General features: G+C 45.0%; 3 protein-coding genes across 4 annotated transcripts in view; 2 read left to right on the top strand and 1 right to left on the bottom strand.

Moving 5' to 3' along the window:
• C4PH1orf198 (chromosome 4p C1orf198 homolog) overlaps window positions 1-181,433 on the top strand; it is a 215,056-nt gene extending 33,623 nt beyond the window's left edge. Inside the window, exons 1-4 of one of the 2 annotated variants that reach the window (XM_069606889.1) lie at window positions 45,787-46,226; window positions 93,391-93,441; window positions 143,942-144,853; window positions 176,109-181,433. In XM_069606889.1, the coding sequence (XP_069462990.1) occupies window positions 45,912-46,226; window positions 93,391-93,441; window positions 143,942-144,853; window positions 176,109-176,165 (1,335 nt within the window). In that variant the 5' untranslated portion in view covers window positions 45,787-45,911 and the 3' untranslated portion in view covers window positions 176,166-181,433. Of the gene's footprint in view, window positions 1-45,786; window positions 46,227-93,390; window positions 93,442-143,941; window positions 144,854-176,108 lie in introns of those variants that run through there. The other variant, XM_069606890.1, reaches the window with a different exon arrangement.
• An 82,344-nt stretch (window positions 181,434-263,777) lies between these two features.
• On the bottom strand, window positions 263,778-531,033 carry CAPN9 (calpain 9). Its single transcript, XM_069606888.1, has 20 exons — window positions 530,561-531,033; window positions 471,374-471,443; window positions 460,026-460,144; window positions 455,538-455,671; window positions 445,402-445,570; window positions 414,411-414,494; window positions 386,573-386,658; window positions 385,599-385,676; window positions 380,303-380,463; window positions 370,790-370,947; window positions 364,150-364,358; window positions 338,703-338,739; window positions 338,406-338,486; window positions 328,436-328,493; window positions 325,044-325,108; window positions 312,186-312,254; window positions 291,944-292,022; window positions 277,664-277,780; window positions 265,454-265,512; window positions 263,778-264,293 (listed from the first exon to the last, which is right to left on the bottom strand). The coding sequence occupies exons 1-20, from the start codon at window positions 530,771-530,773 to the stop codon at window positions 264,267-264,269; spliced, it is 2,073 nt and encodes a 690-aa protein (XP_069462989.1). The 5' UTR covers window positions 530,774-531,033; the 3' UTR covers window positions 263,778-264,266.
• Window positions 531,034-557,884: 26,851 nt separating this feature from the next.
• LOC138452914 (ribonuclease H-like) lies at window positions 557,885-558,418 on the top strand. Its single transcript, XM_069605262.1, has one exon. The coding sequence runs from the start codon at window positions 557,885-557,887 to the stop codon at window positions 558,416-558,418; it is 534 nt and encodes a 177-aa protein (XP_069461363.1).
• The last annotated feature ends 18,298 nt before the right edge of the window (window positions 558,419-576,716 follow it).

Here is a 576,716-nt window from a genome sequence, read left to right as displayed (position 1 = left end):
CATGGAGCTCCAGTTGGGTGTCCCTAAAGACTAGACAAAACCTTCTAATGCCAAGCACTTACAGGGCATTTACCGGGCATCATGAAGCAGGAAACCCAATAGGGGGTCAGCCCTGCTTGGCATTTCTAACACAAACCAGCACTTGTAGTGACTTTAGGGCTTATTGTGGGCACGTCGCTAAACACCCAGCGATTCTCGTTCCAGTTTTGAGTCATTACGAGTCTGCTGGAGAAGCCCTGTGTATGGCATATAATGATACGGTCAGACCAAACCGGTGGCTCGGGGATGAAGGGAAAGTGCTAACTTTCCCCTTTTATTTTCATTTACATATTTAATCTGAACACCAAACATTTATGGTGATCTATCAGTCAGGAAAAATTGGTCAAGGCCAGTGACAAGTGCGTAAAGCTCGCCAAGGGGCTTCTAAGGTCTGTTATTGGAGCGTTGAAGGGGGTTCCATTCTGTCAGTGAGCCATATAAATTCCAGGTACACAAATATTTGCCTTTGCACGTTTTGGGGTCTTCTCATCTAAGAGGAGGGAGTCCCAGGAGTTTACGAATTTAAAACGTAGTCCCGGGAACCTTATAATGGAACCCCTTACCACAGCACTTGCTGCTTCAATTGTCACCTCAGCGCCTCACTTCCTTGATTGCCAAATAGTGCAGTAAGTAGCATTGCCCTTTGCTGGGAAAATTGCCACAACGGTCATCACAATGCCTCAATGAAAATTAATACAACGATCTGGTGACGAAAAAGATTGACCTAAATGTCAGTAGCTGCACCCGCAAAAGCAGACCAAAGAAAGCTGCTACCGGCCCCATTTTAGGCAGGGGGCTGGTATTGCATGAATGCTATGTGTTATTATAGGGTAGCGCATCCCCTACACCTTCCCTCCCCTGGTACTTCACCATTCTCCAGTAATGTAATGAAGTTCTGCCGACTGGTGTGGCTGCTTCTCAAGTAGGTCACGGAAAACTGTACAAAACATTTTGATCGCGCCCAGTTGGTTTATAGACAATGTTCTCCTGCTGCTTCTGCCTTCATGTATGTATTAGTGTGCAGTGTGGTTTTTTTTTACTTTTACATCGGTAAAAAATATATTGCATCACATTAAAAAATGTTGTTGAAGAAAACTGAGTAACTACACACTCTTTAACCTTCTGATTACTGAGAAAATACCCTCTGCCCCCCTCCCGCCCCCCCCCCCTCCTCGTGTTCTGGGTTCGCCATGCAGCAGGCGTCTAGGACTTCGCGGACTTGCTGGGAGCGTTCTTCCCCTTTCATTGTGCACACTACATTTGTTTCCAGTAACCAGCTTGCTTTGTATTTTCTTATGTATATTGCACACTTCATAAAAAAGGAAAATCAGGAAAAATAGACACTAGCTGAAAAGGGTATTTTTGTGCTCTCTGAAAAGTCAGCACGTCTGATTGGAGCTGCGATATTTGGTAGAAGGGACCTAATACCACTTGGTGTCACGCCTGTTGTGCTGTACGTTGTCTAACATAGAAGTTTGCTCTGATCCACTCCTTGCTTACTCAACTGCTTGACATTTTAATTAAGTTCGTACTGTTCACCGGTCCCTGTCTGGAACAGACTGCATTGTAGACGCCCAGAACGCAAGTGGTTTAGGGCATTCCGGACCTCCACCATAAAATGCAAAGATAATGGCGCATATGCGAGGTCCAGAGGGGCGTCTAGAGCAGTTGAAACAGTGAGGACCGTCTTCAAAACTCTGTGAAGCTGATCGTTTTGACGAATATTACCTGCCCAATGTTATTTAAAATAATCCTTTTCCCCCAGAATGCACGCTCATTTACTACTTATCCAGTTTGTAAAGTTTGCCATGAAAGTCGCAAATAGTCATTTGCGAATGTGGGGCCATTTTTAAGGAAAAAGTATTTTGTCATTTTTGTTCGTCCCAGCCAGAAGCCACTTAAGGCCACTTCTAGATAAATGGTGGGTTTTCGACTCATCGCTTGAACCTCGTATGTTTGGATATTTGAATATGTTTTGGAGAACTTGAATTTGCGTATAATCGGTTCCTGCAGCCACAGGCTATCCAGCAGGTTCTGGATGTTTCATTTCTCTGTGACTCATCTGTACAACTTTGGATCAGACATCCAGTCAGTCTGGCAGATGGCCATTGTGTGACTGCAGTAGTTGTGCTGAATCAAAAACTTGCATTCTGTGTGGGGTGCAGTCTCCAATCTCTTCTTAACGAAAGCTCTTCAGACAGACTGGCGGAATTAGAGGCGTGAAGAATCTAAGATTAGAAACTGTAATTGTAACCCACAAAACGAATTCCAGTAATTCATGTGGCTTGAACTCAAATTCATGCACAATGATCTATATTTTCTTCTTAATCTGACCTGCACGCAGCAACGCCATCTTGCATTTTCCTCTATACTCGCAAACCTACCCCCCTCTCTTTCAGATCTAGCACAGCCCCTGCAAACAGCAGTGGTGCGTAGTAAAAATCCTTGTAACCTAACCTATCATCACATCCTGGTTGCAGATTTAAATTAACTGGCTTATAGCTGGTCCTGTAAGATTTGCTCCAACTTGTACTTAAAATTAGCATCTGCTCTGTCGCCAGAACTCCCCTTTTGCCTCAGTTTCAGACGGATTTTGTGCCACCTTTGCAGAGACCTCAAATGTATGAGGCGTTCTCAAGGGGTTTAAGTTGTATGTTGCTCCGTGCCTGTGAGCAACCCCATGACACTCTGAAAGTTATTTATCCAAAATTCCCAGAGAGCCAAATGCAGCCACAGCGACAAGTAGCTGTTAAGAAATGGTGAGAAGACTGAGCAGTTATGGTTCTCAAGTGAAATTGCTTGGAGACCTGCTGATGCGTTAAAATGCAAAGCGGAGACGTTTCGGTAAGCACTCATTTATGATGAAGTTATCCAAATTACAAAATGTACACCCCAAAGTCTATGCTCTGGCAAAGTACTCTCTTTGTGTGTACATGTTTCGCTCTCAGTAGTGCTCGGAGCATAGCTACATTCAGGCAGTGTTGCAGCACCTGGTGCAAGTGATGCCGAAGCGCAGTGATCCATGAATCCTGCTCATCGGAAAGCAACTATGGTTAAGCTCACTTTTTGGGTGCGCAGTATCCAGAAAGAAGCGTAGCCATAGTCCCGTCTTGCTTGTTCAGCTGGTTGACATGCTCGAGTGTTGGAGGTGGACTAGGCTTTACGATCCACCGTCTTTATCTTAAACCCTTCAGAGTGTCATCAGTCCCTGTATCTTGGCAGGTAATGCAGGGCATTGCTGTCCAAAGTCTGCCATAAGGATTAAGGCTGCCATTGTACCACACATAGACCTGTCCTGATGTCACACATGCTTGGAGGGATGCTCCATGTTGTAGGTCCTGTCGCGTCAGCTATCATACTGGTGACACATTTGTCCATTTGTAAAAGAAATAGCATAATCTTAAGGGAATGCCGACGTTGGCCTGAAACAGGTCGTAATGTTCAAAGGCATTGTTTGGAACAGGTTTGATCATTACTATTACAGAACTAATCCTGTGACATTAAATGCAGCACGAGCTTTGAAAGCATTTTTTTAACATGGACTTTAATGCTGGCGAGGCCAGCATCAGGACCGTTTTTCTGAAGTAAGAGCTTAGTAAAATCATACAACTGAGACAGTTCAAGCCTCCACTCTTAATATAAGGCTGTACTACCTGAGTTTGTAGTAGCGTAGACGGAGCAGCCAGGCTTATAGTAGGAGGGAGGGTTGTAGGAAGGTACAAAGGACTTGTAGTATACCAAGGGTTCAACAGAACCACTGACAACCAGAATTATTATAAAAAAAATAAAGGTTTATTATAAATAATACAAGTTACACCAAGATCATTCTTGGGGGGGGGGAGGGTAGGGGGTAAGTACTTGGCCATAGTCAAACACCCATTATCAACATACAACAAAATGCTTGAAGGTACACAGACCAAAGCATAAACCATGTTCAGAAAACACAGTATTTATAAGCAAGTCAGACCTTATCAAACACATTTGGTATAGAACACACCTATTCATGGGGAGTAAAACCATATGCTACTTTCTGATTACTTTCAATAATACAAGGGCATTAGACCCTAGCAGTTGTGCAGTGACACTCGGTAAAGGAATCACTTAGTAAACTAACCTGCAAGTATACTTTTCTGAATAGTGGAACACTCATTCAAGGAAAGGCAGAAACCTATAACCACATTCAGGATAAGTTATACTAGGTGAGTAAGACCTTTTGATGTAATTTACAATTACAGTTGCTATTCAGGTCAGTGAATACACCTAAGACTGTTTTAGCATCTGCATAAAATGGACCAGGGAAAGCAAAACCCAATGTTACACTTATGAATGACTCAATGTAATTCTAGGTGGGTAAAACCAAAGGCAGACTTAGTTTAGACAGGCTATACAGCAGGTCCGGGGAAGCAAGACCCAGTAGGTGAATGTACGCACTAATATTCTGAAAGAAATAGTTAAGTGAAGCCAACGGCATTACTTTTTGGGAAGAGGTAAAACAATTTCACAGGTGACTAAAACAACCTTACATATATTTGTATTTATTGAATTTTATATAGCACTTTTAGTAAAAACGCTTTACATAGAACAAGTGATACATTACAAAGCAACCTATTAATGAGGCAGAGAACAATACAAAGAACAATTTAATATTAAGTAGTCTGTAAGGTAACTTTGCGCCAGATTTTACTGAAAGTAAACAATGTATTTCTGCAGGGTTTCACATTCCTGACTACGATAGCATTCAGAGTTCAAACTATGGCCTTGCACCGTGTGTGGGTCTGAAGCACAAAATATGTTTGCAAAGCATTACAGAAAAGAAAATGGCAGGCATTTACAAAATGGACTCCCAATGTTCACATTCAGGTTTCATAGTTTGCAATGCTAGTCACATGATGTGATTTGCTTCTGGCCAACATACTATTCATACTATTCGGGCTATGCGATTACATTTACAGTTTCACAGTTTGCAGAGGACTTTTTCAGAATTGGGATGATGGCATGCTTGAAGGTAGAGGGAAAGGTAGAGGTTGCAAGACAGATGTTGAAAAAGGAGGTGAGGTAAGGTACCAGAAGAGGACAGACTTTGGGGGTGAGAGAGGTGGGGAGGGGGTCAGAGGGAGAGGCGGTTGGGTGATTTTTGGACGGGAGAAGAGGAAACTTCAGAGACAGGAGTGAAGTTAGAAATGGTGGAGGAGGGGGTTGTGGGAGATGGAGAAGGCGGAGTGTAAGAGGGGGATTGGAGAATGACGTACAGTGTGTACTTTGGAGGAAAAGAAGTTAGCAAGATCATTGGTTTAGAGAAGAGAGGCAATAGAATGATCAGGGGTGGGGGAGAGAGCAGGCGAGTCAGGGTTTGGAAATTGTGGCGGGGGGGTGAGAAGATTGAGAGTGGAGGAGGTCTGAAAAATAAGTTTGGCAGATTTAATGCAGCTGTCGTACAGTGTGTGGTAGGAGGAGTAGGTAGCCTGGGTAGCTGGAGAGCAGTGTTTGTGCCAGAGTCTTTCAAGGCGGCGAAGGAGGCGGCGCATAGAGGAAAGATTTGGAGAGAGCCAGGGTTGGGCGGGTTTGCGGGAAGGGCGGAAGGAGGTGAGAGAGTAGTGTTGGTCAAGACTAGTGGTGAGGCAAGAGGATAGAGTGGATGAGGCTACGTTCGCAGAGAAAGGAAAAGTGAGAGGGGGAAGGGAGTTGGCACAGGTGTCATAGAAAAGATAGGGATTGGAGTTACGCAGGTCATGTCTGGAGGAGGTGGTGGAGGAAGAGGGAGAGGGAGGGTGAGGGAGACAGAGTAAAGAATGGTCGGATAGATAACTAGGGAGGTCAGAAACAGGAAGCTGTGACAGAAGAAACGAAGATTAGGTCAAGAGTGGAACCAGAGGAGTGAGTGAGTGGGTGGGGTAGGGAGAGGGGTGAGAAGGAAGGAGTCGACACTGAGAAGATTATGGATATCCACTCACCCGTTAGTGGCTTCGGAGTGCCAAGGCCGTGCGGCAGGTCCTCGCCCAGTGAGTGGGGGAACGGCACAGCTAGCTGAGGCAGTCAGTGAGATGGATCCGCAGTGTCCGCTGGTGGTTTCAGGATGGATCTGCTGCTCTGGGGGGTTTATGTCGGGCAGACCAATGCGCTAAAGTGGCCTGATGGTTCGCAGCGGGGCAAGTGTGCCGTGAGCCAAGGCAGACGATGGGATGGTTACGGTTCCCCGCAGAGTCCAGTGGTGGTTTCTGAATGAAACTGCTGTGAGGGAAGTTGTCGCCGGGCTGATCAATGCCTTAGTGTGGTCTGATGGTGTGTGGGAGGTGTAGCGGCTTCCTCCGCGAGTCACACTGGGCTCGCCATCTTGGCACGCAGGCGGCAGCGTCAGAATGAGCTCCGTGAGCTGCGTTCTTCGGGATCAGATCCGTGGTTTTTGAAGAGTGCGTCCAGGGATGCCCGGAATGTTCATGGGCAAAAGCGTGGGTACTTGGAGCAGGCTAATTGAGGTTTATATGGTTTTCTTGCCGTATGATTCAGCCTGAAGAGGGGAGACGCCGGGTCAGGCTACCGTTGGTTCTTTTTTTAAATTTTTTTTATACTTTTCAGAATCGCACAACACACAATCAAAGTCAGTAAGTACTTGTGTAACTGTTAACTCTGAGTTAGTTACCAACTAACTTCTTCACAAGTAAGTGCACTTTAAACCACTTGTTAGATTTTCAAGGCAGAGCTCTTTTCTTATCCAGCCCTTGCCTATTCTATTGTATCAGTTCTCTGAGGCAGACGAAAGACCCTAGTGGTCTAGGTGCCAGCTTTAGGCAGGGTGAGATAGGGTTCAGTTGCAGAAAAAGTCAGAGTTCCTGTGGAAGAATGTTCAAACAAGTAAGTAGTTCATTTTAGAGTTGGGCTCTAGGGTCTTCAAGGAAGACTCTAGAAGGATTCCAGCAGTGGGCCTGGGTGAACTGGATGAGAGGACTCCCAATCACAGAAAACACCCCAAAAGCTTTGCGGAAATCACATAGGCGTAAGTTAAGTAAATACCCCAGCCAACACAGTATCTCAGCACAGAAGAAGAGTTGCAGCAGGAAAACCTCAGGATCTGCAGCCAAAAACTGATCAATGGATTCCTTTGTCATGAACACGGAAGACATGACTTTCGATGGGATTTTGCAGCAAGGATCAACAGGGAAGGCTTCAGGCAAGAGTTTATCGGCTGGATGCGCTCTGTGGTTTTGGCGCCCTTTTCAGGAGCCAGAAGAAGACAGAATATTGCCCGATTGCATTCTCATCACTTGTAAGGTCCAGTACTCTGAGGGGACATTTTGGACTCGATTCACGTCTCTGGAGGACTTGCTGGATGGCAAAAGGTGGCAGCTCGATTTGGAAGACCATGCACTGCACAATGGCTCGAGGTCTCAGGGTATTGGGTTGTTGCAGCCCTGCAAGGTCGCAGCACAACGTGGGATGGCTCAAAATGCAGGTCTTCTTGATGGTCAGGGTTGTCGTTTCCGGAGTCCCCAGATTGCTTGGAAGGAAGGATAACCGGTTCCAGTTACACAACAGGCTCTCCAGTCGCTGGAAATTGTCTCAGATGCGTTTTCTTCATCTTCATTTTCAGATTCAGGTCCATTGGTCGACTACTTCAGCTTCCAGGATCAGATGTTTATGCCGGAACCAAGCAAATCAAACAGACTTCCAACATTCAAACTTGGAGAGAGTGGGGGGGCTTGGCAGTCCTTTTTAGGACAGCCAGCCTCCCAGTTTGAACTGGATTCTCACAGTCAGACTGAAGGACACAAGGCTGCAAGTTTTGGACTCCTTCCTCGCTTCCTGCCTTCAGACACGCTGGAGCCTGGGTGTGCTTGACCGAGGTCTCCCACCAAAGCTAAAAATCACACAAAGTAATTTCCCACCCTGCACGGCCGGGGAAAGACCAAGAAGGGACAAGAATCGCGACAAAAAGAAGACGGGCCTGTGAAAACAGCCTGCGGTTAAGGTGCATCGAATTTGTAAAAAGGTTCACTGCCATATTAGAGGGGTGCATATAGGGGAAACCCAACACAAGATAGCCCTATATGCAGACTATATTATGCTCTACATTGCAGATCCAAAGCACACATTACCCAGAATAATCAAGGAACTGCAGAAATTCGAGAAAACATCAGGGTTCACAATAAATTACACCAAATCCAAAGCATTGAATGTTACTGAGAGCAGAGAGAATATAACCTACCTAAAGGGACGCTACCCCCTGCAATGGGAAAAACAGTCCATAGAATACCTAGGAATCCAAATCACTAGATCCACCAAAAACCTGCTCAAAGCAAATATCACTCCTCTATGGAAACGCCTGCAAGGAGACTTGCAGAGATGGGACGTCCAGGAATTAGCATGGTTTGCTAGGATAGCTGCCATAAAAATGACCTCGTTACCCAAGACTTTTGTATGTGGTAAGTTCCACCCCGGTGATTATCCCCCCGACAATGATCCAGCAACTCCAAAAAGCAGTGTTTAAATTCATCTGGGGGAACAAGAAGCCGAGAATTCAGAAAAAGATTGATGAGCTTAACACTAATGGGAGGGTTAGGCGTGCCGGACATAGGGAGATACGTACTAGCAGCCCAATTGGCGTCAGCATTGAAATGGGCAGGGAGGGACCCCCTTCCAGGGTGGTGGAAAATAGAACAGTCTGCGACGGACACCCCACTATGTATGCTACCATTCCTCAAGCCAAAAGCACGAGAGAGAGGAGGGATCCTTTTGGAAGCCACAAAAACGACACTTCACACCTGGGACACTGCAATCCACAGCAGGGGGATCAAACTAGGCCTGGGTCCACTGTGTCCTATAGTACAAAATCCCGATTTTACGCCCGGGCTTCAACAAAAGTTCTGGGACGGTTGGCAGGGAGCAGATACACTATCCTTAAGTGACTTGTACCAGGATGATGCCCCACTCTCCTTTGAACTATGCAAACAAAGATTTGGCATCACCGAGCACCACAGATTTAAATATATACAAGTACGTCATTGGATCTCACACCCAGAGGTAAAACAGGCTGGACTACGTCCCCCAGTAGGTCTAGAACTCACGATTCGGGAGGGGACACAGGGAAAAGGGATCACTAGACTGTACAAGTTACTCGACAAATCACAAGCAGATGAAACCCTCCAATATATGAAAGACTGGGAGCGGGACATAGGGGAGGAAATCACACAGGAAGAATGGAATCAAATTTGGAGAAGGGCTCACAAACTTTCCAAATCCACAGAAATCAAAGAATCAGCATATAAAATATGCTACCGTTGGTATCTGCTACTAAGCAGAATACATAAAATGAACCCCACGTATCCCTCAGACTGTTGGCGCCAATGTGGAGGAAAAGGTGACCTATTCCATAAGTGGTGGTCATGCCCAAGGATAAAAGTGTATTGGAAAGAGATATTGAGTCTCATCAAAGACATAACGGGCACAGACCTACCACATTCCACCTAAGGTCATTTTACTGGGGGCAGTGTCAGAAGGAAGATACGCAGCTTCAGGGAACAGAGCGGCCCTCATCACCCACCTACTGCCTGCAGCAAGGATGACAGTGGCCCAACGATGGAAGACAGTGGAAGGTCCAACAGCCCCATGGCGGTGTATGAAAGTGTGGGAAGTTATGGAGATGGAGAACATCTGCGCCACAAAATCAGGGACCTACTTGAAATTCTTAGCTATATGGGAGCCACTTCAAGACTATGTGGGGGAAAGGGAGGCCCAATTCTATAAACCCAGGACTTTAAGGAACATTCATATCAGATAGAGACTGCAGTAGACGAAGGACCGATGAGCTCAGGAAACAACTTTGCTTTGGTCATAACTTTGACCTAGTTTGGTTCAGATAACTCTAAGGGTAAGGGGTGGGACGGGTAGGTGAGGGTGGGGATACTCAGGGGGGTGGGGGGGGTTGAAAGACAATAACAGTCTCGATGCCAAAGTTCAAGTAGGTTAAATACTTTGTTTTCATAGATGATAATGGTTGTAATACTGCTGTAACCAAAGGCTAACTGTTGCCTCCCGTTTAAAAGATGTACAAAATGAAAATAAAGTTGGTTAAAAAAAAAAAAGGTTCACTGCCGCCAGCCATTTAAGGTAAGCTTGTCCATGGAACAGAATTGTTAGTGCTAGTGAGAAAGGGGATACATTGTATCTCCCCAGCACTCCACATAAGGTTGGGGTGTACTGGTTTCACCTAACAAAACATGGAAGGGATAGAAATATCCTTTCTACCCTTGGGAACTGTAGTTCTCACAAGGTTAGCCAGAGAAAGTAAAAGGGGTGCCCAACGGGCAAGCCTGTAACAATAAAAATGTATATGCCAAAAGTAGTCGAAAAGAAAACAAATTTTAAGGACAAAATGACATCCATAATAGAGGGATCTGCGAGTGTGGAAAATAATTCCCCTCACTGAGGTATAGAGAAAAATTATTGCCAATCCAGCAAAAAGTTCTGTGCACAATGCTGCTTGGTGGAAACACACACACCAGTAAATGATTGTAGAGCAATTTACGATCACCACTAGCCATTGGTAAGTGATCATTGAGTCTAGGCAAGTAAGAAATTATGTGCATGGTGAGAAATGAAGGGGAAAGTGACTTTTTGTGTTTGGATAGTACCTTGCAACTTGAAATTAGTACCTTTTTTATAATGTGAGCATCCCCTCTGATCAGAATTTAAATAGTTGAGGAAAAGAAAACGTGAGGCATGGCCAAAGTTAACAATTTGAGCAATGGGCCACACGTTACACAAATCAGGTAGAACAATCACTGCTACAGAAAATTGACATTGTAATTATATCAGATCAAAATATTGACAAGGCCTTCAACATTATAGAACTATAAATATTAGTTAATATAGATGAGCAGAAGTTAGAGAATGGGCTCCATTCCCTCTGGAATTTCGATGAGTTCCCTTGGAAGATGGCAGCCAATCTCTCCATTCCCTACATGTTCCATAGTTTGGTCCACCATATCACTGTGAATGGACACTCTGGGCTAATGTGAGCCTATCCGCGTTTAACTTGTGTAAACAATTTGGTGGAGTGGGCCATTATTGTCTTGGCTTCAGCATTTCTTGTGCTTCCCAGAATTGGAATAAACCGATCTAGTGGTAATGTTGAACCAGTTATGTGTTTAATTTTAGCTATCATTTGTTTCTGAAAGAGCTGTGCCTGCCTTCGACCATGCCCACCACGTGTGGCCAAGACTGCTGGTCATACCACAAACCCTCAAAGTATAGTGTTGAAGTGCTAGGTATAAAACGCTGTGTAGTTGTTTAGGGTAATAGTATCACAGCACACAGTTTGAAGAAGATATTCCTTCGTGGTGGTGCATCTGGATGATTTTGCTGCCTTAGCCCATGTGGTCCTCAATGTTTCTACTGGAATTTGCAAGCCCAGATCATCTTCCCACTTTCTACTGTAGGTTGGTTTTCCTCTCTATTAACGTTCTCATGTAAACAGTACAGTTTTGATATTTTCCTCTTACGAATGTCATCACATATCGGCAACCCTAACTGGTTAGGTTGTCTGGTTCTTGCTGTTTCAATGAACTGGTGTTTGATCCAGTGGTGCAGTTGAATATATATATATATGTATGTCGCTCTGATTTGGGGAGGTCAAATTTACGTTCAGTTTCTACAAATGATAGTTGACCCAGATGGAAGCAGCACCTTAGATTCGTCAGATTTCCCCCATCTCCCAGCCCCTTCCACCCATTTTCGGGAGGCTCTTTGGTTGTATTCTGGTGGTTCTGGAATACCCACAACAGGGAGGGAAAAAGGGCCCAAACCTGGGTGTATTTGCCAGAGCTTTTGGGCTCTGTACCAATAGGAAAGCGAAGAGGGGGTCATCATTAACAAGTGGCCGGAATCCTTATGTGAGTCACTCCCTAAAGATAATAAGTCGGTCAGTGAGATTTTAGAGGGAGCTTGTTCAAGTTTCACCCAATTAGTTAGCTCATATTTTTGCTTGGATACATAATTCTATTATCTGGTCTGTAAGAAGATGTTGAGTAATATGAGGAACTCCAAGACCTCCAAAGGCCGTCTAATGTAGTAACGCTTCCCAAGAAATGCCAGGGGTCTAACTTTCTAAATAAAAATGCACAGACTCCTTTGTAATAGTATATGGAGATGCGTTGGGATTTTAATTGGGAGACTAGTACAGATAAAAAAGCAGCGTGGGGACTAAGTTCATTTTCAGGGCTTGAATTCTGCCCATCCAAGACATTTCTTGATTGACCCATCTATCTAAATCTGAGGTAAGGTTTTACAGAAGGCGGGCGGGGGGAGTATGTTTTTGTGGATACGCTTCTTCCCTTTTGGAATTTCGATCCCCATGTTATCTAAAGTACAAGTTTTCCACTTCAAGTCAAACTCTTTAAGGTTGTTATTACAGGATCTTTTTCAGGGATTTTCAGACCCTCTACTTTGAGTAGTTGATCGAGAAGCCTGCAGCCTTTTCAAAGGTGAAGAATTAATTCATTGCTAGTTGGTAGGAGGAGTCAGTTTGCGCCAGGTAAAGTAGGCTATCGACAGCATAAAGAGCCATTTTGTAGGGAATTCCCTGAATGTCATTAGATCTTGTGGGTGGTTCATTGCACAGGGGAAAAAGGAATGGGAATGCAGGACATTCACAGGCTCAAGTCTGTGTGGTCGAGGTCCTTTGAGCCATACCATATCATAGCTTGCGGTCCGACTAGGTCCGTTATTGGGACAGACCTAGTGTGTTACGAATTGAGTTTACGGAGAGCTGTCCTTGCTTGGCCGCCGATTACGTTCCCAGTCTGCATAGTACTGGCGGAAGAGCTGGCAGTAGTCTTAACGGTTGGCTACTTCCAGGCAATGTTCGTGCGAATTAGAGTTTCTCTTTGTTCAATCATATGCATGTATTCCACCCACCTAGAAAATACTGGGCTGTGCGTTTCCCCTATGTGGTCGCTATTATATGCCTAGCCGTCACTCATGCCATACCCAGTAGCTTCCTCTCTCCATGGGAGCCCCCCTCACTCAGCGCTATTAGCCATTCTGCTGGTGTATATTCCTGTTCTGTTACTAGCATCTCTGGCGTGGCCACCTCCACTCCCTCCCAAAAGGGATGCAGTTTCTAGCTTGCCCGTGCCACGTGGTGAAAGTCGGCAGGTTCTGCGTTGCATCTCCGCTGGCGGTCTATCCAGGTATTTTTTATGTAGCTTATCCAGGGAATAATAAATATGATGAAGGTATTCTTAACACTTCTCACAGGTCTTTCCCAGTTGGCCTTGAACTTCTGGTCAGGTGGCCTCTTACTCCTTGTCAGCTTGTATATAGTAGATGCGAATTTCTGAGACGACAATGGATTAATTGCATATTGTATCTTCGGTGCCCGGGGGAATTCAAGCCACCTGGCTCGGAGTTTCTCCTGTAATACATAAACAGCATCACTGCTGTCCAGTCCCTTCTTGAGCGGAGTGTCTCCCAGGATATAAAGTATCCATCTTATACCAAGTCTCCTATTGTGTGTACCCCCAGCTTTTGGAAGTGGACTCGAAACTATCTCCGGTGTGTGTGTTACGCCCTGTATATTGTACAGTTGGAGTTCCGGGGTGTAAGTTGACCCAGCCGTGGTCAGTTGTGCTATTTGTTCCCAGGCCTTGCAAGTCATCAATGTGGGCTGAATCTTCCTCCATGGAATCCGTGGTCGTGAAACCCATAGCTCCCCTAGTCCGTCGTCCGGGGACGCTACTTCCCTGACCAGGGTGTTGTGTGGAAGGTCCAGGGTGGAGGAGCCTCAACCCGTTACGTATTGCAACCGCGCTGTTAGATAATATAGGTATATATCCGTGTAATCTAGGCCTCCCTGTTCATTTGGCAATACCATTAGTGTTCTAGGATAACCTTGCATGTTTGTCTGCCCAAGCCAGCCTGATCATTAGGCCTTTTATACTTGACCAAATGTTTCGGGGCGGGGGGTTTACAGATGGGGACGTTATTGAATATATAAAGTAATTTAGGGTGAATGCCATTTTAGCAAATGAAATACGGGCTGCTTTGGACATGGGGAGTCGTATCCATGATTCCACCTTGTGTTCAAGTGCATCTATTGTTTTAGCATAGTTGCTGGAATAGAGACCCACCACGTCAGTAGTCGGCTGTACCCTCAAATATGGAATGCCCTGCAGGCACCAGTGGAATTCCCAGCCGACGTCAGCCTGAGCTACTGTTGGGGTCATTGGCAGTATTTCAGATTTACTCCAATTAATTCTGAGCCCCGAGAGGTCTCCAAATGTAACAATTTCCATCATCGGTGGAGAGAGATTCTGGTTCGGATGTTTCACATATAACAGGCTGTCACGTATATAGGGATATAATGTTAAGCTGTTTCTGTAAACCTATTCCTCGGTGGGCATGCTTTTCCCTGATGTGACATGCAAGCAGTTCCATTACCAAGGCAAATATTATTGGTGAGAAGGGACAGCACTGATGGGTCCCCCTCGAGGGGTAGATGTATTCAGACGCTATCCCATCCGTGTATACCACCGCCCTCAGGCCGTGTACAGTAGCCTAATCAATTGTATATACTTCAACCCGAGCACCACAGCACCTCGAAGAGTAATGGCCATACCACGGAGTCAAAAGCCTTTTCGACATCTAATCCTGCTATCGCTATGGGAATCCCTGGGTCTACGTTGTGCATGAGTTCGCAGGTTGTGTTGCGTAGACCTGTTAGGAATAAAGCCGGCCTGGTCTGGGGGAACCAGTGCTTTCATATGTGGGAGCAGTCTATTAGCTAATATTTTCGCAAGGATTTTATTATCAATGTTGATCAGTGACAACGGTAGGTAAGACGTTCACTTCTGGGGGTCTTTCTCAAGCTTAAGTAACACAGTGATCAGTGCTGTTCTTGTGGATTCTGGGAGGAGGCCGACGCGAAGTGCGTTTTCGTACACGTCTCTCAGGCTAGGGAGTATGATATCGACATATGCCTTGTAAAATTCGGCCATGAAGCCGTCATTACCAGGCGATTTGCCATTTGGGAGGGCCAGGATCACTTTCCTGATCTCCTCCTCAGTTATCGGTCTATTCAGTTCTCCCCCTAGTTCCGGTTCTAGTCATCCCAGTGTGACTTCATCTAGATATCTCACCAATTCATGTCCTGCGGTATTTTGGGAGGAGTACAGTTGTTCATAGGACGCTCTAAACACTGAGTTGATCCCTGCCAGATCGCGGACGAGTTGCCCTGCAGGATCTTCTACCGCCATAATGGGTGTAATTGTTTTTCTTTTTTTTTATAGCCCATACAAGTGTTCTACTCGAATTCCCCTCTTAACCCAAATGTGGCGATGGCATTGAAAGATTCGATGCATAATGTTGGTAAAGATCCTAAATGTTTGTATATCAGCCTAGTGACAGGATGGAGTGTGGGGGATGCAACAATGTTTTGTGATTTAACTCGCAGACAGCGAATTCATTCGTTTTTTTGCAAGAAATTACTTTGCTTTTGAGTGTCAAACCATTGTTTCTTAGGTATTGAAATACTGCCCCTGGTGACGTAGTTATATGTAGGATATCACTCAAATTGAGCACAGCTGGGAGCTCAACCTGCACGCTCCGGAGGGTGGGCTGAAACACCTTTGCAAAAGAGCAAATGCTGAAACTCATCACCTTTTGGTAGTGAAAGAGGCTGGTGTGAGAGGAAAAGGTTGTAATGCACTTTGACCTCTCATGCAGAGGGACCTGGTTATAGCTGGTGTTTACATCCACTTTGGAGAAGATTGTAGCTCCTTTCAAGTCTGCAACAATGTTGTAGATCGTGTGTGTTCCTTCTTTATTGCCTTGTATGGCAGGTGCATGTATATACATGTGCGCATCCTCAGTTTGCTTTGGCAGCCAGAATGATGGGGGACATCTAGGATGTAGGGCCCACTGACTCGTTCATCCCTTCTTGTTCCAACTTCAGTAGCTCCGCTTCCACCTTCTTCCGTAAGTGGCAAATGATCCTCCTATGGGGTAGTGCGACGGGTTGAATTGAAGGTCAATGTGAAGGCTCAGCTGGTAGCCTTGTAGACAACCGATGCACTTAAACCAGTCTTGAACCTCCGCCAGGGGATTTTTAATGTCTGAGACACTGTAGGCAAAATTAATTGGACCCAAGGATTCCGCTGTGTCACAACTAAGGAGAGTGTCCTTTGTTTCTTTCATCACACAGAATTTCGCTTTGGCTGATTCTTCATTGTGTTGGTTTCTCATGACAAAGATACCTTCAAGGAGCATTGGGCCAAGCACCATAGGTGTTCATTTTGGTGGCATTATCTTTGGACAAGTTTGAAGCACTGCAAATTGATTTTATTTTGCCATGACATTCACAAATGCACCTGTGTCAATGAGCAGACTATTGTATCATGACGTGGCATCTGGGTTATTCTTATTTGTCTGTGCATGCTGTAGAGTGTTGCTGAAAAAAATGTACTCCACATCTTCATCCCCGTTGAGTGGTAGATCTCACACTTGATGCTGTAGCCATCGCAGCAACCTTTAAAAGGAGTATTCTTGATAGTAATGGCTCGGATGAGTTTCTGGTCAGAAACTGCACCAGACACACTTTGACAAATTGATGCAGCTTTTGACATCGACCTCAGTTTTATCTTGCTGCCAAACATCCAGCCGTGTGTGGGTGCAGGCACCCAGAGTATTCAAGCACGTCACATTGTGCCCTTAATTGCTAGTGTGCCTTGGTGCCTTAATTCCCTCTTTCTCTGAGGCCCCCCTTTTCCTCTAGGATGTCCTGTGGAAGTGATAGTTCGTTGACGGCTTTGACAATTTCCATGTAGAGATTCAAGGGTGTCATCCATATGATCAACCTTTGGGTTGACTTATTCTTGCAACCTCTCAAATTCAAGGATTCATTTAGGTGATATTCCTAGTTCTCAGAGTACTTGACAAAGTATGCGAGCTGAGTACCAATTTTGGATTAATAAGGCTCTGATTTCACCCTTCTCGACCGGAATGTGCCCGTCGGGGCTAAGTGCCTAAGCCGGCTGTAGTAGACGTTTAGCGATTCCTGTGCCTTATGGTGCGGTCGCAGCTTAAAAAGCAGATGGTCCACGTTTGTGGGTTATGGGGTGAACCAGACAGAGGAGTCTGACTATTGTGAGACAGGTTCCAGGGTGTTTTTTTTAGATTATAAAAAAATGTCTATCTAGCCCTACCGCTAGGAGGGAATTTCCCTACCTACCAAACTAAAATTAATGGTGGCTATTAGAAAAGGAATAGTATTTAGGGTTTGGAATAAGGACGACCTGGCCCTACTACTTAAAAAAACGGAACCAAAATAATATGGACTGGAGCAATAGCCTCCATCCTTGGGTTTTGCTTGGTCCAGCTACTAGGATCTCTTTCCAAGGGGTTCTTCAATCTCTTCTAATGCGTTCTTCCAGCCTCTGTGTATGGTTTGAACAGCCAGTTCTCAAATCTTTATACAGTTCCACTGCCTTTCCTTTGTTTGCAGGAAAAAGAACAAATTTAATGCCACCGTTTCTGACTTGTGTTTAAAAGATTTTCCTTTCTTTGTTTGGGTAGGGGAATCTCATTGTCCTCTCTGTTTCCCATCTTGCTTTATATTCTTTACCTTTCCAGGACCTCCCAAAAGCCCTTTGGTTCTCAGGCAGGCCTGCTTTTTCAAGCCTTGGTTGGGCATTTAAGTATTGGCACAATAATGGACTGTTGGGAAAGATTTCTCTGAATACAATTTTACCTCCATATTATGGACCACCTCCCCCAAACTTTTTGCTTTTGTTTGGCTATCCTAACCTGACTTTTTCCAGTGGCGCACAGCCTTCAGCTGCACTCCCCTGGGATTTTTTGCTCATTTGTTATGGGAAAACGGACATGTCTTTCAAGCTGTCGGTACTGGGAAACTGTTTCCCCAAGTCTTTTAATATGTTGCCATTTTCTGATAACTTTATCAGTGCGCAAAATACATTAATATACCATGTACTGGGGTACTTTTTGTTTTATGGCACTAGACACCCTCTAAGGATTTTTTGGTGAATGTACAAGTGTTCCTAGGACGAACTGGTGGCAGCAGTGGACTGTAATGGTATTTTTACTACTTTTTGGCGAACCATACCCCATTTACCACTTCGACACATTTGAGTAGTACTCCCATAAGTGCATGATCAGAGAGCACTTTGGCTTTACATTCAGCTGTGACAAATTTACCCAGGGACTCTGTGCCTGTAAGCATGTGATCAATGCGTGTGTGCACGCTGTGTGGTCTGGCGTAATAAGAGTACCCTCCTGTCCCCATACAGCCACCTCCAAATGTCTGCTAACCCCCTTCAGCGAGTTGCCCAGTGTCTTTGCTGGGGGTGCCGACCTACCTGCTGTTCACTATACAACCTGTCCACCCTAGGTTCAGTGTACAATTGAAATCTTCCCCCATATCCAAAAGGCCCCCTGATATAGTGCCAATCTGGGGTTTAAGGACTTCAAAAAGGAGGTTGCATCATGATTTGGGGCATATGCATTAATTCTGCAGATCTGCTGTTCCGTAAACCCGTGCTTGATGGTCATCCTGCCTTCCTTAAAGGGTAGAGAAGGGGCCACCCGTATGAGTGCCACTAGTGTAGGCCGAGTTGGGAGATCCATATACATGCCCCCCCCCACTTCTTGAGCCCCCTGACGTTCCAGGAAACCATCCTAATGCCCCCACATCCCGGTACTGAAAACTCCACCCACCTTGGAGTCCTACTCGCCCCTCCTCAGACCCTCCTATTTTCCCCTGGTCTAATCACACCCAAACCGGCAACTGACATCCATCCAACTCGAGGGCCCTAAGCCCCCCACCATCCTGGGCTCCTTCCTTCTCCAACACACAATCCCTCTTGGGCATATGGTCGCAGTCTATCGGAGCCCTAGGCAGGGAAACTGAGCCTTGTACAATGCAGTGAAAACAAACCCCAAACGTAACCCAACCCACAAACTTTTCCAAAGATGGCCATCTCGTTCAGGCAGAGCCGCTTCTTGCACACATGCAGGTCCCTTCGACCTAGGTCACCAGTTGTGTGCGCAGAGGTTGAGTCCTAGAGAAGGAGAAAGGGTAGTGGTAGAGAGGTGCCCTGTGAACAGCTTAGCTGTTTACAGTGTAGTCACCAGGGTAGACCAGTCCTTTTACTGGTTTCCTTGTGTTGGGACCCTACTTCTCTCCCGCCATAATGAAACTCCATGACGCCTCCCGCTCGTCTGCCAATAGACCTCACCATCCGTCCTGCCAGCAATCAGTTCTCTGCATTTGGCCGTCCCGGAAGCTAGGCAATCCCCACTTTATCCATCCAAGCATACACCCAGTCTATGTTATTAAAGAAGTGAGAAGTTCATTGTGGATAGCCTTTAGTCTAGCTGGGTGAATTAGCATATATTTCAATCTAGCACGCTGGAGCCGTTCCTTCGTGGATCAGAATGCTGCTCTCTGCACCCTTAGCATGAAATCAGGGTACACTGCTATCTTTGCCGCACCCCTCTCAATGACACTCTGGAGAATGCAAGGATCATTTCCTATCTCTGTAGTTTAAAATCCTCGCAATCTGCGGTCTCTGGGCTGCTCCAGGCAGGGGACTCCTGGATAGGCACCGATGGGCTGCTCCAGCATAAAGCCCTGCGAAAAGGCGGCAGGTCCTACTTCCTGCAGTAGCAAGTTCTCCACGCATGCTATAGGGTCATTTCCCTCCACTCCTTCAGGCAGACCCAGTATGTTGTTACTTCGTGCCCTTCCCTCTGCGTCCTAGGCCCTGTTTCCAACATCGCCACTTTCTACGTTAATTCATGTTTATTTTTATTTTGAAAAAGGATGCAATGATTATCCCATGCAATTTTTGAGCATGCTGAATCTCATCACGCAATTTTAATACAAGATGGCAGACCCGGATGGTAGTCACTTTTTGTTGAATGATTTTATGTTCACATATTGCTTCATACGCCTTATACTCTCGCGCATTTAGGTTGTCATTTAAAGCATATATATATATATATATATATATATATATATATATATATATATATATAATTTTTTTTTTTATTTCAATTTTTAGTTTTTAAAGTAGAGGTTTCAACATTCAATTACAAACATTTCCCACAAAAGGTTGTATGAAGAGTATACAAAACATTGCTCATAACATTTGGTATCATTGCGAAGCATATAGTTTTCTCAATAACATTCTGTATAATTCAACTTCTTTCACATCAGGGGCAATATTAGAACCATAACATTGACCAGAGGCACATATTGATTTTGCAGACATTGTCAACTGTCTTATAGGATGTCTGACTTTTTGGCATGATGCGCACACATTCTTCTATGTAATATATTTGGCTCGAAATTCTGACCATTCATTTTCACTGGAGGTGCAGTCCCCGTGAAGGGCTGCGGTCAGGTTATCCATTCTATAAATATTTCGGGAGACACCTATCCATTCCGTTTTGGTAGGGATCGTAGCCCTCTTTCTCACCATAGTGAGACAAGCCTGTGCGGCCATCAGTAGGCTTTGTTTAATTTTGGGTACTTTAGTGGTTGTCTCCTCTGTTTCGATTAGACCAAATAAGATCAACAATGGCTGTTTCTCCCTTTCTTCATCGTCTAACTCTTTGATCCAACTAAGAACTTCTGACCAGTAAGTTTGGACCGTCCTGCATCCCACCACATATGCCAATAATCAGCCTTTCTCCCACAGCCCCTCCAACAGTATGGGCTCACTCCCCGATACATTTTGGCCAACCTAAGTGTGTCATACTGCCATCTGTATATCAGCTTAATGGCATGTAGTTTGTACTGGCAGGATATGGATGATTTCGCTCTTCTCCTACATATTTGTGACCATAGCTTTTGTGAAATCTGTCTACCCATGTCTGCTTCCCATTTACTCTTCAGCTTGAGGGATTGTGTGATACATACCTCAATAAGTGCTGAGTACATTGAGCTTATTAGGCCTTTTGAGCTTGTGCAGGTATCGAGGATTCTTTCGAACGGGGTGAGGTCCATTTGTAGTTGGCGCTTCCATATCACCCGTGTCATAACCCCCTTAAGTCTCAAGTATAGGAACACAGAGTGGGCCTATGCAGAGTGCTTCTTGAAGCTCTTGAATAGTAATAAAATTGTTGTTCCTCCACAGTTGTCCAGTTCTTTCTAGTCCCGCCTCATACAAGGCTTGAAAGCTCCCTGGATCCGGGATCGCGTATCGGATCCCTGGTAACCATAGATTTCCCAGGGGGGAGGACCAGGTCATAATTCCTTCCATTTCCTTGCCTGGTGTCCACACTACCCATATCGTTCCAATGATGGGGTGAGCTTTAATACTGTTCTGTAATTGGGGCCCTGGAACCCAGAGCCATTCTCCTACGGTGAATGGGCAGAGATGGTAGTTGTCTAGGGCTATCCATTGTGGGTCTGACTGCTGTCTGACGTGCGGGATCAGTACACGTAGTTGGGTCACTCTGTAATACATTTCTATATCCGGGAGGCCTACGCCTGCATTGTCTTTTTGTAGTTGGAGTAAGGATCTGGGGACTCTGGTCTGGGCTTTTGATTTTGCCATAGGAAAGCTAGTAAGGATTTACTGGTGGCAGTGAAGTATTCTTTGGGCATTCTAATGGGGAGCATTTGCAACAGAGAGTATTCTGGGCAGAATTACCATTTTTATAGCGTTTAGGTGGCCGATCCAGGAGATGGTAAGAAACATTAGTCTTCGAGCTAGACTTTCTACCCTTTATGAGCCTAGAACTAATAATGACAAGGTCCTTAACACCCGCTCTAGTTACAAAAAAGACTCCCTGCATCCTGAGCATACCTCCATACCAACGACACCAGGTGCTAAACTCATACAACACACTCTAGCCTCCATGGAACAACCTAACACAACTATATTATCTGGAGCGATGATTAATGCCAGATCTGTAGTGGCTCACGCCACAGAAATAGCAGATATCCTAACATCTGAGGACCTGGACCTCGTAGCTGTTACAGAAACCTGGCTCGATGAGGCAGCAGGCACAGCCCTTACACTAGCTATACCTGATGACTAGCAAATAGTCAAAATGGATAGACCTAATGCCAGAGGAGGTGGCTTAGCCATTATAGCCCAAGCTCACCTCGCCCTAAGACTTTCAACTCTACCCCCATTAAAATCATGTGAACTACTAACTTCCAAACTGCCCATATCCCAGTGCCGTACCTTAACCATTTACTTAATATACAGGCCACCAGGACCCATTGGCACCTTCGAAGAGGATTTATCCAGCCGCCTAGTAAATAAAACCAAAGACTCCTCTCAAATACTTATTCTGGGCGACTTTAACTTTGTATTTAATGATCCAGAGGACAAACAAGCTCATGCAATTGCAACTATGCTCGATGAACATGGCCTATCCCAAAAAGTCCTCTCTCCAACGCATATATAGATCCGAGGTACTACTGCCTTACATGCATCTCGTGTCCATCTGCCTACTTTATATTTGTAAGGCTTGCAGCCACATTCTGAAAGCCGAGGCTTTGCGCCTCTAGCAACGTGCATTTTGAAAAACGGGACATTATTTGGATATTGTTACAAAGCAAATAAATCTGGCTTTTACTATTGGTTGGGAAACTGCTAGTCAGTTGCATGGGTGTTATATGCTGAAAATGCTCTGCAAAACGCTTTAAAACATTTAGGAATCTTTTACCCTTTTTTACATTTATTGACACTTTTATGAGCACGGCAGTAATCACATCTGCTGAGCATTTTGCTCTGTGTCGAAATAATCTGAAAGATTTGGGAACACAATTCGATTACTATCAGGCCGACCATCTCAAAACAATTATGTTGTGTTATGATAACACCTTGCACTGGCGGCATATTGTTTATTTATTTATTTATTTATTTATTTATCTAGTTAGTTTTTGGTGTGCTCATTACGCCACGCCGAACACCATTCCATCCTGATAGGACAACTTTTTGCAGACGCCTTGATGTCATCTGTCGCCTGCAACACAATGTCAAGATTAATGTCTTTTTCGCCTTGTTTATCCTTATTCAGGTGAGCAGAATGTCTTTGCCCTGTGAATACATTGGGAAGGACTGCACCTCGGTGGTCTTTTTCTATTTTTCCGAGAGGTTTCTAATTTATCACTGCCTCTCTGTGATTATAACATGTTCCTATTTGTCGTTTTTTGTTTTCCGCAGTTCTACTTCATAGAGAACTGGTTTTGCTGGCCTACATTTATTTCTCAGGATTTACATTCGGGAAAAGGTGACCAGCATTCAAGGTTGAGATAATGGTAATTTAAGAATTAATTGCTATACCCATTTCTCCCGTTATCAAGTTTGGAGGATTTTTTGCCTTATCATTTTGGAGGGAGGCATTTTCCCGGTTCGTTATTCACAAGATCATTCCTACCAAAATCACATTTTTAGTTTATTATTTAAATATTTAAACTTTAGCGTAATATTTATTGCACTAATTATTTTTGAATTCGTGTGACTGATGTGTGTGTCTTTCTATTTTTGTTTTATGTTTTAGGCAAAATTATGGATTCAGCCTGCACAAATCTTTACAGTTGAACGCATTATCGCCTTACACATGCAGCTTTCCACATTATAAAATCCTGTGGCATACATCTGATGGGAGTGCACCGTCCTGAAGAAGATGGGCATCAATTGTGAATCAGCTTAGATGCCTTGTACCATCGAAACTACTGTTTATTTACATGTCGGACCCAGTGTATTCAATAGGTCATGACAGTATAGTAGTTGACGCACGGCACCCCTTCTTCTTTTTTCTGTTGGTCTTAACTTCAGAAGTAACCAACATTATTTTGTCTAGTAAGCTACGGCGGTTCTTATATTGTTAAATGTGGCCGTAGCCTCTGACCGCCAGCTGGATGATCCCCTTCAACCGACATGACGTTCAGACTGCTTGGCTACATCAAGTTAGCGTTGACTGAATTATCAGTCGTGTTTTTAGAAAAGTACTGTGTTTTTCAATTTTCTAATTAAATGGTATTATTCAGATAATGAGCTCGAAACATGATTCAATATGTATATTTTAAACATATAATGAAATACAAATAAAACATTTATGGTTTCTAAATTTCTTTGCTCTTGGTATGGTTTGATCTGTGGTTCTGAATTTGGGTGCCCCCCTCCTAGTTCCATAGACGGGTTCCTCCATAACTTGTTGTTTTTTTCCGCTGACACACTTTACGTTTATTATTGTTGTTACTTCCTCTTTGTCAGCGAAGTAGAGGTTCTCCCATCTCCTGTTTCACCTCTCTCCAACGCATGACAAAGGAAGTACCCTAGACTGGGCAGCCACCTTGAACTGTCCTACTGTCATTACTAAAATTACTCCCAAACTATGGTCTGAGCACTATTTTATCAACTTCTCCCTAACCCTAGACCAGTGGTATTCAAACTGTGGGTCGCGACCCCCTAGGGGTCCGCGGGTGCATCCCAGGGGGGCCCTGAGAGCTCAGCATGAAAAAAGATTTTTTTTTTTTTTTTTTTTTTTTTTTTAGATTGGAAGAAATGGGCAGGGGTGGCCCACATGGGCGGGCTGAAGCATGAAACTGTCTCAGGCAACAATGAAAAAGTGGCCCACAGTTGTAAATGGATATTCATTCCTTTAGTCACAGACTGGGCCTCATTACTACTATGGCGGACCAGTAACAACGGTGCTGGTAAGCTACCGGCACCGTTGCTACCGTTCCGCCATAGTAAGAGTTGTGCTCGTGGGTGCTTGACAGCCCCCGCCAGGTCTGACCTCAGCTCGTCGGATGCACCGGCACCGTTATTAACGGTGCCGGTGCATCCGAGCTCCCCCTTCCCATTTGAGCCATATGGGGCTCAAATGGGAATGGGGATCTACCGGCACCTTCGAAAGGGCAATTATCATGTCCGCCTAACTCGGCATGACCTAGTAATTGCCCATTCGCGGGTGCCAGACCCGGATGCAACTCCAGTGGCAGCCGTGCCGGTTTTACCGGCACAGCTACCGCCAGAGTAGTTATGAAGCCCACTGTTTCAATAGTACCCAAAGGGGTGCTTTGTGTTAAAATGTAAGTAAATTGTGATATATTCAGCAACAATGGTCAACATTACTAACTGCATAGTGGCCCCTCACCCATTATGGAGGAGCTAAGGAGCCAGCCCAGTGAAACAGTGAGCACTCCCTCAGCTGCTTTATCCAGCTAATGGAGTGCTCCTGGTCTGGCTGAACTGTCAAAGGGAAACGCTGTTTCCCTTTGACAGTTCAGTTTAGTTCCCCAGCCGCACATGCTCACTGAGCCATGCAAGTGCTGGGGCGTTTTGCTTCGCCAGCATTGCATAGCTCATTGGAAATGCTGGCTGGGGCACTGCATGGCTGTATGTCCGAGGGGGAGCTCCTGCGCCTCCTCGCACATACGGACAGAGCAGCTGGAGCAGCACCCACACACAGGCCAATGCAGAAGGTACGTTTATGTTCATTGTTTTTATTTAAACATGTGTATGGATGCGTTATGAGTGAGTGTATGGTGATGGATGCTCATGTGAATGATAGAGTGATTGCTGTATGAATGTGCAGCGCCTTGCATATACACATAATCATGTTCATTGTGTTAGGACCAGTGGGGCCCAGGGGACAGGGATGGTATCTTTTTACCGGACATCTATCATTCAAAACCCTCTGCCTTGTCCACAAGGCTTTCTGGAGCCTCGGTCCAAAATACCTTCAGCTATTCCTCCGCAAATACCTCCCCTCTCGAGCTCTTCACTCCTCTACCTCCAACTCCCTCAGGGTCAGTCGTTTATCAAAGAAACGAGCTGGGGGTAGATCTCCGTCTTCGGCTGGGGCCTCCCTCTGGAACAGCGCCCTGCCACTCTAAAACTTGAGGAGAACCATCTTTCTTCCTGCACTTATCAGACCTACCCTGTCTGCTGCCTTAAACGTAGCACTTGCAAATTGCTGGCTGCACTACCACTGTTTGTTGCCTTTATTATTTATTTATTGTTATTTATCTGTTTCTCCTCTGCTTCGCACTTTCCACTTCTCCCCCCTTCCATGCACTTTTCCCCTCACACTTGCGCGTTCTCAATGTCACTGGGCCTAGTAAGATCGCTGTTTTATTCTCCTCTGTTCCCCTCCCTTGCCTTGTCACGCTCTGAAACACTTGTGTACGAGCGCGATAGAAATAAAATATCAATGCCTGCCCCCTGGACTCCCAGCAACAATTGCAAACTGTTTGGCTATTTACCCATTTTTTGTTAAAAGTATGCTCTACAATGCAACATTTTAACCTATTATTTTAAAAAAAATTCACAGGGGGAAACCCCCCCGAACCTCCCCTTAATGCCCCTCCACTTAAAAAAGATTCACCAGCCGCCACTGGCCCTCAGACTGTGTTGGGAACGGGATGGGGGAACCGAGGGACTATGGTGGGAGCACAATGGGCGGGAACCATGGGATAGTGATGGGAGCAGAGTGGGGAGAGCCCTGGGTGCGTGATGGGGTGGGGAGAGACCAGCGACTGGGTAGGAGTGGGATGAGGGAGCCCAGCGACTTTGATGGGAGCAGGTGACGGCGCGCAATATATACTGTCCATTTGGCATTTCTGGGGGGTCCCGACCTGCCCAAATTTTGCTCAGGGGGGCCCTGGCCAAAAAAGTTTGAAGACCACTGCCCTAGACAAACAAATAGCCAAAGATAAAACTATGGTACCTCCTCTCCCTACTAGATCTAAGAAAAATATGACACCTGACAAACTTTTACCACTCCTCCTTCCTGCTATTAATGCTCTCTCAAGTAACTCAGATCCTGATTTACTTGTGGATCTATACAACGAGACCATGATCAAGGCCCTTGACACCACTGCGCCTCTTAAACTACGTAAGAGTAAACGGGCGCACCTCAAGTCTTGTTCCCCCCCCCCCACCTCAAAGAACTAAGAACGCAAAAAATAAAACTAGAAAAACTATGGTGACACTCTCCTACAGACGAAAACAAAATGCAACTAAAATGCATGGCTAAAAACTACAAAAAGGAAATAATACGCACAAAAAAAGATCTCTTCAACGAAAGAATCTCGAATGCCAGTTCCAATACTAAGGAACTGTTTGTAATCCTTCTGGAATTAGAATCACCCATTCCTCCACCTGACAATTTACCAAAAGACAAACAATGGTGCACAAGCATCAAGAACGCCTTAGCCAACAAAATAACAACTTTGCAAATAAAAATTGCCAAAAAAAAAGATTCTTTGCTCTCTACCGAGTCACCAACCTCCAGCCTCACGAATAACATGCCGGGTCCAACACCATTTAAATTTACAAAAGTATTTATTCAAGAAACTGAAAAAGTCATCGCATCCCTGAAACCCTCCAACTATAAAGGCGACAATTGCCCTGCCCAAATTAAGGATGCCGCTAGAGATTTAGCCCCCTTCATCTCCAAACTAATGAATGCCTCATTCTCAACCAACACTGTCCCAAGCAACTTAAGAGTCTTGGGTTTTACCTCATCTCAAGAAACAAACACTAGACCCTTATATCCCCACGAACTACAGGCCCATTACCACTGTCCCCTGCCTCCTCAAGATAATAGAGTAGCCTATCTCCAAATTCAGAACTATCTTGAGATTAACCAGCTTTTGGGCTCCCGCAAACCAGGATTCAGATCACAACATGGTATTGAGACAGCCTTAACTGACCTCAAGGCTCAAATAGATGAGCTCAATGACAAAGGAAACACTGCCATGCTACTCCTCCTTGACTTGTCAGCTGCCTTTGACTTGGTGGACCACACAGTCTTATGTAAACACCTGGCATCGGCCGCCCACTTCTCGAGCAAGGCCACAGCCTGGGTCCAGTCATTCCTTGACAACAGGACTATGCAAGTTTTCGCCGCATCGGCGGACCCAATCCAGACAACAGGTGGCGTGCCACGAGGCTCTTGTCTCTCCCACTATGTATAATATATTTACCAAGCCTCTATTCAACAAATTGAACAGACTGGGTGTCACCTACACTAACTATGCTGATAGTTATGATATGATACTATATGATGATACCCAGATCCTCATTCCCCTTTCGGGCAATTTCGTCTCTGATACGGCCTTGGTAAATGAAATATACATCCTCATTCAGGCATGGATGGCAACTCGCGGCCTCTGCCTGAATGACGATAAAACAGAGATCCTGATTCTTGGCTCCGCCCCAATCTAAAAAAACGTAACTACGCCGCCTTCAATATCGATGGCAATACAATCACAGTAGCCAAAGAAGTGAAAACACTTGGCTTCTATCTTGACTCTACCTTAACCTTGCGGAAACAGGTAAACGCTGTGGCTTCACCCAAAGCCTATACCTGTAAAGTTATAAGAGCATGCAGGCCATTCCTAACACAAGCTAGTTGCATTATACTAGCTAATGCTCTAATATTATCCAAACTTGACTATTGCAACGCCCTATGTCTGGGAGCCAATAAATACATCACCAATAAAATCCAGGCACTGCTAAACAATGCCCTCAGAACTGCCTTGAACCTACCAGTTAGAGAACATGTATCTAACACGAGAATAGATCATCACTGGCTTAAAATCAGTGATAGGATCCTCCTCAAAACAGTCTTACTTACGTTCAAATGTCTGAACAACGCAGCCCCTTCCTTTCTCATGGAAAGAATAGTCAGAAGAACATCAACACCTCCTTCCAGAGTGGCCAACGCCCACTGTCTGCAAATACCTAGATTTAGGTTAAAAAAAAAACAGGTGGTAACAGCTTCCCAGTTAAAGCTGCCCAGTACTGGAATGCACTACCTCTTAACCTTAGAATAGATCAGTCATACTACAGCTTCAGGCGTAACACTCTGAACTGGATATGATCCAACGATCTGTATGACTAACACCTTGGCACTATCCCAGGAACTTGCATCCGCTTGAACCTCTGTACTTCATTCCACACTATACCTCTCGCTGACTCTGTAACCCTGTTTTTATGAAACGTCACTGGACTACCTAATTACACAATGTATGTATTATACCGTACCTGTACTCCACTTTGTATCTAAGCTACAAGTATTACAATGCCACTGTAATTTGTATATAGGCTTTTGATTACCTGATGACAGAATATGTGCAATGTACCCTACCTTTACCTGTACTCAACCATGTAACTAGGCTATAATTATCCTTCATATTTTGTTGTGCCAAGTTACCTAAGGGTTCGGTGCCCCCTACAAATGAATAAACAAACATTGTATGCATGACGATATTGACTTTCACACAATAACTGCGCCACAGATATGTTAAGATTTATCTGATTAATTTAATCGTATCTTTCAACTCCGGTGGGAGAGCCCTTTTGGTAACACGTGTTTCTGGACAAATTTGGTTACAAAATCATGCATAGCATATATTTCTTGTTTTAGTTAGTCTTTAGTAGCAAGAAAAGTCTGGGGTTCAATCCCACCTCAAAAGTCTCTTATCACAACCGTCAGCTCTCCATCGGAGATGTGCCGAAACACGTGTTAGCAAAAGGGCTCTCCCACGGGAGTTGAAAGATATGATTAAATTAATCAGATAAATCCTTGAACATATCTTTGGAGCAGTTATTGTGTGAAAGTCAAGATCTTCATAACTAATGAACATATTCCACTGTATTACATTGCTCACCCTTCTTTATCCCTTCCTTTTGGAAGGGCTAAGACTTCCCACTTAGTGGTAGGGTAGCCCTATTAGTCCCATTTCTTGACCATGTCAAGATCCTAAGGGCAGCCTTGTCCCGGAGAATCCCCGACCATATCAATTTGTGCTTTAACATCTTCTTTTGCCCATGTTGTCAAGCTGAGTAAACTGATTTTGGGCCAATTAAGACCAGTTCACACCATCATTTTTACCAAGAGATTGCTTTAGTCCTTAATGCCAATAACATCGGGCAATTCCAAATTGGAAGCAAAAAAGGACCTCCTTTTTACTTTTTCTGACATTCCTTAGGAAAGGTGACCTCAATTGTATTCTCGATCCTCTGGGTGATACACGTTCGGCATTGTTTTTTATTTTCTTTAGCCCTAATTTGTGGGATATATTTACCCACTCAGCTGTACGCACTTCCATAACCAAGCTGCACTTCATCAGAAGCAGCAAAATGGCTGCGCTGGCTCCTGTGAGCGGCACTGCCTCACACCAAAACTGCGTTTTGCAGCAACGAAAAGATGGCTGCACCATCTTGCCAAGCACATATTGGGCAGGATGGAACAAGGGGGCACACTGAAAAAGCCTGCCAGTGTGTTATTACATGTATAAAAGAAGGGGAGTGAAAAGGCAGTGCTGCTTTTCTGCAAGCCCAAAGTTCCCATGGAAAAAGGAAAATATTTCAAATTAAAAAGAATGCTGCTCTGATGCTATTTTCATCTGTTTTTCACCAAACTACTTTTATTAATACGGCCTTGTCACGCCCATCCATATCTACATTGTGCTTTAGCAGAAGAGAGCATGACCCCTGAAAGACAGGCTCTGTCCAGCCAAACCTGGGACAATAAAAGAAACTTCATTTTCAGCAGCACGGGAAACGCTTTACTTTTTGAGTTACAAAGTGTCAAAGATCCATAATTCAAAGAAACTCCAGTTCTTTGGGCTATGTCAATTTCAGAGCATCTGTGTTCAAACAATTTTGCTGCCTGCAAGAAATAACTATGGCTGCAAAACAATATTAGGAAGTCAGATGGAAAAACCGAATTTGAAAGGAAAATGCCAGCTTTCACCACATGTGTAAAAATAGGCTTTTGCAAACCAAAGAAAAAGCATGCTTGTTTTAAAAGTACAATGTTGAATAAAAATGTATCCTTGCCTAGCAATGTGAAAGGGGGTTGTGCTGTGAAATATATGTATGGGAGGCTTTATTCAGCAGGCTTTCTTCTGATTCAGGACAAAAATAAATAAGATAAGGAATTATAAGGCAGTGGCTACATGGGGGAAAATCAGCCCAAGACAGGTTTCTGCTTGGAGGATGCTAGCAACAGAATGTCCCTCACAGTAGATCCTAGAACACAAGTGATAATTGCTTCCTTTACAGACTTTGGTCTGTGCTCCAGTCTCTTACAAAAGGATTTCTGGGACATGGATGTGCGAAGTGGATAAGGGGCAATAAAGCTGGGAAACCCTCATCCTCCCTCTGGGGGACATGACAGTTGGTGGTAGCTGAAGAGAAAATAATGGTCCAGTGAAGGACAAAGGCCAGCCCATTCGCTTCCAAAGACTGTTCTTATTAAAACTTTATATTTGCAATAGGACTTCGCAAAAATGTAAAAATTAAGTTTAAATGTGATTTTATGGGCTTTAATTTGAGACGTGGACTCCATTGCCATGTTGGGAACAGAAATGGCAAAGAAGTGGATATTCTGAGGAAAGTGTACAGGATGCCACTGTAAAATCTAATACTGATATGCCTAATAATTACACATGTGTAAAGTTATAGAATTTTAAGTAATATAAAAATCACTGAAAAGTGCAAAAAATTGTCAGGTCGAAACAAGGTCCTACAACCGTGAGGATTGGACTACTATGCTCTACATAAAATATATAATCTGCCCATGTGATTTGTTAAAGTGCCACAACTGTGCAAATTATGTTATGACATATTTTTGGGAAAAAGGACTGTGGGAAGGCTTGTCACCTCATAAAATGCAACCTCATAAACTGAGACTCCTCCTCGAGGAGGCAATTAATTTAGGCTAACCTATCCGAGTCTGAGAGGTAGGCCTAACTCAGATCTGCCCACCAATAATTCTGTTATGTCACCATGCTCTATATAAAGGGTGGTTGACAAAACTCTGGACACACACTTTCCTGCATTTCCTGTGCCTGCATTCCTGATCTTCCACATTCATCCTGCCAGATTCCAGATCCCACTGCAAAGCCAAAGCATAGCTGATTCCACTGCAAGGCCAAAGCATTGCTGATCCTATCCCCAGCAAGTCCTCAATCAAGAGAATCCCACTTAAAAGAATCCCATTAACCAAAGGGAAAAGCTGTGGTATTCTTTTGGGAAGATTCCTGAGACCAGTCTGGCTTTTTGCCCACTAACTGCATGCCCGCTGCAACCATGCCATCCAGCTGTCCTTGTTATCCGGGGACCAGACCTTTGCCCAGCTATCTTTTGCCAGGAGTGTCCTCTATCCGGTGACCAGAATCTTTTGTGACCAGAACCCTGACTGTTCCAAAATCCCAAAACTCAAGTGCGGACTGGGAGTATTTCCCCATCCCAGAGAAACACATAGTCTCCCCATCTTGACCCTTTTGTCTTAATTCCACTCTTTAAGCAATCCTACCCATACCCTAGTAAATTGTTAAAACTGTTAGAATTCTGTGCACCCTGTCCTTGACTTTCTAAGTGCTAGCACCATCTCTCTATTCTGTCTTGTGTAGAACATAAGCCCTTAGTCATACTTAGTCAAACTAATTTCCCCATAAGGTTGAGCGCTAGGGTGAGAAGGTTGAAATCACAAATCAACCTTGGATCTTACTGTATAGTCTTAATAATCTAGTTTAACTGAAACCTGTCCTGTTTTCTTAGCCGATTTTCTCTCTTCCGCGGCTTTATTTTACCAAAAGCGAACCTTCTATCTTGCAAATCTCATCCAGTTCTGTAGCTAGAGACCTCCTTTCACCTCTATATTGTCCCTGTGATATGCATCTGCCCCCAGCCCAAAAACCGCATTCCAATTCAATGTTTTTCACCCGTTTTTAGAAAAAGTGTTTGCATTTAAAACTGCAAACATGAAAAAATTCAACTTTTCCATGCGTGAATCCGGTTGCACTGGGTTTTCAATTTCAATCTGTTTTATAAACTGTATGCTTTCGTGATACCTTGCCTGATGGTTGATAGTGAGATAACATCCCTAATACTGTGATAAAACATATGTATATCATTATTTAACACACACATAATTATTTTACAAAATCTGAGTGTCATTTTTGCCTCTTATTTTGTGATTGTTTGCTGCCTCTTATTTCCGACTACCTGCTGCTTCTTTCTATCCACTCAAAATTCGATTATTTGTGGGTTGAGGGAAAATTGCAGGGGAAACCTTAACTTGGGTGCTATCTATCCTAATTCAAAAAATGCTCCTATTCCCTTGTGCTTTGGATATGTTGTACTAGAAGGTTAACCAAGTACATTGCTTCCATTTCCATTGTAATGATAACCCCATTGGTGATTGCTGCCCAATATTAAAATTTGTGTGATTTTCGTGAATTTTAAAATAAATATTGTATTTTCACCAACTGGCCTGGTTCATGATCCATTGTGACGTGGGGTATTTATAAAAGGGGGTGTGAGACGGGTCGGTTAGCGGCTCAATTTAAATTAATTGAAATTAAAGAAAAAGCATTCCTATTGAGCACCACATCCCAGGCTAAAACCAAGTGTCTTGGTCCAGTGTGTGACGCCCGATTGGAATCCTTAACAGTACACTTTCGGTCTTGCTGCAGTGGGGTCTCATCAAAGTTGACTTTTGCCACTGTCAGTTTTCAGGTCATTTGTACTTTGCCCCTGTGAAGTTTTCCCTGCACTTGAATTTTGATTCTGTGAGGTTTTGCCATGTTTTACTGCTGAAAAGAATTCACCATGTTTGTATTCTGTTACTGTGAGGTTTCACCACATTTGATTTTGCTACTATGGGCTGACTCAACATTTGACTCTTGCTTCTGTGAGGTCTTGCCACATTTTTATTTTGCTGCTGTCGGAGTCCACCACATTTGACTTTTGGTTCGGTGGGCTTCCAGGACATTTTCACTTTGCTACTATGAGGTTTCACCACATTTAAATCTGCCTACTGTGAGGTTTCACCACATTCGAATTGTGCTGCTGTGGAGCTCTTCTGCATTTGAATTCTGCTACTGTGAGGTTTCTTCACATTTGAATTTTGCTGCTGTGAGATTTTGCATCATTTTCAGTTCTGCTGTTTTTTAATCTTGTCCACTCTGAATCCTACCACAGTGGTGTCCCATCACAGTTGGATTTTGCTGCTGTGGGGTTTCCAGTGCACCTGGATTTTGCTGCTGTGGGGTTTCACCACATCTGAACTTTGCTACAGTCAGGCTTCACCAAATTTGGAATTGTAAAAAAGAAAGCAGTGCTCCAGATAATATTTGGAAATGGGAGTATTTTACTGCCTATTTTTTAAAGTTGGGAGTAAAATTCTTTTTTAAGGAGTACAAATGTACATCAACTTCCCAATGGGAGTATTTTACAAGTGAGTAAAAATGTTTTAACTGGAAAACGGAAATGTTAATTATTTCTTTGCACCTATGCACATTACAAAATACTTCTTTACTTCTTCGAATCATGCCGTAATAATGATGGTTTCTTCCTGTGGTCCACTATGTGCACTACTTGTCTAAACATATCCATGGAGCTGTTTAGAGAGAATGTAAGGGCACAAGGTTCTAGTGTGTCGGTTTCCTATTTTTTGTCGGGAGTATTTTTACTCCCCATTTTTATTTTTGGTGAGTTTTTGGCTATTATTAGGGATTAAAAGTGGCCGATGCACCCCATATCTGTAGGGCTGTCTGTAAGGTTTCACCACATTAGAATTTTGCTACTGTAAGGTTTCACTAAATTTGAGCCTTACTATTGTGCGGTTTCGCCACATTTGAGTTTTCCCACTCTGAGGTCTAACCACCAGGAATTTTGCAATCCTGAATTTCTCGTTAATTTTTGCCACTGTGAAGCATTACTACATTTGAACTTCACTGCCACGATGATTCACCACCTTAAACCTTTGCTACTGTAGGTTTCACCACTTGCATCTTTTGTTGCTGTTAGATTTTCACCACTCCTTGAACTTGACTACTGTGTGGTTTCCCATACCTTTGAAATGGTGATGCTGCAATGGTTCACCATTTTCACAATCTGTTCTGTATCTTGCCACTTAGAACTTTGCTACTGTGAAGTCTGCTACTGTGAAGTCTTCCAGGTTGGGAATGTTACTACTGGAGGTTTGCACAACCACCATTTGCTACTGTGAGGTTCCCACCACCTCCTTTTACTACCGTAAGACTTCACCTCTTGGAACTATTGAAACAATTTAACTCTACTTCTTGAATCTAGCAAAATTTTAATTACCCACTCACATACTTGTTTGGTTTGTACTGCTCCTGAAAATCAGTCCTCCTAATGGCACCGACTTGCGCCTGCAGCCCTAAAATGTGTGTTCCGAACTCCCCCATCATCCCCCTGCTGAGCCAATTTGAAAATTAAACTGATCTTGATTCTGTTGCTCCTAAACCTAACCACTTTAAAACTCCACCTACTTTATTCCTACTGCGCTTGAATCTCTTCATTCAAAACTCCTTACTACTGGATCCTAGCTACTTATGGGCGGTCTTGACTTAAGCTACTTTGAAATTAGCCGCTTCAAATTGTACTTATTGGTTCTGACTGCCACCCCGCCCCACCCACCTGGACATTTTTTCATTCAGAACCTTTACTACCTCGAATGCCTACAGTCTGAAAACCCGACTCTGCTTTGCTGCTCTGAATTTCAACGATCTGAACTCTATCGCTCTCTAACGTAACCATCTGGAATCTTCCAATCTAGTAGTTACCATTTCTTGAACGCTTAAACCTTCTACTCGTACCTTGAACCCAAGTCTTTGTGAATTCTAACTCACAGAATGTTTACCCCCTGGATCCCACTGCTTTGTGTACTCCAGCTCGAGACAATGCAAGCCACCACAAACCTATAACCACAGCGAGGCACCTGCCACTGTGTAAAGCCCCATATCGATCTATTCAGTCAACTATCGTCTAACACCACGGCTTACCTGCCGTGATCAAAACCAATCGGAACTATCAACAAGAGGGAGCCCCCCAACTAGGGAATCTACTACCAATACAGTTTAACACACAAGATGTGCAGTAGAATACCGACCCATGACAGTCACGGAACGCTGCAACCACAAACATGCCCTGATACAAGAAGGACAAGGAAACAAGAATGGAAAACGGAACTAATGAATCTTCACCCCCGTTGTACAAAAGGAGCTACCTATTGGAATGAACACCTCAAAATCGCCATCAACCGCCTCTAAACGAACTAAGGATACAAAGACATCTGTGGCAAAGTGCAAAACAGAAACGTACAACCTCTTAAAGGCGAAACGGACACGCTCTTTCTAACAGAAACATGGCTATCTGACAACTACAAGTAATCTCCCACGAAGCCATACCCTATAAATGCAAACTAATACACTCTAACACAGAGAACAGAAGAGGAGGAGGAATCGCCCCAGCGCACAAAAATCGCAACTGCTCAACAACTCTCCCTCAACTGCCATAGACTGTGAATCACTGCTAGTTGTGAGGCAGGCATGGTATCAAGAGATGACACCGACAACAAGAGTAACAGTTTGTTAAAACCTTTATTGAAAGATTGGGGTTGGTTTAATGCCTATCTTGCCCTACAACTAAAGTGGGGTTTTCCCTACTTAAATAAACTAAGGAAAGTCTGTGTCTGTTGGTTCAAACCGAAAAGCTGTCTGTCAAAACCTATGCTTGACCTCGCATCTAATAGTAAACACAGTTCTTAGTTAAATATAGTGTCCAAAAACAACTATGGAGCTACCTCTGGCTCCCTTCCCCAAGTTTGGGGTTTCAGCTAATTCACCTAGCCTTGGGATTCCCTTCCCCAAATCCAAAAACATTGTTATTCTGTTACACTTACCTGGTTCCCACAGAGGCGTCGATCGGACCCGGACAGCTGCGGTCTCCACCAACGTGATGCGTAGTGCCGAGATGACTGTCTGGACTGGCCTGCCTAATCTCGTCTGCTTGATCCGTAGAAGTATTCTCCTGCAAGTGGAGAATGGGATTTAGCCACCCGTGGACATGAGTGATAGCTCCCTCCCACTGTTCTCGTTCTCCCTTCTTGTCACCTCCGATATCCCCTTTTAGGAACCGCACCTTATGTATTTAAATGATGAGCTCTCCATCCGGCGTGGATTGCAGGGGCGCGTTGATGCCAGTTACTTCACTGGTTTGAAGGCGTGGGAGAGTTCCGGAGAGTATTGACTCTGAGGTTCCTGGCAAAGTTCGGTATGTATCAAGTTCATAGAGTTCAATCTGTCCGATGATTCACTCTTGTCCCCCCTTCCTTCCTTGTCTTGCAACTAAGATCGTGAGAAGATGCCCCTCGTGGCAGTTGGTGGCGCTCAGGTAAGAGTCTGTATTACCCGACGCTGTCCGGTAAATGTTGCCAGTGTTTAACGTGTTTTCTCTCCCTTTGCAGGTGCGGCACATGAAGATGTGGAGAGTTCTAGAATAATGCCTCCAGTGGTAATCGGGTAAGTCTATGATAAGTGTTTTATTTGTTGGTTTTCCTGGCTCACCTTGTTGTTTTCTTTTGTCCCTCTGGTGCCGGAGTTCAGCGAAGAAATGATGGAGGCAGCGCCGAATCGAAAGATGCTGCGAGGACTGGCGAGTATGGGGCGGCGCTGCAGCTGGAGATGCGACGGGTACAGAAATAATGTTCTTTCCAGGTCCGGAGGCGAGGTGGATCTGAAATCAGGTGAGGAATTCGAAATAGTTAGTTTTCTAACCTTGTCCTTTTCTTTCCTCTTGGTTTTAGTAGCTCCAGATTCGAGGCGGGTGTGGCAGAAGACCGGATGCAGACTGCAGGCACGGTGAGCGTTACGCTGCTGGATGCAGAATAACGCGAAGCGTGTGCTGCTGTTTGGGCGTGGTTTAAATAGCCTCCAAAGTAGTTCCAGGTAAGAAGTTCCCTAGAACCATGCCCGAGTAAAAAATAGTCCCTGTAGAAAAATAGTTCCATCCAGGCCTCACGTTGGCTTGGACTCACTAGCAGCATGGTCTGCATCAGGTAAGTAAAGTCTATGAGCTGGGCGCCAGGACTGATTTCCATGATGAGCCTGGCGCCTAAGGCGCCAGGACTGAACCCAAACAGCCCCCAGCCGGGGCTTTTGGGGTTTTAATAAGTATCTGGATGCCTTCTCCCAGAGCTGATGGGCTTGGTCCTGATGCCCGGGGGTGTAGGCATCATGACAATTGTACAATGTTCTGTTAATTTCCATGGGAGCTCAGGGTTCCCTTCCTCAAGCTTAATGCACTTGCTCACAATAGTCAATTGGTTCACAGTACTCAACAGGAGCTCTGGGTTCCCTTCCCCAAGCTCAAAAGCACTTATTTTTTAAAGTGCTACGTTCATGACTTCCTTTAACAATTCTTCCAGGTTGGTGGTCCCTGGTTTTGTAGCAGTTGACCGACCGGGCGGTGCACCCACTCCAGGTTGCGCAACCAGTTGCCCATGTTTCTTAATTGGTTCCTTAACTGGATTCTTACTTAGTTACTAATTTGGATTCTTCCTTGTCAAGCTTGTTGTCCAAATATTCAATGGTAGGTGACTTCCTTACTTTGTCACCCCTTTTCATATATTTGATTTTGTCAGCTTCCACTAGATAACTTTCTCCTTTTTAACTGGGTTTCCAGATCGAGCTTTATGCTCACGCCACTGCTCACCCCCCTTCTGTTATTTTCTAACAGCACATTCATTCGCTCGCGTATCGGGCTTCTTGCACTTACTTGAAATTCATTGGTCACGTTGCTGGATATCACAGTTTATCTGCTCCCACGGCTTCTTGCACCCGAGGTCAGGGTCTCACCACCTGCCCCTTTGACACTTCAGAGTCGGCTTCCATGCCCAGGAGAACAAGCACTCCTCTGCCACAATGAAGGGGCCGAGCTGCCACAAGGTTCCCTTCTTTCAACCTCGTAGGCTCCCTGGAGACATGGTTTCCTCGCCACACTTACAAAAATTGCTTTACTCTTCAACCGACCTTTTGGTAACTCGGCGCTCTGCTCCCCACATCACGGGCTGGCCTGGACTTCCTGATGCTCCTCTCTCCTGACAAACTTCCTTATGCTGTGTGCTCCATCTTTTAAACAACTGAACCCTGTCAAGGGGTTTCAGGTGTGAGTACTTGGCTTATTTAGCCTGGCCATAGTTAACACAATGAATGGGACAAGCTTGACCTTCATTTCTGTATTCCTCCAAATCCCTCTTCATTGTCCTACTACTAGAGTGGTGTTTTCTATGGCAAGTGTGCATTCCTCTTCGAGGCTTCTTCCTCTTCTCAGTACTTTGTGGGGACTCATGGGGTAGAATAGGACATGAAAGCTGAGGGAAGGGAGGGTACGTTGGTGTTAGGAAAGGGGGGGGGATACCGTGTCTTGCCGTCAGTCGCCCTTTCCCCAGTCCCCAAGGACCCTCCCCTCAGGTGATACCCCCTCTCTTGTCTGTCCTCGGAGTTGGGATCTAAAAGCGATAACCCGTCCCTGGCCACCTGAGCAGAAGATACCTGGTGAGTAGCTGTGAGAGGGCCTTTTGGTTTATCACATCGTCCATCTCAAGCTAATCAATCCAACCTACTCTTCCTTGACTGCCCACCTACAACCACAAATATGACTGACGCTACAGCCAACCTCTCTAGAAACCATGACAAGATAATTGTTCTGGGGGACTTCAACATTTGGTTCGAAATAGAAAATGAAACCCCTACAAACTCCCTCAGCGTCCTACTGGAAACCCTTCACTCCAAACATAGAGCGGCACACACTTTAGATGTGATCTTCTGCATAGATGGCCTCTCGACCGCCGACCCACTGGTACCAATCATATGGAGCGACCATCATATGATCCCGTTCACTGTCAAAATCTAGAGCTGCATGATGCCCACAAACTAACTCCAGGCAACAAACAAAAACTTGAAAAGACTACCTGGAAACACGAACAGATATATTGGAATCTGACAAACCCGGCATGTCCCAGCTAAATGGAATGATGCTGAATTCAATTGGAGAGAAGCTTTACACCTGGATCACAGATGCACTAGATCAGTTATCACCCCTAAAACTCTTCAAACCCACTCCAAAGAAAATCACAGCAAAATGGTTCACAGAAGAAGTGATGGAACTTTTAAATAAATTATGAAAAAATATATATATATTTTAAAACTTAAACTGAAAAAAGAGAATAAAACCAATTGGACAAAACCAACTACCAATGACAAATATGAATATACAAGTCGACAGTCCTGAAAGCCAAGAAAGCGTACTACATTGCAAGAATTTATCGGCAACAAACCACAAAAATAAATGTTCAAAATCAACAACGAAATACAAAAATAACTTATTGCAACAACTGCATCATCCCATCGCAATCCCTATGTGACAATATCATGACCCGCCTAAGAGCAAAAATAGAAGCAATACAAGGGACCATCGATGCAGACCGAAGTACCAGAGACACCCTCCCAGAAACTAGCACTCATCAACCACCACATCACTTGATCGATTTGAACCTTTAAGCAGAGAAAGTTTTGATAAACTAACACCAACACCGCTGGATCTCCCAGTAAATCCCCTAAAAGTTGAGACCGGGAAATGCAGAAGACCTCAATAACTAAAGAACTATATCAAATCCAACTCGCCCAGCAAGCCTAGAGAACCACGTCTCCAAAGAACTACTCAGTCATGTAGAGAAGCAACTGAATACTTGACTGATCCGAAGCGGGCTTCAGACCCATGTGGTAAGTCAGAAGAAGGACACTGACTTTGATTACACTTTTCATTGGTACGTTCAGTTAAGGAAAAGGAATAAAGCCTGTCTTCTTCTCCAAGGCATCTCTACCTAACTAAACTAGACAGTGCTCCAGATAAGATTGGAAGTGGGAGTATTTTACTCCCTATTTTTTAAATTTAGGAGTAAAATGATTTTTTATAGAGGAAAAATGTAAGTCCAATTCCCAATGAGAGTATTTTATAAGCGAGTAAAAATATGGTTTAAGTGAAAAGTTTTAATGTTTTTGTATTTATTTATTTGCACCTATTTATTCATGCACATTAAAAGATACATGTTTATTTTGTCCAATCAGGCAGTTAAAATAGTCGTTTCTTCAAGTGGTACTACGTACATTACTGGTCCAAACATATCCATGAAGCTGTGAGGGTACAAGCAGGAGCACAAGATCTTACATGTCTTTTTCCTGTTTTCTGTTGGGAGTATTTTTACTCTATTTTTATTTTTGGGGAGTATTTGCAATTTTTAGTGAGTAAAAGTGTCTGATGCACACCTTATCTGTACGGCTGAAACCAGCTATGGAGCTCGCCTGTGAATGTCTACAAATGAAACCACCCACTGTCTGACTAACCTATCTGACCCTACCACGATTTCGAACAACTCAGAATTAGGAGGACTTATCCTGAGGTGTATTGTCTTATCTTTTAGCTGCTTTTGAATGGATCATCTTTAGATAGTATGTTATTGTTTTGGACTGTTGAGTCTTTTCCTGCCTTCTTCTACAAAGGTTGTTCCTTTGGTCCCCCCCTCTGGTAAACTTGTCACAGAATTATTTTTCGCTTCTGAGCTATTTCCTATTTTCCTGAACAGTTCATAGTCTTTGATTTCCTTTTGCTCTTTATCTTGATATGGTTTTACCAATTCCAATGGGTTCTCAGGGTTCCTGCTTATACTCAGTTATTTTAATCCACTTGGGCCTTTTTGGTATGAACTATTACGAGCTGGGCCATTCCCATAACATTTCTCTTTCCGTTCTCTCTGTACTGACTATGCAACCAGTATGAGCATTCCAATAATGATTCTCATTCTCTCTCGTTATGTTTTCTCTCTCTTGACTGTGGGGAGTATGAATATTTCAATATTAGTGGTTTTCATCCACTCCGCCAGGTCTCCCTTTATCCTGATTACTTTAGGGCTAATGTCACTAGGATTTTTGTTTGATTTTGTTTCCCCTCCTAAACTGGCTTCTTGTGTCCTTTCGCCAGTCTGTCTTCCCTCTGTTAGTCTTGGATGGTGATTTTGGTATTTCTGTTGTCAGCTTCTCCCGAGCTGATCATATCGGAACTGTTTCAACATTTTAATTGGAACTCTGTTTTAAGAATCTGTGCTGTTCAGTAATGGCTGCTGTGCTGCTAAGGCATAGCTTTGACAACCCTTGTGGGTGTTAATATGGACGCTTGACAATGATCATCCCAACCCCACATGGGCTAAATGTTCTCCAAGTGTAACATGTTCACCCTTCCGCACAGCTAAGGTGAAAGTCGTTAGACCATAGGGCCAGGCTGTCTCTCCAGGAACTCTGGTTGTTGCCGCCCACTCCTGTTCATATCTTTCCTCATCAGGTTGGAGACAGTGTTGCGGAGGAGGCACCCCGCAGCCTAGAAAGCAGGTGCAGGTAACCTGGGGGACAAAATAGGACAAATGGGGAGAGGGGCATTTACCAGGTTGTCAGGTAGCAACATGTGGCCCAGGGGAAGTGCAACACCTCTCCCCATCCCTTCCCACAGAGACCCCGTGCTAGGGAGGATGTGAAAAACAAAGGGCATACATAACAAGAGAAGGTGACGAGCACCTAAGGCAGGAAACCCCCAGGTAGGAAATAAAGGAGCACACCAAGGTGCGAATTGCTGTCAGCGCGCCAGCTAGCCGGGAGCTGGTCAGAGCCCCCACACAAGCAGACATAGCCCAAGGCTAATAATCCACAGTATAAGGAGCTGTCCAGGCAGCAAAAAAGTACAATCCTGTTTGGGACTCTGCACGGAGCACCAAACAAGTAGTCTGCGTACGCTGAATACTTTTCTTTCCCAAGAACCCCCTCACCCACCACCCAAGAAAAAAGGGAAGGGAAGGGAAAGAAGAGAAAGAGATACAGGGCAACGAACGGGGCCCACGTCGTCATGGGAAGAGGAAGGCGGCATGGGCCTTTGGGTAACAACCCTGGACCCCATGCCCAAAAGTGTACATTATGTATTATGATTACGATTATAACTGTGTATTACGTAAGCTGCAATGAAAACCACAGCCTTTTATTACCAACACTTACAGTGTTGTTTGGTGATTTCTGAGGAAAGCACGGGAGAAGGTCACTAACCTTTTGGCTCCACAGGTTACAGCATTTACATATACATCCATTCTACCTGGTTGTCGGGTGGAACGGTTGTAGTGTTCCATACTCCTCTGGCTTGGTGGCAAGGGTCAGCTAGTGGGCCAGGGAAAATATACCTGGCTACACTGGGTGACATACCAACAGGGAAGAGTGAGGGGCTGTCCCACGCCCCTTCAAACGGCCCCAAATGAAGGGTACAAAGTGTAGGCCGCTCCACAGGCACAATTGCTGGACTGCAAATGCTTTTGTCATCAGTGTACCTCCAATGGGCATAAGTTTTACTTACGGTCGCAGCAGACACTAAGAATATCGTAGGAGCTGGGTTTTTTCTGAAAAGTGTCCTCTATTGAATCTGATAGTGCAAATGTGAAAATCATGCACTACAAGATGGCCGGTTGAATTGGGGGTTTGGGCGATGGGGGTCAAAAAGAGGGGTTGTAAAACCGGGATTGGGTGGGCCCACTCGTAAAGAGAGAAGTTGATACTGCATCATTTAGGTGCAGAGTGATTGTGCCGGTCAAACAGCCGACTGGTCGTGAGGGAACTTGCTTTCGAACGCTGGCATAAAATGCAGCCGGCATTGTCCAACTGGCTGATTTACATAGCTCTTTGTACAACCAGTATGCATATTTTGGAATTCTGTTAAAGCCAACTCTGCTAATAATCCTTATGCAGATCATAAAAATAGTATTGTTTTATTTTGGTATTAATAACATTTATTAGTTTGGGCTGTTAGGTGGTGCTTGCGCCACCATAGGTCGAAACTATTGCATTAGAGTACAGATGGGGATACATTGCATATGAGGGACACCATATGTGTAGGTGGCGTTTGCCCACCCATTGACTGCCCATGGCCATGCTAATCCATATGACCATTCTCACCTAGTTTCTGCCCCTCCCTGCCCAATACACCACCTCATGAGAACTCTTTGAGCTTGCTTTAATCAAGCCTTACCATGAAACTTTGCACTCAAAAGGCCTGCTGGTGTTTTTTCAAAGCATTCTTAGTGGGAGCAGTTAATGTGCTATTAGTGTAATAATAATATCTCAACTAGGTCTGCTTTATAAGCACTATGTGTGTCTTTTACTGAAGTCCTGTTAAAACCAGTATTGGCAAAGCCAACAGTTTTGGCTTGTGTGTCTGGATTGGGCATTTGTCTGGGACTGCATTAGATGCCCAGGTACTTGCACCATTTTGCACTTGCTACCATCAATGGCCAGTTAATACTACTACGGCAGTGCTTGGTAAATGCATTTGCCATATCTACACAAAAAACACCCCCAGCCCAATGTTTGATGTACATTCTCGATGGAGCGTGCTCAGAGATCCTGAGGATGTATTTTGGGGTGGGCAGTGGCAGGTTAGTGGGTGGGAATGGCCATAGGGGTTAGTGTGGCCATTACCGGTGAATGGGTGGGCAAATACCAAACATCCAGAAGCAGTGTGTCCCTCCTCAAGTGTCCTTTTCCTCTTGCCTGTACTCCAATGCAATAGTTTCAGCTTCTAGTGCCAGCCAATAGCCCAAACGAATGAAAAAGGGGGCACTGGCCCTAAACACACAAGGACTAGCGCACCCTTTCACCTCCACCAATATCCCCCTCTCCCCCGTCCTGCCAGCTGAATACACAGTACATTATTTCCATTTCCAACACTTCTTGGATATAAACTATGCGGCCATGGTGAGGACTGCATGTTAAAAATAAAGGCGCTGTTGCTCTGATATGTGTATTTCCCAGCCAGTCTGCGTGGCTGTGCACAGAAGGATGGCAGTGCACGCTCATCCGGGAATGGCAGGCAGCTTGTTTAAGTGATGGTCTAAAATTAGTAAAGTATTGGAACGATTTTATTTGTAAATGTTACCTTATGAAGATAATCTCTCTCCATAGTCGAAGTGGGAATGTGCCAATGGTCAAAATGTTAGGATGGGGCGGGGCGGGGGGGTTTATTATACAGAGGGACCAATTACTTAAGTCTGGACACCCTGTGCTGCCAGAGTCCGCCTGAGAGCCCAAGGAGATGGCTGGATAGGTTTAGCTCCTTTTTTGACCCTGCATCGGAGACCCATGTTCCCAAAAATAATAGGAACCCCACAATGAAGGATTGTAGCCTACATATGATTACTGTTCAGTTTGCCTCCAAATGGGGCTTAAAGCGTGCGTGGAGGGCTATTGAGTGGCGGGCGATGTCAGTGCAACGGCTCGATTGCAAAGATTGGTATTTGAAAAAAATAGTAGGATGTCCGCCAGCGCTTATATATTGTGAAGCAACAATCTTCACCTGGCGGCGGTAAGAACGGCGCATTCCCCACCAGTGCGCGCTCGTGTTTCCAAGGTATGGGGTTAGCATAGTAAACTTGTTGCGTTTGTTAGAGGTGTTGGTCTGTTAGATCGACTGTGACTAAAAACACATATTGACCGCGCGCACACTCTCGCAATGCATGGACTGGGGCCAGACCGCGAGGGTCCCAAATGTCTCATAGTGCTGTTTCCCAAAAACTAGCGATCAATAAAGGACGCCTTTTGGACGAAATGGTTGGCTCGTGGAGCTGGGCAAGTGTTTTACTTTGTAAGTTACTTTGCTTGGGCTGCTGTGGGCGTGTTTCTGTTGGAAAGGGGTGCTCTGTGTTGAGTTGTTAAACTACTTAAGGACAGTGTGTTGCATTTGCAGTGAGTGCTCTGCTTTCAGGTGGGAGGTAGCTTTGCTTAATGGAGGAGGAGGCGGCGGCGGCGGCACGCGATGCGTCTGAGGGGGCGTGGGCGCTCCCCGCTCTTCTCGGGACAGTGGAGAAGGGGAAGCGGGGGCTGGCAGCCTGCTTTGCTCGCAGCTGGCACGGTCCCCTCTCGCGGGGGAGGCAAGAGGCCGAGAAGGACCCCCGGGAGCCTTGGGGAGGGGGCTGGGCAGATGGCCTTTCTGGCGGCTGCTGTCTCGGCGGCCCGCACCGCCTCCATGTGTGGGAACCGGCCGCTGGATGAGCGGGAGCGGGGCCGCTATTACTTTTGTTCCCTGAAGCCCGCGGCCCGGCGGGTGAAGCTTGACAAGCAGCGGATCCTGGAAGAGTACGGCTACCCGTGGGAGCGGACACCGCGGAGGCAGAGCGAGCGCCCGGCCGAAGAACTGTGCGCTCATGGCGTGCGCACCACCACCACCCGACCCCCAGGGTACACCGACGGCCGGCGCCCCCTCAGCTCCCAGGAGGGGGCGCCTTGCGGGCAGCAGGTGAGGGGTTGGGGGGGGGGGGTGTAATGAGTGACAGCATGTGTATGGAGACTTACAAAGGACAGTCTGCCAAAGCGACAAATGGTATGTTCCGTAGCTGCACTGGGAGTCCTGCCCTGTGTCATTATGAATATATCCGCTGTACATTCACAACAGGCGCTGTGGTGAATGATATGCTAGTTGTTGGTGAGTGTTGAGCTTGTGGCCCCCCACGCCCCGGGCTTTTTGGAAGACTTGTTTTCCATATTGTACCACGGACGTCTGGTGATTTTTCGGACAATTATCCAGTGCTTTAAGTGAGGGTAGAAATTGAGGGGGCGGGGGGGCCTCATTTGGGAGCGTGGCTTGCCTGATGAGCGTGGCCATAAGAACATGTAAAAATGCACAGGGGTGGTCTGGCCTGCATAACTGAGTCCATAGCGCAATACAGTCTGCTTGATACAACCAAAGTATGAGATCCTGGGCCATTCTGATCCACTCTATAGATTGTTAATTTATAGTGCCATTATAAAAAAAATAATGACTATAAAGTTGCGCCCATTGTAATGGTAAAGGTTGGGAGAATCGGGGAGGAAATAATGGAAATCGACTGTTCCCGATCACCAGTACAACCAAAGTGGAGAAATACAAACCTTTTGGAGGCCTACACAGATAATTTGGATTGGCAGCGAGGAATGCCAAAGATTCCAGTCCTAAAGAGTAGCAAGAACACAGGGCTTGCTTGCAATACGATTCCTTGATCGCCAAGTGCCGTCGATTTCCTCCCCAAGGCCTTCGGGCAAGGAAGTTTCAGATGCATTGTGTGTGGGGCTCTAGGTAGCCATAAAAATAGAGTTCACAGTAACAACTGTTTGTGTGTTTCAGGCACCACATATGAAAATGTTGGTGGGGCTCAAAGCCCATGTGTCTGTAAGTGGTACTTGGGCGGGTGGCAGCAGGCAGCACATAGGCACACATCAATAGATATGCCCATGCACTGGTTGTCCTTGGGCCTTAATTCAATGTCACTGCATGGAGTGGTGGGGCCCATCTAGAAGAGCCAGTCGTTGCTCTGCTGTCAGTGCAACTTTTTTAAAACCTAAATGCTATAGTGTGGCCAAACGACCCAAGTCACTTGGACACCCGGTTTCCAATCCTAGAATTTCATCCAATAGGTAATGCATAATGGGAGTTGTAGCATTGGGGCATAGTGAAATCAAATTGGCTGCATATGACCAAATACAATGATGTTGGTGGGGTCAACGGCTCTCGCAAATGCGCTTCTTTGCTTATCCAAGCACCATGACACTGGCACGGTATTAATGTGCCGAGCAGACCCTCTAAACGATGGAGGTGCTTGCAGAGGAGTGCTGGTGAGCAGTTGGGTTGTATGCAGCAATGGCAAGCCATTGCTCCTTGTAATAGCAATTTCCTTGCTATCTGAATCACCCAATCCCTTTTCTCTATCTGCATTGCTTTCACCATCACTTGTTAAAAGGATCACGCACCTTAGAATATAATTTTTTGTTTCTGGTCATATGCTTTCCTCCTTCTGTTATTCTTTCCCCCGTACAAGATGCACATTCCACGGGGTGCATATAAACCAATAGTGCGTTAAGCAATACAATTGCCAGACTGCCTCTACATGTTACACAGTTTTTTATCTGTTGAGACTTACCTGGTTGTCGCGTAACTCGAAGCAGCGTGGGATCACTGCTTCTCCTCTCGTTAATTCCAGCCTGGAGTGTAGTGTTGAGACCTATTTCTAAAGGAGAAAGACCACCCTCCGTGGTATGGGCGATGCACAGGGTTTTGAAATTAACTCTTTTGATGGGTAGCCCGTGGAGAGTACATAATGCTGGCCTGATATGTTCAAATCGCTTCATTCTGAGAAGTAGTCTTGCAACTGCATTTTGGACTCTTGAAAGTTTCCTCAGTAAGTAATCTGGGAGTCTCAGAAAGAGGCTGTTTGTGTAGTCTAGTTTGGTTAGTATTCGAGAAATTATGGCCATGGTCTGTGGCTGAATGTTAAGTAAGGCAAGCTGTGGCGTAGCATGCGCAGCTGGAAGAAACCGATTCCAACTATGGTCTTGGCCTGTGGAACAAGTGAGGGCATTCTCCATTTTCGTTCCAAGATTTCTTACAATGGTTGGTGGATTTGGGCACAATCCCATCTCGTCAGGCCAAGGGGTTGTGGTGGAGTTAGAACCTATAGAATTACAGAGCATCAACTCTGTTTGGCTAGGGTTGAGTTGTAGTCTGTTTGCTGTCATCCATGTGTCAACTTGTGCTAGGCATATTTAATGTATGGATCACTTGCAGATGGGTGGTTGACAAATTTGTAGATTGTGTGTGTGATCCACATAGTTGTCCATCAATAACTTATGCATCCATGCTCTTTGGGACGCCTCCGTTCAGTAGCCAAGTGGAGTGGTAACGAGTGCGCTTGAAACCCTCCACGAGGCCTGGCTTTCCACGTCGGAACGCGAAATCCTGAGTTCTCAGATAAATTGTGATATCCTGGGCAGATCACTGGACCGTAGCATGCTTCGGTCCACCACCTGCCCCAGTTTGGAGCACTTAGAAATAGGCTGATACTTTCATTAAGGACAACATGCACAGTGCTATTAAAGTGCAGTTGCACACACAAGTATACAGCCTGGCCCCAGCACTGTACACACACTACTCCTAGCATTGTTAAAACTAGTTGAGCCCAGCACCACACTACTCACGGACATCAGCCCAGCACTGTATGCATGCACCACATACAACCATGTGGAGTCCCACCCCCCCACACCCCCCTCAATATAATTCCGTATACACTGCCATAAACTCTGTTCTACACACACAACTTTCTACCAGCACTAGATAAACACATTTAGTGCACATATACATGGTCATTAGCGCTGCTTATACACTGCCCGAGCACCACATTGGAATCTGGCCTTGAAGTGCTAACAAATCGTATTGTAAACTTGGAATACTGTGCTTTCCAGACATAACCAGTTTCACTGGGATAGCTGTAAATATTGAATGTGGGCTGTGGTAGGTCAAAATCAGGACTCCGACGACCAGACATTGCTTCAACATGTGTGTCAACCCCAAATAATCTTCCATTCCAAGCCCAATTGCACAAAAGTCGAAAGGGGGCTCGCTATGATGTCCGAAAGTAATAAAAGTACTTTTTGGACTCTTACTCTACCACTTTCCTTATCTTCCAATAGAAAATAAACAAAACAAAGACCATGTGGCACTGTTAGTCTGGAAGGCTGGCTTCTAACCCAACCTGTTTTTTTCTGTTTTAGTAAAGGCTTTTGCACATGGTGCAAGTTCAAGAAAAGGCCCTTCTTCGGGTGCTGGAAGGCTATCTAGGTGTTACAGCCCAGGTCTCTGTCTCTTCCTACTCTGGGATTCTTTGTCTTCCGTGCTCTTGCCCCCTCTCTCTCTCCTCGTGCTCTTGCCCCCTTGCTCTCTCCTCATGCTCTTGCCCCCTCGCTCTCTCCTCGTGCTCTTGCCCCCTCGCTCTCTCCTCGTGCTCTTGCCCCCTCGCTCTCTCCTCGTGCTCTTGCCCCCTCGCTCTCTCCTCGTGCTCTTGCCCCCTCGCTCTCTCCTCGTGCTCTTGCCCCCTCGCTCTCTCCTCGTGCTCTTGCCCCCTCGCTCTCTCCTCGTGCTCTTGCCCCCTCGCTCTCTCCTCGTGCGCTTGCACCCTCGCTCTCTCCTCGTGCTCTTGCCCCCTCGCTCTCTCCTCGTGCGCTTGCCCCCTCGCTCTCTCCTCGTGCGCTTGCCCCCTCGCTCTCTCCTCGTGCGCTTGCCCCCTCGCTCTCTCCTTGTGCGCTTGCCCCCTCGCTCTCTCCTCGTGTGCTTGCCCCCTCGCTCTCTCCTTGTGCGCTTGCCCCCTCGCTCTCTCCTCGTGCGCTTGCCCCCTCGCTCTCTCCTCGTGCGCTTGCCCCCTCGCTCTCTCCTCGTGCGCTTGCCCCCTCGCTCTCTCCTTGTGCGCTTGCCCCCTCGCTCTCTCCTTGTGCGCTTGCCCCCTCTCGCTCTCTCCTTGTGCGCTTGCCCCCTCTCGCTCTCTCCTTGTGCTCTTGCCCCCTCTCGCTCTCCTCGTGCTCTTGCCCCCTCTCGCTCTCCTCGTGCTCTTGCCCCCTCTCGCTCTCCTCGTGCTCTTGCCCCCTCTCGCTCTCCTCGTGCTCTTGCCCCCTCTCGCTCTCCTCGTGCTCTTGCCCCCTCTCGCTCTCCTCGTGCTCTTGCCCCCTCTCGCTCTCCTCGTGCTCTTGCCCCCCTCTCGCTCTCCTCGTGCTCTTGCCCCCCTCTCGCTCTCTGCTCGTGCTCTTGCCCCCCTCTCGCTCTCTGCTCGTGCTCTTGCCCCCCTCTCGCTCTCTGCTCGTGCTCTTGCCCCCCTCTCGCTCTCTGCTCGTGCTCTTGCCCCCCTCTCGCTCTCTGCTCGTGCTCTTGCCCCCCTCTCGCTCTCTGCTCGTGCTCTTGCCCCCCTCTCGCTCTCTGCTCGTGCTCTTGCCCCCCTCTCGCTCTCTGCTCGTGCTCTTGCCCCCCTCTCGCTCTCTGCTCGTGCTCTTGCCCCCCTCTCGCTCTCTGCTTCGTGCTCTTGCCCCCCTCTCGCCTCGTGCTTCGTGCTCTTGCCCCCCCCTCTCTCTCTCTCCTCGTGCTCTTGCCCCCCTTCTCTCTCTACACACACACCCACCCCCGGCCCTGCTATGCTAATCGGACATAACGAAACCTGGCACTGCTCTTAATACACATAAATGTCACCGTGGTTTCAGTACCTTTATAAGTGGATGGCAATGGTGAAAATACATCGTTTTGATAGCGGTATTTGGCAATTGTGAAATTTCTTGGGATTTTCTTAACTAAATCTAGAAATGTTTGGGATTCATGTGCCTTTGATGACTTCTGTCATTTCATACAGTACCTGACATATAAGAACATGTTCTGTCACTACCTCACAAATGATACTACCTGGGCATATGATGTAAATGGATGGGTAATGGTTTCTGCACCTGCAGGCACGATTCTAATGCATATATACCAGCCCAAACTACCTCATGTGTCAGTCTACTTTCGTCACATTGGCCATGCTTTAGTACCACCTGTGGGGTAAAACTATTGGCATAAGAGTTCTAGAAGAGAAGGGGGTGGTGAGTGAGGATGGACCGACAGCCTGCAGGCATTGTTTGACACTTTCCCCACTAAGAGCGTGCCCATATGTGCATGTCAAAACCAATGCTTTTTTTAGTTTGGGCTATTAGGTGGCGCTATAAGCCTAATCTCTTGCATTAGAGTACAGATAGGGAGAAATGGCACATGAGGAGGGACACAGACTGTATGTGTTTCATTATTTGCCTACTCGCCCACTGCACATGGCCATGCTAAACCCCATGGCCGTTCCCAGCCAGTTCCTGCCCCTCCCCGCCCAAAACGACTCCTCATGAGAACTCTTTGCTCTCCCTTTAATCAAGCCTTAGCATTAAACGTTGCACTTAAGTGCCTGCCACAGATTTTTCAAAGCAGTTTCTGAGAGTTAATTACTTGATTGGAGCTCTAAACGTTCTAGTTTATTAAACATTTCTTAACCTGGTCTGCTTTCAGCCACTCTTTTTATAAGCACTCTGCGTGTCCTGTTAAAACAAGCATTGACAAAGCCAAAAGATTTGGCTTGTGTACAAGCATTAGGCATTGGATCTTTCATAGATTCACATGCTTGAATATTCCCAGTCGTCAAACTGGAAATCCCAGCTACTTTAAATGTTGTATATGCAAAGCAATGTACATTGCGAACAGCCTGAAAGGATTTAACTTTTGTAGTCTGTCCACCTCATTTTGGTTCTTTTCTACACAGCCAATGAGGTGGTTGGGATTAAGCTCCACCCCAGGCAGGAATCTTCAGATCTTTCACTGCAGTCTAGCGACTAGGGAACCCTCTTCAGCTGTCTAAGCATTTTTTGAGTTAACTACGTCATTTTCAGTACTTTCTAAAGCTTTTTGTTCTACTTGAATATCTTCCCCTACTATATACACTGCTGTGTTTTTGTTACTGTGGAAACATAGCACCTGGCTCCTCCATGGCTGACTCGGGCAGAGAAGGATCTTGAAAAGGGAACACTTTCATTTTCAAGGGCTGCCTTAGGTGTGCAAAGAAAAATGTATTTCTTAGAGACCCCCCCACCAGGCGTGCATCTATTGTCTGAACCATCTTGATATACATGGATGTTAGACCTTCACTCGGAAGGCCCTACAGGACAGATACAGGAGGCTCCTTTTCTATTTAGAGAGTAAGTGACACTCCTTGGATGAGGACTCCATGAAAACAGCTCATGTGATCTCTTGCAGAACTCCTGAGAAGCATGCTCCCAAAAAGAGCGCTTCGTCAATGGAACGGGGGGACAGCAATACCGTCAAAAAAAAAGAAAAAGGGTAGAACTAGTACTACAACAAAGACAAAACACTCAGCGCCTACTGAGAAAACCTCATCCATGAGCTCATCGACTATAGGTAGGAAACACCACCTCGTCCACGACACCGGCCCAATGGATACGTGATCCACGACAGTTGACGGGCAAATCCTCATCTACAGGCAAAATCTCCAACAAAGGAGGCCTCGTCCACGAAGCACCCGACGAAAAAATATGAGCAGTCCCAGTCGACAGCATCATCCATGAAAGCTCACTTGTTGATGGGGAAAGTCCCTGTTGACTGAGAAAGTATCGACCAAGAGAGCTCTATCGTCAATGGTAAATTACTGTCTATGAGAAAAACTTCGTCCTTGAGCGGATGCTTGTCGACAAGCCTGTCCACGGAGAAGACTGTATTAATTCCACAATAGTCCTAGTCAACGGAGGATCATCAAACTGAGGAAAGGAACAAACAGGCACCCATAATACCACAGGTTTCAGGGCACAATACTTTAAATCTCTCTTTAATAAAGGAAATTACAGAATTGCCTGATGTAATTCTTCAGGACGATTTCTCAGATGTTGAGAAAGTCTCTGACAGACCGATGTCAGTGTCTAAAGAGGTCAGCCCTTTATGGCTAACTACTTCACAGGACACCACAGATCCTTTTCAACCGTCTCTTTTGCAGTCTCTGAAGAATATAATGGATGAATTCCAGAGAAGGCAGAAAGCTTGCATAGCTCAACCTTCCAGGATTCAAGCCGGTCAGGAATATCTCTGCATAAGCACCTATTGGGCGTAACCAGCCAGTACACCCAAGAGCCAGAGATTTCCCCTTCCAAGATATACCAGGGCGCCATCCCTAGGATCACTTCATGCAGAAGACTGTATCCATGGCAAGACCCAATGGAAAATGTCTATCGCGACTTCTCTGAACCAGAGACACAGGCCGAGGAGCCAAAGGAAGGAGAGATTCCTCAGGACTCCCCTCAAGAGGACACAGATGAATGGGAAGATTATACCATAGAAAAGCAGAAGTGAGACTCACCGTGGAGCTCGTCCCCACCTGACGATCTCGCATCATTCCATTTTATTATAGTTAAAGCCGCAAAGATGCTTGATTCCCCCAAGTTTCAACAGAAGAAGAGAAATCTGTGTTGTATGAACACAGAGATGAGAAGAACAACGACCATCTCTAAATCCATACGAGATACCATATGGAAGGCAGGAGAGCGATACCTTGCAAACCCACTTTCAACCCCAGTTACAACAGTTAGGGCTGAGAAAAAGTAAAAGGCAACAGAAGATCCACTGCTTTGCCTCTGGGGTTACCTGAACCCAGATTCCATTATAACAGTAGTGGCTAGGAAGAAGTTTATAAATCCCACTTCTCCACACACCCAACCCCCACACCCATCCAGTCAAGGAAGACTGGATACTGGTACCGGTGGTTAGGAAGGTCTCGGCTTCAGAGTCCAACACACACACGCCATGACAGCAATATACGAGCGAGAACTGTGGCACAAGATGAGCAAGTTCATGGGCCATGTCCCCGCAGAATTTCAAGAGGAGGCTTGGAAGATTAAGGGCGGAGAATTACATCTGAGCACATGATCGATTCTGCAGTTGATGCAGTGGAATCGGGATCTATCCAAATGGCACAGGGCAGTCCTCAGATGCCAAGCCTGAATGAAGGCTTCTAATTTCGCTCTGAAGTATAGGCTCAAATGTTGGACATGAAATTTGATGGCCAAGAATTGTGCGGTAATATCATTGATGATCACCTAAAAGGGTTCAAAACTGATGTGGACACGGGCAGGGCTATCCGTTCGCTGAAGGACTAGGATTGTAGACTTTTTTTTTTCTCGTAGGTTTGTTCTGTCTGGAGCAGCCTCATCGGGGAGGCGGGAGGTTGCTTGTGAACCTATGAAAGATGCCAATGCTGGATAAATATAGTTACAAATAACTAAGACTTGCCAGGCACTATTGGATGCCCAGGTACTCGCACCATTTTGCACCTGCTACAATCAACGGGCAGTTAATACTTCCATGGCAATGCCGGCAAGTGCTTGTCCCGTGCCTACACAAAATCCCAAACTGTTGGCATTGTCAATGCTTGATTTAAGTAGCCTTCGGAAAGGTACAGGCTTAATGGTAGCTGAAAATTAGCTCCTGGTGTAATACAAATAGGTTACCGAAGTGGGGCTTCCATCACTTGATCTATAAGCCATGTCTTACTACTAGTGTAAGCTTCAAAAACATCAACTGTTCGTTTTAGGATATGCACTGCTTGCTTAATGATGCAGTGCTGATCACTGATGGGGAAGCTGTAGAATCCTTGTAAATGCTCTTGATGGCCACAGTATAAATGCTTAGTAAAAGAACAATGGTACTTTCCTTAGGTCAGTACCATTTGTTCAGCTCATCTCACCTGCATGACTTTCCATTTCGCAATCCAAAGCAAAAGTTTAATGTGCCTCCTAGAATTTCTCCCCTTTCCGCTGAGACTAGTGTTTCGGGTTATAAAAAATATATCCAGAGTTCAGTCAAGGACAGAAGCAGAAACTTCAAAATATCAATGTTAATTCCTCTGAAATGTTTTACATTCCACCCTTTTTGTGCCTATAGCTCATGGCTACATTTGTGATTGCTGGGTGCATGTATGGCCTGTCTAAGGTCTACTGCTTAATTGAGCTGTTAGACACGCATAGATTTGACGGTTTCTTTTCCCCATTTTTACCGAGTTCAAAATGTATAGGTACGTTTTAATTGCTCCAAATAATCGATTGTTGGTTAAAGGAAATAATCGAGTGACAGAAATATGAAGTGGCCACCCTTGAGCCAATGCTGCCCTTTAAACTAACACCATTTTGCATTCTGGGACTTGTAGATTGGTTGGCTTTGTAAGTTTGCGCTCACTCTCAGCACGTAAAGCATTGTTGGCTAAAAGGCCAGGACTTCAAGGCGTCACATGACGTGGATCCACTTGCAAGCGATCCGAAATGTGAAAAGCTGCAGTTTTTGTTCGATAATGGTGCTTCTTGAGCTTTTTATCATACACATTCGGCCCTGTGACTGGTTTCATGAGGTTGTTCTGTTCATTCGCTGTTTAACGCAGCATAAACATTTCCTTTGTGCACTAGCCATGTTTGTATCCTTGTGACATAGCCTGTCTTTCTTACGGGTTGATCAAGCAAATCACTTTCCGAGACAAGTATGATATTGCCGCTATAGAACCCTCTACGTACTGTGAGTGTGCCCAGAGGTTTTTCAACGTGTAACATCTCCCGCATTCTTTTTTCCGTTGCATGAAAATTCTTACTCCCATCCCTGCCCCCTTTCCTTTCTCACCTCTTATCTCTGCCATGAGTCCCCTAACATCCCTCACCTCGACTTCCATCGCCTCCCTTAATGCCTTCACCTTCCACCCGTCCGTTTGTGTTTTTTACTCCGTGTTCTTACTGTCATGAACACATTTTCATGGTTGGCCATCCATCCATCCATCCATCCTTCCTTCCTTCCTGACCTTTTTAGTTCCTTCCTTCCTGACCTTTTTAGTTCCTTCCTTCCTGACCTTTTTAGTTCCTTCCTTCCTGACCTTTTTAGTTCCTTCCTTCCTGACCTTTTTAGTTCCTTCCTTCCTGACCTTTTTTAGTTCCTTCCGGTCCTTTTTAGTTCCTTCCGGACATTCCTTCCGGACCTTTTTAGTTCCTTCCTTCCAGACCTTTTTAGTTCCTTCCAGTTTGACCGTTAATGGTAGGCCGCTGCAAAACGTTGTTTGCCTTGTGTAACTACAGTAAGAGACTCTAGCATGTCAATCCCGCTTCATTTTTTGTTTCACAGATTGTTAGTTTGCACTTTTTCTTCACCTTATTTTGCCAGGCTGCTCCGCATGGAATGGGCAGATTATAGTTACAGCAGGCCGAAAATGAAACCGCCCGAATAGTGACCCGCACCCTAGGCCTGCAGTTTTAAAAGTCTGATGCTCTCCGACTGCGCTATCCGGACTTCATAAAAAGTTTCACCCAAGCGATCCCGGGCCTCTTTTCCCCAGGCGGGCCCGGGCCTCTTATTTCACCCTTTGGTGGCCCTGCTCTTTGATCAAGCAGGCACTGCATCTCCTTCTCACAGCGCGGTTGCCTTACCTGAAGCCGCGCCTTCTTCCAGCTGTGTCCTGCTCCTCGCTGCGTTGCCGTCTCCCCGGTGGTGCTCCGCTTCTTCTGGTTCCGCCTCGCGTCCCTCGAAGCCTCTCCCCGACACCGCGACTCCACTGCTCTCACGAGGGGGACTCCCGCGGTTGGTTGCTCCCAGCCCCTGTATTCCGGCTCCAGCAGCAACAACTGCTCTGTGACGGTCCTCTGCTTCTTGGCTGCTCCTCCTACCCGACGACTGCCCCAGGCACCTGTACTGCGGCCTCGTAGCTGTGTCCTCGTCCCGCCTTCTTGTTGTACCGCAACTCCTCGGAAGGTCCTAGAAGTTCCTCTCCTTGACCATCAGCACTCCACACGAAACAAAATCCTTCCAATGAACTCCTCCTTGTTCTCCTGGCGGGCGTCCTTCTGCAGGGGATGGATGCTTCCTGCAGCCAATCGCCCGCCCGTTGTAAAGGGGCATCCCCCGCCCCTTTTTTTTTGTTAACCCTTCCCGGGCTTTTCCTCGTTTTGCCACGCTTTGGCTGGCACCCTCCCCCTTATCCAGGGGCGGGGGGCAAAGGAGGACCCTGCACGAGTTACTGTGGCGCCTCCTCCATTACTTTGCTTTTTCCGTCGTCACCGACATTGTTAGTTTGCACTTTTTCTGTCCTGTAGAGGCTGCTGTTAGTGTTATCTGCCAATCACTGGCAGATTACTTTGTTCAACGGATTCATTGCAGTTTGCTATTTGCCTTTGGAATGTCTCTCTTCCTCCTCAGCTCAGGACGGTTTGTTTAGAACAAACATTTTACAAGAATTCAGTCAAGGATGAAAGTAGCAAATTGAGACCATCAGTGTGACCAGCTCTTGAAACGGTCATCTACGCGTCCTTACTCGTCCTCGAAGCACATGATCACATGTGTGTATTTGGTTTATGCTCATTGGCATCTTATGAGAGGTGTACTCCATAAATGAGATTGAAGCCCATATAGATTTACATGGTCTTCTCTCTGCACAGTTATAAATATGCAGGTCTCTTTAATTCGCCACAGTGCCAAACCACCACGTTGTGCTAAGGAAATATTTGGCTGGTCAGCCAACAGCTCTTGGCAGTTTTGTACTTGTAGTTAAGTGACGGTCTTGAGTAGTATGCACCTATTGGGGGTAGGAGGGAGAAATTATTACAGATATCTGTGCTTCCAATGGTTTGATTGCATCTTTTGCATGCAAGAAGTGGATGCAATAAATTTGATTGGATAGAGGAATAGCAACACACACACAATTTGGTGACACAGTCCCCTAACAAGTGGGGGAAGCAATGTGTGCTGGTTGCCTGATTTTGGGGCTTTTGGGGCTACTTTTCCGGTGCATTTAGTTTTTACTTTCCCCTTTTCCTTGCACTTAGTTCCTGTTAAATCAAGCAGTGACACAACTCTTGGCTAGGCATTAGCCAGATGCTACCATCACATGGCCAGGCACATGCACTATTTTCCAGCTGCTGCTGTTTTATAGCCACTTGGTACATTATGGCAATGCTTGGAAAAAGCCTATCCCATACCTAAACAAAAACCCAAACTGTTGGCTTTATCAATGCTTGTTTCATCTTCTTTCTGTGTTTCAAGGCTGTTCTGTTGCAGTGTAACTGTTTTGAAAGGAAAAAGTCCAAATTGACCAAGCTTAAAAGCCTGAATGTGTGATTTAGCCGAATTTCGGCCGTTCAAAATTTCTGTGCGGCCAAAAAGTTTTACCAAATCACGCATTCGATGCTGGGGGTTGAGGGAGTGTCCCGCGCACCCTTGCTCACTATACTGTGAGCGGGGGTGGCCCCCGCAGCCTTTCCAAAAAGCCACCCAAAAAATAAATAAAAGGAAAGGACGCTGCAGCGCCGATTCTCGAGCTCGGAAGTGAAAGAGAATAGGTGTTAAAGAGACAGTGCGATTTCGGCGGCCGCATGTTAAGTAGGGGTGTGGGACGGGGGCCAAGTCAGAAATGTTCAGGGGAGAAAAGACCAACGGCTTTCAACCCCGATCCGTACTTTGCAGGGCACAAGTACTAACAAAAAAAAAAGGGTACCTATCTAGCATATGGAACGTGAACACCACACTATACAGGAAGTGGCAGTCGGGACGTGAAGTCCCTGTAAGGCAATGCCAGCCCATTTTTAGTTTCGGCTCTTAGGGGTCGTTGTAAATGCTGCCTGTAAGCGGAAACTGTTGGCATGTGGAGTGAAGCTAAGCGAGAAATGGGATATGAGGGGGTTACAAACCCTGGGAGTTCATTTTGTTTTTTTATCCCCTAATTAACCAATGACAACCTCATAGCCATTCTAGCCCACGACTTGTCCCTCCACCAACATACCCCCCCTTACCTCCCCCGTTTGTTTGAATGAGCTCTGCTTTTAAAGGGATGCAATTGTTTTTTTGTAAGCGTGCTTCTGAAAGGTAATGCCTTGGCTATAAACCAGCTCTGTGTCATAAAAATCTCAAGTCTATCTCCAGCCAGTTGATTTATGAGCAGTATGTATGCACTTGCACTACATTCCTTGTCGAAAACCGGACTGGCAAAGCCAGCAATGTTGGCTCTTGTATATGCATTTTATCCGGTAGTCCCTGGAAAATGCCTAATTCATTGAAGTACTGAAGCCATTTGCCAGGTAGTACCGTTATAGCAGTGTCAGGAAAACGAACGCGTATCTACTGCTATACAAATTCTCAAAAATGTTGCTTTTGGCAATGCTCTTATTCCGTGTGGTACGTGGTCTATTGGGATGAATGCATTCAATTGGCAGCTGACTGTAAACCTTGTGATGTTAAGCTACGTCCACTTGAACCTTCATATTTGTAGTGTGGGCTACTAGGTGGTGCTTGTAAGAGGAAAGTATTGCATTAGAAAGAGGAATATGAGGAGGGGCACATAGCTTGTTGGTGGTGTTTGGTTATTTGCCCACCGATTGACTGCTCATAGCCATGCTAATCCCTATGGTCATTCCTGCTTCGTTACTGCTCCTCCCCACTCAAAACACCTCCTCATGGGAACTCTTTGAGGTTGCTTTAATTAAGCATACCTTCAAACTTTGCCCAATGTGCCTGCCAGTGTTTTTTCTAAGTATTCTTCTGATTGTTTTTTTTTAAAATATATTTTTATTTTATTTTTTAAGATCAAACAAACACACTACAACTGTTTCAAAACATAGAAAGCATCATATTCCAACACATTTTCAAACTCCCCAACTCCCCCCTCCCCCTTTAAACTAGAGCCGGTTCTCACATATTGTTTACAGGAACATCATTGGGTGGCACACTACCTAGACAGCCATCAATCGGGTCCTCTGTTACGTTGTCACCCTGGTGGGGGTTTGCTAACAAGGCCACCAATTGCCGCCAGGCCAGCAAGGGCCCTGCTTCTTCTTCGCCCCCCCTGGTGACCGCTTCAAACCAGACTACGGATTCAGCTTCCGCCCACCTCAAGAGGTCTGTCCACCATAACTCCACCCTGGGTCTGTGGGCCGCCTTCCAGCCCATGGCGATCCTACGTTTGGCCAAGACATAGGCCAGGTCCTTCATCTTGCTTATGTGTTTCAAATGCCGGGGTCTAGGGAAAAGTACAAGCATGCATGACCAGGCCGATTCCACATCCAGCACCACCCCCCGCCAGCCAGTCTCGTCTTGACCTCGTTCCAAAATCTATGCACCCCCGGGCAAGCCCAAAACATGTGTAGCAGTCCCGCGTTCACCTCCCCACACCTGGGGCATTGCTGCATAGCTGATCCTCCAAACTTTGCAATCTTCCCGGGGGTTAAATAAGCCCCGTGGGTAACATACAATTGAAGCTGTTGGAATCTCGCGTTACGGGACACCTTCTCTGGGCCCGTTCCCACTGCCCATCTGTCATGGGTCCTCCCACCTCCTCCTCCCAATCTTGTCTCAATTGGAGCAACTCCTTCCCTGCCCTTGCTCGCAGGAGCTCATATATCCTCGATATTTCGTGCCCGCCCTCCGACACATCATACATGGTTTCTAAGGAGGCATCTGGAAGTATTCTTCTGAGAGTTATCCAATTAATTGGAGCTGCAAATGCGCTACTAGCGTAATAAAAATCTTAACCAGGTCTGCCTTCATCCACTCGATTCATAAGCACTATGCGTGTCCTTCACTGAAGTTCTGTTAAAAACAAGCATTGGCATACCCAACAGTTTTGGCTTATATTTAAGTATTTCCTAGGCACTGCTGTTAAATGCCAGGTGCATCCCAATATTTTACACCTGCTACCATCGGTGGCTGGTTAATCCCACTAAGGCAGTGCCTTTCGCATGCCGATACAAAAGCCCACACTGTTGGCATTTCCAATGCTTGTTTTTGATTTACAGTAGACACTAGTGACGTACATCCTGGCTTTTAGCTCATGTCATTTTGAATTTCTGCTATGTACTTGTAAGCTGACATTTAGGAAGGAACATTAGCCAAACATGTACTATAATGTGAAGTGAGCTTGAAAGCCAAGACCATCTGAACAGCTTCCAACCGAGAAGAGCCAACGTAAGATCTGCTGCGTCTCCTCCTTTAAAGACTAAGAAGCCCTCCAAGGAGCTGTCTGATAGCATATGCTTTAAGACCTGCTTTGTCACAGGCATGTAACTTGTCCCTAAGCATGATGAGATTAAATCTGCAGTTCAACAGAATACCTTTTTTTTTTCTTCTAAATTTCAAACAAGCAACGCTCATAGAAATTGATAGATCGTTTTGAAATGGAGGTGCAGTATCAGCAGATGACAAACGTGGCTACAGAAAGCTGTACACTAGAAAATGTCAGCCCAGGATGCGACCCTCCTGAGGTGCCTGGTTCCTGATTCCTTCATCCCTCAGATGGACTAAAGCGGACGCAGTTCCCTCTCTAGAAATAGTAGGGGTGACTCTGTGCACGTGTGTGTACCCTAGAGACCTGTCCCCTTGTACTTCTCGAACACGCGGCTGTCCGACATTTATTTAGACTAAAGCAAGTTCTTGCAGTGACCTTAGAATGTACTTCATTTAAATGTATTAAACCTCTCAACCTTAAGAGATCTGTAATATTTGCCATGGCCTAGACGGGTTGGCGTGACGCACCGAGTTGCCATATTTTCCTAAATTTCATGCAGTTCACTTAAATCTCTTTAATAGACCTGCATACCTTCCTAGTTTTTCTAAAGCCGAATAACCAATCATTACCACCGTGGGTGTGAGGCGCTGCCAATCGGGCTACTCTGATGCAAACTGCATTCATCGGTACAGTGGTGTTACCCTGACCACGAAACAGTGCCCAAAATGGCTCCTGATCCTACTCAACAAACTACCTTTGCACCCGGGGTACCTAAATGCAGGTGTAAACTACTCCATTGCTCCTCGAAGCTCGGTACGTCCTTAATAAATGCCATAATCTATTTTTTTTTCTTCCAAGCTTTAGTTATAATTTGGTTAATCACATTTCAGAGCAAGCTTCTGGACTTCAATCAATGAACTACCAATTTCATGAAATAACAACAGTAATAAAAGTGCCACCAGTCCCAGTGTGAACAGCATACCTCAGTGCTACTAAAAGAGATAAAAATGCCAAAGAGCCTGCGGTTTGTGGGTACAATGTTCTTTGCAGTTATTTTCTCCAGTGCTACATGTGTCGGCACTCTGACCCACCAATGCGCTAACATCAGGCCTTCAGCTAACTTCCATGGCATAGCTAACATCAATCTGGCTGCCACCAGGACTTGGGTTATCACCCATGCTAGTTGACCATGTAGCGGGTACCCGGCATCCTCACCTGAGTCTCCCAAGATGATTACTCTCGGATCCAGCAGCAGGCTAATTCCCGTGAGGTCTCGAATGTGTGAGAGGATCTCCTTCCAGTACAGTTGGGAATGCGAGCAAGACCACCCAGTGTTCCTTTCGCCCCGCACCCTCCCCAGCATCTGTCCAAGAGCCACAAATTGATTTCATGCAGACGACTGGGAGACCTGTAACCCTTGCATAACATTTTGACCCACATTCTTCATCGCTGCATCGAGACACCTTGTGGGTTTGTTCCCAGATACGTGACTAAGATTCTAGATATCAATTCCCAATTCAGTCTGCTGCTTCAGCATATACGGTAGGATATCTGAATCTTCAGCCGAGTCAAGCGGCATATAAAACGTAGTTGTACGTTTTTCAACTCTTTGATAATGTCAGCTCAATACCTTTGGGCTCTCTTGTCCCCTTATCCTTAACAACTCTGTTTGTGATCCAATGGTGGATTTGACTATACCAGAATCTTTCTCCTTCATCAACAGCGAATCCAATAGGTTTTTTTTGTTTTAACCAAAAGAGAAACATATTTTCTTTGTAACTGCATTGCTGCTCTGCTCAAGTCCATTTTCTGGGCTAAAGACATCACCCTAATCAACACGTGAAACCGCTTTAAGAGGCGAGCAGCTAAACTGACACAAAGAAGGGACGTTTTCTTTCCTTAAATTTCTTTTTTTTTACGAACAAAGCTTGAGGACACTTGGCAGGTGCTGATGCCGCTAATACATGGGACAGTGGGATAAACCTGCCAGTAGCAGCAAGGCTGTCCATATAATGGCCCCTACTTTCCACAAACCAGGCTGTTAGCAGGATCAGCCCACCATTCCTGCATTATACCCTCATTAGCCCCTGCAAGGGGCCGCTTGCCATCAGGATGCTCAGAACTCAGGTTCTATTGTATGGTACAAGCATGCGTTCCAAGCAGCCTGAGTTCTGCTAGCCAGCACCCCCTTACCTTCTGCGCTCTCTCGTCCCCCTCCTCTTAGCACCTGTGTAGTTTCCTATGCGGGTTCTAAAAGTGTCTTTAAAAAAAAATACCTTTGCTGCGCCGGGCCGCGCAGTGCTGTCCGTCTTTTTTCAGTGTTGATTATTTCACAGCTGGCACTCAGTAGGGAACTACACGTGTGCTAATTGTGATCTGGCGATCGGCTGACCCTGCTGGTAAGCGCCCTCTGCCCAATTTAAGGGCCCGATCGAAAATAATGGCAGTGCCCGTTTGATTTTGCTCATCTACTTTGATATGCGTTTGCCATTTTATGGAAGCTTTTTTTCCTCGTGATTCTGTGCGTGAGCATGGTGGGGATTTTGCTGGTTCGTTGTTCTGAGGGAAATCCTTTTTCAATATGGCTGCGCCCATGATGAGCACATTCCTACCTGGCATTAAAGCAGTTCTGCAGATTCAAAGAGTTCGAGTGTTTGTTTTAAAAGCAAAGCTCTTTAAAACGCTGACTGCTGTGTTGTCCAGTTACATGTACCCATTTGGCTATTAATATTTGGAGGGATGCGCTTTTACATCGTGATTATATCCGATTCTCATCTCTAGGACATTGTGTACAAAAGCACAGCTGGCATTAATACCAAAGGCTGTGGATTATTTCACCTTGCTTGATTTCTAACAGCAAACCTTGCACAATTCTCCAAACAAATTCAAATACTCCAGAAGAGTTGACCCCCTGCTTATGTGGGGGGAGGATAACACCAGCTATTTCTACAATGATGTGAAGCATGCTGGATCAGTGTCACGGACGCAGTTCCCACTGGGCTGAATACTAACAATGAGCTATGTTTTTGTACAGGTGCGGAGTATAGACTTGGGACTCCAGGTACTGTCCATGCACCACCTTCTTTACTTAAAGCATAATCTTATTGTGTCAGCTACTATTCGTGGTGAATAAACAAATATAATGGCAACTCTGTCATTGAAAACTGCATTTTGTTCTTTATCACTCTGGGTACACAAAACTTTGCTATTTAAAAACTGAACCAGCTTGCATTTTTGAGCGCTGTCTCATAATGTTAGTTTGTGATTTAATCCGCACAGAGCGAATACACCTTGCAGCAATGCCTGCCACCAAACAGAAGAGGTGACTGGACGCTTCCTTTATCAGCAGCAGTACAAGGGACCTGTTGGGCGGAGGGGCGGGGTGATAGGTGTATTGGGGATCCCCTCCCCGTCCCATGAAAAGAGCAAAAACCACTCCAGCTCCCTCTTCCATCGTGTTTGCATGGTAAGGGATAAATCCAGTGATAAAGTAGTTAGAACTGCTCTATGGTTGTTTTTCTTATTAAGCCAGGTATTTTAAAGACCTGCAGACCGTCAGACATGCCCAATATGCGAACATCTTGCGTTATCTATTTAGAGGTACTTGCCGCTCATTTGCACTGTAGAATATTAGGAATTTTAAGAACAAATGGAAAAAGCAATTCTTTTAAACAGGGTTTGAGTATCCCTAAGAAATTTCTAAATGCAAAATAAAGTTCTACGGTGTATTAAGGAAACTTGCGTTTACAGAAGTGGGTTTGAATTGTTAATGGTGGTGCTCCACATTTGCAGTCTCTGCTTGCTCTTGGTCCCTTGTATTACCCAGCGTGTAGTGATTCAAACAACCCCTTCTGGTTGTTCTGTCTGGTAAGGAGTTGCCAGAATACAGCCTTTGGTCTCGTTTTTTTTCCCATCGTACTTTCACTACATCGGAATAATGTGTTGTCAAAGTTCTCTCATCGTCTCCATGTATTTCTGGGATAGGATACTCGCTCCGAATGTACCTTTACCCTTTCTCACTCTGAGCTTCTGGCTTGGCTCTCTCTCTGGCACTTTCCTGCCATGCCTCTGAGTTAGCCAGTGTTTTTTGATTTGTATTGGTCCTTCCTACTGTAGGCCAGCCTTTCCCCTGTGTTAGGAAAGATTTCCATTAATGTGTAATTTTCCCTCCAGTTGTGACCACCGTCCTACCTTTTGCTTTTGTCTGACCATTCTAGCCTGACTTTTTCCAGTGGAGCCCAGCCTTCTAATGTACTCCGCTGGGCTTTTGCTCATCTTGTTAAGGGGAAACTGACATGCCCTTCGGACTGTTGGTACTGGGAGACTTTGTTTCCCTCAGTCTTTAACTTTGTTGCCATTTCTTGGTAACTTTTTATCAGTGTACAGTGTACCTTCCGGTACAGTGCGCTGGGGTCTCTTTAATTTTTAAGGCCCTAGACACCCTCAAAGGATTTTTGGTGAATGTACAAGTGTGCCCAGGACGGAGCTAGTGGCAGCTGCTACTTTTAAAGCATTTTTGACTCCTTTTAATGGTCCAAACTGCGTTTACTGTGTTTGGCCCAGGACAGTGGCCGGTGCAGAAAAAGCCCCATGCCATTAAGTCCTTTGTTCTGTCCTTTTGTACCTTTGCCTTCCCCAGATCGAGCAGACCGTGGAACTTACTTATTTGGTCATGCATGCTCCTGCGCAACCCAAGGTTTTCGCCAGCTTCTGCATGCCTTGTGTGTGTGCGCCCAGGAATACGGCTGGAGCGGTCGAGTTCTGAATCACCTCCTGGGTGCCTGGATGTCTGGTGTGCAGAGTGGGACCACTGTGGTCCATGATTGGCCCACGTCTGGAATGGTTGAATGTGAGCAGATCTCCCATTGGATGCCCTTCGTTTTGGCGCCAAGCAAACATTGGATAAGAGAAGGCCCTCTACACTCTTTCCATTTCTCACCAAACTTAGTAAAAGAGCAAAGCATCCTGAAACGAAGGAACAGATCTGTGGAACCATTGGAGACTTCCTGGAAGGTTTGGCACCCTGAACCCGCTGTTGTCCCATCAGAGCCCCTGTTTCTCATTGATCATAGAAGGCCTTAAAGGGTGCTTCAACCTTTGGAGTAGTGGGACTAATTACTCTCTGCACCTCCTGCTTAACCTGCAAGCAAGCCTTTTTGGAAGTGTTACTGGACTGCCCAGTGAACTGACTTAACTTGAGACTTTTGGAACCGAAAGATCTTGATAGAAGGCACTCTCCCGCAGACTTTCATACACCTTGTATTCCTAGGTCTGGAATTGGGAGAGTCCGCCCGAATCCGAGCATACGTGGTACCAGTGTTGCCCGGCTGTGGTGACTAGCTTCCTGGGTGCCTTGCTGCTGTGCCCTAAGACGACATGCAGTGGAACTGGCCCAATCCCTTCCCCAGAAGTGGAGAAAAGGCCACTGTCCAGCCATGGACTGAGGTCCTTGAACACAGCCCCTGAAAGCCAGAGACGCACAACTGTGGGACTAGAACCTGCAAGCAAACTGGAATTGACTGGTGAAGTTTTGTCTGGGTCAGTGAGTACTTGCAACACATACCGGTGGCTCCTGGCGCATCCATAGACATTTACACATGAGTGTCCCCTGAGGGCCACTCACTTTTGTTAGAGTAGCCTTAGCTACCATCCTATTCCTGATTCCTTGAAATCGCTCTGCCTTCTTGTAGAGACCCTCCTTCGAGGAACTCTTTTCTTCATCGCCTAACCCCCTTCCTGAGAGCTACAGTCCCTTTAAAGACCTGTTTTGTACTTTACCGCATGACCGAGCGCTGCCGCGCTAAACTTAATTTTAAGAACAAGGCTTCACACTTAGTAGGGATTGGACTGCCTATTAGTTAGGGTTCGAGTTGCTGAAGATTTGCCTAAAGTATATTTGCACTGTCGGACACTCTTCTATTACAGGTTGCAGATACATACTTGCTTAAATATTGCTTTAGGACAACAGTTGCTGTATATATGTTCCCTAGTATAAGGTTGTTAGAATCGTTAATATTACTGTGGTTTTATCTTGTTTGACTTAAAAGGCCTTTTAATAAATGTATATGTATTGTTGATATACACACCTGACAGAGTAATTTGTGGTGTTGTATACAGTGTGTGCTCATTGTGGATTGTCGATCACCCTCACCCCTCCTGAGACCTAGTCTTGACCGCCGCCAATGCTGCCTTGATTGGTCTGGCTTGTCCAGAAGGTTACCCTGTTCCAGTAAACTAGGTTGGCCTTCTGAACCTCTGCCCACCAGGTCAGAGTTCAGAATTCATCTTAACACCCGGTGCCTCAGGGTCTGGTGTTTTCTGTTTCGCTCTATCGCCCCCTCCGCGTTTCAGTTCTGCGTTTTCCTGTTCCAACTTTGCTGCAGGGTAGCCTTGACTTAGCTTCGTCTCGGAGTCCTACGTATGAATTCACACTGGATTTGCAAGCTCCTTCCACAAGGCACGTCTTCTCTTGCTGACCTCGGGAATAAGTCTGTTTGCACTGGCCTGCATCCTTCGGACTGGCTCAGTCATTTATGGGACCGTGTATGGCACCTCTTACTTGCGGGTCTGCTCTAGCTGGCTGGTTCGTATGCAGGTCTCATCACCCCTAGTGTTCTAGCGTTGGATAGTGGTTTCTGTGCACCTCCCTTTCTTGGCGTTCTGGAAATCTGCTGCTGCAACTTGACACCTTGACCTCTTTCTTCATTGAGCAGCACATGGCTAACATTCCTCATGTCAGGAACACAGAGTTGACAACCCAAGAGTGTACATTTCTCAGCCATAGTAAATGAACAGATCAGTATTCTAATTGACTAGATCCGGGCACTGCAAAGCATCCCAAAATGGTTACAGCCAGCAACATGTAGTGTAAGGACTTGCTACACAGATGTGAGAACAAGGAGTAGTATAAACCAGACCTTCTGGTTCCAAAGTCTTTAATTTAGCAGTTGGGTTGTAACCTTCCAACCCGATTTACTGTTGATGTTATATTTAAACAATACATCCTTCGCCGGGCGGGCGATTGCAGACAGGGGCTCGAGTTGTGAGGGCCTTGTAATAGGCCTCGGTGCCATTACCTGGCTAGTAATGTTCGCCCACCACCCCGGTATGATTTCTGGGGTGCTAATAGCTGTTTTAACGGTTCCCTTAATTCATCTGAAACACGAGCATAACCAAACATTTGCAGAACATTATTTCCATGGGGAAAAAATAAAGTCTACCTCATACTTTCATTTTACAATTTTATAACAACCGTATAAATCTCGTTTGAATAATCAGCAAGAGTGCAAGTTCATAAAACGTAATTGTGCATGTTTGTTTAGATCTTCTGAGACGAAACTAACTTGCAGTACAAATACACAAGTGCAAAATTAGAATTGCATACGAATTGGAAAAAAAGCATGAAACTTACACAAATGCATCAGTGCAATTTCATACAGAAAATCTTAATGAGAAATGTATCCTCAATCTGAAATAAGCCTTCATTTTGAGGGTGATCTACTTAATGACACAATCTTTAGATCCATCATGTTTGTCCAGTCAGCCCTATAGAGAAGGTGTCTATGGGCTACTTTTACTCCCTACAAAATATGGGAAACACACATATGACCTTGTGCGGCTGCTTTCACTCACATAGCTCCATGGATATATTTGGACCAGCAGGGCACCTAGTAGCACAGGAGGAAACGGCTATTTTCACAGCGTGAGTGGAAGAACTAAATGTGTGTTTTTTAATCTGTATGCAGAACTACGTGCAAAGAATAATTATTGCAAAAACATTTCCGTTTCCCAGTTAAAACATATTTTAGTCGCTTATAAAATACTGCCATTGGGAATTGGACTTGCATGTGTACTCACTAAAAACTAATTTGACTCCCAACTTTAAAAAATAGGTAGTAAAATACTCCCCCTTCAAAATCTTACCTGTAGCACTGACCACAGGTCTACTCCTGTGATACTAGTCACCCCTATCAACGTCTTTATCACACTGCCATATTTAGAATCACTACATAATGCTCCTGTTTTCCAAACCTTTCAATGTTCAATATTTTGACCATATCCTCTTCCTACAGCACATCAACCGATTGCCTTGGTCTCGCTTGAATAACCCCATTTTTATTTCGATTTGTTTTTTTTTTTTTTTACAGCGTGAATCTAACTAGGGAGCAATCGAGTGCTGACCTATCATTAAGGGGTAACATACGGGGGGAGGAGCTCAGGGTTGCAGCGTATGGCATGAGATTTTCTTGCCACAGGGATGGCTTCAGATTTGAGAAAGCCAGGAGTATAGGAGGCACTGATCTATTGTCTGAAAAAGTAAGGTCTCGAGTTCCCAGGCCAGTTCCAAACATTGGTTAAGTCTTCAACCATGCATGCACCCTTCCACAATAATGCACATTTTTTTCAGTTTATTTTTTTAAGTTACCGTTGCAACTTAAAATGGCTGAGGCCAGTACCCACCACATCGACACCATCTTTTTTTAAATTTATTTTTTTAAGGTGGGATAGGAAACGTCGTCGTCCCCCTTCATGGTAGGAAATTCGCTTCTTGGTATCCAAGGCTTTGGCCAATCCTGGGAGCCACCATCCGGCTCTATTCGTCTCGCCCCACTCCCTGCCCAACTGGCAATGCCATTCAGAGATGTTGGCAGTTAATCACGTGCGTTGTCGAGGGAAGGATATTTTAGCAGTAAGAGCGGCTAGAGGTAGTTACAAAATACTGCTGGGGAAAAAATGGCGAAAGCATATCCCCAGCTTCTTTGGATACATCTATTAAGGAGAGCGTGCTCCCTTTTGGAGGCTGATCAGCAAAGGGCAGGTAGAGGCTACAGCCACAATACAAAGATAATACACTGGAAGCAGTCTGTAGAGCTATGTACAGAAACGTGCTCACCCTTTCAACCGGTGAGAGGTGGAGCAATGCCTGCAGACGCACCTCCTCCACACCAAGTCTTCACCATAAACGAGATTACAGTGGCTGTAAACACTAAAAAAAAAAAAGCGTCCAGGCCCAGATAAAATACCCACAGTCCTGTATAAGTCAGAACTCCTCATTTGGGCAGGTTATTTAACCAAGATGTTTAATGCTGTCTGTGCCTGTGGAGCGCGCCACAATCCTGGACAAAACTGGAAAATGTCCGGATTTATTAGAAGGGAGGAAGAGAGGACCCTTCTAACTGCCGCCCAGTGTCCTTGCTTGACGCGGGAGGGAACATTTTTCCAAGAGCAACGCTTGTCCATTTAGATGACTGGGCAAGTAAACCACCTGCAGGCAGGAATCCGTGCAGTGGATCCGTGCTTTCGACTCCAGCTGCTAGTGAATAAATACGTGCACTTGAGGAAAATGTACTTATTTCTTGTGTTTGTAGACTTGCAGGTGGCTTTCAAACCTATTCCTCAAGCCACTCTGTGGAATAATCCTATAGGGCTGGGAATACACCAAAACTATTGGCAGCACTTCCGTTATTATGCACCAACAATGAGTCGTCTGTACGATGGAACCTAATGGAGAGGTCTCAAGGCCTGGTAACATTTAAAAGTGTGTCCGCCAAGGCTGCGTCCTGGCCCCAAAACTGGTTTGCATATTTATTAACGGTGCAATAAACTAGATGAGGTCACTACCAACAGACGCCCCAAAGCTGGGGGAGTGATAAATACCCAATTATTTTATTCGCCAACGATACAGCACTAATTTCCCTGACACCCAACGGATTAAGTAAAACATTTTTTACTTTTTGATCAATTCTGTCGAGAAAATGGTTTAAAAATAAAAAGTGGCAAAAACAAAACAAGCCAACCGAACAAGTACAATTCTACGATTTCCTTGGAAGGAGATTGACTGGGAGGGGACTTGGCTAGCCAGAGATGGAAGGTGGTGGTTGTACTGTCAAGGTATAACGGCGCCATTGCCAACTTAACCAGGAGAAATGGAGGGGGCGCAGTGAGGGTTTCAACCGAGGCGTACATGCTCTTTTTGGGTCCGAATTATGCGGAAAGGCGAAAAAGCATATGACATTGCTGCCAATTGGAAAAAGATTTCTAAAAAACGGTCTTGAGGCATTTAGGAGTTTGGTGGAGTATGCAGCTGAAGAGGTAATGGTGTTGACTTGTCTGGTTAGAGTTAGTGAGGCGCCCACATAGACTCCAAGGGTTTTGACAGAAGGCTAGACTGGGATTGGGATGCCGTCGATGACGAAGATGGAGTATTCGGGGTTCTGTTTTAGTGCTGTTGTCTGACTGACTCAGATGTTGGCAACTGGCCTTTCGGAGTGGGAACAAGTAGATGAGCAGGCGGTATCCTACTTTATTATGTGCCCCACCAAGTCCTTTAGTTTGCTTAATCATGGGTGCAATTGTCCAGTTGCGAGCTACTAGCCTGGCTTAAGACACTTGCACCCCTGACCAAGCGATCAGATTCTTGCTTGCCAGAAGTCCCATTGCCCCCCTGTGACCCCGAGAGAGGCCACTGTAAAGTGTATGGAGGACAGTAGAAAATGATGCTCCAGAGACTGGGTTCAACTTGTGAAAACACTGTCCCAAGCTGTGCTCATTTCTGGGAGATATTTATTTAGGTGCACTGCACATTTCTAGTCTAGTTCTAGTTTCTAGTCGTGCAAGACTGCAAACCCATGCACCGCCCTAGGGCACAGGTGGGGGCCTTCATTTTGCTCATACACATACAGATGTCTAGGCTTGGTGCCTTAAAATGAGCGCACACGCAACTTGGAAGTCCCATGGGGGGGGGGGGCAGGAGGAGTCTGTTTTGGCACGGGTGGAACTGACCTTGTGTGCCAAATCCTATACTCCAGGGGAAAGCCAAGGCACTGAGTGGGGCAGCCTCCTCCTAGAGTGATTAGGAAGCTTTCAGTCTCAGTGCAGTCATTCGTGTTCAGGAATGTCTGATTGCGGGACCTCTGCATAACCCGCTGTCTGAATGGGAAGAACCAGCTGCTGAGGTTCGAGAGAACCTTAATCCAAAAGAACTTGTGTTTGCATCTAGAGACGGGAGGCTCTATCTGGTTTAAAGAACTTAAACCTTTAGCTCAATTTCCCATTTGCCAGCTCCTGAATCCTCGAGTGCCCGCTTTTTGAAGTTTTTCAAAGGTTTCTCCATCTCCCTTCTTATTTGCCTGCATGGCCTGTGGTGGCCTCTTCCTTCCCTGAAGAGACGGTGTAGGGACAAAGGAGTCCTGCAATAGGAGAGGAGTGAAAGGTAATGGAAGCAATGACGGAAATGAAACTGGTAGGAATTTGTGACATTTGGGAATGACTGCATTCGTTTGAATGGAGCAAGGAGATACGGTTGTCTCCCTCACAGCGCCAGGATCAGCGTTGTCCTGGCGCTGTGAGGGAGACAACCGTATCTCCTTGCCCCGAACAGGGAAAAAAAGCCTAAATAGGCTAATATTGCACAGAGGATCCATTGACGGGATCCTATGACTGAATTCTAAAGCAAGACAAAACATTTAAAACCAATTTTGACTAAACAACAAGGGGTGAACACCCTCACTAAAATATAAGCTTTTTCTCTCCTGATGAACCATAGCATAAACTATTGGGAAACGCGTGTCGAGAGAGGGATGTGTATATATATAATATATGAAATGAATACAGATTAATTTTGACTTTGGAAATACAACATACTGTATGATCTAAAATAACATCCAATTTGTATGAACAACCTTGATCTTTGGAATAACAGGATATTTATTGTATGACAAACAATACAATGAATCTGCACAACATGGGAATAAACCTAATTTAAACACCACAATCAAGTCTGAAAGTGCATTTTTTTCTCTTCTGAAGGACTGTGAGCGCACAGTTGGTACTAACCTGAAAATAAAAGTCAAGTCCAAGTATTGCTGCAGTCACAATATAAGTACCAACAGTGCTGATCATAGCAAGAACCCAAATGTCCAAAAAGGAATCACCCAAGGGAATTAAGCCAACAGTGACTGTAAATTCATTATAAAAAAAGCTGCCTCTAGGTATGGTTAGGTTGGTCTCCATACAGGAAGAGCACTAACATTCAACAAATCTGCACGCAACTTTCCAAAAACCTATAGATCCAAACTTGGGTTGGGTTGGAATTTTTGTGCAGTTTCATCATCGAGTGCACCGTTATAGGGTGGTGTCTCAACATTTTTGAAATCCCCATTGACGGGAATGGAAAAACATTTCATTGCATGTACAGCCCGCACCGCTGGATGGATTTTCACTAACCAGGTGCGCGGAGTGGCCTGGTTCTGAAAGCGTGCTTTTGCAAATTTGGTGTTAATCCATCTATTGGATTATTTGAAAAATTGCAAAAAACCAGGGGAAAAAGTGTTAGAACTTAGTCTGATCTGCTGCCTCACGTCATGATTCAATGTCCATCGACAATCCGTAAGGTGTATGATGTCCACGGATATCGCGTAAAGTTGCTGGATGTTAAAAATGTTGAAACGGATGCCATGATGGAGTCGCAAACTCTACCTGTTTGCGAACAGCATGGTAAGAAAATGTTACACATTGCATTTTTCTTCATATGAAAGCCCCTATGGTGAGGCTAAGGGTGGTGAGGATGGGGTGGAAGATCTGTCTAGGAAAGGGAAGGGAAAAGGGTGACCCTCCTCCCAAACCCCCATGTTCATGAACATGAGCTATTCAGGGACATTGCTGTGATGTACCCAAAGTAGTCTTTTGACATTAATGCATGTGTGTTAAATATATGTTTACGTTTTGGACTTCCCATTGTATAATATAAAACTTTCAAAAATCAATATAGACCCGATTCTGAATTGTTTGAGAAAATTGTATGCGGTTTTATCAAGAGACGGTAAAGTAAATAGTTACGGTGGACAGTCAGAGCCAATCAATTTAATAATTCAGATCACCGATTGTCCAATTCATGTTCTCAATAATGTGTGTGATCCCAGGAGGCTGAAACATTGTCTGTAGCAGCCAAAGCTACAGAAATAGTACTTTCCAAACTCCATTTTCTGCTCTTTGACCACCAGCCTTCCATCCAGAATTTCCAAAATTGCCTTTAGCCAAACCTTTTCACACAGACCCCCTTCTTTTATACCATTTCTCCTTCGATATGGAGCCACTTGGCTTTACCATATAGATAGAAAGGGAAATTGTTACCCTCCCAAAATGACAATACCTGAATATCTTCAATCCTCTGGTTCGTTCTACCTGTGCAGGCTCTTTTTGCAGCAGTGCAGCCTTTTTAGGTGTGTGTATGTATCTATTTATTTGGATTGTCTCCCTGTTTGATAGTTCCAGTTTTGTGGAGTAGACTGTGTGCAAAGCAGGTTCTGTCCATTATCACAAGACTAGCTTCCTGTGCTTTGGACGTTTTCTTTACTGCTGACTAAGGGCCTGAACACGATTTAGCCCTACCGCCGAACTCCTCGGCGGTAATGTAATTCCTCATTCCCCATTCCATTGGGCTCAATGGGGAAAATACACGCTCTTAACGCCGGCGGATTTCCCGCCAGCGGTAAAAGCGCGAATTTTCGGCGGATTTCCCCCCAGCCAAGAGCTGGGGCGAAATCCGCCGAAGTCCTGATTTGGTGGACCCTTAAATCCAGCAGTAATAGCGCGACCGCCGGATTTAAGGGTTACCGCTAAAGTCGTGATGAGGCCCTAAATCTGCTGAAGACTGTGGACTTTGAGGTTTTGAGTGGGGTGTGTTTTATTCCATACTTTTGGAATTTGGGTGCATAACGACTTTTCAAGGATCAAAAACAGACGTTCTCATTGCTGACGGCGGTGGGGGCTTGTAGGCAGTCGAAGACTTATTTTAATTTGTAAAAGTAGACATTTCTGTGGCAAAAGAATGTTTGATCCCAAGGGGCAGAGACCTGCTTAACTTCTTTTTTTTTTTTTTTTTTTTTTTTTTTGGTGCATTTTCGTAATTTTGGGGATATAAATGGCAAAGGTACGCCGCTTATCTGGATGGCTGGACTTTGCGCTCAAATGCATCCGGAAATGAGGTTTGTTCTTTCCACCATGCAGTGGAGAATGCCCTTAACCCACGTCAGAACGGTTTGTCCAAGGCCGAAACTGCCCGACTCGACCTGTTCTTTGAAGGGTTTTAATATGTTGTTGAAGCCTGGTGAGCAGAGGGTTGTATTGAGCTTTTTATCTGAGGCTAACATGCTAAAGAAGAAGAGCTTTCTGACCCACACACAGATTTATTTTGACCTGAGCATTACATGGGTTCCTAGGGGGCAGATGGTTCCCAATGACCCTAACAAATGAACCTAAACACCGGCAAATCCGGGGAAGCAGATACAAGGTTCTGCAGTGTCGATAAAGTGTGTTAAGTTATTTTGGTCTTTTACAGTGCACTGTCTCCTCCAAAGAGGTCGCCTGGCGAATTTGAGGAGGAGCAAAAGACCAGCCTAACAGGGTAAGTTACCATGAGCACACCCGTTCTGAAAGTTTGCCAGAAGTGTATTCTCACGCTCTGCTATGCACAAGGTGAACGATCCTCCTCCTAGTCTTGCCAGGCGTAACCTTGCAATTACCAGCTGATTGCGTTTCCAGAGGCACAGAGCGTGCTGTGGGGGATGAATATGGACTGTTGCAGAGGGCTTAAAGTTCAGCGCTGTCCTTTATTGGACGGCGTTACATGGCATCATTTTCTCAGCCTCAAGAGCATTTGGGCGGCTATAGTTGCAATCATCTGTAGTCTTTGCGTTCGAGTGCCCCAAGCACACTGTGTCAGCAAAGTCCACATGTGATGGTACTATTGAAATCCTTGCCTACAGCTTATTGGTAAAGGGGAAACACGTGCCCAAGTAGTGACATAGTTCTTCACTGTTGCTCCATTGGCCGCTGTTGCAAGCCCTGCATCAGTCACGGCACATAAGTCCTTTACCTTGGCGCGTGAGACCAGCTCTAACGACACTAGTGGGTATGAAAATCCTTAAGCCTGACATTTGAGAAGGATTTCGGTTTATGGGCAACATTGTAAGATCTAGTTTGATCATCTTAGCAAAATTGTCCAACAGGTTTCACATTTCGTTCTGCAGATAATGGGCAGATCCTGAAGAAGAAACATTGGCTGTGCTCTTTCTGCACTGGCACACAATGTCCCCAAGTAATATAGCGCTATCCTAGCGCTATCGAATGAATCTTGCAAGTTGCAACATTGCATACAACGCTGACACCGTCTTTAACTTCTATATCCTGCTGTTTTAGAAAGTCCTTTATTTGAACTTGGTGCAGGGGTTACATTTCCTAACCGTGACATTTAGTTTTGGCTACTAGATTATCGCCAGCGATGAGGCTAAACTACTGCATTGGAGTACAAATGGGAGGGTGGTGGTTTGAGGATGGACAAACTGCCTGCGTTTTTACTTTAAAGCATTTCTTTTTATCTCCGATTACCTGCCTTTGGCAGTTCCAAGGCACTGCTCCTCCCCGCCCCTTCTACCTGAAAGACCCCCTCCTGGAATCTCTGAGTTAGCTTTTCACCCAGTAACATCAAACGCTGTGCTGTATAAGGCCTGCCAGTGTTATTTCTAGCCAGTATTTTGAGTTAAACGCTTATTTACTGCTGTATATTAGGGCCTGGTGTAATAAAAATGTGTTAACCAACTATGCATTCAGCAACATGTTTTAGAAGTCATGCATGTTCTCACATCTGTTCCTTGCAATGAAATCCAGTTGAAAACGAGCAATGGCCAAGTAAACAGTTTTGGCTTGTGTTATAGGTGTTAGACGGGCATTTGCCAGCCACTGACTGCATATGCCCAGGTTCTCGCACCATGTTCCTGCTGTGGCTGTCTGATATCCAACTTGTACCATTAGGGCAGTGTCTACAAGTCCCTGTCCCAAGCCTACATAAAACCCATAGCTGTTGGCTTTGCCAATGTATTTATTTGTGTCCGGTAGGCGAACACCAAGTGTTGATCACATCGAACAGAACACACAAAGGGACTTGTGTGTGCCACCCTTGTGAATTGTTTTGAAGTCTTCAGATCCCTTTGACTCAGTAGACCTAGTGTTCTGTTGGTATCCAGCTGGCTCCTCTTGGCTCAGTTGTTAGTAGCGCAGAGTCAGGCGTTGCCAATGCACAAGACAACTTCTGTTTAAAGTTACAGTTTTACAAGACCGAACAAAGGCACTTGGCTCCGTGCTTCTAGGAAAATTCCTCACGTTATCACTAGTTTGAAACAAACCCTGGATTCAATGCAGTTATTTCAGAAAATTTAGCCAAACACATGTTTTCTGATTGCATTGAAATGTTCCTTTGAACTGGAAATAAACCAGTGTACGGGAAGAAAAGCCTTATTTGTAGGTCTCGCTAGAGCGAGCATTTGCATTTTCAGAGAAAGGCAATGAAGAGGTGGGCCCTGGAGACACAACGGACCTCATCAACCAGGAGCCAGGATACCTTTGTGCCCCCAGGTTAAGACATCTTCCAGTTCGAGGCTCGATTTTCGATGTGATTCCACCACACCCATGGCTTCACAAGCTCATGTTCTTCTCTTCCCGAACTAGGATACTTAAAATAACAAACCATAAGAATGTACTTACGGGTCTAAGTCCGTGATCTGCAACCCAAGATTCGAAACCCAGCAGTGTGTGTTCACCTTGATTTAGCATCCTGTAGACTATCAATTCGGGGCCCTGTCTCGCTCTGGCGGGGCGGACATTCGATGTTGAGCCACTTCAGCTAGAAGGCATGCCCATACTTGGGCCCAAAAGGTATTTGATGTGATCTATTCTTAACTTATTAGATGGAAGGTATTTGCACTTAAAACATGCCGGTTCCAATATGATTACTTTTATTGCAGTTAGTTTGTAAATGTGCTGTACATTTATTAAACCCCCCTTGATTTAAGAAGAAAGTTTATTTCGCATATGTTTTGCTTTTTTATCTCCATACAGAGGACTGCAAAACATTGGCCTTGAGCGTTTTTAAAAGAAAGTTGCCACTGACAGACATTTGATTTTTGCCTCAAAGCCCCCTTTGTTTTGCGTATGTTTGGCTCGGGTCTGTTTTGTTGTTCCACGGCGTGCTCTCTTCTCGCGGGTCATGACCCCTACAGTTGGCAGGGGGTGGGGCACGCCGAGGTAGATGACAACAGCTAACGGAAAGGCAGACAAGCCCCAGGATGAGCAAAGCAGAGAGTTCCAGCTCGACATTTTAAGGCTTGTCTGAGAGTTACACCTGTGGCTGCACTGCCGAAGGAGACTCGTGAGGGGCATGTTATCTATCCTCGGTCATTCTGATGTGCAATGCATTGTGTAATCTGCTAGGATAACACCTGCACCAAACCCCTGGGCTCGGGTCGAAGTGGGCAGGAAATAAAGGGTATGACATTGCTCTAATTATTGGGGTACTGTAAATCCCTCATAGTTTCCTTGATTCTCGTGATCCAGGACCCTGTTTTTGGACGGCAGGCAAGGCACTCTTTCACCGTTTACTGTGGATTCAAGCCCTGCCAGTAACTGTGTCGCATCTTGCTGAGTGTTGGGAAACGTTTTCTCTTTGCTGTTTACTCCCATAAACTTAAATGGGGCATCCTATATTTTTGCTATTGTCTGCTTCCTGGCCTGATTTTGGAGTGAAGTTAAGCCCCCAGCTTTACTTCCCATGCTTTTGCTCACTTTTTATGGGGGAGACTGATCAGACCCCAAGACAATCCATATTGGGAGTGTCGGTGTAATTCTTGTATTTTGAAAAAACATATTTTTTGAGATGATAAACATATTGCAAACATCAATATAGACTCGGTGAGATACATAATTACAATTCAAATGGTAGTTTTCCTGAAAGAGGGGAAATTTAGGCTAGTTTCATTCCTCCTTATGGAGCCCCCAAACATAATGTCACCATCTAAAACTAACCCAATGCAATGTTACTAAATAAAATGTAAAAAACATATACAGACGTATGTAGATAACGGGACACGATTCACACTCGGTTATCTCACACACACACACACATCCACCCAGATCCTTACAAATCTCACATTCTCCTCAACTATTTCAGTGGAAGACTAATCTCAACCATGCAAGTCAATAAATGGTTCCCACATCTCCAAATAATCACCCTCACGTTTCAGTTTTTGCATCATTGTTTCTCATAGCTGGAAAGTCTCTAAATCTGACAGCCAGCCCTCTACCTTTGGCTTATTCTTTGTTTTCCAAACTCTCAAGATTTGCTTAGCTGCCATCACCAGCGCTTTATCTATCCAGCTACCATAGCCTCGAGCCACATTACATCTCCCCGTATCTGAAAGCAGAACTACTGGATAAGGCGATCTAGGAAACACCACTACCAAAATTGTATCCAACCGGTGCAGAACCTCTCCCCAAAATCCAGACACTCATGAGCATTCCCATAGCTTATGTAACCGGGCACCTCCCCTTTGAACACATCCCCAGCAGGATTCCTCATTTGTCATACCTAACTCAAGCATCCGCGCAAAGGTCACATACAGGCGGCTCAGAATCCTCTGACGAATGAATCGCAGATTCAAATCCATCTTTGACTTCGTACCCACTCCTAATATACTATCCCATTTTATTAAGGATATGTCCCTACCCAGTTCTTTCATCCATGCTTGCCGCAATCTTTCCCAGGAGACAGCACAGGAGACATCCATAGGCATGATTTTTAGGATTGTTGATGCCATGCGAGGCGGCAAGTCAAACAAATTACAGGCCATAGCTTTATCCCTCCTTGGTCCATTAACATCCCTTGCCTCAGAAGAGACTCCAACTCTGTATACCTCCTTAATTCCCTCCTCCCTAAACCAAAATTGATTCTAAGTCAAAAGGAACCATCTGCCCATTATTCCAAACATCTCGCATTTTTAAAATTCCTTTCCACATCCGCCAGCACAGTCTCTTCTCAATTTGTAGCCCTGGGTTATATCGCAGAGACGCACCATGATGAATCCAAAAATTCTCGCCACAACCTACCATCCATGAAACAAGTGCACCTCTAGTTGCTTCAGTAGTGGGTAATTTCACAGCTACATTGGGCATTTTCTCCATGCAATATACATCTTCCAAGGAATATTGTGAAAATCTAGCCTTTTCTATGGGCATCCACAGTGGAATGCTATTATCTCTCTCAGCTAAATAAAGTGAAGACTTTTTCAATAGAAACCCCCTGTGATAGTGTTCTAGATTAGGGTACCCAAAACCCACCTCACACACTGGACACACTAAAATGTATCGCAGAATCCCAGGGCTCTCTCCCTCTCCCCATTAAAACATTTTAGAAAATGCTAGCAATATGCCTGAGCACCTTCTTTGGAAACCTCAGAGGGAGTGATTGAATAATGTAGAGAACCTTTGATAAAAGCACCATTTTACTTGCATTAATCTTTGCCCAAATATTAGGCGTCCATTGAAGCCATTTGTACATCCCGTTGTAGAACCCTCTATTAACTTCATTAAATTCAACTATCCACTTCAGATGCCTGACAAGGTGAACTCCCAAGTACTTTACACTCATATCTGCCCATTAACAATTTCACGCAGTCCAGTCTCCACGTGGGTGTGAGGCATCAAGTGGGAAGACCACTGATTTCTCCCAATTCATTGTGTGGCCTGGTAAGAGACTTACTTCCTCTAACCTGCTTCTTAATCTTCCCCCTCCTTCTTTTGGGTTAGCCATTGTTGCGGTCATATCATCCGCATAGCATAGCACAGCACATTGACTTCACCATCTCCCACCCTTCTGCCTCGAATACCCTGTTCCAGTTTGATAAAAACCACTAGAGGCTCCAATGCCAGGTTAGAAAGAAAGGGTGAAAGTGGATATCCCTGCCTCGTACCTCTTGACAAGGGGAAGGGGGCCGAAAGTTCCCCATTCACCCATACCATGGCACAAATTGATGAATGCAAAGTTCTAACTGCCTTCAAAAATGTATTTCCAAACCCCATATTGATTAATGTATAGTCTAAGTATTTCCAGTTAACACAATCGAATACTTTTTCTGCATCCATAAAAATCAATAGAATCGTTTTCACCTCTCCTTGGCAGTCCCAAGATGTCTATAATATTTAGAATGTGATCATAATCGTGTCCCTCCTGCATGAACCCAACCTGAGAATGATCAATCAAGCCACCAATATACTTATCTAGCCGATTAGCCAGGACCCTGGTAAAGATTTAACATCCACATTAAGCAACAAAATCGGCCTGTAGTTACAGGACTTAGTTTGATCTCTGCCTAGTTTTGGAATCACGGTAATAACTGCTTCCCTCATGGATGGGCACAACAAACCTTCTAGGAAAAAAGTTATATAGCCGACATAAAAATGGAGTCCTAAACCTCTATAATATTGAACTGGTAAACCATCCAGACCCAGAGATTTACCTGTATTAAGCTAGTCAATAAATAGCAAGTAGGATCTCTGCTTCACTAATCGGCTGATCAAGGGCTGCTGCATTCTCTGCAGTCAATTTTGGCATTTCAATTTTCCCAAAGAAATCCTCTAAATTTAGACCTTGGCGGAAATTGATTTTCAGTGTACAAAGACACATAAAAGTTCAGAAAGCTTTCACATATATCCTCCCTTTTTGCCACTATTTCACCATGCTCATTTACAATTCTTTAAAAGTATGACCTCTCCACCATGCCTTTTTAACTTGTTAGCTAAGAGTTGGCCGTCTTTATCCCCTTTCTCACAGTATTTCTGTTTCATATAAAACAATACTTTCTCTTGCTCTGTCCATCCTTGTCTTGTTCTTCATACTTTTTGATAGTTGATATTCCTTTTGTAACCCACCAGGTTCCTCCTCCAAACCCCTCAGCTGTCCTAATCCTGCCTTCCTGGCATGAGATGTCGGATTCATCAAATCCCAGCGAACAGTCGCTTTAAAACTGTCCGAAACCATTAATCTGTCTGAACCTCCATTCATATAAAAAAAGGAATAAACCTTAATAAATATTTCAATGTATCGCGATCATTCGGTATGAAAGATTGTAGGTGCCACCTAGGGAAGGCTGTCCGCACACAACCCAGATTCAACACCAGTTTAAGCATAAAATGATAAAAATTATCCGACAGTCCTTGTTCCAGCATTTCAACTCAGACGGTCTTCTCAATAAGTCTGAGGTGAAAAAAAAAAGTTGATTCTAGAATACGAATCATGGACCAGGGAGAAAAAGGAATATTCTCTCTCCGCAGAATGCAGAATTCTCCAACTGTCCACTAGATCAAATTTATGCAGGAACTTCCCAAATTCCCTACTTGCCCCTAATGCAGTGTAGTTGCACAGCGCTGAGCGATCTAATTTATCAAGAACAGAGTTCAAGTCACCATCCAATGTAATGGACTCTCCGCTCATATCACACAGAAAGGAAGATAACTCTGCATAAAAGTGCCCCCCGCTGCACATGGACCGTAAATGGATCCAATTGTTACTAGGCTTCCTTCATAACCTACATCAACAAGAATCATCCATGGCCACTCTCCACGCTCATGCCCATCCCCTTGCGGAACAAAATCCCCACCCCTCTACATTTAGAGACATTGCAATTTAACGTTGTCTAAGTGTATCTTGTGTTTGAAAAGATTCCTAGACCCCTACACCAGGCAAGTCTCTCGTAGAAGAACCAACATCTGCCCTTGCCCTCCATAATCGCAACATCTCCTTTCTCCTTTTTTGAGGGCAGTTCAGATCCTTAACATTCCATGTGCAGAACGAGAACTCTCTCATTGAGTAATACTAGCTCTCTGATAGTTTCCCCTCCCTTCCTCCCTCTATAATCTCCATTAATGGAACCAGTAACAATCATCCCATATGCTAACTTGGATTCAGTACTAACCAGTGCGTGTAAATTACAGATGTAAGTAAGGAGTCCTGCAGATAGTGCTGGTAAGTTTAAGTTTGTAATTGGGCACTCGTGAAGCTTTATGACGAGAACCATTTTAATACAATTAGCATTCACTGGTATACGAAGCATAGGCGTTAACCTACACACATACAATATACACATCACTGATAAGTCGCACATACTGCACAACAATAAAAGACAACACATTAACATCTTAAATGAAACAGTCAGCATCACAGCAGGATGATGGACTATACCAATATGTACAATGCAGCAAATGTTCTGAACCGTTCTCCCAGAATACTGCGCCCTATTCAATTATCATTATAAGCTATAATATAGAACCCCCGCCCCCACCTCCCTCCACAATAAAAAGCAAAATCAAGTTGTACATCGAAGCTCTGGACTAAACCAACAGAACTGAAAATCTCATTTTTCTTTTATTTCTTTTGGTTGAAAACCTCAAAATGTATATTACAGCCTTTAAAGCACTCCTCCCTATTTACCCTGGATGGAAATAAATAGAAAAAAATCATAATAATTATTTTATACCTACAGCTATTCATTCTCCTGAAAATAGTTTACAATCTAGAGCTGACATATAAATGGCAAATATGAATGCCAAGCGTGAGTAAGAAAACACTATTATTTAAACAGTTTAAACGGCATTGTGGAATAGTTCACTGTTAGCCCTTCAAACTGATGTCCCCTCAACAGGCTAACACCTCCCCATTCATTCAGTTTGTTTAGACAAATAATCCCCTGTCCCTTACAGTATCTTTCATTGGAGCAAGTATTGGGGGTTATTGTACGTTCAACACTCCGCTGCACTGTTCCATTCCTTGTTCCCTTCCTGCTTAACCAGCTGCATCTGGAGCTGCCATAATCCTTATACGAGTGTTCGAACGTCTAGGACTATGGTCCAATCCACGGAATGGCAATCAGGCTTGCCTTCCAGTCTCCACTCCCCCCCCCCCACAGATGCCTCTTCAGCAGACAACTTTAGGGCATATCGCAGGGAGATTCACGGACTAGTGTCTCGTACGCGGCTTCCAGAATTGCGATCACATGGCAATACTGCAGGGTCCTTTCCTCTGAATCTTGCCTTCATGCGCTCCGAACTACGGAGTGAAAATAAAGATCCAGCAACCGTATTAACGGTAACGCTTCAACTAAAACAACGCTTACCATATTTAAAAATAGAATTTAAGTCTTATTTGTGAAAAATAAATGAAAATAAAAGTATATAAATGAACTTGGAAAATTCTTGGGGTATATCCAGATGTTAATGTATTGCGGCCTTGGAAGTCTTATCTTTTCTTCTTGGCTTGTGTGGCACCAGGAGATTCCTCCATAGGCCCATGCTCCAAATCAGTTGAGAAAATACTGCACTTCTGTGATCTGTGAAAGAGTGCAACTGTCCATCCATAACAACACGATGTATGGCTGGGTATACCATTTAATATTTGAGCTTCTTACTCCTTGCTCTTTCCTTTGCCATATCAAATGCCTTCCTCTTCTCCAGCACATCTATGCTCAAAACCCCAAATATAATTTCATTTTATCATGAGCTTGTGACCCCCCCCCCCCCCCCCAGGAGAGATCACCAATTTCACATGCCTATTTAAAAAATAATCTCCTTGATGGGGAACCTCAGGAAATTTCACAACAAAGTGCCTAGGTCTCTGGTTATGTGTAGGTTTTGGCCCCAGACTTTTGTGCACTCTCTCCATCTCCAAGACTGTCTTTTTGTAGAGCTTGCGCAAAGAAATCCATTTTCTCCACGAAATCCATAGGTTTGCCCTTCTCCACATTTTCCAGAAAGCCAGCGATTCTAGGGTTTCTCCTGGAAAAATGTTCTTGCTCGGACAATTATTGTATTTTGAAAACTGCACTCATCATGTTACTGTAAAGTGCTGTTGGGACATTGTGTCCCAATAACTTTCTTTTGCAACTTTGCTGTTTTTTAACTTTTTACTTGTGCTCTTTTGTATTTTGCCACATAATGCCATTTAGAGTACCATATCATTTAAAATGCCCATGCCACGAGATTTTCACCTATCCTTTGGCCATTTTGGGCCTGGACCACCATCCTGCTCTCTGGTCTACAATCACCATATATGGAAAACACTTTTACGCACAATGTCTTTGTTTTCCCAGCCAAAGTGGCGGTCTGGGTCTGCCTGGAACGAGTCCACATCCATGCCAAAGTGTGACTGTTGCTGGGCAGATGTGTTGACCAGAGGCTACCCATGATTGGACAGTCCCGGTCAATTTGAATGGTGCAGATCTTCACCATTAGTAGGCTTGGGGGCAACTCCAGTCCAAATACTGGATTAAAGGTGGATTGGAGCCAAGACCCCTAAGAAGTGCAGCTAGCTGATGACCCAAGGATGACTGTTGAAGCTGACCAGCATTGCCTCCAACCAAGTCCTGGGGAAGCCCTGTTCCTCTCACCTGATCTCCAGAAAGCCCTTGTCACTGCTATGACTCCTGGGCTTATGGGAACAACCTGTCCTAACCCATGCTCTAGGATCTGAGCCTGCTGATCCTTCAGAAACATCCCTGGACCACCCTGTGGACTGACCAGCTCTTTCCTGGACTAACCCGCTGTACTGGTGACTGTTCAGAGTTCTGCCTTGGAATTCTGCAGATCTTGGACTTGTGGAACATGTAGCCTGTACCTGCAGGTGCAGCCTTCCTGATCCATCTCCCCACAAGGATTGCACATCGTCGACCTGAATGAGGTGTCTCCCCTAGAAACCCTTTTTCATGTCTTGAAGGTCTCTTGAGGTTGTCTGCACTGTGAAGATCTTCATCCCATCAAGCCAAGAGTGTACAGCTGTCCAGTCTCCAGAACCGACTCATCCTCAGAGTACAGAAGTGCTGACTAACCGGATCTAGTTGCGACAACGAAAGTTACCTCTGCAGCTGCTTTCCCTTGATCTCCCTCGACTGGCCAAAGCTTAAAAGTAGGATCACTGAAGATGGCTTGACGCAGAGGCTAAGGCCCCCTCAGATACTATTCAGTGCTACCATATATAAAACGTCCACAGGCCACCAACCTTATTTATCTGGCCTTAAGCAGCTCAACCCTGCCTTGATAAAGACCCTTGTGGGGTCGAAACACGTGTCTGCACCTCGAGCAATAATAAAGATCCAATGACGAAAATTAGAGCAAGAGTGCTCCTTATTTAGCATGACCTAGCATTCTCAAGTCTCCAAGACTACTCAGAAAATTGATTCACAGTGCCAATTTCACGAGACTCCCACAACTCTTTCTTGGGTAACTCAATTGGGGCTTTTGAGCACTGTCCCATGGGAATCTACAACTGGCAGCTCCACATATCCTCTCTAGTCGGGCCTGTTCAGTGCAGTTTACCTTTGTTCCTTGTACTCTGACCACTCCCTAGAAGTAAGTAGGCCCTGTGGATTCAGGAACCACTGAAGTGGTTGCTGAAGCGAGTAAGCAGGGGGGTGGGGCATGAGTTTACATACCTATTCTTACTCTTTCCATCCACCATAGGGGCGAATGGGCGGAAAGTCCTAGCCCTATTTCTCATTTTCCTAGGCTTCCCCTAGAGTGGTACGATTTGGTGAGAAACTTGTAGGAACTTCACTGACCTATTTATTTTACTTCTGGAACATTTACCTGCAACCCTTTCCTTTGGAAACTTTGTTCACTAAACCATCAAGTACCTGTTGCGGAACTAGTGACTTTTGAGCACTAGGCCCCACTTCCTAGCAGGATTGGATTTTTTAAGGACTAGGAAACTTAATGTAGGTTTTCTTGTAAGTGTTCCATTTTCTACCAGTTTACTTAACCTGTCTGCAACTGGTTCTAAATTAATTAAAGCAAGTGCGAAACATAGCAAATGGCAATCAGTTACTTGAAGTGTTGCTCCTATCATTGGTCAACTATTGCATAACCGCTTTACAGGTAAAGTGTTGGTGTGCTTTCAGCAGAACCCCTCACCACCCAATAGTGAATTTATGCAGGTGTATAGTAATAGTTTTGTGACAATACTTGCCCCTGGTTTCATTGCTTAGTGTATTCAAAGGTCTTATATTGTGTATTTGTGTACATCTTCTGTCTAACTTGAATTATTATTGTGCTCTGTGTCTTATCTGATCCTTTAGACCACTCTCACATCATCCTGAGATAGTGCACTGCACTATAGAGTTTGGCTAGACATCAGTGTCTTCCTGTTCACTATAAGAAGGTGGCCTCTCAGAATCCACCCCTGTGGGTTTATTCTGAAAATCAATCTTAACATGGAGCTATATCACAGGTGCTGGTTTGCTTTTATTTGGGACATAAGGTCCATTCCGCGCCTCAATATACCCCTGCTTAATTGCAGAAAGCAAACTCCAGATCTCTCCAGGTTTCCGTGGCCTTGCATAAAACGTCCATCCCTTCTTGTTTTTCCATTGAATTCTGGAAATTGTACTTTTCCTTAATTTCAAATGAGGAAATAACACACTACAAGTCCCAGAATTCTAAGATGAAAAAACGGGACTGGATGGCCTCTCGCACATTGGCCACAGGAAACCTCAGAGCTATGAAACCTAGTGATCAGCGTGTGTTTTCTGCTTCAGCATGATTAACTTGAAATTTCTGCTGGCAAAGCTGTGGGTGCATGTAATGGGCGAGGAAAGGGTGGTGCTATAATCCTGGGGAAGTCCCTTGAGAAGTGCAAGTGGTGAAGTGAATGGTGGGTGATTACAAAGGGGAAGGTGCATAATAGTGGGTCGGCGGGAAGCTGGAGGCAGAGGGTAGAGGCAGAGAGAAACATAGCTCATTACTTTTTTGGTACACTTGGATGACTTCCTAGGCTGGAACTTGGCAGAAAGGCCGACCGTACCGCATGTGAGAGCGGGCAACTCAACCAGACTCAAATGGTCAGCTGTTGACTGAGCGATGACAGTATGCTGCAAGCGCTGTATCTCGTTCTTGGAGGTTCCGGGTTCACAAAAGGGATGTGAAATATGAGCGTCTGGAACAGCTGAGTCTACGTCGTCCTACAATTCCATGGGTGTGGTAAGTGCAATGGGAGGTTACATCCGCAGGTGGTCCGGGAGACGCCATGTTGCATCGTACTCTAGATACGGCTAAAGTTGTGTGTGGCGACTGTGCTGCTAACATACAATTGATTGAAACTTGGTGTGCAGGATCAGGTTATGCTCATTGAGGCATACTCCCAAGCTGACGTGTCATCTTTGGCCATGCATACACTTGCAGTGCATGTCGGCGAGCAGCTAGCTATGCACGCTGGCCGGGGGATACCCCATTCCATTGGCAAGACATGGTGGATGGAAAGCAGTTAACGTCGGGGTCTTCACGTCTGCCCCCCAGCTGCTAGAGATGGTTGCTTCAAGCTATTGGGACCTGTGCTATGTAAATGTGTCAAGTAAAGCACGTTGCAAGTCGATCTACAGCAAGGATGCATACACAGCAATTTTCCAGGACACATGCCACTCAGAAAAATGTTGCAAATTCAGTGCACAATACTGCAGAGATGCTTCTTTTTTACGGATATCTATTAATTTGATGTTTTCTACCTTTTATACCATATTTCTAATGTTTTAAAATGATAGTTTATGTTGTTAATATGGATTTAAGTGTGATTATGTGCAAGGTTTGTTTCAAACCAAATGCAAAATACATTTTGAAAAATGCAGTGCAAGATACGGCAGGGATACTTTTTTTTTATGGATATTTATTATTTTAGGTTTACTTTGCTTGCCAATGATTCATGGATTCTAGTTTACATGTATGCTGTACAGTTTGCACCACTCGGACCTTCACATTTGGGGCAAAATATGCACTGTGCAAAAAGAGCTGTGCCTTCTGCAGAGGCTAATTGTGCTTTGCAGGTAAAGAGCAGTTAGACACTGGATGTTATTCATGTGTGGTGCAGTTGACCCAGTAGGGTATAATCAGCTGCCTGTGCTTGGCTACTCCTAGTGGAAACAACTTGATCGGATCACACTGGTTCGGCATCGATTGCAGAAGATTGGAGTGGAAGGGCCTCCTCGCAGAGGTCATCAATGAGCCTGTCTCTATAGAGTCTGTGCCCTTGGGCCTTTACGCATGCTTGTTGCATTTTGCCATGTATTGATTGATTTGTACGGTCGGTTGGGGGCCTTGAGTAGAACTACTTCGCCACCCCATCTACCACACAAGTCAGCATGCATTACCGCCAGCATCTGGTTTTCATGCTGGCGCTAATGCATTGGACTGGCTACATTTTACACCTGCTATAATCTAACTGCCATGTTTAAATGGCAGGCGGCATTTAGACAATTTGCAAGAAAAGGCAATAAGGGTGATTTTGGCTGCTTTTATGCCTAATTTTTGCACTTTGTAGTGCATTTGATAAATTGCACAGATACATTTTTGGCACTTAAGTGCAAACGAAATGTGACCCCGTCGTTTATTTTATGAGGTCCTGAAACATTACCGCCATTGGGTCAAAAGTGTTGCCCATTTAAAGGTAGTCTCTGGTCCCCAGAGTAAGGTGAAAACCAAACCTGAATGTAGCATACCTAAGCAAGTTAACAAACTAATTATGATTTGAGACCTCCCTTCAAACCTTGTTCTACACATTAATATATGTTAACTGAACACATTATGATAAATACTGAAAAACACCCACAAATGGTGAATGACAGGCTCCACACAATACAGACCTATTGCCAATATCTACACACTCAATGTAAGAGTGAGAGAGCCAGTGCGTGCATCTGGACACATTAGGTAGGGGAGGAAGGATAGCTCGGGGGCAATGTGTTTGTCTTGGAAGCAGTGCTGGCTAATGGTCCAGCTCTCGCCGGATCCAAGATCCGGCATCAGTTGTCTACCCGGATCTTGGGTTCTGGCTTGCCTCTGCCCCTAAACGCCTAGAAACGCTTGTGGATAGGCACGTTATAAATGCCATACCATATTTAAACCTCCGGGTTCTTGCGCTCTTCTCCGGGGAAGAGCATGGAGTCTCTGGGTTTTCCAGGAGTCTTCAAATGGCCCACTGTAAGGCACTTCTGCGCTGACGGAAAGGAAATCTGTGAGATATTGGGGGCCGCCTCTACAATATGTGCACAGGTAGGCAGACACAGAGGCTAGACGCAGGACCCAGGCTGCCATGGAGCCGGCCATGTGCTCACACAGCACCGTCTCCACTCACACGTTTCAAATTATCCAAGCATTTTAATAGGCGAGCGACTTGTGCTGCTTCCTCCAGCTCAAGACCGTTACATAGTGCTTCTGCGAAAATAAACTATAAACCGCTCGGGCTTCCTTCCACAGACTCAGACTAAGCAGCGTGTTCCACACTGTTGAGAAAACAGTTTCTTGCAGGCTACCTTTCAAGTAAACTCAATTGACTTGACAGACTTTACACAACATGATTGATACATGTTTAGATCCAGTTGCACTTTCACCGTGATTTGTAGGGCATGCTCAGCAATTCGTCTAACTATTATTTTGCAAACAGTTCTTAAAACCGAGTTAAGTTAAACGTAAAAGAAATTTGGACACAAGTTAATTAGGCAATTTCAGTGAACTCAATCGGTAGCAATTGGCGCATGTGTGGGCGGAGCTTTATGGTGATGTGGGCGGGGCTCAGGTGACGTAATTCTCTGGGTTTTTGTTTATCTAATATGGGCAGGTATGCACTGCCCCAGCCCGTCAAAGAACCATGCACAGTGCGCTCGCACAGAGCCCATTACATCACGGAGGCCCTGTGACATATCGCAAATCCCTCAAAACCACGCTCTTTACATAAACCTCTGCACACCAACTAGTTGCGATATACTTGCCATCTTCTTACAGGTATTATGTAATTGTACAACTATGTAACCTTAAGATTTTCTGTAAATGCAATTTTTATAATACCCTCTCTGTACTATGTAACATTAACATGAATCGTAAATGCAAATATCAATGAAACTACTTAACCTTCCTTATAACAAGACACGTATACTTGTAACAGCGCCACGATGCCCCTGGGATGCTGTGTGCTTTAAAAATCTGAATAAACATATCGAGCTGGTGTGGGTGCAGCTGCAGACATTAATCACCTCTCCCGTTTGGCCCCTCATTGAGGGTGACCTGTGGGAAAGGTGTCCTGCTGGCAGGACAATGCGTGCCGAAAAATTCCTGCTCAGCGCGCTCATTATCCTGGAAGCAGGATACTTTAACGTTTTTGAATGGGGAGGGTTCCCTCTGCCAGGACAATGCCCCAAGGAGCTGCAGGCAGCTGAGGGGCTCTCATGTTGCTCTGTGCAGACAGGGCATTCGCATGTGAGGCATTAGGCACTGATGAGGGGGGTCTATTGGCAGGGACTTTTGTCTCTGTAGAAATGTGAATGGGAGGGAGTGATAAGTGTGTACAATGTGGCATGCTGTATGAAATAATGACTATGGCTTTAAATCCCAGGGGGGGTTTGTTGGGCTCACTTTTAATGCAGAATGGGGGAACAAAACTAAAGCCATACTCCTATTGCTCAACTTATTTCTATGACAATGTATGTAGTGTATAATTAGTTTGCTATGTCAGGCTAGTTTATTATGTAATGTGGTTTGCTTCCAAGGCATTTCTATAAATAGTATTATTTAAGCACATGAAATGCAAAGCAAAACCTTAATAAATACGTATATCGGCAAAACCTGGAAAGATGTGCTCAGATGCTGAAATTGTCCACATTTCGGTTTCACCATTTAACCAAAGTGTGTGATCCTGGGCAAATCATTTAATCGCAGTCTTTTCTGCAGCTCTGTAAGTGATTCTGATTCACTTCATAGCATGATATATAAACAGAAGCTATTATTTAAAAAAAAACAGTGCTATAGAGTTGCTCCATATATAATAATAGTGCAGTTTACATATGTTGCACCACAAAGTTATTTGCCACTTTGTTTACTTATGGCAATTTATTAAATTAGGAGGTTTGCATGTATTTTGCCCCAGAGCGCCTGGACACAGAGCCCTCTATAGAGGATTTCCTGCATCTGTAATGATCATGCAGTTTTTTTTTTATGTATATGATTTAATTTGTGCAGTTTTGTCTGTAAATCTTGTTAATTCAAAACAGGCGTTTGCTCTAGTTGATATAACATGGCTTGCTGTACACTCATTTACACCCAGTCTCTGTGGCACAGTCAGTAAGTGTTGTGACTTGTACCTGAAAGGATGGGGGTTCGAGCCAATCCTCCAACTTCAAAATTCTGTGAGTGTTGTGAAAAAAAAGTACAATTTTAATTACCTTACCACCCAACCATGAAATCCCGGACGTCTGGTCACCCTAGGATACACCCCTGCAGAGGACAGTCACCAGGTTCGCCGAGGGTGAAAGACCCTGTGACAGAGCAGAAAGCACACTGTGCACACACAGCAGAATCCATTTGGAAAACACAATGATCGGAGCTCCCAGCTTCGCAGGCGCGGTAATGTAAACCGCACTGTGCACACACAGCATTACATTATCAAGCTCCCAAAGCTGGGGGCCCGGCGATCATTGTTTTTTCCAAATAGATTCTGGTAGTTGTAATCTTGAGAAGATGGCTTGAAAAGTACACAAATCATAGTAAGATATGTTTATATATTTGGGTGCGTATCTTATTATGGTTTGTGTTCTTTTCAAGCCATGAAAGAAATTGCTCCATTTTTAATTAAACTAATTCGAACATCCTTTGATCGAAGTTAAACTGCCAGCTCCCCCTCCGAATTCTGCCTCCTCGGAACTCCGCCCCGCCTCCAAACTCCGGCCCTTGTGTGAGCCCCCTTCACATATTTTTCCATTTCAACCACTGCTTGGAAGCAAGACAACGCAGCGCAACACAGGTTCGAATCCCGACCCTGCACTTGGAAACCACTCGCTGCTATTAAGTGCGTTATATATGAACAATACAATAAAACATCTTTGAGCCAAAAATCACAGCCAAATGCAACACTGGTTCGATCCCTGGGCCCGCGCTTAGAAAGTATTGAGCGCGTTATAAATACAATACATGTTGTCTTGTAATAGATGCAAAAGTTCCGAGCACAGACGTGCCTACGGGAAAAACCTCAGGAAAGCTGCTTCACCCTGTGTTTGTGTAAAATAAGAAAAATGCTTCCTTTCTCTGGGACCCGGTGGATGGCGGTAGAGGACGCTGCCGCCTTCACTGGAATGATGTGATTGTGTCTTGCATTGCTGGCTCTTTTAGACTGGATCTTTGTCATTTTAGTTGCACTTTTCTGACCTATTCTTTCATTTTCTTTAGGACATTACGTGGCAAGATGAACACTCTGCTCCTTTCTCTTGGGAAACCAGGGTAAGTTACATAACCCAGAATGTATGCACATACATATTGTTACCCTAGCTAATTGCTGTTGCTGTACAATTTGAAGAATGTTTTCTGCGTTTTTAGTCTTGAGTGGAGGTTCTACTAATCCCTCTGAATAAACTGCATAATGGCCAACCCTCCTCTTGTTCAGGAAGATCCCTGCTCAAGCATTTTTGGGTGCGAACGAGACCATATATAATTGTGCGGACTGTGTTTGGGGGGGGGGGTAACAGGACTTTTTCCATGGGCACCCCCCCCCACACACACACTTTTGCAATACTGGATACACCCCTGCAGAGGACAGTCCCCAAGTTCGCCGAGGGTCAAAGACCCTGTGACAGAGCAGAAAGCACACTGTGCACACAGAACAGAATCCATTTGGAGAACACAAGATCCCTGCTCAAGCATTGCTAAAGTGGTAGTTGCTTCAGCGTGTTTTATGCAGGCGTGTCTTTCACTGAGCCTCCTCGTACATTATCCAACCGCTATTCACAGAAGAGCCCGGCCAAGCTGTTGGGTGCATTATAAGCCCCGCATGCAGCATCGTAGTAGTAATTTAATTTTGTTAGGAGGACCCGGGATGAACATCTGAGTTTCGTGGACGGAGCACTCGATTCCATGACCACCTGAACATGGAGAATACAGTGAAGGAAGCTAAAGTACAACAACCACGTTCCCCCTGGAATGTTCTCACGCCTGGCATACAATGTTATTATAATTTCACCACACACCCAATGTGAGCAAAATGCTGTAAACCCCTCAACTAGTTTGTTTCAAGCATTGCATTCACACTGGAAAGAAAAGAGACCCCCATCTTGGCACAGGCAGTACCAGGAAGAGTCAGAGGAAGAAAACGATCTGCCAAGATGCAGAGTGGTCCCTTATTGGCTTGCTCCGGCCACCCAAACACAGAACCCCAGGCACACGTGTTGATGCTTTACTTGGCTTCGAGGCACCTTTACTATAAGGCATAAATCCGTTTTCAAAAATTGATTAGCAATTTATTTTATTAGCAAACTGACCCATTTGATTAGCAATTTTGGACTAATATTGTTAATGTCACCAGAAGTTATTTGTACTCAAGACATGAAATGAGCAACAATACAGCAGTTTTGGGTACCACTGAAATAAGACATTAGTTAGAGGAGTCAGGCCTTGCAAATTCTTTAAAATTCAGCTAGACCTGCAGGTCGGGTAACTTAGTTTCCCTATTCAACCCAGGAGAAATGCACTCGACCAATAGCAATGGACGACAACAATCTTTAAATGCGATTTGTGTACAATGGCGCATGTCACTACAAACCCACTTTGTTTGGCACACTGCAGCCACCTAGAGGCCAGCCATGCACCGTGAAACTTTTGTTTGACATTTACTGCAAAGTAAATGTTACATAAAAGTTTTAAACATCTCTTGCGACTATGCGAGTGGCTGAAAAGACTTTGCGAGCAACAGCTGAGTGTCTGTAAAATGTAAAAGGTTAGCTGCATGAATGGACACAAATAAATAGGTATCATTAAAAAAGGCTCTGAAAACAGTTTGGCCAGCTGTCTCCTTCAGGTGGTAATATATAATGCATCATAAAGCAAAGCGAGCTGTGGAGGCTAACTACAGTGTTTGCTATTTCAATAGATCTGTAGATGTTTGGAACTATTGATCACTACTTTGTGTAAGCGTCTAGTTCGCTTTGTGTATTCATTATGTAAGAGGAAAGAAAGAGTCTAAGCAGAGTGGATTGATTAGCAGGCAGAGAACTGAGCAAACTAGATCCAATATTGTATTGCATGGTCATCTCAATTTCAGGCTACCTGGTATAAAGCAACTGGGTTATTGTATAGAATGTCAAGGAGTATGGGCTCGCTCATGGGTTGAGCACCAGTTACAAGATGTATGCAACCTACATGTAACAGAACTAGGTTTGCCATCAAAAGCATTTGATCATGTGATGTACATTTTCAAAAGTGTTGACTCTTCAATATGATGCATCTTCCCTAACAAAATTAAATGTAGTTGACAATGAAACCTAGATACATTAACCTAAACTTTACTGTAAAGCATGGAGATGATACAGTATCAATACTCAAATTATGCATTATGTAACCACCTACATTATAGGAATGGAATTGGATGGCTGTCTTTTTAGAAAAAATACAAAGTTGACATATACTGGTGTTTGCCAGACAGCTCCCACACATGCCTTTAGCACTTAAGAGTGGAGAAGATGATTACTGCTGCACTTTCTCTCCATTAGGACTTGAAGTGAACAGAGAAAAGAGGGGGGAGAGAGCACAGAGGGCAAGAGTGGAATGAAGTTGAACTGTACTTTCATTGAAGTGGGCAACTTAAATAGCTATTTTTGCTATACAAGTGTCCATTTGATTAGCTAACTGACAGAAATAAACAGCAAATTGCTATGCGCCACTGCTTATTTTATGCCTTGTACTATAACTATCGTTGCACTCGCTCAAGATATGTAAGTGTGCATTAGCTGAAGAGTACTATTTTCTGTAATTAACATGCACTCCATTCTGATCAAGTCTTAATGAAAATAATGTAAAGGCCACAAACTGCTGTTGCTTTATTTTGTCTTTTTAAACCAATAATCAGTTCGAACTCTGTATGTGTATTGTCCTCCATCAGAGTATCACTGTTGCGATTAAATACAAATATACCATCAGTGGGAGGCCAGTGGGCTACTTATCTATTCAAAAGAATTTGTACAGACTGCGTTTTTGCAAGAAAATCTACATGACTTCAGAACAAGTTCTTCTTTATTGTCTTTTCCATCTGCTCCTGTTCTCTTTCCAAATGCAGATTTTAATGGATTCCTCCATCCCACAGATTGCTCATCTTCGAAATAACCTCCAGGTGTAGGCTGGCTTTGGACATTTTCCATCATCCTGATGTAGGGTCACTGCTTGCTTGAGGCAAGCTTAGCAGTAAACAGACAGAAAACATCAAAAACCCTTGGAGCAAGGATGTGAGTAAACCGGTCACAGGCGCGACTTCTATTCCAAAATTGGAAGGACCTTACCCGAACTCTAACGTAGTTGGGTATAGACTCAACAGGATGTCTGATATTTGAGACACACCAGAGGTTCATAACCAAGAATGTAAAATAGTTTTTTTTAATCTATAGCTGATGGTCTTTTGGGTGATTCTCGGGCCAATATCCCTGCTAATAATACAGCTTGTTATGAGCACATCTCAGTTATATGGGTTTGTAGCACGTTTGGGTTGACAACAGCTAGAAGCCGAGTCTAGTTCTAACCTAACTCCTACTGACTGAGGGTCACCCTAATGGTGATACAAGAAGTTAATGAGTCACAGAAATCCTTGAAGGCCTCCATCATCCCAGCATACTCTTCAAATTGGACTTAACTGTCTGGGCCGCAGTTCTCATAAAGGTACTCATTCCAGTAATTGAAGGCGGTGGACCCCAAGATCATTGAAATTAGTGAGACTGGTTTTGGTTTAGTGGAAGGAAGATAGAACGGCTATTGCTGGTCGGACTCCACAGATGCCACAGGTTGCAATTTTGAAAAACTAACGCTTTCGGAGACAAATACATGAGAGAGGGCTACTTTCAATGGCTCAGGCTGGCTTTAGAGGTGGTGAGGGGGCAGTAGATCGGTACCTGGGTTATTTACATGTATCTAGAACTAGATTAACATAAAAAAGATATTTGGTTCTTGCCTTTATTGATTTAAAAGCCCCCTTTTTAGATTCAATTAACAGCTAAAATGTGGACTTCCATGGTGCCTCTAAGTATGAAAGACTGATGAAAAAATAGATTGTCATTTGACGGAAGCGACCAGTATTTCCCGTTTGCCTTCGGTCTGGTACGGCTTGACGAGCACACACATTGTGTAGGTCCTTTCCTCAGAATGTTGAGCGCATATATTTTTTTCTCTTTTTAAATACAGCGTCACTCATGCCAAGCGCCACCCTCGGGGTGCAATCTTGATGTAAGCAGCTACACGTGTAGCGAAGTACACCAGAGTCTAATCTCCAGACATCGCTGCCACTCCGAGTGTGGGGTGTAACTATTGTTGGATCTGTTGGTGTGGAACTTTCCCCTCACACGGCCAGGATGGACGGAACGAATGGAGCCTTACTACTAACATGGGGGCTTGTCTTCTCCCTCTGCATTTGAGAAGAACTCTATCCGCAAGTTGAGTGTGTCCCCAGCATACTGTTGCCCTGAAAGACGCTGTTTGGGACAACAAGCAAGTTTAAAAATCAGACTTTTATTCAGCTTGCAGTTCCATAGGTCCATATGCAATTCCATTGAAGCTGTTGGAATCGCAGAGACTGCTGAGATTGTTGACATTGGTGCTGATATATACACAGACCTCACAAATAAGCTTATGGCTTCACTTCCCTGTTTAGGATCGAAGACCTTTGAAACTGTAGTAAGGTCTTTAATAACCCCTAGTACTGGCCAGGGCTTTAATACATCAGTGGTCATAGCCAGTTCTCCAGTACAAGGCACACCGCCACTTAGTATATTACTTAGCCGAGTCGCAAGTGTCTTCAATCTTATTGATGAGGATTTGCTGTTTGGTGTGGCATTAGTTATACCCACTAGAGCAACGGACAATGAGGGCGCGTTGCCTTCATTACGCGGTCGACAAGAAGCAATTAGATCTACGATTGATGTAGTGACAAAGGATGTGGCACAACTAACCACCTGAACTGATATCAACTTTAACACACTCCTACCAAAAGCTTGCAACATGTCCTAAGCGGCTGGGGTATCTCCGTAAGAGTCAAATATCATATAGGGGAGTGGCGCTAGCACCTCTTCAGCTGCCATGTTTAACATATTGGAAACGTTACTTGAACTAAATTGAAAATGTGACATAACAGCAAGACTAGAAAAGTTATGTTGTGAACGAACAACGAGCTCCATAAACAAGATGACAAATGCAATATGCGTCCTAGCTAAGACCCAGGATATAAAAATGTGAACATGACTGCGCTTGAGGACGTGTTATTCAAACAACCCAAGGAGCTTAATGCTACACAAAAATCGGCAACTAGCAGGGCTGATTTGAATTCTTTAGCATGGTACCAGCACCACTGGGCTGGTGGTGGCGTTGCCTTAGAGTGGATTGCCTCTTCCACCCTACCCACTCAGCTCTATTTGTCCTTTGAGAGCCTAGTATGCAAATTGGTCATCTTGCCCTCCTCCACCCTGACCATTTCTACCATTTACCGGCCTACAGGCGCTTCCTCGGTTTCTCTCTGAATGGACCGATTGCTATTCCTCCTTCATCTCTACCCCCTCCATCCTGCTACTCTCTGTGACTTCAACATCCATGTTGGACTCCCCATGTGCAGCGTCCACCCTCTTCATTCACCTCTGCACCTCCCTATCCCTCTCCATTCTTCCTTCTGGTCCAACCAACTCTCGTGGACACATGCTGGACGCAATCATCCATTCCGAACCCCCCGCTCTCTTCTCTGGTCACTCCTCTCTCATGGTCTGACCACTCTCTTCTCTCCTCCTACCTGGGTCCCAATGGCCCTGTGACAACTCCTCCAAAATCCCTGCCTACCTCGTTCACAAACATTCGTCCAATGAAACAAGTGTCAGCTCCTGCCTTCACCTTCATTCCCCCTTGCCCACCCAACTCAGACTCTCTCTGCTCTCAGCAACCTCTATCTATCCATTACCAACACCCTTGACATCCTTGCCCCAGTCATGAAAATCTGCCTGTAACCTGCCCCCAAGCGTAACACCTGGTACGACTGCGGACTTGCAGACCAAAAACGTAAGTGCAGGGCTGCAGAACGGAAGTGGCAAACTTCAGGTTCACCCTCTGACAAAGTGGCCTGCTGCCTGCTCCAAAGGCATTACAGAGACTCTCTCTGTGAAAAAAAAGGCCCACATTGAGGCACGAGTATCTGGCGCGTCCAACAACATGGCTGAACTCATCAAAATCTGCAGGGAACTTGCCAACCCGTCTGCAGTATCCTATGCCCCTACTCCTTCCCAGGCCCTTTGCAATGCACTCGCTAGTCACTTTACCTTCAAACCCAAGACATACTGAACAGCCTCGTCACCCCTGACCACTCTCCTCCTTCCTTCCTTCTTCTCCCCTGAGTCTCCGTAAGAAGTCACCATAGTTGTCAACTCCATGAAGGTCTCTTCCAAACAGGTTGCCCCTTGCTCATCCAGAACCATAAAGGACAACCTCTCCTCTCGTCCCTGCTCTCGCTGATCTTTGTAACAACTCCTTTGCTACTGATTCTTTTCCATCCTCCCTCAAGCATTCCCTTCTGTGCCCCTCCTTAAAAAAACATCAGCAGACCCTTACTGCCCAGCCAATTAAAGGCCCATCTCCATCACCCTTTTCCTGGAGAAACTGCTTGAGCAGTTTGCCCTCCCACACTGAACTTGTTGGCAGTCTTCACAACCATGAGTCTGGTTTCCGAGCAGCCAGTAGCACGGAAACTGCTCTTCTGAAAACCCGTGAAGAACTGCTTGCATCCCTTGATTCAACTCCCTGGCCATCCTCATCCTCCTTTATCCTTCTTTGCTTTTGACACAGTGAATCATTCCATCCTCATAAAAAGGCTCCATGACACCGTTGGTATCTCAGAGTGGGCACTAGACTGGCTTCCTTCCTTCCTAACTGACTGCTCTTCCAAAGACATACTGGGCACATTCTCCTCCCCTACTTCCTCCTCCTCCTGTGGCATCCGCCACCGCTGCTTTCTTTCGCCATGGCTCTTTAAAATCTACCTTATTCTCCTGGCACGTCTCATTTCCTCCTTCTCCCCCAACCTCCAGTGCTATGCTGACGGCACACAACTCTACTTCAAACTTCCTACAGACGCCCTTGCACCCTCCTTCATCCCTGACTACCTCTGAGCCACTCACAAGGCATAGGTTAGTCTTCCCCTCCCCATTGGTTCTTCTTCGTATTTAATTGTTTAACAGTCTGCTCCCTGTTGCCCTATGGGTGCTTTGAAACAGTATTTGCTTCCTGTAGAAGTGCCGAACAAGTGAACAATAAATAAATAAAAATAAAATATTCAAACAAGCAACAATGTAGGAGGACCTTTCCGCAAAGAAAAGCACAGCAACTAATGTGGATTTTAGACTACCAGGCCCTAGTAATCATTGCCCCTCCATACTCGGTAATCGTACATCTATCGAACTGTGCCTTATTTGCATAGACAGGAATTGAGGATCCTTGAGCCCACTATGGAAGGCAGCATCTGCTCATCCAAATATCGTCATGGCATCAAGCAAGATAGCCACTGTCAGTCCAAACAGCTACATGCTTGCATTTGGTTGGCTACCAAAAAGCAAAATAGCGCTACAATGGTCTTACAGAAGGACAAGGAACTAAGTAGAAATGCTATGGAAGTGTCAACCTAAGATGGGACGCATCATGGATAACGCCTCAGTGCAGACTGAGCTGAATAACAACATAACTCCTCAAGAATGGGCATAGGACATGGGCGGGGTACAGGGGGGACAAATCCCCCCCACAATTTTAAATGGGGGGATGTAATGTCCTTTATCCCTCCCAGAATATGTGTTTGGTGTGTCATGAAGGGATCTGTTTTTGAAGTGGGAGGAGGGGCTGCTTACTATGTAAGCTGCCCTCTCACCCCGGCCCCCAAAGCATGGGGGCAATACTCTGCGTGCAGATGGGTGATCTGCCCCCAGTGAAGGGGGGCAAACAAGAAATTATTTTTTTAAACGTAGTTTTGGGGTGGGTGCGGGTGGGACCCCTAGCCACCAGGGATTTTTGCAAGGGGGGTGGCCCTCTCCCCCCACCCTAAGTGGATGGGGGGCACCTTATGTTGCCCCCCTGGGGGCAGATTTCTACCCCTAGTAAGGGGTACATGATATGCCCTCCATCCATTTTGGGTGGGGGGAGAGGCCACTGCAAATAATGGCAGAGCCACCCCTCCCAAGCCTGGGGCAGTATGTTTTGACCCCCCCTGTGGGCAGATGACCACACACATGTGCCCATCTGCCCCTAGTGAAGGGCAAAACAAATATATATATATTATAACTTGTTTTGAGTGGGAGTGGGGGATACGGGGGGTCGACTAGACCACCAGGATTTTAGTGTTTGAAAGAAGGACAGCCCTCTCCCCCACCCTAAATGGATGAGGGGGCACCTTATGTGGCCCTCCCTGGTGGCAGATTTCTGCCCCTGGGAAGGGGTACATGAGATGCCCCCATCCATTTAGGGTGAGGGGAGAGGCCACTGAAAATATTGGCAGAGCCACCCCGCCCCCCAAGTCTGGGGCAGTACATCTTGCCACCCCCCTGATGGTAGATGGTCACACACATGTGCCATCTGCCCCCTAGGGAAGGGCAAAACAAAAATATATATTATAACTTGTTTTGGGTGAGGGTGGGGGGCCCACTAGAACCCCAGGATTTTTTGTGTTTGAAAGGGGGGTGGCCCTCTCCCCCCACCCTAAGTGGATGGGGGCACATTATGTAGCCTTCCCTGGGGGCAGATTTCTGCCCCTAGGAAGGGGTACATGAGATGCCCCCATCCATTTGGGGTGGGGGGGAGGCCACTGCAAATTTTGGCAGAGCCATCCTCCAAGCCTGGGGCAGTACGTTAGGCCCCCACCCTTGGGGGGCAGATGGCCACACACGTGCCCATCTGCCCCTAGGAAAGGGGCAAAACAAAAATAAAACAAATAACTTGTTTTGGGTGGGTGTGGGGGGCCATTGAACCACCATGGATGTTTTTAGTGGAAAGGGGGGTGGCCCTCCCCCACCCCAAATAGATGGGGGGGCATCTCATGTAGCCCTCCCTGGGGGCAGATTGCTAGCCCAATCTTCACCTGGAAAAGAGGCAAAACAAAAACAAACATTAAAAAATGATAACTTGTTTTGGGTGGGTGTTGGGGTCACTAAACCACCATGGATGTCTTTAGTGGAAAGGGGGGTGCCCATGTGTGTCTTCATTTCAGAAATGCATGGGGTTCTCTGTTTTCCTTGGTGGCTTCGACACCCTAGGCCAAAATCTGTAGGTTGTCCACATGAGGAAAATCTGCTTTGCCGAAAGGCTTGGGTTATCAGTGGGTTAGCCTTTTCCCTTTGCACCGAGGTAAGTGCATCCACACATCTGTTGTGTTTCCGAAACACGCTGCCAACACCACATGTCCTACCTCCCCAGGTTCCCACAGGTGTCCCGATGTAAACGGTACCTCACGTGTGGGTGCACCTACCTGGGCGCAAAGGGAAAAGGCTAAACCACTAGTAACCCCCAAAGGGTTTGGGGAGACAACTACAGATTTGGGCCTACGGTGTCGAAGCTACGAAGGAAAACAGGGTACCCCATGCATTTCCTCACCCATGAATGTATTACCCACAATCCTAGACAAAGTGAAAATTGTGTTTTTTCCACTAAATTTCAGACTTTGTCAGGGATTGTGGGTCATAAATTATGGAGTGATTGGCGCAAGTCAGACTTCTTCTTTTTGGAAATGCATGGGGTTCCCTGTTTTCCTTCATGGCTTAGACACCCTAGGCCCAAATCTGTAGGTTGTCCACATGAGCAAAATTCCTGAAAATCTGCTGTGCGAAAAGACTGGGTTACCAGTGTTTTAGGCTTTTCCCTTTGCACCCAGGTAGGTGCACCCACACATGTGAGGTACCGTTTCCATCGGGAAACCTGTGGGAAGGTAGGCCATGTGTTGTTGGCTGCATGTTTCGGTGGGTGACCAGAGTGAAATGTGCGGAAATTGTGTTTTTTTTTTTTTCTGTCATTTTCCCGATTTCCCCCCAAACTATGGAATCTTTCCCTACATAGTTGTTGCCTGACCTGTGTAAATCACCCCTTCCTAAACTTGGAATATTGTCTACTTTTCAGAAATGTATGCCTTTCTGGCTTCCCATTTAGCTTTCCTACCCTTTTTTTCCCATTCGGTCCACGCATGTACTATTGGACAAAAAATGCCAAAATCGCAAACCTCTCACAAAACGGCTTATTAGCATATCAAAATGTTATTTTGGTTTCCACTCAATCTGTTCTTGAAAGCCTGGAAAATGGCTAATCCAGCATAGCAAACCATTTGTTCTTAGCTTGTACAAGGAAAACACCACAGGCTTCTTTGTACAACATTTTATTGCCATTTTCTGAAAAAAAAAACAAATGTTCTCTTTTTTAGTTATTTTCTCTCACCCCTCCCTACAGCAAACTAGGATTCCTTGGTTGCATTACAACCTCCTACATGTGGGAAAAAAGGGGCAAATTTTGGCTGAGATGTCTCATGTAACAAAGAAGTTACAAGGGAGTGAATGGCGACATACCAAAAAACCCAAAAAAGGCCTTGGCACTGGGGGGAAATACCCATGGCAGTTAAGGGGTTATGACAGTGAAGCCCCAGAGGAGATATCATTTGTAAGGTAGCTCAGTTAGTTAATTCTCCAAATGCAGATTGTGCACAGGAATATTTAACACCTGTGTTCAGCACCTGGCTTAATCTTCTGGTGAGATAATGGGCAGAGTGAATGCAGGTCAATTGGTTCAGAAAAAGTGGTGGAAAATACTATTAGTGTCACTTTGTCTAATTGGCCAGATTTTCGTGCATTTTCTGGGTTGAGTTCGGGAGCCGAGTGGACACATCAGGACCCCCTGTATTTCCAGCTCCACCAGACAAATGCAGACTTACTGCCAGCATGGATTTTCATGCTGGAAATAAGGAAAGGGATTCCTATGGGATCTGCTTGGAAACGAAACCTGGTAAAAGCGGGTGGAGTCCAGAGGAAGCCATTGTCAATTCCGCCAGCAATCGCTAATTGCGTGAGTATTTACACTCTTCCAAAGGGGAAAAGCAACGTGATTTCACCTGCCTTTTACACTAAAATCTTCCATTTTGTGGCGGAAAAGTAAAAACGTGCGCCAATGGAAGTGGTCCACTCTATGCAGTTTACTTTGCGCCTTGATGCTTGGGGGTTTTGCGTGATGCTACACATGTAATAAATAAATACATTTAACATGACCCAGATAAATGCGAATTTGTGATCAGAATGAGTGAGCATGGCATGTCGCTGGTAAGAGGATGTCCTGTGCTTCTTGAGTGTTTTGGCAAATGCCCTTAATTGCCATTTCACGTTAAGCAGGTGCTGAAACCCATCAGTGTGGATTGCGCAATAATAAGTCGACAGGTATTTCAAATGGCCAATTTCGCTCTTTGGGTGACATTGTCAAAGTGGGAGAATGTTGCCCAGCATGTGCCACTTTCTCTGCGGAGTGAATTGTGCCCACCCCGAGGAAGAAGTGTGAAAAACCCACGAGGGCACTGTGCCCTGCTCTTTCTGTGTGTGTCTTCCCCACAGGGCGACAGATGCCGACTCAGACATGGGTAAGTCTCAGGTGACAAGCCTGTACCCTAGTTGATGTGGCAAAGGATTCCAGACTTCTGAGGCTGATAACGTTAGTAGCAATGAGTTACATGCCACCTGACAGGTATGTGTGATAAAGTTGCAAAGCAGAGCTGTTAGTGGGCTAAAGCAGGAGGCAATGTCTGCCCACCCTCAAAGGGTACGCACAACCAAAAGTAATAGGCCCCTCCCCCCATCATGGCTGTAGGGACCAGGCTCCAAAACAGGGCAAGAATGCCCTCCAATCATCCATGCCCACGAGTAGGGTACCCCTCATGCTCCAGGAACCCCGATGAGCAACCTCTGTGCTTTCCAGGTGATACTAACATTATTTAAAGCCAGAAGGCTAAAAGGTAATCGCTTAGTTGCAGCTGGAAATTAGCTCCTGGCGTGATCAAAATGTCTTAACCAAGTGTGACATCATCCCCTTCCTTTATAAGCAATATGTGTGCTCTCATGTTTCTTCAGCCACTGAATTACTGTTAGAAACAAAGACAAGAGTTGTGTCTCTTGTGTAGGCATTAGGAAGACAGTTGCCAGACTCTGGCATAATATGCCCATGTTCTTCCAATATTGGCTAGCTGTTGCCCTCTTATGGCCAGGTAGAACCATCATGGCAGTGACTGGCAAATGCCTTTCCCCTGCAGACAGAAAAGAGGAAATAAGAGGCCAATTCAAGACACGGAACAAATAGAAGTTAAGACAGACTGCAGCTGCCTTTGCTGTGTTAGGGAGAATATGTTGAGTGTTCAAGCAAGGAAGTATGTATTAAGCAGGCAGCGAGTCAAGGGAGAGGCAAAGAAAGGCCAGATGGGCTCTTTGAATAATGTAACAGGGCAGAGGACCCATGTTCTGCCGTCCTAGTAACATATGAGAGAATCAAATAGATCAGGCTTTGCAACAAATGTTAAATGAGAAAGGAACAGAGTCCAGCTCTGCATTCAGAATAACAAAGGCAAAGAAAGGCTAGGCTCTGAAGCCAGCATGAGATGGAATAAGAGGGACCAGACTCATCGTGAGAGGCTGGCTCGGCCCTCGCAGGGGTGCTAGAGGGGCAGCCCACATAGCGATCTGCCCTTCTGGACACCCCCCTGGGTCCACATTCACCCCACCTACTAGGCATCCCCCGGGTCCGACACATCCGGCCGCGGACCTGGGGAGTGCTTATAAGGGGGTGGGCTTATGATCGCTCATCCTCCTTGTTTGCTGAACACCCCCTAGGAAAGTCAGCAACATCACAGACCTGGTCCCTCTACTCCCATAACATTGCTTACTCAGGGGTACACACAAGATTTCCTCTTTCTTTGAAACCCCCATCTTACCATTCCAAGAGCACCAGACAAAAAAAGTAGCAACTTGCAGTTGGTAGAAAAGGCTTCAACTCCTTTATTTGGCAGAAGTCCACTTACAGGTGATCTGCCTCTTGATGAGCTGGTGTCCTAGCTGTGGCCCACTGGAAGTCATTATTTCCTCTCTCTTACCATGAGCTCATAGTCAGAAGAAAAATCCAGAAATGCAGCATACAAAGACCTGTTCTTTGCTGCTGCATCCTTTAATTTTCTTCTGTTTTCTTTCCTTCTTTTCTCTTGTTTTATACAGTGATATTTGTAATTTAATACGTACTGCTATTTTAATTCTAATTTTGTGAAAAGTCGAGTTCTTTGACTAAAACACAATAAATAAATAAAGCAAAGTCCACAAGATGTCCCATGTCCCCCCCCAGATTTTATGGGTCTCCTGCGCCCGTGCCTCAAGATGCGTCATTGGTCTTGATACACTGCTAAATCTAAGGCTCTACAAATTCAAAGCATTTTTTGTGACGCTAGAGCTTATAGATCAACCGATCTCGGCTATTGGAGCTATTTCATTCTGTAATCCAACTTTGCTTCGTCAATAGCAGTGACATACATATTTGCGAGAATGTTAATGCTAAATCGTCTTTTTTCATGTGGAAGCCAATCTTGAATATATTATGGACCATTGTACTACCTTACACAGATTGGGATATGAGTGTACAGCTGTTGAGGTGGATGTATCATTGGGGCATAAACATACTGGTATAGAGGGTGGGTTAAAGGGGATTAGCAGGCACCACTCTCCATTACCTGTCCCGCGACAAGGTGCTGCATCGATAAATCACTCTGCACTTCCTAAGATAAGTGACCAAATGCACTCTGGCGGTCGATCGGTGAGTCCTGGGGAGAAGGGAGGGGGGAGCTAAATGATCAGCATGGTTTGTTATGTACCTAGCCACGATTCCAATTGCCAATCGCTACTTTTAAATTGGAACACCCGTGGCCATTCTCATCTATTTGAACAGGATGGTCTGTTAGACCACATTGATAGAGTTAACATTATTGTGCTCCAGGAAACCTGGCGATTGATTGATGGAAATATTTTTCTTGTCCAACCATACAAGGACTTGGAGGCTGCCCTAAAGAGGGATTAGTATTGGGTGTGAAGGAACCTGTAGGCCTGGAGGCAGTCTTTTTTGAGTCTAAGGATGTTCTTGGTGGCAGAATTGTCTTCCCTCAAGCCACTGTACCTTTGTATAAAAAGATCTCATTATTGACATATATGATCCCCGCCATATGAAAGGAGACCTGCTTCAGTCATTAAAGCAGGCGAGGCAATAATCAATAAACTGGCAGATGTCTCCCCAGTTCTAACCTGTGGGGATTTCAATGTGGGAATCCTGAAAACAGAATCCCCTGAGATGTGTGGACTGGATTGCACCACTTGCACTGTGAATCTCGGTGGATTAGACATGTCTTGTAATAGTGGCTGTAGTTGGGCCAATCTGTTGCATTCAAGTAATTGCACTATGGTTAATAGCTCTTATCCTTCAGATTCTCCTCCAAAATACACCCGCATTGGGAACAAAACAGTAGCATTATTGATTACATTTTTGTAACCAATTCCTCCTCCATGATCACTTGTGTATGCCAAAGGCATCAAAGTGACCACTACCCTCTAGTTAAGGCTGAATATGGAAATGTAAACTGTCTACCCCAGGCAACTAAGTATTAATGCAGCATTAAGCCGGAACTCCTGGAATGATGGGAACTTAAAGAAGGCGTCTGATGTGGCCCTAGCAACACTTGTTACATATTCAAGGGCTAGTAGTTCTCGTGCAATTAAATCGGACGAAGCTGCTCTAACAGCAATAAGCCACTTTGAGCAGTGCATTGAGAGAATTAAGGGCTGCTCTGTAGTTGTCTAAAACGTACAACAGGGTCAGTATTGGCTTAAATCAGACACATCGGCACAGGTTTGATGAGGAAATCAAGGACAAAAAAAGTGCCTTACGTCGCGATGTGTGAGCCTTATAAAACAGACAGATCGCTCGATCTCAAAATCCCATTGAGGCAAAAGTTATTCAAAAAAGTCTATGCCAAGAGTCTCAAAACCATAAACTCCTCAAGGAATGGTCCAGTTGGCACCTTGTGGTTCATTCATCAAAAATTAACAATCCTATCTCGTTTTGGAAGATAGTTAATGGCAAAATAATAAAGATCAGAGACATCAATGACACCTCAGAAGAAGTCTGTGAAACGTACGTGTAGCAGCACTTTGGAGGGGGAGAGCCGAGCCATACTATAGATCTGGAAACCAATTCTACCTGGATTTATGCAACAAGCATATCCAACGTGCACCGTATTATTATGGCTAGTAAGTCCTCCAGGCCCGGATGGAATCTGCAGTTCATTAATCAAGATAGACCCAGTAGCCTGGGCAAATGCCTTCAATCGGCTTTTTCAATGGATTAGCGCGACACAAACCATCCCCTCCCCCCCATCTTGGAGGTATGGCATAATTGTCCCAGTACTAAAGTAAGGCAGCCATAATGATCCGCAAAATTGCCTCCTAGCGATGCTGGATGCCCCACCAAAGATTTCTGCTAGAGTGTTATTGACTGAGTTTGAAGACCGGGTTGAGGCACAAAACATCAGTTCACTAAACCAAATCGGGTTCTGTAAGGGTTCTAATACCACCATTAATATCCATACCCTGATCACCATTATCCAGCAGGCATGGACGATATGGAAAACGGTATATGCAGCCTTTGATTTTAGCGCTCCGTTTGATACTGTTGATACATATAGGCTCTGGAGCAAATTGCAAGCAGGGGGGATACCTGTTAAGACGGATTTCTGAACTCTGTCCTGGCGGCGCAGAAGTTCAGAAGGCCAACCTAATAACTTGGAACAGGGTAACCTCTGGACAAGCCAGACCAATCAGGGTAGCGATCGCGGCGGTCAAGACTAGGTCTCAAGAGGGGTGAGGGTGACTGAAAGCCCGCAATGAGCACACAAAGTAAGGACACTTACAAACTACTCCAAACAGGTGTTATATTAAAAATATATACACATTTATTCCAAGGCCTTTAAAACAATGACCGTAGCGAGAAATCACAATACAACTCTAGTAAACTAACACATACCATACCAATACAATATATATACAAATACACACAAGTCTCAAGCGTTAGATGCACGAAATATGTAGTCCACCTAAAAGGGAAGGAAAACAGGCAGTGCAAAATAATGCTTAGACCCAGTCCGCCTTCAGAGGCACCTAACTAAAAGGAAGTCCAAGCCCTACGAAGAGTGGAGCCTTGTGCTCAAAAGTACCTGCACACGCTGGTGCCAACAGGCAAAAAGGGGAGTCTCTTCGAGGGAATCGGGCAGTTCAGTTTAGTGCACAAATGAAGAAGAACAGAGTTCCGCGACTCAAGCGCAGCCTCCACTGTGGGCAGAAGCAGAGCGTGAGTACGGAAAGGCGTGCTGTTTTGACACAGCGGGGAAAAGCTATGGGCTCCTGTAGGAGGGTGACCAGTTCCTAGCTATGCTACTCACCGGTCCCCGATGCAAGCAGACCCAGGTTTCTCCGCGTCAGTTTCAGTCGCTGGCAGGTTCAGGGGAGCAGGGGACGTCTTGTCGTCGTGTAGTTTCTGCAGCAGCAGAGTCGAGTTAAAGATGTCCCAACCGAAGTGAACCCGCACAGTTTGTTACCACAGCAGGGCAACGGAGCGGCCGTGTGCATCTCAGTCAAATGTACACTACTCACTTCAGACCTGGGAACGCCAAGTGTACGAATCCTGTGAGAGTGACCAGGACTAGAAATACAACACAACCTGGCGGCGGTTACAGAGCAAGACTCCTGTGTAGGCTGGTCAGTCTGCTGGATGGCCCAGAGACGCTTCCAAAGGCTTACGAGGAGGAGATGGTGAAGATGCCGAGAATAGCTGTCCCCGCTATTCCAAGGGTCGAAGTACCAGTACAGGCCTTATGGTTCGATCAGAGGTAAAAAGGGTTTCACAAGGCGACAGCAGTGCAGAGGGAGCAGTCCTTCAGCGGGTCACCAGCGATTCCTCGGTTCAGCCTCGTGGTTGCAGGATACTTGGCTCCTGTATTCCTTTGTTCGTGAGAACTCAGGAGATTGACCTGGTAGTGGTGTTTCCAGCCCCCTCTTATCCACGGTTCCCTTCGCGCCAAAACGGAGGGGACCCAATGGGCGATCCGCTCATCAACACTCACACCATACGTGGACCTATCACAGACCACGGTGGTCCCAGGCATTCACACCACCCTAGACTCTCTGGCACCCAGGATGTGTATTGGGACCAGACATCCCAGCCCACATCCTGGAGGCACACACCAGGCCTGTAGAAGCCAGCGAAAGCATCCGTGTTTCGCGGGAAAGTACATGCCCAAATAAGGAAGGCCCCGGGTCGGCTCCACCTGGGGAAGGTGAAGGGAGCAAGACGGTCAGCGGACAGGACAAAGGAGCCTCGTGGTCTGGCCATTTTGGGAGCCAGGCCACCATTTTGGGCTAAGCGCGAGAAATGCGCTTAAAACGCCAAAAGGAGCTTAAAACACAAACGATCGCTGCCACCATTCCTGTCTGTGAATCACTTGCACCGATCAGTTACAATCCAAAAAGAGTATCTAGGGCCTGTAGAAGGCTAGAGACCCAAGAGAGCAGTAACTTAGCTTACAGTGCCCTCTTGTGTCATGTTGCACGAAAGCCGCAACATGATAAGAAACTACGGAAAACAGCGTTTCCCGGTACTGACTGTCTTAAGGGCATGTCAGTTTCCCCGTAAGAATGGAGCGAAAGCCCAGAGGAGTGCGGCAGAAGGCTGCACTTCTCTGGCAAAGTCGAGAACAAGGTGAAAAACAACAGCAAAAAGTTTAGGGGTTGCCACATGGAAGGAAAATTACCCACAATTACGAAATCTTTCCTAACAATACCTCCCAGCTTATTAAAAAAATAATTATTTGCACGATTGCAACAGGGTGAAGGTTTGACTGGATTCGTTTGGCAGGCCTACTGATTGGATAGCGACTTTGAAAGGGCTTAAACAAGGCTCTATATCAGCGCTAAGGTTGTTCCATTTTTATTCATCTTACCTGGAAGAGGCAATTGCCAACCAACTTTCGATTCCACCGAAATTGGGCGATAGATCATTGCAGTGGCTGGGTTACGCAGACGACTTTGTCCTCCTGGATGCTACTCCACGGGGCCTGCATGCGTCCTTGAATAAATTAGTAACCTATGCCAAAGTCAATGGTTGTGAATACTGATAAAATGAAAATGATGGTCTTTTGCCCAACGTCTGAAAAAGCAAAAACGGTCAGCTTGCTGATGGAGGGGGTGCCAGTTGAAGTAGTCTCAGCCTTTAAATGTCTTGGCATCCATTGGAACTCACAATTACAGGGATTACAACATTTGGAAAAGGTAAAAATAAAGGCTGCCACAATAGTCTGATCTATTGGCGCCTTTGAACATGAGAAAGGGGGCTATTTTCTGGACACACTTTTTCAGCTGTATGGGGCCAGGATCATATCTGCCACCTTATGCAGGGCGGAGATATGGGCTATATTCAACACCAAGGAGATTATTAAACTAGAGTTGACTTTCTTAAAGAGACTATTAAGGTCGCCTCCCCGTATGAGCATTGAAATGCTCTACCTTGAATTTAATGCGACACCTATCCATGTCAAAGGACATCTTCAATGCTTAACTTTGCTCTGGAAAGTATCTAATTCCCCAGCCAATTCTTTGCTGGAACTATTGATTTGCATGATGCGAACCAGAGCTAAATGTATGCCACTTAGCAACATAATGAAAATCTGGTCTATCGCGGCCAAATGGTTTGCGAGGACACCAGACCAGGCTTTGGGTTGGGCCTATGGGAAATATAAAAAGCAAATGGAGGACATTTTTGTGACGGAGTAAAAGGATTCTAATGGTCACCCTGGCCATGAAAAATCATGCAACAACCTTTATGGAATATATCTTGGATAGAGATAAACTCCCGAGGTATATCAAGAATTTTGTTGTAATTTTCTTGGTGTGACTAGGAGTAAAATGTAACATTATAAAGACGAATGAAATAGTGCGAGATTGGTCCAACATTCTGCTGGGTTGCAGGCAATGTCGCTTGTGTGGGGATGCTTGTCTGGAGTCAGCTTATACACCTCAACTACTTTCTGCTGTTCAGACCCTACAGTCGGCCACACAAAGAGGAGCTGGTATACCGGTGATGACACAGGCTGAAGTTTTATGGTCTATGTTTGAGTGATAATTGGGAGGCACGTATTTGTCATTTCATCATTCTTTGGAGAAAACCTTTCTATTTTAGATCTTTTGATATTAGGGAAGGAAACTTGGAATTGTAGTAATCTTTGTTTTTAAAATTGGTATGTCCAACTAAATAAAATTAAAAAATAACTATACTATAAAAATGATTTTTGCTTCTTGTCTTTGATTTAAAAGCCACCTTTAGATTCATTTGACAGAGCTAAAATGTGCATAACATTAATGGAGCTGGGGGATCAACTCCGAGATTTACACAATTAATATACCGTCACCTACTCGGCTGTCATCAATCCAGATGCAGACCTAATCACAGACCTAAAAACAGCCCTCCTAGATCTCAAAATCCAACTCGACAGCATTTGTGACTCAGGCAAGCTAGCTATTCTGTCTCTCCTCGATCTATCGGCTGCCTTCGACATCCTATGCCAGCATCTCATTTCCATAGTTCACTTCTCCCCAGAGGGTACCTCATGGGTACAATCTTTCCTTAGTGGCCACACTTCAAAAGTCTTCTCCGAAGAAGCTGCTGCAGATTCTATGAGTGCCATTTATGGCATCCCCAAGACTCGTGCATCTCTCCTGCCCTCTACAACATTTACACAAAACCCTTGTTTGACCATCTAGACAATCTTGGCATCTCCTACACCAACTTTGGCGATGACACCCAGATTCTGCTTACCCTCACAGGCAACTACTCTCTTGACTTCCCCATTATATACTAGATCTACAGCATCATTCCGAACTGGATGGCCAAGTACCACCTCTGCCTCAATGATGAAAAAACAGAGCTATTCATTGTGGGGCCACCCAATCGCCTGACGAACCTGGAACCTGCCTTTTCTGCCTTCACCATATATCACAACACCAGCCCTTTCTCAAAACATAATAAAACTGGGTCTACCTGAACACCGACCTCAACATGCGTAACCCTGCAAATGCCCTTGCCTCATCAGCCACCTACGCTACTAAACCTATCAATCTCAGTAGACAAATTCCTAACCCAAGACAATTGCTTAGCTCTGGCTAGAGCCATCATAGGCAGCAAACTAGACTACTGGAACATCCTATTCACAGGCATTTCGGCTAGGAACTTGTCCAAACTACAACTACTTCAAGATAATGCCCTCTGAGCAGTTAGGGGCATGCAATGCTCGGATCATATTACTGAAGCTTGACAGAAGACGGGCACCCAATGAAAGCCTGCATCAAATTCAAAACTTGAACTCTCGCTCACCGATGCATCCATGCTACTCAACCACAGTGTTCAGCAAAAGCCCACCATACACCCACTACGTTTCCCGCCTCCTACCCTTATGCTGCTCATCCCCAGCTTTAAAAGTAAATGAGCTGGAGGGTCCAGCTTGACATTCATCGCCCCCTTCCTTTGGAACTCCCTCCCATTGGCTATTAAAGATGAACCTTCCTACCAAACATTCAGAAACCATTTCAAAACATGGCTGTCTAACAAATGACCACCTTGCCTCTGTATGCAACAACTAATGTGCATGTTATCTAATTGGTCTATCTGTATTTAACGAGGTTCAAGCACCCTGGCACTCAAAGGTTTGGGCACTACGCAAATCTGAGAATCTCACTTTTGCCACGTTTGGGACATCGGACGAAGAGATATAGTGTTTTGGGACTTGCAAGGCGTTTCGGCAGGGGTGTATGGTTGCCCTGGCACTTTCCATTTTTTTTAAAAGGCATTGTCCTTGTACTGGCAAAAGCCAGTACACATGTTCCTAGTATTGGACACCCTTTGCTGATCCTTTTATATGCAGACAGTACTGTCATAGTGCCTCGGGGAGGGTCTCCCTCACTTTCCTTAAGCTTCTGAAGGCATTTAAGAATGTTTGTTTACAACAAAGTTCGTATTGAATGCATGGAAGACAGTGATAATGCGATTGGGTCAAAGCACCCATTTAATAACCTGATTTTGGTTGATCACCACAGGCTTGAAAGTGTTATTTACTAGGACTACCTTGGTGTGTTGAGATCAGTTAATGGACTGTGTACCCAACAGGTCGATCGTGACAGTGTCCCACATATCTTTACTGGTTACATCCTCTGTTTTTAGAACTATTGTTTTTAAATTGTAGCTTCAGAGCCTTCCTGTGCTGGCTGCATGGGGCAGATGGAGGGTATTGGAAGGTTATGAATTGTGTAGTAAATTTGGATTAGGACATGTTGAAACTAGATTATTAGCACCTGACTGGGAGGAGGCGTAACCCCACAGCCAATCGGGAAGCTCAGAATGGGATCTTTGCATCATGGTAAAACCCACGTTCCAAGTCTCCTCAGTAGTGGAAGGAAGCCATCTTCCCCACCAGGAAAGCAGGTAAGTCGCACCATGCTCCCCCACCTCCAACATCAATTTCCACATCACTCATCCATCCTTGCCCAGCTTACCTTGTGCTCCCTTTTCCCTGCATCAATTTGGAAACGTGTCCGTGATTAAGATCTCTCATTAACTTTCCACAGCCTTTATCATTAATGGTAGCACAAAGTGGGAAGTTCTCTTGTAAGGCTTCTCATCCTCATGTTGCTTTGTTAATGTGTATCACATGGGCACAATCCTGGTTCAGGGCCCTCGACCCAACCTCCTCTTTAACCGGATTCAACCTTCTCTCATTAACATCCTTCCTTCTCCTGCATCCCCCTACCACTCTCCCTCTCCCTCCTCTGACTGGTGTACCACGCCCCTGTACACCACCTCAGAAAATTTCAAAGGCAGAGACCTCCTCCATCTGGCAACTCTCACCACCGAGCCTATAAAAACACTGCTGACATCTGCCTCCTTCTTGAAGATATTTATCTCAACATTCTCGCTCTTAGCGAGGCATGGTTCAATGTCAGCTCAGTCAACGATTTTGACTCCCTCCTCCTTGATGGCTTCAAAATCATCTCCAAGCCTTGATCCCACCACACTGGCGGGGCGGAGGGGTTGCCTTAATCTTTTCCAAGTGGGTTCCTGCTACCATCTTAAGCCACCCAGCACTACCCTTCCTTTGGAAGCCTGGTTTGCAAGTTGGTCATCTCTCGGCTCTTACCATTGCTACCATTCACCGGCCTTCAGGCGCCACCACCCTGTTCCCCTCTGAATGGGCTAATTTCTGCTCTTCATTACTTTCATCCAACTCCAACCGTGATTTCAACATCCAACTGGACTCCCCAGGCTCTGCATCCACTCTCCTCACTGACCTCTGCACCTCTTTCTCTCTGTTCTCACTTTGGGTCAACCCACTCAGCTGGACACACTCTGGATGCCCTCATACACTCTGACCTCTCTCTCCTTCACTAGTCACCCCTCTCTCCTGGTCAGACCATTCTCTCCTCTCCCGCCCACCTGGGTCCCTTTTGCCCTCTGACTATGTAATTAAATAATCCGGCTATGACCATAAAATGGTTTGAGTGGATCTCCAACAGAAGTGGGCTTAATTGTCAGAGTAGCATTAGGCAGTAGGTAGTGTAAACCTAAGGCAGCCAGAGCTCTGCGCTGACCCTTAACATTCCAGAAATAATATAATGAACAACTGTGACTCAGTTGGAAATTTCAACAACACTTTTTTTTATATACATTCAATGTCAAGATCAATCCTGAATTATGGAGGATTCCAATAGATGTATCCTTAAACAGCCAACAAGTGTTTCGACCTATTGTATTTCTCGAGGCTGATAAGTAACATAACCCATTACAATATTGTAAAACCATAAACCGTATTTCCCAAATTTAACCTTGCGCTAACAATCCATTGCACAATGCTTTTCCTTGCAATGACAGTCCGTGGCTAACATCCAGAACAATTCCTGCATTGCCACAGAATTATAAGAAAAAGGGGAGAAATAACAGAGAAACCTAGGAAAATAAATAGAATCAGTTAGAACATGTCAATATGTTCAATATTGCCATTTTTTTTAATAACCACGATCACCTTTTTGATTATTCATCGCCTAAATCAACCTTGTTAGTAGGTGCAATGAAATAATGCCCTCTACAGTGGTGCCAACAAATCTACCATTCAAAAGCTCCAAACACTACAGAATAACGCCCTAAGAGCAGCCTTAGGCATAAATAAAAAAACTCGCATCTCTTCCTTGAGACGTCAACATAAATGGCTATCCATATCTAACAAAATACTACTAAAAACGCTTTCCTTGACACAGAAAGCCCTTAACAACGCAGCCCCCAGCTACCTCATAGATAAACTACAGAGAAGAACTTCTCTCAGACCTACTAGAATTGGAAACACTAATTGTCTGACTATGCCTAAATACAAGCTCGCCACCATTGGGGGAAACAGCTTCACTGTTAAGGCAGCTAAAAGTTGGAACTCATTGCCCCAGGAGCTGAGAGCGGACCAACCTTACCTACATTTAAGGAAAAATGTAATAAAACATATCACTGCTACGGATCCTTAGTCTCCCACCACTCCTAGAAGACTTGCCCACTTCCTTAGTGACTGGGTCATCCTGCAGCAACAGCGGACTACTGTACTAATATTTGCATTAATCTCTGAAGACCTTGTGCATTGTGATCCACTTGGGAGCCTAGTATCCTACAAAGGGCCCCATGTGGCACATTTATCCTCTGTACACTGCCTACTGATCATTTAATTCCACTGGTTATTCCTTTCTTCGTTCTATTTTGTACATTATATATATCCTGTATTCCTGTAAAAACTGTATATCGTGCTATTATGTAAATATTGTAACCCGTGTATACGTAACTATGTAAGTCTTGCATCTCCATATCACTGCACCCTTTTACTCACGAGTCTGGTGCGCTTAACAAATGAATAAACAAACAAACAAAAACACGCACTTCATTGTGAAATGCCACAATCATTGGCTTAACTTAACTAGCTATCACTAGTCTCTAATCTGAACCTGTGCATATGATATTATGGGCATAGTGATTCTCCCATCAGTACTGATTCGCATGTAAAAATTGGCACTCATCACAGTGCTATCTTATTCCTTGTTTCAAGGTATTTATGCTTTGGAGTGGCCATGTGTCAAACTTGAAACTCTGCAATTACATGAATCTTTAGTTACTAAAGTGAAATTGATAGCTCATTCTGTTAAGATACCCGGGTTGCCAAAGATTGGTTCCATGTCATTTCATCACCTGCAATTTCATCCCCTGTCATTTTAACGTGTACATTACAACGAAAAAGCTTTTTTTTGGGGGGAGGGGCGGTAGGGGGAGTTTCCCCCTCCGACAAAGCCCCCCAACCCACTAATTTTTGGCTGTTGCCTACCCGCCCAAACCCTTATCTGCCATTTCCCACCCCCCTAAAAAAGTTGATGAGCATATTCGTTGTAATATGCACATTAAAATGCCAGGGGATGAAAAAGCAGGCAATGAAAGGACGTCATACCCCAAAGATCATAGTTGGTTAATCACCCCAAAAGATGTATAACTTCAATAAATTCTGATGTGTTGATTATGGTTTGTGTTGAGGTAAAAATTCAGGCTAAAGATGCAAATCAATATAATTGCCATTGTTCCTAACAAGCGACTTCCACCCCTATATGCTACAATTCTCCTTTCGCTGATACTATTATGTTCAGTTTCCGTATAGGTTATATACCCCAAAATTAAATCATTTCCATATCAAACTTACCTGAACTAGCGCCAAACTTCTATGGATGTCCTGTTCGGAATCAGCCTGCTGTGTTCCGCTTCCCGCGTGGTGTATTTCGCGGCCACCATCTTGTATTGCTTATTTAAATATGTAAAAGTGATCTCCCGTGTACGTGGTGTGAAATCACTTCCTATTGTTTGTAAACCATGTTATGCGGGTACCGCCGGAAACCAAAATAAAGTTCCTTTTGCTCCCATGAGTCTTAGCTTAATTATGCATCTTTTAGCTTACCATGATTCACTCCCCGAAACCTATTCATGATTGCAGTTGATTCTTCATTGTGTGATGTCGCTGCTTGTGAATAGCCAATGGTAATATTAAATGCGGGTACCGTGGAGACTCGGATAGAGACCCTGTTGCACCCATAAATCTTAAATTAATTGAGCAGTTAATACCTTACCCTGATTAATTTCCCATGTACTATTATTTGCAATTTTTGCTCATCGTGTGACGATCCTTCTTGTGTATAAGCAATGGTAATCTATTATGCAGGTACCGCAGGAGACTAAGATATAGTCCTTATTACCCCCAAGAGTCTTGGGTTAATTGACCAATTATTAGCTTACCTTGATTCATTTCCAGGGCAAATTAGTGAGTGTAATTTCTTACTTGGCGGTTTATGTAAATTCCTCTTGTTCATGAACAGTGACAATATATTATAGCATGTTGCCGGAAACTAAAATAAAGTCCTTGTTGCCCTCATGAATATAAAGTTAGTTGAACAGTTATTGGATTTCCCTAATTCATGTCCCATGGCATATTAATTATTTCAATTCCTTGCTCATCTCAGTTTGAATTCCAGGTGCTTGATTATCCTGCACAGCAAGCCCAACATTCCTAATTATCCTGCACAGCAAGCCCAACATTCCTAATTATCCTGCACAGCAAGCCCAACATTCCTAATTGTGGAATAGAAATAATAAAGGAACATGACAAAAAAGAACAGTGTCTGTACTTGTGCAGAGGTGTTCCACTAACAACATTTAGCATTGTGTAAAAGTATCAAGTGAATCCAATAATACATCAACACAATGTCGCATGACTTCTTGTTTTTGCATTTTGCAGACCTTATTTATTTTATTTATTACATTTTGTTACACGCCCAGACCCTCGGGTATCACGGCGAGATTACATAAATCATTATTATCATTTGCAAACATAACCAACACATGGTTACATAGTAGGTTTGAGCTGATAACATTCTAGACATTCTTAACATTTATAATATGGCTAACACAATAAGCACAGTTTACGGGATTATACAGTAGAGAAGGATCCAGTTATATTTGCAATCAGTTTTCTGGACTATGTTATTTGAAAAGCCATGTTTTGAGTGATTTTTTGAAACCGGAAAGGGAACTCACTTCTTTAATGCTATTGGGAAGGGAGTTCGTTTTTGGGGGATAAATGTTTGAAGCTACTGCCACCTGCTTTGGTGTTCTTAAAGCGAGGAATTTCCAGTAGTTGCTTGTTGTGTGATCTGAGTGTTGGTAAAGCAATTTTTTTGTGCAAAACTTTATTAAGGTATATGAGAGCTGAGCCCTGTTGGCATTTGTAAGAAATGCACATGGTTTTGAAGATGATTCTGTCTGCAATTGGTAGCCAGTGATGCTCTCTTATAGTCTTAGAGATGTGGTTGGATTTCCTTATGCCAAGGCTGCTCTTGGGGCTTTGTTTTGATTGAGTTGTAGTTTTTTTAGATTGGATTTGGAAGTGCCTAGTAGCAATACATTACAGTAGTCGAGTTGTGACACTTAGGGCTCTGGCCAGGGTGACACAGTTGGTAGGGATGAGAAATTGTCTACTTAATGCAATATGTTTTGCTGTGTAGGAAGTGGTTGATGAGAGGCTGCTAATGTGTTTATTCATTGTTACATTAGCATCCAATAATAATAATAATAATTTGGCATTTATATAGAGCTACGAACCCTCAGGTATCTGAGCGCTGCTTATTATTACCCACGGTGTGTGGTGCTCATTTATCGACCTCAGAAGGATGAAAGGCTGAGTTTGGCCCCGCCGGGATTCGAACGTGCGTTAGCAGGCTCTGCACGGATGTCAAAGCGAGCGCTCTACTCGCTGTGGTTTTTACTTGTTTCAAGACAGGTATCATGGTGCAATTGATGTTAATCGAGGTGTAATCGGCGTGAAGGGCACTGATTTTGAGACTGTGATCCCACTATGAGGATCTCAGTCTTCTCGTCGTTTAGACAGAGGCTATTTAGCGCCATCCAATTTTGAATGATCGCATAGATGATGTTGATGGTAAGTAGGGTGTCTTGGGTATAGTTTCCTGATAGCGGGATGAGGATCTGTGTGTCATCCACGAAGCTGGTGTAGATGACACCCATATCGTCCAATGCTGCGAAGAGGAGCTTCGTATATGCATTGTACAGTGTAGGAGATAGGCAGGAACCTTGGGATACTCCTTTAGGGACTGGAATGGGGTCAGCAGCTTCCTTACCTATAGAGACGCTGGAGGTGCGGTCAGCTAAAGATTTAATCCACAATGTGGCATCCATGGAGAAGTTAAAGTCTTTGGCTAGGGTGTTAGAGTTTATCGTGGTCCACGAGGTCGAACGCTGCAGAGAGCTCTAATAAGAGGAGGATACATAGTTTGCCTGAGTCCCTAATGGTATCCATTTGGATTTTGAGATCCAATAGGGCTGTTTCTGTACTATGGTTTGGCCTGAATCCAGACTGTCTTGCTCCGAGGAGTTGGTGGTTTTCTAAATGAGATTGGACTTGGTTGTAAGCTATCTTGTCAATGATTTTAAGTAGGAAGGTTACTGTCGTTATTGGGCGGTAATTAGTGGGAACAGTCGGGTCTAGAGTAGGTTTTTTTAGTAGTGGGGTGACCCATGCTTCTTGGCTGGGACCAGATTGGCTTTGAAGGAGGAGTTCACGAAGTTGGTAATAATGGGAGTGAGGGTGTGGGCGCAGGATTTGACTATTTGTGCTGGGACTGAATCTCCTTTGCAGTTGGATGCTTTGAGTTTGAAGATTGTGTTGTAGACTGATTCTTGAGAGGATGCGGTGAAGGCTAAGGGAGGGCTGGTAGGACCAACAGTGTTAAAGTGTTTGTCATTAGAGGGTTTACTTGCTAGTATTTCTTTTTTGGTGGCGATTCTGGATTGTAGCAATTTGATATTGGTGGCTAGAGCATTTTGTATGGTGGTACACCCATCTTTGCTTGGTATGATAGGGTTTGTGATTGGAATGGGATTTTCCAATTCTCTTAATATGGAGAATAGTTCTTTTGAGTCGGATGCAGCGTTACTGATCCTTGTGTTGTAGGCATTCGCTGTGGCTGCAGTTATGGCTGATTTACAATTGTTGTTTGATAGGAAAAAGGCATTTTTTGATTTGGGAGTAGGGTTTTTCCTGTAGGCATGTTCGAGTGCACATTTCCTTCTTCTAAGGGCAACTAGGTCCTCATTAAACCAAAAGCAGGACCGTTTGTCAGTGCGTTTTGTTTTAGTGGTTAGTGGTGCTATTTCGTTGATTGTGAAGGTGAGACAGCTTTTGTAGAAGTCTGCTACATGACAAGGGTTATCACTGGAGATTATTGCACTATCTAAGGCTTTGCTGAGCAGGGGATTGATGTTGTCAGGTGCGAGTTTGCTGAGGTTTCTGACTTCTTGGGTGAATGAAGATTTTTGTTCAGCGAGGGGGGGGGTTCGACAAGGATAAAGGTGAACTGGATGATGAAATGGTCTGCCCAATTGAGAGGGGAGATGGAATCAATGTTGATGATGGAATTATGCGTGAGGATCCAATCTAGGATTCTTCCCCTAATATGGGTGGGGGTCATTGACCAGTTGTTTGAAACTCATGTCCTTAAGAGCAGCGTAGAGGGCTTCGGCTTTGGTATCACTATCATTGAAGCCTAGGTTAATATCTCCAAGGAGGATACATTTGGTGTTTGGTTTGATGAGAGGGGTGAGTATGAGGGGGATGTCTAGTTCAGGCTGGCTATTTGAATTTGGCGCTCTGTAAATGACTATGAAGTTGATGGTGGTTTTCGCATTAATGGCCAATTTGGTGTGAAGTAGTTCATAACCATCAGGACTGTCGATAGGGAATGCTCTTAAGTGGAGGTTGGTTTTAGCAATGATAGCTACACCGCCTCCCTGAGAATGGGTTCTATCTGCTCTGATTATAGTATAGTCAGGAGGGATTGCAAGTGAGAGCAAAGGGCCTGAGGCTTGGTGCAACCAGATTTCGGTGATGACTAGAAAGTCTAGTTGAGAGTCTAGTATAAGATCATGAATTTCAGTGGCATGGGCTCCTACAGAGCGTGCATTAATAAGTGCGCCTTTGAGATTGGGGTTGGGATTTTTATTAGAGGCAGATGATGTATTGGACTCTTTGGGGTGAGAGTTGAGGTGGGTTTGTTTTGATGTGCTATGGATAAGAGGAGGTGATTGGTTGGCTCTTGGTGGTGGGTTGTCTTCTGTACGGTAGCACTGGCAGATGTTCTGTAATCTTGCCCTTGAGTACGGGACCTAAGACGGTAACGTCTGGACTCCCCCAGAATAGAGAAGGAGGGGTGATTACCAGTATTGGGTTGCGTTTGAGTGGGCTCAGTAATGGGTGGCATGATCTGAGGCGAGTCACGGTATAAGCTGTGAGGTGGGCTAGAGGTGCTAAGGTGTGTGGTGGCTACAGGAAAAGGTGGTGTGGTTGGAAGGAAAGGGGTGGGGCATGTGATCGGATGGTGTCGGGGACAAGCAGGTTTGGCTAGGCCGTTTTTAAAGGTGACAAATTGATTGCCAAAGCAGGGTAAGCTATTTTACACAATGCAAAAAGGGAACATCATGAATGTAGAGTAGGTTTGTATATAGAAAAGAAATAGCGCTAATAGCGGGATGGCGTGCATTTCGCTATAAGTCATAAGGGTGGTACATATAGTTTCTAAGTAGAAGGTAGGAGGTAGGCTTCCAGGATACTATCCGATCTGTAGCAAATCGGTGTAATTGGCAGGAAGTGGTGCATGAGGTTCTCGTAGAGTGATGTGGGAGGGCTAGGCCAAGAATGGAGTGCTAACAATATTGATAGACATTTGGGCAAAGCAGTGGTTTCAGGAGCATACACAACAAATGTGGGAACCGTAATGCAGGGCTAGTTGTGCTATGCAGGCGGGCATGCACTGTGGGCCTAATATGCAGTACCAACAGTAAAGTTATAAGCATTTGGGCTTAACAAATGACTCAAAGTTAAAAAGCATTTGGGCAGAACAATGACTCAGGAGCATACACAAGTATGGGTACCGCAGTGCGGGGCTAAGTACCATATGCAGTTACTCTATGCAATCCTGTTTACTGTAGCCCTAGTGTGCAGTTGCAGCAATGAAAGTTACGAGTCATTCGAATGGTATTCAGTGTATACACAGCAGGTAATAGTGCCGCGATGAGGAACTGGCATCGATCAGCGAGGGAACTATGCTGGCGGGAGTCTACTGTGGACCAAATATGCAATAACACTGAGGATTATAGAAATGCATTTAACTGAGCGGCGAAGCATGTACATATGAGTACCGCATTGGGGGGGGACAACACACCATGAGGTATAAGCTGCTGGTGTGCGTGGACAGATCCTATGCAGACATTAACATAGCGTGCTGGAGAGACCAATATGCGGAGCAGCGAAGGACTCGGCTCGGTGACAATAGAACGGGTACAATTGCATTGAGATTACACCATTAGGGTGTCATGGCGGCTCGGGTCGGCGGTACAATGTTTATCATGGTTAGTTAGGCATATTTAGCATCTAGCATTGTGCACAGACAGAAAGTAAGCTACTTACAGCTAGATGAGCTTAACAATAGCCGGGAGCAGACTCTGGAGTGAGTGCAGGCAGTACAGATGCAGCGTGAGGGGGGAGGTCGTGGCAAAAGGTGTTGTAAAGTACTTTGAAATTGCTGTGGAATGAGGTAGGGGTTATCCGAAGCAAATGGGCAGGGGTCCTGGCTGACGGCTGGAAGGGCAGGACAGGCACAGGACAGGTGCCTTGTTGGATTGCCTTAGTGGAGGCCGGCTCTCGCCTACCGGTGCCCCGCTATTGGTTTAGGCAGGAGGCCTATCCAATGGTGTGCACACGGTGCCGTAGATGTTGGTGCTGCAAATAGATTAGATGGCAGCGGCCATCTTGGAGTTGCAGGTCTCACGGCTTCAAGTGCGTTGCCGATTCCGTCGGGAAGGGCTCAAAGGGACACACTGGGCTAGCGCTGATGGTGGGAGTTAGCTTTCATTATCAATATTGATTTGTGAAGGGCTGTGGGTTGCACCATTCACTCGGCGGTCTTGCCCGCTGGATGCTATTCAATAAGCCTCGCTGGCTTACCTTTGAGCAGGGTGGCTGCTGGATGAGGGGCAGTGCGCTGCGCCTGCAGCTCCGAGTTGGAGGGAGCTCCTCTCCAGTCGGCGACCTTCATTTAGTGCGATAATTAACAGCATGAGAAATAGAAACTGATGTTCCATAATAGCATAACAGATTATAGCCACGTATTAACCCAACCTTCCATAGTGTTAGGATGGGTACATCACATATCTGAAGGACATCAGTATGTAGACTGAGAAGCTGTAGTCCCACTCGTTACTTCAATTTAGAGCTACCCTATAATATTAGTACCTACCAATATTATCTTAAATGAACTATATTTTTCAATAAATACAATTTAGCTAACTAGGAGCTCTGCAGATTGGCAAATGGCAGAAGACATTCATTTTATTACACAATATAGTTTTTTGATATATTAAATCTATACATCTAGGTCTTATTCTCCCCCTCCCACCCTTGCAGGAACACATTCATTTCCCTGTTGTGTTTGCACCATCAATCGTACTCCGTAATTTACATATGCATCTGGCTTCCAATTGTCTAAGCAGCCATTTCTGGTCCCCACACAGTTTGCCACACTTGGCCTTCAGTAACCAATAAATCTCATTTTACATTTCTCATCCATCTGGTGGTTTACCTGCCAGTGACTTGCCAAGGGTAATCTTGGATCAGGGTTGTTCAAACTAGATATATGGTCCCGATTACGTATTCTCAGTTGTTGTATTGTGCTCCTTATTTATACCTTTTGGCAAACACACACTATTGCATATACAACGTACTTGGTTTTGCAGTTAAAAAAATCATTGATAGATATTTCCATACCTTCTTGACACACAAACCTGTCACAATCTGGATGTTCAAATCTGCACACACTTTAGTGAAAACCCTGTGTTCTCAACCAGTCACCTCTGTTTCCTATTTGCTCTCTGGTTGTCTTTAAATATGATGCACTAAGTTTGTTGTTGATTGTTTGTGTAAATTAACTTGGGTTTGTTGTCCATGACCTGCTTAAGATCACTGTCCATTTGCAAAAGGTGCCAATGTATTTGGAATATTTAGTAATATCAATTTTAGCCCTCTGCGCTCAGGTCTTTCTTTAGCAACAGTTCCCACAATAGTAGACCGATCCATATTTTTTATCTTATCCTGAGCTCATTGAATGCATGCTCGTAAATACCCTCTATCACGAAATCTCTCTAAGTAAATTGTTTTTGTTCGAATATAGTATTGTCACTGCAATTTCTCATTGCTCTGTAGAATTCATCTATTAGTATATTAATAGTTGTGTATCTATGCCAACTGGAAGCAAATAATGTCATGTTCACTTACGTAGCCTTTCAGAATGTTCTTGTTTGTAATTTTTCCATTTCGACACACATGTAGATCTGAAAAGTCTATTGCTGTATCGTCAGTGTCCAGTAACTTTAACGTCAAGATCATTGATATTCAGATATCAGACCTATTCTTCAAAATAATAGGGTCTATGAACCTCCTCCATGCAATCACGTTGTTTGTGAAGTCATTATTAGTGAGTGCAAATCTTTTTTCAAATTGAACAAATTGGCTAGGGGAGGAGCATATTTTGCCCCCATTGCTATGCCTTTCGTCTGTAAGTAGTGAACCTCATTGAACAAGACGTCATGGTTCAAAGTAAATCTCAAATCTCTAATCATTTCTTTCTGATAGATTAGAGGCAGAAAATTCCCTAAATGTGTAGTCAGTTGCTTTTATTGCTATTTCATTATCTATAGATGTGTGATGTGTATAATGCCTTTATATCAACTCTAGCCAGTGAGTAATCTGCTTGCCACTCAATTCCTTGTAATATCTGCAAGACGTTTGTACTGATCCTGATGTACGAATGTAGTAACACCTGTTCCTTAACAGCATTGTCAAAATATATTTAGACCAACCTTCCGTGGCCCAACCAATAGCACTAATGATTGGGTGCACTTCAGATAGTCTCGTATTCCTTGTGGATCTTGGGTAGACAATATATTGTCTGCTTGGTTGGCCCAGCTGTAGAGAGAAAATGTGTTCCATCATCAGTAAGAAGTCCCATACTATACCACTTGAGTATTATATCCTGTACATCTTTGACTACTGTCTTTGTTGGATTTGATGAGTTACTTATAACAGTCTGGTGATTGAATAGGTAGTAGGTAAGCTGGAAAAGTAAATAACATGCAAATCCAGATAAAATGATGGATATCGATGATCTTCCCTCGGTCTGACCTTGTTGGTCCTACTGATTGCTTGAATCTTTAGAGAGCTGAACAGGGAAAGGTGAAAGGTGTGACAGACCTTCTGGACAGTGTCAAAAGACTTGGCACTGACGTGCTACATCGTTGCAACAGTACCAGGAAGGACTAGAAACGATGTATCTCAAGGGAAAGTTTAGCAAGGCATTTTGAAGGGACACACAAATAAGGATTGCATCTTCAAGAATTCTCCTCTTTAAGAAACCCAGCAAAATTATTTTGGGGGGAAATTTCAACTAAATCTGTCAAAGTCCAGTTATTTGCAATTGAAGTTTCAGAAAAGTCCATCTACATATGCTTCACATTAACTGTTGGGACCTTTAAAAAATATTCTAGTGCGGTGTCAAAAAATCAGAAAATTCTATTACTAATAGCTTTTGCCTTGCATGACGGATTTGGCTGATATTTCCAAAACAAAAAGCTTGTCCCTGTCTCTAAACCTGCCCCCCAAACACACCCCAGCAGACTGGACATTTTGGTTAAAAAGCAAAAAAGGTATTCCATAAGCAAAAAAATGCTGTTTACGGCCTACTCGCACTTCATTTTCCCATATTGAAAAAATCCAATGCGCGGAAGCGCAAAACCTACTGGATGGAATTGGACCAAATGAGAAACAACTTGGGCACAAAGCGTTGATTCTATTTCTGGGACAGGTTTGGGGTAAATCTATCCTGGCATTTTAAAAATATTAAGGGAGGGGGCTGCCCCCTGTTCCCCCAAAAATTGCTTTTTTATAATGGATCATGCTCCCCCACAGACGCCTCATCTTTGATGTATCTGATATCCTGCTTGCAGTTTAGGAAAGTTTTTGACACCCGATGGCGCTGTTTGTCGTCGACTCAAGGTCTCTCGGCGGCTTCCATACCTCTTTTGGCTGTGACGTCAACACTGGTATAAATAACAAGCACCGTGCTTGTTGCCTTAGTTCAGTTTTTCAGCATGCACAACACACTTCGAATGGTTCAATTGCCTCAGAAATTTTCAACAGTTTTTCTCCATCTGGAAGTAGGTGTACTTCGAAGACCGGATTCAAGAAGTTTGCGGACTGTGGATCGAAAATGTTGAGGACAGATCTGCCCAGGAAAATGCCTCTGGTGTCTAAATGTGGATCGTAAGGTTGACGACTGGGTTTTGCAAGTCAATGACCGTTAAGGCTTTGAAGGAGAGAAAGGAGAAGCTTGCCCTAGGTAGGCCATCATCCAAATCCCCTTCGGCCACCCCATCTAAAGAGATCATCTGATGAAAAGAGCTTGGGATATCTCGCCTCGCAGAGCTAGCAAGTGCACTCCAGATCAAAGAGTGATTCATGACAATGGTTGTCTTCTCCTAAAAGATTAAGGAAACATCACTTCTCTTAATTGTCTGACTCCTCACCCAACAGAAAAAGGGTATGTTTCCTTAGCAAATCGGGATCGAAGGTTGATTTGGAGAAATGTTTTCTCCAGATGCAAGAGGTGTTCACGAAAGCGGCCCCTCCTGGTCCTTTTGAAGGATCTGAAGAAAGCTTTTGTCCCCCTTGCACCTCGTCCGACAGGAAGTCGGCGAAGACTTACTCATGTGCCTCAGTGGCATATTGCTTCATAATTCTATGAAATATTATTTTTTTATGAATTGTAAACATTGTACACAAGTCATATTTTGGTTGCAAAATGTCTTTAGTTCAAGACTTAGGAGTAATATATTCACTTTCGGCATGTAAAGTCAATGGTAATTATTTTCTGCTTTAAATCAAGAGACATATACATGCCTAAACCTGCTCTGTAATTTACCCTATAGTCTTGTGATCTACATATGCCATCTGGTAAATAGATTCACATCACAAGGCCTGCACATGTGTTTTATGGGGATGGATGGATGGATGGATGGATGTATATTTCAACCTGTTAAGTGCAATTTGATGCTCTTTGAAGCTGGCCATATAATAGCATAGGCTCCAACCATCTGATAATTAAATTGCATATTATATGAAACACATATATTTTACATTCTGGAAATAAATGTTGAGGAATTTTTCTAGCTTTCCCTGCAAGACTGCCAAAGGCGGAAAGGATTTTGCTCTGAGCTGGAATGGCAGGTCAACTTGGAGCCAGCGCAATTTAAATCTGCATTGAATACAGTAATAATCAAATAGTACTATTGATTTTCATTTCATCATTTATACTTGTATGATTTTTATATTCAACCTTATTTCACATGGCTTAAATGAAATGCATAACAGGATACAATCCCCTTATCAATGAGTTGTGCCCCATTTGAAAGCAAATAAGTTCATTTTAGAAAATCACAAGTGAAGACATTGGCTGGTGCATTGTTTGACATACATATCCTCACAGTGCAGGCTGGGTTTATTTCCTTGCTGATTCAAATTTGCACACTTGGGCCTTAGCATTTTTGATGTACAGTTCCATTTCAGCAGAACCAGTCCTCCATGAATGTAGATTCACTGTTAGATATTCATATGCAGTCTTTGGGTGAAATGTACTCAAAGGACCAATGTGTCCTGTATTCTCTTAGGTGCACTGGTGATTAACCGCAGTGCACCCTTTTCATGATGGCGAGTAAGAGGCGAATCATGCAGAGAATGTTGCATTTGTATGTGTCTCTCACTTAAACTTGAAACCGTCTTTTGGTATTTTCATTCTTCCCTACACTTCAGCCATCTGCCTCACACGTACAAGGAGCAGTGCAGTTCGCAGATTTTGGCATATGTTTGCTTTATGGAGATTGTTCTGGGTTACATTTATTCCTACACACCCTTTGACTGCCAATGGCCATGCAAATCCCCATGACCATTCCCACCCTCTGGCCCCTCCCAGCCCAAAACGCATCCTTTTAGGATCTCTTTGACCTTGCTTTGTGAAGCAATAACATCAAATTTGGGCATGCCAGTTTTCTTTCTAAACAATCTGGCCTAATTGCGGTTGTAAGTGCGTTAATAGTGCAATAAACATGCCTTCGCCAAGTGTGCCATTTGATTTATAAGAATTACCCATGGCTTTGTATTGAAGGACTGTTAAAAACCAGCATTGGCAAAGCCAACAGTTTTAGCTTGTGTATTGGTATTAGATGGGCACTGCTACCATATACCCTGGTACAGGAACAGTTTTCCAGCTGTTACCATCCTATGACCATGTGGTACCATTATGGCAGCGCCTGGCAAATGCCTATCCTATCCCAACACAAAAGTCAAAACTGTTGGATGCATGAAGAACCTGGGCAGGACCTTGATATCATTGGATGTTGTCCAAGAGTGCATGAATGGCGTTCCTTGCCACCTCTTCACCGCTATGCTATTCCTTGTTGCACAAATAGAATGCCTCGCAGTCAGTATTTTGTATTTATCTTTCTTGGTTATGGAGTTATTAGACGCTCACAGAGTGGCAATGAGAGGTGTGGTAGAGACTCTTGTCCGCTCGCACTGGTGTCCGGCTTTCCGACTGCATCTTTCAACACATGCGCCTCTACTGGTGGAGGGCACACTCGGCTGGAATGCCTAGCCGCCGCAACATCCTAGTGGCCATAATACACCAGGGTGCATGTTTATCCTGCCCGATGGACTTTACACACTTATTCCGCAGTTGCCACCTTCCACCATACTGTGTTCATTCACCCCATTTCTGCCGCTTTGAGCCTTTTAACTGTTTCAGAAGCATGATGCTCCTCTTGAGAACAGATTGATATTTAATGCAGTTATTAAGGTTTTAGTCGATCCCTTCTTAACCACAGTAGGTCATAGGTTACATACCCAATGTTCACAGGAGATTATTCTGATCTAATTTTGGAAAGAGAGGTTATGCAGTGATTGTGCTGCTTCCTATACTCATGTCATGGATGCACATAATGCAGCAGGACTATGAAGAAGTGCACACTATTCAGGTTGAAGCAGAGCCAAGCATCGAGGTTACCCCCCATTAGCCAATATTGGTGTCTTTGGGTGGCAGCAACAGGATGACTGGTCACTCACCCAGCCTCCCATAGCTTCCAGGATGTCAATTAAGCAAGCGTGTTCATTAGCTTTTGGGGGCCGGGCGGGGCGTTCTGTGTCAGGAGCAGTTAACTACACAAGTGTTGAAGGCGCACACATGTGATGAGGGGGCTGCAGTACCCTGAATGTTCCACATCTTCCAATCACTGTACCGAACTCGTCTTCCCAATGGACTAGAAATGTTTCCGAGCCTGATATCTGCCAAATATCTGCATCAAAACGAGCACGATTAACCATCATACCTTTGCAATATTAACAGATGCTGAGAATGTGACGTTCTATTTTTGGTTATTTAAATGGAAATTTGCGAATGCTTCAGCCTCCCACCGTTTAATCTCTTTGCATACTTGCGGCTTCCAGTGCGTTCTTGTTGTAATTTGCTGGTTTTGTGCTGTGGTCTGTATTGTTCAACGGCCCTTAAAAAAAATAAAAAAATAAAAAAAATTGGATAGGTTTGCAGTTAGTGTTCCCCAGTGCCCAGCCGCCTTCGGTTTGTAGTCTTTTCTCTGGTATGTGTTGCCTCTAACTGGTTGTCTCTGTTTCCAAAGAGATTTACTGTGTTTGCCTAATTCTTCATGTATGGTTTTTCCTCGGACCCCTTCTCTTTTTATCCTGCCAAGTTTTTAGCTTTACCGGTCTATTTTTAAAAGTGTCTTCAGACTTTATCTCAACAGTTTGGCTTTTGTGAAGCTGCCAAGTAACATTTTTTTTTTTGTTTGTTGAAGTCTCTGCGAGCCTGTCCCAGTGAAATAGTACACATTCCTGGCAAGTGAATGCCGATTAAAAATAGAAGTTGGATTGCGCGTGGTTGTTGCAAGAAGGCAAAATATGAGGGAGTGCCCGCCCTTGTCTAAAAGTTTAGAATGCTTATGGGGGGGCCTTATGCTCCCAGTATTTAAGCAGCATAGCATTTTAACACGGTTAGGCAGTTCTGAAAGAGCGTCGGGCTTGTTCCCTATAGTATTAAACCTCTATGGCACAGATGAGTCCTCTTCTCCCGATATGTGCATTATTTCGATTGGGAAAATGTGCGAGGCCTAAATCTGCCGCTGTCCTACCTTTCCAGTTGCTTGGGAGTGCACAGGAGATGGAATTCGTATTCCACCATTATATGCCAATACATGTGGTATGCAAGTAGGAGGGAGGAAACGTTTTGCAAAATTGCCGGCTCGGTTGCTACACGCGGAAAGGAAATAAGGCACTGATTAACATACTAGCCAAGTATGAAATGCATGTGATCTGTGCCCACAATGTAATGGGTCGGGAAGCAACATCACATAGGCTTGTTTGAGTTTTCTTAAGCTCACACGGCTTGTATAGCCAGCCATACAGCAAAGGGACATTGACAAGTGAGCAGCAAACATCAAATGGTTTTAAGTTATGAACCATTTGAAAATGGCATCTCCTCATTGACCATCAACTGTGTCCTCGAGGCTGCAATGCTGCGGTCTGCTTGGCAGGCAAAACGGATAAGTATCTGATTCCAAGATGGCTAGCATAGGCGGGAGGTATTTCTGTGGGGGGGACTTGCAGATCTCAGAAGCCCGCTGCATGGTCCCACGGCAAGCTGATCCAACACACCTAGTATTAATAAACCTGGAATGAGGAGGCAAATCAAGGTACGTTTATTCAGTCGAAGGTATGACTGACCATACAGAGCACACTTACACTTTCCTCCATGCAGGCACATCTGAAATACATCAGAACAGCGGGGTGCTGCAACCAGAACTGCTGTGTTCCATGCATTCAGACAGGAATGGTGGGCTCATCTGCCAAAGTTCTCGTATGTGAACATGCCGCAAGCTTTACTCGAACCACAAATCCAGGGCGGCTACTAACCACCCTCCCCTCCTGCTAGACAGAGCCATGTAAGCACTGTGCAACAGGGTGCAGTCGTTGGTCGGAGGGTGGGGGGGTCGGGTGTGATTTGAAACTGTGTTGGAGGCGGCGTTCTTTGGGGCATACCTCTGGTGAAGGCTCTAACTGCTTTCCTGTCAGAGCTTCCTCTGTGCAGTGAGTGACAACATGGCATTGCAATGGCGATGTCAGTCGTTTACTCTGCTTGTCTGCCAAGTGCATGTGGACTGTTAGAAATGGAATGTGGAATGCATACTGTTCAGGGTTCTACCTTTCATTTGAGGCAGCCAGGATGGGAAAATATCTGGTGGCTGCCGTCAGAATACTGATTCTCCTAGCTACTTCACTATAACTCAGAGACTTTCCATATGTGACAGTTATGCCTGATTTATGATCTGCATGTCTTCTTCACTCATTACCTGTTTACTGCTTCTATCTGTGTACATCCGGCAGTATCAATAACACACTGAGCTGCCCTTGGCGCAGTGCACATAGCAATCTGTGGCCGGATTACAAAAATACCACTTCTCAGCCCACCAACACCACCCTGGAACAGCACTGCACGCTTTTGATGCTACTCATCAGCTTCACCCTTACTAGTAGTGCCTTTTGATGCCATTAGCTAGGGGGACCCTTTAAAGGGGTGCATTGCCCCAAATTGGGTTCACCACATAGGATCCCTGTCACTCTCCTTTCCAGCAGGCAATGCACTCTCTGCAGCAACACTCAGTTTGTGCTGCTGGGGTTCTTTGCCTCTCTTGGTTGTGTAATGCCACTGGAAGAAAACTATCTAGCACGCCACCCCATCACTTAAGGGGTCCTTCCTTTGAGCAATAGTTAGAAGCAAACTCTTGTATCTCTGCGTTTGTCACCCACCACATTCATAGCAACGAGGTTCCAGGCATTCGAGATTCCGTTAAAAGGTCACCTACCCAACTCTGCAGGGCTGAGGGATTCGCAGGCGTGCGCATGCGCCCATGGTCCGCAGCATAGCCTGCTGCGAGGAAGGAAAGTTGTCCGAAATGCATCGACATGGGCCTCTGCTTTACAAGAATTGAAAATGCAAAATAAAACTTTTTTCTTGTTATCCACCAAATGACTTTAAACTTTTATGGTCTTATAGTAAATTATATGTGACCCTATGGTCTAAAAAGAATTACAAGCTCGACAGTAGTATTCACTACACCCTTGGCGTCATCCGGTCTGGTGGAAGTTTCACCGGACAATTATTTGTTCCACTTACCCAACTCTGTTCACACACATACAGAGACAAACCAGCATGCTACCTGAGAAAGGCAGTGCATTGAAACTGCTTTGAGATACAAGTCAAGTACTAAAGCAGATGAACTTTGATGCAGTCCTGCTAGTCCTTGCAGGCTGGGTAAGCTTAACGACCCTTTCTGAAATTGTGTACTCTCCACCATTCAATGCTTTTTTCAGTCATATAGTAAGTCATCCGTTTTGTACTTATTAGACTTCTGCCTAATGACCTTTGCCCATACCAGTTCTAATATATCCCTGTACTTATGTATTCAAAATGAAGTGTGTGTTGTCTTGTGTGTCTGTATATATTTTGTTTGTGCGTGCCCTGCCCCTGTCAAAATGGGCAGTGGGCTGATCTGGGTACTCCTGGATTGAATTTCAACTGGGCATGGGTCCATCGGGAGTTGAAGCGGTTAAAAGTATTGGTGGGCATGTGAGTAAGAACGAGATTCCAGTTTATCTAAAACAAAACAAAAAACGGGGGTTCAAATCGGTTTGAAAGATTTGAACTATTTGGATCCGAAGCTCAAATTGGCTTGAAACATTCGAACTGGCATTCGAGACGCTTGAATAGATGGGAGTATTTGATGTACTTTTTTTCTGATGTCATGACTTCATCTGAGAACATTGTTCACAGTATGCATTTTTTTGCTTTTAGTTAATTTATTTTTCATTTTGTTCAAAACTAAAAAGCATTTAGTTAATTTTCTTCTTCAAGCTGTGTTGTTAAGCTGTTTACTACTGCACTGGTTACCTGGCCACCCTCTGATCTCGGGCCAAGGTCCCCTCCACCGCCAGTCGTACACCTGCTCTGCCTTCCTGGCAACCCCTGCACTGGGCATTGTTTTCTGTATCCCTTCAGTCCCACTACCAGCACTTTACACCTGACACCTGCACTTACCCTCTACCCTTGCATTTGCCACCTGCTGGCCATACTTAGTTACTGTTACTCATTCTATTATCCCATGTACTGCACTGTCCCCTCTTCCTCCCCCCCCCCCGCACTTTCCCCCTTCCATGCACTTGCGCAATCTGAATGACCCCTGGCCTAGAAGGATCGTTTAGTTTAGGTTGTTTATTTGTAAAGCGCAGCCCAACCCTCGGGTAACTGGGCACCAATATCTTTCGTATCAACAGTGGTTACATATTGTTGCACCTGCAGAATATAATACATTACAGTGAATGGTACAATGGACCTAGTTACAGAATGGTCCAAGGTGAGGTACAGTGGGTCGTGACGTGACCAGGTTACAGTTTGGTTTGCCACCGTCCTAACATATATTTAAGAGGCTGAGACTAGAATAGCTTACAAAGCAGTTAAATAAGGTGATGGCCACATTGGGAAGTGCCGTGGTCATTCTATTGTTGGGTGGAGAGCAATACCTTGACTTTGGCTCTAAATGACCAAAATGAGGTGTCTGCTCTAATCATCATAAAAAGTGCGTTCCAGTATTTAGCTGCCAATACCGGAAAGCTTGCTCCCCCAGCAGTTTTCAGGTTGAACTTCGGTATGTTGAGTTGGTGAAGGTAGGGTGATCTGATTGGTCTGATAGTTCTGTCTTGTGAATTTGTTTGAAAGGCACAGTGGGGCTGTCAAGTATAGACATTTGTGTGTGATGACTAGTGCCCGGAATTTAATTCTATCGCCGATGGGGAGCCAGTGGTATTCCTTTCTGAACGTGGAGATGTGGGTCTTCTGAGGAAGATTGAGAGTGCAGCGGAGGCTATTGTTTTGAAGTATCTGCAGTCTGTTTAGGGGTTGGTTAGTAGAGCCGAGGAAAAGTGTTGCAATAATCCAATTTGGATAATATGAGGGCTCTAGCCAATGTTAGGCAGCTGTTGGTGGAAAGAAATGGTTTGCAGGCATTTATAAGTTTATTGGTATAGGCTGCGGCTAAAATGGTGGCGTTGATTTGCTTTTTAAGGGCGAGTGTGGAGTCAAGGTATACCCCTAGTGTTTTTACTTCCTTTGACACTTTTATGACGTTACCATCAATGGTGAAGGAATGGCACCTGGGGTCCAGTTTGTTGGGACGGGCCTGTGAGCTGACAATAAGCAGTTCCGTCTTTTCATTGTTTAAGCAGAGGCTGTGGGTGGCCATCCATGCTTGTATTTCTAGGTAGATCTTGTTCAGTTTAGCAAGATCCTCGTCGTAGCTCCCTGTGAGGGCGATGAGGACCTGAGTGTCGCCAGCATAGTTAGTGTATGTGACGCCCAGGTCATCAAGGAGGTCGAAGAGGAGCTTGGTGAAGATGTTGTAAAGTGTAGGGGAGATACAAGAACCTTGGGGAACTCCACGTTGGATTGGGACAGGGTTTGCAGCTCTGCCAGCCGAAGGGGCAAAGACCCTGGTCGTTCTGTCCGATAGGAAAGACCGAATCCAATTGGTGGCATCCTGGGAGAATGCAGCAGCCGAGGAGAGGTGTTCGGTGAGAATTTGGTGGTCGACTAGGTCGAAGGCTGCAGACAAATTCAACAAGAGCAGAATGGCCAATTTACCCTTGTCTTTGGCTTCGTCCATTTGGATTTTTAGATCCAAGAGGGCTGTTTCTGTCCTGTGCCTGGGACTAAAAGCAGATTGTCGCAGTCCTAGAAGGTTGTTGTCTTCCAAATGTTTTTGGATTTGGAGGTATGCTATTCTGTCTAGTATTTTTAGGAGGAAGGGGGGCGTGGTGATGGGCCTGTAATTAGTGGGAGTGTTGGGCTCTAGGATAGGTTTTTTGAGCAAAGGTAGAACCCAATCCTCTTTAAGGCTGTTGGGGACTCCCGCATTTTTGAACGAGGCATTAATCAGTGAGGTGATGAAGGGGGCAAGGTCTCTGGCTCCGTCCTTAATGACTGAAGCAGGACATAGGTCGCCAAGACAGAAGGTTTTAAGCTAGCAATTATGTTTATTACTTCGTCCTCCGTGATAGGAGAGAAGTGGAATGGTGGGCAATCAGGGGGCAGATGGCTATGCAGGTCGTCAGGATGGTTCTTGATCGTGAGACTGGCTTTTTTGGATTCTATTTTAGCTTGCAGGAGGGCCATGTTATTTGAGAGCGCTTGTTGGATATTATTGCACCAGGTTTTGTCCTTGATGCAGTCCTCAGTGGGGGGTACAGGAGATTCCAGTTCTCGTAAGATAAAGAAGAGCTCTTTTGTGCCAGATTTGGCATTGTGTATTCTTGTGCTAATGATCTCTTTTTTGGCATTCATAATAGCAGCTTTATATGTGGCTTATGTGGCTGCTGTTAGGGAGAATTTTTGCTTGGAAGTGATAGATGGTGCTTTTCTCCAGCTGGATTCAGCTGTTCTCTTGAGGTTACGCAGTGCCTTTAGTTCTGCCGAGAACCATTTGTTCACATGCGCAGTGGGTTTGGGCTTTCTCAATTTGCAAGGCGCTATTAGGTTCAGAGTTTGTTCCAGTGTATTATTGTAAAGTTCGACTAATGTTGTGGGGTTAGTATTGGCGGAGATACAGGTTTCTGAAGTGATGGGCTTTATCAAAGGTCTCAGGTTCTCGATGGTAATTTTACATTTGTTTCTGGCTAGGGTTTTCGGAACCTCAGTTGGATGATCCTTTTTTTGTGTGGTTTTAGGTATTGTGAAGGTGATAAGGTGGTGGTATGACCAGGCACATGGTGTGATGTCGGTCACCGAGATGTTGCAGTTAGCTTCGGCGAGCTAGTCTAATGTCTGCCTTTAGTATGTGTGGGTTTGTTAATGTGTTGTGTCAAACCTATTTGTGTAATAGTGTCATTGATTAAAGATGCATTTGCATCATTAGGGACCTGTAGGACAAGGTTAAAATCACCTAGTAATGTGATATGTGAGCCTGGTTTTGTGTCGGCTGTTAGTAGGTGGGAGCTGTCCTCCTCAAAGGAGGCAATAGCCCTTGGTGGTCTGTTGATAAAGTGAGAGTATTGTTTGAGAACTGGATAATGGGAGTTTGAACGAGAGTAGTTCAGCAGATATGTCTATATTTTTTTACTTCTCTGATATTGAAGTTCGTTTTAGCAATGACGGCTATTCCTCCCCTGTCCCTGTTGCTCTGTCTGTTCTGATAATGGTGTAGTTTTCGGGTACATCGATAGCGAGAGAGGGTCCAGCAGCTGGGTGTAGCCAGGTTTCAGTTACTGCAAGGAAGTCTAGTTTGTTCGATATGATCACATCTGAAATGTCGGGTGAGTGGGCGACTAAGGAGCGTGCGTTGATAAGGGCTCCTTTGATAGTAGTGTGGCCGAGTCTGCTAATAACTCAGGCGGTTGTGTGTGTTGTGTATTAGGGCAAAGGTTATTAAGTTTGCCCAAATGGGTGAGTTTGCTTTCCATTCATTGTGACACAGTGGTTCTGGCTAGTGTATGTTTGGCGCAAATACTCAAGCTTAGTCGGGAATATCTTGAGTGCAGGGTGCAGGCTATGTCGAGATTCAGAATGTTGGGTGGGGTTGTGCGGGAACCAAGTTTAGCTTTTCTCAAGTATGTGGGGTTGGGTACAAGAGGTGTGGAAGGGGAGGAAAATTTGGTGATCCATTGTCTCGGTGATAGCGGTGGTTGATAGAGGGTGGTCGTACCTATAGTTGAGGTGGGTAGTGTTTTGTTCCAGGTGTTAGGAGTGTCTTCCCTCTGTCCCCCCCCTTTCCTCGCCGTACCTTGAAACACTTGTGTACAGGCGCATTATAAATGTCATATCGTATATTAAATACATGTTATTTTTTTCCATTTAATTTCTATTGATTGTTTCTTTTGTCTTTTTAAATGTATTGTTATTTTTTGGAAAAAAAATACGCAACATTTGAAAAACCACTGACCATCCAATGGTCCGGAACATGCAAGAATATATGAAAAAAGTATGCAGAATCAGTGGCTCGAAGTGCCACCACTAAGACACCAATTTACAACCTTTGCAAGTGAGGGACAAGGCGTTTGTTTTTTCCACACTACCCAAAACAAACTATTTGCCAGATGGCATGGTCCATTTGTCATCACTGAAGTCTTCTCTCATCTCACCTACAAAAGTCCAACAAGCTAATCGTCAAAAACCTTCAGTTAGATCATATGTACAAGCTAATGGCATGCAAAGAAAACTGCAATCTCCCCAACTCTCATAGCTGTATGTTAATAACACCCAAGAGACGCCCATGCCCGTTGAAGTTCATAGAGCCAAGATAGATGTGTGTCTGTCCACAAACAGTCATTAAGAACTCGTTCAACTAATTGGAAAATGCCCAGAGGTATTTTCTCCAAAGTCTGGAGCATGAAGCAAGTTGTTTATACTATCCAGATTGTTCTAGGGAGGGTGATCCATCTCAAGTCTCACCAATTAGCCAAAACTACAAAACAATAGAAGAAGTTGATGCTTGACCGTGGGGTAATAATTTGTTTTCAGTGAATGGTCTTCACGAATAGTCCTGGTACTGAAACCCGACAATAAATGGAGATTTTGCATTGATTTTTTTTCACCCCAACGAATACTACCGGTTTGATGCTTAGACAATGCCCTGAATAGATGAACTGGTCGAGAGCCTGGAAAAAACCTGGTTATTTTGCAACCTAGCCCTAAGGGTTATCTCCAGGTTTCGATAGATGAAGAGGCAATATCTAAAACTGCTTGTCCACTCCCGAGTGTCTATTTCAATTCACTGTATTGCCATTTAGACCTCTCGTGGGGAGGGCGGGGTCGGTCCCAGCAAGCGTCCAGGGTCTAATGGACCATGTGTTGGCACTATGTCGATCATGTGCTGGAGCATATCTCGACAACCTCGTGGTATACAGCATAATGTGGGAAGAACATCTCAAGCATCTAATAGCCACCTGTGATCAGTTATGGAAGATCCATCTACCAGCCAATCTAGCCAAATGCCACCTGGCCCAGTACAAGGTAATGTGGCTAGGATTCCAGGTAGGCAAGAGGCAAAGTAAAATCTGTTCACCTAGGCCAGTTGCGAATAAGGATGTTCGGTTTTTCCTTAGGCTAGTAGGATACTCTGAGGTGTATACCGAATTTCTCTGAGAAAACAGGTCTCTTAACATACAAGCTGATTGAAAGCCACTCTTCCATCGTCCAATGGGATACTGGCACCCAAAAGGCCTTCAATGAACTGAAGGAGACTCTCTGCAGAAGCCCAGTACTAATGATGCCCGACTTTACTAAACCATGTATTCTTCAAACAAACGTGTCCTTTATTGGTCTTGGGGTAGGAGGGTGAAAAAACAATGTTCATCAGTAGGAAACTACCCAGAAAAAGAACTTTCCAGTGGGTGGGTTACAATGTTTATCCATCAAATGGGTCATATTTAGTTTGATATACTAACTGATACACAGATTACGTATGAAAGACCACACCCCATTAGTCTACATGGCAAGAAATAAGTACCTCAACCACTAGATCCTGAGATGGTTCTTGGCTCTACAACTCTACTTCTTTAGAGTTAAATATCAGGCTACGGCAGAACAAGCAAATGTAGATTTCCTACCCAGCTATCATTGGTTAGCTGGTGGCGATAACAACTTAAGAGAAAGGGTGCAGGTGAATGATAAGGTCAGTAATCTGATGTTGTCGCCTGGGGATACTGACCCCTCCCAACCTGGCTCAAGAGGCTTACCAAGGTGGAAGCCAGATCCAGTCCTACCCCAGAGATGGTTGGTGAGAGCTGCCCTATTCCTGGAAGAGATTTCACTTACATTAGAGGGAGCCAAGCTGAGGCTCCCTAATGCAAACCTGAACTTTTATACAGTGCAGACTGCCATCGCTGTCCCATGGTTGCCCTCCACAGAGAAAAGGGGCAGGGCTTAACCCGCTACTTGTAATTCCTTTAACACCACCTGGGCGGGTAAGACCAGGTCAGATTGGCTGAGCCAGTAATCCAATAGGAGAATGGGGACAGCTAAGCAGGGCAAGAGGAAGTTGTGGGTTGTTTGTGTGAGGTCGGAGGAGGAGGAGGAGGAGGAGGAGGTGGCAGACCAAGAGAGCAGCAGGCAGAAGGACGATGGACTGAGGTGGAGTTGAATGTCTGAAAAGGTGAGATATTTGGTTGGTGAGTACAAGTGGTACTGTGTGGTGAGTGTGCGTGGCAGGTGGGAGGGTGTGCTAGAGGGAGAGTAGAGGGCGATTGGAAAGTGCTTGTGCGCTCTAGCACCTTGAAGCAGTTTTGTGCTAGATGGGATTACCAATAAAATGCCTCAGACCAAAAAACTGGACAGACTCAAAAAAAAGATGGTAAAATACTGCTTTTATCTCAATGAAGGAAAGCAGGGTAAATAGTCCTTCATCAAATTGATTCATGCAGGATCACAATGTCTTCTTTGTTATGCTTTGTGTTTAAAATGCTAGATGCGTCATCTATGAGGCATATTACAAAAACCTATCGAAGGGTGGGATTGGATTAGGGGAACATGTCTACCTATAGTATGCATGAGTATTAAACTCCCATTGGCAGTCCCTTGTCTGTAGGACACGCCCTGAGCTACTTCTACACACGTAGCACACTGATTATAGCAAAGAATATGGCAGTGGAATAATACTTGCATGTAAAAGTGCATGGCAGGCTTTTCTGATTGGTTGGCAACCCAAGTCCAACCTTGGACATTTGGCTTGCTAGTAGTGCATACATAGAAACGAAACCCAGGTGCTTGGAGATATGTCGGCTCGCCCCTTATTTTCCCAATTAGTCTACCCTCTCATCGGTAGGCCTCATGCCGGTGTCCTTTGTTTGAAGACTGTCCTTGCCAGTCTGCACGGTCTCTGAACATTCAAGGGAGTGTAGGCACGCCATTATCTTAGTTACATTACTACACTCTTTTGCTGTCGTCAGTTTGTTTTAACGTACATCCATTCTGTACATGGCTGCATTTCGACAACTCGGCAACAGGCATCCTTCTTGGTAGCTTTCCTCCACTATGCCAACTTGTGAGTACACTCTAAATGGTTGCCTGAGTGCATATCGTGTCTCATATACTCCATGTGGTACAGGAATATTGCAAGGATTCATGCATGGGCTCCCCATTGTCTGTCATTCCAATGGGATGGTGCTAAGAGGGCGGAGACCAGGGAGAAAGTGTCCACCTGCTCCTCTACACCTGTGAGCGTGACAGAAAAGTGACTGAGAAGGTAGGGTGGAGGGCGGGGTGGTAGTAATGTGGAGGTCAGCAGTATCAAAGTGATAGGTGGGAGAAAGGTGGAGTGACCCACTGTGTCCAACATGGCAGACTGCTCTAACATGACCAGCAACGACAAATGGCAGAAGTCAGAATGGTGCAAAAGGTCGTGCCAGAGGGAGACCAAAGCTGTTTGTGTACCATGTCTGGGACAGAAGCCAGACCTAAGAGGGGTTATAATGTAATTATTCTCTATGAAGTTCATCACTTATTGCGTTACCTTCTCAAGCAACTTGGCCATCCAAGAGAGGCCAGGTATAGTTTAGTAAATGCCCAACACAGCTGGATGAAGCAAATGTTTCTTTAATAGAGGAGTCATAATGGTAGAAATATCCCTCCTACTTAATAAACAAACACATTCTTGCATTGCCAGGAGGGGGATTATCTGTCCTTTTTAAACGATCTACACTTAACTCTTAGCAAACTACTTTGCGTCAAATCCACATGCTCTAATTACTTTGATTCCAAACTGAGCAAAAATGGGCAAACCTAGAAGCCTAGTTAAAGTGGGTGAACAAAATGTGATTGAAATCCCTCTTCAGAACAAAATATTTGAATGATTGAAAGTTTTAAGAAATACTGAAATAAGTCCCCTTGGTCAAGTATTGCTCACTGCTTGCAGTTAAGTAAACGGGCTTCTTTGACTGTAGTAGTCTCCTGGTGCCAAGGATTGTCTGTGAATTTGGCCTATGCCTGGGGTTTTTGGATCTGGCTCTGTAGTTGTGAAAAGTAAAATCTGGAAGAGGAAAAGGGGCAGCTAAGGCAGTAGGTCCAGGTAGCACTGTGCAAGGGGACTTGGGTAGATTTGGAAGCTTGGGTGGTAACATGCTCCTTTCTGCTAAACTGTGTAGGTGGTGGGTGGAGCAATAGCTGCTGGCAAAGTAGGGTGGTGACCATGATAAGCCAATGGTTGGTCACTGTTTTTGGCATGCCTTCATGCTACTTTTAAGTGCAAGTGAGGGTGTGTGTGGTTGCATGATGTGAACTTGACAAACCCTTTCACTCAGCTCTTCGATGGTTAGTTGGTTTAATGCACTGCACAAATGTACATAAAAATCGCTCCTATCCAAGTTCAGGATGGGTGCTGGAAAAGCAGTTGTCATTCGCTGAGAGCTCACCGATTATGTGGAGTATACAACCTTTGGCTTCTGTCCATCGTTGTCTGCAGCAATTCTTGTACCGCCCCTCTGACCTGTACATGTTACTTCTCAGACGCACACATAAGCGTAAACAACCTGTTTGTTGTGCATTTAATGGCTAGTGCTAGCTGTAATGGCGCATGTATTGATGCAATATGTGTTTGATAGAGGAAACCCATTTTGATGAATTATTTATGAGCTGGTGTTGCTTTGCTGGTCTCTTTATTGTGAATATTGCTCTTATGAACTCCCCACTTTCAGCGACTGTTGAGCAGCGCTATATCTGTATCGCATGACCTTCCATTTATAGCCATAGTTGGTGAATAGGATTTGATTCCCAGCAGACCAGTGTGTATTCTGGCGCAAAGCTGGAAAGACCTAGTTCTATAGTGATTACCAAAGAAATGCATATTGTTTGATGCTGCCGAAGAAGATGGCTAGTTGCCATCTGGATGCTGATGTTAACTAGAGATCATAAAGGAAGGAGGGTTATTTTAGTTAATCTGGATGGAATGCCTTGTCAACCATACAAAACCTTTATTTGCCCTGTGCTTCTAGGCATTTGTATGTTGGGTTTGCATGTAATCTTACAATCCCCTAGCCTGCCTACATCACTCATACCCGTCCATGCGCCTCTCAATTCCTGAGAAATACAGAACACCATGATAGGGTGGTATATAATGGATGCATTTGTGTGCTTTGTCTTTGTGCGGTTCAGGGAGGTTTATCTGTGTGTCTCAGTCGCTGTTTAAAGTAATCTTATTCAGATAAAGGAGATATCACAACTATTTGGTTCTGTTGGAGTGTGACATTTTTGTGGAGTTTGAACTGTGATCTAAGATCTTTTTTATTGTTGATCCTTTGCAGAGTCAAATGGAGTTCAGCGTTGCATCATTAACTACACAAGAGGAGAGTGGGTTTCCTGTACTGCCCATTGATCCAAAGCAGCCAGCCAAGGCGGTTCAGGGAGGCCCAGCTCCCAAAGGGGCTCATGTTACACAACCAACCAAACCCTCTCAAGGCAGCAAGACCCCCAACATGGACGGGCCAGCACCTGCTAGAAAGGAGGAAGAGTCTGCTTTCTGGAAGATAAGTGCAGAGCGCTCCAAGATTGAAGGGGAGGAGGCTGAATTCCATTCTCTAACACCCAGTCAGATCAAGTCCCTCGAGAAAGGAGAGAAATCTCTTCCATCTTACTACAGGCAAGAGTCTGCCTCAAAAGACAAAGAAACAGCAAGAGTTGAGAAGGCAGCTGTGAGCAAGCAAGAAAAAGCCATCGCTCAATCATTTCCCTCTGCAGCCTCTCCAAGCAAGGTGTCTGAAGCCTGTGCATCTTCACTCTATCCGTCCCCGAGCAAGTCCTCTGCAGCCTATCCAGCCGTGACTTCAGCAGCATTTCCAGTCGCAACCTCTACTGCCCATCCAGGTCCAACTGCTGCAGCGTACTCAAGCAAGCCCTCGTCAGCCATTCCAAATGTGACTTCGGTAGCTTACCCAGCCATGACCTCAGCAGGCTTTTCAGGTGCGACCTCTGCAGCCTGCCCAAGCAAGGCTTCTGTAGCATATGCAAATGTGGCCTCAGCAGCCCCGCTTGGTGTTGCTTCGGTCACTGCGGAGTCTAAAAATCCAAGGCCTAGTCAATCATCTGTCAGCACTTTGGATGATGTCTTTCTTCCAGAAGTATTAAAGCAAAGTTCACAAGTTTCTCAGACTCTATTGAATGACGCAGCTGATGAGAAGGAGGATTCTTTTCTTCCAGACCAGCAAAGGTTCTCTGAGGTATGTGCCAATTAATACTGATTGTTCACTGGCGTATACGTGGAGCTAGCACAAATGGGTGTGGGGAGAGGGGCAGTATTAGATTAACTACTTTTGGGACTCTTTCAACTCTTACTTTGCAGAATGTTTTCTTTCAATTCAGTTCAACCAAAGTTGGTACAATAGTTGCCAGTTTATAGGCACCAAAAATCTCCCAGAACGTGCAGAGCTAGACTGGCTAGAACGAGGCCCCTCCTCCCTTCTTCATGATCTCAGAGATGGGGTTTGACGTTAAGAACAGTTTTTGGTTCTATTGGGGTGTGCCACTTTTATTGGTGTATTCTAAGAGAAGGTATAGTTAGGTAGTGTCATTCTAACCTGAACGCCCTGAAATAAATTCTTGAGATTGGACTCTTCGGGGTCAATTTAGTGGAACCAGAAATTAGTGAAGCCGAATGATGAGTTATCTAAAATAATGCACAAAATGAGTTAATGGCTTCACATGTATTTATGTACTCATAATTGCACTTAACCACTCGGTGAATTCAGCACAGCCCTCAGAATGCTAAGAACACTATCTGTGTATACAAGCTGACTTTTTAAGTATTCTATCGTCCACTCCTCGCTTTTCCCTTTTCAAGTACTTGTTGATCTCCGGTTGAAGGTGGTTATAGCCCTCCGTTTCACTGCCTATTCAAAATCTGAGCCTGCTCTTTCATTGTTTATCTATCTGGAGCCAGTCCTGGGAATAAACTGTACATTGGGAACCTGAGTTTGGTGCTGTTCAGGAACTGCAGTGCCTCTTCAATAGACACTTCATGCTGGAAGCAGGATATGCATGTGTGCACTGCCTCCTTGAGAGCCTGGTCATGAGGTGTGAAAAGTCACACAGTTGTGAATGACTGGGGGGGTGAGGGGGAGATTCTGCAATTGGAAGGTGACACACCGGAATAGCAGAGCTATGGTTAATGGCAATAACACTGGATCATTTAATGGCAACAGCAGTGGGTTGTACCAGTAGACAGCAACTCTCGGATGCTAAGGGCTGGTGTAGTATGACGCTTTGAGTACCCTCTACACAACACAGTGTGCTCACCCCTGTTGCTTTTTGTTTAAAGTTTTATGCCATCTTTGCAGAATTAGCATTCGGCTACCTTCTGGCTACTGCTTGCATGACATTTAAATCATGTTCCCACGCTTATTTAGGTTTCATTTACAGTAGGAGCCAGATCTTTCCTTCCAGGCTCTTTTTGAGCTTTTGTTAGTTTCTGCTACATGCAGTGTGCAACAAGATGGTGCCAGGGTCTGTAGATGTGTAGGGTGTGCCCAGAGCGTGCACAACCCTAAATACTCTAATCATTCAGGTAGAGATTTACTCCTGAAGGTTTTCTCCGTCAAAAAGATTGCCTGGGAGGGACACACGGTCCCTTCTGCAGCAATCACGGGCTATATCACAAGGCTGAGATCCCTGCTCAGCAAATTACTTCTCTCTCTGCTGACTGTCTTCATAGAGATCTGTAGGTTGAGAACAGGTGGGTCTGTGCCATACATGCTGCGAACACCTCTGGCATGAATGTCCATTCGGACATTCCTGCATGCTTATTGCAGTAAAACAGCTTTTAGTCATATTTGGCTATGATGCTGCCCCTTAATTAAAAAGCAAGATGTTGAGTTTTTGGGTGAAATTATACCCAGCTGGTGCGAGTTCCGCAGAGCAAGCCGACTCACCGAAGAGGCAGGAGAGAGCTGACTGCAGGGTACAGTAGACTGTGAGGACGCCGAAAGCAGGAGAAAGGCTTCAGACCGTTACCATGTACCGAAAAGGCAGCCTCCACACTGCCTGAGCCTGGAGAGACACCAAACAGATGATCAGGAGCCACGAGGGACACCTAAGCTGCGGTGCAGAGGCAGCGAAAGGGAGCTTAACGGCGAAGAGCCGCCACATGCTTTTTGCAGGATAACCTATAGACAGCCATATAGAGCCGGTGAGTCCACCCCAGGGAAGCAGGGACACCAGAGCATATTGGCAACCTTGCTGAATGCAAAATACGGTGAATAGTGTATATAAGAAAGAACGAGCAAGTGAATATCACATGGAGACAGAAAGAAGTATATGTAAAAAACTGGGACCAAAGGAAAGGGAGGTGGGTGGACATAGATGTTGGATTTAATGTTGTGTTGAAAATCTGTCTTTGGTACTGCTGTATAACACGTTAAGTAAAAAAATAAGGCACTTTCAAGTTTGTAAGTGTATGCCGTAGCCCTGCCAGTATAATGTACCAGGCAGATTCAAGACAGAACAGAATAAGCATAAGAGACTATCAAGTTTGTAACTGTGCACAGTGCACATATAAGGAAAGCCCTGGTAGGAGAGTATACAAGGCGGATGCAAGTTGAAAGTGTCTTTGTATAAGAAAGCTCTGGCAGGAGAGTATACCAGGTGGATGCAAGTTGCAAGTGTGTATATATGTGAAAGCACTGGTAGGGAAGCATACCAGGCAAGGTCAAGTCGAACAGTGTGCAAAATGTCACCTAAGGAAGTCCTGAGAAGGATACATCAGGACTAGCAAAAAGTGGTGTTAAAATAAATTGAAAAGGACGGAAAACCTCACAGGAGAGTACACCAAGTATCCTACTAAGGTACAGACTAACAGCCAAGTTGTTTTGTGTACCAGTTGTGTTGTTGATCAAGAAACTTGGTGAACTAATATTCCTGAATGTATGGAACAGAACAAAGAGAAATCCAGGGAAAGGGAACCATTCACTGGGACAAAGAACACTCTCCTTCTCGAACGTTTGTGTTGGAATTGCACACTTCCTTTTTGAACATTTGTAGACTACTCAAGGACAGACATTTTCCCTTTCACCTTAGAATTGATTTTTAGAATGCGAGGGTCAGAATAGTACTTTGGACATAGGACGTTTTGTTCCAGACATTGTGACATTTGACTGACCCTTAGTTTTGTTTCAGGTAGGGGAACATCTCTTATAGTAGGGACAGAGAGGCAGTTTCCAACCCCCTTTTTTTTGTTAATAAAGGTTTATGGCCAAAACCACAAGTCTCTCATATTCCTGGTTCCTCACATAGCACTGAACCAATGTAGACCTAATTTATTGGTAAAGTGTGATTCAAGATTGTGACTTTGCAGACCATCGTATCAAACAAGACCTTTTTCTACTTTCTTATATTGAAAGACAATTATGGATTGGACAGTTAGCTAGTTCATATCTTTTCTAGGAGAAAAAAAGAATGCACTACAAAGTATAGTTTCTATAATCCTCAAGCAAGAATCTTCGGACAAATATTCTCTTCTGTGAAAAACACATCACGTTGTAGACATAACAATCTATATGTTTAAGATCTCCTCTTTGTAAATAGATGCCTTTTGCAGAGGAAGACCTACACATACCTTCCAGGAGCCAGTGCTTTGCTGAGAGCTGTAGACACTGTTTTCGGGCTGCTGTCTTAATGTGCACTTCCGCCTAAGGCTGCTTCAAAAAATCTTCAAATGTAGTGGAAATAAACATTGCAACAGTTGATGGATAAGACTGTGATCTTCCAGAGGGATACACTCCCTGGAATAGTGTTTGAAGACTAATACTTCGCTACAAATATCTTCCAGATCATAAAATTGTGGTGACGGCTGTAATCCTTTTTTTTATGGTTGTAAGGTCAAAGCCAACTTTGCCAAACATATGTATAAGTGCTATTGGATTCATGTAATGATACAAAGCAGTTAGGATTGCTGTTTTCTTCCCGTAGAGCATTCATCCAGGGAAGTTTTTGTCAGCCCCACATGTCTGCTTCCGGCAAAGCTTGGCTGAATGAATGCTCATAACGCTACTTATGATCTGGCTTTACCTTTCCGGCCCCAGACCTTAAAAAATGCACATTATGATAGTTTAGTGAGTTCTATATAGCGCTATATACAAAAGATGTAATAGGTGGAATGCTTTTTAATCAATCTTTAGCTCTCCCAGTTGTCAGAGTAACACCATACCACTGCTCGTTTGCCTGCACCATTTTTAGAAGGGGATCAACCATATGCAAACCAATTTGATGCCATCAATGGGAGCAGTTCAGTCTGAAATGCTCGACTGGACCCCTTCTGCATGTAAACGCAAGCACCCCCTGACGTTCTTTGGCCTAGTTGAGCATCACTGACTATGCCCAATGAGACTGAAACTTGTTTGTGGTTGCTTGCATTGCTATACGGAAGGGATCTGATCAAGCAGTTAGGGATTGACTGCGTCTTCTGGGGTGGGACCAATCGTGATTTGCAGTGGTCTTTTTTTCCCCCCTTCTGGAATGCTAGAAAAACAGTGGCCTGAAAGGTTGCCCAGAGCAATGTCAATGGCTAAGATTTATTTAAATCCTTCTGACCATCAATCCTTTCGCTTTTGAATTACAAAGTGCTTCATGCCAGATTCTGATTTTCGAATACTTCTAAGCCAGGAGTCGGCAACCTACCGGCTTGTCGTACTCCATTGATCAGGTTTGGGTGGATGAAGGGATGCGTAAGTGCAACTCGGATACCAAACCCACAACTCACAGCATCTGACTGTTCTCAATGTGGGCATGTTGCACTTTAGTAGCTATATGCTGGCATGTGCCATACATCTCTACTAGGGGCACGCAGAGTTTCTTGGTTCATTGGACCAGTACTCACCCCAATCACATAGCAGATGAAGAGAAACATGAGCTTGCCTCTGAAACCATTCACATACCATCTATGGGTTGGCTTTGTAATTAGTGTATTTGTGTTCATTTGAAGAACAGGGATGTCAATTACGATCAGAAAGGACTTTCAAAAACACATTTACAGATGGTGGAGGGATTCCCATGAAGGGCACCTGTACAATATCACAAAGATGAGAAGTTGTGAGCCAGTTTAAGGGTGTAAAAAAGTGACGCATACCTGGGACAAAACCAAATATATATATGAAACAGGGTGACTTACAAAGGTAACATTAACCTAGAGGGGGGACGTGCTTCAAACTAAATAGGAGTACTATTTAAATAAACAAATTTACATTAAGTGTCAGTGGAAGCGTTGTGGAGTCCACTAGGGAGAATGGGGGCAGGGGAGGCCAGTGGGAGCTTCCTCTAGCAAGTAAGTGAAGTTTAAGCCAATCTTTGAAGAGAATACACAGTTGGGCTGCTTTCGATTGTTAAGGGCAATGGGTTCTAGCGAAGTGGGGCGGCTATGGGATGGTAAGGTTGGGTGCATAAGCGTAGTGGAGGGAACGAGATGGTAAGTAAACTGAGATGCAATCGGACAGGTACTGAGGAGCAAGACTATTGTGACTTTGTAGACTGGCAAAGGAACTTGAAAACCGAGCGGCTGTGTATGGAAAAGTTGGTGAGGATCTGGGTAGGTTGTAGAAAATGCGGGTAGCAAAGTTGAGACTTTTTTTAGAGGAAAGGAGTAGTAGATTGGAAGGCCTAGGAGTGGGCTTGAGCAGTAGTCCAGTTTGCTGAGCACGAGCGTAGAGATTAGAGTTTTAGTAGAGCGGTTAGTAAGAAAAGGACACACTTTCTGAACGCTGAGATTAATATGAGCAGCAGTGGTAGTACTGCATTGTTGCAGCCGTGTCTTTTTCAAAAAGGACCAAGATTTTGAGCCTTGGGTGAGGGACCCAAGGTCATTTGGGGAGCAGATAGGAGAGGAGAGGCGAGGGTAGGTTTGGCTTTGGAAGCTGGTAGAAATTTATGATGAGGTCAGCATGAGGCAGCGGAGAACCATCCAGTGACGAATTATTTCTGACTATGGTACAACAGGCCAGGTGATCATTAGAAGGAAGCATTCAAAAAGAATATCAGCGGCCTAATAGTGGATTTAATGGACACATTCTGAGCTGAACTTGCATGCCCTCTAAGTTGTTATCTAGGCTTTTTCACAAATGAGCAGGCATGTGGAACGCTTCTTTGATGAAAATGTGATGTGCGCCGTCATATACTGCAGTACATCTAGCTCCCACCTCAGTGAAAAAAGCAAGGGGCGTGCAAGGGCTAAAAGCTAACTTTAATTTGATGAATGAAAGCGTGAGATTGAGGAAATTCCTCAAAAACTTCTCTGTCCTGGCATGGACAAAGATATATGGAAACGGTCAACTTGTGTGTTAAAGCCAATCTAAAATACTGCAGTCCAAGCCAACATGTTTCCAAGTTTCATCATTGAGGGACTACGAGTCAACATGCAAATGTAGATATATGCTGGTGTTGGAACAGCCAGCATGATGCGAGCCTGTCAGTTTCACGTGCAAGTCCCTTCACGTCCACTCTTCACTATGAGCACTTACGCATAGAGGCTGCAGTCAAATCTTTTCACTTTAGGGAAAATATGTAATTGAAAGGGTAATACGAGCTTGCCGTCACCAAAACGGTCACAAACTCTTCCCAGAGCAGGAAAATCAAAGCAGCGGGGCCCTTCTCGGGGAACCAGTAACTGAGATCTATGCAGGGGACCTAGTGTGAATCCTGAATGTCCCAAGAGGGCGACCTATTGAAAACTCTAAGGAAGCCAGGGTACTTGCAGGACCTGTTGCAAATCGAGAGATCACTAGCAACTATAGCTTGCCAACAGCCATGTGGAACCTGATCCTGAGGGAGCTAGGTTCCCAAAAGTGAACTTAATGTAGTACTACAAAATGTCTAGTCTTGGAGAGACCTCACTTTCCGTGAAGCTGGAAAACTGGCATATGTGAATGACTGACTGGGTATGGAAAGACTTTGACCAGTGAATTCCCACTGGAGTTGCGCACAAGAAAATCCATTGAAGAACATCTGATGAAATCAGAGCGGGTTGCCAAGGGGCCCAGTCTGAGAGCATCGAATGAAGAATCAATACTATAACATGAACCCCCTAGTTACCTCACTAAGTGTTACGCTCCTACCCTCATAAGATTTATCTTATATCTTCGTGGCGAAATATTGCCAGTCTTTGCCAATTAAGGTGCCTGGACTGGGGTAACTATGGAGGAACGTTTATGCAGGATATGTGATTGAGATATTGAAACCGTCGAACATGTGCTCACCAATTGTAGCCTCTTAACTAACTTTTATTCTAAAAGTAATGTGAAATTTGGGGATTACGGTTCTGATCAATTTTGGTGTGCCATATATTGCACCGAATCCTTGGTTATTACGTCGGCTGCATACCACATCTGGAACCGTATTAAGGACATGCTTATCTGACTGTTTAACCCACGTTAAATAATTCTGTTGCCAGCTCCTTCCTTTTTCCCCTTTGATGAATTCATATCACTGTAATTTTATTGTTTTTCTTTTTAACTACGATGTTTTTTTCATCCTATTGGGTGGTTTTATAATACGAAGGCCGCTTTTACTTATTTTTTGCTTTTTTGGTTATGTTCCTGTTGAGCTTAAATGTCCGTATGTAAAAGGTTGTATTACCAACACACAATAAATAAAAAAATTACTTTTTTTAGAGCATGGATGGACTTATGAAGCATAGGTTTTGAACTTTGAGTTTAACTTTTTGGGGCTTCTGTTAGACAATGGTAGCAAGAAGGCTTTAAGGATGTATTAATCCTGGGGTTTGTGGTGGTCCTTCGACCAGGTAACAAAGCCCTCCTACCCCCATCCAGCACCCTTGGGAGGAGCCTTGTGTCAGGCAAAGTGCACAGATGGTATGACCGTAGTGCTTATCAGGCATCCTCTACTAGTGTTATTTTGTGGCCAAGGGCATTACTGTAACCCTTGACCATCCACTTGTTTATGGGCATCCCTACCACTTTTCACCCCTTCTCACTCGCTTCATTCTGAGCTCTGCTCCTTTTGCAGTTTTCTACCGTCTTTGTTTTTATCCTTCCTTCGCATCTCTTTCCTTTGTCTCCTTCATTTCCACCTTCTTTCATATCCGCTTTCATCCACTCTGCCTCCTTACTTTCGATTCAAACATGTTTTGTAAGTGGCTTGAAAAAACTCATTCTCGACTACTAGGGGAGATCAACCTCTACCTGGAGTTAATGTTGGGAGATGAGGAATGTTACTTGGTTTTGATGGAATATTTGTTGCAAACCCATGGATGCATGGGCATTCATCACCTGATTGTGTTGCCCTGTGTTAGCATCTGCAGCCCATTCTGCTAAATTGTTTTCTCGGCCTGGTTACCTGAGCCTGCAAACATTTGCCTTGGTTTTGGTCTGGAAAACGCCTGAAAGCTAGATGATCTGATTATATCCTTTTTGATGACGTATCCACAAAGAGATGATGGCTGTCTCAACGCCTGACAAAGGCCAACCTTCAACAGCGTGCTTTCGCTCCGTAGAACTACTCGGTGCTGGTTAGATCACAGCTGCAATACAAAGTCATGGGGAAGTGTGCAAATGATCTATCTCCAAGGATCGAAGTTGCGGTGAGCTATTTTGCTCTCGCTATAACCCGGTATAGCTTGGTTAGCTTGAAGCTAACCACTTGCTGGAGCTTCCTCAGGCCGATTGAGGGAATACAAAATGTACCCTTGTGACTTTGAGTAAACCTCTAGATGTTATTTCTAGCTTAAAGAATCATATTTAATAGAAACATTCATAGTTTGCATCTCATGTGCAAGTTAGATTCGCAGCATGTTATGCATTAGCTCACGGTTATTCAACTCCACGCCTCGAGGGCAAGACACCAGATGGGTTTTCATGATATCCCTCATTAATATTCTCCAGCATTGGATCTTTCATGGATTCACATGCTTAGAATATTCCCCGTCGTCAGACTGGGACCCCTCGGTACACATATATAGCCTTTTCCTATAGGGAAACTTCTGACACTTTTGTGTCCTATCTATGTCCTTTTGGGGCCCGCATATGCATGCCCCGTAGAACGTCGCGGTATAAAAGCCCCGCCCCCGCGGCTCCCTTCAGATTTCAACCGTCTTCAAAGTAGTGGGATCTCCTCGCGTCGTCTGACTATTTTGTACAAGGTTGTGTACTTGAAGTTGGAGTTAGGTGAATTTTTCCTTCATGTCGGGAAAGGCGCTGTTCCGTCTGTGCGCGACGTGCGGCTTGAAAAAAGTTTACGAGGGGGATGGACATATGGATTGTATATACTGTCTCCACCCTCATCATTCGGCTGATAACTGTGACATATGCAAAGGGTTTTCTCAAAAGACCCTCAAAGACGGAAATCGACGGCTGGTGGCATGGTTGAATGATGGAGCGGGGGCATACCCCCCCTTCGGAGGTAGGCTCCACACAATCTGCAAAAACATCACACCGCGCTGTATCGTCGGAACCACCGGCGAAGAAATCTCGACCGGCGGAGAAAGAGTCATCTCGGAGTCATTCAGCTAAAGAATCTTCAACGAGAAAATAGTCATCTTCGTCAAACAAGCATGACAAGGAAAGGCCAAAATCCTCCTCGGACGATCACCATAGATTGACCACGAGTCGAGAGTCGGGTAAAAGCAGGCCAAGTGCAGAAAAGGCGGGACCGCCTAAACCACCTGCTAAACCACCGTCGTCAACGGCGGTCCAGTCATCGGCCTCCTCCCTACCACTGACGCATGTGGTATCTACCGTCCCACCGATAACGACTGCGACGGTAGCCTCGTCGACGGAGGTTCTACAGGAAGCCTGGAGGCCTGAAATTTTCGATCCGATCCCTCCGGATACTTTACTGCAGGAACAGGCAGTGTTGCTGTCCTCGGAAGAGGACGAGAGCGGGGGAATAGCTGGCCCGGCAGACCTCAGGCTACAAGTGGTTGACAAGTCGTCGACGAGGGGATCCGGAGTTCCGGTGTCTGCCCCTCTTCTCAATCCTCAATATGTTTTGTCGTTGGAGATTCTGTCCACGCTTCAGTCTTTAGTACAGTCGTTGGACCAGAGACTACCTCAGGTAAACCTGCCACAGTCCCCTATCGACGAGCCGGGCCCGTCCCGTCCACCGACTCACTTATGCACGCCAGTCTCAGCACCACAGGCACCCCAAGAGGAAGGTGAGCTGCCAGATTCGGAGTCCGACAGAGGAGCCATGTCGGATATCTCCTCATCCCCCCTCCAGGGATCCAGCCTGGGAGTCTGAGGTTGAGTTAGAAACCCCAAGGAGCCCGGCTCAGCCGTCCCCCCCCCCGGATGATATTGCATCATTCCATTCTATGATGTAGAAGGCGTGTAAGGAATTCGGTTTGTCCCAGGAAGAACAGAAAAAGGACTGTTTTTCTTTTCGACCACAGGGGTAAGAGAAGGAGGTCAGTGTTTTCAATACCCATACTAGATAATGTGTGGAAGGAGGGTTTGCAGACCATGCGTCACCCCTTTTCGGAACCGGCGGTAAAAGGTCGCCTTGAGAAAAAATTTAAGGCTCCAGAGTCTACCCCCAAGTGCTTATCCCCCCAACCAACGCCTGAATCGGTGGTGTCGGCGGCAGCGGCGAGGAAAGCGAAGGCCCAGCACAAGTGCACGACTCCGCCTGAAAACAAGGCAAGACGTCAGGATGCCTTTGGCAAAAAAGTGCTATCTGTGGGAGCAACTACAGTAAAGGCTGCAAACTCTCTGGCTATTGTAGCCAGATACGACAGAGAAATGTGGCACAGGCTGGCTCCGTTGCTGGATCATCTTCCGGAAGAGCATAGGAAGGCGGCGATGTTACTTGCCGAGAGGGTGAGGAAGCCTCCAGTCACGCAATAAACATCGCGTTGGACCTCGCTGAATCGGGCTTCAAGCAAGTCAATAAAAGGGTCGTGTTACGACAGTCATGGCTTAAGTGTACCTACTTCAGGCCGGAGGTACAATACAAAGTATTAGATATGCCCTTTGAGGGAGACCTTCTTTTCGGAGAGAAAGTAGATGAGGCCCTGAAGGGAATGAAAGAGGACTCTGACACAGCACGTTCATTGGGTGCCCTCCAGAGTGGCCGAAGCTACAAGTCTTTTCGTCCCTTTAGAGGGGCTTCAGGTAATTCCAGATTCTATGCGTCAGGAGACAGATCCTTCAGTAGGTCGGCGTACCCCTCCCAGGGATACAGGCGTGCTTCTCAAACAGCAAACCAACGCCAGAACTTCCAGACCTCCAGGAAGAGACCATCCTATCCGTCGTCGTCGAGAGAGAAGCAAAACAAAGATCAGCAATGACGAGCAACACACCGTTCTGGGGCGCAGAGTATCAGCCTATGTCGACGAATGGGAACGAATAACTACAGATCAATGGGTGCTGGACACAATAAGGAACAGGCATTCTCTACAATTCAAGCGCAACCCTCCGCACATTCCACCTGCATTTGTCGCTCATTCCCATCTGATGGTACTGCAACAGGAGGTAACACTCATGTTAGTAAAAGGTGTGATAGAATTAGTTCCAGCATCACAGAAAGGTCAAGGGGTTTACTCAAGATACTTAGTCGTGAAAAAGCCAAACGGAAAATGGCGTCCCATTCTAGACTTACGCGATCTCAACAAGTCCTTAAAGAGCCTAAAATTCAAAATGCTCACGCTCCAGGAAGTGATCCGAGCCATTCAAGAAGGGGATTTTCTGGCGTCCCTGGATTTGCAGGACGCGTACTTCCATATTCCAATGTGTCGGAAACACAGGAAGTTCCTGAGGTTTGTGATAGGGCGGACTCACTACCAGTTCACGGTTCTTCCCTTTGGGCTCAAAACCTCCCCCAGAACGTTCACGAAATGCCTGGCCCCAGTAGCGGCCTGGCTAAGAAGGCAAGGCCACCATGTATACCCATATCTTGACGACTGGCTGGTAAGGGGATCCTCCCCAGCGTCGACCAACACAAGTTTGCAAGCCACCATGCAGCTTCTACAACAACTGGGATTTGCCATAAACTTCAAAAAATCCTCGCTGATGCCATTGAGAACGTTGGTGTTCCTGGGGGCACAGTTCGAAACCCAGTCGGGGCTAGTGAACCCTTCCCTCGACAGAATCTCAAAACTCAATCAACTGGCGGGTTGACTACGGTGAAACACCAAGCTTTCAGTGAGAAAATACGTTTCGGTCCTAGGGGCCATGGCATGCTGCATCCATCTGGTGGCCAACTGTCGCCTATTCATGAGGCCAGTTCAGGAGTTCCTGGCGGACCGGTGGACACAGGCCCAAGGATCGTGGTCAGACAAGATAATCGACGACGACAAACTGCTTCGGACTCTTCAGTGGTGGCAGAGTTTCCACAACCTGAACAACGGTGTACCCCTACAGGAGCCGGAGTTCCAGCTAACCATAGTCACAGATGCGTCTCTAACCGGCTGGGGAACTCACTTGGGCACTCTTCAAACGCAAGGTCGTTGGTCTCAAACGGAGTCACTCCTACACATCGTGTTAGAGCTCAGAGCAGTGCGATGGGCCTTGAAGGCGTTCCTAACACACATCAAGGGATCGAGAGTACGAGTGCTGACGGACAATACGACGGCCTTGTTTTATTTGAGAAAACAAGGGGGGACGCGATCCAGGACCCTTTCCATGGAGGCCCAGAAAGTGTGGCATTGGGCATTAAAGCACGAGATATCCATCGTGGCTCACCATCTCCCGGGAGTGAGGAACCCGCAAGCGGATTCCCTCAGCAGAAGGATGGCCCAGATACACGAATGGGAAATGGACACAGTTCAGCTGACAAAAGTTTTCGAGAAATGGGGTCACCCTCCACTGGACGTCTTCGCAACGAAGGAAAACAAGAAATGCAAGCAATTCGCAAGCAGATGGCCTCAGGAGGGTTCCATGGGGGAGGCGTTCTCCTTCCGATGGACGGACAAGTTCCTTTACGCTTTTCCTCCGTTCCCCCTCATACGGAGGATGGTGCAGTGGATACGCAGGTACAATTGGCGGGTAATTCTAGTCGCACCGTACTGGCCGAGGCAACCGTGGTTTTCCGACCTGCTTCACTTGTCGCTGGAACAACCAATAGCGTTTCCGAGGGTCCCAAACCTACTGTCCCGGGACAAAGGTACAGTGTGGCATCGGGACCCGGACAGTCTCAACCTCACAGCCTGGCTCCTGACTTTTCGGAATTTGGTACCTTAGACGTTTCGGAGGATTGCCAGAAAATTCTGCCAGCAGCTCAGGCCCCTTCTACCAACAAATCTTACACCTATAAGTGGTGAAGGTTCTGTGAATGGTGTCGAGGACAACAAGGACTACACCCGTTAAAGGTGACTCCGGAGCAAGTTCTGCCTTATCTGCTTCACTTGGCAGAGGGGGGTTTATCTTTCACATCGATAAAGGTGCACCTGGCGGCCATCTCTAGGTTCACGAGGAAGAGACAGTCTCCTTTATTCAGCGACAGGTTAGTGAAGCACTTCATGAGGGTTTTATTTCGAACTTTTCCCCCAGTAAAACATTTTCCACCAATATGGAGTCTCAACGTCGTGCTGGCAGACTTAATGAAACCACCCTTTGAGCCTATGGCCACTTCGGCCATGAAATTCATATCGTGGAAGTTGGCGTTCTTAATTGCTATCACGTCAGCTAGGAGAATCTCGGAACTGCAAGCGTTGGTCGTAGACCCTCCATACCTAAGATTCTTTAAAGACAAGGTGGTTCTGGCAAATAATCCTACTTTCGTTCCGAAAGTTCCTACAATGTTTCACAAACACTCGTCCACTGTCCTCCCTACTTTCTTCGCGACCCCATCATCGGCAGCGGAAAAAGCTCTTCATACCTTGGACGTTAAGAGGGCCCTAAAATTTTACCTACATCGTACACAAGAACTCAGGTCTACTCGACAACTGTTCATTGCGTATGGTCCGTCGACGAGAGGAAATGCAATTTCTAAGCAAGGACTGGCTCGGTGGGTCTCGTCGACGATTGCGTTTTGCCACTCCAAGGCCGGAAGGCCACTGCAAGGGCATCCTAGAGCCCATTCTACAAGATCAACGTCCTCTTCAGCAGCATTATGGGCAGGAATTCCGCTAACGGGCATATGCCAGGCTGCGGCATGGTCGGTGCCCCACACGTTTACCCGCCACTACTGCCTTGCGAGGCAGCATGCGGACGAGGTGCAGATGGGAAGAGCAGTCCTGCGCCATCTGTTTCAATAAGGTAAGCTCTACACTGTGGAGAGTTTTTTCTACCTGTTGGTGACCGTATGCTTTATGGAGGTACAGATATATGGGTAAACTTATTTCTTGTGTACCTATGCATTGTGTATTTTTTGGTGGGTGTATGTTGCATTGCATTCTCACCGCCGTCTTCCAGTTTACTGCTATACAATCTATTCTAAGCATGTGAATCCATGAAAGATCCAATGCTGGAGAAGGGAATAGTTTCTTACCTGTAACTCCATTTCTCCAGCATTGGTATCTTTCATGGATTCACATGCGCCCGCCAGCCTCCCCGGGATGCAATGTATATGTTTGATAGGTTTAACCCTTCCTACTTTGGAGGGGCCGAAATCTGAAGGGAGCCGGGGGCGGGGCTTTTATACCGCTACGTCCTACGGGGCATGCGTATGCGGGCCCCAAAAGGACGTAGATAGGACATAAGTGTCAGAAGTTTTCCTATAGGAAAAGGCTATATATGTGTACCGAGGGGTCCCAGTCTGACGACGGGGAATATTCTAAGCATGTGAATCCATGAAAGATACCAATGCTGGAGAAATGGAGTTACAGGTAAGAAACTATTCCCTTCATGAGGAAAAATGTGCATACGTTTAGAATCATTGTATGCACATTTATCTCATGAATATTAATGTGGGGTATCGTGAAAATCCAACATGGATCTGGACCTCGTAGCTCTTTCGTTGAGACGCCTGGTACCCAGGAGCGGCTTGAAGCCTCTGCTCATTAAGTTTTTATTTTGGTCCCTATATCTCAAGGCAATACTAGACAAGCGATAGACTGCCCAGCTACATCAAAGTTGTTCAGCCAGCAGTGTCTGGTTTAGAGTGTGTAAGTCAAAAATGTGGCAGGGCACCAAAAGTCATGAAAGGAATGTGGTTCACAGGGAGACCACAATAGAATAAGAAATGCAGAATCGCTAGTAACCCCATAGCATGATTAGTATTCTAGAAAGGAGAATCGGAGGAAAACGATATAACCAGTCCGATTGCACCATTACAATGAGTCATATACTGCTACGTCCTGCCCCCCCCCCTCCTCCATACGTCTGAAATATCCATTGTTTGGTAGTTGGCCCTTAGCTGATGGCACAGCAAAACCATAAATATATTGCTGCTCTGCCCACTGGCTTCTGCAGCCAGTCCTCTTTCCCTCCCCCCCGCCCACTTGCGCAAATGGACCACTTTGCACTCAAGGGGTATTCTTTCGCCTTTTTATCCCTCCACACCCTTTTTAGTTTGGGCCATCCGGGGTCACTTGCGACACATATAAGCCCAAACTATTGCATTAGAATACAGATGGGGCAGAAAGGCATATGAGGAGGCACACGCAGCCTGTAGGTGTTTGGTTATGTACCCCCGCCCCATTGACTGCCCATACTAATAACTATGGCCGTTCCCAGCCAGTTATCTTTGAGCTTGCTTTAATCATGCCTTACTAGCAAACATTGTACTTGAAGCGCCGACCAGTGTTTTTTCAATGCAGTCTTCTGAGAGTTAATGACTTAATTGGAGTTGTAAACCCGCTGTTTGTGTAATAAAAATTTCTTACCAGGTTTGCATTCAGCCGTTCAATTTTATAAGCATTCTGTGTGTCCTTCACCGAAGTCCTGCTAAAATCGAGCATTGGCAAAGTCTACTGGTTTGGCTTCTCTTAGGCATTTGGCAGGCACTGCTATTAGATATCCAGGTACTCGCAACATTTTGCCCCTGGTTCAGCTCAAACTGTTGGCATTGCCAATGCTTGTTTCATTGTTAAGTAACTTTTGTATCCGGACAAAAACTTGCTGTGTCTACAACATGTAAAAGTAGCTTTTCAAGTTGCAGATCTTGCTAGCTTTACTTTCCTGTCTTGGACTCGCACACATACTCTGCCTTTTGTGTTTAGGCCTGGACCATGCATGGCCCCTTTTCTCTATGCAACCCCCTTGTATGCTTTTGGTGACTGGTTTCAGCGTTCGTTATTTTTAGTTTTGGCTTTGAGGTGACACTTGAGCCCAAGCCCAAACTAATCCCTGTGCCTCATGCTGAGAAACTAATTTCTTCGCCACACATACCCACCAAGTAACAATGCAAGTGTTTACTTGCCATGGTAGGGACTCCTGCGGGTTTCAGGTGAAAAACCACTGCCACAACAGAGTTCCGATGATCCGTGGCGAGGGGTAGTGTAACACTACTTTGTGGAGAGGCACATCTGGGGCTTGGTGCCATTTTTCACTGTGAGGTGTCACAGTGGCTAACTCTAGTGCTCTAACTCTAGAGAGCAATGTTCTTATTGTTGGGGGCAGGAGGATCCTGAGGTTCCCTTTTCTGGATGAAGTTGGGGTTTTCCTGATGGTTTGGCTGAACCTCATGTGGCTTCAGATTAGGCACATATGAGTCCCCATTACATTGGCAACTCAGGATTATTCGCAAAATGACAGCCTTGCTATGAGGATGTCATCAGTTTTTTGTACTATTAGACCACCTGTGACCGATGACCTGCAGGCAAACGTGTCTGAATGGGGGGGCGGGGATGATTTCTCAGCAGTGTGTCTTTATGGAATGAGAAAAGACAGAAGTGCTGTTGCTTTGTCCCAAGCATGGGCTAATGAATATAAAAGCTCTTTGGGGGCAACTCTGCCTACTCTACTGAGGTGAATAATGTAGGGGTATTATGGGATGAAAATCTAGACATGAGGTTCCAAAATGGGGAAAATTGATTGCTCCAACTCTGCCGGACAGTTAAACATACACCCTGGGAGTAACATGCCATTTTGGTTGGATCTCTTGAGTTCCAAGCTGCACTCTGGCAATGTGTTCTATGTCGGCCTCTCAGGTTAATAGTTAAAGCAGTCCAAAATGCACCAGTCTATATGATTTATCAACGGTCAAAGATAGAAAATCACCATTGCGTGTGGTTTTTCACAGGCTCCCCGCACGACAGTGGATTCTTTTTTAAAATGCTCGGTCTTAAAGATCAAATGTATATAGGAACAAGCGCCTCGTCATCTGATGGCATCAGTCCTCTTGTCCTCTGCTAAAATCTTGGTTTAGGGGCACGGGAGTCAACATATTCTGGATGTTGTCAAAGCCAGATTTATGGAGGGAAGGGGGCTGAGAGTTTTCGGTACAGGTGCCTAGAATACCCTCGCATCGGAAATGACTGCCGTTATAGAGTTCCTTCATGTTCAGAGATTACCTTTTTGTGATGTATGATGGGCTATTTCATAGCCTACATTTGAACCTCGTTTCACTTGAATATGGATTGCCGCATGTTTCAAGTGCACATAAAACATGTTTCTAATACTTCATGCGCCTTATATGGGACTGTCAATGCTTTGGATCCCTCCTTACCCTAAATGGGGGAAAGAAATATTCACTTGCTATGGACTCTTGCTTCCCAACATCTAAATCATTTGGAATGAATCCCTTTTCCTCAAATTCTGGCATCTAATCTGCTCTCAGCTCCTTGTGTGTGCACAAACTCCTAATTTTTCCTTCATTCAGAAATGCATGATTTCTGTAAAGGTAGTACCATAACACACTAATACAAAGGCAATACTATGTAAAATCATTAATAAATATACAATACAAAAATGAAATCTAAGCAAGCCACAAAGAAAATGATGAAAACGAAAGCATTTCAAACTAGCAGAATGCTACAAGAATATTCAGTGCATGAAATTCATATTCTTACATCCGATAAGAATACGATGCACAATCACGAAAACTAGCAGCACCTAGCGCAAGGCCAGGAGAATAGTCTATTTAGAAATTAGACCATCTAGTGCATTGAAAAATCGGCAAGAGTAATTTTCTCCTTGCCATGTAATGGGCAAGGAAAGATCAAATGCCTCTCGCATTCAGTCAGATCAGTGCAAAAAGTGCATTTATCCAAGCAATTCATGTTCCACTTGGAAGTAAATGTAGACAATAAATAATAATGAGCCTGAATTTTCGTAAAGCGCAATCTTTACCTCGGGTTTGTTAAGGAGACTTATGTTAATGCCACCATACCGGTATCACTGGCAAGTAGTTATTAATTGAAGTACTATGAATTTTCTCATTTAATAAATGGCATATTGCCCAATTGTTAATCCTGCAGTTTTATTTATTTGCTTGCTTGTTAGGCGCTTTTACAATAAGAAATACTGTTTCAAAGCGCCCACAGGGCAAGAGAGGGAGCTGGAGTGGTAAAAACAATAAATACAGTCAGTCAAACAAGTTTATTCGGATGTATAAAAACAACCATTAAACGACAAAATACACATTATAGCACAAATCCAGGTTACAATTTCAAGAATCCATCAAACACAGGAAAAACAAAATCACAACACGTAAAAGGAAATGCAATCTTTGCACCATAACCCGATACCATAGATCAGAAGATATTGGTAGGGGTAAAAGAGTCAACCCCCAAGGCCCCCATTACGTTACACATAGTCCCTTAACTAGACCAAATGGTCACAAGACTAATTGTCCGCCCTTGACACTCGGACACAACCCCCCACAGGCCTTTTTCCCAGAGGTGTACAGTTCGCTCCCGACAGGACATTACTATGTGTGACATGTCCAGGTGGAGCAACGGCTCCCAAATAGGGGCACGAGCTAATTGCGATCCCACTATACGGGGCCCGCACATAACCCTCAGAACGTCTCAGGACTTCCCTGACCATTTGACCATTCCTGAAGACCATTTTAACAGAGTCAGAGGGGTTTATACCCTCGCCAGTGAATCTGACTCACCCCACCATCGCTTCCCGGGTCACAAAGGGACAGTTCTCAACAGTACGTAGCCAGTGGAGACATTTGTTAGAGAGGGCATCCCTTGGTTCTCGCCTGCCCAAAGGCAACTTAGGTACCGCATGCAGGAAAACTGTAGCAGTTCTTTTCCCCCCATGTACAGGACTCTTGGAGCTGCGCACCCTTGAACAGAAGCCACATACTCCAATCCCTCCCTCCCTAGGAGGATTGGTTGTCAGGGCGCTTGGGGGACTCTCCCCCAGCAGAGTTGTTTCAGCGCTCCCAGTGGGGTGGCCCCTCTCAGCGTGAGGGTGCATCAGCTGGTCATCCCGAGTAGGGTTCATTGATGCATTGGCGGTCCTTTCGCAGGGTGAAGTATTTAAAGGTTGCTGTGGGGGGTTGGGTCCCTTACCAACTGGGGGCATGCTAGAAGGCTCCCCCGGCGGGTCCGCTCCACCCATCCCCTCCCCTCTCATTCCCCGGGCATCAATCAGTACCATAAGCAGTTTCTTAATGATTGCAATTTCAGAGAGCACTTGTGCACAGGAGCAACAACCGACAGTATGCACTTCCTTCTGTGGTGGAGCAGAGGAGGAATGGCTGCCGTGGGTGATGGACTTGAGAGCCCTGAAGGGGGTTAGATGAGAAAAGAAGCAGGACCCTGAGATCGATGCTAGTAAGGTCTCACTCCATGAGCTACAAATGGGACTGGGCGGGAGGTTATATTCGGTTGCTCCAGTAGTTTCAGTGTCCAATAGATCCAGAGTGGTAGCCGCAGTGGCTGTGGGTGAACAGTCGAAAATAGGACCCGAGATAGATGGAAGAACAGGGGTCAGATGTGGGCTGACAATGGGCGAACTGGGTTGGGGGGTGTCAGAAACAGCAGGTGCCAGGGATGCGAGAGGGAGGACTGACACATCACAGACCCCCACTATGCCTGTGCCAAAGGCATTGGCCAGAGGCAAGGCTTCAGAATTCCCAGTATCGGTGGGCAAAGATTCTTGACAGGCAGTGTCTTCGAATTTCTGACTTGGGAGGGTTCCTTTGCAGCTCTGCATTGGGAGGTTAGCCAGATTACTGGAAGGCCCCCCCCCCCGCATTCGGTTCCTGGGGTGGGTGCTTTCATACCCTCCACGGTAGAGATAGGCACTCGGTATGCAGGGTCAGTATCAGAGCATAAGGAGGCTGAGGTATGAGGCTTTGCTTTGGGCTTAGTTTTGTCAGTTGCACCCTGTTGGCTTCTTCTCTTGACAACCAGGAGCTTTCTTGCTAGGGTATGCTCAGGGGCTTTGGAAAAGGACTCGGAGGACTCAGACCAGAACGTGGGCGGGGTAGATGGCGTGGTAGATGAGAGAGCCAGCCGGTTTCCTGGCCAGTTTCCGTGGCGCAGCATGGCCCCTAACGGACCTCAGGGACTTTATTAGGGACATAACGGAGCCCCCCAGAACTGACCAGTAGAGAACTGAGCTGAAGTCCCGAGTCCGACCCCCAGCAGGTTTTCACGGGCTCTACGCTGTTAGGGAAGTAGACACAAGCAGTCCCAGGTGCAAAACACTCGTCTGCACTTACTTTTCCTTGTCGCCCCGTCCGATAGCCAACACAAGAAGTGCCTCCCTCCACGGACGCCGAACACCAGCGGCGCCAAACACTGCGCCCTTGCCCCGCCGCGGGCTTCACCGCTGTGGGGCTTTTGTCGGCGCAATATGTCCAGGGGCGTGGCCTCCGACAGGAAGTGGAACGTCCCTCCAGGGACCCGGCACCAACGGCGCCAAACACCGCGCCCTTGCCCCGCCGCGGGCTTCAGCGCTGCGGGGCTTGTGTCGGCGCAATATGTCCAGGGGGCGTGGCCTCCGACAGGAAGTGGAACGTCCCTCCAGGGACCCGGCACCAGCGGTGCCAAACACCGCGCCCTTGCCCCGCCGCGGGCTTCACAGTTGCGGGGCTTGTGTCAGCGCAATATGTCCAGGAGGCGTGGCCTCCAACAGGAAGTGGAACGTCCCTCCAGGGACCCGGCACCAGCGGCGCCAAACACCGCGCACTTGCCCCGCCGCGGGCTTCACCGCTGCGGGGCTTGTGTCGGCGCAATATGTCCAGGGGGCGTGGCCTCCGACAGGAAGTGGAACCTCCCTCCAGGTACCCGGCACCAGCGGCGCCAAACGCGCCCTTGCCCCGCCGCGGGCTTCACCGCTGCGGGGCTTGTGTCGGCGCAATATATCCAGGGGGCGTGGCCTCCGACAGGAAGTGGAACGTCCCTCCAGGGACCCGGCACCAGCGGCGCCAAACACCGCGCCCTTGCCCTGCTGTATTTTACATTAAATACATAAAAAACACAATAGTTGGGAGCAGTGGGGGGGGAAAGAAATGAGGACGACCCTACTATGCCTTGTGAGTATTCAGAACGGGCAATTGCAGCAAGGAAGACGGCGGGGGGGGGGGGAGTGGTTGGGAGTCTGAGCTCATGGGTGAGTCACAGATGAAGTGCTAGGAATGTTGAGGGCAACACAGACTGGAGGCACGAGGGGGTATCAGTGCGAGCCTCCAGTGTGCAGGGGGTAAGTTCAAATGCAGAGGACAGACGGGAGCTGGGCCGTTTATGGGAGGTCAGGGCCCCGAGAATGCATAAGGGCCCAGGACACCAATTGCACAACTGTGGGATTCGCAGGGGTGAGAGGAAGGGGAGGAGGAGGAGGACTGGTGCGAATGCTTACCAATTTATCGAAAACCTGGGCAAATCCAGCTCCATTAACCGCTTGAAAAAAATTATATCCCATAAGACTTCTTTGTAGAATCTCAAGTCAGACAGCGTTTTAGGCGAAGCCAACACAAATTGGTTTCATGTAAGATTCATAAATTACTGAGTCGAAGACCAAGCTTGCAGACTACACTGTTAAGGAGGAGGGGTTGCATATTTTTCCCTGAGATCTAGCGAGGTTATCTGGATTGTCCCCGTAACTCTGCCCCATACAAGATGACAATACGGACCTGTGCTTTCTATGCTTGCCAACGTATCTTTGTGTAAAATGTTATGTGGCTCCTGCCGTTTTTAAAAGCGTACACTTACTGTGGGCAACGTGATCTGTCCAGGACCCATTTACTTAATAAACATCACTGGAGCCTCTTTCTGCATGTATCAAATTCGATGCTAGAACCCTGTAGGGCCCTTAGCCCTTCCCAAACTTCTGGAGAAGGCACTCGGCTCCCAAAATTCATGTACCCTTTCGTTTCTGGCTATGAAAGAATATTTCATGGACCTTACCTAGGAAGCACATTCTTCTGCAGAACCTACTGTTCTGCCATTATAGCCTTTATCTGCTACCTCCTCCGCCATTGGTTCTGTAGTCCTCTGCGAAAATCTGCCACCTTGCACACCATCAGGTGCTTTAGATATTCTAAAAGATGCCCGCTCCCTAGGATGGCTTTGAAGAGGAAAGTACCCAGTCTATGTAAACCTTGACTGCATGGAAACGTTATGTATTTTCTGGGAGTCCCCATTCGACAGAATCCCTCATCTGAGTAGAATCTCATCCTCGGTTTTAGCCATCAGTGGTAAGACCTCTGGGCGTTTCCATATGCTAAGACATTCCGGGAAAAGTTTGACCGATTTAGGTAAAGATACATTCTTATCAACCACTCGTTAAGAGAATTGCTGTGCAATACAATGCTGTTCTGGCTGAGATCTATCTGGCGTCTCATGTTGGGTTCTGTGTTCCTTAGTGATGGTTGTCTTGTTATGGAATACATCTTTCAACAGGACATTTGCACCAGGAGCCTTCAGCAGTGAAGAAATGGTTTTGGAATCTGTTGGGGGAACCTATATCTGAAGTCAGTCTTACATTTATGTAGCGCGTGCTGACATTTTGAAAAGAGAATGCATTTGGGACAGATGTGCCACAGCAGAAATGGACCCTCGCTTATGCAGGGCTTAATGAAACAAGATGCTACTGTTGTTATGGAGTCTTTGCTGCACCACATAGATATTACAACATGTGGTATGTGGATTGGAGCATGTATGAGGGACGCTCTTGAGTGAGGAACTCCAAGCTTAATGTGTACATTATGGAGAATATTGTTGATTCCCCCTTTTGAATGGTGTAGCTCTTTTAGACCCAACAACAGACTAAGAGTTGAGATCATTCAGTGAATTTGCTTCTAGCTTTTTCTAAGCAGATTTGTAACACTTTTAAAAAACTTTTCTCAATAGAGGTAGGATGAATCGGTTATCTCCTGGCATTCTAAGACAGGAAACAGTCTACATGTCAGCTCCTCTGCCCACCTCTCCCTCCAGTCTGCAAAGACAAACAGCCGGGAACAACTAAAAGGTTGATTCTGGCCGACCTCTTCCTCTAAATGGAAGTCAAAACATGGACTGCTTCCTTCATAACTAATCTTCTCTAGGGAGTGACACAAACATTAACCACACTGATCTTCTGCCAGTATTTGGAAGGACTTGTATGCACGTTCCTTGGTAGGAATGAGTTTTCTACTGCCTCTTCCAAACTCCTATCTTACACTCCCCTATTGCAGCTGGTGTCCTGCACTCTCTTTTTGGAGGTGGTCCGAGATTGCCTAGTCCGTCGTCCCCTTATGCCTAATGACTGGATAGGGGCTGAGATGCAAAAGGACACTTATGTCCAGGTTCTGGTTTGGCTTCCCCCATCAGCATTTTCTATGCTTCTTACTGAGAAAGAGACACTTTCATTTGGTATTTCTGAGGCTCTGCCATTTTCCATCAAGCCAATGACAGAATTAACTTCCCATTTGAGGATTCAGGGAGTCTGCGCACCTGTATCTGGACCACTGGCTTAATTGGGCTTCAAGTCACCTGAAAAGCAAAATCTGATCTTAGGTACAGCTAAACCGTTGCATTGTGGAATCCTACATGCAGTCAGTGCGCATTTCGAAAATCTGTCAATGCAGCTTCCGTTCAAGGTTCGCCTTTCAGCAGTATGTCACAATTTACTCTTGCATGTTACAGAAAAGAAATGTATATTCCTGCCTCTCAATAGGTGCAAAACCTGCACATAGACACAAATTTGATGAATAGATGGTCTCATTAGAATCATGAGTTGGGAATTCATTAAATTGGGAGACATTTTTCAAAGCCGTGGCTTCCTGCAGATGAAAATGTTTGATCCTTAACTCTATATGAAGGGCTAATTTTAAGCCTCATGGATGGATCAAGATCTTCCGTGAGATGATTGAATTGGGACAATGTAAGAGCTTTAGCCTTTTCACATTGTCTGCTAATTCTGGAAGTTCTAATACATTTTAAAAGTAGAAGGATGTGTTCCCTGTTCTTCATTGAGAGTTGAGCTTATGGTTTTTGGACCTCATCAGACTACCCAGTAACCCTCCCTTTCGCCTCACATGCAGACTGACCTGTTAAGCTAGTGCATGGTTCTGCAGATATATTGTACTACTACCCCCATGATCTATGGCTGTTCTATGCTGGCTAAAGCTGATGGGAATTCTAGTCCAAAATCACTGCAGAGCCAGTGTGTGCAGACACCCTGAACAAGGAGGAGCTTTAGTACTACACCGATTTGGTTATTGCAAGAAAAGTTGGTCATTATTATTATTCAGGTGGCCAGACATCCTTCCACCCAATCCCAGTATTGTAGTAAGTGGCTCCAACTCTGTCATCAGTGTTTGGGGAGGCAGCGCAATCCTTTGATATGCACTCCAGATGATGCTCTGATGTTCATTTTGGAACTGTATGGGTCAGGAATCCAGGTATCCTCTTGCAGGTCTTATTACTCCAATTCAAGCTATTCATTCAGTGGTGACTCGAAACACGTGTTGGATGTTGTGAACACTAATATGCCTGTCCTGAATACAGATATATAAGTTTCAAAAGTGTTTGAGCAGCTATTTACTTTTCAACTTATAACCTTTGGTTATGACATTGAATGTCTTGAATTCTGTGTTTCAGAAACTATTTCCAACACACACGTTTGAGTCTTGGGTTTAATAACAATTGTTTTTCTATTTATTGAAGCTGGTTGGGCAACAGCTCCTTCCACCCAGACTTGCGCAACATCTAGACCATCTAATCATCTTTGAAAATAATCCCAACTGCCATCGTGGTTGATTCAATGTTCTGATGCCCAATTACTCTGTAACTTTTGAGTTGGACCTTGTCTCCAGCGTTTTATTTATTTAAAAAAATCATGTTAAACTAGTTTTCAAGTGTCTGTTTTGTTGATCTCAGTTGCTTACAGGTCAAAAGACAGATAATGGCCAACTGCATTTTGCAAAGATTTAACGCAAGAAGAACAGTATACAGAGAGTTGGTATAATCCATTTGAGAATTTCTTTAGGCCTTTAATTACTATAGGCAAGGAAGATGGAATATTGTTTAGGAATTTAAATTGGGCAAGAAATTAAGGTAAGCCTTAGCAAAATTATAAAGTGTTTATTTTAATTTTTAATTTAACTTGTTATCATTGGAAAATAGTACATTATAAAGTAACAAATATCCAGACGAAAAAAGTTCATTTGCAATAAAAATAGTTTCGAAATAATCTGCATAAAATGATGTAGACATTACCATTCTTTGCAACAATATATCTTCTACATATAAACAATATATTTTTGAGACAAATGATCCATAACCATTGGCAGAAAAAAATCACAAAGCAGGAGCAGTCTGGAAGAATCGCTAGTCGATGCACAAGGGAGAGCAGTGTAAAACATGTCTTAAGGACAAACTTAAAAATGCAAATCATGGATGTAGACCAAATCTCATACGAGATGTCGACTAAATCACATTTTTATTTCTTGACGAGTGTAGTTAAGTTTTGCACCCTAATGTCCCAATTTAAGCAGCTATTTGATTTCCAATAACTTAACGAACGTATGCTTCTTTCGTTTCAAGAGCTGCAGACCTGATGAATATCTGAGAATAGAGAACAGAAGGTTTCTTTGAGAAGGTACACCTACAATGACAGTTGGCAAACCATTTCCCAGATGATGTTAATCTGCCAACATCCCAAAACATGTTAATATCTTTTTTATTTGTTTGTGCTTGACCAACCGGGGTCAGCAGGCAACAGCTTGCAGGCTGTCATCCTTATGGGAGTCTAGTATCCATGCCATGCATTATCCACTACTGCATGTAATGCAAAGGTGGCTTTATATTGGTATGAAGTTTTGAGCACATTTGTGACAATTATGAAGGTGCTAATTCGTCCAGCCAGTTTGGATGACTTTTCCCACAGTGCATTTCATCACCCAGAGGGGATGAAACTATACAACATTGAGGCATATGTCAGCAAGGATTTAGGCAACTCTAGACCTTTGACATTTGTAAATTCTGGGGCCTGTGATCAAGAGCTGAGCATTTTAGTTGTTTTTGCACAGTCGATTTCAATCTAGGTATTTACTGAAATAGGTAGCAAGTGATTTGCTAAAATATATTTCATTTTGGTAATTCCAGCCGTTTGCCACGCCTTGCAGTAGGTTTTATTCTTGAATCACAACTGACAGGTTCTTCAAATTAATGGTTGTTTCAGTAAGTTTTCACACATGACTGTAGTGCTTTCTCCAGTTTGCTTGATTGTGGTAGACTCAAGGGAGGGTAGAAGTCATTCTTAAGGGTTTGTCCATTGCAAGTAGACAGTCAAGTGTGTTGAGCAGCACAGATTCTTTTTCAATGCACATTGTGCTGAGGTATGAGGGAGCACTTGAGCGGAGGGTCAGCAGGTCCAGAGGCTCTGGGGAGGGAAGTAACCACTAGGGTCGGTATATGGTGGACACCCCCCAGAGCTTCACTGCACTCCCCGATCTTTTGTTCAGGTGGACACTATGATAAAGGCAGGATCAGGATTATAGGAAAGTGAGTGAACTGAGCATACAGGCTGGAGGTGTGGGGAACGCCTCCTCAGAAATACAGCTTCAACGAACTTAAGGTATTTGAGCGAGCAAGGGATTTGCAGATCCTCGCAAACTGCAGCACATATGTTTACCATGAATCCTGAAGTTCTATGAAGCCAGACAGCCTGCAGACCTTGCATTTGGACAGAGTTGCCAGGAAGTAGGAAGCCAGCTTGTGAGGAGAGTGCCGTTTCACCTCAAAATGACAGAAGAACACTTAAAACCTTTGACTTCCGCTCCAAATAAGACTCAAGTAATTATTGGGCACGCCAAACATGGCAGCCACAACACCTGAGAACCTCGCTGAAGAGAGGGAAAACACATGGTGGGAAGGGGAACCAGGAAACCATAAACCATCCTGGGACTTGGGAGTAAGGGGGAAATGGCCGAACTAATCCAAGGCATTATCATGGTAATTGGATAAACCCAGGCAGTATAAAGGGAAGCCGACAGTGTTGTATTTAGGAAGGCAAAGTGCAAGATACCAAGAGAAGTAGTTTATGGAGTAGTGCGGCCCATTCCCCATCACTGCTTAGATAGGAATAAAAGCAAATTTGCCAAATTGTGCTGAGGTCGCTAGTCCAGATCAGAGCAAGGGTCAGAGAAAGCTGATGGGAGCTGATTGCAATCTTCGCTTGCTCGTGGCTACAGTCCAGAGCCTGGTGAGAACACTAAAAAGAAGCAGCACACCCCAAAGACTGTTGTTTGCTCAGGCCCAGTCGCGTGACCCTTTGTGGGTGAGAATAACCTGTCTAAAAAGTGGCAGGGGTGTAGGAGGAGGGGGGTGGGAAATCCCCGATGGATAACCGTTTGAGTATACCCATACAGGGAATGAGAAGTACTTGATGGGAGGTGTGTGGTCTACATCCCAAGAGCCTAGTTAGACCGCCCATCTCCTTTGTGTACAATAGTTCAAATACATGTTTGAACAAAACTAGTAAAAAGAAACTATTAGGACAAATATATCAAAATTGCCGTTTTGATTTTTGGCCATTTTTGGATATTTGTTTTCTATTACACTTTGTAGTGTCCATCTTCACAACTTGTCAATAGCAGGAGGAGCTGGACTATGCTTTAACTCCTCCTTTCTCTACGTTCCATCAGGCAGTACCGCAGCATTGCTACGGTAAGCAAAGGCTGGAACACTGGCAGATTGGGAAAGATCACATAGAGGAAAACAGCAAGGGGAGAAAAACCTCTTCCCCCATGATGTGTAGAAAATAACAGGAAAAAACTTCTGGGAATAAACAAATAAATAAAACCAAAAAGGAACTTCTACACCAACCCTATTCTTACCCAGCAAAGGTAGGAAACAAGGAACATAAATGCAAGGGGACTCTGCCAACGACTTTGGGAAAGACATGACGCATTGAGACACACTGAGATGTTGCTCTAGGCTTCTTGTATAGTGAGAAGTTACCTGGAAGTGAAAGAGAGGACAGGAAGTTGGAAAACAGCCATCTTGGATTGGGAGCTCAAAATTAGAGCCCACCATCTTGGAATGGAATAAACAAAAGGAATGCCCATTTTGGGGAGGTCCCCTGTGGAAAAAGGTGTAGTTGCAGACGTGAGCAAAGAAGGCATGGTGATGGGTACACTTCCCGTGGAAGAGCTGACCTCACGATTTGTGGTAAAAGCATGAGTGGGTACCATGCCATAGGTGTAGGTAAGTGGGGATCTGCGGGAGGTTTGTGATGGGGTTGTAGGCCAACATATAGGGACCAATGAAGTATGGTTTAGTCTGTAGCATCTGATGCAACCCTGCAACATTTAGATCAGGCAAGTGCAGCTGAAGAGGGGAAATGCTGCAGACGGTACAAAATTCAAGATAAACAGGAAATACACATCCATGAGGTAGGTCTAGGAAGTTCCAGGTAAAGCGGGAATAGTTCTTGGGCGCATCGTGGCACAGGGAGTGAGGCAGGCGGGCAGCAAAGACCTGGAGGCAAGAGATATGATTGAACGGAAGTCTTTCTGAACTGTAGATGGGTTTGATCAACCCTGATAGTAGTAGGCAGTTAATTATAAAGGATAGCCCTAGCGACACCCAAGGTCCTGGAAGAAGCTGATCTCAAGGGCTAGCCGGGGCAGCGCTTAATCAGTTTGTGTTGTAAAGCCAGCAGGCCAGTGCCTGGTAAGACTGCTGAGTAATGCATAGTGACTTTAATGTGTTCTGGGGTTCCAACTGGGAGCTCTAACTTGGAAGTCCTGGATACCTCCAAATTACTCTTATTCTCCCGGCTCACTAGAGCACTGGCCTATTCCTACGGCGCAAAGTGACCAAGTACTAGATGGGTTACTCGAAATTATGGCCCCAGAAATAACATATTTGATCAAAATCCTAGTAAATGACTTGTATTATTTTATTGTCACAAGCAAAGGTGAGTATCCATAAAAAGTACAGTCTAAAAAAAAATGCTAAGTCAGTCTAAACAAAGCCAATGACATTACAAATAAAATATTGCCACAGTGCACTATTATTTCAGAACACGTGCTGGAAGTTTCAGATCACATATAGTGAGTCTTGTGAAGTTGGAATGTAGTGTTTCTGAATACAAGGAATACTAAAATTCATAAACTCTTTATCCCTAATTCTGACACACTTTCCCACTAGCTCATTTCACTTAATCATAAAACGGGTTTGGTTAGCTTGATTAATCATGCCTATTTGATCTTTGGTGTATTGTCGCTATTGAATTCACTTGTATTGAAGCATTGACGTTAGCATTGCAGCTCACATTATACATTTTTGCTAATTCAACCTTTATAATAATGTCCCATAGGAAAAATAAATGCATATACCACTGTAAACCTGCCATTCACATAACAATCGTACTATTTTTTGCCTTATTTACTCATGTAAATATTAGGGCCTGATTGATATATACTCTTCTATGTCCTCTGGCCTTCTGCTTATAGATCCACGGTGTTCATATGTAGAAATGATGAGTAAATGTATTTAAACATACACGCTTGATCAGTGTGCTTCATCTTGGGTCTGTCTGCTGGACTCATTTGTAGCCTCTCGGGTAATGTAGAGAAGAGGCTGGCCTCTTTGCTTGCTCTGGAGCAGGAGAGTGAGTCTTTGCTCTGTAATTCAGGGGCGTGGGCAAATGTTGCCTCTGCCTTGTGCAGCCCGCTCTGATACTCGATCACAAGTGGCGCAAAAGGCAAAGTCTCCAAAATGGCTACTTCCCTAAACTTCTAGTACGTGTTGTCCTGTGATAGGTAATTTGGCATGGCCTCGACCTCCTGTCTGGTAGATGGTGGCAAAGCCAAATGATGGACTGTTGCGGCTCCCCAAATATACGTCTCCTTGAGTCGTCTGGGGCCGCTGACAAAAACCTTTATGTTCAAAAGTATGCCAGAGGAGGAGGGTTTATTTTTCCATTTCAAATATAGTTCTCTTTTTAAGGGATCTTGCTCATTATTTTCCTCCTGAACCTTTTGTCGTTCTGTCTTGGGCCATTAACCTTGCTCTAATATTGAAAGTTTCTGAAGCTTTTAAACATTTACATTGCTGCCTGTTGGGAATCATTACTGTAAAAACCACCCTCCTCACTGACTACCTTTGCAGGCAGAAAGAGTGAGTTTAAGGCCAATGGTGTGGTTTTTTCCCATAAAAAGTGCACGAGCCACTCTACTTTTCACTCCTAGTTAAGAGTCCTATCCTGCAGAAGATCCTCCTTCTGACGTTTTCTGTGTCTCCACATCCAAGATCAGCTGCAGGAGAGTGTTCATCACTATGAACCTGAGCTTCCACATCTCCTGCTCAGAGTACCGGATTGTTGCCAAGTTTGGTTGACATTGGCTCGGGGTGGGGATGCTAGTCTCTGAAGTGATTATTGTGCTCATGACCACAGGCTATGTGGCTACACCGATTTGAAGGGGTGGGGTGTTTCTTTGCTGAACATCTGCCCCTATACTACCTTTCCTTTGCCTCCTTTTGCTAAACACTAACTGGACACTACAGTGGGAAAGATGCCAGTGTGGTGGTGGGCCTATTTCACAGCATTTTCTTCCCCATAGACAGGTCGATAATACTCTTAGTACACATTTAGCCCTGTGCATTTTGCTACTTTCCGAGTGAAGGAATCTGAGGAAAGTGTCTATTAGAGGGAACGTTTTATTCAAGAAATGTTCATGACCCACCCCCGGTCTTTCTCTGAGTCTCCCCCTTGCCCCTCGAATATTAGCCTTCATTGATGTTGGCTAAAATCTCAAGTTCCTTTGGCCTTTGTTGGTACGTTCATGTGTGGGGGGCATGGGTGGCCAATTGTCACTGTGGCCCATGAATTCAGTCTTTGGCTGGAGCAATTTAAAATTGGGAGCAATCTGTAGGTGGAGGATTGTATCCATCAGAAAAAGCATTACAAAAGGTACATTTATTTGTAATTTATAATTTAACATTTATAATGTCATGCTTATAGGATTGGACGCCTACCACTAGTTGAGCATTATTTTTTTAAACATTATTAAACGTTTATAAATTACTTTACAAACTCTGTTTAGTGCAGGCCAAAATGAAAATGCAAAAATCTGTTAACATATGATGTTCATTTTGTTCAGGAATTGGTCTCGCGCAGATCTTGGAGAAAGTATGCTCGAGAAAGGTATTTACAGAAGTGTCCATTTTAATATGATCATCTTTCTTTGCTCATTCAGATAAATACCAACAATGTTGTCTTGAAGACCGGATTTGATTTCTTGGACAACTGGTAAAGGTCTCCGAAGCAATCTGAAACCGACTTCAAGAAAAGGACACATTTCTCCCTGTGTTTTTGATTTTGCCAGCATATGTGCATTTTAATTTTTCATTGGAAATGTATTGTCCCCAGAATACTTTATTGTATAACACTTTCCAATTTCTGTAGTCCGTTGATGCAGCTATTTTATTGAACATTGTATTTAACTGTTATGTATGAATAACTCAATGTATACTTTCATGTAGATTGTCAGTTTCAGAAAAACCTGCCATTAATGTTTTTAAAATGTTCCTTTATTCTTGCCACATATGCTTTTAAAGTGTTTATTCAGACTTATAGCTCTACTTGTTAACATTTGGGTTGCACGCACTCTGGTCCTTGGCATCTTGGTCTAATCGGTTCAGTGTGCTAGAGAGCATCACTTTTGTTTATATCCTTAACTCAGTCAGGTGTTTCTAATTTCGCCCCTCTGCATTGAAGTGCTTTTGTGCTTTCGAGGTAATGAATTAGTGACCAAACAGGCCCAATCTGGACCCTTTATTTTTTGATTTTTGAGAGCTCTAATCCTGGTATTATATTCTTCCAGTTGACTTTCCAAACTCTGGTTTCTTGCTTCAATGCAAGCCTCGTGCTCTACCAACTGGTGAAACAGTGGTGAAATAAGAGATTGTGCCTTTCTCTTGCACTGTAAGTAATGAGAGCAGATCACTGTTGCACTAACCGTCAAGGTAGCGTGTATTTGGGAGGCATGCGTCTATGATAGTTGGCCTTGAGGATGGCTTTCTCACTTGGAAGAAGCACACCACATGGGGAAAAAATGTCATAGCCTTAGGTGAATGTTTTTTTCCTGGGCTGGCATCTTGATTTAGGGATCTGGGAGCAGCAATTACAGGGCTTTCTCCATAGAGAGAGCTCCAATGCAAGTTCTTTCAATATGGCGCTGAAGCTCCATATCCCTTTCCGATTTCTAGGATGTTAAATTGTAAAGTTGACTTACCTCTGGTAGAAGATTCTATCCTTTATTTGTAGGTAGACTTGCAGAGTTTCAAAGATCTGTAGAATATCTTTGGTGGTCTTGGCAGGTCTTGCTGATCCCTCAATGACACTGTATGTCATAGGTGTCTACTAAGACCATGAATAGTTTATTTTGCTTGTCGAGACAGTTGGGGTGTATAAGTGTCCTTGACGTTGAATACACATCCCTGTAGAGGTTCTAGTCTTCTTATTGAGTCAGTGCCTAGGTGGCTTTTATGGCTTTTCTATGTCCTTGGTTATTCCTTTGGGAATTCTTCGGGCTTGCCTTCTGTTTCACCCTGCCCTCTCCTTAGTCGATTTCTGTTATTTCTTGATCAAGTCCTCTCCCCTCTTTCTCTGCATTCTCCTTGGGCGCCGTATATCTCGTTGATCAGGACAGCCACCCTTTCTTTGCCTTCGCCTTGGGCGTTTTCTCTTTCTATTGGGTCCAAGCCTTCACCTTTGCTTTCTAGGTCCTTTCTTTGATCAGAGCCTCTTGTTGCACTGGGTCAGAGTTTGAGCCATTTTACTCTGTTCTTTGTCTTTGGCCCCTTGTTCCCTAAACCTTACCTTGAGTAGAGCGTCAGCCCCATCTTTTTTTAGCCCCTTTGGCCAAGCCTTCTGCTTTCCCTTCCTTCTCTCCCTCAGGTCCTTCCTTGCCCATAACTTCAATTTTTACCCTTGTGGTCCTTCTCTTGACAACTTTCTCAATGTTTGTAGGCCACTGCCTCAAGGTCCTTCTCTCCGGTGAAGAAATCTCTGGGCATAAGCCTACCACCTTGCTGCCACCTTCTGCCTGTCTCTTGTTTCTGGGGATAAGCTGCCTGGCTCACTGCTCTCTCTCCTTGGGAGTGAGTCAACTGCGTGCCCCCTTCTCTTCCTCATTCACGTTCTCTTCCTATTTCCTGTCATTGCCTCCTCTTCCCCACATTTCTCCGTTTATCTCCTTTCTGCCGTTCCAACACTTCTCTACTCCACGTCTCCAATATTGCCTTATCTTCAGCCTTCACTTGTATTGGCTTGGTCACCCTCCACTCTACCTCTCCTCTCCTTCGGTATCATTTCTACCTTAATGTGAGCTGCCACTTCTCTTATCCAGTTCACCTGTATCTGCTCTCCTCCACGCAACATCTTCTCTTTGTCCCTTTCCCAAGGTCTTAATTAGTCTGCCTACTCTTTTGCTCTCCCGGTCTTTGACTACCTGGTCTGTACTGCTCAGTTGTGGCCCCCCCTCCTACTCCTCCTCCTCCTCCTCCTCCAAAAGGCCTACGGGTCTCTATCACTAAATCTCTTCAGATCAGCACTCCAGCCCTTGCTTTCCCACTCTGCTGGGAGCTGACCCATATATAGGGATGGTACTTAAAATTGTATACTTGATTTGCAAGAGAGGTCACGTGACCTGTCTGTGCATGTTTAGTGGCTGCCTTGTAATCCACTACTCCTTGTGGAAAGTATGCGGCCTGCCATATTTGATCGCTTACCTGAATGGTCTTACTGTAGCTGGAGGGGCTTCCATGCTATTGGATTTGATTTGGCCAACTTCTGAAGCCAGCAGGTTGGTATGTACTCTGTAGTTCCTTTGAGGCATTTGGAAGCAAGCTGAAAACATGTTTCTCCTGTATTGTACTTTAAGCAGGCTTTTTCTCATTGATCTCATTGATTCTAATGGGCCAGCTGTTTGCTGGCCACTCTCCACTTCTTAGTTACATCTTTGAGCGAAACATTAGCCTTCCTCCTTTTAGGTTCTGTCTTTGGTGTGGAAAAGAGGTTAAGTTATTTTTGCGTGTTTTGTTGCTGCACTGCAAAGGGTTGTACTATGCCCCAACTCTCTAGGTGAGAAGGGTATAGGACCTTCGTGAATGCCCTCTTTGGGGTGTGGAAGACAATTCTGTGGGGGTGCCCAGGCACTCACTAAAGTCTTCCTGCCTCTGAATCGAAGTTTCTCTTGAATCCATTCCAGAATTTGCTTGGGAGATGTAGTCGTTCCATGGTTAGTTTATTAGCAGGGTCTGGGTAACTCCTTCCTGGCCTCGAGAACCTACTTGGGGTTCCCCATATTCTTCTATTTTCCAAATCCATAGTTGATAGACAGGCCTTCGGGAAGGCACAACAGAATGTTTTGCTTTTGAAAAGGACTGGTTGACCTGGCCTGAGGATAAAGCTTTATGTACTACAGCTGTCTTCAGGGTTCTGGGGATGCCGTTCCCTGCATCATGTGACGACCACAGGGACACTTTATTGCAGACTTTAAGTCTTGTTTTCCGGCTGTGTGCTTACTGGTATATTGCGATCTCCCTAGTCTTACCTTCGTTGATAGATTTTTAATGAGAATATTTATAAGTTACATTTGCAACAATGAATCACTACCTAATGCAATCTGCCTCCAACACATTACAGAAATGTTGAGTGTGTAACTCTGATCTTTACCCCATCTATTCTTAGCATCACTTTTTCCACAAGTCTGTTACCTTCAATTGTAATTTGCACAGTGTGTACTTCAGGGATGCCAGGAGTTTCTTGATGACACCCTTCTTAGCCTTTTCTGCACAAAGAGATCCCAGAATGGTGTGTGCTATATAGATTATCTCTTGCTCATAGTACTTCTACTATGATGGTGTAATGTGCTTTTTCGTTCTTTAAGATGGTATTGTTTCCCCCAGCTATAGTTTATTACTGAAGTGCATTGATCAGTTACTTTTCCTTTTCCATAGAGCAGTGACCACATAACACTTAAATCACTTCCTTTACACTGAACCATTCTGACCAGAGTGCCATAGAGCATTGACGTTTATACACAAAGGGCTCCTTGATCATTGCCTCTAGTGAAGTGCATACATTAATCAGAAGGTGGACCTGCAAATTGTATTGAATACCTCTGAGTCGTGTTTAGTGTATAATGGTGCATGTATAGGAGTATATGGAGCTGCTCAAGGAGTACACAGAAGAAACTGACCCTTTCAATATAAAGGATCACGTTTCTGTGATTAGAAATGCTTGGAGTATTGTTACAATATGTTGACGTCTGAAGACATAATGCGATTGCTAAAGCACAAAAGCAAAACTTCAGAGTGGAAGGGAAATTTTAGCACAAGCTAGTGTCCATGGTGCCTTAGAACATATTAGCATATTTATAGTTGTGTCCAGGCATTCCTTTCAAAGAAGATCTTCTCAGGTTACTTTGGCAATCTGAGTATTGCCTAATATTCCAATGGGAAGCTTTTGGGGATGAGGGATTATCCCTAGATCTTGTGTGCGTCATCTTTTCTGTGCCCGTAATTTTCTTTCTAGCTTTGTTGCCTCACAGCTAGTTCTTGGCCCCAAACCTTAATTCTAGCTGCAGTCTTCATTGCACCAGACGTGGCAGTGGTCTGCATATGATGGCACTTTGCAACATTCCCAAACAGTATTGTATTTGATATTTGGAGCAAGGACTCCCTCCAAACAAGTTTAGATAACTTGAGGAGGAATTAAGTACATACTTTGGAGTCTTCGTTCATGAACATTAATGATAAACATGTACTGTCTTCTGCTGAAATAATTAAAGGGCATGCAATACACGCTCTGCTCGCCAGGTTCCAGTTCAACATTTGTTAATTTTGGATTCCAGCAATGACCAATAGAAGACATCTTAATCTGTGTCCTGATCTTTGCTCTCAAGATCTATACAATAGCAGGGAATTGAACTGCAGTTTTATTGGAGCATATGCTCGATGGAACCACTTGGGCAAATTCACAAAAATGCTCCAGTGGGCATCACAGCCCTGATTGACAGATGAATGCGCATTCGACTGCGGCAGTCGTTGTGCTTATTCCCTTGATGGGAACCCAAGGGAGTGTACAATGCTGCCAGCAGCGTCTTCAGAACCCAGGAAGCATTTGCGTGGCCAAATAGAAATTTGATGCTTAGCATGTGTTGGTATGTTTTTATGTTTCTACTTACCGAATGAAGGTGTAAATGTAAAAATGTAATTTGCATTGATGGGCAAATTCATGCTGCCTTCCCTTTCCAACCATTTGAGTAGTTGTGCTCTTGTGTGAATTGTCACCCATGTATACATGGGGAATGTGGTAGAACTTGCTGCCATACTAACCAAGCCTCAACAGATGTATCCTGCCTCTGTTCATTGAAGGGGGATATATTGCGTAAAGGTGCTGGAATGTCTCCCATTGTTTTATTTTTTTAATAGGTTGACTTTTTACTAAGTTGTGCTCTGTATGTGGTCATATTTTATACCAAAACTAGCCTTTATTAAAGTCGGATTTAACTGAGCATTTTTTTTTCTTCATGGAATTGTATGTATAGGAGAATTCTGAGTTTTTCTTTCACATAACCTTTGCTCTTTGTTATACTCTCTCTAGGGTTTGTAGTATGTCGAACCTCCATTTGCCTATCAGTCTACCATTTATTTGTTGAGCGGTGGTCAGTGAGGCGATGAAGCTCCGACTGCACCAATCTTTTTTTACATTCAGACCGTTGCAACTGCTAAATGTGTATAATCCTTCCAAAAACACAGGCCGATAGCTGCAGCTACTAAGTGTTGCCTGGTGGTCAGACAGATACTCCATCATGAGATCTTTCATAAATCCACATGTCTGCATATCCCAGCGTGAGCGTTTTATAAACGTTTGTCTGTTGAAATATTTGATTCACAAAGTGGCAACTGAGGTGTAAAAACCTCTGTCATGGGGAGCATAACAATCATAGTTCTTGGTGTCCATCTTCGTTCTCCTTACTGTTGCAAAAAATATATCTGGTCACTTTTGCACCTGTTTTGTGTTGTATCTGTAAAGCAATTTTTCTGTGAATATTTTGGATGTGTCCTGCTTTCCTTTAAGCACAATTTATTTTCGCTTCAGTTTGACATGTCATGTTCTTCACATTCAAGAAATACTTCACGCTCCCTTCCCCTCTCCTCCACACATTTTGGTTCTTGTCCTCAGGAAGGAGAAGGGACTAGTGCCTGATGCTCCATTTTTTATCTCAAAACCAACCGGAGTGTGGGAACTCAAGCAACGAGCTTGCACACCGGTTCCCACCTCATCCACCAATCCTTTTCCCTGCATGAACGGGGGCTGGAGATCTATGCGACAATAAAATCCCTCTGTGCTTAAATTATTTTGCTTTTGTGTGGACTCTGTGCGCTTCTGCTGCATGAGAAGGGCTTTGAAAGGAATGTGGCAGGCCTTTCTCCACCTCTAACTCCACACCATGTCTTGCCTTGCTGCTCACACTTAGATGCTCTGTCTTGTGATGCACATCACCTCTTTCCTGACATACAGCACGGGTGGTCTTTTACAGGTCTTTCAGTTAATGGCACCAATTTATTGCCTATTGGGGCACAATGTTCACTTGATTCATTGGCGGGCTCACAAAGCCTTTGCACACATGTTATGTTAAGTGGATTTAAACAGTGCAATGCTGCCATTTTCATGATCTCCAGGCACTCGCATGCCTTTGTAAGGGAAAGTGGGTAGGGAGAGAAGGATAGGATAGATGTTGTGCTCATCTATTAATGCGTGCAGAACCAGGAGGAATTGGCATCTCTGCGCAAGTGTTTTCAGGATGTGCATTGTTTTGTTCACTGGGCTGGGGCCGAAAAGGGCTGCGTCCAGTGTTTGACTTGTTTGTTGTCTGAGGAGTTTGAGTTCATAGCTTGATTGAGTGATGTGCAGTTTGTGTGTTTATTGACCAACACTGCGGGCATGTGCTGTAGGTGAGGAGTGTGCGTTGTTGACAGAGAAGAGGTGTTTGTGGGTTTTCTCTGGTTATTTGTAGTTGTGTTATTGTTTTCCATGCTAAATGAATCCCTTGTTTACCTTGTTTCCGGTTTATGCTTTGTAGAAGCTGGAATTTCATAGGTGGGGTGCTCTGTTCATGGGTGACTGCTAAATGGTTGGCCAGTGTTTTATCTCGGCCATTTGAAAAGTCTGTTTTTAGACTTTTCCTGAAAGTGAGGTGGTCTTCTGCCCTTCTTATTTCCTTAGGGATTGGGCTCCATAGTTGGCTATTGGATCAGGTCCTTGCATTGTGACGCCAAATGTCTGAGATGCTGGTTTTATCACTAAGCCGGTGAGCGTCCTGCAACCCCACTAGCACCCACACAGACTGAGCCAGAAAGAAAGATGATATGCTGTTCGCGTGGCATACTGCAAGAGCTTTTCTGGACATTGCTCCTTTGTCGACCTACCACCAATTATTTGGCACACTTTTGTGTTAGCTAGCCTATGAGTTGGATACATCTTTGACACTGATGAAGGCCATACATGTAGGCCAGCGTCAAACTAGTTTGGTCTTTTGTCTTCTCATTGATTTGTCTAGCTTTTAGATGCTTCTAGGCAGACTATATTATATGTTTTGTAATGATTAGTTATTGTATGGTGATGATGGCTTTTTTGGCTCACAATTGTTTGCAATGTACTGCAAATGTGCTTTAAATTGTATGCACTCGAGCATGGCTCCAATATTTGATAAATTGCGCTACCTGAATTGCGCTTATATCTTTATTTTTACATGTGCAATTCCTTTTATTATCATTTTTATCCACACCACTGTGAGCATATCACTCATTGCCCCTTTAGGTACATTGTGTATATTGTGACTCATGAGCACATGCATCCTACATCTGATTGTAATTTATGGTACACCTACCATTGAGTATCTCTTTTCTTATCAGATAGGGAAAGGCATTTCCCACAAATGTTCTTTTCTTGTTCTGTCTTGTTGAGTTTGGTGCTGGATCTTAAGTCTCTTTTTGTTTGGATGAAATTGGCTCCTTGTCCGTGTAGCCATTTATGAGCATTGTAGAAGGCTTTGAAGTTGATGCGTTTCTTTACTGGTAGTTGTGTAGACTTCTAGGGGGCGGTTTGATGTGTTCTCTTCTCTTTAATCTAAGGTGTAGTCTTGCTGCAGTATTTTGGATGCGTTGTCATATTTTGGTGAGGTGTTTGGGCATTCCCAGGAATAGACTATTTGTATAGTCTATCCTTGATAATACAAAGGAAATGATTGCAAGGGTTATGTGTGCAAAATTGAGGTAAGGAACAATTCCTCATTTATTGGCGGGGGGGCAGAAGCATTTTTTTGCTGTTGAGTTGTGGTTCCAAGTTGAGGCAGTTGTCCACGAGGAGTCCCAGATTGTTTATCACCAACGTCTCCAGTTGGGTTCCCATGGTCGTGGGCCATGTGACAAATTTCTTTGTTGGACTGTTTTCTTGTGAGGCGATTTAATATTTCTGTTTTGGTTAAGTTTAGTTTGAGGTTGTTTGTCCTCCATGTGTTTGTCAGTGAGGCATTTATTGAGGACATGGTCTGGGTCCTTGACGTTCGTTATCTTGAACATGAGTTCTGTGTAGTTGTAGGCTGTCAGTCCATGGGTTTGTAAGAGTTTAATTGGGGGCGAGGGGTGGGGGGTCGTATAGATGTTGAAGAGAATTGTGGAGAGGCTTGATTCTTTTGGTACACCACACTTAATATTTTTTGTGTTTGACGCGAATGGTGGAATGTGGGTTCTTTCTGTTCGGTCAATGAGGAAAGATTTCAGGCATTGTGCAGAGCATTGTATACCCGATTCCTCCAGGCAAATGCAGGATACCTAAATGGTGCCCTTCCATCCACCAGAGCTCTCCAGCCCCACTCAGTACCCTTTTCAGGGTAAGGCACTCACAACAACAACTCCCTGCTGTCGAAGACCCAATGCTGCATGTCAAGTATGTGAGAGTGCTCAATAAGGACTTAAGCAAGGACAAGGAGTCTTCTACTGTCCTTGGATTCCTTCACTGTGGATGGACTCTCCCCCAAAGATTAAGTGGTAGACTCCCTTTCTTCGGGACGCCCTTCACTCTTCAGTTGCTCTTTTAATGCTCTACGTGTTGCCCGACCTGACAGTTTGCAAAGCTAAGTCAAGTGTAGCTTCCTCTACACAGAGAAACTAAGGAAGGCTAATCCTGGATCCTAAAGCTGTCGTCATTGTTACTTGGAGTAACCATTGTTGACAAGGTTTCATGTGGTAATGTTCTCTTCCAGAATAAGAGATTTCGATAAAGAAAATATCTAGAATGGATTGCCTGCTCTTCCAATGCTGCCACCTCCAGCTCCTCTTCCACCACCTTCTCCACCTGATCTGACCACTCACTTGTCGCCTTAGGATCACATCAACCCATTTCTAGCTTCTCAGACTCCAGTTAATGTTATACGGACATGTTTTTGCCAGATTTGCAGAAACCACCTTCCGGAGATACAGATGGTGGTACAGTGGATGAAGGAGATCTAGGTCTTTTGCAGTCCACAGTCATAACCTTCCCTGTGTGTTTTCTGGCACTAGTGGACTTCCCCCAACAGATTCCTATTAGCCAGTTGCATCTGGTTTTGTTTATTACATTTCTGAAGCACTTTACACCAAAGCGCTGTACAGAATTTGTGAGTTGGTATAAATATAGAAATGAGGAACAGCACAAATATCAAGTAAAACCGAGAGAAGAGGCAAGACAACATTTACCATAAAGACCATTTACCATTTCAAATGCCAAGATGATCTGATTAACTGTAAAAATTATGGTGTAGCACCAAAATGTAGCCAGACAATAAATTGAGATTAAAATCAATACTTTGGTTGGACTCATTGGTGGTCTCAGCAGCCTTGTGCCAGGGTCAACCCATTGCATCTTCTTTCTCATCCGGACAACCCTAATACTCCTTTGGGGAAGGAGGATCAAACCTTTACACCAGTGGTAAAAAGCTCTAAAGCAACAGAACCCAGTATTTTGGGCAGGCTTGTGTAGCTGGGATTCATGTTGCCTGCAATGTGAGACTATGAAAATATATTGTTGATGGGACTACACTCTGGACAAAAGAGATCAGCACTTGAAGATGCAGAAGTGTTAGCTCATGGTGTGTTTATTTTTTCTCCAGGAGGGCATGTAGATACTGCTGATGGCATATGCCTGGATGTCATGAGGAGCACCTTTTTGACGGAAACATTGCGGATTCAGGAGCCCAACAAAACCTCAGGGGCAACCTATTTGCTTCATCTTTCGTCCTTGCACGAATGAGGAGCTTTCTTATAAACTATGATGGGCAAATGTTTGTCAGCCATAACAAAACCAGCATATACATTCTATTGAGTTTAACGATCAAACAGAAGCTGAACCTCAATCAGCTTTAGAGGTTTCTCCTGGTTCTCCCTCGTGAAATCTAATGTAAGCATTCTTGTATAGTACCCTTAAGCCACTGTTGGTGGCTTCTCTGTGCTTGGCATTGTAAGAAAAGAAAAGGGCAGATGGAGTCCTTAGTGGGACAGTGGAAGAGCCATATGGGAAACTGGTGACATTGATTGGTGCAGGTTTGAAGTAGCCGGTTCCTGTGTGCTAATATGCTTTCCATGGGTTTGGTCGAGAAACTTGGGAGTATGTCATCGATAGGGAAGAGCCCAAGATCTGATAGACTACAGTGCTTTGAGTCTGGTTAGCTGCTCATGTGGGAGAGTGCAAGAGGGCTAAAGAGGAGAGCTTAGTCATGCTTGATTTGGTGTTGATGTGCTAATGGCTAGTTTTCATCCACCATCACTTAAGAACAATTAAACATGTGGACAATTTCTAAGAATAAAAAGGAACAGTATTAACAAAGAGCACTTCACGTTTCATGTGATTTGTTTCATGGATAAACTTCAAGAAAAAGACTATCCAGAAAGAATTCTAAACATGCTTCAAACAATCACAGAGAAGCACTGTAGGCAGATTCTGTCCACACCCCTGAAGTTCAGAACATAGTTTGTCAGCCCATAAACACACACTTGTCAGTTAGGATCAAGAGAATTACACAGGAAATGTTTAGACGGCGGACCATCTCAACTTAAAAAATCTCTATTCGCCTTTAAATGAAGTGCGAATTTGTGCGACAACTTGGTACATACATATCTTATAAAAGAATAACACTGTAAGTCACCAACATTAACTGAAATATGGGGTATGCTACACCTCCACTGGACATTCCACATGGGGAATGCTATTTAATTTTTTTTTTTTTTAGAACTTTATTTTTAATGTTTTCTGTACATAACAAAACGAGAAATCAGACATTGCACCAACTGGGTGCACATTAAACAATATCCCTCACACTCATCCCTCCCTAGTCACCTCCCCCCCCTCGCATCTCCTGTATTCTGTGCAGATGCCTTGTCAAAACTGGGTTCGATGCCTTCACTCCTGAGTGACCTACTCTCAGGGTCCAATTATCTCAGTCTGTCCTGTTTGGGAGTTTGGGGTTTCTGAGTCTGAGGATTCTGTACTGTTCATAAGGTATGACACATATGGACCCCAAATGTCAGGGGACGCGCATGTAATGGAAGCGTTCTAATGAATTCTGTATCTAGGTCTTGACAGTATATGATGTCCTTTTCCCAGTCTTCAATCTTGGGGAGCGGGCCTCTGCCCCATGTCATGGCTACTCTTCTCCGGGCCAGGTCCATAAGGAGTGACGTTAGTTTGTGTGATGCTGGTTGCATGTGTCTAGTAAGTCCTAGGAGGGCTCCCAGAGGGAGCGGGGTCACTTGCTCTCCCACGATTTTGGATGTTTTCTGTATGACGGCGGACCAGAAGCGGTGCACGCCTGGGCAGCTCCATGCCAGGTGGAAGAAATCTGCGTTATCGGATGAGCATCTTTCGCATTGGGCTGAAGTCTCTGGGTGGTGATTCTTTTTCTTGGCTGGGGTGTAGTACGTTTGGTAAATGAAGTTAAAGTGGATTAATTTATATCTTGTATTTAATGCGATTTTTTTTTTTTTTGGCTTGTCGGAGGATGTATGCCCAGTCTTCTGTGGGTATTGGCTCCAGAATGGCAGTTTCCCACTTCGTTGGGCTCGGGGGGTGGACTTTCGCGTGTCTTGTATAAGGGATTTGTACAGGGTTGACACCAATCTTCCCTCTCCCTGCGTTTGGATCACACTGTGTAGCAGGGTCCACGTGGGAGGCTGCTGAGGGAACGTGGGGAATACCCCTTGGAGGGTGTGGCGTAGTCTAAAATAAAGGAATACATCTAGGGAGGAATTAGCTCCTCTGTCTTTGGCCATTTGTGGGGTTAGAAAGGTGCCCGCCGGGAACAGGTCTCCCAGAGATTGAAGGTTCATTTTGTCTACCCATATGAGAAACACTTTTTCATTTGTGAGGGGTGTTCCGGGGATGAATTTAATGGGAAGTAGGGTGGAGTAACGTATGGTTATGCCATATTCTTTGGCCATCTTTTTCCAGATAGCGTAAGTGGATAATACTGTGTTTAGTGTCTTGTGTGGGACGGGGAGATTGCTAATTATGACTGCGCTAAGCAGGTCAGGGGACGCTAGGGCTCTTTCCACTTGCACATGTGGGCGGACATAGTGAGCCGAATACCAATGACTCAGAAATTGTGCTTGGGCTGCCCAATAGTATTTTTCAACGTCTGGGAGAGCCAGGCCTCCCCTCTCTGTTGGCAACGTTAGGGTGCTGTAGGCCACACGTGCCGGTTTCCCGGCCCAGAGCAATTCTAAAATCGAGCTCTTTACTTTTTGAAAGAAGGATTTGGGTACGAGTAGAGGGATATTCGTAAAGAGATAGAGCAATTTGGGGAGGATGACCATTTTCGTCAGGGAGGTCTTGCCCCATAGCGTCAGCGGAAGAGACTTCCATCTCTGGACACGTTCTTGTATGGAGTGTAACACTGTTTGGTAGTTATCTCTAAATACCTCGTGATGATTGCGAGACACATAAATGCCCAAGTAGCGCACTTTAGATTTTTCCCATTTGAACCCATGGTCCTCTCTGAATTCTGTCATGTGGGGGGTTAAAGGAAACACTATTGATTTAGAGTGATTTGTTTTGAGGCCTGACATTCTCCCGAATTTTATCACTTCCCTCATTACAGGGTTCAGGTTGTTTTGGGGATCGCTGACGAATAGCATGACGTTGTCGGCGTAGAGGGAGACTATCCGTTTATGGGGCCCTAGTTTCAATCCGCGGTGAAGATGTTCGGCCCGTAGCCTCGACGCCAGGGCGAAGATGAGGGCTGAGAGCGGGCAGCCCTGTCTTGTTCCGCGTTCCAGTGTGATGCCTGGGGACCTAGTGTTACCTACTGTGATGTAGGAGCGTGGCTTGTTGTACAACAGTGACACTAGTTTAAGGAAGAAGTTGCCTAGACCCATCTGCCTGAGCGTTGCAAACATAAAGGGCCATTCAACGGAATCGAACGCTTTTTCGGCGTCCAAGAGTACTGCAATTGCCTGTTGTGACGGGTCAAGAGCCTCAATAACGCCGAACAGTCTCCTGATGCCGTAGGTTGTGCTACGACCTGGGATGAAGCCTGCCTGATCGCCGAGCACCAGAGCCGGCATCAGAGGGAGCAACCACGCTGCTAGAATCTTTGCCAGGATTTTGTTGTCTAGATTTATTAAAGAGATCGGCCTGTATGAGGCACAATCCTCTGCAGGTTTGCCAGTCTTATATAGTACCATCACATTGGCTTCGCACATCGTGGGTGGGAGTGAGCGAGCCTCGTTCTAGCGATTCTTCGAAAACCTGACCTAGAAGGGGAGCCACAATTGAAGCGTGTGCTTTGTAAAACTCTCCAGTAAGTCCATCCGGACCCGGAGCTTTCGTGGTTCGGAGGGCTTTTATTGCTTCCTGGATCTCTTCCAGTGTGATCGGAGCGTTCAGGGGTTCTCGTAGTTCTGCGCTTACCCAGTAAAGTTCACTGTCATTAAGAAACTCTTGTATTGCGTCTGGATCCGCGGCACCTTTTGAGCTGTACAGGGTGCGGTAGAAGTCGCAGAATGCCCCGCAGATGTTTTCTTCCGTGTATGCCAGTTGGCCTTGTGCATTCTTTATACATTCGATGCGAGGTGGAGCTTTATCGATCGAGAGTAGATGGCCCAGCAAGGCCCCAGGCTTTTGACCCTCTCCATATTGTCTAACATGATGTCTGCGGCCCATGAATTTTAGTTCTCTTTCGGCTGTTTCTCTAAAGTTCTTGAGTTCCACTTTCATCCTAGCTTGGAGTCGTGGGTCTGGGGAGACAGAGGATTTGAGCTCTAGGTCCTTTAATCGATGCTCACTATCCGTGAGTTCTCTGCGGATTTGTTTTAGCATGCTGTTTTCTTTTGCCAGACATATTCCTCTCACATAACATTTGAGTGTTTCCCACACTGTACTGGCTGAATCGACTGAGTCTTTGTTCGTATCAAGGAAGGAGATTATTTCTTGTTTCAGTTCTGCTGCGAAAACAGTGTCAGTTAGTGAACCAGTTTTAAATCTCCAGTGAAGACCAGAGATTGCGGAGCCTGTTGGGGTGGCTTCAAGTACGACCATGGAGTTGTCTGAGAAGGACCTTGGCAAGATTTGGCTTTTCCCCCATTGAAACGGGCTGCGGGCTGAGGCTAGGATATAGTCCATTCGTGAACTAGAGTGGTGAACTGGCGAGAAGAATGTGTATTCTCTGATGTTCTGGTTCCAGTTTCTCCATGTGTCTGTTAGACCAAATGCGTGACAGATCTCTTTGACTTGGGTACGGGCTTTCGAGGGCGACCCTGACGTATTGTATGATTTGTTTAGCTTGGGATCGAGTGGGGTGTTGCGGTCCGCTCCCCATATAATGGTCGTTGCGTTTGTCTCTCCCAGTCTGGACAGCACCCAATTGAAGTTATCTGGTCCGTCTGTGTTGGGAGCGTAGGAGTTAACCAGGACTACCTCTTTACCGGCTAATATTCCTCTCACCAGCAGAGCTCTCCCCTCGGTATCTCTCCTTGAGTCGATCAGACTGAAGTTCGTTCTCCTATCTATCAGTATCGCTACTCCCCTGGCATATGACGAGTAGGATGAGAAGTACCGGTGGCAGCCCCATGATCTGGTCCAATGGGATTCCGAGGACTTTGTGAGATGCGTTTCTTGCAGAATGGCGATGTTAATTTTGTGTCTTCGCAAATATTGGAGGATCTTTCTCGTTTTCGCCGGGTGGTTACCTCCACGAATATTCCATGTGGCTATCTTATATGTCGTCATTGTCTCTTGGGGGAGGTTTCATGGACATGCTGGGTCGAGATTCAACGGTAGGCGTGGAGTCAGGGCTTTCGGGGGGGATCTGAGGTCTTGGCTTCTGCTTGCTTGATTTCCATGATGAGGTCTGCGAGAGATGAGGGTGCGAGGTGCTTGGTGACTTCTTGGAACTGGGATCTCTGCCTTGAGTGGGCAACCCCCAACTGGCCCATATTGAACTAACTCTGGTTGGCAAAACAGCCAACGTTGCTGTGCATGGGGCGCTGGTGGCCCTCCAAGAGGGGCTGGTTCCCCACGTCTTTTACTAGATTTGTTCCGTGGTGGTGAAAGTAGTTGTGCCTGGGTGATACTTTGCCTTCTTATTGTGTAACCGTCTGGCAAAAGTTACGGAGGGTCTCTTCTGGGTCGGTTGCCTCGTTGTGATCTGCCATTGTTTGTGACAGGTCTGCATCCGGAGCGGTCCAGGTAGTCACTCGTTTCTTCTGGGGTATTAAAAAATTGGGTTCTGCCCTCGTGTTGGATGCAGAGTTTGGCTGGGAGCAGCATCGAGTATTGAATTTGATTTTCCTGCATCCTGCGTTTCACTGTTGTGAACGATCGTCTTCGCGCCTGCACCGCTTGAGAGAAGTCTGGGAAGAACTGAATTTTGTCCCCCTCAAATTGGAGGTCACCCTTGTCTCTGGCGGCTCTCAGAATTGTGTTGTGATCTTTGTAATTAAGCAACTTCGCTATAATTGGACGTGTGTTCGCTCCTGGGATCGGTCTCGTATTGGGTATTCTGTGGGCTCTCTCGACGACGAACATCTTAGAAAGGACCTCTTCACCAAACAGCTCGATGCAGATTTTTTCTACATGATCTTCCATTTTGTAGCCAATTGGTGCTCTCTAACGCCCACTATCCTGATGTTATTACGCCTGGAGCGGCCTTCCAAGTCTTCATTTTTGGCGCATACCGCTTTCAATTGTGATTCTAGTGTGGTCACTCTGGATGTTAGGGAGGACGAGCCGTCTTCGAGGTCCGATACCCTTTGCTCTACCGTTTCCAATATGTCTGCGTGCTTGTCCAGTCTGTGTTGGAGCATGTCTACTTTGGATGAGAGGGTGTCGAGTTTGCTCCCAAGGCTGCCTATACCGGCTTTCAGGTTGAGCAGGATTTCTCTAATATCAAGATCCTGCTCCACAGTCTCATCTTGGATTGGGGACTGAGGGCGACTACTAGCCGCAGGTGCTTTGGTTGAAGAGCTGCCCTCGAAGTTGAGTTTTTTCTGGAGCCTGTCTCTTCCCCATGATTGCTGTTGTTGTGGGAACTCCTAAACCGCCTTTGATGAGCGGTGCAGATCTGGGACCTGCTAGTGGAAATTCGGGAGGCGCTGTGGAAGCGTACCGGCTGGTTAAAGCTTCTGCGTTCTCGAACTGTTTTTAGTTCCACTACTGGGACCTCTGTTCCTGGTTCCCGCGAAGGGATGTGTCGTCTTGCCTCGCAGGGTAGGTAAGGATTTGGCGTGTCTATGATGGCTTTTGAGAAGCTGGGTTGCTTAATGCTGTGGTGGTCTTTTTTCAATGGGGCGAGAAGGTGCGGCGCCGCAGGTGCCTGCCGTTTAATGTACCGCAGCCTTGTCTCCGCAGCCACACGCACGCGCCCCTCCTCTCACCCCGGGACCTGGTTTTTCCTGCTGCCTGGGCCTCTTATGCTGCCCAGCTCCCTGAGCGCCGCTGGCCCCACTTTGCGGGCGCCGTCCAGTACTCCGATGGCCTCCGATCATATGATTGTCACTCGAGGAGACCCGGGGATTTGTGCGACAGCTGCCGCGGCCACAGGGGACAGGGGGGCGCACGCAGCGCTCGTACCTGTCCGCCCGGGCCGGGCGTCTGCCTTCTTCTTTTTCTCCTCTGTCCACACTTCCAGGCTCCACTGGTTCCGTGTCGGCTCAGCGGTCGCCGGACCTCACGCCGCTCAGGCACCAGCTGGATGACGCTGACTCCCTCCGGGTCGAGGCAGCACACGGTGGGCCGCTCCCTCGCCGGCCACGCAGACGCCCACGCAGGCCGCACCTTGCGACCGCGGGGAAGGGGGGGCGGCACCTTCTTGTGGTAGATTTGCCACACACATCCACAGGATCGATGAAATGAAAATACCCCCTTGCGAGGAATCGCTTTCTCTACAAGGGGGAGGCGGCGTCTGTCGGAATACACCTCACGGAAGCAGCGATTTTTCAGGATATCGTGGAAGCTATACCGAGCTCACGGGGAGGCCGCCATCTTGGACGGCTCTCTAGCGCCCTCTGGGAATGCTATTTAATAAGACACACAGCAAGGAAGTAGACATTGGGCTGAAATCTTCATGGAAGCAGGTTCATCTGCCAAATTGAAACAATAAGCAGGCCACCTACATGATTACATGGCCATGTGGGTTAAAATACATTGCCATTAAGATGTGGGAAATAAAAGCATGTATTGGTGAACACAGGAGCTGTATTCACGAAAGTCCTTACGGTTCTGTTGGTAGAGCACTTAAAGAATTATGGACATGGTGATCCTGATTTCACATTAATAATCTTTCCCACTATCAAAGGAGATTAACTATCTTTGGTCACTTTTTTTTTTTAAGAACGCTTGAACTTTAAGACACAAACCTATGTCAACTGAGTAAATGAGGATGTTATTTTCACTCCTATTGCATTACTGATACTGCCTTTTGATCAGCCTTATCAAAATAGCAGCATGTGTAAGACAATTGTTGTTGAAACACTATTCCTTTGAGACCTAGTATTGTAGAGGAGGTCCCACATAAAGCCTGCACTCCAGTCGCCCATTGAAGTACCAATAACCAGACAACCATGGACAGTAAAGTATTCATTGAGAAAACCCTACCAGTAAATGACACAAAATGAAGATTGCTTAAACACTGTCCCAGAAGAAACTCAACAGGACTTAATTGAAGATGAATGGTGACGTCACAAGGGCCCAGACGGACTCACAGATGAAAGAAACGACAATCAAAAGATGACACACACAGACGAAACGTCATGAATAAGGACATCATGAACTTAGGAGAGACGATGTTGAAATATAAAGAAACTTAAACTGTAAAGCAGGATGAAGCTATTCAACCAGCTAACGTCTGTACATATGCTTGTAACCGCAAGAAGTTAAGAAAACAGTGCGGCTTGCTATGCTTAGTAGAAGAATAAACCGGTAAGCGCCACCTATATATCTACCTCAACAAAGCACACTATATAAGTGAGAGTCCACTTTGCACAAAAGCAGAATTAACCCACGTTACGAAGGGTCAAACAGGACAGAATTCGTATTCCAGCTAAAACAAGAAAAGCCACATACGCAGGGAAAATGTGCAAAAGCGATTAGCCAGTGTATATGTCTGACACATTTAGAGCGTTTAGTTTTCTTTTTGGGATGTATAGTTTTTATATTGATGGTTCTGCATCCTGTATTATGATGAATTGATATAAGTAACTGTTTTTTATATCTTGTATTATAAACATTGTCTTAGTTGATAGGATGTCGAATGACGCTATTTTTGATGGACTAACAGAATTTGGAAATATGCAAGTTATGAACAATAAGTACAACACCATCAGAACAAAGCGCAGAAATTCTAAAGTAATTGCTTTAGGATAAGTCGTGGCTTTCAGATCAATTAATGGATTATCGCTTTATGAAAGAGATGTCAACACCAAAAGAAAAATCGATTCTGGAGTGAGAGGAATGAGAGACAGGGAAAAGGGAAAACTGTTAGTTAATCAGTCAGATTGAAAAGTCTCCATGGGTCAGCTAACTTGGCTTAGGCAGTGATCTCACAGCTGCATGTGCCTTGGAGATCAATAGTTTAATTGAGAAATTCAACTACCCAATAAAAATCAGTGTTACTCACAATTCGTTCACATCCAATGCTATGTTTGCGACTTGGCTAGAACACTCGCATGTATGTATCTCTTCTCAAGTGCCATTCTACTTAGCATTAGTTTTGGCTCTGTAAGTGTGATGAAATTGCCGCTTTATTGGCCAAAATTAAAACGATTGTGTGTGCCATTTAAAACTCCTTATTTTCCATCCAGGTGATATTTATTTCCTTCTGTCTTTTCAATATACTTTACAAAATGGACTAAAGTGCCGTATAGCTTGTCATAATGTTTTCACATCTGCAAATTCCATTTTGTTTATTGTTTCTGCCCATTTCCCCATAACTCCAGCAGTAGGTGGAATCGAGAGCATGCTACAACTACCCTTATCATTTGATTGCTACCCATGTCAAATAATTCTCTGGTTGCCTGGTTGAATGTACCTGAAGTGATGGACTGACCAATTGCTTTGTCTCTATCAGTCTCCGCATGTGTGAAAAAAACAAATTATATAATAGCTTCTAATATCTTTTCTGAAGCAGTCGCAAAGTTATTAGGATTAGCATACCAGGCTGCCTACCCCACTCTAGTGAAGTCTGTTTTGACAAAGAATGAGACTCAAACGACAAAGTTTGAATGTGTATGAGATCTGATAGACAATGCACTCCCCGTGACAAGCCTTTACTGGTCCAGATTGCGGCAAGCCAAGTAATGGGTTTGTAGCTGCTTTTTGTTTTTATCTGTTCTAGAGGTTTATGATCTGTGTATTCCCAAAAACCCAAACCCTTGGTTGTAATTTATGTACTATGCTCTAAAGCCTGTGGGCATCGAAGCACAATACCAAAGCATCAGAACAGACATGGAAAAGGCAGAAAGCAGAACCAAAATAGAGGACAGTGTGTTAAGATTAAAAACTGAAAATGTAAATCAATATCCAAGTCAGGAGCTTAATTTATGTAAAAAAATCAGAAAATAAAAACGTTTTCAGTTTTTTCTTGAAGGATAGAAGGGAAGAATCAGACCTAATGAAAATAGGGGCTTTCGTGATATATAAAGATATAGATGGTTGATGGTCAAGGGTACTCTCCACGCCTCAAGTTCTGGGCAAACCTAGAGATGCCACAATGCCCTGCACTATTTGACAAACCTGTTTTATGGGTTTAGAGCTTTTATGTTTAGGATTGTATGCATCACATTTCATTTTGTAGGGTTCACTTTGATCATATTGATCCGGAATCAATTTAGGAATTAAACAATTTCTGTAGAACATCTACTGTTTTGGCATTCAAGAAAGCATAACCTCCACCTTCCCCTTTCGTACGTGGGAGGCATCACTTTTAAAATCCATTAACCTCTCATTGAGGGATTTCATAAGCAAGTTATGGAGCAATGGTACACACCCTTGAATGAATGCACGTTGAGGATTGCAAATGGGAGTGAATTTGCCTTTGACCCCAATTTACTGGTTCTCTGCATTATTTCACTAAATTATTCAATAGAGAATGGCTAGTAAATCTTTATACCAAGGAATCTTTTAATCTAACCATTCTCAGGTTAGACTGAACCATTCGACTACTATGTTTGTATACAGAAAAGGGACAACGTTCCTTGGGGCTCATTACGAGTATGGCTAAACTAACTAATAAATTACCACCACTTTTCCGGCTCCACCATACTACAAGTTTAGCCCTGAAATGGGTGATTTAGCTCTAGAATCATGCTGGAGGTAAATCCTCCCACATTTTGCCAGAAAATCAGCAAAACTGGTGGAATTACCGCCGGCAGATTTACCACTGCGCTAATTATGCCGAAATCCCCAATGGAGTCCAACGGACTCTTAATTAATGGGGACTAACACCCCCACCACCACTTGTAATTTAGCTGTAAATCTGCTGGCCCAAGTGGTGGTAACAGTAATTCTGTTGGGTAGTATTCTGGTGGATTTACCACAGGAATACCACACAACTCGTAATGAGGCCCTTTTTAAGTCTTGCTGGTTCAGACTGAGCCAAATAGACTGTAGTGATGTTGGTGACCACCTTTCTGTAATATTATGGACATATTTAGAAACAAATGTCCAGTATATGGCATTTATAAAGCACCTATACACAAGTGTTTCAAGCACGACGAGGCAAGGGAAGGGGAACTAGGGAAGACGGAGAGAACAATCCTACTAGACCAGATGGCATTGAGATTGCACAAGTGCAGGGGATGGGGAAGGCGAAAAGTGCGAGCGAAAAGGGGAGGGGACCAGTGCAGTACATAAGATAACAGTAAAATAAATAAAAATAAAAACGAAGTGCAGCCGGGTGACGGCAAGTGCCGTGGTAAGTGCACACAAGTGTCAGGTGCTGGTAGGGGTCTATAGGAATACAGAGAACAGCCCCCGAGTACAGGGGGCAGTGCAGGTGTGCAACTGGGGTGAAGGGGACCTGAGCCCGAGAACAGAGGGTAGCCAGGTGACCAGTGCCGTTTCAGCCAGGAGTTCAGCAGGGGAGAGGAGGAGAGAAAGCAGAAGCAAAGAGGGAAGGTCTTGAGGTACTTCCAGAAACAGAGATGGTTCTCCTCAAGTTTCAGGGAGGCTGTTCCATGGGGAGGCCCCAGCCGAGGAAAGGGGTCTACCACCAACTCGTTGCTAGGAGAAGCAACTGACCCTGAGGGAGTTGGAGGCTTATCATTGAAGAGGTTGAGAAGGAAGATATTTAGGAAGAGAGAGCTGAAGGCCCCAGAAGGCCTTGTGGACAATGCAGAGGGTTTTGAACTTAATCCTCGCAGGTACTGGGAGCCAGTGCAGAGATTTCAGTACTGGAGAGATACGATCCCTGGACTTGAGGCTGACGACAAGTATCGCAGTCCTGTTTTGGATGAGTTGCAGAGGGCGGAGCGTAGATGCAGGCAGATTTTGAAAGAGGCTGTTGTAGTAGCCCAGCCTAGAGAGAACCAGAGCTCTGGAGACAGTGAGCTTCTGGGGGAAGTAGAGGAAGAATACCTCTGAGGAGGTGCAGTTGGTAGTGTGACTTCTTAGAGACATCAGAGATGTGAGGAGAGAAGGAGAGTGTGGCGTCAAAGATGACCCCAAGGTTTTTGGGAGCAGGAGGAAGGCCAAGAGAGGCCGGCCAGAGTGACAGGAAAGGAGGGAGCAGGTGTGCCGATGAGGAGAATCTCAGTTTTACTGGCATTACGGCAAAAATCATTGGCGGCACAACACTCCTGGATAGCAGACAATCAGAGATGAGAGAAGGAGAAGAGGTGGCTGATGGGAGCCTGAAAATGAGTTGTCATCCGTATAGCACTGAAAGCTCGGGCAGAGAGCAGCAATGCGGTGGACAAGAAGTGCTAGGCATTGGTTGAACAGCCAGGGAGAGAGCTTAGACCCCTGGGGAACACCACAGGTAGAGATAGAGGAGTGGAAGGACCCAAGTTGGACCTGGGCGGTTCGATCGTCGTGGAAAGAAGTCAGCCACGCCAGGGCCTGATCGGTGATACCCAGGTTATCACGGAGACTGTTGAGGAGGATGGCATGGTTGACTGTGTCAAAGGCAGAGGAGAGATCAAGTAAGATGAGAACACAGGGTTTGTTGGAATTGAGGTTGGAGAGCAGGTCTTCACGGATGTTCAGGAGAGCAGTTTCCATGCTTCTGGTAGCTCTGAAGCCAGACTGATGAACATGAAGACAACCAATAGATTAAGAGGGGAGTTTAAGATGGGAGATGGCCAGCTTTTCCAGGAGTTTGCCCAGGAAAGGAGTGATGGAGACTGGGCGATAGTTAGCTGGGAATGGGGTCGGCAGAGGGACTTCTTCATTTGGAAAAAGTCAGTTGGCTGCCAGGTTTGTCAATTTAGCCTTTGGAATATAGCTGGCACCTGGCAATTTCAAGTCGGTGCTTCTAACAAATAGTGGTTTATAGTCTGGATGTAAAATTGGTTTGTAGGTTTTTATTTTGTAGTACCCCATTGTACGAAGCTTACCGCTTCCTGTGAAATCTGATATCTATTGTATGTTCTTTTGCAATCAAAAAAGCATTGTTGTTCTTTGCACATGAAGACTTTTTATCCGGATATGAAATAGCTGGGGATGTCTTCGACTAAGGCCTATATATTTAGCTTGTAATTTAATATTTGCTGGACTTTATGTAAGTAAGTCAAGTTGTGCAGATGAATATTCCTTATAATTCTGTACAAAAGAATTACAGATCTGTTTGAGGTGGATAGTTCAATTGCCAACCTCGATAATAAATGGATTCCACGTGTTTGTTTACTCAATGCAGCATTTTCAGTTTACGTGTATATTTCATTTTGGTACAGCCATGCTGCTTGTTCTTCGTGTACCAATATATTCGTGGGAGTTGGATGCTTAGTCTGCAAGTATGTGTGGGCAATGAGGGATTTTCCTCACAAGTGTTTATTTGTTCAATGTGTGTATTGACCTTCTTTATTCAGTTGGTTCATGTTCTGGTCAGTATTTACATGTCTTCAGTTTGACTTTATTTTGGGTATTTGGGATGGCTACATTTAAGCTAGTGAACTTTTATGACCTCTGTGATGATGCCACTTTTGAGGGATATGTTTAGGGGGTATCGGGGAAAGCCGCCCGCTACAAGAGGCAGCCTTTGGAGTTGTTAGGGAGTGGATTCCATAGAGCTCCTTTCCCCTCCAAGGCCTGTCATCTAAAGGAGGTCTACGCGAGGTGACAGATCCTATGAGGGAAAAGGCAAGGGCAGGATATCTAAGGCCCAGTCATCCGGATATAATGACAGTTGCAGTAGCTACTTGGTTGGATTTATTCCATCTCTGAATGCAGGTGGTTATGAACGTGTCCACTGTATTTAAGTATAGTATAGATCAATTCTGGAAGTGCTCTAAAAGGCATCAAATCCTTGGAGGAATTTCTGCTTTTGTTTGATTTACAGCCCCCACAATAGACACAGGCAGGCTATCCCATTATTTAAGAATGTTTGTTACAGCTAGTTTAACAAATGACTATTCAAATATAGATTTGATAATGACTCACCGTTATTCAACGTCTGGTCTGATTGTTCCTCCAAACTAAAAACTTTAATTCCATAGGTTACATGATAATTGTTAGTACAACATGAGTGTCCTGGATTTTAGTATTTGAATACATTTTCTATACTGTCCTCATTAGATGACTTCAAGTTAACACATGTTTTTCTTTTTCAATTTGGGATCTATGGTTTGCCTCTGGATTCAGAGAGAATGATGACAGCTGACAGGTGCTTGAATCTTCAATGAGACCCCAACTGACTGAGAGCGCCACAGTATTTAACAGTATTCCCATTACAGACTTAGCTGTAACTGGCCAAAGCTAGGATTTCAGTCTATCTGGAGAGAGCGTTCTAGGTCTACTACCATACGTTCAGCGTGGCAAGAAACTTTAAGGGCACAAGGCCTAACCTGGTGTGAGAGGCATCAGAGACTACAGGAGAAGGCATTCTGTGGGCTCCACCCACGCACTGGGCACCCAATGAGGCTATAAGTGCAAGTTTGGCACACTGGACAAAGGTGGCTTCGTGTATGACGGAGGACTAAATACTGGCCCAATATGGTCATAGTGCTGTGAACTTGTACTTATTACTACATCCCGTCCCCTTTCTACCAAATGTTTGCTACATGAATACCTTCCAGAGGACCACACCTCAGAGAAGCTGCTTCAACTCTTGCATGATGGGCATGGAGACCCTTTGGTGGAGCAAGTCGCCTTAGAATATGATACTCAAAAATACATCGAATTGAGCAGTGGTGCTTTTTGGCGCTTCTTTCGACTGTTTTGACCAACATAAGTGACACATTTTTTTTTCATTGAACAAATATCTTTTGTACGTTGAAGAAAAATCTTTAGAGCAGTGCTGAATCCAAGCTACGGAGAACGCTTGGTATCTGGTAATATCGTCCTCATAAATAATGTCGCCATACATATAGTTGCTGGGAAACGGCATAGGTGACATTATTTATGGGGACAATTGGGCCTCATTACGAGCTTGCTGGTCCGGATACAACGGCACCGGTAAGCTTGCAGGTACCTATGTATCGGGACCGGCAAACACTGAGTTGTGCTCGCGGTGCCTTTCATTCTGCCAGGCTAGACCTGGCGGAATGAAAGGCACCCGTGAGCACAGCATGCCTATAGCACAGGCACCGTTCTGAACGGTGCCGGCGCTACAGGCATCCCCAATCCGATGGGAATGGGGATCACCCATTTCCGGCACCTGCGAAAGGGCTATTACCGGGTCCAGAAGGGGCTGGAATACACCAGTAATTGCCCATTCGCGGGTGCCAGACTTTCTCTTACCGGCAAAGCTACCTCCAACCTTGTAATGAGGCCTATCAATATATGGGTAAATGGGAGCAGGGCTTGCGGGGGTGTTCCCTGCTCAAGTTAAAAAATGGGGGGTTGCAGGGGTGTCCATCGCAGTTTCCATATGATGTTGCCCCAAAAAAACTGCACCATTCTTGCATGCCGACATTTTTGCAGGGACATTTTCACATGGGACCGACCGCTTTTGCCCAACAATTAGGATATAAAACTAGTAGAAACATTTCTTGATTAATATGAAATGCAATAACTGCTTTTACTCAAAAAGAAGAATGAATTCTATGAACCCTCTTATCTTTATGAAAAATAATAAAAGGTTCTTCAGAACAAAGGGCTTTTAGTTCACCTACCCTGAAGCTATGGGCTCAAAATGTTTGTCGGACAACGCTGCCAAAACTATGTTCAAATGCTTTACTGAATGATTTTATGCGACTAGTGGATACAGATGGATACAACGATCAGAATGTTTCTTTACAAAAGGTTTCTCAAATGAAAAACAGGAAGAATAAGAATTTAGTTTTTATGCTAGCTATAAAAGGGAAAGAATCATCTACCTTGCAGTGCATAGGATTTGTTTATGTCCAATGCAAATAAGCAGAACTATGTTAATTTAATTCTGTAGTGTGTGTGAGCTGAATCTTTTCCTGCTTGCTGAATAGTAGTCATATCGGCAGAAAATCTCAGGTGGACAAAGGCTTCCTCCTCACTAACCATGCAGCTAAGGATATTGACTATGGAGAGGGCTGAAGAACCATCCCATTATTGTGAAAAAAAAACTGACCACGTGGAATCTTGCAGGACTTCACTGCCTCCAGAAATAGACCATCTATGAACCTCTACTGGCTTGGCTAGAGAGGGTTTATCAAAATCATTCAACAAGACCCTGACTGACCTAATCTGAGTGAACTGTCTCCAGTATTGGAGCACCCGCCACAGAATTGTTCTGCAGGACCAATAAAGTGGAAATTTTTCACTGTCCTTTGCTACAAACGCATCCATCAATGGAAACCTCCACTCTTGAAAGATTTGTGATGAATATGAGTGAGTTGACTCAGAAGATCCACACTTTTGTTGTGGCGACCTGAATACTACTGTGATGAGCTGCCCGATGGAGGAATCGGGGAGGGCAGAGTTTGGCTCTGCTTGCCGAAGTAAAACATTGATTTAGGGTTGCATGTTTTCAGCAGCACTCTTCAACAACCTCTGATTTTAGAAAGATGCGCCTTGAGTGACAGAAATGTTCCTTTCAGTTCCGTAATGTCTGCGAGCTTCTTAGTCCTGTGACATACATAGACCATGAAATCTGAGGTGACCCAAATGTAATGTGGCCCCCATCCCTAGAGGTGGTAGTCCTTTGTTACAACTGAAGTGTATTCAGATTTTTCGAAGCAATCTCCCATTTTCAGATTATTCTCTTTTGAGCAGCATGCCAGTTCCTAAAATGCCTCTGTGAGCCAAGATTGTATTTAACAAGGACAGAGACCCTGGGTCCCTACATTCTAAAAAGTGTAGATGTCTTATCCACTGCCCTGCAAAAGAACCAGCAGGATGCATGAGAACAAGTAACTTTGGACCTTCTGGTACTGAAGAGCTGTCACCACATTCTTTCAACTTTCCTGAAGAGCTCAAATATGCTCTGGGGTTGGAAAGACTGGCTGAGAAGTATACCCCGGGACAGCCGTCTTGGACACCATAGACCTGCTTTTATATTTGTAATGATGTGCATTGAGGTGATGGTCACATTTTCCCTGAGTTCTTATCTTAACTGGGCCTCGTCACACGTAACAAGGGTCATCAAAGTGGTGGCAAACTAACTATTTATTCGGATATTCGCTTCGTGAACACCTGTTTTGTTTCTATTATGTTGTTCTTCATCACGCCTGCCATTGTTTTACCAATTTTATCTGAGATTGAATTGTTCTTGGCGAACATTTGATGAGGGTCCTATGATTTTAAATTAAGGTGTTGTACGCCGCTGGTATTTGTGAATTTCTACATGTTGCTGCTTTTTATTCTGTTTTACCATGTGGATGGTGATTGTTGTAATGTTTTATGGATGTAAAGAACGAAATAAACTGGTTGATTGAATTTCCCCAAATGTATATCCCCTCGGAAACATATTAGGCTGATCCTCTGGGTTTGGAAAGGAATGGGCTTCTTCTGACTGATCGGATTGAAAGCACTGCAGTCAAGACCAGGCCAGGCAACATCTGCAGATCTTGCTTTGCTTGTTGGAAAATTGGATTGGAGCCCTGATCGTTCACAGATTCAGAGAGAGGTAGATGTGAACTCCCGGCTGATGCGTATTAGCCAGGACCAACATTATTTTTGTGAACATTTATAGGGCTGTCCTCAGCTGTCCTCCATACAAAGGGGAGCGCTCTTTAGGGATAGTGTTGGTTTCTAGCACAAAACTCCAAGAGTGTACTTTGTGGGGACCATATAGAAACATGATGGTATGCCGCCTTTAGATAAACCATAGAGAGTCCATCTACCTCCTCAATGAAAATGTGTGCTGATATTTTTTTTTTAGTTCTTCCACTGGGAAAGCAGAGGTTTCATTTGGGCAGGTCTATGAAAGTACAACATATTTTTTCTTCTCTGTGGCAACCTGCATGAATAACACTACAGTAAAGTACTTGAAGAGGAATTCCAGGCTCGTTTCTGTCACGGGTCTCGATGGTCCTCAAGATAAGTAATTTCTGGATTTCTTACCTCGGGTTGGCTGGGTGGCAGTGGATGTGAGGAACCGGAGGTTGTCCTTACTTCATTCTCCTCAACATCCTCTACTCAGGTGGTCAGGGAAGGGTCATTGCTTTTGGATCCCGACCCTGAGGGTGGAAATACAAAAAAGGATCACCTGGGTAGGCGGAGACTTGGGGAGTGGCAGGGGGATGCCCTTAGGTGAGATGCCTTTCCCCCATTTCCATTCCGTGATGAACCCGTAATCCCAGATGCATTTATCGGATATTGTTACCCCTTTCCCTCTGGCGACGATAACACCAGAAGATATTATCAGTCTAGAAACACCATGAAGCGTGTGAAGAGGAGGGAGCTCAAGAGTGAGACATGGTTATCCCCCTTTGCTGGTGAGAACCAACCTTGCCCTCCACCTTCGTTTCTAGGCTGTTGTAAACCCTCGCAGCGACGAAGAGTAGTGAACGCTAACAGGTCATTTCACCACTCTAGTACTCAGACGAGGAGGCCTGAGGACTGCCGTAAGAATTGGGCATGTCCCACTAACTATAGCCCAGCAAGTGAAACTAAGTGTTCACACCTGCAACCTGTTAAATGGTTGCTTGTGTCTAAAAGATTTGTAATGCAGATGCCAAAATGAATATATGGTACCAACAACTGAATGCAGTGGGGACAGCCCACCTCCACTTAAAGCTGGGCAGAGAAATTTGTATGGAATGATTTAGTATGGTAAATGTTGAAAATGGAACTCATAGGGTTAAAAGGCATTAGTATTTTAAAGGGTGTTATGTGTATAAGGTTGAACATGCTTTTATCATGGTTTAGTAAGTAGGCAAGGTACAGAATACATAGCATATAAATTGAGTAGGAAAATTATATAAGTTTTTTCCTATACCCAGACAGAAAATGTATGTAACTGACAATGCCTTTATACAAGTAAAATAATGTATTTGACTAGCTACAGACAGTGGCAGCATAAGTCAGCCCAGAGTTGAACAATTCAAGGTCGCAGTGCCCTGAGAAAAAACAGATAAGCGCTCTGAAACCGGACAGTTAATTGGGTTATGTCTGAAAATTTAGCCAAGCGAAACAGCTGCATGACCATATTTGGGGTTGAGTGGTTGGGAAAATCCTAGGATGGGTGCCAGAATGTATTTCATTTTGAAGGTTTAAACAGATAAGCAATAATTGCCTTGTGCACGAGTATGTTCAACAGAGGTTTGCCTGGACATGTTTAGAGAAAGTGGAGGTTTCAATCCTCTTTCTGTGACAGATATAAAAGGAAGCTCTGTTTTCAGCTGGCAGTGTGTTACACTCACTTGGTATCCACGGGGGCACCACACGATACTTCATGGAAGTCTAAGCGATTTCCCGGACGCCTCTCTGCTTGGTTATGTGCCAGATGATGGGTAGCGCCTTAGGTTTTTGTGCGTTGAACTCTCCGTCCTGCGTCTCTGTGCAAGGGCGCGTGGTTGGTGCGGGCATTCCGTGGACCTTGTTGCTTCACTGGTCCATGTGCCCTTATGTCAGGGCCAGACAGGCTGTGATTCTGCCTCTGCTTGCGGTCTTCCAGGTGAGTTATAATGTCTTTTCCGTCTTTATTCTGTCTTTCTTTCCCTCTTCTCGGCATCTTACTCCACTACGCTGTTCCCTAACAATGTCTCTTTTTGTTTTCACAGGGATGGTTGTGATCTCGGAGGAGCCGCGCCGATGGCGAAGACCACAGTGATTTATTGATACGCGGAGCGCTGTGCTGTTTGTTGGTGTTAATTGCTAACCTGTGTTCTCTTCTCTTCTTTGTACAGGTTGCAGTGATGTTCCGGAGTGATGAGCGATCGAAGTGCTGCTTGCCCAGGTAAGTGCTTTGTTAATGCTGACCTTTTTCCTTCTCCCTTGCAGACTGCGGTGAAACCCGTAGATGGGCGAGGTAAGAGAAGTGCAGGGTGCTGCCAGAACTCGCTGCTTGCCCAGGTAAGAGTTATTAATGCTGTCCTTGTTTCTTTACCTTTGCAGGTTGCAGCAAACTCCAGAGATGGGCGAGGTAAGCAAAGCACAGGATGGATTCAAGGCCGGTTACTTCACAGGTAAGTGTTCTTGCTTGCTAATGCTGTTCTTGTTTTTCCAGGTTATTAATGAAATCCGGATCTAGGGCTTCAGGATCGGGCCGTTGGAGAAGCAGATGAGCAGGAGCTGGTCACGGTGAGTGTTATGCTGCAGGAGTGCAGAATAACTCGAAGCATGTTCTGCTGCTTGGGTGTGGTTTAAATAGCCCAGGTAAGTTGTTCCAGGCCCAGCCACACCCAACACACTAGCCTGCATGGCTTGGTTCTAAAGAACTGAGCTGTGTAATAGGGCTCCATTTTGGATTAAGGTCCAAAACTGGTATTTCTTTATTCTTGATAATGAGCCTGGCGCCAAAGGCGCCAGGACTGACTCCATGTATATTTCTGATGGAGTTTTAAGGCCCTTGGGGCCAGTGTGTGAAGGGCTTTAGCCCCACTACTGCCAGGGGGCTGTTATACCTGAGGGGGTCAGGGGCATGGATCGTGACACAGTGGGATTTGTGTACTTGATAACAATGCTGTTTTTGTCAGTCTGGCATGAATTAAAACCTGATGAACCTGACTCTGCCTTCTGCCTGCTGCTTGAATTGCTTTTGCTGAAATGCCACAGGGTCCCAGAGGGTAACAGAGAACCCCAGAGAGCAACAGAGGGCCCCAGAACGTCCAGGAGAGCCTGATCGGATGGAAGAGGTGAAGAAAAGCACGATCAAGGTCTTAGCGCCTCGTCTTCATATGGCGAGCCAAACCAGGATGGACTGGATGATGAACAGACATCTCTTCAAGCTGAAAAGAGCCTGGACAGTCAAGACTAAGAGACTAAGGTGAGCCATAATGTTCTGCCCAAGATAAAAGTGGAGTAAAAGGGATAGAAAATAAGATAGGGATGGGGCAGACTGCAGCTGCCCTAGCCATTAGGAAAAAAAGGGACAGGGAGGGAGAACAGTATGGCAGAAAGGGGAATATATATATGTATGTGTGTAAATGTATATATGTATATATGTGTGTATATATATATATTTGTGCTAACTTTTGAGGGAACAATAACAATGGCAGTCCAGATTTGGGAAAAAAACAAAATTAACAGCATTTAAAAAATCGCATGAGTAAAATATTCATGGGGGACCCCAGCAAAAGGTAACTGAGGGAGGCGGGATATGAACAAAAAAATAACATCAGAATAGGAGTATAATGTGTATATATAAGGGAAAAAATATTGACTCAAGGTACCCGAGCAATAGAGAGAGATACCAGGAGGATACCTGAGAAGAGAGAAATACCAGGAAGATACCTGAGGAGAGGAGATACCGGGGAAGAAGCCCCAAGAGCGAAAGGATACGCCCATTTGCCTAGCGTTTAAAGATGGCTGGATGGAGTTTTTGCACCCAGAGCCCACTTAATAGGGTGATTAGGAGACCAAGAGAATTTAAAGATTCGTTGAAAGGGGTGAACTCGCGTTTTGTAAAGAAACTCGCATATATAGGGGTAGGAGTGTACCTTCAGAAGCAGGTGACACTAGGCAGTGCACTGAAATGTAGCCGGCCGAAGTCAGATTTTTTTTTTTGTCACATGTCTTGTTATGATTATGTGTCTAATTGTTATATGTTATGGCTGTTCATTTGTTTCATTTTATGGTGTAACTATCTGTGTGCACTGTAAAACATTGGAAATAATATAAAATTATATTTTCAAGCTAATCTAAAAAATTGGCATTCAGCCAAGGTTTTGAAAATGTAAAAAAATAACAATGTAGATTATATGATGCTATGACTTAAGGCACACAAATTCATGGTGATTTCCCCTAAAAAAAAAAAGTCGAACAGTTATGAGATAAGTGTAAAAAGCTTTTGCACTTGTAACCATCAAAAAAAAAATGTTTTTTCAAACTAGCAACTATGGAGTTAAAATTGTGATTTCCTAGTACTAGACAAGATAACAAATGGATCGCGCTAACAAGCTGTGCTTTTTTGTTGTAATGTTCTGTTTGGGGCTTGCGTGCCGCAGTTTAAAAGATAGGGTTTTTTTATATTTCAATTTAGCTTGAATTTGTGAGATGACAGAAGCATAAGTATATTTTGTTTAGCATGAAAACATAGTCGGAGCAGCTGCTTGAAAACACGCAATTGAGAATTAACAGTTTAGCAGAATGCAACTAAATTAATACACAAAAGAAAAATGCTTTAGTTTACCCAGAAGCAAGGTTAAAGATGACCCATGAGAGCGAATATGGTGATTCAACAATAAAGGAATGTGCAATAGCTGTTCTTTGAGATAACACTGCCAAGCTAAGCAATCGCTCCATGAAATGCAAAATGATTGTGCGCTTTGCAAGACCATACTTATTGCATCAAGCAAGTGCAGTAAAAGACAGGCTTTATTTTATTAAAAACAATGTGTCAGATACAGATTACAGATGCAAAGGGTCGTTCTGAGCATTGTTGCGCATTATGGAACAAATGCCCACACTTGGAAGGGGGAAGCATTTATGAGTGCAGTTGCAGCTTAACCATTTAGTAATCCAGCAGTAAGGGGATACTTATTAAAGGAGACAGCAGCTGAATATTTTAGTGGGACGGCTGGTAAATGCAGGGCTCGGATCTGGTTGGGTCATTACATTTTGAAAACAAGTGCATTACATGCAAAATGAATTTGTTGCAGAGGACGAGTAAGTGAGCATACATGTAGGCTCAGCAATACGCAAACACAGGATACTCAGAGGCACCTGGGAATAAAAGGTGTCAACCAAAAAATAGGAAATATTTTTCCAAAACAGAAAAATGAATGTGTTACACAGTGGGACAGCCCCTGAGGTTGATCAGATGTGTTTAGAAGAGTAAAATGGCACTAGGGTTTTGGAATGCAAGGAGAAATATGGCAAGAAAAAACGATTTTGGGTCTCATGATAGACATTGGGACTGTGTTTCCATGGAGCACAGACCGCTTTTAAGAGTACAGATGTGGCAGTCTTGTGAGGAAAATGTCAGCTGTGGTGTGATTTCAATAGGCACCGTTCAGTGGTATTTATTTAAATATGTAAGCGCACATCAGCCCAGGGGAACTTTGGCGCGAGTACAGAGGATGCAATGACGCAGGTATAAGAACACAATAAACAAGAGAAGAATTAGCACATGGATGGCATTGCCATAGTCAGCTTGGCTATTCATTATAAGATCACGAAGAGGCTTGGTTGAACATGAATGTTTTCAGCATTTTTTGAGAAAAAGCAATGTAAGCTTCTTTCATTTCCTAGTACTAGTGGGAAGGCATTCCAGTTTTTAGGAGCCAGATGGCTAAAACTGGGGCCCCCAGTTGTGGATCTTTAAAGGCAGACATATATATTGGACTGACCAGGAGGGTCCGATGGACTTACAAGGGTGATTCACTCTGATAAGTATGAAATGGCGTAGACAAAAAGATAAAGGAATGTATTTGTTTACTGATAGCCAGTGCTCTATTTTCCTGGTTTATGAGAAGCTTCTGTATGGGAATATTCGGTATTGCCTAAAGGCATTATTCTGTGTGAGATATATTGTTAAGTAGTTGTCCATGAGTGCCCAGAGAAGGGGCGTTGTAGTGATCCAGTATTAGTGCCTACTATAGATTCAGCAAGGAATGAGCAATTCCCAGTAGAAAGGAAAGGCTTAAATGCAGTGAGCAGCTCGCATGGTGAGAGTAATGTATATCCTTTTCAGAAAACGGAGAGTTGCACACAGCATCACTCTGCACTTTTAGAGCCTGTGAAGATTTTGTGCTAGGATGTCTGCAAGGATGGTAGTGTATTACTCCAATTTAACTCTGATAATGACACGGGAAATGAATAAACAGTTTTGAGGGGAAAGGAAAGTGTTGATGGCATTAGTGAATGTGGTAGTGAAGCTGAAGCAATGGCACTCAAATGATAAATGCAACATAACAGATTGTAGCATGTAACCTGGCATGACATGGACAAGGGTAAGTGGAAGAACACTCCTTAGGGTTGTTTTACAGCTGCAGAAATAGTTTTGGAATTGAAGGAGGTATTGGTGAACGTCATGAGATGTGGAGCAAGTGAATTTACACAGGGTTTTTAAACTGTGCGGGCAGGGGCAGGCATCGCCTTGCAGCTGAATCGTCTAATGTTATTTGTGTTCTCTAGTATTTATGACTTAGAAAGCCCTCTGAAGTTGAAGTGGGTTATTGGGTCCTCTGTGACCTGTAACCTGCTTTTTGGGGAATTTTGAGGGTAGCATAATGTACTGAATGGGGTTTTTTGAGGTGCTCCTAAAGGTCCTTTTTTCGGGAGCGCCACCTTGCGTGATGGGACAGCCTGAATGGTGTTAAACCAGGTTTAGTATTTTTGAGGCCTTGGCGGCTGGCGTGGAGAAACCTTTTTGAAAAAATAGTGAAGAAACCTTTTTGATTCAGGACAATCAGTTGAGATTTTAGTATTATAGGATTCAGATGGTTGAAGAAAGGATTGAATGACAAAGCATGATGATGGTGTTTAGGATATCAAGGAAAGCATGTTTGTGTATCTGAGACATGCACCATTTAGACACAAGCATAATTTTAAGGGCATGAAAACGACAGAAGGCCAATGAGATTATTTGGGAAAAAACTGAAGGATTTTATTATTTTGGCAGAATGGTAATATAGGCAGCTGTATGACTTGGTGGAGAAATAATGAAAATATTTTATGAATTCAGGCGCAGGCCATGAACATTTATGAACAAGAGGAAGAGACAGATGACCTCCACGAAATTAGAGGCAGCCATAATGTAGGGAAGCATGGCAAATGATTAAAAAGCAAACAGAATGAAATTAGAATCATGAAGGACAGTAATGGTTCAGATAAAAAGATTTAGGTTAAACAATGTCATAGATGACAATGCAGCCATACAGGGCTTAATGTAGTCTGAAATGATACTTTCCTTACAGCATCACACAGAAAAAGGAAGGAAGTGTGTTTTAGTATACATGAAAATATATATATATATAATGAAATAAATGCCCAACATAAATAAGAGAGGATTAGAATAAAGGATTAAAAACATTAGGGAGACTTTGGGCATCTATTACACAGGATCAGGAAAAAAATAAATCAATCGGGAAAAGATGAAAATGATTATCTTAAATAAAAAATGAATAAAAGAAAAATTGAGGAAGGGAACAATTGGGGCAATGAATAAAAGGATAGGGAATAAACTCAAAAGCATAAAATGGACAAGAAATCAAAAAATTGGAAAAAAATAGCACTTGTGAGGTTTCCTGGCCAACAGCAAAAAAGGAGCGTAGGGCAATAAAAAGCATCAGTGACCATGAAGACCGAGAAAAGGAGTATGGCTGACAAAAAAAAATGGGTCAACTAAACAAGTGAAAATCACAAACAAGTCATTTTAAGAAGATATAGTGAGGTAAGTAAAAAACAATTTTTTGAATGCCTGTAACAATTTTGATTTATTTTACAGATAAAAGTTATGGACCTTTGCGTGGAAGCACGAGAAATGTCTGCATGGCCTTAATTAGGGAGAAAAAAAGAAAAAGGTAAGTACTAGTTCACGCTAAAAGGGTGTGGACACACAATTGATCAGCACTAAAAGTAAGGTGAGTAACAAGAAAAGAGGTAGTAAGAGACACAATGTATTCAAGTGTTTAGCTGTTTTCCCAAGACGGATGCAATCAGGTGTGGAAAGAGTAGAAAATAGATTACAACATGACCATTTCAGACAACCACAGAAAACGGAAGTTGAATTGAAGGTGAGTAATTATTTTTGTGTTCATAATGTCAAAGATGGTTGATGTGATAGGGGTATGCAATTATTAGAAGAGGCAAACATTGTTGGGTTCGATAAAGAATGGAGGCACATAGTAAGAATTGGTGCCATAGTCTAAAAAAACAGGGGTAGACTCGATTAAGTTAGGCAGGGACGGTGTGCAGTGAAACGCCTCTGTTTTGTCTCCATAGGATGAATGCGAGCACGAGCAAAGCCCATGGTCCAACAAAAGACAAGAAGAGAAAAGGAAGAATGGCTGCTGAGCTGAGGAAGTATTTACTGCTAAACCAGGAAGCACGTGCAGCTAAGCTGAGCAAAGAACCAAGCCTAAACTAAGTATCCTGCGGGGTGGTTGGAAAATAGTTGTTTATGTGCATCAACAAGTAGGGGAGAATGATCCAGAAAGTATTTTTTGATAGCAGAAAAGGAAGAAAGGGTTGAAGTTGGGAAGAAAGCCTGACTCCTTACCAGTGCCCGAATGACTTTTGTCCCTATTTTGACTTTCTACAGACGGGGATCCCCAAGAACGCTTCTGTCATCCGCTACGGACCTGCCTAGAAGACCAGAAAATATTTTTGTCTCCTTAGGGTTTCATGTGTCACCCTCAAGAGAAAAACGTGTCCTATGTAGGACAAACTTATTCTATGTCTAAACAAACTCCGGTTCTAGCCAGTTGACACAGAGCTAGGGATGGGGGGTATTTTGTTTGTAAGGCAGGAATGACCCATAAAACGAAATGTGTAAATGAAAATATCTTCTAGCTTTTCTAGGAGGCAGGGGTGTTCAATAAGAAGGAATGTCTCGCGATATTTTGGGAAGTAGGGTTTGAGAGCCAATGTGAACAAGAGGGGTTTTAAGGAAATGGTTTGGTAGGAAATGTGTTAAATAAAAGATGTTTATTTTACAAAAGAAACTCATTCAGTTTTATATTACAGGTATACATCGAGGGACCTGTATGCCTTGGGAAATTAACGTCGGACCGTGTGAGGGAAAGAGGGAGGTCATAGAGAAACTCAGTGAAAGCCCGACGCAAAGTTGATTGTCTGAATTGTCTGGTAAACACTCCCCAACCCTGTGTCCCCATGCTGAAACATCCCCTCTTCTGGACTCATTTGAACAATGTATTTATTGAAAGAGAGACACTCGAGTAAAAAATGAACTCTTTTGTGAAAAAAGGAAAAAAAAGACAATGGAGTCCTGGTATAAGCATCAAAAGAACCTGGGAGACTGACTGTGAAAACAGCTCAAAAGAAAGAACTAAGGTTACAGGACACAGACGGTCCACTGATGCCAAACTAAGATGATTAAAGGGGAAGATATGGAAGAAGAAAATGTGTGGAACAAGAGGGGAGGATACAGTTTGAAAAATGTATATATATATGCATGGGCAGAAGAAGATGGAGAGATTATATTTTTGTTAGGGTGAGTGTTGCAGACAAAATATGGCATACGAAGAGACACTGGGCTAATGGGTTATCTCAAAGCTTGACCAACCTCTCGAGTATCACAATGGCTGTGAAATTATCTAAGGCATGCAGTTTAAAGTAAATGGAGAAAGGAAGTGGGGCTTAAATGAAAGGAGATAAAAGTAGTTTAGAGACACACACGTGTTTTGTTTTAAGAATAACAATGCGTCCGTATGTGACAAATTGTAAGATTGTGAAAGGATGTTTTTTAGATAAGTATCAAGGAGGGTGGACATGAATATGGTTGAAAGTCATTGTTTTAACAAACAAGAACTTTAAAGACGGGGAAGTGTAATGCAGGTGGCAAAATGTAGATAAGGTACCAACAACTGAATGCAGTAGGAGGCAGCCCCCCTCCACTTAAAGATAGGCAGAGAAATTCATATGGAATGATTTAGTATGGTAAATGTGGGAAAATGGAACTCATAGGGTTAAAAGGCATTAGTATTTTAAAGGGTGTTGTGTATAAAGTCGAAAATGCTTTTATCATGGTTTAGTAAGTAGGCAAGGTACACAATGCATAGTAGGAAAATGTTTTTTTCCTATACCCAGACAGAAAAGAACTCTGCCATTTATGTAACCAACAATGCCTTTAACTGACAATGCCTTTATACAAGTAAAATTATGTATTTGACTCGCTACAGACAGTGGCAGCATAAGTCAGCCCAGAGTTGAACAATTGAAGGTAGCATTGCCCTGCGAAAAACCAGATAAGCGCTCTGAAACCAGACAGGTAATTGGGTTATGTCTGAAAATTTAGCCAAGGGAAACGGCTGCATGACCATATTTGGGGTGGAGTGGCCGGTAAAATCCTAGGATGGGTGCCAGAATGTGTTTCATTTTGAAGGTTTAAACAGATAAGCAGTAATTGCCTTATGCACGAGTATGTTCAACAAAGAGTTTTGCTTGGGCATGTTTAGAAAAGGTGGGGGTTTGGATCCTCTTTCTGTGACAGATATAAAAGAAAGTTCGGTTTTCAGCTGGCAATGGGGTTCGTGTACTTGATAAACATGCTGTTTGTGTCAGTCTGGCATGAAATAAAACCTGATGAACCTGACTCTGCCTTCTGCTTGCTGCTTGAATTGCTTTTGCTGAAATCCCAGAGGGTCCCAGAGGGTAACGGAGAGCCCCAGAGGGCAGCAGAGGGCCCCAGAACGTCCTGGGGAGCCTGATAGGATGGAAGAGGTGCAGAAAAGCATGATCGAGGTCTTAGCACCTCGTCTTCAGATTCAGAAGCAGCAGAGAGGGGAACCAGTTGGCCCAGAGAGCGTGGCCATCTGAGGTCGAGTGGGCAGAGTGTGGGCCGGTGAAAAGGACGCAGACAGCAGAGAAGCCAGGAAGACAGAGGCCATAGTGGGCCATGACTGAGTCTGGAGCTGCGTGAAGCCAGTTGCCTTATGTTTCCCGATTGGAGTGGGGTACACAGACACGCTGCAGGAAGAACTGGTGAGGGTGAGCACTGCTCGCTGGAGCTCCACGACAGTGAGAGAGGAGCGAGCGAGAACCCAGAAGCGAGACCAGAGGAGTGGCCATACACAGGTGAGTGACAGGGAAGGTTCACTCAGACCGGGGCTCTCCAGGGGCAATGGTGTGGGTTGCGATACACTATAAAGGGGCCTGGAGACCAAAAAGTGAATTATTGAATACCAAACAAATGGCTAAGCAAGAAATGAGCTTTGAATACTGCTAAATGGGTCAGATGAACAAATATGAACGGTTGAATACCGAACAAGTTGAAAAGCAGTGAATACATTTTGAATGCTGAATTAAAGAAACAAATATTAGAATATTGCACAAATTAAATTGAAAGAAGTGCATTTGCGAACAAGAGGAATTTAAAGAAACCACAATTGTAAGCAAAGTGAAAATAGCGAAAAGCAAAACACGATTGCACAGTGTGAAAGCAAGGTGGTAACCAGGAGAAATACCACAAAGGAAAGTGTGTGTGAGCCGCATGTTGATAAAGGCAAGAAGCCAGTAATGTGAACCAGAAATATAAGTGGATTTACAGCATAGATGCAGAAAGGACACCTGTGTTGTCAAGGAAGTCCTATGAGAAAGAATGATCTGTTGTAAAGTGCCAAGAGTTATCGGTTGCGTGACCTGTGATGTGTGGTCCGACAGCTGCACATAGACCGAGGAACCCTTCCTTGGAGTAAACCAAGAGAGGTCAAGAAGATGAGACTGTTTGCCTTAAGTTGCTAAATTATGGAAAGAAAAGGCAAACTAAAGTTGATGAGACTGTGAATTTGAAACCTAAAGAAATGTGCTGAATTTGGGAAAGGGAACCCCAACACCTTTTGTGGAACTTTGTCGAATTTGGGGAAGGAAACCCTGAGACATTTTGTGGCACTGTGGTGAACTTGGGTAATGGAACCCCAAAACCTAGTGTGGAACTGTGTTGAAATTGGTGAAGGGAACCCCAAGACCTTATTGTTGGAATGGTCTTAAAATTGGGGAAGGGAATCTAGAGTAGGCTTGTAGCTGGAAGCAGCTCAGAACTTTAATTTGAACACTTACTTTGGTTACGGATATCCCTACACATTGTTTAGCTTTAATTGTGAGGGCAAGTCTAGGTTTTGGACGCGGACGCAGACAGACTTTTAAGTTGAACTTACTTATTCAGACTATCCTTAGTTTATTTAGGTAGGGAAATCCCACCTACATTAGTATAGGTCAAGTTGAGCTTTACACCATCCTGACATTTAAGTTAATGAAGAATTTTTATTTGAACGTTGAATCTGTTGTCTGTGTCTTGCTTCATGAGGCCTTCACATGGGAGAAAGTGGAGATAAAGTCGAACAAAGGGAAACTGTTAGCCCGTTTTGACAACAGAAATGGCAATGCAGCACATTTTGAAATGTAATTTATATGTGATCCTTTAAAAAATCAATACATATGGAAACAAATACAAACAATATCTCCCAATGGCAGTGGAAACATACAAGTCATAGAAAGATTTATTTCCAAATGGTAAAATTGGAACCCCTACACAGGGAGAAACTGAGCAAGATGAAGGGGGATTGGGCATTCCACTGCTCTTGGAGGAGAACCCACAGAACATAGAGGAGATTCTGAGGCTCACTGGAAAATGAAATAAAACGCATGATTTGGGGGCCGTAGATGACGACATGGATTTCCAGAGTGTGTTCCTGAGAAAGCGTTGTTGGTTTAGTTGAGGAACACTAGTCATGCGTCAACAATGTCTTCAGCTTTCCCAGAGTAGTTGCATGCAAGCCCAGAATAATGCAAAGGTTTGACTACCCCCCTCCCCTGTCTATGCTGTGTTGGAAGGGTCTCTATCTCTGAGTAGAATGTCTTCCATGGCTTTAGACCTCTAATTTTTGGGACATTCTCTGTGATGTTTTGTTTGTCCTTTGTTCTGGCTGTCATTGTTTTATGTCTTATTGTTGACATTTGTCTTTAAAAATCTCATGTTTACCTGAGAGTTTGACTCTAGTGGAGGATTAAGACTATGACATCCAAGGGCTGGTTATTGTTGCATTTGCTGCCAGACTTCAGAAGATATTGTGTCTGAATAGCATGGTTGCTTGACGGAACAGGTGGGCATAACTGGGTTAGGAATACACTTTCATAATTCAAAAATGTTTCTGCTAGAGGATTTGGGTGTAGAATTCCATGTGTCAAAAGGGTCTGGGTGGAGTGACTTATTTGTATCCTTTCAATCGAGGTGGAGCTTATGGCACCAGTCATTCTGTGGAGTACTCCTGTAAGCCACGCCATCTCACTCTTTTGATCCTCCACTAGGCACACTAGTTCTTGGAGTGCTACACACTTCCGAGATGCTCCCTCCAGTTATCACCTTAATTGATGTTTCTTTGGAATGTAAAGTGTCAACAAGAAAAGCCTAATTGCTATATCTATGCCTGGCACTGGGTCCGGTCGTGACCCTTCGATTACATGATATAAATGGTATGGGATCCTAACTGTTTCTCCTAGTATTGGGGGTTTCCAAGGGTAGATGGTGGAGATGATTGAATAGGGGGTTGCTCCTTGGATCGCCTTTTTTTCTTCCACCTCTGTTCTGATTTCATCCAGAATGATCTGTAGCCTCTGTTCATGTCTACAAAGAAATGGGGGCTCTGCACAGGATATCTTCCTTCACTGGTTGAACCAAAGAGAGCCCCACCCCCCCTCACCCTTGAGCTTCTAGTTCCTTGTGCAGCTGTATCGTCGTACTCCAATTCATGAGTTCCTTCTTTTTGGTTTCAGAACCATGCAGCAGCCTTTGGAGAATAAAATGTGTTGTCATAACTGCCATTTTCGCAGATCTCACGAGGTGCAGGACTCTACACTCATTGAAACTGAATGGTGAAAGCTAAACAGCAGAGACCTTTATTTTTGGGTTTGCTCTACTTCATGGACAGCATTTAGGCTATTGTGCTCTGTATCGAGGTTTGGGTATTTGCACTTTAATTTGTGTCTTGGGAAGGAAAAGCACCAGCAATTGGAGTGGATACAGAGGACATATGAGAGTAATATAGTCCCCAATAATGGCTTGTATGCATCATATATGACCCCTGTGTATTATTCATATCTGAAAGTAATGCTGGAGGCGTAGACTAACGTTTGCCCCTCTCACCCCGCAACACCTTTCTCCTTAGAACCCTTAAGACTGCCTTCTGATTCAGGGCTGGAGTCAGGTGTAGCCACACCCCAACGTGCCAGTTAATTTGGGTCTTGCAATAGTGAAGATTAACATGGGCAGTAGCTAGTCCATGCATTCATGAAGCACAACTGGGCTGCAAAGGTCTTCCCAGCTATCCATTTTATTATGTCAGGCATCTGTAACGGGCGACTCTCCAAATGTATTGGACTACATTTCCCATGATTTCTCACTATTGACTGCTCGGTATGGGTGATTTATTTATTTAGTCATTGTTCACTTGTTAGGCGCTCATACAAGAAGTAAATACTGTTTCAAAGTGCCCACAGGCCAACAGGGAGGGGACAAGGGGATGAGAAGCAGTTTAAATGTCTTAAAGAATATTAACTACAGTGGGAGGCAGGGGACGAGGGAATGGCGGCCTTGTGGATGATACAAAGGGATTTGAATTTAATCCATGAAGCAACCAGGAGCCAGTGAAGATTTTTTAGGGCAGGAGAGATGCAGTCCCTGGGCTTGAGGTCAAGGATAAATCTTGCTGCCCTATTCCGGATTAGCTGGAGGTGTCTCAGAGTGGAAGAAGGTAGATTCAGGAGAAGGCCATTGCAATAGTCAAGCCAAGATAGAACTAGGGCTCGGGTTACATTGAGCTTCTGGGGAAGGTGAGAAAAGATAGAATTCCTTTGAGAAGGAAGAGCTTAAAGTGGGACATCTTGGCAATGTCCTGAGTGTGAGGGAGGAAGGAGATAGAGGAGTCGAAGATGACTCCTAGGTTTCTGGCTTCAGAGGAGGAAGCAGGAGGAGAGCCAATGGCAGAAGGCCAGAGTGAAGGGAAGAAGTCGGGAGCAGGGGTCCAAATGGGGAAAAAGCTCAGTTTTGCTGGCATTGAGGCAGAGATCATTGGAAGTGCACCAGACCTGGATGGCAGAAAGGCGGTCTGGGATGATGGAAGGTGCAAGATGGTCTGCAAGAATTGTGAAGAAGAGTTGTGTGTCATCAGCATTACACTGGAAGTTGGGGGAGAAGGAGATGAGGAGTGCCAGCTGAGTAAGGTAGATGTTAAAGAGCCAAGGACACCACAAGTGGAGAAGGAAGTAGGAGAGAAGGTTCCCTGGATGACTTTGGAGGAGCGCTCAGTTAGGAAGGAGGTCAGCCAGTCCAGTGCCTGGTCCGAGATACCAGGGGTGCTGGGGAGCCTTTGCATGCCGGTCAGATAGCACAATGAACTGAGCGCCCATTTCTAACATCTGTGTGCAGTCTTCGGATGCAGGTTCGAATCCTGGCAGGGCCAACTCAACCTTTCATCCTTCCGAGGTTGATAAATTGAGTACCACGCAATACCACGCTGTGGGATAATAATATCAACTGTTATTTCAGCGCTCAGATGCCTGCGGCTTGTAGGGCTATATAAAAACTAGATATTATTATGAAGATGGAGTGGTTAACTGTGTCAAATGCAGAGCAGCGATAGAGGAGGATGAGGACAGTAGGGGAGTTGGAATCCAGGGATGCGAGCAGTTCTTCCCGGGTGTTCAGAAGAGCAGTTTCTGTGCCTCTGGATGCTCAGAATCCAGATTTGATGGTCGTGGAGACCACCAACAAGTTCAGTGTGAGAGTTGAGTTGAGACAGGGCCAACCTCTTCAGCAGTTTCCCCGGTAGGGGTGATGGAGATAGGGTGGTAGTTGGCTGGAAGTAGTAGCTCAAAACATCTTGCAAGCCAAAGTTTGCAGACCCCTGCATTAGGTTGTGTTGAGTGGTGCTAGAGATATTTTCTACTGGTGAGGGGGGGATAGCTTGGGGGCAACATGTTCATCTTGGAAGCAAGACAACGCAGTGCATAACCGGTTCGAATCCCGATCCCACACTTAGAAACCAGTCTCTGGTATTAAGCGTGTTATAAAAGAACAATTATAATTAGAAATAATAATTACTTGTCCTCTGGTTAGTGCTTGAGAAGACCAACAAGTACTGTTAGGTGGGATTTCACTTGCAGTAATCCTGTCCCTCACAAGGATAGTCCAATACGATAGTGTGATATGATTGAGCCATTTGCATTCTTGTAAAAATGCAGTAGATACACACTTATAAAAATACACTCTCTTTGTAAAGTTGTGCATCAAGAAATGTTATTTATATACAGGAAGAAACAATGTTTTTTCCATCACAAAAGAACATACAATAGATAAGAAATCGGATTTGAGGGTAAGCAGTGAGATTCTTACAATAGGATGAGTTCAAGTGACATTCTGACCAGGTTGTGGATGGTAGTAAATGAAAGTTACTGGGTGCAATATATGGGGAATTTACAGAGGACAATCAACATTAGACGTTTTTAAGTGCAGGTAGGCGGTACAGCCGGCTGTGTTAGGGCTGTGTTAGGGATTTGACCATGATGGATGAAGTGCTAGAGTGAAGGCAGAGAAAGTCGGGGACGGGGGAAGGTTAATGGCATGGGAAAAATGTTAGCTAGAAGGCAGATGAGAGGTAGTTTAAGAGGCTAACTCGGAGGCATGGAGGGTAGGCTTTTAGTTTGGTTTTGAATGGACTGTTTCTTGGATGTCCGGGGGGAAGAGCATTTCATGCAAATGGTGCAAGAAGAGGGAAAGTGGAAGCCAGAGGAAACACAGGGAGGGCGAGGTGCCACAAGGGTAGTCGAGAAGGCAGAGTGGAGATTACGGTAAGGCTTGTAGAGTTGCACAGGGGAGGTTAGGCACAGTGGTGCCTTACCGTGGATAGATTTGTGAATCAGAAGAAGAAATGTAAATCTGACCCTGTTTCGCATCATCACCATCCAACCTGGTGACGGTACGAGGAAGTAAGTGTGAACTGAAGAAGTTCAAAGATAGTCATGGTAGCAAAACTAATGATCTTGTCGAGCGGACAGAAAGCATGTTATAATATATGATTCATTTATAACATGCCTGTACACAAGTGTTTCTAGGTGCGTCAAGACAATGCAGGGAGACAGAGGTGGGACGAAACAATCTATCTTACTAGACCTTGTGTCATTCAGATCGGACAAGTGCGGGGGGGGGCGAGCAGAAGTGCAGGAGGAGGGAGAACGTGAAGTGTGGTCAGGGCAGCAATTGCTCTAAGTGCAGCCGAGGGTACCAGTTACGGGAAGTGCAAAAAGGTGGGGGGGGTGGCTGTAGAGTAAGAGATACGTTGAGTTCAAAGGGTAGCCAGGTTACCAACCAGCACAGCAGGCAGGTGGTCAGCAAGATAGAAATCCGATGCTAAAGGGAAGGTTTTGTGCTGCTTCGGGAACCTGAGGTGCTCGTGCTCGAGTTTGAGAGGGGCAGAGAGGCCATTCCAGAGGGAGACCCCTGTATAGTAGGGGGAAACCAAATAGGATGCTGGCAAAGTAGTTCAGTTTAGAGAAGACGAGTGGTTAAGTGATGCTTGGCGGTGTTGAATGGAAGGCGGTACCTACTTTCCATAATATTTAGGAGGTTGAGTTGAGCCGCTGTTGCAGTTTTGGATGTGAAGGTAGAAAAGATATGAGAAGGGTCTTAGACACGTATGTTTCCAGTTTAAGAAGAGTACGGGAGAGAGTCTGGTGAGAACTGGATGGACAGGGGAAGAGATGAGAGTGAGTGTTTTGCAGGGCAGAAGAGCACCTCTGTTTTGGTAGAGTTTAAAATCAGACAGTGTGAAGCCAGCCAATATTTAAAGGCAGAGAGATAGATGGACATTTTGATGGAAAGATCAGCTGAAAGTTCAGGAAAAGAGGAAAAGATTTGGGGTTCATCTGTGAAGAGTTGGTACGAGAACCCGAAGGAGGAGATTAGTGCCCCAAGAGCAGAGGTGTAGAGTGTAAACAGGAGGGTGCTCGAGACAGAGCCTTGTGGAACACCAACAGGTAGAGGAGTGAGTTGCGAGGTGGTGGTGTTCTGGGAGACAGAGAATTGGCAAGGTGTTTAGTAGGATTCAGTCAAGACAAGGGTTTGATTGTGAATCCCAAGAAAAGAGAGCGTATTAAGGAGAGGCTGTGGACAGGTAAAGGAGAATAAGGAAAGAGAATAGTTTGGAGTTCTTAGAGGCGCTGAAGTTAGAGACATCCATGATATCCGTTTCAGTGGCATGACAGTAGCAGAAAATATACTTGTAGGGGGTCTTGAAGGTTGTGAATATCTAAGAAATTTGTAAGACGGTTTCACACAACCCTTTCAAGTACTTTAGAGTAGTGAAGAAGGAGAGAGACACGGTGAAAGTTAGCCGCTAGGTTCAGGTCAGCCCTTTGCTTTTTTGTAGAGGGATGGCTGTGGCCGTTTTGAAAATCAAGCAGAGTCGAAGGACAGGTTGAAAAGTTCAGCGAGGTGAGAGACCCCTATAGGATCAATGGGCTTGACTAGCTGAGGAGCACAAGGGGTTGGTCTTCTTTAAGTATTAGTGTAACTAAAGTGGAGATAGAGGCAGAGGATGATTGTAGAGTAGGCAGAGTTTAGAATGTAGAAGGAGGAAGTGTGAGGAAGGACAAGCATGCTAGGCCATTAGATGTGAGAGTGGAGTTGAAAGTCATATGTTTTGGAGGAGTATGGATTTAGTTTTACGGTGCCCTGTTGCCAGCGAGGGTGGTTGGGGTGAGAGTCAACGAGGGTGAGGTAGAATTCTGTTTTTGCTCTTTCGAGAGAGGACTTAAGAGATTTCAGGACATAGGTAGAGTTGCAGGTCCTTATGCAAGTGTGTGCTCCTCCATGTGTGCAGCAGCCAATGGATATCTGTGCAGAGACTACGTGTGAATGGGTTGACTCATGGTTGAGGATGCAGAGACAGGGGTGAAAGCTAGCAGTGGGAATTGAGAGGAGAAAGGCCATATAGTAGTGATTGGAAGCTGCAGGCGGCAGTGTTAGTAGAAGAGTCATCACGTGTGGAGGAGGAGAGTGAGAAATGTATGTCAGCGTGAAAGGGAGGACTGGTAGAAGTTTTACATTTCCGTTTGGTAATAGGTGGTCGAAACAAGGGAGTGATCAATGAGGGAGGGTGTGACAGTAGAATTAGTGGTTGAGACAAAAGGTGAGATGAATAAGAGATCCAAAGAGTTAACCACGTGTAGGTACATAGGTTATGGATAGTGTAGAGTGCGGTCAGTAAGAAATGACTGAAATTCAGATTTCAGAGAAGTGGTTGGAGTCGGAAGGTTAAAGTCATCTAAGAAGTGATGCTTAGTAAAAGGAGAATCAAGGAGCTGCCCAAGTTCATCGAAGAATGGTCCAGTGTGACCAGGAGGCGATATATGGAGATGTGAACTGAGTGAGGTGGAGCACTAATAAAGATGGTGAATTCGAAAGATGTTGGAGAAGACTTGGCATTGGAGATTGGGGAGGCACTGAGGTGGGAATAGGGTAGGTGCCTGATGCCTCTACCTCTGCCAGTCATACAAGGAGAGTGAATGAAGGATAGTTTGCAGGGCCATCAGAGTGGGAGGGTCAGAAGGAAATATTCAGGGTTCAGTGATAGCAAAGAGGTCTACAGGAGGAGAGCTGGCGTGAACATAGTTATAAAGTATGTTTGGTTGCATACAGACTCAGCATTGCAGTGTGCAATATTTAGTTGATGGAGTGAATGCATAATGGCGAGTAGCGCAGTGTGGAAAGACAACACAGTAACTAGTATGCTAGGAGTACTCACAGGTGCATCACGGCGGAAGGCAAAAGCAAAGGATCATAGACGAAGAGGCAAAGAGGATGGTCAAAGGCTGGTCTTTACCCTTCACTGTTCCACCCTCAAAAGGAATGCCCATGGCTGGATGTCCCTATGGAGTTCAGGAGTAATGCCACATACTCTCATCACCTGATCACCTAGTCCGTTAGTGGTTGTTCTCTCTGATTTTGTCCCTAGTGTTTCTGGGAGGAGATGATGTATTCCTGATTGGTGTTCCCAAAATAGTCTCTTGTGGCCTACAGCTGGAGATTGGGGTGACTCAAGAAGGCCACAGGAAGTGTTGTCACTGATCTAAAATGGTCATAGGAAGTGATGTGACCAATCCAAGATGGCAGCAGGAAGTGATGTTACACCCCGAAACATCTACAAATAGAAAGGCCGGACAAAAAGAAAACATTAACGGTTCCCCAAAACCCATAATCCAAACAAGTATTCAAGTTAGGTTTACAGGCAAGTACTCTTTGTACATACTTTTACCATTTAGAAAGTTTGAGAAAGTCTGTCTGTTGTAGTTAATGGGACACATTCAATAGCCTCCACCCAGTTGTAGGTAAAAGTAAAGTACGAGCTATCATATTGTTGAGGTTAGGGGGCCTCGGAGGAAGGACTGCAGTCCCAGCCCTCATGCGCAAAAGGTAGAATTGGATGCTCTTTACACAAAGGGGCCTTTCTGAACTCTGAATCAGGCCTCATCGATACTGAAACATTGAAGCATTAGCAGAAAACTGGGGTACTAACTCAGTTAGCAAAAAGAAAAACAAAAATGGATTTGTGACCTAACCTGCTGTAACAACCACCCAGAATTCTGAGAATGCACCTGCAGCCCATAAATTCATACAATGTAAGCATAGACACACATGCGCATGCAGGCTGCTTTTGCCTTTTTATCTGCATGAAGCTGTTATCACTGTTTCACCAGCGTTTAAACTCGGTGTTTGCGGTACAAAGCAGCACCACACAACTCTTCTGTTACTGTTGGTGCATGTCACAGGCAAGCCATGGCGGTTTAATTTGTGTTTGGGAGAGATCCTCCTTTTAATCAAGGCTGTGCATTCGTTTCTTTAGTTGACTTACGCTATACTGTAACAGAATGGCCATCTGGTGATGGTGGAATATCCCAAGTTGAAAAATAAATATATCTTATAAAATGATGCAGTTAATTCTGTCTCTGAAAGTAAGGTCTGCTATTTAGAACCCCATTTCAGAAAGCTACATTCTAAAATCATAGTGCAATCATGTGCCTTGGCTGTAATAGTCTTCTCACATCCACACCAACTTTTCTGCAGTGGTAGCAGAGCAGGTTCAAAGGTAGCGTGTGCATTCCTAACATCTACTGGAAAACAAAGTTCCAATAGGCAGAGGTGACATTTTAATCTTCAGCATCTCTGATTCAAAACACACTATTTGTATACCTTAATCAGGCTTGTGACATATTGATCTTTACATATAAAACATGCCTGGTTGTGGCATGGGGGCTACGAAGGTTACACTATTATACAGCTACAGCAATTTGATATCTTACTAGTGCCAGCTCAGTAAACAGAACTTCAGCTATAATAGGCTGATGTGTAGCCTGGCCAGGATCTCGCCACAACTGCCATGTGGGATCCTCTTGCAGGAAGGGCACCACCTTCCTCCCACAGCACAGGAGGTTCTCTCAGAACCGGGGCTTCAAACGCAGCCCTCACATAAAGCCACACTCATACTAGGATGATGATCACTGGATTCCTTTTGAGACATCTGTGAGTTGACTCAACTTCGCTCAATGTACTTCGAGCCGCTAGAGGTTCTGCAGTGCTGCTTTTGGCACTCTCTGAACCTTCAAACTGATTGCTGCACTTCAAGCCATCCAAATACCGCCTTGACTAATTGTAGCTGGCCGCAACAATCAACCCAATAACCGGCTCAACTCCATAGAGACAACTGATTTGCATGCCGTCTCAACCTGCTGAAAGCCATAAACTCATCTGTCTCAAACATTGACTCAACACATCAGGAGCCTCATTTTGCGCCATCTAGACAGCCATCTCAAACCGTTCGAAGCAATTGACTAAATCAACTCGAATGCTGAATTGACCCAGCAGGCCTGCACACTGCATAACTCTAAACATCCTGACATCAGCTCTACCTCAGCGAAAGCACCAAGAAGTCCAGCTGTTGAACAACCAACAAAAAAACAGAGGTATTTTGAAGAGGCCATGCCCCCCCTCTGCAATTTTAAAGGACTGGTGTGACTTTTAAGACTGCTGTCTATACATTCGTAGGACGCCTGATGGCGAGCCACTGTATCCCTCCCCCTGTAACACCTTTACTCCATCCTACTAGCTAGGATATATGGGAACTTTACCCCCCCCCCCCCCCCTTCCCCTTCCCCTTCACAAATGCTTCCACACACACAGCCCACTCTGGGAGAAAACAGACTCAAACCGAGCGGTATATAGTTTTATTGGTATGTTACCCCCATTGGTTTACAATGTACTATTCATATATTTCAGAAGTTTTCTTTACCTGTTGATCTTTCTTATAACATTGCCAAATCAAAAATTATACATTTTCTCAGGCAACAAAGGTAACTGACTTTTCTAGGAACATCAGCAATATTTAGACAGATGTGGTAGAATAATCTATTTATTGGGGATTCCATATTCCCCGAACTTCATGCAGGCAAATAAATATATTAGACTAAGATCGAAAGACAACCGTTTGCAGCACAGATGAAAAGGATCAATTCAAAATACAGGCACTTTTCTCTGTTGCCAGTGATTTAAATATCGTAAGGCCATGGTCATACCCATTATAGTGAATGGATTATGGAACACTCAACCACACCTTGGAACGCGGATGGCAGGCCGTTCCATCTCCCCAAAATAGAGCTGCTTACACCAGTTGGATCAAAATGTACAAGCCAGAAATCTGGAAGTCCTAAATATCCTGCTACTGGAACAGGATCTCTAACGCCCATAATAGCAGCAAGGAACTCCACAAGATCATCTCAGAATTCAGGGGCCCCCCCTTGCACCCCACCAGCCTCAACCTCCAAGCACTCATTGATGCCCTCTTGGACCACTTCCTCACCATTTCTGTGGAACAAAACTGCAACATTGGTGTGAAACTAGCAGTGCTCCCACTACGGTCACCTGTACCCCATCTGTACCCTACTATCCCATCCACTTCCGGCCTATCTTCACCTCATTCTCTCCCATCCCTTGACCTGAATTCCTAAAGCTACTTGCTTGCAGCAGCCCCTCCGGATCCCCGGTCGATCCATGCCCTCCCGCCCTCAAAGATATCCATTTCTACAACCTATGCAGGCGACATAGTGAAATCTATCATTAACTCTTTCCTTGATCACCTCCTTTAGCCAACTACAGACCTATTTCTAACAACTGCTTCTTAGCCGAAACCCTTGACCAAACTGCCTACTCCCAGCTTTGCCTCTTCACTGAATCCACCTTCCTCCGCGACCCCATCCAGTCTGGCTTCAGACCCCTCAGAGGAACTGAATCATCTGTAGTCATTCGGGATTATTACAAAAGCACCGCAGACTCAGAAGGCTGTGCCGCACTCATCCTCCTCGACATCTCAGCGGCCTTTGACACGATCAACCACAGCATCCTCACAGACAGACTTAACTCGCTTGGTATAAGGGAAGCAGCACTAGCCGGTCACATAGCACAGTGAGTACCTCGCTCGCTTTGACATCCATGCAGAGTCTGCCGACGCAGGTACGAATCCCGGCAGGGCCAAACTGAGCCTTTCATCCTTGCGAGGTCGATAAATGAGCACCACACACCGTGGGTAAGTAGTGCTCAGATGCCTGAGGGTTTGTAGTGCTATATAAATGCAAAAAACCAAAAGCAAACTTAAGTGAATTTCTTCATTTCTTACTAACAGATCACAAATCACCCTCTTTCCTCCCTTCACTTCGGCCCCACACCATGTCACCAATGGGGAAGCACAGGGCGCCTCCTTTTCTCCCCTACTTTTCAACCTCTACCTGAGGCCCCTCCCTCTTATTCGCTCACATGACCTTACTCACTAAAACACAGACACTCAGATCATCTTTAAGATTCCCAAGACCTCTTCCATCCCCCATCCGAGCCTCTGCTCCTGCCTCACATAAATAGACCACTTGATGATGGCTTACCACCTCCCCCTCAACCCCGGAAAAAACAAAATCATGATCTGCTGGAAGATGGCACTCTAACCCCAACCCACCGGTTAGCCATCCTAGCTAGGCACTCCTCACGCCGCATCAAATACAGTAAAGAACCTGGGATGCACCATGGATGCTGATTTTACACTTTCACACCACATCAACTCTGTGTCTAAATCTTACTACCTACACCTCTGCATTCTCAGACACATCTTCACCAACCTCTCCTACCCTCAAAGTCACAGCAATCATAGCTATCATCCTCACCTGCCTTGACTATGCCAATTCCCTTTAACTGGATGCCCCCGTATATCAACTCTGAAAGCTCCAACGGGTACAAACCACTGCAGCAATGCTCCTACTGGCCCTTGGCCCCAGAGAGCACATCAGACCCTCCCTCTGTGTCCTCAATTGGCTCCCTGTTGGGCGACAGGCCACTTCCAAAGTTATGTGCATCACCCACTGTGCCTTCCACATGACAGGCCCAGAATATCTTCAACAGATCCTCAACCGTTACCAACTCAGCAGAAACCTGCGCACTCCTCCTTGTGATCCCTCACTTCTCTGTCCAAGTCCTCTCATTCTGGAACACGATTCCTCTTAGCATCGCCACATAGAGGATCACCTTGCCTTCCAGAGTGCCCCCAAGACCTGATTTTTTCCCCCTTCATCCTGACAAACCCATGCCACACTTTGCGCTATTTATGCACCTCTGAGGTAAGATCAGGCAGCAATGAACCTGCCATGAAATGTATTGAGCAACGGCGATAGCTCCAGAAGACCACAGGACAGAATCTACGCCACATCTACAAAATCAAGAAACCAGCCAGGACACACTCCATGCTTATGGAAGATAGCCAAAGGCATGGCCACCCACCTGCACGAATCTGCTATCATACACTACTTAAGACACATCGCACAACAACTCTGCCAAAAGAATACAGCTATCCTCCATGACAAAAGTTCAATATAGTGGGACACATGAGTCTCCTGCACTCATATGCTCTCCAGACTACCTCACAGCACCCATCCACATGCCAGCTCAACATGTGTAGCTAACAGGGACTGGTCAGATCACCCAGGTGCATGCAGCAAAGTCACGTTTCAACTAAATTGCCCATTTAACCAATACCATAGTGGCATCGGATTGCACACATGTGGCATTGGTACCCCCGCCACCTCCATCTACCTTTGTATTGGCTAAAATGCACACAAGCATTCTAAACTCCTCTGACATTTCCCATACCTTGGAAATCGGTTCCCCGAGGGCACTCACCTACAGCACTTTGAGGCCATACTAATGGGAAAAGGCACTATACGAATTACATTACACATTTTAAATATATTGAAGCCCAATTATGGAGGTGGGTTCTTAATCTCCCAACCTGTGTACCTATATCAGATATGGGTTGGTTCTCTGGCCTTGTCAAGCCTTCGTCAAGTGGTGGATGTTATGGATTCTCTGGACATTTCTTGACCCTCCTAGTTTTCTTTGTATTCTGATCTTGAGTGGGTGATTTCCGTGAAAGTTATAATTATTTATTTCAGGAATATGATGAGATTATGTAATGTTATGACTGTTTATGTATTTCTGCAATGTTTTTGTGTGTTTTATGGATTATTATATATATTAGACGGCCACGGCAGTGGCCGTGTAATTCTGGTTAAATTGCTAATCCCATAGGAAGAGCACTTTTTGGGCGGTTTATAACTTTGCGCTCCCTGGACGAATCCTCACCAAACTTTGAGAAAAAGAAAAGTTTATGGCCCACTCTGAATTTCTTTGCAAAGTTTGGTGAGGTTTGGTCCTTGAGGCCAAAGTTATAGGGGGGTCCCAAAATGTCTTTTTTTTTCCCATAGACTAAATGGGGGAAAAACTTTGCTCACGCCTACAGCCCAAACAGCTGGACGGATTCTCACCAAATTTGCGGCAGGAGCGGCGGCTTGGTATCAAAAGAGTGCTTTTGTAAATTTGGTGAAAATCCGTCCAGTAGTTTTTTAAAAAAATGACCAAAAAGTAGGTCACAAGAAATTAGTGATATCTATGTCCGGTCCGCGGACACACTTTCCTGTTCGGTCCGCGGACAGTGTCCTGATTGGCTAATCAGCTTGCCTCATGTCCACGGACATGCGACGTGTTCGCTGATTGGATGGTGAGGAGCGTGAAGTGCGTCAGATTTTTGGAAACGCCCGCCATCATGGATTTGCGGACATAGCAGTAAAAACATATGAAAAAACACAGCATTCCACTTGTCAAACTTATCAAATAATCTCTGGGGAGGTGAAGGGTGATGAGTATGGGATGGAATATGGCTGCAAGAAGCAAAAAAAAAAGGTGTTTTTTGCCGCGAAAGTCCACAAACCGTCCTGATGTTCGCAAACAGTTTTGTGAAAGTTTGCGAACACCTTAGCATTACAGTGTTGGTGAAATGCAGTTCTTGGATGGCTTATAACTTTGGCGCCACTTAATGGAACTGCATGAAATTTTGCATGTATATTCCATGTATATTCCTGGGCTGATTCTGAGTGAGTATGGTGGGATTTGGTCATGAGAGGGCAAAATTAGAGGTGGGTTTCCAAAATAATGTAAAGGCTTTGTAAATGAGGTGCCATTTGACGAATCCTCACGTAATTTGGGAAACTGAAAATACATTTAGATATGAATGTTTTTCCGAAGTTTGGTAGGTTTTTGTGAAGAGGGACAAAATTAGAGGGGGGTCCCAAAATAATGTAAAGGCTTATAAATGAGGTGCCATTTGGCGCATCTACACTTCATTTGGAAAACTGATAATGGATCAAGATATACATGTTTTTGCGAAGTTTGGTGGGATTCTGTCGAGAGGGAGCAACATTAGAGTGGGGGTCCCAAAATATTTTAAAAGCTTATAAATGTGGTGCCATTTGACAAATCTTCACAAAGGTTTGCAAAATGATTATAGATCTAGATTTAGATGTTTTTGTAAAGTCTGAATGGATTTTGTCAAGTGGAGGCTAGGTTATATGACGATTGAATGTGCATACATTTGACACTTTTGGAAAAAAAAGGGTGGATTTCCAGCAAACTTGCATAAGGAGCATTGGCAAGGACCTACAAGCATGGTTTTGCGAATGTGCCAGTGTTTTATTATTTGACAAGTGTCATAATGTAGCTACAAAAAATAGCGGTATACCTTTAGTGACTGAGGGGTAGCCTGTGGCCATGGGTCATGGAATAAGGTCATGATCCGGACAATCTGGCTACTGGCCATGACCACAAGGGAAAAAACATAGGATTAAAGTGGCCATGTCCACCTGGGACTGGCATTGTGGTAAAGTTATTTGAAATTAGGACAGATTAGAAAGGGAAGAAAAATGTGCTTGTGGTAATATGGTCATAGGGTTCTCTTTTTGCCTTCTGCAGGCTGCTATGGAAACCGAAGAGGGGCCCTGTATGGAACCCTCACCTTCCCTTTTCATGGTGGCCATCCTGGAAAAGGATTTTCCTTCCTACACCGGGACGCCACAGGCGTCCCGGTGTTGGAAGAAAAATCGTATTTTTTTTTAGCACCCTGTGTTCCCGTTTTGGGAACCTAGGGTGCTAATGGCCTTCATATCCCATTTCAGGGGCTGGAATGGGGGGGGATATTGGTCCAGAGATCTCGTTATCCACCCTCGCTTCGCTTGGGCTGATAACTTGGGCTTCTGGGCCGGTATCCAATGTTCCATTCCCTGGAACAGAGGATGAACACCACAGTATTTCCATTAGCATAACACAAAATGCAAATGGAAATGTTGGAAAATCTTATTTAGTCTATGTACTTTACTGAGAAATATAAAGTAGCTGGAGTCTATACATTTTTTTTTTAGTTATATTTTTTAACTGTGAAAGGAAAGGTGGTTCCTAAAGGAATATGTCGTTTCTTGTTTTTGGATGCATGTTTTTGGCAGGAGAGCTGAGAACGAAAGGTGGGGAGGGAAATGAGGGAAGAGCAACCAAACACTAATATGGAGGGGTAGGTGGACAAGGGAAAATGTGGCGCGTGTGTTATTTCTAAGTTACGGGGCACTGTTTCTCATGAACCTTGATGACAGCAATGGTGGTGGCTCTTGGGGAGGAGGGATGGCATTAGCTGATGCCATTTTAAGATAAATAGCAGTTTTGCTAAAGGTATGTACTGTGTACTAGATTGTTCATGGATAATGAGCAGGAATAGGTGTTGGAGCTGTGCAAGCAAAATTTTGAAGTTGGAAGTTCGTAGATCAGTAGAAAATGCAGTTCCGAACTGTCCGCCAAGCAGAGATCTTATCATGAAGTGCGGACGAGTTCTCAGACACGTCATCATGCCGTGCGTCAGCGTATGGTCATGTGGCACTGTCCGGAAGGTCCGCTATGAAGTCAGATGTTTGTAGACGTCTACGGATGTAATACTAGTTGAAATAGTTGCAAGAAGTGTATAGAAGTGTTAAAAATTATTTCAGATGGTGGTAAATGGCAGAGTTTTAAGTTGTAACTTTGGAAATTGGACACAAATATTGCTATATTGGGTAAGTATGATATTAGTAAGTTGTAGGAAAATAGCATGCACTGGTAAAAACCTATGAAATTCAATGAAAAAACTTTGTTAAAGGGACTTTATGGTTCCAAGTTAAACCGAAAACCCCCTGAAATTTGTCAGTTATGGTAAGCTAAGCAACCATAACTCGCGCCCCCACCGTGCACTGCTAAGACTAACACCCAGGACATCAAAGATGACATCACAAATGTCATTGATGACATCACTGATGACATCACATGTTCATTTACCTTTCATTGAAAGTCTGTACAAGGGATTCTTATTATAATGTTAATAAAAAAAGTGTCAAGGATCATTGGAATACATATCATGAAGTACGTAGTGCATTAAGTAATGCATTAATCCAAATAGCACTGTATTATGACGTTTTTCCAATATACTAAGGTACACATGTAGTAACATAGGCATAGTGTGCAGCAGACATGATGGAGATGCAATATTAATAACCTTGCCATGTTAAATACTAAAATTATAAATGCTTTCTTATTAGTCTTGCATACTGTGAAATATTTAATACGTACCTAATCAAACCCAATTACTACATTATTGCATTACTGCACACAAAACACAGACAACAACACATACAAATAAAGCATATACAGGGAAAGTGAAGTAAACAAAAAACCGCAATATTACCCGACAATCTTCATAACCTAACTGATTATCTTCATGCACAGAAATGATTGCTCTGCTTCAAAGCTACTACTTCCCTATATATAACGATCACATATTGTGACTAGACCCTAAGGAAAGTAGTGTAAGGGCAATGTGTACAAATATGAGCATATCTAGGGAAAGTACAGTAATAAAAAAACAACAGAACTGTAAGAGAGTGTTGATAACCTTACTAATCATCTTCATACATAGATAGCATTGCTGTCTTCCAAGTCTGTGTTATCCCCTTTGTATATGTTTCATATGCTGTGAGTGGACACTAAGTGAATTACTGTTAGAACATATTTGAAGTATAAGTCTACACATATAGTACTTTTTACTATAGTATAGTGAATATTTAGTTCCTGACTGTTACTGGCCTAGATATATCAGTAAAGGAAAAAAGTGAGCCAGACATGTGATGTCGTCAGTGATGTCATCAATGACATTTGTGATGTCATCATTGAATGCTTGGGTGTTAGTCTAAGCAGTGCACGGTGGGGGTACGAGTTATGGTTGCTTAGCTTATAATATATACGAAATAAACAACTTACTTAAAGGAATGGTTCTGTCAACATTTTTTATTGTCCCTACGGGTCGGCCATATGTTTTTTAAGCCTAAGTCGCTCGATTTTAGAAAAATTTCCTATGGACCTTAACCGAGTTTTCGTCCATTAAATGCACGCGAAAACAGGCACCAGGGCGCTGCCATTTTGTGATAATCCTATCACTTGCCCCATCGCCCTGGGTGACCTGCTTTTGCGGCACTAAATCATATCCCCCGCCCCTGAGCCTGACATTATCAAAACATACTTATTCCCCGCCTCTCTCCGTGATGTTACTGTGCTGCGTAGGCAAATGCGCCCAGTCGTCTTCTACGCGACTTCACATAGAACCTGGAAAACAACACAGATCAACTCACAACACAGTGCGCCACAATTCGGAATATGAAACTGTACTTTAAAATCAAACAGCAATACGGTACATTTGGTAAAGTACATTTATTTGACATTAAATGTTTAGAGAATATTCAGCAATTGGCATATTAAATCGGAATGGAATTTTTTTTCTTTTCTCTCGGTCCGCAAATCCGTAAAAGTTTATTGCGAGTCATGTGCTGTTCCTTTATGGTACACAGGGTGTTGGTTTTCGTTAAAAGAAGCACTTTGGACACACGGTGAACTGCAAGGCTGTTCCATCAACTAGGCACTAGGCCACCGTAAAGGTCGATATGTTGCTTCTAGCCGCTAGTACCGCGTAAGGGCATATGACTCCTTGGCGACCGTCCCATAAGATGTTCAATGTATTGCAGTTGTTTACAAGAAGCTGCAGCTGGCGTTTGAAGAAGCCGTCTGCCGGGGTCTGGAATAGGTGGCAGTGGCAATATGGTAGGATGTACCTGTTTAGAAAGCATAAAAATTGAAATTAGTCTCACCAGCCGATCTTTATTACTATTATTCATTTTATTTATTACGGGCGAGCTGAAACAATTTGCTTGCGAGGATAGTGCAATGGAGTATGTTCGGCTCTAAAAGCAATGCGAAAACTAACAAAATAAATTGAGGGAAACACACAAACTAATGTTTTTTTTTACATTTGAACCACTGAGAAACGACTGTCTACATGCGTGTCGAATGGGCACATGCATGCCCATGTGCCCGGTAGAAAGACGATCCCACAAATGTTGTACTTGCTCTTCATTCATTCATTAATTCCGGTATAAAAGTGTCTAAAGAGTTAATTACATTATATTTGCCATTTCCATTGTATCTCTGCGTAATGCAGTCCGTAAATCCCACTGTGTTCGTGCCAACGATTTTTCATATACTGAACTAACATGAAACTCGGTCTAGTTTCAGAATTTTCAGCCTTATCGTCTCTTACGTTATTGCCCACCTCCTTCAAATGAAGTCCTTTCGGCATGGTCCTCTCAAGGTCAAAAAACAATAGAACCTTATACTGCCAATGCGATTCGCGGGCCTCTTCAGCCCACAAGCATAAAATCAAAGCCGCTGACCTTCACTCTGCATGAGCGTACATTCTTACTTTCCAACATCCCGTGTAAAGCCATCTGTGAGAACTTGAATTTTCGACTCCATGTTTGTATTAGGCCTCAATGTGCAAATGCGAATTGGCTTCTCTCCCATCTGCAACGCCTCGCTTGGCGCGTTCTAAGGCCCCTCAATTGTGTCCTCGTTGTCCGCGAGCTTTGCAGCCCTAGAGAACCATAACTATGGAGACATTGACTTTTTGGGGGAAGGTCAGGGAAAGTATAAAGTACCCGAGGAGTTGAGTTGAAAGTGAGATTTATTGTTTATTTGTTTTATTATTTGCAATACGCAAGCCTCCCCTCGGTTAACAGTGCGCAGCATTTACATGAGATTTCAAAACTTAGTTACAGCAACAAAAATATATACATACACATAGTCACAAGGTCAGCGATATGAGGTGTATAGAGAGAGAAATCAAAGATGACACCCATGTTGTTCGCCACCCAGGATGGTGAATGGAGGGTTTAGGGTTAGCATACTTTGTATGCACACTGTACAATAACATTATTTTCAAAAAGACAATCAGATTACAATGATTTATTTAAACCGGGATTTGAACTTCTCAACGAGCTCTTCTTTGGGGGGACATGGCACAGTGGCAATGTTTGGTGGCAATGCATCAGTGCTTTGCACAGAAACGCTCAATATTCCATATCTGTGCTTCTCTAGTACACTAACAGTAAGGCCTTTAACAAAGTCGAACTCCATTTCCTCATATACTGGTTTTACCCCCCATTTCTTAGTTCTTTTTCCAAAGGTCGTAGTGTAGCGAGGCATCCCTACATTTCCGGTAGTCCTAGACTGTTCAAGGCCCACATTCTCGTTATGGGCCAAGACCGCTAGTAGAGTCCTATGTTTCATGCCCTGTAAGCTGAAATGCAATCGCTTTGGCCTGTACTTTAGGCACATATTGTGGAACACCTCCAATTCTCCTGTCTGACAGAATTCTGTCAGTCCCCTCAAATCTCTTGATAGAGTTTTATCGAAAACAATCTTCTCAATGGCTTTGTGTGTAGGTGAAGATGCAATCAACCACTTCTTCTTCCGTGCCTCCTCTGTGGACAAAGGGCCATGTTCACATTGGTGGAAATGTTGGTTTTCTGTCCAGCGGTGAACGTTGGTACAGTGGTGCATCAGTGACTGCCATTTTTCAAGTAGGATTTCCACTGACCCTTCACAAGTTTTGGAGCTCCACCAAAGATGGTTGCTGATAGACTGGGACCACTGTGAAATACTTTCAAAACCTTTTTTTTTTTCCCTGCAGCCAAGATTTTCTTATTGATTGATTTAGCAAGGTGCCATACGTCAAATTGATGTTTAATATGTGGGAACTGCTCTCTCATTGTCTTGCCAATTGAAACGTGTCTGTCCGTGGCTGAGGTCGATGTGCATTCCCCTTGATTGTAGATATTGCAATGATTTTATAAATCCTAGTTTCTCCATGGCCACTGAGGATTTACATTGGGACACCTGCACGACCACCAAACTCACAATTTTCTTACTATCCATGTCCTGAAAGTGGTAGGTGCAGTAGTTGGCAGAAAATCCAGGGCTGTCGCACTGTCCATCACCGGCTAGCCTGAATCGTTTCCCTTTCGAATGTACTTGCTAGAGACAATTGTTCAATTTTCCAAGCATCACTAATTGCCGGAAACAGATAATCATGTTGGTATTTGTAGCACTGTGTTTTAGAAATGAAATGAAGTCCCACAAACTGAAAGAAAGACTCTAACTTTCTAAAACGGGACCCACTAAAAAGCGAGGCAGCTGCACACAGTAGATTGCCTGCTGGCGGCTTCCCCAGCATCGGTTGTGCAGACCATGAGAACACATGATTTAATCTACAGGCTGACGTTACTGCCTTGTTTTTGACGAGTCGCATGAATCAATGGCTCCCCACATACTTCCCCTCCAACTGAATGCCCACATTTCAGCATACTTATAATATCCATCAAACAACTGTCGAATACTATGTATTTGCCCTCTTTCATTAGACTGTCATCCGGCGTGAAAGTTGTTTCGGACTGTGCCGTTGAGGACATATCAAGAAATTCGAAAGAAATATCGCTGATATCAAGTTCTGATGCGTCGTTGGGTGCTGCTGCTGGTTCATTCTCTGTCATTTCAACATCTGTTACTTCAGCATTGATGGGAGAACACAACATTGTCGACAGCTTTTTGGGTGGCATTTTTTTGGCGGGTGTAGATTGTGTGAATTGATCTGCAAACACTTCAGAGCTATCTTCAATACATTCAGTATCATCTTCTTTTGGTGGTTCAGTCGAACTGTAGCAATGGTCCAATACAACTTTTCTGGATTCTCCGGACACATTCAATTCATGTTCTGGCCATTGGACATGAGCATCCAGAGTCTCAACACGCCGCGTCTGAATTAATAGTTCCTCCATAGTGTAAATGGTTGGCAAGCAACATCTCTCATTTGCTTCACTGTCTGTGTATGTATAGTTCGTACACCCACGGGTAACTAGAGGACAGATTGGAAAAGGGATGTTCATTTTAAACACAATATAAAGTATAGTACAATTGACAGGAAAAAAACATAATATAGTCCCCAACACAAAACAATTCCTAAAATGATGAACTGTTTGTAACTAACCTTATTTTTTTTCTTTTCTTTGAAACTTTCTTGAATCGAACTTCAACATCTGCACGCTGTTGCTCCGATTCGTTTCCGCATGTCTTCCCTTCCTCTTGCGCTGCAACGACTATATTTTCTGGATCCGCATAGACAGCACAGAATGACGCTCCATCGACTCCCTGAAACATAGTACTTTCATTACTATGTAACACAATATTGAAAACATAAAACACACGTGTGGACGAACACACAGGTACATCTCAATAGCTAAACACGAATTAAACATTCTGTAGAACAATCAAACCACAAGTATTCAAGCTCTGATGATCTAGTTCGATGGAACTGTCAGTATCCATACCTGGACTGCCATGAATGGTTGTATTGGAGAGGAGGCATCAGCAACTCCCTGAAACACAGTACTTGCATTAGTATGGTTTTCAATATTGGAAACATAACACACACTTGGGGTCGACGGCACAGGTACATATAAAGAGATAACCACAAATGATGCATTGTCTAAAAGAATCAAGGAATATCTAAATATGATCAGATTTCATCGACTTATTTCTCCGATTTCTTTACATCTGCATCACCTACAAGGGATGTTGTAATTGTAGTGGAAGCTCTGTCATCTCCCTGAAACACAGTACTTGCGTTAATAGGGAAGAAAGTATAGCAAATGGAATCACGGTATATGACGACGCTCGATGGAGCTTTCAATATCCATACCTTGTGCTGCCGAAGAATATGTAGGGATGTTGTAAATGTAGTGCGCAATTCCGAAAGCTGTTGCCTCGATTCATATACGCAAGGTCCCGCTTCCACTTCCCCTGGAATTACTTGAATGTCAGGCTCCGCATCAAGTGCAGGGGTTTACGCTCCATCAACTGCCTGAAATATAGTACTTGCATTAGTGAGGATTACAATAGTGAAAACATAACACACACCTGGGGTCGACAGCACATGTACATATCAACGGCTAACCACGAATGAAACATTGTGTAGAACAATCAAACGACAAGAATTCCAGCTCTGATGATGACGCTCGATGGAGTTGTCAGTATCCATACCTCCTGCTGGTGAAGAACATCTAGAAATGTTGTAGATGTGGCGGACGCTTCAGCATCTCCCTGAAAGACAGTACTTGCATTAGTATGGATAACCCTAATTATAACTGAAAACAAACACCAGTGGACGATAACTAAGGTGTATATCAATTGGAAAGCACTAACGAAACATTCGGTAAAATAATTACACGATACAATAAAAATATTACTTGACATGCATAAAACAAGTCTGTAGAGAAATAGCCAAGTAAGATTACCTGATACGCGCTAAAAGTGGTTGATAACTGCGAGCACGTCACAGATGTAGAATGTTCTTGCTTCAGATTCAAGGGATAGTCAAGCAGTCGTAAAGGTAAATTATTGATTATAATGAAATGCCAATATTAAAAATTGCCCTGCAAGGAGACAGAATACTTGAGAGTAATGCTATTGAAAATGCGCAATAAAGCACAGTTCCCTGTGCCCATATATAGATTTCATTTGTGGGTTATGAAATCGAAAAAGAATATATTGATAAATGTCATTATTCAAAAAGCTGTACACTCATATCAATGTCGAAAGTATTACAAGGGACACAACACCTAAAATATCAATGAATCCATTCGGCTACCTACACACTAGCGCAAGGCCTAAAGCTAAATCCAGACACTTGACTCCCCAGTGGCGGAATGTGGACGAATAGAGTAGGAATAGCATTCGTGAGCAATTTTCGTGTTGTTCGCCGTTTATTCTTCGCTACCCAAGATGATGTGCACATGTTCGAGGAAAAGTGCCAGCTGCAAATGCGGTATCGATCACCCCTCTTGTCCTCTAAGATTTGTTGAACTCTACTTTCCAGCTCATCCAGTGGATATCCGCAATGTCTGACCCATTCTCTTATTCGATCAACAGTTTTCGTAGAATACATGCATTGTAGTGCCTTCAGATTTAGCATGGGTCTTCGAAAGGCAACCGCTAATCGAACAGGCAGGCATTGTTGAAAATTCGGAAAAGTAAATATCGACATTATACAATCTTGATGAATAATAATGTGATACAAAAGTAAATGAACCATACAATGTTCAATGCAAGGTTTGTTTTGGTCGCAGGAACTATACCAGTTCATCATGTGCGCTTTAGCATTTGCATAAATTGCAGAAATGTATAAATGATGTGACTAAACTCTGAACATGTGACTCGTCCCTTGGATGTTCTGTCTTGCACGAGAAGGAAACATGCTTACATTATAGACTGGACCCCCGAAGGATGCAATTCAATGACAATTGACACAGATGAAAATAAATAGATCTATTGATAGCATAACAATGGAAACTCAAGTCAATATCAATGAGACCAATGAACATAGCACTATTGAGTACTATACTCGCAAATAGATAGAAATTTAAAAATCAGCGAAATATGACCTAGGATACATGGCCTTACCTTGACCAACAAACAGTTGGATTCAGCAAGCAGAGCAGTATGTTGCAGGAGAACAGGTAGATGGCCACAGGTAGCACACTGACGAGTTTGCTCGAAGCGGTCACAGAAGTTCACGGATAGCACGACGACGAGCAGATTAGCATAGATCTCAGTGGTTCTCAGGTAGCGCGTTCAGGAGTTGACTTGCAAAGCACAAAGATGTTCTCATGAGACATATCAAGTGGTTTATAAAGTATTACAAACAGGGGTGTGTTTGTGAATGAATGACGTGTGTATGTCATGGTATTATGTGGTTTGCTGGGGGCCGGCCATGTGAGGGGGGGGTTCTGGCCGGAAACACGGAGTCTGAGGAGGCCATGTGAGCGATGGGCCCTTGGCGTGGGATACCTTTTGAAGTGTACATGCTGTTTGGCACCTTGGCCGTTCGCGCCCTTGACAGCACCGCATGGCAGCGCGCATCCACTGGCGCGAACCGCCTTTGATATAGGGGGGTGGTGTGGATGGGCCTGGGGCATGCAGATAAGGCACAGGAAGACCTCTGAATGGAGACACACTTATGTGGATTGCAGGGGGGCGGCCTGCTTCAAGGGGGATCTCTGCCTGGAGAAACGGAGTCTGAGGAGGCCATGTGAGCGATGGGCCCTTGGCGTGGGATACCTTTTGAAGTGTACATGCTGTTTGGCACCTTGGCCGTTCGCGCCCCTGCCAGCCCCCCCATGGCAGCGCGCATCCACTGGACTTGTTGTTATGGACTTTTGTTTTTGTTAAACTAACCACTTTTTTAATACTTTATATAGTTATACTTCGCCTTTGATAGGGGAGGGGGGTGGATGAATGGATGGGCCGGTGGGCGTGCGGACAAGGCAAAGGAAGACTGCTGAATGGAGACACACCGATTTAAAAAATCGAAACAACCATTGTTAAAATATATGTGGTGTTTTATTTTGTTTCTTTTTTTGATGGCACAAAAATACAAAACTTTACACATTATACAGGTGAGGTTGCAGCACAGCGAGGGAAAATCCCCTGGACTGACCGCTGTCACTCGGGAAAGTTTCTCTTATGGCATGAACGGCACAGGCGGGTATTACTCTTCGAACGCGGTGTCCAAGCCTCCCGTGAAGCCACCATGTAAAGGAACGATAGGCCACCAGCCGGTACCACCTGTGAAAAATAATGATACAAACTGTTTTTAAATGACCAAGATAAGTTGATTAAACATTTGTTGTCAATGACAATTCTTGTAACTAATGGCATTCTGCTCGGACAAATGCTATCTAGACACTGCACACTATTGAACGACTTTCATGCATTACAATGATATGTAGATATAATTTTGGATATAGGAGACGACCATGAAATAGTAGTGGCATCACAAGCAGATTATATTTACTCGTTACTCGGATTACGAGGACGAACAGTTGCGCGAAGTTCGTACATAAGCACCATCATTATCCTCAACAAGAACCGTGTGAGGCAGGCTGCCCTGAAGTCTGGCAGCTCGGTGATGCATTGTGGTCGTGGCTCGCCTTCCGGAATGTAGGCCACGCATCCCGAGTTTTCACAGCAGCAGCAGTTCTCCTCGGTTGACATTAGCTCGCACCGATTGCATGTGCACCAGGTGGAAACACCGTCCATGCGACTAGGTCCAGTGTCTTCATCCGTTGATTCGTCCTGCCAACTGCCGTCCGAAGCCCCATCGTTTTTGCGTGTTTCCCTTTCCAGTAGTTCCTCCTCAGTATACTCGGGCTCGTACCTTTAGGGCATTATTGTAGCCATTGTCTGGTAAATAAACTAAAATAATTTATAGCGATGGTACAGTGTGTTCACACGGGCCACAAGCGGCAAAGGTAGCTGACCAGAGCACAGAAACGAGTCACAGAATACTCAAAGTAACACAGAGAGAGGAATGGAATCGAAAAACTGCTGCTGTGTGTTGTGAAACGGTCTGTTTATATTTATTGAGGAAATAGGCGTCTTGCCATTTCCATGGTGTCACGTCATTAGCTGAAGCGCAGCGATTGTTGACACGAGACGTGCTTTGGCGTTGTGAAATGGGCGGTACGCGTCTGCTGATGACAGGCTCAGAGGCGGGGGACATGATTTAGTGCCGCAAAAGCAGGTCAGCCAGGGCGATTGGGCAAGTGATGGGATTATCACAAAATGTCAGCACCCTGGTGCCTGTTTTCGCATGCGTTTAATGGTCGAAAACTCACTCGGGTAAGGTCCTTAGAAATTTTTTCTAAAATCGAGCGATTTAGGCTTAAAAACACATGACCGACCCGTAGCGACAATAACATTTTTTGACCGAACCATTCCTTTAAGATCAAATGTGATGATCTTCTGAAAATGCTGGTGGTGTGTCCGGCCACTCTTACTAGCAGCCATGATTTAATAAAAAAAAAACTTGTGAGAAATGGAGTGGTTGCTTATAAGGGACTCAATCTTGTTTCATATGTTTTATTGCTCTTTGGCCAAAGTGGAGATGTATATGTTTTTATTCCCCCGAATATCTAATTAAACTCAAACTCCAAATGGAGAACTTTGTTCCTGTGTTTCAGATTAGATATGTTGCCCTCGCAGGAGGTTTTGGGGGCTTGGATTGGGGCTATACGGATCAACCGTTTTTTTGGTAACACCATTTGTGTCTTCAATGTCCTCATTTTTATGATCTGAGATGTGTTCATATTGATGAATTTGCACAGCATTATGACTCGGTTAATGGTAAGGAATTCTGCAAGCATATTTTAGAATGTGATCCGGTCCCCATTATTTTAACGACTCTTAATGTTGATTCAACAAATGATCCCAAAAAAACACAGGTGCGTTATGATTCTATGGATAGGATTGAGTATGCAATTCATTGCTGGTGATCTTCCATTGAACATCTGGCAGCCAGGATGGCAACATCATGGGCTGCAACATCTTTTTCATTTCAAAGCACGGCAAACTGCAAGGAGCAGCGTTTCATCACAGTTTGGGAGGTAAGCCCTCTTGGGCATTATTGAGGAATTTTGTACAGCAATTTGTCCGTGTGTTTGGTGCGATCACTTTCTAAATGTGATATTTCTACAAGTTAGAGTATTGTGAACTATTCTCCTAATCCTGCCTGCTCACTGCAAATGTACACCCTTGTGCTGTCTGTGCCATCCAATTCCGACTTTCAATTGAATTAAAAAGTCATTTGAAAATGGCTTCTCTGTCAGCGTTTGCTGGGATGGAACCTTGCTAAGCCTGCTGGTCATCTGATTGGGCAGGCCAAGTCCTTATATCCAATCACAAGGCACCGGCAGGCGTTAGCCGGTCACTCACCAACAAGGCCCCCACAGTAAGGCCATTTCTGTGCCTGTCTGGGCAGAAGAGGGCCTGGAGAGCCATGGATTCACAGTGCTAACTATGCTCCGTCGCCCAGACTAATTACTTGACTGCTTTGCTGCTGCTGCTTGTTCAAAGGCAATCCACGATCCCTGCAGTCAGGAAAGTGTGTTTGGCTGACTTCCACAACTAACTCTCCTGAGGGGTCTTCAGTGTTTTTCACCTCCTTCATCCTCGCATTAACTAACTTGTCTCCTTTCACTGCATTTGTTACTCTCACTGGTCTTTTAGCATTACCTGTGTACCATCTGCATTGCATGGCTTGCTGCCTCCTTTTGTAAATTGGAATTTGGGTGTTTTAGCATTTCCTGTGTACCATCTGCATTGCATAGCTTGCTCACTCCATGTTTAAAAATGGACTTTTAGGTGTGTATAGTTTTATACATCTCTGTTCCACCTATCTAATGCAATTCTATTCCTTCTATGTTTGACATATTCTCTCTGACTCATTCTGCTAGGCCTCCTAGGGAGTTTAACCAGAACTGTGCAGTGCTGCCTCTCCTCCCTCATTCCTTGGCTAAACGTCTGCCTTCCTATGGCTCTCTCCACCTCACCTATTTTCTCTAACTGCTACACTATCACCGATCACCCATCCCTCCCAAAGTCTGGCAGGAAAAAGCACAAAAAAGACATCCGTAGTGCAAACCCTGGACTTCCCATTGCAGATACCTATGTCAGTGCTTCCACTAGAGAGGTTTTCACTGATATCCTTTTCTCGGTCCCATCTTCTGATCTTTGCACCCCCATCTCATCTCCACTCTCCTTCCACACACTCCTCTATTAACGGTGGCACCAAGTGGGTAGTCCTTCTGGCCAGCTTGGCTTTCTCACGTTGCTTCTTTAATGTCTATCACACTGGCACCATTCTGGTTCAGGGTCCACAACTCAACCTCCTTCTTTTTGACCATATCCTGCCTTCTCTATTAACTTCCTTCGCCTGTATCTCCCCCTTCTACTCTCTCTCTCCCTCCTCTGAATGGTGTACAAAGCCCCTGTACCCCACCTCAGAAAACCTTCAAAAGTGCTGCCACCTCCATCAGGCAACTTAACGCCCGCTCAGCCACCAAACACTCCTCTGACATCTGTCTCCTTCTTGAAGACATTGACCTCGACATTCTCGCTCTTACTGAGACTTGGTTCAATGCCAGCTCAGTCGCTGCCTTTGACTCCCTCCTCCCTGATGGCTTCAAGATCTCTGAGCCTCAGCCTCACTGCACTGGCGGGGGTGGAGGGTTGCTATAATCTTCCCTGAGTGGATTCCTGTTTCCATTTTACCTACCCAGCCTTATTCCTATTTTGATAGCCTGGTCTGCAAGTTGGTCACCTCTCCCATCTCCACCCTTACCATTGCTATCATCTACCGTCCCGCAGGCGCCACCTCCCTATTCCTCTCTGAATGGGCTGACTTGTGATCTTCTTTACTTTCATCCACCTCTAAACCACTCCTCCTTGGTGATTTCAACATTCATCTTGACTCCCCTGCCTCTGCGTCCACTCTATTCACGGATCTCTGCACCTCGCTTTCCCTCTCCATTCTGGGCCAACCCACACAGCTGGACATACTCTGGATGCCCTCATACACTCTGACCTCCCCCCCCATTTGTTGCCCCTCTCTCTTGGTCCCATTGGCCTGCTGACCACCCCCTAAAGTCCCACCAACCTCGTTCACTAACATCTACCTGATGAAACGATTGACTGCGACTGCCTTCACCTCCACCTTCACCCCCTCAACTCCCACACCTCTGACTCTCCCTCTGACTCTGCCTTCAGCAACCTCCAACTTTCCATCACCAACACCCTTGACATTCTTGCCCCAGTCATGAGAATCCATCTGAAACCTGCCTCAAAGTGTAACACTTGGTACGACACCGAGCTTGCAGCCCTGAAACAAAAGTGCAGGACAGCAGAATGGAGGTGGCTAACCTCCGGCTCATCCTCTGACAAACTGGCCTGCCAACTGCTCCAAAGGCAATACAGACTCGCCATTCATGCAAATAAGAGCCCACATTCAGGCACGGGCCTCCGGCGCATCCAATAACTCGGCTGAACTTTACAAAATCTGCAGGGAGCTAGCCAACCCCTCTCTGCAGTTCCCTCCTCCCCTTCTCCTTCCCAGTCCCTCTGCAATGCACTGGCCTCACACTTTGCCACCAAAACCAAGGACATTCTGTCCACCCTTTCTACATTCCCACCCAACCCATCCCTAATCCCCCCCCTCCTCCTCCCTCCTTCTCCACCTTCTCTCCTGTCACACCTGAGGAAATTACCAGAGTTGTCCGCTCCATGAAGGACTCTTCCAAACAGTTCTCTCCTTGCTCATCCAGGACCATCAAGGATAGCGTTGACTCTCTTGCCTCTGTTCTCGCCGATTTGTGCAATCACTCTTTTGTCACTGGATCTTTCCCCACCCCACTTAAGCACTCCCTTGTGCACCCACTCCTGAGAAAACCATCCTCTGACTCTACCTGCCCTGTCAGCTATCACCCTATATCCATCACCCCCTTCCTGGAGAAGCTGCTTGAGAAGCTGCCCTTGCCCCAACTCAACTCTGACTGAACTTGTTGGTGGGCTCCACAACCATCAATCTGGATTCCGAGCATCCAGAGGCATGGAAACTGCTCTTCAGAGCACGCATGAAGAACTACTCGCATCTCTGGACTCCAACTCCCCAGCTGTCCTTATCCTTCTCGATCTCTCCTCTGCATTTGACAGTTAACCATTCCATCCACATACAAAGGCTTCATGATACACTTGGTATCGCAGGATGGGCACTGGATTGGCTGTCCTCCTTCCTCACTAATTGTTCTTCTCAAGTCATCCCGGGCCCCTTCCCCTCTCTTTCTTCCATCTCCACCTTTGGTGTCCCCAGGGCTCTATTCTCTCCCCCTGGCTTTTTAACTTTTACCTTGCTCTCCTTGCACGCCTCATATCCTCCTCCTCCTCTAAATTCCAGTGTCACGGAGATGACACACAACTCTCCTTCAGACTCCCTGCCAACCTTCTTGTGACCTCCATCATCCCTGACTGCCTATCTGCCATCCAGTCCTGGTGCACCTCCAATGAGCTTTGCCTAAACACCTGTAAAACTGAGATCCTTCCCATTGAGACCCCTGCCCCCTCCTCCTTCCTCTCACTCTGGCCTTCCCTTCCTCCTTGGGCTCTCCCCCTGTGCCAACTCTTAGTGTATAAAGCATTTTGCTAAATGGAGGGCAGGGGGTCGCTCGCTTTCCTCTGCGGACTCCCTCCTTTGGAACAGTCTGCCCCTCCCTGTGCGTCTTGAGCAGGATCTTCTCAAATCCCTTAAGAATTTCCTCTTTTCCTCCTCCTCTCCTCTGCTAATCCCACAGTTTTAATCCCACAGTTGCTGAATCGGTGTCCTTGGCCCTTATGCATCCTCGAGGCCTTGACCTCCCACACCAATTGTTCCCAGCGCCTGTCTATCCACAGCACTTGCATCTGCACACCTTTCGCTGTGGAGGCTCGAACTCAAACCCAGACCGTGTACCACTCAACACTCCTAGCTCTTTGTCTATGGCTCACCCACGAGCTCGGACTCCCCAGCACTTACCCACTCTTCCCTCTTCCTTTCTGCACTTGCACGTTCTGAATACTCACAAGGCATAGTAGGTCCGTCCCTCTCCCTCTCCCCCTTATGCTCTTAATTATTGTGCTGTAATGTTTTCCCACCCTTGCTCCCTCCCTGCCCTGTGGGCGCTTTGAAACAGTATTTTTCTTATTGTATAAGCACCTAAAGGAGCAAACAATAAAATACAAATATATTTAAATAATTTTGGAGAAATAATGATGTATTGGTACTATGATGAAATTGATATTATTTGAATATATATCTTGCATGAAATTTAATATTGTACGTTTAATGATCTTGATTTTGTTACTATGTGTAGGTTTTGTGTAAGGCTTATATTTCAGGTTTATATGTAAGGTTTATATTTAACTATCACACAAATAAATATGTTGTCAGCTGTGACAAACGTAATGTTCAGAACTAGACATTCAGCACACTTATATGTTTGACTATTTACATAGTGAACATGACCTGCATTTTTGGTAGCCGTAGCTGGCTCCGATTTTGACCCTGTTGGAGATTACCTCATGTTCTTATTAATGGTGGTAGGTCCCAAGTTTTGAATTGTTGTTTTCTATTTCCAAAGGTGAGTGGTACAATACCACCCGTTATAGAAACAGAAAGCCCATTACCGCTTGTTCTAAAATGTATCACCATAGCCACCTGTGGTAATTGGTTTAACAGTGGCGAACATTTTAGAGTAAACGGTGATCGGTTTTTTCCTTCTATGATAGTATCCACTGTACCACTTACCAGCAGTGGTAATGCCGCCTTTTCGGATACGTGTGCGGGGGTACGTGGGGGTCATCACCAAGGCGTGAAAAATGTGCCACAACACCTCCCCCCGTGCAGCAGCTCCAATTACGTTGTTTTGATAAATTAAAAAAATAATTATAAATGAGGTATGAGGAATCAGAAATTGTGATAAATTGACTTTCACCTTGCCGCCGGTGATTTTTAAAAGGTTTGTTCAAGTGAGGCTGCATTCAGGCAAGACCTCCTCCTTCTGATTAAGACAACTTAAGTTCATTTCGCGTTGCAATTAAATCATCTAATGAGCGAAGAAAGGTTTTTGAGGGCGCAGAACATGGAACAAAAAAAACACATTTATTTTAATTGCAAGGCCCTTTACCACTAGCCTGCTTGGTACACAGCCAATGTGCAAGAGCACATTCTTACTTTTATACGATGTATATTCTTAGAAGATACTGCCCATGTTTTCAACCACGGATAAGTATTTGAATGGCCATCTTTCCTAATAACCTGTTGTTTCCCATGTTAAAACCTTTGCTGCGTAACCCAGGGGGCTTGTTTAGTTAGCTTCTGGAACACTGGAATGTGTTTGGAGAATGACGCTGCCGTCCGGATTCCACAGCCCTCACTATGAAGCTGTTACTGTTCCTCCATGGCATTCATTTTTCTTTGCCTTACAGCACTGTAATCCTTTTGGACAGACAGGAAGTCGGGCACCTGTTTTCCATCAAAATGATTTCACTGCAGTTCCTAGTTGCTTGGAAAATACCTTCTACATTCTTGAAATAGCCTCCATCTGGGACACAGAACAGATTTTTTTTTCTCCCGGAGAAGTTCTTAATTATTTCTTGTACAAATAGTACACATCTCATTTTTGTCATGGAAGTCATTGTCTTAGAATGTTGCGGTCACTCGATAAAGTATTCATGCTGTGGTGCTACTGAAGTATCTTGCGTGCCGTTTTGGCACCGGCAATTTAGGAGATAATACCCTGCCTCTGGGCCTGTGCGAGGCCTTGGTAAATTTGCCTAGAGCTGCATGCCCCTATGCGGTTGTACTGCAGGTGTTATGTGGGCACGTTCTACTCTTTCTGCTTGACAGCACCCTTCTTACCTCAATTGTGTTGCCCCAAACTCCTGTCTATCCACAGGATTTTAACCTGAATAGTCAGCCCTTGAAGGGCATTAATGAGTTCTTGAACATGATTCATTCTCTCTTCAGAAATATGGCATCACAACCTGTCAGTGAGGGGCCTTTCCTCTGAATGCACTGATGAGATCAAAGGAGATATCTTCTTGATGACCATTCTGACACATCAGCATGACATTTTCAGTATGTTGCGTCACTGGGCCAACTGAGAACCATCCACTGATGTGACGTTTTCCGATTTCAGCTTTTGCCGGAGAGGAATGCCCATTCGTACAGCCAGCTCTTGATCAATATAATTTACCAGTACTCTGCTGTCAATATATGCCTCGAAGGCATGCACCTTTGACAGTTGTTGGTGGTTGACCAAAAGTACCGGGATGACCAGATCTGAGGTCTGTACAGATTCCTTCTTTTTGCATGGCAAGTGGATGCCTACGCTTGTCGGGCGTTGGGGTTTTCAGGATTTTGTTCCTTTTCATCGTTGCCATTGTAATTGCGCCAACTTATTTATTGGGGGGTTTTACCGGGCATTCTCGAAGGAAATGTCCTGCTCTCCCGCAGTATAAACAGAGCTGTTGCTGCCTTCTTTTCTGTCTTTCTGCCCTAGTGATAGGATTCCGTAATCCACTGATCTGCATTGGTTCGGTTTGTTTGTGGGCTTTGGTTTGGTTGTCCCGGGGTCGCATATAGACCGATCTCCCTTCAGCTCTTGTGCGATCCATTTTTCGATTCTGCAACCTATGGTGGAGCTGCACAGTCAGGTTGATGTATTCCGCACAACCCATGGGGGGGATTGAGCTCTTGGGCTCTAACATCCTTAAATTCCCCAAACAATCCTCGATAAAAGTGTGGTCCTCTTTTCTTCTGGCCAGTTTGTCTGTGCTACGAGACGATTAAAAGTTGCGATGTAGGTCAGCAGGTCTTGATTTCTCTGCCTGAGTGACAATAGTTCATTGTCCAGAGCTTGTTCTTGAGTATGCCTAGCAAACAATTTTTCCATCTCCAGCTGAAATTCCCCAAAGTCTCGGAGTAGTGGATCATCCTGGTTTACTAATGGTATTGACCAGTCCGCTGCGATACCTCCTAAATATGAGAGTACAAGGGTCGACTCTGGCTTGATCGTTAGGAAAAGCACCAGGCCAGCACAAAACACAAAAAATGGAGGCGACATTGGTTCATGAATATAGCGTACTTATTGGGTCGCCGGTAAAGCGTTCGGGCAGGGCTAGGAGCACTGCACCTGGAAGAACCACTTGAACTGGTGGTGATGGCTGCAGAATGGGAGGTTGGGCAAGGCCAGGTAATGGAACCTGACCAGCGTGGTTCTGAAGCATTTGTCTTGCCAAGTCGTCAGTTTGTTCTCGAGCTACAATAAGGACCCTTCTTAAAGCATTGGTTTCTTGTCTGGAGGCATGGACTTCAGCCCGTAATTCCCCCGGTAGCTGGGCCACCTGGTCTGTTTCCATAACGCCCAGGCAGAGATTCGGAGAGGCTTTGCTTTCTGTTACGCTCACCTAGTCTCTGCGGTGACGTTGGGGCATGGTTGCAGCCCTCCCTAGAAATGGCTTCCCTTTGTCAGGCTTCTTCCCCCACTCGTGTGCTGTGGACTGCTCTGGTTGTTGGCACAGCCCCGGTTTATTGATGATGGCGAGCTCTCGGTCCTGCTTCTCACATTCAGGGGCGCTTTTGATGGACCAAGTTCCTTCACTGATCCATGTGCGTGGCAGCCCAGACTGGCTTTGGCTGAACCACTACTAAAGGTAAGTATCCTTTTAATAATGTCTTTCCTTGATTATTGTCCGTATCCTTTTATAATGTCTTTCCTCCGCTTTCTTCCAATAGGTGATATGTGGCCTAGCGGTAGTTGTGGTGCAAAGGCAAGGCCGAAAGAGAAGAGAATGGAGTCCACAATGTTCCAACAGATGGTGAGTATTAGTTTAAGGCCAAGCGCAAGGATTTGTCTAAGCGCCACCTTAAGCATTAATGTCTTAGCGGTTTCTAACCTTGGCTTTGCCTTTTTGTCTTGCAGGTACCATCTGCGGCGACGTCGGACTGGAGTGCTGCTATCCGGAGATCTGCCGGCGGATGATGGATGCCTCCACATTGATGATGGCCGTAAACTGACTCTCGGGTAAGTGCTGTGGCTGAGCTCAGGCAGCGGTAGCTGGAAACAGGTAAGGATGCGCTCCGGCTGCGGTTGCTGAAACAGGCAAGGATGCTCTCTGGCTGTGGTTGCTGAAACCGGTAAGGATGCGCTCTGGCTGCGGTGAGCATTACGCTGCCATAAGCAGATTAATGCAAAGCACTTGCTTGCGGGCGGGGCAGGCTTAAATAGTCTTGCTCCAGCCATGCCCATTAGCTCTGACTCATGGCCCCACACTGCCACTCCTAGAGGATGCTGCACATGCAGCCCAGCTCTCTCATAAGGCTTGGCGCCAAAGGCGCCAGGACTGGGTCCATCTGGACCCTCTATGTTGTGGGGTCTGTGGTCCCTGGTTGTTGACCATGACAGGAGAGTAACAACGAATACAACAAGGGGAGGGGAAGGAATGAAAGAATTTAGAGTAAATGGCTCTGGCATGTAGGATGATGGAAAAGTTGGGGGGAGGGGAGAGTAGGGGGAGGGGAACCTGGGATGATGGGTCGGCTAGGGGCATAGGAAGAGAACTGGGGCAATTCAAGTGACAGCTTAGGGAGACACTGGGTAATGCATGGGAGGGGGGTACTTGGCAGGCAGTGGGTAGTAGCCTAAGAGGAGCAGGGGGAGAGCTGGGGAGGACCTTTTAAGCGATGGGTAATGGGAGTAGGATGGGGAAGGAATTACTTTGAGCTCTGGGGAGTAGGTAGCTATGGGGGGGGGGCTTGTGAAAACAGGTAGATGTGGCCCCACTGAGAGTGTCGGCGCTAAGTGGAGTGACACTTGAAACCCTTCTTGACTGTGAGTTACTTTTACTTGACCCCCAAAAGGTAGAGTCCAAAGGAACAGAGGGATGGACTCCTTCTCAGGCCAAGCCAACTCCAGCACTGCCACCTATCTTCTTGGTTATCCGACCCATGAAGCGTGTGTCAGTTGAGGCTTTCGCTGCTACTTTCTCTCACCCCCACCCCCTTTGGCTAACTCACACCCTGACACAGCCCTCTCCATGCTCCACTCTGCTATCTCTGATACTCTTGATGTTTTTGCCCCTGTCATGAGGATACGCTTGAAGCCCAAAGCCAAGTGCAACTCCTGGTACAACTCAGACCTCGCCACCTTTAAAATCTGCAAGGAGCTGGCCAATCCTGCTGCAGTCTCTACCTCTCCTGTCGCCTCCCAGATCCTCTCCACGGCCCTGGCTTCTCAATTCATCTCTAAAGCTCAGGACATCCTGTCATCTCTCTCTTCCTGCCCCCTCTACTCCTTGCTCTTAATAATAATAATAATTTAGCATTTATATAGCGCTACAAACCGTCAGGTATCTGAGCGCTGCTTATTACCCACGGTGTGTGGTGCTCATTTATCGACCTCGGAAGGATGAAAGGCTGAGTTTGGCCCTGCCGGGATTGGAACCTGCGTTAGCAAGCTCTGCACGGATGTCAAAGCGAGCGTTCTACTATTCCTCTGGCACTTCTTCGGCCACCTCTCCTCCCTCCTTCTCTTCCTTTCCCCTGCTCACCCTAGATGAGGTTTCTAGACAAGCCTGATCTATGTAAGTCTTTTCAAAACAGGTTCACCCCTGTTCCTCCAAAACCATCAAGAACCACATTTGCACCCTGGCCCCTGCTCTGGCTGACTTCTGCAACCACTCCTTTGCCACCGGGGTCTTCCCATCCCCCCAAAGCACTCCCTTGTGCACCCTCTTCTTAAGAAACCCTCTGCTGACCCTTCCTGCCCGGCTAACTATCGCCCAATCTCCATCACTCCTTTCCTGGGCAAACTCCTGGAAAAGCTGGCCATCTCACAACTTAATCTTCACACTGAATATGTTGGTTGTCTCCATTACCATCAGTCTGGCTTCAGAGCTGCTAGAAGCACAGAAACTGCTCTCCTGAACAAATGCCAAATGAAGATATATCAATTTTGTGGTAAATCCTCTGAATTACAACCAAAATCGGTAATCATTAACGCCAGCCAGTCCTGTGGACTTACTAAAGGATTCTGTGTGGTGGTATGGTGGTATTAGTCCCCATTTGTAAAGTCAATAGGACTGCGTGGGAATTCTGGTAGATTTACAGTGAGCTGTAATCCCGTTGTATTAAATCCACCTATTTTCGGCTTTAAAATGAAGGATTTACCTCCAGGTTGATGATGGAGGTAAATCCTCCACTTCAAGACTAAACTCGTAGTTTGGTTTTGCCGTAAATGCAATGGTAATTCTGTTACTGCCAACAAAAGTTGTAGCATTGGAATTACTGCTACTTTATGCCTGCACCACATAACTTGTACTGAGGCCCAATGGATAAAATGGCAGTCACTTTCCCAATAACAGTATCAGACCTAGACCTATCAATCAGTACTACTCTGCTCTATGTAAAGCCCACTCAAGGAACCCTTATTCCTGCCTAGCCAAATTAATCAATGGACACATGTTTGCTTGACAGTAAAACTAGTTAGGGGAAAACGCCTATTTATATTCTTTGTTAGTTCCATAAGAAAAGAGGAGTTGGTGTTAAGTGGTTGGGATTATTATAGGAGTACTGAACTATTGCTTGGTGGACTGTATCACTGGGGAGAAAAGGAGTAGATTGTTCAAGATTTCTGTTTTTGACTGCTATAAAGCAAAAGAATTGCGGTATGTTGCATATTAGAAGGTCTCTTCACCATGACACATATATTATATGATAACTGTGCCATGCTTAAGCAACTCTATGTGGGGAGGTGGGTTGTTTTTGCAAGAGTATGGCCATGCTGGCATAACATTCATTCAAAGGTAGAAGGATTATGGACATGAAAGGACATGCGCAATCATGTATTTTACTTCATATCATTAAAAACATCACTGTATCTTGTATTCTTGTTTTTTCGTTCAGAGGTGTCACAAAGGGACATCTAGTGACACCAAACATGAATGCTATTATTATTGTTATTATTATTGGGGTATATATTGATGCTTTAAAATCATAGTGGGAAGAACAGGGTGAAGGAAGAAGAGAAATAGGAAAAGGGGAGTTGAGAACAGGGGAGTAGGTGGGTGGGTGAATTGGCAACAAGGGATCTACAAGCAACAAGTGGAGGAAACAGTGGGGAGAAGATCACCCAGTCTCAAGTAGGGTGGAGAGTTGAGGGTGTGTGGACCCAGGTGTTAGAGCAGAGCCATTCCTTGATGAGGGGGACTTGAGCTCCTTCCTGAACTGTAAAAGTGAGGGAGTGAGTCTGACATTGGCGTGGAGCGGGTTCTAGAGTCTTGGGGCAGAGACATAGAAGACCTGTCTTCTTGTTCTTTCCTTCCTGCACTGGTGGAGTTCAAGTCTGCACATGTGCTAACTTCTGGTGGTCCGTACGCTTCCGGGGTGCTTAGTTTCTCAGCGCAGTAGTTTGGTTTTTATTTGGTTGTACACTTTTCACAATTGACCTCGGGGGAATTGACCTAATTTAGAAGGTCAATTAGGACATATATGCAGGGGAAAACCCCCCGCAACACCCATCCAATCCAAAAACATCCGCAATCCCCTTATTATTTATAATCCAAAACCAATCCAATACATATATAAGATAACTAAAATAATATGAAGGTCGATTGTGCAGAAGGTCAATTGTGAAAGGCCAATTTGGGTAATACTGCTTGGGGACTTCAGGGTGACAGCCTTGTAGATGATGCAGCAGGATTTGAAGATTAGGGATTGCAACATGAGCCAGTGCAGTTCGATGAGGGTCAGGGTGATGTGGTTGAATTTGCAGGGTCCTTTTAATGATTTGTGCTGCAGGATGCAGGACACATCTCAGGGGTGTGAGGGTAGTCCTCAGAAGGCCTTCCAAAAGGGCATTGCCACCATCCAGTTGGGAGAGGACCAAGTCTTGGACAGCAGTTCGGAAGTTGTTTTTTGGAATGAAGGGCTTGCCTTCCCACAGGAGAGAAAGTTGGTACTAAGACGTTTGTGTCTTCCTTGCAATGTGCCGTAGAAGGAGCGGTGTCCGTCGATATTGAACCTAAGGTACTTGGTGCAGGTGGCTAGCTGGAGTGTGAAGCACTTGAGGGTCATAGCACAGAGCCATGTCTTTATGTCAGGTTATTTGGTGGTGTTGGTCAGCAGAAGGAATTCAGTCTTGGAGGGGTTGACTTTCAGAAAAGCACTGGATATCCACCACAGGATCAGTGTGAGGCAGGCCTTGATCCTGTGAATGTCTTGGATGGAAGATATCTTGAGGTAGAATGACTGCGCACTGGTGGACATAGATGTTGTTTTGAGTGAGCAGGGTTCTGAGCAGTTCCTTGTAAAGATTGAAGAGCACAGCAGAGAGGGTGGATCCTTGTCAGACCCTACAGGCGATGGGTAGAGTTGGTGATCTGGGTGAATCCACTTGTATGAACTGGAGGAAATTGGCAAGGCAGGATTTGAACCAGCAGGCGACTATCTTGCTGATCCCCATGCAAAGATGTAGATTGCCAGTGAGTCTCTGCGTATGTACTGTGTTCAATGCTGCTTACAGACTGAGGAGAACCAGGAGGCAAGGGTGGACATCATTGAGGATTTTCAGGCATCATCGATCACCTTGATGGTAGTCATTTCTGTGCTGGATCTGGGTTTGAAGCCAGATTGGTAGCACTCAAGGAAGTTGTTGTCTTTGATTTGCTGGAGGGGTTGCATTGGTACTGCTTTCACAAGGAACCCTACCTAGGAAGGGAAGATGGGGGGGGGGGGCTATGAGTTAGAAGAAGAGTGGTTAGTATGATGGGATGGATTAATCTAAGCCAGTGCTTTGGTATTGTTCTCACCATCTACATGCTGTGCAGGCTTTGGAGGCACAGCCACATCAAATCTGATCAGTTAAAAAATGAAAATGTTGTTAAGAAAGTAAAGCGCTGTTTCAACCTACTCCCCCCTTTTTCCCATAGAGAAAAAGTCAAAATTTCTACTCAGTGGACAGCAAAAACCGCTGGATGGAATTGGACCAGGTACCAAAGCACAAAGCGTTGACTGGATTTCTGGGAGGGGTCTGGGGTTATTGCGTCCAGTTGTTTTTAAAATATTTGACAGAGAAGGGGGTATACCTTCTCCCAAAATGATAACTATATATCCCACAGTGTTTTGCAGGAGAGAGACTTCTTAGAAATGAAAACAGACACTTTTTCTTCTCGATAAGAGATAACCACTGGTATTACAGGAATAACCGCTACTAGCCGTAAAAGCGAAAAGTGGAAAAATTGCCATTTGGAGGGGGAACAAGAATGCAATGTCGTCAGGCTGGAGGTGGGGAGGGGGAAAGAGGACAGTATGTGAAATTGTGGCGTTGGGGGGGGTGGGATCCTGGGGACCAAGTTCAGAGCTGGATTGTTTTGTCATAGTCGCGGTTATTCAGGGGGATAACCGGAGTTATAAAAGAAAACCCGATCAGGGATGAAAGTGGGCCACACGAAAACGAGTGTTGGGGACTGGAAAAGATCTGGGGAAGCAAAGATGACTTGAGGGGAGTGAGGGAGAGCATGCCAAGAGGATGGGGCACTTGCTGAGTGCCTGGGAGGGTAGGGAAGAGTTTTAGATTGTACATGCTTTTACAGGTAACTCCAGTTATTTGCAGGCACCTACAGATAATGGTGGTTATTTGTAGAACATTGCAAATATGTATAACTGCATTTATGGGGAATAAAAAAAAAATAGTTTAAATATCTGATTAATACCCCAAAAAAAGAAACATATTGGGGGAACGGAAGGCCCTGCTCACTAGCCAGGGCCGTGGCCTGGCTTGTGTGCCCCAAAAGACCAATATATTGCGGGAACATGTACAGTGGGCAGGGCCGAAACCCATGGCTAGTGTCCCGGTAGTGTTTTAAAATGTACAGTGGGCACGGCCAAAGGGCCAAGCTAGTGGGCCCAAAAGACATGTATAGTTGCCACGGTTGCCTAGTGGGTCCAAAAGATACATATTGGGGGAATGTACAGTGGACACGGCCTAAGGCCAGGACTAGTGATAAATAATAATGATAAATAAAATGATGGTACAACAAAACTCTTGAAATTCAGCAGATGTGGGAAGTCATGACCAGCATAACTTGGTGCATTCCCCTTGCAAAGCCCATAGGCACATGCATATTATAAGAGAAGGGATTCACAATGACATACAAAATGGCATTATGGGGGACATAAACGGGAAAGTTGTTAGGGAGTATTCTCATTGATGGCTAATTTCCCTCACCTAGTGAGTCCCCCAGCAGCTTTGCTGGACTTCTGGAGTTTATTTTTTTCCACTTGGTAAGAGTGTGAGCTTTTCCCCCACTCTACCTGTGTTTTGCCATGTATATTTCTCTGTTTTTGTGATTGTGGACTCCTGAGTATACCACTTCAGTAACCCCCTTCTTTTGTGTGTCACAAAGCACCTTCAGTGCCGTGGAACAGGGTTGTCTTTGAGACTTCCCCCCCGACTCCATTTCTGAGGCTGACTACAGTCCCCCAGAAAAGGGTAAAGTTACCATTAACTTTACCTAGTCAATCTACCACAGATCGAGTACACCCTATCTTCCATGGAGTACTGGAAAGGGTTACTTCGTATCCCTTTTTATCTGCACCTCCTAGAGCATTGTTTTGCTCTTTTAACATTTAGACTTGGCTGGTGGCAGTGGTATCTACCCTAACTTTTCTACCGCGATTATATTAGATAAACGTGGTATTGTTTTAGGCTATTATATTAGCCTCGAACATAAACCCGCTTGACCAAATCGTCTTTCTTTTGGCTCCGGTTGGTTTTATTCGCCATTTCTTTTTGTTAAAGTCCTTCTTGTGTTTTACTTTGCGTGGCAAACTAGGTTCGCCTTCTTTGTTCACTGTCTTTTGGCAGGCTTCTGGCCAGAAGCCCTCCACCAGGCGCCTGGGTGTCTAGGTGGGCTGAATGTGAGGGAGGGGTGTAGTCACCCCCTGCACAGGGTATCCCAGGAAACCCAAGTCGCACTTTGCCATGATTGGCTGAGGTGGTTGTCCTGGCTGGACAACCCCCCTGCTGGGTGATTGACAGCCAGGCTGTGTGAATGGAGGTTTTGCGCATGAAAGGCAGGTCTCTTGGGCTAGAAGTCATTCACCACTGTAACTACAAGGAACCGAGGAGAAGCGGAGAGAACGACTGCTGCAACTACCCCATCCCGGTGAAGCCCTGCTGCAGTCCTAAGCTATCTACCCTTCGACGACTAGAGAAGATCCAGTCCAGAGTCTTCTTCCCTTGAGCCTGGTGGGGATAACCAGCTCATCTTCTTCAGCCAGAGGTCGCCTTCGTGGTCCAAATCGCTACACACTGCTGTAGTGGTCCAGATAGCCACCTGAAGAACCTCTCCTGTTTTCTTTAAGGAGCGCACCTTTTACTCATTGTCGCTGCTGCTGGCTTCATCCCTGTGTGGTGCAGACCCCCTTCAGACGTCCTCCTTCACCTCAAAGCTCCAGGAACCATGGGTCTGCGGGACACCAACAGGAACAACTGCCAGGGCACCAGCTGCACCATTGGAAAAATGTACTGTGTTCTGCTTGAGGAAACAGGGTGAACCCCTTTTCTTCATCTCCAAGTCTTGCCCTAGTCTTCCCTCCTTCTTATAACTTTTGCTTCCGAACATTGACAATATCGAAGTACTCTTGGCTACGTTGAATCGTGAACTGTCTGACTGTGTGATCTTCGGCAACAGGTCCCCGGTGTCACTTGACCCTGGCTCCGGCCCTTTGACTCTTGAACTCCTGTCTCTGAGTGTTTCTCGATTCTGTCTGCCTAACCAAAATATTGCCTGTGATTTTTGCCTCCAACTCCCTCTGGGTATCTCAGGTGCTAAGTGTGTTTTTGCCCCGGTAGCATTTCATGTCACGGATTCGCGTTTAGTTATTAGACCGAACTGTCAAAACGTGATCGCAAGTGTATTTGCGGTAACGTGTTTTGTTCATAACACTGGTTCATTCAAACACAGGGTACTTACCTTGAGACGTACTGTACAAAGTGAATTGGTTAGTTGTATATTTTTCGTGTGGTTATAATCTAATAGAAGTGTCGTGTTTACAACAAATGCTTTAAAAATAAATGTACTTATATTTTTCTACCTGAAACCTTGAGTCAGTGTTTGCTTGAGTCACAGTAATTGTGGTCCCTTTGTGTAATCTCTGCTACTGCTCATATACTCTTGAGATAAACCTGGCTGCTCCACCACTGCTACCACTCTGACATAGTAGTACAGGCTTGTACCAAACGTAAAATTGCCACCTGTAGCCTTAATTGTGTGTAGTGGTCCCTAAGGGCACTGCACAGGATTCTGCCTAACAAAACTGGCAAGTTAAGCTAGTCATGACTTTCCGCATCCTCTGAATTTCAAGGGTTTTGTTGCGTTAAACTACACCAATACAGATGTCTATTTAAAAATGATTTCTACTGGACCCAGTTGCACATATAGAATGTGTACATCTCCTGCACTTTCAAGAATGTTTTTATGGTGTTTTTTCTCTCCCTCCTAACGCTTTGCACCACCCTCCATCTCCACGGCCGCCCGTCCGCAGAGCTCTGCACGTGCCACTCTGTCTCTCTATGCCCAGCCTTTCTTTCCTACTGACTCAATTTGAGAGATCATGCCAGACTCGCTCACAATTGGTCCTGCAGGTGGATGGAGGAAAAGATCTGTTTCTTACTCTGTTATCCGGGAGCACAATAAATTGATTTATGAAAAAAGAACAAAGTATCGGACCAAAATGCAACACTTGACTCCCTCAGAAAAGGGCTCCCGTTTGACTCACACTTTTCTCAAGGATTCCCGACATGCTACAAATATTTTTATTTTTCCAAGTTTTATAAGCTCATTATTGTGGCATCCAAGGCTGGCAGTGGCATCTGATGGCAGCAGATGCACATGTGGGCTATAATTCCATGAGGTGACTATGCCAGGCAAATTATGTCTTAAAGGGCCATTTCAGGCTGCACTTGATCAATGACAGCCAACACTATTGGCTTTTCCAGTGATAATTTGCCCTTCCGCTGACATCTTGGGAATGTTAAACACCCTGTGAACTGAATCTTACACTGATTTGCATTTAGCCTCATCCTGCTTGGTGTGTGGCTGCTGTCGCTGTGTATTTACAGCTTGCTCAATCAGTTGTATGTCAGTCTCCTGGGGATTATTTTCCAATTGCATGTACTCCATGCCTCTTTTTAGCTCTGGCTAGAGGTAGCATGCTCTCTCGCAGACCTAATGCTTTCCATCTTATATTGACGCTGTTGTTTCTCAGTCACTCAAGCAAAGCATATGGCGGGCCCTATCGCCGCATTGCAATGAGTTTTTTAGCAGGATTTTGTCTGCTGCTGAGGTAGACTGAGGACAACAGCAATATTTAATTTTAACAGGGAAATTGGTTGTGGAAATATTTCAATGGCAATGCCTGAGCTCCTTCCCATATCATGCCAGTACCTGCTATTAATGAAGAGTATTAGGGGTGATTGGGCACTATGGGGGATTGTGATGAATAAAACAGGGCTATACTGAGATAATGAACCCATGCATTTGTATTAATTTGCTTTTGGAGGGTGCACCTAATTTGAGGACAATTATATAGTAATCCAATGTATGGCATGAGAGCATAATAGCTAGGCATATGATGGCACTGTGCAGACATGCGGTACCAGTTTGACAAAGCAACAATGACGTGCCCCTTTATATAGCATTCACCCATACATGCATCCACTCATAATAAAAACACAACAACGAAATACATATGCCAGACACACACACACACATCCCACACCTATTCACTCTACAGCAAGACCCTCACCTGAATGCTGCCCAACACATGATTTGAAAGTCATCCCGATAGACTGGATTTGCCAAAGATTGTTGCTGATTGCCTCTGCACTGGGCTTGAAGGCAGCTGTGCCTGTCTGTAAAAATCATTTTTGCCAGAGAGGATAATCACCAGAGTCTGGCAATAATGCAGGCTTTATATGCCAGCATCATAGCACTTACTATGTGTGCATTGTAAAGATGTACCCTGTGTTCAATACGGGCCCAAGTGAATTTGTGAATGGGCATTTTTTTCCCAGACGGTTTTGGGGTGCAAATGGAATCTTTATTTGTTTTTTCTGTGGTTGAAATGTCGGGGTGCAGAAAAAAGAACTTTCAAACAGTTGTGCTTTTTCTGATGTTTTTATTGTTTTACCCCCGTCTTGCTTCCCTTTACATACTTCTTCATATAATACATGTTTTATTTTTTTGTTTGGGTACAAATTGCTGTCCTTGCCCAATCGGATGGTGGGTACATAGAAGTGAATTAAAAATGTTTCTTTCGGCTGTCTCAAGAGCACAATTCTAGAAAGAAACAGAGTTCCAACAGATTGTTGCAGCGTGAAAGGGATTAGTACATTTGTTAACATAAAGGGCCTCATTACGAGTATGGAGGCAGCCATGCCCTTAATAAGGGCATGGCTGCCTCCATACCGAGTTCCAGTACCGGGTTCTGTGAATGCGGAATTACCGGGTCATTCCGGCCTTGGATGCCCCGGTAATTCCTCATGCACAGAACCATTCCCCATTCCCATTCGAGCACCCATAGGGCTCAATGGGAATGGGGATGGAGCTAATAACGGGCCCGTTATTAGCTCCTTGGTCCCCTCGTGGGACCCGGAAAGGATGCCTGGTTTTACCAGATGTCTGTTCCGGGTCCAGCTAGGGGACCTCGTAATCAGGCATCCCGTAAGGAACGGTGCCGGTCCTGTACTGGCACCCTTCATTACGGGAGCGCCTGCCTCGTGATGAGGCCCAAAGTCTTTAATCACAACGAAAATCCAATTTGTTGAAACATTGACACTGAATCTTTGCCTTAATAGGGAAAGCGCTAGGACCACTATGCACACTGCACCTTACTGTAATGGTGCCGCCGGACACCTCAAATTCCTGTGAGCATGTATTGTATGTGGCAAAAACACTTCTCTATTTCAATGACGTAGCTGTGATACCCACACATATGAACAGGGCATGTTCAAATCCTGATCATACAATAGTAGTTAAACCCTCATAGAAATACTCATCGTCGACATCCCCCACGTCCCAACCATATCCACCCTTGTAATGCACAAGCCACGTTCCATTTATCCAATCCTTGCTTTTGAAAGTACGGGTCAGTACCCCGCTGCTTGCAAATCACTATAAGAGCAGAAATCTGTGCAGTCTTTTATCATTAAATTGTTCTGCACAAAATAGAAAGCTAGAATAACCTCTTCAGATTTCCCTTTCACCGTTCAAGTTCTAATTCCTTGGGCACATGGGCCCACACAGACTTTCAGTTGTTTACCAATGTTAAATCACCTTATTTCTTTCACCTTTCACCCCTCAAACCTTGACTTCCTGATGAAATGTGACCATTCTTTGTGTTTCTGTTTTAATAACATCTGTAGTATTGATTCATGTCTGAAGAAGGTGATTTGTTACACGTCCAAACCGGTAACTCGGGTGTCTCTAAGATCAGCTCTTTCTTTCGAGAGAGAATGTTCACCCCTCTTTCATGCAGCTAAGGGGCCGTGAATGAACAATGCTAGTTATTCAATATCCGCCTGCCTGCAGCAGCCTGGCAATAGGTCACTTACAACAGGAAACTGTTGGTTTTCACAGAATACTGTTATTCATTATAGGGGTGTTGGAATTGTCTTTCAATTTTGCCTGATTAGGCATGGAATAAATCAAATGTTTCACCCGTATAGGTTGGGAGTGAATGCGGAGTGGAGTTTGCCTGGAACATTTAAGGCATTCTTGTCAGAACAATCTTAAGGTAAATTTCATATAGCCACCTTTTCCCATAGATCAAGTGACAGTCTTTGTACCACATGGTGTGTTTTTCAATCTACCTAACCCGCTCCTTAACCCGCTCCAACCCTACTCTCTCACCCTCTTCAACCCTACTCTCTGATGAATAGCCCAACAATGGGATCAGTAAAGGACACTCTTGAAGTGGCTTCATGAGCAAAGACAACCCTTTGAAAGGACATTGGGGAGTTTACCAAGTAATGGAGTGCAGTGTGTGAACTATAGTTTGGCCTGCCATCTTTCAGCTGCATGCAAGAATGTGCTCCTCAGAGTGTACTAATATCATCGAATGTAGACAACAATGTTAGACTAATGACAGCCGTAAACCATTCAACATTTCGGCAAACACATAGGTACCTATGGGAACTACATAGAGTACATCCCTGCTTAAATAAATGTACTCATGGGAGAAGGAGAGGAGGAGCATAGTAAACATATCATTGAGCAGCAATGATTGTTTTCCACTAAACCCAACCAGTGCTGGATTCTTGGAAAGAGCCTAGGAGAACGGTCTCCAGCTTTTTGGGTAGTTGTAGCAGTTAGTTATTCCACTGTTGTCAGACTCCAAGATAACTCGCAGTCTTTGACAGATGCCTAAAATGATTGCTGCCAACAGGCAATGAAGGTGATTTTTGTGGACTGATTTTGAACACCAATTTCACAAGTGGCGTTATGCAATCTACCCAGCCTATTTTCCAGCCTAATTCTTTGCCCTGGCAGTTCTTTTTGATCACAAAGAACACAAACACATATTAATACCAATAGTATATGAGTAATCCCCTGGCAACCAAGTATATTGAACCATACAGCCCAGCAAAACACGCAAACAGTAGATTTGGAATATTGATCTTTATGTTATCATTTTAGTTCACTTTGCATATTCAAAAGTCAAAGGAGGAATGTCTGCATATTGACATTCCTGTTCCCTGGACTACTTCTTCCACCGATGAACTAGCTATTATTAAAAATACATACTTTTTCTGTGCTTTGTACAATTTGCTCGAACGTTAAGTATTAACAAAGGTTTGTGTCCTGATGTCGACGTACTGTGAAGTATGATGTGATTGTGCCATTTTTGTTCAAGTCCATCAGTCTTGCTGGGTTCCACACTTGAGCGGCTGTAGTGTAGCTTCCACGTTTTACTGTTCTCTATGTGAACTTCACTGCAAATCCCTCCAGTGACAGATGTGTAAGAAAAGCAAAATCGCCCATAGATATCCTGTGTGTGATTCCTAGAAGAATATCTTTCACAGTTATTGCAGCCACTGTATGGTGAACTGTAAAAACGAGCCCCGCGGCTTTGCAGCTGGAAGGCAGATGTCTTCAGATGTTCAATGCCAGGGCAATAAACTACAAGAAGGAAAAGACAGAGGAATGATGGAACAGCTTGCAATACCATTTCACCAACCACCATGACAGCAAATCTACAAAGTATGCATTCAATGTATCCACATCAAACTGTGAACAAAACATACACATATGCAAAAGCTGCTGCAAACAGTCAAGTACACGGATAATATGTCAATGTGCAGTGTGATCATCATATCCAGTCCCCAGATGTGGTACAGGTAATCGCTAAAGTATCACCATGACAGCCATACATTCTGTCCATGCTCTGACTAGATCTGCTGGGCTTTCAGCTCCTGCAATATATTGACAGCTGTGATGCTTGACACCTTTCTTTTACTAGCGCCTAACCCGAATTTCTTTTCTTCTAGTTTTAAAACGTTATATCATTTACCTAAATGTATTTTTATTTATTTGTATAGATGATTCTGATCTTGTACTAGAAAAACATTACACGTGTGCAATTCAACTTTGCATGATATTTTCACCAGGGCAAAATTACCCTAATACAAAAATAGATTGTATCATAATAATGTATTTTTCCATTAGGACAATGTAATGTCCCAACCGGTTAGCAGGCTACTGCATTAATGCTGGTGCTTATTTTCTGTAATCTGGTTCCTGGTGATCTTGGTAATACATGTAATTGTGTTCTTGTGTATCTTGTTAATACATGTAAATATGTTCTTGTGTTTTGCAGGCCACTTCTTTCATGTCATTTTGACTTATGTCTAATGCTTTTGTTTAGTTAGACATCCAAAGTAACAGTATGCTCGAAGGGGTTGACAATTTATTAAACACAACCCTTCGTCTGATTGGAAACAGCCATAGGAAAGTTGTGGCCCACATACCTGAAAGCATTGGTCCTCGGCAGATTTGCAAAAACATTTATCAGGAAATTGAAAAGAATGTGTATCTTATTGCCATGTTGTATGAGAAATATTATAGGTGCAATTTGCAGGAGGCGGGACATCAGTTCCCTTTCAGAGTGAACAGTGTATTTCGTGAATTATGGCAGAAAGGAGGACACATGTTTAAACAGTTTGCAGATATCAGACATTGCGGAGCGGGAAGCATGTTCACATGCTACTTAAATGCAGTTTAGAGATCATTTGTTTTCCTGTTATTTGCATGAGAGATTTACATGCATGTGCATTCTTTACCTCTATTTGGGTTAGACTGATGGCATCAGAGTTGCTCTTATCCAGTGTCTGGAACACTCCTGGAAAAATCACAAGAAGAAAGAAGAGATTACTGGTGATCCAATCTACTGCCATGGACTGGTAGGGGGATTACTGCCAACTCAAGGCACAATATGCACTTAATGGACAAATGCAAGATTGATGAAACATAGCAACAACAATGAAATCATCACATATGTAGAATTCTTGTAAATAAAACTTAATCTGTCCCTTCCATCATCAACATTTGCTAGTGTTCTTTCACATTGGTATGCTGCTTTGGAAATAACAGTGGGGCACAATAGGCAGGACAGAATTCTGCCTTTTATCATTTAAATAATAGTTAAATACACATATACAATACCCACCCCATATTGTGCCCAGAATGAATATTTTAAGTGCACTACATAAAATGGCTAAAATAAGCAGATCTTTAAGGTTGCTGGCACCATCTCAGACTGTCAACATATGTATTCCTTTGGAGGAACACAAGTTAATCCTAACCTTGGTGAAGAAGGGGTATGGATTTTTTTCATAGATTTAAAATCCTTTCAGTCTCTGACCTGCTGAACGTATATAAGTGCGATGGAACCCCAAAAATACCAGCATTGGGTTTGCATTTATTATTTTAAGCAGCACTCATTCACCCATGCAAGGGTCTATTGGTTCTAAAAGAGGTGTCTAGGATGTTTGAGGGTTACAAACAGTGGAGTCTACTTGTAAACAAAATGAGGGTCTTCTCAACTCCTGCCCATATGGAACAACCATGTCCAGAAACGCCATTTGCGAGCTACCCAGGCATTACGGGTCACACTATGGGCGTCAGGTCAGCAGTAACCTTACATCGGTATCAACGCTGCAGTCTCAAACCAGGACAGGAAGTCAATCAGTGTCAAATAAAACGCAACATAGGCTTTGATACATCACGTGTGTGGCATCCCTGACCACAGAAGTAAAGGGTAACAGCCTAAGAACTAAGGCTTAAGAGATGGCGGTGAGAAAGATCTGGCGAGCCGAGAGAATTGGCCGGTGATGCCGAAGCAAGTTAATTTGTTCAACTTGCTAGGTCGGAATCATGAAAGCTAACAGTAGTTCATTGATCTGAAAAGGCTCCATAGTAGAACATATTTAACACAGAACGTATGTATTCCTGGAGGTTAGTGTAGTTTTATTTTTAAAATTGTTCTTTAGTAATATATTACATAGACTGACTAATGGTATGTCTAGGTGAATCAAATCCATCCCAAAACCTCTGCGCGGGGCCTAGCCACCTGTGCACAGCACACAATACACTTTCCAAGGACAATTCAAGCTAGAGGAGTTACCGTTGAACACCCTTAGCTTGGCTACTTTGACTGTCGCTTGACTTTATTGCAACATTCAACATCAACGTGACATCACCGACTGCTGGCGATTCCACCAAGACAGACGCCACCCTCTGGGCCATCGCAGTCCTCATGAGATTCATATCCGGACACAGCGACGTACCTTCCATTGGAAGATATTTGCAACGAACTCAAAGCACAGCCATTGGCAGAATCTCCCCTTAGTAGACTAACCCTTCTACAGAAGATGTGGAAGATGAGGTTTCACAACCTCGAATATAGCCGTGCTACTTGCATGACCTTTCATCTCAAAAAATTCCCATGTGTTTGAGCGCCTTCCACCAACATCAAGTGATCCATGGCGTACTCATGTTCAAGCACACACTTCCTAAGTCATACCATAGCAATGGGGAAGTGTGGCCACAGCCGAAAAAGCTGCACACAGTGACACACGGCTGCACACAAGTTGCCACCTAATTCATGCACAATATTCCTCGCACATGATCAGATCAGAGGACAAGGGACAAGCAATTTGCCAGACTCAATGTAGCAATTTTAGACATGATAATCAACAGTACCAGCTGATTAGGAATGTCATTGTGCACTATAATTATTATATGAATGGACAATCTTCTAAATATCCTTCAGAAAGGAAAGAGCTACATGATGAGTACACTTGGTGCCCACATACCTCGGGAGGATAGCTCAGGGGCAACGTGCTCGCCAAGGCGATACGGGGCAACACAGATTCGATCCCCGGGTACGCGCTTAGAAACCTCTGGGTAATAAGTGCGTTACAAATAACCGATCATATCATATCATACCATTCAGCACTTTGGAAAATGTGCACAAGGCTAGAAAGGAGAAACTCAACCCATTTTCCAAAGTGTCAACACTAGAAGTCCACCTGCCTTCTGCTGCTATCCAAAACATGGTATTTTTGTAGGCTCATGTATTCACCCCAAATGATCCTTGAATAGGTATTATTTTGCATATTAGTTTGTTCATTGTAAACCTAATCATTCAGGAACCTTGATTCTGCACTGCTAAAGAGTGCATCTGTAAGCTGATTCAGCTGGTTCCTCCCCACAGATAGCATACACGTGGACTAAGAACAGCTGTCAACTCCTGCCTCTGCCGTACAGTGGGACACCGCTGTCTAGCAGTCATCACCTCTTCGGACTGACTTTCCTACCTGCGTTCTTTGCAACTTTTCTATCCCAAATTCGCACAAAGGCTTGCATTTTGCATGTTGGGATATCTGCTCCCACAATGTTAGGAACCGCCTGTTTGTTTTAGCCAACGGCAGCTACATTCCGACGCTGCTGACAATGAAACATCAAGCATGTCAAAGTCGTTTGAAGGAGCATCTTTTTAAAAAAAATGATTTTGATTTGAATATCTCTCTGGTGTTTTTGAAGTATCTGGCAAGTAGGCCAAACTTGATTCAACTTCTGTTTTAAGTTTCACAACTGTCATATTATTCAGTGAGAAGGTATAATTGGTCTAGTTCTGTCATTATTCTTTTATATTCCTTTCCATTTCACTACAATGGTTTCCTGATAATAATTGTCTCTTTTCACTTTAACGTCATTTGGCTATCATTTGTGTGTGTTTATTTGTAGTATGTATGATGGTGAGAGGTTCACAGGCCCCTCTAAGCTTCACCGCCTTAAGCCTGAAATCGGTAGCGAGGCGTTCCAGAGGCGGCATTCCTGCTAACGGTTCCGAGTGCATCACAGTTGCACACTATCCAGAAACGAGACTGTCTGTCTGGGGCGGAAAGGGGAAGGGGGAGGTCCTATGACTTCCCAGTAATGTTGGGGATCCTGGCACATGGAGGCTTGTTGGTTGATCATGGCACAGAAGGGTTGAGGAGACCAGTACCCATAAAGGGACGACCTTCCCACAAATGGGAGGATGATTCCAGCCAAAAGAGGAGAGCAATTCCCATTAGGGTCACCCCTGGACTGGGGTGATAATGCTTGCACTCGGGTGGGAGAATGGCGCTAATCAGGGGGGCTGGCCGCAGAAGGCCCTCGGACTAGGGCCTAGGCCACCATGGAGGAGATGACCCAGACACCTTGGCGGGCAGCTCCCGTGACCATCCTAGATGATGGCTAAGGTCAACAAGTCTATAGAAGAAGGCTGAAAAAGAAGAAAAAGTTAATCAGAGGCATGTATAATAATGGAGAAAATGAGCAGCAGGTGCAAAGAGGACCAGAAGGGACCAATAGACGATTCCTGTCTAAATCAGGAAGCTGCGCACTGGGTTTCTGGATTTGTAATCCTTTCTCTTTTCTGTCCCCTCATCTCTGTAGCAGATATGTTTTCCATGGGCAGGTAAGAAATGCCATTGAAGAAATAATGCAATACCCACTGGCAGGCTCAAGACGCATACATGGGATGTTGAGGCTGAGCAAAGAGGCCTCGGTAGAGCGTGCATCGAGGGCTGCATCTCACAGAGATCTGCAAGCAACCAGCGAACGAGGGACACAATGTTTTAATATAGTTCGTTCATCAACCCACTCAATATACATATAAAAAAGTCATAGAGTCACTGAAAGTTCGTATTGGACCATTTGACAGAGCAGGGGACTGGAGATTAGAGCACAAAAGTCCTGCTCTGAGTTAAGGTTGAGAAAGTTGGAATCTATGGTATTTCTAATGGGATGGCCGAATGCTGTCATACTTGCCAACACCAATGGGGTGTACCAGGAATACAGTGCCTGTCGCACCCAATAACTCTCTCACCGGCAGCCTAGATAGATACTGCGTCCAAGAAACCGTGGGGCGCCCCTCCTTGCAGAGATGTCGCAGGCTGTTCACGCGGGCTAGAGGTGGTCATGGAATGTGTGCTCCAAGCAGGAAGGAGAAGTGTCGTCTCACACAGAAGGATGAAAAGCAATGAGGTTTTAGAGGTATCATGCTGCGTCTCGCCCTATTCAGTGCAGGGGCGACATGGTGTCTTTGGGAAAAATACTTTCATACAGAGTGATTCTAAGGAAGTCTCTCTTGATTTACATTACTACTGACAACCTTATCCTGATGAGGAGAGGATAACTGGTGTAATTACCCGACCAACACCACATACTGTGCACAAGGCATTTCCTGGGACATGCTGATGGAAATCCTCCAGCAACAGTAGACATTGGCCTGCTGAATAAATATGCTGCAGCAGACTGTGTGTGAACACCCTGCACCGCCGCAGAATGTCTACAGGGAATGCCCACGAGAATGTGGAGAATATAAATATGCACCAAGAGGTTTGCATCCACATGGATTCAGGTTGCAACAGAGCAGGTCACTGGGCAGACCCATCTCCACCCAAGAAGGTATCAACTTGTTGCTGGAGAGCCATACACAAATAGGTTCCTGCACATTGAATGTCAGCACAGCCAGAAAGCAGAGAATTAGGAAGAGCACCCCCTGCTGCCCCGACAGACAACCTTGAAACTACTGAGATTTCCAGTTGCGCTACGGACCCATGCCACCCTGCTCTAGTGGTTGTCTCCACCTGTTGCAGCCTGCGGCACACATTTCTCTCAGGAGCCCTGCATAGCTCTGCTCCCAACAGTCGCCCAGTACATTATATCCTTCCTACCTTTCCTAGTCACATTTGTCCTTCACAGCATCTGCAGCCAGACCTGCCTCACCCCATCACCACCTCCCAGAGCCAAATGCCTTTGGCCAATCATCGGACTGTCTTCCCAACATCCTCAACATCCCTAGAGCATTGGAATTATCAGGACTCATAGTTAGGGAGAGGGCGCACAATGGAATTCTAACACCACAAGCCCATGGTTCTGGTGGGTGACATTGTGTAGAAAGTCGAGTCTGTTTAGGATTCATTGTGCATGAGGTCCAAACTGTCTGAAGCTCTTCAACTGAGACCTGCAGTCCTCACACCATAGAAGACATCAAGGAGCAGTGGAATGACCGGAAGAGCTATATCTACAGCGAGGTTGAAGAACATCAGAGTAGTCCCTTGTCATAGGTGGTGACTCACCACCACACCTGAAGCTGCATCCCTAGGAGGAAAAGGCTTGGCCAATAATAGACGTATGTGGCCTGCATGGAGCTGGAGGACTGGGTAAGTAAGTGCATTTACACTGCAACATCAGACAGGGGATCCTAGGTCAGGATAAAGCCTTACATTTAGTTCAGTCATAGCCTCGCATGTGCCATGCTCCCTCTTACAAGGAATGCAGGAAGCAGTTTCTGAACAGTAGGAGGGTGATGAAGGGGCACTAATACTTAGCTAAATGGAGGAGAAGCTGAATTCCTAGGTCCTTCCCCCATTACTCCCACAGTATCCACAAATTATTTCTCCACCCCTCGAGGGAGTTGCATTCACCACAATAAAGGTTTGCGACCATGCTCTGCAGCACCTGAGTGAGGGATCTACTGTGGGTTGTAGGCATGGACAACTCATTCCTGACCTTGAATCTAGCCCAAGGGACTAGAGACTGCAGGCACGACTCCAGTGCCTGCCAGATCTGACCGCTGGCTGGAGACCACCGCCCATCCACCTCCCTTCATCTCAACATGCCATCTGAGATTAAGGCCTTCAGCAACTTGAATTCCATAGTCTAGACTAGATGGCACAGCATAGGAGAGACCTGGTTTGAATCTGAGGACCTGTTCTCTTGCTTCACCAGGCAGGTATGCAAACAGCACAAGTGAAATGGAAGACAATGGTGCAGGAGCGTCATGGGGACAGAAAGGCCGTAGTTGAGATATGGAAGGAGGCTGCACCTATCCGGGCAGAAGCTGAGGATACATGTGCTGAAGTGGCAGCTGCGCTGATGAACCCTTAGAGTGATGCTCCGGGAGCCTTGAGCCATAGCTGTGACCCAGAAGCAGGCACACTAGGATGTAACTTGGCCCAAAAGCCTTCAAGATGCAATCCAATTTTTGACTACGCAGCAATACGGTCTACCACACATTACCTATGGTCTCAGTGTATGCCATTTGACAGTGTCAGTTCCCAAGGGAGGATTATTCTGTCACGCATGTGCTGTGGCTGTTAAGGTGAAGGTTGCCAGTTTGGTGCTCCAGGTGATGTTATGTTAAGTTGATATATACCATACACCGCTGCCATTTTCATGGTCTCCTGTCTCTGTCGTTGCTCTGCAAAGTGGGTTGAGTTTGTTGGGGAGGAAGAGAGGGCTAAGGCAGGTGCTGTGCTCATCTGTTGATGTGTGTAGAACTAGAACCACGAATAACTGGCATCTGTGCTTGTGTGCTTTCTGGGTGGGCTCTGTTTTGTACACTGGATGTTTGTTTCTGGAAGGGTGGCGTTGGGTATTGGAGGATATTTGGGTGTATGAGTTGGTTTGAGAGTGAAGTGCAGTTTGGGTGTTTTAGTGGGGTGGTTCGATAGTCATTTGGGTGTGTGTGGTAAGGTTTGTACTGGAGGAGTGTGGTAGAGAAGGAGATCGTTGGCCAGTGGTCAAAGTGTACGAAAAGAAGCAGTGGAACTATGTTCCCTGATGGCCTGTCCCCACTCTGTTCAAAACCCATTGCCACGCCCCCTACCTTGCGCCATACAAACCCCTAAACAAATGCGCCTGCTGTTTAAGGGAACATTCAGTGCAGTGTCCTGAAGTGCGAGTTTCAACTTCTTGCTACACTTTTATTTTAAAACAAAACCATTTCGGAATGGTTTCTCTTTAAAATAAAAGTATTGGAACAGTAAAGCTAAATTGAAAAAAGTAGAGGAGCACCACTCTCAACCGCTCCCGCCCACTTTGATCACTTTCGTTGGTATGTTTTTGGTGGTCTCTGGATATTGTTTAGCTATGCTATTGTTTTAATTTGTGGGGCGCTCACTTTAGCATAGGCGTACGGATTCTGGGTATAGTTTTTCTCAAGGCAATTGGGTCTTTCTATAAGATGCCAGGTAAGTGGATTGGAGCGTTCTTTTGAAAATAGGTATTTGATGTTGTCGTTAATGTTAAAGTAACCATCCCCCTCGTTGGAGTCAGGTAAGTGTATTGGAGCGTTCTTTTGAAACTAAGAATTTGCTGTGGTAGATAGTGTTACAGCAATTATCTCCCTCGTTTGAGTCAAAAGTTTTGAGTGAAGGGTCCTGTAAGGAATCACTTCATGGGTGCTCCTCGTGTCTGACACGAGGAGAATCCATGAAGTGAGAAAGACTTTCGAGTCGAAGCACGTGTTGGCTGTTTTTGCTTACCTAATACCAGACAATACACTGGAATACCAATTGGTTGATGACTTTGGGATACTGTATATATGGATAATTGTTGCTAATTATATTGGCCAAGTGCAGAGTGCAAGTGGTTTCTCATCTTAGATGTATTTATGTAGTGGCATCGGGGTTACCACATACTACTCACCACGCAGCTGGCACACAACACCTTTTCTCCCCAGCACAATAGGACACAGTTAATCCCTGTTCTAGGTTTTTTGTTAGTTTAGGTATTGTATGTGGGTGAAGTGGCTTTCCCCATGGGTAGATCTTTGTGTAGAACTTGTTGATCTGTTTTTATCTCCGCAAGTTGAATAACCAGGCTTTTAGCCATTTCCTAAAAGTTAGGCGGTCTTCCGTCGTCCTGATTTCCTTCTGAATCGATTTCTATAGTTTGGCTATGAGAATGGAAAAGGCGGTTCCTCACAGTTTAGTTTTCTTGTGGTGTCTTGTTTCTATGTGGAGGTTGGTGCTAGATTTTAAGGTTATTCTATGTATGTAGCAGGTGATTTGGACTTGGAGAAATTCAGCTCCTTGCCTGTGTAGTCATCAGTGGGCAATGCAAAGGGATTTGGAATTCATTTGTTTCGTGACTGGTAGCCAATTCAGACTTCTCAGGGCTGGGGTGATGTGTTCTCTTCTATTTTTTCTATCTATTCTATTTCTGATCAGCTCTGCCAATGCCTAAGCTGTGGACCAGGTTAAGCACACACAGGTGTGTTCAGTGACATCTATGTGGCAAGTGTCATGCATGTGTTGGTGAAATGGCAGGGCAGGGAGGCAGCATCTGCATATGAGCACGCACACAATGACTTTCCCTGTCATATGAGGCATTCAATGGCCTTAGAAAGAATTACTGAGGAATTTGAGGCTGCACTTGACATCTTTTGGCAGCACCTGCATATATGAGGCAATAGCCTACATATGGGCCTTATTCCAGGATTACAAACCATTTACAGGCATAGAATGCCAGTACTGGGGCATTTGAGACTGCGCTGGTGATATGTTGCCATCACCTTCACTTGCGCGGCTGTACCATGCACACGATGACTATACCGGGTATATGAGGCATTGACCTCAACTAGCATTATACAGGTATTTGAGGCTCCATTTGGAATATTATGGCATCATCTGTACATGTGAGGCTAAACCTTGCCTACAGTGACTTTACCGTAATAGGATGCACTGATTGGCATACAATGGGTGTGTGGGGGCATTTGCAGCTACACGTGGCATACGATGGTAGCAACTAGACATGTGAGGCTGTCCCTTTTTATTAGAACTATGTCCAGCAAGCCAGGCTATTACTTCTATAAGATGGCAGTGCTCACACAAAGAAGCTACACTTCTCATATTCTGGAAAAATCTGTGCATGTGACCGCTCCCACCCACTTCCACCACTGACAGTTGCACCCTGTGAATGAGTGCTTCTCGAGTGTCTGATAAGCAGCTGTCGAAGTGGGCGGGAGCGGTTGCAAGCGGCGCTCCTCTACTTTTTTTTAATGACATTTTACTGTTCTTGTACTTTTGTTTTGAAAAGTAGCCGTTCCGGAATAGTTTCGTTTTAAAATAAAAGTGTAGGAAGAAGTTGAAACGTGCACTTTTAGTGCACTGCACTGAACATTCCCTTAAACAGGTGCATCTGTTTTGGTGGTTGTATTGTGCGTGGGAGGGGGTGTGGTGATGGGACTTGTGAGGAGCGGGGGCAGGCCAGTAGGCAGCATAGTTTCACTATTTCTTTTCGTACACATTGATCGCTGCTGGTTAGCCTGTATGCTGCTTGGTTTCCCACGGGTGAAGGCCTGCGGGAATGTTCCCCGAGAGCCTGTTGGTGCCTGGGAGCTAAATGATATGGTGTGCCAGGCGTGCCTCTCCTCTATTCTCTACCCATCTTCCACCTGTAACTTGTGACCTTGTGACCTGTGCCATGAGATCAGAATAAAGCGATTTCAGGAAAAAACCTTAGTCTCCTGTGTCTTTAGTCATGGACCAGCCCTCTGCATAAACATGGAGACATTCCCACGCACAGGAGTATATGATGTCTGACCACAGTTTATGCAGATGAGCATGGCTGAGTGTAACGGTCATACGTGTAGTGGCACCCTATTTTACGTTTTCTCAGCAAGAACCCAGCGTGAAGAAGGAACATAGCGCTGCACATATGGCTACTGTATAGACTAGATGCTTACAGGGACCACAGTTAATGCAGCATAACTGGCATGCCATTTGGGGTAACAGGGAATATGAAAGGTTATTTATAACGCGCTTAATACCCAGAAGTTTCTAAGCGCGGACCCAGGGACCGAACCTGTGATGCTCTGTGTCACCTTGCTTCCAAGGCGAGCACTTCGCCCCTGAGCTATCCTCCCGAGTGAAACATTTACAGTTAATGGAGAACATGTAACTATGCTGTAAGGGGGATATTGTGGAGAGCAGAGGGGTGTCATCAGGAGGGATACTGTGATGGGTGCGTTTGGCAGGGTGTACCTAACGGGATGTGAAGGTGCCATTGGAAGAGCGCCTGTGTTCTGTGAATAAAATCAGCAAAGACCTTTCTCTGAGGTTTTGTGCTCCATATCTTGAAGCCAAAAAGTGCCAATTTCCCTCTCTGCATTCAGAGGTGAAATCTATTGATGAAGGACTGCAGCAGGCAAGAGTTGTACATGAATAATCACAGAAATTGTATTTTATTCATCACCAGGATCTAGGTAAAGTGACATTTCAACCAACTTGGCAAAGCATCATAACAACCAGTGGTCGAAGAGAGCGGGAATGGTCGGGAGCGGTGTTTCACTACCTTTATTTTTTCCTGTTTATCAGTCCTCTACATTTTACGACCATATTCACCATTCTATGCAGAGAATGTGCCCACTCGTGTCCCTGTGCAAGTGTGAAGCCTGAATAGAAGCCTTAGTTACTAGTCACTTAGAGTATTGCAATGCCCTTTCCGCAGCACTGTGTCACATGTTGCACTATGCTTCTGTCCACCTATCCCCTGCCGAGACCACAGTTCCACGACTTTTTCCATACCCTTCTACCACTGATAACATCTGACGAGCGGCACAGCTGCATCGGCAAGCAGTTGCAACGGGCCACCTAGGGGCTCATTTAGATTTGACCCAAATTGCACAAAGCAATCCACCGACATGTGCACCTATGTGGACTGTAGTGCCCTTTCTGCAATTTCCCTTGTGCAAAAAATTCATGCACATCTGGGGGCACCTCGGTTTACATGCATTATTTGCATAGAGTGTAAATTCCTTCTCAAAGGAATTCTCACTTTTTTTTAATTTGTATTAGCTGAATTAAATCAACCTTTCAAATACAAAATACAGGAACGTTTATACATAACGAAAACAAAATCATACACTTATTATTTACATTTGTATTACAATTGCATTTCATTCCACAAAGGAATTCTCCCTTTTCTCACTTTCCCCTAGAAGCTCAATGTTACCCAAGCCCTGGTTCTCTCTAGGCTTGACTACTGCAATAGCCTATTCTTGAATCTACCCTCTTCCTCTCTATGTCCCCTGCAGCTAATCCAGACAGCGAGACTTATCCTTGGCCTCAAGCACAGGGACTGCATCTCTCCTGCCCTAAAAACCCTTCACTGGCTCCCAGTTGCTGCACAGATTAAGTTCAAATCCCTTTGCATCATCCATAAGGCTGTCTGGGGCCTGGGACTAGGCTATCGACAACTTGCTCTTACTAAATACTCTCCCACTAGACCGCTACGTTCCTCTGGTACCAACTCTCTGTGTGTAAAGCATTTTGCTAAACACAGGGCCGGAGGCCGATCTCACGCCTCAGCAGGCTCCCTCTTATGGAGCAGCCTCCCCCTTTCCCTTCGTCTTGAGCCGGACGCTCCTTAAGACTTTCCTTTTCACCTCCTCCTTCCCTCCTCTGCTAAGCTACAGTCGCTGTGATTAGTGACCAGGGCCCTTACATGTCCTTCGGGGCCCTGGTCTCCCACACCCGCCCCAGCCTCTGCCTACACACAGAACTTGCCTTGGCACCCATTGGCCTACGCTTCTGCAGGCCTGCACTTACCTACTTAGTGCAGCTCAACGCTCCCTAGCACTTTACTACAATGAGCACTTAGATTTGCTGCTCACCTACGAGCACAGGCACTTAGCCTCCACTCCCTACTCCCTCTTCTCTCTCTCTGCACTTCTATGCTCTGAATGCTCACAAGGCCTAGTAAGTCCGTCTTTATCCTCCGGTGCAAGCATTGTTTCCAATCCCATGCTCCCTCCCTGTTGCCCTGTGGGCGCTTTGAAACACAATTTACTTATTACATAAGCACCTAACAAATGCACAACAAATAATTAAAGAAAGAAAAGCAAAATGACCTCTGCCATGTAAGCACGGCAGGAGGCATTTACCATGGATGCCACAGGAAACCAATGCATCTGTGGCCACTCCAAAAGGTTTGCAAGTGGTTCTATGCCTGGTTTGCCGCTACAGGGATTTGCTCATTTTTGTGGGCATGCCAATAATTAGAATATCCGGCAGAATTGCAAACCAGGCATAAAACCATGGTCAACCTTTCACCCATCATTTTAACACTTATTTTATCACTTCAGGATAAAGGAAAATGACTGCCATGCACTGGGGCACATGTAGGAAGAAAAACAAACATATACTCACTGCAGGCGTTCTCCAGGCGAATCAAGCAGTTCAGAAAATCATCAAATTCAATTTGCAGTTTGTCGTCAGCATATCTAAGAACCAGTAACTGCAGCATGTAATTGTTCAGCTGAAATCCTGAGAAAGAAATAAAAGAACACATTGCATGAAATGTCAGCAGCTATTTGATATTTAAACCTAGCTTGCCAAAATATAATTCCATGATGAATACTGACAACAAAAAATATAGTCGCACACTAAATGCAGTAGGAGCTTTTTTTTACTCTCCACATTTTTCATTATTTTTTTATTTTCCAATACTGTTTATTTCAGGCCCAACACAATAATGAGTGCTCATCCAGACTGAATGATTGTGTGGTGTGTCGCGGCATTCCCATTGCGCAGTTAAGGAGAGGCGGCGGGGCGAACCATTTGGATTGCAACAGACTTTGATTTGTAGGGAATGGAGGATTTAGAAAATATTCCAAACAATCGAAAAAAAAAAAATGGCAGATCCCAGAAGCATATTATGGAAGGTGGAGTAACCCAATTGCGGATTATTGGTGCAAGAAATGGTGTGATTAGTACAAAAATAACCTCCACCTTTGTCGTTAGGTTGCATTACTCAAAAGTAAGCGGACATTCCACATTAGGTGCTAAAAACTCTCCATCAGTGCAATGCACTGACGCTCGTCAGGGCAGCAGGTGAGGCAATTTGACACAACATTGATGGTAGAAAGTTGAAGACTTAGGTTGACGACATGTCTCATGGATGAGATTCGGCTTCAGAACCACGCAGATGATTTGTGTAACTAAACCTTGTTTATAGACTCGGGGCATCACTACGATGTTGCCCGTCCAGAAAAAAAGGTTCAGATAGCAACGTACTGGCACCCTTTGCGGACCGCCAAAGTATAAGTATGCTGGTAGGGGCACTGAACTACCAGCAGACCTGAACTGCCGGGAGTTCAGGCCCCTGCCGGCATGTATGTCACTGACGCACCGGCACTGTTAAGAACGGTGCTGGTGCTTCAGGTTTACCATTACCACGGAGTCCTATGGGATCCCATGGGAATGGGAAATAACCGTACCTCTGCCGCCTGTGACATCCCGGTAGCACTGGTAACAGTGTTACAGGGTTGCTGTTAACCCACCGCCTTCTGGCAGGTTTTACCAGCAACCACGTAATGAGGCCCTTAATCTTGTACAAGATGTCTATATAGAAAGCAATGATTTGACATTATTGTGGAAATTAATTGATCATTGATGAAGTATATAATATTATGAAGATATGCAGTAGTGTGTTTTGACTTAGACTTTGCACACTGGGAATGGAATGTTGTAGTGTGTTTTTGATGTTTCATTGTGTTTTACTGTAGGTCTCTATAATTGTTTTAAAAAAGCAGATGTGGTGATGGCGGAGTATTCCCATTAAATGGCCAGGCAGGCCATTTCCTCATTTTCCAGGTATTGCCATCATGTGCCTGTTACCCTGCCATATGACAGGTAACCCCATCAAATGCCTAGACCCCCACAACTGAGCTAGGTATTTCCATCTATATATGCCAGGTATTGACCTAGCAGCTTGACACTGCCATTTAACAGTCAAATACTCCGACCTTGTGCTACATATTAGCATTGAATGCCCAGATACTAACATCACATAATACATATTGCCACTGTTTGTCCGTGTACCCATATTTTAGCTAAGTAGACCATCAAATACCCGGTAAACCAAGTATATGCCAGTTATTGTCAACAAATGCATGGCACTCATAGAATACACTATTTGCATTCCCATTATTCACAACAGGAATGCCAATCAAATGACCAAATACTCACATGATATATTAGCTATTTCCTTTAAATTCCATGTACGAACCTCGCATACGAGCTATCACATACAATGCCAAAGTATTCTCATCAAATGCCAAGTATGGACATAATATGCCATGCATTGCTATCAAGGAAAGCGAGTTTACTGATTTCCAAAGGATTTACATCATATGTCAAGCCCCATCATCATATGAAAGGTACTCACACCATAGGCAAGGTATTCCCATCAAATGTCCCGGTGTTCACATCATAGTGCAGGTATTCACCTCAAATGACAGGTATGCAAATCACACGCCAGCTACTGACCTCAAAAGCCAGTCCTTGATGTCATATGTCAAGCATTTACATCAAATGGTAGCCCACTTGCATCAGGGACATCATTCCACCAAAATTCCAGGGGTAGCAGAAATTTACATGACACAAGCCTTGACCTCTGATGACATCACAGGAAGTTGTCATTTGACCCCACCCCAACATGACATCACAGGAAGTGATGGAACACGATCTTTCACCCCTTCACAAAACGGAAAGTAACATCACATAGCATTGTTCCTAAGTACACCATGAACAATATGGTTACAATATCACTGCAATGTGATATTCATTTCAGACAAGAATGGATCACCATATTGATCGTTAACATCAGTGCGTATAGGCCCATATTACCAAAATACTGCGAGTGCAAGCAGATATCCAAGGCCATATGATAATGATGTGTTATTATATAGCTATTACGCTTAAGCACATTATATAGAACAAATATACATACAATATCACCCAACCTGTGTTTGTACTCATTTATCAAACTCAGAAGAATGAAAGGCTGAGTCAGCTTTGCCAGGATTCGAACCTGCAACCTGCAGATCACACACACATTGCAGCAGCAAGCGCTACACCCCCTGAGCTATATTACCGGCTATAGCTAGTTTACTATCTATAGTGAAATGAGCAATTACATGTCTGAATGTTCTCAAAGTCAGAAAGCAAACTACACTCTGTAGTGGATACCAATAGACTGGTAAGTGAGATTTAACAGCGGCCAGTTCATCTGCAGGTCTGGTGCAAAGGTGGCCAAATGTCAAGCCTGAGTGGATCTACTTTTCAGGTATTCAGAGGTTGGCAAAACACATACCATTGGGAGAGTTCATAACTGTGTATTAAAGAATTTAGAAGGTAAAGCAGTGAACTCATACGGCATCCGGTACTCTGGGCACTCGTTACCTCCTACATGCAAACAAACATCCTGAACAGCATGCCGGACAAATAGGAACGTTAGACACAATAAAATAAAGCATTAATTGTGGCACAATCAAATCAATGACCACTTTTTGTGTAATGGTCAAACAGTTCTACACTGTACACAAGCTTTTAGGCACAAGGATATTTTCAGGTGACGGAGGACACCGAGATGGAACGTCCAGTGATGATCGTAACAGAGGCAGCGGCTAAAAAAACATGCTATAACTGCAACTTGCGAAAAGCAAAATACATGGTCCCAAGTGGATGCTTAGTCTACTCTAAATGCTTTTTTGAGGTTTTTGTCTGCATTATGAATTTGAGGGGTTTAAGAACAGACTAAATCAGTGACCCCAGTGACAAAACATTTATTATTCCTATTCTTTCTTATTTAGGGTAATTGCTCAAAGTTTTACACTTGCGGACCCCTTGTTTTTTTAAGAAGCCTGAACAAGAAAGCCACCCACTCTAGAAACAGAGCCACACGGCACTGGCCACAGCCCAGGAGCTTCGATTTGTAAAAATAACTAACATTTTTGGTGATCCCGAAATGACGTCACTGACTTGCATCATATGCATGTCAGACCACTAATTTCTTGGGTACTCGCCTCATATACTAGGTAATTACAACCAACAAAAAAATTGTTTAATCGCATCGAATGCAATGTATTAACACAAATGGCAGGAAGTCAAATTTAATAATAGCAGACTGGGGACAGAGCCAGGATTAGCAATCTCTTGTGTTAACCCTTTCAGCATCAACAGAAAAGGAGGATGGGGTACCTGCACTCTCTGGGCTCTTCACATTTCCTGGCCCTTATGCAAAGACAGTGAGTCTGGGGTCGTCGAAAGGGCAGCGGGGACCTACCCCAGGATAGAGGAGCACACCCTCCTTGATGTCCCTGAATTCACCATATTAAGCTATGGCTGCCGTCCCAGGGAGGTGGGTGGGGCAGCAGAGATTATTGTAAGGGGTGAACTGTGTGCACACTCTCTGCCTGCCTATCCCACCTTGCTATGATAGGGAGCGAGGTCTGAGAGGTGGGTGCAGCAGGGGGCAGCAAGTGAGTGGACCATATCACTAGAGCTGCTTGAAGCTCGCAACCAAAGCTGGTCCTTTAGTGCTCGCAAAAACGTGATTAAGCTCTTTGTGGCTAGCACACCTCTTCTCACCAGCGATTCCTGTGGTTGTTCCTCACAGGAGTGTGCCTTCTGGCTGGCCGGCACGGTTCAGTGCCGTTTTGTGGCTTCACAATGAAGGGAGGGAGTGACTGAGAAAAGTGTGCCTTTCCACCTCCAGCCATTTCTAAGATGTCCGCTCTCATGGACGACCTGCACCTTCCTCAATTCTAGATGAAGATTGAGGACTTCCTGTTGCAGGTTATTTTAGGTCAACTCCAAGAAACAATATCAAAAGGCACTAGGAGTGTCAACACATCAGTAATCATGTGCCGTCATGTTCTTCCTCCCTGGGCGTCCAGATTAATGTGTTCCTGTACCTTGAGCTCTTGTTTTGTAAATTGTCCTTTTTGTTCCTATGTAGGCATAGCTAGAAAGAGCTCTAACTCTCTACCAGAACTCTTGGAGCTAGATATTAAAGGAGAGATTTGTGAATGATGATTTTAAAAGACTGTTTGGTTTCACTGTGATTGGCACATCGATGTGTCCAATATGGCACTTCTTTAGAGTTACTCTGGAGCCATGAGGTAAGTTATCCTTTATCCAGTGGCCGTTACAAAGATTAAAGTAAATCCTTCAGTAGATCGACCCACGGCACCCAAAACTCTACTTTGACATGACATGACTCTCACTCATGACACACACACACATGCACAGACAAACATGCACACGCACTTCTACTTTTGTGATACATTCCATTGCGTTTATTCAGGGTTGTTTTTTTTTATTGTGTTTGCTCTCTTTTTTTTATTATTGACATTTTATTACAGGGAAAGACAAGATCCACCACTACCATCAAAGGAACCACTCAGCCTCCATATCAGCCAGCACTACATTGAGAGACAAAAGACAGTTCCAGTTGGAGTCTTCCTTCATGCAGTGATGCTCAGACTCATGCTCGTTTCCTCTGGGATCTCAACCACTCCGTTTGCCCGAGTCTCCTTACACATTGCCAGGGTCTTCTTAACTGGGAGCCAGACAAAGATGGCCACCTCTGTTCTGGCTTCACCCTCCATAGCCATGCAGAGAGTTGCCCACACCTACGATGGCCGTCCCTTCTGCTGTGCATTGGAGACCAAAGCACTTCACACTCAGTTGCAGCCTGGGGAGTGTCTCCCCCGGGAAGAGTGTCCACAGGGGCACAGCCGTTGGTCCGAGGAACTCTAGGGCTGCCTGGAATGTATGCCTCCCCCGCTCGTCGCTCCGGCGCCAAAGATAACATTGCGGGCACCTCTCTCACTCCATCCCAATGCGTCCCACCGTGCCGGCGTGGGAACACCAAACTCCTCAACAAAGTCGGCAATCCTCTCCTGGTGGCTTCCTCTGCTCACTGCATAATTCCTGCGCCTGGTCTCCCGCAACTTGTGTGGTTACCAAACTGGCATATACAGAGCTCACTGTGGATGCTCCTGCACCGACGCCATCTTGGCCACGCCCCTGTTTGCTCTCTTTTAAATGTGTAATGTTGCCATTCACAGTTTGTACTGTACATGCTGCTTGGTACGTGTTCATTACCGTTATGCTGTACTATTACGATTGTGCATTTTATTTGTGCCAGTGTTGTGCCCTTAAAGAATCAACATGCCATAACAGTCCTTTCTCTACGTTTATAATCATGTTGTTATGACTAGCTTCACCTGCACCCTGCTTTTTATAGATGGAATGCGGTGAGTGACTGACGTGGAATGCAGAGTTAGAGAATGTTGTGTTATGAGTGGGTTCCATGAATGTCCGTTGAGAGGATGTGATGACTGAGAGAGGATGCCGGTGGATGTTTCCTGTCCCATTGACATACCTGACTTGATGTACTTGACCTGATGTACCAGGAGCAGAGTAAAATAAAGAAGATGTTTGTTCCAGCAAAGATGTCAGTGTCATTATTGACCAGGGACCCAATTTAACATTGGCGACGGGGATGCTGGCTGTGCTGGGGGGACAGCATCCCGGGTGGGTCCCGAGTGTGGTGCGGTTTGTGTCAGGATGGCTGGGTGGGTCCTGACTGTGGTGCAGTTTGTGTCAGGATGGCTGGGTGGGTCCTGACTGTGGTGCAGTTTGTCTCCAGGTGGCCTGGTGGGTCCTGACTGTGGTGCAGTTTGTGTCAGGATGGCCGGGTGGGTCCTGAGTGTGGTGCAGTTTGTGTCAGGATGGCCTGGTGGGTCCTGAGTGTGGTGCAGTTTGTGTCAGGATGGCCGGGTGGGTCCTGACTGTGGTGCAGTTTGTGTCAGGATGGCCGGGTGGGTCCTGAGTGTGGTGCAGTTTGTGTCAGGATGGCAGGGTGGGTCCTGACTGTGGTGCAGTTTGTGTCAGGATGGCCGGGTGGGTCCTGAGTGTGGTGCAGTTTGTGTCAGGATGGCCGGGTGGGTCCTGAGTGTGGTGCAGTTTGTGTCAGAATGGCCAGTGGGTCCTGAGTGTGGTGCAGTTTGTGTCAGGATGGCCGGGTGGGTTCTGGATGTGTTGAGTGAGGTGAGTGAGGTGTTAGGTTGAGTGAGGTGAGTGAGGTGTTGGTATGGTGTGCACATTTGGAATGAGCTTGTGTAAGTAAGTATAGAGTGCAATTAATTGATTTGTGCGGATAGAGATGTTTAGAGAAATGTATGAATATGTTTTCCTTTCACAGATGGACTTTTAGAGTTTTAGCTGAATTTAGAGAGTTGCACTTTCATAGGATGTTGTGAGGTTAAGTGTATTAACCTTTAAATTTTTAGGTTGGACTTTATGGACACCATGTTAAGGGTAAATTGTGTTACAATGCACAGTGAGTGCATCATTTAATAATTTGTAGGATTATTAATGTGACTATTTTAGTGAAGTTATTTGTTGCTGGTGTCTGGTGTGTCCATCACTCTATGGTGGTGTTGTGTGTTGGTAAAGGGGGAAGGAATGTTATGACTAGCTTCACCTGCACCCTGCTTTGTATGGATGGAATGCGGTGAGTGACTGACGTGGAATGCAGAGTGAGAGAATGTTGGGTTATGAGTGGGTTCCATGAATGTCAGTTGAGAGGATGTGATGACTGAGAGAGGATGCCGGTGGATGTTTCCTGTCCCTATGATTTACCTGACTTGATGTACTTGACCTGATGTACCAGGAGCAGAGTAAAGATGATGTTTGGTCCAGCAAAGATGTCATTGTCATTATTGGCCAGGGAGCCAATTTAACACATATCCATTATGGGTTGGGAGCCTTGCAATATGAACCTTTATGAGCTTCCTATAATATCGTGGGCGCCGTTATAAACCTAAATTTAATATTTTTATTTATTATTGGAAAACAGCATTGGGTGTTCTATAGTATATTCTAAATGAAGTGGTCTCGCAAGGGAGATTACTAGTCCCTACTATAAAAAAACAAATCCAACGTACACATTTTGGCACTGCTTCAGACCACTCAGTTCATTTGTGACATAAGGGGTGGGTCAGCTCCAGCTATTTGATGCTAAGAAGGGCCAAGCAATCACACCAGGAGCCCTTCTGTTGACAATTATGCACATCAACTAATGTCGAGGGCATGATTTTGAGAAGAGCGAGGTGTTGTTTCTTTGAAAAAAATGAGAAGTGTGGTCCTAGTAACTTGCAAAATGGCGGCCTGCTTGCTGCACATATCTAGCTTCCCCACATAGTAATTCAGGCGTTTTGGACCTGTTTTAAGAAACAGCGCCAGCTACTGCTTATTATTCCAGTTCAACCAGAGGCGGTGGCATGCTGTTGTATTTCTCTTGTATACCTAATATATTTATATCTGATTTATATATGTTATAAATCACACAAGCCATATACATATGTTAACTCTCATAATGACACGTGCCATCTATGTATTGTGGTACGTCAGAGTCGGGAGACGGACAAGATGGCATTATGTGTAAAGTAGTTCTTCATTTTTGAGCACATAAATCTTTACTATTCCTGTACTTCTCAGACCTGCTCTTAGAAAAAGTAGTCAAAAGGGTGCTTGTCAGGATGTCTTACAAAAAATAATCCAAGTCTGCTGTCCTGAAAATTTACACGGACCTGATTACTGTCCCTACCGCCATGCAACTAAACAGAACCCAACATAACCAAAAGTGTCATAAGGGCCTTTTACACAAATGATGCAATGGTGTCTAGTTTTCTGATACCACCATAATGTCTCTGTATCAGAAGAAAGGGCATCTTGCTCAATGTGCAGTTCCACTCAAGGCACCAGCAAATGTCTCATCCAACTTCCCTTCCTGGGATTACTTATCAGTTCTTGGTTACCCTCTCGATCTCCCTGGATGACCCGGGACTTTGGCCTATTCTCTGCACTTACCCCTTGTTTGGGAACCTCTTGGCTTGTAGGCTTTGACCAATCCTTCTCCGTTTACCCTCCAGGAAGCTTAGTGTTGCTTTCCACACCTCATTGCTTTCTGGGATTTACCCCTCCCTGGGAGTGTTGAGTTTCATACCCCTCCATGTGATTTGCTTTTCCTCAACCCCCCCTAGGTTTCGGTCTCTTTTACCCCGTTTTGGAGCCTGTTTGCTCTCAATCCAGCTTGGAGCCCCTTGTGGCTCACACCCCAGATTTGGGTGTGTTTTTCCTACCTATTCTTGGGATCTGGTCGCTCGTTCTCCACCTTGGAGACTGCTTGTTCTCACCCTACCTTGGGGTCTGGTTGCGCTCACCTTGGCTCGGAGGTCTGTTTATTCTTACGCTGTCTTGGGATTTGGTTGCTTGAACCTCAGCTTGGGAACCATTTACTTACACTCTGCCTTAGGGTCGTTTTTGTCTCACCCTGCTTTGGGATCTGGTTGCCCCCTTCCCGCCATGGGGTTTGCTTTGGCTTTTCTGCTCCTCACCTGCATCGCCAGAATGAGTGTGTACCTACTCTTTCCATGCGATGCACCACCGGGTCGGCATTTAGGTTGGTCAATGCGGCTTCTCTGCTCCGGCTTCTTCTGGCGGTTCTGCTTGTGTCAGAGCTAACTTCCCTTTCCGCTGTCTTCGTACAGGTTTTCGGCATCAGTTCATCATGGCACCGTTCTGCTCAGACCTTTCCTGTTGTTCGAGACCTCCAGGGCCCACCTTCTCCGGTACACATCTCGCAGGGGATTCAGAAGTTCTGCAGGCTTGCCTCTGCTTTTGCTCACCATGCCAGGCGAGTGCTCGTCTTTCTCTGTGACTCCTCCCTGGAGGCGGCCTCTCTTCCTGTGCCTCTCTGCGAGAGTTGCTTGTCTCTGCAGGTCTTGACCTTACTCTCTTCCTCTGGCTCACTGCTGATTGGTCTCTTAACTTCAAGACAACGAGCTAGTGGACTATCCAGTCCATTTTCCAACTCCGAGGTTGAAGCCAGTGCTTGAAAGTTGGTAAAAACCATACCAGCCATTGGTGTGTGAAGTGGTAAGCCATTATGCAAATTAACTCATATAACCCACAAAGCCAGAGGATTCTTGGGATAAAGGAGGATAAGATATAATATATGTATTGCCTGTACCCAAAGGGGGTGTTAGGCTTAGCATTGGGAATCCACTTGACTTATCCTCTAAGGGATGTTAGGCTTATTGGGCTCACCTCTCTAGTTCCAAGGGGGAGAGGGGACGAATTCCCTGGATTCGTCAGGATATATATCAGATAATATCATACATACTGCATGATATTTAGGGCGACATATATGCACTACTGGAACACATATGTCAGCCTAAACCCTAGTGTCTACACTGCACTAGCCAACATGGCACCCATTGGGTTCCAAGGCTTAACACATGTATGACACATGAAGTGCAGAAGGCAATGAAACCCTGGTGCTACTGGAGTTTACTTGCATACTTGCACCCTTGATGGTTGTAATGAATGCCAAAGTTCATTGCCAACATGGGGTTGTGGTGGTGCACTGCAACACCAGTCATTGTGGCACAGACCTTTGCCTGGGACAGTTTTATGAGTCACCAACATATTGTAAAACTGCAAAAGTGGTACATTCAAAGGTTGTGCTGCATCACAACACACGGTTACCATCAAAATCAGTGACTTCTTGCTAACCAAAGCCAACAATACCACTTAGACCTCAGCAGATAAAAAGAAAGATTTAAGAACGAGAACACATTTGCAGCCACTGTGCCCTGGTGCGACTCTGCTTCTGATTGGTTGAGAGACAACTGTATATATAACATGAGTGCAAAGAAAAAACAAAAATCCCTGTTCCTACAGTGTGTTCAGGTGCTGTCTTCGGAATGTTAACAACTAATTAGACTAATGAGATTAACCCTATCTCTGAAAAGAGACGGATGGAACATGGAAATGCCCTTTATCGTAAAACTATTAACATGGATGTTGGGACCAATCGTTCAATGACAATTTATAGTCCTAATTGTTTTTACTTCAATTGAAGATATTCTGAACATCATTGCCAAACTTAAGCCCTCTCGTGCACCGGGCCCTGACGGCATTGCAAATATTGTTATAAAGAGAGATCCCTATTTCTGGGCCACCATTATGTTTAAATTCTTTCTTAAGGTTGCTAATACTGCCTTTGTTCCATACTTATTCCCATAAATAAGAAAGGGCATCTCGATAATCCTTCAAATCATCCTTTAAATGATCACTTATTGGCAATTTTCAAAACTTTCCTCCTACTTTCTGCTCGGTAAAGTTAATACTTGGGCTCTTGAGAAGAATTTAATAAGAAGCCAACAAACTGGCTTTCGCAAGGGCATTAGCACTATGAGTAATATGTGGTGTTTACTTTATGTAATTCACTCTACTTTAACAACCAAGGGCCTTAGACTATATATATGTTTTATCGATTATGCAGGTGCTTTTGTCACAGTGGAGTGAGGTAGACTTTGACAAAAATTTGAAAACTAGGAACTCTATCCTTAAATTCTCATATTAATAAAACAATTCTATTCGGACACCTCAGTTTTGGTCAAATTGAATCATGGCGGTTTACTTTCTGATCCCATTGAAACTAATCATGGGCTTAAGCAGGGATGTGTTCTTGCCCCCCTGCTTTATAATTTACATGTCTCTGACATGCATGAGACACTACAGAATTGCCATAACTTTTCACCACGTGTCGGTAGTTATCCAATCGGTTGGGTCCTATGCTGATGGTGCGATCTTTATGGATTGCAATCTAATTGGACTACAACTTAGTTTACAAGCCCCATATAGATATTCTCTGAAGAAGAATTTTTCACTTAATAAAAACAATTACAAAAATTATGATAATTGAAAAAGGCAGTAATTATATATGGAAAATTGAAAATATTACTATAGAGATTGTTAATGAGTATACATATCTTGAAGTCCCTATTAATGACCGTCCTAATCAAGCTTTCTTGGCTGACGTAATTACTAAAGTTCTGAACAAATGTTGTGCTGTTAAAGTATTTATCTCTGCTACTGGGGGTTACTCACTGAGGAGACTTCTAAACTATACAAATCTACTATTGTCCCTTGAAGTCTTCCCAGAAAATCAAGTTACTTGGTTAAACGCACTGAAAGGTAAACTGGCGTTCGTGTTTGGGATTACCTAAATCGTCCACAAATTAAGCCATTTGTTGTGAGTTGGGTCTGACTTCTTTATTTACTTCTTGGAAGGTTGCACGCAGCTCCTTATATTTTCAAATAATGGCTCACAAGGCTAGCATAAAATCCTTTTACAGCTTATTTATGGATATATTTATTGGAAATTCTTTTTCCTCAGTTATATCTAAGGAATAATATGATATGGCATTCATTTTCACCATTGAAACTTTACATAGAGATATTGGTTTTAATGTAGAAATCTCAATTAATTTGGATGCCACGCTTAAAGAAATGAAGAATAAAGCTATAAATCGAGATAGGATTACTATTATGGGTAAATTATCTCTAACTTCCAGGAAGTATGCAGGCAGGGTTTTCCAATTTGTGAGCCTTTTAATTATATAATTAAGACTAATAATTCTGAAATCGGGAGCTTCATTAACAGCTTTATTTTCATTTATTACCTACCAATGCTCATATTGGAGCAGGGTCTCATATACCTTACAATCAATCGTTTTTGTCAACTGGAAATAGAAACTTCTCGTCATATTTTAACCTCTGGGATCAATTTGATAAATATGTACAATAAGGGCTATGCTAAATTTGTTAGTAAAATCGAACATATTCAAACTGATCAATTTTTGGGCTTTACTTTTCTTTGATAATCTTTTAATTCTTACAGCAGCGTCCTATCATGTTTTGTCCAAATAGAAAAACTGATCTAGAAATTATATTTTTAAAGCGAGAACTGATGAAGAAACCATTTTCATAACCAAGAATGTTTTTTTTAATTTTCTTTATAGATTCTTAACTACTTGAATTGTATGAAATGATCTTTCTATTTTAGCAAATGTGTATAATTAGAGAGTAACATGAATTTGTTTATTTCTATGTGATTAGACACCTTATTTATTGATTGAATGATGTTTAGTATTTTAACTTAGATTGCTTTCTCTTTGGTCTAAAAGGTTTCTCTATAAGCCAAAAACACTTAAAAATAAAAAATAAAATAACAAACAACTAATTATTAGAAATAACCATTCATCAGACAGTCCACGGTCCCACCACGGACTCATCCTAGTCCGGACTCACATGTTTATCCGCACAACATATGTAATGATGCAGAGCCATAAAAGTTAAACCCACTTGCCCTTATTTAGTGGAAACAATAGCAGCTACTTTATTAGTGCTCGCTGTATGGTTTTGCCTGACATACAGTGCAACATGTTACACAAAGGCATCATGAAAAATGTTAAATTGTTAGGAAGGTTAATTGAAATGGAGATCTGGCAAGAAAATTACCTGCTCCACAATGCCTAAATCCTTTCTTTCCAAAAGAATACAGGCGTAAAAAGTCTTGTTTTGTTCAACACCTGTACCATGGATAGAATTTTCATAAACCTGGACACTGGACCATCCACGTATGGACACAACAAGCCACTGTGCACAACCTTTAACACCTGCCAATCTACACATAAAACACATACACACCCCAACATAACAAACGGTCACATAGAAACATCCCAGGCATTTGACCTTACCCGTATGGATACAACAAGCCAGTGTACGCAACCTACCATCTGCAAGCCAACACACACAGATGCCAGTTTCTCCTGGTTCTGGACCTACCCTATCATTCTTCCGTCACTAACCAACCCTGTCATCTTTCTTGCAGATCCACATGAGCGCCTGGAGACTGCCCTTGGGTGGTATCCATGCACGGAATAAATCAACATAACATAAACGCTTCCCTAGTGCAGCCCACTGTTTGCATTGTATTGCTGCAATTAATTATTCATGCAGAAGGCATTTTTTTTGCCCTTGTGCAACTAATGATACAAAGGTGCACTGTACCGGTGCTGAGTGTATTTAAAATGGGCTACTGCATGTGGGTTACTATTTCCAATGGAAATTCAGGAAGAATATTTACTTCAAGTCATAGCGAAGCATCCAAGAAATACTGTCTGCATTAAAAAAAACTTTAATGGTTAGTCACAATGAAAATAAGTGGACCTCGAGGCCAAAACATGGACGTGAATTTTAAAGGTTAAAAGACATTGGGGGTCATTACTAGGTAGGAGGTAACCATGCCGCTATTAGCGGCATGGCTACCCCCTTACCGGCTATCGTGTCCGGGTTCCTTGAATGAGGAATTACCGGGCCATTCCGACCTTGGAGGGCCCATTAATTCTTCATTCAAGGAACCTATCCCCATTCGAGCCCTCATAGGGGATGGGTGCTAATAACGGGCCCGTTAATAAAGTGCCCGTTGTTAGCACCCTGGTCTGCTCGCGGGACCCGCTAAGGACACCTGGTTTTAGCAGAACTCGTAATGAGGCGGTAAGGGGTTGACTGCTCTGGCACCTTTACCAGCGCCATTAACCCCTTACCACCTACCTCGTAATGACCCCCCATTATGGGCATTTTGTCAAACAGCACCTGCGTGTGCGTATATGACAACACATTCTGTTTTAGATTGATGAGGCTTATTAATTCACATGGAACACAATGCGTATGTTTCTCGTATGGTTTTGAAAGTGTATGGTGTTCACTCATTGACATTACCTGCTGTCTTTAAGGCCAGTCGCAGTTCATATGAAGACATGGTGCCACTGTGGTCAGTGTCGTACTGGAGGTAGATGGCCTATATTAACAGTAGAGCGCAGAAATAGGGAAATAATAATAATAATTAGCACATGGAAGTAATTACTGACCTCTTCCAAACCAATCACAATGCCCATCATGCAGTCAATAATCGCTTCTATTTACCACATTGCAAATATTTTGACTTCTAACAGCCAACAATGTATAAACTATTTTATTTCATTTTAGCACAATGTGGCAATATCCTAATCATCACGGAAGGGGTGACTCTTCATTGGGATAATATCCTTCTATAACAGAATTCCCCAGAGAAAGTAGCAGATATTATCCCGTGATAAAGGCCCCTTCCTCGCTCAATAAGTAAATAAACTTCACACTAACACAGAAGTAGGGTAAAGTGGAAGAAATTAGAGCCAGAAGCGATGCAGCTAACACAATATGCTCATATGATCAATGGGGAATTTGCTAAAGTTGTGGTGTTGCATCAAAATCTGTTCAGTTGTGGCCATTGGGTGCGGGGGGCCGGGGGAGGGTTTTATTTTTGGAATGTGCAAGAAGAGTTTGAGGCTTGTGGGAGACAGCATGGTATACCTCTAGGAGAAACTAGCAGGGTTTCTGGACCCTGCCCCCCTCCAATGCCTAACAAACACCTGAAAGGCGCCTGTCCCCAAACCGAAGGCCAAAAGTCTCTCAGCCTACCCACCATCATGCTAAGGAAGGAAAAATGGATGACTGCAGTCCCCAAATTTCAAGCAGCTCTTAATTTGAACCAAAAAGTTCTCGACTTCCATAAACTTTAGCAGGTAGCTCAAGGTAATGCCTGGAGTTTCCAGACTGGCCCTTTCCTTCACCTGCCAACTCGCAGGTGGTTGTTTTGGTTCCTCATGGGTACAATGCATCTGTTAAGACAGACATAGAAGAGAGAGAGTGTGCGTGTGAGAGAGGGAGAGAGACAGAGGGAGACAGACAGAGACAGACAGACAGCACGTGAGCTAGTCAAATTGGACAGGTGGCATTGTGAGGTAGGGAAATGGGACCTATCTGCAAATGGCCAGGGTAGAGGAGTGCAGGGTTTGTGGGTTGTTTTGCCATGTAAGGCCTTGTTATTTCCCCCTGCCCCGACCAACTCCGCTCTAAGATCTCCTCACACCTCACACTACACACACACACAGAACCCCACGCCTCTGCCACATTAACACTAACCAAATCACGACTAAGATCCTGTCTTTAGCCCTATCACACTCTCCCACATCAGCGGCTAACAAGACCCAAGGCACTGTAGTATATCAGCTCTTGGGATCTGATCCCTATGGCTTAAATACTCCAATTCGTTCTCCACCAAACCCATTGAAAGCATTTTGGCACACAGGGACCAGGTAATTCCGACCCGCACCCATCAACACCACAGGTTTTGCATCTGCCTCTCCCACTCCCCCACTAATGAACCCCACTCCCCTTTTTTCTGGCAGAGCCACATGCAGCGAGGCAACCAACAGTGGCAGAAGGGTGCTATACATGACCACTTATATTACATATACTTTGCCCTTAGTCGTCATGTCTTTCAGAGAAAATAGCAGGCATTGTCATGTGACAAAGGCCTCTTCCTTGCTATAAAAGTCAAATAAACTGCATACTAACGCAGAAGTGTGGTCTCTGCCTTGGTCCTCAGTCGGATTGATAATTGTAACTCCCTTTATCTGGCACAGCCTGACTATTTGTTACGTCGCCTTCAAATTTTACAGAATTCAGCTGCCCACCTTGCCACTGGTTCCACCTACCGGTAGCTCATTTCTCCAGTTCTCAATGCTCTGCACTGGCTGCCAGTGGACAAACTTCAATTGGAAGGAAAAGTTAGAAGAGAATACTGTGAGTAATTCGGTTCCAAGAGGTCAGAGGCATGTCTGCTACGGAGAACAAAGTTGTCCCCAACTTTTGGACGACTATAGGAAGCAAGAGCCACCCAAGTCAAGACCAGGACCGTAAGGGATCCTTCATGCATAAAAACAGTATGGGTGAATCAGGGGCCACCGATAAATGGTATGATTAGTCACCGCCCATAGCTCATTCTAGGTTAAAACTTGGGAGGTTTGAAGAAGGTCGCCTACACAATGAAACCCCTCCTTGGTTACGCTTCAAAGTGCACAGGTGGGTGTCGATGCGAGTCGGATTTATATCAGGAGCTGGATGTCTTATCACAAATGCAGGACAGAGAAAGCACTGATGCAGCTGGTGTCAGGACGCTTTAAGAAAGGCGGGAAAGTCACCAGCAGTGACTGCCGCTTTCGCACAGTGAGGCAGAAGCACCAAAGTCTCAAGGACAGACGCACTCTCCTCTCTCACAGCCCAAAACAGTAAGGATGCCGAGATTTGGCAAGAAGATGCTTTGCAGTACAAACTAGGGTTCTTCCAAAGCTGGAGCCGAAACTCGATGTAGGTACAAGCTGGTGAGTCCACTGGAGGGCCCATGGACATTTCCGAGAAGGCTTGTTTGCAGGGCACCAAGGAGACAATGAGAGTGATTGGTCCATCTACTCACAATGGATGAGGCACCTTTGCAGGTCTTCAGAGATCGAGCACAAAGCAGGGCTCTACCGGAACAACAGCGAGCTCAGGGTGCAAAACCTTCTCTGCATGGTTCTGGACAGTCTTTGGATCTGCTTCGCTTCTCAGGATTCTTGGCTCCATGTAGCGGTCGATTCGGACCTCAGGGTGATCTGTGGGTCTGCATTCAGAGCCCCTGCTCATAGCCCAAAGTCCAGTGAGTGTTTGCACTGAGCTGGCCAATGAGGAGATCTTCCCCACTCATGCACGCCAGCAGTGGTTCAATCAGGGACCGCTACAGCTCTCATGCTCTAATGGACACCAGACATCCTGGGACCAGTAGTGTGGATTGGGACCAGACAGTCCCAGCCCACGTCCTGGGTACCCACACATGTCACATGCATTAGCCCACGGAAGATCACTGGCTTTCGTGGATGAATGTATGCCAAAAAATAAGGACTCCGCGTGTCACAAGGAGCAAGGGGAACGCCAAAGGAGAAAATAGCCAAAGGGGAAGACAAAAGACCTTGTGGCACGGCCATGATGGACACTAGCCACAGTCATGAGCCAAACATGGTAAACACGGTATGGCTTGGTAAAAATACATGAAAAAGCTTCTGCTGCCACCAGTCTACTCGTAGGCACATTGTCCAGTTACCAAAAAATCCTTAAGGGATGTCTAGGGCCCGAAAACGCAAAGACCCCAGTGCAAGGTACTGTAATGTACTTTGTGCACTGAAATACAGTTGGCAAAAGTGGCAACAAAGTCATAAGACTAAGGGAAACAATGTACTCAGAAGGACAAGTCAGTTTCCCCAGAACAATGAGCGAAAGCCCAGTTGAGTGCAGCTGAAGGCAGGGATTTCATTTCACCAAAATGCCTGGGGTAGCGGAAGTGACATCACACAACCCTTGACCTCTGATGACATCACAGGAAGTGATGTAATTTGACCCCACCCAAAGTGATATCACGGGAAGTGATGGAACACAACCTTTCACCTCTTGACAAAACAGGAAGTGGCATCACATAGTATTGTACACTACAAAAATATGGTTACGATATCACTATAATGTGATATAGATTTCATACAAGAATGGATCACCATATGTATAGTTAAGATCAGTGTGTATAGGCCTATATTACCAAATTACTGTGAATGCAAGCAGACATCCATGGACAAATGATAATGATGTGTTATTATGTAGCACTTACGCTTAAGCGCTTTGTATAGAACGAATATACATACAATATCACCCAACCTGTGTTGCTACTCATCTACTGACTTCAGAAGGATGAAATGCTGAGCTGAAGTGTTTAAGAACAGACTAAATCAGTGACTCAACCCCTGAAGTGTGCCTGAAATAAATCTTTAGTGAGTCTAGCAATTATTGTATAGCATCCCAGAAAGACAAATTATTTGGTATTCCTATTCTTTCTTATTTAGGGTCACTGCTGAAAGTGTTAGACTTGTGGAAAGCCAGGCACTCCAGAAGCAAAGAGCCACATGGTGCTGGCCACAGCCCAGGACCTTGCATAAAAAAACATTTTTTTTCAAAACATTTTTTTAGGGGTAGCAAGGGAGACCTCGGAGGTCGCCGTTGCGATTCCTTGCAACCCCTAAATGATGTCCCTGGCTGAAGGCTGTGCTCTACTGCCAAAAAGTCAAGACGGGAGGCTGCAACAAAAGCAAAAGGTTGGGTGGTCCACAAATAGAGGTAAAACAGCAGTAAGTGAAATTTTACCTAACACAGCCTTTTCTCTAAATTCCAGTTCACATGCTCTGCTGAACATATGCATAGCCAATGGACGCACATTAGGGCAAACCCCACTCACATTATTGTCCATAACAGTGTGTAGGCATAGAGTTGTGTTGGCAGTATAGCCACATTCAGTTACAAACACTGTGGGGTACACATCACATAACAGCGGTTGTTGGTATGTTCCATTAGCAAGCTAGTCAGTCAGTCAAAAAGATAAAAATAAATGCGCTGCAGTTAAACACGTATGCATACTGTACAATCTATAATATTTGTAAAGATACAAGGAGAAATATAACAGTTTACAATTAATACATACAACTTCAGAATCAAATTAACCTGGAACCTTTACAAGATTCTTTCTCCTCCTTGACGCCAATATCAAAAATCTAACCACTGCGACAAAGGTAAGGTGTGTTGTGGTGCCTTATTTCATATTTCTTCCATATTTGTAATATTGATTCCTTCCGGATGTCAAGGCATGAAGTGCAAAATAGCATAAAGTGCATGAGAGTTTCTCAGCTGTATCCACATGAACACATATTATCATTTACTTTACTTGCATCACTTGGCCACCGTGTGCACCGTGGTATGCTCAGGGGTAACAATCCTCATCGAAACCGGGTCGGGACTGATCTATGATGCTTTGAAGTCACCCATTTTAAAAATTCTGCTGGTGGTGTTTGCGGTGCTAGCGGTATGTATGATCTCAATCTGACCTTGTCCCTTGCCACAAATTCATCTTTCAATCTCGATTTTTCCCAGAGTTTCCCCTTAAGACATTTTTTGCCACCTAAGTGGATGCTATCCGGGCTGAGACCAGGTCCCTAAACCTAGTTCATACAAATGATTTCTTACGTAGTTCAGCCAGGGGATTTTCCTCACAAAGGGGCTTCTACATACATCTTTGAGCAACTCTTTTGAGAATACAGTCTCGTGTTGATTCCAAACGATAGCCCAGAATAATAGTGGTGGTATGCTAATTAAATCACTCAAGAAGGCCAAGAAAGTCAATGAAGGCTACAAAGACTTTTGAGGTCACATGGCCAAATATTGAGGTGGACAAAAAAAGTAATGGCGGTCTGTGCAGTACCAAGAAAGCTAGATGTGGGCACTTTGTGTAGAATAATATGTAGAGTGATGTATAGAATAAGGTTGTGAGACTGATTCTCAAGCCTCGAGTCGATATCGCTCCAACCCTGGTCTCTTTGAAATGGCTACTCATGAAACTATGAGTCACTCAGAAATGGGTCAGCATGATGCAAAAAGCACGCTATAAAATGTTACACAACATACCTCACTAACAATTTCAAATACGGTGCCCTACCTAAACACCTCGATGATTGTTGGGTACGTAAATGCATTTCAAAAGGGCCAAGAAAACTAGAACGGGCTACAAAACACAAGTCCCGCGAATGTGGAATAACCTTCTGATCAACGTGAAATCAAGCAGCTTGGGCTAGACTGCCCTCTTTGTGTTGGGACTGAAATTGATTACATATGTCCTTTGTCCTTTCTGTAATGGTTTGGCTGGCTGAGGAAGAATGGTCTGGAGGGTTGCCTGGAGCTGTGCCTGAGGTTAAGTTTAATTTCAAATCTTCCAGCTACCACCACTTTTGTTTTGCTACTGACTTTTTTCCACACCAGAAAGGGGTGTAAAATGTAACCAAATTGAACTGGATTTTGTTGAGGTTACATGTGGAGTCCTAATTCAGGCACACCTTGCGCTACAGGCTGTGTTCAAGGAGGTGAGAGAGTCTGGCCGACTCAGCATGGATCCAGGCTTGAGTCGCATCACATGGAGTGACTCAAGCTTGGAGAGTGCTGTGAGGACGACAAGTGGAGCGTTGAATAGGCCTTATTGGCAGGATCTGGGGGTTTGCATGCAAGGCAAGTTATATCCCTATTTGAATCCAACAGGAAGGTCATCCATAAATGTGCTCTTAGGCAGGTCCAACAAGCAGGTAGAAATGCCTGTGGAATGAAGCAACACCATCCACACCACTATGACCATATCATGAGGGACGAGGCGAGGAAATTAGGAGGCGAGCTACGCAGGATAGCCGAAATTGAGACCTCACCTCGAGTCCATAGTGAGGTCAGAATTTCGAAGGCCCAATATCACAAGAGGTTAAAACAGCATAAATACTCCATGGACTGTCGTAAATGGCGGGATTTGCTCCTCACTATTCAGAAAAAGGACAGCTCTGCTTTTTGGAGGATTGTTAAGGGCAGAGAGTCCAATACTCGAGACATCAATGGAGTCACTGAGGAGAAATGGGTAAACCACATTACTGCTACCCTAGTGGGGGTGGAGCTGTTGTTCACTGAAGGGCAGTGGATAGAGAGTAAATGGGAGTATAAACTGCGCCGAGATGAAGTCGAGCTGGCCATCAGACAATGCAAGGCATCAAGGGCCCCGGGTCCGGATGGAATATGCAGCAATGTAATCAAGGCGAATCCAGTAGTCTGGTCAGTCGCATTACACTCCCTCTTCAAGAGCACTGAGGCAGTACAGTGTATACCGGCATCATGGCAGGACAGCATCATCGTGACAAATCTAAAGAAGGGCAGGCACGATGATCCTAAAAATGATAGTATGCTGGCCATGCTTGATGTGTCGGGCAAAGTCTTTGCCAAAATATTATTGAGTGAGCTGACACACTGGAAGGACAGCCTTAATATAATTCCTGTGTTTCAAACCGTGTTTCGTAAGACGTTCAATGCTAGCATCAATACATTGTCCCCAACTACAACGATACAGCCATTGTGGATGTTGAGGAATGCTACGGTATATGTTGCATAAATTGATTTAAGCGCAGCTTTCAATACTGTCGATCTCATGAGACTGTGGTGCTAACTACAAAAACTGGGTATTGCTCTGGGACTTTATACTCCCAGACAAGGGTAAAGATGAAGGTGGACTAACAAGGGAATAGCACTGCCTGGATTCCAACTTTCAAGGGCTTGAAACAGGGCTGCACCGTGGCCCCAATTCTCTTCAATCTCTATACGGCAGACATGGGACTGGCTCTGTCCAATCGAACTGCCCTTCCACCGGATCTTGGAACGAGGCAACTCCAATGGCTTGGCTATGCAGATGACTTGGCGATTATGGACTTGACTTCAGGGGGACTTCAAACCGCCTTGAGAAGATTGAAGAGTTATGCGGATGACAACTCTCTGATAGTTAACATAGCTAAGTCCAAGGTCATGATTGTTGACCCCCCAAGGAAGACCGCAAGTCCAAACCTTCTTGTGAATTAGCAGGAGTAAAATTGGAAGCAGTTAAGATCTAAAAATAACTGGGCATCCATTTGGACTGTAGGTTGAATGGGATGGCCCAGATAAACTATGTGAAGTTAAAGAGCCACGCTACATTGGGGGGATTCACTCCTTTGCACTGAAGGGTGGAGGATATTCCGTGGGCTCTATCCTTCATCTCTACCAAGCTAAGGTGGCACCTACGATCATCTATGGTCTCGAATCATGGGCCCTATCTAATATCAGTGTGTTGGCTAAATTGGAAGGAAGCCTGGACAAGAGCTTATTCCGGTTGCCCACCTATACTGCCTTTGAGATGATAAGGTTGGAATTGAACCTTTTGTCGGTTGAGCAAAGGCTAGCCTTGGGCTGCCTCACTGCTTACTGGAAAATGGTTAATGCGCCAGCAGGTTCACTATTAAATCTAACAGTGGACGCACATACATCACGGGCTAGATATATGCCAGGGAGTAATGTGGCCAGAATATGTGGAACAGCAGAGAAGTGGCTGAAGATGGCCCCAGTGGACCTGGTGGGCAAACCCCTACGTCATTACAAACTCGCACTAAAAGCGATATCAGTGGAGCATTTCATTATTTATTTAATAGTTTTTTAGTAACGCGCCTAATACCATACCTGAGTTTGGTTTCTTTTTTTTTAAACTTCTTTTTATTATTCAGCGTGGCAGCGAAAAAAACAAACACAAACACAGGCGAACAGCGTCAGGCATTGCAATATGAATACAGTGTACATAATGTAGGTGCGCAGAGGTTACTACACGTAATAACACAATCAATGGGCACAATCACAGCATAGAGAGGGCAACAGAAGACTGTGATAGGGGTGAGGACCAGTGTTCCCTCTAAGCTGTGCGCATGTGCGCTTGCCCAGCTTCCTTCTGGGTGCCGCTCAGAAGATTTTTAGCAGCGCACATAGACAATTCTCACCTCTTCAAAAATATTTAATGAGGCACAAGCCACAGCAATTAATTGAAATTAGCTTTCTCATCAAATAAGCAACTAGTCTTGATATTTTGCTAATTTGCATTACACTGCTATGCAAGGGTGACCGTAAACACCTAAAATCCCTAACAGCAAAATACACATATAAGAGGTAAAGAAATAATATGAAAAACTGGCTCCAAGAACAGAAGAATCTAACCTGCACACATTAACCAAATAATGTTCCCTCCCTACCCATGACTCCTAAGCTTGATTCTACCAAACTTTGATATTATGACTCCTAACTTCTGCCCCAGAACAGATTAGGATAGTACCAGACAACCTGGACTCCTCCTCCTCTCTTGGCTCTGCGAAAGGTTAGCAGATGTGTACGTACATCCACTTGTTTTATGTTTGTTGTAATATGAATAATTTTCACGTGCCAGAATTTCTGTTACTCATTGTGCCTTACCAAAAGCGTCACCCACACAATAAAATCAAACTACCAGCTAAAATATTGGATACTGACTAAGTAAGCAGGCTACCTGGATGTGTAACCTTATCCCATACTTCCTCTTCTTAGTACATACATCGTGCAAGTTCTTTGAAGCGGCCCCCTTGCGGGTTAACGCATTATAAAACTAAAATATTAATTTGCCCTGTAAGGATTTTGAGAAGACAAATGTGGTGCTCAGTATCTCCAACTTTAGCACTACTAACATTACACTATAGGTGGAGAGCAACATTGCAATATCATTTACTTTGCCTACACGGGATAATGGGTATGGACTATGCCTGGGATTACTCGTCCATAGTATCAGGGCACCGGATATTCAGACAGGAGAATGTCTTCCTTTGGGCATAGACCGTCACACATTATATGGTAACTTGCTGCTATGTAAAACAGTTTCACTGAGAACTGTGTAATCCTACACAATGATATGAGGGTAGGGTATGTTGCAAACAATCCGGTATGCACTGCAAAAGAATGGCGTACATGCAGAGTCATGACATTCTTAAAATGCACATAATATGTTGAATATTAAATGTGCCTTGCTTGCAAAGTATTGTGGGTCCTCCCCCTCAGCCTCAGAATGGATTTGTTTTGGAGCTTTAAAGCCAAAGTGAAGAGCTGGCTCTTCGATAAGAAACACTAAGGGTCTGCTAACACGCCGTCAATAATGTTGTGCCTGCTCAATCTCTCTGTATGTATCTCTGTTATACTAGACTAACTTTCTTACATGTACTGTTTCAACCTCCGACCTGTCTGTAACCATCGGTCGACCTGCATTTATTGTTATTGTGGTGTTGTAAATTCTCCTATATGCCTGTAACACTCGCTCCAGTTCTAGCGCCCAGTTACCTCAGGGTTCGGTGCGCGGTACAAATAAACTAAACTGGGTCTGCAAATATCCCAGTGAGTGTTTACTGCTACAATCCCTCACTTTTTACAGTGCTCTATTAACTAGTATTGGAGGCGAGCACAGGGGCCAGGGAAGGGTATGGGTGGAAGAGCACAGGTCATCACTCCTTGCGGGTGATGAACAAAGCAGCAAATTTCAAAAAACAAGTCAGACGTTTCGGCAGTATACTGAAGGAAATGTGTTGCTTGTTTGCTAAAGAATAGGAAATTCTAGTACCCGTCTAGACAACAGCACCTTCGTTTTCTTTCTATGCTCAGCTGATGAGGGCTTTTCAATATAACCATGTGCTCTGTATCGTCTCTAGCATCTCCCTGCATCTTATTTAACTCAAAGTATTACAGAAGAGGGATCCATAGTTACAGAAGAAGGGACTTAATGGGCTTCATTACGAGTTTGGAGGCAGCCATGGTGCTTTTAGCACCATGGCTGCCTCCAACCTGGGCTCCATTACCGGGTTCCTGCAATGAGGACTTACCGGGTCATTCTGACATAGGAGAGGAGGACCCGGTAATACCGCCTTGCAAGAACCATTCCCCATTCCCATTTGAGCCCCGATAGGGCTCAATGGGAATGGGGAGAGAGGTAATAACGGACACATTACAACTGGCCCGTTATTACCTCCCTCTTCTCCTCGCGGGACCCGGAAAGGACGCCTGGTTTTACCAGGCATCCTCACAGGTTCCCGCAAAGGGAACCTCCTAATCGGCGCTCCCGTAATGAAGGGTGCCGGTCCCGTACCGGCACCCTTCATTACGGGAGCGCCACCCTTGTAATGTTGTATCTCTTGAGATTTGATGCCATTAACTTAAAAGGCGTATATATGTGATTTTATTACACAGAGATCCACAATAAACCTCAATAACGCTCTTGTTTAATTTGTCTAGGCTCTGGTGTGGAATGGTGACCAAAACTATAGACTATATTATGTTCCCTGTCATTCCACTTTCTATGTCAGGGTTACAAGCAAGGCTCTAATCAGATGTTGCTCCCTACATGTAGTCAAATGATTTTTCGGGGAGTAAAAAAGTAATATGCGTTGCCACTAGGGATACTTTCTGCTTATTAAAAGATGTTCTTCCTCTTAAAATTCCTGTTGAGATCAGGCATTCATATTATTAGATTCCTTCCTATGCCACTGCTCTGCTGCTGGTCTCTAATTCGGGAAAAATATCATCAGAGCTTTGTGGGTTGAAGAAACAAAATGTTCATTGTTTCTCGTTTTTTGTTGGGCACATTTTCATTTTTAGGGAGTAAAAACTGATGGTGTATATGTCTCTTAGCTATAAGGACGGTTTTATCACTTCCCAAAGGACAGCATAATGTGGATAGTAAGCAGAGGCACAGGAATATTTAATCATCATATTCTGAGGTGCAGTTATTCTGATTCAATTATCATCCTTACACAAATTATTAGACGCATGTTCTCCTGGTTCTTCAATTACTTCATTAAAGTGGTACTTGAACTCCTATCAGCATGTTTTTGACACATTGCTTTTAATTGCCACTAATCCACCAGCACATGTTGTATTCTGTCTGAATTTCTTGACAGCCACATCCGTTTTTGGCAAGAGATATTTGTGTTTTGTAATGCACATGAGTGATTTTCCAGTGGCATAAAACGTTTGCAAGGTACTGTGGCAGATGTTGAAGTCTTGGACTGGTTGATGAGTTTTCTGTTTAATCACATATGACATTCTATTTTAGCCTATGTGTTTGGAAAAAGTGTAAGATATGTCAAGAATTGCAGTGGCTGGGAAGAGGACATTTCTTTCCAAACTCTCTACTGCGACGGTAGTTCACTAAATACGCATGCTCACAAAGTGGCTTACCTCATTATTCAGTTGCGCACATGGAAAATAATGTGCGCACAACAGCAAACCAGTTCCGCACATAGAGAAAAATAATTAGAGGGAACATTGGTGAGGACCCGAGCTGGTGGGGGGAAGTGGGTGGGGGGAGGCATCCAGTGTCGCGATAAGATTGGACATGTAAGAGCGGAAGCTGAGCCAGATGTTCCTAGGCCTGGAGTGGGTGGGTTGCGTACGGGACCAAGCTTCCTCAGAGTTCGAGGCCCACGTGACCGCTCTCAGCCATTGGGCGTGCGTGGGAGGTGAGGGGCGAAGCCAGCAGAGCAGGAAGGAGCGCCCCGCGAGTAGCAGGCAGAGGCCAGCTAGTTTTTTGGAATCACGGGAGAGGCCTGGGAGGTCATGAAAGAGGCACACCACCGGGGAAGGAACAATGGGATGGTCAAGCACAGCAGACAATGTCGAGCAAACTGCCTCCCAAAACTATGAGAGCCGGGGGCAGGACCAAATCATGTGAATCTAGTCGGCATCGTCCTGGCCACATCTAGGGCAGCTGGAAGGGTGATCCCTGGACATGCGATGTAGTCTGATCGGGGTGTAGTGAAACCTATGTAGTACTTTGAACTGAATGAGTTTAAGCCGGGAGTTGAAGGACACTCGATGTGTGCGCTTGCATAGATGAGCCCAGCGCTCATCCGACATCTCAACACCAAGGTCCACCTCCCATGCGCGCTTCAGTTTGGCAAAGTCTGGGGCAGATCTGGATTGTAACATAGTGTATAACCTGGAAATTTTACCCCTCGTGGGCCCAGGGGAGGTGAGCTCCTCAATAGCAGGGTCGTCCGGTGGCAACACGGGAAACGTTTGGTAATTACGCTTGAGGGTCCTGCGGAGGGATGCGTATTGGAGCCATACACTCTGGCCGCTCCTCAAGGGCAATGGGAGATCGGGCCATTCAACAAATATACCCTGGTCAAACACATCACGTAGCAACTCGTAGTCCGCTTCCGCCCAGCGACGAACCGTGCCTGGTGAGACCCATGGGACCCCCGGGCGGAAATTCCAAAGAGGGAGGTTGCCGTGGAAGGCGTAAGCAGTTCCGACTAGCCTCCACATTTTCGCTAATGCGATGGACGTACAGGCGACTGGGCTCTGTGAGTCCAGTGCCAGGGGAGCGGGTCGTATCACCAAGGAGCGGATGTCACGGTTGCAGACCGCAAGCTTCTCAAGTCGGACATGCGGGGGAGGGTCCATTGTATTAAACCAGTAAGAAGTATATTGGATTTGGGATACCAGCCAGTATTTAAGAAAGTCAGGGGCACCGAAGCCCCCGTTAGACATGGGAGTAGACAGGGTATCGATTTTTAGGCGGACCGCACCCGAGTGCCAGAGAAAGGAATTCACAGTACGGGTTAGGTCACGGAAGAAGCCCCCCCAGGCCACAAGGGTATGTTAGTGAACATGTAAAGCAACTGGGGCAACACCACCATCTTCAACAGCCCTATCCTGCCCGCCAGGGAAATCGGGAGTTTGTCCCAGACCCGGAACTTAGCCGTTAGGTGTGTGAGGTACTTCTGATAGTTTTCCTGGAAGGTCAGCGCCTGCTGGCGCGTTACCACTATTCCCAAGTAGGTAAATGTGGACTGAGCCCATGTGAAACCAAGGGTGTCCGGAGGAGGGAGAGTGCATTCCGTGAGTGGAAAAAGCGTGGATTTCGAGCAATTCACTTTAAGGCCAGAGATTCGACCAAACTGAATGATGTCCTCCAGTATTGGGGGAAGTTAATGGAGGAAGAGCGCACAAACAACAATGCGTCATCCGCATATAGGGACACTATGTCCGACTGGCCTGCAGTGCGGAGGCCCCTATGAGCGTGGAATTGGCGGAGCATATCAGCGAAGGGCTCTATTGCTATAGCGAAGATCAAGGGAGAAAAGGGGCACCCCTGTCTCGTCCCCCTGGCGATCTCAAAGAGGGGGGAGCAACGGTCGTCGGTGCGGACCCTGGCCACAGGAGTAGAGTAAAGTAATCTGACCCAGGGGAGAAAGGAGGGGCCGAATTTGCAACTCTCAAGAACCCGCCATAGGTACCTCCATGAAACCGAGTCAAACGCCTTTTGCATGTCGAGAGTGACAGCCACTGCGTGCGTCTCGGGGCTGATTCTGTTAATTATATTAAATAGGCGCCTCAGGCTCAGGGAGGTAGAGCGACCTGGGATGAAACCCGCCTGATCTGGATGGATGATAGATGGCAGGAAGGGAGCTAACCGTAGCCCCAGAACCTTCGCGTGTACTTTGACATCACAATTTATAAGTGAGAGCGGGCGATATGAACCACATTGCGAGGGGGATTTACCAGATTTAAGTAGTACTGTGATTGTGGCCTCACGGAGTGAAGGGGGGAATACACCGGCCTCCACAGACTCCTCCCAAAGAGCCAGCAAGTGAGGGAGCAGCTGTGACTTAAAGTGCTTGTAAAATTCGACCGGGATACCGTCCGAGCCAGGGGCTCGCCCCGAGGATAAAGAGTCGATAGCGTCCGACAGCTCCTCTAGTGTGAGAGGGGAGTCAAGGGAGGCCACGGCCTCCGGGGACAGGGCTGACAGAGGAAGGGCATCGAGAAAGGAGTCGATCTCCGCCACTGACACCTCATCTGAGTTAGAATATGGGGTTTCGTAGAATGTGAAAAATTCCCTGTTGATGTCTTGCGAAGAGACAGCCATGGAGCCATCAGGCCTCTCAATTCCGAGTATGTGTGGGGACCCCGTCTCGTGACGGATCAGTCGTGCCAGAAATCGACCGGGGCGTTCCCCCTCCCCGTACCTCCTCGCCATGCCAGGACTATCCAAAAACCTGTGTTCACGATCCGCAAGGGATCGGAACGTGTCCAACTCCATCCCGATGTCAGCCAGGTTGCCCGAGGTAGAGTGACGCGAGCATGTAGCTTCCAGGGTAGAGAGTCTGGATTCACTAGCGGCAAGATCTCTCCGGATTGACTTAAGGACCCCATTCTCCTTGGACAAAGCAATCCCTCTGATATAAACCTTAAATGACTCCCATAAAGTGGCCTGAGATGTTACCGAGCCCGTATTAGTCTCGAAGAACTCTTCAATCAACCGCTCGAGCTCGGAACAGAACTCCAGGTTCAGTAAGGAGAGGGGTTTCAACCTCCAGTTGCGTGTCCGGCCGGGATCAGGACCCCAACCGATGGTCACAGTAACTGGAGAATGGTCAGACAGGGTTCTGGGAAGGATCATTAACTGTATAACGCTTTTAACCAATTCGTTGGAGATCACCCATCTGTCAATACGGGAATAGGAATCGTGGACTGAGGAATAAAAAGAGTACACACGGGAGTCCGGGTAGAAGAACCTCCATGCGTCCACCATGGTGAGACGGGGCAGGGACGATAGTGCAGCGTAGGCTGCCCTAGAAAGTTGACGGGGCCTAGATCCAGATCTATCGAGGGCTACATCGAAAATCGTGTTGAAGTCGCCCCCCCCAAAGAATGGGGACAAGGGGGAAACCATCAAGGAGGGACGTGACCTGTACATAAAATTCCAGATCATCTAGGTTAGGGCCGTAAATGTTCAGCAGGACCACCTCCCTGTGCTGGAGCGAAGCATGAAGCAACACATATCTGCCTTGAGGATCTATTTGTGAGGAAATGAGAGTAAACTTGAGGCTCTTGTGAATGAGGGTCATGACCCCGCGGCTTTGGGTAGAGAAATCAGTTAAGAATCTATGGGGACCCCAAGTTTTGGCAAAACGCATACACTGTTCTGCGCGAGCATGTGTCTCTTGTAGAAACAGAAACTTGGATCCATGACGCTCGGCCTGCAACTGGAGCTGCCTCATCTTTTTGTAATTGCCCAACCCACGTACGTTCCAGCTCATGAAGGTCAGGTCACTCTCGGTCACAGATGCAGTGGTGGTTGAAAAAGAAAAAATGTCAATACCCAGCGGGCCAATTTCACAGCCCTGCGGCACCAAGTCCTGAGTACCACCTTGCGGTCCGCCTTCGCTGCCAATGCCAACTTTTTAATAACATAACCCCCGACATGACCCACCCACACCCCCCCCAAACAGAGGGATGACAATCCCAACCCCCTTCAACCAAAACCAAACCAGAGGCATCAGCGCCTGGGGGCCTGAAGGCCGGACTGGCCGCCGCAATCCGGGCTACGGCAGATCCAGATAAGGCAAAAGGTGCCCACAGTAGAAATTATGCATGTAACTTGAACGGGGTTCTGGCACATGTTGATGTGGCACATATTTATAAGATGAACAAAACAAGCAGATTCTGGAATGGAGGATCAAAGTGACCCCGATGCAGGGAGGTGGCCGTGCCTGGCCTCTCCTCGTCGGGACAGAAGGATAACTGCAAAACCGTGATCAGGGGAGAGGGGTCAGCCAGCCTCCTCCGGGATCGTGAAGAAAAACACCTGGTTGGCGTGTTCTATGCGGAGTTTGGCAGGATAGAGCATAGCGTATTTCACTGAGTGGTCCCGCAGCCTGCGTTTCACAGCTTGGAAAGTCTTGCGTTCACGTTGGACGGCCGTTGAGAAGTCCGGATAAAGATGAATCCGTGCGCCGTCCAGTAGTAGCTCACCTTTAAGTCTGGCGGCCCTGAGGAGGGCATCACGGTCACGGAAGTTCAGCACCCGGGCAATGATGGGCCAAGGTGGAGCACCGGGCTTGGGCTTAGCCGTCAGGGCTCGGTGTGCCCGCTCAATGGCAAAGTGCGGGGAGAGCTTTGGAGAATCCAGGAGCGAGACCAATGTATGCTCAACGAAGTCCTCCATTGGTTCATGAACTTCATTCTCGGGAACCCCGATACTGCGGAGGTTGTTACGCCTCGATCGGGATTCCAAGTCCTCGTTCTTCTTCTCCACATCGAGGACTCGGGTGGAGAGAGCGACGACCTCGGAACGCAGGGCGCCCAGTGCATCCTCTGCGGAACCGACCCGTGTCTCAACCTCTGACACTCAGCTATCGGTCCTCTCGATGTGGGCCTTAATAGAGGATATAGTACCGTTCATATCATCCAGTTTTGAGTGAAGTGCCGTGAAGCCCTCACGGATGAAGTCCATCACATTTTGGGATTCCGGTGCTGTGGCGGGTGATGATGCAACAGGGGCCTGCTCAGTGGTCTCCTCTGACGATCTTGACGCAGCCTTCGTAAACATGTTGATGGAGCTCTGTTTCCTCACACCTCCCTTAGTCATCCTGACGATGTTGGAGGTCGAGTGGGTGTGATGGGGGAACCCCAGTAGCCCTGGGAGAGGGACAGGGGGAGCTCGGACCCTGTGCCACGTGAGGGAGTATACGAAGTATGGTATGAGGCAGGGGGTAATGCAGAGGCAGCCGTGGCTGTGAATCCATATAGATGCGATATTGCGGCTACCAGTGCAGGCCGCGGGGTCTCAGCCAGCCCAGGGAGACATGGGGACAATGCAAGGAGACCTCAGGGGCAGGAGACCCCAGGAATGGGGGTGATGATGCCCAGCGGACACTGTGAGAGCAGGAATCCAGATATGAGTGACCAAGTACGATGAATGGATAGGAGCACCTCCCAGCACAATGCTCCACAGGGTAGACAGGCCGCAGCCTCGAGCACAGCGATGAAGGCAGGGGCAAGGAGCCGGTGAACAAAAGGTCCTGTGTGGAGTAGTGGCACTGAGATCACTGTGGCCCCCTCAGAGCGTAGGATTCCCCCAAGAATGAAGATATTCGTGGCCCGTGAGGCCTAAGGCTCCCCCAGTAGGGCGAGGGGGTGAAGGCTAGTCCGCGAGGCGGGGGGGACGCTCAGACAAACGCGGGAGAGTTTGAGCGCGCCAGGCCCGGGGTGACTCCAACCATTAATGGGCCCTGAGGCCGGGGGCCGCCGGCAGACTATCTGCGATGCACTGTAGGGAGGGGGTGAGGCAGTGCTACCGCCCAGGGACATCCGCGGGGCCTCCCCGCCTCACATACCTGGCGGCTGCAAGGATCCGGCAGCTCCGCGTGTATCCCCCGGGTGTTGAAGTCTCGCTGTCGGCGGGGGGGGGAGGAAGGCTCCCACCGAGTTAGCTCCACGTTGAAGTCCAGCAATCAAGGGGAGGGGCTCGGGCAGCCCCGATGCAGGGTGGAGGCCTCTCCAAGTGCGCCCCGGGCCGCCCAGCACCAGCGGTCGCCCAAGCCGGCGGTGCGTGGCCCCTGGACGCGCGGAGACCGCCTCCAGATCTCACCGCCAGCCAGGGCAGAGGCGGACCGCCATCCACAGGCGCACATCCGCTGGGGCAAGAGCACGCCGCAGGCCCCCAGGCGAGTCCGTCCGACACTCCGCTGGGGCCGGGTTTTGGCACGCAGGAGCGCTGCAGGCAGACGGGGGGATGGTCACGGCGGCGCCCAGGGATAGCGCTCCACAGCTCCGTTTTTCGTCGGGATTCGGTCTGCAGGGACCCTGGGGTAACGGCTTGAAAAGCGTGTAAGCCGGGATCGGCTGCCAGGTGATGAAAGTGCCGAATTAGGATCTTGCGATCTGCCGGCCACTGAGCTCGAGCTTCAGGCGGCCATCTTGTTCGGCGCTCAACTGCGCCCCCCCTGAGTTTGGTTTCTAAGCACGGATCCGGGATTAAAAACTGCTGCTCTGCGTGATCTTGCTTCCAAGACCAGCATGTTGCCCCTGTGCTATCCTCCGTTCACAAGCATGGGGCTGAACAAGCTCTGGTGGAACCAGCAACTTAGATATGGAATTTCTTGGGAAACTTTGTCATTTGGGACTATCTAAAAATCAAGTGTAATGCAGTATCAACCATGGACGTTGTAGGAGCATGGCACTCGATCCCCAGAACGCAGAGGGACTGTCGATTGTGTGGGGAGGGCGAAATGGAGTCAGCTAGACACCTGTTGTGTCAATGGGCTTCTATGACAGAGTTCAGAAGGCAGGCTGTCTTGGCCATTGGATGGGAAAGGGACTTAACCGAGGAGGAGCAGTGGAATAGTTTTATGATGGGGAATGACCACGCATGTATAGTTTTTTTGTGTACAATGGAGGAAAATTGGGAATATTTTGGAAATTCTAACATGATGTGAATTTCGACAAGTGCATTGGATATTTTTTAGTTGGGATGTAATGATTAGATCCTTCCTTTTAATTGTGATGATATGAACGAATTTTTGTGAAAAGTTGAATAAACTTTAACATAATAAAAAAAAAAGAAGATAAATGTAACCGAATTGAACTTGATTGTGTTGAGGTCACAGGTGAATGTAGTAGTTTACCATATAGAAAAGGTTGCACAAATGCATGGCAAGAAGAAGATATGGGAAATGGTTCAAATACTTGTCTTGTGTATGACAATGCTCGACCATGCCTCTGTGAAATGATCCCAGGTCCACACAGTTAGATATTAGGCAGAAACATGTGTTTTTTCAATTGTCTTTTTTAAACCGTACAAAGAACCTATCCTTAATCACATGCATTTTGCTACATGTGTGTCCAAGGTTGTTACAGTGGCAGAAGGGACAGGGAGGCTGCATCTCCTGTCATGGAAGTAAGAGAAGGTCATGGCACGCTTGTACCATGCCCCGGAGGGCGCCTAGTTCACAACAGAGCACAGGCATAGCCAGGATTGCCTAACAAGTGGGGCCTGAAGCTAATGTAGTTGGGCCCACTGCAGTGACATTAACATCTGTAAATGCCCACACAGTGCCGCTGAGTGGGCATTTTCGGATTTTGGGTGGGCTTTACCCGCTCAGGTCCTACCCTGTTTAGGCCTCTGGAGCACCATGTGCCCGAGGGCATCCTTTGGAAATGTATGGATGCGCCTCCAGATCCTTCTTCCACTGCCACGCTAGGACGCCAACGGTGTCTGGTCAAATGGTCGAAAATAAATGGTCGAATGACCATTTGATCGAATCAAAATGGTCGAAAAAAAAAGGTCAATTTTTTATTTATTTATATATTTTTTTAAGTTTTGGTTGCTTAAAAAATATTGTTAATGAAGAAAAAGGGGGGTTGGCGGGGGAACCCCCCCATAAAATAAAAAATAAAAAAAAATTCGACTTTTTTTTTGGACCATTTTACTTCGATCAAATGGGCATTCGACCATTTGGTTTTCGACCAAATGACTGGTAACCGCCGCCACAATATAACAGATTTTGTGGGTGGCCTAGAAATTTCCCTTGCATGGCCATTTGCGCAAAATGCTTTCGTTAACTTCCACGTGCGCTAGGCACATAGAACTGAGAAAAATCGGGGCACAAGTCTGTGGCCGTCCTTGGTCACCATGCCCAAGAAGGGGAAATGTATTTGTTCAATGCATTGAATGTGTGTTAAATGAAATCGAAGCACACAATAGACAAAAGGCGACTGGTGAAAGAGTAGGGACATCTTTTTCAACTAGGGTCATAGCTACTCCACCATGTGTTTTTACATCCTAAATATTGCATCTTAGAATATACATGTTTAAAAAATGGACACCTACGATCCACTTCTTCAGCTTGTCCCAGAAGATTTTGAACTCGTTGAATCCCAATTTTCCATTGCAACTTGTCTGTTGCACCATTCGTTAAGGAAAAACCAGGCTGTACATGGTGTTCATTGCACAATATAAAACCAAGAATTTGCCAATGCGCGCCACAATTCAGGCACGCCTCACTGGGTGATACAACAATGACTTAACATACAACTTTTAACACAGATTGCATTCACCGAAACCCAGTAACAAGAAAAACATGTTTACAGAGGACTGCTGGCTGGGTACATACATGTCCCATGGAAGCTCTCCTTTTCTCACCGCATACATTTCTGTCTACACATGCAGCGTAGGTCATACATAAAACGCAACCAGCGCCAACACGACAGGCTAAGGATGTCTGCATTGACATTTACAGAGCAAAAGTGTTATTCTTTCCTTGGCTATTGCCTGAAGCGGTATGCATCAATAATGCGCTGAATGTAAAAAAATAATAAAATATACATTTGAAAAATTATAGATCCAAAAAGCCTGATTCGCAAAGATTTTTGCGCTGAATGTGGACGTGGAGTTTAATTTAAAATAAACCTTTCTTAAAAATGCATGTATATGCAATTTTCACCACGCATTTTCAAGATTCTCAGTGTTTGGGGGCTGGTTGTTCATGAGCAATGTGAGTGGGTGCAAACAGGGGGGCTGGAAAATGGTACAATATTCATCACAACCTCTTTGCATATGCAAAATCTAACTGATCAAAGACCCATAATACGAATAAGGGAAGAATGGTCACGCCCATTGAAATTTTGACGATTTCCAAAATAGGAGCAAAGCAATTGCGTCTGGGACAATTTGCTACTATTATGCACTTAGGGCTCGATTCATGGAATTATTTGCGTGTAAAATCAGGAACTTGCGCGTGAAACACTGCTCATCGATTCATGGAACCGACTGCCCAGGACTTCTCTGTGACTTGTGTGGAGTTCGCAGAGGCTCAGCACAGCTCTGCAAGTGGCTGAGGGCCTTGCGCGAGACTCCACGCCGGGGATAGGCGTGACCTGCATAGGGGGGCGGAACATGCAAAATGAGGAAGAACAAGCCAGAAAGTGGGCGTTACGAGGGACGTACTGCGCTCAGTCCATAGTACAGGCACAAATGCGCACAACAAAGCGTATTCATGGATGTGACCACGCAACCTCTCGCATGCGAAATGCCAATGCAGTGCCCTGGAAATCACTGCCACCCGGAAGCACTGGAAGCAGGCACCTGGACTTGCGCGGCGGAATCGCAACTCTGGAGGTGAGTTTGCATGTCGGATTTAGGGGTACATGCATGCAGATGGGGTTCCAATCCTTAGGGGTGTGCATATGCAGCATAGCGGGGTGCAGTGACTGTTTACGGGGGTTCGCACGCAGTTTGACCAGGAATATAAATGCTTTCTGTGAAACTGTATGCATGTGCTTGGGGTGCAAGGTTTCCAGTTACGTGGGACCCCGCTCAGGGTCCCTGAGATGCAGGCCCGCTTGCAGGGGAGCCCACTCACTGCATGCAAAGGAAATTGTTCTGGCTGTTTTTGCTTTGCGTGGGGTTGTGTTGGGGGCATTCCAGGCGCAACTTGCGTATATGGTTACTTTGCGCAGTCAATTCCATAAGTAGGGTGCGTATTTTTTATTCTGAGCACAGGCTTGTGCAATGTATCGGGACCTTAGTTTGTGAATCTTGCGTCATGGTGTCTTAAATCTCATAAGAAATAGTGACACCATGTGCAGGCATTTAAGTAAAATTGTGGTCCCCCTCATAGTTCATTGTTTCATGAGGGATGCAGAGTGCATTGACAGATACTCAAAGTTCAGTGATCGGGGTTAGTGCATTCCATGGGTCTCCACGACACATCCTCACATGCCCCGACCGCAAAAGGTTTTCAGGTGATTAACTCACCCTGGAAAGTAGCTTCTGTTTAGATTCCCTTTATTAAAACGTATTTTGTGTTCAGAAGCAACGAATGGAGTTGGTTTCTGATGACTGGACTTGGAAACTATTGGTGCAGCTGGAGCCAAATGATGCTTATATGGTCTTAGCTATCTAAAAAACAACGGCAACACAATGGCACCGTTCCCAGCCATATCGTAAAATTCCCTCACTATTCTTGCGATTGTACATGTATAATGAGGCATGTCTACAGATACTCTGGCAGATAAAAGGGTCATGTGGAAGTCCTTGCGTATTGACATCCCTACAGTGACAGCACTGGTGATCTGAAATTAGCCTTTGGAGAGGAAATACAGGGTTTACAGTAACTTGACTAGCGGTGGCATGGCATGGGCTCCCCTTGTGGGTGTGGTGAGGGCGCCCTCTCACTGACTCGCACTCTCTAGTAGGATATGGGGTGGGAAGCTGTACCTCTGGGCGAGTTATTTTACAGCTAGTTGAAATACATATATAGTGTCCCTGCTCATCAGTTGATGCAGCAGCAGGATGCATACTGGAGTGGCCATTTTGGAAACGTGTATCCGTCTCTCTGTGCTGGGATTTTGCAATGGTCACCATACCCAAGAAGGGGAAATGTATTGTGATTGGGGTGCACAGTGTGCTTCTTTGGTTGGAAAAATCAGGTGTAGTTTTTTTCTGGGCCACTTGCCCCACATTGAGAAAGGAGCTAATGTTGAAGGGCTTTTTTAGGAGCAAATCCAGTGGTCAGGTTTTGTGAATCAGGATGTTGGTGCATTTTAGCTCCCTTTCTGTGGTTACTCCCCCTTGGCATGCTTAAATTGAGCTTTGAATACGTTGTGGTGTAATAACAGGCCAAATTATGCTGTTATTTGTCATTGGTGCCATATTTTTCTGGGCATTATGATCTTCCCAAAGCTCTGGTTTGAAGGCTTGTATGTGTATGTTGCAGGCCCATTGATCACTTCGGGTACCAGTATCACGGATAAAAGAAGAGACACATGACTCACGATCAGAGCCTGTGGCGTTGGCCCACCAAGTGCGTCCGTCAATCCAGGCAGAATATGTGGCTGCAAGCTAGTTTCAGACTGTGGTTATTCCCTAATTAGGCCACAGAATTTTCTCTGAATTTTTGGATCTGCGGGATAGAAAACCTTTAATTGTGAGTCAATTATTACAAGCTAAAAGATACCAAAAATACCCGCTTCGCATCTACCCTGCTAATGTTAATGTTAATGTTAAAGGACATTTGTACCGCGCACTATCACCGCTGGAGTGGTCCCCTGGCACTCTGGCGGCTCTGAAAGAGAAGGGGAGGTGGTTAGTGGGAGGAAGCAGGAAAAGTGCAAGAGAGCAGTGATGTGCTGTTGGTGGCCTCAGCCCGGTGGGTCCATTCGCTGGGCGTGGGGTGTTTGCGGCCGGTAGTCGTCGTGTACTATAGTGCAAGACTATGTGTGTTTTCGTTTTGCTGTTGCGATGTAGTGAAGTTTGTGCGGCTTGTTGTGCTGTAGGTTTTGGTTGCGTTTGGTTTGGACTTTGAGGGGTATATGCAGAAAGGGAAATTGTTAGTAGGGTTGGCTAGTTTGCGTCTCTATCCTGAATTGAGGCGCTCGGCTTGCGTAGTCTCCCCTGATGCGGCTCTGTCCTGATCTGGGTCCGACTGGCATATAAGGGTCCTTACTCCTCTGGCCCCCACCTCTAACATGCTCTCTCTCATAGCTCCCCTTATCCTCCCTTCATACTCCTGTGGCCAGTGCACCTGCCAATGTCAACCTCTCAGCTAATGTGGTGATTGCCAATATCTCGACAATTCCACATCACTGTGGTGCCTGGCAGTAACTAAGGGGTGGGTGAAAGTGTTGGTGGGATTGTCTGGGGTAGTTGACTCAGTTTCCATGCGTGCCGCCTGTGTTCCAGTCTATCCGGTGTCACCCGTCCAGTGCCGTGGGAGTTACCCTCTTGGGTCGGGGATGTCCGTGTCCTTTCCGTTTAATGTCATCCTTTTTCCGGTTTTGGTTTCCAGATTTAGTCGGTGGTGTTGAAGAGCCAGGTTTTTAGTGATTTCCTGAATTTTAGGTGATCTTCAGTGTTTCTTATTTCTTTTGGGATGTTGTGCCAGGTTTTTTGCGGCTAAGTGGTAGAAGGAGGTGCCTCCAAGTTTTTTCTTAAGGTATGGTTTGAGTTCCAGGCGGATTTCGTTGCTTGATCAGAGGGGTCTGGTTGGTTTGTAGACTGTTATTTTCTTTTGTAGGAATTCTGCTCCTTGTCCACTGATTGCTCTGTTCGTTATGCACATTGTTTTGAAGGTAATGCAGTGTTTTACTGGAGCCAATGTAGTGTTTTTAGGGCTGGAGTGATGTGGTCTCTTCTGGATAGTTTGAGGAGTAGTCTTGCTGCTGCATTTTGGATCCGTTGCAGTTTCTCCAGGAGGTATTCTGGTATTCCCAGGTAGAGGCTGTTTGCATAGTCGGTTTTTGACATGATTAGGGTGACGATAGTGAGTGTTTTGTGCGTGAAGGAGAGGAAAGGTAGAATTCTTCTTGCTGTGTGGAGGAGGAAAAAGCATTTCTTCACTGTTGCTTTTATTTATGGTTCCAGGGTAAGGGTGTTTGTCCATTAGGACTCCCAGATTGTTTACTACCTTCGATGGTGTTGGTGCATTTCCCATTTCCGTAGGCCATAGGATGGTGGTTTCGTTCTCTTGGTTTTTGGATACGATCATGATTTCTGTCTTTCCTGGGTTGATTTTCAGGTTGTTGGCATCCATCCAGTTGAAGACTTCTTTTACACAGTCGGTTAGGGTTGAATGGTCGGCATCAGTGTCTTTGATTTTGTAGATTATCTGAGTGTCATCTGCGTAGTTGTAACATGTAATGTATTTTTTGTAGATTCTGATGACCGGAGTCTGATAGATGTTGAAATATAGTGGAGATAGTGAGGATCCTTGTGGCACTCCACAGTCGTTAACTCGTGGAGTGGATTTGAAAGGTTTTATCCATACAGTAACTGCACTCTCTTTTACTCATTCCTGCAAGTTTTATCGGAGGCGGTCAAGATGATTAACTAATCCAATAGAGCAGGGAATGTCTGGGGTTTGGACACGGCGTGCTTTAAAATAGAAAATTATGTGCCCTTGCTTTACCACAGAGCCGGTGACCGCTCACAAGTCTTGCGCAACTCTCTGAGCCAACTTGTCTGGGCATGCCGACTAATAGGTTCCTCCTGCGGCACCGTTCCAGTGCTGGGGGCTACCTGGCAGCAATACCAGGTTCTTCTCATTCTGTGCCACCAACCAGCACTAGCTCCAGGTGTTACATAAGAACACTGTCAGGATAATTGTGTCCACTATCGTTCCCATGCTACTTCCCTTCTAAATTAACTTCATTGGCTGTCTGTTTCAGCTCGTATAGAATTTAAAGTCACTTTTTTAGTGTAAAAATGCATCAATGGCAACACTCCTTCCTTCTTAGCCAGTAAATTCCAGATTCATACCCCTACTCTTTGTTCCGGGTCATCACTGGCTTTAATTTTCCCAGGCTTTTCTGTTCAGGGCTCAAGCTTACTGTCTCTCTGAGATCAGAATCTAATTGAAGGGTTTTCAGGAAAAAGCTAAAACCCTTTTTATTTTCAACTACATTTTCAACACCCACTACTTATTTTACACTGTTTGCTTCCTATAGGGCTCGTATGCCTTTGTGTCTGAGCGCCATATAAACAAGCATTGGCAATGATAATAAATTGGGCTTTTGTGTAGGCATGGGAAAGGCTCTTGCTAGGTACAGCCGTTGTGGTATTAATTACTTATTGTTGGTAGGATATGCAAAATGGTGCAAGCACCTGGGCATCTAATAGCAGTGCCTGGCAAAAGCTTAAAGCTTATGCACAAACCAGAAATGGCTTTGCCAATGCATGTTATTGTCGAAGACGTCAGTGAAGGACACGCAGAGTGCTTATAGATTGAGTGGCTGAAGGTAGGCATGGTGAGATATTGTTATTACACCAGTAGCATGTTTACAACTCCAATTAAGGGATTACATTTCAGAAGACTGCTTTGAACAAACACTGGCAGACACTTTGAATGCAATGCCTGATGGCAAGGCTTGATTAATGTGAGCTCAAAGAGTTCCCATGAGGACGTTTTTTAGAGGGGCAGAGGCAGGAATGGGTGGGAATGGCTATAGGAATTAGCATGACCATGTTAGGTAGTGGGTGGGACATAACCAGACAACGCCTACAGACTCTGTGTCATCCTTTTATGTCATTCCTCCCTAACTGTACTTCAATGCAATAGTTTTGGTTTATAGGTGTTGCAAGCGACACCTAATAGCCCAAACTAAAAATCTATTGTGCAATTACCTCATGACCTAAGCATCAACACCAGCAACATTTGAGGTTTTTGTATCAAATCCAATTGCTTCGATAATTCCTTCCGATCTGTGTGGATCCATTGAAGACAGTAGAATAAGAGTGGGACTGCATGCCGAGCAGTCACCCTCACAGTTAATGTAAACGTTATGAGTCAACTCATGCTAGGCAAAGGAATCATTACCCATGACAAAGAACTTCACAGCAGTGTGCTCTGTGCCTGCTTAAGAACGACAGCAAGAGTGTACCTCGTAACCTGTAAAGTGCCAAAGCGACTGTGATATTTTCTGAGGGTGAACAAATGAAAGTTATTAGAGTTGCCCATTTTTTTCCATGGTGAATTAACTTTGCTTGGGATCTTGATCCCATAGGCATTTGGCTTGTTTGGATGCCAAAGAGGGTCACAAGTAGCTATTGGCCAAAATTAAGAGTTAGCTTAATAAAGACATCTCCTCTTCAAAATATGATGAACTCTTAAAAGAAATATAGGACATTGAGGGGCTCCTTGGGGTGACTCTGTGCTGCCCTCCGAGGTTCATACTGGGTGCGTTTGCCTCCATTTTGAGATGTCCGCTGTCACCCTCCCTGCCCCCCCCCCCCCCCCCCCCCGGTGAAAAGTGGATGGTGGCCACAGAGAGCTCTACAGCCACGGGACAGCTGCAGCAGCAGGTACCGGTGAGCCATAACCTCACAATGCAGAGTACTCGCACACCCCTGCTACACGCTGTTCTTCCTGGTCTGTCAGGCCACGTGTGTCCCTGCTGACTGCCAGCCTACGTCATAAGCATGACAACTCCCCAATCCCAGCCCCTTTGACTAATGTAGCGGCCATTTGAGAGCAGGGGTATTTCGTACTACACCAGGACGCCACAGGATTACTATTTCTGCATATAAACATGAATAAGGTGAAACAATTAAAGTACTTTAAAGATATAGAAGCTTATGATTTAACTTATAGAGCAAGCAAAGTTTGGGGTCTGCTCATTTAAAGTAGTATTTAACAGAAAAAGACGAGCCAATTAAAATGTTTGGCAATAGAAATCATGATTACTGTTTGAAGGTGACGACTGAGATTATCTGGAACTATATGCGTTATTCTAATTGGACGTTCACTTCTCGCAAAGTGAAAAAGTGGCCAGCACGTTGGAGTACCTCATGCTGCAAGGAATCGCAAGGCTTCAAGCGACTTCAGAGCTCAAAGATTTTCCATGCAGAGGAATGTTGAGCGGGGAGAGGCAGGAATGGGTCGAGATGGCTATAGGGATTAGCATGGCTATGGGCAGGCAATGGGAGGACTCATCACCAAACAGCACCTATACACTGTGAGTCCCTCCTCAAATGCCATTCCTCCCTATCTGTACTTGAATCAGTACTCAAATGCAATAGTTTGGGCTTTATATAGCCCAAACTAAGAGCCATGCAGAAACCGTGCCCCAGGGAGAGTGGCGCGCCATGCAACACCACTCCCCACATCCACCTCTATTGGGCTGCCGCTACCCAAGCATGTGTGGGCCTAAGCCTCGTGGACATGCATCCCTAGCCCACTGATGAGAGATTCGGGATAGGCAAACTGTTTCAAGATGGAAATAATTGGGTAAAGGCCTGAATGCAAGCTTAACACAAAGCATGCTGTCGACTGCATATGCCAGGAGAAATGCAGCATTTACATGTGGGAGATGACCGAGAATATCGGATACAAAATGTGAAAAGCCTGCTGTGAAAAGTGCAATGCAGAAAAGTGGGGGAGGGAAGCTGGTTACCTTCCGATCGGAGGTGCAGGAAAACATACGCATGCATTGTCTTATCGGGGTACTGGGACACACACAAATAGGAGACCCACATGCAGGAGAGGACAACAAGGTGCCACTTTAGTGCAAACACGACTGCACTATGCATATGGTTGCAGGGAGCACTGATGCTGTTAGTGACCCTAGAAAACATAGCTGGTACACCCCACTGCGCGTCACAAAGAGAGCAAGAGAAAAGAGAAGACATGAATGGCCATACCTGTGGGTCGGAGCAGACACAACGTGTACCTGTGGGGTCACATTCACCCCTCTCTCGTGCAGCTGTATAGGGCCGCTGGCCCAGATGTGACAAGCGAAACTCTTACTGCTCTTTGCACCATTGTAAATGCATATTTGAAGGTACAGAGGGGAAACTATGCAGGACTTTTATGCTAGAAGGCAATAATGTCCCCATACATAATGCCTCAGGAAAAAGCCATTGGCGACATTATATATAGTGACCTTATGTATGGGGACAGGGTTGTGGGGATGTCCTCTGCTCCCATTGTAAACAAACAATCATGGTTGTGGGGGGGGGGTGGTTTATGGGGGGATCCCCCGCATGTTCAATGTAATAATGTCTGCAAAAAACAGCAACTTTTTTGTCAGGGGACAATTTTGCAGGGGGACATTATTACATTGAACCGGCTGCAGCACATTCTTGCAGTTGATGACATTGTAATAGATCTCAACTATCTGCATCCTTGATCAGCAGTCAGAAAAGCCCACCCCCGCCCCCCAGTTGGGAGCCTGGAAAGAGACGTCAGAGAGACCTCGGGGGAGGGGAGGGCAGAGAACACCACCCATCATGCGATGCTGACATGAAGTTGGTAGGTATATTGCAGATTCACCAGACCCTCTCCCCCCTTTCCAGCCTCATCACCCAGTTTACATCCACCCACCCAAAGAGCTTAAACACTATAGCTGGTCATCGTGGCCAGTGAGTGCATACAGTGAGCTCCACATGGACCCCTGGGGGAGTCAATTACCAGACAGCACGGCCTGTGGGTCAGACTCCAGAACATTCTCACCAGTTGTTGTCTCCAGTATAGCCCAGGAAGGAAGTCGATTCCAAACACAGAGCGGAGCAGAAACGGCCAAGGGATCGAAAAGCACACACACGCGGGAGCGGACCTGGCCGGGAAGCCATAGCGGACTCAGGTTGCTGCCATGACTGAGCCAAATTATTCGAATATGACAGCTTCCCTGTGTATTGCCTTGGCACGTGGAGCCACGGGTCATGACAAGTAATTCAAAGCGCACCCAACATGCATGTTCAAGATGAGGACTCCGCGTCAAAACCCATTAGAGATACCTTTGCAACCAGGCCATAGGTGCCACTAGTGAACCCATTAGCACCCTTATTCCATCATGAGTCTGGGTATAAAGGGGGGGGTCAACTCTAAGGCAAGCCAGTTTGCACAGCATTCAGGAGAGAGGAGTTGAGCAAAATGAGGCGAGAAGAAGGAATCGAGAAGGAAGGTGAGGGAGAACTCAAAGCTGGAGGAGGGAAAGAACAAGAAGGAGGGGGAAGAAAAGAGTACATAATGATGGAGATGGGAAGATCAAGAAGGAGAAGGAATGAAGGAGTACAAGGGAGAGATAGGAGCTCCAGAAGGGAGAGGTCCAGAAGGAGGAGAAGACTAGAACTGGGGGAGGGAAAAACAAACAAGAAGAAAAGAGTAGCAGGGGTGCGAGGAAAACGTTATTGGAATGTGGAGAAAGGGGAAGAAGGCGGGGGAATATAATCAAAGAGGTGGAGGGCAGCAGAAATCAGACAAATGTTCAGAACAGTAATCCAGTTCTTGTATAGGCAACACTGGAGCTCTGCCCACAGTCCTTTGGAAACCCGGACTCAGCTCTGTGCCCAAATAACTGGCCTGAAGTGAGAGGGGGAGAGAAGGAAAAGAAAGACAGGAACCTTGCTGGTGCCAGATACCCACATATAAGGGAGGGGCAAAGAAAAGCCAGGGGAAAGTGCAAGAGTGGGAGGGTAAAGACAGGTAAGCAAGAGAACCAAGGGAAGTGTTCATCACACATAATCTCACTCGGGATTCAGATGTGGAGGAATTCCCCCAAAAGGGCTTTGCCAAATGTGGGTCAGAGACAAATGCTAGATCTGAGGCAGTGGCACGAGAAACCTGAAGCCGCCGTGGGCCTGACCCTGTCATGGGCTCTTGGCCAACTTAAGGGTGTGGCTGGCTTCTTACCCTGCATACAGCCCTTGGCTCGGGGGAAGGGGTGTGTCTGTGTAGGGGGTTGACAATAATGACTGCAGCTGAAAGTCCATCTGGCACGGGTGAGGAAGAGATTAACCGTGCTCACTTGAACCCCAACACGTCAGAGTTAAGGATTTAGCACCTTATGTTGAGCTACTGGGCCAGGAGGACCAATCTTGATACAGCCCATGAAGGAAGGACTCTGGAGCTGTAGAACGTATTGAAACTTTGCGTAACTCTGTGGCTCCCATTCAGGAACTATGGGTAACTTTGTGTTTATCACTCAGGATGATCAAATCCTACCCAACAACTGTTTTACATTTGGGAATGCGGATTTAGGACTATGGTCCTAATTTAGATGAGGGGTGTTGAACATTCTGCTCACCTGTTTTGCCTTTCTGGACCTTTTCCCTGTTATTTGGAGATGCATACTTGCTAAGACGCATTACATTTTAAGGAAGATTGAATGCCTTGCTCCACCCCAAGTGTTTTAATCTGAATAAATCCTTGTTTTTTTCGAGTATTTTTGTGGGGTTATGAGTTGTTTGTTGATCATTTGGCCTGTAAGGGACCCCCACACAGGGGCGGAGGGGGGAGGGGGAACTCCTGTGACTGTATCTTTCTGATCGCTGTCACAGTTTATACTGACACAACCTTTTAAAAAAGAATACTGTTAAATAATTGACTATGCAGCGAGTATTATGCGGTAGTTGAGACAGCCAAAAAGGTATCAGGTGAAAATATCTTAATATTTATTCAAAAATGTACAAGAGTGATTTAGAAATTCTGCCCGGAGAGCACTCAGAACGGTCTTTCCAAATCTTAGTATCATGCCCATGCCACACACGAGTGCGCGCACGGGCTGACGGGCACGGCCGGCCTGGAAGACGGAAGTTCAAGGTAAGTGTCTCTGTGTGTGTGTTTGTGTGTGTTTAGAGGGGAAATGTTTTTTAGTGTGGAGTGGAGGAGACGGGAGGGGGCTGGGGAGAAGGTACGTGTGTTTCTGTGGAAGAGTGTTTGTTGCATGGACGGGAGGCAGGCGGGCAAATCAATGTGCGTGTTTCTGCATGTGCCTGTTTGTTTGTGTTTGCGACTGTGCGTGTGTCTGCTTGGGAGGGTAGGAGGGTCCTGGAATTATTGGTTTTGCTGGGAGAAGCAGGAAAGTAAAGGGGAGGGATAGGGAGGTGAACCTCCCACCCCCGGTTGAGGGAGGCTGGACGATAGGTTTTCAGTCGGAGTTGGGGGTGAAAAATTATATTGCCGAATATTAAAGGCTGCATCAAATTGGCTGAAAAAATCAGGCTTTTTTCGTGCAGCCTTTAATATTCGAGAATTTCACATAGAACCACCAAAAAGCTTGTTATGCTGTTGACCTGTTTCGATAACTAGCAGGCCGCCAAATCTGAAGTCACCCTCAGAAAGCTGGTGCCCCAGGACAGGCATAGCACTTAAGACTACATGTTCATGTCCTAAACATATTCAGATCGCTCAAATTTCCAAGCACGGGGCACTAGCGAAGGGATTGAATTGCAACCTCATATATGTGTGTGCTAAAAGTGTTGGAAGTGCAGTATTACATAATAAATCAAGGTTAAAAAAAAACATTTATTGAATTTCTCAGTAAAAGCATATAGAGGTTTGGAATTTAAATAAGAGCAATAGCGAAAGCAGACAAACTCATGTTTGCTACCTTAGCAGGATTGGTAGACAGTGGGAGGGACGGCCGATAGCTCGCTGGTATTAGCAGGGAAAACATTGCTTGGCTCTTGAGGATACTGCATGTCACTGCCACCACCTTGAGTGGCTCAGTATTGATAAGCCCAAAGGAAAAGTCAACAGAGCATCAATTAAATACCTAATTAATAATGGGAAGAACTTACTGCAGTACACCAAGACCTGAAACTCCTAGCACTAGCTGGGGATCCATACTTCGTCATGGAAGCCTTCTTGATAATCCTCATCTTGCCTTTGCCAGTGAAGTGATGCTTGGTGCAGCCTCATGCCTCTTTCTTGCCTGCAACTGATGGTGACTCTCTGTGCCATAGGATACAATGTCCAGGAGTACTGGCATGAGGCACCAGTAAAAGAGATAGAAAAGACACTGCGCTCTGAATCTATTGGTTGCTGGGCTCTGCAGTGCCAACCAACCAAGGAACAGAGTACTAAGGCAGCAGTAAGACACCACTCTGTGTGTACAAGAGATGGACATTGCAGTACTCGGGAACTGAAGGAATGCCCAAAGTTACCTTCCTTCAAACCAGACCTGCAAGCGCTTTGAGTCCCCGGCTGAGTAACCAATGCCAAGGTTTGCGCTAACATGATACCTTGTTTTAGAGCAATAACCTCATTTCTCAGGGTCAACAAACAACAGCCCATCTTTGACCAAAGATAGAGGTTTGATGTTGGCACTTTGTCACAGTACTTAAAAACAAAATCCATCCAAACCCCATGATTAGTACGGACAGATACACCAAGAGGATTAGGACATTTTCTCTTAACTTTAATAACTATTTTGACGTTTGAAGAACAACAGTACGTAATAAAAAGGATACATCCATAAGCGAGACAATGTTCCGACAGGACAGAACACTCATTTCCTTAAATTTGATATTTTTGGCTGGAATAAAGGGGAATAATAGGTTAAACAAGAATTGCAGGTTTGCTTTACAATTTAAATATGCAGACTAGAATGCTAGAATAAGCAGAGAAATGCTTTTAAAACATAAAAATAGCTTTTTCCTCTCAATGCTTCAGGGACACTGCGTAATTATATTTTGTCTATTGTATCTACTTTAGGAAGAAAAAGGACCAAGGCTCTTAAGCCTTCGGTGTGGGCCGCACACACCCTCACGACCGCTCTCTGGTTTATGTATCGTTTGTTCTTGTTGTCATATTCTTCTTCACAAGATTGTATAGTTCCATATAAAGCAAACTCCTTTGTTGTTCTGTTGGCCAACAACTGGCCAAAACCTCGTCAAGAAGACTATGACAAAAAGAACAACGATACACAAACCACAGAGTGGATGTTCGGGTGTGCAGCACACACCGAAGGCTAAAGAGCCTTGATCCTTTTTCTTTCCAATTATTTTGTGTGCCCGAAATGGAGGTTTGTATCCCATTCTTATATAGAAGTTACGACTTCTCACAACAATTTAACGATTTAAGGGAGCAGAAGCTGTGCCCACCCACCACATTTATTTTAGCAACTTTAACCATTCCTATTCCTTTGTGAATCTAAAGGTTTACATTTTAACGTGTGAATGTTTTTCATTTCAGTTGTTTTCAGATCAAACTTTGCACGCAAAGCGTAGGGGTGTTTAAAGTTATAAGTGAAGTGAATGTTTTTAATTGGCTTTGCAAAAACTTATTCAGGCGTAAACTGGACAACCGGAATTTCGAAAGTACACAGAGATTGTCACCAACCACTGAAAGATTTCAGGTGTTAAGTTCGGATTAAGTTCAGTACAGCTTTTAATACAAATACTGTGAGTGTGTTGGTTTTGACAAAGTAGGATATCTTGCATGAGTATTCTGCGATGTGCAGTGTTCCAAAGGTTAGGAGGAGGCAGAGAGAGGTAGTGAGAGGTAGCGGAGGGTGAACAAAGGAGCTTTAATTTATTTTCTGAAAGTTGTTAAGGAAGGGCGAGTCTTATGTGGAGTTGTAAATAGTTTAACATTGCAGGAGCATAGCCTTAGCTGGCTTTAAAAAACAAAACTTTTCTTCGTATTTTCTAATTTAGAAAATGTCAGAGTATTTGTGATATGCCGATGATCATGACAGAGATTTCTATGGTCATATTAACACTAGAGGCGTGTGATCACCTTCAATTATATGTTATTAAACCAACATTCCATATTGGTCAACATACAATTAAACTGGGCCTCATTATGAGTCTGGCGGTAGCCGTGCCGGTAAAACCGCCAGGCTGCCGCCGGACTTGTGTATTTTCTGGTGCCTGGCTTCACGGAAACACCAAGGTATTACGACCCCAGTGTTCCAGGAAGTCAGGTGCCGGAAAACTGTTACTCCCCATTCCCATTTGAGTCCCATAGGATTCAATGGGAATTGGGAACACGGAAGCTTCGGCAGCATTAATAACGGTGCCAGTGCTTCTGTGAAAGTCTGCGAGCAGCTGCCGTCCCGTCCGCCAGGTCAGACCTGGCGGGCCAGACGGCAGCCGCCCGCATGCTCAGAGTGTGCTGGTCTGGTAACAATGGTGCTGGTAGGCTTACTGGCACCATTGTTACCGGACCGGCACACTCGTAGTAAGGCCCACTGTGCTTGGATCCACTTCCTATGGTACATTTAGTTTATTCGTCTGATTTTGATCATCCAATTGGTGACACAAGTCATTGTAGAATAGAAAGGGTCAATATCTGATTGCTTACTGTCAAGGGATTTTTTTTTGTTGTAATTTCTAACTGGAAGTGAATTATCCCAACGTCTGCCTGTCAGCAATGTTTCAGATGTGGGTAAGATCGCTTGGGTGCAGTAGGGATGGTCAGGGATGCTCATGTTGAAATTCCCTGCTATTAATGTCTGACTCATGCATAGTTTGCTCACTTACACGTAGTGGATAGGAAGCCACACTTTAGATTCATCTCTCTCTCCTCTAGCAGCTTATAAACCTTCGTTGACTCTGTGGGAGTCTCAAAGACAGCCACTGCATATCATTTGAGCCTGAGGAGATTCCTCCAATAGGCATCTTTCATTGAACCACGACCCATATTGACCTTGAAGCGCCGCTATAGTGGATATAAAAGCTTGTCATTTCAGTGTTGGGAGTATTGTACATTACACATGTGTAAAAACAGTTCACATGTGCACAGGCAACATTTGCACACTTAAACATTATTCAGCACTGGCATATATATATCTGCACTCTGTTTGATTTGGTGCAAATCCCTTTTGTGCAGGCATACATTCAGTATGCAAATAACAGCAGGGGTCCTGGGAGTCCCTCTGCCAGACATTAGTCCTGGTTACGAGAGACTTACCCAGAGTCTTTAGCTCACTATCTTTCACAGAGGAGAAATATCCCAAACATATCAGTCTTTGTCCTGCCCTGGGGCAGTCCAGCACCGAAATACTAGGCAATTATCCTCTGAACCACAGTACCAACAGCAACCCCAGACACGTGTTTCGGTCTGATTGGACCTCATCAGTAGGGTGGAGCTGTGCCTCTCTAAGAATAGTGAGCAAGGGGTCCATGTCTGGATTCCCCTAGTAACTTAGGGCCCCCTTGTTATTTGCATATTTTAAGTAGCTTTGGGTCTCACCCCAAGCTACTAGAGGAACCCAGACGTGGACCCCTTGCTCACTATTCTTAGAGAGGCACAGGGGGGGTATGGGATATAATAGTAGTATGGGGCACTCAGGGGGGTCTCCCCCATATGTATGTGGTGTGAAGGGGGTTTAAGATCCGTTCTCATACAATGTAGCCAATTAATGCTTTGATGGTGTGAGATACTCTGGTTTGGTAGCTTGTATCTTTCAGATACGGTATCCCTATAATAAAGGCAGTTTATCACATACTTGTTATTTGATGGTAAGCATCTCTCTGTTGTGGGTACTTTTTTCCTACCCTAACGCCAGTCCAAAGTTGAGACTTTGTGTCAGTGTAGAGTACTGTTGGAATTAGCTGCTGTGCCTTTCCAGTGCAACTGCCTTCTGTTGTGTTACGATTGCGAATTGCACTGACGCTCTGCATCAGGGCCGGCACAGAACCGCATTATCACAGGAGATAGGTAGTTCATAACAAGCACTTTCATCCTAAATAGACTTGGAAGAATTGGTACTATCAATCAGTCCCTAGTAACTATGTTCATACTTTATTTTGATAATTCATGGCAACAAGTTAAGATTTGAATTCAATCACAGCTACAGAAAATAAGCATGCATGAATATATACCACTTGCATTTGGTTCAGAGATATTCACTTACTGCGTTGCAAAACTGCGTTCAGAACGTACTGTAGCTCTTCTGCAGAAATCTCCATGTCCTAAGACAAATGTTCGACAATGTTACTTCACATACTTTTTATACAGTCGTTTGATAGGTTTTTGGTGGTAACAAGGCGACACTTACACATTCCAATTTCCTAGAGCTCAGTATGGTCAGAATGCATTCACATTCATCATGGACATCAGCATTTCTGACATTAGTTACAGACAAACTGTAAAGTTATTGCACTAACTGGGAGGGCTATGGCGAGGTACCTGGTGGACATGGTCATGGCAAGAAGCATAAAATAACATCACATAAGAGGTGCATTTGTAGAGCACAAATTCATCCCCAGAGGGGTATCTTGGTACTATAGACATATAAAAGATATTTATTGTTACCCAACTGAATGGTATCTTGGTGCTAGAGACAGATACAAGATGTTTATTTTTACCCAACTGAATGGTATCTTGGTGCTAGAGACAGATACAAGATGTTTATTGTTACCCAACTGAATGGTATCTTGGTGCTAGAGACAGATACAAGATGTTTATTGTTACCCATCTGAATGGTACTCGTACAGTAGTTCCAGTGATGATGACCTGAATTCCCAAGAACTTTAAAACATCCTACCATAGAAGAGCCTGCAAGGTGACATTTTGTAGCTAGACTTAGTCAAGCCAAGAAGTTGAAGGCAGGGCAGGGTTTGGGCATAAATCTTCATTTTAAGGGTTTAGAGTAGAGGATGCTGTGGCGAACCAGAAGAAGAAGGAGGCACAAAAAAAGAGGACATGTCATGGATGTTTATTTTTTTTAATGATTTAAAAAAAGCCTCACTATTCCTATTGCTAGGAGGGTATTCCCTACCTATGAAACTAAAATAAAGGGTGCTCGTCCATCCTCTAAAGAAATTAAGAATTGTCCTCCGTCAAACCCTACTTTATATCTAGTCCTACCACTATTTAAAACAACCTAAATAACCACAGGGTTCTGCTACTGGTTGATGGTCCTTGCCTGACCAAACGCACTGGCTTTGATCTCCAAAAGCCGTTCTCAGCTGCATGAAAGAAAGTAGTGTTCATTCGAAAAATATTAGTTTCAGGCAAAAATGGCTTTGTCTCAGAACAAAGTTCTATAATTCACCCACTTCACATTCCTCATGAGCTGTATCAATTCTTACATCTCTGTGTATTCGAGGGATTCTTCTCGTCTCCCTTTTCTATCCAATTGTACGGTTCTCTATATACCTGTGCTTCATATATTTGAACCCTTCTGGTTCATTCCCATTTGTTACTTCCATGGGGTCCTCCAGACCCTTTTGCTGTTTTATATCTAATACTGTTTGCCTCAGGTTTCTTGGGTTCCTGTAACCATACTTATATTTTACTTTTCTTCCCTCCACTCTTCTTGCCCTTCCTGAGTAACCCTGCTACCTGTATCTGCGTTGGGTCTGCTTCCTGGGGTTGGCGTCTCTATGATGTAACTCTCCTGTGTCTGCTTCTCTCGTCGGCTTGCAAAGGCCCCTCTGACAGCTCCTCCAACCTCTGGTTCTCTTATAAATGTGGGTAAAGCTTTGACGGACCCTCCGCTGCTACCGGAAGTCGTCATGGCCTGGCACGCATTGGAGGCTTCACTCCTTGACAGGATTCTGGTGTCGGCATTCATTAGTGGGTTCCTATCCCACCACAGCCTCTTCGTGGTCATGCCACTAGTGGAGACGCTTTTTCTTACACTGGTACAATGTCACTGCTTGTTATAGGCAATATAGGGGCACTGGTATGTTTCTCAATTCTCATATAAGAAGATACTGTCTTCATTGAAGGGAGCTCCATATGGGGATACGAGTCCTGTCTCTTAGAGGGGAGTCACTCCTAGTGAGGTCCCACTTGCCATACCCCCAGGGAGGGTCTTGCTTAGAGGGCTCACCTACCTACCCTCAAAGGGGGTGGCTCCCCTGTGGGGAGAAGGGACAAATACTTCAGATTTGTCACACTGCCCAAACAAAGTGTCTGGCCTACTTTGGAACAGTTAATCAGTGAGAATGGGACTCCTACGTTTGGCTCTCCTGTGCCCCAGTGTTTCGAGACTTCTCTAGAGGAGGGGATGAAGCAACAGGGAAATTTGTTGGTAGTGAAGCATGATGCCTTGCTTGAAGATCTTGAGTACCTACATGGTCTTTGCCATCATGTATTATAATGTTAATATTGTAAAGAATGGAGATGCAGGTGTTACTCAAATATGTTTCTCCTTTCCCTCCTTCACCCTAGCCCTCTCAGAACGGATTACGAATTGTGTCTCTACAACTCGCTCTCTGCTGGCTCATGCAGAAATTGAAGTCATTTTTCTCCCAGCTTCCACTGCCATCCCTGCCCTTCCCTCTCATAGCTCCTTCCCACCTGACCTTCTAGCTCCCTCACCCAAGGCTCCCAAATGTGTGGTCCTATTTCATAGTGAGCTATGACTGCAACAATTCAACACGCCCACTGCCGCTGCTGCTCCTCAACATTCTGAAAAAAGTTAACTACTCTACAAGCACTCAAATCTCCACTCTCGTGCTCCGTAAAATTGAGTGCTGCTCAAGCCCACTCCTTGGTCTTCCTCTCTACTCTTTTCTCCCATTAGACAAAGTCCTCAAATCTGCTACCTGCACTCTCTGCAACCTAGCCAGATCCTCCCCCACTTCTACCAAACAACAAAATGCTGATGGCTCTCAATGCACAACCACTCTTATCTGAGGTTTCTTCTCCTGCTCAACATAGCTATTAATGGTCTTGCTATTAATGGTTTTGCTCCCCAGTACCTGCCTGACTGTATCATGGTTTACTCTCTATCGCAGTGTTGCTGATCCTCCTCTGCACTCAACCTCACCTTCCCGCTCCCTTCCTGTGCCTCATCTTTGTCTTTCTTCCACGCTTCCTCCCTACTCCCCCTGCTCTGCTTGAACCCCCTGCCCATAACAATCAAAGCCAACCCCACTGTGGATCTCTTCAAAGCTTGGCTTAAACCTCACATACTTGCTAAAGAGGGACTTCCTGCTGCCCTCTCCCCTATCCTTCCTACCTGATCCCACCAGTGCCTTAAGTGATGCTCAATGGTGTAATTATGGACATTTAAATAGTACTCCTCCTTAGCTTGAAGCACGCGTCCCCTTAGGCTAATGTTACCTTTGTAAGTCACCTGTTTTCGTATATCATTTTTCTGTTCTTTTTTTTAAAATTTGTTTATTTGTTTTGGTTTATAATAAACCTTTACAAAAAAATACAAGAAAAAAAATCAACAACAAATGTACAAGAATACACCGAATGAGCAACACAAAACAACACTTTACAAAGAGGAGTGATATTGACTTAAAACACAATTTGATTCGATTTCAGAATAGAAAGAAACTTTGCTGAGTATAAATTAAATGATAAAAACAATTCATTGTTTTACATGTTAAAACATGTTCATAATGAGTGAAAAATCAATAAAATGACTGAGTAAACAGTACAGTAACGACAAATGAATTGGTACAGTTCTTACGAAGGAAGAGAGAAGCTTTTTTAACCCTGACATGTAACAGCTTTCCTTAACTTGGAATCAGCCCAGGTAAAGCCATAAAAGAGAAAAAAAAGGGAACAAAATAGCACACATTCACCAGACTAATATAGATCGCAAACGTTTCTCAGGAAAGAAGTGCCTCAAATGTTCAGTACTGCTGAATTCTCATGTAACATTCTGTGCCATATAAATTCACGATTTACCTCATAGACTGATGGTACAAATTGGGCAAAATAGCTTATCCTATAGGGTAAAAGCCCTGGACACACCAACAGAATGTGTTGCAGAGTTTCTACGACTCCTTCTTTTTTACAGAAACGACATCATTTCCAGTCCCCCGAGATGCAATTTCTAATACAATTGATTTGATTGGTTTGGATTACGTTAAATCGAAAACGCATGTAGTCGTTCCCCATTTGTTTACTAGGATATTTCTTGAGGTAGCTTTCCATAACCGGAAGCCATTTTCAAACGGAACATGCGTGTTTGTATAACTTAGTTTCAGAGATTTTACTTTTCGTTACTTGCCAGTCAAAACCCAGCAGGCTGTTTTTAACTTTCTTGGGTTTATTGCGAAGTAAAACTACAGGCATACCAATACTAGCAAAACATTGCAGCGTCTCCACATGTAACAAGTCAAAAAAAGGGTTGACAGAATCTCTAGCCGCACATACATACAGAGAGTCCTCAGACGCCATATGGCATTTACGCCACAATTGCATACGTTTCCAGGTAGCAGGTTCTGTTCTTTTTGTTTGGTGCCTGGTATATATCTAACTTTTTTTACAACGCCATAAATTGGCTCACCATTTGTTCTCATCTTCATGCTATTGTACATACACCCTTCGTGGGAATGCCTCCGGCAGCGATAAATATGTTTTCTTTCTCTAGCCTTGCTTAATAGAGGACAATACTTTGCAAATGTTTAGGGTGGTTCTTCGCTCTGGTCTGGGAGGGTTGTTATTGTCTGATGCAGGCTGCTTCCTCTATTTGACCCTGGCGGATGCTGAGTGGATGTTGGGTTTGTCCTGTCTTTTGAACCAGTGATGGAGTGATCGTTCAGGCTGGTTTCCCTCGCCTGCTCGGGTGGAGCGTTCTGATGTGTATATAAACTGGTGTCTCTGTCTGGCTCAATGGACACGGCATGTAATCCAGTCTGGTTCTGCTGACTGACACTGCTGGGAAAGGGCTAGAGGCAGCCTTTTGGGCTGCCACTCCCCACCCAACGGGCGAGGGCAGAAGTAGGGCAATGAGAGGTACACGCCATACCTGGGTGGTTCTATGTCATTTTACTGACAGTTTTTTAGATGGATTTGTTACATCCATCGAAAAAACTCACCAATTTATTTTTATTTATGTTTACTTTTTTTGGTGGGGCATTCCTCCCCAATCCCCCATTTCCCTATCTTATTAACGCCACCAGACCCCCTCTCCATCCCTTTTAACCCCTTACCTGTCCCCCATATATATTTCGATGAATTTTTCCAATTGATTTTTTTAGTTAAAAAATCAAAAAGACTACTGTCAGCAAAAGGACGTCGTACCCCTGCCACATGTAAGCATACTTACATGCCTATAGCATGTCCGGGTGATCTAGAGTAGAAAGATTCCACTCTCAGGGCCTTTACTTTCATGAAATACAGATTGAACGCCCCCCAAAAATGTCTGCTGGCTCATTAAGAAGGCGTGGTTTACATGTATAAAAGATGTAACGGATCTTCCAGCAAGACACAGAAACATTGACAGTGCACCCATTTCTAAGAATATCTTGGATGCATGTGGGCAACTTTGTTAAATGAGGGAAACCGCCCTATATGTGATCAAAATCTTTTCAGTGATGCAAATTGTCCTATCGTGCACAGACTTAAATTTAAAATGACATGCTGCTTTTTCTTGCGTTTAGAGGTAAATCAGAAAAGATATCATTCTATTTTGAAAAGCAGCCTTTAATATTCTTTACAAAAAAGGTGGCCCATTTTAGTTTTGTTATTCCCAACGGTGTCTGGACGTTTAGCACACAGCCTCATGCATGGCTTGGGGAGGGGTGAAGAAAATGTGTCAATTTGAGTAGTAAGGAATACATTGCTCTTCCTTTATAGCTCTCCTTAGAGGGAGTGTTATCCCTCCCTCTCTCTTATCTGCTGGGAGCACTCTGGCGTCAGCTGCTCTATTAAATATCTATCAACATGTTGTTGGTGCCCTAGGGAAGTAATAAACAGAAGGGCTACAACATGCTCAGGCATTCCATGACACTGTGACAGTCTCACACGCCTGACCAATGTGGAGCCAGTGACATGCTTTGGGTCTTAAAGCACTTTGCACATAAGCACAAGCCTAGTGTTTGATCAAGTAAAATAAATAAGTAACATTTAAAAAAAAAAGAAACTCCATTTATTGGAAGCCACCAGTTGCTTCAAAGGATGGGCCATGTCTCCCCCACCAAAGAGGGCCCAACTGTTCTTCTGACCAACAGAGTTAACGTATCTTAATAAAAGGTGAATGGCACCGCTCAATGAAAGGAAACAGCCGTTTGCGCCAGGACAGAGTGAAGGAAGGGTGTGGAGCTCTCTTCCCTTTGAAGATGCAAAACGAGCAGCCATTTCACCCTTCAAATCAGTTAATCCAAAGAACAGCAATAGACTTCAAACTCAGAAACTCCGAATCTGGAGCAGAGACAGTGTGTCTGTGTTTGTGTGTGCGTGTGTGTGCGTGTATGTGTGTGTGACACGCTACCCTTGAGGTGCTGCTTCTGCTGGGTTGCATCATTATTTGTTTGAGATGCCCAGCAATGGCCTTTTTTGCTATGTGCCTTCAATGAGCTACATCTTTGCCATGCCCAGTTTTGAAGTGCTACACTGAGTTAGATGTGGTATAGCTACACTGTATTTTGCTATGCTATGCTATGTCATGTTTTAAGCTGTAGAAACATGTTGTGTAATGTCTTGTTCTACTGGGATTCAAGTGTGTATTTTCCCAAAGCTAAATGCATGACACTAGAATGTACCTGAGTGCCACTGTATGCCCTCATTCACGCCTTCGTGAGGGTGTGCGGTTATGATGTTGGCTTCCTTACATACTAGCTGGATAGGTCATGTTATATTATGTTGAGGTTTCATGATAATCTTTTGCTTTAAATGTCTGATTTTCAAGCACCTTTTAAGCTTCCATAAGACAGCAGGTAGCAACCGCCTCAACAAGCAAAGAAAAAAGAAAGAAAAACCAGAAGGGTAGACTAGGAAATCTAATCTGTAAACTAGATCATACACCCCTGTTTTGACCTAACCTTCACATGATGCCGTCTATTAACAGGAGACAGTAACTGTAGCCCAGGTTGAGCAGGTTAGTGAAAGGCTCAACCATGTAAATGAACTCCCATAAGCACCCAGCTTGAGCCTGTGAGGATTCCTGCCGCATACACCAATATACCCATTTCCTTAAAGGCCCTAGCAGGACTCGGGGACCTTCAGGAAGGACGGACTTGGGCTCCTGCTCCCAAGCATGCTGTCATTGAAATCCCAGCCTCAGTTAAATGTGCCAATATTTCCTTCCAGCTTTCCCATCTATGCAACCTGGTCGTTTGTGGCTACGGGGAGTGGCTAGAGTGGTTTTGCACTCTGGGCTTTCTTGAGCATGGCTGCTACATGCCTTGCCTCACCATGACACAGTGGGAGGCTCAGAAGTCTGACCATGTCTAAGCCATATACAGGCTTGCTGTTCTTAAGCACTTTGTGCATAAGCCAAGGGTTTTGGTAGCCATGACACAAATAAACAAGGAAACCAAAAAATGTGAGGCCTTTTTGCTTGCTTTTTAGGGAGCTGTTGCAAAAATTAGCTATTTCAGATTTCTGTCATACAACCCCTGTCTAATGTGGGGGCCTAGAAAAGTAAGTAAAATGGCTTTGCTGCCCGTGTTGCCTTGGGTATCCCTTGAACATGCCCCAGTGTGCCGTGCAGTGAGTAAATTCCAGCTATACCCTCTGGCATAGCGGACACCTTTTCTCTTCCAGTTATCACTCCTTTCGGCGCTCCGCCCCATAGAATTCAGTTGAGTAAGATGATAAATTTGGTATAATTGTCACATAGCTCTTCCACCTTTTCCTTCTCATGGCTTCTTGAGCACCTTTATCTATCCTTCGCCCTCATCCCAACTATCTACCTGACCTTGCTACTCCCTACCTCTACTGAATGTTCTATCATACGCGACCTTTGCCTCTCTGACAGGCAAAAGCACTTTGACGCCATGAACTATGGCAGTAGGCGCTATGCAAATGCAAGATAACATAACATATGATGAAGAAAGGGCATCTCAGAGGCCATTTTGCTTTGTCCATTCCTATCTTTCCCATCCTCCTATCAACGCACCCGCTTCCAAAAATAAGACAAAAAATGACCACAATCGCATGGGAGTCTAGTGCACCCCTTGGGAATTTGAGGCCTGCATTAGGTATGGCGGTATGCTAAAAGCAGGCAAAAGTTGGAGATATGGGGCCTCATTAGGAGTATGGTGGTAAGGCAACAACGGCGGCGGTATCGCTACCGGCACCCTTGCTACCGTACCGCCATACTGGGACTTCTACTCGCGGGTGCCCTTGCAGCCACCTGGTCTGACCAGGTGGCTGTACCGGCACCCTCTAGCAGAACATGATGGTAAGAACGGTACCGCTGCTACCATCCTCCCCATCCCCATTGAGCCCTATGGGGGCTCAAATGGGAATGGTGACGTACCGGCTCCAGCACCCGCGCTAGGGGAATTACCGGGTCCGCCGAGGTCGGAATGGCCCCGGTGATTCCCCTTTCGCCGGTGCCGGAGCCAGATGTGAGTTTGGGGTAGACTTGCCAGTAAAACCGGCAAGGCTACCTCCAACCTCGTAATGAGGCCCATGGCCTGCTTTTATCCTCCAGATTACGGGACTGCTAGAGTTGCTGCATGCAAATGACTGCTTGCGGTATTCAATTTGACTACCCCACTTGGTAATTACTACAGTATTATGAGTTAAAATACCGAATAATTTAAATGCACCTCTGATTTTTACCTCCACTACAAAGGGGAAGGTAAATGTTGTTACTCTGAAGTTTTTACACTTTTCTTTTTACTAAAGGAATGCACAAGTGCTTCCCTTAAATACACTCAAAAGGCTTTGGTATAGGGAAAAAGAATGAGAAGTGGTAATTTTTTTTAATCCACCTTCTCAACATGGTTATAATGTAATGCACAAAAGTGTCTGAATTTACAGTTGTGTACATTATACAAATGTGTACAGTGGCCATATGGTCTGCTACTTTAAAAACCATATTTGGGTTCCAGCAGAAGAGCACTCTTCCATGATCTCCTTAAAAATAGGTTTTCTTTTATTCTTCATAGGGACTGGGCGGATCCTTAAAAAAAAGGAATGCAGCCAGTAGGAAGCCTGCACTCCCATGCAGTAATCTAAATTATACTGATACCGCGTTAATACCTTTTTGTTTAAAGACTGCATATGGGGCCATGGAAATGAAAGACATACTGCTACTGTGTTGCTCTCCTTCCTCACCTGATTTCTTTGTGAATAGTAAATACCATTGTATGCAGTGTATTTTACAAGAGAAGAATTCTTCCACACGGACCCTGCAGCGGCCACGTTCGCCGGCCTGTTTGAAAGTGGTTGATGTGTAACTTGGGCAAATGTGTTCAATTTACAGAAATATCGAACAAATCCCAAGTTTTAAATTCTTTTGCGAATCAGCTGTCATCGATTGTGCAAAATACTCATTACTTACCCATTTGTAAGTCAGACTGAAGTACCAATAAACGGAGTACGTTCACATTGCGTTATAAGAACACCTGGACTTACAGCATGTAGTGCCTGATTTACAAACATGGCCCTTAGAGGGTGGGGAATCCGGCATTACGCACTATATAAAAATGTTACATGCCTAGTTATTTTGAACAAGTGCCCAAGATGAAGATCACACATTGCCAGCTGCTCCAAACCATTGCGGCGGAGCTGCGACTAGGAGAATGCGCAGGTAAATATGTTTCAGAGTGTCCAGAGCAGACATGTGGATTTGGATCTCACTGAGAAGAGAAAACCCCAGGTTGGATATTTGTACTATTCCATTTAAGAATGGCGCTGGGAGGTCAGCTGGTAAGACTTGAAGGAATTGTTGACTTATGATCATTTTCATGCGAAGAGCAGTACATACATCATATGAACAAACGAATCCGACACACGTTTACATACGATGGCCTTAAGCATCACATAGGAGGCCTGTCGGTTGAGTCTGTGATACCTTACCACACACGTCTACATGCTTTGTCAGTATAAGACTGTAACCGACATGCAGAGCTAAAATGGGGCTGGGAGGTGCAGCTGAGTATCGGAGGAGAGGCACATTGCTTCCACAAAACAACACTGTAAAACCAGCGGTGGCGGTGGCGGCGCGGCCTTACCTCCCCAGCAATTTGCTCAAAGAGTTGTCGGAACTGTTTTTCTTCGTCCGTTTCTTTATGAGTTGGGTTTGGCTTGGGTGGCTGTGAAATAGAAATGTTGTATTAGAACAACACATTATTTATTGTCCACATTAAGTTAAATCATCTATTTCTGAACTTTAAGTCAATTGGTAACGATTTTAGCCTCACATATTTTCATGACCACAAAAAGAGGCGGGAACCCACCACATGGATATAATATACATGCTAAGTACACCACTGTTAGTCAACAATCAAATAAACCAAAAGCAAACTCACATCTGGGATATCTATGTTAATGCCTCCTTCGACTTCCCTGCAAGAAAGAAAAAACATAAGGATTCAAGTTAGATAACATTTATGATACATTTAAGTAGTAGAAAACAGCTGGCGAGTTCTCAAATGGTACTCATTTGGCCATTCTTCTGCAAGTGAACAGTACATGCTTTCCATCAATCATCGGGAACACCCACACAGCACATTGACAAGATGGACTCTCTAACTTTGTGTAGATCTCGGATGCTTTCATTCAGAATAGGGAAATTGACCTCTGACATGAGGTCCGATCTTATGATTTTCTTTTGGCAGACAGAGATGACCGGTGATGATCCCTGCCAGGGAACATATGTATAAAGTACCTACATGGCCCAGGAAGTGCTAAACAACCCCAGAGATTTAAGTTACAATGCTACGGCTAGCAGCACAAGGCACAAGGCACAATTGTGCGACGGAAACCAAGACTCGATTAGTGAGCAGTAGAATCTGGTCAAGTTTTCAGGCTACGCACAATAAATACGGTTCTCAACAAATCTACCCTTGACGATGCATTCCTTTTGGGATCATTTACATATTTGCTAGTCATTCTGAAAAGAAGACTACACTGTACTACTTGGCGACTCAACCAGTCCAGACCTGCGGAAAACAAGAGGAGCCAATTCCTGTGACCATAACTTCTTCATACACAATACATATTCAATAACTAATAGGGTGGGATTTGCGCATGCCTTTCCTAATCAGAGACATTGAGGTGAATGAATTTGAGCCTTGAATTCGTCACAGTCACTCAGAATCTTCAATAGATGTATAGACATACGATATTGTGACCACTCCGGGCCATGATAGTGCCTCTTGAGACCACATACGATATTGTGACCACTCCGGGCCATGATAGTGCCTCTTGAGACCACATACGATATTGTGACCACTCCGGGCCATGATAGTGCCTCTTGAGACCACATACGATATTGTAACCACGCCGGGCCATGATTGTGCCTATCCAGACCTTGCAAATAGGATTCTAAGGAACTCAGTTCTCTGGTAGTTTAAGGGGTTTCAATAAAAAAAAGATCATGTTTGTAGAGTTCAGAAAGTATCGATGGATTTCAGAATACTGGTCTCCGCATGCAACTGGTAAGAATACCAATAAGGTCCACCTTGAACATGTTCAAGTCATCTGTTTTTGAAATCAGGTTGAGTCAGCCTTGAAAGAGCCAATGGGCTTTTTGGTGGTTGGATATTGCTGTATGCATCCACCTTCCCCAGCATCCACCTTCCCCAGCATCCACCTTCCCCAGCATCCACCGTCCCCAGCATCCACCTTCCCCAGCATCCACCTTCCCCACACTCCTCTTTGGCCCTAACTCCGAATCCAAACTTTGTGTATTTAGTTTAAAAAATGTATGGCATATTAAGTCATGTATGTGAATATTTAGAATAAATTGGGAAATGAAGAAGTTTGGAGAATACAACACGTAGTGATACAGGTAGGTCATAGGTGGTGGTAATCTAGTCCCAGTATGTATTGGGTTCTGTATAAGAGTTTGGTAGAAGGCAGGTGTGTGAGATGTGTTGTGCTCTGAGCTTCATTCCGAGTTTGGTGGGGCAGTAAAAAAGTGATGATCATTTTCTTACTGACACTTTTTGTGTGGTAACGTAATTACCACCATTTTAACTCTTGCACCAAATTCCTAGTTTGGCCTTGTAGTGGAGGATTTACCACCACCATTTGCTGGAGGTAATTCTTCCACTTAAAGCCATCCATTGGTGGAATTAGCTGTGCAGTATTACTGCTCGTGGTAAATCCACCAAAAACCCCATGGCGTTAGTGGCTAACACTGCTCTACCACTAATCCTGCAGTAAATCGACAGGACCAATTGGCAGTCACCGTTTTTAGTGGCAATTCGGAAGAATTATCACAGAGTTACCGCCAAACTCATAATGAGGCAGCATATCTTGTTAATACTGGTAATAATGGAAATTAAATAAAAGAATGAGGATTTACAACCAGGAGATGTCAAAATAATCTGACACTGGAATAAGAATTACAGTCTCAGAAAGTAGGTCCAAATATTTAAAATAAGAATAATATATATGGCCTTTGTGGTAAATCCCACTTGTTGGAGTAAGTAGTGTGACCTTTTTATTTCATTATATCTGCAGGGTAATGAGGACATTGCTAGTGAAGGGGTACTCATTTGATGCTCAAGCATGCTGTATGTGTTGCAAGATTTACAAGTTGAACTGATGAGACAGGGGATTGTTCTGGATCCAGGATTTATGGCTGAAGCACATGTCGACAGTGGAAAGATTGGCGGAAGAGTTGATACTGATTATTAATGAGAAGAAGCAAAAGGTCCCCAGAGCAGATAATACATGTAGACGTTGAATCAATGGCGAAGAAATGTGAATGCTTGTTCAACTCTGGAGGAATGATTTGTTACCCGAAAGGTGGGCCCGCTGTTCTCTATATTCCAAGATTGCTAGTAGCCTTCTGCGGTTAAATAGTGACTGCAATGACTAACACCGTTGCACTTTAGTAAAATCAAGGATTTGTTTTAAAAACAAAAAATGGAATGTGAAATATGTTGTGTATTGTTTTTTAATTTGAGATGAAAGTTTGTATGATTGCAAAATAAAGCGATATTTTGTAAAGGATATAAGAGTTGGAATATGTATGAGAAAAGCCTATGGTTAAACCATAGCCACAAGGGCATAGAGTATCAATTCATTTGATTGAGTTTAAGGCCATTGTAAGGCGCCTCTCTTGTTTATATTTGTTGATTACTATAACTCCAGTGGGAGAGGGAAATCTGTCCAGGAAACCCTTATAATTTTGATGTTTCAGATCCTTGGCCACCCATTTTACCGATTCCTCCAGCCTGTCACCAGACAATGGGGCTCATTACGAGTCCGGCGTTAGCCGTGCTGGTAAAACCGGCAGGCTGTCGCCAGACCTGTAATAAATTACCGGCACTGGACTTGCAAGAATTACCGGGGCATTACAGCCCCAGTGGTCCGGTAAATTCGGCGCCAGCAATTCTGTAAATCCCCATTCCCGATAGGACTCCACGGGAATGGGGACTGCGGAAACACTGGCACCATGTGGTAATGGTGCCGGTGTTTCCGTGCATCTCGGTGGGCGGGTGCTGTTCCGCCCGCCAGGTCAGACCTGGTGGGCGGATGGCACCCGCCAGCAGAACTCATAGTTTGCCAGTCCGGAAAATTGTGCTGGTATGGTTCTACCGGCACCGTTAATTCTCGACCGGCAAACTTGTAATGCGGACCAATGTCTCGTAGTGATAGGGCCATCATCACTGACCCTTATTTAATACTGCGTCCAACCCCACATGCTGGATTGGGATGCCAGGCTTGAGTATGCCAACATATCATTTGCCACCTGTATTTGTTTCTTGATGAAGAATGAAATGTCATTGCAGCCTGCACTGCTTTCCGAACCTTGCTAACATCCCAGAAATCATGCATTAACAACAGTGGCGCCGCCAGGAATCAAATTTAGGAGGGGCACAGAGGGGGCCAAAGACAAAGGTAGGGGGGCACAAACAAAAGTAGGGGGTGAACATGGTCACTGCTCGTCTTAGGTAGGGGGCACAAGAGGGGGCACAGGGTTTCACAGTGGGGGCCCTGGCCCCCCCATCCTCCCCCGAGCGACGCCACTGATTAACAACGGTGACCCGTGTGCAGCATAAGCAGATGATCAGATGGAAAAAGTCAAAAGAAAAAACTAGGAAGAAGTATTGGATCTTTCAGTGATGCGTACAATCTCCTGTGCGCAGCATCTGTAGGCGAAGCATCCTCGGTGGAGGACCACATATCTGAAAGGCTGTGCAGAAGCTAAAGGCCTCATTATAGGTTTAAATCTGGTAAATTCGCAGAGATACCACCAATCTGTATTACCGTTAAGTAGCGGTAGGCAGTGTTAGCCCCCATTAATTCAAGTGCATTGGACTCCATGGGGGATTTTGGCGGTGTTACCGCTGCCAGTAAGTCTGCAGCGGTCACACCGCCGAAATGGCCAATTTCTTCTTGCGGTAGGGTTTTACTCCACCTTACCCCCAAACTCGTATTTGGGCGGTGCGATAATGCAGCAGTAAATGGTATTACCGCCGCATTTTACGGCACCGCCCAGCTTAAAATGAGGCCCTAAGAATCCCCTTTGAAGGTAGATAGGAAAAACTGTCCAGTGGGCACATAAAGACACAGGACCTTGGAACAATAGTCCTGACTCCTACATGGCTCCTGCTTCTGACACACCATAATATTTTTGGTTTGTTGCAAAAAAGGCTGTTCCGTAGCAGGTGGTGTATGAAATGATTGCGGAGGGACCTCCCCGTAAGACGAAGGGAGATCTGGCACAGAAAGTTGAATATTGACTTTAATATGAGACAGGACTTCTTCATCCACCTCCAGGGTATCCTCTGGGTCTAGACTGGCCCTGGGGTCAGAGTCCATAAACACAGAAGGGATTGCCCGCTTAGGGTTATTCTTTAGCGAGCATTGCAGCGGAGGGTTTCTCTAGCGATCTTTCAGTGACTTCCAGGATTAGGGAGGGAGAAACCATCGTAGGCGGGAGGAGGGATTCAAAGGCTGTGGTGCTGTTTGGCGCATAGGCCTGGGTAGTGATAATTCACCGGCAACTGATGAAGCAGAAGCAGAGCGTGAAGACGGTAGCCTGCAACATGAGGTGTTCCCTCAGAAAGGGAGCCCGCCATGATGGAGTGGTCAGTTGTTTGCTCACCTGCTCACTGCCTTGGGCAGCCAGCAGGTGGTGGTCTGTGGTATTACTTTGGAAGTCGCTCAGCTCTGTGTACCTGTAGTGACAGGGGAGCATTTTGAAAAAGCAGCCTTTAAATGGCGACGCTGTAATATAGCAAAGCTTCCATTTATTAACAGGTGAACTGATAGTCTCTTCTACCAAGGACTGTGTAAGGGCAGGAACAACGGTATATTGATGTAATTACTGCGCTAACTACGGCAGGCAGGCTGTGAATCATTTTGCTGCCCGCCCGCACCACTAACTCCCAGCTCAGACATTCTGGCAATGTTGCTAGTTGGGCGGACTATGTTGCTTGATTGACCGATGGAAGCAGTGACTAGTCCAGTGCTATCTTTTCAAGATTCTCGTAAGCCACAGTTTGCATCGCCTATTTGCTTACCTGTGACTAACCTCCTTTTTGTTTGCTCGTGCCTGTCTGTGCCCCACTGGCTGCGAGGACTGAGCGCTTTTCATTGCTTCGGCTGTCCCTCACCAACACAGGGGTTAGTCCCATCAGGTTTTTGCCTGTGGAGACCATGAGACTGAGAAGCTCTGAGATCTATAGGCAAGTGGAGGCCTTAAACCTAATGGCGGACTGTTATTTGATAGTCACATATCCCTGCACACTGCACGGGTTGCTGGGTGGTCCATTTGTTTTACTTGTGACCGACTCCCAAGAGCCACTGAAGTCTAATGGACTAAATATTCAGCTGAAGGATCCCACGGATCAGAAAGGACTTAGTTACGGGCGAGGTGGGGCGAGACGGACTTTGGCTGCCCCTGTCATGAGCACTGTTTCCAAGGAGTCAGGACAAGCCCAACATCCCCGGAAGCAGGCTCACAACCCCCGCCCCTGGTCCCAACCGACCCCTATCGGGGCCCTCTGGACCATGTCCTGGCGCCGTTGGCGCCAGGCTCATAAGAATCACCAGTCCCGGCGCCAGAGGTGCCGGGCTCATACTTTGGATAAAGGTGCTTGGGTGGACTTACCTGTAGCAGACCATGCTGCATACTCGTCTTCACAAGTCCTGGCAAAATGAAGCCCCAGCCTTCTGCTGGGTGGGACTATTTTTCCGAATCTGGAACTACTTTCTTACCTGGGTGGGGCTGGCATCACTCCTTGACTCTGGAACACAGGAACTCTTTTTCTCTTGGGTGAGGCTGAGGAGGAAGACACCTAATCACCTCAACACTATTTAAACCACACCCGATTGGAAGAATGTGCTTCACGTTATTCTGCATCTGCAGCAGGACGCTCACCGAGTCAGCTCCAGTCTTCTAGTGATATCTTCTGCTCCAGCCTGTGAAAACAAGTCAGATCTTCACTTACCATCCAGGGATCCAGTCTCCGGCTGCACCTGCCAGCAAAGGAACATCAGGTTAGCAAAAGGCAACGCTTTAGCAGCCGCGCTTACTTACCTGAAACCACGGCATTTTCCGAATCCCGCGGCCTTTACCTGCAAGACAAAGAACTCCGGTTAGTGCAAAAAAGGGGGAAATTGGACGCAATTATATTTTCACTTACCGGAGATGTGCGCTCCTCGCCATCTCCTCTTCTGCTGCATCTCCGCACCTGCAAATCAAGAAAAAGGCATTAAGAGGTGCGAATAAACCTGTCAGCAAGCATATTACTTACGTGCTCCTCCACGTGCACGGACCTTCATACTTACGTGCATCCGTATGCTCAGCATATAGCATTTCGGCACCTAAGAAACAAAGGCAAAGACTTCATTAAAAGGTGCTCTCGAACTTTACAAACCGACCAGCATCCGCTCGTGCAGAAAACGACGGCATCGCTTCTTCAGCAGCTTTAAACCGTCTGAGGCTACAAGAGACTTAAAGCAATCCCAGTGAAGTAACTGGAACCCAGCGCCCCTGCATCAGTCGCAGGATGGAGAGCCCAGCATTTACATATCTAAGGTGAGAGCTCATTCAGACTTTGGGCGGCCTCAGGGAAGAAACGAATAAGGAGGAGAAGCCCAACGAACAACCAGCCATTAATCCCTTTTTCTTCCGCCTGCAGACACCTTACTCTACAAGTCAGACATTCCATAAGAGGAGGTCCGGTCCAGAGAACCATCCGAGTCCTGCGCTTCTCAATTGAAGACACGGTAACTGTCCAGCCAGGATCTGCGCCTCCGTGGGAACCAGGTGAGCGTTACAGCCCCTTTAGCAGTCGCACAGGCCTCGCCCGGTCTGTTGGGAGTGAATTATTGGAGTTTTTCACTCTTAATATTGCTTAAATAATTGAACACTTTCTCCTATTACTGTCACTGTCTATTCGACTAGCAGTGCTGTATTTTAATTGTATTTTTAGTTGAGCCTGGTATCTGCATAGGTTTTAGCTTTTTCTTAAGGTGCTCTAGAGTAGAGGTTTTGTATTTTAACACCTGAGTAACTGGAGGGGGAGGTTTTTTTGAGTGGGGGTGTGCTCCCTGGCAGTATGACCAAACGTAAGGCAACTAAATCCCCGCCCAATCCACAGTTTGGGAAAAGATTGGCGATCTCATCCTCGCATATTGCGGAAGCAAATGCTATCATTAACGAAATAGCCTCTTTATTGTATGACATCAAGACTATCAACCACAAGCTTTAACGCTAAATCCCTACCTATTAGGAAGAAAACTGACAAGGAGAGTGAAGGCAAGTTAATTAACAATTATTGTGCTGTTGTCAACGATGGCAAACGTACACAGCTGGGCCCATAGCCGGACCCTCCAGCAGTAAAGGCTTCCACTGTTCCTAGTGAGTTTGCATCCAAGGCCCCTGCATTCCTTATGGATGCGAACGAATTAGCACAGAATAATCTGAATGGGCCCAAGGCCTCTCTTCCTGTCCTTGTGGATGCGGGCAAGATTCTGCCGGGATATAAAGTCCCCAACTCTCTTTTTACTCCATTATCGGGGAGTACATTGTAGCCTGCCATCAGGTGTCAGGGCTTTCTGATACGGACCGCATTGAAGTTTGTTTGGCATCGGATCGTCGGAGGGCCTCTTGGCCATAGAGAAAGGGGTCCTTCCACCGTGGGCTTGGAAATAGCAATCGCTTCTTTTTCATCCCATGAGGGAGATGGCCACCTTCCCCAGCAAGGGGACAGCAGGGGATTTTGGGCACTGGGAGCAGTGGGAGATAGGAGCCCCTACTAGATGGAAGGATTGGCCAAGAGTATCCCCCACCTATTGCTCAGGGTTGGGATGGGGTGGGGGCTGTGATTCTATAAGCCCTGGAGAATTCCCATATTTACCTTTGGGTCCATCACAGCGTCTATTTGTTCCAATGGTCCCACAAGGACTTGTCCCTGCAACTATGGTAGTGGATGAGAGGAATCCTATCATTAGGGGAGGGGTCGATTCGATTTTGGGAGAGATTGATTGATGAGGTGTGCACGCCACCTTGATTGGCAACTTACCATCTGTTGAGTCTCATCCTGTTCTAAACCTAGATGAAATTCCTGGGATTGCGGGGGGAGCAGATGTCCCTGAGTCTGGAGGTGCAGGTACTATCTTGGAACTTAGCAGGTCTTAATAGGAACTTTGAAGATGAGGCTTAAGTTTGTTTTATATGCCAGCATACAATCATTGGTTTCCAGCAAACCTGGGAGTTGGCAGCCCTGGACATGCAGCGGTGCGCGTCTTTTTCTATCAGTGCAGTGCAGGGAAAATGTGGTAGCCTAGTGGGGGTTTGCTCTTTTGCATCGGTACTTCTGTGTATAGGGATGTTCGGGTTATTAAAGTCGGTCCATGGGACTTCTGATACTCTCTATGGCACAAATATGCTACTAATTAATACCTATAATCGGGAGGCTGCTCATGGATGGGCATGCCTCTTTGCGCATTTGCATGATGGTGTTGACGAGTGGAGGCTCTAGTGCGGAAAGTCCTCAAAGATCATATTCATGGGTGACTTCAACCTGCAGTATGAGCCGATTGAAATCCTGGCTAACATTTTAGGAGAAGAGGATGGAGTCTGGGACATTGGGGAGTTGGTGGCTCCCAAACCAAGGAGGAAGTAAGTATAAGAACTTGGAGGAAGTAGCAAGTCTAGTGATGTCTGTCAGCCTGAGGGCCTGAAATGGCAGGTTCCCAGGTGATTCCCCAGCCAACGAAAGTTTCATTCTACAAACCGTTCAATTCTAATAGATTATGTCTGGTCCAACTGTGGTTTGAGAGGGACCACCACCCCATAATTCTGATGCTTTGTGCCACATTGCTGGGGGATGTGGAGGAGCGGGATAATGTCCCACGGCTACTTTATTCATTAGTGGGCACTCCAGGTGTGCATTAAAGTGGGTGAAAATGCATCAGGAAATGTCCTTCCAGAGATTTATAAGTCCATCCTACCAATGCTCATGAGCTCCCTTGGTATGCAAGAAGTCCAAAAAGATGCTATCATGGAGGCACATGTTGATCTGGTGAAGATTCTGGGGGGTTCTTCTCTAAGATAAGTAAGGAAATAAACTCTCCTTAGAAATCCATGGCATGATGGCGATTGCCGACGAGCAATAGATATTCTTGTAAAGCGGGCCAAAGCTGTAGCCACTGAAGGGGGAGTGGTATTATGAAATGCAAGGGAAAGACATGCTGAGGTTATCAAGGCCAACAAAGAACGATACCCGGAGGACCTTTGGGACTCTTTGCTTCAGGCAATAAACATTGGAAACACAGCCAGGTTCTGGGAGATTATGGGTAGTGGTCAGCCAACGGAGTGCAATTATCTGCAGGGGCCTATCCCGGAAACTGTATGGATCATACACTTGGAGGACCTATATAAGGTGAAAAGAACACTTGACGTTGGGAATGCTATTCGGCCAGCTGAAGGGCAAACAGACCACTATTTGATCCTGGGGGAGGGGGAAGTTAGGCTTGCTCTTGAGAGCTAGAAAAAGGGCAAGGCCCTGGGGTATGGTTCTGGTCGACTTCTTAGTTGATGGACCCCTGGTTTGGGTGCCGTACCTGACGAGGCTCATTAATGTTGCACTGTCCCTGAATAGGGTTCCTGAATCTTGGACACAGGCGGTCATAGTATCCATTTTCAAGTAGGGAGATAGGAACTGTCCGATAATTACAGGCCTATCTCCCTTCTTGATACAGGGGGAAAGGTTTTTGACCTGGCCATTTTGAAACATTTCGAAGCATGGGTGAGAGATGGTGGAGTTTTGAGCCACCTGTAGGTGGGATTCCAAAAGGGAGTTACCACAGTGGACCAGTCCCTAAGGCTACACCTGTTATGTGATAAGTATTTCTCCCTAAGGAAAATGCCCATTAATGCCCTCAAGACGGCATTCGATACTGTCCAGAGAACAAGATTATGGGCTACCTCGGTGGAGTTGGGCATCCGAGAGGAGTTGATGAATGCCATTAAGTCACTGCATATGGGCAATGGTGCTAAGATCAGCTGGGAGATCGATGATGCTATGTCCGATACAGTGAACATAGAAATGGGGGTACGGCAGGGATGCGTGCTGGCGCCCTCCTTTTTTGTGTGTTCATCAATGGGGTAATCAACGATTTGCCGAACGTTCCAGACAGATGCACCGTTATTTGCATGCAATAGTCGGTGGTCGAAGTGTACGAAAAGAAGAGGTGGACCTATGTTCCCTGCTGGCCTGCCCCCGCTGCCCACAAACCCCATCACCACACCCCCTCCCACACACGATCCAAACTCCCAAACACTTGCACCTGCTGTTTAAGGGAACGTTTAGTGTGGTGCACTGAAAGTGCAAGTTTCAACTTCTTCCGCAACTTTTATTTTAAAACGAAACCATTACGGAACAATTTCTTTTTAAAAATAAAGTATAGGCACAGCAAAACGTATTTTAAAAAAGTAGAGGGGCACCGTCCCAACCGCTCCCGCTCACTTCGACCACTGGCAATAGTATTCCAATCCTTGTGTTTGCTGAAGACACAGTCCTGCCTTCACAGACACCAATGGGACTGCGTCGCCAGCTGGACATTTTTGCAGGCTTCTGCCGGATGAATGGCTTGTCCATTAACGTCCAAAAGACTAAGGCAATGGTTCTGAGAGGGAACAGGGCAAAGAAAAACACACTAGAATCCGGCTTGCCCTAGCAGATGGCCCGATGGACCAGGTCGCTGCCCTTGACTATCTAGGAGTACAAAGAAAAGAGGATTGTACCTGGAAGGTGCAGGCAACCCTCTATAGCGCAGAGCTCTGAGGCGGGACTAATAGTGCGCCTCTGACTGTGATAGGGAATACATTTCTAAAGAATCTTCTGGGTCATCCCATCTGTGCACCTACCTTACCTGCCAGCCTTGAATTGAATGTGCAGCCCATTGAAGTAGTCTGTAGGGCTAAGCCATTGCAGTATTGGATAAGGGTCTGGACCAATGAAGAGCTATTTAAGTACAAACAGGCTGTGAGGGACGTTATGTCACAGGAAGGAGCCATGCGCTGACCTTGGTTTCCGACCCTCAAGAAGGAGTTTTGAACTCTTGGACTTGAGGCCTGTTGGGCTAATCCTGATAAGGACACTCAAAGGAGGGTCAAACAAAAGAGCTAATCAGGGTCTGTCCCGGCTCATCAGAATGATAACACACAACATGGGCAGAACACACGTTTCTGCTGCTTGTGGGCAACGTCGCAATCATACATTCTAGAGGGAGGCGATGATTTGCATCTCATTCCGGACACTCACGGTGCAGAAGAAAGGAGGACCGGCAACAGTTGCTCTCTGAACGTGCCTATACTCTACTTTCCCTAGTTAGCGCTGCTGCGCCGCCTATCTAAAAGTGGAAAGGTAATGAACAACTCAACCAGCACTGTGTTGTGACAAAATTCACAGTGCTATGTCATCACCAGGTGTCCCGCATCACTTCTCCTCCGATCAGCCTCGCTCCCACACTTGGCTTTGACTTAAAACTACAAGTAGGACCCCAAATTCTTTCTTTGGCAATGATACTTTACTGGCCGATGGTCTGTGTTCACAGGTTAAGCTAAAAGAACTCTAATACTAGAAAACTAAAAAGAAGACCGAACTCAACCACCTCAGCAGGTCTAGTAAGCTATCCCCTGGGGATTAAGTTAATTATAGCTTGTAGCACTTAGTCAAGGACCATTTCTACCTTTGTCGACCGGTTTCAATGGGATGGCAGGTCTTCTGCCCACTTTCATTAGGATGCTCTAACCCAGTTCTGTGGGATATACTCACATAGGATGTTGGTCGAGGCTCAGCCACAGCACATTTTACCACATACTTATTATTGTGCAGGTGCTGTGCATTCCATCCTTGACTCTGTAAGACAGTCTCTCCAATCACGCATTCTTAGCCAAGAACGGATGCACACTCATTCGAGTTCCTTTACTCGGTGCTGGACCGTCTCTGTTTGGGGCTTCTCACTACAGCTCCAAACAGAGGCGTTCCACCATCAGGAACTCAGGTTGGTGGCCACTCACCTGCTTGTATCAATAACTTCATGTTGTAGGTTCCTCAGCACCCCTTGATATGATAGGTTATTTATTATGTGCTTAATACCCAGAGGTTTAAGCGTGGACCCGGGGATCTAACCTCTGGTGCTCCATGTCGTCTTGCTTCCAAGGCGAGCGCGATGCAGCTGAGCTATCCTCCCAAGACAAACTTCCTCTTCAGCAGGTCTGGGCGGGTGTAGGTGTTTTCCAGTGTGGTCCATTCCCAGTCTGGGGTAAGGAAGATCCACCGTTGCCACGGACCAGGGACAGAAAATCTAGGGGCTACTTCTGAGATGAGCCCTCAGTGACCCACGGTAGAGGAACCCCTAGTTAGATCCTCAGGGCACCTGACCAGTACATTCCAGGAGATGGGAATGTGCCAGGAGGGTTGAGTGTGTAACAACTGCCTCAAATGGGTCCCATTCAGGTATGGAATTTAAGGAGAGGCATAACACATAGGTAGTAGGGTGTTAAGGGAGAGGATATTTTAAATAAAAGAGGACAGAAACATAGCACAGGGGTTTAATAAAATTCTTTATTAATGTGTAAATGAGTTGACTGTGAATACTGGACTTACCTGACTTTATCAAGGTGTCACCTTGTCTCGGGAGGATTGCTCAGTGGCCTTGCAAGCAAGACGACCCAGAGCAACACAGGTTCGATCCCATGGTCCGCGCTTAGAAACCTCTGGGTATTAAGTGAGTTATAAATAACCTATCATATCATATCCCTACTGTGGGGGAAACCTGCAACCTTCAGACTAAGGACAAGAACAGTGGACTTACCTTTGTGGAAATTTCAGGGCAGGAACTGAAGGACGATGACAAAAAAAAGTTGAGAAGAACCATTGGAAGCAGGACAGGGGAAGGCAGAGGTAGAGTGTGTGCTCCATGTGGGCCGTTGCCTTGACCACCCCTTCCCGCAGGCTCGCTACATCGATCCTGCAAGCTGGTTCTCGTATGTCAGCTGTGGCCTGGCAGAGCCCAGAGCCTGGGCTGCAGGTCAGGAGTAACCAAGGATCCAGCATGGCCTGGGGGATGTTAGCCCTCCCGCGTGCCAGACTTGGTGGGAGCAAATATTGACAAAAAGTCCTGTGCCGCATGATGTGCCGGCCAAGGGGAAGATTAGCCCCAATCTGGGGCAGAGTGCACAGAGTGGTCCGAGACGCAGAGCATGGCCTCAGACTCATACGACCTGCCCGGGGCCAGAGGGGGTTGGCTGGAGAGTAATGAAGAGCCAAGCCCTAGGTTGTGTGTGGAGTGTGGCTTTGGTAAAGAGGCACCCTCAACCCTGGCCCATGCGATCATGGTGATCCAGACAAGCAGTGCTGGGGTCCCAGAGTGGGTGGGTCGGAAGAAAATCAAGCAGCTGGGCGCATGCACTTGGTGGTCTGTGTGAAGGTAGCGTGACCTGCAGGGATAAGACCGCCCACGCTGAGGTTAGGCAGGGAGGGCGGTCAAGAAGTAATCTTCCTCGCCAGCACAAGCTGTCACACAGTGGCCCTCACCAATGAGGGGATTGTGACGTGTCTGCCCTCTCTGGGACAAGACTGCGAGGGCTGTGAACAAACCTTCCTGCATTCTACGTGGCCGGGGTGCTCTAGAGGCGTGTGGTGGGATTGTAGCAGGCTCTGCCCAGGTACGTGGTGACCTGGGTGGAGCCTAGAAAAAGACGTCCACTCTCGGGCCCACCCACTGGGGCGAGCCCATCTGGACTGACAATGCCGGCATGGCGGAAAGTCTGTAGTCTTGCCAGGGAGGAAATTTGATCTGCTGTGGCCTAAGACATGGAAAACCTCCAGCAAAGACGGAAGATGGAGCTCAAATATCAGCAATGCAATGCCCATGAGCGCAGTTTAATTAGCCTGTGGCAGCCGCCAGCGCCAGAGTGGGGCTTGCATCCATTGGAAGAAGGATGCCACCCGGACAAAACCATAAAGGTGTTGTGGAGAGTTGTTTATAGACTTGCACTGACACATCTAAGCGGTTCCATGTGTTAATATGCCCACAAAAATATCGCCATACAAAACTATTGCCATATTTTTCCGGCGACATTAAGGCATGGAACCTGCGGGGGACACCCCTGCAGCCCCCCGCTCCCAAAAAAACCCTAATATTATCCCCACTAAAAATATTGCCTATGGCCGTTCCCGACAGCCATGTATATGGCGATATTTTTGGTGGGGATAATATTGCCTGATACCATTTAAGCTTAGACCTGTGCTTAAGGCAGACAGCAGCTGCCAAGGAAGAAACTATTCGTTTTGTCGGGGGAAAGGGTAATTAGTGAAACAGAAGGAGAGCCCAAGGGAAGGTATAATTAGGAGCCTGCCCAAGGTTCGTTTGGTTTAAGGGTTGCCTTAAAGGGGTATCCATTACCCTCACTCTTTAATAAAGGGAGTGAAAACATTTAGATGGTGGGCTGTGCTATAGCATCTTGTGCTTTTTAATTTAAGTGCTGCAACGCTAACCCACTCCCCGTGTACTGCACGTTATTTCTCCATCATGACCGCAGCATGGTGTCTCCGTATTCATATCTTCATGTTGCAGGTTGCTCAGCGCTCCTTCCACTTCAGCTGGTCTGGGAGGGTGGGACTGTTTCCCAGTGCAGTCCATCGCCGGTCTCGGGTAAGGAAGGACCACCCTTGACCCGGACCAGGGCCAGAAAATCTGGGGGTTGCACAACACTCGCCAGCACAGCCACTGATGAACCCATTCAAACACCCACAAACCTCAGCACTACCGCACCCCAACCCTCACAGAAACCCAAACCAACACACACCACTCCTACAACCCAAAAACCCCAAGCATAATTGCTATGAATCCTGCCAGGATCTGCATCCCACACAATGACAGGTCACGAAGCCCTGAAACGGCACTGCCACCGCCTGTTGATTCAACGCAGTCCCAATGGCTCCCAGGAGTTACACAGGCCTCAAAGCCATACTGCCGCTAAGCAGAAGATGTACGAACATCATGCTCTGAGGTGCTGTTTGCGTAGTCAATGCTCCTCCTGTCTGCAGACGCCTTCTCTCATGGAAAACCACTACCCACCTTACTCGTGAAAAAACCTCTAAGCTCCGTGACAGCCGTTGGCACCACCAACGAATGCAAACAGCGAATATTGCTCTTTCAAATGTACTTAAAATAAGAACTAAATATCAGGACCCAGGAGCGGAATACGTATATAATAAATTAATGGATTTGCTGTTGCGTTTATGCATAACTGTGAGCGACTCTGAAACTGTTAATCACACAATCCATCAGTAAGTGCACCAAAGCACAGTAAAAGCATTACAAACAATACGTCTAGTTGTTACTAGTCTGCATGCTGTTTGTAGATCTAATTTTTTAATTTTTTGTGATTTGTGATTACATGCATTGCATATAATTGTCAGCAGGTGGTGCTGCAGCATTTGTTTTAATACTTGGCATACTTGTGAGAGAAAGAATCCGAAATATTTAAGACAGCACTAATGTAGGTGAGATCGGCCCGAAGTCTAGGCGCAGCCACTAGGTATATAGTTTCCCCTTATTGAGATTTTAAGGTCCACTTTTATCTGTTTCAGTGCTCATTTTGGATCACACTATGGCCAGCCACCTACTTATGTGCTGCTGCTTTTGACCACTTTTTTTAGACGTGTTACTAAATCACATGCGTTGCATATAATGGCCAGAAGAGGGCGATGCTGCGCTTGAAATAAAAGTAAAGTAGCGCAAGTGAAATAAGGAATGCGCTATGCGCGGAAGATATACACTTTGCTCTTTAGAGCTCGGGGTTCAGTTTCCTTCAGTGGGGTTTTAGGGGCCAGAGTTGCTCACTTTCAGCTTTAATGCTTGGGGTGGCCCCTTTCGGTTCAATCTTTAGCTGATGTTACCCAAAGTTAAATCAGAGGTTGTGGCATCCTAGTAAGCGACATAAAAGCTAGCACCATCACAGAATATCAGACCACGGTGAGTGCTCTTCGGTGGAATAATGGCCTACAGTGGTGCAGCCAAAATAGATGTTTTCTTAAAGTGGCATCACAGTGTTAAAATTTGACATGGTACTATAAGAAAACACCCACTTTGGTCGCACTAATGTGTAGACCAGTTTAGTTAATGCCAGGAAAACATGCCATGCCACTGAAAGAAAATGCCCACACTGGCTTCCCCAATGTAGTCCCACACACTTGCACGTAAGAACGCTCATCAAGTTGACTTTTCCCATAATTCCAGTAAAACATCTCATGACACTGTAAGCAAACGTCGATGCACACATATGTATACCCGTTCATACATGCAACATAAACCTAAACAAAAAGATCACAGTGAACTCTCATTGACATGCATAGATACGCAGACACAACCCTGCACGTATTCATTCATACATACATACACACCCTCGCATGCATACTTACATACACAAACACCTTACCTGCACCAGCCTTGGACTCCACGCAGCCTCCTCACAACCCCTGTCCTCTGGGTCCCCTGTACCGTGCAGACAGGAGCCAGGAAGCAGGAGAGCGTGTCCTAGATTTTGACATGTGCGGTACAGCTGGAACTCCAGAAACCACCACCCCAGCACACCCCAAAGTGCAGGTTGCCCCGTATGCACATTTGGTCGTGCAGTTCCCCGGTCTGCTTGCTCAACATGGCATGCAACACCTGGAAAGCACTTGGGAATTTTCTCGGATCTGCAACTGGTCGGAATGCAGACAGACTGAGCCTCGTGTGATACGTACTGTGCTTGTCATACTCTTCTAGGCTTCCTTGAGGAATCCATGCAGGAATGTTTTCAATGGTAACACGTCATTCCGACATTAAAATACAGCGGATGACTTAGCAATGCTGCCATCTTATTGCATCTTTGGAAAGGAAGGATGACTTAAGCGATCGGTCGCCACCTTGCATCTCACTGTGGTTGTGAATGAGGTCACCAGTGAAAGGATACACGCGCTGGACCGCTGGGCGCTTGTCCATCTCTCAAGAGCTCTGCTACTGATGCCCCTGAAAGGTTCCCACACATGAACAGGGCTGGGCTTGCCAAACCACTTGGAAGCCAATCAGGGGTTCAGGTTATCCACTGTGAATTTGTATGAAGAAAATGCACATAGACACAGCTTCTGTGAATTGTTTTACATGTGTGTTCATTTAAAAACCAAAACGCACAACTAGATTTCTGTCTTAAAAGGCAGGTCCCTGTATGCTGCAGCACACCAACTCTTGCCACCCGCCACGTCTACTTCGGGGTATGTCAGCCAGGAAACACATGCCCATTCTCAGTGCAGTTTACTTCAGAGTGCAAAGCACATCAAGCGATAAGCGACTCGGTGCAGCGACCTACAGGATCATTGATTCTCAACAATTGTTAATGTTAAAGGACATTTGTACCGTGCACTATCACCACCAAAGTGGTCCCCTGGCGCTCTGGCGGCTCTGAAAAAGGGGAGGAGAGGGGTGGGTTAGTGGGCTAAGCTGGAAAAGTGCAAGAGAGCAGTGATGTGCTGTTGGGAGCCTCAGCCCGGTGGGTCTGTTGGCTGGGCTTGGGGTGTTTTACAGTTGATGGTTGTCGTGTGCTGTGGTGCAAGTCTATGTGTGGTTTGTTTTGGTGTTGCATTGATGTGAAGTTTGTGCGGATTGCTGCATTTAAGGCTTGTGGTTGTGTTTGGTTAGAGTTTGAGAGGTGTATGCAGAGGGGTGGAATTGTTAGTTAGTTGGTTGGTTAGTTGGCATTGCTGTCCCTGCAATTATGGGATTCCATCTAGGTGCGGTACATGCTGACATTCACATTTCTATCTAGATGTGACGCGAGCTAAAGTTCAGAATTCTATACGAGTGTGGCACAGGCTAACAGTCATATTTGTATCTAGATGCGACGTGAGATAAAGTTAAGAATCCTGAGTGTGGCACACGCTAACAATCACATTTCTCTCTAGATGTGACGCAAGCTAGGGTTCATTTCCCTACATGTGTGGCGCTAGTATATCCATCACAAGGCAACATTTACAATCCATTTAGAGTGATCACAAGTCTTCCTAAGTATGTGTCTAGATGTGACGCAAGCTAGGTTAAGAATTCCATCTAAGTGTGACACATGGTAACATTCACATTTCTGTCTAGATGCGATGCAGGTTAAGGTTAAGACTTCCATCTGAGTGCGGCACATGCTAACATTCATATTTGTGTCAAGATGTGACATGAGCGAGGTTAAGAATTCCATCTAAGTGTGGCGAATGGTAACATTCACATTCTGTCCAGATGCGATGCAGGCTAAGGTTAAGACTTCCATCTAAGTGCGGCACATGCCAACATTCACATTTCTGTCCAGATGCGACGCAGGCTAATCTTGACCGTTCTCTATAGGTGTAGCACTAGTTAACATTGGGTAGTATGTTAGTGCGTGATGCAGAGCAATATTTACAGTCCAGCCAAGGATGGGTTTGGGCCAGTGATAACTAACCTCTCTAGGTATGCATGTTGCAAAACCATGGCAGTCTACACCATGGGAGGTAGGCAGAGTGGCGAGGGCTTTCCGGAGTAGAGCAACTGCTCCACACCCCACCCACAGTTCTGTTGGTGTACGCTAACTGCTGGCTTCACTGACCTCCCCTGCGGACACCTGCCGACACATACTGGAGCTTCCATTGCAGGAGCCGCCCTTTGCCTCAAGGCCCCTAGCCAAGAGGGCTGCCAGGCAGTGGGCTGCCCAAGACAGGCCCGGGATGAAAGTGTAGTTAGCCAATAGGGGCCGGTGGGAGGGCACAGGAGGCAGAATTAAGAGGAAGCAGGTAGGAAGCATCGCGGGCTTCGGGCGGCTGCCTGGGGTGAAACTATCGCGCACAATGCTATGGAAATAAGGGCTGGGGCATCAGGGCAAAGTGCTTACCTGCAAGCCATGATGGTAAAAGGCGCAGGAAGAATGTTTGCTGGGGGGTTAGCCCCTCGCTGGCAAGCGTGGTGGAAATGGCCAATAGGGGCCGGTGGGAGGGCACGGGAGGCGGGAATAAGGGGAAGCAGCTAGGAAGCATCGCGGGCCGTGGGGCTGCCTGGGGTGAAGCTAACGCGCACAATGCTATGGAAATAAGGGCTGGGGCATCAGGGCAAAGTGCTTACCTGCAGGCCATGATGGGAAATGGTACAGGAAGCACGTTTGCTGGGGGTTAGGTACTCGCCGGCATGCATGGTGGAAATGGCCAATAGGGGCCGGTGGGAGGGTACGGGAGGCGGGAATGAGGGGAAGCAGGTAGGAAGCATCGCGGGCCGCGTGGCTGCCTGGGGTGAAACTATTGCGCACAATGCTATAGAAATTAGGGCTGGGGCATCAGGGCAAAGTGCTTACCTGCAGGGCATGATGGTAAATGGCACAGGAAGCACATTTGCCGGGGGTTAGGCCCTCGCCGGCAAGCACAGTGGAAATGGCCAATAGGGGCCGGTGGGAGAGTACGGGAGGCGGGAATGAAGGGAAGCAGGTAGGAAGCATCGCGGGCCGTGGGGCCGCCTGGGGTGAAACTTTCGCGCACAATGCTATGGAAATAAGGTCTGGGGCATCAGGGCAAAGTGCTTACCTGCAGGCCATGATGGTAAATGGCGCAGGAAGCACGTTTGCCGGGGGTTCGGCATTCGCCGGGAAGCATGGTGGAAATGGCCAATAGGGGCCGGTGGGAGGGCACCGGAGGCCGGAATAAGGGGAATCAGGTAGGAAGCATCGCGGGCCGCGGGGATGCCTGGGGTGAAACTATCACGCACAATGCTATGGAAATAAGGGCTGGGGCACCAGGGCAAAGTGCTTACCTGCAAGCCATGATGGTAAAAGGCGCAGGAAGAATGTTTGCTGGGGGGTTAGCCCCTCGCTGGCAAGCGTGGTGGAAATGGCCAATAGGGGCCGGTGGGAGGGCACGGGTGGCGGGAATAAGGGGAAGCAGCTAGGAAGCATCGCGGGCCGTGGGGCTGCCTGGGGTGAAGCTAACACGCACAATGCTATGGAAATAAGGGCTGGGGCATCAGGGCAAAGTGCTTACCTGCAGGCCATGATGGTAAATGGCGCAGGAAGCACATGTAATGATTATTACACCTGTCTAAGGTGGCATAGGCTAATCTTGACTGTTCTTTCTATAAGTTAGTTAACAATGGCACTAGTTAAAATTGGCTCTGCGGACCTACCAATGATATATAATGCGCTATACAAATGGCAAGCAACTTAGCATAACACTATGTTAGTGCGTAGTGCAGTGCAAAACTTATAGTCCAGTCAAGAATGTATTTCAGTTGGTGGTAACTAATCACTTTAGTATGCATGTTGTAATACTATGGCAGTCAACATCATGGAGAGGAAGGTAGAGTGGCAGGGCTTTCTGGAGTACAGTGATTGCTCTACCCCCCCAAGCCACACTTACAGTTTTGTTGGTGTCTGTTGGCTTTCTTTGCTTCCCCTGCGGACACATCTTGGGGCTGCCTGTTTGATCCACCCTTTGCCTTTGGGCCCTTAGCCACAGGGCTGCTGAGCAGAGCATTGCAAAGGTTTGGCTCAAAAAGGGAGGAGTTGGCCAATCAGGGCAGCGGGGAGGCAAAGAGAGGCGGGATTAGGGGAGAGAAGGCTCTGGTGCGGCTCTGAAGCCCGCGAGGGCTCCACAGGGCCTGCCACCGCCATGATGGTCCTGAGTGGCATGGGGGTCAAGAGTGCGCCCGCTCACCTGATGCCAAGCTGGAAAATGGCACAGGGAGCTGGCGTGCAGTGGCATCCACAGTAGCCCAACGGATGGGAGCTGGCCAATCAGGGCAGGGGGGAGGCACAGGGAGGCGGGATTAGGGGAGAGAAGGCTCCACAGGGCTCTGAGGCCCGCGAGGGCTCCACAGGGCCTGCCACCGCCATGATGGTCCTGAGGGGCCTGGGGTTCAAGAGTGCGCCCGCTCACCTGATGCCAAATTGGAAAATGGCACAGGGAGCGGACGTGCAGCGGCATCCACAGTAGCCCAATGGATGGGAGCTGCCCAATCAGGGCAGAGAGGGAGGCACAGAGAGGCGGGATTAGGGGAGAGAAGGCTCTGGTGCGGCTCTGAAGCCCGCGGGGGCTCCACATGGCCTGCCACCACCATGATGGTCCTGAGGAGGCCTGGGGGTCAAGAGTGCGCCCGCTCACCTGATGCCAAGCTGGAAAATGGCACAGGGAGCGGGCGTGCAGCGGCATCCACAGTTGCCCAATGGATGGGACCTGGCCAATCGGGGCAGGGGGGAGGCACAGAGGGGCGGGATTAGGGGAGAGAAGGCTCCAGGGCGGCTCTGAAGCCCGCGAGGGGTCCACAGGGCCTGCCACCGCCATGATGGTCCTGAAGAGGCCTAGGGGTCAAGAGTGCGCCCGCTCACCTGATGCCAAGCTGGAAAATGGCAAAGGGAGCGGGCGTGCAGCGGCATCCACAGTAGCCCAATGGATGAGAGCTGGCCAATCAGGGCAGGGGTGAGGCACAGAGCGGCGGGATTAGGGGAGAGAAGGCTCCGGTGCGGCTCTGAAGCCTGGGAGGGCTCCACAGGGCCTGCCACCGCCATGATGTTCTGAGGGGGCCTGGGGGTCAAGAGTGCGCCCGCTCACCTGATGCCAAGCTGGAAAATGGCACAGGGAGCGGGCGTGCAGCGGCATCCACAGTAACCCAACGGATGGGAGCTGGCCAATCAGGGTAGGGGGGAGGCACAGAGAGGCGGGATTAGGGGAGAGAAGGCTCCGGTGTGAGGGCTCCACAGGGCATGCCACCGCCATGATGGTCCTGAGGGGGCCTAGGGGTCAAGAGTGCGCACGCTCACCTGATGCCAAGCTGGAAAATGGCACAGGGAGCGGGCGTGCAGCAGCATCCACAGTAGCCCAATGGATGGGAGCTGGCCAATCAGGGCAGGGGGGAGGCACAGAGAGGCTGGATTAGGGGAGATAAGGCTCCGGTGTGAGGGCTCCACAGGGCCTGCCACTGCCATGATGGTCCTGAGGGGGCCTAGGGGTCAAGAGTGCGCCCGCTCACCTGATGCCAAGTTTGAAAATGGCACAGGGAGCGGACGTGCAGCGGCATCCACAGTAGCCCAATGGATGGGAGCTGCCCAATCAGGGCAGAGGGGGAGGCACAGAGAGGCGGGATTAGGGGAGAGAAGGCTCCGGTGCGGCTCTGAAGCCCGCGAGGGCTCTACATGGCATTCCACCGCCATGATGGTCCTGAGGAGGCCTGGGGGTCAAGAGTGCGCCCGCTCACCTGATGCCAAGCTGGAAAATGGCACAGGGAGCGGGCGTGCAGCGGCATCCACAGTTGCCCAATGGATGGGAGCTGGCCAATCGGGGCAGGGGGGAGGCACAGAGAGGCGGGATTAGGGGTGAGAAGGCTCCAGGGCGGCTCTGAAGCCCGCAAGGGGTCCACAGGGCCTACCACCGCCATGATGGTCCTGAGGGGGCCTAGGGGTCAAGAGTGCGCCCGCTCACCTGATGCCAAGCTGGAAAATGGCACAGGGAGCGGGCGTGCAGCAGCATCCACAGTAGCCCAATGGATGGGAGCTGGCCAATCAGGGCAGGGGGGAGGCACAGAGAGGCAGGATTAGGGGAGAGAAGGCTCCGGTGCGGCTCTGAAACCCGTGAGGGCTCCACAGGGCCTTCCACCGCCATGATGGTCCTGAGGGGGCCTGGGGGTCAAGAGTGCGTCCGCTCACCTGATGCCAAGCTGAAAATTGATGAGAGGGTTATCCTTCTGACTACAGGACCCATGCGGAGTACAGGTACTTTTTGCCAGGATACTAAAATCATCACTATTAAACCCTACACAAGTATCGGTTTTCATATTCCTTACCATATAAAAATGTATCACAATTCACTTAAAAGGAATCTTCCCCCATTAGCTTTTGCCAGCAAAATGTATGTTCCTCAAAGTGATATAACGTGCCCCAAGGACATCTGGGGGACACCTATGCTGAACAGCAGGATTCCTTCTTCAGGGCTAATAGGACATTCAGGAGGCCAGGTTCATTTTCCCGATCTGCCTCCTGTTCTGAGGCCGCATGAGGTAATTCGAGGACCATTGTACAGCCAGTATGTAAATATACTAGAAAAGACCATACAAAATGTACCAGTATCTAAAAGACCCAATACAATAAGACCAACCTAAAATATCTAGATGTCATATGGTAGTAAGGTGCTGTGTGCTTAGAAAGATTAAAGTGCTTAAAAGTATGGTAAAATGCTATACAAATATAACAGTAACCCAAGCCTGCAAGCCATACATGAAATGCATACATTCAATGATCCCCATAACCTGGAAACACACAAGCCCTCACTTACACAGGGGGGTGTAATAGACATAACGTGAGATACATATCTGTATATAAATGCCATTTTTCTATGCAACAGATCTCTGATTCCATACATTGATGGCGAAGTTCTTTGATTCACTCGTGAATGTAACTTCATGTGCAATATGGAGATGGCTGACAAGGGGCAGGATTAGGCCTGGGCGCTCTACTGCTATTCAGAATTAAACATCTAGAGATTTATGCATAAGGAGGTAAGGAATTTGAAGACACTGGACGATAGGCAGAGATAAGTCTAGAATGCCTACTGCTATTCAGAATTAAACATCTAGAGATTTATGCATAAGGAGGTGAAGAATTTGAAGACACTGGACGATAGGCAGAGGTAAGTCTAGAATGCCTACTGCTATTCAGAATTAAACATCTAGAGATTTATGCATAAGGAGGTAAAGAATTTGAAGACACTGGACGATAGGCAGAGATAAGTCTAGAATGCCTACTGCTATTCAGAATTAAACATCTAGAGATTTATGCATAAGGAGGTGAAGAATTTGAAGACACTGGACGATAGGCAGAGCTAAGTCTAGAATGCCTACTGCTATTCAGAATTAAACATCTAGAGATTTATGCATAAGGAGGTGAAGAATTTGAAGACACTGGACGATAGGCAGAGGTAAGTCTAGAATGCCTACTGCTATTCAGAATTAAACATCTAGAGATTTATGCATAAGGAGGTGAAGAATTTGAAGACACTGGACGATAGGCAGAGCTAAGTCTAGAATGCCTACTGCTATTCAGAATTAAACATCTAGAGATTTATGCATAAGGAGGTGAAGAATTTGAAGACACTGGACGATAGGCAGAGGTAAGTCTAGAATGCCTACTGCTATTCAGAATTAAACATCTAGAGATTTATGCATAAGGAGGTGAAGAATTTGAAGACACTGGAAGATAGGCAGAGGTAAGTCTAGAATGCCTACTGCTATTCAGAATTAAACATCTAGAGATTTATGCATAAGGAGGTAAAGAATTTGAAGACACTGGACGATAGGCAGAGGTAAGTCTAGAATGCCTACTGCTATTCAGAATTAAACATCTAGAGATTTATGCATAAGGAGGTAAAGAATTTGAAGACACTGGACGATAGGCAGAGGTAAGTCTAGAATGCCTATTGTTATTCAGAATTAAACATCTAGAGATTTATGCATAAGGATGTAAAGAATTTGAAGACACTGGACGATAGGCAGAGGTAAGTCTAGAATGCCTACTGTTATTCGGAATTAAACCTGTAGAGATGCAATCATATACATGGATGTTTGTGTGTGAGAAAACAGTGAGATACAAGCAGGCAGGTTATTTTAGCTCTTGTGAACAAGCTGCCTGTGATTGTGTTATATCGTAGTGTCGTTCCCTACATAATGCTTGGGGACCACCTTTAATTCTTTTAAATAAATAAATTCGAGTTTTGATCAAACTGCTTGTTTCTCGTCCAAAACGATGGGGTGGGTCAGCATACTACGTGGCATTCAACCAGGGGTGCCTGCTCAGTGACGAAGCCATACATTAACCAAAATACATCTTACAAAGACCCTCAGCAATCTTGTTGGTGTATTTTGGGGAATTTTCTTTCAAGAGTTTACTTGTCTGACTATTGGGGTGATCAGAACTTTCATAGCCTGGATGAAGAACATGCTGCTGTAATCTGAAGCTGCACTGGAGACTGCGTGGATGCTGCAGGCTGCAGGGGCAGTGTGTAAAGGTGCAACATTGCTGCAACTGCTGCACGTGTGCTAACTCCCCTCTGAGACACCGAATGCTTTTGCTAGGATTTTAGTTGGGAAGCCATTTTATGAATATACAAATGTCCCGAGGAAGCGCAACTGGTACAAAACAAGCGTCGACTCATCACACTCACATTTTAGTCTGCACTCACAAACATTACCCGAGCCAGCCTAAATGTCCGTAAAATGTAGACTTTGCAGATTGGCACTTACTCTATAGTAGCTTTCTTCTCTGCAAACACTCTCAGGCAGAAGTCGGCTTCCTGGTTAGGCTCGAAGGTCGTCGGAACCAGCACATATTCTCCTGGCGGCAATCTGAATCTTTGCGAGATTTCCCTAGTGTTGATGTAGGTTTTACTTCTTGCCTTGGACTGATTATATCTGAAGTAATCTTTAGTCAGTTGATGGTCTTTCCCGGGGCTCTAAAATGATAAATGAACGGCAATGTTTCATTGACAATTTCCAAAACAACAAATAATGCTATGATGGATATCATTTTAGCAGAAATATTCTTGACCCCAAGAGAGCCTATTAGGGCGTGATCCGGAGTAGTACATTCATGAACTGTAACAGATGCACAATGCTGCCACTTTGTGTCAGGCTTCTCTGCAAGGCGCCCAGCACATGCAGCTGAGATGAAACCCTATTTGTGAGGTCTTAAAGTTAACACACATAGGACCTGATTCATGGAACATTTTCCTATGGGATTGCATCGTTATAAACCTCCTCCATGAATCAGGCCCTAATAATGTAAACAGATACAATGTACATCGACCTTTAACCTGAAGAATTCCCAAGCTACAAAGAAGACCAACTCCTTTCCTTTGAGGATCACCGGCAACCGGCTCTGAGTGGACATGTGGGTGCCCATCTCAATGAAGCAGTGTGTGGTGTGAAGCAAGTGTGTGAAGCTGTTGGCTGAGTCTCACATATGCACTGGTATTATCCACTTTTGCCGAATGGCGATTTTGCAGAAATTCTTTTTATTGCATTTTGTACTGCCTTTTTTTTTTACCACACAAATACAGATGTTAAGTTTGGGTATAGAAGGGGACAGTGCGGGGTGGAAGGCACGGTCTCCGGACGGCGTCCCCCCTTTTTGTTGCTGTAAAAAAACGCATTATAATCTGCAACAAAAAGTCTAAGGAACAGCCATGTGGTAAAACAAATATGAGGCATGTTCATAGATGCGTTGCACTGGCATGTCTGTTTTGTATTAAATAAAAATGATCTCATCCAGCATTGAAAAGGACCCCTTTTCTCAACATTGAAACATCCAGTAATGCCCATAGCAGAAAAACACACATTTCCAATAAGCATTGATATTTCCAATGCACGACAACCAATAATCCCCAGTTCCCATTGGCAAAGATTACAGACCCTGGCACCCACATCAGTAGTTCATTCGGCAGAAATCTATTCCTGAATCAGTATTCTGTTGCCAGTGACCCTTGGTATTTCTTGGCATAGAGGTGAGTTTATTTGGATAACTGCTTGGGCAATTGAGGTCCACCCTTCTCGCATTTTATTTCTTTCGTCAGCCTGCTATACCCGTACAAAAGCTTGTAAATAACGTTATTATAACTGGCTAGTTGTGACATCACTTTTGACCGATAACATGAAAATAACATCACTTCCGTAATAGCTGATTATAGCTCAGATGTGACATCACAATCACGCGGCCGCACGTCTCATCAAGGGTCTACGCAGATACGACCACATCACCCAGGTCCTCATCGACCTTCACTGGCTCCCACTGCACGCACAAATCACCTTCTAGTTTTGCTGCATCATCTATAAGGCAGTCGCCCTTAAGTCATCCAGCTACCTTGCCAAGAAACTCAGCCTTTCCGTTGGCCAGTGCACCACCAGAAGCCAGCACACGTGCAGATTGAAATCCGCTGCTGCAAAAAGGAAAGGATAAGAAAACAAGCCGCCTCGGCCTACGCCCCAAGATTATGGAACCTCCTCCATGTCAGAATCAGACACGCCCCGACGCTCCTGCAATTCAGAAAAGAACTCAAGACCCACCCTTTCAAGGAGTCTCTCCCCCTCAACACCTAAGCAATCACGTTGCCCCCATGCCACGTGACTCGCCAGATGCCCTCTTCACATTTCCTCTCCTCCCGCCACCCTGTACAGCTGTACCCCGCCTCTGGGCCCCTCTGTATCCTACCCCCTGTATATGTGTTCTGTTGTTACCTCTGAAAAGCGCTCCATTATGTATCTGTACTTTTGTATACTTCTGTAAAGCACTATGTAGTGCAACTGTATTTTTGTATACATCCATACAGAGCTCTGTTGCTTCTCGAAGAAAGGTCCACGCTCAATAAACATAATAAAATAATAACAATGCCTGCTACCTGAACCAGTGTAGAGCAGAGTTCCAGTTGCCGCTACAGTACTTTATTAAGGCTGTGACTAGCTTTTCTAATTCCCTTCTGTGACACTTTAGAGCCATTTATCGGCAGGGAACTGTTTATGGCTGTATGTTTATTTTGAGCACTACTGCAGCTTCACACATGAGAGCTAGACTCTATCTTCATGGTATCAACTATTGTAAACGACAAAACTGTTTTTAGTTGTACTTCATTTGCACTGGGGAAAGGCACTGAACCAATTAGGTGGCTGGTAGAGCGGGTGATAATACACTGTATACCGCCTGATCATTCCAGCCACCTGAGGCCCTTCCCCAGGTGTTGCCATCTTGTTTTTTTATGTGGGAAGGCAACAGCGAGCCTCTCTCTGCTGCCTCGCCATCCTCCCCTCAACCCCCCCAAAACTAAACATATCCTTTGCCCACCCCCCTGCCTCCCAATAATTGCTGGACCAGAGCTTTGTGCTCGTGTCCTGGCACTCCTCCCACTCACGGCCACCATCATAGAAATGGAAAAGTGACCTAGTCCCTTTTACTATGGCGTCAGGCATCTTTTGATTTTTCTCAGGAGATTGGTGTCGCGCAATATGCGCAGCCAATCTCCCAAAAAAAAGATACCATTTGAACCCAGGGGTTCGATTGCCAATCAACTCCATGTCAGGGGGAGCAGACATTGCTGGTAACAGCCCACAGCCCTCGCCAAAGCCCTCGCTTTGTTGGGCCTTCCTTGGCCCCGGAAGGTGGGCCATTACCGGCCATGCCCACTCCCCCCCCGATGTGGGGGTGATTTCAATATTAAACTACATATACTCTTGTTTTGCAACACATTACAAGGTTACAAGGTGCCTATCACTGCTCTTTTTTGTTTGAACAGTGTGTACTTTATTATATTTATCAACAACTGGAAGATCTCTTACATTAGATTAAATAAGTGGCCAGTTATTAAAGGGATGTAAGTGTGTAGACACAGATTATCATGAATACATTATCCCCTAACGTACATATAAAGGCTATTGTAAGTCATGTTGCAGCTCAATGACCTTATAAAGGAACTGAACTCTTTAGTGACTTGAAATTTGCTTATAATGGGCCTCATTGCAAGTTTGGCGGTACGATTAAAAAGTGCCGGTATTCGTGGATACCAGCACATTACAGGACTGCCCGAGTACAAGTTTGCTGGTGGGGCACCTGGGTTACCGCCAGCTGGCGGTAATGACGGCAAATCCCGTCATGGAGTCCCATGCGACTCCATGAATGGGGATTAACACCGTCCCGCCGGCACTAGTAATCCAGAGACAATGCCGCCAGATGGAGTGCCGGTAAAGGTAAGTAGCAAATGCCGGTTTCCTGGTGTTTCTACTGCCAGGACACTGGCAGGGTCAGAATGAGGCCCAATGTGCGGTAGGGCACTCTTTATTCCATATATAGGTAATTTGGGGTGTTTTTTTATCTTTTGTCATATAGTTATTTCTTTTGTATGCACTTTAGAGCTTTGGGGTGCACAATTATTGAATGATTAACTGGTATCCGACATAATGAGCCCTCTAACCAAGTGGCCAAGAAAATGACTTCTTAAAACATATCATTTGACATCCTTTTGAGATGTTGAGATACTTCCAATTAAACACAAGAAAGCAAAGACAAGGAATAGTGGATTGGCACTTTGTCCAGTGCATTAGATTCGTGTAAATATACTCATATTTCTTGAACAAAAAGCAGGAATGCAACTCAACCACTTGACCCAGATGTCAAAAAGGGTTGATCGAACACATTATTACAAGTTCTTGCATATGTTTTACTCATTTGTGCATTTTGACAGATGGAAGCCGGCATCTCTCAAACAGGAACCAGTTCACCGCATTGTAAGTGACAACTGTTAGACTCCCACGTCCACAAAGTTGTTTGCAGCATCGCCACGGCATGCTGGAAGGGGTGTTAGTGATCATGGTCTGCATTCCTGCTATCGCTTCAAAGGTCTTGTGGTTACACAGAAGTCGTTAAACGCAGGCCCGTGAGATGGAAGTCAAAACGTAGCGTTTTATGTTTAAGACTATATGTTACAGAAATCCAGTATAATGTCCTGCATGTCTTAAAGGCATAGAGATGTAATTGTGATAAAATGTACCGCTGCAGTCCAACTATATACCATACATGACCACATCATGCTTTCTTAAGAAGCACCCTGGGACTGGGGTGAGCAATATCGTCCCATGTGAACACTATGGACTGGCTGTCTGTGCAACCCTGCTCAGGGGATTATGATTAATGTATAATGGAACAGATTAAGATCGGGTGAAACTACGAGATGGACGGTGGCAAGGGTGAATTTTTATCGAGGCTACATTCCGACAGATTGGGGAGATATCACCACAGATCTAGGAGGTAACTGGGGCTCAGACTCCGGTAACACAAGCCTAAAGATGACTGATCGGAGGCGGGAAACGCTATGTGAACATTTTAAATGTGACGTTTCGAACATGAAGACAAGAGATTTTCGAAAGTCACCGAAATGTTGATACATTTTTCAGGGTTTTTCTGAATAAAAAAGTAAAAAATTAAAATAAAAAACATATAATTATTCTTAATGTTATCTGTATTTAGCCTCATTTCTATTTACTGTGTAAAGCAGTAGAGGTGCAACAAGAGCTTTAATTCAAATTAGAAATGTAGGGCTTCGATGCCTACAGTGGTCCCATTTTCAACTTTTAACATAACAGCTGCTCTGCTGATATGTTAAACATCAATGTAAACCCTTACACAACTTCATTGACTATTACATCACGTGTGTAGCCTCTTCATTGTGTCACTCTGCACAGCCATTGGCCTGCAAGGCATTATTGACACCCGGAATACATCCAGAAACGTAAAGGTCAGCTTTTTACAAATAAATACTGAAAGGAATCAGTGATGTTCGTGTGTATTTCTGTGTACAAATCAGTGAAAGCTTAAAACCGGGAGCCCTAGTTATGATGCAATCAAGGATGGTAAAATGAAGACGGGAAGATATAGATACAAACATCTCCAATGAGTTGGCAAGGCTGCGGGTTTATAAAATGCTACTCCGGATCGTCTTCTGTAAAGGATCACATCCACGATGCTGTGTGGCCTAACCCTTCCTGGCCTGTGCTAAGTGTGGTCACGTGTCTCTATGTTTGAGTTGGGACTGAGAAGTGGTGAAGCCACCTGTGGCCATAACACTTCTGCAGTGTGAACCTTTGCTATTCGTGGAAGGATGCAGCCGTTTGTCCTGCTGTTTCTGTCTTCTTCAACGTTCACCCAATCAGGTTTTGCCAGAGCCAAAGGTGACAGCATGAAAAACCCTGATTGCACTAAGGTGAATGGATCATGAAACATGACATCATTGTATCCAAGTAATGAAATGATTCATACTGCTTAACAGAAGCTGTGACATAACCTCATCATGATTGTATCAAAAGCACATTGCTACTTTTTTGTCTATTTATTGTGACAAGAACTGATGAACTAATGATTCTCAAACCTGGAGTTTGTTGGATTTTGCATTTGTTGTCTTATTCAGTGTGGATTGAGGCAGTGTTGAGGGAGCAGTGGAATGATTTATAAAAGTTGAGAAGCATTTTGAAAACCCAGTAGATAGTCATTTGCACCTGCAGCGAGTGTGGGCGCATCTCCCTTCTTCTAGAAGTTGTTGCAGACGATCGTTAGTCCTTTAAAAAAAATAAACTTCTAGAAACAGCTTTTGGCTGTCTAGTGCCAAACACTTTTAGACATCTCCTTGTAACATACAGATACATTCTTTAGTCATAAAGATAATAATTAAAAATGGCATTTTTTCATTTCATGTTGTGACAAAAAGAGCAGTACTTCTTATAATGGGCTTGGAAGAAACCATGGACATTTTGAGTGACTTCAGACTTCATTTTGAGAGGCCCTGTGAAGAACTACATCTGAAAGCGGTTTTCCCTTCCTTGTGATTGCTGCTGGCCATGATGTAATCAGATCTTTCTTTGCAAATTGCCCACAATGTAATCTGGCACTTCTTTGTGGACTGGAAAGATACATTAACTGGGGAAACTGGAATCTGTCACTAATGTGCTAACTGGGCATAATGGAACCTGGCCCTGCCAAGCTAACTGGGTTTATCTTTCACAATAATATTGGATGGCATTTGTGCCGGTGCCTGATGTCTTGATGGGAATAATTGCCACGTGATTTGAGTAACACACGGATTAGGCCAACACCGGACAACTGATGCTACTAACTGAGCACCTGGTGGCAGTAGGGCCAAATAATGTCAGCTCCGAGGTGTCTGATGTAAATATGAAAAAATGTCTGACAAAGATCTACACATCAACCTCCACTATTGGCTCTGCCCCTGCTTGTTCTAGTGTGGCGCAATTCTTGGATTCAAGGATATCCCCCACATTGTCCACGCTTGCAGACAGTACTTCCTTCCCACTGGTATCACTCGGGGATCGAGTGATAATTTAGACTCACATCATAAATCGCATATCCAATTGTTCGCAGGTCACCTCCGGTTTTCTTCAACTTGCGTCGGTTCTTTTGCATCAGAGCTGCAATAAATGTGCAGTCCTTCTGTCCGTCATCTTTCTCTGTCAAATTCAATTTGATCTGGGGATTTGTCCAAAAGGTTTCTGCCAGATTTAAAGAAACAAATGATGATTTATTATACGCCTGGTTGATCATGTATGGCACAGCACATCCAACATTTCCACTCTTGTCTCCTTGATTAATCCTTAGTTACCCACATTACATTATTTATCATCAGTTTGCCATGGACAAAGAAAGGAACCAGTTCCAGTGTAAACTAGGCTCTTGAAAGAACACTTCTGTCAAATCCGTTTTAGACTCTTTTGAGGATAAGATTTTTGGAAAAAAAGGGCATAGCCGTTTGGCAGAATCTCCCTGAGTTTAGCAAGGTGCCAGAATCCACAAAGTGCGTCGGTGTGATTGTTCCCAAAAGCATTTTTAATTAATGGGTTGAAATGGTGCATTTTACAGCACATATTCCTGAATAATTTGGTAAAAAGTTAATGCAATTTATAATTTACAATTGGTTCATTTGGGAACACATAAATACATCCAATAACTTTTAAGAACACATTTTTCATGATGTCTAGATCTACAATATATGGCAAGTACTGCCACTATAAAGCACATTTTCATGAAGTCTTTGCATACATATGCCAGCATTTCCACTGTAAATGAATTTCATGGTGCCTGGGCCCACAACATTTGTCAGCATTGCCACTGTTAAGCACATTATCATGAGGTCTATGTCCACACTATTTGCCAGCAATGCAATGTAAAAAACGTTTGTTTTCATGCCCAAATATGTCAGTTACCCTATAGAGCATATTGTTATGCTCAAAATGCCCATGATTCCCCCTCACACCCTTTCCGTACACACATTAACACGCACACACACATACACACACACGCAAACCCCACAGACATCTGCCTCTGCACTCACACACACTTACCCCCAAACACACCCAAGAAATAGTGGCGGCACCAATGCAGCTCTTCATGTTTAGTGTAACAGGTAAGCACCTGGCCCCGGCTGCTCCGGGAGAATTGGACACACCTGTACTGCACATGTCCGGTAGGGTTGCCTCGCCGAGCCATTCCCAGTGTGCACCTGCAGTACAGAGAGGCCTTGTCCACACGTAAGAGTGGCTGTATTAGGTCTCTTGAGATAGATATTATTTCTCTCAGTGGTGGCTGTAAGGAATTGGCGCACCCTCACCCCCATTGTCTCGTGAGGATAGCTCGGGGGCAACGTGCTCGCCTTGGAAGCAAAATGACGCGGAGCAAAACAGGTTTGATCCCCGAGTGCATGCTTAGAAACCTCTAGGTATTAAGCGCGTTATAAATAACCAATAACAATTTCACCCTTGGTTAAGACGGGATTAGCTTGTTTGTGGTAAACTAATGCCATGGTGAATAAAGTCACCTTTTGACATGGCCTTTATTCCAGAAAAAAGTTCCATTACATGGGAACTGTGACGCAACAGGCTGCAGCTCCTGATGCCTCTGGAGAAGGCCAGCAGGTGGCCGAGCTGCTATCAGTAAGAGTAGGAACTGAAGGATTCCAAATCTGGACGCAGGGTCTTCATGTTGCAATCTCTCTCAGCTGATTCTTCCTGTGATGGCAAAGTTGTTCTCACAAGCAGTTCCAAGTCTCCAGCAACGCCTAGATATGTTTTGGCGCCTTCGCAACCGCCTGACAAACGCTTACAGGGAAGGTGCTTCAGTATGATATGATATGATAGATTATTTATAACGCACTTAATACCCATATGTATCTAAGCGCGGACCCAGCGATCAAACCTGTGTTGCTCCGTGTCTTCTTGCTTCCAAGGCGAGCACGTTGCCCCTGAGCTATTCTCCCGAGACAAATTATGTGAGTATTATGTGAATAACCTGCAAAGCACTGCTGGTGGGAGAGGACGTACGCAAAGTTGCTGCATTAAGAAGTGGGTCTCCCTCTCAGTTCATTAAGAGGTCATAAAACAGCCTTTAGCAATTGCTCGTGGAGGAATGAAGTGGGTGTCAGCCTGTGCACTGGCAGAGGATCCTTTTGGAGGGATTCTGCTTGTCAGTTTAACCCAAGACATGAAACATGGGCAAAGAGCGCATCTATCGCAGGGATCTTGAGTTTTGGGGCACAGGCCCAGCACTCATTGTGCCATAGGAAGCAAAGACTATGGGGGTCATTACGAGTTTGGAGGTAACCATGCCGCAATATGCGGCATGGTTACCTCCTTACCGGGTCCGGGTTCCTCAAATGAGGACTTACCGGGCCATTCCAACCTTGGAGGGCCCGGTAATTCCTCATTCAAGGAACCTGGACCCGGTACATCCCCATTCCCATTCGAGCCCCCATAGAGCTCAATGGGAGTGGGGAGGGAGCTAACAACGGGCCCGTTGTTAGCTCTGTGCTCTGCTAGCGGGACCCGCTAAGGGCACTTACCAGGCGCCCTTTGCGAGTCCCGTGAGCAGACTCGTAATAGGGCGGTACGGGGTTAACAGCACCAGCACCATTACCAGCGCCATTAACCCCTTCCCGCCTAGCTCGTAATGATGCCTTATGCCTCCAAAGGTCACTGTAATCATGTTAATGAAGGTGTCCCTTCCGCATGCAGCTTTGAAAATAGGGGGGTCCCCAGTTTTGTGAGCGGGTATTCTCATGGCAGATGGCAGTGAGTGTGTTAGCTCGTTGCCTTTCAGAGAAGCATGACGTTTGAAAAACTTTGGAAATAGCTTGTGTAATTGATAATAACAGGAAGATAATTATAATTAGCTATTTATAATGCGTTTAATACCCAAAGGTTTCTAAGCCCGGACCCGGGGATTGAACCTGTGTTGCTCCACGCCATCTTGCTTCCAAGGCGAGCACGTTGCCCCTGAGCTATCCTCCCGAGACAATGAGACATTGACGACTTTTGCTTTTTTTTTTTTGCCTTCAGCACCGGTCTTGCAGAGAGGAACGCCTAATCTAAATGCAATACAAGAACTGTAGTAAATCCAGGCCGCTGCATCGTTGTTAAATGTGCTTTTCTGGGTTACTTCCATCTGATCCTTGATAGAAAAGCATCACTGGTCACCAGCCGAGATGCAGTCTTTGTATCTCAGTGTGTTAATGCTCATGTGATGGGTTGCACAAGGAATGATCCCCAATCTCGAGAGAATTCTACTAGAAGGTATATCTGGATCTGGACTTGCACTACATGATTTGCTTCCCTGTTAATTGGGCACACGTGCCTTCTGGTATAATCATTACACATTTGTTTGTAGAAATGGGATCTTTAGCAAAAACCGTTGCCGAACAAGACGCTGTATGCCATAAAAACCCTTCAACATAGCATTGCAATATCGACATGTATTCTTTTGTTTTTCATGCATTTAATATAGTCCACCGTTGCCTTGGAAAAATTTCATTTTTCCCTAATCTTTATATATCCCATGTATGTTTTCAAAGAAATCTGGTTACCCTTGAGCTTGGTTCCTATTTACAAAGCCTGGGCAACCATGAAACATATGGGCGCGCCACATGGGAGGTGTACACTTTTGAAGGAGGAGCCCCAAAAGGGGTGTAATTAGAGACTAAACTCCCCCTGTGAGAGGGCCTTCCTTGGGCATTGACCCAGCTGCAGCCCAGTCCATGGGTGATCCGGCCCCAGGTACATATTTTATTTTGTATTTTATTGTTTAAAGCGCAGACTTAGATCGAGAGCAGGGGAGCGCTGTACAGGGTGTGGCTTGACAGCATTTGGGCAGCGTCCATTAACAGTAGTGCAGTACGGTGAGTTGCAGTCTGTGCTTTATTCTGTGCATCGGTTGGGATATTTGCGAAACTGGAGAATTGTGAGGACATTACGAGCCAATACTGAGATTGAGTTCCAGGTGGTGTGTGCGTGACAAGAGGTGGACTGTTAGCGGGTCCTTTCGTTGCTGACAAGTTGTGATTCAAGCTAGTTGGTCAATTTGCTGCACAAGAGTGTGCCACCAGATATGTGCAGCTTAGCCACCAGGTACCCTAGTCATGGAAGTCATTTAGGGGTCGCCAGAGGTCGCAAGAGCAACCCTGGCTCTTGACATGTGACCTCTGTCCAATTGGCTGAGACCCCTGTCCAATCCTCCAATCAGGACGATGCAAGGGGCATGGCTAATTAAAAACTGTGAGGAGCGTGCCCACGCACTGGCACGGTCTGCTTTGGATTCCCTCCATTTTGTTGGCAGCCAGGCAGGAGCATGTGTGTCTCTGACTGTCTCTGTGTGAGCAGCAGGCAGCCCACCCAATCCTGCACTTACCTGGAGGAGCTTCTGAATGCCCACATACCACGTTACGGCACTCGAGGTGAGGTAAGTTAGAAGGAACACTTTTGCAGAACGGTTGATGGTCCCCGGATCCCGTGGCCCGAACTGTGCTGGCTGACTGCACTGCTGGCCTAGTGGCTTGCCTGCAGGCCCAACCATGATGCGTGCCATCATGCCATGGTGCTAAGGGCGAGCGTTCATCAGGGCCTATCCTGTTGCACAAGTCACACAACCAGAGGCGTTGCTAGGGTGGGCTAAGGGGCTATAGCCCCTGGTCTTTTGGTTGTAGCCCCGGATAGAATCTCAGGAGCTACAACCAAAAGGCTAGCTAGCCCCCAGTCCAGACAGTCCCAACATTAGAGTAGCCCTGGATCTTTTCCAGACCTAGCAACACCCCTGCACACAACGCCAACTCTTGGGTCCCCACAGCCTGCATCATGGTTGGGCCTGCATGCAGGCCAGTCCAGCCAGCCAGAACTGACCCGATTCCGGTTCGGATCGGACCACGGGACCCACAAGCAAAAATTAATATTGGATGCCAAATCGGCCATGTAAAGAGAGCTAATCACCCAGAGTGCTCCTGCTCTCCATTTCCCCCTCATTAGCTGCAATGTAACACTTGGCAAACGCAAAGCAAGGCAGAAACGTGTGCCTAGAGTTGCTCTGGTACTTTTGTTAAAATGAGAACTGCTTGGCATTTCCGAGCTACAATGCCTGTGTGGCAGGAATCGGAAGCACGATTGTAGACCCTCCTGGGTAATGAATGACAGAGGTGTTGCTGGGGGGAGGGGTGCTGAGGGGGCTATAGCCCCGGGTCTTTTGGTTGTAGCCCCGGATAGAAGTTCAGGGATTTCAACCAAAAGGCTAGCTAGCCCCCAGTCCCGACAGTCCCGCCAATAGCTTAGCCCCGGATCTTTACCAGACCTACCAACACCCCTGATGAATGATACGTTATTTATACAGCGCTTCCGCCTAACTGCTTTACATAGAGCATATATGCACACAAAACATGCGGCCCATTCTGGAGAGCAGCAAGTTAGTGGGCCTTGCCCTTGTTCGTGGGGGTCTGAAAGGCTCACCTCCTAAGCAAAGCCCTAGGCTCCTGTACTACAGGGCCTCCAACTCTACATCAGCAAATCTTACATTTACTCCAGCATAACAAAGGCTGCTGCGCCTCCCAAACTAGTGTTCAAGAAAATCCCCATAGAGCCAACTCTGCCCTCTCGTCCTTCATATGATATGATATGATATGGCATTTATAACGCGCCTATACACAAGTCTTTCAACCGAAATACCATTTCATTGGGGATAGCAAGTTAGACCACCATGAAATCGCCTTAGTCAGCACTACATAAAAAGCGGCCTATTACAACCCCTGCTGTCCGGCGCGAAGGGCAAATCTACAACGATCGGCATTTTCCCCTTTGTGCGGCATACATCTCATGTGCTGCTATTTTGCGTTTGTTGAATCCATCAACGAGTCAAAGATGCCGCCCTCCCCTCCCACCGTGGATCAGCACAGTAGTGTGCGGTCCCCAGGTCCATATCCAGATTTGCAGCCTGCCGAAACGCAAGCAAGTGATGGGTGTGACCAGGCAGAGCTCTCGGTCTGCCCCCATGTCTGAGAAGTCGAGCTCTTAACTCGTGAGCTATCCATCCAAGCGAAAGTTGCAGCTATGTGTTGTCGTTACAGCCAGTGCTTAGAAGTCCCACTTCGTTATATTTTAGGAGGCAATTTGCCTCTAAGAAATACTTCAATTTCTGTGTTTTTGAGGTCACATATACCCCTCCCTTTTCAGGCGCGAGATTTACCCAGTCAGTGTGCCGGCACCCAGAGGCCACGCAAAGGGCTACAGTGCGGTGTATAAACCCCAGAGAGACTGTGCCAGGATTCTCTTTTTCCACTTTTAACACCGTTGTGGAGGTGCTCGTTCAACGTAACACTCTGTAGTACACCGCATCTGGCGCAAGCCCTCCTCTTCACCACACTGCCTTCCACTCACTCGGCTAGTGGTATTGTGCTTTAATAAGATATTGGGCCTCAATATGTGTCCAGCGGTAGCCATGCCGGTAAATACCGGCATGGCTGCTGCCAGAGTCATGAATTTACTGGCAACCGGCAAAGGGGGAATTACCGGGGCATTCTGGCCCCGCCGAACCCGGTAATTGCCCATTGCCGGGTGCCAGTAATTATTAGACCCCATTCCCATTTGAGCCCCATAGGGCTCAATGGGAATGGGGAGGTCGGATGCACCAGCACCATTCAGGAATGGCTTCAAAGCTGTACGCCTGTGGCAGAAAGTAGGCACTGTATCAATACAGATACAGCAGAGATCCTCAGTGGGTTAAACGACCGTTGCATAGATGGTCTGCGCACTGTGCCGCACATTCAAAAATGAATACAGTGTTGCGCCCTACCAGGGGAGTTGCTAGGTCTGGAAAAGACCCGGGGCTATGCTAATGTCGGAACTGTCAGGACTGGGGGCTAGCTAGCCTTTTGGCTGTAGCTCCTGAGATTCTATCCGGGGCTACAACCAAAAGATCAGGGGCTATAGCCCCCTTAGCCCCCCCCTAGCAACGCCCCTGCGCCCTACTCACCTTAATAACCCCATCCATAATCCTATCTATCATCTGTGTAATCAGAGGTTTCAGAGAGAGCAAGCACTTGGGAACAACACCAAATCACCTTGGTAAGCGCTCGGCTGACTGAGCTCAATGCATCGAAAGAAGGTGATGATGTCATCAGCTAGGCGACAGCATGCATTTGTTTGGGGGGGATGGACATTTGAGAGCAACATGATTTCTCAAATGTGCAGAGTGTGTGAAAACAGGTTTTTTTTTCTGATACAGTACGCCTGATTGATGATGGGATGGGTGGCCTTTTTCCTGTGTCAGGGGAGACCACTGCCTCAGCCTTACAGCATCATTTAACAAGCCAGGGCCTTCTGCCATTTGTGCCACTGCCAAGATAGCTAAGTGGGTTAAGCACTTGCCCAGACACCTGTGTTCAGCCTGCTGCGCTGGTCCCATGATTGAACCCCAGTAGGCCGTTTTTATCCCTTAATCTTTCTGCAATTGATGAATGAAGAACCGTTACCTTTGGTAATAATGTCACCTATTTTTACAGTGCTTTGAAAAAGGATGAATTTGTCACAATGCGCTATGCGAACCATGTATTACTGCCTTTGGTTCACAACTAACTGAACTGACTCTGCCGCATATACCATAGTGTAAAATGTAATCCCAGGACGAAAAGCGTGTTGTCCCTATGGCAGTCACAGAGTTTCCATTCTGGAGTTACCTGCGCCCTGCAGAAATTAAACATAAACCAGTCTCACAAAATACTAACCTCCTCGTGAATAGCATGTGACAGGAAGTAATCAGAAGCGTATCATCAATAGGCACGTGCAACTTATTCTGCCAAATCCCAAATCTCTGCAATCTCAGGCCTTTATGCCCTGAGAGTTGCACTCTGAAGGAACCCAGACCGCAGGAAGGATCATATGTTCTAGGGTTGTGTGTTGCAGGGAAGCAGTTTAGGCAGTTTATCAATGTTACCTTTGCAGCCTCTGTCATGCAGCCATGACAATGTGTGGGGTTGTGGTGTGGTGTATGTTAAGCCAAGTCCTTTGCTAGTGCTGGGGGGGGGGTGATGGGTCTACATGACCTGGTGGAATAACACGATATTGCGGGTTGGCTAGGTTCCACTGAGCTATTCAAATTAGCTGCGCTTTCATATTATTCATTTTACAGTAGCATTAAACGCTGATTAATGGATAGAAGTTGTTTTTCACAAGTATTTCCAATAATTAAAACTTGTGCAGCAGATGTGCATGCTGTCCCCCCCCCTCTTCTTTTCCCCAGTAACATCACAGGGACGCAGTCGTGAGTGATGGACTCAGTGGCAGGCAGCACAGCTTCATGCTCAGCCAGTATGTATCTATTTATTTATTTATTTATTAATGTGTATAGCGCAGCAAGCCCGGTGGCATCTAGGCACTTTTCTTAAGAGTGTTGGCTTAAGTGGTTGCTTGCAGTGGTGATAGCTTACAAACGTTACCCAATGGGTATTCAGTATGAATGACTGTCGCAGTTCTGGCTGTTAACTGCTAGTAACAGCGAAGCTGCACCAGAATAGTAACATTAGAATGTGTAAAGAAGTTAGATGCTGATGCCCCCACACACGTATGTTTGCCCCTCTCCCACAGTCTCTGCAGGTACTGCCTCGCCCAACATTTTAAGGGTTAGCCCCACCCAAGTAATTTTAGCCTAGGCACACATGGTAACATTTTAGATAACGCTTCCTGTGATGTCACTTGGGGGTGGGCCAAACGACATCACTTCCTGTGATTTCATCCAGAGGTCAAGGGTTGTGCAATGTCACTTCTGCTTCCCATGGCATTTTGGTGAAATGAAGTCCAGAAAGTGTGCCCATCGTGACTGCTTTGTAAATAATACATGCAGTTTTGAACAGTATCATGGCCTTTCGGATGGGTTTCCTCTCATGCACAGAATCAAATCGTGCAACCAAGTAACCTTCCTCCTCCATTTCCCCCCTATTTACATGTATCTTCTAGAACCCACATTCTCAAGCGTATCTTTTACTTTTAAGTGAAACCCATGAATCCACTGGCAACTGCAGAACATATTAGCCATATCTGCAATGCGCTCCTGCATCCCATGCAGGTAATCGAGACTCTACGCCCTTTCATACACCCTAACCAGAGTATAATAGGCCCTATGAAAGGCCTTAGGTCATACTGGTCTCACTTTGGTACACACTGTCACATCCAAAGGGCGCATCAAGCTCTCTCTCTCTCTCTCTCTCTCTCTCTCTCTCTCTCTCTCTCTCTCTCTCTCTCTCTCTCTCTCTCTCTCTCTCTCTCTCTCTCTCTCTCTCTCTCTCTCTCTCTCTCTCTCTCTCTCTCTCTCTCTCTCTCTCTCTCTCTCTCTCTCTCTCTCTCTCTCTCTCTCTCTCTCTCTCTCTCTCTCTCTCTCTCTCTCTCTCTCTCTCTCTCTCTCTCTCTCTCTCTCTCTCTCTCTCTCTCTCTCTCTCTCTCTCTCTCTGCTTTGGGGGCAACCAAGAAGACTCTGTAGAGTTAGGACTGCCCCTTTGTGCCCAGATATAACAAAATGGCGATGGAACAAATGAGAGCAATAGATTACCTAGAAAGTTTCTGCATCCCCCTGCGGTGGAGCCTCTGACCCAGCTCCCTTGATGGGTCATCACCTCCCACTTACGGAACGCGTCATCTTCCAGCGCATCTGGAGTGAGGTTACAGATCTCAACTTTGTTGAAATGCCGCTGGAAATCATCAAACTGCATCCTACAAAATGCAAGGAAAAGACAGAAAACATCGTATTAGTTCCTATTGATTCGATGAGGTCTTAAGACAGGGCAAGGTAAAACACGGAGCAACCAGCATTTGTGATGTACTTGATGTGGCTTAAGCATGGTAGTTTTTTGGAACCAGCAAGAAGGTTTTTGTCTTTGGACCATGCCCTACCTGTTGTGGACTGCCATCTAGGTTGCTCTCCTCGACGTTAGAAGTGTCTTAGAAGCAAAACCAGCCGTGGCGGGGTGTTCTGGGGCTCACTAAAGATGAAAGTGGTGCTGCGCCTTCAGAATGATTAACAGCGCGGCCACTGCCACACTGAGAGTCTCTGTGAATGCGCATGTTCACTGCAGCCTCACTTTCCAATTAATCAAAAACTTGTGAGAGCAGTGACCCATAAAGTCCAGAGTTTCCTTGAGGAACATCAAGTCTGGCAAAAGCGGTGGTGATTCGTGATACTTAAGCCAACCCTAGCCAGGGTGTGTGTGCTCCGTTAGTGCTATTAGAGCTATCTGTAGCAGCGACATCATGCCACATTATGCAATATAGTGCTTTCCCATGGCGGAGCAGTGTTGTGTAATGTGGAGGACCCAATGGGCTGGCAGTCAAGCAGCCAGAGAAGCCCAGCTACTGCTGGGGGGGGAGGGAAGGGGGTTAGCTCTAGAAAAGGCTGTCCGGGGCAGTTCCCATCTAGCTGAACCTCTGATTCCCCTGAGTGGCGCTGGGGTCAATAGAATCCACAATACCCGTGAAGGGCAACATGGACCCTGGATTTGCCTCTCACAACCATCTTCGTATTTAAGATCGGCCTGCTGCCGATCTTATATGTGAAGGCACAATGGGTTAACAAGGGGTCTGTAATGTGACCAGGGACTACAGCAGACTACTAAACACCCTGAGACCTGAATTTAGTTGTCCAAATGAGTGGATTCAAAAGTTCTTAAAATATATGCAGTAAAACATGCCGCCAGGTCATCATTTTTCATGTATGGGCAGACCATCATTACAATCTGTAGCATTTGGCAGCACAGGTTTAGGTGGAGGTGGTTTGTATGTATTGCCAAACGCACTTACTGTTCTAAGCCAAAAACAAAGGGGAGAGATAAGAAATAAAGTACAGACTTTGCAACGCATGTAATGCTGGGGCAAGGGGCGGGGGCAGCTCATTCCCGGATATAGTGGCAAGATCCTGGAACTTGTTGTCTCCTGCCCTTCGACTTGAAGAAAATCTGGGTCCGTTCAGGAAATTCCTGAAAACCTTCCTGTTGGAGCAGCTCCTACTCGCGCTTTTTCTTTGAATCAGCTACCTTGCTTGTCCTGTCTTTAATGGTCGTTCCCTGCGTGTAATTGTGCGCTCTGATGCCCACAGGCTACCGGCGCAGTATAAATAAATAAATACAATTCAGAAGGTTAGGTTTAAATTGTGGGTATTTATGTGTAATTATGATCAATTATGAAAATCGACTGATGATGACTGGTTGGAAGGTTGGCTTTAAAGAGAAGAAGTTGGCGGCCACTCTCCCTTAATTATTTCCAAAATATGCCAGAATGATCTGAGCAGAAACACGTATATGCTTGGTCTGAGCTCATTCCCATGATATCCCTTATAACCTGCAGCAGCAGATTGGTTAATCAGGTTAATCAGCTTAATTGGAAGGCAAGCATTAATTGCTGGCATTTGTCTGCAGTTCCAATTGACCTCTTGTGGAACACACAGCCAACACCATCTTTGGGTGCCTGTGTCTTCATCTCTGCCTGTCAGGAGTACCTGATTATCCCTGCCACATGTCTTCTCTGCAAGTGTCGCCTCTCTCACTTGCTCCCCTCTGCCTGCTTTTCTCCAGGCTCGGACTAGCCCATAGGGCAGTAGGCCAATGCCCGAAGGGTTGGCCCAACATTCTAGTTTGGGCCAGTTTCTTTGGCTAAAGTGAGACCTTTTTTGGCCAAAGAGGGCCGGTTTGAGTTACTACACTAGTTTTAGAAACTGCTACTAACCAAATATACTTACCAAAAACTCCCCCTGGACTAGTACTAAAGCCGTTGGCAGGAGAAATAGTTTATTCCAATTTGTTATCAGGGGCCACTTTTGCATTGGAGCCCGGAACAAATGTATATCCCAGTCTTACCCTGCCTTTCTCTTATGTTCTTTCCATCCTAAGTGCCATATCTGCTTTCCTTCTGGACCACACAGTGGACCTCATTACAACCTTGCCGGTATCCTGGCGGTAAACCCGCCAGGATACTGGCAAAGGCTGATACAATTTCCAGCACTCGGTCCGCCGGATTACGAGTGCCGGAGGGACAGAGTAAATCCCCATTCATGGAGTCCCATAGGACTCCATGAGGAGATTTGCCATGATTACCGGCACAGCAATGCCGGTGCTGGTAATTATGGCTTTGTTTGTGGTGGAGCACCTGGCTTACCTCCAGCGTTTAGCTGGAGGTAAGCCAGGTGTCCCACCAGCAAACCCATAGTCAGGCGGTCCGGTAAAGTGCCGGTATCCGCGAATACTGGCACTTTTTTACTGGACCTCCCGGCTTGGAATGAGGCCCAGTGTTCCTGTTACCCCCAGCCCTGCTGACTTATCCAAAATTAGCCATGAAAAGGGGAGTACCACCCCAAGGGACGACCATTTTGATGGTGGCTATAACTTTAGTGTTGGGGCAACAGGCTTCATGTTTTTGCGCCAGGCACAACAAGCGTGCACATTTGAAAACTGGTGAATAACCTATCTCCCAGTTTGGCTGGGCGCTAATATGATTACTGTCCACAGCTGCAGGGGGATACTGGCTAATATTTTGTCATGACACCTCCCTTTTGGCCAGGGGTGTTGCTAGGTCTGGAAAAGACCCGGGGCTACTCTGATGTCGGAACTGTCGGGACTGGGGGCTAGCTAGCCTTTTGGCTGTAGCTCCTGAGATTCTATCCGGGGCTACAACCAAAAGATCAGGGGCTATAGCCCCCTTAGCCCCCTTAGTCCCCCCCCCAGCAACGCCTATGCTTTTGGCCCTCGCTTCTCTCACAAAAATTAACTTGATCCCAGGCACTGAAATCTGGTGTGTCCCCCAGCTGCGATTAATAAAGCTTAATTAACGTGATGTACTTTAGCACATCAATGCGTGTATTACACCTGTGAAGTTGTAGCATTGAAAAGGACTCTTTCTGGTACGCCTACGCAGTGTGATTTACCTTGCCAGCGATCTGCTACCACCAATGCGTGGATAAAAAAAGATATTTGACAGACACTTAACAATTGCCCAGGCTGCACAGTGAGAACAGGTTGTTAGCCATGAAAATAAATGTCCTTTTAGGAGGGCCACTGGCAACCATCGGTTTCTGTCACAAATCCAGAGTTTGAACAATTAAAGGAATCCTCTGTGGCGTATCTGGGGTTCAGATTACTTTGCCCCACTGTACCCTGAAATATTCTCCTGCATAGTTCCTATAAAATGGTGAATGGGTTGGAAATTCCATAGTGAATTGCACAAACTAACGGCCACGCAATGTCTTAGCTTGTGGCGCCTCAAACTTGGATTTTTCTCCCATATTTTAAGCAATACAATCCCCAGAAGTCCAAAGGGCTTGCCTTTCTTCACTTTCAAATGCTGAGAGTGAGCCTGCTTCATTCAAGGTTGTGTCCTCTTAGAGGTGAGCATTTAACTCTCTGGATCAATATCTTGGTTCCTGCATTGAGAACGTTTACAGAGCCTCTTCCTTTAAAGCAGGGTTGGCCCGATGAAACCCGGTTTCTTCTGCCAGTGCCTACTCCTGCTTGCAGGACCCTTGTTTCTGCCCAACAACTGCTTTATGCTACAAGAAACACTGCATATCACCCCTCAACTGCACTATCTGAAATGTCGTCAGGCCTAGTATGATAGTCGCTTGTTTTGTTCCTCCCCTCCCTTTATGCACCCCTCTCCTTTTGTTTTTCTCCGGCTCTTCCAGAAATGTCGTCAGGCCTAGTACGGTAGTCGTCTGTCTGTTTCCATTTCCTTCCCACTCTCCCCCTCCCTTCCTTTTCTATGTCTTAGCTCTTGCACTATCTGAAATGTCGTCAGGCCGAGTATGATAGTTAATTTCACATCCTTACTGTTCATGGCCTGTAAGAATGTGGTTGTATTTTCCCTTGTTCCCTCCCTTGCCTTGAAGCGCTTTGAAACACATTGTGTATAGGCGCTATATAAATAAACAATCATATCATGTGATAACTGGAAATATGTGACCACAGAATATTGCGCCATGTCTTCTTCATCTATACAGGCTATGGTAGCCTTTAAAATATATAAACAAGGAAACATCTAATTCATTGGTCAGGAGGAACTGCCTAGAGCATGAAACACTTGCTGGCCAAAACATCCAGGAAAGTCTAAGTGTACAAAAAAAAGCACAGAACGTTTGGTCACCTTGGAGACAACTTCCTTTGTTGTATCTACGTCTTTGTTGAAGTGGGAGTGAGGAAACACATCATCCAATGTATCACAAATCTGATTCATTAGCAGAAATGTTGTTTTCCCCTAAAACTCACCAGTGGTCGAAGTGGGTGGGAGCGGTTGGGACGGTGCTCCTCTACTTTTTTAAATTAAGTTTTACAGTTCCTTTACTTTTTATTTTTAAAAAGAAACCATTCGGGAATGGTTTTGTTTTAAAATAACAGTGCAGGAAGAAGTTGAAACTTGCACTTTCAGTGCACTGCACTGAACGTTCCCTTAAGCAGCAGGCACGTGTGTTTGATGGTTTGTATTGTGTAATGCGATGGGGCGTCGTAATGGGGTTTGTGAGGGAGCGGGGCCAGACCAGTATGGACCCAAGTTCCAGTACTTCTTTTCGTACACTTCGACCACTGCAAGTCGCCAGCACGACACCATCAAAAAGATTATGAAAATTAATATCAAGGACCAGCGTGATAACAATGCATTTCCTTACCTCTTAAATTACTATATGATGCCAATATCTGATAAATGCCTATGTGGCAGCCAACACTGTAGGCTTTACCCATGATCGTCCAGAAATGTTAGTGGTCAGTCACAACGGCAACATGACATTTTCCATATTCTCTTTACTGACGTTTTCCTATCGCTTTACATGATAAGAACAGTGTACAGGATCTGAGAGAAAGGTACTTTACCAGAATTCGCCATCATCCAGTGATGTCTGGCAGAGGCGCTTCTGCTCTGATGGGTCCACGGAGCGCCACTCAGGAGCACTAGACCAAAGAAAAGAAAGTTGCACGTTTTAGTTCTCACCTTGCATTGGTAATATTACTATATGTGTGTGTGCCATATATGGCCTATTGATAGTGTCTGCGTCTTGGGCTCACCGCATCTTTTGTTTAGTTTCCCAGTGATATCAATACCATCTGGCACCATTATCCACTCAATGGGGCCCAATACATAAGGAACACCTGTGAGTTAACCCTCGTCTCCCAAACCAAATACCAGTAAAAAAAAGATTCAGTAATTGCAACACCGATACCTCTTATTAGCTATGCAACAGACTCCTTCTTTGCTAACTAGTTATTTTTTGGTTGACATGTGCTTTAATTCAATGAGGTTTCGTTTTTGAGTGGGTTTTATTCTATGGGCCTCATTACAAGTTTGGCAGACCTGAAATGAAGACCAGTCTTTCCAGACCACCAAACTACAAGTCTGCCGGCGGAGGCCACGGATCTCCCGGCAGATCTAACCTGCCGGGAGTTCAGGCCCCTGGTGGCAGGTTTTAGACTGAAGCACTGTCACTGTTAACAAGGGTGCCAGTGCTTCAGTGATCCTATTCCCATGGAGTCCAATGGGACAACATTGGGAAAGGGGATTTACAGTACCGCTGCCGCTTATGATATCCCGGTAGCACCGCAATGCCAGGCAGCGGTAACGGTGTTACGGGGTTGGCGGCTACCTGCCGGTAGTACCGGTGGGTTACCGCCAACCTCGCAATGAAGCCCATGTCTAGAATATTATGATTATAACATTGGAAGAATATTCCTTCAACTCATGCAGTACCGCAGTGTTTTGTGTACATATACCGATATTGTGAGGCATACTAGGTTTCACGACATGAAGAATCAGAAGGAACTGTATGATAGAAAACTGGAAGTATACTGACTTGTCACTCCATGCGCCATTCCACTCCACCTGGCCCCACGGGTTTCTCACTCGAATCAGCCGAACCTTCTTGCCTCTGTATTCTACCTGTAATGACAAGGAACATGCATCTGGTTGATCTCGGCTGCAAGAACTTGTAAAAGAAACCTCATACTGATATTAATTGGAGGGGCGCAGAGGAAGCGTGGTAGGAGCATATGACCGGATATGAAGGAATCCTTTGAGACGACGCGTTAGCATAAGGATGGGCTGCTCGATGGGCCAAAGAGCAAAATCAAGTTAGATCTTCAGAATGGCTCACACAGATGGCAATAATTCCCACGGAAATGTGTTGTATGTAAAATGTTCTCATACATATTCACATCCACTCTGACTGGATTTGGCAATTTAGTGGATCGATGACCACTGTGCCTGTTCAGAAATGTTTTTAGATTTAAAAAACGTACAGATATGCTTATTTCTGGGCAGGTCATGCGGCGGATGGCTTCTGGCTTAGATAGTAGTACATTTATCTGTCAACAAACTTATATTTATCGAGAATAACCTGTCAAGTACCTATTCTTTGCATTTATTATCACTCTTCTAATTATACCACTTACCTTTTACCTTATTTTGGTGCAAAAGGATTGGCATTAAAAATAGTAGAAAGGAGTACTAAATTAAAGGATGTATGCACCATATTCTTCTCATGTTCCTAAACTACCAGCGCCGTGACACTTACGGGTTTGGGCGCTGTCAACAAATTGAAATAAATAAATAAAGAAAATGTAAGAAGACATTTTGCAACATAAAAGCATTAAAAAGCAGTACAGGAGTGATAGTGAAAGTCAGATTTGCGAAGTTTGATGCTTAAAATGCAAATGCTCACACCACTCTATTCTATCGATAATTAAAAGCAGAGAATCTGACATTTCTTACCAACCCTTTCACTCAGGGTGGGGTTGGACCACTTTGCAAGAGGTTAGTTGGCCCCAGCAATCACTGGATGAGGTCCCCAATAAATAGGGCAGTTTACCAATCCAGTAGGTTGGTAGGGCAGTCTCTACACCATGCATTGAAACATCATTAAGGCTGCTCTGTGCTGCAACCAAAGGGTATCCCTACAAAATATTCCAACCAAAAATATCGCCGTACATATGGGCGTCTGTCTCGCCATAGGCAATATTATTGGGGAGGATATTTTGTCGGAGCAGGGGTTGCGGGGGTGTCCCCCGCACATTTTAAAATAATGCATAGGGTTGTGGGGGTGTCCCCCGCAGGGTCCATGGGTCAATATCGCTGGAAAAATATGGTGATATTTTTGTATCGCCATATTGTTGCGGGTATATTAACACATGGAACCAACTGAAGTATTGCAGGGCATTAGCGCAGTATCTGAAGTAGTAATGTGAATTCAAACACCATCTAACACGTGGGCCTGAAACCTGTGGCTCGCCAGATGTTTGGGACTACGAATCCCATGGTCACTTGCCATTGCCTACACTGGCTAGAGCTGATGGGGTGTTGTAGTGCAAAGCATCTGAAGAGCCAAAGATTGTACATCTCTGATCTAACTTATCTTATATTTCAGCAACTTTGCCATGCAGCAGCTGGAGCCCTTTTCAATTGTACCAGTAACAGTCATACAGACATAATAACTCTAATATTGGCCCTGATTTGATAAAGGCTTGTGGGAGCCGAAACGCGTAACCAAGTAGAGGGCTACGATTTTTCCATATAGTTACGATGTGTAACAGATTGTGCTATTAAACAATCAAGCTTTACACTGGTGCTGAGTCCTGGAGTCTCCTGTTTTTTCTATTTTGTGGACGGTATGGGCTTAGTATCCATCTAAATCCAGTGACCCGCGACATTTGATGAAAAGTAGAGAAGCCACTATTGCTAATTACGTGATAATTAACAGGGATTGTAAGGAGTCGCCTGCCTGAGCAACTTCGAAAATAAGCCCCACACTTTTGCAATTGAAACCTTAAGTACATTATATTTCTAGAAAGGTAACAGTATTTTTGTGGGTGGGCCAGAAGCACAGCCCATTCCCCATTCCATTTCCCTACCAGGCAACTTTATAACGCACGTTCCTAGAATACTTTGTCATTTGGGAAAAGTGTTTTGACTGCATTATATTTTGATTTCTTTGTCAATTCAGAAAGACTTGTAACTGCTTTGTTTGTTTAAGAGTTTTCCTTATATAATAAGCGCAACGAGCAAGCACTCGTATTTTGTTTACTTTGCAACTTTGCTGCATTTCTTTTTGGAACTACTGTTCCCAGGTGCCCTTGCCGCCTACATCTTGACACGTCAGGCGCTTTCAGCGCCGGCGCTTTCAGGGGCAAGCCGGTCTACGCCGGTCCACGCCGTCCGCGGCGTTCAGGGCGAAAACCGCTGCTCAATTCTGCACTAAACGTAAGTTTCCTCCGCACAGGCAACCATGGGGATGCTCCCTTTTGACAAGCTTACATCAGACCTTAGTAAACTTGCGCGCATTAACCTGGTCAAAAAAGCGGTGGACTCTGTCCTTGACCGTAACAGTCAAGACACTAGAGAACAACTCGCCATTAAAAGGCCCTCAAAAAAGGAAAAACCGTCCACTCACCCCCCAACAAAGCTCGACCTAAAAATTTGCCTACTAAACACACGCTCCCTCAATAAACACTCACAATGTGTTCACGACAAGATTGTTGACGAACAAATAGACATCTTCTGCATCACTGAAACCTGGCTTAAGGACCCCATTGGCCCCACCTGCGACATCGCAGTACCAGAAGGCTATTCCATCTTCTACTCCAATAGAGAAGAAGGACAGGGGGGAGGGGTTGCAGTCATTGCTAGAGACTACATCCACATGTTCCCAAACAGCATAGCTTGCACAGGCTGTGAAATACTTCACCTTAAACACACTCCCACGGCCAATAGTAGCCTAAACTTGATAGTACTCTACAGGCCTCCCACGTCCATGCCAGACTTTAATGACGAAATAACTCACCAACTTAACATGCTTAAAGGACCCAATACAGCCACTCTAGTGATGGGAGATTTCAATCGCTGGTACGATGATCCCAAAGACAAAGAAGCTAGAAAATTACAAAAATCCCTAAACAACACTGACTTTGAGATCAATAATCAAGAGCCCACAATGAACAACGGCCACCTTCTTGACTGGGTCATCTCTAACAATCTAGAAACAAGAGAGTTCAAGACGGAAGCATGCATATGGTCCGACCACTACAGCATATCCTTTCACATCAGCCTACCCCTTCCTAAACCTAAAATCCCCAACAGCCCCATTCTCTCGACCTATCGGAAATACAAAAACATTGACAGGAACCATCTCATACACTGCTTGGCTGAGGTTGAAAAAAAGCAAGCTGAGAATGACACATGTGAAACCATGCTAGTAAATTTACTTAGTCACCTTGATAAACTTATAGACCAAGTAGCTCCCCTCCAAACCAAGTCAACCAGATCTATCCAAAAGAACCAACAATGGTTCTCCAAAGAACTAGCAGAACAAAAAAGAGATAAACGAAACAGAGAAAATGCCTGGCTTAAAGACCCCTCGTCAGCCAATAAAGCCCTTTGGAAAGAAAGTGAAACAAAATACAAACACATGATAATCATGGCTAAAAAACTTCTATAATGAACAGATTTCCACAGCAGCCAACTCCACAAGCAAATTGTTCAATATTCTCAAATCTATAGAAAAACCAAAAGCTATCACCCCTCCTTTCTTACCTTCACAAGAAGAATGCAACACTACTCAGATCGCCTTCTTCAATAAAATTGCCAAATGATAGAGACCCTGCCAGTCGAGATTTCAACAACAGGTATTGAAACCTTTAAATTCACAGAGATCAACAGTAGTGACATGATCAAGGTATTGACAACAATGAAACCTACGACTTGTGCAGAGAACATCATCCCTCCCAAAATAATACTGGATAACATTGACATATTCGCCCCCACCTTGACAAAGATCATAAATGCCTCCTTCAGAGATCAGAAAGTACCTGATGCCATCAAAAAGGTTACAGTAACACCCCTGGTAAAAAAAACCAATCTGGACCAAAGGGACCCGAACAACCTTAGACCCATAACTAATTGCAATTTCATTCTCAAAATTATGGACAAAATTGCCACCATGCAACTTCAGACATATGTGGAGGAGTCAAACGCCCTCCACCCACAACAACCTGGCTTTCGACCCGCCCACAGTACCGAGACAGCCATGCTAGATCTCCAGACCAAAATGCTCGGCATTATTGACAAGGGTAAGACAGGCCTTCTTGTTTTACTCGACCTCAGTGCCGCTTTTGACCTCCTTGATCACAACCTACTCCAGGATGCTTTGAAAAAGTCCACCAATTGCTCTGATGAAGCCATCAGCTGGATAATGTCCTTCTTAAAAAACAGAATATCCAGGGTGCACTGGGGGGACAGGTTCTCTTTAGAAAAAGAAATCCTCTGTGGAGTCCCCCAAGGGGCAAGCATGTCACCATTGCTGTTTAACATCTACTTGAGGTACTTATGCCTAGTTCTTGACCATATTAATACCTACTTCACTAACTATGCTGATGATACGCAGCTGGTATTTGAACTAAGTGGCGATTATCAGAAGGACAGTGAGCAACTCAACACGATTTATAATTACGTGGAGCAATGGATGGACTCCAATTGGATGTGTCTTAATGGGAAAAAAACGGAGCTCATGATTTTTGGCTCATCATACGCCTGAGCTAAGTTACCTACATCCTACGCATCCTTTCAGATCAAAGACACACCTATACCAGTATTAGGCAAGGTCAAAACCCTCGGTATGATGCTTGAATCATCCTTAGGGGCAGAGGCCCAAGCACAATACGTTAAGAAAAACTGTGCTTACCACCTCCGTCTAATAAAAGCCATCAGACCCTTCTTATCAGAGGAAAATTGCGCGACCATAGCTAGAGCCACCATCTTGTCGCGCCTCGACTATGGCAATGCCTTACTTCTGGGTGCCTCCAAACGGTGCCTACAAAGCTACCAAGTCGTACAAAACAACGCAGTAAGAACTGTGAAGCTTAAATCTAGAACAGAGCACATCAGCGACTCCAGAAGGGAGCTTCACTGGCTAAAAATTGAAGACAGGGTGCACTTCAAGACCCTAACTATTGTCCATAAATGCATTCACGGAAAAGCACCAACATAGCCGGTCAAGTGGCACAGCGAGTAGAGCGCTCGCTTTGACATCCGTGCAGAGCCTGCTAACGCAGGTTTGAATCCCGGCAGGGCCAAACTCAGCCTTTCATCCTTCCGAGGTCGATAAATGTGCACCACACACCGTGGGTAATAATAAGCAGCGCTCAGATACCTGAGGGTTCGTAGCGCTATATAAATGCCAAATTATTATTATTATTAAATTATTATACCTAAAAACGAGAATCAGACCATACGTTCCAAATAGAACACTGAGATCATCTCAACTCGGCAAAATTGCAATAGCCCCACATAAACTTAAAAGCGGCCTAGGCAGAGCCTTTCCGTCCCTCGCAGCCAATCTCTGGAACAACCTCCCGGACCACCTAAGAATAGAGCCTAATTACATCCACTTCCGCAAATCGCTAAAAACCCACATCTTCAAATAAATTACCATACGTCCAAATTCCAGCTGGAGTAATCTCTGCATGTTTCTGTCCCGTCTCTGCTGTTTGTTCTTGTCCGTCTGTCTATCGTGTTCTTGTCTCTGCGCCCCGAGGCTCGTGAGCTACCGGCGCAATACAAATATTAAATAAAATAAAATAAAACAAATAAAATAAATTTCACCTGTAAACTGTCCAACTACCACATATGCATTGGTAGGGAAAAAATGGTCTTTCCGTAATCTACTTTAATTAATGTACATATGTATGTCAGGGATTCCAGTATGAGGATCCCCAGAAGCGGGTACATCCCATGGAGAATGCTTCTGTCATAAATCATCATGACCGCAGCAGCAACCTGTGTCCACGTAACGAAGCTACAGTCAGTAGGAAATTAGAGATGTGTGAACTATGAAATGTAGCTTTTGCCAATTTCATGAAATTGTGCCCGAAATGTCAGGAAATTGTTGAGAGTTTGCAACATTTTCAAACAAATTTGAGCAGTACGCTTTTGGTTGATACAGTTCCAACCAAGGTGGAGAGCTGTCCGTCATTTTCCATAAAATATTGTATTTTATTTACTATCAATGATAATTTGGTAATTAAGGTTCAACTAAGCTATCGAGCCCCTGTGCCAGAGGCTGCTTGCTTAGTTAGCTTTTATCAACTGTTTTCATTCTTGGGGACCTCCTTTTGAAAAACCTAGATAATTTTACTTTTTGGGTAGATGTTACATCAGTGGCTGATGCTGCTGAATTTTTGGAAATCCTGTCTGGACATGATATGACTATGATGACTAACGCCCCTTCACATACTGAGGAGAGTTTCTTTGATCTAGTCCTATTCAGTAGTATGGATGCTTTTGTAAAGGAGCGGCAGGGGCTTTCTAGTAGTTACCATCAAAAGGATCCTTGGTCCCCAACACACTCCCCACTGCAAAAACAGAAGACCCAACCATAGGGCACATTTTTACTGTCTTTATAAGCCATCATGTTAAACGGTAACTATACAGTATCTCCTTGGTATTTATATTGGCCTAAGCCTATTCGCGCTACATGTAAAACCGCGTTGCAAAGTTCAGATTTTTGGGTTAACTTCGCCGCCATTTTAAGATTCAGCCGCCATTTTGATTTCAACTCGTGTGTTCTACGTTCTAAATTGGTGGACTATGTCTTCGACTTGCAGCCAAGCCTTCTGACCTTTGAGTTCTGTTAATGTTTAGGTTGTCCGATAGCCGACTGTTTAGACCAAGCAAAGAGACCTTGTGCTTCATATGAACTGTCATTCAAGTGTTGTCTGTGCTCACAAGCCTCATCCTTGTATAAGCTTTGGGACAATGAAGAACAAACCTCGAGCGTATACTTTGGCTGAACTACATTATGATGAAACTTAGTACAAGGCTTACTGCGGGATCCAAGAACATATATCACCATTGTGTCTTAATGGAAATGAAAACCTATGTAATCCTTCACATAATATTGTATAATCTGTATGTGAACTAGGCACGAACTCTAGACCACGAATTATTAATGTGAAGAGAGGCTGGACAATATTACACATATTTTATAAAAGCACGAATGTCTAGATGTCCATCTCTCTTTCACCTCTCTTTGTCGGCTGGTACACACTGCGAGGTGTTGGGAGCCAGAAAGCTATCTGTTTTCCTTTGTGAACTGTACAGTAATAAAATATCTGTGAATCTTTCAGCCCGTGATTGGTGTATTTCTTTTGTGGTACTCAGCCTCGATATTTCTTTGTTCTTTCAGATGGCGCCCGAATAGGGGCCCTAAAGATTGATGCCACCTCGTTGAAGAGTTGACGCGGCTATTGGACCGGGATCGGACAGTGAGAAAAGGGGGCCCCTTTCGGATGAGACGCAGCACCTCAACAGTACAGCACGATCCGATCCCTGGACGGTGAGCACGCGGTCTGAGACGGCATCTTGACGAGGGTCCATATATCGAGGCGGGCAGTTTTGCCAAAATCACCAACCATGAGGGTACTTTTCCCTTTTTAATCCAATCGGACCTCCCTTTGTCCTTTGAATCAGGTGAGTTGTGCCCCGATTCCTAAGTATCCTGATATTTGGTTGTAGTATTGTATTCGCGAGCACAATCAATGCCAGGTAACACCAGTAATCTGACATGCCTAGGAAATTGTCTGCCTGTTTCAGGGCGTTATTCCGAGAGACAAACAATCTTTGGAATTTGGCCATCTGGCACCACAGGAGGGTTTGCCGGCATGTACCATGTACTATATGTACGGCATTGGTAGTATAGTATTCAACGATATTAGGCACAGACAAACTAGACATGCTCCCGAATTTCAGTGGCTAGTCAATGGTAGTTTTGAGATTGCTTGAATAGAGTAGTTAGAATCCATATTGTTAAAGAAAAAAGCTAGACCTGCAGCATTTGATGTAATACAAAATTGGAAAAAGGAAGCTATGCAGCAACTTAAGAGTAAAGAGAAGCATACACGTTGTCACTTGTCACAATCAGAAAAGTCAGAGTCTTTTAGAAACATGGATAGGGCTTTTCAATTTGGTATACAGAAAATATATCTGTCTAAAGATTTTAATACCTCAGATGAGCTAATTGATAAACTCTTAAATGAATGTAGGCCTGGTGCCACTGCGCCACCTCCTTATGTACCTCTTCCTGTTGTCTTACCTCTTCCTGCTGCCGTTCCTCCTCCTGTAGCAATTCCTGTTCTTCCTGTTGCTCCTCTGCCACCAGTTATTGCTCCTCTTCCTGTTGTTGTTCCTCCGCCTGTACCTTCACCTTTACCGACTGTTACTGTTCCAGTAAATCCGTCTTTATTGCCAGTAGTAGTGTCTCCACTACCTGTTGTACAGGATTTGTCTACTCTCTCTTTTCCATGCGGTTCTGCTCCACTTGTAGTTGATAAAGAGGCGAGTGCTGAATCCAAAGTTGTAACGTGGAACACAGTTTCCAAAGAGAAGAGGAGAAATTTGAATGCATGGGCTAAGCAATGTATAGAGAAAGGTAGCAATCTGCTGTCTTAGCTACCCTCCATAATTTAGAAAGTATTCCCGATCAGAATTTCTTTATTGAGGGGATGGGGATACATTTGGCTGTAATGTGGTATAGACTGACGGACACAGATGTCTCATAAGATATGAGAGATTTGAATGTTTTAGCTTATTCAAGGGATACTGCGGAGAAAGTACATGAGCATGTTGAGAGGGCTTTTGAGTTTAGAAGGGAGTTAGAACGGTTACAGAATGATGAATTAGATGGTGATAGTTTGGACGCTTTTTACGTGCAGAAACGGTTCCTTCCTCCTTGTAAGTCAATGGGCCTCAATACGACTCCGGCGCTGGACCATGGTGCTATTAGCACCATGGTCCATGCCGGAGTCCGGCATGGTGGATGGCGGAATTAGCGCCACATTCCAAGGTGTGTGGTGGCGCTAATTCCGCCATCCACCATTGCCCCTTCACCATTGCCATGTTGCCCCATAGGGCTCCATGTTAATGGTGAAGGCGCTAAGTACGGTGCTGCAAATTGCGGCACCGTACTTAGCTCCAAGGTCCCTTTGCGGGTCCCGTACTTAACGCCTGGAAAAACCAGGCTTTAAGGTCGGGTCCCGCAAAGGGACCTCGTAATTAGGCGCTAAGTGTTTAACAGCGCCGCAGCCTTTTACGGCGCCGTTTAAACACTTAGCGCCTGGGTCCTAATGAGGCCCAATGAGTGAAGAAACGCAAATTTGTACAAGGGATGCGCTTAGATGGATTTCAGATATGTCGATATCTCCCGTAGAAGTATATGATACGTATAGTCAGTATACTTCAGAAAAGCAGAGAAAAGTGCTACAGGTAATGGTAGAATACCTGCAGGATGAATGTATAAAGAAAAAGGTTTGCTGTCCTGTAGAATTATTGAATATTTATAAGAGAGCTTTTGCGTCTGATACTGCTTGTACCACTTTAGCACTCGATTTGGATCTGTTGCTTAGTAAACGTTGGTATTTGCCTTCTTCTCAGTTGCCTATGAGAGAGGTTCCTCAGACATTTGTTCCTAAAGTTGAGGTTCCGGCTGATGCTGCAACGGGTGCAGCAGCCATCAATATTGAAGCTCATTATGTATCACAGTTTGTTCAAGTCCCGTTCTAAAGACAGGAAGTGAATACTATTAGACAGTCGATTCTAGACATTAGGAAAAATCCAACAGGGTTTTACAAAGAAATAGAATCTGTCTTGCATTCGTCAGTTTTCACACTGGGTGATATAGATTTGTTGTTTCCTGTGCTCATACCTGCTGATTTATGGAAACAGATTAGGACTGTAGATGATCGAGCGGGGTTAGGTGACACATGGGTTAACTTGGTTAGGTTAGATGGAGAAAGGACAGCTGGTGAAAGACCACCAAAGGTGATACTGACTTTGCCAGATAGAATAGTAACGAAATTAAAGACTTTCATTCCCGAGAGAATGATTGTTTGGGACAAACTCACTGCTTGTATCCAAGGAAAATCTGAAGGTGCTACCAAATGCTTTAATCGGTTCGACCAAGTATTCTCATCTTTTAGCAGACAGGATTTAAGCACCGAGTCAGGAAAGAGATTGTTTGTGGATACGTTTGTGCGTGGATTGTTGCCTGATATCCAGTCACAAATTATGACTTCCGAGAGTGCTTGGCAAGCTAAATCACAGTCCGAAGTATTGCATATGGCTCAGTATTACGAGAATAGAGTCAATAATGAAAAATAAAGGATCAAAAAGAAAAGGGGAGATTTAAAAACAAAAGTATTATTGCAACAGATGGTCAGAGGGCCTAGAGGTGGAAGTACAAGGTTTCAAGGTCAATTCGTTCCACAAAGTAATGCGCTGTTGGGTCCTGTACACGCAAACCAATGTGCTTATTGCAGACAAGAGGGTCATTGGTGAGCACAATGCCCGATCCTCCAGCAAAGGTCGAATAACACATATGGTGTCATGGGTAGACGATCCAGAGGCCACCCTGGGGTAGGGGGTCCTGATAGAAGCCAGTTCACTCAAAATTCTCAGTCTTTCTCGCAAGATAATCAGCAACCTAGTGTAGATAGCAGAAATATTTTTGATAATACTTCAACTGCCTATCTTTCTGAAGATCTTGTCTTTGACGATATATTGTTTGGTTAGGACAGCCCGAAGCAGGGTCTGGAACCGACGCCCATTCCCATTAATCAGAAAGGTCCCTACATTGAGATGATGGTGGGGAATAGGAAGCATCTATTTTTGATAGACACAGGAGCACAGAAGTGTTCCATTGATCATTCACGAGTTCCAGCCATTCCACTGTCAGGGCAGAATAATGTTTCTGTAGGGTTTTCTGGTACGCCATTGGTTAGTCCGGTTTCTCTGCCGGTACCGATTTCACTGGGTCCATTCACGGATTACTGTCCGTTTCTTCTGACAACGGACTGTGGAGAGAATTTGTTGGGGTTGAATCTGTTAAAGGAATTAAATGCGGTAATTCATTGTTCTTCAGATGGAGTGTGTTTGACGATTTCACCTCAGCAATTTTCTGCCTCACAGTTTCTGACTAGACCTTTGCTGCCAGAATTTAGTGAAGTTCCGGCGTGTTTATGGGCGGTTGACGACAATGATGTCGGTATTTTGCAAATTGAGCCTGTTAAAATTGTTTTGAAACCAGGAGTTTGTTGCCACGAATTCCACAATATAAGATTTCAGTTGATGGTGAGCAAGCTTTGAAGTGTATAGTTTCTGATTTTGTACATCGTGGAGTAATCGAAGAAATTGCAGGAAGTTTGTGCAATAGCCCGATTTTACCGGTGTATAAGAAAGGGGATAAGGCGATCCCATTCCGTTTCATTATCGATTTGCTCTCTATCAATAAGATTGTTGCTCCACACTTTCCAAATTTGCCTTATGTAACGATGATACTGACAATGATTCCAGCTTCTGATACTCATTTCAGTGTGGTGGATCTTAAGAATGCCTTCTTTAGCATTCCCATACACGTGGATAGTAGATATTTGTTCGTGTTCACCCTAGGGGACGCTTGTTTACTTTCACCTGTGCACCACAAGGGTACACAGAGAGTCCGAGAATTTATAGTAGGGCTTTGAAAGAGCAGCTCGATACACTTGAGTTTCCTTCTACTTGTACATTACTGCAGTATGTCAACGACCTTCTCTTAGCTGCAGATTCAGAAATTGATTGCAAGGAAGGCACTGTGTTATTGCTTATTCATCTAGCAAAGCATGGGCATAAAGCTTAATTGAAAAAGTTTCAGTATTGTCGACAGGAAGTCGCCTATTTAGGCTATCTCGTGTCAAAAGGAGGGAAGAAGATTGACACCTGAATGAATTAAGAGCATTTCTGGCATGTCTGTCCCAAATACACAGAAGGAAGTCAGAGCCTTGATAGGAATGGCTTCTTACTGTATACCGTGGATCCCAAACTTCTCACTAGTGATAAAACCAATGTTGGCATTGACAAAGAAGGGCATTTCTTTGCCACTACCGTGGAACTTGGAACGCCATAAAGCTTTTGATCTGCTCAAGGCTGCACTGTGTTCAGCACCAGTTTTGGGCACACCAAATTATGATAAGGCCTTTGTGGTGTATGTGCATGAACGTGATGGATGTGCTTTGGCTGCGTTAATGCAGGAACATGGGAGGAAGAATAGACTGTGCAGTTATTTTTCCTCCACACTTGATCCTGTTGCATGTACTTTGCCGTGATGTTTGAGAGCTGTTGCGGCTGCTTCTGCGTCTGTAAAGCAGAGTGAGGGCATGGTTTTAGGCCATACCTTAACCTTGATGATACCTCACTCTGTAGACGTTCTATTAAGTAGAACCCAAACGCAACACCTTACTTCCGCAAGATTAACAAGATATGAACTGATTCTATTTGCACCGCATATCCATATTAAAAGATTTTGCGTATTGAATCCGACTGAATTGTTACCTCTTCCACAAGATATTGCTTGCAATGATGAAATGTCACATGACTGCCTTTATACCACAGAGCAAGAAACTAAAGGCAGGATTGATCTAAAAGATACACCTCGGAATGATCCAAAAGGGGAGCTGTTTTGCGATGGCTCCTGCTTCAAACTTCCGGATGGTACATCCACTGCTGCTTATACCATCACTACATTAAGCACGATCGTGGAATCCAAGAGAATTTCACATAACTCTGCGCAGGCCGCAGAGATTATTGCACTGACTCGAGCTTGTCAACTTTCCGAAGGGCTTAGAGTGAATATATTTACTGACCGCCAGTATGCCTTTGGGGTGGTTCACAACTTTGGTAGGTTATGGGCAGAACAAGGTTTCTTGACCTCACACGGAACAAAAATCCAACATTGCACCTTGATAGTTCAGCTACTCTCAGCACTTTCGCTTCCTACTCAACTAGCAATCATGAAGTGCGCGGCACATCAGAAAGTAGTAGATGATGTAGGGAAAGGGAATGCTTTTGCTGACAGGATAGCTTAACAGACTGCTACTGATTTATACTCAGAAATGTATGTGACAAAGGAAGCCACAAACATTTGTACAGTAGATGAAGGGATTGACTTGATAAAGAATATTCAAGCTGATGCCACTTTAGACGAGCTTAAACACTGGGCTGAGGGTTTGGCAAGGTTGGATGAGGAAGGGTGTTGGGTAGACAGTCCAAAAGGAAGATGGATGCTACCAGATGCATATGTCAACACCATGATCACAATGGCTCATGGTCCCACTCACATATGTGCTAGGAAAATCTGTAAAATGTTAGAATTTGTCTGGTGAATTTTAACATCTCAAATACTGCTGAGCTTTTTGTCCAGAATTGTACGGTTTGCTTACAGCATAATGCGGGGAAGGGTACGACGACACCGAGGAGTAGTTTTGGCCCCCCTCTGTGCCTTTTGAAGTGATTCATTTAGACTTCATCGAGATGGAGCACTGTAACAACTACAAATATGTTTTGGAAGTCATTTGTGCCTTAAGCAAGTGGGTTGAAGCCTTCCCTGTGAAAGATGCTACAGCAATGACAACAGCGAAAACCATGCTTAAGGAATATTTTCCTAGGTTTGGTTTGCCGAGGGTCATCTGGTCGGATAATGGTCCACATTTTATCACTGCTGTTATTCTGCAGGTATGCACAGGATTACAGATCGATAAACGGTTCCATTCGGCTAGACACAGTGAAAGTGCTGGACTTGTAGAATGCCATAATGGGATCTTGAAGAACAAAATTGCCAAGGTCTGTGCCAGCAGTATTTTGAAATGGCCAGATGCTTTAACTATAGCACACTGTCTATGCGGACAACCCCACAGACCAGAACTGGACACGCCCCCTATGAAATTATAATGGGGAGGCCAGCTAACATTTGGAACCTGCCAAGACCCAAAGCGTTGAGAGATTTAGAGCATTTGATTCTTTATGAATACTGTGACCAGTTAACTCAAAACTTGTATTTGATTCATCAACAGGTGCGAGAAGCCCCCCCCAGTTATATACGAGAGGCCAGCTCACAGAATTCGACCCAGTGACTGGGTGCTCACAAAGTCATTTGAGAGAGCATCCAGCCTCGCACCGCACTGGAGAGGACTGCTGTATGAGTAGCTGGTCGATGACATTGGATACACGCTACACACATCAAGTGGATACCTTTCCCTTTGCCACATGACGGAGAAGAAAAGAAGGAAACTACTTGCTCTACTTCTGGTGATCTATCGGTCTTGAACAACATCAAAGGTATTTCAAAGACTCTTCCTGAGCCTGTGGGGCCTGGGGTGACTGCTGCTTTGTCTCTGAATTCTTCTTCCGATCTTTCTGCACCCTTGAGCGATCTTGCCTCTGTTTCACCACTTCCATCAGGAAGCAACGACACACTGTTCGCAGATCACGCAGTGCCTGGAGTCTTAAGGTATGAACTGCGTGCACGGCACTAGACTTACAGCACAGCACGGCTGTGCCCACAGGAAATGATTGTTGAGCTCATCCCTTGCCACTTTTGCACTGAAACATAAGATAGTGGCTGGGACCAGTAAAAGCTATCTTCAATCAAGATCACGTGGTCAGGAGATCACCAGCAAATGAACTACAGTGTTTATCACAGAAACTTTTTGGGAAAAAGCTTTGAGGAACAATGCCTGTCGCTATCTCTACTCGTACGGAGCAACCAATCGATTGTGTGGCTAACAAAGACATTGGACAGAAAAATACATGGTCCTTGAGAACGTATTGTTTCCTTGTAATTATGTTAACTGGTCTGACAGTAGTAATTACTATTGGGTTTTGGTACATCGAGGGGGTGCGTCCGTTCGAAAACTTTTTACCTACTGAGAGTGTTCCTACTATGTCTTCTCCTTTCGTGTATCTGCACACTCTATCTGCTAGGGATTCCCAACACAGATAGAGTTACCACAATAATACGCTATTGTTAATCATGAATGCGACTCATGCAATCTTGAATAGAACTAATTGCTGGATCTGTTCGCATTTGCCACAACATGGGGAAAAAGGGTTGGGCTTGTATGTTCATCCTTTGCCTCTAACTACTGCATGCTATGCCTCTTTAAGGGCATTATTCTTTGGTTGTTGGAATGATAGCATCTCAGGGAACTTTGACAGGACTAATCTAAATGAATTTGAAAGTTGAGTCCTGATGCCTCTGGGATGCTCCCTTTTCGCAAATAGGAGCAAGCTTAATGTTGCTTCCATTGGGCCTTCCGATAGACTTTCTAGACCTTTCCAATCCTTAATTTCTTTCCAGATGACTCCCGTAGGCAACCGGGATGCTACACCTCATTCCTATTCTATCAATCACAGCCCCAACTCTGTCTCCTTCTGCATACAAAGGAATGGTTCTCAGTCAATGGGTACTTTTGAGGGTTGTACCAATATTGCGAATTTGACCAGTGAGGACAGACCTTTGGATGTAGGGGATCCTGTTTATTTTATTTGTGGAGATGAAGCTTATCCTTGGCTACCTAGGGATTGGCAGGGTACTTGTTATTTGGGTATTTTGCTACCAGGGGTATATGTAGCTAGCACCTCTGAGGTCTCTAGGGCTTGTCCAAGACGGGACGAGAACGGTGATACTCCTTCACAATTCATGGGTGATGTAGCGAAATCCTTTGTGCCATTTTGGGTACAGATCATGAATTCCGAGGATATTAGGAGACTAGCAAGAGTATTGGAGAGAACCATCAACCGGACCACCGATATACTCTACAACATGACGTTGGAACAGAAAGCGATTAGATTAGTGGTTCTACAGAACCGGATGGTGCTAGACGTCATCCTGGCTGTACGTGGTGGAGTATGTAAATTGGTGGGATCTGCTTGTTGTGTTTTCGTACCTGACTCCTCCCTGACCATATTCAAGGCAATACAAAATCTGCACGTCCTAAGTACAGAAGTACATGTTCCCGAGGGAAACTGGGATCTTATTAGGGTTCTGGGGCTTTTTATGGTCTTGGGGATGGAAACTCTTTTCAGTCTTAATGGTAATCCTTGGTATTATGTTGTTCTGTTGTTGTTGCATACAATGGCCCTCATCCCGAGTATGGCGGTAGTCATGGCGCTTTTTGCACCATGACTGCTTCCCATAATGGTACCAACTCCGGTTTGGTTCAATGGGGGCTTACCAGTCCATTCCGACCTTGGACGGACCGGTAAATCCCCATTTAACAAACCATTCCCCATTCCCATTTGATCCCCCATAGGGCTCAATGGGAATGGGGAGGGCTCAAATAACGGGCCGGCGTATGCCAAGCCCGTTATTTGCTCCCAGGTCCCTTAATGGGTCCCGTCCTAAACACCCAGGCAGACCAGGCGTTAAGGAAGGGACCCGCTAAGGGACCTCGTAGTAGGGCGGTAAGGGATTACCGGCAGCGGTCTCATTACCGGTGCCTGGTATCCCTTACTGCCCTACTCGGAATGAGGGCCAATGTCTTCCTGTCATATGTTCGATGTTAGGAGGATGTTGTGCGCAAACTGTAGGAACATTAGGACCGAAAATACATGCACCTGAGAAGATGACTAATGTTTTTGTAATGAAGGATATTACTGTCAAAGATTTGATTGATGGCAATTGATATATCTGATGAATGTGATTCAGGATGTACAGACATTGAAATGTGGAGTTACGAGTAAAGCGAATATTTTTAGTAAGGCTCTTGGCTTAGGCCAAAAGGAGGGTTTGTTAAACGGTAATTATATAGTGCCTCCTTAGTATTTATATTGGCCTAAGCCTATTCGCGCTACACGGAAAACCGCATTGCAAAGTTCCGATTTTTGGGTTAACTCCGCCACCACTTTAAGATTCATCTGCCATTTTGATGTCAACTTGTGTGTTCTACGTTCTAAAATGGTGGACTATGGGCCTCATTACGACCCGGGCAGTAAGGGGTTAACGGTGCCGTAAAAGGTGTTGGCTCCGTTAAACCCTTACCGCCTAATTACGAGGTCCCTTTCCGGGTCCCGACCTTAACAGCTGGTTTTACCATAATTACCGCCTTCCCCATTCCCATTGAGCCCTATGGGGCAAAAATGGGAATGGGGAAGGGCCATTGGTGAATGGGGAATTACCGCCCCGCCAACCTTGGAATGGGGCAGTAATTCCGCCATTCACTATGGTGGAGTTGGTAAAATACCGGCATCAACCATGGCGCTAATAGCGCCATGGTTAACGGCAGGGTCGTGATGAGGCCCTATGTTTTCAACTTGCAGCCTGGCCTTCCGACCTTTGAGTTCTGTTAATGTTTAGGTTGTCCGAGCGCCGACTCTTTATACCAAGCAAAGAGACCTTGTGCTTCATATGGACTGTCATGCGCTCACAAGCCTCATCCTTATATAAGTATTGGGACAATGAAGAACAAACCTCGAGCGTATACTTTGGCTGAACTACATTATGAAGAAACTTAGTACAAGGCTTACTGCGGGATCCAAGAACATATATCACCATTGTGTCTTCATGGAAATGCAAACTTATGTAATCCTTCGCATAATATTGTATAATATGTATGTGAACTAGGCACAAACTCTAGACCATGAATTATTAACGTGCAGAGAGGCTGGACAATATTACACAAATTGTATAAAAGCACGAATGTCTAGGTGTCCATCTCTCTCTCACCTCTCCTTGTCGGCTGGTACACACTGCGAGGTGTTGGGAGCCAGATAGCTATCTGTTTTGCTTTGTGAACTGTACAGTAATAAAATATATGTGAATCTTTTCAGCCTCTGATTGGTGTCATTCCTTTGTGGTACTCATCCTTGATATTTCATTGCTCTTTCAATCAAACATGACAGGGATCACACTAGAACAACATATTGTTTCCAGAGCTCTCAAGCTCCAAATGTGTGTCACCCCATTTTAACCAGGGCTGACGTCACAAAAACAGGTTACGTCCCCAAAATGTGGATTGGTCAGTTTAGGGAAAATACATATATGATATATAGGGGTTAGTTTGATTAATGGATTGCCATATCTGGTGTCTCCTCCTGGGAACACCTCTACCTACAACAAATACAAAATTGCAGAAGAGTAAAGAAGCTATTAGTTACTGCAACATAGTATGTCTTAATGTGAAAGGTAACTACGGATTGGACAGAACGTGTCTTCCCAGCCTTGGGACCTTGGACAGCTAGCTACCAGACTGGGTGTACCTTTTCAAGGTGTTGGGAACGAGCACAGAGGTGCTGTTTGTTCCACCAGTTGCCATCTCTGCTCACCTAAACCTAGGAGAGTACATTCAGTAGTTAACTCTAAGCAACACTTGTATCTTTCCACCTCTGGTTCAATGGGAACAGCTTCCCTCGATCTACCTTGAGTAAATAAACATTGTCCTGCTCTTCCTTCATTGCTCGGTGACACCACAGCCTCCCCCTTCCTCCTTTGCCCTCCCTCCTTTGCCCTCCCACATAACAGGTTTCACATTGAAATGCTCACATTCCAGCGTGGTCCTCGGGGTCCCTCAGCAAGCACATTGTGTCTCTCTTAAATGTCACTGGGAGACACAAGGATTGGTACACCATGTTTGTGGCTGGTTTTATACATCACTGTGGCTGTAAAACAGACATGGGCAGCAACTAAGATCCATGTTTCTGGTTTTCCCCACAGGTTGCTCTCTAATATAGGACAATAATTCAACGCACCTCCTTCCTTCCACATGTGTTGTTCTGAAGAGGGCTGGTCCGAGCTGCCACAGGAGACCGCTTACAGCCCGAACTCGAGTTGACATTTACATTTGCATTTTTTTAAGAGTCATTAGGCTGTATTATGTACTATGTTACTTTTTTGTAAGATATTGTAATTTTCATGAACTCACCAGCAAGACCCTTTCATTTACCTGGGAAATTGTGTACAGATTTGGGCTTGGTGTTCCTAAATAGATTATCTTTGTAATCCCTGTACCCACACTGGGTCAAAACTGTTTGTACCGGATATTTGTAATTTTTTTCATCCTTTTTTCATTTCTTATTTTACACTTCCTTTCTAGTTTGTTGATTACGTTTTGGATTGAATGTGATGCGATTGACACATATGAGTTAGGTGTTGCAGTGTGTTTCTTTTCCTTCTCTTCCATTCAATTTACTTTTTTTGTGAAGTAATTTGTGTGAAAATTCAGTTTAGGTTCTTTTAGACATAAGTGGCAACATAAAGTATTGCGAACACCTTTGCCATGTATTCATGTATTGATGTCTTGTGATGGTTTTCTTAGACTTAATTTTTGTTTCTGAAAAAAACAAATACATTTTCTTCTAAATGGTTTATTCCTGCGTCCACATAGTTGGCCTCAGGTTTCCAAAACAAATGTTTAAGTTACAGACTGGGACATTACTTTTTGTGTGTTGTATCCCTGGAAGCCATGCTATCAGCTGGCACCCCCCTCTGTACAGTCTGCCTACAATATGCCTCAATGAGTTCCCTCACGTTCATATAGTGAATTCCTGGTGTCAACACACTATCCCTTGGTCTGTAAACAAAAGTTAAGTCGGCTCATCATGTCCCTATCCATTATGTTTACTGGTGTCTGTCAGGAATATAACAATGGCATAGTCAGGTCGTGTTCTCCCAAGAAAAGAGTTTGACAGCAAAATCTGTAGCCCCAGAGAATCCCTGCACATTCATGGCAATGCCTGACATTGGGTATCTTCCCTCCTTAATACAGGATCAAATTTCCCCCGTATCTAAGAGGAAGGAGAAAGTCTTGTCACCTATTGTCACCGCTATTCATGGTTCCTGATTTGGTTTGAGTGTAACGGACAGGATCAAACACATCAAGATTGTCTGTGGGCTGTCCTATTGCAGAGATAATTACATTTCCGTCCCTGTAAATTGATTGCCCCCCCCACAGTGCAGTTTCTCCTCCCAGTTTTTACACAGTAGTCTGAAATTGTGGAGACTGTGTGTGTCACCGCTACATTGTTCTGCTGCATCAGGGCTTGCTGTGCTGGTTGAGATGGCTGCATGTGTTCTTATGTTTGTGGTGCAGGTGCATGTCTTATGCTTTTGGTCTCGGGGGATAGCTCAGGGGCAATGTGCTCACCTTGGAAGTAAGACGACACAGAGCAACACAGGTTCGAGCCTCGGCTCTGCGCTTAAAAACCTCTGGGTATTAAGTGCGTTATAAATAACCTATCAAATCATATCATGTTTCGTGGTCTGATATGGCTGCACTTGCATGTTTTGTGTGTGAGGCTGATTGTGGCGCATATGCCTGCACTTGCATGTGATCCTGGGCATAATAGTCGGTTTGCTCTGTCTGAAATGTCTGTTGACGCAGCATCCCACATTCTGTTGCATTCCACCTCTGCTTCTGCACATTCGAGTTATGTGACTTATCCTTACACATATCCAGAATTTTATGGGACCCCTAATCAGTCTTGGCTGTCCCCCATTAAATCCAGCTGTGCCCTGCTGCATTTGATATCTGAGCTCTCTTGCCCGGGGCACTCCTCCCCGTCCCCAATGATTTGTGTCACCTCTTCCTGCAAAACCTCCCCCTATTGCTTGTGGTCGATTTTGTATATTCTGGGTGACTACTCCCTCTCCACTTGTCAGCATCACCCCTCACTTTGTATACTTCGATAGTTTTTTCTCCACTAACTTCGCTTCTTCCTTCTTTCTCTCCTCACACTTCTTTCTCACATTCTCTTGCGTTAACTGACAATAGTGCACTATATAGTTGGATTTCTGATCATGGTTTAGCCTCCATCCCCACTAGCTTCTACAGCTGTTTCTGTACCTGTTCTGGCAGCCCTTGACATAATATGTGGTAAAATAACCTCACTGTTTTATCCCGCGGCTCTCTCGAGACGCCAACCCTCTTGAATCTCCTGAATATATTGAAGTGGGTCTTCATTGCCTCGCATTTTGCATGTCATGATCGTGCTTATGTCAGATGTGTCTCGTTACTGTACACTTGCCACAGATGTGTCTCGTTACTGTACACTGCTGAGCTTGCCATATGGCTGCTCAGCAGTTATTGAACGGTGCACTACTGTGCGCCGTGTTTTATGCTGTAACTGCGGGGTAACCTGCTCTTTTCCAAACATCATCTGCTACCTCCCCGAGAATGGCTGAAAGTAGACGTTTCATGTCGCCCACTGCCAGTGTTATCCTTGCTGTCAGTCTCTCAAGTTCGTAAATCCATTTTCCAATCCCAGCAGTCAACAAAGGTAGCTTGCATCTAAAATTATCCTTATCCATCTGCTGCCAAGGTATGTACTGAGGTTGTCGACCACTCTTCTCTAATAATGGAAATTGTGTCAGTCTCATTCCTCCTCCCTGTTTCCCAACATCTTTAGTGGCTGTAAACACCCTTGTCATCTCTGTGCCGTTTCTGTCCTGGCAGGGCTCTGAGTCTCTGTGCATATGGGGCAATTTCGCATGCAGTGTGTGACCTGTCCCTAGGACGCTCCAGTCGCCCCTCGGGTCCTCCCTCTTCTCTTCCCATGTCTTCCTCTTCTTCCCACACTGTGACTCTGTGCGGGCTTCTTTCCCTGGAGTGGCGGCAAGGCCTCTCCCCTTAGTCACTGTAGCTTTCCCGTCAATCCTCATCTGACCCCATGGTCCCAATACTATTGTCACTGTCCTCTTTCGTCCTCAAATCTAAGCCTCCTTTCATCAGTTTCTCCTGTTGTTTCCCCTCTGTTCGGATTGGAAAACCATGTTTCCCTCTCAATGAGGGCCCTGTGGTGCCCCTACTTGTCTGTGGGCAGCCGAACTGTCTCTCCTGTTCCTGTAAACTTCCCCTAGTTTTCTTCGTATTCCTTCCCCGTCCTCATCATTCAGATGTGTGAAGTCTGTCTTAATGTCCACCGCTTTCTTAAAACGTCTCTCCCTACTTTCATCTTTTTCCTCACTCACATCGCTGATCTTCCTCTTATTCTTCTCTGCGTTGGCGCTCTTGAACGGGTCGCTTGACTTCCAACCTTCTTGTGTCCTTCTTTATTTGCAATGGTCTCTCCTGCTCTTTTTCAGCCTTTCTTCTCGCTGTTTCCTCTAGCTCGCTCTGCTTTTTCTTCTCTTTCCTCTTTCTCCCTTTCTCCTCCTCACTTTTATTCTCTTTTCAACGTATCATATTCCTCCATCTCTTCTCTTTCTCTTCTTTGCAGTACCTCCATTATTTCTGCCCATTCCTTAGCTTCTGCCTCTGTATCTTTACGATTTGGAGCTTCCTCTCCTGTATGCCCCATCTCACTTGTGGCCTTCCCGTCCAGTTTAAGCAACATCTGTCCAGCTCGCCATTCATTTGGTGGGACTATCACCTCATGACCTCTGATATGTTCTGTCTTCCCCAAATAATTTTCCTTCAGTTTTGCTTGCAGCTCGCTGCGCTCCTTACATTCGCAACTGTTATCCTGCGCTTTTGTATTAGCTTGGCACACGTCACTAAGCGTGCCTTCGCTGCTATACGCTAGAGGTGCAAAAATAGGATTGGTGTATCCCGCTGTTGCTTTCAACTCCTTTAAGGTGTAAAATCCCTGACTTTCTGTTGTTGCATCTACACCTGTGGTTTCAGGAGGAGGAGGAATAGGGAGTCGAAGGCATTTCACCTTGCATATTGCTTTGACTCAGCATCCATTGCTTTTGGATCGAGGCCCTTCCTCTTCCTGAAACATTTTTCATAGTTCTAATATAGCCAACCGGTTACTTAATTTCTTTCCCTTATAAGCTGCATGTAAATACATGGTCATATGTTGCTGCACAGATTTGGAAAAGCTTCCATCTTCGGGCCATGACCATGCAAATTTGCCCTCGGTATCGCAAGTCCATTCCGCACTATACTTGTGTATTTTGTCTTGATATTGCGGGAGGGACTTGCACACATGTTGAATGGGTGTATCCCTCATTTGTTCACGTTATTCAACACTTGTCAATACTTACTTGACCTCAAATCAGATTTCGACACATCCAATTTACCTTGTCAATTTGAAATTCACATAATTAACAGCACCTTTTAATTACATTTCTTCTAACCATGACAATACAAAGAATCTGTTCACCAGCCTCTCCGGCTCACCACCATCAACAAGAGCGTGCACTGTGCACCGCCCATCCTGTGCTTTTCCCCCTTAAAGATGAGACCACAACTCCACTCATGTGCTCCTTGAGTGCCGCCCAAATGGCATAACACTTTTAATTGAGTCAAGCAACAGTTTGACAGATGAAATCCACCGACTTCTGCACACCTCAAATCTTATTCAACAACATCACGGGTGACTCAAGTCCTATTCAACAACCTCACTGCTGACACCACCAATTGCCTGGAGGAAAAAGCCCTTGATACTTGATACTTCACTATATATGTACGCTTTAATCACAAGAACACAATGACAAACATGACGCAACACACGGCTGTCTTCCTGCCTATCAAGGTACCCTCAAAATCACGTGGTCCCTCTTCCATACCTCTGTATATGGGAATACATCTCCAACAGATACATTAGGAAAGCACATTCCATGATATAAGCTAGCATCTCCCACTAATACCTATACACAGGTAACCGTACATAATCATCCATGAACCAAGCAAAATTGCCAACTCAAAGGGATACTTTTTTGTGTTTTTAAATATTTTACTTCGATAAACCAAGCTGACGCCTAGAATACAGGTAATCTTTTTATAAAATTTGTATCTATTTTCATCATTAAACCAAGCTGATCGTCTAAGCTGACTGCCTAAACTGACAGCCTAAAAAATGGGTAACCTTTACACAATGACACAAAACCATAGAATCACAACACTAAGCGGAAAGTGTTCCCTTCCCCCATATTTGCCATATAGTTGAGTCTAAACTTACACTCTGTGGTTCATTGAAGCCCCTCAGATACTGACTCTCCCACAATGTGCCACTCTGCTGTCTGGTCTGCTTAGCATCCCACGGTGAGCGGGAAGGAATTTCCTCCAAAGCAGCTCCTGTTGACCTCTTCACTTTTTCCATGCATGGTCTTGAGGGTTGGTTCTAGTGGGTCGCTGCGTAGCCCTTTAGGCATGCATCGGTACGAGGCGGGCTTACTGCCGAAAGGTCTTAGCGACCATCCTCTGCCGCCACTTGTAAAGGAGTGGCAGGTGCTCACTAGCAGCCACCCCATTTACCAGCAAAAGTAAACTTGCATTCCAACTGAATCCCTGCTGCAAGAACAGAAGACACAACCATAGGGCACCTTTTTACTGTCTTTATTATGCCGCAAAAAAGACAGTGCTCACACTAGAACAACATATTGTTTCCAGAGCTCTCACCCTCCAAACGTGTGTCACCCCGTTTTAACCAAGGGTGACATCACAAAAACAGGTTACATCCCCAAAACTTATCAGGGATGAAGATTGGTCAGTTTAGGAAAAATACATGTATGATATATAGGGGTTAGTTCAATTTTTGGATTTTCGTATCTGGTGTCTCCTCGTGGGACCACCTCTATCTACAAAAATACAAAGTTGCAGGAAAGTAAAGATGCTATTGGTCACTGCAACATAGTGTTTCTTAATGTGAAAGGTAACTACGGATTGCACAGAATGTGTCTTCCCAGCGTTGGCACCTTGGACAGCTACCAGACTTGGTGTACCTTTTCAAGGCGATGGGAATGAGCACAGAGGTGCTGTGTGTTCCATCATGTTGCCATCTCTGATACCTAAGCCTGAGAGAGTACATTCAGTAGGTAGCTTTGAGCAACACTTGTATCTTTCCACCTCTGGTTCTATGGGAAAAGCTTCCCTCCATCTCCCTTGAGTGAATAGGCATTGTCCCGCTCTTCCAGGTTACGTGTGTAGAAACCACGAAATGAAACACTCCTGCTTGTAATTATGGGGATTTTAAACTGAATTTCCTTCAGGTGCCTTATCGTCTTGCTAACTGGAAACTTTCACCTCTGCTCGTCCTTGGCTAGGGTGCGTACCTTGTCTGTTCTGGAAGCTCTGTCTGCCAGCCTTTAGCTGCACCAGGCTGTCAGCCCTTCCATGTATTCGAAGTCTATCTCCTATTCTTCATTTACTTCATTGCACCTATGACTCCCATCTTTGTTCTTATGGTTTTCCATGTTAGTTGCAATTAAGCATGTGCAAGTTGGATGTATTTATTTTTAACATCTTGCTGTTTGGCAAAAGGATATATATGTGTGCTTCATCTACCTGCGTGAGTCATACACATTTGTTTTGTGTCTACCTGTAATAATCTAATGTATGTTCCTGTAGCTTCGTGCATGGATGCCTATGTACTTCACGTCTACGTACACCTACATCGTGATGTTAGTGATGTTAGTGATGACGTCATTAACTTCTCAAGTTATAGTATGTGGACCTGTTTGATGGGTGACAAATCTCCCTCCTCCATATCGTCAGTCAGTTATGGTTTAAATGGCTGCCTGAGAGAGTAACGTTTCTCACACCTGCGATACATCGACAATGGTGATGAAGAGCCTAGGAGAGATGTGCACCTGACATTTCTCTGTCTTTGTGCTGCGAGTCGGGTGGGGGTGGTCACAAGGGCCACACTTGGACCTCCATCCTTACTTTCTACATAGAGTCCTTGCCTACGAGCTTGTACGATCACACACTCAAGAAGTGTCTCGTGTAACAAGCTCTTACTAATTCTGAAAAAGCCATATTTAAAGTTAAAAAACGTTTTCTTCATGCTAATCGTATGAATGCCACAAATAGTCTTAAAGAGCTTTTTCAAAAATTATTCCGAATTTGTTACCTCAGCCTGCATGAATGGTGAGCTATTGCCACCACCTGTACTCTGTAAAGCCTTGAATATATTTGAAAGAAAAAAATAAAAAACAATTCAAGAAGAAATAGCTAAGGAATCTGTATAGAACCTGGAACTACATCCTAGTGATTTTCAAGCACAGGTCCTGGTACACACTTTCTCTGTTCCATAGGCCACCTTTGCTGCCAGCCCTGGAAGCACTCTGACCCACCTACAGAGAGACAGATGTTATCCCTGCACTGCTACTGCGGGAACATGCTGACGGTCTCACGCCCGGGATTTCTAAATGTATCAATATCTGACCCTCGACAGGGATTATTCCAACGGATTTCAAAAGGTCCTTACCGACTCTCCTCCTTCAGATGCCTGGCTTTGATCCCACTGTGTTTAATATTTGCAGACCCATTGCAGTTCTTCTGTGGATTTTGAAAATACTCGAGAAGATTGTGGTGGAACATCGAGCTCATGCTACTGTTCTTGATCCCTTTCTATCTGGGTTCTGCACAAATCATGGGATGGAAACTGCTCTTTTCTTTACGGCAAGACATCCTTTTTCAAGGAGATGAAGATGCTCTTTCTGTTTTGATATTGTTGGATCTTCTTGCCTAGTTTGACACCGTGACCCAGAGCCTGCTTTTGGGATGGTTATTGCATTCTGCTTTTTTCTGGTAGGATGCAAGCAGGGCGTCCAACTAGGACATTATTGGTTGACCCCTTTGATGGGTGATTGCGAAGTTCTCAAGGAATCACCACTGTCGCTTATTTTTTTAATTTTTATTTCACATCCATCTTCTCCAGCTTTTAAAGCCCCTTGATCCCTTGGGGTTATAACACCATTCAGGTACGAGCAATATGCAGACATGTGTGTGGGACATCATGCACCTGGAAGATTGAAAGTGAAACTCAGGGCCATTATTATATCATAGTTTACTTTGCACCAGATAACGCACGCTCTTTTTGATCCCACAGGAACTTCACGGGGCAGTAGTGGGAGTAAAAGCTGGATTACCCTAGTGTGATTTATGTCGGTTTTCCTCTACATCAAATTCAACAAATGTATATGCAGCCATACAGTTAATTTTCCCGCTTTACAAAATGTGACTCCATCTTCATGTCCTCACCATCCTGTTAGAAAATGTTCAAGCAGGTCAGGATATGATATGATATGGCATTTACAACACGCTTATACACAAGTGTTTCAAGGTGCGACGAGGCAAGGGAGGGGGAACAGAGGGAAGACAGACAGCGATCCTACTAGGTCAGGTGTCATTCAGATCGCGCAAGTGCATGGGAAGGGGGAAATGCGAAGGGAGAGATTGGGGGGAAGAGGGAGGGGACAGTGAAGCACATGGGACAATAAATAACAATAAGTAAATGTACGGCCAGCAGGTGGCAAGTGCAAGGGTAAGTGAAGACAACAGGTGTCAAGTGCTGGTAGTTGGACTGTAGGGATACAGAAAACAGTCCCCAAGTGCGGGGGTTGCCAGGAAGGCTGTGCAGGTGTGCGACTTGTGGGGGGGGGGGCCTGGGCCCGAGATCAGAGGGTGGACAGGTAACCAGTGCAGTTTCTGTTTCAGCCAGGGGGTCAGCAGAGGAGAGGAGGAGAACAAAGCAGAATCAAAGAGAAAGGTTTTGAGGTGCTTCCGGAACCAGAGATGATTCTACTCAAGTTTCAGGGAAGCAGGGAGGCTGTTCCAGAGGGAGGCCCCAGCCGAAGAAAGAGATCTACCACCAACTCGTTGCTTGGAGAAGCGACTGACCCTGAGCGATTTGGAGGCAGATGAGCGAAGAGCTCGAGAAGGAAAATATTTAGGAAGAGAGAGTTGAGGGTATACAAAAGCATTTGTCTAATGGAAGCAGAACATCATCAGCACAAAGTATTGCATGACTATGGCCTTTCCTTGATTCATTGCCAGATCCAATCTAATGAACAACTCAACTACTACTATATACAAAAATACATATAAATAATAGAAATAAGTCTTACTCGCTAAACACATTAAGGCATTCATTAAAAAAATGTTGCAACATACCTCTTCTACTCCAGTTATCGAGTATGCATGGCCCTTGACAAGACCTTGGGGGGTTTTTGCTTCCGTTTCAGCTGCACTTGTGATCTGAGAATTTCAAATGTATCATAACATCAATCTTCTATTCAAGTGTCCTGATGTATAATCAGTGATCAATGAAATGGCCATTTATAATGAGCCCAGGAAGGAGCATACATAGCAACGGTAGCACACATGCAAACACAGAGCAAGCGTTTTGTTCATAAATGAGAATGCAGAAGGAATGGTGCCATATATAGATTTTTTAGCACATATTGTCAGGGATATGATATGATAGTTTATTTATAAAGCGCCTTACAGAATGTGTTTCAAAGCTCTTCAAGGCAAGGAAGGGAACAAGGGAAAATACAATGACATTCTTACAGGTCAGGAACAGTAAGGCTGTGAAATTAACTATCATACTCGGCCTGATGACATTTCAGATAGTGCAAGAGCTAAGATATAGATAAGGAAGGGAGGCGGAGAGTGGGAAGGAAATGGAGACAGACAGGCGACTACCGTACTAGGCCTGACAACATTTCTGGTAGAGCTGGAGAAAAACAAAAGGTGAGGGAGAGGGGTGCAGAAAGGGAGGGGAGGAACAAAACAAGCGACTATCATACTAGGCCTGACAACATTTCAGATAGTGCTGGGAGGGTGTGGGGGGAAATGTGCCCATACAATATTGCCATACACACACATAGCCTGAATAGACATGACGTCTGAGAGATAGGAACTATATTTCCATAAATAATATATACGAATTTGAAATATTAATTTGAAATATTAATTGCAAAGTGAACTGTAAAAAACACTCAAAATCAGCCAATGTTTTCTCAGGTATTTCATATAGTGGTGCTCTAGCGCCATAGAGAAGTCATTTTAAAAAATATAGTATCAGGGGCAGTTATTGTGAATGGATCAGTTGGGGTGTGTGGTCCATTGAGACTAGATCAGTGGTATTGAACATTTTTATACTGAGCCCAATCCCTGAGAAAATATAGTTTCTGGGCCCCCCACAAGCTATAACTGCTTATATTTTCTATTAAATGCTTATATTTTCTATTAAAAGCAGCCACTGTAATCCCTTTCTTTTTCCACCATTTCTCGTCCCCTGGACATATGTTGGGCTCCTTTAAGGAGGTGGTGGGAAGACCCACAGTTTGAAGACAACTAGACTAGATTGTTGTGGAGAGGGGGTTATGTAATTGTAACAGTGCACCGTGCAGCTGCATTTCCCAATTAAACTTTGTCAGGGGAGTTTTCCCAAAGTCCACTTGAGGTAAGACTTCATAAAACTATCCTTTGACGTACAGGTCCCCAACTTTTAGTATAAGTCTGTACTACTCAAGGAACCTTGGTAGAGTGGCAGAGGAGTCGGGCTTATCATAGGAGGAAGATGTGAGCTGTAGTACACTGAACCCACCAAATAGAATAGTCCAAAGAAACACACATAAAATGTTATATTAAAATATACACATTTATTATATTTACACAAGGAACGTAGATAAATAGGTAGTTCACTTAATCAACAAACATAGGAGTTCTTAATAATACTTTTCAAATGCCAATGCTTCAATCGTAGTTGCTCGCGGTACAACTGTTGCACTAATGACAGTTCTACCGTATTATCAGTACTACTGAGCACTCGCGTTAAGACAAAGATATACAGCAATTATATTTAGTTAGCAAAACCACATAAGCTAAAGTCTTTTAGGAAGTAAAAAGGTTGCTTAGTCACACAGTAGCAGAGCTTAACGTTCTAGAGACATTTTTTCGGGCAAACTAACACTTTATAAGTCCAAACCCTAACTATACAAAAAAGTCAGTGTAGTAGTGGATTCAAAGTCTTAAGAAGCAGCAGAACAGCAAAAGTTCCTCAGGATACTTTTAGCCTCTAGGAAAAGACACTTGTAGAAATAACACAATGAGGGGGACCCTGCAAAATCAATCCCTAAAAGGACACAAGCTGGCAGCTTGGGTCAGAGGTAGAGTGGACACCCTGGACACCTCTTCACGCATTCCAATCACTCTGGAGCAACTTCTGGGTTCAAGGTAAGTTATACCTTTCCCCCCACAGTACCTTAGGTAAGAAGACATTTTTGTAGCTGGATTTTCCTCTGTGTCGCAGCGAAGGATCCGATCTCCTGATTCCTCGGTTTGGTGACAAAAGGAAGGACTCTGAATCGGATGTCTCAGCAGCAGTCTTGAGAGCGCACCCTTAGCATGGATTTCCTGGGTCTCTCTGGTCAGTCTGCGGGTTTGGTGCCTTTTCTCTTAGCACCAAAAAAGGACGGTATTCGCATGGTCGATCTTTTTCAATTCTGGAGTCCTGCACTCTGGCGAGGAGACTCATTATGAGTCAGATCTTGTCTCTGGAGATTCACCTGGAGCTCAGCAAAGACTTGGATGGATTCGGCCTCTCAAAGACTTTGCACTGCAAATGGGTTGGAGGTCTCCTGTTATTCATGGTCTTCAGCTCTGGAAAGGCACAGCACCTCAGGAGATGGCTCAATTTGTAGTTTGTCTCAGGACTGGTTGGTCCTACCAGCCAAAGGGAAGGAGTCATCTTCTTTGGAGCTCCTCTGTTGAGTAGTATATGGGTCAGGACAGCAGTGTCGCTTCACAGTGATGAGAAGGGCCTGCCGGCATCTCTGGTCATCTTCAGCTTCGGTTACTTCAGTTTACAGTGGTTGACTTGCCTTTCAACTCATTAACCTCACATTGTATTCATTTTGACCATACAAACCTCTATAAACTGTCAGGACAACCAGCCCTCCAATGGGAACTAGTTCCATTCAGGCACTCTGGCAGACAAGTTCAGCTGAGAGAATAACTCCTCCCCTATTTCCTGCCTGCTCAGACACTAATAACTGTACTTAGTAAGGAAAAAGAAAGAATCTCAAAGGAGAACCCAAAGGGTTCACAGCAACTCTACCCATAAGGAGCTTTATGCTGCAAAAGTTAAACACAAATACCTTTAAAGAGATATGGAGGAAAGCAGACACCATAGTAAAGGTAAAACATAGAGAACAGAGTTCCAAAAGTAAGAGCAAATAAGTATGACTTCTCTCATTCAGGATAGAAAGAAAAAGGTCCACAAGTCCAGCAAAAAGTGCTGGGGGTCTCACTAGGAGAGGGGATGAAGCATACAAATGATAAATCTCCCTAACACACTTTTGCAGAAATAGGGAGATAAAGTGATATAGCCATAATCACACATTGTTTCTTTTTGTCAAGGGCCAAGGGAAGTTTAGAACCCAGGTCATCATTGTAATAGGGTTAGCAGATTAGTGTCATGCCTTCCCATGCCCCCGCCTCCTTACCTTCCTTGCCACAGCCCGGGCGCTCTCGTGGACCGCGGTCCTCTTCCGCTCGATCTGCGTTGGCACCCCGCCCCTCATGGCATTCCTGGCGCCTCTACCCCCATCTGTCCTGGGGTTTGCCTTGGCGCCTGCGGGGGTGCCCTCCGGCTTCGCGGGCTCCCCGGGAAGCCGATGCTCCACAGCAAAGGGTCACGTGAACAGTCTAGCGGTCACGTAACCAGGAAGAAATGTAAGAAGCGGTCACGTGACCAGGTGTGCAGTCACGTGACCCGGAAAGATGTTTAAAAAGAGCGTCAGTTTGCTCCTCAGTGCTTCTCATCTGTTCTTCAGCGGCTAGTGGCTATTCTTGGACCCTTTTGTTGGATTTCACGGATTTTTGACCCTGCTTTGAATACCTAGGATTGCCTCTTGGACTTGCCCCCTGAACCTTATATTCTGGAACTGTTTTTTGACCGTTGGACTGTCTTGCTGGACTGCAACCTGGATTAACCTTTGGATTTGTTTGCCTAGGGACTATTGGATTGTGACTCCTGATACTATTCTGGTACTACCATATTGGATTCAAGTGCTACGCCAATCATAGCAACCTTGACTGCCTTCCCGCATCCTGCTGTCCACTCCTTTAGGTGGGAACAGTTAGGTCCCATGTTAGCACCAGTTATCCTTGGGGTAGGTGTTGCTTATGATCCTATTTGCCTTTATTTATTGTGGTACTATAATATTTGCATTCTAACCCCTGCCTTTCCTTTCAGCCACCCGGGACCCGGTGCATCCTGTTCCTGCCATTATCCTGCGGCCCCAATAACCGATCAGCGAGTAGTATAGCTCTTCTCTGATTGGTACTTGGGGATGGAGGCATTATAATATACATGGACCTCAAGTCATAACAGACTGAGAAGCCTCCTCCACGGGATTATGGAAGCCTCCGCCGTGGACCCGGTGGCTGCCCTTGTCCAAGCGATCACTGTTCTGAGAACTGATTTGACGGCTGCTACCGCAGCCATCCATCAGCGATTAGACACAATACAAAGTGAAAAGCATGCCTTACCTCCTGATGAGGAATTTGGGGATGCCCCTTCCCAGCCAGACCCCCCTGCGGCACCAACTGCTCCAGCCCCGCTTTATGTACCTACACCCCTCCCCTTAGCTGCCCCCCTGAGAAATTCCATGGTGACCGTCGGACGTTTTGTACCTTCTTAAATCAATGTAAGTTACACTTTTTGTGTCGTCCGCAGGCCTTCCCCGATTCCACCACCAAAGCTGCTTTCACTTTTTCCCATTTAACAGTCATCACCGCCACTTGGGCCAATCCATTGTTAGAAAACGATAGTACTGTGTTATATGACTTTGACAGTCTAGTAGCGGAGATGACTAGGCTGTTTGATACACGTCACAAGGCACAAACACGTGACTTGGAACTCCTTGAGTTAGTACAGGGGAAAACCACCCTAATCGAATATATAACACAGTTTAATCAGTTATCTGTCGAGACGGCCTGGCCAGAGGAAAAGAAAGCAGTTGTTTTCTATAAAGGGCTAAGCTATCATATGAAAGACACCCTTGCTGTTGTTCCCTCACTCCCTACACAATATCCTGAATTGGTAGATTTAACATTACAAGTAGATGCCAGGCACTCTGAAAGAAAGACGGAATCCAAAAGACTCAATCCCATTTTCCTCCCATCCTACCGTATCCGAACCACCCAGTGAACCCATGCAAATCGGGGGTGTCCGCAGTCCCATATCCCCTACCGAGAGAGAAAGATGCAGACAAGCCAACGCCTGCTTCTACTGCGGCCTGAATGGCCATTTTGTTAAAGAGTGTCCCAGACGGCCCAAACCATGGTCCACAGGTTTTCTGAAGGCTCGTCCCTAGAGCAGGGGGCACGGACGAGCCTGTCAATACAGCACACTATGCCCCCTTCCCTGTCACCAGCCACGCAACCTCTTTCTCTCCCGGCTGTTCTGATTGCAGCCGATAACATCAAACATCGGGTACAATTGGTCATCGATTCTGGAGCCATGGGTAACTATGTTGATATTACACTGGCAGCGTCCCTAAACCTGCCTTTACAGAATAAACTAAAACCCGACCCAGTACAGGCCGTGGACTGGTCCCCTTTACTTTCTGGTCCTATCAGACAACAAACCGCACCAGTGACCCTTCTTATGCAGGACACACATCAAGAAGTCCTTACTTTTGACTTGATTACTACCCCACAATACGGCTTGAGCCTTGGCATCCCATGGCTACGTATGCACAATCCCGTCGGCAATTGGTCCCAGGGTGCAGTATTTTTTGAGTCGATGTATTGCCAAGAGCATTGTTTTACCCCTTCGGATCCAACCACACCCACCCAAGTACTGGGCGCCATAGCTCAGATGTCCTTACATGAACCACAGCCGATGGAGCTGGACATCCCGGAATATGTAGCCGGTCTCGTTATTACCAACACACCTCCCGAATACCATGAGTACTTAGAGGTTTTTGATAAAAAGGCATCTGAACATCTGCCCCCTCATAGGTCTTACGATTGCCCCATAGATCTGGTTCCTGGGGCTGCTGTACCTTGCGGACAGATATACTCCCTCTCCCCACCAGAGGATGCCATTCTAAGGGAGTACATACACCAGTCTCTCCAAGTGGGACATATCCAACCATCCCAATCCCCCGCTGCAAGCCCAATATTCTTCATCCCTAAAAAAGAAGGCGATCTCCGCCCATGTATTGATTATCGTCGCCTCAACCATGTCACAGTCAAAGATCGTTATCCTATCCCTCTCATCACCCCTTTACTGGACCGCCTAGCAAATGCCACAGTTTTGACCAAACTCGACCTCCGTGGGGCATATAACCTAATCCACATCCGTGAGGGCGATGAATGGAAAACAGCATTTTGCACTAAGTACGGTCTTTACAAATACACTGTTATACCCTTCAGACCCTGCAATACACCTGCAACTTTCCAAAGATTCATGAATTCCATCTTCCATGACATCATTGACACCTTTAGGGTAGTTTACCTAGATGACATATTGGTGTTCTCACAGACCCAACAACAACACATTGTGCATGTCCGGGAGGTCCTACACCGACTCCGTACTCACCATCTCTATGCCAAACCAGAAAAATGCCAATTTCACCTCCATGAAGTAGACTTTTTGGGATTCCATATCACATCTGGGTGTTTAGCTATGAACACCACCAAGGTCCAAGCAGTGGAGGAATGGCCCGTACCAAAAACTGTGAAAGAGCTACAATCATTTCTTAGTTTCGCCAACTTTTACAGATGTTTCATTGCAGGTTTTTTTCTCTATTGTTGCACCATTGACTCACCTTACAATTCTGCACACCCCTTTTATATGGACCTCCTTGCAGCAGAACGCATTCACAAACCTCAAGACGGCCTTCACCACTGCCCCCGTTCTACAACACCCCAACCGGAATTACCCTATGTCCTGGAAGCCAATGCCTCCTCCTCTGCCATGGGTGCCGTCTTATCTCAAACATGCCCTACCACTGGTCTGTTACATCCCATTGCCTTCCATTCGCATAAGTTCACTCTGACGGAAAGCCACTACACAGTCACGGAAAAAGAACTCTTGGCTGTTAGGTGTGGCAACACCACTTATTGGGGGCTAAACACCAGGTCACGGTTTTCACTGATCATCGTAACCTCCATGATCTGGCATCGTTTAAATGCACCAACAGTGGGCAAGTCCGTTGGCATTTCTTTTTTTCTGCCTATGATTTTGTCATAAAACACCGTCCGGGCACCGCACATGGAAAAGCGGATGCCCTTTCGCGCATTCCTGGAGGCACGTCACTCCCCATCTTTCCCGAAACCCTTTTAGACAGCAAACATGTGATCTGTATGTGTACCCCACCACTGGATTTGTTAACTACACTCCGCCGTTGGGTTACTACACATCCAGACCTTTTATGCGACTGGGAGTTGGAGTTACATGACGGGTTGCCATTCATCCAAAACAAACTTTACTTGCCTACCCCGACACTTGCACATTAGCCTTGGAGTGGTCCCATGATGCAGCCGTCAATGGACATCCTGGTCAAAAACGTACCCTGGCCTTGCTTCAGTGTTGGTGCTGGTGACCCTCTATGTGCAGAGACACAGTGTCTTACGTGGCTTCTTGTTCGAGCTACGCTCAGTGTAAGAATAGAAAGAGTCAACCGCTAGGGCTCATACAACCGATAGCTCTTCCATTGAGACCTTGGCACACCGTCACTATGTAGTTTGTAACAGACATGCCCAGAGTTAAAGGTTATGACACGATAAGGGTGGTGGTCGATTCCTTCACGAAAATGGCACGATTCGTTTCCTGCACCGGAATACCCACGGCCCCTGCTCTGGCTACTCTTTTTTTCATCACATTTTCTGTTATTTTGGGTTACCTTCCATTCTGATTTCTGACCGAGGGTCGGAGTTCACGTCCCGGTTTTGGTTTTGGCGCCAAGTCAATAATCCTGTAGCCTACCGCCTCTCGCTGCCCGTCTCTTGGCACATCCACCTAGTTTTCCACACTTCCCTTCTCAAGCCCTGTCCGGATGGCATGCGGGTTATCTTGCCTCCTTCCCGAGTCTTGAAGGGCACCATGGTTGAATACGAGGTCAGTGCTATCCTTGGATCTCGTGTCATCCGGGGTTGTCTCTAGTACATGATAGATTGGTTGGGGTATGGTCCAGAGGAGAGGTCCTGGGAGCCTGCTAGTCAAGTTCATGCCCCTTTGCTGGTTGCTCGTTTCCACAGGGATAAAGCCCACGTGGACGTGTGCCCTTGGGGAGGGCTCTGTCATGCCTTCCCAAGCCCCCGCCTCCTTACATTCCTTGCCACAGCCCGGGCGCTCTCGTGGACCACGGTCCTCTTCCACTCGATCTGCATTGGCACCCCCACCCCTCATGGCATTCCTGGCGCCTCTACCCTGTCTGTCCTAGGGTTTGCCTTGGCGCCTGCGGGGGCGCGGGGGTCATCAATCCCTCTCCAGCAAAGCTCTCTTCCCATATGGCCAGGGAGGGCAAATGCTACCTGATCCTGATCCTTTTCCCCTCAGGGGATGACACCAACCCTTTGACTTCCCAAACCTGTATGGCATACTCTGATGTAGAGCCATTCCATCCACTTTGCACTGACATTTGAGCTTTCCTATACTTTTTGCAAAACAACTGAGACGAGGAAGAGCATGATAGCAATACAGAGCACTAAAGCTGCAGAACTAGAGACACTCTCTAGTGGTTGGATGAATCCGATAGGTGGCGGGACATTTAAAACCCTGGCACCACCATCAAGAAGGAGATCCACTACATCCAACACAGGCCAGGAAGCGAGGAGGAAGCCAGCTGCAGAAGGGGACAGAAGAACTCTTACCGGTGCCGCCATGAGAAGCTCTGATGATGAAGGTATGCCGCACAGAGCCCTGCAGCAGGAGACACTGTGTAGAGGGGGCCAAGGCACAGCGAGACACTGTGTAGAGGGGGGCCAAGGCACAGCGAGTACCAAGAGCAGACGCGATGCCAGCAGAAGGAGTACATGTCACGCTGCAGAAACCGAAGACAGCGGAGAATACCGAAGCTGCCACAAGAGACCCGTGGTGGAATTGGGACACTGTGGTGTATACCACATACCAAAGAAAGGCAGAGACATTCACAGGGTGAACCCGAGCAAGGGGGCTGGGACGCTGAGTGCTATGCAGAATGAAACAGATGAAAGGGTAGACAAGGGCCCATTAGCTGAATGAGTCAAACTGGTACATGTGGAGAAAGCCCTGGAGGGAAAGTATACCGGGTAACATGTTGTGAGTCTGGGACCCATACCCAATTATAAAGCGAACATTGTGAAAGCCCTGGCAGGAGAGTATACCAGGCTGCGAGTCTGGGATCCACTCCCAATTATAAAGTGAACATTGTGAAAGTCCTGGCAGGAGAGTATACCAGGAAATATGATTGCAACTCTGGGACCTGCACTCAATTGTGAATAAACTATAAGAATCAAGAAGAGGAAAGACAACCTCTTGAATGTGCGAAATCCAGGGGTAGTGAGCCATACCCCCTTGCCTGGGATATTGTATATTCTGAGAAAGAGAACTGTGCTAGTGAGCTGTAAAGAAGTTGAGAAACTCAGGGGAAGGGGACTCCCTCCTGAGAATTGTGGAATCATGTGGAACTTTGATTATTTGTTTAATTTTGCACCTTTTGGAACTTTGTGTTGGAACATTGAAAAAAGTACAGTTGGCCAGTTGTATGACTATATCCCTTTTTACTTTATTTTGAGTTTAGCATGTAACAGTCAGGTTAGGACTTTGGACACAGGACGCAGAACTCTTTATTATTTGACATTTTGACACTGACATCCTTTAGTTTCATTGAGGCAGAGAAACCCCTCAGAGCAATAGGGCAAGATAGAAAGACCTATCTCGCCTTATTGCTCTGAGGCTGGAGTAAGCTCCAGCCCTCCATATGTGCCCCTGTGTCTGAGTCTTACTCCGGATTCCTTACATAAACCAGTTAGTATTTTCTGTATTCTTGGCCTGGGATGTGCAATGAGGGTTGACCAAAGCAGCAACATCAAATATTGATTTGATGAATTCTCTATAAAAAGTAAACAGCAAGTGAAAGAGCTGAATTGTTAGCCAAATGCATATAGCTAGCTTGGAGCATTATTATGCCTGCAGCCCTCTGTAGCAAGCTCCTTTTCCAGTTCAGCATAAATGCACAGTCTTTCAAAAAATGTATTATAGCTGTGACCGGAAGGTGTTTCGCTTCATGCTATGTATGTACAGCCAGCAGCTCAGTGCTGAAATGTCCTGCTGTTCAGACAAACAATTTTAAAGTTGGTTATTAATGAGATACGCTTGGAACCAGTGTGCTAAAAGGAATTTATAGGAAGTGTGCCTGGATGAACACACTGTAAGAGCATCACAACCCTTGGAAACAGGACGGGTTTTCGGGCCTTGCTGGTAATCGTTTCCAACTGATCATGATGATAATACCATACTAGTTAAAAGAAACTAGTTGGCTGAGTTTTTTGGTGTGAAGATCACAGGAAAAGCTATACATTGGAGTTCTTTTGGTGGATGGAGTCCGGAGCTGATGAATTTAGGGAAGAGACTGCAGAGAGTACAAGGGGAGCCATTTATTGAGAGGCGTGTGGGTGTGTATGTTTGTATGCTTGTGCATGTGTTTGGGCATGTGTGTGGGTGCATGTGTGCCTGTAAAGGCAGACTCGCACAGCCACTTGACAGAAAGGAAGCTGTCAACACTCCATTAGGCAATGATTTATAACCAGTACAAATCTGAGATTTTGCTTGTTATAGCTGATGGGGAATCTCCTTAAGAAGGCCTTTCCTGAGGCGATTGAATGCAGAGGGTTTTACCAAAGCAGAACCAGGTTCCCTGACAGGTATTTTGGGAAGAGGTGGACTGATCGAAAAATAGCATATCTGGTGGTGCTGCCTGAAGCTGGGTAATGTACCTACCTGCCAAGGGCCTTTGAAAAACAAACCAAAAGTGAGTTGTGATGAATCTGGACTAGTCGTCCCTTCTGCCTGAGGGACCCACCATCTTTGAGGCTAGGGAGGTGAGTCCACTAAGCAAGACCCTCCCTAGTTGTCTAGGAAAGTGGAAACTCACTGGGAGTGACTCACATTCCTGCAAGGAACTTCCTGACCAGAACATGCTATCTGCCTACATGAGTTGCGAAAAGAATGTTGTTAATCATGTTAAAGGAGAAATATACACCCCATTTGTTTGTGATGACCTACATAAAACCTTGAATGGAGGACAGTGAATCCTACAGAGAGGTGAGCCCCTGGAGAGCAAATGAATCAACAGCAAGACGCCATAAGTCTGGCATCCTAACCGGCAAAGAAGTCAAGAAAGAGACATGCTTGCTAAAGTGACAGTCTCACCTGGTGGCATGACCCCATGAAAGCTGTGGTGGGCTTGGGGCCTGTTAACTGATGCTGAGACCATACTGCAGCCTAGAGATGAGATCTCCGAGCTCTGCACGAGAAGTGCATTAGCTTCCAAGCTAAGGAGCGGAAGGGAAGCAAACACTCCCGAAGATGCAATAGCGTTGAGAGGGGCGAACAGTGATATTTGAGGCTGGGAAAGCCAACAAGGTTATGGGAGCCTGAGAAGCCGAAGCGGGCAAATGCCCTACCGAAATCGAGCGGAAGCAAGCCTACCAGAGGGACAGAACGCTTTAGAGAGCCCTGCTAAACCAAGAGACAATACAAGTTGAGGCTCGGAAAGGCAAAAGGGTTATGGGAGCCAAATATACCTTGAGCGGGCAGACACCCTATGAAAGTCGGGCTAAAGCAAGCATATCAGGGGGCCAGAGGGCCTTGGGAAACAGAAGAACCACTAACTATATCTAACAAAAAAGGAGAGAGAAAGAGAGAGAGAGAGAGAGAGAGAGAGAGAATGAGAGAGAGAGAGAGAGAGAGAGAGAGAGAGAGAGAGAGAGAGAAAGAGAGAGAAAGAGAGAGAGAGAGAGAGAATCCTTAAGTGCAAAACAAGAACATTGCCAGGTCGGAAATGGTGGAATTGTATTATGAAAACCTTTTCTTCTTAGAATGACGGAACCATATGGAAGTAAGGTTTGGCACAGATAGCCTACAGAGGGGTTGTGACCTGTGTTACAAGACCTTGAAGAACTTTAAAACCTATTGAAAAGAGATCCAAGTGATCGGGCCAGGCAGAAGCCAAAGACATAGGCAATTGCTCCAGCCTCCTTTTTCTGCTATATTTTTGTTAAGTGGTAGGGACTAGTTTTCTAATCGGATGTTGACTAAGGTCTATTTCTTTGAACTTTGACGAGCACCTATACTTTTTTAGTTTGTTAGACAGGGAACTTCCCTCATAGCAGTAGAGCTAGGTAGGCCTTTTCTTTTTATTTAAATAAACCTCTACTTAACATGACACACATTAGTCAGAGTACTTTTCTGGTTCGCCACAGAGTACAATGATCCTGGAGAATTTAGACAAATGTCCTAAGAATGTATTAAATCTCAGACAGAAATTAAAGGTATTTTGGGGAAACCCAGTGTATGGGCTATAATATCACTGAAAGGAAGAACATATTACAAGGCATATGTACTTTGTGATTGATAATCAAAATTAAAACTCTACGTAGCTTCACCATAATAAGGCTTTTCCCTAGCAATTTGGAGACCCTCCAGGCCTTAGACATCGCGAATTGAAAACTCGAAAGACAAGCCTTTGTGATTGGTGTGAGCCATGTGCAAGAACATTCTTTAAATCTATTCTTAACAAAACCCATTGAACTGGAGTGTGTTGAAGGGGACCCTGATTCCATGAGAATAATGAGACTTAAAAACTGCAGTCCTCGATTTTCCTAAAGAAACAGAATTTATTCAAACCAAGTATTTAAATAAAATGATAATTGCAACGATTTCAGCACCACAAAGCTAGTGTTCAACCTAGTTATTATTTGAATTAGCTCAGTAAGAGAATCACATGTTAGAATCAATATTTTTCCCTAATGCCAATGCTTTGCAATGGTTGCAAAGAAAACAAAGTGAACTGTTTTGATTTAAACTTTATTTTAAGAACTGATTTATCTTTTTGAATCAAATCAAAAAATCTATGTCAAATGATGACTCTATATTGTGGAGTATATTATCTGACTTTGCTATGTATGGTAGTTTGTATGAACTGGAATTAAACGACCAGTGAAACAATAGCATGCAGGTTGTTTTTCCTTTCTGTAGACAAGTTGCCTGTATGTATTTATTTGATATGTTGTGCATTTCTACCCCAGGACTGAAAGTTAGGGACTCCCTTTAACTCATTGATTTAATTGTTTTATTAAACACATGATTCAGATTAAGACAGCCTTTTTATTTTGCCCAGATTATTATGAGGTGGGGTTATTCCATTTGGGGGAGTTTATAAATATCTTCCAAAGATACATTCTATTACACCACCTGCATCTATAGAGCTAGGAAGGGATAACATTTCTTGAAATCTTCGGGTGCTTTATAAATTTGTTTTAAAATGTTGGATTGTAAGCGCGCTGTTCTACATTCCAAACCTCTTCCAGAATATATTGATTTTAATGTTTAGTATAATAGTTCATAACATAAATTATTTTAAGGGGTGGTTATATTGGAGTTATATCTTGTTTTATGTTTAGTTTAAACCATTTCTAATGACTTTTGAAGTGGAATGTAAACAAATATAATTAACTAGATAACAACCTTTCTTGACCATGCAGGAAACTGCTTAAACATTTAGGGGCTGATTCATGGAATTATTTGCGCCGAAAAACGGGACTTGTGCGCCATTCTGCCCGCAATTCTCTGTTTAACAAATGGGGATTTGCGGGCAGAATGGCGCACAAATCCCAGTTTTTCGGTGCACAAATTCCATGAATCAGCCCCTTAATGTATTTAGATCCTTACAAGAGGAAGAGAAAACACAAATTGTATCAAGTGGGGGGAGCTCTATAGCTTATGCGAGCACCATTGGAAATAAATGACATGTTTTTCAGATGTCTCTAGATCCTTTAAAGCCTGATAAAGAGAAGTACAAGGCCCATACTATTGAAGAAACATAACTGTATGAAAACAGATCCATGTGGTGAATTGCTGGCCAAATCATAAATGCAGGAATATTTTTTGCACGTGTTTCCATTAAACCGATTCAAATGCCTTTTAACAAATGCCACATTTCCTAGAAAATACCCTCCCTTATGCCCTTCCTCAGTCATGAATCTTTCTTGAAGATTGCTTGGTCTCTGCCTCCTTTCTCTGTAGCTGCACCATGGCTCCTCCCCCACTAGGGACCTACAATAAAGCCACTGGCCCCTTCCAATTCCTGTTTTCTTTTGCTGCACAGGGAAAGGAACGCTCCACCATCAGGGCTTGTGTTGTGACAAAGATGCCAGCTGATGGAGACCTTCTCCTCTCTTTTGAAAACACTAGGTCCACAATTTCACGCAAGAAGGTGGTGAAGCACGGTTGATGCCCTGGCCAGGGCTTTGCATTGCCAGGGTGTTAGGTAAGATTTGATGCAGCCAGACTACACAACACTTATCTGCTTGGTATTAGGTAACACACCTTTTGGTATAGGTCTGCACTACACAAGTTGGTAGTGTGACTGAGCAGCCAGGCCTATCTAAAGAGGGGTACATGTGAGCTGTAGAGCTGTAGCACTGACATTTGTCAATACAAATAACCAAGTAACACTAAGACTCAAGGTTTCAGTAATAGGTAATTATTTATTTAATTAACATCAGGTTTTAAAGAAGCATTCTTTAAAAAGGCAATTCATGTAACCATGTAAATATACTTTAAACAGACCTTTCAGAATCAGAACAAGTTAGTGGACAATCTTTGGATATGCTTCATAAACAATTCCTACACCCTGAGGTAACTTCAATCACAAGGACTTTAATGGCATTTATGTATCACACTAGTTATACTTGGCAGATTCTGAGGTTGCAGAAAGGAAAGGTTTAAGGAAGTAAAAAGGTTAAAAAGGGTTCTCATTATATGTGAGGACAACTAAATCTTCCAATGAAATCTAGACTAGACAAGCATTTCACAGCAATAACAGTCTAAAACAAGTTACCACCTATGAAAGACAAACAATATCAAAGTCAATGGGCTAGAGGAGTCTGCAGGGAGACAGAACACCCAAAGTTAATTTATGGAGCCGAGGCACTTCTTAGAATCAAAGTCTTGCACAAAGTTAGAGAGTTTGTAGAAAAAAACATTTGTAGGGTCACAAGCTGTTAAGCCTGTGAAAATCAGAGTTGGAATCAACCCTAAAGGTAAGTCACTGCAAATCTCACTGAGAAAAGCACAGCTAAAATACAATGAGGTAAGTACCCCAAGTCTAAACAGTACCTCTGGTTTGAAGAAGAGTGGTCCAGCTGGATTCTGTCCTGTTGCAGTGATGCAGACCCTGGGTTCCTCAGCATCAGTCATGGGGACAGGAGGGAGGACTTCTGGAGGGCTCCTGCGGTGGCACTTTGGAGGTCGTCGGCAGCTACAGGCTCTTTTTGGTTCAGCAGCATATTGTTCGGTTTCAGCGCTTGGTATATAGCACTATCATGGATCTTGGATACCAGTTGGGGTTCCTTCACTCCTTGGGTCATGCACTCTGGTGAGGGGACTCAAGCTCTGGTTATCCTGCTTCTGCAGGGTCCTTAGGAGACTCCTGGAGATTCTCGCTGGATTTCAGACGTTGCACTCGACTACGGATTCCTCGACCCCTGGCACTCGGTCCTTGCAGTAGTGAGAAGTACAGCCAGTCGGGGAAGGTTGTCCTGTGGAGTTCGTCTCAGGGTTAGTTGGTCTTACTACCCAAGGGAAGAAGTCGTCCCTTCCGGAGATTCTCTGTCGAGTTGAAAAAGGAGTTTCAGCACAGCAGTAGGGCTTCACTGGGCAATTCAAATATCCAGGAGGATGCTGCAAGCTTTGTTCACAGTTTTTTCGTCGGTGTTTCTCCCAGTGGTTGACTGTGCCTCTAGACCCAAAACCATCGCCATTCAAGCACAGCTTAGGCTGTCAATCACACAGCAGGATGGCTGTCCTGAAAGGACAGCTAGCAAGCCAATCAGGACTGGTTGCATTCAGGCACTCGTAGAGACAAAGAACAGCGGAGTTTCGGGAACCTCCCTCACATCCTGCCTTTCCAGACACAGTGGAGCCTGAGGCGGGCTTCAGCGCTGAATATCACCAAAGGCAAAATGAACAAAGGGCACAAATCTGCCTCGACACACAGAGTAAAACCCAAGAAAGACCACAAAAACAGAAAATGGTGAAAAATGAAGACCAGGGCAGCTTTGCCAAAATGGTAACCCATGGGTGCCATACTGCAGCTGAGGATTCAGCCTGCGGTAGAAAAGCACAATGGTCGGAAAATTAAACCATTGCCACCAGCCATTTAAAGTTGTGAGGGTAATATAAAAATGCTACAGGAGAATGTAGGATAAGGGGCTACTAGGTTACCCCCCAGCAAAATAATATGGTGTGTGCTGGACCTACAAAGACAAAAGGTAAGTAAAGTCAATTTCACTTTACTATTCTTGGGAACAGTAGTTCACACAAGAAAAAGGTATTTAAACCTTAGGAGAAATCTAAAGGTTTTCTCTGTCACACTGCACTGAAGGTGCATTCTGTCACCATACACAAAGTAGATGCATATGGAGTTTGTCAAACTCCAAAAACAATGGAAACACATAATTCAAATCAGGTAAAAAAAAACATGAGAGTGTGAGAAAAAGGTCTCACTCACTCCAGGGTAAAAATGAAAAAGTCCTAAAGTCCAGAAAAAGAGCTGGAGGTCTCTAAGGTTGAAGGGAATTAGCACAGAAATGAGAATTCTCCCTAACACCGGATCGCCAGGGTATGGCACACGGTGCAGGTGCTGAGGGACACTGCAAGTGGGTCTTGTTGCTCTACCAACAGTCTAGTCTTCTTGGGACGAGCAGTGATGACAACAACATTTACTGTTGGGGGGGAAAATAGACGAGAAGGACAAAGCATGTAAGAAAATAAGTCTTAACCCAATCTCTCACCGAGCAAACATATCTGACTGGGCGTTGGGAGGAAAGGTCATTAGTGTGTATGTACAGGCAGTGCTGATACTTCTTGTTAGTTAAGGCATCAGCACCTCCAGACCTGCTACTATATGGCCTAAAGAGATGCAAGCAAACACAACCATCACAAAATATGAATGTAAATCTCGCCATGAGAGGCGGAGGAGGATAGAAACTAGAGCTCCCTCTTGCAAGAAGGAAGAAGGATTGTACGAGGTCACCAATGCACAGCTCTTCATGAAATATTGGGGGTAGCGATCAAGTGGAGATGTGATCCATAGACCACCACAGAGAGTGCAAGAGACCAAGGGAGCCTTCACTTTATCTACTTAAATCTGGTACTGCGCTTAAAGAGCTAATGAACTTGGCAATTGCAGAAACAGAGGGAAAGACAGAGGGAAAGGATCTGACCCAGGTGCTGAAAGGCAACATTCGTTAAAGATGCTGGAATTCCCACCCAAGGACAAAGCGCAAGAGGCAGTGGTAGACGTCTTAAGCAGCGATGATGCATTAGGAGCCTTGTAGATACCTATCATTAAAACAAAACAAGATACCATTGCAAGTGAGTGAAAAGACCTAGAGACACTGATGATTCCTAGGTGTATGTCAAAGCACTGCCTCATCAAAAGAGGTCAGCCAGATGTGCCAGAACATGTCAGGGTGGCTTTACTGAGCCCTAACCTGGTAGGCAAACCTCAAATGGCCCTGGAGGAAATGGTACAGTGAGATCCCACAGCCTGCAAGGTGGACTGTGCACCACAAGGGTTAAGCAGGAAACAATCTATCCTTAAGTTAAGCTATTTATCAAGTGTTTACAGCCCAGGCCCTGATTCAGGACTTGCAGGACATGTATAGGGTCGCGGAAGAGGAAAAGGAAACAAACGCCAGCACTGCAACACTGCTCTGCACATTGAGCATCTGATACAGATGATGTCAGACACTGCAATGGGCACCATCACAACCTCCTGTATATTTCAGTGTTTGGAAAGATGACGCTAACCAAAAGAATATTATACAGCATATACCATTCCTTGGAACCATGCTTTTCAGGCCAGAGCTAGATGCAATAGCCAGGAAGTCGTTTGATGGCAGGACATATTCATAGCTTTACAAAAAGCCACACCTGACCAGATTCTTCAGAACATTTTCAAAGGTTTATCAAGACCTAAGCCAGACTTTCGTGGAAACAAGCCTTCTGGTTATCTAGCGACACCAGCAAAAAACAGCAGTCCTGACTATCACCGGGTTCAGCCGGTGGGTGAAAGACTGAGGTTTTTTGTCAAGCATGGAGGAGTGTAGTCACGTACCCATGGGTAACAACAATAGTCACACAGGGGTATGCAATGGAATTGTCTATCAGAAAGATTCTGAAGAAGGTAGACTCCAGGAAAGGATGGTAGAGGAAATAGTATGGGGTCATCACAAGTTGGGCAGTATCCCAGCGGTAAATAACGTTACTGCAACTCGGTCTGGCGCTATTAGCGCCGGATCCCGAATTACAGCAAGGCTGTAAATCCCCATTTTATTCAGAGTCCATAGGACTCTGTGGGGAATTCTCGGCGTATTTACCGCAGCGCAAATTGCGCCACGATAAAAGTTAAAAAATGGGCAGAAAGTCAAAGCTGGAGTTGAATCTCCCAACTGTCCACCCAAACTCGGGGTTGGGCGGAGCAGTAATTCGGCGGTAATAGCGTTACCACTGCATTTCTACCTGTCCACCCAACCCATGATGAGGCCCTACATAAGAAGGATTTGGAGGCAGGCGCAAAGTGAGAAGGAAATAAGGATAACATCTGGCTCTGAAATTTAAGGCCTTGAACACCTGGATTCCAAAAGCCCATTTTCTAAAGGGGTCAATTTAGAAAAAAATTGCCATATTACAGCAAGGTTATACCAGACATTACTTGATCTCCAAAACACTTACTATGACATCCCAATCAAGAAATCGCTCCAGAAATATCCCTAATTCGGGCTTCTACGGAGGTACTTCCAGTACACAGTCCTTTCTTTTTCCCAGAGATCCCCACCAAGGATTTTCATAGTCCTACCAAGCTAGTCATGTCAGTCCTTCACCAGAAGGCTATAGATACATCTGTATCTTGATGACTGGTTAATAGCCACATGGTGTGAAATATTTTGAACCAATTGGGATTTCTGGTGAATTTTCAAGAATTCTCAGTCTAAAAGGTAGAGTATTTTGGAGTGGGAGAATGTTCCATCCTCAGACTGAATTTGCAAACTGTGGGTTGGGGAAAAGGAGGCTGTATAGCATTTGATACTAGTTTGCACACAATTAGTCTCCACGTGTGGGGTGTTTTGCTGTGCCGGTTTGGTAAATATAATATCCAAAGTCTGGGAGAGACAGTGTTTTTATTAATGGCGGATCCAACAAAAGGGGTAATTGCATTTGTAATTAACATTTAAAAAATGATGCATACACTATTTGTCATTTAATTATGAACAAATAAAGAGCACAAAACATTTCTTCTTGTGTAAATTGATACAAAGTTGAAATAGTTATCCATTTTAAGTGACTTTAGTTGTGGAATGGGAGCTTGAAAAGTTATATGTCCTCACCCGGCTTCCTGTTTCCTGTCTAAATGGTGCACATTAGCTAGAGGGCCTGCAGCAGCTGAGAAGGCGGTGTCGAGCCTGTAGCTGGTGGCAGCACGTAAGAACTAAAATCACTTATGTATACATGTATTCAAGTAAGGGGTTGTGTCTGTGGAAAAGTGCAGTGTGAATGTTGCGTAAGGGTGTGAATATGTGCATATGTGAATGAGAGATGGCAGTGTGAACATTGTGAATGCGTGCGCGCCCGAATTAGAGAGAAGTGTGTATGTTGTATGGGTGCATGACTGCATGTATGAATATGTGGGATGGGAAGTGAGGCTAGGAGGGAGGTGGGAAGGGGGTGCGAAGAAGAACTTTGGAGTTGCATGTACATACATTGTTTTAAGGTGGAATTGCTTGTTATACAGGCATTATGGGAAAATCCAACTTAATGGATGCTGTTATGTGGTGGTGAGGGGGGCACTGAACGAAACTTGGGCAAACAGCATGAACACTTTCTTTCGGTGGCATAGCATGTATTACTGGTATTATGGGCTCTGGCCCTCCTGCAGCCACCCCCCTACCTCTTTCTCTTTCTTTCTTCTTTTCTCCCCTGACGAGGTTTCCAGACAAAGTCTGATCTATGAAAGTCTTGTCAAAACAGGTTCTTCCCCGTTCTTCCAAAACCATCAAGGACCACATTGACACCCTTGCTCCTGCCCTGGCTGACTTCTGCAACCTCTCCTTCACCGCGGGAGTCTTCCCCTCCCCTCTGAAGCACTCTCTTGTGCACCCCCTTCTTAAGAAACCCACAGCTGACCATTCTTGCCCGGCAAATTATCGCCCGATCTCCATCACACCTTTCCTGGGCAATCTCTTGGAAAAGCTGGCCATCTAGCAGCTTAACCTCCACTTCGATTCTGTTGGTTGTCTCCAAGATCATCAACTTGCTTTAGAGCTTCCAGAAGCATGGAAACTGCTCTCCTGGACATCCGTGAAGACCTACTCTTCAACCTTGACTCCAACATCCCTTCTGTCTTCATACTACTCGATCTATCTTTTACCTTCGACATGGTCAACCACACCATCCTGCTCAACCGTCTTCGTGACAACCCGGTTATCACTGATCAGGGTCTGGCCTGTCTAACTTCTTTCCTCTCTGATCGACCGTCGCAGGTCCAACTTGGGTCCTTCCTTTCCTCAATCTTCCTCTCTACCTGCAGTGTCCCCGAGGGGTCTAACCTCTCTCCCTGGCTTTTCAACCAATACCTGGCAACTCTCGCCCATCACATTGCCTCTTTCTGCTCCAATTTTCAGTGCTATGCGGATGATACTCAACTCATTTTCAGGCTTCCCTCGGCCACCTCTTCTCCATCGCTCTTCTCTGATTGCCTGTCTGCTATTCTGGAGTGGTGTACCACAAACGATCTCTGCCTCAATGGCAGTAAGATGGAATTCCTCCTCATCGGCACACCCTCACACTCATTTGCTGTCTCTCTCTGGCTGGCCTCCCTCGGACCTCCGTCTACCCCCCACCTGCGAGGCTAAGAACCGCAGGGCCATCTTCGACTCCACGATTTCCTTTTCTGGCCACATCTCTGATGTCTCTAAAAAGTCAAATTTCCAACTGCAACTCTCATAGGTATTCGGTCATTCCTCTCCTTCCCCCTGAAGCTCACTGTATCTCGAGCCCTAATTCTCTCTAGGCTGGATTACTGCAACAGCCTCTTTCTAAATCTACCTGCTTCGACTCTCTGCCCTTTGCAACTCATCCAGAACAGGACTGCGAGACTTGTCCTGGGACTCAAGCCCTGGGATCGCATCTCTCCAGCCCTGAAATCTCTTCATTGGCTCCCAGTGGCTGCAAGGATTAAATTCAAGACCATTTGCATTGTTCACAAGGCTTTCTGGGGCCTGGGTCCAAAATACCTTCAACTCTCCCTCCACAAATAGCTCTTTGCTCCTTTGCCTCCAACTCCCACAGGGTCAGTAGTTTCTCCAAGAAATGTGCTGGTGGTAGATCTCTGTCTTCGGCTGGGTCTCGCTCTGGAATAGAGCCCCTGCCACCCTGAAACTTGAGGAGAACCATCTCCGGTTCCGGAAGCACCGCAGGACCTTCCTCTTTGCTTCAGCATTCTCTCCTCCTCTCCTTGTAAGATCGTTGTTTTTGTTCTCCCTTGTTCCCCTCCCTTGCCTCGTCGCACTTTGCAACACATGTGTACAGGCGCGATACAAATACACTATCAATATCAATATGGGCAAAGAGAAAATGATACATATTCTTATGTGGAAAACTGGCCTATTTTGTAGCAGCCAGTATGGACATGTTCTTAGAGTGGCATGGCTTGTTTTACTCACATTAAGGGGCAAAGATAACTTGATGAGTATTCTTACATGGAAGGATATACTGGGGCAGCCAGCATGGACATTTTCTAATAGTGGTAGGACATGTTTTACTTGCATTGTCGGCGAATCATACTTGAAAAGTATTGGTGCAGTCAGTATCGATGTTTTGTTACAGTGGCATGGTATGTTTTACTAGCATTATGGGCAAAGCCAACATGATGAATGTTTTATGCAGCCATACTGGCCTACATTGGTGAAACCAGTATGGACTTGTTAACAAAGCCAGCAGGATGAGTTTTCTTATGTGGGCATACTGGCCTACATGTTTGCAGCTAGTCTGGTCATGTTTTTGTACTGGGGAAGTACATTGTTTCTGACATTATGGGTAACAAACAACTGGAGTATGTCCTTGTGTGCGTGAGGGAGAGAGCACAAGAAGAAAAGGGGTTGTGAGAGAAACAAGGATACAGGCGAGTGAGGAGAAGCTGAATATTGGCTGTCAGGAGAGAACTGATGCAACAGCCAGACTACCCCATTAGGTCCCACAGGGAGTGCCTGGCCTTAGCAAGTGAGTTAGATAATGCCATGGCCTTAAAGGCCCCTTGGATGAGGGATACAACTGCATAGTAGGGATATCCAGTATGTAGTCAACAATCTGGTGGAAATGTTGTGTTGGAATAGAGATCCTCGGCTAGGGAGGGTGGATCCTCTTTAAGGTTGAGAAAGTGTAGGGACCACCCGTAGTCTGGAAAGTCCAATAATCATGCATATATACATTGTCTACAATAAAACCGTAAAACATATCAACATGTGTCATTGGATCAATTGAGCAATTTGTCACACTATTTATCATGGATCTTTTAGTGCAGGAGTCTTCAACACTGGTCCTTGAGAGCGACACCACATCCGGTTTTCAGGATAAGCATTGAATATGAAAATGCAACTCTCATTTAGATTCACCGGGCACCACTGTCCTATGTGTGGATCCTCTGAAGACATGGGCTGGATTTGGATTTGGACTTTTGAAGACCCCTGGCTTAGGAAAGGGGGGCATCTTCAGAGACACACTCTGGGGAGCACTGAAGTGTGCTTAGCAATTGTCACTAGAGTAGTTCCTGCTTTAGGTTTACATACTGACACCATTTGAGGTATAGAAGAGGTTTTTTGCAAGAAAAAGACGGACATTTTTTACGATACATAAGGAAAACAACAATCAGTAGATTTTAATATTTTGGAGAAAGCAAACTCTGACTTGTGTGACCATGTGCAGAGCCATCCTTATCCTAAGACCCTGGCTAACATTCTATTTGAGGACACTTTACGGCCAGATGGTGGACCTAAGTGGAGTAACTGATGCCACAGACAATCTATCCTCAGATTAAAATCCGGAAGTTGTCGGAATCAGTATATTTGGTTCACTTTTAAAAACCTTTTAATATTGAGGAGAGGGTTGTGAAAACTCAAATGAGCACCAAGTCTCATGGGTATTATGTACTTAGTGATCCAAGCATACAACCATCTTATCACAGACACAGTTGTCAAATATTAAGTTCTATGGCCACTGTTATGGTCCCTCAAATGATCTTTGATCTTGTGGAATCCTGACTGCTGACATTTTTCCCCGTTTTCCTTTCTCCGTTGGGTATACTGAAGGAATACAAAATGATTGCACCAGACTGGCGATCTTGGAATGTTAACTTTTTTTTCCTTCTTTTATTTAATTAAGTGCATACAGGAGGCATTCAGCTCACACTACTCACAGTTATATAAGTACAATACACACAAGTGTACAAACAAGTCTAAAACCTTATTACTAAAAAACAAACTTATCATTCCATATGTGTTTTAAAAAGAACAAGCACCATTTCATTGATAGCCATTACAGCGTAGTTGACAAGTAAATCACAGCATAAAATAGCCATTTAAAATATGTATGCAAAGAGTGTATCTTTAGCCTAACGTGAAAGGCAGACGCCGAAATAACAGAGGACTCTGTACAATGTAGAGTTCTCCAGAACTGGTCAGAGCCATAGCTGACCGGTTTTGCGTATCCTTTTCAATAGAGGGCACGAATGGCCTCACAATTGGTCAATACATGGCGGGCTGCTTAAACTTGTGTAGCACAGAGGCGACAAATGCGATCCTCCCTGTTCATTCCTCTCAACGCTCCTGTATTTGCTAACACCGGAAGCAAGTGAAACCGTAGGTACAAAATAAAGTGCATAACAAGATATTTCCTCGGGAAGCCCCCAATGAACACTGATGTGCATAAGCAGCATATTTGCACATTTACGACAACCTACTCCTACGGGATGCGCCGTGACATACGCAATTTGTAGCCCAGGTTGCTAAATAATAAGGAAATATCAAGTATCCTAAACAGGATAGATTATAATCCTGACAATGGCCCTCATTAGGACCCTGGTATTAAGGGGTTAACGTCGCTGTAAAAGGTGTCGGGCCGTTAAACCCTTAACGCCTGATTAAGAGGTCCCTTTGCAGCTCCCGACCTTAACGGCTGGTTTGAACCAGCCGTTAAAGTAGGGACCCGCAAAGGGACTTTCGAGGTAATTACGGTACTGCAATTTGCGGTACCGAAATTACCGCCTTCCCCAGTCCCATTGAGCCCTATGGGGCAAAAATGGGAATGGGGAAGGGCCAATGGTAAATGGGGAATTACCGCCCCGCCAACCTTGGAATGGGGCGGTATTTCCCGATTTACCATTGGCGGACTCGTTACAATACCATGGTGCTAATAGCGCCATTGGTTACCGCCGGTGTTGTAATGAGGGCCAATGACTTCCCACCATCAATTCCAGTTCCCTAAACCATACGTTTCTTTTAAAGTGGTCACTATGGGCCTGTGTGCTGTATAGCAAAGATTCGGTTGAACCCCAATTGAATTTGATATCAACCCAAAATGTGTAGGCTGCTATTTTCCATAAGGACACGAGTGACTGGAGACCTTACTCCAGCCTCAAAGCCTCCACTGACAATTTCAGAAAATAATTAATATGGTTATTCTTGGACTTGCTCAGGGCAAGTGTAACATTGTTTTTATTGTTATGATTACCGTATATACTGGAACTGATAATTAGAAATGAACATTGTACAATTTTAAAAAGAGTTAGTTTACAGGTTTAGTGCAAATAAAAAGAAGAAAGGTGTTCCACCAAGCAGCCTTTGGGGTTGTCATGACAACTGGAAATGCTGTGCCAAACAATTCTAAATGCACAAAGTGTTCATTTTTGTTGTACTTTGCAGATGTAATCCAATTGTGGCCTGTTTAATGTATTTTCTCCAAATTAGGAGTACTCTCACATGTCACGTGTCTGTGTGACTTTTGCTGAAGGTACAGAGTGATCTAAGACGGAGGCGGACTCGCCACTGCTTTTATTTTATTTCTTTTGTTGCATGTGTCTGTCTGATGTCTTTTTTCCATGGGTTTTGGGTTTATGAAAGAGCCGACAAACCCTCTTTGTCAAAATCGCTGATTTATTCATGTTGCAATAGTTAAATATATTCGCTATTGTGTTCGGTTGTATTGCAGATTTACACTATTCTACAAAGGCAGGCAGAGCTGCGGTCATCCTATAGATTCCCTGCAGTCCGCTCTATCCCACACAATCCTCTTTGGTGGAAGGAGGGACTGCCTGCTGGCTCAGGTTTGTTTCCGGGTTATGGGAGGCTGCCAGGAGGTGACCTCCCACTGTAAGGATGTTAGTTGCCTGTCATCTGGCACCATGGTTACCCACCCTGCCCAATGGTGCTTGGGCTACCCGGAGCCCGACGCTCTGAACGTGGCCACCTTCAGCCCTGAGCCAGGCTTCCCGGAGGAGCGGCAAGAGAGAGGTGAGCGGGTGTGGTCCAACCCCGAGAAGTGGGGCTGCGGGATGCAGGAGAGTTAATACTGACTGGAAGGCCGCATATTTTCGAGAGGGTATAACTGTAGCGGGGTATTAACTGACTTGAGTAGTGGTGTGGCTCTTTGACAATATCAGGTGCAATCAGTGGTAGAATTGTTCCAAAATAAGTAGTGGAACTGTGACACAGTCAGGGAGTGACGTGCAACACCTTTTTCAAGGATTGCAGCCATGCTGCTTGACAGCCAATTGAGGTGAAACAAATTTCAGTAACTGCTATTGGGTGGTAAAGTGGAGAAATGTGCTTTAACTTCACAAAGAACTGTTCTGGGATGGTGAAAATGGTTGCAAAAAATGGTGGAACTGTTATTAGTAAACAAAAAGCAGTGGATCTCTGCCTCCAACCGTTCCCACTGACTTCGAACACTGGGTGCAATAATACATGGGCGCTAGGAAAGTGTAACAGGATACAGGGGGGCCGGAATTCATGGTCGTACTATAACACAGTGTGTGGCTGAACTACATGTAACAGTTGCCCTGGGAGACACTGTTCGTCATACAGAATAAGTGCCCGTAGGTGGTTGGCACAGAGATAGTGTTGCACATCCTGCTGGAGAGGACAGTTGGGCAACAACTGGTCACCCGCGAGAAAATGCACGACTGAAAAGTAACCAGCCACTGAGAAGCAAGGCAGCATGATCATTGAGAATACCATACGGCAATAAATGACGTTGAACAAATGCAAAGAAGTGAGGAAGGCCATGAGGGAAGAAGTCAGTGCTTAAAGTGGGCCGGGGCCTGCTGGGGCCGGGCCCCGGCAATCTCCAAAAAGTGGGACTGAGCCGGGGCCCTGCCGGGGCCCCCGTCCTACCGCAACATTTGCGGGAATCGCGGGATGCATTATACGGGATATGCGCCTGCAATGAAGTCATGCATGCTGACAGAAGTGGCAGGCAGCCACAGCGACGCTGTGACTGGCTGCCACTTCCGTCAGTCATAGTAACTGCGTCTGGTGACCCCCTGCGCGAGAGTTCACCAGAGGGAGTTACTGTCCCTTTGTTTCCCCAGGTCGCCTTTAACCCTCGGCGAACCTGGGGATTCCTCAACATTTTTCGAGGTTTATGAAAGATGGCTTTGAAAGTACACATTTCAAGCCATCTTTTATAAAGCTTTGCCGACGGACAATTTTGTCCGTAGCCAAAGCTTTATAAAAGATGGCTTGAATTGTGTACTTTCAAAGCCATCTTCTATAAACCCGAAATGTTTAAAAAAGATGGCCTGAAAACTAGTCAAACCGTAGGGTATACACACACATATATATAAATGCTATATATTTGTGTGCGTGCCTTACTATGGTTTGTGTACTGTGCGTGCCTTACTATGGTTTGTGTACTGTGCAAGCCATCTTTTATAAACGTAGAAATAAGTTACATATTTCTATGTTTAGAAAAGATGGCTTGCATAGTACACAAACCATAGTAAGGTACGCACACAAATATATAGCATTTATATATATGTGTGTGTATACCCTACGATTTGCGTACTTTTTAGGCCACGCCCCTCCCACAAGCCACGCCCCAAATGAGGGCCCCCCACCCTCGATTTCTTACCCCACTTAAAGCCCTGGAAGAAGCTGTATAAATCCCACTGGATTAGCTACACCTAGAAGCATTGTTGCAGTAAATCTGGGACGGTGCTTTTGAATCTTTTCTGTTGTGGGGGTGGGGCGAGCATCTGGCTCCATGTTGGCAGTGTTAATGCACAGCAACACATTTCTTAAATTCGTGGCATTAAAAACGGGCTTCGCCGTGGGCACGTTACAGGCTGCCTCTGCTTCCAGCTGTCGCGTTATTAGACTTTAAAAAATATATTTTAGAGTGTGCACATGACAGGTTGCCTTTGCTGGTGCTCAGCATAGTAATTAATCAAAGCGCTTTATTCGACAATGTCTTACAGCAACATACAATAGTACAGTAAAACATTGTATTACAGAAGAAAACGTAAAAACATTCATTAGTTCATGTACCTTGAATTAAAACCTGATCAGGGCCGGCCATAGGATTTGGGGTCTCTGGGCGACAAAAGGTGCCTAGGGCTCCCCCTTATTTCTGTAAATAGTGACAGTGATATTACAGAACATTATATTACAGAACACGTCTATAATACACCAAGGTATCATTGGAAGTTAAATTAAAAACACATCGCCATCGGCAAGGCAGGAGATAAACTGACTGCGATGCCTAGTATAAGAATTAACAGTTTTAATATCTGCCAATGTGGGAATATCAGGAGTGGCGCTTTTTTGTTGTTGAAGTAGCAGACAGCAGCGTGTGCCGAATACCCGATATACACTTTTAATTTTGGCTGATAAGGCATAGTGAGATAAAAGGATTTGGCCGGGAGCACACACTTTGGTAAAGTGGCGAAGTAGGGATTAGAGGCCAGTGTGCAATTCAGGCATTTGAACACATCTCCTCCCAGATGTAATTGGTAGAAATATTGTTTGCAAAATGTCTTTTGGAAACTTTTGTTTGAAAACACCATCTGTGAAAGCATTGCAAAAATATGGGGATTGTGTTTTGCGTACTCAAGTTAACTGCTGTTTTTGCAGGCGTTTCCCAATTTTTTTTATTTTTATTGTGTAAACATTTGGCCATATTGTCCGAACTAGTAATATGCTTTTATTCCAGAAGCCATAGATAAGGATTATTTTGGCTGTCAAAAGAAATAAACTCCAAGCGGGTTCCAAGGATGTCATGTCACAGTAAGGATTGGCCATGGGGCAGACAGGGCAGGCTGCGTCTACTGCACGATTGCTTCATAGTGCGATAAGCGCATATTCAGCTGGGAGGTTTTGAGGCATGGAAGTAAGCAATTTTGCAGATCTTGAAAATGTTAACAGAATTAACAGAGCTCAAGTCAAAACAGGAAAAGCATGCGGGTGAGGGTGGGAGCAGAAGGAGGCCTAAATGATATATGCATGGGCGCCGAGTATGGGGAAACAGAGGGTGTAGTTTCACCCATTATCCTTGCCATGCCCATTCAAATCACTGCTTATGACAGGGTTTCTGTCTCCTCTCATGCTGGGTTCAGGCTTGGATTTGTTAGCATGCATCTGGCAAAATGAGGACGTGCTGCTCACTTCAAAATGGGTTGGAGACTCATTGATGGACTACCTGACCGTTGATTGGAGGGGTTGGGCAGGGCATCCTATAGCAGAATGCTGCAAAGACAAACTCAGCATGTTAGGTGACTCTTGCTGAGATGTTCTATGTTTAGACCTTCCTGTAAATCATGTGGCTTTTCTTCCTATTCCTGCTGTAAAATGTGCTGTTGCGACCTGGGGATGGGTACAGCTCCCTTGCATCCCTCACTGGGGGCTCCTCTGCCCCCGTAGTGAAAATCAAAATCTAGCACCCATTAAGATATGCACAGTAAGTGAACATGTCTTAAAGTTAAATATACACATTTAGTAAATATATCCTTTCCCCTTAGAAGAAACTTCACAAGACAAATGACCAACCCGGAAAAATAAGCAGAGGGGAGAATTTTCAATAACTATGCTGGCTAAGTATAAAGGTGCCCACCTTTTAAACCAAACAATATATAATGAAATATTCCATGGACAACAACATCCAAATATGAGATGTGTGCTTTAATTATACTATTATGTGGTTGTGTGGGTAAGCATCTATACTGGAAACATGACAATCTGGGGTAAACTCGTAGTAGCCAAACACTTGAGCAGGCAAAATGTTAATTTTTGGTTTTGCCGCTTTTTGGTGGTATAAGCCACACATTTTGCCAAAACAATTGCTACAAGAAGAAGAAAGGGGGTTCCAAGAAGCTGTCTTTGGGGTTAGCATGATAACTGCAAATGCTGTGCCATACGATTCTCAATGCACAAAGTGTTCATTCTTGTTGTGCACTTAGTTGAAGTTAGGGGACCTATATGGTGCTCTGGGTGGAGTTGGCTAGCAATTGAGCAATAGAGCTGCTTGCTCATATGATTAGTACATCTGGAGCTTTGACTTAATGTAAGAGAAATTATTTTATTATTGAGTTTTTTTCAGTAGACTGTGTTTTATGTTTTATAGGTTTTTGAAGGGCTGTTTTTTTAATTGTATTTATGGCGGTTGACAGTTAAGTATGTCCATTCTCAAATGGCCCCAAGTGAACCTTGCAGAGGCCACTAACGGTGTGAGATATGCTTCAGCCATTGTCACAGAAAGTGGAGCTGTCATTATGACCTGAAAAAGGTCGCAATTTTGGGTTGTTTTTACGTTCCAGAATTGCCCGAATGACCCCACGGCTCGGAATGTAACTTCTGTGTTTGGAAGTTCATGTTTATCAATACCCTGACAAGTTAAATGGCTTTGCTTAAGGCTCTCCCTCAGAAAAAACATAAACCCCCAGGGACATTCCTGTACCACTCTGTTCATGCCGCAATCCAGAGATTGAATGTATAAAGTATGAGCTTTACTGTAGACAGAATGACGCTGATACTGTTCTTTACTGTACACCCGGTCCCATTTGAGAAGTATGATGTCAATAGAATGGAAATTATTGGGCTTCTTTCCTTTCCTTTCCTTTCCTTTCCTTTCCTTTCCTTTCCTTTCCTTTCCTTTCCTTTCCTTTCCTTTCCTTTCCTTTCCCTTCCCTTCCCTTCCCTTCCCTTCTCTTCCCTACCCTTCCCTTCCCTTCCCTTCCTTGCACACCTGCGCCCCTTATCGCATCCTCCTTTAAAACATTGCGCCCTCCTCCTTGCACCTTGGTACCTATAAATGCAAATGACATCAGTAAACGCCCAAACTATTGTCATTGCCAATGCTTTTTTTTAATAGCGGCTTTCGTACAAAAAGAAAACATGGCATCTTCTTCCTCCGAAATATGTTTTTCCTCAGGTTATACAAATGTCTGTAACGGCTGGGGTGGATGCCGGAAACACACACCTAACAATGCAACTCCCCCCCTCCCCACATAGAAAAACACAGAAACATAGGGTAAGACAGAGACAGATACAGAGAAAAAGAATAGGAGGGAGACAGGGAGAGAGAGACAGAGAGTGTGTGAGAGTGAGAGAGTGAAAGAGAAAGAAAGACATTGAGATAGAGAATGATAGAGAGAGAGAAGGAGAGAAAGAGAGAGCATTAAGATCACCATATGATATGACAGCAACCTCTAGTTATACATATCTGGTGAAAAACTGAAATGACAAAATGTATCACATGTTGAAGCTGCTTGATTAATTAGTTTAAGTGCTTCAGTGCTGTATCAGCTGTACCGAGGTATATACTTACATCAATGGAGCAACCAAGCATGGAGCCCCTTTGAACAGCCTTTTTTAGAATTTCATAGAAATTAGCTGGTGGGGCCTTCAGATCGTAGGTCTCAGAGACACCTCCAGTGAAATCTTCCATAGCCTCTATTGTACTTCCCCCCTTCAAGGCTTCATAACTCCCATTCAGCCTGCAACAGACACGCAACGCGGTTAAAAGTTACAAGCAACATTGACAACGTATAAAGTTCAGAAGAGTAACATTATGCATCACCACAGTAATTGATCAATCCCTCACTTATAGCACAGGACTATATGTAAGGAAAAGGCAGGACTGGTTTTCTTTCATCAGAAACTAGCTATACATGAAGACTTTCCATGAGGTCACTCTAGGGTGCATGGCGATTATTACTGATTCATCAAGATGGCTAAACAAAAAAACACTGTTCATATTACAGGTCTTCCTTATGTGCCAAACATGTATTTATTTGCACTCCAATGGCAATGCAAACATGTAATTATTAAACCTCATTCATCTAGTACATATGACAGTACAAGTGTTTGTGTCCTATATACTTGGCTAACCACTTTTCTGTATCTACTCCTGCAACAACTTTGAGCACTAAAAATGACAAGAACACTCTCCGACAAAGAACAATGTCACCTTTTAGAAAAAGGACACAACAAGCATCAACAACCATTATTTGTGTATAAAAGAATCAAAATCATCAGATCTATGTTGGTAGATACAGATACCATAAAAAATCAATCCATAACACAAGGCTTGTTACTTAAACATGGGGGCGCTTGAAAATGTGTGGACATTTCCCATGCGTCAACTGTAAAGTGAGCCAGAAGCTGATATAAGCAACTGTATTGTGTGGAAAAAGAGACAGCTTAGTAACTGTAGTGCAGGTATGGCCATTCATATGATTACATGTCCATGCAGAAAACATTACCTTCGTATATCTACAAAACCAGTATCGCAGAGCATAGGAGCTGCAGCAGAATGGGCAATACTACCGCTTCTTTGGTCACATACCTTTATAATCAGAGTCATGATGAGAACATTTCTGAATGAACAGTCTTGTTATTGTTACAGCGTTCAAATATTTCTCAGAGAATGCGTAAACGGGAAGAGTGGCGTAACTTTAAAACCCAAAGCCATATAGTCGGTTTGCATGAGGACATTAGTTATGAATACATCTGAGCCAAAGTGAAGTTATTTTGGTTCACATTCTATTTTTGTGTAACTGCAAATATGTATGGCATACAATCTGTTAATCATCATGTACACATTGCTGCATAACACAACGTATTTGTTTTTATGATAACATTATAGGGACATGATACCTGTTCTTCTCTTTATAACCGTAAGCCTGAAAATGTAATGTTGTTTGTAAAAATCGATAATTTAATGCCTGGGACTTATTATCTATTTCTCTTTGGAAACACGTGTATACATGCCATGAATGTCGATGAGTTCAACTAACCCACTTTATGGACACTTTATAATGTTTAAATCGTTGTGTTGAAAAAGAAACGATAAACGTGCATTTTCAATCAATGGAAACGAATTGCCATTACAATATATATATATATATATATATATATATATATATATATATATATATATATATATATATATATATCTAGCAGTAGATTTGTCCTTTAAATATGTCTTCAATAACACATTTCCTGTTTTTGGGCAGAGATATATGTACCAACAATTGTTGCTCACTTTAAATCAACCCTTTTAGGAATCTAGGTGCCCATTTAAATGCATATTCTTTCCTTAAATCACAGAATTGTTTTAAACATTGCAGAATATATTGCAGAATTTCTTAGAGACACATACTGGTAAACGAGCTACGACCATTTCAATATGTCCACCACATTAGGGTTCTATGATAATGAACAATGAAATAGGACTTGCGTGTAGTTCTTTTTCAGCCAACGGATGCCATACTTGGAGTCCCAAGTCTGTCTGTGTTTCTAAATGAGAGACAGCAGCACAGTGCCTTTTGAGCCTGACTTCACTGAAAGGTATAGCATGAATGGGTGCCCGAGGTAAGAACTGACAGCTACTGCAGAAGTATATTTGGTTATTGCCAAAACACGTACTGCTGGATCTTTAGTTAGCATTTACCTTGATCTTTTTGTGGAGTTTCAGGAGCCACAATGTCGCGTGAATATTAGGTCAGCCACAAAATGCCAAATAAAACATTCATAAAACATTCATTATATTTTTTTAGATAATCAGGAAAGTGCATTGTAATAACCAACACGAATAATAGTAACTTTTTTCAGAATTACACCTTTTTTCTAAAAACAGTAAAGTTATAGAATTATTAATTCATTTTCCTCCGCAGCTATGGAAATTATTTTTGATCATATGGGCAATCTTCCTAATGCCTTTTGATTAAAACCATGAAAATGCTACTAAATAGAAGAGAACACAAATTCCTTATCCCATTGAGGAAGGTTCCAAACAGAAGGGAACTGAAACAGGTCAGGGCTATGGTTTGATCAGAAACAGCTACAAGAACAATCTTCTTTAAAGTGTTGCCACTACAAGTTAATTGGTTTTGTAATGTTAAATGTGTGTGAACTGTACATACATGTGTGTTGGAGAAATGTAATTTTGTCATTTTTAGTGCTCACCGTTGTTGTAGGGGTAGACAAAGAAAATGTGTTTTTCCAGGCATAAAAGACACAAACAGTTATATTACCATTTGTGTTAAATGAATGCGAGTTACTAATTAAATGTTTCACTGCCTCTAAAGTGTAAATTAACAAATGCTTGGCATATAAGGAATATTTGTAAAATGCAAGGTGTTTTTTGTTTGCTTGGTTCAAGCACTTGCAGTCCTCAAGATAGGAGCCAAAGAAGTACATACCATCTTCAATATCTCCATTATTTAAGGGCAGATTTAAATTGTTATGGTCTGATTTGAAGGCTATTTTCATGTCTAAAAAGTGGTCCTTAAAATACGTACTTGGAGAGCAATAGTGCCCCAGGAATAGCCACATGTATAGTACAGATAGGCAATTACAGCCCCTTGTCATACATTCAGCTCTTGGTTTATTTCAATGATTCAGTTGGTTTATCGGTTTCAGGTACATTGGTGTGGCTGTAGTTATTGAAGCAGGGAGTAAGATATATCATCCAAGGTCATCCTAACCATAGCGCTCGAGTGGTACATTTTCAAAACGCAAAATCTACTTGTAAAACGACTTGATACTGTCAGATTGAAAATGAGTGGGGAACAGCGATTATAAAAACCTTGCAGAAAACTTCACAAATACAACTGCAGAAGAAATAAAGCAATGCAAAGCAAGGTGACATCTGTCCTGTTACAAGACTGGCACACGCAATGGTCATCTTGAAAGGCCAGATACAACAACCAAGAGACAGAACATGAAGATGAAAGTGAGAACTCAGCGAGCACACAAGAGAGTCACTGCACAATATACAAGAGTCCATGTTCTGTAGGCAGATGGAATAACAATGCCTGCTACTATTTCTATAGACCTGAAGCAAGGAGGCACCTACTGCACTGTATATGTAGATCGGAATATGTACTTTGCTGTTCAGCTGAGTGACAAAACATGATGGAAAGTGAAGTTGAGTGGCTCCATCAATCCATAAGATGCTCCAGGATATGTATTGTATATCAGAAAGAATGCAGAGTGAAAAATGTACTCACTGGGCCTCATTACGAGTCTGGCAGTAACCCTGACGTCGCTACCGGTGGGTTGCCGCCTGACTTGTAATATTTTACTGGCACCTGACTTCCCGGTGCCACCGGGAGATTACAACTCTGGTGGGCCAGGAAGTCAGGCACAGGTAAAATGTAAGTCCCCATTCCCATAGATTCCCAGGACTCTGGGCACTCGGAAGCAACGGCAACGTTGTTATCAGTGCCGGCGCTTCCGTGAGGAATCTGCCTACTGTGGCCACTGCGCCTGGCAGGGTCATACCTGCCGGTCACAGCGACCACGGCAGGCAGACATGTAGTTTGCCAGTTCAGAAACAAGGGTGCCGGTGAGCTTTCCGGCACCCTTGTTTCCAGAGCGGCAAACTCATAATGAGGCCAATGTTTTGTAATTCTGGAAAATTTACCAAAATATATTTGCGGAACATATTCAAAATGTTTAGTGACATTACATTTAGGTCTCTGCCATCCTGTGCAGCAACTAACAATGGTGCAGTAACGTCTTTGTTATCAATATGTCTTATGGACGGGTGAACTGCACATATGTGTGGCATTACATTGGGCCTCATTACGACCCAGGCGGTAAGGGGTTTACGGTGGCGTAAACAGCGCCGACCCTTACCGTCTGATTCCGAGGTCCCTTAGCGCCATGGAGGATTTAACACCTGCTTTTAGCAGGTGTTAAAATCCATGGCGCTAAGGGACCTTGTTGTTAATTACGCCACCGTAATTTACGGTGGCGTAATTAACGCCTTCCCCACTCCCATTATGCCCTATGGGGCAAAAATGGGAATGGGGAAAGGTAAATGGGTTAATGGGGACTTACCGCCCCGCCAACCTCGGAATGGGGCGGTAAGTCCGCCAACCACCATGGCGTAAACGTAGTTTACGCCATGGTGGTAAAGGTACGACCCAGGTGGTAACTTACCGCCTGGGTCGTAATGAGGCCCATTGTGCTATTAGCTCCATTTCTGGTGCATTCTGAATTCCTGAAATGTGGATACCTGGTACAGTGAGAGCACTGTATAAGAAATCATCACATACATGTTATCTGTTGTAGAAGTACAAAAAACACATTTGTTGGACTGTATGACTGCTACTGGGAAATGTGCTTCAAGAATAGTCCATGTGCAGATATTCTTAATGAGGCATAAGAATTACAAACCATGTGAATCAAGGCCTGCAATATTCAAGACCTGCTAGCAACTATGGAAAGATGTAATATATCTGGAAGAATGGAGGTTTTGACAGTGTTCAAGGGCAATTCTACTCAACATTTTAATTGATGTTGGATTCCATGGCACCGTTGGAATCTTTGATGCAAGTTCTGCAGTCTGTTAGCTGTGGTGACTGGAATGTACACATTTCCTCAGTGGAAGGCATTGCTATGTATTTACTGCTTCATAAATTGCTGGAGATAATGGTATACTAGCTTGCAAAACTTTGTGTTTTGAAAGAATCACATCTTGTGATATGAGAGGTGCGTCAAAAAGGAAACTGGGCTGTAAGGGAAACTAATATTCCATTACTAACTCTTAAAGTGCTTAAAAATCAAAGGAGACCTTTGAAGGTTACCGAAGGTTTGATAGGCATAACATAACACCCAACAGCGGTTGCTTTCAAGGTATTTTTTTAACGAACCTGTACTTGGCCATATAAGTGCGCTACTGAAGAGACCATCAAGAGAGAATACTAAAACGGTGCAAATGGAAAGGAACGGAGACTCATCTCTGAAACCAGCACCATGAATTAATGGGATACTACCAAGAAGAACAAACTAAAGTCTCTGTTCAAGCCCCAAGAAGACAATAATCATAAACGTGGTTGTTACTGTTGCAAAGTTGAGAGCAAACTCATCACGATTTGCCAAGACACTTGCTGTAAGCAGAACACAGCGTCAAGTAGATTTATGTGAGACATTGTGGATCTATGAATTCTCTGCTGCACCACAATCACTGTTTCATGATGTTGGGGCTGTGCATCTTTGTCAGCAAAAACCCAAACTGATGGACATCTCGCGGTAGCTCCCCCCGTTATGACCACCACTACAACCGTAAAGCAGCAGCAGCACAAATAGCAAGTCTAGAACTACAACAACAGAAATGACTAATACCACACATGAAAGGATCTTATCTGTTGCAGTTGTTGATTGCATGGCACGGGTTGACTTTGGATAAGTCAAAATGCAATCAGACATGCAAAGATCTAGCTAAACATTCACCAAAAAAGTGGAAAGAGGTACTGGGAGTATAATGATATGCACTTTGTGTTTGACACATGCAAAGGAAGCACAATCAAGAGAACAAGAAGCCACACGAGGCTCCAGGGATTGCACCCAATCACTACAAAATCATGGACACCACAAACATTTCTAATATTACTCAGGGAAGTCATTTGGGGGTCGCCAGGGGTTGCACCTGCGACCCCTGAGGTCTCCTTTGCTATCCCTAAAAAAAATCACTTTTTAATAAAAGAAATTGAAATGGAAGCTCCTGGCCTGTTGCCAGCACCATGCGGCTATTTGTTTTTGGAGTGGCTGGGTTTCTATTCAGGTCTCTTAAAAAAACAGGGAGTTCCACAAGTGTAACAATTTGAGCAGTGACCCTCAACAAGAAAAAATAGGTATAACAAATAATTTGTCTTTCTGGAATTCTAAACAATAATTGCTAGACTCATTAAAGGTTTTTTTTCAGGTACACTTCAAGGGTTGAGTCACTGATTGAGTCTGTTCTTAAACACCTCCAATTCACAATGCAGACAAATATTTACATAAATCATTTAGAGTAGAAAGAGCATCCATTTGGGACTATGTATTTTGCTTTGTCGCAAGTTGCAGTTATAACATGTTTTTTTCTGCCGTTGTCTCTGTTACGATCGTCACTGGACATTCCATCTCGGTGTCCTCGGTCACGTGACAAAGTCCTTGTGCCTAAAAGCTTCTTTACAGTGTAGGAATGTTTCACCATACCACATAAAGTGGCCCTTGATTACATTTTGACACAATAAATGCTTTGTTGTAATGTGTCTATCTTTCCTATCTCCCTGGCATGCTGTTCAGGATGTTTGTTTGTTGGCATGTATGAGGTAACGAATGCCCAGAGTACGGGATGCCGTGCAAGTGCGCTGCTTTCCCTGTGCTACTCTAGATTTCTTAATACTCAGTTATGAACCCTCACAATTGTATGTATTTTGCAACCTTTGAAGCCTGAATAGTAGATCTATGCAGGCTTGACATGTGGCCAAATTTGCTTCAGACCTGCAGATGAACTGGATTGATGTTAAATCTCAGTTACCAGTTTAATGGTATCCCTACTGAGTGTAATTTGCTTTCTGACATTGAGAACATTCAGACATGTAATTGCTCATTTCACTATAGCCGGTAAGATAGCTATAGTTGGTACGATAGTTCAGTGGTTTGAGCGCTCTCTGCTGCAATGTGTGTGTTCTGTAGGTTGCAGGTTCGAACCCCGGCAAGGCCAACTCAGCCTTTCATCCTTCTGAGGTTGATAAATGAATACCGACACAGGTTGTGTGATATTGTATGTATTTGTTCAATATATATATATATATATATATATATATATATATATATATATATATATATAATAACACATCATTATCATTTGGCCGTGGACCTCTGCTTGTATTCTCAGTAATTTGGTGATATGAGCCTATAAACACTGATAGTAACGATACATATGGTGATCCATTCTTGAAAGAAATGTATAGAACATTACAGTGATATCATAACCATATGATACTGTACTGTACATAGTGTACTTAGGAACAATGCTATGTAATGTCACTTGCTGTTTTGTCAAGAAGGGAAAGGTCATGTTGCATTGATTCCCGTGATGACATCAGAGGTTAAGGGTCATGTGATGTCACTTACGCTACTCAGGCATTTGGTTGAAAGGACGTCCCTGATGTTACTGTGAAGAAGCTACTTTCCAACGTTAACAACAATAATGAATTAGCTGCTCATCCAGCCACAAAAAATGCTTCAGTATGCACAAATGATCAAAAACGACTGCGTAGTGGCATGGCGTATGGAATGGGCTACATGTTTGCACCGGACATGTCGCACAGATGCTTTAATTCCTGCTATAGGAAGGTATCAAATACGCACACCCGAGTCTTCCTTCGTGCCAACTTCAAACCCCATAAGTTCATTTGCAGAGATATTTCTATCTATAGGCTCCGTAAAGTGGCACCATCGCCTGCTTTTCACGCCTTGTCTGGTCTTTGTCAGGGAAAGGTACACTTTCACACTGGAAAGTGTTAATTAAAGCAACTGAAGGCCCAGTGTTGGCCTTTAATTCACTAGGAAGACAAGAAAACCCTTAAACTGGAAGCATTCATTTCCCAAGTTTATCAGCCCAGAAGCAGTATAACTACACTTGCATGTTTCCTGAGAAACTGAAAAAGCTGGGAAACGTTACCGCCTGCCAAAAGTGCTATTGTACCTGCAATGGAGAGAGTCAACTACTAGGGTCATGATCTGGAACCAAGATGACTAATCATGGCCAACATTTCCATCTCCAATTCAACATGGATTGAATGTGGAGGATGGAGAAATAGTTCCTATTTTTTGTGGAATGCTGTGTGTTCCAGACTACATTCTGCAGTTTATAAGATGTTCATGTTTGAATGAAAGATGCAGTCTAATATGTGCATTTTTAGTTAAAAAAACAACTTTGTACAAACAATGAACTATACAGTAATGATTTTCACACTGTAACGAATTTAGCAGACTCTTACCGCCAAGATGATTTCAACAAAAATGGTGTTGATCACAATTAGTGCCTAGTAAAGAACACTTTATAATTATGTTGCCTCCAGGTTAGAAATGCCAACATTGCAGTACTAGTGTATTGTCACAATAGCACAGATCTCATATTGATAAGTTAATTTCCTGTGGAGCAGAGCATTTAAAATTAAAATTAAGTTTCATAACATGAATATGAAAACACTTTAATACAATTGACTTCACAGTAAACGTTGTTAGGGACTTGGTTCTAGGCCTGAAAATATCTTTTACATGAGACTTTAGAAATTACAATCCATGAATAAATAACAAAGGTATTAAAGATGTTACAAACTCCATTGGTGGTTATCTTGTTGACCTCACCCAGCGCGCGCATCACACGCCATAGGGTGACACCATGGAAATTAGTTGTCTGTTGGTACTTTCTGATGACACAAAACCAGTCCTGGATTCTCCTCACTAAAACTGTCATGAACTTACAAATGCACGCCTACTATTAACCATGGTCTATGGTATGTGCTTTTGAACATTATAGTCTACTTTCTAGACGTACACACATTGCATAGTCTGGAGTCTCTGTGACATAGCAGTGCTGATATTAATAACATTCAGTTTAACCTAATAGGCCACCGTCCCCAAAGCATTACAGGTGAAATAAATCCCAGGGTAAAACGTTTAAATGTTTGAAGCTGTTTGGAATAAAATAATCGATTTGTTTGCTTAGATTCAACATGCTGTATACTGTTTCTGCAGCACGAGAGATTGACCATTTGTGCAGGTTATAGTGCTACTGTATATTTAATGATTTCAACCATAACTGATTTAAATGCAGTGTACCTTAAATCTAACTATCTCGTGAATTCAATGACTACCTGTTGTGTAAATACTCTGTCAAGAGAGGAGAAACCGGATAATAGATTTAATCACCTTGACAAAGCAAATTTTTAGGCCCAGAACATGTGCTGGTCTTGGAGGAATCCTGATTTTGGACAACATTATTAACAAAATCTGAAATGTTATTTCAGATTTTAAAAAGGCACACATATATTGAATGTATGGAGAGTGACTTAATAATGATTAGGATCTGATAGGATGAAGGTGCGTTTAATGAATATTTTCAGATAAATTGAGCTAAAAGAAAAAGTTATATTTAATATGCACTGCATTAAATTGAAGTGATTTTGAATCATTAAATATACACTTTTGAGCTTCTTTAGGGTGAAGACGGCTAATTAACCGTGCATGAGTGCACAAAAACACATACTTTCAATAACAGTTTCCCAAATACGCAGGAGGTGTGACGGATACCTTTTCCTGAGAACCTAGTGCTAGTTTCATTTCCGTATCACTGTGCACAGCAACTTGAAGCCCGACACAGAGGGCGCTGGGAGCTTGGGTTTGCGGTAATAAAGCAGACTCCCTAATTATTCCCCATTTTGGAGTCAGATTGGAGTCAATGTCAGGAAAGCGCTTTGGAAATGAGCTCGATACAAAGTTGCCAATTGAAACATGTTCCACAAAAAATAAATAACTCGCAACATCAATAGATCGAATTTGTGGACAGCCACGTGAGGTGGCAGAGGTTGGTAAAACCAGCAGGTTTGGAAAACCTGTGCATTGTCATTAAGCAGTGATAAAGGATTGTATAGTCAGTCTCTTTGAGAAACCTACTTGGCATAAGCTTTTTCCAGTAATGCACTCCAAAACTCATTGTGCTCTGCCGAATGCAGGAAGACGAGGCGGTCTTTGAAAGTTGGTAGTCGGTCATCAATAACCACTTCCAGCCACTCATTGTGCTGCCAAAACTGCGAGAAGAGGAGAATTAAAGATTCGTTACACACAGGCCATAGTAACTCCCAGTCTCCCTCCCACAACCAATCAAATGTTACCTTTGCCTGCTTCCTTGAGCCCACACACACCCACACCATGTTTTCTTGCAGACACCAAGATGGCAGTACGCAATCTACGGTATGACAGATGCCTGATTTTAGGTCTGGTGTGATAGAGCTTTAGCTCTCTGACAGAGCTACATATTAGAGGGATCATGGTGGCTCATCGTCTGCTCCAAGAGGAGGATCAGAGGAAAGCTCCATTATTTCCCATAATGGAAGCCATTTTGTAGCGGCCTGGCCCAGCGGTAAACTGTTCTAAATATGTTCAATGGCTCAAATCTCCTCGTTCGCTTTACTGAACAATGATAACATCTTTTCTGAAATTGACTTGAAAATGTAATTTCCTAAACTGGGTATTGCAACACGGGCACGATTCCCTCACATCTATTTTGAACCAACAAACACATTATTCCGCTTGTGGGTGAGAAATGATGCGATTTCCCTAATAGGCCAAGTTCCCATTTTTCTAACATCTTTTTTTCAAATTGCTTTTGTCTATTTTTTGTTTAAATGGGGGACCCCACCATTCCCTGGTCCTCTTCTCTCCTGCCAAGCTCCTTTTGACCATTTTCCTGGCCGAGCCTCCCTTTTTTTATATATTTTTATGTTCTTCCTTTAATTGACCTTTCATGGCCCCATTCTATATCTACGAACACTAACGAATTAATCAGCAACCTGCTGTTCGATTCTGACGTGTCATTGTATTTAATCTAAAGTGACTGACCAGAGGAATTAAAGGACCATTGCATGCATTGTAATCAAAATATAGGAGCAGTGTCTGTTGCGTCATGTCCTAAAAGGCTTGTCATTAGACAGATCATGGATGTACTTGATTCTAAATGATGGTGCATGTGGCTTCTACTTCTAATAAATGATTACACCATCTACTCAAGGTCTTCCCATCATCTTCCATAGGCCCCAGGCCATGTATTGATGCAGGCCTTAACTTTAGCTAAATGAGAATTGGTTCCTGTTCACGTGCAGCAGGAGCATGAGGGCTGCCACGTTTCTGCCGGCTTGTGGAGAACAGCAGAGTCAAGACCTGGGCAGAAGGTAAGTGAAATTAATTTAATGTATGCGTGCTTGTGTAAATGAAGGAATGAGTGTGTGTATGATTCATGGGTGGTTGCTGGGTGCGGCAATTAATGAGTGACTGAATGGTGTATGGGTGCATGAGTGAATACTGTGTGAATGAGGGAGTGAATGAGTGAGTAGAAGTGTGTGGTGGTGTGTGTTTAATGCAGGCCGGCGTACTGATTTTTTTGGGGGGAGGGCGGGAACAGCAGCATAATCAAAGATGGGCAGTTAAAAAATGGTGCCATGATGGCATCATGTTTTACTGGGTATCTTTGATAAAGCAACCATGATAAGTGTTAGTATGCAATTAGACTAGCTTTTTTGTCCAGCCCAGTCATTTTTACTGTAGCATGACCTTTTAAACTGGGCTTCATTGATAAAGCTTGATTGATAAGTGTAATTACCTGGACAGACTAGCATTCTGGTGCAGCCAGTCTAGCTATTTATTTGGCATGGCATTTTTTCTTGGGCATCTCTAATAAAGCAAGCATGATAAGTGTTATTATGTAGCTAAACTGCCATTTTGGTGGAGCCTGTCTGGCCATTTCTTACTGTGATATAACGGGCCTCATTACGAATTGGGCGATATTCTGGTAGTATATCCGCCGGGAATACCACCCATTGGAATTACCTTTACCGCCACTTAGTGCAGTAGATTTGCCACCAGATTACAATTGGTGGTGGCGGTGTTGGTGCCCATTAATTTGGAGTCCATAGGCGTCCTTAGGCAATTTAGGCAGAATTACCACTGCAGTAATTCTGATTTTGCTGATTTTTCAGAGGAACATTGACGGATTTATCTCCAGTATGATTCTCAAGAGTTTATTATGAGTAACTCTGACTTACTCCTTTAGAGGGCTATTCAGTTCACAAAGAGGTCACAATGAGTAAACCTGACTTATTCCTGACTTAATCAGAGAAAGTACCATCTTTGTGAAGCGTCCCATCCTTCAGCTCCTGAATGAGGCAACTGTGTGACAGCCCTGAAGCACTAAACGGGGTTCCTCACTTCCAGGTAATTTCACCTTGTTAGGTGCCACTTCAGTGCCCAATTTTTTTCTTGGACGAGCATACAACCCTGTTGGTCTTTCTGCACAAAGATGGATGCAAAGAACAACGGGTTAATTCAGTGGACAAATTGGTTAGTTCATGTGGTGTAAAAGCTGGTCAGATAGCACAGCGAGTAGAGCGCTCGCTTTGACATCCATGCAGAACCTGCTGACGCAGAGATTCGAATCCTGGCAGTGCCCAACTCAGCCTTTCATCCTTGCGAGGTTGACACACCATGGGAAATAATAAGCAGTGCTCAGATGCCTGAGGGTTTGTAGCGCTATATAAATACTAAATATAAATAAATAAAGTAATGCATAGGTCCATAATGAGTCTTATGTTTGCCAATCCTTCCAGTTCCCAACATCCCTGCCCTCGATTTGCCCCTTGGCCCTGCACTCTATTTATATTCACCTGTTTGCTGTTTGGTTAAAGTGGACTGTTTTTATACTCTATGTAACTCGCCCACTACATGAAACACAGGTACGGTTCGTCCGGTATATGCTTTTGACTTGTAGGAAGCCAAAGCATCTGTCATCCATAAGCAGATGTCAAAATGGGCGGGAACACAAGCGTAGGACGTTTTCTTGTCAGCATTATTCGTCATCATTCCCTTGCTACATGTGACCGAGAACACCTTTCCAGGATGGTAGGCTTAGGCGTTGCTAGAGGGGGTACTGAGGGGGCTATAGCCCCGTGTATTTTGGTTGTAGCCCCGGATAGACGCTCAGGGACTACAACCAAAAGGCTATAGCTAGCCCCGAATCCCGCCAGTCCCGACATTAGCTTAGCCCCTGATCTTTTCCAGACCTAGCAACACACCTGCAGGGCAGGCCACCTTTGTGTTTTTTTCCCCCATGCGGAGGATTCGATCCTGAACCCCTACCTGTAACACTGCACTGTCACATCTCACTGCACTGTCTCACAGACATTGGGTTCACTCTGTTTATTGGAATAGACTGCTTGGGACATAAGCAGCCCCCAAGCCACCAAAAAGACCATCTCGGCAACGGTCTACCTTTGAATGTCTACAGGCCCAGTGATCTTTGCAGGTAATGGGTTGGGTGGGGTGTGTGTGTGTGTATGGCTGTAGTCTTCGGCATGTCCTTTAAGAGGTGCAAAAGGGTGGGTGAATGGCAAGGGGAGGCTGCATAAAGCTGCCCGAGGTGTCATGATGGCTGTCATTTAAATGCGTTTTCTTTTCTTCAGCCTTGATAGTACTGTTGGGGTGGAGCGAGGACCCAGGTACGTAGTTTTTGACACTTCGCGCCCCGTCCATAAGTATCTGTTTGTGGTATATAGATGTCATACAGGAACTTGCATTATGGAATTTTGGCCGGACAGACCCAGGGCTTGTCTTACAGCATATCAGTGTACAGGACTTGAGTTTGTTGGGTTTTGTTGTGTGATGTCTGTGTGCATTATAAAAATCGCTACGGAAAAAAGAAATTACAAATGGGGCAACATTTCTAAGTGTGTATTACCCAGGGCTAAAGTTGAGGGAACACACGAGTGGACAGAGTCCTCCCACTTTTTCTATATACTGTCGCCCCCTCCCAGGTGTTTGAGGATTCTTTATTTTATTTTTAAAAGCTTGCTTTTCTCAATTAGTTTAGTGTGTTCAGTCTACTTCAAACCTCGATAAACTGGGACTTGAGCCAAGGATGTCAGGTTCAGGGCAAGACACCCACAAGACCCCATGAAGGTCTGTTCATTAAACCCCGGAAACATCTTATCAGGATTTTACCAACTTTTCGGGTCTAAAAGGGGCGCAGCTTTTATACTTTGGCAGCAACGCCATAGGATACGCGTCCCCTCTGGCTGTTCTTGTGAGAGTCACATGCAAAATTGTCCTGTGCATTTCCTCGATTGGGAACGGTAATATTGAGTGAAATGTGTCTATTTCGCTTTAACATATGTTCACTTCCTGTGACGTCGCTTGCCATTCCATATGTTATCGACTACTCCCAATTGTTTACGCTCTCACGTCACCACTTTTACATATACAGCATTAGTATCTAAGACCACTGTGGCAAAGGCAAGACTCCTATCCACTTAAAGCCATTGCGAGTAAATGCAGAAGGAAAGGCAAACGGAGTGAGACATTTCTGATATATGATAAATCGTAATGGCAGCTCACCTGAAAATGGAATATCCCCGCGTATCCCTTGCCAAAATTCTGATCTGGGGGCACAACTCTGGACAGCATTTTCTCATTGAGGGTAAGGGACGCTATGGCTGCCAGTAGCCAACAATCACCTGCAAACATGAAAAACAAGGTTAATGAGTACACCTTGAGATAAGGAGGCACCTTCTGCCTGCCACTGCTTAGCTTTGCTGAGCTTTTTGCACACAATGGTATTCAGGTTCAGAGGCGTTGCTGGGGGGGGGGGCGTTGAGGGGGCTATAGCCCCGGGTCTTTTGGTTGTAGCCCCGGATAGAAGCTCAGGTGCTACAACCAAAAGGCTATAGCTAGCCCCGAGTCCTGCCAGTCCCGACATTAGCGTAGCCCCTGATCTTTTCCAGACCTAGCAACACCCCTGTTCAGGTTCAAGAAAAACCTTCTCTAAACTTGAGCCTTCCCTCTATAGGGTCCTCAGGAAGAGTTTGTTGGAACGTGGTGAAAAGTGTGGATGCTGTAGTACAGCAAATTAGAGCCCAGTTCGCTCAATATTTAGCGATCTGGAAACGCAATAAAATGCGCGGTTATACTGTGTCGCCATGCTTGAATTAATAAAGGCATGCCTAGCCATTTAGAGCTCTAAGCTGTAGCACGGCTCCCCTGCTCTGTGTCCCCGCGCTAAGAGAACACGGGGAAGTGCAGATCATTCCCGTTCCAAGCTTTCAAGAGCTATGCAAGAGTTTCCATCTTGATTCTGGTTATCAAGGACACACGCACACGCAGATTTCACCCCCTATCTGCCTTCTGGTGCTGTACTATCACATTCAGGCTATGAATTCCCCTACCTCTTTTCCCGACCCATTCCTTACGCTGTTCTTTGGGAGTTCAAGACTTGTTTGTTGTGGGGATCAGAAACATCATCAAAATATATAAACACCGCTGTCATTCATTCATCAACAACATTTCTTGGGGGGATGGGTATTCTGCTCAGATTTTAAACTTTCTTTCATGTGCCCTCTCCTCAAGAAATCAACATTTGACCCCTGTGTACCCAAAATCACCACATTTCTTTGCCACCCTGCCCCAAATCTCCAAATCCTGAGGAAAAGTTGCTACTTCACATCTTCAGTCTTCCATCGCTAACACACAGACCACATTACGGAATCTGCCATTTCAGCTCTCTTGTATGACCTTTTGGAGACATCTCATATTGGAAAGGACAACCCGCTCTGCCTAACGGATCCCTTGGCCACATTCGACACGATAGACCATGGGCTCCTGATGGACAGGGTTGATGCTATCCACTCATGCTCCGAAATGGGTCACATCGTTTTTTGAGGATCGAAAACAGAAACTTGTGATGGGTGCTGTAAATTTCTCTAATTTCCACCATTAGATTTAGCCTCTACATGGTATCCTTGGTCAATATTATCTGCAGGGTCAATGTATTGCATAATTCCTTTGTGAACGGCAAAAACTGCTACAATCTCTCGGATTCTGGGCAACTCACTGATCTGCGCCTATGCTGTGATACCCATCAAAGGGTGATTACAACGAATCAAAAAATAGTGAATGAAATAATACCAGAAAAAACAAATATATATATTTTTTTCATTGGCGGCCCACCCCTACAACCCACGTTTCCCCATGAGTTTAATCCCACCCCAAACCACCCACCCCCACACTTTATAACCCATTACCCCCAACCCTGATCTATATATATTTTTCATTATTTTTTCGGTATTATTTCATTTGTTTTTTTTTTCGGTATAATCACTGGATACCCCATCAAACCTGGATGTGATCCAACTGCTGCTTCTCATCCAAGGTAAGAATGGAAAGTCTCCTGATTGGGCGAACCTGGATTACTAAAAACACTGGTGTTTCCTTCCATTGTTAGGGGAACTTCATATGGCCGTAATCCAGGCATGCTGGTGGACTTTCCAATCAAGCATCTCTGCAAAGTCAAACCGGTCTTTCATCCACAGATAAGGCTATTGCTACCGGGTCATTGATCAATTCCCACCTGGATTATAGGAATTCCATGTATAAAGTAAGCCCCAACACCTGTGTAGATAGGTTCCAGGTGGCACAAAACAAACTCAGCAGTTAGTCTGCCACTGATTCTGCTGGCTAGAGAACATGGCTCTTTAAGATGCAAATCCTTGCACTGGCTAAAGGTAAAGGGCAAGATTCTTTTAGGGTTTTGGCAATGGTGGACCTAAGGGGCATGGAGGGACCGTACTTCATTGCTTTTGCATTTTGTATGGGGTAGACAAGTCTAATGCTCCAGAAGGCTCTGCGTGTGGTACCGAGTGTCTTGGAAGTGATGCGGGCTGCACCAGGGAGACAGTGCCGTGAGATCAGCACAGGGGTGATATGGTCCCAAGGGTTTGGGCCCAAGAGCAGCCGGCTGCCTTATTCTGATTACCTGGCATTGATGAATTTGGCAGCCAGAATTTGTCAAGCCTGATTCACCGTTACACCCAGTAACTGTAGGTCTGCGGCACTATTCTGCCTAGGTATGGACTTGACGTCCATGTAAGGCTGGGACTGACTAGAGAACGACATCTTGGAAAGAATTGAAAGCTAGGAGATTTGTATGCCTGCCCTTATTCATAATGATGCCATGTGTGCATGTATTTATCACAACTTTCATGTGTAGTCATGAATCTAGGTGTATCTGCCATCCTTTACGTCCCTTTATGTCAATGTATCCAGTGCGGGAACATTTTTTGAACAAGAGGATTCAATAGGTAGCCGAATCATAGTAATGCATGAGGATCTCGCTAGCGGTCTCTCAAGATGTTGTGTTTGTATAAGAGTTTGCAATTGGTCGGCCTTGGTTGCATTTAAGCAGTTGCTTTAATAAATACTTTTTTGCAGGTTTATAAAAGCAGTGTTCAGAAAGGCTATGGTGGAGCAATTGCTGAATGCGAGGGAGAAAAGGTACATGGAAGAATCTGAGAAAGAGTAGGGAGCTGAATGCAAACTCGAAGGAGTTCTAGAGGGAGTGAGTGAGTGGGTGGTGGGAAAGGTGGGAAAAGGGGACCAGACGTGTGGTGATGCCGTGGTGTAGTGCAATGTAGAGTGGCGGGAGAAATACATTTGTTGGATTTTTGAAGGCAAGCAGTGTGTGCTGCATTGGTGTAATTAGAGAATGTGTGGAGGCTGAGAGTTAGCAAGAGGGATGAAGAAAGATGCTGGGAGAGAGACTATAGCTCTTGATCGAGAGGAGTAGGATGAGGAAAGAAAGAGATAGGATATCACGGATTAGGAGTGCTCAGATAGCCAGCTAGAATGTGGATAGGTGAGCGTACTGGAGGCAAGGGAAAGATATGGGGAGATAAGAGAAAGGGATGAGGGAAGGAAGTGAAAATGATGCTCCTCAAAGGAGGTGAGAGATAACCAAATAAAAAAGGCAAGGAAGGAGGTATGTTTCTAGGTGGGTTAAGAAGCAAGAGCTTCAAGAGACGTCAATGGACAGGCCAAGGGTCTTACAGAAGGGACAAGTGCAGTGGGAGGGGAGAGAGAGGAGGTTAGGAGAACAGGGCTCTGGGAAAGGTGAGAATTAAGTTGACCTCAAGTGCAAGAGAGATAGTGGTAGAGGCTGAAGAGCCATGGATCCTGGGTGAGAGGGGACTAAGGCAGAGGAAGGAGTAAAGTAGAAGCGGCAGGATCACTGAAGGGGAAAGGTAGTAGGGGAGAGGTGAATGGAAGGATTAGGGTTTACTGGCTGTGTAGGGTTGGTAAAGCAGAGGTCACATCAGGGAAAGTAAAATGGGATTGTGGGTAATCGAGTGAGTGGAGACAAGGTTCAATGGAAAAGATGCAAAAGCAGAGTGTCTAGCAAGAGGTGTGAGGAAATGAAATAAAGATCAAAAGTGGAAGTTAGAATGACTGGGTGAGTAGAAATAAACAAGAAGAGAATGCATGAAGTTTAGAAGAAATCAAGGACGTGGAAATACTGAAAGTACAGCTTTGCAGCAAGGAAACAGCTGAAGGGGAGTGTGGTTAACCGTGTGAGTACTGGAAAAGGGGCAAACTGGGGGAATCTGGAGACAACAAAGGAGGCAGGAAGAAGAACAAACGGTGCACAACCCTGTAAGGAAGTGGGGAGAAGATGCAGGTGTAACGCGAGGAAGTGGGGGAAAGATAAAGAAGAGTGATAGACAGGGTGAGGAAGAGATTTTAGGCCCAAACGCAAGGTAGGTGGAAGGCAAGCAGTAGATGGGGGAGGAAGAATGCCACAGTTAGGAAGAAAATATGGAAAACTCACTCTAGAGTACTGCATAGTGTAACAAGGCTGGAAGGGATCCCAAGAAAGGACAAGATGTAAATGCCAGTTAAAGTAGATTTCCTTTTTTTGGGACTATAGCCCAGAGTGGCCAAAACAACAAACAAGGCACTACAAAATAATCCAGGAGAGCTAAACGAGTCTTCTTGCATCCTGTGACAGCAACACTTAGAAATGAAAGGGGTTCAGTCCTCTTCTTCTAAAAGTTGATCCCTGTAATTTAATCTCAGAATTAAGGCTGTGATGCACCATATTTCTCTGGGTTCCTTCAGGATCTTCTCATCCCTGGTTTCTGTGTGTCATTTGTAAGGGGTTCCCACACTCTTCTTCTCTGGTCTTCTCACAATCTCTTCTCCTTAGGCTTCATCCCCCAGTTTAAAGAGGTTCTCTGATCCTTCTTCTGTGATCTTCTCCGTGTCTCTTCACCTCTTCCTATCTTTACATTTGCTGTCAAGGCAATCACATTTGCATCCTTTGAGATTTCAAAGGTGCGTTTGTTAAGAGGTTCTTCATCACATTGCTGCTATCGAGCACTAACTCCTAACCCGTTCACTACCTCACTACACCTGTGCTGGTCCTTTTCCTCCTAAATGCTACACCAGGTGCTCATTCCCACTCCTACAGTGGGCTTTCCAACTTCAGATCAGGATCTCACTTCCAATGTCTGCTTGAGGCCAAGCGGGTTTTATCTCTCAAACCTTCCTAGTCCGACTGGCTAGGTTTTCTCTTCAATCCTCCTGTTTATCAACCAAAACCTCCTGCTGTTCTACTATCACCCCCTCCTTGTGTTCACCTACAACCACCTCCTCATTGGCTCCTCCTTGCACCCATTGATACTTTTCTCCTTCCACCTCCTGATACCTTCTCCCTTCCACCGCCTGATGTAGTCTTACACCTCCTCCTGGTGTACTTCTCGCACCTCCTTAAAGTCTCTCCACCTCCTCCCGATGTTTCTCCACCGCCTTCTTCAAATTTATCTCCGCCTCCTACTGATGTTCTCCTAATACATCCTCCTCGTGCTCCTCTGTGACCTCCTCCAAATCGCTCTGTACCTATTCACGATGTTCTCCTACTACCTGCTCCGAATTCTACCCTACCACCTCCTCCAAGTCACTCTTCATCTCCTTCTGATGTTCCTCTACCTGCTTCTCCAAATCTCTCTCCACCCCTCCTGCTGTTCCTCGATTAACTTCACCTGGAGGACCTCTGCTCTCCAGCCTAATCCTCCACCCTCCTTTACCTCTACCCACCCTCTTCCAGACGTATTCTCCACTCTCCAACTTCTTCCAAACTCCTTCCTCTCACTTCAAGCTCCTGTCTCCAACTTGTGTTCCAACTACCTACTAGATGGACTGAGAACCCAGGGTTATGGAACCCTGCCACCCCTTTGCCGTGGGCTTCTTGTGAGTGCCTGCACCTGTGAGGGTAAGTGAGTGGGGACATATGATTGGCTGTTCATAATTGGTGTCTCAGGGTGGTATAGGGGATTTTCAGTTGGCACCCAATCTTTATAAGACTGCAACGTCATTTGGGATTTTACTTATGTGTCCTACCGCTTAACACCGCCTGCTCCAGTATGCTTGTGTGCTGGTGCTCGGGATCATAGTTTGTGGTGATTTGCACTAGTGGTAAGTGAAGAGACAGCTCCTTTGGAGGAAGCAATGTTTCCCTCAGAGCGCTCTCTGGGCCAGTGTTTGTGTTCTTTGAGCAGTGGCCTTTGTAAGTGGCATCAGTAAATGCAATGCACTTTTCTTCTCTGTGCCAGTTTGTGGGCGGGCCATGAGAAAGAATTTGCTTGGCTTTATTTTTCTCAGGGGGTTTGCTATGCAAGTCTCATGGGAGCTTGCAAAGGATTGCTGAACTCAAAGCAGGGCACGCACTTATTATTTATGTATTTATTGGCATTTTTAAAGCGCTCACATAGCCCACGTGCATTGAGGCGCTGTTACAGGAATGGTTGCATAATTGTCCTTTATTTTGTCTTAGTTGCGTATTTATAACATGCTTAAATTTCTAAGCGCGGACCAGGGAATCGAACCTGTGCTGCTTCGTGTCGTCTTGCTTCCAAGGTGAACACGTTGCTGCTGAGCTATCCTCCCGGAACTTAGCATTGGGGACAACAGCCTGGTGTGCTATGTGCTTCTTTAGAGTCTTGGAGCCCAGGTCCCCTAAAAGGACTAAGCATGTCAAGAGCTTTATCAGCTTGATGAATACATGAGAACTTGAGAACATTGTTTCGTTGCTGCTATTCAACATTACATTCCCCTGTGTAAGAGCTTACTCTCTTAAGGGCACAGCGTCTGCAAATTCCTGTGCCCCAAAATCCCTCAAACACATTCTATTTGAGCAGAAGGCATATAATAATAATAATTTAGCATTTATATAGCACTACGAACCCTCAGGCATCTGAGCGCTGCTTATTATTACCCACAGTGGGTGGTGCTCATTTATCGACCTCGGAAGGATAAAAGGCTGAGTTTGACCCTGCCGGGATTCGAACCTGCGTCAGCAGGCTCTGCACTGATGTCAAAGCGAGCTCTCTACTCGCTGTGCTATCGGACCGGCTGTATGATGTTTTATTGACTGTTGTTCCAACTACCCAGGGTTGGTGAATTGGCCACTTAAACAGCCAGTACCACTGATGTCTACATGAGTACTGAAACCTCCAGATCCTTTGGCTGACTGGTGTATGGTATGGGAAAGGACCTGCTGGGTGTAAGGTCCAGGGCTACCTCAGGGCGCCCCACTGGGGAATAGGGAGGAACACTACCACTGCATGTGATTGTCCCGTGTCCAGTGACGGGATTAGGCGAAGGTGATCCGCTGATCCTACCACCCATGGGCCATCCTCCACTAGCTCAGGAAGGTACTTGGCCTCTATGGTCACCCCACTAGATGTGCCCAGGGTCAGGCAGGGGGATTTGCCCCAGTACTTATACCCAGGGGGTGTGATGCATGGTAAGCGGTAGATAAAGGTAAACAAATGAAGCCCTCAGCATCAGAGAAGCACAGATTTAACACTGTGAGCAAGTAATAATCTACCATAGCAGAGTTCTCACAGTGTAGATCAATAGACGTCAGTCACTAGGAGACAGCAGTATCCATGCAGAGTGGAGGGGAGGACATGCTTGGCAAACAGGCTAAGAGGCATTAGCTTTTTCCAAGCCTCCCTTTGTCGAGCCGCCTGGGTGGGTCCGTCCTGTTTTTCTAAACTTTGGGGCAGAAGGCCTGTGGACATGTTCTGTGCATCTGCAAAGGTCTTGAAAGGAGAGGCGGGCAGGAGCTGACAGGTGGAAACTCAAGAATACCTCAGACCTCTGCAATAAGGGCCACCATGTTGAACTGAAGTCCATACTAAACTGCCATAGAAGGGACATACAAATTTCCACCCCAGAGCCAGAAAAGGGGGGAAGCCCCAAGGCGGCAGTGGAGGACAATGGACAAGTTGGAACCAGAAGCTCAAAACATTTCTAGTCAATGCTTGAATCTTGGTGGCTGACTGATAAATGGTGGGTTAGGGCAAAGCATATAGATAAGGGGTGAGAGGGTAGCGGGGGAGGTGCACAACGTTTGTTTTGTATTGCTGGAAAAGGGGATATGCATGACAAGATGGAAGAGGGACATGGATGAACACAGGAGCAACACATGAGAGAGCATGCACCGGAGGATATCGTCTTATTCCGCACACAGGCTCATTTTGCTGACTGTGCTCCATCCCATCTATAGGCCTTGGTCAAGCTTGGCCACACCTCGTTACCTCACAGCAAATCCCCTTGTGGTGTCCTTGAAAGTCTGCCTCTGCGGTTTATGCTAGTTTTGCTCTCAGTCCACATTCGAACCAATCACTGGTAAGGAATCCCAGAATGACGCGTCATTGTAGCATGTACTATGAAAAGGCTGAGTCATTCAATAATCTATCCCCTGGACCAGATTAAGCGGTTAAAGTTCAGGGCGGCTGCCGCCCAAGTGGAGTGCCAGAGCAAAGCGAGTACGCTAAATATCTTTTCATTAGTGACTAAACAACAAAATAAAACATCATAAAGAAACAACACCACTCTTATCGGGCTTTTTTGAAAATAGAGGCACAATCTTGATCTTCTCTCCCACCAGAGCACTCAAATGATCTTAAACCCCTAGGTGCCAAGAAAGGGACCCAGGGGAACAGAAGCGATGGAGAAGAAGCCAGTGGGTGGAAACAAGTGGAATAGAGGTAGAAAAGAAGGGGGAATGTGAAAAAAGACAGCCCCAAAAAACCAATGTAAAGAAAAAGAGGGGCAAGGTATGGATTGGTTGATGAGGCAATGAGCTAAGTGAGGCAAAATCTATCACCCCAAATAGCTGGAAAACCCCCATTTGAAGGTAAAGATTGTGAACAGTGTTAAGCATATTATGATAGGTTGCTTATTATGCACTGCATACCCCGAGGTTTCTAAGCGGGGACCTAGGGATCAAACCTGTGTTGCTCCATGCCGTTTTGTTACCAAGGCGAGCGTGTTGCCCCTGAGCTATCCTTCAGAGACATACCCAAAGAGTCTCCACCAATAGTTACGTCCATTGATTGATCTCAAATATGCCCCACCGCTGATGCAGCAGCAAGTGAATTGGAGAGAAAACTAAGCCACAGAGCTAGTAGGGCCAGCCCCGAGTTGGCCAACTGACTCAATGAAATATCAAAAGGGAAAAACAATTTCACTTCGTCCGGGGGAGCATTGTCCGCTCATCCCCCATCACCAAGTCTTTGCAAGTCTTATGTCAAAAACCTTCAGTTTCCACCCAGTCCACAAAAACATACCACGTGGACTGATGTATAATGTTAGGTTTTGCACGGCACCAAACCGAGGCTGAAATCAAACTGTCAGGCCACTTCTGCAGATGTTTTCGCCTCTGGTATATTGTCGTCTCACTCAAATTCGGACAATATAGCCTTCAAAGTTCACTGAACTTAGCTTTGCCATCTTCTCTTATCAATGCCTCATGGGAATCTGTGTCATCTAAAAAAACTGGCACCCCAGTAGATCCTGCCAACGACGCAGTCACTGGTGGCTCCCTCAAAGGGAGGCAATATGAAACTTGAGGCGAACAATCCCACTGTCATTCCAGGGTTCCCACCTTGGACGAAAGATAAGACTGCAGTCAAGGCTGAGGTGGTATCCCGACTGGCCCTCACAGGAACCTACCTCTGCTGCCTCCCTGTATTTTTCAGCCACTTTATCAGGCAAACCAATTGATGTGAATACTTGTTCTCTGAACTCCGTGTTTTCCAGGATCCACGATTCAACATTTGGTACTTTCTCAGCTAATGACTCAAAAAGGAACTCGGCGATTGCACCTCCTGCTCAATGCCCTTCATCTGGCCCATCAGTGTCTCAAAATTGGTCTCCAATGAAGAGACGGTGTTCTCCACCTTATCAACCGTGGATTGCAACATCACAGAATCACTGCCAATACTTCTCCAATGCCCTTTCACGCATCCATTTCACTGGGGCTGGTTAACCTCCAGATCGATCCCCTTTCTTGTCTTAGTTCGTGGGGTGAAGAAGGCCTCCCTCACCAGTCTAATTCTCACCATTCACTGTCCACCACTGATCACTCAGATAGGAGTGAGCGGGCCTGCAATAACCACTGCACGTCAGCATCCGTGCAAACACTTATTGGACAAACCTGCACCATGAAATCCAGAGCCTCCTAGCGGCCAGCATAGCTGCCAGTTCTGGATCGCTGGAATCCACCAACATTTTGGTCCCATCTTGTAATATTCTCCATTAAGTGCTGTACATCAGAGGAAGCTGTCTACACGGTTCTATGTCATTTCATCGCCAGTCCTTTTTAGGACTGGCTTTTTTACGAGTACACTATTATGAAAGAAGTCATCAAAATGTTTATTTTTTATTTGGGGGGGGGGCTCCCCCTCAACCCACCCCTTCCCCACATTTTTTTAAACTATTCCTGTCCCCCAAACCTTTATCTGCCCTTTCCCACCCCCCAACAAAAATGTTGATTACTTTTTTGTTAATAGTGAACTCGTAAAAAAAGGCAGTTGTAAAAATGACTGTTGATGAAACAACGGTATACCTTCTAGGCAGCTCCCTCAAGGACTCTCGCACCTCTTTGGGGCTGGCTGATTAAGTCAGGCTGCAGAAATAGATGATGTGCTTCAGACAGAGCCCTTCAATTTCTGCTCTTCACAGTTGACCGTGGGGGCGAGCAGCGTCTCCAACTTCATGGGCCGAAGTTTCAAACTATCCTACATTGTTATCTTCGATCCTACGGCTCAAAAGGCACCCCAGGGGTTCTGCATTCCCAAAGCAATTGTAACGGTCCTCTGTCTGATGAGAAAAATGACCATGTTGGATCCCACTCAGCTCTGCCCCTGCCTGCCATGGTGTTCTCAGCATGAGTTTGGGTTTTATGCCTGGGTACTAGGGCAAAAACAATATTTTTAAAAGTATACACTTGGTAGTTTGTCTCCCCCACTGAACCGAGCTTGTTGAAGTCCCTTTTCTGTGTTCTTGACGCACATGTAATGAGGACTTGAAAGGGAATTGAATGACCCAGGCTGAGAGAGGGGTAGCCGAAACATTGAAAAAGGTAAGCGTCAGGAAGTGGGAGAAGGTGCTGCTCAGTCAGGCCCTTATCAGTGAAGAGACCCCACCCTTGAAAGCAAACCAGTTTCCACCATTGCACCCATGAAACGGCCGCAATACGGTATATCCCCACTTTTCAAAATATTGGCAGAAAATAAATGAAAGTGGGTAACTAGGCATCGTGCCTGCATTAATTAACATTTATTTAGTCTATCCATGCGAAATAATGGGCGCGCTTGATTTTTATAATTTTGACAGCGACTGATGTTTTATTATAACAACACAAAAGTAGTGATTGCACAGGAACAACATCATCTTTTCGTGGGAATATGACTTGTTAGGTGTTTTTTATACCAGCCCCCGCACACTATGACCCTGAATCACAGAACGTGTTCCTATGGGATTGCCCTTTATATAGTGTGAACATGGAGCACGCTTCTGCTGCGCTGACAGAAGAGTGCTATTTGAGATGTAAACACACTCACCAAGATCCCCCTGGCAAATATCCGTCCTCGAGGCCCCTCCGACAATGAACTCTGGGTTGCTCTCAATTTGCTAGAAATAGAGAATGAAAAAAAGGCATTTAAAACATGTTTATGCTGCGACATTACCTTCCTTTCAAGCAACAGCTGTTCTGGTAGACAGGAGACATTTGTCTAGGACTGGAGCTTACATTACTCTTTCATTTGGTATATGTCTGCGTTTCAGTGCGCCTAGATATTGTTGTCAATTTACCAGGACCGCAGGACTAGCGGAAGGGACCTATGAGGTGCAAATGACATCACAGGAAGTGATACCACACGGCCTTTGACTCCGAAGGCTTAGCGTTTTCTTATTTTTAAGGACTCCTCAATCAATACGTAAGGCGTCAACATATTAAGAAACAAAATATGGGAAAGCAGCTAATGACATTTGCAAAAGTCTAAGGCATTTTTACTTTTGTAGGCCCAGTAGTCAGACTTCCCTTAAATTGATGTGTGTTGAAATGATGTTCACAGGAGTTGCATGTTCCAATTGGATGTCGAACCACTTGAGATATCATTTTACAACATTAATTGTCTCTTAGAACTCACATAGTAGGCCCTCACTCAACTCATAGGTACTCATTGGATTAACTTTCCATAGGCTACAAGTCTATGTGGACCCTCCCTAAAGGCCTGATTTTAAGATTGGATGACATTCTCAAAGCCTAATTCATTAGAATCATGTGGACCAGCACTAAAGACCACAGTGCACTGGGTCTTTAAGTGAGGTTGTGGTTGTGTTTTTCAGAAGAACTTGAGGCCTCACATAATCTCATGGAGGAGGAGGAGAAGGGCGCAGTGTGTCTTTGCTTTCAAATGAATGACGCGAGCAGTGCTCTAGTTAAGTCCTTTTTGGGGTGTTTGTAAGCTCAGAGAAACACTCAAAACTTCCAAAGAATAGGGGCCAAAAGTTCAACTTCCAAAGACTTTAGAAGGAAGGCAGTGCAGAAAAAAAGTTGTGGTAATTCCTTATTTTGGTGGTAATAGAATTACCACAAAAGTTCCGGCATAGCTGAGAGTGGAGGAAAAGCAGAGGATTCACTTTGAGCAAAAAGCTAGAGGTAAATCCTCCACCTTACCTGGAAATAATGACAGATTCACTGTGCAGTATTACCTACTGCTCAAAGTACATCTGCCAAAATCTCCATGCACTCCCGTAGACACCAATAACGGATATTTACAGTGCCCTATCACCACTTGTAATCCAATGGTAATGCCACGGTACCAAATGGCGGTAACAGTAAACGAGCTTGGCTGTAAATCAGCTGATTTACAGCCAAACTCAAAGTGAGGGCCGACTTTGAGTTGTGGAGCCTTAGAAGTAGTTTTCAGATGTATATATATTGTATTTTGCTTTGTCATAACACATAAAAAAGAAAACAGTGAAAAACAAACATACAACCCCTTGTTACAGCCATTCAACATCATCAAATGCAGATCATCAATTTTCAAAACAAAAGCAAAGCACTAGTAATTGTGTGAATCACTTTCATCCATTGGAAAAGACCAAAAGGATTTATTTATTTATTTAGTTTATTTGTAACGCGCTGAGACAACGCTCAGGGGCATAGAAGCGCAGAGACAAGACAAACAACAGATAAAACAGATAGATAATAAGAGCAATGAAGTCAGCCAAGACAGGGAAACCAGGAGGGGCACAAAACACTGAAATTATTCAAATAGCAGAGTCTTTAGCCTGCGCCTGAAAGTCGAGATTGCCCCACACACTCTAAGATCCGGTGGGATGGCATTCCAGACCTGAGGTGCGGCCACTGAGAAGCAGCCATTCTGGACATGCTAGAGTTTGGTACCAGGGTTTCCACCAGGCCAGTGTTGTTGGTATGTAGTGCTCGCTTAGCTGGCAGCCATCTAATCCTTTGGTTTAGAAAGGCTGGACTTTTGCCATACAAACAGACATGCATGATGCATAGAGTCCTGAACTGGGTTTGCTTCTGTATTTGCAACCAATGAAGTGATCTTCTTGCTGCAGACACATGCTCAGTTCTGCGCAAACCAGTCACCGCTGCATTATTCTGGACCACCTGCAACCAATTTATCTCTGTTTTTCCAATGCCTTGCAGAAGAGTGGCACAGTAATCCTGACGTGATCTAATAATTGCCCGGGCCAGTGTTTCGCTGTTTGCCTTATCAAGAAATTATATACGGGAGATTATGGGCTTCATTACAAGCAAGGCGGTCCGGGAACTGCGTTACCGGTAAGCATGGCGGTACTGTAGTTCCCGGACTGCCATACTACGAGCTGTGGTCGCGGGCGCCTGTCAGCCTGCCAGGTCTGACCTTGCGGGCAGAGGGGCACACGCGAGCAAAGCCCGTCAGATGCACTGGCACCACTCTGAATGGTGTGCATCCGACGTCCCTTTCCCATTCAGCCCTATGGGGCCGAATGGGGATGGGGAGTCCCTTATTACCGGCACCCGCGAATGGGCAATTACCGGGTCCGCCATACTCGGCATGACCCGTTAATTGCCAATTCGCGAGTGCAGGAAAAAAATAGATACCGGTGGCAGTCGTGCCTGTGCTACAGGCACGGCTACCGCCAACCTCGTAATGAGGCCCAATGTCTTTGAAATATAGTCCTATACCCAAATTAGGTTGTAAAAAATAAATTCTTGATTATATTACATAATTTATAACACATACTTAATGATATTAAAAATCATGATATATTCAATAAAACCAATGATGTTCAATACATTTACTCCTGGAAACAGAGCGTAGATCCAAAGATCAATGTTTCCACTGCTCTTATCAATGCCCTGCTTGTACAAGTTTCTGTCCTGTGTGGGCGTTACTCTGCTGGACATTCATCAGGGACTGTACATTTTCTATGGTGTGTCACATAGTAATTCCACGTAAAAAAAGCCCAATAGAGTCCTACAGACTCATAAAAAATGGGGATTTACACCGCCACTTGTAATCCAGCGATGATTCCGCTGGTCCAAGAGGCGATAACGCTAATTCAGTGGGGCGGTATACCGGTGGATTTACCACGGGAACACCACCCACCTCGCAATGAGGCCCTATATTGGACGAAGAGATTCTGCATTATAGTTTTCTAAATTTAAGTGTATGAACTTTCTGTGGCTTTTGTCCACTTTTGTGTGTGATCAGGTCTGTGGAAGTGTTCCTCAGCTTAGCTCTCCTATTCATTTTCTGCACTGTGTATTGTGGAAAGTGATCAGCACTGTTACATTCAGAATGTTGTGCTATACGATTTACTTATCCATGTGGTGCCCACCTCCCCCTCAAACTTTGGGTAAATAACCAAACAATGCCCACAAGCTGAGTGTCATTCCTCCAAGGACATCTATCGCCTAGCTGTACTCCAACACAATATTATTTTCTGCTTATAATATAAGCTGCTGACCTCCTGTCTGATACTGCACTCGTTACCTGGCTAGCCTCTGAACCACGGGCCCAGGTTCCTGCACTCCAGTTGCACACCTGCACTGCCTCCTGGCAACCCTGCATTTGGGGGCTGTATCTGCAACCCTACAGTCCCCCTACCTGCACTTATCTAACACTTGTTGTCTGCACCTAACCGCTGCACTGCCACCTGCTGGCCGCACTTCTTGTCTTTCGATGTTTTGATCCTATGTCTTGCATTTGCTCCTCCTCCCCTCCCCTGGCACTTTTCCCCTTCCCTCTCCCCTGCACTTGCATGATATCCATGTCACTTGGCCTAGTAAGATCGTGGTCTTGTCCTCGCTTTGTTCGCCTCCATTGCCTCGTCGCGCCTTGAAACGCTTGTGTATATGCGCGCTATAAATGTCATATCATATCATAGGCCTTGTATCCTAAACTAGGCGGTAGGCGGAATGTGGAATTTAGTGCAGGCTCTGCCAACTCTCCTGAACTCTGCGACTTGCCTATCTTCCGCCACCGGGTTGGGTGGCTGTGCCCCTTGAACAATCACGCAGAACTTTAATGGCATACATCCAAGGCCGGATGTTAGTAGAAATTAGCTCTCACTCATAAAGTTGCACTGAACATCTGAACCCTGCTGTATGCAGGCCACACAAGTCGCTGCTTACAATTATTCAAATCTCATATAGAAACCAGGGTGGTACATTGAAAATATGAACGATAAGAAATGTTAGCAGAGACACCCAACATGCTGAAAAACAACATTTCTCAGCTGGTTTCGGCTGCTTCGTAAAATGGTTGCCCGGTTGCATTCCTTCTGGTTCTGCCTCATTCTCTCCCATAATAGAGCCCTGCCAGGCCTTCTGAGTCACACAGGCAGGAAAATCCGGTTGTGTGGACAGACCGCAGTTCGCTGCAAAGTCTGTGTCACACAAAAATGAGCTCAAATGAATTGGTTTGTCTTGTTTTTCTTGTGTTCTACAGCTCACACCCATGAAACACTCAGGGAAAGAATTCAGCCGTGTTGAAATCCGATTTTTTGAAAAATGATGCATGGCCTGAGAGATCCCGGAAACCACCAACAGCCGCTTTCTAAGCCTCGCCATAAGACTAATCACCTGGAAAAATATAGATGTAAGTTTGGGAGTAAATGAAACAAATCTCTAGTAAGTAAAAGCCAAGGGCGCTGTTGCTATGGCTTCCAGGGGATGCGCGTGCAGTCTATCCCCTCAATGCATTGTAATGTAATGTAACGCATCATTTCTATAGCGCCTTTCACCATTTGTATGGTCACAATGCGCTTTAGGTTGAATGCCCTCGGGGGACAAGTCCAAGGTATGGGAAATTCAAGTGGGTGCTAGAATGCATGTGTGCATTATAGCCAATGCGAGGATATAAAGGGTGGCCAAGTCCCTGCCTGCCACCATGTCTAGTTGGCATTTGGATGGGAGGAGCGAGGTAGTTTAGGGAGGTAGTCTAAAGGTGGGGTATAGGAAAGTCGTTATTTGTGTAGCTACAGTTTGAATTTTTGTTGTGAATGGTACCTACATTCTTATGGCAGCGGTGTTGTGCGAAGTGTCTTTGAGTAGTGTATGATAGCCGATGCGGGCGGGTCAGTGGTATTGCCTTCGGTTACATTCCATAAGCATGGAATGTAATAGGTTGAGTTCATTGGCTACATTCTAACCAATGCCCTACTCTAAAATGACCTAGATTTAATTCAATGGTTACATTTTACATGCAATCAACACCATGGTTACCCTCAAAATGAAACTTGAATAAATACAACGTCTACCTTCTGCACACAACTGGATATGAAACATTGGCTACATTCTACAATTCACCCAGATTCAGCACAATGGCTACATTCTACATTCAGCTAGATTCGATGCAATGGGTGCATTCTACATCCATCTGGATTCAATGCAATGGGTGCGTTTTACATTCAGCTAGATTCGATGCAATGGGTGCATTCTACATCCATCTGGATTCAATGCAATGGCTGCGTTCTACATTCAGCTAGATTCGATGCAATGGGTGCATTCCACATCCATCTGGATTCAATGCAATGGGTGCGTTCTACATTCAGCTAGATTCGATGCAATGGGTGCGTTCTACATCCATCTGGATTCAATGCAATGGGTGCGTTCTACATTCAGCTAGATTCGATGCAATGGGTGCGTTCTACATCCATCTGGATTCAATGCAATGGCTGCGTTCTACATTCAGCTAGATTCGATGCAATGGGTGCATTCTACATCCATCTGGATTCAATGCAATGGCTGCGTTCTACATTCAGCTAGATTCGATGCAATGGGTGCATTCCACATCCATCTGGATTCAATGCAATGGGTGCGTTCTACATTCAGCTAGATTCGATGCAATGGGTGCGTTCTACATCCATCTGGATTCAATGCAATGGCTGCGTTCTACATTCAGCTAGATTCGATGCAATGGGTGCATTCCACATCCATCTGGATTCAATGCAATGGCAGCGTTCTACATTCAGCTAGATTCGATGCAATGGGTGCGTTCTACATCCATCTGGATTCAATGCAATGGCTATGTTCTACATTCAGCTAGATTCGATGCAATGGGTGCGTTCTACATCCATCTGGATTCAATGCAATGGCTACGTTCTACATTCAGCTAGATTCGATGCAATGGGTGCATTCCACATCCATCTGGATTCAATGCAATGGCTACGTTCTACATTCAGCTAGATTCGATGCAATGGGTGCATTCTACATCCATCTGGATTCAATGCAATGGGTGCGTTCTACATTCAGCTAGATTCGATGCAATGGGTGCATTCTACATCCATTTGGACTGAATGCAATGGGTGCATTCTACATTCATCTGGATTCAATGCCCTGGCTACATTTCACATTAGCCTTGAATTCAAAGCAATGGCTACATTCTATATTTAGCCTGATTCAATGCACTGGCTGCATTGTGGGAATCTTTCTCCAGCATCAAGGGTACTCTTCCTATTGGTGGGGATGACCTGCAGCATGTTAGCGCCTGACCAGTGCTTCAAATGCCTTTCTAGTATTGCTGGGATGGCGGGTCCTGTTTCCAGACTAGAGATACCCAGGGCGTCCCTTGAGCCCTCATCCATTTCAGGTGGGGACTTATCATTTTCATGCTCTGCCTCCTGGGATTGGCGCCTGGGATGTAATGTTCAGGTGTGAATGACGCCTTATATCTATATTTCAAAGGAAGAGAAACCTGGTCACTGCAAATTGCTGCGCTGGGTTGTTTCTGCGTTTCGGGTGCACTACTCTGCTGCACCTGTGTACCTTCAAAGGATCTATGTGATTATTGCGACCACTATTATTACGACCGCCGAAAATGCTGATTTTTTCAAAACCCCCCTTACACCCACATACATATACGTGGGAGACCCCCGCACCTTTCCATATTACCATTATATTACATACCCCCCACAAATTTATATGGTGTAAGGGGGCGTCTAAAAAAAAAAGTCAGCATTTTTAAGCCGTCGTAATTGGGAGGACTACATTTGGGACCATTACCCCTTGAAAAGATGCAAGCCGGAGGCTGCACGCAGAATACAGCCAGTCAACATTTTCTTATAAGGTAGTACCTTCTCCTGTTGCGTATGTGTACATTAACTAGTATTGTTGAATTTGTAAATAAAATGAAAAGTATGTGGATTGCTGCACCGTGTGTGCCTATGTTATTTTGAACCTGTTTCTAGATTTCTCTGCTACGTCTGGTTGTTCTTTTTCATTCTTCCACTGAATCTTCACATTGATTTGCTTGTTTGGCTTCTTGTACCTTCTTGTCGTAACGTATATTCTTGGGCGAAGCCCCCCCCTGGCCCGGCTTGCTCCATCTCCCGCAACTCACTGTCTGACACTCGCAAATCTCAAGCCCTTCTAAACATCACTGTTCCCCCGTTCTACCTGCACTGCCCTATGTTTCTTTTCCTTCGACCTCCTGGCCCTCTACTATTTATTTATTTATTTAAATTTGTATATACGGCGCCACACACCCAAGGGTCCCAAGTAGTCCATTCCCACGTTATCATTATTCAAGACTGCCCCGAAAAGACACATCCTTTCTCTTGCACTAACATCTGAGTAGCCGGGCAGCCTCGCCCACGGTATCCCCCGCCCTCCCCTACTGCCTGTGCAGGAGAGGGCGATAGCTACACGAGTAAAGCGTTGGTCTCTGACATAAGGGCAGTCTGCACATCGCAAGTTGGAACCCATGGAAGGGCCAATTTAGCCTTTCATCCGTCTGGGGCTGATAAGTCAAGCACCATTCAAAATGGGGTAACAGTAGCACGTGTTACTACAGCACTTAGAAGCTGCGGGAGTCTGGCATGAAGCGTTATATAAGAACACAGTATTATACTATGCATGTATTCTGTTAATTTGATAAATGGTATCTGTGTGTAGATCCATTGGGCCTCATTACACGGTAGGCGGAGGACCAAGGTGCTATTAGCACCTTGGTCCATGCCGGTAAAATACCGGCACCGCCTTGGTGGAAAGGGGAATTACCGCCCTATTCCAAGGTTGGCGGGGCGGTAATTCCCCCTTCCCCCATTGCCCTTCCCCATTCCCATTTTTGCCCCATAGGGCATAATGGGAATGTGGAAGGCGCTAATTACGGTGCCGCAAATTGCGGTACCGTAATTAGCACCCTGGTCCCTTTGCGGGTTGGTTTTTAACGCCTGCTAAACAGCAGGCGTTAAAGTACCTACCCGCAAAGTGACCTCGTAGTAAGGCGGTAAGGGTTTACCGGTAACGGTGCCCTTACCGGTACCAGTAAACCCTTACCGCCGTCCGTGTAATGAGGCCCATTGTCGCAATCACCTCTCTAGCTCACACATCTCACTACTCACCAACCCATAAGCATATCCACATTGCATTCTGTAGTCCATTGTAAGTTACCCGGACCGCATGTCCTCCTAAGTATAGCTTCTTGTCTAAACTCTTTTCTCTCTGCAAATATATACAATATATACAGTGACTGTTTGTATTTGTTTGTTTGTCCTTGCATAACCAAAGAACTAGTTGCCCTCTGTGCTGGGCATTGCCATGATAGGAAGTGTTTTTTGGAGAGTTTTTGAAGAAAAGGAGAATTGGCGGGCGACGGGGCACCGACCCACCATCCATTATGGAGGAGCAAGGCCAGCCTGGTGAAAACACTGAGCTCGTTCTCAGCTTCTGGCTGCAGCTGAGGGTGTGCTTCTGCTCTGGCTTTTGTGTGTAGAGAAATGTGGCCCCCATTTCGCATATACATTTCCCCAGCATGTATACCCAACATGCTATGCAGGGCTGGGGTGTTTTACTTTCCCTGCTTTTTATGGCCCATTGGGGTTGCAGGCTGGGGAACCTTTTTCAAAGAGGGTGCCCCAGCGTGCGTACCGCTCATTATCGTAGGCAGGGGGGAAAGATGGTGGCATTCCGAATCTACTACACATGTACAAGAACCAGGAAGCACTCTGTTCTACCTGATTCCTGTTTGCTCGTTGTGGGAGGTCGTCTGGAGTCTGAACTGGCGCTGCAGGTAAAAAAAAGTCTCTATGTATTTAGGTAAGTATGTATTCACGCAAGAATGTTTCTGTTTGTGTGCACATGTGGGATGATCTAAATATGAACGCAGACTCGGACAACAGCACTGCCTTGATACTCCTAGACCTATCAGTATCATTCGACACAGTTAACCACGGTACCCTCATAACGAGATTAGAAGGACTGGGAATAACAGACACCGCCTTACTATGGATCAAATCTTTCTTAACAAACAGAACGGCAACCGTATGGATGAAACCCTTCAAATCTAGCCGGAGAGATTCCACCTGTGGAGTACCCCAAGGATCCTCCTTCTCCCCACTACTATCCAACATCTACCTGTATCTACTTATCGGAATCATCAAAAGCCATTGCCTCACCTGCTACAACTACGCCAACGATACACAAATAATCTTCAAAATACAAGACAACCCAGAAATAAACTGCCTTCGCGATGTATTCCTCTGGATGAACTCCAACTGTTTCAAAATCAACCCAGGCAAAACAGAAATAATGATTGTCACAAAAAATGGAGCAGAAAACCACTTCATCCCTTGGCCAAAGGAACTCGGGACAATCCTAGCACCCTTGCCGAATGTAAAAAACCTGGGGGTCCTGATGGACAATAATCTCACGCTAGAGCCACAAGTAAAGACCCTTCTCAAGAAAAGCTTCTTCCTCCTGCCAGCGGCAAAGAGGATCCTGCCATTCCTATCGTTTGTCAATAAAGTCCCACACCCGAAGAAAAGGTTCAGGCGCACCTATACATCCATACAATACTCACTATGATACAGCGGGTTCAGCAAAGCACCAACAAAGCGAGTCGGCCCACGAGGAACCAGCATGAACCCAACCAACAGGGATAAAACTCTAACGGAATCAGATGTACCTGAATCAGGATACAGACCCCACTAACCCAACCCTCATTCTTCTGCATACTTAAACCACACAAAGCCACACAACCATCTCTCTCCAAGCAATCCGCACACACTTTACCACACTGCATCGACAACACATAAACATCACCTACAGCACTCGAGGTCTCGCCCGATCCGATACTAGCACCAAAGCCCAGCACTCGGTGTATACCAAGCTGAAGCGGTCAAGAGCACATCATTTCTCCCACTCTCCTGCTCCCCTACTCCCGACTAACCCTACCCGTCCTTCCTGTTTAAGATTCGCCAGAGCGCCTGGGGACCAATTCCGTTGGTGACGGTGCACTATATAAGTACCTTTAACATAACATAACATAACATAACATAACATGTGAAAGCATTTTATTTTGTATGGGTGTGCATATGAATGAACTGGTGTGTATTTGGTATGGGTGTACATATGAATGAGATAGAGTGTGAGTTGTGTAAGTATTAATGCTGTGTGGGTGTGTGTGCATGTGTGCTGGCTGGTTGGGAGCGGTTCTCTGGCTGGGGGTGTGGCACAAAGGTGCAAGCAGCATAGACGTGTTTTCTGACTAGGGACATGGCATTTTTGATAGTATTATGTGAAAAGCCAACATGATGAGTGTTCTGGTGTGGGCAGGGGGAGTTCATTTGTGCAGGCAGTATGCACAGTTTCTTACAATGATGACGATGTGTGTTCTTATTTGGGCAGGGGTTCATAGATTCAGGCAGCGTGTGCATGTTTTCTTACAGTGGGCATAGTATTTTAATCATATTAGGGGTAAAGCCAACATGATGATGAGTGTCCTTATGTGGTGGGGTTTCCCTGGAGCAGGCGGCATGCACATATTTTCTTACAATGGGCATAGCATTTTTACTGGTGCTATGAGCAAAGTCAACATGATGAGTGTTCTTATGTTTGGTAGAGGGTATTGCTGCAGGTAGCATGTAAATTTGTTCCATGTCATGACACCTTTTTTACTGGCATTATGGACAAAGCCAACATGGTGAATGTTCTTACCTAGCCATACTAGCCTACTTTGGTGCAAGCAGCATGTACATGTTTTCTTACATGGCTTGGCATTTCTTTTAACCAGAACTATGGACATAGCCAACATGAGTGTTCTTTCATGGCCTCCCTGGCCCCCATTAATGCAGCCAGTCAGGACACATTTTCATACAGTAGCATGGCATTATTTACTGAAATCATGAGCAAGGCCATTAGGACTATATATTTGCATAGGTATACTGGCATGCATGGCAGTTCCAGCATGTGCATCTTTTCTTATAGTATTACTGGCAGTATGGCCAAAGCTAACATGTTCTTATGTGGGAATACTGGAATATATTTGTGCAGCCTGAATGGACATACATGGGCACAGCCAGCAGAAAAGCTTTTATAAATTGGCAGAATACCAGTGAATATTGTGGGCAATGGCATCAGGAAAATGTGTGAGCAATGCTCCAGAAAATGCTCCTTACCACTGTTGGTGACTTGGCATCTACTGGAATATTTTCGTGCAACGTGTAACACAATGAAACAGATTTTAAAGTGAGTGGCTTTTTACCCACATTTTCACAGACAGTGTGCTGTAAGAAGTATCATTTTGGCCAATTAATCAAAAACAATGTGGGGAAGTACCCCTCGCCCAGAGCCCCTCATGGTTGGGCCCAGCTCCCCTCACAACGCTTGGCTTGGTTCCTCACACAAATTAACCAGAAATGTTTATGCCTTTCAAACTGAGAAATTCAATTAACTGCCACTGCCCAACGTCCCATTCACATGCTCACATTGGACAATAAGAGCCAATCCTCAACCTTCATTACTCTGCGGCATTTTCTTTTCAATTCATTTTCAATTATATACAAATGATCCAAACGAGGGACAGTATGGCCCTGGCCCCTGACTCTGAGTGTTTGGGATTGTAAATACCGCCTATTTTTAAAATACCACCTAATTCTGAGTTGGGGTTATATTGGATATTCACTGCATAAGGAACATAGAAAGTTCTGCATGTGGTACAACTATTTACCTCTATGCCATACCTTCTGCCTGCTCCATGCAGGAACTATCCCTTGCACTTCCGGTTCAGATGGAGGTGCTATTAGAAACACAGGTGATCGTGAGGCCGGGAGTTGCTTTGTTAGCTGCTTTTAATATCTGGCTGGCAGCAACCGGAAAACCCATTCAAGCTACCGGTGCTTACATTAAATTTTACTTTTTTGAATCGTTTCTGCCACTTTTTAATTGTCTTTTTTAAATTGCGGCCTAATCCAAGAAATATTGAACATGTGGGGACTATTACGGGCAAAATCACAATTGTTAAAAATAGGAGGCATTTAAAATACACATATTTTACCTTTACCGCCATATGCAGAAGAAGACCCTATGCATGATGTGAAAACCCTGCACTGATCACAGATGAGTTTGGGGGTTAGCTACACCCTCTATGAATCACGTGAACTTGTCCCCCTAACCAGCAAGGGAACCTTAGGCTTTCCAGTTAAATTGGCCACACAGTGGAGGTGAAATGGCGCACGATTTGGAGCACTGCGGTTTTACGAGGGCCTACATTTCGGGCTGGTATTGAGGCGTGGTTGTTTGCTAGGGCAGCTCACCTTGATATGAGTGGACATTTTAACCGTGGGTGGAGCCGTCCCATCGGTGTAATCTTTGCCACATTTCATTGTATAGCCTCCAACCTTTGCGGTGTGACTGGAATGCAGATATGCAACTTAACTGGCGTTAAAGGACTGTGCGGGCCAACACCCTATAGCCTGAGGGAGCCAGCAAGTCACCTGTTACCCAATTCCAACAACAGTCTTGCCAAAAAGGGAGTTGAGCTGCAAACACACTTCCGCTTCATAGCAGCCATCAGTATGCTCATTTGGGAAAGATGATCCAATGGCGGGTTAGTCTTGTGGTTTAGTGGTAGCTCTACAATATGTACTGAACCGCAGAATGCTTGGGGGGAGTTGACAGTACTGAGCAAGCAGCACAAGAGGTAGACTGGGTATCCGTTCATTCCATCGAATCCAAAGCATCAACAGACCATACCATTGAAAAAAATGCATCGAAAAAAACCCATCGAATGCATTTTCTTTAAATGGTAATGGGTTTAGTTTAGTAAAAATGGGTTTTTAAGATTTAAAAAAGGGGAGTCGAGGGAGGAACACGTCATAAAAAAATGCTTTCGATGTTTTTTTTCGATGCTTTTTTTGTCAATGGCATGGTTGTCAATGGTTTGGCTGTCGATGGAATCACTAGGAACCGTAGACTGAAACCTCAGGCTTAGGTGATATGATATGATGACTCATTTATAACGCAGCCATAATATCCTGCAAGAGGCTGCGGCCATACAGTGGAACTTGTGAAAGGCTGCGCCCGGTAAAGGAATGTCGCTATGGGTCAGTAGGGGGCAGCACCGCGAGCTTCACGGAGCGTAAGCTTGTATTCTGAACATGTTGACTGGTCCATAACTTCACTGTCACAAGGATGAAATAATCAAAATGGCTGCCAGTCAACGGGAAAGCAACTCCTGCCACCCCCAAAACGCACTATTTTCACAAAATATGTCATGCCAATAAAGTTGTTTGTTGATAACATAACGTGCGTGCCTAGTATAGAACTACGTAAAATAATATCAGGTTTCGGTATAGCACTTCAAGCAGGACTGCTCTCACCTCTAAACACTGCCCATGATGAAAGTCCATGCCTTCTGCAGCATCCTTCCCCTCCCTTTCACCTTTCAGTACCTGGGCGATGGAGCGGAGCCAATGTAACCTGACCTTTTCATTAGAATCTGTATTTAGGATTAATTAGAATATTTTAGGCCCTTTGAAATCTACTCTCTTTTTGAGGCTTCCTCGTACAAATGAATACACCTTGCCCATTCTTCTGGACGAATTCTATCCTCCCAGGCTCCAAATGCCTCTACAATACTCCAGTTCCCCAAAACACGAAAAACGTGGCTTTCAAAAATACCTGCTGGACGAATAAAAATCCCTCTCTTCTCCACCAACAGTACTGGGTTACTGTATAAGATGCCAAACCCAGTGCCGTCAACATCCTGTTGTAAAGCGCCCCGCTGCTCTTGAGATAGGTTTTCGCTATAAATAATAAAATAAGCAATGAAATACTGTAATAGTGATCATTATGACCCAATTTAATGATACTCAATTTATCAGCAGCTGGAAGATGGAGGGCAGAGGGATTCAAACTTTCGTGGTGCCAGCTTGTGCCATGTGAAAGGTGAGCGCTTAACGCTTTAGCAATCCTTCATGATCAGCATCAGATTGCTAAGCATGATAGTACATGTCATACTGATCTGTGCGACCGTCGTCACTAATGGTCATGTACAGTCGGGTAAAAAGGGGAAAGAGGAACAATAAGTCATAGATGCTAACGACAACATCTGAAAAGCTAGGCTGAGGGACCTGCCACACTCAGGGGGATCGGGACACTGGGAACAGGATGTAAATTAAAGGGGGAGGGGCCAAGAATGGTACAAGGGAAAAGAAAACAAGCACATGTGAATAGACCTCTGCAAAAATCATTAAGCAGTGGAATGAGAGATGGGACACGCCAGGGGATGATGCATGGGGTATTTCTGCTCTTTCACCCTGTACTGTTAGGATGTTGGTATGGTTTTGCAATAGGGCAAATCAAGGCAGACATTTCGGGCACTGTATAGAGAGTCTCCAGTTTTCCCTCTAAATACATAAAATGGGACTCACGGCAAGAGAGGTGGGGGCTCCAAAAGGTCATTTCATCTGGAAAGGGCTGCATCCTTGCACCAGGCCAGCGCTTTTAGTACTGTTTCAGGTTATAGAACAAGTAGCTAAATCATAGATATCAAAATTCTTTTGCATCTATTGGAGGCTCGAGCATTCTTAATGAGTCGTTAAGGCCTCACGGGGGCGGGGGGGGGACTGTCCAAGGCATTGATTACCCACTAGTCTAAGTTGATAGGCTCAATTGTATAGAGGACTTCAATATTGGCTTAAGGCTTCTACCGGTTTGGTCCGCCACCCTGGTAGCCATTAACACCATCAGCACCTCATCGAGGGGGGCTGAAGGTGACTATTTATTTTTGTGGCGTGGGTCTTGTGAGCCATTTCTACACAAAAATGGAGAAAAAAAACTGCAAACAAGATGGCTGCCAGCCAAATTGGAAAAGGGAACGGAAAGGTGAGTGCTTTTTTGATGTTGCTGGAGACCTTCGGAGGAAGGAAGTGATGTGACTGAGGATTTAGCTGGCCAATGGAGCACAGCTAAACGTGTAAATCATTGGTTTTTGGCACAGGCTAGCCTGCACTTCGCAAGCTTGAATCCTGTGTAAGGACCAATTTAGCCATTCATCCTTCGGAGACTGACAAATCAAGCTCCATTGAAAAAAGTGGGGTACTAATAACACTTGTTATTACAGTGTTTAGAAGCTGGAGGAATCTGGCATGAAGCGCAACATGAGAACGCAATGTTATATTGCGTGTGCCATTTTCTGGGTTTTTGGAAGAGAGGGAGTGGGTGTGGGTCAGCAGGGGCACGCTGGGGTGCAGCTCGCATGGACACAAACCAATATTGCCGGATTCAGCCCTCCATCCGAGGAGGCTGACATGATTCACGCTACTTGCCGGGTGCTAATGGGTAATGAGGTAGCAGGTCAGGCAGCAACATGTTATGTCATTCTGTAGACTCAGGTCAATGGTTAAACCAGGGGGGCACAACTAATTTTGACAGAGGGCCGAAAGTACCTTACATGAGGGCTATAGGGGGCCGAAAAGTAAATGTGGGTGGGGCGGTAGGCGGGGCGTGGCAGGAGGCTTTTTCAACCCCCAATTTGTATTAAACACATGGAAAAAGAATATGTTTTTCAGGGGTAACGATTTTTATTGCATTTCAAACTTACATTTTGTACTACACATTTTCCCTTGTTATACTTTATTTCGATTTAGTTATTGTATATCGTCTGTTTAATTAAATTATATATATTTTATTGACCTATGATTAGACATTCCGTTATTTTGGACTGCTATAGTTTGCTGTTTGGGTTGCCCAAGAGGAGTATGGCCTTCGTTGAGTCAGGTTTCCTCAAAAAAGCAAAGGATGTACATCTCCTAAATGTGCCTGTTTTAGCTTTATTATTGGGTTCACTCTTGGAGTGCAACACTATGCCCCATGGCTCCCAACGCCAACCAAACACTATGCCCCATGGCTCCCACCCCCAACCAAACACTATGCCCCACGTCCCTCTCCCCCAACCAAACACTATGCCCCATGGCTCCCACCCCCAACCAAACACTATGCCCCATGGCCCCCTCACCCCAACCAAACACTATGCCCTATGCCCATGTCCTCCACCCCCAACCAAACACTATGCCCCATGGCTCCCACCCCCAACCAAACACTATGCCCCATGGCCCTCTCACCCCCAACCAAACACTATGCCCCATGGCTCCCACCCCCAACCAAACACTATGCCCCATGGCCCCCTCACCTCCAACCAAACACTATGCCCCAAACACACTCTCAAGCATGCACCCATACAGACCCAAAACCCCCCACCCCCAACTCAGCACACACCCTCTCAAGCATGCACCCATACAGACCCGAACCCCCCACCCTCCAACTCAGCACACACACTCTCAGGCATGCACCCATACAGACCCAAACCCCCCACCCCCCAACTCAGCACACACACTCTCAAGCATGCACCCATACAGACCCGAACCCCTCCACCCTCCAACTCAGCACACACACTCTCAAGCATGCACCCATACAGACCCGAACCCCTCCACCCTCCAACTCAGCACACACACTCTCAAGCATGCACCCATACAGACCCAAACCGCCCACCCCCCAACTCAGCACACACACTCTCAAGCATGCATCCATACAGACCCAAACCCCCCACCCCACCTCAACATACACAACACAAACACTCAAAAACAAACATTCATAAACATCCGACACCCCCCACCTCCTCATCTCAACATACACAACACAAACACTCAAAAACAAACATTCATACACATCCGACACCCCCCCAAACCCCCATCTCAACATACACAACACAAACACTCAAAAACAAACATTCATACACATCCGACACCCCCCCACCCCTCCAACTCAACATACACAACAAAAACACTCAAAAACAAACATTCATACACATCTGACACCCCCCCAACCCCCCATCTCAACATACACAACACAAACATTCAAAAACAAACATTCATTTGCATTCAGGGCTGGAGCCCCGCAACATCAGCAGCCGTGCCCTGCCATCAGCTGCACGGACCGCCGCTCTACTGCAGGAGCAGCTAGAGCCCATGTCGATCCCTGCCACCAATGCCTGCACCCTACTGGGCCGCCGGAAAAATCAAGTAAATTGCAGCTACTTACTGCATTTACTCTTGTAAAGGCATGATTGCCTTTTATTTGCCGGATTTCACCAGCTACCATCTTTCCGACGTCGTGCCATGAGGAACAGTCGCCGTCCCCACTGCACCCGATTCCAAGATGGCCACCGCTCGCCTTTGTTGATCCTGGTTGCCTAGCAACCTACGTGAGCCCACTGTTATAGGCCGCGAGGTAAGCCGGAGGCGGAAGCCGGCCCACCTCGACGAAGGCCCACGCAGACTAAGGCCCCTCCTGTCTGCCCCTGTTGGCCACTGCGCTACAGCGCGGGACACTGTCCTGCTGCATCCTGACCCCCACAAGCCCAAAATCGTTACCCTCCCTCTTCTACGAACTCGTGATCCCTCTTGCTGCGTCGCGGACATCTGAACACTGGTAAAACGCTAACGAGTGAACACCTGCACCTGACTTCCAGCACTCCCACGGACAACAATGCTCCCGGTCTCACCTATGCTGGAGGTAATACAACCGTAAGTCACACCCGCCTATAGGCTAAGCTCGCCATAAGACTTACCCCCTGCACCTCGGTCTTCTACGCTGAATAACAATCAATGCTAAATGCGCATTAAAATGCTCCCTTCCCATGTAAACCAGCGTTCTGCCCTCCTGGCCAGTACCATGTATCTGCATTTCGCCTCATAGCTATTACTGTGTATCTGCATTTCGCCTCATAGCTAATACTGTGTATCTGCATTTCGCCTCATAGCCATTACTGTGTATCTGCATTTCGCCTCATAGCTATTACTGTGTATCTGCATTTCGCCTCATAGCTAATACTGTGTATCTGCATTTCGCCTCATAGCTATTTGCATTGGGTCAGTAAACCCACATACAGTATGTACCCCCTGCCCCTCTACGCTTGCTTTGTAAGCATACTACTCACCCTTATGACCAGACCACAGCCCTACAGTCTAGAGCTGAACCACCTTCACCAAAGCGCCACCAGTCGCCCTCGCACGATGGACCTCCTGCCCAACCACGCACACTCTCCAATAAACTCATTAGGCACACTGACACCTAACTCCAGCCACAGATTAGACAGACGACAGACTCAGAACCCGCACCTCTCCTATCTACTACCAAGCCATCCCTACACACACAACACGCAGAAACTACCGACTTAGCTCTCGCACCACCAAAATGATCAACACCATGACAACACCTTCACACGCCAGAGCACTAAGCAAACTCCTATCACACTCAGCGGACACGCCTATTATCCACATACCGCTGTACCCAAAGTAGAAGCTCCTACCATACCCACAAAGAACTTGTGCCCCACGCTTTACAAGTGCGCACTAATCAATGTACGATCATTCAATGCCCACGCCATCGAAATAAATGACCTAATAACCACCCATAACTTAGACATTCTCGCTATCACAGAAAGCTGGCTTAATGAAGAGTCCTGCCCAGCCATCACACTAGCTCTACCACAAGGGTATGCCATTCTTAGACAAGACAGGATTGCCAAACAAGGAGGGGGTAGCCCTCATTCATAAAGACACACTTCCTGTCAGAACCATACCCCATCAAGAGGAAGGAAATGTCGACATCTTATCAGTCAGGCTAGCACTCTCACCAAACAGCACAATAAATATTCATACCATTTACCGTCCACCTGGCCCCACCACCAACTTCATAAATCAAAACAATCACCTCTTGGTAAACAATATCAAAAAATCCACTAAATCTCTACTTATAGGAGACCTCAACCTAGGCTTCAACGAACCTAAGGACAAAACGGCCATCTCTCTGGCCAAAGACCTCCACAACCTAGGCTTCTCCCAAAAGATCACAGCACCCACTCACTCAAAAGGACGCACCCTAGACTGGATCTTAGACCACAATTGTAACACAAACATCACGTCCAATATTAGCCTCCCTTGGACTGATCACAACCTTCTCCTATTCGACATCCCCGTCCTAGTAAGCACTAAAGTGCCTACCACAGCACCGGCAACCTTAGTCAGAAGAGCCAAAAATCTCACTGCAGACAACGTCAGTGCACTCCTTATTCTGCCACCCTTAGTGCCCCCGTTCTCCACAGACCCTAACATCCTAGCAGAAATGTACAAAAACACCATCACAACGGCTGTCAACACCGCTGCCCCATTGGAAAACAAGAAAGAAAAAAGTCATTCCACCCCAATTCCTGGTTCACAGAGGAACTCCATGCTCTGCGCAAGGACAAACGCCAGGCACTAAAAAACTGGCAGTGTAGCCCAGATGACACCACAAAATGTAACTTCAAATCCATTGCAAAAAAATACAAAGATGCCATCTTCCTAGCCAAATCTGAAGCCTATAACCACCGTATCTCCGCTGCCAAATCCCACTCTAAAGAACTCTTCAGTATCTTTAAGGAATTAACCGTACCACCCACGTGCCCTGACGAGATTGTCAAAGACGAAGCATGGTGCACAGGCATACACTCAGCAATGCTTGCAAAAATAAACCTCCTCCAAAAGAAGATCTCTCACCATTTCAATACCTTACCTAAGCAAAGCACACATGATCAGACTAAACCAACTGTAAAAACCAGCAATATTCACTTTCACTGAAATCTCTGAAGCTAAGGTCATTGACATCCTCAGACACCTCAAACCCTCGCAATGTAAGGGTGATGTATGCCCCCTAAAATCATCAAAGACTGTGCAGAACAGCTCGCCCCACTCATCACGGCATTCATCAATGCGTCTTTCAAAATGAGCATAGTCCCAGACAACCTTAAAGAGGCCTGGGTGCGCCCGCTCTTAAAAAAACCTACGCTAGACCCCGCTAATCCCAACAACTACCGACCCATAACAACATTCCCATTCCTCCTGAAAGTATTTGATAAGGTTGCCCACAAACAGATTCAACTTTACCTTGAATCAAATGCAATCCTAGGAAAAAGACAATCCGGGTTCCGCAAGGGACACAGAACTGAAACCGCCCTTCTAGACCTAAAAAACGAAATCACCCACATCCTGGATAAAGGCAAGCCTCCTCTCCTCCTTCTCCTTGACCTTTCAGCCGCGTTTGATCTGGTAGATCACACCACACTCACCACTCATCTGACACATGCTGCACACTTCTCCAAGGAAGCAGCGTCCTGGGTAACCTGGTTCATAGAGGGCAGAGCTATGAAAGTGTTCTCGAACACAGCTCACGCAGCACCCTCCATAATACACTGCAGCGTCCCACAAGGCTCCTGTACTGCCCCCACGCTCTATAATCTTTTTTACTAAACCCCTTTTTGACAAACTAGACTCACTAGGGATCACTTACACTAACTACGCCAACGACACGCAGGTTCTCCTTCCCCTCACGGGAAATTATCTTCAAGACGCCACTAACCTACAGCAAATATACTCCACCATACAAACATGGATGGCCTCTAATGGCCTCTGCTTGAACGGGGACAAAACCAAAATACTTATTCTGGGCCAGAAATCCACACTCTCCAACCTGAACACGCTGTATCGCAACTTCAACATAGACAACTGTACCATTCAAGTCCTATCCTCAGTCAAAACTCTAGGGGTGCATATAGACGCCACCTAATCTATGGACAAACAAGTCAGCGCCATAGTCTCGGCCTCGGCACTAAGTACCAAACTCATCAATGCCATAAAGCCCTTCCTTACACAGGACAACAGCCTCTCCATGCCAGAGCAACCATAGGAGCCAAACTAGATTACTGTAACGCGCTCCTAGCTGGCACATCCAAAAAATAACTAGCGAGGCTCCAAACAACTCAAAACAACGCTCTTAGAGCAGCACTCAGCATACCAAAAAGAGATCATATCACACAAGCTAGGAGGACAGCACATTGGCTCCCTGTCAAGGACCGTATCTCCTTCAAAATTCTCACAACCACGCATAAATGCATCAACCACTCAGCACCCTCCTACCTATCGGACACATTATGTAAAACTCAATCCACCAGACCGACCAGATCCCAATACAATAATCAATTTACCATACCACGCATCAATAGAACTAAGGCAGGAGGCATAGGCTTCCCCTTCCTCGCACCTAAGCTCTGGAATTCTCTGGCCACTGATCTCAGACCTGAAACATCCCTCTTCTCATTCCGCAAAAAACTCAAAACCGCCCTTTTCAACTAACATTGTTCACCTGGTTCTCCTTCAGCTCTATTGCATGTTTGTAACTAATGAACAACATCGTCCAATGTAATCACCACGGACCTGAAATGTATGTAACTAAGTTTAAGCAACACTGTAACAAGCGCCACAATGCCATTCGCTCTGCTGTGCGCTCAACAAATACGAATAAATAAAATAAATAATAAATTCATGCACATCCGACACCCCCCCACGCCCCCATCTAAACATACACAACACACTCAAAAACAAACATTCATTCACATCCGACACCCCCCCACCCCCCATCTCAACATGCACAACACAAACACTCAAAAACAAACATTCATACACATCCAACACCCCCCAACCCCCCATCTCAACATACACAACACAAACATAGAGCAGAACAGACCCCACACACAAACACAAACAAACAGACTACTTACCGGACGTGCTGGAAGGCAGGTAAGCTGGAACGCTGGCGAGGTAAGTGGAGTGGTACTACGGCTGGCGTGGCCAGCAAGGCTGAAATGCCTTCCGGCATCAAGACTTACTGGCTACGACCAGCTGTAGTGCTGGCCCTCCATTGGTGCAGCACACACGCACTACATGGCTCGTAGGAGCGACGTGGTGCGTGTGTGCTGAACCAATGACAGCCAGTGTTTTGTCCGGCCCGTAAGACAACAAAGACTTTCCTAATGGAGGGCGGCCGATGCTGCTTGCGGGCCGCCCTGAATTAGGAAAGTGTTTGTGCCTTGCGGGCCGGACAAAACAGCATGGCGGGCCGCATCTGGCCCACAGGCCGTATGTTGTGCACCCATGGGTTAAACAGTCATCTGCCTGCCATCAAACTGGCCCTCACTCTCTTGCAATTCAGAAAGGAGCTGAAGACAGAGCTCTTGAACGAACCAGTAAAGGGTGGAACATCCCTGATCCAGACTAGGCCCACCATTCCCTCCCTAACGTGTATCCTCTTCTCGTAGCCTTCTGTATCTTGTCTATTCATATCCCTTTAACTCTACCCTTGAGATGTCATTCTTCTAATTAAAGGGTTGTATTAACATATCATTGCATTTTGGCCATCTATCCCTTTGTTGACCTGTGTTCCAATGCTTCCTCACTAGGATCACATTATGCTGAACCTAATACATGCATGCAGATCTAGTTGAACCTACTAAGGTAACTGAGCTGACTGCACTTTAGGCTTCTGTCATTATTCCGGCCAGAATATACTGCCCCCCCCCACCCATGCATTTTTCCATTGTGGCACATTTTGAGGGGTTCACCCAGTGCTTCTCTGTAACATGCTCCTCAATGCCTGCAGCCTAACCTCAGCACACCACTCACACTGCCTGGTTCCTCTGCCATTCCAGCGGCAGACATGTCGCTAGCATGCAGCAGCTTCTGCTGTCATGCAAGCATTTGTCACACACACAGCACTATACTGATGCCACCCGCTGGCGCTTCAGCATGCGGCACCTTTTCTGAGCAGCAGGTTTTCGCCGTCATGTTTGGATGCTGGCACAAATTTTCTGATGCAATTATTGTATATCTTACACACGTTGTGTTCTACAGGAACACTCTCCCTGATAACAGCAGAAATTAATATTCACTTCTGGTATTCAAAAAACTCCTACAAACCTGGCAATTTACCAAATATGCCTAAGTGACTTCGACCTAAATTATGTGTGCTATTATCTACTGCTTTTGACTGTCATTTTCACAAGCCTGTACACCCGCTGTGATAACTCTGGGTCTGGCCTCTATATAAATGAAATAAATAAAATAAATAAATAAAATATATGAAATATTTTTATTTTCAATCCAGAACCAGAAGCTTTGTATAACAGTCTTAGTATCGGCCACTTGGGGTAGCACGGGCCCCACAACATCTTCTCTCTTGCTATTGATAGTGGCATCATGGGATGGAGCAACATCTCCAATAACACACAACCACATCAAACGTGGTGATTCTCCGCCACTGACTGCCTAGAGCTGCCTATTCTGCATATATGCTTATTTTATGTATTTATTGAATATTTGTAAGGTGCCTATGCAACAGATGTTTCCAGGCACCATTGCGTAAGGTCACGTGTCTAGCCGGGAGTCAGTCTCTTCTGGAGATTTGCGGACCTTTGCAGTTATTCATTCAGCAAATGTAAGTTTGGATATACAAACTTGCCAACTGATTATCTTTCTTATATGGAGTATCCCACTAGGCACTGGTGTGGGGTCTTAGTGACTGACTAAATTCTAGCTATTTCGGTGATGTATTTCTGTCAGCTCTGTCCAAAAGATACTAATAGTCCATTGATGGAATTGCTGCCACAGGGAAGGCCAAAACCAAATGGATGTAGTCTGGGCTCTCATTAGGACATCCAGGGGTTCTCACACTAACAAAGGGGTGCTGTATCCATTTAAGTCATTCAAAATAGTTTCACTGGACTACCTTAAGGCCTGTGTTCATAGACCATTTCTTAGTTTAACATATTTATTTATTTTAAATTTTAGTAACGCACCAGCTTGCCCAAGGGCCTCAGAGCGCTCAGAGCGCTCACAAAAAAGAACAAGACAAAAGAACACGAGTTCGACCAGGAGGACAGTTCCCGGCATGGCTGAAGGAGTGCTAGGTGGCAGGTTTGCGAGTGTACTTCGTGACTAACATGGCTATGTCTTGGTGTCACTTATGACATCAGCACATTGGTTTCTTGGCATAAGTCAACGTCATCCATCGAGGCAGTTGGGTCCATGACCATTGTTGAGGCACCTGTGTCCAAAAACACATACACTGGATAAGGTTTTAATGGCTGTCTAAGAGGGTATCTGTCTGCACATGCAGATGTCACTGGGCCTCTTGGGAGCTGTCTGAATAGTGAGTTGCTTCATGTGTTTTTGACTCTTCGGGCTGTTATGTTCATGGAGGTGAGGAGGGGCATTCCAGGGACCCTCTCTTCACCCCTGATGGCCGTTGTGGCCCCGTCCGCCTTCACTGAGGCAGACATAGAGTATGGGCCCAAGCAGTTGTGGACCACTAACCCATATGATGTTGGCCTTTAAAAAGAAGTGACCCCAGTACACATTACACTAAAAGCAGGAGCAGTGCTGCCTCGGCTAAAACAGTACCCCTTATCGAGAGAAGCAGAAGAGTAAATAAAAGACACGATAGAAGCCCTGCTCAACCAAGGGATAATAGTGCCATCCACATCACTGTGCAATATGGTGATCTACACTGTCAAAAAGTCGACGGGGGCAATTGGAGAATGTTCCAGGATTTACGCCCCTAAATAATGTGGTACAGAAAGAGTTTCTGGTGGTTCCAGATCTGGCCACCATTTTGTGTCGTATCCTCAAAGAAGTAACCCACTTTACGGTGGTAGATATAAACCAGGCCTGCAAAACTTTATCAGTCAAACTCCTGCTAAATAACTCACAAACACTCATGAGCCACTTAATTTATAGACCTCCCGGCCTAATCGGGACATTTGAGGAGGACATCTACACCCTACTCTCCAAAAACCTCAAAACGACTTCTCAGCAACTACTCCTAGGTGACTTTAACCTGGGCTTTAACGACCCTCTAGATAAACATGCCACATCCATATCCAAAATTCGAACCGAACTTGGACTATCCCAAAAAGTTTGTGAACCCACCCATAACAAAGGGAGAACCCTTGACTGGGTGATGGACTATAATTGCACCGCCAACATCAGTTCCATTGCTCCTCAACTCTGGACAGACCATTTCCTCCTGTCCTTTGCACTCCACTTCTAGACCACTCCCGCCAGTTAGCCCTACCGTCCCACCCTGCCTGACTAGAAATAAAAAGAGTATTACAGTGGACAAAGTGATGCCTGCTATCCTCCCCACCCTGAACTCGCTTGCCGACAACCTTGACCCTGGAACACTTGTCGACAAGTTTAACAAAATCATGCAAACCTCACTCGATACCATTGCCCCTCTTAAACTTAAAGCTAGCAAGCCCAAAACTCATCTGAACAAATGGTACACCCATCAGCTAAAAGACTTAAGACAATTAAAAGAGAGTTGTGAAACCTCCTGGAGATTACTCCCCTCAGAAGCCAATAGAACCAAATGAACAGAAATCTCGTCCAAATACAAAAAAGAAATCTGCCTGGCTAAACGCAATTCATATAATAAACGCATCTCCAACCCCAACTCAAGCATGAAGGAATTATTCACCATCCTTAAGGAACTAGAGTCTCCGATTCCCACTCCTGACATCTGCACTAAAGATAAAACTTGGTGTTCAGACATTCAACAAGCTCTCGCTAATAAAGTCGCTACCCTCCAAAATAAAATAGCCTGGAAAAAAGCCTCACTTAACTCCCAGCCTGATAAAATTCCACCTGCATCTCCCACTAAGGACACCTCACCCGACTCTTTCACCCGTTTTAACTTCTCTAAAACAATTATTCATGAGGTAGAAAAAGTTATTCTCTCACTAAAGCCATCCAACTGCCAGGGTGACCTCTGCCCAGCCCAGCTCATAAAGGATGCAGCAAGAGATCTGGGCCCCTTTATCTCCAAACGTATCAATGCTTCATGCACCTCTGGCATCATCCCCACCAACCTTTAACAACCCTGGGTGTGCCCTTTGCTCAAAAAGCAAAACCTTGACCCACTTATACCCACCAATTACTGTCCTATCACGACCGCCCCTTTCTTATTAAAAATACTCGACAAGGTTGCTTTCCTTCAAATTCAAAAATTCCTGGAAACCCACAAATTACTACGGACCCGTCACTCAGGCTTCCGGCCCCAACATGGAACTGAGACTGCCCTTATCGATCTGAAGACACAGGTCGATGAACTAAGAGACAACGGGAAAACAGCCTTCCTATTACTACTTGAACTCTCGGCTGCATTTGATCTTGTGGACCACAAGGTCTTATGCAGTCACCTGGACTCAGCTGTCCACTTCTCCAAAGAGGCCATACGATCGATTGAGTCCTTCCTGGGTGACAGGACCATGAGGGTGTCCCCCCCTCTGCCGCGGCAGACCCTATCCCAATCACCTGTGGTGTTCCACAAGGCTCCTGTGTCTACCCTACTCTCTACAATATATTCACCAAGCCCCTCTTCGACGATCTGGACCTTCTGGGTATCACCTACACTAACTATGCAGACGATACTCAGATTCTTCTCCCACTTTCTGGGGATCATGTTGAGGACTCGGCCTTGGTGAATAGGGTGTATCTCATTCAGGCATGGATGGCAACCCATGGACTATGCCTGAATGATTATAAAACCGAGCTGACCATTGTGGGCACATAAACCAACTTTAAAAAACGAAGCCAGGAGTACTCATCCTTCTTAATAGACGGTAACCTCATCAAGGTGTCCAAGAAGGTGAAGACCCTGGGGATTTATCTTGATTCCACACTCTCCTTCACTAAACAAGTGAACTCCATGGCCTCCGCCACTGCTTACACATGTAAGCTCATCAGAACAGGCAAACTATTCCTGTCTGATGACAATTGCATGATCCTAGCCAGGGCCCTCATAATCTCTAGGCTGGACTATTGCAATGCTTTTATATATTGGTGCCAACAAATCAATCATCCAGAGGATACAAATCCTCCAAAACAATGCCCTAAGAGTGGCACTCGGCGTGGCAAGAAGATCACACATCTGTGCCATCAGGCGCCATAATAATTGGCTCTCAACCCACAACAAAATCCTGTTAAAAACGGCACCCCTCACTTATAAAGCACTAAACAATGCCACCCCCAGCTACCATACGGACAGATTCCATAGGAGAACATCTATCAGACCTAGGAGACTATCCCACACCAACTGCCTCACCGTCCCAAGAATTAAACTCTCTAAAGTCTGTGGCTGCAGTTTCCCAGTAAAAGTGGCCCAACTTTGGAGCTCTATGCCGTACCCAATCAGAGAAGACCAAACATACCTGAATTTCAGACTCAATTACATTAATTGGCTTAAATCCACAGATCAGTAAGACTCACACATGCATACTCACCTTCCCCTTTACCTGCACACCTCCCTCCCGCTCCCATTTACCTGAACCTGAATTTGTATATAGAAAATGTACATAAACAGACATGTTGTATATAGAATGACTTTTTATATAGAATATACATAATATCCTATCCTTGTTGTCTTTTACTGTATGATTTTGATGTTTCCACCCTTGTTATCTGTATCACTCTGTAACTTCTCTACTTAAGCCTTGCATATTCGTGTAACTGCTGCGCCCTGATACCCGTTGGTCTGGAGCACATTATAAATGATTAAACAAACAAACAACCAAACATAAAGAATGCCTTCTTTAAGATACCCTTGCACCCTGACTCACAGTACCTCACCGCCTTTACCCATGGCGGAAAGTTCTATGAACACACTTGTTTACCTCACGGGTACTGCGAGAGCCCAAGCATCTTTAACAGAATATTACATGCTGACCTAGGAAACACTCAAGTTGCCATCACGGTCATCCAGTACGTGGGTGACTTGCTTGTGTGTAGCGACAGTGAACAGAACTGCCTAAGAGACTCTATCACCCTTCTCCTGCTACTAGAATACACGGGTTTCAAGGCGGACAAGGCCAAATTCCAGTACTGCCAACAGGAAGTGCTGTATTTAGGCCAGCTAATATCAGCAAATGGCAAAAGAATGATACTAGACAGAGTGACATCTGTGGGTGCCACCCGCAAACCTATAACAGTGAAAGATATGCACAAATTCCTAGAGTTGTGTAATTACTATAGAGCATGGATTATAGACTATGCAGCGCACACAAGGCTGCTCCTGTCTGGCCTCATAGAAGCACAGAAAGGCAATCACAAACTCAAATGGATAGCAGACATGATGCAAAATGTCAATGATTTGAAGGAGGTTATATCCAGTGGTCACCCCAGACTTTACCCAGGAATTGTACATATTCTCACATTCCGATGGCAAACTTATGACAGTTGTGTTAACCCAGAAGAGTACGATGGTCCACAAGCCATTGGCCTATTACATTGGTACATTATACTCAGTTATGCAAGGGCAATTCGCGTGCGAACAAGCACTTGCTGCAGCTACTTTTGCGATCGAAAAAAGCTCCACAATTGTAATGGGATGCTCAGTCAATTTGTGTGGAGCATTCAGTGAGAAAAACAACACCATATTGCCTAAAAGAACAATTTCAATGTACAGCAGGATGACTTCTCCCAGTTCTTTACCCAAGAAAGAAAACCCTAATATGACCATGGTATTGTCCTTGAGTCAAAACAAAGCTGTCTTTCTTTTCTGGGTCATGCCCCTGAAGTATCTCAGTCACTTACAAGTGTGGGGAGGCTTACATGTTCCCTACACTCTTTTCCTTATCCATGGGGTCTTGTATGTTATGTTCTCTGCTTCATGACCAGGTCCCTCTTCTATGTCTCATTTTTGTTTCTTTGTAGTCCCTTCTGCTGAGGACTCAGGCTAGGCATGCCCACACCCTGGGCCTAGGCTGTGGCAGGAGAGAAAGAGGCCTTCCGCCAATCAAGAACCCAGATTTTCCACTAAGGATATGGCTTATTAAGGTAATGTACCTGCATGGTCTGGTTTAGACATTATCTTCCCCATCTGAGGGACATGTCTCTGTTCCCAAATACCCCACTTTCCTTTACCTCATCACTGACCTAGGACACTCTTGTTCCCCCTCTTCTACTTCTTCTTTCCTTCTGTTCTTTACTTGTTTCCCTGATGCTTCCTGGACTCTTCAACATGAGCTTGTACCCCCTTCCCTACTATAGTCCAGTCTGCTAGTTTTATTTTGTGCCTGACAGTCGCCTCTATCCTTCCTAAGTATGTACTGGCTACACCTTGTCTTCTCCTTCCCCTCTGAATCTCCCACTGTGTATTTATTTTCCTTCTTTTCCCCATTGTCACTCTCTGTCTCCTTCAACTGAGGCTCTCTGCTTTTTTGGTTCCTATCTTGCCTGTGTGTCTTTCCCCACACCATGAATTTACCTCTCTTTGAATTCTCCTTCTCCCTCCCCACTTCCCTCCTTTCCTTCCTTAGTTGTCACCTCCAGCTGAGTCACTGACTGAAAATCTGCTTAAATGGAAGGCAGAGTTTACTCAATTTCCAAAACAAACTGGAAAATCAATGGTGCACAGGCGAATAGGGGCCTGTGTTTTCACCTTTGTTTTCCACTTCGTAGTACAAATGGCTCAAACTGCACTGAGGGGACGTGCTTGCACGTAAGTGCAAAATTAGCAGCCCCACCCCCTGTGTAATGTACGCTTTTAAATAATATGACATCCACAATGTTTGGATTAAGCATTACACTCACATGGTGTGATTGTATATATGTGAATCTAACTACCTAATGATGTCTTTTGTCTCATAATATATAAAAGAGGTTTAATTGAGTATGGGCAAAGAGATGGCTGAATTCTGAGGGGATTAACATTTAAGGAAAAAGGTTTTTGCCCATTGGTATCCATAGACAACTCATTGTTTGAAAATCTAGACATGTAATTACCACTGTGTTGAGCTTCCCTTCAATAGTACATCCAGACGAGATTTTGCCTTGACCTTCCTTGTGAAAATATTAAGAATACGTTACATCAAATATATATCTCTCAACTCACCCTGCATGAGAAGATCTCCACCTTATTGCACCCATATATACCCCACCAACCTTCTAAATGCCACCTCTAGCATCGGCACACAGTACAGGGGGAATCTGTGATCCCGGGGCTTAAATCGATCACCCTCTCAACGAAACTTCAACACCCTCCAAAACTTGGCTCATCTCCATTAACTATAAGAGGGCCCTTTTCCAGAAATATTTTACATCTCCATTGTGCAATCCCATGAGGTTGATTGGAATGCTTAAACTCAGTCTTGGTCGGGGGTGCTATTGAGGGTAGGACATTTTTAAGCTGCCCTAAATATGAGGCATAGGGTAAAGTGGGGCAAGGGGGTGAGTCATATGGTAAGGTGCAGCAAGGGGATGAGGCATAGGGTAAGTTGCGAGAAGTAATTCGGACATTAGGTAATAGGTGGAAGGAGGTGAGGCATAGGGTAATATGGGGAAGCGGATGAGGCATTGGGTAAGATATGGAAGGGGTAAGGTATATGGTAAGGTGGGGGAACAGGTTAAGATAGTGAAAGGGGTGAGGCATTGGGTTAGGTGGGGGAGGATGAGGCATAAGGTAAGGTGGGAAAGGGGATGAGGCATAAGGTAAGATGGGTGAAGGGGTGAGGCATTGGATAAGGTGGGGAATGGGGAGGTATAGGGTAAGATGGGAAAAGGGGTGAGGCATAGGGTAAGGGGAAGGGTATTTGACACTTGAACACACACTAAATGTGAATATAATAGACATGCATGCCAAGGTGGTAGAAAAACATTATTTTCCCCACTAAAAAGCAACTTCTGGTTAAAGAATGAGACACTGAGGCAAGAGGGTAGGAACCCACTCAGTGGTGCACTGAGCGGTTCTTTTAAAAGCCAGACCAGGACATGTGTCAGTGGGACACTTCTCCCGTTCGGCAACTCAATGAGGATTCCCAACGAGAAATGTGTCCCGCTGGCAGGACAATGTGTGCTGAGCAATGCCTGCTCATTGTCCTGGCAACAGGACACCTTACCCTTTCCGAACGGGAGAGGTGTCCCGCTGCCAGGACAATGTCCCATGGAGCTCTAGGCAACAGAGGGGCTCTCACGTTGCTCTGTGTCAACAGAGCATTACGATGTGAGTGATTAGGCACTGATGGGGGTAGGGAGAGTATTTGCATGGACTTTTGTCCCTTTATAAATGGGAATGGGAGGGAGTGATCAGAAGTGAGAAGGGTGCATAATGTTGCATGCTTTATGAAATAATAATGACTATGGATGTAAACCCCAAGGGCGATTTGTTAGGCTCACATTAATCTGCATGATGCTATTGTGACTTTGCATGCAGGATGGGGAGAATAAAATGAAAGCCATAGTATTATTGCTCACATATTTCCATGACAATGTATATAGGGTATAGTTAGTTTACTATGAAACGCTAGTTTATTATGTGATGTGGTTTGCTTCCAAGGCATTGCTATGAATAAAGCATTAAGCACATGAAATTCAAAGCAATAGCTTAATAAATATCTATATCAACTTAATCTGGGAAGTTGTGCTCAGTTGTTTAAATTGCCTGCATCCTGGTTCAACCATTTAACCAAAATGTGTGATCCTGGGCAAATCATGTCTTATCTGCTGCTGTGTAAGTGATTCTGATTCACTTCATAGCTCATGTTAATATATCATCCTATTAAAAAAAGCCCTTATGACTTTAAAGTTGCTCTCTATATATATAATAATAGTGCAATTTAGGTATTTTTCACCCCAAAGTTATTTGCCACTTGGATTCCTTATGACAACTTATTCTAAAGTCACTTCCATGGTGCCTCCAAGTATCAAAGACTGATGATGCTTCATGCAGTGCCCTTTACTGTGAAGTCACTTCTATTGGTGCAATCCATATGCCAATTATGAGGGTCGCATGTATTTTGCCCCAGAGCGCCTGGACAGAGCTCTAATCGATGAGTTTCCTGCTTCTCTAATAGTCCTGCAGTTTGATTTTTTTTGTTATGTGTTAAAATGCCATCTTCCACTAATGTTACCAAAAAAGTAGATTGGGTCAGGGGTGGGCGTTTTGGGGGCGCAAATGAGACCGTAAGGATTTGCGCACACTGTATTTAGGGGGAGAGCAGCAGGACTTTTTTCGTGGCTCGCCCTCCCACTCTTGCAATGCTGGATACTCCCCTGAACCCAGTGCATTCCGCGTTGCAAGGCGTAGAAGCCGGTTCTGCCGGATATCCAGGCCCTGGGGCGCCGAACACTGCTAACCAGTTTTTCCAAGTCAGAAAGAAAGCAAGATCAAAAGCGTGAAGGTCAGAGGGGTCAGCGGACGAAAAGAGCAAAAAGGGAACAAGCCAACGAAAGATGAGCCAAATGTTTTATTTGAGATTGATGGCAGATACCTGTGTACCGTGTATGGGGTAGGCGAATGATTGAGGTAGGTCTCTGTGTTCTTTCTTTACTCTATGATGTCAGTTATGAATATGGAGCATTAGGAATGGAGAAGGACATGTGCCATACTGGCAGTACATGCATCTTATACTCAAAGGGAGAATATGCTTTACTTTTTTGTGGAAATATGCTATACTTTTAGTGGATATGTGCTATACTTGTAGTGGAGAAGTGCTACTCTTGTATTGGAATATGCCATACTTGCATTGGAAATATGATTTACTTGTAGGCGGAATATTCTATACTTGCAGTGGGAATATGCCAGGACTTTATTGAGTATATATACGATACTAGAGGAAATACACTACACGTGTGGAAATATGCTATACTTGCAGTGGGACTATACATTGACTGTAGACGGGAATATACTACATTTGGTATCAGGTGATATTATCCCCATAAATAATGTCGCCATGTATATGGTCTCCGGGAAACGGCATTATTTATGGGGATAATTTATGGGGTGAATGGGAGTGGGGGTTGTGGGTGTGTCCCCTGCTCCCTTTAAAAAATATGGGGGTTGCAGGGGTGTCTCCCGCTGGTTCCATGGGTTAATATTGCCACAAAAAAAGTGCCATTCTTGTTTGGTGAAATTTTTGCCAGGATATTAATACATGGAACCCTATATTTGTATTGGAAATGTGCTACACTTGTGGAAAGATTCTATACTTGTAGTGGAAGTGTGTTACTCTTGCGTTGGGAATATGACATACTTGCATTGGATTTATGTTATACTTGCAGGAGGAATATGCTATGCTGATAGTGGAACTATGCCACATATGCTATCTATACTTGTAGTGGATGTACACTATATTTGTAGTGGAAATACATTATAATATGGTTGTAGAAGGAATTTGCTATACTTGTAGTGAAAATATGTTCTATTTGCAGTGGGCGTATTTAATATCTGTAGTAGTAATATTATACCTTCAGTGGAACTAGGTGTTTTTTTTTTAAATATTTAATGGATGCTTGTAGTGTGCTGATGAGATTTTGTATTTTCTATTTATTGGATATTTGTATGGCGTATGCACGCCTGAATGCCTTTTCAACTCTTGTGCTGTCTCAATGCATCAGGATTAAATTAGGTGGGGATGGGAGGCGAGAGGGCACTGTGTACAACATATAAAATCTCCCTTGCCATCCCAAACAGAGAAACAAAATACCTGGCATGTTCCCAACACCAGTATATTCCCTGTGTTCGTCACTGTACCGCCACAGCACCCAAAGATTGAACATAGACTTGATCTGCTAGCCTCCTCCACCTTCTCTGACTTGCCCTAGTGTTCCTCCTCTACCCCAAAACGAAACATCCTGCCAGCCTCCTCCATCTCCCTCGTTTGGTATAATACTCTCTCCATGAAATATAGAGTACTTTGCGTCCGGCCACCCACCTTCATCTAACACCCCACAGCATCCATCTCTCCCCAGCAGGGGTGTTGCTAGGTCTGGAAAAGATCCGGGGCTACACTAATGTCGGGACTGTCGAGACTCAGGGCTAGCTAGTCTTTTAGTTGTAGCTCCTGAGATTCTATCCGGGGCTACAACCAAAAGACCGGGGGCTATAGCCCGCTCAGCTACCCCCCCAGCAACGCCTCTGCAGCCTTCGCACTAACAACGGCAGGGCTGACCTTGTCTGGGGCCTTAGACAACCGGCCAGAATCATGGCTCCCTGAATGACAGGGGAGTTGCAGGTAGTCTGGGCTGCCTCCTCTCTTTTGTTTAAGTCCCATAGATACTCCTAGGGGAACATGCTGAATCCTGTGTCTATGATGTCATGCTGTTGGTTTATGAAATCATGCAATGTCACATTAATAGATTTCGAATGTGGCTTTGTTGCTGATAGTAGCCATACACAAGAAAAATAAGCATCGCCAAAGCTAAGAGTTTTGGCGTTTATGGTGGTTTATCACATTCTATATTCATGGGCAGGAATCCAGTAAATACGGGGGTTCTACTGAGCTAATAAGAGACATGGTGGAAAGAATTCCCTTCACTACAGTATACAGAAGTCTTTTTACTATGTTTAGTACTAGCGTTACTTGTCAGCAAACACTGTTTGGAAAGTGTAAGTTATGCATGGTGATTTTAAGAGTGAACTAGGGTGGAAGGGGTACGGGTGAGCTAACGTGTAAGGGAGAAGGGGTGAGCTGATGTGGGATTTACAAGGCTGGGGTGAGCATGGTAGGCATGGAGGTGCTTGGATAAGTGTGGGTAGGCAGAGGTAAGCTAGGGATAGATAAGCTGGGTTGAGGTAGGAGGGTGGTCGTAGGGTGGATATGGAATGGAGGTTGGACAAGGATGAGGTAAGCAAAGTTGGGTAGAGTCGGGTGGGGTAGTATGGGGATGAGCTAGGATGAGTGGGGTAGGCAGAGATGAACTATTGTGGGTGGGCTGTTGGGTATTGGCAGGGATGAGGTTGCCTGGGTGTTATAGGGTGGCTGGGCAATGGTGAGGTAGGAATGGATTCATAGAGTGGTGTGGGTAGTGTGGGGTGGGGTAGAGTGGATCAATGTGTGGATGGGTGGGGTAGGGTGGGGTGAGGTAATGGTGAGTTGGAATAGAGAGGCATATTGTATAAAGGAGGGCGGTGTGGTGGGATTAGAAAGCAGTGAGTAAGTGTTGGTAGGGCTAGTGAGGGGTAGGAAGAGTGGGTGGGGTAGAGTGGTGTGGAGCTGAAGTGGACAGTCAAGAGGGTAGAGTGGGTTTACGTGGGATTGGAGTGAAGCATGGCATTAGAGTGGTGTAAGTTAGAGTAGGGCATTTAGACTGGTGGTGTGGAGGTGTGGGTTAGTAGTGTAGAGGGATGGTGTGGAGTGATGGTGGGAACTGGTTGTGGTGTGGAGTGGTGATGGTGTGGAGTAATGATGGGGCATAGTGATGTGGAGGGAAGTGGTGGTGTGGTGGTGTGGTGGTGGGGTGGAACAGTGTGTAGTTGAGTGGTGTGGAATGAGGAGAACGGGCTGTAGTGGCACTATGTTATGGTATGCAGGTGTGATGGGGTGTGTTGTAGTATTGTGGAAGGGTGTGGTGGTGTGGTGATGTGGAGTGGATGGGTGTGGAGTGGGGTGTGGAGTGGGGTGTGTGGTGGTGTGGAACACTCGAGTGCTGTTCGGGGGTGGTGGTTTGGGGGTCTGATGTGGTGGGTTGCGGGTTGTGGTGGTGTAGGGAGGGTGTGATGGTGAAGTTACGGTGTGGGGGTGAGGTCTGGTGAGGTGAGATAGCTGACAGGGAAATAACCAAAAAGAAGCAAAGCAGGCCATGTGCCTCAGTGTGCACCAAATTGCACTGCAGCTTTCACAGTTTGAGGGGGAGGGTCTTGAAAGTTAGTTGCGACTTGGGGAAAGAGAGCAAAAAAACAGCACCCCCTCTTCCTACTGTACACTAGGGAATAACAAGCGAATCGGCCTATCTTTGAAGTTGTGTAGATATGAGGGGCTGGACGGTTATTGAGTGGGATGTAAAATTGTGGGGTGCTCCAACAGGGGGGTCGTGGCCTAAATCAATAGTGATGGCATGGCCTAAAGGGAGTGCCGCCTAATCTAAGCAATATACCATAATATCCTGAAGACATGCACTTTCGGTCACTCAACATGGTCCAAGGTAGCATTGTTTGCATCCAGTCTGCATATTGTAAACTCATTTCCCTGGGGCTTGTACAGTAATTACTCTGTTACTCAGTATATAAACATTTCAATCAGTGAGTTAATCAATCACCCTCATTCTGTAGGTAAATCACGTATTTGGGAGAGGGGACACATATTACCAATGTGGTTACTAGCGCTGTGCATAAAATCATAGAGCACTTTGTGTACATGGGAATAACCACACATTTTATATTTTAAATATGTCTGTGATAGTGTTTTAATTTTAAATTGTATAATTTATTTTGAATGTTTATATTTTATATTTATAAAATGACTACAATTTTTTATTTTATATTTTGAATATGTCTCTAATTATTTTATATTATTTTAAAAGGCATATTTAAAACATGTCTGTGAATCTAGCATGACTTCCTTTTGAGCATGGAATGCACACTGGGCTTTCTGCCTATTTCATTTGCCACACCACTCACCTCAACAGTAACATGTCTGCAGACCACATGCCATATATACTTATTTGGACAGCATTAGTTGTTGGCTGTGAGTCAGTAGCAGGTCTTGGAAATCAAGCACTCGGGCGCCCTCGCTTGAAGCCATTCCTAATACCAGAGAAATCGCATGAGCTGCTTCCGCGTGACAAAGGGAGCCCAGGGATACAGGTTAAAGCTTTACACCTGTCATGTTCACCGTAGAGACGTCATGAGTGATCACCGCTCAGTGGGGTCGGGCATCAGAATGAGCAGCAGACACACCCTGCAGCAATCAGGGATCTGGTCTAGCCCGCCATACCCCATGACAGGCGGATGGAGCGAGAGGTTTGTGGCAGTGACACCAGCTACAGAAAATCAATGTCCCCCTGTTACTTGGGCTGTTTCATGCCACACGCGTTGCCAGTTGCCAGTTGCCAAGCTGACCAGATAGTCTGCTTCCTAACACCCCTTTCTCTCTCTCTTTTACCTGTACCATTGCATTAGAATATAGGTGGCGCAAGCGCCACCAAATGATCCAAAACCAAACATATGCAACAAGAAAACAAGCATCTCATTTCTAAGCACTAAATGGCTAGCTAGTAACAATCATACTCTGCATAACTGTAATGTTGGAGAGGGGATCAGTGCAGCAGAATGCGGGAAATGCTGTTTACTGATAGATGCTTTCATTGCAGGGGAATATCTCCCATACTCCATCTATGGCTCATATGGGCCATTGTTCATTTTTGGAAGTCAGATGGAAACGTTTTACAGTTTTTCCAGTGATCTCAGAGAATCCAAATGGATCAGATGTCCAGGGTATCACAATTTCTATAATATATGTAGGGTGAAGTGGAGTGAAAGTGGTCCTTCGTGGTCCCCTGTGTTTTTCTTTTGTGTGAGTCTTTTCACCATTTCTATTACCAAGGAGGAAAAGCAGCGACTGAGCCGGCAAGAATCACATAAAATCCCCAGTCAAGCACGGAACGAACGCGTGGTGAAGTGGAGTTAAAGTGGTCCTTCGTGGGCAGGCAAGGGCAGGACGTCACTTCTTGCACATCCTATACAAAGAACTGAATTTGTTGGAAAGATATCATCGCAGCTTTTCGCACTGTAAGCAGTGTGTTGACAGTGCTGCGTGTTACTTGGGAGACTGCGGGAGTGTTTCCTCCTTTGATCCCTTGTATTACTTGGGAAACTGCGGGAGTGTTTTCTCCTTTGATCCCTCATATTAACTTTCCCCTGTATGCCCTGCTCTATTGGTTGTTTCAGTAATGCCTCCCAAAGCAAGGACATCTAAAATTTAATTACAACTATAGAAAGAATAAGGGCAAACCGAAAGAGGTCGTTACTGCCCCGGGCATTGATAGCATCACCAACATGCCTACGGGGCTACAAAGTGAACGTGGAACCATACCGGCACTTTTTCAACGCTCTTTGCCAATCTCTAAAGAGGCAGTGCCTGAAGAGGTTACAGCCTTGTTACATAATAGCACTGACCCAGTGGACATTACAAACTTTGAGGACATAGATAACAATTCGCTTCTAGACCTCTGTCTTTCAATTCAACGATCAATGGCACCTCTGTCCACTAAAGGTATAACCCATAATGAGAGCCTTGCGACTATTCCTAAAAAATCAGCTATTACGGTAGAGGCTCAGGTCTTAAACCCGGAAACTAGTCTGATACCATGGAGGCCTCAGGACGGCTTTTGTAATCACCTGATCTTCGTATCCACACTGAGGACTCGAACACTTATAATGAAACCCGTCACTATGAAGAATCGTCATTGAACACTGCAGCAATTGTTGATTTGCAAGCATATATGTCCTCTATGCAATTTGCCCTCAAAATCCTACTAAAGCTCTGTAGAAGAATTCATGTGAATACAGTATTACAACTGAATCTTCTGGAGCCAGCAGCAGCAAGTGAGAAGGTGATGCCAGAAGGCAAATCTGTTGAAGTCGCGCTGTCAAATGCAGAGGAAATTGTAACTGAAGAGAGGCTGGCTGCCTCCAATGAAAACTCTGTAGCTTTCTTCTCCAGGAAGCAGCGGAGAAAGGCAAAAAAGGTTGCCGCAAAAAAATCCCTGCCCTCAGTACCTTTACTCGGAGCAGCAATCCTTCCGTCAAAAAAAGCGCAGAAAAGAGCTCTAAGGGCCAAAAAGCGTCAGGCTAAAGGACCAGGAACACTTACCAGCTGGGTTTTAACTGAAAAATTTAATGAGATCTCAGAGGTTATCAGTGACAATCAGGACTCTGACACCTCTGTCTGCACTGAAGACAGTGTTAATAAATGTTGCACCCCCTGTGTGAACCCCAAGACTGGGAAGCGGGACTACTCTGTTCTGGAAGGGGAATCTCTGGGCACGCATAGGGCTCCCCAGTTGGATGGCAACAAAATCTCTGTAATAAAAAACCTGAACAAGAAAACTAAAGACAAATGGTTGCCTAGGAATGCGGTACTCACAGGTTTACACAAAATACCCCAACTTAGAGTGATTTTGTCCGAAGACTTTTCTTTTGTGGAACCTCTGAAAGGGAATAACCCCAATGTGACTGCGCTACACTGTAAAGTCTTAGCTGCAGCGCAACTAATCCGCACGCATGAGACTTGCCTTGCACAAGTTGGTATAGGTGCTGATGTCGACCCAGAGGCGGAAGACCCTTTCTTCGCTAAGAAAGTCAACACACGTAAGGCTAATAAAAACTTCACACCTACCTTGACTGAAGGCACAAATTTGCAAATGAGCGACATTCGAAACACTCTAAAATGGCTTGCCGACGCTTTACCCAAAGTGATGCACAAACCCTGAGTTAGCTCTTTACTAGTATGGAATACGTGTGGTTTAAACATTTCCTTACACAATCAGGTTTGCTACCACTCATCACGGCACACTCATTTTTTATGTTGCAGGTAACATGGTTACTTTCACCGATCTGTATTGATAGTTATATGCTATACCATACATTGGTCTCTAAGGGGAAGTTTGGTAGACCATTTGGGGGGCTTCTAATTGGGATCGAAAAATCAATAATCTCTAGACAAATTGGCACAGCTAACGATGAATATGCTATGGCTGTAGAAGTCACACTTCTGATCCATGGGACCTGGGAAAAAGTTATGTTAGTAAATATCTATAACCCCCCTGGTGCCTGCCACAGAGAACGTATTGAAGATCTGTTGCATGAGGTTATTGCTTGTTGGAAGAGAGAAGTTGAGGGTAACTTCATAATAATAGGAGGCAACCTTAATTGCCACATCAAAGGGGGTAGCGGTACCACTTCAAATGAGCTTTTGCAACCTATTTGCCACATGTTATATAATACTCCGACCCAGAAGGTAACTGTTGGGCAAGTTTCTTTGAAGGTTGGAATATGGAAATAATCAATGGTCGTACACACCATGACTGCCTGGGTAATTAGACCTAGAGGGCTGAAAGAGTGTGTAGTACCCTTGATTATATATTTCCTAGTAGTGATGTGGAAAAGATTGTTAAAGATATGACTGTCTCAGTAAATGATTGGAGTGATCATGAAGCGTTAATTCTGACGATTGGAGGTATTGATTATGTCCCCATTATGGGTAACATAGGCAATCATTTGACTAATCACTCTTCTACTCGAATAATCTGGTCTGAAAAGAACATCTTAAGAGCGGACCAGGCAATTAAAGTCTGGGACATGAACTATTCTAGTTTATTCAATGCGTTACCCCTGGACGATATAGAAAAATGGATTTCTACTTTCTCAGGCAAATATGCCACAGCTAGGTCAGTTCTTACACTTAGTAATGCCCGTACCTCTATAGTATACAATAAAGATATTAGAGAAGCTAAACGTCAGTTAAGGAGAGACATTCGTAAAATCAGAGCAAGTGGCAATCCAACAAGCGATATATTAACTGAAATTAGGAAAAAGAAAAATAAATATCGCCAATGGTTGAAATCACTGAAGAAAGCTAAAAAACTAGAGAGTTGGCAACACAACGTTAAGGTATTGTGCTCAAGGAACTCCAGAAACATATGGTCCCTATTGGGGTCAGTACGGGGGAACATGATCCCTCCTCGGATAAACCCTATAAGTGCGCAAGAATGGGTAAAATTAATTGAGAACCGCAATGGGGAAACAAAAGAGACCTTCTCTATTGCGCCCATGAATATGCAAGTTCTGCCCCCTTTTACGGTATCTGTGGATGATCTTATGTCTAAGATTGGCAATCTTAAATCCTCTAGGGCCCCGGGACATAACGGTCTCTCTATTATAGTCATGAAAAAGAACCCTCTCTTCTGGGACAATTTATTAAAAATCTTGATCGACAAAATATTCAGGGAGGGCCGAATTCCTGCCACTTGGCAAACGGCGATACTGATCCCGGTGTTCAAAAAAAGGGAACACAACGGAACCCAGAAATCACCACCTTCTGTCAATGCTTGACTGCTCAGGTAAAATATTTTCCTCTCTACTTCTACAGAAATTGCAATCTTGGGTGGACAAGTCTGGGGTCCTTGATTGCTTCCAGAGTGGTTTTAGAGCAGCATATTGGACCTCACATAATCTATTCATTATGAATACCCTGAGAGATAAGGTGTTGCGTCCCAAGAATCCACCCCTTTACGCCCTTTATATAGATTTAAAGGTGACGTTTGATGTGGTCAACCATAATATGTTGTGGCAAAAGTTGGAAAGGATGTCTTGCCCCTTTGAGCTTGTATACTATCTGAAACCTTTACATTGTAACACCTCGGTACAACTAAGAATAGACACACTGGGCACGTTGACTAGACCAATCCTACAGACGAGAGGAGTAAAGCAGGGCTGTGTCACGGTGCCCCTGCTTTACAACCTCTTTGTCTCAGATGTTCCCAATTTCATTCTGGAAGCCCACAACTGTCCACCTAAGATGGGATCAAAACACTGTGTGATAATGGCATATGCCGACGACTTAGTCATCTTTGACCACACATTTAGTGGGCTGCTCCGTTCAGCAGAGTGACTTTGGGAATATGCTAAATTAAATGAACTAATCATCAATCATAGCAAGACCGAAATACTGCTCTACTCACACGGAAAAATTGCCCCACCTCGCTTGATTATTAATTCCACTGAGATTCAATATACCCTCTCATATAAATACTTAGGGGTGGAATTTGATAATAAGGGTAGTTATGAAACATGTAAGCAGGTCCGGAAAATCACGGCCATGATATATCAATTTACGCGAAACCAGAGTGGATTTTCCGCCTGGGGGCCTCGTCAGTTGTATATACAGTGTATGGTACCAATGATAACGTACGGTCTTGAGTCATTGATTAACATGAACCTTGATTGGCTACAAACTATTGAGGGGAAGTTCTGGCGGAAACTTTTGGGTCTCCCACAGTGTATACCCAATGGCAATTTTAAGGTTGGAATTGGGAATATTCTCTTTGAAGTCTGTGGTGCTAAAAAAGAGGACTGAACTTTACGAACTAAAATACGTAATTCACCTTCTAATCCCCTATTGCGGTGCATTGAGGAAGATACCTGCAGCAATAAGTAAATTAAATTTGCTGCAGATATGGCCATTTTGTTTAAAGCAATCAATTGGGCTCCGAAATGGGGAGAAGATCATGAGCAACTGAAACATCAATTAGGCCACCATGTTAATATCTGGGATTGGCAAAATAACTTTGCCCATTTAGAAAATCTGAAACACTATGGCTTTGTGACACATATACTATATACCTTAAGGAAGGCACAGAAATATCTGAACTTATGTCTGTCTGCTAATCTAAGGCGATTCATATTGCTCATGCGTATTAACCATCTACCTTTACTTGCATCTATAGGATCTGAACGTTCTATACCTAAAAATGAACGTTTTTGCAGATTGTGTGCAAAGCAAGAGGAACAGAAAACTGCCAGGCATATATTAACAAAATGTACTGCGTTGGCTCATGTCTATGTAAAACACTATGAGAGATTTGTCCATAACTTGGTCTACATTGAGGAAGATGGGTTCTGGCATATGTGTATGAATACTCTTAACGCCAGCCTCCATCTGTCCCTGTATATAGAGTGTGGTTAAATGCCAACCAACTTCTTACTATTAAGATATCCATAAACTGACTCTTCTCTATCTAAATACTTAAGATCCGTTGTATTGAAAGCAACATAAATACGTTTCTCTTTTTTCCTTATTTGCTCTATCTTTTTTCCTCTTTCTTCTCCTAATTGGATTGTTTGTTTGTGTGTTTATTTATTTGGTAATGCGCTCCAAGCCCGTGGGCAGCTGGGCGCAACAAAAAAAGTAGACTCGAAACTTAGTTACAAAGCCTGACACAGGCTATTACAAAACAGTGGTAACTTACAACAAATGATACAGGTGAAGCAGTACATATAGGATCAAAATGGGTAAACGCAGAAGAATATTGTCTTAACAAGTGTTACAAATCGTTGTTGTGCAGCCATTTGATAGCATTAGATCTAAATCTAGTGTAAGGTAGAGGGCGTCTGAGGTCAAGTGGGAGTGTGTTCCATGATTGTGCAGCTCTAACTGGGAAACTAGATCCGCCCGCCGTGGTGAGTTTAAATCTAGGGACTTCAAGTAAGAAGGCGTTGGCAGATCTTGTCAATCGGTTAGAAGGTCTCCAGTTGATTCTTTCAGCTAGGTAGGGGGGTGCTTGATTGTTGAGGCATTTGGCTGTGAGAGAGATGGTTTTAAGGAGGATTCTGTCCTTTATCTTGAGCCAGTGGGCCTCGGTCCGGTGTTTGGAAATGCTATTTATATACAGATGAATTGTATCTGAACTGTGCATTTAGTATATGTCATTTGTTAAATAAGTTCTTTTATTTAGATTGATTTGATTGAAATTTATTAATTTGATTGATTTATGTGTAAGGTTTTTCACCTTAATGAGGAATAACTTTAAAGGTGTGGTATCCTTCATCATTAAAACAAATTAAAGTTCTTATCAATCGCATTTTGTAAAATAGCAATATACTATATTTAAATATGCAAATTAGCCCTAAAAACGAGCCATCAAATTGAAGCCTTTGAGGAGCTGTGCAGAGTAATTTTATGAATCAACCTGGACGCTTTACAGCAAATGTTACAGGCTAACAAGAATTGACTGATGGCTGGAATCCTGAAATTGTTCAGCTGAGGCTACATCATTTCTGAAATTAAGCATATGACCACATTATATAATTTCACTGGAAAGTATACAACGGAAATGGTGTTGAGCTCTCTCTGTAGATGTGTCTGCGCAGGTGTGTGAGTGCACATCGGCAGGGGTGTAAGCATGTGCACAAATGAGTGGAAACATCTCCCCTGAGTTTTGTGAGTGCACACGTGGAAATGTGAAAACACATAGGCATGTGTGTGTGTGCACATGGAGGTGTGTGCATGTCTGTGTGTACACATGCCGAGCTGTCCGAATGTTTAGAGGTGTGCATTAATGCAGAGGTGTAAACGTGTGTGTAAATGCAGTGCCACACTTGGATAGAACTGTGAATGTTAACAAGTACCACACTTCGATAGAACTGTGACCGTTAGCCTGCGTCACATCTAGACAGGATTGTGAATGTCGGCCAGTGCCACATTTAGATAGAATTGTGAATGCTAGCTTGCTTCGCATCTAGACAGGAATTTGAAGGTGGGCCAGTGCCACATTTGGATATAATTGTGAATATTGGCGTGCAACATATATAGACAGGATTGTGAATATTAGCCAGTGCTGGATCTAGATAGAAGTTCAGAGATATCACACACCACATCTAGAAAGAACGGGGACATTTAGCACATATCACTTCGATAGCGAGGCCAATAACCAACCCACTAACCATTTCACCCCTCTGCATACACCTCTCAAACTCAAACCAAACACAACCCTAAAGCACAACAAACCACACTAACTTCACTACACCGCAACAACAAAACAAACCACACATAGCTTTGCACAACAGCACACAATGGCTACCGACTGGAAAGCACCCTCAAGCTCACCGAACGGTGTTAACCAAACTGAAGCTGCCAACAGAACATCACTGCTCTCTTGCACTTATCCTGCTCGTTCGCAGTATCCCACGCCCCACCCCCTTTCCTTTTCAGATCTTCCAGAGCGCCAAGGGACCACTCCGGTGGTGATAGTGCACGGTACAAATATCCTTTAACATTAACATATGCAAAAAGGGGTGTAGTCATGAAGCAGTGCGTGTACAAACAGGTGTGCATGAACAAGTGTGCATCCACACACACACCTCTGCACATGCAGAAATGCCTGCAGGCACACAAACACACACACACACACACACACACACACACACACACACCTTTGCACATGCAGAAACACCTGCAAGCACACAGACACACATGAATGCATGTGCTCACGAATGTATGTGCGAATATGCATGCATGTCTGTGTGTGTGTGTGCCCATGCAGAGGTGCATCATACACACAGTGATATATGCACAGATGTGTGCACACAGGTGCATGTAAGCATGCATGTTCATGTTCACATTGTGTGTGTGTTTTGTAGGTCTATTCTCTCATGTGCAGAGGTGATGGAAGTGCCAGAACACAAGCTCATATGGGCGTCTGTGTATGTGTATGAAAGTACATGTTGGTGAGTGTGGGTGTGTGTGCATGTGCTGAGTTGTGTGCATGTATGTGGGTGCACATGCTGTGGTGCCTGCCATATTCATGCACAGGTGCATGAGCACATGCAGGTGTCTGTGCATATGTGAGGCGGTGTATACCGATATATACTGGTGTATATAGTATATATGTATTTTATGCATGCCGAAGCATGTGACACACACACACACACACACACACACACACACACACACACACACACACTCACACACACACTCACACTCTCTCTCTCTCTCTCTCTCTCTCTCTCTCTCTCAAACACACACACACACAACCTATATGTGTACAGTGCGACGATGTTCCCTGCCTGACTCTGAAGACCAACTCGGCAACTCAGGGGGCTGGGTGCCTCCCCAAGCAAGTGGATGGTGGTACTGGTGAGGATAGAGGATGTTTCTCTAGTCAACCTCCCTTGCCCCCTTTCGGATTGACGGGACATCATCCCCAACTGACAGAGCACGAAGCTCTCTCTGGGCAGACCCAAATCCTGAGATGGGTAAAAAGAAACCCGTTAATATCCACAGCCTATTATATTTACATGTCAGGAGTAAAGGTTTTGCGGTACAGTTTCAATTGTTTTAATTCCAATGGCAGTATCACGACAGGAGAGTCATTGCAGAGCCTCAACAAGATGGCCTGGGAGCTCTGCACTTGATACAAACGTGTACGTTGGTGGTTTCCCGACTGCAGGTTTTCCCAAGTTTGAGACAAAGTTACTAATTCATTGACTCCTGACAAACGTTCCCTCACCAAGAGCACAATGTTGCAAATCCACCATGTGGCAACACTCTCCGCATATTCAGAGAGATTAGAACACAATGCCATTCTAAGGGCACCGGAGTACAGGGTCTTGCCAGGCATTGCTAGATAGGGTCGGGGCAGAGAAAATTCTAAAATGGCAGAAAGGCCAAATATAGACTTGGTCTGGGTGGTAAGCCCTAAGTAAGGTGAGGTGCACTCAGATGTAGCAACCAATACATTTCCTGTCCAACCTACCTGCCATTGCTGCAGACACTGAGTTGGTAACAGAAGTGGAGGAGGCGGTAACAGCAGAGGAGGAAATGGTAACAATGGATGGGGAGGTAATCAGAGGAGGTGAAGGGAACAGTAAAGGTGGAGGAGGACGGCACAACTCCCTGGGGAGACAGAACAGGAAGTTACAAGGAGGCTGGGTTGGTGCAGGGCAGGTGAAGGAGGTCGGAGGACCATGATCTGGGCAAGGAGGCCAGAGGAGGAGAACGCTGGGTGGTGACAAAGGGTGCAAAGCTCAGAGAGGTTTGGGGAAGAAGGGGGACCAGCCTTGAGGAAAAGGAGGGTGTTGGAAAGAGGAGGCGGCAACTCGTGGCACCACCTCATCCTGACCAAGAAGCTACACCTATCCATTCAGCAGGTGGAAGAGATGGTTAGGTTGATCTGGCGAATCTTGTGGCACCAGGACTGGCAACAGAGATTATTAACCCCTGGGATACTGGGAACTACCACTCAAGAGAATTTTGCGGGTTCAGGAACCCCTGGAAAACCTGCCATGTCACTGGTAGGCGAGACAGCATTATGCCCAGTGTGAGAGACTCCGTTGTTTGCGAGCATGCCTTGTCTTTTATTGATATTTATTTTACCTGACTTTGATGTAAATAAGCACTTTAAACATGACCTCCAGAGTGCATTCCTTTGTGCATTCATTGTGGGCCTACTGACAGTGGTCATACACATCTCTACACGAACACACGCACCTCCATCAATGTTTTCCCCACACCTGCACATGAACACACCCATACCATAGGGCATGCTCACACCTTACGGCACATGTGCCTGGATGTGTTCACCGACTTGTCTCCATGTAAATAGCGTGGACTTCTGATCAAACCTGTGTTGCTCCACGTCGTTTTGCTTCCATGGCGAGCACATTGCCCCTGCGCTATCCTCCATAGGATATTCAGAATGATGACTTTGTACAGTGTAAACTGAGCCTACAGGTAAAATCCCTAGGTTTAGCCCGAAAAGATCCCCTTGTTTCAGAGGAGCTTTAAAAAACAGCTACTTGCAATGAGTGGTAATTTGTCATCAATGTGTCCACTTTTAAGGATATGACGGAGGAATTGTGGCTTTACGTCTAGATCTCCCACAGCCCAATAACATTTCAAGACTAGTGTCCTATTATTTTATTACAGAGACTGGTCCCAGATTCAGAACCAGGATGAATGAGTTTGTTATTCCCTGAAGCAGAAAGATCATCACGCCCTGTGACTTTCCGTGGCAGCATATCCGTTTTCCATTCCTCAATCAAGCCCGGCGATTGTATGATGTATTTTCTGATTCTGCATAGACTAGACAAGGAAAGCCCAGACGAGTCTACTTTTAATGAGTGGTTTGGTGATGGCCACAGGCTTGGTTCTCTCGTGCTATCTGGAAGGGGTTCTGGGAGATTTAGCCCTCCCATTGTTAACATTCTATAATTCTTTAGAGGTCGGTAATGGTTGCTAAAGATGTGGGCCTCATTGCATGTAAAATGTATGGATGGATTCTGGGCAGATGGTGGCCAGCCAACCATCTCAAGGCTTTTGAGCAGTGTGCTGTGTCCTGAGAGGTCCTGCTATGGAGAACCAAAAAAAGGCCAAAGGAACCTGCACAACCACCCAACGTCCAAAAGCCAAGCTGTTTGGGTCCTAAAGGTAGCGATAACAGAACGTGGGTACCTCGGATAGTTTCAGAGCTCCACGTTTGGAGAAATAGCAAAGAACAAGATGCACAGTGCACTCCGTCTATGAGGGATTCACACGCATAGGACCTGCTTCCCAAAGATTGCCGCTGCAGAACATTAGAACATGCCCATAAGCATCTCAGGTCTGCACCTGCTTTCTTTTACCCTATTCACAAAGACTAAGGGCCTCATTACACGCTAGGCGGTAAGGGATTACCGGTACCGGTATTTTACCGGTACCGGTAAATCCTTACCGCCTTACTACGAGGTCCCTTTGCAGGTTGGGGATTTTAACGCCTGCTTTTTGCAGGCGTTAAAAACCAAGCCGCAAAGGGACCCAGGGTGCTAATTACGGTACCGCAATTTGCGGTGCCGTAATTAGCGCCTTCCCCATTCCCATCATACCCTATGGGGCAAAAATGGGAATGGGGAAGGGCAATGGTGGAAGGGGGTATTACCGCCCCTCCAACCTTGGAATGGGGCGGTAATTCCCCTTTCCACCAAGGCGGTGCCGGTATTTTACCGGAGCGCCATGGTTCACCGCCTACCGTGTAATGAGGCCCTAAAACTGGTGCAAATCCGGAGAAGCCCTGGACCTCTAAGCATTCGTGTTCATTTGATTCAGAAAGATTTGCTGAAGGGCATCGCTGAGAGGCTCTAGGCAACTCCACATTTGTTCCCATTTCAGGAAGCATGAATCAGGGGCAAGGCAGCAGCTACAAATATAAAATGGTCACGAGCGCCCCTTGATTTGCTCCAGTGCAAACGTCTGTGAATCAGGCCCACGGATGCCTGCATGTTCACAAGAATGAACCACGAGGAGCAGCGGCAGCCTCTGTTCATCCTGTTATCCACGCCTCGATGTATCGCCTAGTGGTCCTGCCCACCACACACCTAGCAGCCGCTCACTAACTGATAATGAGCTGACAGATAGAACAGCCTCATTTTGGAGGGGAGCATGGAGACAAATAAACTGTTCAAAGGGAAAGTTGAGCAACTAAAGAACTCCGCTGGACACACTGATGCTCTGTGAAAGGAAGCCTCCTGGCAAAACGCGGCAAATTGGCACCAAGGTTTCCTGCCACCCAGGGACTTACACAGTCTTGCCAGTCTCTGAATAGTGGGGTTCCCCCTAGACCGCAGAGCTTGAGGGGTGTTCGGTATGCCCCTGAGTCTTGAAGCGGCCCTGGATAACTACCCGAGAGTGGGGTAACATCAGCCAGGAAGTATGGGGTGAATGGAATATACCTTGGCAAAGCTCGCCATGGAGTGGGTTGCCGTACACTGCAGCACCCTCGAAAGGTTCAGATTCATTTTCCCTTCAGAGACTTTAGAAGGTACCCACCTATCATCTGTAATCAGAGTCTCACTGGTGCCTGCCACCACGCCAGTCCTCTCTTGCACTTGCCTCAGGGGCCTAATCCTCCCCCTCCCTGTGACCCGCTATGCGCTTGCTCGATCCGTACGCATCGCACCTGAAAATCGTCTGTCTGTCTCCCTTGTCTTCACTCCTTAATTGCACTGTTAAACTGCAGAATCGCTGGCAGGCCTATTTGCTGTCTCCCAAATGGTTACCTGTATTTTTCACACACTTACTCTATCTGTGCAGACTATTTTCATCTCAGAATTTCAAGGGCTCTGAGCGACTGTTTGTTTTTTCCCCCATGTTCCCACCCTCCTTGAGCGCTTTGAAACACTTCCCTGTGTATAGGCGCTATATAAATAAACAATACCATAGCATACCAATCCTTATCTATGACCGACTCTGGCTGGATCAACATGCACCAAGCTGTTGCAAGCCCCATCCTTTCTCCTTTAACCTGTGCCACCTCCGGAGGCATCCGCCTGGTTGTTTTATGTTTACCCTGTTGCCACACTGCTTCATCTCTTTCCCTTTTTTTTCCCTCAACAGATGATATGGTCTGCATACCATGGTGGGGGAACAAAATCACTTTAATGCCCCCTTCTGCGCTGCCTTTCGAGTGCGCAATTAGGGGATGCTTATGAAACACAAAAACGCAAATACTTGTCAGTTACAAGTTTTTCTTTTAATCTATCATTAAAACGTTGCTTTAACTTTGTCTAGACCCCGCCAACACATGCCTCACACCCAGATAGGGCTTTAGAAAGGCTCTCATTATTGTATGTGCGTTCATCCTTTGCTAATTTAAACATGTTGGCCCTCATTACGAGTTCGGCGGTAACCATGCCGCTATTTGCGGCATGGCTGCCACTGAAATCGGGTCGGGGTCCGGGTCCTCGGAATGAGGACTTACCGGGCCATTCCGAGTTCGGAAGGCCCAGTAATTCCTCCCTCCAAGGACCCGGACACTGTCCTTCCCCATTCCCATTGCAGCCCCCATAGGGCTGAATGGGAATGGGAGAGGGAGCAAACAACGGGCCATTACGAGATGGCCCTTTGTGTGCTCCCTCCTCCCCTCGCGGGACCCGGTAAGCACGCCTGGTTTTCCCAGGTGTGCTTACTGTGTCCCGCGAGGGGAACTCGTAATGCGGCGGTACGGGGTGAACGCCGCCGGCACCTTTTACGGCGCCGTTCACTCCGTACCGCCAGGGTCGTAATGAGGCCCGTTGTCTTCTTCGAAAGTTATTGTCCTTAATCCTGGCCCTGAAATGAAATATGATTTTTTTTTGTCACAGCATGCCACATTGTGAGAGCACGATGACCATAGTTTATTTTTTGTAATAAAATGATGCAAATAATTCTGTTTTTACTAAACAGACCCTACTTTCATAACGTCAAAAGGAATGATGCGCACATGTACCTGGCTCAGATCATTAGCCCCCTGGTGGCAGATTAATATCTCAATATAAGGCATGCCTTGTTTTGACATAGTGGCTTCTTTAGATCACAGAATTATACAGTCACAAGCATTTAAAGGCATGTATTTTCAGTTCGGTGAACAGTGTCTCATTCATGAGACCTCTGATCGTCCTGGGAAGGGTTAGCACCTCCTTCAGGGTACAGGAATCCTCCCTGGGATGTCTTCTGCAAACCAGTGATGTGCTTCAAAGACAGTCCTGTCAATACAAGGGCACCTCACAACAGGGTGCTGGTTACTGGAAACCTTTTGAAATGGGCAGATACACGAAGGGGGCAGAGGAGAGCTTCTGTCCACAGAGGGTTTCTTCCTGCCCACAAACCCTATTTCCTACAGACATGGCTCTCTGTCTATGACGTTAGCAGGCAAAGGGCACTTCTTACAGCGGCCTGGATTGGACTTCTAACAACATTCTTGCTCTAGACCAATGGTGTAGCATTCTACCTTGGAAAGGAGGTGAGGGGCTCCCTTTAGTTGATTTATGTTTGGACACTGCTTGAAGAAGGATTCACTGGAACACGATTGGGGTACAGTCTATTTCAAAGTCCTCTGCGGAAGAGGTGAAGACCGAGAGCTCTAAGGAAGAAGAAAGCTCTTCTCAGTAGCCATTCCAAGAGCGTATTGAGATGACCAGACAGATGGACAAGGGCACCTGCAGCTGAGACACTGGTACTGACGACCCTGCTCACTAGAGCTTCCAGAACCCTGAGACTGGTCTCTACAAAATGTCCTGGTTGGGAAGGTTATATAAAAGGACATGCCTTGCCCCTGAGATCCTGCACTAGGTCCCCCAGCACTGAACGAACTGTGGAAGTGACCCCTGACTCTGCCTACATCTCTGAATTACCTCGATGTCGGTTTGGGCACCTTCAACAACACCAAAGCTGCTCGAAGGGAACTGTCAGAGTCATCTTTGATGTTGATGCTAGACTGCCTTCTGCATCTCTGAGTGTCACTCAATGCCAAAGCTAACACTCTGCTCACTAGGTGTCTGTGACCCACCGAGTATTCTAGCTTCCCACACTGAACACTGCCTGCCTAGTTTCCCGCTTCTTCAAGGTGGAAGCTGTCAATGCAGTACCCCAATGCCGCACGCCTGTCTTCACTTCTCCACTGCAGATGCCACTGAGTGGTCCAGCACTGCTGATCCACCATCACCTACGGTTTCCCAGCATCTTCGACCCACAGGCCATCACCGCTGCTGAATTGCACGTTGTTGTTGGATCCCACCAATGCTGCTCCCTGACTCCAACGTGACTCGGTGCCCACATACTCCTAGTGTGATGCTGAAAACCTAAAGGCCAAGACCTAAAAGGCCGTTTGGCTAGCCTTGTCTGCTTGAAAGGCCCTAGTGACTTTTAAGCCACGTTCTTTACTTTGTTGAAAGACACAAGAAATATCTTCGACCTTTCGCTGCTGAACTCTCTCCCTGCATAGCAGCCATGTCTGCAAACCCAGAGTGACCCTTTATTTTACAGTCTTCTTTCTCCGTGTTTTCCTTTGAAGGGGTGGGCCAACAGTGGTTTTATCAGTTGTGTGCATTTTTATTCGTTTAATTGAAGATCCTATTTTTGTAGAAAGTTGGATGTACATTCTTGTCTTTTGGTATCACAGTACAATGGTTGTTTGGAATGTTTCTGCATGAGCTATCTACTCAGCCCATGTTACCAAAAGAGGCAAAGGAGGTATTCCTGTCGGGCTCAGCCTATTTCACCTTTATGATTGGGAAGACTGCTGGTTCAGTTGTAGTGTGGGGCTGAGTAGGCGCTTTGGCCACTGCTCAACCCTGTACTGTTGCAGAGCATTAGTCATTTCATCCCAGTTACTGATTCTGAGTGCATGTCATTTCTTAGCTGCGACCTACCTCCATGATCTGCCTCCTATGTGTCTGTTTCACAATATGGCAACTTCCAGACAAGCTTCGGGCGCTGAGACCACTATTAGTAAAACAGATCTCTAACGCAAAACTGCCAGCTGATGTAAATAATCTTTCACTGTTCCTTTTTCTACCTTTTCCTTTCATGTAATGATTATGTGTATACAGTGTTTTTAGCGTGAGAATTGAACAAGCTGAAATTGCATAACAAATAATTGAGCACAATAATACAAGCCAGCCAGTGAGGATGTCTTGCATGGGATCGGTGCCTGTTACAGCATGCCTACCATGCTTCCTCAGGCCCCAGAGGGAATCCTAAGCCTTAGGCTGGTGTGACAGCTGCCATTGGTGCCATACTCCACCCACCTCGTTGTACTTCTGAACTTCCCAAAAAGCCTGGGAAGCTTGGCAAATGGCCCACAGTATCTACCATCCTGTCATCTAGCACAGCGCACATTACTGAGACGGGCCATGGCACTTTCTTCTGATGCAACTCTCGTTTTTTTCAATAGGAACTTTGTAAGAAAAACATAAAGTCTACTTGCTAACAGCTGAGAAGAAAATCCGGATCCTACATATGTGGGTAGTCTTTGAAAAAAAAAAAAAGTGTACATTTGGACCCCAAAAGAGGCCTTACGCAACAAACGACTTGAGTGGTAGGTACCCTTGAGCCCACTTTGGGAATATCTGGGTCAAATGGCACATTTTTAAAGCACGTTGGTCCAGTAAAGGTAATGAAAACTACCATCTTCTAAGTGACGCAACTAGCCCTCATTGCCTCACAAAACTAGCGCGCGGTGGCCGGTTGAGCGGACATTGCACCATTGCCCTGAAAGCCAGTCCAAGCCTGCTTGCGTCTATCCAGAAGGTGCGGTTTGTGAAACAGTCAGTGCATTTTGAAAAATGTGGGTCCGTTTTTTAAAGTAATCGGGTTATTCAGAGAAATGTTTTCTGGAAGGATGGTCACCCAATTTGCTCTTGTGAAATGGCTTTACCCCCGCAATCGTTTATATATTAATTTGCAAGTGAGATTAAAAAATATTGTGAGAGGATCCGAGGCAAAATTGCAGTTTTAATTAAAACCTTGTAAAATGCTCCAAAGTCCAGGACAGTTTGAAATGGGCCCCACATGGTGTGTAAAAAGGTCACACCTGGGTGTGAACTCCATGCACTTTTACCCACAATGCACTTCACCAAATGACACACTTAATAGCCGTCCAGGCTGCTGATGTGAGCGAGATCCATTATTTACAAAAAAGTAAAATGGCTGAGTTCATTTCCATAGTGTAACCGCCCAAGCGTAAATCATTGATTACATATTTGCTGATCGCTCTACAGTATTTAATGAAGGAAGGCTCACTTGGCCCCTAACCAGAGTCACACATCTGGTGCCATTTTAGGGAGAGTCATAGTGGCATTCTGCCGACACGTCATTGTGTGGTGGACAAATCTCCTTGGGTGGGTCTTGTTGTACATGCGCTGTCAAAACAATGTTACAGCTGATAAGAGGCAAAGGCCCCTCCTTTGCTAAAAACGCACGCCCTGTTTGCTGTTAGCAGTTGCCCTACCCGCCCGTCTCAATGGCAAGCAAAACCAGTCGCTCCCAGCGCACCTAATCCGTGTTTTCAAAGGCGAGAGCAGTGCAGCTCAGAGCCAGTGAACAGTAAGACCAAGTAGCAGATACGCAGAGGCGATAGAGGCCCCCAGACAAACATAGAAAATAGACTGCCTGGGAAGAAAGCGTGTGTGGCATGCATGCGCCAGTCACATAATGTACCTTTCAAAATACACAAAGGAAAGAGGCAAACTTCCGAACGAGGGACGGTGCGCATCAGCCCCTCCTCCCTATGGAAGCGGAATGTCGACAATGCTGACGTGATGTAACGTGCTCTTGGATAGTTCACTTCCGCCATTATGGTAGCCTTGCTAGCGTTTGAGGACGAAATGTGTATAGGCGGCTGTTAATGGGACCGAGGGGGAGGCAGGTGAGACCAGGGCCGGCCTTAGCGGCAGCAGCACCCTGAGCGAATTGGGGCCCCCCTCCCTCCCAGTGCGCCCCTGGTCAACAGCAGGCAGGGCGGGCGGCCTATACCTCCTCGCTCCGGCACCTCGCAGGGAGCTAATCACTGGAATAGGAAGCTCATGCTAATGTATGAGCACTCTATTCCAATGCAAACCGCCTCACTCCCGCGTCAGAGCGAGGAGGTAATCATGTGAATAGGCCACGCCTTCTCCCTCTACGCCAGCTCGGGGGAGCCCTTGAAAGACTCCCCTGAGCTGGTGTGGAGTTGGGCTAATGGAGCCCTGGGGGGCATGGCGCCCCGGGCAGTTGTCCGGCCCGCCCTGCCCTAAGGCCGGCCCTGGGTGGGAGACCTGACGTGTTGATGAGCGCAGGCCAAAAATGTACCCCAGTCCTGAGTGCCACTCTGGTTCTATGGGTTTGGCGGTGGCAGAGGCGTTGCTGAGGGGGGCCTTAGGGGGCTATATCCTGGGGTCATTTGGTTGTAGCCCCGGATAAAAGCTCAGGTGTTACAACCAAAATGCTAGCTAGCCCCAAGTCCCGCCAATCCCGACATTAGCGTAGCCCCAGATCTTTTCCAGACCTAGCAACGCGCTGTGGCACTTGGGCATGAGTTTATCTGGAAGGGAGAGCCCAAAAATGTATACATTACAGCGCTGCAAGTCTGCACTAGCCTCTGGGTTGGGTGGCGGTGGGGAAATACAGCCAAAGCAGTGAGAGTTGTCATACCGTTATTGATGTGGTACTCACAAGTGTGGGTGTAACGTGGGCAGGGGGTTTGTGTGTTCAGTGAAAGGCGGTAGAAGATTTTGGGCAGAGCAGGTTAGTAGCAAGGAGGGGCGTGTGGACAAAGGAGCGGTGCATGAGGTGTGGAGCACACATGCATTGGGCACCATCCAAGAGGTAGATAACGAGGAACCACTCTGCAGCACACGCGCCACACCTATGTGAGTGCGACGGAGCACTATTGCCACTAGGGCAACAAATAACAGCATGCCCGTTCCATGGGGAGCAATATATTTAGCAGGGGGGCTCCTTCTTGAGCACACATCCTGTGCATGGCAAAGGCTGGGTGGGTCCCTTATAGCAGTGGACCCACAATGTGAGCTCAAAACCCACACACCCGCATATTCGAGGTGTACATGGTTTACTGAATCAGCTGCATTGATGGCAAATTCTGGCAGCTGCTCAGTTTAAATTGCTTCTTTTATGTTAAAAGCATCTGGGCCACTGCAATCACATTTTTTTTGTTTTAAAAAAAAAAGTCCTTCAACCCCTTCACCACCTTCCTTTGTGTTGATTTATTTGTAGAGCTCCCATTAGATAACTTCTTCGCACTACTTTAGGCAGATTCCAGCGGTGGGTGCCCGAAGGTAATTGAGCTACCGGCAGTGCTATTAATAGTAGATGTTGCAGAGGGACTCCCTTCTCCTATGTCTGTAGAGGACAAGGTATCTACTGCTTTCCATGGGCTTACTAGGGCTAGCTTGGAGTAGACATAGTAAAAAGGGGTAGGAGCTGTTTTATCTGGGGCAATTTTCCTAGTAATAATTATTTATATAGTGTTTTATATAGAACACAATTTTTGTATAGAGTTATTACCCATCTGGAATTGGTACTTATTTGGCAATCTCAGAATGCTGAAAACTGAGTTGGTCGTGCCAGGATTTCAATGCCTGACCTGCAAATCACGCCTAGATCTCGCAGCAAGTGCTTTATTCACAGAGCTACCTTAACAGTTTACCCAGCACGTTAGCTCTCGGGCATCTGTGCCTTGCCAACCTAACTTCATGCTCTTGGGGGAGGTGTGATGGTAGGACAGGGTTCCTTGGCTCTCAGAAACTAGGGGTGTCCATGAAGCCTGAAGTTCAGGGACAAGACTCTCAAGAGATTTTCTGTTTTCATTTCATCTGCAGGACCAAATGTTCCATATTTTGGTATACGGAGGGAGTAGATGCCAGACAACTTTGCCTGCTCCACGTGTGCCTAGTGACATCCACAGAGGGCTAGTCAAGTGCGTGGGCATGGTGAGGGACACGTTCTGCACATCTTAAGGAAGAAGGTTTGAGGCCCTGGCATGTGGGTCTTCTGCTTCACCCCAAATCGCCCCGACTCTGCCACATCATTGCAGGGCAGTGGCATCCCCTGACATGCTGCCTGTCCCTGAAAGGCAAGCCAGCTAATCGGAGAATCTCACCGACGGTGTATAACCACAACGACTCCGAGGTTGTTCTCTTTAACACGCCCCACCTACAGCCTATCCTGAACCTCTGCCCCTCCAGAACTGTGGCCCATCTCTAACAGTTGGAGACCATTCTTAGCTGTCACTGACCATCCTGTACTTTCAAGTCCCACCCTGGAATGTTGCTGGACACCTCGAATTTCCACCCACAGTGGTCAACCATGACCTGCCCAATCTGGCTTATGCCACCCAGTTATGATTGCAGTGCGCTGTTCAGATCGTGGAACTCAGGGGAAGTTCAAAGGTAAAGTAGTAGGTGAACAAGCAATGGTTATGCTTTCAAGGTGAGAAGGTCCCTCAAGGTACCCAAAGGGGATGGGGGGAGGGTTGCAGAGGAGAGATCTTAATCCGCCAGAGGTAAGACACCAAACTCAACGCTACCAAAGACAGAATAGGGGTCAAGAAGCATAAAGCTGCTGGAAGCCTCTGGCGCAGGATGTGGCAAGGGGGCTTGTGTGCCGAAATGCAGACTGGTGAGGGCCTTCAAACCTTTACTATTGCTATGCATTACGGAAAAACATAGTGCAGCTTTAAGATTGTGCCAATTGTGGGTACATTTACAACTAAAAACAATTTGAAAAGATTGCCTCTATGGCCCTCGGGCAGATAGCTGGCGGAAAGCGCCCGCCGACTGCCACTTCTGTGGTGTGGGCTCTGCTTGAAGGATCTTAGAGGTTCACTGCACGGTGCGGTGTTAGGCACTGAGACCCGTGCACACCGCAGGCTCCTAAGCTTAACACTGCATCTTCAGGGAACTTGCTTGGATCTGCACCGCACGGGGATCCGGTGCCACCATTACAGTGGGAGACTACAGCATCGCCCTACTCTTTCGACCCGCAAGAGAGCGAGCGGAGCCCATAGGAATCCCTACCTTTCCACCCTCACCATCGTCGGTAAGTGGGTGGAGGCACTGTCAGATTCATTGTCTGGAGGGGGGAAATGCACGGGTGGAAAGTCTGTGGAACTTTGTTTCTGCTGGTTTCTGCTGGTTTCCACGGGTCCATGGCCTTTTGCCATCTCGGAAAACACGTGTCTGTGTGTGTGCATCTAGAAACGAGCAGGCTTCTGTGATTGGCGTGAACTAGCCTTCCACTTTTCCAGCCAATCAAGTGCACTTGATCTTGTGTTGTACCGTTTAATAACGCATGCGTCGTCTTTCACCGCATGCAGACAAAAGTGCTGATTCTGTCATCCACTGAAACACCAGCTGAGCTTGTGGGACGCTGCAGAGAGAGCTCAGAGAAAGATGGCTATTAGCATGGAAGGATGGACACACCTCGAATTCCAGTCCACACCAACCGTATCAAGGAACCTAACCACAACAAACACCAGTCAACAAACACCCAAAGATTCTATGAATAAGAAAAGGCCCAATTTTAAGGTGCTTCTATGTTACCTCAATAGATCACAGAAGGGTGGGGGAAAAGGGAAAAACACCTCTCTCTTGAGAAATTGACCAATTGTGGGCTACCTCTGGCAGATTTGCCAATGTCGCCCATGGCTAATAATTGATCATGTGAGGTATTTTCCCAACTGAAACGTCATTTTTTGGGCGCTTTTGCACACTAGTTCGGTCAAAATATATTTATTGTCCCGTGTCTATAACTGGTTGGACTGCAATTTGGTGAACGCATGTTATAAATACTGATAAATACAATTAGAAGGTCGTGAACATGTTTCACAACCCAATTGGAAACAACCCAACACACGCTATGGAAAACGAAATTCGCCCAAAAGAGGCAAACCTGTGAAAAATCGGCTCCACTCCCAGCGCACACGTTGGGCCAAATTTACAAAGAGGTTTTTAAGATGGGAACATCCCATTGAAAAGATGTGTGTAAACCAGGCCCCTTTGTCCTTTTGCTTCACCAATGGTCATTTCACCCACCCATAGTCACGGCTACCTTATTTGTTCGTTTTTCTACCACCTTGTGATGAAAATCAGTAAATATGTACAGCAGCCCAATACATCAACGTTGCGCAGTTCCTGCGTGTGCCGCATTATTACTATTAAGGGAAATCCTAGGTCAGATTGCGCACGTCGCCGCAGCGCTAGGCAACTTTTGCAACCTTGCTGGATAATTTCCCACGATTCTGGAGATTTTTTAAATCGCATTTTTATGTACCCTGCACTGACTGGTTCAAAAAGATGTCTTAGCACTAGTCAGCCGGTGTACATGTTGTTTCTGCATTTTTTGGCAAGTGCAAAGGACTGCGCAAAACCAGCCGGCGCCAGTTCAAACTTTTCTGCCACTGATGAAAACTTTGAAGGCACTGATACAACATTACTGGCCACGGTGCTAAATTGTCCTGCGTCAAACCGCTGGCTACTATACCACAGGGAGGGGGGGCCTGCGCACACTCACCCCAGGCCGTTTCCACACAAAGGGGATGGCTGGCTTCTCGCTGTAGAAAAGCGACGATTCATTAGCGGGGAAGTCGATGTCCTCGAACAGCACCCCCTTCCTCAGGCACTCCTCCTTCAGCTGCGTGTAGGTCTTGCCGGAGGAGTGCGTCGGCTTGGAAGTCTCCGGCACGCTGACCGGCTTCTGGTTTGGGTCCTGGAACCGGTGAGGCATCTTCGTCTACGGCTGAGCGGTCCTCTCAGGCCAGGGGGAAGACGCAGGGAGCGGGAGCAGCAGGAGGAGAGGCGAGCACCGAGTGCCCACCGACAGCAGAGAGAGACGGAGTGGCAGAACCTGAAGTGTGGGCGCGCTGAAAGGGAAATGCAAAGCTGCCCAGCCCCACCTTGTTCTGGCCACCTGTTCTAGCTGACAGAGGCCTGCCCCTCTGTCAACCAGAAGCCAAGGGAGAGGGAAACGCCTCGTGAGCAAATACCACAAAACTGGCTTTTCGCTGCTCACCTTTAGCACCCGTAGCAGGCCTTTCCTGCGTTGCTGGATGTGCACCTCGGGGGCAGAGGAGCACATTCCTGTCTAAAGATTTAAACTCGAGACAGTCATGCATTAGATTGCGACCCTCCGGCCTACAGCGCTTGCTCGGAACTGCATCAAAAATTGCTTTTGAAGAAAATAAAAGCATGGGATGGCTGCACCTCACAGACAAATCGTTAAATAAATTCCGAAGACGGAAATAAAGGAACAAGTAGACAAAACAGAGCACGGATGGAGTACTTTGTAAAATTACAAGGCCTGCGGTAGTGGCCCTGTAGTTATGGTTAAGTTGCTCAACCCATAGGAAGAACACTTTTTGGGTGGCTTTTAACTTCGCCCCCCCTGGGTGAATCCTCACGAAACCTTGTAAAAAAAAAGTATATGGCCCCGTCAGATTGATTCTGTGAAGTCTGGTGAGGTTTCGTGCGGTGGGGGGAGAGGGGTAAGGGGCTAGGGGGGGGTCACTAAATGTGTGTTTTTTTCCCATAGACGCAATGGAAACATGTTTTGCTCACGCCTACAGCCCAAACCGCTGGATGGATTTTCACCAAACTTGCGGCTGGAGGGCCGGCTTGGTCCCAATAGAGTGCTTTTGTACATTTGGTTTAAATCCTTCCAGTAGTTTTTAAAAAACGGGCAAAAAGTAGGTACAAACATTTGTGATATCTGGGTTCGGTCCGCAGACTCACTTCCTTGTTTGCTCCGTGGACGGACTCCGAATGGTCTACAGGGCGTCTTGATGGCCACGGACATAGGACGCGCCCGCTGATTGGATGGTGAAAAGCGTGAGGTGCGTTGTTGGATTCGCGGACAACCGCCATTGTACGCTAACACTGCGTTGAAAACATATAAAAAAACACAACATTGCACTTGTCAAACTAATGAAACAATCTCTGGGGACGTGAGGGGTGATGACTATGGGATGGGATGGGATATGGCCTTAACCTTTTAACTGCCATGGGTTTCCCCTCCCAGTGCCAAGGCCTTTTTTGGTGATTTTGGTATTTCGCCATTCAATGCCTTTTAATGTTTTCGGTTTCATTAACCCCTTAAGTGCCAAGAATGAGGTATCTCGTCCTTGGCAACAGGGAGGTAATCCCAAGGGGTCAAGCCCCAAAAATTGGTGTTTTTTCAACTCTGACATCCGCAAACAGTCCAGATGTCTGGAGCAGTCCTGTGATGTTCGAGAACATCTGAGACGCTCGGGGACATCTTTTTTTAAAACATTTTTTAATTAATTTTATTCAAACCAAACAACAATACAAACAAACCCAACACGCAGTGCAGTTTACAACAATTCCATTAAACACCATTTGCATTTCCATTTTGCCACTGCTCGCCAAGTCCCACCCTCCATTATGAGCCTATTTGTACTTTGCATTCAGCATCTGCTACATGTTGCCGGGTCTCACTATCCTCGGATTCCGTTGGGTCCGATATAGATCCGAACAGTTCCGCTATTAATAATTTCCATGCCATCAGGGTACCCACTTTTTCCTCCCCACTCATGTTGCTCGCCTCCTGCCATACTACCGTTTTGGCCTCCGCCCATTTCTGTAACTCCTTCCACCATACCTCCACCCGTGGCTTGTGGCACTTCTTCTATCCCATGGCGATCCTCCGTTTTGCTAGCACGTATGCCAAGTTTCTCAGTTTCTCAACATGTTTAAGTTTCCGTGGTCTGGGGAACCCTTCCAGCAAGCAAGCCCAGGCCGTATCTATGACGAGCGTGACCCCTTTTGTTCCTAATTTTTGTGCCACTTCACCCCAGGAACATTCGATTACTGGGCATGACCAAAACATGTGTGTCATGTCAGCGTTTTCCATATCGCACTTAGGGCACGCCTGTCGCCCAGTGTTTCGGAACTTGGATATCCTCAGAGGGGTCATGTATGCTCTATCCGTTATGTACAGCTGTATTTGTTTAAGTCTGATACTTTCTTATGATATCCCAGGGCGCGTTCCCACATCCCATCTCCCATTGGGGCCCCCACCTCCTCCTCCCAATCAAGTCTCAAATGTGTCAATTCCTTCCCCACCTTGGTCATCACCATCTCATACAATCTAGAAATCTCATGCCCCCCTTCCGATATGTCATATATTGCCCCCACAGTAGCATCTGGTTCCTCTGCCAACACTGTTTCAGGCCACGTTTTCCGAATTTTCTGAACCATCCTATGGTATGTAACATATTGGCCAGTATGTAATCCCACCTCCTCCCCAAGTTCTTCAAAATCTCTAATGGTCCCCTCTTGCCAGATGTCCCCTAACGTTACCAGCCCCACCGATTCCCAGTAGGTTCTGATAATCACCCTCACCTGCTTGTCCCCTCCTGTTAAAGCGACCAGCGGTAGTTGCGGGGAGCACGGGAATGGGTCCTCCATCATCCGACACGCTCGACACCACATTTTCCACCCCAACATCATCATCCTAGGGCGCTCCTTCATATCTGGCTCAGACAACCATATCATTTCCCTTAAGTAAAATGGGGTGCAAACCCGCCCAAACAACCTATGTTCAGGGGTAACTTTGTCGGAGAGCCAATTGGCCACATATTGTAATTGACTTACTACATAGTAGACCTCAAAATTGGGCAGCTTGATACCCCCCTTTTCGTAGAAGTTCTGCAACTTCCATAGCACTACTCTATTCCGGGTACCATGCCATAGGAAGTCCCTGCACACACTATTCAGTTTAGCGAAGAACTTCTTGGGTATCATATGTGGGATATTACTAAAATAATGTAAAAGCCTAGGTAGGACCACCATCTTAAGCATTGCCCCCCGTCCCATCATAGCTAGGGGCAACTTCTCCCAAAACTTCATGCATTTCCGGATTTTCTCAACAGCTACCTCAGTGTTGTGCTTATGTTCCTCTTCTGCGGTGTGATACACATCTATGCCAAGGTAACGAAAAGAACCAATCACCCATGGTATCTGTAACACCGGCAACCTTTCCTCCGGGGTCCCCTTATAGCTACCTAGCGGGAATATACTAGATTTTTGAGGATTTACCGCTATGCCGGACAACCCCGCGTACTTCTCCATCACTTCCAGGATATATTGAAGATTCTCTTCCGGGTATTTCAAGTATAGTAATAAATCATCCGCATATAAGGATATTGAGGTTGGGGGGGGCTCCCCCCAACCTCAATACCTATCGTATCGTATCGTATTGTTGCCTGAGGTATATCGCTAGGGGCTCCAGGGCTAGAATGTAAAGCATCGGGGACCAGGGGCACCCCTGCCTGGTGCCTCTACTAAGCTGCCATCTCTCGGATATCACTGATCCCGTTCGAACTCTGGCTAGCGGCTCGCTTTATAGCATTTTCGCCCACCTGATATAACCCGGCCCTACTCCATAACCTCCCAAGGCCGCCAGCAGCCATGGCCACTTAACGGAGTCAAAAGCTTTTACTGCGTCTAGGGATACAATCGCCATTTCGCCTTCATTCCTATCTGCCCATTCGATCACCCGGTGGAGTCGCCTATGGTTATGGGTTATATTCCTATTCGAGACATAGCCCGTTTGGTCTGGGTGGATTAATTTACTAATTACTCTCTGCAATCTGTTTGCCAGGACAGCCGTCAGTATCTTGCTGTCCTGGTTCAGCATCGACAAAGGCCTGTAGGAGCTACAGCTACACCCCGTTTTTTTTGGGTTTAGGGAGCGGTATTATAATCGCTTCTCTGAGTGACTCCGGCAACCTTCCCATCTCAAACGCTTCGTTAAGCATGTCTAGCATTGGGGGGAGCACTTCTTCTCTATATACTTTATAAAATTCGCTAGGGAACCCATCTGCTCCTGGGGTCTTACTGATGGGCAACTGCCTCATAACCTCCTCCAACTCCTCCAAGGTAATTGGTGCATCAAGCTCTTCTCTCTCCTCATCACTTATCTTGGGTAGTCCTATATCTTCTAGTGTTTCGGTTATCTCCTCTTGACTACCCCCTCCTTGTCCCCGCATAGCACCCTACAATAATCCGCAAATTCCTTGTTGACTCCTTCTTGAGTGTCTACTACATCGCCATCTTCTCTAGATATTGTCCTAATCGGGGGTCTAGGGGTCTCGCTCTTGTACAGCCACGCTAAAAGCCTACCTGTTTTATCTCCTTCCTACATACTTTTTATAATTGAGGTTACAGAGCCTTTCCCAGTGTTCCGCACATTGCTGCTGTAGTTTAAGTACTAGCTCTGTGTCCACACTGCCATTTTCTAATGTTCTTTCTAGTTCATCTTCAACTCTTTGTAGGTCAGCCAGAACCCCACCTTGCAGGCCCTTTGACTTAGCTATGGCTGCCCCCCGCATCACCACCTTAAAAGCTTCCCATAGTGTACCCGCCGAATCAACACTACCAGTATTCGCCTCAAAATAGTTAATGATCTCATTTCTTATGTCCTCACGAAAAACCAGATCTTTGAGTGCCTCCGCTCGGAGGCGCCATGTCGGGATCCGCCCCCTCGGAGGCAGTATTGCCACCCGAGGACCAGGGGCGAGGGATCGAGAGGACCCTCGCCTTGTATTCTATTTGAGTGCTCTCTGCCATTACATCCGGCGTGGCAAAAACATAGTCCAATCTCGTGTGTAGCTGCTGTGGGGCAGAGTAATGCGAATATTGGCTATCATTGGGATGTTTTGTTCTCCATACATCTACCAAGCCGAAATCATCTAGTAACACCTGCAATGCTTTGGCCGCTGGGGTGGGCTTGTCAATCCTGCTATCAGTTCTGTCCACCATGGGGTTCATTACACAATTGAAATCCCCGCCCCAAATAACAGCGCTTCCCACACACATACTAAGGTTGGTGCACAGAGTCCAGAAGTATGCCGCCGTGTTATGGTTGGGGGCGTACGTATTTACGATGCATACCTCTTTATTCTCCACCAGCCCTCTCAATATAACCGTCCTCCCGTCAGTTTCCACCACTTCCTGTAGTAGCTGAAACGGGACATGCGGCGCCACCCAGACAAGCACTTCCCTAGCGTAAGCAGAGTACGACGAACCCACCACAATCCCTTTCCATTTTTTCCCAACTAGCTCCAGCTTCTCCCGCGTCAAATGCGTCTCCTGTAACAATGCAACATCTATCTTTTGCCATTTCAAATACAGCATGACCTTATTCCTCTTCATATAACTGTTAAGTCCCCTGACATTCCACGTTACTATCCTGAGATCTCCCATAGCGCACTGATATCTTCCTCCCCCATTTCCAACCGAACCCTCCCGGTCATGCTATGCAGATACAACCCTTCAGCTCTTCCATGTAGGCTCATTTTTAAACTTAAACTCCCCAAAACTATGTACACCCCAAACTTCCCACCTCCCTTCCCTCCCCCCCACCCCAACCTTTCCCAACAACGCCCCCTCCAACTGTTGCCCAGCTCCATCCCCGGATCTCAGGCACCCCCACATCTAGCCCCGTCCAGCACAAACTTATGCTCAGGGCTCAGTAGGGTAAAGTCGCCCTAATGGCCACTTAACTATTAGTATTTTGGGGGTGGGTTGCTTCCCTCCCATTGCTCCTATTTCCAAATGTATTATGCATTGTCTTAACCCTATGCAGCTTCCAATTACATTTTACCCACTATATTCCAGTCCATGCCGAGCACAAGGCGCGAATGCTATCCAGTGTTCAACCAGTCTCGCTTCCCGGTATAATCCGGTACCCGCTCCCACTTACCCCCCAATGTCTGTGGCACCAGTTTTTCAGTCGTTCTGTTCCTACCGGTCACGGTCCACTTCTTGTTCCGGGCAGCCTTGCAGATCCAGCCACGTTACCACCTCCTCGGGAGTGTCAATAAAAAGCACTCTGCTCTTATGTAGCACCTTCAGCTTTGCCGGGTATAGGAGCATGTACTTGATGCCTGCTGCTCGCAGCCTCCTCTAGACGGCCACGTAGCTGTATCTCAGTCTCTGCACCAGCATCGTGTAATCCGGGTATGCTGTAATGTTAGCGGATGCTTTCTGTATTGTTCCACCTTTACGAAAATATTCCAGGATCTTCTCCCTATCTCTATAGTTCAAGATCCTCGCGATGATAGGTCTTGGCGGAGCCCCAGGTCGTGGTTTCCTCATTAAGGCGCGGTGCGCCCGCTCCACCGTGAATCCCTGTGAAAGCTTAACTGCTCCTATTTCTTGTAGGATCATGTTTCCCACGTAGTTTGTAGGGTCTTGGCCCTCCTCCCCCTCCAGCAGGCCTACCACCCATATGTTATTTCTCCTCGCTCTTCCTTCCGCTTCTTCCACCCGATTTTCAAGGTTAGCAACCTGTTGTTTGAGCACATGAACTTCCTTTGCATTATTTGTGCTGACATCAGTATCGGCCTTTACAGCACTCTCCAGCCCACTTGTTCTCTTCGCCAGTCCCCTGACATCTTGCCGTAACAGGGTAAGTTCAGTCCCTACCGCATCAATTTTGCCCTCCAGGGCTGTCCGTAAATCCGCCATTGCCGCGCCCCACTTGGTGCTCAGCTCCAATATAGCCTCCAGGATTTGGTGCTTATCTCCTTCTGGGGCTTCTTCAGCAGTAGTCGCGGCCGCGCTCCGCTCCGATGTTGTGGGGGTCCTCTGCATTTTCGCGAAGACCTCCATTGTGGGTTGTTTGGTCTTGGTTCTCAGACTTTTCACCAACATGATGCAACCTTGCCCATGTGTCTGGCTCCGGCCCGGTGCTGCTTAGTTGTTGTTCGAGCCGTTGGGGTTTCTGTGTATCAACCTACACCAATTGTTACACATGAAATTGTTATTCGGGTGGATTGTAACTTTCCGCGTCACAATTTCCTCTCAGTGTCCGTGCCTGTTATCAGCAGGGTCCTGTCTTCTGCATCTTCGATGCTTCTTTCTGTTCTCTGCGCCTATCAAAGGCTGGTGGTACATACAAGGTGCATATACTCATTTGCTGCGTCTGCGGGCCGCAACGGTCGATCTAAGCAGCATATGCATCCCAACCCTTACAAGGCCGCTTCACGGTCCACCAGTGTAATCCATTGTTCAGGATCGGTCGCCATTTTGTTCCGGGCGGTACAAGTCTCGACATCACTTGTTTTGTCCGTATTTGCTCTTCCACTCCTCGGTGCGGCTTCGGGATGTAATCCCTGCGTGCTCGTCGCTTCCAACCTATTGTGGGAACGCTATCATTCCTCTTCTCCGTTTCGTGTATACATCGTCCCGGTCCAGTGGGAGCGCCGAGGACGTGCCACCTATCTCATGGCCAGGTGGCCCAAAGCTGTATACATCCTCTCATCAGTCCGGGGTATTCGTGAGCTTCTCTCCGGTAGTCGGCCACTCACTGTTCCGTCAGCCGCTGCACGCCTGCAGCCCATTCACTGCCCGCCTGGCACCCGATTTCAAGTGCCGCTGGGGGTCTCTTTGTGTTGGCACGCCGGCATCTCAGTATCAATTGCGCCGCTCCCAGGTCAGGACACAAAGTGGCCTAATTCCCTCTGCTGTGCCCACTTTGTCCCGCCGATATGCTCATCTGCTGCCTGAGGTATTCACCCAGATACAGTATCTTTTTTCTGCTGGAATCAGCCGTCAACGCATGCGTTTTGCTTCGGATCAATAAGTCGGATCACGGAGCTCCAAGGAATCGCAGCCTACTCCATGGCTGCTTGGCCACGCCCCCCCACGCTCGGGGACATCTATGCCTATTTCTGCATTACAGGGTTGGTGAAAAGCAGTTTTTGGATGGCTTTTAACTTTGGTGCTACTCAAAGCAACTGCATGAAACTTTGGAATCTCATTCTAGATCTGACTCTGAATGGATCTGCAAAGTGTGGTGCTGTTTTCTCAAGAGGGAACAGCATTAGAGGGGGGTCCAAAAATATTTGAAAGGCTTATAAATGTGGTGGCATTTGAGAAATCTGCACACAAATTAGCGAAAAGATTTTAGACCTAGTTATGAATGTTTTTGCAAAGTTTGGTGGGATTTTGTCAAGAGGGGGCGAAATTAGAGGGTGTGTCCACATTTTAAGATGGCTTATAACTTTGTTGCCGTTTGAATGTGCACAAAGGTTTTCAGAAAGATTATAGACCCAACCTTGAATGTTTGTGCAAAGTCTGAATGGATTATGTCAAGTGGGTGCTAAGATATATGAATATTTTATGTACGCACATTTTGACGCTTTAAAAAAAATAAAACAGGGGCGGATTTGCAGCAAACTCATGCAAGGAGCATTGACAAGGACCTGAAGGCATGGTTTTGCAAATGTGTCAGTGTTTTATTTTTTATGAAAAGTGTCATTACGTAGGTACAAAAAATAGTGATATACCTTTGGTGACTGAGGTATAGCCTGTGACCATGGGAAGTAGCAAGATTGTTCGGGTTAATCAGGCTACTGGCCATGACCACGAGGGACCAGCAATGGGGTTAAAGTGGGCATGGCCACCAGGGACCTGCTATGTGGTAATGTTTTTCAAAATTGGCACAGGTTTGAATGGGAAGGAAAATCTGCTCATGGGTACAGGTTGAAGTGCTGGATGCGATTGCAGCAAATATGCATGAGGTGGGTCAGCAAGAACATCAAAGCATGGTTTTAAAAATATGACCTTTGTTTTATTTTTTAGAAAGTGTGGAAACGTAAGTACACAACACAGTGGTATAACATTGGTGTCTGGGCAATGGGTTGGCTGTCAGGAAGGAGAAATGTGTACTGTAATTTGCTTATTGGGGTATGAATGGCTGAAACGGTAGGTCTGAAAAGGAAAAAATATTCTGCTTGTGGTTACAGCCTGAAGTGGTGGACTAGATTACAACAAACTTGCACTACAAGCATTAGCAGAGACCTGAAAGCATGTTTTTGGAAATATGCCTTGTGTTTTATTTTTTCAAAGTGTAAGAATGTAAGCAGAAACACTAGTGATATACATTTGGTGTCTGGGTAGTGGGGCTGGCCCTCGGCAAATGCAAATGTGTACTCTGGCTTGCTTATTCGGGAATGCAGCATGGCCAAAGCCCATGCCCCATGGATTTGGAGAGTGGCCATGGCTGCAAGCCATGAGTACTGGACATTGGTTACATTATTAGGGTATAGTGGACACTGAGTTAGGATGCACGGTAGGTGCAGTGAATAATAGGGGTGGTTTGGTTGGGCTGGGGTCATGGTTTTATTTATTTATTGTATTTATTTATTTATTGCACTTATTATTTATGCTGTTCTCTCCTTTGTGCCATACTCTCCACTCCTTCCCCTTCTTTGCACTTTTCCCTTTTCCCTTTTCCATGCACTTCCCCGTTCTTAATGTCACTGGGCCTAGTAAGATCATTGTTTTTATTCTCCCTTGTTCCCTTCTCTTTGCTTGGTCGTGCTCTGAAACACTTGTGTATTGGCGCGATATAAATAAAATATCATATCATATCATATAGTTGAGTCTTATGTGTAGGCAATTGAACAATGATTTCCATCCCCAGCATGCGCTGCTGATAACAACAGACAGTGTGTGTTGCAAAAAAATGTTTCTTAAAGGAGGTTTATAGTTCTTTCATATATATGAAAAGACGAATTATTAATAAGTTATATACAGTGATGTAACACCATGAAACATATTTCACTTATAAAAACCTATTAAATTGACAGAAAAAAACTTTGTTAAAGGGATGTTATGGTTAAGATGCATCCCATCCTTGGAACCCCTCTGCTCCAGTAGTTAGCCAGTTGTGTCCCACCTTTGGCATTCCTTGCCATTTCCCTCCTGGGTTCTCATGAGTACTTGCCCATCCGTACTGCCCCTTCTATTTATGCACTTCTCTCACTTCACAATGAATATGTGCATTTCTATGAGCACTGTACAATTTTTTGAATAAGTAAGGGAAATGCAGATGCAAAAGATTTGTAGAAGCTTGTTAAGTGGCAGTTGTGTGTGGAAGCTTAATAAGGTCATAGGGTTATATGTACAGTTTTTGGAAGTGTTTGGTGGATGGATGTATGACTGTTTGAAAGCAGGCATTGAGCGAGTGCTACAAATATCAAATTAAAATGGGTAGAAAGATGTCCCTGTGCGATGGTGTGCACGTGCCATCCGGGTCTTTAAATGATCCATGGCCTGGAATGGGGACTGTGGAGACCGTGGATAGTTATAAAGGTTCATTGATTATGGTCCTCATTGTATGCTTGAGAAAAGTATTTGGGTCAGAGAATTGTTTCTGTCCTTTAATATTTTTCTCTAGTATACAATTGTCCATTATTTCCATTAGCATAACACACAATGCTAATGGAAATGTTGGAGAATCTTATTGAGTCTAACTACTTTACAGAGAAATGTAAAGTCGATGGAGACTAAAAGATTATTTTTTTAGTAGTATTTTATAACTGTGAAAGGTGGTTACTAAAGGAACCTTTTTGTGGTGTTTTTTTATTTTTATTTTCTTTCGCAGGAGAGTTCAGAAAGTACGTTGGGGAGGGAAATGAGGAAAGAGGCACCAAACACACATATGGAGGGGCAAGTGGACATAGGAAGATGTTGCACGTGTGTTACATCTAAGGCAGTGTTTCTCATGTTCCTTGATTACAGCTTCAAAACCACTCCAAAATTGTTCCCCCCCTGAAGAGTGGCGTGTTGCAGTATATACAGATTACTATTGTTTTCAAAAGATATGGATCAACAGCCTCTTATATTGCTTGCAAGGTAGCTAGTTGGATTTTGTGTCCCACAGAAGTAGGCTGTCTGCTTACACCATTGGTTGAGGAAGATGAGGTAGAGGAAGACAGCCTACTACTTCCTGAGAAAGGAACAGCCTTTCTCAGAGCCTTGCGCTGGTTGGATTTGGTGTGGTGGTGCATGGAGGTAGTCCAGAAGGAGAACTGCCTAGGTTGGCCACAACTGAATACAACGTTGCACTCAGTGCATTTCACTTTTGGTAGCTTTAGCCTTTGGTACACCCCCAACAGTGGTAAAAAACTGCCACACCCATGATTCTCTCTGGGTGTTAGAGGTAGGCACTTCCTCTACCTCATCTTCCTGGTCCTCTTTATTGTCTTGTGAAGTATTGCGCTTTTTCGTTGTGTAGGTTCTCCAGCTGGTGGTGGTGGTTCGTGGGGAGGAGGGATGGCAATAGCTGAGGCCATCTTTTAAGATGAATAGCAGTTTTGCTTATAGTCTCCCAAGTACGTGCTGTGTGCTAGATTGTTAATGGATAATGAGTAAGAATAGGTGCAAGAGATGTGCAAGGGTACATTTTGAGCTTCAAAGTTTCTAGATCAGCTGAAAATGCATTTCCGAATTGTTCGCGAAGCACAGACCTGTTCGCGAAGTGCAGACGCATTAGCAAACACGTCATCATGCCACGCGTGCAAAGTCACGTGATACTGCCCGGAAAGTCTGTGGTGATGACAGACGTTCGCGAATTTTGGTGAATACAAAAACGGTGGAAAAAGTTGCAAAAAGTTTGTTGAAGTGTTAAAAATGTTGGTAGGAGGTGGGGAAAGGCACAGTTTTAAGGTTAAACTTTCTACAAGGGTAAGTATGATATTAGGAAGTTGTAGCAAATTAGGGTGCACTGTAAAACCCATGAAATTCAGTGAAAAAACGTTTTTAAAGGGACGTTATGATTAAGTTGCAATGATAAAAACCTATGAAATTCAATGAAAAAACATTGTTAAAGGGACATTATGGTTAAGTTGCGCTAACAACAACCTATGAAATTCAGTGAAAAAACGTTGTTAAGGGAACGTTATGGTTACAAGTAAAACTGAAAATCCCCAGAAATTCACCAGTAATGGTAAGCTAAGCAACCATAACTTGCACCACCACTGTGCACTGCTAATGTCTGGCAGAGGGACTCCCAGGACCCCCCTTGTTAATTTGCATATTTGAGTAACTTTGGGTCTCACCCTAAATTGCTAGGGAAATCCAGACGTGGACCCCTTGCCCACTATTCTTAGAGAGGCACAGCTCCTCCCTACTGATGATGTCCAACCAGACCAAAACACGTGTCTGGGGATGCTGTTGGTACTCTTGTTCAGAGGAGAATTGTCTAGCATTTCAGTGCTGGACTGCTCCAGGGCAGGACAAAGACTGATATGTTTGGGATATTTCTTCTCTGTGAAAGATAGTGAGCTAAAGACTCTGGGTAAGTCTCTCGTAACCAGGACTAATGTCTGGCAGAGGGACTCCCAGGACCCCCCTTGTTAATTTGCATATTTGAGTAACTTTGGGTCTCACCCTAAGTTCTTAGGGGAATCCAGACGTGGACCCCTTGCTCACTATTCTTAGAGAGGCACAGCTCCTCCCTACTGATGAGGTCCAACCAGACCGAAACACGTGTCTGGGGATGCTGTTGGTACTCTTGTTCAGAGGTGAATTGCCTAGCATTTTAGTGCTGGACTGCCCCAGGGCAGGACAAAGACTGATATGTTTGGGATATTTCTTGTCTGCGAAAGATAGTGAGCTAAAGACTCTGGGTAAGTCTCTCGTAACCAGGACTAATGTCCGGCAGAGGGACTCCCAGGACCCCCCTTGTTAATAAGACTAACACCCAGGACATCAAAGATGACCTCACACATGTCATTGCTGACATCACTGATGACATCACATTTAAATTAATTTGGATGAAAAGTTCTTACAAGGGATTGTGTTTGCAATGTTGGTAACACGATGTCAGGGGTGATCAGAAGACCTATCATGATGTACTTAATGTTTTAAAGAATATTCTCATGTAAACAAATCATTATGTTCTAGTGTTGTTGTTAATACAGGAACCTAATCATACATACACACAAGCAATGGCTGCAGCATGCATAATAGAAGTGAAATATTTTTAATCTGGTAATTTTGGCTAGTAAAATAATAAATGCTACTTTATCAGAGTTTTGAGTAATGTAAACATGGAATAAATACCTAATAATTGAAGATTTACTACATACTTGTGTTAGTACAAACAATACACATGAAGACCCACAATGCATACAAATTAGAGGCACATACAGGGAAACTAAAGTAAGGAAGAAGCAAACATCGCCAGAAAATTTCAATAACATTAAAGTTCATCATTATGTATACAAATTAATTACGTGTTTGCGGCCCGCTTATTGTCCCATGTATCAGCACCATATCCTGGGTGTTAGTCTTAGCAGTGCACAGTTGTGGTGCTAGTTATGGTTGCTTAGCTTACCATAACTGGTGAATTTCTGCGGGGTTTCGGTTTTACTTGTAACCATAACGACCCCTTAACAAAGTTTTTTCACTGAATTTCATAGGTTTTTGTTAGTGCAACTTAACGGTAACGTCCCTTTAGCAAAATTGTTTCATTGAATATATTTATATATATTTCAATAAAGTACTGCACCTCAACTGCCATGTCATATTTTAGCATGAAGGTAATGGTAAAGTAGGCGATAATATTATACAATGCTGCATTTGTGACCCGACAGCACATTGGAGCTTTTAGAGTGATTTACCACTAGCGGTTTCCAAGGAAATACCCCCAATGGTGAAAGCTGCTTCACTATAGGTGTTTTACCCCTGAAAAGTCAACCACATGTTAAATTTACTCTTTTTGCGACACTGAAAGGGGTGGTAAGCTTTGTCTCTTTTGTGTGGTAAAAGAACTGCATAGTAGCAGCATGATGGATATGGTTACATTATTTTTGCAAATTTACTGAAATACTGGCCGTGATACTTTTGTAAAACAGCATACTTGAATGCTGCAATGTAGGGTAGTCCCTCACATTACCACAGGTGTTATCGGTAATTATAACTGGCGGTGGTCATCTAAAAGATCCATCACCACTGTAAACAAGGTCCAAAAGGTTTACTTGTTTTGAAGACAAATAATTCTCTTTTAAACATAGCAATGTTTATAAGGAACATGACTGAGGCTTTTTTGCTCAAAATTCGCTTCAATGCTGATAATGTTGCATACAAGATTGTGCCAATTTTAAGCTTTCAATGATGAGGAGGCCCTTCATTTCTTTATTGTAATAGCACCAGCAGAGGAGAAAGAGTTGTGGATAAAGAGAAGGTGTTCGATATCCCCCACAGAGGAAATGTGACAGGAAAGCACTGGAAAGCCAGTTATTCCCTTTGCATTATTGAACATTGCGCTTATGGAGCTGCACTATTCGGCCCACCTTAGCAAAGTTGTTTTTTCAGCACATATAGGGGAAGACTGGTTCTGCCCCAACTTGGCAGAATATATTGCCACCTTTATGCATACTTATCTGCCTGAAATTCACTGCGGTTCACATGTTGTGTGTTGTGCAAGGAGCAATACCGCGCCCTATTGGGCCCTTCTAACACCTCTATATAGATTACGTAGATATGATCCAAAACTGTAATGGCTCCAGTTATATGCTTGTAGTAGTGTACCCATTTTCTTGCTAGATCGAAGCTGGTCCATGCTCACACTCCGATGCCCTCTGTGCAGGGAAATCCTCATCAGGGAGGTCCTACGGTCAGACAATGGAACTCACTTTGTAAATGAAGTGTTTGAGCATATCACAGCTCTGCTGGGGATCAAGCAAAAGTTTTTTGCGTTTATCACCCGCAAGCAATGGGTTTTGTGAATTTCTCAATGGCTTGCTCAAAGAAAAAATCACAAATGGACTCGGAAAAAGGGATGGCTCCATTGCCTGCCCTTGACATTATTCACATTGAACATTATTCACATTGCACAATCAGCCTGCATCTGTCCACCATGACAGGACGACACATGCACCTCCCGCTTGCTCCTTCCACTAGAGTGCTGACGGACGCCCATAATGTTGCTACTGTGCTTGGTGATGAAATGCATGAATATCTCGCTTCAATGATGGCTAGTGCCTCTTTTATCTCTCAACAGCTGAAGGCCCGGCTGGGGAGGTCAAAGAAGAATGATGAAGATAACATACAAGTAGTACAATTTTAGCTGCTTAAACCGCCACTTCTTTATCCAGGGGACAGGATCCTTTTAAGACATTTTATTAGAGCTTGGTACAAGCTTTATCGAAGAGCAAGCAACAGACAAGGCTGTCAAATTAGTAGGGAAGAAGGCGTGGAAACCACTTGGGGGATGTCAAGCCCTGCAGAGGTAAGACCCCTCTAGCCCAGCACGTAGACGATTTAACGCAAGAAGAAGAAGAAGAAGAGGAACAGTCACAGACCCAAACACGTCCAAAGACCAGAGTTAGGCAAGAGCACACAGAGAGCTAGACTAGGTACATTGGTCATCATCACGGGTTGGGCAGAGTGGTAAAAGCACAGCGGTAATAGCATTACTATTGCATTGCAGCTCCACCCAATTCTGAGTTTGGACGGAAAGTTGGAGGTTTACCTCCAGCTTTGAGCTGGTACTAAATCTGCAGCTTTGTGACATTTCTGGCACTATTACTGCCAGTGCTATTACCGCTCGTGGTAATAGTGCCTAAAAGCCCCATTGAGTCCTATGGACTCAAAATAAATGGGGATTAGCAGTGCCACCGCAACTCGGGATCCGGTGCAAATTTCACCGGACCGAGTTGTGGTAACGCTAATAGCATTGGGCGATATCCAGCACATTTACCGCCAGGATACCGCCCAACTTGTGATGAGGCCCATTGTCTTTATTTACACTAGCTAATCTCTGCATGTCTGTGAACTGAGTTCAACAAGTCATTTTTTAGCTGCACTGTAAAAGAAAAGCCCTTTTATGAACTCATGGTAACCCAGCACCAACAATAGCAGAAAGAATGTTCATTTATGCTCTCCTTCTTTATGTCGCACACACTTACCCAATTCTGCCAAGAAATAACATGCCTGTTGTTGCCTTGCTTGGTAATACTAAAGTTCGGTTTATATTTGAGCAGCTTTTTATTTCAGCATTAGCACAGTACTATCGCAGACAAGCCTGACTGTTTCAACGATGATGACCTCAAGAGTTATGAGTTTTGGTAAATGTTTGTGTCGAATTTGTGGCCAATGTCAAGAGCGTACCCGCATGCAGACAATAGACACTGCAGCAAGAATCATTTTACTGTCATTTTTTGCATTCTGCTGTCTCTAACTCTTTACCCTCCTCGCTTGACAAAGGGCTGCACTGTATTAGATACACTTTGAAGAGCATGCTAACACAACCCCTTTTCCTGTTGTCACTAAAGCCATTCCTGAGTTTAATACCAGCACTGCGAATGAAGTAAACAACTTCAGAGAAGCGTGAACACTGACTTTCAGCATGTAATTTCCTATTTAGCTGATTCGTCCCACATCACCAATAATATGTGGTATCAGCACATGAGAAAGGTGGAGAGAGAAACCACAAAGTAGAGCTGCTATGTGTGTTCTCTCATCCCCTATGCCATGAGTACCTCCAGAACATTCATAACAACAGAGGTTCCAGCAGCCAGAGCCCAATGCATTATGCACTTATCACTCTGCCGCACGAGAGGGCTATTTCAAGGAAGATAAGCCATGTTGCGATGCATGTCACAAAAGACATTCCCGTATGAAGATAGCTACATCAAGACTCAAGCAATGATAGATGATTGCTGGAGCTCAGACAAAACAATACAGTATATACTGGACGGCCCACACAAAGGGGAAGCAAGAGTAGTAACTCAAAAGGAATTGCAGTGCCCAAAAACAGGGAAAAAGGAGACAGGAGGAATGCCAGGTTGCTGATAGAGACCTCAACTGGCAGTGTACGGACAGGCATTCACTGGAGAAGTATATATGGATGGGGTGATGGGGTGCAAGGCACAGGCACTCATAACGGTTCCAGTAGAAGTGGTACAGAAGAAAAATGATGACTGCCTCAAAGAATGGGCGATGAGTGCCAAGCTGCTCACGTGGCCTGAGAATGAAGCAGGCCCTACGTCAATTATACCACTTGAGAATGCTTCCCTTTGTTTCCAGAATAATGGCCCTGTGAAGGTTGGCGAGAATAAAGGATGCAAACGCACATCAAAGAGACCGGATATGAAGGTCTGTACTGCAGTAATAATAGCTCACTGCTGGGACTGTGGATCCAAAGCCTACCTGTAATTACCACCAAGTTGGGGAGGGATATGCTCTTTAGTACAGCTAATCCAAATCCTATATGTAATTACCACCAGACTGGGAAGGGATATGCTATTTAGTACAGCTAAATACACCATCTTTAGTAGTACCTCAGAAAGACATGCAAGTGGATGGGTTTCACAAAATGGAGGCACACCGAATGGAAAAAAAGGTCTGTGGGGCAGACAGGTGAAACAAGGAAACTATGTCTCACACAAAATGGAAGAAGCACTCGATGCAATACAACAGGAGCACAGACTGTTCAGCAGAACTGAAATGCTCTTTGCATCAGTTGTTCCTGGGGTCCAGGCCAACACGACCCCCCAATGGCTCCAAATAACATGATGGGAAATGTTGCCGATGATCAATTCAAAGGTTAAGGGGTTCAGCGCCATCAAAGAAGAATTGAGGACTGTCAGAAACATGACCCTCCAGAACAGATATGTTTTGGATCTCCTAACAGCTATGGAAGGAGGCGTGTGCACAAAGATCAGGCTGTCTTGCTGCACATATGTGCCCGCCCATGATGGAGAGAATGGAACCCACACAGAAGCTATCATGCAATTATCAGACTTACATGCCAACATGAAAGACATCACAAGCCCAGCAGGGGAAGAGGAAGACTGGCTGACATACATCTTTTCCTGGATACCATCATGGATGGCCAATGGACTGAAAGTACTGGTAGATGCCTTTAGTGCTAGTATTACTGGCCTTCTGTGTCATCAGAATAGCAATAACCCAGTGCAAGAAGACTATAAAGAAGACAATACGCATGAAAATATTACTAGATATTGAGACAAAGGCAGCCGGAGAGACACAGGCATTCGAAGTATATAGTCTCACTTGAAGCAATGTCCACCTTTCCCACCAGGCACAAGATTCTCATATCTCCCAGATCCACGTAACTGCATGTAACCAGGTATGGTCTAATGAAAACACAAAACAGTTGTGCGCCAGAGTGGAGGTAAGTGAAGGAAATCAGGATGCAGAGAAAGCAGAAAAGTGTCAAAAGACCCTTCTATACAAGCGGGACAATTTGTGCCAAATGAATTCTCAGGACAGAAAAATAAACGGAGAGAGTGAAAAAGAGATGGGACCAGTCTCTCTCGGTCTTGGACCAGCCTTAGCTGTCCAGCAGTACTATTTCTGTACTACCTCAACACAGAAAATGTCATTCTTTTAAAAAAAGTATTCTATGTTAAGAAATTGTATTCTAATATAATACTCCACAACAATGCTACTAGGGGGATATGTTTTGTTTTGCTGCGAAATAATAATGTACACATCTCCTACCGACGTTTTCTAAAAACACAAGAAGTTGGGACACACTGTGTATACCGATCTATGTAAGGTTGAGATTGGAAATTGTATACCTCCTCTTTTGTTCTTAAAAACACAATTCTAGACCAGCCTTTTGACTGAATTATGTAAATGTCAAATCCTGGCACCTCACTGTATATGTCCATGTTTTCACATGCTTGTTCACTTTAATTTTGGATTTGAATTGAATGCTTGATTTTTTCTTAAAAAATCTTTAATAAGGAAAAAAAAGCCACTTAAGAAATAAAAAGGCTACCATAAAAAACCTACTAATTATTTACAGTTGTTTTCTCCACTCATGTTAGGGATCAATTGAGCCTTACAGGGGTAACCTAGGAAGGTAAAAGAATTTACTGCCTTAAACCACGTGCAGTACCCAAAAGCTCCAGAGGACAGGACCACCCATTGTGCACATACAAATGAATTCTCAGGACAGAAAAATAAACGGAGAGAGTGAAAAAGAAATGGGCGAAAAAGGGGGTAAAATGTCATTCAATGTGCCCCTTTGTTTAGCGACAAGCCAGGCAGGCCTAAAGAAAATAAGCCCCGGGATTAGCAACAAGTCACATTTCCTATGTATACTTGAGGAATGTGAAGACAGATATTATGCCCCAGTTATAGTTGAAGAGCAATGCAGTATTTGCAATGGTGGATACAGGTTCACAGGTAACTGTGATGTCAAGGAAATTGTTGGAAAGCATACATTAAGGGAAACTCCCACAAGACATGTTGAAATTGAGACAGATTAAAGACCCTTTGCACAATTTCAATGGGGAAAAAATACTGGTGAAAGGTGCCACTGAAGTTGACATCATGGTAGGGAAACATAGACTGAGGCTAGAGTTGCTGGTCACACCCATTGAGGAGACACAATTCCTTTTAGGAACACATTGGGCCTCATTCCGAGTTTGGAGGTAGCCATGGTGCTATTAGCTATTAGCACCATGGCTACCCCCTTACCGCATGCCAGGTCCGGGTTCCCTGAATGGGGATTTACCGGGTCATTCCACCCTTGGAGAACCCGGTATTTCCCCATTCAGGGAAGCCATCCACATTCCCATTCGAGCCCCCATAGGGCTCAATGGCAATGGGGAGGGAACTAATAACGGGCACGTTATTAGCTCCCTGGTTCTTTAGCGCCTCCCGCTAAGGGCGGCTGGTTTTACCAGCCGGCCTTAGCGGGAGCCGCTAAAGGACCTCGGAATGCGGCGGTAAGGGGTTAACGGCACCGGCACCCTTACTGGCGCCGTTAACCCCTTACTGCCACGATCAGAATGAGGCCCATTGTCTGAAGAGACTGTCACCTCTGATTATGTGGTAAATAGGGTACTGTGGTCTTTGACCAAGTAGCCCTTGAAACCTCAAATTGTGGTGAGCCAGGTTAGCAATGCAAAAGAATGTCACACCATTGCTAGATCAGATACAGCAGTGGAGGTGTATGTTCAGAATGGCTGTGTACCTAGTGTCAATGTCATTCTTATTTGCCAGGGTGAAATGCATGGAGAAAAAGAAAAGCCATCATTAGAGATTCACTTGGATCCCAAGAAAAACTGGAAAACACAGATAGATGAAAACACAATGTGGGTCTATCTAAGTGATGAAGACTGTGAACAAAGTGAAGTTTCAGAGTCAGATTAGGAGAAGTATAGCTCAACCATTGCTGAAATAAGCATGAAGGAGTGTCAGGTCAGGATACTTTTGCATGTGAATGGGCATTGTGAAATTATTGAGGCAGTTTTGGCCCTGGAGCAGGAAAGGAGTTTCATTAATGAGAAGGTGTTCAAACAAATGCTTGACAGAGAAGAAATACTAAGTTTTATTGTAATAAAATCAACACATTTTCGGATTAGATGGTTCGGCCTAGGACAAAGAATAGTGTGGAGGTGCATGTTGAAGATAACAGTAGGGTCCAAAGGCATTCATCAAAATATATGGCCAAATCCTATCTGGGAAATGACATCATGCACAGAATGAGTATGGTTTTAGATTTCTTGAACCAAAAAGTTAGGTCTAGACTGGGTGGAGCAGCACCTTAATTTGAGGATAGAAGACAAGCCTACCATTGTGTGCAAATAATGGCAAATGCATTAGAGCTTCAAGTAAAACCACATTTTACCATTCCTGCATTCATAAGGCAATTCACAATGGAATTGAAGTATAGGAAGGGACAAAACTTGAAGGAGCCTGATGCATTTGTGTATCTCAACGAATCCAAGAGACAGCTGGACTGGAATGTGAATACACATCTTTAGTGGAAGTTCGGGATGGTCCCATTTGAATACTAGTGAATAACAGACAATGTCATGACATTTACTTGGAAGAAGGTGCACCATTTGTGATGGCAATGCAAGTATCATATTACACTGCAGATTTAAACAACCCAGTCTTTGGGAATATTCCTGAAAGCTATGTCACTTGGGGATTTTCAGGATTCAGTGAGTATATGCTTATGAAACAAAATATGTGATTTGTTGTCATAAGGACGATTACATCTTATTTCAGGTGGATGGAAATGAGACAGAGGAAAAGCAGCAAATTAAGGTGGAGGCTGAAGTGCCAAGGTACTTGAGAATGGCATCTCTCAGAAGAAATACTGCCACACAGTCAGAATAAAGCACTGAAATTCCTCCTTTGGAGGGTTTTCCAGATTTTTCAAAAACGGTAGAGGAGCAGATCCAGGCAGTAGATGCTTGCACCAATGAAGAAGAGAAAGACCAATTGAGAAAACTATTAATTGAATTCAAGGAGGAATTTGCTAAGGATGCCTATGAATGCGGGCCTACTAATCTCCATGTTGCTACACTGCCAGAAGGCTATGGTATCGAACCTTGTTTGTGTGACAATATTTAGAGTCTTTGGCAGAAATAATTAAAGATTTACAGTCTGGAGGAATCATTAGACCCATTCAAAGTACCTCATACACACCCATTTCAGGTGTGCTGTAGCCCAATAGTCAATGGAGGCTGTTTGCAGACTTAAGAGAACTAAATAAGAGGGTGCCTGTGTCAAGGTGGCCTCTCCCATTTATAGACCACGGTCTTGCATGAATTCAAGGGTGAAAGGTTTTTACTACCTTAGATCTAACAGCAGGGTATTGGTGTGTGCTCCTAACCAAAGATATACAAAACCTATTTGTCTTTCCGGCTAAAGGGAATCAATATATATGGAATCATAATCCCTTTTTACTTTGTCAATAGTGGAAGTGTGTTTTGGATCTTCCTGACCAAAGCACTCCCAGACGCAGCCAAGAGGTGAACTGTAGTCTATGTGGATGATGGCCTGATCAGAAATTAAGCTATAAAAAGTAATTTCAATGAAATTAGATATGTACTGAGCCAGTTGCAGAAGGCTGGGGCAAACAGGTCATTGTAGACGTCGCAGTGGTGTATGGAGTTACAGAACAGGGATTAAACCTGTAAAAGGTAGAAGTCACCCACAAGTTACAAGATCCCATGAATCTGAAGGGCTTAAAGAGTTTATACGTTACAATAGGAAGTTCATTGAAGAATATGCAGTAATCACACAACCATTGACTAAGTTACTGTAACAGAGGGTACCCTGGAAATGGGGACAGGAACATTGAAAGATTGCCATTAGAAACCACGAAGCAAAAAGCTTCCAAGATGGCCGCCGCCCAGATTTTAACTTTTTCCTGATCTTGTAGCACTGTGTACCTGTCCTCACTCGCACCGGATTGGCTGCTGCATTTGTTTTTACTTTGGGCCAATAGCCGGCAGGCTTCTATCCGGCCTATGAAGTAAGGCCTAGGAAAGAAGGCCTGTGCTGACAGAGCACCACAGGAGCCAGGTGCCATGATTCTCTTTGCACTTGAACTGCCTTGCAAATACTACTTAGGTGAGTCCAGCCCATGCTCACAACAGTGTCGATAACTACAAACTCTACCACGTAAATCCTTTATAAACTATCGACTATCATCTTGGTACACGCATAACACTCGCTGCATTATGGACATTGATGAAAAAATTGCCTCTCGATGCCTAATATAGCACATTCATTGGTGACTGTGACCACCACGCTTAGCTTTTACACATTAGCGTGTTAAAATATGTGTTCACCACAATGCCTATACGATTAGCACATGTATGACATCCAAAACCTGCTGTCTATCCACTCTTATCGAATGCCTGCATGTACAAATCGCATTTGTTGATTATCAATACTACTACCTATAGTTATATCTGACTCATTAATACTGGCAATCTTTACCTACATTATCTAGCGCTACTACAATGTTCATTTTATGATAACTTTACCTGCTACCCTAGATATCTTTTAACTCAATTACAACTGCCTATACACTGTTCAAGTTTCTGTTTAGTTTGATCAGCCCATTGACTTAACCTAGTTTGTACCAGCGTGCATGCCCGATTTACTCATTTGGTCTATGTTCACAATGTTTATTATCTTCCTTCACCTGACTGCCCTTAGGTGGATAATGTCTCCTATGAACACACACCCCCTAGATATGCCTACTGAAATCCCCAAATGTACTCTTAGACTAGACGTGACCTCCCTAAGCATGGAACAGACCTTACTCCTAAACCTATTATAACTAACATTCCATGTGACCTCACACAAAGGAACTCTAAGCTACACTCAAGATTACCGAAGATATACGAACTACCTGCTAGATACCTTACTACCAGTGCTCATATTAGGAATCATCACAAGGATACTGCTAAATTAAACTGCTCCTCTGTAAATACTACTACCAACCACAAAATGAATACAGACAAACACTACAAACGACACACCAGCCTATCCAAACACAATAGATCTGCCTTACCCAGCCCCACCCTTAAAGGAGCACTCATTAATGCCAGGTAATTAATAGCCCATGCCACAGAAATTGCCGACATTCTAGAAATAGGTAACTACGCCTTCTTAGCCATTAGCGGATCTTGGCTACACCAAGCAGCCGGCCCAGCCCTAATGCTTGCTGTACCCACCAATTATACCATTTTCAGGGAAGACAGAACTAATTCCCGTGGAGGAGGCCTAGCACTCATTGCCAAAACTGATTTGTCAATCAGAATATAAACAACCCTGCACACCTAATCCTGTGAGCCCCTAACTGTCAAGTTTCTAACGTCCAACTCACAAACCATTAACATAACCTTATCTATAGGCCACCAGGACCCATTGGTTCTTTCGAAGAGGACATCTCTACGATAATCTCTGATAATTTAAAAAATACTTCTCAGGCCATTCTATTAGGAGACCTGAATCTGGGCTTCAATGATCCCAAAGACACACAAGCCACAAACATTACCAATGTCCTAGCAGAGCTCAACTATACCCAAAAAGTGACACAGCCTACCCATGAGAAAGCCTGTACACTTCATGGGTGGCGGACCATAAATGCAACACAACTATTACCACCATCAGTTGACAAGCTGGGACAGACCATGCTCTTATAGCCTTCTCTCTAGATATTAAAATCCCCCAACCCCAACAGAACAGTATAGCACCTCCAATGCTAACAAGGAACAAAAATAACATAACCACAGAGACTTTATTACCGCTAATTCTACCTACACTAAACTCACTGGCCGACAATCTTGATCCCTCATTACTAGTCAACGAATTCAACACAATTATGGCCAATGCCCTTGACAATATTGCCCCGCTAAAAATGAGAAACAGCAAACCTAGATCACACCTAAATGCCTGGTTTACTCCCTATTTGAAATCACTAAGGCTAGAAAAACACAAGTGCGAATCCTCCTGGAGACTAGCCCCAGCAGAAGCATATAAAGCTACCCTTACTGACATATCTACAAAATATAAATCTGAAATCAAGCGAGCTAAAAGAGAAAGCTTTGACACTAGAATAATGCAAGCCAACTCAGGAACTAAGGAGCTCTTTACAATCCTAAAGGAACTGGAGAACCCTATCCCGGTACCTGATAACTGCGTCAAAAACAAGGTATGGTGCTCTAACATACAGAAAGCCCCGGGTGACAAAATCTCCACACTCCAAATTAAAATGGACAAGAAAAAACTAAACTTACCTCCCACAACCACCAAAACTAACACACCTCGCACTACAGCCAAACCTGAACTAAGATTCAACTTCACCAAAGTGTCCATACTGGAGGTTGAAAAAATAATCCTATCACTTAAACCATCAAACTGTCGAGGCGATAACTGCCCGGCACAAATAATAAAAGATGCTGCTAGAGACCTATCACCATTTATCTCGAAACTCATCAACTCCTCATTCTCATGAGGTATTATACCAAGTAATCTTAAGCAATCTTGGGTCCTCTCCCTCTTCAAGAAGCAATCTCTACACCCGGCCATACCCACAAACTATAGACCCATCATCGCAGTGCCATTTTTACTAAAGATTTTAGATAGAGTGGCCTACTTACAGATCCAAAAATTCTTGGAACTGCACCAAATCCTACGCTCGCGGCAATCAGGCTTCCGACCACAGCACGGAACCGAAACAGCACTCATTGATCTTAAGACACAGGTCGACAAGCTGAGAGACCAAGGAAAAATGGCCCTGCTTCTCCTTCTGGATCTCTCTGCAGCTTTCGACATGGTGGATCACAAAGTGCTCTGCAACCACCTAGAGTCTGCAGCACATTTCTCACCCCAAGCTATAGCATGGATCAAATCCTTCTTAAGTGAAAAAACCATTAGGGTCTTCTCCACCTCAGTGGCTGCAGACCCCGCTCCTATTACGTGTGGTGTACCACAAGGATCACGTGTCTGCCCCACAATGTCTAACATTTATACTAAGCCATTGTGTGTTGATTTGGATCTTCTAGGTGTCACCTACACTAACTATGCAGATGACACCTAGATTCTCATCCCACTTTCTGGGGATTACAAACAGGATTTGGCCTTGGTGAATAAGATATACCTCATCATCCAGGCATGGATGTCACGTCATGGTCTATGCCTGAATGATGACAAAACGGAACTCATCATTCTGGGGACTACACTGAACATCAGGAAACTTAGCCAAGATTACACAACTTTTGTCATAGATGGCCATACAATTAAAGTTGCCAAGGAAGTAAAAACGCTCGGTTTTTACCTCGACTCCTGTCTGACCTTGGCTAAGCAAGTAAACGCTATGGCATTCTCCACAGCCTATACTTGTAAATTTATCAGATCAGCTAGACCTTACCTCTCTACAAATAGTTGCACCATGTTGGCAAGAGCACTCGTGTTGTCCAAACTGGATTATTGCAACGCCCTCTATTTAGGGTCTAATAAATACATCATGCAAAAAATCCAAATACTGCAAAAGAATGCCCTTAGAGCGGCACTAGGAATCTCCATGAGAGCTCATACATCATCGACTAGAAGACAATCTAACTGGCTTTCCACAGTCAACAAAATCAAATTAAAAACTGCTTCTCTAACTTTCAAGTGTCTCAACAACCTATCACCATGCTACCTAACAGAGAGATTTAAAAGAAGAGTTACATTTAGACCCACGAGAGCTGCCTATACAAACTGCCTATCAGTTCCCCTGTTCAAAATGACCACAACTGGAGGAAACAGCTTCCCCATCAAAGCTGCCCAGTTGTGGAACTCCCTCCCACCCTCATTAAGGACGGACCAATCATTCCCACATTTTAGAACAAATGTGATTAAGTGGCTTAAAGAAAATGACCGATAGCCCAGCCACACAACCTAGTTGACCTAGCAAACAAATTGGACATTTTGACCTTCGTGCGCGACCCGCACTGCACTTCGACTACCTATTGTATTGAATATTCATTTGTAATGCATATGTATTACCTGCTGTATTCGTACTAATCTGCATTTTTGCCTTTGTAACCCATGTAACTATAAGCAACTTGTAAGCCTAAAGTATTCTTGTTCCCGCGCCCTGATACCTTTGGGTCTGGTGCACGCTACAAACAAACAAACAAACAAACAAACAAACAAACAAACAAACAAACAAACAAACATGTTTGGCTCATCCAAAGAAGAACCAAGATTTCCTTCTGGAGATAAGGTTTGCATGTCATGGGTCTTATATCAAAAGCATGATTCAAATAACAAAACCATTGCATTTGCTAGCAAAGCATTCTCTCAGGTGCAAACAACATTTAATGAATGTGAAAAATAACTTTTGACTACTGTGTGGGCATTACAAGATGTCTGCTCCATTATTCAAGGAGAGCAGGTTATTGTTGTGACTAATCATCAGCCCCCACAATTCCTGCAGAGTAAAAGAATCAGAGCAGGGATTAGCCCAGTCAAGAATTACATCATGGACATTGGCATTACAGGGATTCCCATTGGAAGTGAGACATGGGCAGAATAAAAAGAGCCCAGTAGCTCAAGGGCTGACAGACTTACATGACCGTGTAGCTGTAGGTGCTACAGATGATACAGAATTAGAAACACATTTGTCAGAATTTGATCAATCACTACACAAGGCCTTCAATGAAGAAGGGTGAAGGAATCTCCCAACTGTGTATGTGGATACCATGCAGGGGGTGATCCTGAAAAAGAATTGGTGCCAGGAATGCCGAATGTGTTGGTCAAATATGATGGTATCCCAAGAGTGAGCATGGGAATACGTCCCAAAAGTAGCCAAGTGGAAGAATTGGCAGCAATGTACAAAGCAACATCCACAGCAGTAGAAAACAAATCGAAAGAAATAGTTCTGGTTACCGCCTCTGATTATGAACAGAATAGTTTTATAGACTTCTTACCAGGGTGGAAGCTGAGAGGGATGGTCACATGTAACAAAAAACCATTCAAACATGGAAAACTGATTCAGGCCATTGACAATCTGGTTTCAGTGAATGAGAACAAAATCCACTGGAGGCAGATACGAGGAAACTCCAGAATAGCAGGGGAAGACAAGAAAGGGAATGAGAAGGCTTATCAATTGGCCAAAGTTGGAGCAGTGATGGAGAATCCTTTCCCATTTAGCATTTGCTTGATGAGATCCAAGTGGATGTGGTTAACACGTCCCAAATCTCAGGGAGCAGGTGATCAACCAGTGGTGCAATGGAGTTTTGATATGCCCAATCAGGACTTCATCAAGGAATAGAAAGATGACCCTATTGTAGGTTTATTGTAAAATCATCTGTCAGATGCAGAGCAAAATCCTTTAGCAGAGGAGTATTGCAAAGGAAGAGAAGAATTGAGGGTGTTATTAAATAATTTAAGAGATTCCAACTGAAAGATGGACTGTTGGTCCGAGAATCAATTTCAGGCCAGATCCAATAGGTTGTCCCTATACTGTTTCGTGGATTGATGTTATCATGCCCATGATGCAATAAAAGCGGGACACAGATATTTGCATAAAACATTGTAAATATTAAAAGAATATGCTTATTGGCCACTTATGTCCCAAGATGTGGAGTTGAATACCTGGGGGTGTTTGGTGTGTACACAGTGTCAGCCCGCCTCACCAACACATAGAGCACGATTAATGAAAAGAGGTCTGACACAACCCAGGTCAGCTTTACAGATAGATTTAATTGGCCCAGTCCAAAGATTATCACGAGGAAACAAGTACGTGCTGACAGTTACCTGTTTAATGTCTAAATGGTTGGAGTGCATACTGGTACCTGACTGTAGGTACCTGACTGTAGTGCACAGACGGCGGCTACTTTGTTAGTGAATGACATATGTTCCAGGTTTGGTTTACCTCTGAGAATAGAATCAGACCGTTGAAGCCATTTTACTAGTGCAGTGTTGACCAAGATGTGGCAGATTCTGGGAGTGAAAAGGACACTACATATTTCATACTGGCCATCTTCTTGTGCTTGTGTGGAATGATGCAACAAATCAATTATTGATATCCTTAAATGGGTGGCTTAAGCAGGGTCTAGTTGGGATTTGTGACTCTCTTTGGTACTAATAGCCATTAGGGTGACATCATCAAAGCCTATGAACCTCAGTCCACATGACATCATTACATGCAAGAAAATGGTTTGCCCCAACACTTGTACGGAACCAATGAGCAAGTCCTGGTAAATGCATCTTCAATTCATAGATATATGGAAGAATTGAGAAAGCATTTGCAGCACACATTTGCATTTACATTTGTACAGCAAAATCTGGAAAGGGCAGCTAAAGGTATCAAATCCCACTATGACAGGAAATCATCTGTTAGGGAGCATGAAGTAGGTGATCAGGTGTATACATTTAATTTTACAAAAGGCAAAAATAAGAATCCTAAGTTCATAGCATCCTTCTGTGGTCTATTCAAAATTGTGGACAAGGTTTCACCTGTTTTGTACAGAATAATGAATAAAGAAGGGGTTCTGTCTACCTGAACCAGATCAAACTGTTTCACCCAAAACATGAAATTAAGAGGATAGAGTAGTCTGGAGTAACCAGTAGGGAGTGAGAGGTATAAAAGTCACATTAAAATCATGGTGAGTAAGTCAGTGAATGGCAGTGAGCTAAGTAACTTACACAAGGAATGAAAGTGGTTCATCAGAGTAGGTAAGTAGGTGTGTTGGATGTGGTGTGCCTGAAGGTATGAATGAGAAGTATACTAATATTAAATATTTGAAAATATGTATATAAAATGTTTATTTCCAAGTAATTAGTAGACAAGGCAGTTGTTAAATGAAAAGTGTATTTGTTTAATACTTAACGTGTCGGTCTTTCTTCTCTGATGTCTCTAAATCATTTTCTTCATCAGCGTTCCCTGGCACCGGATGTCCAAAGAGAGGGGTGCAGGACAGAGAAAGGTGGAGTCCACGGGATCAAATGGGGGGCAGATGGAAATAGACTTGTGAGCATAAATGAGAGAACTGGCGAGAGAAATGATGAGATGGACTGCCAGTCTTGTTATGATATACTTTGTGACATGGACACAGGCCTCTCCGGCGAACAAACAAAATATACTCAAGCCAGGGCCAGCATTGGACCTTGTGATGGATATGTCACCACCAAGTCCAAATGATGTTGAATCCATTAATTTTGATTTTCTTTCTCTTCTTTCATCGTTATTCTTTCATGATATCCTCATTTCAATCTTCTCTGTTTTCGGTATGGACATTTGGTGCCAATGTCTTTCTAGGTATGGCTGTCTGTTGCCAATTTCATTCTCTGTATGGACAGTTGTTGCCAGTTTCCTTTAATCTATGGAACATTTTCTTTTAAAAAATAAGAAAAAAAAGACATTTGCTGATTTTTTAATATTAAGAAAAACACATGTTCACATAGTTTCATGAAAATCACAGAATTTAAAGAAATTTGTGAATGGTTACACATGATTTTGGCTAGGGTTCATGTCTCTGTAATGTAGGGAAAAATGGAGTGCTGAATGTGAAACTGAAGGTCTGTCAAAATAATAGCATGACAGATGGAGATATTTCAACATGAAGAACTTGGACAGAGAAAGGGTTGATGATCACAGGATACAATTGAGTGGAGCACATGTCTTTTAAGCCAGGAGATACTTTTTCTGCACAGTACCCATGTTTGTTCAGTGCCCTCTGCATGAAAAAGGGTTTATTATGTAGGGGAAATTAGCAGATGTGCAGTAAGAAAGTTAACAGGTGTGTAGCATAGTGCAGTGTAGGGTATTAGTGATAACACTTTTAACAATACCTATTACTAACAATACTAATTTTAACACTAGTGACATTAGCAATTAGACAGAGGCCAGAGTGGGTTTGCTTAAGCCATAGGCCATTTTGCAGATCCCAGTTGCACAAATATTCCCACTGTAATGTTAATTCAGAGAATAAATGCAATATTGAAAAGCTGAACAGCAGCATGCCTTGCCAATTCCAGATTCAGGGTGCATTGAGATAGCAGAATGAGCTCTGGAAAGAACAATTTCATTATTCAGGTGGTATAAGTCCAGATGCAGAAAGGAAGTTTTGTTTCATATTCATCTGGGTTCCGGTGGCATGTTGGACATATAAAATACCAGAAGAGACTGGAAAGTTACTGGGGGTGGTGTCTAAAGGGGGGCTGATGATTGAGCAGAGACATCACTAATGACATCACAGTGGTATCTGAGAGTCAGAGGGGAAACAATAAAGAATCCATATGGAAATATAGGTAGAAGGGAGATGAACAAAAGAGGGTTTAAAAGGTGAGAGAAAGAAAGGGGCTGGACATGCAAAAAGGAAGAACATAGAGTGGAGGCAAAGGAGAAAAGGAAGATTTAATGGGGTTGAATCAGGTGCAGGCTGTCAGATCTATCCTGATGAGGGAGTGGGGCCGTGTATAGACCAGAGCTGCATAGACGGGGGCCAGAATGATTGGCGAGTGTGCTGGCTCGCTTCTTTCCACTACTGCTCATGAGGATACAACATCTTTCACGGATCCCGTGAGGGGGCTCTATTCACTTCATCCCGGCTGGGCCTTTCTATCGTGGCCGCCAGGATGCATCGTTCCATGGGTGCCAACTCAGCAGAGGGCAGAAGACCGCCTCTCTGCTCTTCCCATTGGCTGGTGCTTTTCTCATCATGTGTGCTGGCCTGGGAGCTGGCAGGCAACGCCCACCTCCTCAAAGGGCCCTCTTCATGGGCCTCTTTCCCTATCTAGGCTAGTATGGGTATGGAGAGTGTGGAAGGCCCTCCCTTCTGTCTGCTTTCCGTCCTGGTTTTGCTGCTCATGATCCTCGCATCTTACATTGCTCCAATGCTGCTGCCTGGCTCCACCTCCTAACATTGTATGGTATGGTTCTCTTCATCCCTCTTTGCCTGTTCCTCTCTTATCTCCTTCCAACCCTCGACACTTTGCATGTCATTGATTTCGGTATCCCTCTCTGTCCCCATAACTTCACTCAGCACGTTAGCCCTGTTTTTCTTCCTCCTTATGGTCCCATTTTCTGCCGCCGGCCTCCTCTTGCTTTTGTTCCCCTTCTTGCCCCCATTTTTTGCTGCCCACCTCCTCTTGCTACTTTTTCCTTTCTTACCCCTGTTTTCTGCTGCCCTCACCTCTTGCTTCTGTTCCCCCTCTTGCCCCGTTTTCTGCTGCCCACCTCCTCTTGCTGCTTTTTGTCTTCTTGCCCCAGTTTTCTGCCTCCCTCTTCCTCTTGATGCTGTTCCCTTTTTGTCCTTGTATTACTGTCACCCACCTCCTCTTGCAGCGTTTCCCCTTGGTGCCCCTGTTTTCTGCTGCCTGCCTCCACTTGCTGCTTTTTCCCTTCTTGCCCCTATTTTTGGCCGCCCATCTCCTCTTGCTTCTGTTCCCCTTCTTGCTGCCATTTTCGGCCACCCGCCTCCTCTTGCTGCTGTTCTCCTTGCCCCGGTTTTCAGCCGACAGAGTGCTCAAAACTGCCAGGTATAATTCCAAGGTTGCTTCTAGGGAATGTATGTCATTCTGCAATATCAGCTAGGGTTGCTCAGGGGAAAGAGGAATCACTGTTCCGGGGTGGGGGCTGTGAATGAGCTCCAAGGATGTTTGAATTTTAAAAGCTGTTGAAATTAATAAACTGCAAATGCAAATGTAATATTGAATCGTGGAAGCTGTCATTGCATGACACTTTTTCTTTTCAGTTAAATGAGAAGTTTCATTTTGCACATGTGCTTTTCAGATGCTCTTCCTGGTATGGTCCCAGGCCGTTCTGATGTTTAGCCAAGGATCCCGTTGAGCATATGGACCTTAGGATCGTTCATATGTAATGAATGGGATTACACCAGAGTAATTCTGAGTCCAAATAACCAAACCAACTCAGGAAGATGGCAAAGTACTGGCTTATTAACAATTATCTAAAACAGGGAGGTTACAACGAACATCAACGGACGTACACTCAGTATTTCAATGATCTCCACACAAAATATAGTTCTTATACACAAAATGTGTCAGAGTGACATAATTCTACGTGGCAATAGTGAAAAACCTATCAAGGGTCTTGATTGGTTAAGGGAGACATCTAGGTATACTTTTCTATAGGAGGTAGGATTGCTATTGGCTGTTCGTTATCAGGTGGACTACTTACGCCTACCTCTAAAAACATGTAATTTCAGAAACATTAGTTACACAATTTCTCATTGGTCTTCAAACTATAAGGTCCTTTGTTATATGGACTATATATATTATATGGAATTGGTTTGCACACTTGTGCCATGTCTGTAACATTTGGTTCATTTAGCAGCATGTAAGCCAAGACCCAGGTGCAAGGAGATAGGGCATGAAACTACCTCACCACCCAATTAGCCCAGCATCTCTCATTGCACATGCCTTCTGCCATGAAATTGTCTTTGTACTTGTCCTTGTAGAGTATCCTTGTCTTTGAGAATGCAGGGGAGTGAGGGCACTTGCTATTGTGTCTGGAACTCCAAGTTCAAACTCTATTTCCATCCTTGAACCATGTGACAGGAGACCACGATTTGGTCAATTTTTCAGCTTTTAAATGCTCTAAATGAATTAAAGCTTGGCATCCTTTGTGTTCTTTCTTGCATCTTAATGTGAGAAGGTTCATCCACTGCACACTCGTCCTTCTTCAGAGGAGACAGCAGACCTCTCCTTCTAGAATCTTGACTTTAGGCCAGGCAACCTCGCTGCGCGGCTCCACGAGCCTATTATTGCCTCAACACAGTTTTCCATTCCTGCTTCATGGGTTCTGCCTACTTAATTCATGATACCAATGTCCAGTTTCTGTACAAATACGGCTTTTCCTGCATTCTATTCACTACTCATAGCCAGCTTCTATGATGACTTAATCTACCTTGCGTTTCTGCATCTGTACATTTATTGAATGGTTGTTTTTCTGTGGCTCTTCGTGCACGTGTAATCTTGCTCCTTTTATTTGAAATGTCACTCGATTCTTTGCTTCGTCATTAGTTTCTTCAGGATCTATACATCCTCTTCAGCCAGTATCTCGGGATGTCTTGCACACCTTTTATGAAATCACTAGCTCCTTTTCTTCGCTCCTTCTCATATTCCTTCAGGAAGTTCTTCTCGCAGGTTATCGTCACTTCGGGGGTACATTCAACACTCACACTGGCACAACGGCTGGTGTCAAACACGGCACAGTCTCATGTCTCCAATACAATGGAGGTAGGGGGGATCTCCTGCAGATGTATTCAGCTGCTCCTCCACACCGTAATAAAAGGATAGTGACAGAGAGTTGGCAGTAAACCTTTCTTACAGATCAAGCATTGCTTTTGAAAAGCAATGATATTTAAGTGGGCAAAGATAATTGGACCAGAGATACAGAGGGTGTAGTATTAACTGAAGCACACCACAACATATATACAGACTCTTTTAGAAACAGATCTCCAATCGTAGATCAGAAAAATGTAAAATTACGATAACAATGATTTGTTCTCCAGTATAGGGTCAGGCACTGAAAAGTGAGGATGGTTTTGCAGTGCAAGTGGTTTGGTAATGGATAGCTGTAGTAGTGATTGTGACTGAGAGGCTGGACCAGTTGCTGCCCGGCACATTCCATTGAATTGACTAAACTGCAAGTTATGTTTTTCAATCCTGCTCACACAATTGTCAAAAGTATTCTTCCTCTCCCAAAGCATGTAGCTACCCCTTAGGCTTCTCAAGTCTTTCACAGGACACAGCTGTCCACAAACATTCTCAGGTTCTCTGCCACGGTGCAGCTACCTGTTAAGGGTCTGTGGTTTATCACAGTGTGCATCTGCCCACTAATGTTCCCTGATTTTTATTCTCAGGGCACAGCCACCCCTTAAGGTTCTTGGGCTTTGCACATGGCACAGGCACTTACTAATGTGCATGACTGACTCATCCCTTACCCTATACACAACTCCCTGCAGGATGAAATGGGGCTGGAGTTCTATGTCTTGTCTCAAGGTTCCTGCTACCACCACATGTGTAAGCTATAAAAAGGACTCGTCTAATTTAGCATGGCAAGAATATGATCAAAAAGCCTTCAACCACCTCTTCCAAAGCTACCATATTTTAAAAAGTCCTTTCTGCTACAAACATATGTGTCTGCAGAAGTCACAGGGGAAGTCTTTTTGCAGGTACATGATGGGAAAGACAATTCCACTGAGGCAGTACATTTGTTCCTTTTGAGATGCATTATGTGACAACAGCTGAGACCTTAACTAAGAAAAGGACAGGAAATACCAGCTGATACTGTAGAAGAGCAATTACATGCCTCTGCAGGAAATCCTGCCCCCTACCGCTTATATGTTGGAAGCCAGCAGTTGTGCAAATACCACAGCAGATATTTGAAAGGAGGTATCCACTGAGAAAACCCTATCGAATGTATCCCTGAAGAGACGACAATCTGAGGGAGAAAATCCCTGAAGGAATATGAGAAGGAGCAAAGAGAAGAAGCTAGTGATATCACAAGAGACATGCGTGACGCCCCGAGAATATTGGCTGAAGAAGAATGTATGTATCTTCCCGAAGCTGATGACGAAGTTAAGAATCGAGTAAACATTCATGGGCGAAAAGAAGATTGCGCGTGTGCGAAGTGCTGCAGAAAATCAACCGATCAATAATTGTACAGATGCTGAAACGCAAGTAGACTAAGTCATCATAGAAGCTGGATATAGGTAGTGAATAGACTGCAGGCAAAGCCACCATTGTATAGGAGCTAGACATCAGTGTCATGAATTTAGTAAGCCTGGACTCATAGAGAGGAAAGGGCGACAATTGTGTCGCAGCAAGATTAAGCTGAAATTGTGGAAGTGCCTGGCGAGGCTGTCTGGCCTCATATCAAAAATGAAGCAGCCAAGGTCAGTTAATTATTCTTGAAACCAGTGAATGTGCGATTGATGAATCATCCTTTTTAAGGTGCAAAGAAAGAAGACCAAGAGTGCTAAGATTTATTCATTTAAGACATTTAAATGCTGCAAAATGGACCCAATCGTGGTGTCCTGTCACGTGAGCCAAGGATGGAAATAGAGTTGAGCTTGGAGTCCTAGAACAATGATAGTGAGAGCCTGCACTCCCATATATTCCCACAGACAAGGATACTTTGCAAGGCCAAGTTCAAAGACAATCTTCATGGCAGAAAGAATGGGTGATGAGAGATGTTGGACTAATTGGGTGGCGAGGTAAAGTCAAGTCAACTTCCTGGCACCTGGGTTAGAGTTTACGTGCTGCTAAGTGATCCGAATGTTCCAGACATGGCACGAGCGTGTAGAGGGCTGTGTTACAAAGGGCCTTATAGTGTGAAGACCAATGATAAACCGTGTACTTAATAGTGTTAAAGATGACATGTTTTTAGAGGTATGCATAAATTGTCCATCTGACAGTGGGCAGCCAATCACAATCCTAGTCCCTATGCAATGTATACTTAGATGTTCCCCTTAAGCCTATCACAGTCTTTGAAAGGTTTTCTATGATTTGCCTTATAGTATGACATCACTGCTGATGTGTTTTTTGCATATAAGGATGTTTTTATGAGAACACTGTTGAGAGCTGAGCGAACGTCCATTGATGTCTGTTGTAAACTCACTGCTTTAGATAATTGTTATTAAAACAGATTCTTTGTCATCTTCCTGAGTTGGTTTGATTATTTGGACTCAGACATACTCTGCAATCCCATCCACTGCATACATGTTACTAAAGGGCCATATGCTCACGTAGTAGCAGTGTGGATGGTTGAAAAAGATCAAAAATAGTTTGTCTCCATTGTTTAGGAGGATCGGGCATCCTCTGCCATTAGCCAGAAGATTGCAGGGTTTCCTATGGAGAGCGGCCGATAGAAATAAACTTGCAAGAAGAACCAAGAAGGTGGGCAGGTCCCCCTTTGATGAAATCCCTGCCCGGTTTCCACAGGCGCTCTGCGGATGGAAGGTGAAGTGGTTGGATTGAAGGTGGAGTCGATACCGAAGGCCTCAAGTTGCTTAATGAATGGCGAGTAGACTAAGGGGAATGGCAAATAAAGGGGATGGGATTGTGATGATTTTTTGAGTAATGGGAAATATTGTGAAGAGAAAAGGTAGCGTCTAGGAGTCCTGACTCAAGGGAGTTTCAGAAGGAGATGTCTCAAATCCCAATGGGGGAAGAGCAGAAACACATAACGCGTAATCAGAATTACATAAGGTGACGTCTCAAACTCTGTATAGGGTATAGATTAAAGAAGAGAGAAATAAGGTGATCCCAGTGTTTATAAATGTGTAATGTCAACTAGTCTTAATGCTGTTTGTTGAGTAAAAATATTGAAGAGCATTTAGAAGTTGTGAAAAAATTGAAAAAAATTGAGGAGCAACAGGGATTGAGCTTAGAGAAGTGATTGGCACCAATCAAGAAGTTAGAGACTTGGGCAGCGATTGATGGTGCATGCTCATATCTGTTGTTTAAAAACATTGAAAAGTGGTGATTGAAGAAAAAGTTTAAAGGTTATTTAACAGTCTAGTAAGTATTGACAGTCAAGTGAGACTTGTCAATATGGGAGACACTCCTCTTATGCACTCATGCAAAACATTACCAAAGCACTTGCCCAAGCTCAAACAGTATAGTGCGGAATGGGTGAAAGGCATGGCAGATGAAATGTTCATGGCGTGGCCACAAGGGGGATCATTGTCAAAGCGCTATTGGAACACATGACCACATACTGCGTACACAGGGAAGAAATTAGAGAAAAGATTAGCAATTCTAGAGATTTGGAAGATGTACCAAGAAGAAAGGGAAGACCCACCACCTGAGGAGTGGATGCTTAGTCAGCAAAAGAAGGAGGGTGTTGAGCCCTCAGCTCCGCTTACCTCACCTGAAGCAAAAGGTGCTAGTATGGAAGAAATAGGATTACCTCCTTTAAGGGAGTTGAAAGCGGTGACGGGGTATAGTAATCTGATATATGAACCCCCCGGGCCCTGTTTACACTAGTCATGATAACCCAGAGGAGAATAAGAGAAAAGAAGAGATCTATAAAATTATACAAGACAAAGAAGAAAGGAGTGAGCGGTTGAATCTGTCAACAGAAATAGACAGGAAAATTAAGAGAACAAAAATATTAGGATGAGCAAGAAAGAAAAGAAGAAGAGGCAGAAGAATAAAGAAAGTATGATAATTGACAGCGAGCAATAGAAGATAGGGGTGGAAGAGAAAGGAAGAGAGAAGAGGAGGAAGCGCAAAGATTAAGGGACAAAAGATTACAGAGAGGAAGGGAAGAAGAGGAAAAAAGGGAAGGAATAGGGAGAGGAGAAGAATGAAGGCAAGAAGAGGAAAGAATTAGAAGGGATGCGAGAAAGCGAAGAGAAATAGATGAAGAAATTGAGTGAAAAAGCAGACAATGAGGTCCTGATTCCAGTCTTACTCAAAAGGCCCAACTCCAGAAAGTCAATGCGAGACTATAGAGGAGTTCCTTCTGATAAAGGAAGCAGCGGCATCTAGACTAGTATTGGAAGAAGAAAGATTTTATGCGGAAAGCATCGGAGAAAGGATCGATAAGGTCTATCAACAGTTAAAGCGAAAAAGCGAGTATGAAACTCAAAGGAACAATGATCAATCCCCAGTGCCTCAATCACGTAGGGGGGAGGGAAGCTTGTTCAGTAACGAACCTAGAGCATTGTCTTTAAGTAGACTGAATCTGGATAAGGGTGAAGGGGATGATAGTCACACTGGTTGGGGACAAGACATGTCAGACGAGGAAAGAATGTCTGGTTTTGGGTGTTAAGGATTTCAATCAGGCGTCACACACCTTGGTCTCAGACTAGGATGTAGTGGTCCATTGAGATGCCTTTCTCTTTATTTTATGCAGATTCAGTTTTAGATGGTCACAATGGACCATGAACTAGGCCGGTTGGTGAAATTGCAATATTTATTTATTTTTATAATTCAAAAGAAATCATACAATTTTTAATATGGGGCAGCAATCACCAATGGGGGTGATAATTACAATGAAATTGAAAGCAATGTACTTGGTTAGCCTTATGCTAGAACATATACAAAGCACAATTGAATAGGAGCACTTTTGAATTAGGATAGGTAGCACCCAAGGTAAGGTTCCCCCTGCACTGTTCCCTCAACCCACAATTAATCAGATTCAGGTTGAATAGAAAGAAGCAGCAGGTAGTCAGGAATAAGGGACAGCCAACAGAAGCAAAATCAGACCTTCCCTCTCAAAATAAGAAGGCCTAAAATGACATTTGGATTTTAACAAATAAATAATTAATGTGCAGTTAAATATGTGAGGCAACTATGATTTTTCACAATGGCAACAATGCATAAACATTAGCAATCACAAAGCAATGAATCACCAGAAGGCATACAATTCGAAAACAGGGGGAAAGTTAAAACATGTTGCAGCCGAATGACACGTGGGAAATTTGCATTTCTTTTCAATTCCCGTTTGAAATGACCCAAACAGTTTTTTTATAAAAATGGGGGAAATACAGAAAATCGTAATGCGGTTTGTGGTCTGGGGGACAGATGTATATCACAGGGACAATATCAAAGTGAAAAGATGGTAGTAGCTAAAGATTTGGATGAGATTTTCAGGGTGGAATAGGGTTCAGTTTTAGGAAATATAGAGCAGTTAAAAATAAGAAAATCGGTTTTGAGAGAAAGGCAAATTTTACTTAAACTAAATTATCTAGACTATATTGTTAAAGAGGAACACAGTAAGCTCCAAGGTTGATTTGCAAGGTCAACCTTGTCACGCCAGCTCTCAACTTTAACTGGAAATTAGTTTGATTACTCAAAATATGACTGAGGGCTTATGATCTACACCAGACAGAAATGAAAAGAGAGATGGCTCTAGCACTTAGCAATCAAGGACAGGGTTCACAGAGAATTCTAACATTGTTAACAAGTTACTAGGGTATGAATATGACTGCTTAGAGAGTGGGATAAAGACAGAGGCCAGATAAGGTAGGCTATGTGTTTCTATGGGGTGGTTTTGGTTTTGCGATTTTGGACAGTCAACAGGTTCTGGTCACAAAACGGCGGGGGCTCCTTACAGCAAACAGCAGGGCAATTCTGGTCACTGGATGGCAAGGACAGCTGGATGGCAGGGTTGCAGCGGGCATACAGGTAGTGGGCAGCAAGCCGGTCTGATTTCTGGATGCAAAAGGTACCATAGCTTTTCCCCCTTTTTAATGGGATTTTAGTGGGGTTTTTCTGGATCAATGGACAGGGTCAGCAATGCTTGGGCCTTGTAGTGAAATCTGGAATCAGCAAGATGAATGGAGCAGATCAGGAATGCTGGCGCAGAACATTCAGGAGAGAGTCTGTCCGGAGCTCTCTCAACCACTCTTATTTATAGAGCATGGTGACATCACAGAATTATTGGTGGGCAGAACTGAGCTAGGCCTACCTCCAAGAAGCGGATAGGACAATCGATGTTGGTTGTCCAAGTTTATGAGGTTGCATTTTATGAGGTAAAAAGCAATCTCACAGTCCTTTTTGCCAAAAAACTGTCATAACCTAATTTACACATGTATACATTTGTGGCACCTTAACAAACCACATGGGCAGATTACATATTGTATGTAGAGCATAGCAGTCCAATCCTCATGGTTGTGGGACCTTGTTTCGCCCTTCTACCAGTTTTTCCTGCTTTTCAGTGAGAATTATGTTACTTAAAATTCTATATCTTTACACATGTGTAAAGATTATTATTAGGCATACCAGTGTTAGAATTGACAGTGGCATCCTATACACTTTCCATGGAATACCCAATTCTCTACCATTTCTATTCCCCATGTGTCAGTGAAGTCTATGACATCTTAAATTAAAGCCCATAAAATCACATTCAAACGGTTAACATTTCACATTTTTGCAAAGTCCTGCTGCAGAGATAAAAGTCTTTAACCTTTTTATTAATGAATAGTCATTGGAGGCAAATGTCAGTATTGTTCCCCATATATGGGCATGCCTTTCCAAGGCTACCCCCTCAATCCAGGGTTGTCACAGAGATTCCCTTTGAAGCTTCATGTAGAAGTCACGAGTAGGTGTGATTTTTCACTTTGCACATTCGTGCCCTAGAAGTTCCATTGTAAAATGGCTCAGCCCAGACCAAAGTCTGATGAGTATGTGAAGTTTCTTTGTCTTGGTCAGTCAAAGTTTTCCAACCTAGTAATTATCAGCCAGGTGTCCTGGAAGGTTATGGTGGATGCCTTTTGGGGGAAGCCTTAGCTCTGACCACCTGGAATAACCTATTTTGGGAGCTTGCAAAATCCATCCAATGCAGTTTAACAGTTTTCTTTTTCTTTTATTTTGTCCTCAATCAAAACAAGAATGTTGAATAAAACAGCCCATTTATGTTTCACCAGCAACACACCCCTTTACATTGCTAGGCACAGACAAGCTTTCATTCAACATTGTACTTTTTAAAACAGGCATTTATTTTCCTCTGGTTTGTAAAAGCCCATTTTGACACGTGGTCAATGCTGCTGGGATTTATCATCCATCTACTTCCCGATATTTTTCTGTAGCTGTAGTCAGCTTGTTTTACACAACAGTCTGCACGAGGCAAAAATCTTCATGAAATTGACATGTGCACAGAAAGCTATGATTTTCTTTTCAAGCAGTAATTTTTAACAGTTTGTAACAAAATGTAAGCGTTTCCCGTGTAGCTGAAGAAAAGCTTTTGCTGATTTTCCCAGATTTGGCTGGCACAGCCTGTCATTCAGGAATAAGGCTCTTTTCTGATGGAGCACAATTTGACTATGGCTGGGCATGACAGGGTCTTTTTGATAAAGGTAGTGTGATGAAGAACAGGCACAAATACCATCAGAGTGGCATCATTTTAAAGGTGAAATATTCCCTTTTTCAATGAGAATTTGGGCTTACAGCTAAACATCGCTGCTTTTTCACTCCATTTCTTTAAGACAAACAAGAACACACCCTAGTAGCCTTTCTCGGGGTGCTCCCTGTTCCATCTTGCCCAATGGCGCTTGGCAAAACAGTGCATCTGTCCTTTTGTTGCTGCAAAATGCATGTTTTGGTTCGAGGCATTGGTGCTCACAGGAGCCAGCACAGCCATTTTGCTGGTTCTGATGAAATGAGCTTGGTGATGTGCGGAAGTACTGCTGAGTGGGTAAATATATCCCACAAGGGCTAGGAGAACGGAGCGCGTGCGCTCCTGAAGGAAGTCTGCAAATGGACAAAGAAGTGAGATGGTCGGATCTGGAACAGCCTAAAGATAGGACACCAGATCCCCTAGCATATCCAGAGTGTCCCGGAGGATGATTGCACAGTGAAACGGGAGAATCACCACCATATGTGAGCAGGTTAAGGTTGTTACTCACAGGGAGACAGAAAGGGATGGTCGTCCCTGCCATGTATAGAATAATAGTTGGATCCCACTCTGGGAGGGGTACACTCAGTTTCCCTTATTGGAAAAAGGGGGAGCAAGACCACAGTATATCTCATGACCACAATGATAATTTAAGGTGTAAGCACCCGAGTTTGACTTTGGGCGCAGGGAAATGGATATACGAATTAGAACAAAAATGACAGGAGGAAATGCGTTAGCCATAGGGGACCTAAGAGGTTTTTGACAGCTTTTCTTGGTGAAAGGGATGATCACATATGGAGGAGAGCGGGATATTCAAGTGTGACAGAACAGAACACAGCACATGATGGAGCACCGTTCAATAATTGTAGAGCAGGTGTTTGGAGGGCACTGAGGGTACAGTACCCCGATACATCAGATATGGGTGCAATTATGACACATAAGATGAAGGAAGATGAAGATCCTATTGCTTACATTCAGGATATTGAGGATAAATGGTAGCTTGAAACTTGTGAGATGTGGGAAGAGACAGTGGTATTATTTTACCACATTTTATGCCAGGGTTGCCTGAGCCAGTAAAAAGGCAGATGAAAAAACAAGTGGGGATGGAAGCGCAGCTGTGGGCTGAGATACAGCTGATGATAGTGCATCACTGTCAGTGGTTACAAGAGAAAAATAAGAAGAAAGACGAGAATAGGAAAATTGAGTAAGCCAAGTTAGTTCAGAAATAACTGCCAAAATTAGCCACAGTAGGGGCGGTCTTGTCAAGCGGAGAAGGATTGGGAATGAAGGAAGCAATGGGTGCATCGCAGGTGTGTAATTTGTGCCCGATGGGTTGTGCCACGAGGCAGAGATATTTGCTATAGAAGAAGACGTGGTGAATTCCAAAATAATCAAGGTGGGTTTCAAGGCATGCAGAATGAGAGCAAGTGTACTCAAGGAGGATATAACCAAGGAGGTCTTGTCAGACGGGTAGCCCCAGCATGTTGAACTTGTGGCATGACAGGGAATATTGCAGGCGTATGTGGGACCCAAGGAAATGTACACAATGGTCAATTTGCAGACACAGCAGTAGGCGAATACAGGACAAGTATTGACACCCAGAATAGGATGTGTCACTGTGGTAGGAGGAAATCCTTTCACAGGACGGGGATGAGGCTGTACCCACAATAGGACAGCTCACAGGGTAACTTCATATGTTCAGTACTATCTGTGACACCAGACCCCCAAGAGGAACCAAAGGTTGATGTGACGATAGGAAGCACATATTTTTCTTTTCTTGTAGACACTGGAGCAACTTGTTCATGTATACGAGAGGGAAAATATCCAACATCAGGAAGTGCCATGAATGCTGAAGGATTCTCTGGAGCTACGAGTCGAGTTTTTGTTACTAATGAATTACCAGTCTCTATATGAGAATGTGACATGTCTGTTCCTTTGTTATACTCACGACAGACACTGTTTAACATTTTGGGAAGAGATTTAATGACAAAAATTAACATGACAACTATATTTACTGATCAAGGAACAGTGTGCTCCACTCCAGGAATACACTATTTAAACGTGGGAGAATTTATATTGGCATTCACAGGGCAAATGGCTCTGCGCAGTGTTCCTGTAGATCCAGAGATTTTTCTATATGGAGTGAGCATTTTACTGACATGGCTACCTGGCTTGGTGAGAAGAATTGGGAGGATACCTGATGAGTTTTTGTTTAGACCGTGAATACCTGGACGAAGAGGGGGGACAGACTATCCATATAGTATTGGAAGCAGCTATATTACGAAGGGAAATGGCAATGCTCGAAGGAGTTGATGATGAGGGTAGACCAAGGAGAACAGTAATAACTCTTGAGGAAGGGTACATATTGACTGACATAACTGATGATGACATGTTCAGGGAAGACCAAACAGATGATGAAGTGATGTTCTTTATAAGCATCCCAACCTGGATAAGGATAGAAAAGAGGGAAGTCCCACAGTGAATGGCTATAATACAACAACGTGCAGCATTTTTTCAGGAAGACTTGCAAAAGGCGCTGATCGTCCTTTAGACCACAAGCCCTTATGATGTAGGTTTATTAAAGGGAATAGGGGAGGTTAAAATAAATCTTAAGCCAGGAGCAATTTCACCTCAAGCAAAACAGTACCATATGTCTTGAGAAGCTGATGAAGCTATATTTCAGACATTTCAGCACTGATGAAACAAAGGATTCTGGTGGCATCAGAATCATTGTGTAATGCCACGGTGTACCCCATTAAAAAAGCTAAAGGAGGGTCGATTAACCAGATTGTAGATGCAGAGTTCCCATTATTTCCTAATCAAGGGACTGTGCAGCATCCCGGTGGAAGCTCCATATTTCACACTGATTAAATTGAAGAATGCATTCTTCTCGATCCTGTTGCACAAGGACTCAAATCAGTTGACTCCTTTTACGATCGACCATACTCGACTGAAACATACTCACTTGCCTCAAGGGTACTGTGAATCCCCATCAATCTTTAATAGAGTCCTACAGATGGATTTAGACAATATTTATCACAGAGTGCGGTTATACAGTACCTAGATGACATTTTAATTTGCAGTACCACAGAAGATGAGTGCAGACGAGATTCTGTTCAGTTGATGACCATTCTAGCAAAGGATATAAGGTGGACAAGAAGAAGCTACAATATTGTCAAGAAGAGGTTTTATATAGGTGAATTGATTTCACATGAAGGAAAGAAAGTGACACCTGAAAGAGCCGAGGCAATTATGAAGACCTCAAAACAAAAAACAATGAAACAGATGCAGCGGTTTTTAGGGTAATGCAACTATGTTGGATCCTGGGTGTTTCATTACAGTATGTACACAAGACCACTCTGCAAGCTTTAAAGGACTGCAGAAATGGAGGAGGGGTTTGAGGAGCTAAAAAAGCAATTTGCACAGTCCTGCTTTAGGAATTCCCAATTATGCTGAGGAATCCTCTTTGTTTTCAAACACAAATGGAACAGTCATGACAGCAGTGCTTACGCAGAGAACCACATTAGGGTACAAACCTTTAGCGTATTACAGTGGGATTTTAGACCCAGTTATGAGACTACACTTCCCTTGCGGACAGTCTTTGGCTGCTGCCGCGTTCGCATTTGAGAAGTCTACAAGTATTGTCATGGGCTGCTGTATGACCCCCTTTGTGGAGCATGCTCTATTTGCTATTTTAGAGAAACTCAAGGGCACATTAATATCCCAAAGAGATTCAGCTTATGAGGTAATGATTTCTAAGCCAACGATAAAGGTTGTAAGATGTAAAATAGTGAATCCTGCCACATTTATAGCTGAGCCAATAGAAGAAGGCAATCATGTGCATGACTGTGGCAATTATGTAGAATTTTATGATGATATAATCTGTGTGAAGGAAAATGTTTTAGCTGGAGGGAAGACTCTCTTTATTGATGGTTCTTTGAAAATGTATCAGACCATTGGGGAAAGTCATTCAGGCGCCGCAGTAGTGAGACATAGATTAAATGGAGAATTTGAAGTTGTAGCAAGTGCAAGGCTACTGTGTCACTTTTGAGCACAAGCCGCAGAATTAGTAGTGCTCATTGTCGTACTCGAGAAACATGAAGGGCAGGAAGTGAGGTATACAGTGACCCCACCTACGTGATGTCAACCGTACATACTTGTTAAGCACATTGGAAGAAGAGGAGCAACCTCTGTGCAGATGGCACTCTAGTGCAACATGAATTCTTATTGGATAGGCTTATTAAGGCACTACAACTCCCAGTGGCCATAGCAGTCCTTAAATGTGCAACGCATAATAAGCAAACAGATTTTATCTCTTGCTGGAACGAAGCTGCAGACAATGAAGCCAAAAGTGATGCCTATTCCAAAGATATTTCGAGTCTCAGTGGATCGAGGCAGGTCCGTGTACACACCCTAATGCCACTTGCGTAGCAAAGATTTTAGTGCGCAAAGTTTTCCCGAGGTGGGGTGTGTGTGAAGTGCTGAGATACGACAATGGGCCACATTTTGTTAATGAGCTACTTGTATAAATATAGCTTCTATTGAATATTGAGCATACTTTTTCTTCTGCCTATCACCTGCAAGTGAATGAGATATGTGAGAGACTCAATGGCCTCCTTAAAGAAAGGATTGATAAAATAAGATTGACTTTGATGAAGAGATGCATATATTGCCTACACCTAGCTTTATATGCCCTTTGGAATCAGCCAGGATCAGACCACGACCTCACCCCTCATGACCTAGTGACAGGGCATCG

This window comes from Ambystoma mexicanum, chromosome 4p (assembly GCF_040938575.1).
Source record: "Ambystoma mexicanum isolate Mex_15411 chromosome 4p, UKY_AmexF1_1, whole genome shotgun sequence".
Lineage (NCBI taxonomy): Eukaryota > Metazoa > Chordata > Amphibia > Caudata > Ambystomatidae > Ambystoma > Ambystoma mexicanum.
This window is presented reverse-complemented; position numbering and strand designations above follow the sequence as displayed.

Bases quoted from the DNA above. Each gene is read 5' to 3' on its own strand.
- CAPN9 (XM_069606888.1), bottom strand. From the start codon at position 530,773: ATGCCTCACCGGTTCCAGGACCCAAACCAGAAGCCGGTCAGCGTGCCG. The intron at 460,145-471,373 runs GTGAGTGTGTTT...TCATGTTTGCAG, and splicing joins TATTTGCCAGGGGGATCTTG to GTGATTGTTGGCTACTGGCA. The intron at 370,948-380,302 runs GTAATCTATTGC...TAAATCTGGCAG, and splicing joins GGGATGCAGAAACTTTCTAG to AAACCTTTTGGACAAATCCC.
- LOC138452914 (XM_069605262.1), top strand. From the start codon at position 557,885: ATGCCGAATGTGTTGGTCAAATATGATGGTATCCCAAGAGTGAGCATG.